Source organism: Astyanax mexicanus, chromosome 16, assembly GCF_023375975.1.
Source record: "Astyanax mexicanus isolate ESR-SI-001 chromosome 16, AstMex3_surface, whole genome shotgun sequence".
In the NCBI taxonomy this organism is placed as follows: Eukaryota; Metazoa; Chordata; class Actinopteri; order Characiformes; family Acestrorhamphidae; genus Astyanax; species Astyanax mexicanus.
The window spans coordinates 771,341-1,338,717 of record NC_064423.1 but is presented as its reverse complement, the minus strand read 5'-3'; the positions used below and the strand labels follow the sequence as shown (position 1 = coordinate 1,338,717).

The 567,377-nt window shown below is 37.9% G+C and overlaps 11 protein-coding genes and 5 long non-coding RNA genes across 27 annotated transcripts; 8 read left to right on the top strand and 8 right to left on the bottom strand.

Annotated features, from left to right (window-relative positions):
• The first annotated feature begins 88,510 nt into the window (after positions 1-88,510).
• On the top strand, positions 88,511-132,861 carry ptk7a (protein tyrosine kinase 7a). Its single transcript, XM_049465675.1, has 20 exons — positions 88,511-88,989; positions 105,004-105,300; positions 106,720-106,822; positions 107,624-107,808; positions 108,304-108,451; positions 108,533-108,663; positions 110,194-110,460; positions 111,375-111,511; positions 112,850-112,985; positions 114,167-114,286; positions 115,421-115,570; positions 117,057-117,201; positions 117,865-117,992; positions 119,068-119,259; positions 119,351-119,500; positions 126,974-127,203; positions 127,441-127,521; positions 129,672-129,823; positions 130,092-130,270; positions 131,933-132,861. The coding sequence occupies exons 1-20, from the start codon at positions 88,887-88,889 to the stop codon at positions 132,091-132,093; spliced, it is 3,195 nt and encodes a 1,064-aa protein (XP_049321632.1). The 5' UTR covers positions 88,511-88,886; the 3' UTR covers positions 132,094-132,861.
• An 8,712-nt stretch (positions 132,862-141,573) lies between these two features.
• On the top strand, positions 141,574-187,706 carry mark1 (MAP/microtubule affinity-regulating kinase 1). Of its 3 annotated transcripts, XM_022669458.2 has the most exons (19): positions 141,574-141,961; positions 152,900-153,103; positions 159,942-159,995; positions 165,460-165,508; positions 169,023-169,088; positions 169,185-169,255; positions 172,068-172,124; positions 172,232-172,468; positions 174,251-174,370; positions 175,465-175,564; positions 176,214-176,326; positions 176,425-176,578; positions 178,355-178,536; positions 179,299-179,396; positions 179,504-179,665; positions 181,854-182,105; positions 184,229-184,255; positions 184,951-184,995; positions 185,730-187,706. In XM_022669458.2, exons 1-19 carry the CDS (start codon positions 141,911-141,913, stop codon positions 186,070-186,072), a joined length of 2,385 nt encoding a protein of 794 aa, XP_022525179.2. In that variant the 5' UTR covers positions 141,574-141,910; the 3' UTR covers positions 186,073-187,706. The 3 variants fall into 3 exon arrangements, with proteins under 3 accessions (XP_022525179.2, XP_022525180.2, XP_022525181.2); XM_022669459.2 differs by lacking the exon at positions 184,229-184,255 and having other exon boundaries at positions 141,575-141,961; XM_022669460.2 differs by lacking the exons at positions 184,229-184,255; positions 184,951-184,995 and having other exon boundaries at positions 141,575-141,961.
• A 5,337-nt stretch (positions 187,707-193,043) lies between these two features.
• On the bottom strand, positions 193,044-206,766 carry zgc:172076. Its single transcript, XM_007234266.3, has 9 exons — positions 206,635-206,766; positions 205,213-205,259; positions 203,100-203,298; positions 201,358-201,518; positions 198,675-198,807; positions 197,665-197,821; positions 196,315-196,438; positions 196,006-196,195; positions 193,044-194,446 (listed from the first exon to the last, which is right to left on the bottom strand). The coding sequence occupies exons 1-9, from the start codon at positions 206,666-206,668 to the stop codon at positions 194,286-194,288; spliced, it is 1,206 nt and encodes a 401-aa protein (XP_007234328.3). The 5' UTR covers positions 206,669-206,766; the 3' UTR covers positions 193,044-194,285.
• Positions 206,767-212,094: 5,328 nt separating this feature from the next.
• On the bottom strand, positions 212,095-232,335 carry traf5 (Tnf receptor-associated factor 5). The gene is made up of 11 exons (XM_007234265.3): positions 232,172-232,335; positions 226,068-226,312; positions 224,944-225,001; positions 224,760-224,861; positions 223,626-223,790; positions 223,463-223,540; positions 220,539-220,613; positions 219,159-219,251; positions 218,917-219,036; positions 214,696-214,867; positions 212,095-213,012 (listed from the first exon to the last, which is right to left on the bottom strand). Exons 2-11 carry the CDS (start codon positions 226,289-226,291, stop codon positions 212,447-212,449), a joined length of 1,653 nt encoding a protein of 550 aa, XP_007234327.3. The 5' UTR covers positions 226,292-226,312; positions 232,172-232,335; the 3' UTR covers positions 212,095-212,446.
• An 8,793-nt stretch (positions 232,336-241,128) lies between these two features.
• rcor3 (REST corepressor 3) lies at positions 241,129-264,145 on the bottom strand. Of its 2 annotated transcripts, none has more exons than XM_022669461.2 (12): positions 263,897-264,145; positions 263,724-263,783; positions 260,850-260,927; positions 260,685-260,737; positions 251,716-251,877; positions 250,276-250,400; positions 250,102-250,180; positions 247,056-247,274; positions 246,842-246,919; positions 244,642-244,699; positions 243,874-244,118; positions 241,129-242,955 (listed from the first exon to the last, which is right to left on the bottom strand). In XM_022669461.2, exons 1-12 carry the CDS (start codon positions 264,021-264,023, stop codon positions 242,605-242,607), a joined length of 1,635 nt encoding a protein of 544 aa, XP_022525182.2. In that variant the 5' UTR covers positions 264,024-264,145; the 3' UTR covers positions 241,129-242,604. The 2 variants fall into 2 exon arrangements, with proteins under 2 accessions (XP_022525182.2, XP_049321640.1); XM_049465683.1 differs by having other exon boundaries at positions 263,724-263,780.
• A 4,543-nt stretch (positions 264,146-268,688) lies between these two features.
• Positions 268,689-350,759, top strand: kcnh1b (potassium voltage-gated channel, subfamily H (eag-related), member 1b). 2 transcript variants are annotated; one of them, XM_022670127.2, is made up of 12 exons: positions 268,689-268,994; positions 270,546-270,572; positions 271,586-271,709; positions 273,032-273,138; positions 273,231-273,359; positions 279,268-279,386; positions 280,921-281,313; positions 285,239-285,668; positions 315,857-316,056; positions 321,045-321,297; positions 329,805-330,001; positions 347,830-350,759. In XM_022670127.2, the coding sequence occupies exons 1-12, from the start codon at positions 268,922-268,924 to the stop codon at positions 348,676-348,678; spliced, it is 2,901 nt and encodes a 966-aa protein (XP_022525848.2). In that variant the 5' UTR covers positions 268,689-268,921; the 3' UTR covers positions 348,679-350,759. The 2 variants fall into 2 exon arrangements, with proteins under 2 accessions (XP_022525848.2, XP_049321633.1); XM_049465676.1 differs by lacking the exon at positions 270,546-270,572 and having other exon boundaries at positions 268,690-268,994.
• Positions 288,252-292,164, bottom strand: LOC125782232 (uncharacterized). The gene is made up of 2 exons (XR_007424842.1): positions 288,385-292,164; positions 288,252-288,304 (listed from the first exon to the last, which is right to left on the bottom strand). It is a non-coding gene; the product is annotated as an uncharacterized LOC125782232 (long non-coding RNA).
• A 6,617-nt stretch (positions 350,760-357,376) lies between the features above and the next one.
• Positions 357,377-371,823, top strand: LOC111192488 (uncharacterized). Of its 2 annotated transcripts, none has more exons than XR_007424839.1 (3): positions 357,377-357,483; positions 359,738-359,885; positions 371,531-371,823. It is a non-coding gene; the product is annotated as an uncharacterized LOC111192488 (long non-coding RNA). The 2 variants fall into 2 exon arrangements; XR_002649912.2 differs by lacking the exon at positions 357,377-357,483 and adding an exon at positions 358,736-358,873.
• A 221-nt stretch (positions 371,824-372,044) lies between these two features.
• Positions 372,045-401,193, bottom strand: pex6 (peroxisomal biogenesis factor 6). Of its 2 annotated transcripts, XM_022669462.2 has the most exons (17): positions 399,867-401,185; positions 396,723-396,892; positions 395,173-395,256; positions 394,885-394,990; positions 393,738-393,868; positions 393,481-393,592; positions 391,783-391,985; positions 389,408-389,594; positions 389,240-389,316; positions 388,571-388,703; positions 387,154-387,359; positions 385,877-385,938; positions 385,598-385,706; positions 383,165-383,281; positions 382,979-383,056; positions 382,577-382,716; positions 372,045-374,367 (listed from the first exon to the last, which is right to left on the bottom strand). In XM_022669462.2, exons 1-17 carry the CDS (start codon positions 401,139-401,141, stop codon positions 374,231-374,233), a joined length of 3,327 nt encoding a protein of 1,108 aa, XP_022525183.2. In that variant the 5' UTR covers positions 401,142-401,185; the 3' UTR covers positions 372,045-374,230. The 2 variants fall into 2 exon arrangements, with proteins under 2 accessions (XP_022525183.2, XP_022525184.2); XM_022669463.2 differs by lacking the exon at positions 372,045-374,367 and having other exon boundaries at positions 382,633-382,716; positions 382,987-383,056; positions 399,867-401,193.
• A 1,815-nt stretch (positions 401,194-403,008) lies between these two features.
• commd2 (COMM domain containing 2) lies at positions 403,009-412,684 on the top strand. Its single transcript, XM_022669464.2, has 5 exons — positions 403,009-403,249; positions 404,585-404,662; positions 405,330-405,412; positions 406,588-406,761; positions 411,358-412,684. Exons 1-5 carry the CDS (start codon positions 403,183-403,185, stop codon positions 411,553-411,555), a joined length of 600 nt encoding a protein of 199 aa, XP_022525185.2. The 5' UTR covers positions 403,009-403,182; the 3' UTR covers positions 411,556-412,684.
• A 128-nt stretch (positions 412,685-412,812) lies between these two features.
• Positions 412,813-415,436, bottom strand: LOC125782287 (uncharacterized). Its single transcript, XR_007424905.1, has 3 exons — positions 414,530-415,436; positions 413,053-413,765; positions 412,813-412,848 (listed from the first exon to the last, which is right to left on the bottom strand). It is a non-coding gene; the product is annotated as an uncharacterized LOC125782287 (long non-coding RNA).
• A 6-nt stretch (positions 415,437-415,442) lies between these two features.
• On the bottom strand, positions 415,443-416,813 carry LOC125782286 (uncharacterized). 2 transcript variants are annotated; one of them, XR_007424904.1, is made up of 3 exons: positions 416,672-416,813; positions 416,213-416,569; positions 415,443-415,855 (listed from the first exon to the last, which is right to left on the bottom strand). It is a non-coding gene; the product is annotated as an uncharacterized LOC125782286 (long non-coding RNA). The 2 variants fall into 2 exon arrangements; XR_007424903.1 differs by having other exon boundaries at positions 415,456-415,549; positions 416,162-416,569.
• Positions 416,814-419,905: 3,092 nt separating this feature from the next.
• wwtr1 (WW domain containing transcription regulator 1) lies at positions 419,906-496,561 on the top strand. Of its 3 annotated transcripts, none has more exons than XM_049465702.1 (7): positions 419,906-420,585; positions 462,640-462,782; positions 468,839-468,955; positions 483,738-483,997; positions 490,352-490,476; positions 492,045-492,157; positions 493,883-496,561. In XM_049465702.1, exons 1-7 carry the CDS (start codon positions 420,173-420,175, stop codon positions 494,062-494,064), a joined length of 1,353 nt encoding a protein of 450 aa, XP_049321659.1. In that variant the 5' UTR covers positions 419,906-420,172; the 3' UTR covers positions 494,065-496,561. The 3 variants fall into 3 exon arrangements, with proteins under 3 accessions (XP_049321659.1, XP_022525186.2, XP_022525187.2); XM_022669465.2 differs by having other exon boundaries at positions 490,349-490,476; XM_022669466.2 differs by lacking the exon at positions 468,839-468,955 and having other exon boundaries at positions 419,907-420,585; positions 490,349-490,476.
• A 21,849-nt stretch (positions 496,562-518,410) lies between these two features.
• On the top strand, positions 518,411-519,371 carry LOC111193415 (uncharacterized). The gene is made up of 2 exons (XR_007424847.1): positions 518,411-518,694; positions 519,274-519,371. It is a non-coding gene; the product is annotated as an uncharacterized LOC111193415 (long non-coding RNA).
• Positions 519,372-527,024: 7,653 nt separating this feature from the next.
• Positions 527,025-530,934, bottom strand: tm4sf4 (transmembrane 4 L six family member 4). Its single transcript, XM_022669468.2, has 5 exons — positions 530,638-530,934; positions 530,208-530,297; positions 529,629-529,771; positions 528,885-529,068; positions 527,025-527,500 (listed from the first exon to the last, which is right to left on the bottom strand). The coding sequence occupies exons 1-5, from the start codon at positions 530,809-530,811 to the stop codon at positions 527,489-527,491; spliced, it is 603 nt and encodes a 200-aa protein (XP_022525189.2). The 5' UTR covers positions 530,812-530,934; the 3' UTR covers positions 527,025-527,488.
• A 1,947-nt stretch (positions 530,935-532,881) lies between these two features.
• Positions 532,882-564,722, top strand: LOC103032290 (glutathione hydrolase-like YwrD proenzyme). Of its 3 annotated transcripts, XR_007424846.1 has the most exons (13): positions 532,882-533,150; positions 534,485-534,591; positions 536,073-536,226; positions 539,063-539,216; positions 543,033-543,239; positions 548,030-548,182; positions 548,307-548,394; positions 550,943-551,114; positions 555,774-555,930; positions 557,295-557,465; positions 560,718-560,802; positions 562,066-563,488; positions 563,592-564,722. XR_007424846.1 is itself a non-coding variant. In XM_015601581.3 (12 exons), exons 2-12 carry the CDS (start codon positions 534,492-534,494, stop codon positions 562,305-562,307), a joined length of 1,683 nt encoding a protein of 560 aa, XP_015457067.2. In that variant the 5' UTR covers positions 532,882-532,985; positions 534,485-534,491; the 3' UTR covers positions 562,308-564,722. The 3 variants fall into 3 exon arrangements, 2 of the variants coding, with proteins under 2 accessions (XP_015457067.2, XP_022525190.1); XM_015601581.3 differs by having other exon boundaries at positions 532,882-532,985; positions 562,066-564,722; XM_022669469.2 differs by having other exon boundaries at positions 562,066-564,722.
• Positions 564,723-567,377: the final 2,655 nt, after the last annotated feature.

The window sequence follows — 567,377 nt, the reverse complement described above, 5'->3', positions numbered from 1 at the left end:
ACGAAATTGTAAGAAAAATCTTTTTCCTGGATGATTGGGTTAGTGTAATTCATCAGTTGGATGGTTTTCTTGTTTTTCTAACATTTTTCTAGTTGGGACATTCCAGGATTTTGGTACATTTCAGGGCTGGTCACTTCTGAAAATTTGATCTTCAATTTGATCATTTTTATACTTTTTATTTATTTATACATTTTTATACTATTACCTGAAATACAGGTAATAGACTATCAAAAAGTTTGATTCGTCAAGCTCAGGTATCAAAGCAGTTTTTTTAATTAGATTATGCAATATATTTGGTAACTTACAGTAACAGGGTTGCGAGTAACAGGGTTGCAAATCTAGGCTAAGTTGTGGTTTAACCCAGGAACAGATGCTAACTGTAAAATTTAGCTATGTATACAAGATCAAGGACAAACATGGTTATATAAGTATATAAAGTAAATTTTGACTCTACTCCTTATTAGTCTTACAATATGAGTAACAGGGTTGAGTTCACTGAGTGACTCACACAACTTGGACAAACATATTTGGAAAAAAAACTTAAAAAATTGTTAGAGCACTTACTCTTGGTCTCTCCATGTGGGCAGAAAATGTCCTTGTGATGTCACTTCCTTTGTGTCAGTAGAAAAATATTTTTAACTCTTTCTCTGCAGGTAAAATTCCTTATGGTAACAGGGTTGAGCGCATGTTGTGGGACACGACTTAATAGCATAAAAACTGTAACATGCAAAACAATGTAGACCAAAGACGCTGTTTTCATAAGTAAAGGAGATGCAGATCAACAATATACAAGAGGAAGTCATTTATTTAGAGCTTATTTTAAGTGTTAAATTTGCCAAAGGAGTTGGTCACCCAATGAGTGGGACAAGAGAAAACGGACATTTTTTGAGGTGGTCCAAAGGTATTCGGTCTTTTGAATAATATCTAAGGAGCTTATTTTTCCACCATATTTTACAGTTTGTCTCATAACAAGTACATTATTCACAAAAAATAGTCATTTAGATATTTTGGATATGTACATTTGAAATCGAAGTGGTGGAACAGGAAATGTACCAAAATCCTGAAATGTCGCAGTTATCATTTCTCACACTTTCTCTTTTGAGATACTCAGTTGTTATTTTGAGATACCCAGTCGTTGGTTTGATATACTAAGACATTATTTTGGGCCAAATGCTGCTGGAGTACCAGAATCTTTCAGTTGTGCTCTTTTAGTTTAGCCCAATTCCGGCATTAAACTTTTAACATGCCTTGTTCCTATAGGGCTACTGGTTCAGGTGAAACAAACCCCCTTTTTTTAAGCAGACAAATAGTTTATTCACATTCTGAAAACTTTAAAGGCTTTGAAATCTCCTGCAGGACTCTTGGAGAAGCTGCCTGATTTCTTTTTACTCTACTTAATAATTTCAGTAACAGGAATCAACTCAAATTATACAGGTAGACAACTGAAACAAAACTAAAGGTTTGGAGGACATGAACTGTTTGATTTGTATTCAGGAAAATACTGATTTTAAAATGAAGTTCAGGAAAGTGCCAGTTTTATGATTGTTATTTATTATAATTTTATGTTCATTAATGCCTTACACTAATGCCCGACAGCCACTAAATGTTATCATTGCAATAGTAAATAAATAAGATGTAATTTAATCACATAAGGTGCATTAGGTGTATTATTCAGCCCCTTTACTTTCAGTGCAGCAAACTCACTCCAGAAGTTCAGTGAGGATCTCTGAATGAGCCAATGTTGACCTAAATGACTGATGATGATGAATAGAATCTCTGTATAAATACTCCTGCCCTGTGATCGTCTCAGAGTTCTATTTAAACACAGAGAGCATCATATAGACCAAAGACAAGTTTATTTTTTTATTTCTGAAAAAAAAAAAAATCCATTAAATTCCGTTCCACTTCACGATTGTGTCCCACTTGTTTCATATCTTTATGTTCAAAGCCTGAAATGTGGCAAAAGGTTAAAAAGTTTAAGGGGGCACAATAATTTTGCAAGGCACTGCATGTATGTGATGCATGTATGTGTAAATAGTGATGCGCTGATCAATACTGAAATATCGATACCTCCGATACCAGATCTTAATGCTCAAAAAAAATGTTTTTAAATCAAAATATCGATATTTTGATACTTCAGTCATTTGAGGCAATACATCTCACTAACTAGGAACACAGTGGAAAGTAACTAAACTACTGAGGTCTTGTATAAATGGTCTGCGCTTGGTAGGAACTACTTTTTCTTCCGCTTGGGTCAGTGAATAATGCGTAAGTGCTGCGGCTCGCTGCTCAGCCACTCACTCGAGTGGAGCTGTTTCAGGGCGCCTCCGGTGGAGTCCTTCAGTACTGCAGGCAGAAACTGTATCCAGATGCACGATTGATTTACAGTGGGAATGTGAATTACGTTTTGGCCGACATTTAATGTATTAAAATATTCAGATGTTTTGAATTAAATATCAATGTAATCTTCACATATTGTGACTGTATAAGTTACCTAACGTTAGCCTAAAAAGCATTACAAGCGCCTAACATTACCTGTTAGTCTAGGATAGCTTGCTTTAAAACATCTATTAGCCTGTTAGTTATGTTTTTAATGAAAGACAAAGCGTGATATGGTAATTAGTTCTGCTGAGCACATAGATTGAAATATAAAAGATGACAAAGAATATGTGTTTACTATGTTTCAGTACATTAAATCAGAGTAACGCTAGACTGTCTTGGCTGTAACGCTAATTATTTATTTAATCAATACTGATGTACCATATAGTTAAGTTAATAATCTTGAACAATATGTGTTGTCATTTGTAAAAGTAATTTTATTATCCCGTCTGCTTTTTTTTTTTCAAGATGCATATAACTAATTAGGTTATGTACCATCTTCAGTATAAAAGTTGCATGTATCTATCTAATATTTGGGTGAAATAAACATTAAAAAGTGTAAATAGTTAGCTGAATTGGTGATATTTGGGTGAAATAAACATTAAAAAGTGTATGTGTCAGCTTAATTGGTTATATTTGGGTAAAATTAGCCTTTAAAAACATAGGGTCCTAGAACTGCGGTCCTGAAACTGCAGTCTCCGAGGCTGCAGCTATATACTATTGGGGGCTTTAGGCGGTGCTGAACACAGTCGCTGTTAGAGCTGTTTAAATTAATAAATATAGTATGAAATAAGTAGCGAAAATATGTGTATCACTGAGATAATTTATTCAGGTAAGGTTTCCTAAAGGATTGATCGTTTAATTGATCATTTAAAGGAGATTCCATATACTAAGTGTCATTAAATTATAGTAATTGTGATAAAATAGCCATAGTGAACTTTGGGTAACTTTTCATAAAATGTGTCTATGATTATGTTCAGTCAGTCTAATTTGTTTTAACTGTTATAAATGAACATATTTAAATTGTCAATTATTATTGTGGCTTTTTTTTATTTAATTAAACTTTATTTAATTAAATTTTGCTGGTAATTTCAATTAAATCTCCCAGTATTACAAAACAGCAAGTGTTTGCATTCCTTTATCTATTTGGAGAGACTACATGCATAGTTGAATTTAAATAGGATTAAACATTCAATGCAGAAACCTCCAATAATAATTCCAAGTTTAAAATAAATTACTAATGTTAAATGCTTTTATTTTATTATCATAATTATTATCAAACATATATATATATATATATATATATATATATATATATATATATATATATATATATATATATATATATATATATATATATGTGTGTGTAACATGTTTAGGAAAGTTGAATATTTTGGATGGGGCGGAGTTAAATGATCTTAACTAAACCGGTCTGATTCTGCTTGATCTTGGGCAGACCAGCGCCACCAACAGTCGTGAACAGGGTAAAACAAGTGGCATATGGTAAGTAAAGCGTGTTCATTTTGTATATTAGGTTAAATATAATCACATGCCTGTTTGAGTTTAGGTGAGTAATAGTTAGTGAAAACTGTCAAAGGTGCCAACAAGTTTGTAACCTTACCTGCCATTTTTTTTTTTACTTTACGGTGGTTATGCTTACTGGTGTAATCTGTAATTTACTGCCTATTTTTATATTTTTCCACTGTCCAATTTTTTCCCAATTACCCACTCATTAGGACTCCTCCTATCACTAGTGATTCCACAACACCAGGACAGTGAAGACTAGCGCACGCCTCATCTGATACATGTAAATTCATCCACCGCCTCTTTTCGAACTGCTGCTGATGCAGCATACTGGCGCATGCAGCTTGCAGTCAGCTGCCGGCTGTCAGAGGGAACAAAATTGGCCCTGCTCCCTCCGGGTGGGTAGATGGCGCTCTCTCCCCACATCACTAAACAGTGATGTCCGCTGCAAAGGGTGTCTGTGAGCTGATGTTTCGGAACCGCGTCACTGCGCTTTCCTCCGAGTGCGTTGTGAAGCTACTCGGCGGCAGCAGCATCAGCAGCAGCTGCTCAAAAAGAAGCAGTGGCTGACTTCTTCAAGAGTTTATTACTTGAATTTCTTTCTTCTTAATGTTTGAGAGCAAGTTTGAGAGCATCCGTTGTATAGTAGTGAAGAGGTAGAGTTGGTATACAGTGTCATTACAATGCTGTGCCTTTTGGCCCTCTTTAATTATTTTTACTATTATTAATATTTATCATATTATTTTAAGATTTCAGGCTACACAGAAATCATATTTTTTCCATATTTTACCCTTTTTTCATATTTACACATACATATTGCATGTATGTGTTCACCCTGTTATGACAAGCTATACGGCAAGGTGGACAATTTTAGAGAACATTGGCGTTTGATTAAAATGTAGTTGATCTAGTGTTACAGACATGTTTGCTTGTTTATTTTCTAAAGATTCATTTTGATTTTCTAAAATTATTTTATTACGGTGATCTGTTACTATGACAGCTTAGGCTTTACCTCTTTAGGTTCAGTATGGAGACAGTATGAGATACATAAGGTGAAATCGAAAATATTGTGGATTACTTAAAGGGATTAAAGGTATTAGAATTGTGTTGGGGCATCACTAGTGATGGGGGCAGTGCTAATGAGTGTATTGGGTAATTGGCTGAACAAAATTGGGGAGAAAATCAGGTGATATTTTTTTTAGATTACTTATTATTATTATTATTAGGGGTTCGAGCACGTAGTGCTAGAAACCCTATTGTAATTGTTCTGATTATTAGGGGTTCGAGCACGTAGTGCTAGAAACCCTATTGTAATTGTTCTGATTATTATTATTATTATTAGGGGTTCGAGCACGTAGTGCTAGAAACCCTATTGTAATTGTTCTGATTATTATTAGGGGTTCGAGCACGTAGTGCTAGAAACCCTATTGTAATTGTTCTGATTATTATTATTATTATAGTTCTTATTCTTTTTCTGCCATAGAAGTGATCGGGCAGAAGAAACCGTAAGGCCCACAGGGCTGAGACTTTGTCATATGGTAGTACTTCTCACCGCTACTCAGTTTCAAAAGATGAGCCCGATCGGCCTCAAGGGGGCGCTATGGCGAAGGTCAACGCGTTAGGCCTCGTAACTGCCACGCCCTGATAGCTAGATCAAAAATTCTTGCATTATATGATTCCTTGGTTAATGGCAAATCAAAAAGTTCAATAGAACCACTAAGCTCCGCCCACTTAGATTTTTTGCTATTTAGCATAATATGCAAAACCTACTTTTGAGAACTTGTCCTAAACTCAATGACCAATCCTGTCATATTTGGTGTCAAACAACTCAGCAGAGTCCCAACCTCAATAATTATCGAAAAAATTGTGAAATTTGTAAACAATATGGCCGCCATATGCACATTAATCTTACCGTGGCACACCCAAATTTACTCTAACAGCTGTAACTTTTGAATGCTTAAACCTACACTAATGCCACTTTACAACTTTGATGCCAACATGATTCTGAGGTAGCCCGTCAATCTGTGTAGACATACGCCCCCAGGGGGCGGAGCCAAAGCTAAAAATCTGTTTCTCAGGAACCGTACAAGCTATGAAGCTCTCCTTTGACATGTATCATCTATGGCCTATGTCCTAATGTTTTACAGAAGGAAAATTTGATATGCAAATTTTTGCGATCGTTATTAGCCAATCAGTTTCCAGCAAGCTTTTGACATGCTAAACAATGACCAATCAGGACGATACTTATACCCTACATGTATCTCAGGGCCTTCTATCATCCATTAAAACATGGCGTTGATTGGCCTCAAGGGGGCGCTATAGCAGAAAATCAGTTATATCTAAAGGTACAAGTGGCCTAGGCTTGTTATTCTTTTTTAGTTGTATACTTTGCTGTAGCCTTTACAACTTTGTAATTACATATGTTTACCAAAAATGCAAACATTTTCATCAGTGGCCAAAAGAGTAAAAATTGCTCTTTTCGAACTTGTCTTTAAGTCCTTAATCAATCAAAACAAATTTGGTCTTGATGCAATCTTGAGACCTTGTAGGTAAATAATTATCAAAAAAATCTTGACATTTTAACTACTTGAGGCCCATAAACCTTGATCAAACATGTACGTGAAAGCCTTTTCAGAGTTATTTGGCCAAAACTCTGTCAAAGTTTAAAACATGCCAAAACTGTTGAAGCTACTAATTAACAATGACATTTGAAGTACATGTGCCAAGTATGAGCCAAATAAGTCTTCAGTAGGCTCTACAGTGAAAAAATAACTATTTTCAATTTATTCTATTTATCGCTATTTTCTAACCTAAATGGACAGAAGACAGGAACCTTTCACCCTATCAACACACAAATTTATACACATATATAGACTGATATTGTGATCTTGATTGCAAATTTTCAGCCAAATCGGACATGTTTTGCCTCTACAACGGCTGGAAAACTACAGCGATTTTGTAGGCCTCAAGCCTGTATTATCGCTTTTTTCAAATCTAAATTGACAGAAGTCAGGAACCTTTGACCCCATTGACACAGAAATTGACATACATATATAGACTGATATTGTGATCTTGATTGCATATTTTGAGCCAAATCAGATATTTTTTGCCTCTAATATGGCCAAAGAGCAACAGCCATTTTGTAGGCCATAAGCCTGTATTATCACTTTTTTCAAACCTAAATGGTCAGAAGTCAGGAACCTTTGACCCTATCAACACACAAATTTACATACATGTATATACAGACCACTTGATCATGAGTACCAATTTGGAGCCCAATCGGACTTTTCTTCTCTTTTTAATAAATAGAAACACACTGATAGGGAATATTCTGTCTTTCTGATAGAGTGATAGATTTCCAGCAGGTTATATGTGGTCTCTTGCTGCGCTCTGGTGGTCATTTGGTGAAACAGTTACAGTTGAATTATTCTAAATTAAAGCTCTGCTGAACTTATTCAATCTTGCTTGTCTTGCTTAATTGAAGATCTTTATCCTTCTTGGTCATGCTAGTCAGCCGCCTGGGTCATTCTTGTTTATGCTCCACTCACTTAATTTTTTTTAAATTTGCATAATATGCAAAACCTACTTTTGAGATCTTGTCCTTGGATCCTTGACCAATCATGACATGTTTGGTGTCAAACAGTTCAGCAGAGCTTACTCCTCAATAATTATTAAAAAAATCTTTACATTTATAAACAATATGGCCGCCATATGCAAATGAGTTCTACCATGGTGCAGTAATATGTCTTTAACACTTATAACTTTTGAATGCTTAACCTGACACTAATACCACTTCAGTCCTTTGATCATTACATGATTCTCAGATAGCCTGTCAGTTTAAGTAGACATACACCCCCCAGGGGGCGGAGCCAATGCTCGATAGCTGTTTCTCTAGAACCATACAAGCTATCAAGGTCATCCTAGCCAATTATCATCTATGGCCCATGCACTAATGGTACACCAAATGAAAATTTGATATGGACAGTTTTGTGGTCACTATTAGCCAATCACATTCCAGCAAGCTTTTAACAGGCGGAATGTTAATCAGGTCAAAACTTATATACTATATACGGGTTATTTATATGCCCTTTTTATGCCTTGTGTTTTTTCAATTTAAGAACTGAATTTGTTTCACCAAATGCCCACTAGAGTGCAGTAAGACACCACATAAAACCTGATGAACACTACAGCTCAATTTATCAATGCTTTTCAACTAGTTTACTCACACCACTCATCTAGCATTGCCATTATGGTCTTTATGGTCACGCTGGTCACCCAGCTTGGTTATGCTGGCCATCCAGCTTGGTCATGCTGGCCATTCACATTGGTCATTATGGTCCTGCTGGTCATTCAGCTTTGTCCTCATAGTAATGGTGGTCTTCCAGCTTGGTCATACTGGCCAACCACCTTTGCCATGCTGGTCATCCAGTTTGGTCATTATGGTCTTCCAGCTTGGTCAATATGGTCAACAAGTTTGTCATCCAGATTAGTCATGCTGGTAATCTAGCTTGGTCTTCACGGTCATGCTGGTCATCCTCATCCAGTTTGGCGATGCCGGTCAACCGGCAACATGTTTTAAGCCTAACTGGCCTCCAGGGGTCTCTTTGCCTGTAACGCTCGAACCCCGTAAATCGCCGCTTGCGGCTATATTTATAGTTCTTATTCTTTTTCTGCCATAGAAGTGATCGGGCAGAAGAAACCGTAAGGCCTACAGGGCTGAGACTTGGTCATATGGTAGTACTTCTCGCCGCTACTCAGATTCAAAAGATGAGCCCGATCGGCCTCAAGGGGGCGCTATGGCGAAGGTCAACGCGTTTGGCCCCGTAACTCCTACGCCCTGATAGCTAGAGCAAAAATTCTTGCATTAAATGATTCCTTGGTTAATGGCAAATCAAAAAGGTCAATAGAACCACTAAGCTCCGCCCACTTAGATTTTTTGCTATTTAGCATAATATGCAAAACCTACTTTTGAGAACTTGTCCTAGGGTCATTGACCAATCCTGACATGTTTGGTGTCAAACAACTCAGCAGAGTCCCAACCTCAATAATTATTAAAAAAATCTTGAAATTTGCAAAAAATATGGCCGCCATATGCAAATTAATCTTACCGTGGCACACCCAAATTTACTTTAACAGCTGTAACTTTTGAATGCTTAAACCGACACTAATGCCACTTTAGACCTATGATGCCAAGATGATTCTGAGGTAGCCCGTCAATCTGTGTAGACATACGCCCCCAGGGGGCGGAGCCAAAGCTAAAAATCTGTTTCTCAGGAAGCGTACAAGCTATGAAGCTCTCCTTTGGCATGTATCATCTATGGCCTATGTCCTTATGTTTTACAGAAGGAAAATTTGATATGCAAATTTTTGCGATCGTTATTAGCCAATCAGATTCCAGCAAGCTTTTGACAGGTTAAACAATGACCAATCAGGACGATACTTATACCCTACATGTATCTCAGGGCCTTCTATCATCCATTAAAATATGGCGTTGATTGGCCTCAAGGGGGCGCTATAGCAGAAAATCAGTTATATCTAAAGGTACAAGTGGCCTAGGCTTGTTATTCTTTTTTAGTTGTATACTTTGCTGTAGCCTTTACAACTTTGTAATTACATGTGTTTACCAAAAATGCAAAGATTTTCATCAGTGGCCAAAAGAGTAAAAATTGCTCTTTTCGAACTTGTCTTTAAGTCCTTAATCAATCAAAACAAATTTGGTCTTGATGCAATCTTGAGAGCCTGTAGGTAAATAATTATCAAAAAAATCTTGACATTTTAACTATTTGAGGCCCATAAACCTTGATCAAACATGTACGTGAAAGCCTTTTCAGAGTTATTTGGCCAAAACTCTGTCAAAGTTTAAAACATGCCAAAACTGTTGAAGCTACTAATTAACAATGACATTTGAAGTACATGTGCCAAGTATGAGCCAAATAAGTCTTCAGTAGGCTCTACAGTGAAAAAATAGCTATTTTCAATTTATTCTATTTATCGCTATTTTCCAACCTAAATGGACAGAAGACAGGAACCTTTCACCCTATCAACACACAAATTTATACACATATATAGACTGATAATCTGATCTTGATTGCAAATTTTCAGCCAAATCGGACATGTTTTGCCTCTACAACGGCTGGAAAACTACAGCGATTTTGTAGGCCTCAAGCCTGTATTATCGCTTTTTTCAAATCTAAATGGACAGAAGTCAGGAACCTTTGACCCTATTGACACAGAAATTGACATACATATATAGACTGATATTGTGATCCTGATTGCAAATTTTGAGCCAAATCAGATATTTTTTGCCTCTAATATGGCCAAAGAGCAACAGCCATTTTGTAGGCCATAAGCCTGTATTATCACTTTTTTCAAACCTAAATGGTCAGAAGTCAGGAACCTTTGACCCTATCAACACACAAATTTACATACATATATATACAGACCACTTGATCATGAGTACCAATTTGGAGCCCAATCGGACTTTTCTTCTCTTTTTAATAAATAGAAAGACACTGATAGGGAATGTTCTGTCTTTCTGATAGAGTGATATATTTCCAGCAGGTTATATGTGGTCTCTTGCTGCGCTCTGGTGGTCATTTGGTGAAACAGCTACAGGTGAATTATTCTAAATTAAAGCTCTGCTGAACTTATTCAATTTTGCTTGTCTTGCTTAATTGAACATATTTATCCTTCTTGTTCATGATGGTCAGCCACCTGGGTCATTCTTGTTTATGCTCCACCCACTTAATTTTTTTTTTAATTTGCATAATATGCAAAACCTACTTTTGAGATCTTGTCCTTGGATCCTTGACCAATCATGACATGTTTGGTGTCAAACAGTTCAGCAGAGCTTACTCCTCAATAATTATTTAAAAAATCTTTACATTTATAAACAGTATGGCTGCCATATGCAAATGAGTTCTACCATGGTGCAGTAAAATGTCTTTAACACTTATAACTTTTGAATGCTTAACCTGACACTAATACCACTTCAGTCCTTTGATCATTACATGATTCTCAGATACCCTGTCAGTTTAAGTAGACATACACCCCCCCAGGGGGCGGGGCCAATGCTCGATAGCTGTTTCTCTAGAACCATACAAGCTATCAAGGTCATCCTAGCCAATTATCATCTATGGCCCATGCACTAATGGTACACCAAATGAAAATTTGATATGGACACTTTTGTGGTCACTATTAGCCAATCGCATTCCAGCAAGCTTTTAACAGGCGGAATGTTAATCAGGTCAAAACTTATATACTATATACGGGTTATTTATATGCCCTTTTTATGCCTTGTGTTTTTTTCAATTTAAGAACTGAATTTGTTTCACCAAATGCCCACTAGAGTGCAGTAAGACACCACATAAAACCTGATGAACACTACAGCTCAATTTATCAATGCTTTTCAACTAGTTTACTCACACCATTCATCTAGCATTGCCATTATGGTCTTTATGGTCACGCTGGTCACCCAGCTTGGTTATGCTGGCCATCCAGCTTGGTCATGCTGGCCATTCACATTGGTCATTATGGTCCTGCTGGTCATTCAGCTTTGTCCTCATAGTACTGGTGGTCTTCCAGCTTGGTCATACTGGCCAACCACCTTTGCCATGCTGGTCATCCAGTTTGGTCATTATGGTCTTCCAGCTTGGTCAATATGGTCAACAAGTTTGTCATCCAGATTAGTCATGCTGGTAATCTAGCTTGGTCTTCACGGTCATGCTGGTCATCCTCATCCAGTTTGGCGATGCCGGTCAACCGGCAACATGTTTTAAGCCTAACTGGCCTCCAGGGGTCTCTTTGCCTGTAACGCTCGAACCCCGTAAATCGCCGCTTGCGGCTATATTTAGGGGTTCGAGCACGTAGTGCTAGAAACCCTATTGTAATTGTTCTGATTATTATTATAGTTCTTATTCTTTTTCTGCCATAGAAGTGATTGGGCAGAAGAAACCGTAAGGCCTACAGGGCTGAGACTTGGTCATATGGTAGTACTTCTCACCGCTACTCAGATTCAAAAGATGAGCCCGATCGGCCTCAAGGGGGCGCTATGGCGAAGGTCAACGCGTTTGGCCTCGTAACTCCTACGCCCTGATAGCTAGAGCAAAAATTCTTGCATTATATGATTCCTTGGTTAATGGCAAATCTAAAAGGTCAATAGAACCACTAAGCTCCGCCCACTTAGATTTTTTGCTATTTAGCATAATATGCAAAACCTACTTTTGAGAACTTGTCCTAGGGTCATTGACCAATCCTGTCATATTTGGTGTCAAACAACTCAGCAGAGTCCCAAACTCAATAATTATCGAAAAAATTGAGAAATTTTTAAACAATATGGCCGCCATATGCAAATTAATCTTACCGTGGCACACCCAAATTTACTCTAACAGCTGTAACTTTTGAATGCTTAAACCTACACTAATGCCACTTTACAAATTTGATGCCTATATGATTCTGAGGTAGCCCGTCAATCTGTGTAGACATACGCCCCCAGGGGGCGGAGCCAAAGCTAAAAATCTGTTTCTCAGGAACCGTAAAAGCTATGAAGCTCTCCTTTGGCATGTATCATCTATGGCCTATGTCCTAATGTTTTACAGAAGGAAAATTTGATATGCAAATTTTTGCAATCGTTATTAGCCAATCAGATTCCAGAAAGCTTTTGACAGGCTAAACAATGACCAATTAGGACGATACTTATACCCTACATGTATCTCAGGGCCTTCTATCATCCATTAAAATATGGCGTTGATTGGCCTCAAGGGGGCGCTATAGCAGAAAATCAGTTATATCTAAAGGTACAAGTGGCCTAGGCTTGTTATTCTCTTTTTAGTTGTATACTTTGCTGTAGCCTTTACAACTTTGTAATTACATATGTTTACCAAAAATGCAAAGATTTTCATCAGTGGCCAAAAGAGTAAAAATTGCTCTTTTCGAACTTGTCTTTAAGTCCTTAATCAATCAAAACAAATTTGGTCTTGATGCAATCTTGAGACCCTGTAGGTAAATAATTATCAAAAAAATCTTGACATTTTAACTATTTGAGGCCCATAAACCTTGATCAAACATGTACGTGAAAGCCTTTTCAGAGTTATTTGGCCAAAACTCTGTCAAAGTTTAAAACATGCCAAAACTGTTGAAGCTACTAATTAACAATGACATTTGAAGTACATGTGCCAAGTATGAGCCAAATAAGTCTTCAGTAGGCTCTACAGTGAAAAAATAACTATTTTCAATTTATTCTATTTATCGCTATTTTCCAACCTAAATGGACAGAAGACAGGAAGCTTTCACCCTATCAACACACACATTTATACACATATATAGACTGATAATCTGATCTTGATTGCAAATTTTCAGCCAAATCGGACATGTTTTGCCTCTACAACGGCTGGAAAACTACAGCGATTTTGTAGGCCTCAAGCCTGTATTATCGCTTTTTTCAAACCTAAATGGACAGAAGTCAGGAACCTTTGACCCTATTGACACAGAAATTGACATACATATATAGACTGATATTGTGATCTTGATTGCAAATTCTGAGCCAAATCAGATATTTTTTGCCTCTAATATGGCCAAAGAGCAACAGCCATTTTGTAGGCCATAAGCCTGTATTATCGCTTTTTTCAAGCCTAAATGGACAGAAGTCAGGAACCTTTGACCCTATCAACACACAAATTTACACACGTATACATACAGACCACTTGATCATGAGAACCAATTTTGAGCCCAATCGGACTTTTCCTCTCTTTGTAATAAATAGAAACACACTGATAGGGAATGTTCTGTCTTACTTATAGAGTGACAGATTTCCAGCAGGTTATATGTGGTCTCTTGCTGCGCTCTGGTGGTCATTTGGTGAAACAGCTACAGGTGAATTATTCTAAATTAAAGCTCTGCTGAACTTATTTAATCTTGCTTGTCTTGCTTAATTGAACATATTTATCCTTCTTGGTCATGCTACTCAGCCACCTGGGTCATTCTTGTTTATGTTCCACCCACTTAATTTTTTTTTATTTGCATAATATGCAAAACTTACTTTTGAGATCTTGTCCTTGGATCCTTGACCAATCATGACATGTTTGGTGTCAAACAGTTCAGCAGAGCTTACTCCTCAATAGTTATTAAAAAAATCTTTACATTTATAAACAATATGGCCGCCATATGCAAATGAGTTCTACCATGGTGCAGTAAAATGTCTTTAACACTTATAACTTTTGAATGCTTAACCTAACACTAATACCACTTCAGTCCTTTGATCATTACATGATTCTCAGATACCCTGTCAGTTTAAGTAGACATACACCCCCCCCAGGGGGCGGGGCCAATGCTCAATAGCTGTTTCTCTAGAACCATACAAGCTATCAAGGTCATCCTAGCCAATTATCATCTTTGGCCCATGCACTAATGGTACACCAAATGAAAATTTGATATGGACACTTTTGTGGTCACTATTAGCCAATCACATTCCAGCAAGCTTTTAACAGGCGGAATGTTAATCAGGTCAAAACTTATATACTATATACGGGTTATTTATATGCCCTTTTTATGCCTTGTGTTTTTTCAATTTAAGAACTGAATTTGTTTCACCAAATGCGCACTAGAGTGCAGTAAGACACCACATAAAACCTGATGAACACTACAGCTCAATTTATCAATGCTTTTCAACTAGTTTACTCACACCACTCATCTAGCATTGCCATTATGGTCTTTATGGTCACGCTGGTCACCCAGCTTGGTTATGCTGGCCATCCAGCTTGGTCATGCTGGCCATTCACATTGGTCATTATGGTCCTGCTGGTCATTCAGCTTTGTCCTCATAGTAATGGTGGTCTTCCAGCTTGGTCATACTGGCCAACCACCTTTGCCATGCTGGTCATCCAGTTTGGTCATTATGGTCTTCCAGCTTGGTCAATATGGTCAACAAGTTTGTCATCCAGATTAGTCATGCTGGTAATCTAGCTTGGTCTTCACGGTCATGCTGGTCATCCTCATCCAGTTTGGCGATGCCGGTCAACCGGCAACATGTTTTAAGCCTAACTGGCCTCCAGGGGTCTCTTTGCCTGTAACGCTCGAACCCCGTAAATCGCCGCTTGCGGCTATATTTATTATTATTATTATTCTTATTCTTTTTCTGCCATAGAAGTGATCGGGCAGAAGAAACCGTAAGGCCTACAGGGCTGAGACTTGGTCATATGGTAGTACTTCTCACCGCTACTCAGATTCAAAAGATGAGCCCGATCGGCCTCAAGGGGGCGCTATGGCGAAGGTCAACGCGTTAGGCCTCGTAACTGCCACGCCCTGATAGCTAGAGCAAAAATTCTTGCATTATATGATTCCTTGGTTAATGGCAAATCAAAAAGGTCAATAGAACCACTAAGCTCCGCCCACTTAGATTTTTTGCTATTTAGCATAATATGCAAAACCTACTTTTGAGAACTTGTCCTAGGGTCATTGACCAATCCTGTCATATTTGGTGTCAAACAACTCAGCAGAGTCCCAACCTCAATAATTATCAAAAAAATTGTGAAATTTGTAAACAATATGGCCGCCATATGCAAATTAATCTTACCGTGGCACACCCAAATTTACTCTAACAGCTGTAACTTTTGAATGCTTAAACCTACACTAATGCCACTTTAGACCGTTGATGCCAACATGATTCTGAGGTAGCCCGTCAATCTGTGTAGACATACGCCCCCAGGGGGCGGAGCCAAAGCTAAAAATCTGTTTCTCAGGAACCGTACAAGCTATGAAGCTCTCCTTTGGCATGTATCATCTATGGCCTATGTCCTAATGTTTTACAGAAGGAAAATTTGATATGCAAATTTTTGCGATCGTTATTAGCCAATCAGTTTCCAGCAAGCTTTTGACATGCTAAACAATGACCAATCAGGACGATACTTATACCCTACATGTATCTCAGGGCCTTCTATCATCCATTAAAATATGGCGTTGATTGGCCTCAAGGGGGCGCTATAGCAGAAAATCAGTTATATCTAAAGGTACAAGTGGCCTAGGCTTGTTATTCTTTTTTAGTTGTATACTTTGCTGTAGCCTTTACAACTTTGTAATTACATGTATTTACCAAAAATGGAAAGATTTTCATCAGTGGCCAAAAGAGTAAAAATTGCTCTTTTCGAACTTGTCTTTAAGTCCTTAATCAATCAAAATAACTTTGGTCTTGATGCAATCTTGAGACCCTGTAGGTAAATAATTATCAAAAAAATCTTGACATTTTAACTATTTGAGGCCCATAAACCTTGATCAAACATGTACGTGAAAGCCTTTTCAGAGTTATTTGGCCAAAACTCTGTCAAATTTTAAAACATGCCAAAACTGTTGAAGCTACTAATTAACAATGACATTTGAAGTACATTTGCCAAGTATGAGCCAAATATGTCTTTAGTAGGCTCTACAGTGAAAAAATAAGTATTTTCAATTTATTCTATTTATCGCTATTTTCCAACCTAAATGGACAGAAGACAGGAACCTTTCACCCTATCAACACACAAATTTATACACATATATAGACTGATAATCTGATCTTGATTGCAAATTTTCAGCCAAATCGGACATGTTTTCCCTCTACAACGGCTGGAAAACTACAGCGATTTTGTAGGCCTCAAGCCTGTATTATCGCTTTTTTCAAACCTAAATGGACATAAGTCAGGAACCTTTGACCCTATCGACACAGAAATTGACATACATATATAGACTGATATTGTGATCTTGATTGCAAATTTTGAGCCAAAACAGATATTTTTTGCCTCTAATATGGCCAAAGAGTAACAGCCATTTTGTAGGCCATAAGCCTGTATTATCGCTTTTTTCAAACCTAAATGGACAGAAGTCAGGAACCTTTGACCCTATCAACACACAAATTTACACACATATATATGCAGACCACTTAATCATGACTACCAATTTGGAGCCCAATCGGACTTTTCTTCTCTTTTTAATAAATAGAAACACACTGATAGGGAATGTTCTGTCTTACTTATAGAGTGATAGATTTCCAGCAGGTTATATGTGGTCTCTTGCTGCGCTCTGGTGGTCATTTGGTGAAACAGCTACATTTGAATTATTCTAAATTAAAGCTCTGCTGAACTTATTTAATAATTTTTGTCTTGCTTAATTGAACATATTTATCCTTCTTGGTCATGCTAGTCAGCCACCTGGGTCATTCTTATTTATGCTCCACCCACTTAATTTTTTTTTAATTTGCATAATATGCAAAACCTACTTTTGAGATCTTGTCTTTGCCTCCTTGACCAATCATGACATGTTTGGTGTCAAACAGTTCAGCAGAGCTTACTCCTCAATAATTATAAAAAAAAATCTTTACATTTATAAACAATATGGCCGCCATATGCAAATTAGTTTTACCATGGTGCAGTAAAATGTCTTTAACACTTATAACTTTTGAATGCTTAACCTGACACTAATACCACTTCAGTCCTTTGATCATTACATGATTCTCAGATACCCTGTCAGTATAAGTAGACATACACCCCCCCAGGGGGCGGGGCCAATGCTCGATAGCTGTTTCTCTAGAACCATACAAGCTATCAAGGTCATCCTAGCCAATTATCATCTATGGCCCATGCACTAATGGTACACCAAATGAAAATTTGATATGGACACTTTTGTGGTCACTATTAGCCAATCACATTCCAGCAAGCTTTTAACAGGCGGAATGTTAATCAGGTCAAAACTTATATACTATATACGGGTTATTTATATGCCCTTTTTATGCCTTGTGTTTTTTCAATTTAAGAACTGAATTTGTTTCACCAAATGCCCACTAGAGTGCAGTAAGACACCACATAAAACCTGATGAACACTACAGCTCAATTTATCAATGCTTTTCAACTAGTTTACTCACACCACTCATCTAGCATTGCCATTATGGTCTTTATGGTCACGCTGGTCACCCAGCTTGGTTATGCTGGCCATCCAGCTTGGTCATGCTGGCCATTCACATTGGTCATTATGGTCCTGCTGGTCATTCAGCTTTGTCCTCATAGTAATGGTGGTCTTCCAGCTTGGTCATACTGGCCAACCACCTTTGCCATGCTGGTCATCCAGTTTGGTCATTATGGTCTTCCAGCTTGGTCAATATGGTCAACAAGTTTGTCATCCAGATTAGTCATGCTGGTAATCTAGCTTGGTCTTCACGGTCATGCTGGTCATCCTCATCCAGTTTGGCGATGCCGGTCAACCGGCAACATGTTTTAAGCCTAACTGGCCTCCAGGGGTCTCTTTGCCTGTAACGCTCGAACCCCGTAAATCGCCGCTTGCGGTTATATTTATTATTATTATTCTTATTCTTTTTCTGCCATAGAAGTGATTGGGCAGAAGAAACCGTAAGGCCTACAGGGCTGAGACTTGGTCATATGGAAGTACTTCTCACCGCTACTCAGATTCAAAACATGAGCCCGATCGGCCTCAAGGGGGCGCTATGGCGAAGGTCAACGCGTTTGGCCCCGTAACTCCTACGCCCTGATAGCTAGAGCAAAAATTCTTGCATTATATGATTCCTTGGTTAATGGCAAATCAAAAAGGTCAATAGAACCACTAAGCTCCGCCCACTTAGATTTTTTTCTATTTAGCATAATATGCAAAACCTACTTTTGAGAACTTGTCCTAAACTCATTGACCAATCCTGACATGTTTGGTGTCAAACAACTCAGCAGAGTCCCAACCTCAATAATTATTAAAAAAATCTTGAAATTTGCAAAAAATATGGCCGCCATATGCAAATTAATCTTACCGTGTCACACCCAAATTTACTGTAACAGCTGTAACTTTTGAATGCTTAAACCGACACTAATGCCACTTTAGACCTATGATGCCAACATGATTCTGAGGTAGCATGTCCATCTGTGTAGACATACGCCCCCAGGGGGCGGAGCCAAAGCTAAAAATCTGTTTCTCAGGAACCGTACAAGCTATGAAGCTCTCCTTTGGCATGTATCATCTATGGCCTATGTCCTAATGTTTTACAGAAGGAAAATTTGATATGCAAATTTTTGCAATCGTTATTAGCCAATCAGATTCCAGCAAGCTTTTGACAGGCTAAACAATGACCAATCAGGACGATACTTATACCCTACATGTATCTGAGGGCCTTCTATCATCCATTAAAATATGGCGTTGATTGGCCTCAAGGGGGCACTATAGCAGAAAATCAGTTATATCTAAAGGTACAAGTGGCCTAGGCTTGTTATTCTTTTTTATTTGTATACTTTGCTGTAGCCTTTACAACATTGTAATTACATATGTTTACCAAAAATGCAAAGATTTTCATCAGTGGCCAAAAGAGTAAAAATTGCTCTTTTCGAACTTGTCTTTAAGTCCTTAATCAATCAAAACAAATTTGGTCTTGATGCAATCTTGAGACCCTGTAGGTAAATAATTATCAAAAAAATCTTGACATTTTAACTATTTGAGGCCCATAAACCTTGATCAAACATGTACGTGAAAGCCTTTTCAGAGTTATTTGGCCAAAACTCTGTCAAAGTTCAAAACATGCCAAAACTGTTGAAGCTACTAATTAACAATGACATTTGAAGTACATGTGCCAAGTATGAGCCAAATAAGACTTCAGTAGGCTCTACAGTGAAAAAATAACTATTTTCAATGTATTCTATTTATCGCTATTTTCCAACCTAAATGGACAGAAGACAGGAACCTTTCACCCTATCAACACACAAATTGATACACATATATAGACTGATAATCTGATCTTGATTGCAAATTTTCAGCCAAATCGGACATGTTTTGCCTCTACAACGGCTGGAAAACTACAGCGATTTTGTAGGCCTCAAGCCTGTATTATCGCTTTTTTCAAACCTAAATGGACAGAAGTCAGGAACCTTTGACCCTATCAACACACAAATTTACACACATATATATGCAGACCACTTGATCCTGATTACCAATTTGGAGCCCAATCGGACTTTTCTTCTCTTTTTAATAAATAGAAACACACTGATAGGGAATGTTCTGTCTTTCTGATAGAGTGATAGATTTCCAGCAGGTTATACTATGTGGTCTCTTGCTGCGCTCTGGTGGTCATTTGGTGAAACAGCTACAGGTGAATTATTCTAAATTAAAGCTCTGCTGAACTTATTCAATCTTGCTTGTCTTGCTTAATTGAACATATTTTTTCTTCTTGGTCATGCTGCTCAGCCACCTGGGTCATTCTTATTTATGCTCCACCCACTTAAATTTTTTTTAATTTGCATAATATGCAAAACCTACTTTTGAGATCTTGTCTTTGCCTCCTTGAAAAATCATGACATGTTTGGTGTCAAACAGTTCAGCAGAGCTTACTCCTCAATAATTATAAAAAAAAATCTTTACATTTATAAACAATATGGCCGCCATATGCAAATTAGTTTTACCATGGTGCAGTAAAATGTCTTCTAACACTTATAACTTTTGAATGCTTAACCTGACATTAATACCACTTCAGTCCTTTGATCATTACATGATTCTCAGATACCCTGTGAGTTTAAGTAGACATACACCCCCAGGAGGCAGAGCCAATGCTCGATAGCTGTTTCTCTACAACCATACAAGCTATCAAGGTCATCCTTGCCAATTATCATCTATGGCCCATGCACTAATGGTACACCAAATGAAAATTTGATATGGACACTTTTGTGGTCACTATTAGCCAATCACATTCCAGCAAGCTGTTGACAGGCAGAATGTTTATCAGGTCAAAACTTATACACTATATATGGGTTATTTATATGCCCTTTTTATGCCTTGTGTTTTTTGAATTTAAGAACTGAAGTTGTTTCACCAAATGCCCACTAGAGTGCAGTAAGACACCACATAAAACCTGATGAACACTACAGCTCAATTTATCAATGCTTTTCAACTAGTTTACTCACACCACTCATCTAGCATTGTCATTATGGTCTTTATGGTCACGCTGGTTACCCAGCTTGGTTATCCAGTTTGGTGATGACGGTCAACCAGCAACAGGTTTTAAGCCTAACTGGCCTCCAGGGGCCTCTTTGCCTGTGACGCTCGAACCCCGTAAATCGCCGCTTGCGGCTATATTTATTATTATTATTAGGGGTTCGAGCACGTAGTGCTAGAAACCCTATTGTAATTGTTCTGATTATTATTATTATTATTATTATTAGGGGTTCGAGCACGTAGTGCTAGAAACCCTATTGTAATTGTTCTGATTATTATTATTATTATTATTATTATAGTTCTTATTCTTTTTCTGCCATAGAAGTGATTGGGCAGAAGAAACCGTAAGGCCTACAGGGCTGAGACTTGGTCATATGGTAGTACTTCTCACCGCTACTCAGATTCAAAAGATGAGCCCGATCGGCCTCAAGGGGGCGCTATGGGGAAGGTCAACGTGTTTGGCCTCGTAACTCCTACGCCCTGATAGCTAGAGCAAAAATTCTTGCATTATATGATTCCTTGGTTAATGGCAAATCAAAAAGGTCAATAGAACCACTAAGCTCCGCCCACTTAGATTTTTTGCTATTTAGCAGAATATGCAAAACCTACTTTTGAGAACTTGTCCTAGGGTCATTGACCAATCCTGTCATATTTGGTGTCAAACAACTCAGCAGAGTCCCAACCTCAAGAATTATCGAAAAAATTGTGAAATTTGTAAACAATATGGCCGCCATATGCAAATTAATCTTACCGTGGCACACCCAAATTTACTCTAACAGCTGTAACTTTTGAATGCTTAAACCTACACTAATGCCACTTTACAACTTTGATGCCAACATGATTCTGAGGTAGCCCGTCAATCTGTGTAGACATACGCCCCCAGGGGGCGGAGCCAAAGCTAAAAATCTGTTTCTCAGGAACCGTACAAGCTATCAAGCTCTCGTTTGGCATGTATCCTCTGTTGCCTATGTCCTAATGGACTACTGAAGGATATTTTGATGTGTGAATTTTTGTGGTCGCTATTAGCCAATCAGTTTACAGCAAGCTTTTGACAGGCTAAACAATCACCAATCAGGACGATACTTATATTGTACATGTATATGAGGGCCTTCTATCATCCATTAAAATATGGCGTTGATTGGCCTCTAGGGGGCGCTATAGCAGAAAATCAGTTATATCTAAAGGTACAAGTGGCCTAGGCTTGTTATTCTTTTTGAGTTTTATGCTTTGCTGTAACCTTTACAACTTTGTAATTACATGTCTTTACCAAAAATGTATTGTTTTGCATCAGTGGCCAGTAGAGTAAAAATTGCACTTTTTGAACTAGTCCCTGGATATTCAACCAATTAAATCAACTTTGGTCTTTTCACAATCTTGAGACCGTGTAGGTAAATAATTATCAAAAAAATGTTAGAATTTTAACTTTTTATGGCCCCAACACCTTGATCAAACATGTACGTGAAAGCCTTTTCAGAGTTATTTGGCCAAAACTCTGTCAAAGTTTAAAACATGCCAAAACTGTTGAAGCTACTAATTAACAATGACATTTGAAGCACATGTGCCATGTATGAGCCAAATAAGTCTTCAGTAGGCTCTACAGTGAAAAAATAACTATTTTCAATTTATTCCATTTATCGCTATTTTCCAACCTAAATGGACAGAAGACATGAACCTTTCACCCTATCAACACACAAATTTATACACATATATAGACTGATAATCTGATCTTGATTGCAAATTTTCAGCCAAATCGGACATGTTTTGCCTCTACAACGGCTGGAAAACTACAGCGATTTTGTAGGCCTCAAGCCTGTATTATCGCTTTTTTCAAATCTAAATTGACAGAAGTCAGGAACCTTTGACCCTATTGACACAGAAATTGACATACATATATAGACTGATATTGTGATCATGATTGCAAATTTTGAGCCAAATCAGATATTTTTTGCCTCTAATATGGCCAAAGAGCAACAGCCATTTTGTAGGCCATAAGCCTGTATTATCACTTTTTTCAAACCTAAATGGTCAGAAGTAAGGAACATTTGACCCTATCAACACACAAATTTACATACATGTATATACAGACCAGTTGATCATGAGTACCAATTTGGAGCCCAATCGGACTTTTCTTCTCTTTTTAATAAATAGAAACACACTGATAGGGAATGTTCTGTCTTACTTATAGAGTGATAGATTTCCAGCAGGTTATATGTGGTCTCTTGCTGCGCTCTGGTGGTCATTTGGTGAAACAGTTACATTTGAATTATTCTAAATTAAAGCTCTGCTGAACTTATTCAATCTTGCTTGTCTTGCTTAATTGAACATATTTATCCTTCTTGTTCATGATGGTCAGCCACCTGGGTCATTCTTGTTTATGCTCCACACACTTAATTTTTTTTAAAATTTGCATAATATGCAAAACCTACTTTTGAGATCTTGTCCTTGGATCCTTGACCAATCATGACATGTTTGGTGTCAAACAGTTCAGCAGAGCTTACTCCTCAATAATTATTAAAAAAACCTTTACATTTATAAACAATATGGCCGCCATATGCAAATGAGTTCTACCATGGTGCAGTAAAATGTCTTTAACACTTATAACTTTTGAATGCTTAACCTGACACTAATACCACTTCAGTCCTTTGATCATTACATGATTCTCAGATACCCTGTCAGTTTAAGTAGACATACACTCCCAGGGGGCGGGGCCAATGCTCGATAGCTGTTTCTCTAGAACCATACAAGCTATCAAGGTCATCCTAGCCAATTATCATCTATGGCCCATGCACTAATGGTACACCAAATGAAAATTTGATATGGACACTTTTGTGGTCACTATTAGCCAATCACATTCCAGCAAGCTTTTAACAGGCGGAATGTTAATCAGGTCAAAACTTATATACTATATACGGGTTATTTATATGCCCTTTTTATGCCTTGTGTTTTTTCAATTTAAGAACTGAATTTGTTTCACCAAATGCGCACTAGAGTGCAGTAAGACACCACATAAAACCTGATGAACACTACAGCTCAATTTATCAATGCTTTTCAACTAGTTTACTCACACCACTCATCTAGCATTGCCATTATGGTCTTTATGGTCATGCTGGTCACCCAGCTTGGTTATGCTGGCCATCCAGCTTGGTCATGCTGGCCATTCACATTGGTCATTATGGTCCTGCTGGTCATTCAGCTTTGTCCTCATAGTAATGGTGGTCTTCCAGCTTGGTCATACTGGCCAACCACCTTTGCCATGCTGGTCATCCAGTTTGGTCATTATGGTCCTCCAGCTTGGTCAATATGGTCAACAAGTTTGTCATCCAGATTAGTCATGCTGGTAATCTAGCTTGGTCTTCACGGTCATGCTGGTCATCCTCATCCAGTTTGGCGATGCCGGTCAACCGGCAACATGTTTTAAGCCTAACTGGCCTCCAGGGGTCTCTTTGCCTGTAACGCTCGAACCCCGTAAATCGCCGCTTGCGGCTATATTTATTATTAGGGGTTCGAGCACGTAGTGCTAGAAACCCTATTGTAATTGTTCTGATTATTATTATTATTAGGGGTTCGAGCACGTAGTGCTAGAAACCCTATTGTAATTGTTCTGATTATTATTATTATTATAGTTCTTATTCTTTTTCTGCCATAGAAGTGATCGGGCAGAAGAAACCGTAAGGCCCACAGGGCTGAGACTTTGTCATATGGTAGTACTTCTCACCGCTACTCAGTTTCAAAAGATGAGCCCGATCGGCCTCAAGGGGGCGCTATGGCGAAGGTCAACGCGTTAGGCCTCGTAACTGCCACGCCCTGATAGCTAGATCAAAAATTCTTGCATTATATGATTCCTTGGTTAATGGCAAATCAAAAAGTTCAATAGAACCACTAAGCTCCGCCCACTTAGATTTTTTGCTATTTAGCATAATATGCAAAACCTACTTTTGAGAACTTGTCCTAAACTCAATGACCAATCCTGTCATATTTGGTGTCAAACAACTCAGCAGAGTCCCAACCTCAATAATTATCGAAAAAATTGTGAAATTTGTAAACAATATGGCCGCCATATGCACATTAATCTTACCGTGGCACACCCAAATTTACTCTAACAGCTGTAACTTTTGAATGCTTAAACCTACACTAATGCCACTTTACAACTTTGATGCCAACATGATTCTGAGGTAGCCCGTCAATCTGTGTAGACATACGCCCCCAGGGGGCGGAGCCAAAGCTAAAAATCTGTTTCTCAGGAACCGTACAAGCTATGAAGCTCTCCTTTGACATGTATCATCTATGGCCTATGTCCTAATGTTTTACAGAAGGAAAATTTGATATGCAAATTTTTGCGATCGTTATTAGCCAATCAGTTTCCAGCAAGCTTTTGACATGCTAAACAATGACCAATCAGGACGATACTTATACCCTACATGTATCTCAGGGCCTTCTATCATCCATTAAAACATGGCGTTGATTGGCCTCAAGGGGGCGCTATAGCAGAAAATCAGTTATATCTAAAGGTACAAGTGGCCTAGGCTTGTTATTCTTTTTTAGTTGTATACTTTGCTGTAGCCTTTACAACTTTGTAATTACATATGTTTACCAAAAATGCAAACATTTTCATCAGTGGCCAAAAGAGTAAAAATTGCTCTTTTCGAACTTGTCTTTAAGTCCTTAATCAATCAAAACAAATTTGGTCTTGATGCAATCTTGAGACCTTGTAGGTAAATAATTATCAAAAAAATCTTGACATTTTAACTACTTGAGGCCCATAAACCTTGATCAAACATGTACGTGAAAGCCTTTTCAGAGTTATTTGGCCAAAACTCTGTCAAAGTTTAAAACATGCCAAAACTGTTGAAGCTACTAATTAACAATGACATTTGAAGTACATGTGCCAAGTATGAGCCAAATAAGTCTTCAGTAGGCTCTACAGTGAAAAAATAACTATTTTCAATTTATTCTATTTATCGCTATTTTCTAACCTAAATGGACAGAAGACAGGAACCTTTCACCCTATCAACACACAAATTTATACACATATATAGACTGATATTGTGATCTTGATTGCAAATTTTCAGCCAAATCGGACATGTTTTGCCTCTACAACGGCTGGAAAACTACAGCGATTTTGTAGGCCTCAAGCCTGTATTATCGCTTTTTTCAAATCTAAATTGACAGAAGTCAGGAACCTTTGACCCCATTGACACAGAAATTGACATACATATATAGACTGATATTGTGATCTTGATTGCATATTTTGAGCCAAATCAGATATTTTTTGCCTCTAATATGGCCAAAGAGCAACAGCCATTTTGTAGGCCATAAGCCTGTATTATCACTTTTTTCAAACCTAAATGGTCAGAAGTCAGGAACCTTTGACCCTATCAACACACAAATTTACATACATGTATATACAGACCACTTGATCATGAGTACCAATTTGGAGCCCAATCGGACTTTTCTTCTCTTTTTAATAAATAGAAACACACTGATAGGGAATATTCTGTCTTTCTGATAGAGTGATAGATTTCCAGCAGGTTATATGTGGTCTCTTGCTGCGCTCTGGTGGTCATTTGGTGAAACAGTTACAGTTGAATTATTCTAAATTAAAGCTCTGCTGAACTTATTCAATCTTGCTTGTCTTGCTTAATTGAAGATCTTTATCCTTCTTGGTCATGCTAGTCAGCCGCCTGGGTCATTCTTGTTTATGCTCCACTCACTTAATTTTTTTTAAATTTGCATAATATGCAAAACCTACTTTTGAGATCTTGTCCTTGGATCCTTGACCAATCATGACATGTTTGGTGTCAAACAGTTCAGCAGAGCTTACTCCTCAATAATTATTAAAAAAATCTTTACATTTATAAACAATATGGCCGCCATATGCAAATGAGTTCTACCATGGTGCAGTAATATGTCTTTAACACTTATAACTTTTGAATGCTTAACCTGACACTAATACCACTTCAGTCCTTTGATCATTACATGATTCTCAGATAGCCTGTCAGTTTAAGTAGACATACACCCCCCAGGGGGCGGAGCCAATGCTCGATAGCTGTTTCTCTAGAACCATACAAGCTATCAAGGTCATCCTAGCCAATTATCATCTATGGCCCATGCACTAATGGTACACCAAATGAAAATTTGATATGGACAGTTTTGTGGTCACTATTAGCCAATCACATTCCAGCAAGCTTTTAACAGGCGGAATGTTAATCAGGTCAAAACTTATATACTATATACGGGTTATTTATATGCCCTTTTTATGCCTTGTGTTTTTTCAATTTAAGAACTGAATTTGTTTCACCAAATGCCCACTAGAGTGCAGTAAGACACCACATAAAACCTGATGAACACTACAGCTCAATTTATCAATGCTTTTCAACTAGTTTACTCACACCACTCATCTAGCATTGCCATTATGGTCTTTATGGTCACGCTGGTCACCCAGCTTGGTTATGCTGGCCATCCAGCTTGGTCATGCTGGCCATTCACATTGGTCATTATGGTCCTGCTGGTCATTCAGCTTTGTCCTCATAGTAATGGTGGTCTTCCAGCTTGGTCATACTGGCCAACCACCTTTGCCATGCTGGTCATCCAGTTTGGTCATTATGGTCTTCCAGCTTGGTCAATATGGTCAACAAGTTTGTCATCCAGATTAGTCATGCTGGTAATCTAGCTTGGTCTTCACGGTCATGCTGGTCATCCTCATCCAGTTTGGCGATGCCGGTCAACCGGCAACATGTTTTAAGCCTAACTGGCCTCCAGGGGTCTCTTTGCCTGTAACGCTCGAACCCCGTAAATCGCCGCTTGCGGCTATATTTATTATTATTATTATTATTATTATTATTATTATAGTTCTTATTCTTTTTCTGCCATAGAAGTGATTGGGCAGAAGAAACCGTAAGGCCTACAGGGCTGAGACTTGGTCATATGGTAGTACTTCTCACCGCTACTCAGATTCAAAAGATGAGCCCGATCGGCCTCAAGGGGGCGCTATGGCGAAGGTCAACGCGTTTGGCCTCGTAACTCCTACGCCCTGATAGCTAGAGCAAAAATTCTTGCATTATATGATTCCTTGGTTAATGGCAAATCAAAAAGGTCAATAGAACCACTAAGCTCCGCCCACTTAGATTTTTTGCTATTTAGCATAATATGCAAAACCTACTTTTGAGAACTTGTCCTAGGGTCATTGACCAATCCTGTCACATTTGGTGTCAAACAACTCAGCAGAGTCCCATCCTCAATAATTATCGAAAAAATTGTGAAATTTGTAAACAATATGGCCGCCATATGCAAATTAATCTTACCGTGGCACACCCAAATTTACTCTAACAGCTGTAACTTTTGAATGCTTAAACTTACACTAATGCCACTTTACAACTTTGATGCCAACATGATTCTGAGGTAGCCCGTCAATCTATGTAGACATACGCCCCCAGGGGGCGGAGCCAAAGCTAAAAATCTGTTTCTCAGGAATTGTACAAGCTATGAAGCTCTCCTTTGACATATATCATCTATGGCCTATGTCCTAATGTTTTACAGAAGGAAAATTTGATATGCAAATTTTTGCGATCGTTATTAGCCAATCAGATTCCAGCAAGCTTTTGACATGCTAAACAATGACCAATCAGGACGATACTTATACACTACATGTATCTCAGGGCCTTCTATCATCCATTAAAATATGGCGTTGATTGGCCTCAAGGGGGCGCTATAGCAGAAAATCAGTTATATCTAAAGGTACAAGTGGCCTAGGCTTGTTATTCTTTTTTAGTTGTATACTTTGCTGTAGCCTTTACAACTTTGTAATTACATGTGTTTACCAAAAATGCAAAGATTTTCATCAGTGGCCAAAAGAGTAAAAATTGCTCTTTTCGAACTTGTCTTTAAGTCCTTAATCAATCAAAACAAATTTGGTCTTGATGCTATCTTGAGACCCTGTAGGTAAATAATTATCAAAAAAATCTTGACATTTTAACTACTTGAGGCCCATAAACCTTGATCAAACATGTACGTGAAAGCCTTTTCAGAGTTATTTGGCCAAAACTCTGTCAAAGTTTAAAACGTGCCAAAACTGTTGAAGCTACTAATTAACAATGACATTTGAAGTACATGTGCCAAGTATGAGCCAAATAAGTCTTCAGTAGGCTCTACAGTGAAAAAATAACTATTTTCAATTTATTCTATTTATCGCTATTTTCCAACCTAAATGGACAGAAGACAGGAACCTTTCACCCTATCAACACACAAATTTATACACATATATAGACTGATAATCTGATCTTGATTGCAAATTTTCAGCCAAATCGGACATGTTTTGCCTCTACAACGGCTGGAAAACTACAGCGATTTTGTAGGCCTCAAGCCTGTATTATCGCTTTTTTCAAATCTAAATGGACAGAAGTCAGGAACCTTTGACCCTATTGACACAGAAATTGACATACATATATAGACTGATATTGTGATCTTGATTGCAAATTTTGAGCCAAATCAGATATTTTTTGCCTCTAATATGGCCAAAGAGCAACAGCCATTTTGTAGGCCATAAGCCTGTATTATCACTTTTTTCAAACCTAAATGGTCAGAAGTCAGGAACCTTTGACCCTATCAACACACAAATTTACATACATGTATATACAGACCACTTGATCATGAGTACCAATTTGGAGCCCAATCGGACTTTTCTTCTCTTTTTAATAAATAGAAACACACTGATAGGGAATGTTCTGTCTTACTTATAGAGTGGTAGATTTCCAGCAGGTTATATGTGGTCTCTTGCTGCGCTCTGGTGGTCATTTGGTGAAACAGTTACATTTGAATTATTCTAAATTAAAGCTCTGCTGAACTTATTCAATCTTGCTTGTCTTGCTTAATTGAACATATTTATCCTTCTTGTTCATGCTGGTCAGCCGCCTGGGTCATTCTTGTTTATGCTCCACCCACTTAATTTTTTTTTAAATTTGCATAATATGCAAAACCTACTTTTGAGATCTTGTCCTTGGATCCTTGACCAATCATGACATGTTTGGTGTCAAACAGTTCAGCAGAGCTTACTCCTCAATAATTATTTAAAAAATCTTTACATTTATAAACAATATGGCCGCCATATGCAAATGAGTTCTACCATGGTGCAGTAAAATGTCTTTAACACTTATAACTTTTGAATGCTTAACCTGACACTAATACCACTTCAGCCCTTTGATTATTACATGATTCTCAAATACCCTGTCAGTTTAAGTAGACATACACCCCCAGGGGGCGGGGCCAATGCTCAATAGCTGTTTCTCTAGAACCATACAAGCTATCAAGGTCATCCTAGCCAAGGTCACTATTAGCCAATCACATTCCAGCAAGCTTTTAACAGGCGGAATGTTAATCAGGTCAAAACTTATATACTATATACGGGTTATTTATATGCCCTTTTTATGCCTTGTGTTTTTTGAATTTAAGAACTGAATTTGTTTCACCAAATGCCCACTAGAGTGCAGTAAGACACCACATAAAACCTGATGAACACTACAGCTCAATTTATCAATGCTTTTCAACTAGTTTACTCACACCACTCATCTAGCATTGCCATTATGGTCTTTATGGTCACGCTGGTCACCCAGCTTGGTTATGCTGGCCATCCAGCTTGGTCATGCTGGCCATTCTCATTGGTCATTATGGTCCTCCCGGTCATTCAGCTTTGTCCTCATAGTAATGGTGGTCTTCCAGCTTGGTCATACTGGCCAACCACCTTTGCCATGCTGGTCATCCAGTTTGGTCATTATGGTCTTCCAGCTTGGTCAATATGGTCAACAAGTTTGTCATCCAGATTAGTCATGCTGGTAATCTAGCTTGGTCTTCACGGTCATGCTGGTCATCCTCATCCAGTTTGGCGATGCCGGTCAACCGGCAACATGTTTTAAGCCTAACTGGCCTCCAGGGGTCTCTTTGCCTGTAACGCTCGAACCCCGTAAATCGCCGCTTGCGGCTATATTTAGGGGTTCGAGCACGTAGTGCTAGAAACCCTATTGTAATTGTTCTGATTATTATTATAGTTCTTATTCTTTTTCTGCCATAGAAGTGATTGGGCAGAAGAAACCGTAAGGCCTACAGGGCTGAGACTTGGTCATATGGTAGTACTTCTCACCGCTACTCAGATTCAAAAGATGAGCCCGATCGGCCTCAAGGGGGCGCTATGGCAAAGGTCAACGCGTTTGGCCTCGTAACTCCTACGCCCTGATAGCTAGAGCAAAAATTCTTGCATTATATGATTCCTTGGTTAATGGCAAATCAAAAAGGTCAATAGAACCACTAAGCTCCGCCCACTTAGATTTTTTGCTATTTAGCATAATATGCAAAACCTACTTTTGAGAACTTGTCCTAGGGTCATTGACCAATCCTGTCATATTTGGTGTCAAACAACTCAGCAGAGTCCCAACCTCAATAATTATCGAAAAAATTGTGAAATTTGTAAACAATATGGCCGCCATATGCAAATTAATCTTACCGTGGCACACCCAAATTTACTCTAACAGCTGTAACTTTTGAATGCTTAAACCTACACTAATGCCACTTTAGACCTTTGATGCCAACATGATTCTGAGGTAGCTTGTCAATCTGTGTAGACATACGCCCCCATGGGGCGGAGCCAAAGCTAAAAATCTGTTTCTCAGGAACCGTACAAGCTATGAAGCTCTCCTTTGACATGTATCATCTATGGCCTATGTCCTAATGTTTTACAGAAGGAAAATTTGATATGCAAATTTTTGCGATCGTTATTAGCCAATCAGATTCCAGCAAGCTTTTGACATGCTAAACAATGACCAATCAGGACGATACTTATACCCTACATGTATCTCAGGGCCTTCTATCATCCATTAAAATATGGCGTTGATTGGCCCTAAGGGGGCGCTATAGCAGAAAATCAGTTATATCTAAAGGTACAAGTGGCCTAGGCTTGTTATTCTTTTTTAGTTGTATACTTTGCTGTAGCCTTTACAACTTTGTAATTACATGTGTTTACCAAAAATGCAAAGATTTTCATCAGTGGCCAAAAGAGTAAAAATTGCTCTTTTCGAACTTGTCTTTAAGTCCTTAATCAATCAAAACAAGTTTGGTCTTGATGCAATCTTGAGACCCTGTAGGTAAATAATTATCAAAAAAATCTTGACATTTTAACTACTTGAGGCCCATAAACCTTGATCAAACATGTACGTGAAAGCCTTTTCAGAGTTATTTGGCCAAAACTCTGTCAAAGTTTAAAACATGCCAAAACTGTTCAAGCTACTAATTAACAATGAAATTTGAAGCACATGTGCCAAGTATGAGCCAAATAAGTCGTCAGTAGGCTCTACAGTGAAAAAATAACTATTTTCAATTTATTCTATTTATCGCTATTTTCCAACCTAAATGGACAGAAGACAGGAACCTTTCACCCTATCAACACACAAATTTAGACACGTATATAGACTGATAATCTGATCTTGATTGCAAATTTTCAGCCAAATCGGACATGTTTTGCCTCTACAACGGCTGGAAAACTACAGCGATTTTGTAGGCCTCAAGCCTGTATTATCGCTTTTTTCAAATCTAAATGGACAGAAGTCAGGAACCTTTGACCCTATCGACACAGAAATTGACATACATATATAGACTGATATTGTGATCTTGATTGCAACTTTTGAGCCAAATCAGATATTTTTTGCCTCTAATATGGCCAAAGAGCAACAGCCATTTTGTAGGCCATAAGCCTGTATTATCACTTTTTTCAAACCTAAATGGTCAGAAGTCAGGAACCTTTGACCCTATCAACACACAAATTTACATACATGTATATACAGACCATTTGATCATGAATACCAATTTGGAGCCCAATCGGACTTTTCTTCTCTTTTTAATAAATAGAAACACACTGATAGGGAATGTTCTGTCTTTCTGATAGAGTGATAGATTTCCAGCAGGTTATATGTGGTCTCTTGCTGCGCTCTGGTGGTCATTTGGTGAAACAGCTACAGGTGAATTATTCTAAATTAAAGCTCTGCTGAACTTATTCAATCTTGCTTGTCTTGCTTAATTGAACATATTTATCCTTCTTGTTCATGCTGGTCAGCCGCCTGGGTCATTCTTGTTTATGCTCCACCCACTTAATTTTTTTTTAAATTTGCATAATATGCAAAACCTACTTTTGAGATCTTGTCCTTGGATCCTTGACCAATCATTACATGTTTGGTGTCAAACAGTTCAGCAGAGCTTACTCCTCAATAATTATTTAAAAAATCTTTACATTTATAAACAATATGGCCGCCATATGCAAATGAGTTCTACCATGGTGCAGTAAAATGTCTTTAACACTTATAACTTTTGAATGCTTAACCTGACACTAATACCACTTCAGTCCTTTGATCATTACATGATTCTCAGATACCCTGTCAGTTTAAGTAGACATACACCCCCAGGGGGCGGAGCCAATGCTCGATAGCTGTTTCTCTAGAACCATACAAGCTATCAAGGTCATCCTAGCCAATTATCATCTATGGCCCATGCACTAATGGTACACTAAATGAAAATTTGATATGGACACTTTTGTGGTCACTATTAGCCAATCACATTCCAGCAAGCTTTTAACAGGCGGAATGTTAATCAGGTCAAAACTTATATACTATATACGGGTTATTTATATGCCCTTTTTATGCCTTGTGTTTTTTCAATTTAAGAACTGAATTTGTTTCACCAAATGCGCACTAGAGTGCAGCAAGACACCACATAAAACCTGATGAACACTACAGCTCAATGTATCAATGCTTTTCAACTAGTTTACTCACACCACTCATCTAGCATTGCCATTATGGTCTTTATGGTCACGCTGGTCACCCAGCTTGGTTATGCTGGCCATCCAGCTTGGTCATGCTGGCCATTCACATTGGTCATTATGGTCCTGCTGGTCATTCAGCTTTGTCCTCATAGTAATGGTGGTCTTCCAGCTTGGTCATACTGGCCAACCACCTTTGCCATGCTGGTCATCCAGTTTGGTCATTATGGTCTTCCAGCTTGGTCAATATGGTCAACAAGTTTGTCATCCAGATTAGTCATGTTGGTAATCTAGCTTGGTCTTCACGGTCATGCTGGTAATCCTCATCCAGTTTGGCGATGCCGGTCAACCGGCAACATGTTTTAAGCCTAACTGGCCTCCAGGGGTCTCTTTGCCTGTAACGCTCGAACCCCGTAAATCGCCGCTTGCGGCTATATTTATTATTCTTATTCTTTTTCTGCCATAGAAGTGATCGGGCAGAAGAAACCGTAAGGCCTACAGGGCTGAGACTTGGTCATATGGTAGTACTTCTCACCGCTACTCAGATTCAAAAGATGAGCCCGATCGGCCTCAAGGGGGCGCTATGGCGAAGGTCAACGCGTTAGGCCTCGTAACTGCCACGCCCTGATAGCTAGAGCAAAAATTCTTGCATTATATGATTCCTTGGTTAATGGCAAATCAAAAAGGTCAATAGAACCACTAAGCTCCGCCCACTTAGATTTTTTGCTATTTAGCATAATATGCAAAACCTACTTTTGAGAACTTGTCCTAGGGTCATTGACCAATCCGGTCATATTTGGTGTCAAACAACTCAGCAGAGTCCCAACCTCAATAATTATCAAAAAAATTGTGAAATTTGTAAACAATATGGCCGCCATATGCAAATTAATCTTACCGTGGCACACCCAAATTTACTCTAACAGCTGTAACTTTTGAATGCTTAAACCTACACTAATGCCACTTTAGACCGTTGATGCCAACATGATTCTGAGGTAGCCCGTCAATCTGTGTAGACATACACCCCCAGGGGGCGGAGCCAAAGCTAAAAATCTGTTTCTCAGGAACCGTACAAGCTATGAAGCTCTCCTTTGGCATGTATCATCTATGGCCTATGTCCTAATGTTTTACAGAAGGAAAATTTGATATGCAAATTTTTGCGATCGTTATTAGCCAATCAGTTTCCAGCAAGCTTTTGACATGCTAAACAATGACCAATCAGGAAGATACTTATACCCTACATGTATCTCAGGGCCTTCTATCATCCATTAAAATATGGCGTTGATTGGCCTCAAGGGGGCGCTATAGCAGAAAATCAGTTATATCTAAAGGTACAAGTGGCCTAGGCTTGTTATTCTTTTTTAGTTGTATACTTTGCTGTAGCCTTTACAACTTTGTAATTACATGTATTTACCAAAAATGGAAAGATTTTCATCAGTGGCCAAAAGAGTAAAAATTGCTCTTTTCGAACTTGTCTTTAAGTCCTTAATCAATCAAAACAAATTTGGTCTTGATGCAATCTTGAGACCCTGTAGGTAAATAATTATCAAAAAAATCTTGACATTTTAACTATTTGAGGCCCATAAACCTTGATCAAACATGTACGTGAAAGCCTTTTCAGAGTTATTTGGCCAAAACTCTGTCAAAGTTTAAAACATGCCAAAACTGTTGAAGCTACTAATTAACAATGACATTTGAAGCACATTTGCCAAGTATGAGCCAAATAAGTCTTCAGTAGGCTCTACAGTGAAAAAATAACTATTTTCAATTTATTCTATTTATCGCTATTTTCCAACCTAAATGGACAGAAGACAGGAACCTTTCACCCTATCAACACACAAATTTATACACATATATAGACTGATAATCTGATCTTGATTGCAAATTTTCAGCCAAATCGGACATGTTTTCCCTCTACAACGGCTGGAAAACTACAGCGATTTTGTAGGCCTCAAGCCTGTATTATCGCTTTTTTCAAACCTAAATGGACATAAGTCAGGAACCTTTGACCCTATCGACACAGAAATTGACATACATATATAGACTGATATTGTGATCTTGATTGCAAATTTTGAGCCAAATCAGATATTTTTTGCCTCTAATATGGCCAAAGAGCAACAGCCATTTTGTAGGCCATAAGCCTGTATTATCGCTTTTTTCAAACCTAAATGGACAGAAGTCAGGAATCTTTGACCCTATCAACACACAAATTTACACACATATATATGCAGACCACTTGATCAAGAGTACCAATTTGGAGCCCAATCGGACTTTTCTTCTCTTTTTAATAAATAGAAACACACTGATAGGGAATGTTCTGTCTTACTTATAGAGTGATAGATTTCCAGCAGGTTATATGTGGTCTCTTGCTGCGCTCTGGTGGTCATTTGGTGAAACAGCTACATTTGAATTATTCTAAATTAAAGCTCTGCTGAACTTATTTAATCATTTTTGTCTTGCTTAAGTGAACATATTTATCCTTCTTGGTCATGCTAGTCAGCCACCTGGGTCATTCTTATTTATGCTCCACCCACTTAATTTTTTTTTAATTTGCATAATATGCAAAACCTACTTTTGAGATCTTGTCTTTGCCTCCTTGACCAATCATGACATGTTTGGTGTCAAACAGTTCAGCAGAGCTTACTCCTCAATAATTATAAAAAAAAATCTTTACATTTATAAACAATATGGCCGCCATATGCAAATTAGTTTTACCATGGTGCAGTAAAATGTCTTTAACACTTATAACTTTTGAATGCTTAACCTGACACTAATACCACTTCAGTCCTTTGATCATTACATGATTCTCAGATACCCTGTGAGTTTAAGTAGACATACACCCCCCCAGGGGGCGGGGCCAATGCTCGATAGCTGTTTCTCTACAACCATACAAGCTATCAAGGTCATCCTAGCCAATTATCATCTATGGCCCATGCACTAATGGTACACCAAATGAAAATTTGATATGGACACTTTTGTGGTCACTATTAGCCAATCACATTCCAGCAAGCTTTTGACAGGCAGAATGTTTATCAGGTCAAAACTTATACACTATATATGGGTTATTTATATGCCCTTTTTATGCCTTGTGTTTTTTGAATTTAAGAACTGAAGTTGTTTCACCAAATGCCCACTAGAGTGCAGCAAGACACCACATAAAACCTGATGAACACTACAGCTCAATTTATCAATGCTTTTCAACTAGTTTACTCACACCACTCATCTAGCATTGTCATTTTGGTCTTTATGGTCACGCTGGTTACCCAGCTTGGTTATCCAGTTTGGTGATGACGGTCAACCAGCAACAGGTTTTAAGCCTAACTGGCCTCCAGGGGCCTCTTTGCCTGTGACGCTCGAACCCCGTAAATCGCCGCTTGCGGCTATATTTATTCTTATTCTTTTTCTGCCATAGAAGTGATCGGGCAGAAGAAACCGTAAGGCCTACAGGGCTGAGACTTGGTCATATGGTAGTACTTCTCACCGCTACTCAGATTCAAAAGATGAGCCCGATCGGCCTCAAGGGGGCGCTATGGCGAAGGTCAACGCGTTAGGCCTCGTAACTGCCACGCCCTGATAGCTAGAGCAAAAATTCTTGCATTATATGATTCCTTGGTTAATGGCAAATCAAAAAGGTCAATAGAACCACTAAGCTCCGCCCACTTAGATTTTTTGCTATTTAGCATAATATGCAAAACCTACTTTTGAGAACTTGTCCTAGGGTCATTGACCAATCCTGTCATATTTGGTGTCAAACAACTCAGCAGAGTCCCAACCTCAATAATTATCAAAAAAATTGTGAAATTTGTAAACAATATGGCCGCCATATGCAAATTAATCTTACCGTGGCACACCCAAATTTACTCTAACAGCTGTAACTTTTGAATGCTTAAACCTACACTAATGCCACTTTAGACCGTTGATGCCAACATGATTCTGAGGTAGCCCGTCAATCTGTGTAGACATACGCCCCCAGGGGGCGGAGCCAAAGCTAAAAATCTGTTTCTCAGGAACCGTACAAGCTATGAAGCTCTCCTTTGGCATGTATCATCTATGGCCTATGTCCTAATGTTTTACAGAAGGAAAATTTGATATGCAAATTTTTGCGATCGTTATTAGCCAATCAGTTTCCAGCAAGCTTTTGACATGCTAAACAATGACCAATCAGGACGATACTTATACCGTACATGTATCTCAGGGCCTTCTATCATCCATTAAAATATGGCGTTGATTGGCCTCAAGGGGGCGCTATAGCAGAAAATCAGTTATATCTAAAGGTACAAGTGGCCTAGGCTTGTTATTCTTTTTAGTTGTATACTTTGCTGTAGCCTTTACAACTTTGTAATTACATGTATTTACCAAAAATGGAAAGATTTTCATCAGTGGCCAAAAGAGTAAAAATTGCTCTTTTCGAACTTGTCTTTAAGTCCTTAATCAATCAAAATAACTTTGGTCTTGATGCAATCTTGAGACCCTGTAGGTAAATAATTATCAAAAAAATCTTGACATTTTAACTATTTGAGGCCCATAAACCTTGATCAAACATGTACGTGAAAGCCTTTTCAGAGTTATTTGGCCAAAACTCTGTCAAAGTTTAAAACATGCCAAAACTGTTGAAGCTACTAATTAACAATGACATTTGAAGCACACTTGCCAAGTATGAGCCAAATAAGTCTTCAGTAGGCTCTACAGTGAAAAAATAACTATTTTCAATTTAATCTATTTATCGCTATTTTCCAACCTAAATGGACAGAAGACAGGAACCTTTCACCCTATCAACACACAAATTTATACACATATATAGACTGATAATCTGATCTTGATTGCAAATTTTCAGCCAAATCGGACATGTTTTCCCTCTACAACGGCTGGAAAACTACAGCGATTTTGTAGGCCTCAAGCCTGTATTATCGCTTTTTTCAAACCTAAATGGACATAAGTCAGGAACCTTTCACCCTATCGACACAGAAATTGACATACATATATAGACTGATATTGTGATCTTGATTGCAAAGTTTGAGCCAAAACAGATATTTTTTGCCTCTAATATGGCCAAAGAGCAACAGCCATTTTGTAGGCCATAAGCCTGTATTATCGCTTTTTTCAAACCTAAATGGACAGAAGTCAGGAACCTTTGACCCTATCAACACACAAATTTACACACATATATATGCAGACCACTTAATCATGAGTACCAATTTGGAGCCCAATCAGACTTTTCTTCTCTTTTTAATAAATAGAAACACACTTATAGGGAATGTTCTGTCTTACTTGTAGAGTGATAGATTTCCAGCAGGTTATATGTGGTCTCTTGCTGCGCTCTGGTGGTCATTTGGTGAAACAGCTACATTTGAATTATTCTAAATTAAAGCTCTGCTGAACTTATTTAATCATTTTTGTCTTGCTTAATTGAACATATTTATCCTTCTTGGTCATGCTAGTCAGCCACCTGGGTCATTCTTATTTATGCTCCACCCACTTAATTTTTTTTTAATTTGCATAATATGCAAAACCTACTTTTGAGATCTTGTCTTTGCCTCCTTGACCAATCATGACATGTTTGGTGTCAAACAGTTCAGCAGAGCTTACTCCTCAATAATTATAAAAAAAAATCTTTACATTTATAAACAATATGGCCGCCATATGCAAATTAGTTTTACCATGGTGCAGTAAAATGTCTTTAACACTTATAACTTTTGAATGCTTAACCTGACACTAATACCACTTCAGTCCTTTGATCATTACATGATTCTCAGATACCCTGTGAGTTTAAGTAGACATACACCCCCCCAGGGGGCGGGGCCAATGCTCGATAGCTGTTTCTCTACAACCATACAAGCTATCAAGGTCATCCTTGCCAATTATCATCTATGGCCCATGCACTAATGGTACACCAAATGAAAATTTGATATGGACACTTTTGTGGTCACTATTAGCCAATCACATTCCAGCAAGCTTTTGACAGGCAGAATGTTTATCAGGTCAAAACTTATACACTATATATGGGTTATTTATATGCCCTTTTTATGCCTTGTGTTTTTTGAATTTAAGAACTGAAGTTGTTTCACCAAATGCCCACTAGAGTGCAGCAAGACACCACATAAAACCTAATGAACACTACAGCTCAATTTATCAATGCTTTTCAACTAGTTTACTCACACCACTCATCTAGCATTGTCATTTTGGTCTTTATGGTCACGCTGGTTACCCAGCTTGGTTATCCAGTTTGGTGATGACGGTCAACCAGCAACAGGTTTTAAGCCTAACTGGCCTCCAGGGGCCTCTTTGCCTGTGACGCTCGAACCCCGTAAATCGCCGCTTGCGGCTATATTTATTCTTATTCTTTTTCTGCCATAGAAGTGATTGGGCAGAAGAAACCGTAAGGCCTACAGGGCTGAGACTTGGTCATATGGTAGTACTTCTCACCGCTACTCAGATTCAAAAGATGAGCCCGATCGGCCTCAAGGGGGCGCTATGGCAAAGGTCAGTGCGTTTGGCCTCGTAACTCCTACGCCCTGATAGCTAGAGCAAAAATTCTTGCATTATATGATTCCTTGGTTAATGGCAAATCAAAAAGGTCAATAGAACCACTAAGCTCCGCCCACTTAGATTTTTTGCTATTTAGCATAATGTGCAAAACCTACTTTTGAGAACTTGTCCTAGGGTCATTGACCAATCCTGTCATATTTGGTGTCAAACAACTCAGCAGAGTCCCAACCTCCATAATTATCGAAAAAATTGAGAAATTTTTAAACAATATGGCCGCCATATGCAAATTAATCTTACCGTGGCACACCCAAATTTACTCTAACAGCTGTAACTTTTGAATGCTTAAACCTACACTAATGCCAGTTTAGAACTTTGATGCCAACATGATTCTGAGGTAGCCCGTCAATCTGTGTAGACATACGCCCCCAGGGGGCGGAGCCAAAGCTAAAAATCTGTTTCTCAGGAACCGTACAAACTATGAAGCTCTCCTTTGGCATGTATCATCTATGGCCTATATCCTAATGTTTAACAGAAGGAAAATTTGATATGCAAATTTTTACGATCGTTATTAGCCAATCAGTTTCCAGCAAGCTTTTGACAGGCTAAACAATGACCAATCAGGACGATACTTATACCCTACATGTATCTCAGGGCCTTCTATCATCCATTAAAATATGGCGTTGATTGGCCTCAAGGGGGCGCTATAGCAGAAAATCAGTTATATCTAAAGGTACAAGTGGCCTAGGCTTGTTATTCTTTTTTAGTTGTATACTTTGCTGTAGCCTTTACAACTTTGTAATTACATATTTTTACCAAAAATGCAAAGATTTTCATCAGTGGCCAAAAGAGTAAAAATTGCTCTTTTCGAACTTGTCTTTAAATCCTCAATCAATCAAAACAAATTTGGTCTTGATGCAATCTTGAGACCCTGTAGGTAAATAATTATCAAAAAAATCTTGACATTTTAACTATTTGAGGCCCATAAACCTTGATCAAACATGTACGTGAAAGCCTTTTCAGAGTTATTTGGCCAAAACTCTGTAAAAAATTTAAAACATGCCAAAACTGTTGAAGCTACTAATTAACAATGACATTTGAAGTACATGTGCCAAGTATGAGCCAAATAAGTCTTCAGTAGGCTCTACAGTGAAAAAATAACTATTTTCAATTTATTCTATTTATCGCTATTTTCCAACCTAAATGGACAGAAGACAGGAACCTTTCACCCTATCGACACACAAATTTATACACATATATAGACTGATAATCTGATCTTGGTTGCAAATTTTCAGCCAAATCGGACATGTTTTGCCTCTACAACGGCTGGAAAACTACAGCGATTTTGTAGGCCTCAAGCCTGTATTATCGCTTTTTTCAAATCTAAATGGACAGAAGTCAGGAACCTTTGACCCTATTGACACAGAAATTGACATACATATATAGACTGATATTGTGATCCTGATTGCAAATTTTGAGCCAAATCAGATATTTTTTGCCTCTAATATGGCCAAAGAGCAACAGCCATTTTGTAGGCCATAAGCCTGTATTATCACTTTTTTCAAACCTAAATGGTCAGAAGTCAGGAACCTTTGACCCTATCAACACACAAATTTACATACATGTATATACAGACCACTTGATCATGAGTACCAATTTGGAGCCCAATCGGACTTTTCTTCTCTTTTTAATAAATAGAAACACACTGATAGGGAATGTTCTGTCTTTCTGATAGAGTGATAGATTTCCAGCAGGTTATATGTGGTCTCTTGCTGCGCTCTGGTGGTCATTTGGTGAAACAGCTACAGGTGAATTATTCTAAATTAAAGCTCTGCTGAACTTATTCAATCTTGCTTGTCTTGCTTAATTGAACATATTTATCCTTCTTGTTCATGCTGGTCAGCCGCCTGGGTCATTCTTGTTTATGCTCCACCCACTTAATTTTTTTTTAAATTTGCATAATATGCAAAACCTACTTTTGAGATCTTGTCCTTGGATCCTTGACCAATCATGACATGTTTGGTGTCAAACAGTTCAGCAGAGCTTACTCCTCAATAATTATTTAAAAAATCTTTACATTTATAAACAATATGGCCGCCATATGCAAATGAGTTCTACCATGGTGCAGTAAAATGTCTTTAACACTTATAACTTTTGAATGCTTAACCTGACACTAATACCACTTCAGTCCTTTGATCATTACATGATTCTCAGCTACCCTGTCAGTTTAAGTAGACATACACCCCCCCAGGGGGCGGGGCCAATGCTCGATAGCTGTTTCTCTAGAACCATACAAGCTATCAAGGTCATCCTAGCCAATTATCATCTATGGCCCATGCACTAATGGTACACCAAATGAAAATTTGATATGGACACTTTTGTGGTCACTATTAGCCAATCACATTCCAGCAAGCTTTTAACAGGCGGAATGTTAATCAGGTCAAAACTTATATACTATATACGGGTTATTTATATGCCCTTTTTATGCCTTGTGTTTTTTCAATTTAAGAACTGAATTTGTTTCACCAAATGCGCACTAGAGTGCAGTAAGACACCACATAAAACCTGATGAACACTACAGCTCAATTTATCAATGCTTTTCAAGTAGTTTACTCAGACCACTCATCTAGCATTGCCATTATGGTCTTTATGGTCACGCTGGTCACCCAGCTTGGTTATGCTGGCCATCCAGCTTGGTCATGCTGGCCATTCACATTGGTCATTATGGTCCTGCTGGTCATTCAGCTTTGTCCTCATAGTAATGGTGGTCTTCCAGCTTGGTCATACTGGCCAACCACCTTTGCCATGCTGGTCATCCAGTTTGGTCATTATGGTCTTCCAGCTTGGTCAATATGGTCAACAAGTTTGTCATCCAGATTAGTCATGCTGGTAATCTAGCTTGGTCTTCACGGTCATGCTGGTCATCCTCCTCCAGTTTGGCGATGCCGGTCAACCGGCAACATGTTTTAAGCCTAACTGGCCTCCAGGGGTCTCTTTGCCTGTAACGCTCGTTATTAGGGGTTCGAGCACGTAGTGCTAGAAACCCTATTGTAATTGTTCTGATTATTAGGGGTTCGAGCACGTAGTGCTAGAAACCCTATTGTAATTGTTCTGATTATTATTATAGTTCTTATTCTTTTTCTGCCATAGAAGTGATTGGGCAGAAGAAACCGTAAGGCCTACAGGGCTGAGACTTGGTCATATGGTAGTACTTCTCACCGCTACTCAGATTCAAAAGATGAGCCCGATCGGCCTCAAGGGGGCGCTATGGCGAAGGTCAACGCGTTTGGCCTCGTAACTCCTACGCCCTGATAGCTAGAGCAAAAATTCTTGCATTATATGATTCCTTGTTTAATGGCAAATCAAAAAGGTCAATAGAACTACTAAGCTCCGCCCACTTAGATTTTTTGCTATTTAGCATAATATGCAAAACCTACTTTTGAGAACTTGTCCTAGGGTCATTGACCAATCCTGTCATATTTGGTGTCAAACAACTCAGCAGAGTCCCAACCTCAATAATTATCAAAAAAATTGTGAAATTTGTAAACAATATGGCCGCCATATGCAAATTAATCTTACCGTGGCACACCCAAATTTACTCTAACAGCTGTAACTTTTGAATGCTTAAACCTACACTAATGCCACTTTACAGCTTTGATGCCAACATGATTCTGAGGTAGCCCGTCAATCTGTGTAGACATACGCCCCCAGGGGGCGGAGCCAAAGCTAAAAATCTGTTTCTCAGGAACCGTACAAGCTATGAAGCTCTCCTTTGGCATGTATCATCTATGGCCTTTGTCCTAATGTTTTACAGAAGGAAAATTTGATATGCAAATTTTTGCAATCGTTATTAGCCAATCAGATTCCAGCAAGCTTTTGCCAGGCTAAACAATGACCAATCAGGACGATACTTATAGCCTACATGTATCTCAGGGCCTTCTATCATCCATTAAAATATGGCGTTGATTGGCCTCAAGGGGGCGCTATAGCAGAAAATCAGTTATATCTAAAGGTACAAGTGGCCTAGGCTTGTTATTCTTTTTTAGTTGTATACTTTGCTGTAGCCTTTACAACTTTGTAATTACATATGTTTACCAAAAATGCAAAGATTTTCATCAGTGGCCAAAAGAGTAAAAATTGCTCTTTTCGAACTTGTCTTTAAGTCCTTAATCAATCAAAACAAATTTGGTCTTGATGCAATCTTGAGACCCTGTAGGTAAATAATTATCAAAAAAATCTTGACATTTTAACTATTTGAGGCCCATAAACCTTGATCAAACATGTACGTGAAAGCCTTTTCAGAGTTATTTAGCCAAAACTCTGTCAAAGTTTAAAACATGCCAAAACTGTTGAAGCTACTAATTAACAATGACATTTGAAGTACATGTGCCAAGTATGAGCCAAATAAGTCTTCAGTAGGCTCTACAGTGAAAAAATAACTATTTTCAATTTATTCTATTTATCGCTATTTTCCAACCTAAATGGACAGAAGACAGGAACCTTTCACCCTATCAACACACAAATTTAAACACATATATAGACTGATAATCTGATCTTGATTGCAAATTTTCAGCCAAATCGGACATGTTTTGCCTCTACAACGGCTGGAAAACTACAGCGATTTTGTAGGCCTCAAGCCTGTATTATCGCTTTTTTCAAATCTAAATGGACAGAAGTCAGGAACCTTTGACCCTATTGACACAGAAATTGACATACATATATAGACTGATATTGTGATCCTGATTGCAAATTTTGAGCCAAATCAGATATTTTTTGCCTCTAATATGGCCAAAGAGCAACAGCCATTTTGTAGGCCATAAGCCTGTATTATCACTTTTTTCAAACCTAAATGGTCAGAAGTCAGGAACCTTTGACCCTATCAACACACAAATTTACATACATGTATATACAGACCACATGATCATGAGTACCAATTTGGAGCCCAATCGGACTTTTCTTCTCTTTTTAATAAATAGAAACACACTGATAGGGAATGTTCTGTCTTTCTGATAGAGTGATAGATTTCCAGCAGGTTATATGTGGTCTCTTGCTGGGCTCTGGTGGTCATTTGGTGAAACAGCTACAGGTGAATTATTCTAAATTAAAGCTCTGCTGAACTTATTCAATCTTGCTTGTCTTGCTTAATTGAACATATTTATCCTTCTTGTTCATGCTGGTCAGCCGCCTGGGTCATTCTTGTTTATGCTCCACCCGCTTAATTTTTTTTTAAATTTGCATAATATGCAAAACCTACTTTTGAGATCTTGTCCTTGGATCCTTGACCAATCATGACATGTTTGGTGTCAAACAGTTCAGCAGAGCTTACTCCTCAATAATTATTAAAAAATCTTTACATTTATAAACAATATGGCCACCATATGCAAATGAGTTCTACCATGGTGCAGTAAAATGTCTTTAACACTTATAACTTTTGAATGCTTAACCTGACACTAATACCACTTCAGTCCTTTGATCATTACATGATTCTCAGATACCCTGTCAGTTTAAGTAGACATACACCCCCCAGGGGGTGGGGCCAATGCTCGATAGCTGTTTCTCTAGAACCATACAAGCTATCAAGGTCATCCTAGCCAATTATCATCTATGGCCCATGCAATAATGGTACACCAAATGAAAATTTGATATGGACACTTTTGTGGTCACTATTAGCCAATCACATTCCAGCAAGCTTTTAACAGGCGGTATGTTAATCAGGTCAAAACTTATATACTATATACGGGTTATTTATATGCCCTTTTTATGCCTTGTGTTTTTTTCAATTTAAGAACTGAATTTGTTTCACCAAATGCCCACTAGAGTGCAGTAAGACACCACATAAAACCTGATGAACACTACAGCTCAATTTATCAATGCTTTTCAACTAGTTTACTCACACCACTCATCTAGCATTGCCATTATGGTCTTTATGGTCACGCTGGTCACCCAGCTTGGTCATGCTGGCCATCCAGCTTGGTCATGCTAGCCATTCACATTGGTCATTATGGTCCTGCTGGTCATTCAGCTTTGTCCTCATAGTAATGGTGGTCTTCCAGCTTGGTCATACTGGCCAACCACCTTTGCCATGCTGGTCATCCAGTTTGGTCATTATGGTCTTCCAGCTTGGTCAATATGGTCAACAAGTTTGTCATCCAGATTAGTCATGCTGGTAATCTAGCTTGGTCTTCACGGTCATGCTGGTCATCCTCATCCAGTTTGGCGATGCCGGTCAACCGGCAACATGTTTTAAGCCTAACTGGCCTCCAGGGGTCTCTTTGCCTGTAACGCTCGAACCCCGTAAATCGCCGCTTGCGGCTATATTTATTATTATTATTATTATTATTATTATTATTATTATTAGGGGTTCGAGCACGTAGTGCTAGAAACCCTATTGTAATTGTTCTGATTATTATTATTATTATTATTAGGGGTTCGAGCACGTAGTGCTAGAAACCCTATTGTAATTGTTCTGATTATTAGGGGTTCGAGCACGTAGTGCTAGAAACCCTATTGTAATTGTTCTGATTATTATTATTATTATTATTATTATTATTATTAGGGGTTCGAGCACGTAGTGCTAGAAACCCTATTGTAATTGTTCTGATTATTATTAGGGGTTCGAGCACGTAGTGCTAGAAACCCTATTGTAATTGTTCTGATTATTATTATTATTATTATTATTAGGGGTTCGAGCACGTAGTGCTAGAAACCCTATTGTAATTGTTCCGATTATTATTCTTATTCTTTTTCTGCCATAGAAGTGATCGGGCAGAAGAAACCGTAAGGCCTACAGGGCTGAGACTTGGTCATATGGTAGTACTTCTCACCGCTACTCAGATTCAAAAGATGAGCCCGATCGGCCTCAAGGGGGCGCTATGGCGAAGGTCAACGCGTTTGGCCTCGTAACTCCTATGCCCTGATAGCTAGAGCAAAAATTATTGCATTATATGATTCCTTGGTTAATGGCAAATCAAAAAGGTCAATAGAACCACTAAGCTCCGCCCACTTAGATTTTTTGCCATTTAGCATAATATGCAAAACCTACTTTTGAGAACTTGTCCTAGGGTCATTGACCAATCCTGTCATATTTGGTGTCAAACAACTCAGCAGAGTCCCATCCTCAATAATTATCGAAAAATGTGTGAAATTTGTAAACAATATGGCCGCCATATGCAAATTAATCTTACCGTGGCACACCCAAATTTACTCTAACAGCTGTAACTTTTGAATGCTTAAACCTACACTAATGCCACTTAACAACTTTGATGCCAACATGATTCTGAGGTAGCCTGTCCATCTGTGTAGACATACGCCCCCAGGGGGCGGAGCCAAAGCTAAAAATCTGTTTCTCAGGAACCGTACAAGCTATGAAGCTCTCCTTTGACATGTATCATCTATGGCCTATGTCCTAATGTTTTACAGAAGGAAAATTTGATATGCAAATTTTTGCGATCGTTATTAGCCAATCAGATTCCAGCAAGCTTTTGACAGGCTAAACAATGACCAATCAGGACGATACTTATACCCTACATGTATCTCAGGGCTTTCTATCATCCATTAAAATATGGCGTTGATTGGCCTCAAGGGGGCGCTATAGCAGAAAATCAGTTATATCTAAAGGTACAAGTGGCCTAGGCTTGTTATTCTTTTTTACTTGTATACTTTGCTGTAGCCTTTACAACTTTGTAATTACATGTGTTTACCAAAAATGCAAAGATTTTCGTCAGTGGCCAAAAGAGTAAAAATTGCTCTTTTCGAACTTGTCTTTAAGTCCTTAATCAATCAAAACAAATTTGGTCTTGATGCAATCTTGAGACCCTGTAGGTAATTAATTATCAAAATAATCTTGACATTTTAACTATTTGAGGCCCATTAACCTTGATCAAACATGTACGTAAAAGCCTTTTCAGAGTTATTTGACCAAAACTCTGTCAAAGTTTAAAACATGCCAAAACTGTTGAAGCTACTAATTAACAATGACATTTGAAGTACATGTGCCAAGTATGAGCCAAATAAGTCTTCAGTAGGCTCTACAGTGAAAAAATAACTATTTTCAATTTATTCTAAAAAAATTTATGGCCCCAACACCTTGATCAAACATGTACGTGAAAGCCTTTTCAGAGTTATTTGGCCAAAACTCTGTAAATGTTTGCGGTATGTCAAAAATATTACAGACACTCATTAATAATGACATTATAAGCTCATGTGCTAAGAATGAGTCATCAAATAAGTCATCAGTAGGCTCTACAGTGACAAATTAACTATTTTCAATTTATTCTATTTATCGCTATTTTCCAACCTAAATGGACAGAAGACAGGAACCTTTCACCCTATCAACACACAAATTTAAAAACATATATAGACTGACAATCTGATCTTGATTGCAAATTTTCAGCCAAATCGGACATGTTTTGCCTCTACAACGGCTGGAAAACTACAGCGATTTTGTAGGCCTCAAGCCTGTATTATCGCTTTTTTCAAAATCTAAATGGACAGAAGTCAGGAACCTTTGACCCTATCGACACAGAAATTGACATACATATATAGACTGATATTGTGATCCTGATTGCAAATTTTGAGCCAAATCAGATATTTTTTGCCTCTAATATGGACAAAGAGCAACAGCCATTTTGTAGGCCATAAGCCTGTATTATCACTTTTTTCAAACCTAAATGGTCAGAAGTCAGGAACCTTTGACTCTATCAACACACAAATTTACATACATGTATATACAGACCACTTGATCATGAGTACCAATTTGGAGCCCAATCGGACTTTTCTTCTCTTTTTAATAAATAGAAACACACTGATAGGGAATGTTCTGTCTTTCTGATAGTGTGATAGATTTCCAGCAGGTTATATGTGGTCTCTTGCTGCGCTCTGGTGGTCATTTGGTGAAACAGCTACAGGTGAATTATTCTAAATTAAAGCTCTGCTGAACTTATTCAATCTTGCTTGTCTTGCTTAATTGAACATATTTATCCTTCTTGTTCATGCTGGTCAGCCGCCTGGGTCATTCTTGTTTATGCTCCACCCACTTAATTTTTTTTAAATTTGCATAATATGCAAAACCTACTTTTGAGATCTTGTCCTTGGATCCTTGACCAATCATGACATGTTTGGTGTCAAACAGTTCAGCAGAGCTTACTCCTCAATAATTATAAAAAAAATCTTTACATTTATAAACAATATGGCAGCCATATGCAAATGAGTTCTACCATGGTGCAGTAAAATGTCTTTAACACTTATAACTTTTGAATGCTTAACCTGATACTAATACCACTTCAGTCCTTTGATCATTACATGATTCTCAGATACCCTGTCAGTTTAAGTAGACATACACCCCCAGGGGGCGGGGCCAATGCTCGATAGCTGTTTCTCTAGAACCATACAAGCTATCAAGGTCATCCTAGCCAATTATCATCTATGGCCCATGCACTAATGGTACACCAAATGAAAATTTGATATGGACACTTTTGTGGTCACTATTAGCCAATCACATTCCAGCAAGCTTTTAACAGGCGGAATGTTAATCAGGTCAAAACTTATATACTATATACGGGTTATTTATATGCCCTTTTTATGCCTTGTGTTTTTTCAATTTAAGAACTGAATTTGTTTCACCAAATGCCCACTAGAGTGCAGTAAGACACCACATAAAACCTGATGAACACTACAGCTCAATTTATCAATGCTTTTCAACTAGTTTACTCACTCCACTCATCTAGCATTGCCATTATGGTCTTTATGGTCACGCTGGTCACCCAGCTTGGTTATGCTGGCCATCCAGCTTGGTCATGCTGGCCATTCACATTGGTCATTATGGTCCTGCTGGTCATTCAGCTTTGTCCTCATAGTAATGGTGGTCTTCCAGCTTGGTCATACTGGCCAACCACCTTTGCCATGCTGGTCATCCAGTTTGGTCATTATGGTCTTCCAGCTTGGTCAATATGGTCAACAAGTTTGTCATCCAGATTAGTCATGCTGGTAATCTAGCTCGGTCTTCACGGTCATGCTGGTCATCCTCATCCAGTTTGGCGATGCCGGTCAACCGGCAACATGTTTTAAGCCTAACTGGCCTCCAGGGGTCTCTTTGCCTGTAACGCTCGAACCCCGTAAATCGCCGCTTGCGGCTATATTTAGGGCCCGAGCACCGAAGGCGCAGGCGAAGCCTGCACCGGAGGTGCAAAGCCCTATTGTTTTTGGTCCGTTTATTAGGGCCCGAGCACCGAAGGCGCAGGCGAAGCCTGCACCGGAGGTGCAAAGCCCTATTGTTTTTGGTCCGTTTATTATTATTATTATTATTCTGCCTCTTTGCGTCCATTTTTGAGGCATTTCCGATACTCGAAAACTCATGCATTTTGGCACAGGCCTCAAGCTCGGCGAAAATTTTAAAGTTCCATAGAGGCTGGACTTTGGCGTTGTTCAGGAGCTCTATAGCGCCCCCAAACGTCGGCAGTGGCCGGGATGAAGTTTGTCCAACGTGCACCAACTTTGGTACGCTCATTGACCTCCTCATAAACAACAAGAATCACTAGGTTTTATTTGACTCCGCCCAACAGGAAGTCGGCCATTTTGACAGGAAGTTGCAAAATAAAAAGTTTCCTGCTGGGTTTCGGAGTGGTTAGGATGTTTGAAAACTCCTAAAATTTTACAGAGCTATTTGGCCTTGGCCATACTTTGACCGTAAGTTGGAATTTCGTAAATTCGTCTTTCATCAGCTCTCTAGCGCCACCTATTTTATATCATATTTATGAAAAGCTCTCAGCCTCTTGATGATTGGCAGATTCAATAAGTCTTTGAAATGATTTAGGAAAATTTTGTCGTTTTTCTCATGTGTAGCTAGAGGACTCTACAGCGCCCCCTATTTTGTTTAGGCCATTAAATTAGCTGTAGCTGTCTCAAAATTTCTCCAATATTCTCGATTTTTGGCAACAACATAGAAACTATCATCCCGCACATATTACCCTTTGGCTTGTACTAGCTCCGCCCAACAGGAAGTCGGCCATTTTGAAATTTGTGGAATTTTTACACATTTTTCACGAACTCATTCAAACTCCTCCTAGAGTCTTTGTCATATTACCTCTAAATTTGGTGTGGATAGGCTCCAGACATACATGGTGATAAATTGCGAAGGAATAGTCAATAGCTGAAACGATGACGTAATGGCGGACAATTAATTTAATGGAGACGCAACACTAGACCAAAGTGAAACCATGACACGGTCATAAAACAGATGATTGAAAAATCATGAAACTTGGTAAAAACACAAGAGACATCATAAGACACGTTTTTAGTATTGGAATGATTGACTCCGCCCAACAGGAAGTCAGCCATTTTGAAATATGTGCATTTTACACACATTTTTTGCATACTTTGTCGAACTCCTCCTAGGGAATTTGTTGAATACTCTTGATATTTGTCAGCAAAAATCTACTACCATCCGTGATGATAAACTGCGAAGGAATAGTCGATATCTTAAACGAGGACGAAATGGCGGACAGTTGAACTGCTTGAGATGCCCCATTAAAACAGGAAGTGAATACATTCTGGTGTTAGTAGGTGTTTGAGGAGGTTAAAAAGGTTGAAAACTCTCGAAAATTTACAGGCCTGCTTGAATTAAGCAGTACTTTCATCTGAAATTTCTTGTATACGTATTTCATTGGCTCTATAGCGCCACCTAGGTTTCAATGCATATTTGACATTACGGGAATGCTCAAAACCTCTTGAAAATTGACAGATTGCATAAGGCCTAAAAACACTTTACAAATATTTTGAGAATTTTTTCATGTATAGCTAGCGGACTCTACAGCGCCCCCTAATTCGTTTGTTTAATAAATTAGCTGTGGATGTGTCAAAATTTGTCTAATCTTCTCAAATTTTGGTAGGATCGTAGATAGTATGACCCTGCACATATTTGCAATTGGCTTGTATTAGCTCCGCCCAACAGGAAGTCGGCCATATTGGAATTTGTAATATATTTACAAATTTTTCACAAACTAATTTAAACTGCTCCTAAAGTCTTTGTCAGATTACCTCTTATTTCGCTGTAAATGAACAACAGACATATTTGATGATAATTGCCAAAGGATTAGTTGATCGGTAAAACGGTGACCCAATGGCGAGCAATTGATTGACTAGAGACGCAACACTAAACCAAAGTGAAACCGTGACACAGTCAGAACACAGATGATTAAAAATTCCTGAAACTTGGCAAAAACACAAGAGACATCATTAGACACGTTTTCAGTATTGGTAGGACTGACTCCACCCAACAGGAAGTCGGCCATTTTGAAATATCTGAATTTTACATACATTTGTTGTGTATATTGTCAAACTACTCCTAGAAATTTTCTTGAATTCTCTTGGTATTTGGTAAAAATAAACATTAAACATATCTGATGATAAATTGTGAAGGAATAGTCGATATCTCAAACGAGGACGAAATGGCAGATGGTTGAATTTGTGAGATGCCACATCAAAACAGGAGGTGAAAACCTAGGTAATGCCAGGTGTTTTGAGGAGGTTATAACGGAGAAAAACTCACAAAATTTGACCAGCCTGCTTATCTAAGGCTGTTGTTTGATGTAGAATTAGAATTTAAAATACATGTATTTTAACAGCGCTATAGCGCTACCCGTATTTTAAATGGATATTTCACATGTTTAACAGGATAGAAAACTCTTGAAAATTGGCACACTCAATAAGACCTTAAAATTACTTTTATCGGTTTCTCGGTTTGGCCCGGTACGATTTGCGCTGTTGTGCGAGGGCCCTACGTCCCCCTGTGACAGGGGGACAACTCGTTATTATTAGGGCCCGAGCACCGAAGGCGCAGGCGAAGCCTGCACCGGAGGTGCAAAGCCCTATTGTTTTTGGTCCGTTTATTATTAGGGCCCGAGCACCGAAGGCGCAGGCGAAGCCTGCACCGGAGGTGCAAAGCCCTATTGTTTTTGGAATGTTTATTATTATTAGGGCCCGAGCACCGAAGGCGCAGGCGAAGCCTGCACCGGAGGTGCAAAGCCCTATTGTTTTTGGTCCGTTTATTAGGGCCCGAGCACCGAAGGCGCAGGCGAAGCCTGCACCGGAGGTGCAAAGCCCTATTGTTTTTGGAATGTTTATTATTATTATTAGGGCCCGAGCACCGAAGGCGCAGGCGAAGCCTGCACCGGAGGTGCAAAGCCCTATTGTTTTTGGTCCGTTTATTATTATTATTATTATTATTATTATTACGCTTCTTGACCCTTTCGCTCATTTTTGAGGCATTTCTGATATGGGAAAACTCACGTATTTTGGCACAGGCCTCAAACTTGGTGAAAATGTAAAAGTTCCATAGAGCATTGACATTGTCGTGGTTCAGGAGCTCCATAGCGCCCCCAAACGTCGGCATTGGCTGGGATGAAGTTTGTCCAATGTGCACCAACTTTGGTACACTCATTGACCTCTTCATAAAGAACAAGAATCACTTGGTTTTATTTGACTCCGCCCAACAGGAAGTCGGCCATTTTGACAGGAAGTTGCAAAATAAAAAGTTTCCCGCTGGGTTTCGGAGTGGTTAGGATGTTTGAAAACTCCTAAAATTTTACAGAGCTTTTTGGCTTAGGCCAAACTTTCACCGTAAATTAAAATTTTGTATATTCGTGTTTCATCAGCTCTCTAGCGCCACCTATTTCGTATGACATTTTTGGAAAGCGCTCAGCCTCTTGATAATTGGCAGATTCAATAAGGCCTCGAAGTGACTTAGATATATATTGTCATTTTTGTCGTGTGTAGCTAGATGACTCTACAGCGCCCCCTATTTGGTTCGGCTAATAAATTAGCCGTGGCCTTCTCAAAAATTCTCAGATATTCTCGATTTTTGACAGAAACATAGACAATATGATTCTGCACATATTAGCAATCGGAATGCATTAGCTCCGCCCAACAGGAAGTCGGCCATTTTGGAATTTGTGGAATTTTTACATATTTTTCACAAACTCATTCGAACTCCTCCTAGAGTCTTTGTCAGATTACCTCTAAATTGTCAGTGGATAGTCCCCAGACATACATGGTGATAAATTGCGAAGGAATAGTCGATAGCTGAAATGATGACGTAATGGCAGGCAATTAATTTAATGGAGACGCAACACTAGACCAAAGTGAAACCATGACACAGTCATAAAACAGATTATTGAAAAATCATGAAACTTGGTAAAAACACAAGAGACATAATAAGACACGTTTTTAGTATTGGAAAGATTGACTCCGCCCAACAGGAAGTCGGCCATTTTGAAATATGTGCATTTTACACACATTTTTTGCATACTTTGTCGAACTCCTCCTAGGGAATTTGTTGAATACTCTTGATATTTGTCAGTAATAAACTACTAACACACCTGATGATAAATTGCGAAGGAATAGTCGATATCTTAAACGAGGACGAAATGGCGGACAGTTGAATTGCTTGAGATGCCCCGTTAAAACAGGAAGTGAATACATTCTGGTGTTGGTAGGTGTTTGAGGAGGTTAAAAAGGATGAAAACTCTCAAAAATTTACAGGCCTGCTTGATTTAAGCAGTAGTTTGATCTGAAATTAAAATTTCATATATACGTATTTCATTGGCTCTATAGCGCCACCTAGGTTTCAATGCATATTTGACATTACGGGAATGCTCAAAACCTCTTGAAAATTGACAGATTGCATAAGACCTAAAAACACTTTACAAATATTTTGACAATTTTTTCATGTATAGCTAGCGGACTCTACAGCGCCCCCTAATTGGTTCGTTTAATAAATTAGCTGTGGATGTGTCAAAATTTGTCTAATCTTCTCAAATTTTGGTAGGATCGTAGATAGTATGACCCTGCACATATTTGCAATTGGCTTGTATTAGCTCCGCCCCACAGGAAGTCGGCCATATTGGAATTTGTAATATTTTTACACATTTTTCACAAACTCATTTAAACTGCTCCTAAAGTCTTTGTCAGATTACCTCTTATTTCGCTGTAAATGAACAACAGACATATTTGATGATAATTTCCAAAGGATTAGTTGATCGGTAAAACGGTGACCCAATGGCGAGCAATTGAGTCACTAGAGACGCAACACTAAACCAAAGTGAAACCATGACACGGTCAGAAAACAGATTATTGAAAATTCATGAAACTTGGCAAAAACACAAAAGACATCATTACACACATTTTCAGCATTGGTAGGACTGACTCCGCCCAACAGGAAGTCGGCCATTTTGAAATATCTGCATTTTACACACATTTTTTGTGTACATTGTCAAACTACTCCTAGCAAATTTGATGAATTCTCTTGGTATTTGGTAAAAATAAACATTGAACATATCTGATGATAAATTGTGAAGGAATAGTCGATATCTCAAACGAGGACGAAATGGCAGATGGTTGAATTTTTGAGATCCCACATCAAAACAGGAGGTGAAAACCCAGGTAATGCCAGGTGTTTTGAGGAGGTTATAACGGAGAAAAACTCACAAAATTTGACCAGCCTGCTTATCTAAGGCTGTTGTTTGATGTAGAATTAGAATTTCAAATACATGTATTTTAACAGCGCCATAGCGCCACCTGTATTTTAAATGGATATTTCACATGTTTAACAGGATAGAAAACTCTTGAAAATTGGCACACTCAATAAGACCTTAAAATTACTTCTACCGGTTTCTCGGTTTGGCCCGGTACGATTTGCGCTGTTGTGCGAGGGCCCTACGTCCCCCTGTGACAGGGGGACAACTCGTTATTATTATTATTTTTATTTACAAACTTCGCGCCCATTTTTGAGGCCTTTCCGATACTCGAAAACTCATGCATTTTGGCACAGACATCAAAACCCGTGAAAAATTTGAAATTCCATGGTTCATGGGTTTGGGCGTGGTTCAGGAGCTCTATAGCGCCCCCAAACGTTGCCAGTGGCCGGGATGAAGTTTGTCCAATATGCACCAACTTTGGTACACTCATTGACCTCGTCATACAGAACAATAATCACTCGGTTTTATCAGACTCCGCTCAACAGGAAGTCTGCCATTTTGACAGGAAGTCGCAAAATAAAAAGTTTCCCGTGCTGGTTTGGAGGGGTTATGATGTTCGAAAACTCATAAAACTTGACAGGCCTATCTGGCTTAGGGCGTGCTTTGAGAATTAATTTGAATTTTGTAAATTCATCTTTAACCAGCTCTCTAGCGCCACCTTTTTTACATCACATTTATGGAAAGCACTCAGCCTCTTGATAATTGGCAGATTCAATAAGGCCTCAAAATTATTTAGAAACGTTTTGTCATTTTTTTTGTGTGTAGCTAAATGACTCTACAGCGCCCCCTATTTATTTTAGCTAATTAATTAACTGTGGCCTTCTCAAATATTCTCCAATATTCATGATATTTGGTAGAAACATAGACAACATGATCCCGCACATATTACCAATAGGCATGCATTTGCTCCGCCCAACAGGAAGTCGGCCATATTGGAATTTGTGACATTTTTACACATTTTTCACATACTCATTCGAACTCCTCCTAGAGGCTTTGTCAGATTACCTCAAAATTGGGCGTGGATAGGCTCCAGACATAAGTGGAGATAAATTGCGAAGGAATAGTCAATAGCTGAAACGGTGTCGTAATGGCGGGCAATTGATTAACTAGAGACGCAACACTAAACCAAAGTGAAACCATGACACGGTCAGAACACAGATGATTGGAAATTCCTGAAATTTGGCGAAAACACAAGAGACATCATTAGACATGTTTGCCGTATTGGTAGGACTGACTCCACCCAACAGGAAGTCGGCCATTTTGAAATATGTGCATTTTACACACATTTTTTGCATACTTTGTCGAACTCCTCCTAGGGAATTTGTTGAATACTCTTGATATTTGTCAACAATAAACTACTAACACACCTGATGATAAATTGCGAAGGAATAGTCGATATCTTAAACGGTGACGAAATGGCAGACAGTTGAATTGCTTGAGATACCCCATTAAAACAGGAAGTGAATACATTCTTGTGTTGGTAGGTGTTTGAGGAGGTTAAAATGGATGAAAACTCACAAAACTTTACAGGCCTGCTTGTTTTACGTGGTCCTTTGGTCTGAAATTGAAATTTCATATATACGCATTTCATTGGCTCTATAGCGCCACCTAGGTTTCAATGAATATTTGACATTACGGGAATAATCAAAAACTCTTGAAAATTGTCAGATTGCATAGGACCTAAAAACACATTACAAATATTGTGATAGTTTTTTCATGTGTAGCTAGCTGACTCTACAGCGCCCCTTAATTTGTTCAGTTAATAAATTAGCTCTGGATGTGTCAAAATTGGTCTAATGTTCTCCAATTTTGGTAGGAATGTAGATACCGTGACCTTGCACATATTTGCAATTGGCTTGTATTAGCTCCACCCAACAGGAAGTCGGCCATATTGGAATTTGTAAGATTTTTACACTTTTTTCACAAACTCATTTAAACTGCTCCTAAAGTCTTTGTCAGATTACCTCTTATTTCACTGTAAATGAACAACAGACATATTTGATGAAAACTGCCAAAGGATTAGTTGATCGCTAAAACAGTGACGTAATGGCGGGCAATTGATTGACTAGAGACACAACACTAAACCAAAGTGAAACCATGACACGGTCAGAACACAGATGATTGAAAATTCATGAAACTTGGCAAAAACACAAGAGAAATTATTACACACGTTTTCAGTATTGGTAGGACTGACTCCGCCCAACAGGAAGTCTGCCATTTTGAAATATCTGCATTTTACATACATTTTTTGCGTATGTTGTCAAACTACTCCTAGAAATTTTGTTGAATTCTCTTGGTATTTGGTAAAAATAAACACTGAACATATCTGATGACAAATTGTGAAGGAATAGTCGATATCTTAAACGAGGACGAAATGACGGACGGTTGAATTTTTGAGATGCCACCTCAAAACAGGAAGTTGACACCTAGGTAATGCAAGGTGTTTTGAGGAGGTTATAACTGAGGAAAACTCACAAAATTTGACCGGCCTGCTTATCTGAGGCGGTTCTTTGATCTAGAATTAAAAATTCAAATACATGTGTTTTCACAGCTCTATAGCGCCACCTATATTTTAAATGAATATTTGACATTTTTGGCAGAATAGAAAACTCTTGAAAATTGGCACACTCAATAAGACCTCAAAATTACTTTCACCGGTTTCTCGGTTTGGCCCGGTACGATTTGCGCTGGTGTGCGAGGGCCCTACGTCCCCCTGTGACAGGGGGACAACTCGTTAGGGCCCGAGCACCGAAGGCGCAGGCGAAGCCTGCACCGGAGGTGCAAAGCCCTATTGTTTTTGGTCCGTTTATTATTATTATTATTATTATTATTATTATTATTATTATTATTATTCTGCCTCTTTGCGTCCATTTTTGAGGCATTTCCGATACTCGAAAACTCACGCATTTTGGCACAGGCCTCAAGCTCGGCGAAAATTTTAAAGTTCCATAGAGGCTGGACTTAGGCGTGGTTCAGGAGCTCTATAGCGCCCCCAAACGTAGGCAGTGGCTGGGATGAAGTTTGTCTAATGTACACCAACTTTGGTACGCTCATTGACCTCCTCATAAAGAACAAGGATCAATTTGATTTAATTGACTCTGCCCAACAGGAAGTCGGCCATTTTGACAGGAAGTTGCAAAATAAAAAGTTTCCCGCTGGGTTTCGGAGGGGTTAAGATGTTTGAAAACTCCTAAAATTTTACAGAGCTATTTAGCTTAGGCCAAACTTTGACCTTCAATTGGAATTTCGTAAATTCGTGTTTCATCAGCTCTCTAGCGCCACCTATTTTATGTCACATTTATAAAAAGCTCTCAGCCTCTTGATAATTGGCAGATTCAATAAGTCTTTGAAATGATTTAGAAATATTTTGTCGTTTTTCTCATGTATAGCTAGATGACTCTACAGCGCCCCCTATTTTATTTTGGCCATTAAATTAGCTGTAGCTGTCTCAAAATTTCTCCAATATTCTCGATTTTTGGCAACAACATAGAGAGTATCATCCCGCATATATTACCCATTGGCTGGTATTAGCTCCGCCCAACAGGAAGTCGGCCATTTTGAAATTTGTGGAATTTTTACACATTTTTCACGAACTCATTCAAACTCCTCCTAGAGTCTTTGTCAGATTATCTCTAAATTGGGCATGGGTAGGCTCCAGACATACGTGGTGATAAATTGCGAAGGAATAGTCGATAGCTGAAACGATGACGTAATGGCAGGCAATTAATTTAATGGAGAAGCAACACTAAACAAAAGTGAAACCATGACACGGTCATAAAACAGATGATTGAAAATTCATGAAACTTGGCAAAAACACAAGAGACATCATAAGACACGTTTTTAGTATTGGTAAGACTGACTCCGCCCAACAGGAAGTCAGCCATTTTGAAAAAAGTGTGTTTTACACACATTTTTTGCATACTTTGTCGAACTCCTCCTAGGGAATTTGTTGAATACTCTTGATATTTGTCTGTAATAAACTGCTAACATACATGATTGTAAATTGCGAAGGAATAGTCGATATCTTAAACGAGGACGAAATGGCAGACAGTTGAATTGCTTGAGATGCCCCGTTAAAACAGGAAGTGAATACATTCTGGTGTTAGTAGGTGTTTGAGGAGGTTAAAAAGGTTGAAAACTCTCGAAAATTTACAGGCCTGCTTGATTTAAGCAGTAGTTTGATCTGAAATTAAAATTTCATATATACGTATTTCATTGGCTCTATAGCGCCACCTAGGTTTCAATGCATATTTGACATTACGGGAATGCTCAAAACCTCTTGAAAATTGACAGATTGCATAAGACCTAAAAACACTTTACAAATATTTTGACAATTTTTTCATGTATAGCTAGCGGACTCTACAGCGCCCCCTAATTTGTTCATTTAAAAAATTAGCTGTGGATGTGTCAAAATTTGTCTAATCTTCTCAAATTTTGGTAGGAGCGTAGATAGTATGACCCTGCACATATTTGCAATTGGCTTGTATTAGCTCCGCCCAACAGGAAGTCGGCCATATTGGAATTTGTAATATTTTTACAAATTTTTCACAAACTAATTTAAACTGCTCCTAAAGTCTTTGTCAGATTACCTCTAAATTAGCTGAGAATGAACATCAGACACAGTTGATGAAAATTGCCAAAGGATTAGTTCATCGCTAAAACGGTGACGTAATGGCGAGCAATTGATTGACTAGAGACGCAACACTAAACCAAAGTGAAACCATGACACAGTCAGAACACAGATGATTAAAAATTCATGAAACTTGGCAAAAACACAAGAGACATCATTAGACACGTTTTCAGTATTGGTAGGACTGACTCCGCCCAACAGGAAGTCGGCCATTTTGAAATATCTGAATTTTACATACATTTTTTGCGTATGTTGTCAAACTACTCCTAGAAATTTTGTTGAATTCTCTTGGTATTTGGTAAATATAAACACTGAACATATCTGATGATAAATTTTGAAGAAATAGTCGATATCTTAAACGAGGAGGGAATGGCAGACGGTTGAATGTTTGAGATGCCACATCAAAACTGGAGGTTGACACATAGGTAATGCTAGGAGTTTTGAGGACGTTATAAGAGAGAAAAGCTCACAAACTTTGACCGGCCTGCTTATCTGAGGCTGTTGTTTGATCTAGAATTATCATTTCAAATATATGTGTTTTAACAGCTCTATAGCGCCACCTGTATTTTAAATGGGTATTTCACTTTTTTGGCAGGATAGAAAACTCTTGAAAATGACCACACTTAATAAGACCTCAAAATTACTTTCACCGGTTTCTCGGTTTGGCCCGGTACGATTTGCGCTGTTGTGCGAGGGCCCTACGTCCCCCTGTGACAGGGGGACAACTCGTTATTATTATTATTATTATTATTTTTATTTTTAAACTTCGCGCCCATTTTTGAGGCCTTTCTGATACTCGAAAACTCTTGAATTTTGGCACAGACATCAAAGCCGGTGAAAAATTTGAAATTTCACAGTTCCTGGGCTTGGGCGTTGATCAGGAGCTCTATAGCGCCCCCAAACGTTGCTAGTGGCCGGGATAAAGTTTGTCCAATGTGCACCAACTTTGGTACGCTCATTGACCTCATTATACCGATCAAGAATCACTTGGATTTGTTTGACTCCGCCTAACAGGAAGTCGGCCATTTTGGCAGGAAGTCGCAAAATAAAAAGTTTCCCGTGGTGTTTTGGGTGGGTTACGATGTTCGAAAACTCATAAAATTTCACAGGCATATTGGGCATAGGCTGTACTTTGATGTAAAATTGGAATTTTTCATATTCATAATTTATCAGCTCTCTAGCGCCACCTATTTTATATGACATTTATAGAAAGCTCTTAGCCTCTTCTAAATGAGCAGACCCAATAATGCCTTAAAATGATTTCGAGAAATGTAATCGTTTTTCTAATGTGGAGCTAAATGACTCTACAGCGCCCCCTATTTGGTTTAGGCTAATAAATTAGCGGTAGCTGTCTCAAATTTTCCCCAATGTTCAAGATTTTTGGTAGAAAAATAGATATTACGATGCCACACATAATACCCATTGGCATGTATTAGCTCCGCCCAACAGGAAGTCGGCCATTTTGAAAAATGTTAAATTTTTACACATTTTTCACGAACTCATTCGAACTCCTCCTAGAGTCTTTGTCAGATTACAACTAAATTGTCTGTGGATAGTCTCCAGACATACGTGGTGCTAAATTGCGAAGGAATAGTCGATAGCTGAAACGATGACGTAATGGCGGGCAGTTGATTTAATGGAGACACAACACTAAACCAAATAGAAACATTAGCATGGTCAGAACACAGCTGCTTGGAAATTCATGAAACTTGGCAAAAACATAAAAGACATCATTACACACGTTTTCAGTGTTGATATGATTGACTCCGCCCAACAGGAAGTCGGCCATTTTGAAAAACGTGCATTTTACACACATTTTTTGCATACTTTGTTGAACTCCTCCTAGGGAATTTGTTGAATACTCTTGATATTTGTCAACAATAAACTACTACCATCCTTGATGATAAATTGCGAAGGAATAGTCGATATCTTAAACGAGGACGAAATGGCGGACAGTTGAATTGCTTGAGATACCCCATTAAAATAGGAAGTAAATACATTCTGGTGTTAGTAGGTGTTTGAGGAGGTTAAACAGGTTGAACACTCACGAAACTTTACAGGCCTGCTTGATTTAAGCGGTCCTTTGATTAAAAATTTAAATTTCATATATACATATTTCATTGGCTCTATAGCGCCACCTAGGTTTCAATGCATATTTGACATTACGGAAATGCTCAAAAACTCTTGAAAACTGTCAGATTCCATAAGATCTAAAAACACTTTACAAATATTGTGATAATTTTTTCATGTATAGCTAGCGGACTCTATAGCGCCCCCTAATTCATTCGTTTAATAAATTAGCTGTGGATGTGTCACAATTTGTCTAATCTTCTCAAATTTTGGTAGGAGCGTAGATACTATGACTCTGCACATATTTGCAATTGGTTTGTATTAGCTCCGCCCAACAGGAAGTCGGCCATATTGGATTTTGTAATTTTTTTACACTTTTTTTCACAAACTCATTTAAACTGCTCCTAAAGTCTTTGTCAGATTACCTCTAAATTAGCTGAGAATGAACATCAGACACAGTTGATGAAAATTGCCAAAGGAATAGTTGATCGCTAAAACGGTGACGTAATGGCGAGCAATTGATTGACTAGAGACGCAACACTAAACCAAAGTGAAACCATGACACAGTCAGAACACAGTTGATTAAAAATTCATGAAACTTGGCAAAAACACAAGAGACATCATTAGACACGTTTTCAGTATTGGTAGGACTGACTCCGCCCAACAGGAAGTCGGCCATTTTGAAATATCTGAATTTTACATACATTTTTTGCGTATGTTGTCAAACTACTCCTAGAAATTTTGTTGAATTCTCTTGGTATTTGGTAAAAATAAACATTGAACATATCTGATGATAAATTGTGAAGAAATAGTCGATATCTTAAACGAGGAGGGAATGGCGGACGGTTGAATGTTTGAGATGCCACATCAAAACTGGAGGTTGACACATAGGTAATGCTAGGAGTTTTGAGGACGTTATAAGAGAGAAAAGCTCACAAACTTTGACCGGCCTGCTTATCTGAGGCTGTTGTTTGATCTAGAATTAGAATTTCAAATATATGTGTTTTAACAGCTCTATAGCGCCACCTGTATTTTAAATGGGTATTTCACATTTTTGGCAGGATAGAAAACTCTTGAAAATTACCACACTTAATAAGACCTCAAAATTACTTTCACCGGTTTCTTGGTTTGGCCCGGTACGATTTGCGCTGTTGTGCGAGGGCCCTACGTCCCCCTGTGACAGGGGGACAACTCGTTATTATTATTATTATTATTATTATTATTATTCTGCCTCTTTGCGTCCATTTTTGAGGCATTTCCGATACTCGAAAACTCACGCATTTTGGCACAGACCTCAAGCTCGGCGAAAATTTTAAAGTTCCATAGAGGCTGGACTTAAGCGTGGTTCAGGAGCTCTATAGCGCCCTCAAACGTAGGCAGTGGCTGGGATGAAGTTTGTCCAATGTACACCAACTTTGGTACGCTCATTGACCTCCTCATAAAGAACAAGGATCAATTTGATTTATTTGACTCCGCCCAACAGGAAGTCGGCCATTTTGACAGGAAGTTGCAAAATAAAAAGTTTCCCGCTGGGTTTCGGAGGGGTTAAGATGTTTGAAAACTCCTAAAATTTTACAGAGCTATTTAGCTTAGGCCAAACTTTGACCTTCAGTTGGAATTTCGTAAATTCGTGTTTCATCAGCTCTCTAGCGCCACCTATTTTATATCACATTTATAAAAAGCTCTCAGCCTCTTGATAATTGGCAGATTCAATAAGTCTTTGAAATGATTTAGAAATATTTTGTCGTTTTTCTCATGTGTAGCTAGATGACTCTACAGCGCCCCCTATTTTATTTAGGCCATTAAATTAGCTGTAGCTGTCTCAAAATTTCTCCAATATTCTCGATTTTTGGCAACAACATAGAGAGTATCGTCCCACACATATTACCCATCGGCTGGTATTAGCTCCGCCCAACAGGAAGTCGGCCATTTTGAAATTTGTGGAATATTTACACATTTTTCACGAACTCATTCAAACTCCTCCTAGAGTCTTTGTCAGATTATCTCTAAATTGGGCATGGGTAGGCTCCAGACATACGTGGTGATAAATTGCGAAGGAATAGTCGATAGCTGAAATGATGACGTAATGGCAGGCAATTAATTTAATGGAGAAGCAACACTAAACAAAAGTGAAACCATGACACGGTCATAAAACAGATGATTGAAAATTCATGAAACTTGGCAAAAACACAAGAGACATCATAAGACACGTTTTTAGTATTGGTAAGACTGACTCCGCCCAACAGGAAGTCGGCCATTTTGAAAAAAGTGTGTTTTACACACATTTTTTGCATACTTTGTCGAACTCCTCCTAGGGAATTTGTTGAATACTCTTGATATTTGTCTGTAATAAACTGCTAACATACTTGATTGTAAATTGCGAAGGAATAGTCGATATCTTAAACGAGGACGAAATGGCGGACAGTTGAATTGCTTGAGATGCCCCGTTAAAACAGGAAGTGAATACATTCTGGTGTTAGTAGGTGTTTGAGGAGGTTAAAAAGGTTGAAAACTCTCGAAAATTTACAGGCCTGCTTGATTTAAGCAGTAGTTTGATCTGAAATTAAAAATTTCATATATATGTATTTCATTGGCTCTATAGCGCCACCTAGGTTTCAATGCATATTTGACATTACGGGAATGCTCAAAACCTCTTGAAAATTGACAGATTGCATTAGACCTAAATACACTTTACAAATATTTTGACAATTTTTTCATGTATAGCTAGCGGACTCTACAGCGCCCCCTAATTTGTTCATTTTTTAAATTAGCTGTGGATGTGTCAAAATTTGTCTAATCTTCTCAAATTTTGGTAGGAGTGTAGATAGTATGACCCTGCACATATTTGCAATTGGCTTGTATTAGCTCCGCCCAACAGGAAGTCGGCCATATTGGAATTTGTAATATTTTTACACATTTTTCACAAACTCATTTAAACTGCTCCTAAAGTCTTTGTCAGATTACCTCTTATTTCGCTGTAAATGAACAACAGACATATTTGATGAAAATTGCCAAAGGATTAGTTGATCGGTAAAACGGTGACCCAATGGCGAGCAATTGATTCACTAGAGACGCAACACTAAACCAAAGTGAAACCATGACACGGTCAGAAAACAGATTTTTGAAAATTCATGAAACTTGGCAAAAACACAAAAGACATCATTACACACATTTTCAGCATTGGTAGGACTGACTCTGCCCAACAGGAAGTCGGCCATTTTGAAATATCTGCATTTTACACACATTTTTTGTGTACATTGTCAAACTACTCCTAGCAAATTTGTTGAATTCTCTTGGTATTTGGTAAAAATAAACATTGAACATATCTGATGATAAATTGTGAAGGAATAGTCGATATCTCTAACGAGGACGAAATGGCAGATGGTTGAATTTGTGAAATGCCACATCAAAACAGGAGGTCAAAACCTAGGTAATGCCAGGTGTTTTGAGGAGGTTATAACGGAGAAAAACTCACAAAATTTGACCGGCCTGCTTATCTAAGGCTGTTCTTTGATGTAGAATTAGAATTTCAAATACATGTACTTTAAGAGCGCTAAAGCGCCACCTGTATTTTAAATGAATATTTCACGTGTTTAACAGGATAGAAAACTCTTGAAAAATGGCACACTCAATAAGACCTTAAAATTACTTCTACCGGTTTCTCGGTTTGGCCCGGTACGATTTGCGCTGTTGTGCGAGGGCCCTACGTCCCCCTGTGACAGGGGGACAACTCGTTATTATTATTTTTATTTTTAAACTTTGCGCCCATTTTTGAGGCCTTTCTGATACTCGAAAACTCTTGCATTTTGGCACAGACGTCAAAGCCGGTGAAAAATTTGAAATTTCACAGTTCCTGGGCTTGGGAGTTGATCAGGAGCTCTATAGCGCCCCCAAACGTTGCCAGTGGCCGGGATAAAGTTTGTCCAATGTGCACCAACTTTGGTACGCTCATTGACCTAATTATACCGATCAAGAATCACTTGGATTTATTTGACTCTGCCTAACAGGAAGTCGGCCATTTTGGCAGGAAGTCGCAAAATAAAAAGTTTCCCGTGGTGTTTTGGGTGGGTTACGATGTTCGAAAACTCATAAAATTTCACAGGCATATTGGGCATAGGCTGTACTTTGATGTAAAATTGGAATTTTTCATATTCATAATTTATCAGCTCTCTAGCGCCACCTATTTTATATGACATTTATAGAAAGCTCTTAGCCTCTTCTAAATAAGCAGACCCAATAATGCCTTTAAATGTTTTTGAGAAATGTAATCGTTTTTCTAATGTGGAGCTAAATGACTCTACAGCGCCCCCTATTTGGTTTAGGCTAATAAATTAGCGGTAGCTGTCTCAAATTTTCCCCAATGTTCAAAATTTTTGGTAGAAACATAGATATTACGATGCCACACATAATACCCACTGGCATGTATTAGCTCTGCCCAACAGGAAGTCGGCCATTTTGAAAAATGTTAAATTTTTACACATTTTTCACGAACTCATTCGAACTCCTCCTAGAGTCTTTGTCAGATTACAACTAAATGGTCTGTGGATAGTCTCCAGACATACGTGGTGCTAAATTGCGAAGGAATAGTCGATAGCCGAAACGATGACGTAATGGCGGGCAGTTGATTTAATACAGACACAACACTAAACCAAATAGAAACATTAGCATGGTCAGAACACAGCTGCTTGGAAATTCATGAAACTTGGCAAAAACATAAAAGACATCATTACACACGTTGTCAGTGTTGATATGATTGACTCCGCCCAACAGGAAGTCGGCCATTTTGAAAAACGTGCATTTTACACACATTTTTTGCATACTTTGTCGAACTCCTCCTAGGGAATTTGTTGAATACTCTTGATATTTGTCAGCAATAAACTACTACCATCCGTGATGATAAATTGCGAAGGAATAGTCGATATCTTAAACGAGGATGAAATGGCGGACAGTTGAATTGCTTGAGATACCCCATTAAAATAGGAAGTAAATACATTCTGGTGTTAGTAGGTGTTTGAGGAGGTTGAACAGGTTGAACACTCACGAAACTTTACAGGCCTGCTTGATTTAAGCGGTCCTTTGATTAAAAATTTAAATTTCATATATACATATTTCATTGGCTCTATAGCGCCACCTAGGTTTCAATGCATATTTGACATTACGGAAATGCTCAAAAACTCTTGAAAACTGTCAGATTCCATAAGATCTAAAAACACTTTACAAATATTGTGATAATTTTTTTCATGTGTAGCTAGCGGACTCTATAGCGCCCCCTAATTCATTCGTTTAATAAATTAGCTGTGGATGTGTCACAATTTGTCTAATCTTCTCAAATTTTGGTAGGAGCGTAGATACTATGACTCTGCACATATTTGCAATTGGTTTGTATTAGCTCCGCCCAACAGGAAGTCGGCCATATTGGATTTTGTAATTTTTTTACACTTTTTTTTACAAACTCATTTAAACTGCTCCTAAAGTCTTTGTCAGATTACCTCTAAATTAGCTGAGAATGAACATCAGACACAGTTGATGAAAATTGCCAAAGGAATAGTTGATCGCTAAAACGGTGACGTAATGGCGAGCAATTGATTGACTAGAGACGCAACACTAAACCAAAGTGAAACCATGACACAGTCAGAACACAGTTGATTAAAAATTCATGAAACTTGGCAAAAACACAAGAGACATCATTAGACACGTTTCCAGTATTGGTAGGACTGACTCCGCCCAACAGGAATTCGGCCATTTTGAAATATCTGAATTTTACATACATTTTTTGCGTATGTTGTCAAACTACTCCTAGAAATTTTGTTGAATTCTCTTGGTATTTGGTAAAAAATAAACATTGAACAAATCTGATGATAAATTGTGAAGAAATAGTCGATATCTTAAACGAGGAGGGAATGGCGGACGGTTGAATGTTTGAGATGCCACATCAAAACTGGAGGTTGACACATAGGTAATGCTAGGAGTTTTGAGGACGTTATAAGAGAGAAAAGCTCACAAACTTTGACCGGCCTGCTTATCTGAGGCTGTTGTTTGATCTAGAATTAGAATTTCAAATATATGTGTTTTAACAGCTCTATAGCGCCACCTGTATTTTAAATGGGTATTTCACATTTTTGGCAGGATAGAAAACTCTTGAAAATTACCACACTTAATAAGACCTCAAAATTACTTTCACCGATTTCTCGGTTTGGCCCGGTACGATTTGCGCTGTTGTGCGAGGGCCCTACGTCCCCCTGTGACAGGGGGACAACTCGTTATTATTATTATTATTTTTATTTTTAAACTTCGCGCCCATTTTTGAGGCCTTTCTGATACTCAAAAACTCTTGAATTTTGGCACAGACATCAAAGCCGGTGAAAAATTTGAAATTTCACAGTTCCTGGGCTTGGGCGTTGATCAGGAGCTCTATAGCGCCCCCAAACGTTGCTAGTGGCCGGGATAAAGTTTGTCCAATGTGCACCAACTTTGGTACGCTCATTGACCTCATTATACCGATCAAGAATCACTTAGATTTATTTGACTCCGCCTAACAGGAAGTCGGCCATTTTGGCAGGAAGTCGCAAAATAAAAAGTTTCCCGTGGTGTTTTGGGTGGGTTACGATGTTCGAAAACTCATAAAATTTCACAGGCATATTGGGCATAGGCTGTACTTTGATGTAAAATTGGAATTTTTCATATTCATAATTTATCAGCTCTCTAGCGCCACCTATTTTATATGACATTTATAGAAAGCTCTTAGCCTCTTCTAAATGAGCAGACCCAATAATGCCTTTAAATGATTTCGAGAAATGTAATCGTTTTTCTAATGTGGAGCTAAATGACTCTACAGCGCCCCCTATTTGGTTTAGGCTAATAAATTAGCGGTAGCTGTCTCAAATTTTCCCCAATGTTCAAGATTTTTGGTAGAAACATAGATATTACGATGCCACACATAATACCCATTGGCATGTATGAGCTCCGCCCAACAGGAAGTCGGCCATTTTGAAAAATGTTAAATTTTTATACATTTTTCACGAACTCATTCGAACTCCTCCTAGAGTCTTTGTCAGATTACAACTAAATTGTCTGTGGATAGTCTCCAGACATACGTGGTGCTAAATTGCGAAGGAATAGTCGATAGCTGAAACGATGACGTAATGGCGGGCAGTTGATTTAATACAGACACAACACTAAACCAAATAGAAACATTAGCATGGTCAGAATACAGCTGCTTGGAAATTCATGAAACTTGGCAAAAACATAAAAGACATCATTACACACGTTTTCAGTGTTGATATGATTGACTCCGCCCAACAGGAAGTCGGCCATTTTGAAAAACGTGCATTTTACACACATTTTTTGCATACTTTGTCGAACTCCTCCTAGGGAATTTGTTGAATACTCTTGATATTTGTCAGCAATAAACTACTACCATCCTTGATGATAAATTGCGAAGGAATAGTCGATATCTTAAACGAGGACGAAATGGCGGACAGTTGAATTGATTGAGATACCCCATTAAAATAGGAAGTAAATACATTCTGGTGTTAGTAGGTGTTTGAGGAGGTTAAACAGGTTGAACACTCACGAAACTTTACAGGCCTGCTTGATTTAAGCGGTCCTTTGATTAAAAATTTAAATTTCATATATACATATTTCATTGGCTCTATAGCGCCACCTAGGTTTCAATGCATATTTGACATTACGGAAATGCTCAAAAACTCTTGAAAATTGTCAGATTCCATAAGATCTAAAAACACTTTACAAATATTGTGATAATTTTTTTCATGTGTAGCTAGCGGACTCTATAGCGCCCCCTAATTCATTCGTTTAATAAATTAGCTGTGGATGTGTCACAATTTGTCTAATCTTCTCAAATTTTGGTAGGAGCGTAGATACTATGACTCTGCACATATTTGCAATTGGTTTGTATTAGCTCCGCCCAACAGGAAGTCGGCCATATTGGATTTTGTAATTTTTTTACACTTTTTTTCACAAACTCATTTAAACTGCTCCTAAAGTCTTTGTCAGATTACCTCTAAATTAGCTGAGAATGAACATCAGACACAGTTGATGAAAATTGCCAAAGGAATAGTTGATCGCTAAAACGGTGACGTAATGGCGAGCAATTGATTGACTAGAGACGCAACACTAAACCAAAGTGAAACCATGACACAGTCAGAACACAGTTGATTAAAAATTCATGAAACTTGGCAAAAACACAAGAGACATCATTAGACACGTTTTCAGTATTGGTAGGACTGACTCCGCCCAACAGGAAGTCGGCCATTTTGAAATATCTGAATTTTACATACATTTTTTGCGTATGTTGTCAAACTACTCCTAGAAATTTTGTTGAATTCTCTTGGTATTTGGTAAAAATAAACATTGAACATATCTGATGATAAATTGTGAAGAAATAGTCGATATCTTAAACGAGAAGGGAATGACGGACGGTTGAATGTTTGAGATGCCACATCAAAACTGGAGGTTGACACATAGGTAATGCTAGGAGTTTTGAGGACGTTATAAGAGAGAAAAGCTCACAAACTTTGACCGGCCTGCTTATCTGAGGCTGTTGTTTGATCTAGAATTAGAATTTCAAATATTTGTTTTAACAGCTCTATAGCGCCACCTGTATTTTAAATGGGTATTTCACATTTTTGGCAGGATAGAAAACTCTTGAAAATTACCACACTTAATAAGACCTCAAAATTACTTTCACCGGTTTCTCGGTTTGGCCCGGTACGATTTGCGCTGTTGTGCGAGGGCCCTACGTCCCCCTGTGACAGGGGGACAACTCGTTATTAGGGCCCGAGCACCGAAGGCGCAGGCGAAGCCTGCACCGGAGGTGCAAAGCCCTATTGTTTTTGGTCCGTTTATTATTATTATTATTATTATTCTGCCTCTTTGCGTCCATTTTTGAGGCATTTCCGATACTCGAAAACTCACGCATTTTGGCACAGACCTCAAGCTCGGCGAAAATTTTAAAGTTCCATAGAGGCTGGACTTTGGCGTTGTTCAGGAGCTCTATAGCGCCCCCAAACGTCGGCAGTGGCCGGGATGAAGTTTGTCCAACGTGCACCAACTTTGGTACGCTCATTGACCTCCTCATAAACAACAAGAATCACTAGGTTTTATTTGACTCCGCCCAACAGGAAGTCGGCCATTTTGACAGGAAGTTGCAAAATAAAAAGTTTCCCGCTGGGTTTCGGAGGGGTTAGGATGTTTGAAAACTCCTAAAATTTTACAGAGCTATTCGGGTTAGGCCATACTTTGACCGTAAGTTGGAATTTCGTAAATTCGTCTTTCATCAGCTCTCTAGCGCCACCTATTTTATATCATATTTATGAAAAGCTCTCAGCCTCTTGATAATTGGCAAATTCAATAAGTCTTTGAAATGATTTAGGAATATTTTGTCGTTTTTCTCATGTGTAGCTAGAGGACTCTACAGCGCCCCCTATTTTGTTTAGGCCATTAAATTAGCTGTAGCTGTCTCAAAATTTCTCCAATATTCTCGATTTTTGGCAACAACATAGAAACTATCATCCCGCACATATTACCCATTGGCTTGTACTAGCTCTGCCCAACAGGAAGTCGGCCATTTTGAAATTTGTGGAATTTTTACACATTTTTCACGAACTCATTCAAACTCCTCCTAGAGTCTTTGTCATATTACCTCTAAATTTGGTGTGGATAGGCTCCAGACATACATGGTGATAAATTGCGAAGGAATAGTCGATAGCTGAAACGATGACGTAATGGCGGACAATTAATTTAATGGAGACGGAACACTAGACCAAAGTGAAACCATGACACGGTCATAAAACAGATGATTGAAAAATCATGAAACTTGGTAAAAACACAAGAGACATCATAAGACACGTTTTTAGTATTGGAATGATTGACTCCGCCCAACAGGAAGTCGGCCATTTTGAAATATGTGCATTTTACACACATTTTTTGCATACTTTGTCGAACTCCTCCTAGGGAATTTGTTGAATACTCTTGATATTTGTCAGCAAAAAACTACTACCATCCGTGATGATAAATTGCGAAGGAATAGTCGATATCTTAAACGAGGACGAAATGGCGGACAGTTGAACTGCTTGAGATGCCCCATTAAAACAGGAAGTGAATACATTCTGGTGTTAGTAGGTGTTTGAGGAGGTTAAAAAGGTTGAAAACTCTCGAAAATTTACAGGCCTGCTTGAATTAAGCAGTACTGTCATCTGAAATTAAATTTTCTTGTATACGTATTTCATTGGCTCTATAGCGCCACCTAGGTTTCAATGCATATTTGACCTTACGGGAATGCTCAAAACCTCTTGAAAATTGACAGATTGCATAAGACCTAAAAACACTTTACAAATATTTTGACAATTTTTTCATGTATAGCTAGCGGACTCTACAGCGCCCCCTAATTGGTTTGTTTAATAAATTAGCTGTGGATGTGTCAAAATTTGTCTAATCTTCTCAACTTTTGGTAGGATCGTAGATAGTATGACCCTGCACATATTTGCAATTGGCTTGTATTAGCTCCGCCCAACAGGAAGTCGGCCATATTGGAATTTGTAATATTTTTACACATTTTTCACAAACTAATTTAAACTGCTCCTAAAGTCTTTGTCAGATTACCTCTTATTTCGCTGTAAATGAACAACAGACATATTTGATGATAATTGCCAAAGGATTAGTTGATCGGTAAAACGGTGACCCAATGGCGAGCAATTGAGTCACTAGAGACGCAACACTAAACCAAAGTGAAACCATGACATGGTCAGAAAACAGATTATTGAAAATTCATGAAACTTGGCAAAAACACAAAAGACATCATTACACACATTTTCAGCATTGGTAGGACTGACTCCGCCCAACAGGAAGTCGGCCATTTTGAAATATCTGCATTTTACACACATTTTTTGTGTACATTGTCAAACTACTCCTAGCAAATTTGATGAATTCTCTTGGTATTTGGTAAAAATAAACATTGAACATATCTGATGATAAATTGTGAAGGAATAGTCGATATCTCAAACGAGGACGAAATGGCAGATGGTTGAGTTTTTGAGATCCCACATCAAAACAGGAGGTGAAAACCTAGGTAATGCCAGGTGTTTTGAGGAGGTTATAACGGAGAAAAACTCACAAAATTTGACCGGCCTGCTTATCTAAGGCTGTTGTTTGATGTAGAATTAGAATTTCAAATACATGTATTTTAACAGCGCCATAGCGCCACCTGTATTTTAAATGGATATTTCACATGTTTAACAGGATAGAAAACTCTTGAAAATTGGCACACTCAATAAGACCTCAAAATTACTTTTACCGGTTTCTCGGTTTGGCCCGGTACGATTTGCGCTGTTGTGCGAGGGCCCTACGTCCCCCTGTGACAGGGGGACAACTCGTTATTATTATTATTCTGCCTCTTTGCGTCCATTTTTGAGGCATTTCCGATACTCGAAAACTCACGCATTTTGGCACAGGCCTCAAGCTCGGCGAAAATTTTAAAGTTCCATAGAGGCTGGACTTTGGCGTTGTTCAGGAGCTCTATAGCGCCCCCAAACGTCGGCAGTGGCCGGGATGAAGTTTGTCCAACGTGCACCAACTTTGGTACGCTCATTGACCTCCTCATAAACAACAAGAATCACTAGAATTTATTTGACTCCGCCCAACAGGAAGTCGGCCATTTTGACAGGAAGTTGCAAAATAAAAAGTTTCCCGCTGGGTTTCGGAGGGGTTAAGATGTTTGAAAACTCCTAAAATTTTACAGAGCTATTTAGCTTAGGCCAAACTTTGACCTTCAGTTGGAATTTCGTAAATTCGTGTTTCATCAGCTCTCTAGCGCCACCTATTTTATATCACATTTATGAAAAGCTCTCAGCCTCTTGATAATTGGCAGATTCAATAAGTCTTTGAAATGATTTAGAAATATTTTGTCGTTTTTCTCATGTGTAGCTAGATGACTCTACAGCGCCCCCTATTTTATTTAGGCCATTAAATTAGCTGTAGCTGTCTCAAAATTTCTCCAATATTCTCGATTTTTGGCAACAACATAGAAAGTATCATCCCGCACATATTACTCATCGGCTGGTATTAGCTCCGCCCAACAGGAAGTCGGCCATTTTGAAATTTGTGGAATTTTTACACATTTTTCACGAACTCATTCAAACTCCTCCTAGAGTCTTTGTCAGATTATCTCTAAATTGGGCGTGGGTAGGCTCCAGACATACATGGTGATAAATTGCGAAGGAATAGTCGATAGCTGAAACGATGATGTAATGGCAGGCAATTAATTTAATGGAGACGCAACACTAAACAAAAGTGAAACCATGACACGGTCATAACACAGATGATTGAAAATTCATGAAACTTGGCAAAAACACAAGAGACATCATAAGACACGTTTTTCGTATTGGTAAGACTGAATCCGCCCAACAGGAAGTCGGCCATTTTGAAATAAGTGCATTTTACACACATTTTTTGCATACTTTGTCGAACTCCTCCTAGGGAATTTGTTGAATACTCTTGATATTTTTCAGTAATAAACTACTAACACACCTGATGATAAATTGCGAAGGAATAGTCGATATCTTAAACGGTGACGAAATGGCGGACAGTTGAGTTGCTGGAGATACCTCATTAAAACAGGAAGTGAATACATTCTGGTGTTGGTAGGTGTTTGAGGAGGTTAAAAAGGTTGAAAACTCTCAAAACTTTACAGGCCTGCTTGATTTAAGTGGTACTTGGATCAAAAATTCAAATTTCATATATACGTATTTCATTGGCTCTATAGCGCCACCTAGGTTTCAATGCATATTTGACATTACGGGAATGCTCAAAAACTCTTGAAAATTGTCAGATTCTATAAGACCGTAAAACATTTTACAAATATTGTGATAATTTTTTCATGTGTAGCTAGCTGACTCTAGAGCGCCCCCTAATTTGTACGGTTAATAAATTAGCTGTGGATGTGTCAAAATTTGTCTAATCTTCTCAAATTTTGGTAGGAGCGTAGATACTTTGACTCTGCACATATTTGCAATCGGCTTGTATTAGCTCTGCCCAACAAGAAGTCGGCCATATTGGAATTTGTAATATTTTTACACTTTTTTCACAAACTCATTTAAACTGCTTCTAAAGTCTTTGTCAGATTACCTCTAAATTAGCTGTGAATGAACATCAGACACAGTTGATGAAAATCGCCAAAGGAATAGTTGATCGCTAAAACGGTGACGTAATGGCAGTCAATTGATTGACTAAAGACGCAACACTAAACCAAAGTGAAACCATGACACGGTCAGAATATAGATGATTGAAAATTCCTGAAACTTGGCAAAAACACAAGAGACATCATTAGACACGTTTTCAGTATTGGTAGGACTGACTCCGCCCAACAGGAAGTCGGCCATTTTGAAACATCTGCATTTTACATACATTTTTTGTGTATGTTGTCAAACTACTCCTAGAAATTTTGTTGAATTCTCTTGGTATTTGGTAAAAATAAACATTGAACATATTTGATGATAAATTATGAAGAAATAGTCGATATCTCAGACGAGGAGGAAATGGCAGACTGTTGAATTATTGAGATGCCACATCAAAACCGTAGGTTGACACCTAGGTAATGCTAGGTGTTTTGAGGAGGTTATAAGAGATAAAAGCTCACAAAATTTGACCGGCCTGCTTATCTGAGGCTGTTGTTTGATCTAGAATTAGAATTTTAAATACATGTGTTTTAACAGCGGTATAGCGCCACCTGTATTTTAATTGGATATTTCACATGTTTATTTGGATAGAAAACTCTTGAAAATTGGCACACTCAATTAAGACCTCAAAATTACTTTCACCGGTTTCTCGGTTTGGCCCAGTACGATTTGCGCTGTTATGCGAGGGCCCTACGTCCCCCTGTGACAGGGGGACAACTCGTTATTAGGGCCCGAGCACCGAAGGCGCAGGCGAAGCCTGCACCGGAGGTGCAAAGCCCTATTGTTTTTGGTCCGTTTATTATTATTATTATTATTATTCTGCCTCTTTGCGTCCATTTTTGAGGCATTTCCGATACTCGAAAACTCACGCATTTTGGCACAGACCTCAAGCTCGGCGAAAATTTTAAAGTTCCATAGAGGCTGGACTTTGGCGTTGTTCAGGAGCTCTATAGCGCCCCCAAACGTCGGCAGTGGCCGGGATGAAGTTTGTCCAACGTGCACCAACTTTGGTACGCTCATTGACCTCCTCATAAACAACAAGAATCACTAGGTTTTATTTGACTCCGCCCAACAGGAAGTCGGCCATTTTGACAGGAAGTTGCAAAATAAAAAGTTTCCCGCTGGGTTTCGGAGTGGTTAGGATGTTTGAAAACTCCTAAAATTTTACAGAGCTATTTGGCCTTGGCCATACTTTGACCGTAAGTTGGAATTTCGTAAATTCGTCTTTCATCAGCTCTCTAGCGCCACCTATTTTATATCATATTTATGAAAAGCTCTCAGCCTCTTGATGATTGGCAGATTCAATAAGTCTTTGAAATGATTTAGGAATATTTTGTCGTTTTTCTCATGTGTAGCTAGAGGACTCTACAGCGCCCCCTATTTTGTTTAGGCCATTAAATTAGCTGTAGCTGTCTCAAAATTTCTCCAATATTCTCGATTTTTGGCAACAACATAGAAACTATCATCCCGCACATATTACCCATTGGCTTGTACTAGCTCCGCCCAACAGGAAGTCGGCCATTTTGAAATTTGTGGAATTTTTACACATTTTTCACGAACTCATTCAAACTCCTCCTAGAGTCTTTGTCATATTACCTCTAAATTTGGTATGGATAGGCTCCAGACATACATGGTGATAAATTGCGAAGGAATAGTCGATAGCTGAAACGATGACGTAATGGCGGACAATTAATTTAATGGAGACGCAACACTAGACCAAAGTGAAACCATGACACAGTCATAAAACAGATTATTGAAAAATCATGAAACTTGGTAAAAACACAAGAGACATCATAAGACACGTTTTTAGTATTGGAATGATTGACTCCGCCCAACAGGAAGTCGGCCATTTTGAAATATGTGCATTTTACACACATTTTTTGCATACTTTGTCGAACTCCTCCTAGGGAATTTGTTGAATTCTCTTGATATTTGTCAGTAATAAACTACTAACAAACCTGATGATAAATTGCGAAGGAATAGTCGATATCTTAAACGAGGACGAAATGGCGGACAGTTGAATTGCTTGAGATGCCCCGTTAAAACAGGAAGTGAATACATTCTGGTGTTAGTAGGTGTTTGAGGAGGTTAAAAAGGTTGAAAACTCTCGAAAATTTACAGGCCTGTTTGATTTAAGCAGTAGTTTGATCTGAAATTAAAATTTCATATATACGTATTTAATTGGCTCTATAGCGCCACCTAGGTTTCAATGCATATTTGACATTACGGGAATGCTCAAAACCTCTTGAAAATTGACAGATTGCATAAGACCTAAAAACACTTTACAAATATTTTGACAATTTTTTCATGTATAGCTAGCGGACTCTACAGCGCCCCCTAATTTGTTCATTTAATAAATTAGCTGTGGATGTGTCAAAATTTGTCTAATCTTCTCAAATTTTGGTAGGAGTGTAGATAGTATGACCCTGCACATATTTGCAATTGGCTTGTATTAGCTCCGCCCAACAGGAAGTCGGCCATATTGGAATTTGTAATATTTTTACACATTTTTCACAAACTCATTTAAACTGCTCCTAAAGTCTTTGTCAGATTACCTCTTATTTCGCTGTAAATGAACAACAGACATATTTGATGAAAACTGCCAAAGGATTAGTTGATCGGTAAAACGGTGACCCAATGGCGAGCAATTGATTCACTAGAGACGCAACACTAAACCAAAGTGAAACCATGACACGGTCAGAAAACAGATTTTTGAAAATTCATGAAACTTGGCAAAAACACAAAAGACATCATTACACACATTTTCAGCATTGGTAGGACTGACTCCCCCCAACAGTAAGTCGGCCATTTTGAAATATCTGCATTTTACACACATTTTTTGTGTACATTGTCAAACTACTCCTAGCAAATTTGTTGAATTCTCTTGGTATTTGGTAAAAATAAACATTGAAAATATCTGATGATAAATTGTGAAGGAATAGTCGATATCTCAAACGAGGACGAAATGGCAGATGGTTGAATTTGTGAGATGCCACATCAAAACAGGAGGTCAAAACCTAGGTAATGCCAGGTGTTTTTAGGAGGTTATAACAGAGAAAAACTCACAAAATTTGACCGGCCTGCTTATCTAAGGCTATTGTTTAATGTAGAATTAGAATTTCAAATACATGTATTTTAACAGCGCTAAAGCGCCACCTGTATTTTAAATGGATATTTCACGTGTTTAACAGGATAGAAAACTCTTGAAAATTGGCACACTCAATAAGACCTTAAAATTACTTTTACCGGTTTCTCGGTTTGGCCCGGTACGATTTGCGCTGTTGTGCGAGGGCCCTACGTCCCCCTGTGACAGGGGGACAACTCGTTATTATTAGGGGTTCGAGCACGTAGTGCTAGAAACCCTATTGTAATTGTTCTGATTATTATTATTATTATTATTATTATTATTATTATTATAGTTCTTATTCTTTTTCTGCCATAGAAGTGATTGGGCAGAAGAAACCATAAGGCCTACAGGGCTGAGACTTGGTCATATGGTAGTACTTCTCACCGCTACTCAGATTCAAAAGATGAGCCCGATCGGCCTCAAGGGGGCGCTATGGCGAAGGTCAACGCGTTTGGCCCCGTAACTCCTACGCCCTGATAGCTAGAGCAAAAATTCTTGCATTATATGATTCCTTGGTTAATGGCAAATCAAAAAGGTCAATAGAACCACTAAGCTCCGCCCACTTAGATTTTTTGCTATTTAGCATAAAATGCAAAACCTACTTTTGCGAACTAGTCTGTGGATTTTTGACCAATCCTGACAAGTTTGGTGTCAAACAACTCAGCAGAGTCCCAACTTCAATAATTATCGAAAAAATCTTGAACTTTCTAAACAATATGGCCGCCATATGCAAATTAATCTTACCGTGGCACACCAAAATTCACTCTAACAGCTGTAACTTTTGAATGCTTAAACTGACACTAATGCTGCTTTAGACCTTTGTTACTAACATGATTCTGAGGTAGCCTGTCTATCTGTGTAGACGTACGCCCCCAGGGGGCGGAGCCAAAGCTAAAAATCTGTTTCTCAGGAACCGTACAAGCTATCAAGCTCTCGTTTGGCATGTATCCTCTGTGGCCTATGTCCTAATGGTCTACCGAAGGATATTTTGATGTGTGAATTTTTGTGGTGGCTATTAGCCAATCAGATTACAGCAAGCTTTTGACAGGCTAAACAATCACCAATCAGGACGATACTTATACGCTACATGTATATGAGGGCCTTCTATCATTCATTAAAATATGGCGTTGATTGGCCTCTAGGGGGCGCTATAGCAGAAAATCAGTTATATCTAAAGGTACAAGTGGCCTAGGCTTGTTATTCTTTTTGAGTTATATGCTTTGCTGTAACCTTTACAACTTTGTAATTACATGTCTTTACCAAAAATGTATTGTTTTGCATCAGTGGCCAGTAGAGTAAAAATTGCACTTTTCGAACTAGTCCCTGGATATTCAACCAATTAAATCAACTTTGGTCTTTTCACAATCTTGAGACCGTGTAGGTAAATAATTATCAAAAAAATGTTGGAATTTTAACTTTTTATGGCCCCAACACCTTGATCAAACATGAACGTGAAAGCCTTTTCAGAGTTATTTGGCCAAAACTCTGTCAAAGTTTAAAACATGCCAAAACTGTTGAAGCTACTAATTAACAATGACATTTGAAGTACATGTGCCAAGTATGAGCCAAATAAGTCTTCAGTAGGCTCTACAGTGAAAAAATAACTATTTTCAATTTATTCTATTTATCGCTATTTTCCAACCTAAATGGACAGAAGACAGGAACCTTTCACTCTATCAACACACAAATTTAAACACATATATAGACTGATAATCTGATCTTGATTGCAATTTTTCAGCCAAATCGGACATGTTTTGCCTCTACAATGGCTGGAAAACTACAGCGATTTTGTAGGCCTCAAGCCTGTATTATCGCTTTTTTCAAATCTAAATGGACAGAAGTCAGGAACCTTTGACCCTATTGACACAGAAATTGACATACATATATAGTCTGATATTGTGATCTTGATTGCAAATTTTGAGCCAAATCAGATATTTTTTGCCTCTAATATGGCCAAAGAGCAACAGCCATTTTGTAGGCCATAAGCCTGTATTATCACTTTTTTCCAACCTAAATGGTCAGAAGTCAGGAACCTTTGACCCTATCAACACACAAATTTACATACATGTATATACAGACCACTTGATCATGAGTACCAATTTGGAGCCCAATAGGACTTTTCTTCTCTTTTTAATAAATAGAAACACACTGATAGGGAATGTTCTGTCTTACTTATAGAGTGATAGATTTCCAGCAGGTTATATGTGGTCTCTTGCTGCGCTCTGGTGGTCATTTGGTGAAACAGCTACAGGTGAATTATTCTAAATTAAAGCTCTGCTGAACTTATTCAATCTTGCTTGTCTTGCTTAATTGAACATCTTTATCCTTCTTGGTCATGCTGCTCAGCCACCTGGGTCATTCTTGTTTATGCTCCACCCACTTAATTTTTAAATTAGCATAAAATGCAAAACATACTTTTAAGATCTTGTCCTTGGCTCCTTGACCAATCATGACATGTTTGGTGTCAAACAGTTCAGCAGAGCTTACTCATCAATAATTATAAAAAAAAATCTTTACATTTGTAAACAATATGGCCGCCATATGCAAATTAGTTCTACCATGGTGCAGTAAAATGTCTTTAACACTTATAACTTTTGAATGCTTAACCTGACATTAATACCACTTCAGTCCTTTGATCAATACATGATTCTCAGATACCCTGTCAGTTTAAGTAGACATACACCCCCAGGGGGCGGGGCCAATGCTAGATAGCTGTTTCTCTAGAACCATACAAGCTATCAAGGTCATCCTTGCCAATTATCATCTATGGCCCATGCACTAGTGGTACACCAAATAAAAATTTGATATGGACACTTTTGTGGTCACTATTTGCCAATCACATTCCAGCAAGCTTTTAACAGGCGGAATGCTAATCAGGTCAAAACTTATATACGGGTTATTTATATGCCCTTTTTATGCCTTGTGTTTTTTCAATTTAAGAACTGAATTTGTTTCACCAAATGCGCACTAGAGTGCAGTAAGACACCACATAAAACCTGATGAACACTACAGCTCAATTTATCAATGCTTTTCAACTAGTTTACTCACACCACTCATCTAGCATTGCCATTATGGTCTTTATGGTCACGCTGGTCACCCAGCTTGGTTATGCTGGCCATCCAGCTTGGTCATGCTGGCCATTCACATTGGTCATTATGGTCCTGCTGGTCATTCAGCTTTGTCCTCATAGTAATGGTGGTCTTCCAGCTTGGTCATACTGGCCAACCACCTTTGCCATGCTGGTCATCCAGTTTGGTCATTATGGTCTTCCAGCTTGGTCAATATGGTCAACAAGTTTGTCATCCAGATTAGTCATGCTGGTAATCTTCACGGTCATGCTGGTCATCCTCATCCAGTTTGGCGATGCCGGTCAACCGGCAACATGTTTTAAGCCTAACTGGCCTCCAGGGGTCTCTTTGCCTGTAACGCTCGAACCCCGTAAATCGCCGCTTGCGGCTATATTTATTATTATAGTTCTTATTCTTTTTCTGCCATAGAAGTGATTGGGCAGAAGAAACCGTAAGGCCTACAGGGCTGAGACTTGGTCATATGGTAGTACTTCTCACCGCTACTCAGATTCAAAAGATGAGCCCGATCGGCCTCAAGGGGGCGCTATGGCGAAGGTCAACGCGTTTGGCCTCGTAACTCCTACGCCCTGATAGCTAGAGCAAAAATTCTTGCATTATATGATTCCTTGGTTAATGGCAAATCAAAAAGGTCAATAGAACCACTAAGCTCCGCCCACTTAGATTTTTTGCTATTTAGCATAAAATGCAAAACCTACTTTTGCGAACTAGTCTGTGGATTTTTGACCAATCCTGACAAGTTTGGTGTCAAACAACTCAGCAGAGTCCCACCCTCAATAATTATCGAAAAAATCTTGAAATTTGTAAACAATATGGCCGCCATATGCAAATTAATCTTACCGTGGCACACCAAAATTCACTCTAACAGCTGTAACTTTTGAATGCTTAAACTGACACTAATGCCGCTTTAGACCTTTGGTACTAACATGATTCTGAGGTAGCCTGTCAATCTGTGTAGACGTACGCCCCCAGGGGGCGGAGCCAAAGCTAAAAATCTGTTTCTCAGGAACCGTACAAGCTATCAAGCTCTCGTTTGGCATGTATCCTCTGTGGCCTATGTCCTAATGGTCTACTGAAGGATATTTTGATGTGTCAATTTTTGTGGTCGCTATTAGCCAATCAGATTACAGCAAGCTTTTGACAGACTAAACAATCACCAATCAGGACGATACTTATATTGTACATGTATATGAGGGCCTTCTATCATCCATTAAAATATGGCGTTGATTGGCCTCTAGGGGGCGCTATAGCAGAAAATCAGTTATATCTAAAGGTACAAGTGGCTTAGGCTTGTTATTCTTTTTGAGTTTTATGCTTTGCTGTAACCTTTACAACTTTGTAATTACATGTCTTTACCAAAAATGTATTGTTTTGCATCAGTGGCCAGTAGAGTAAAAATTGCACTTTTCGAACTAGTCCCTGGATATTCAACCAATTAAATCAACTTTGGTCTTTTCACAATCTTGAGACCGTGTAGGTAAATAATTATCAAAAAAATGTTGGAATTTTAACTTTTTATGGCCCCAACACCTTGATCAAACATGTACGTGAAAGCCTTTTCAGAGTTATTTGGCCAAAACTCTGTAAATGTTTGCGGTATGTCAAAAATATTACAGACACTCATTAATAATGACATTTGAAGCACATTTGCCAAGTATGAGCCAAATACGTCTTCAGTAGGCTCTACAGTGAAAAAAAAACTATTTTCAATTTATTCTATTTATCGCTATTTTCCAACCTAAATGGACAGACGACAGGAACCTTTCACCCTATCAACACACAAATTTATACACATATATACACTGATAATCTGATCTTGATTGCAAATTTTCAGCCAAATCGGACATGTTTTGCCTCTACAACGGCTGGAAAACTACAGCGATTTTGTAGGCCTCAAGCCTGTATTATCGCTTTTTTCAAATCTAAATGGACAGAAGTCAGGAACCTTTGACCCTATTGACACAGAAATTGACATACATATATAGACTGATATTGTGATCTTGATTGCAAATTTTGAGCCAAATCAGATATTTTTTGCCTCTAATATGGCCAAAGAGCAACAGCCATTTTGTAGGCCATAAGCCTGTATTATCACTTTTTTCAAACCTAAATGGTCAGAAGTCAGGAACCTTTGACCCTATCAACACACAAATTTACATACATGTATATACAGACCACTTGATCATGAGTACCAATTTGGAGCCCAATCGGACTTTTCTTCTCTTTTTAATAAATAGAAACACACTGATAGGGAATGTTCTGTCTTTCTGATAGAGTGATAGATTTCCAGCAGGTTATATGTGGTCTCTTGCTGCGCTCTGGTGGTCATTTGGTGAAACAGCTACAGGTGAATTATTCTAAATTAAAGCTCTGCTGAACTTATTCAATCTTGCTTGTCTTGCTTAATTGAACATCTTTATCCTTCTTGGTCATGCTGCTCAGCCGCCTGGGTCATTCTTGTTTATGCTCCACACACTTAATTTTTTTTTAAATTTGCATAATATGCAAAACCTACTTTTGAGATCTTGTCCTTCGATCCTTGACCAATCATGACATGTTTGGTGTCAAACAGTTCAGCAGAGCTTACTCCTCAATAATTATTAAAAAAAATCTTTACATTTATAAACAATATGGCCGCCATATGCAAATGAGATCTACCATGGTGCAGTAAAATGTCTTTAACACTTATAACTTTTGAATGCTTAACCTGACACTAATACCACTTCAGTCCTTTGATCATTACATGATTCTCAGATACCCTGTCAGTTTAAGTAGACATACGCCCCCAGGGGGCGGGGCCAATGCTCGATAGCTGTTTCTCTAGAACCATACAAGCTATCAAGGTCGTCCTTGCCAATTATCATCTATGGCCCATGCACTAATGGTACACCAAATGAAAATTTGATATGGACACTTTTGTGGTCACTATTAGCCAATCACATTCCAGCAAGCTTTTGACAGGCTGAATGTCAATCAGGTCAAAACTTATGTACTATTATTGATATTATTGGTTATTAATATGTGCCCTTGTCATGCCTCACTGCTAGGCTCTCCGAATGCCCACTAGAGTGCAGCAAGAGACCACATAAAACCTGCTGAACACTACAGCTCAATTTATCAATGCATTTCAACTAGTTTACTCACACCACTCATCTAGCATTGTCATTATGGTCTTTATGGTCACGCTGGTCACCTAGCTTGGTTATGCTGCCCATCCAGCTAAGTCATTCTGGTCATTCACATTGGTCATGATGGTCCTGCTGGTCATTCAGCTTTGTCATCATAGCAATGCTGGTCATCCAGCTTGGCTATACTGGCCAAACACCTTTGCCATGCTGGTCATCCAGTTTGGTGATGCCAGTCAACCAGCAACATGTTTTAAGCCTAACTGGCCTCCAGGGGCCTCTTTGTCTGTAACGCTCGAACCCCGTAAATCGCCGCTTGCGGCTATATTTATTATTATTATTATTATTATTATTATTATTATTGTTATTATTATTATTGTGGCACCTACCATTAACAGCCTTAAAACTGTGTATTTACAGTGATATGAAAAGGTTTGGGCACCCTTGATCATTTTCATGATTTTCCTTTATAAATCATTGGTTGTTCGGATCAGCAATTTCAGTTAAATATATCATATAGCAGATGAACACAGTGATATTTGAGAAGTGAAATGAAGTTTATAGGATTTACAGAAAGTGTGCTATACTTCTTTAATCATAATTAGACTGGTGTTTAAATTTGGGCACCCTTGTCCTTTTATTGATTTGAATACCTTTAGCGCTAATTATTGAAAGCTCATTGAACCTTAGTAAGCTCATTGAATACACAGGTGAATCCAATTATGAGAAAGGGTTAAGATGAACAATTCCAGTTTTTTCTCCTCTTTGCATCTTCTCTGAATGGTACCAGCATGGAGGCCTCAAACACACAAATCCCAAACAACCTGAAAACAAAGATTGTTAAACATCATGATTTTGGGGGAAGAATACAAAAAGCTCAAATCTCAGAGATTTCAGATGCAGTTTCCACTGTGAGGAACAGAGTGAGGAAATGGAAGAACCACAGACACCGTTCTAGTTAAGACCTGACTTGGCAACACAAGAAAAATCTCAGATAAACAGAGGAGAAGGATGGTGAGAACAGTCATACTCAACCCACAGATTAGCTCCAAACACCTACAACATCATAATCCTGCTGCAGATGGAGTCACTGTGCATTATTTAGCTATTCAGCACATTTTACACAAGGAGAGGCTGTATGGGAGAGAAATGCAGAACAAGCCTTTTCTGCACCACAAACAGAGTCACTTGAGGTTTACTAAAGCTAAAGCACATTTGGACGAGCAGCTTCATTTGGGAATAGGGTTCTGTGGACTGATGAAGCTAAAATTTAATTATTTGGAGGTCGGTTATAAATGGAGGAAAAAGAACACAGTATTCCAACACAAACACTTTACTGCTCCCCACAGTAAAATCTGGTGGTGGTTCATCACCCTAAACACTAAACACTGCTCAAAATCTACAAAGTCATTCATGCTATGGAAAGCATTTACAGGCTGTCATTTCTCAAATATCACTATTTTCCTCTGCTATATGATATATTTGACTAAAATTGCTGATCTGAACAACTAATGATTTATAAAAGAAAAAAATTATCAGGGGTATCCAAACTTTTTCATACCACTGTAATTTGTTTTAGATATAATTTCACTTTTTTCTTGTATTATTTATACTTATTTCATACACTTTTTATTTACTTTATGTTCTAGTTAATTTATTTTATATTTGATGTAATATTATTTATTTTAATATTCTTACCATTATTCTCTTATATTTGCTTTTACATATTCATACATATTTATAACATATTTACATGATTTACACAGATTTTACACTCATATCCCTTTTTTAAAGGAACAAACAGTGGGGATTTTTTTGAGATACTCAGCGGTTATTGTAAGATACTCAGTCATTATTTTGAGATACTAAGTAGTTATTTTAAGATGCTCAGTCATTGTTTTAAGTCATTATTTTAAAATACAAAGTCGTTTTGAGATACTAAGTCGTTATTTTGAGATACTCAGTCAATGTTTTGCATTGCTTAGCAATTATTTTAAGATAATTTGTTGTTATTTTGAGTTTTATTCTGAGATACTTAGTCATTATTTTGAGATATTAAGTTGTTTTGTAACATACTCAGTCATTATTTTGAGATACTAACTCATTATTTTGAGATACTCAGTCATTATGTTAAGATACTAAGTCATTATTTATAAATGCTCAGCCAATATTATGAGATACTATATCGTTATTTTAAGATACTAAGTTTTATTTTGAGATCCTTAGTCATTATTTTAAGGTACTTAGTCAGTGTTTTGAGATACACAGTCATTATTTTGAGATACTATGTTGTTATTTTAAGATATTATGTTGTTATTTTGAGATACTAAGTGTTATTCTGAGATACTCAGTCATTATTTTGAGATACTAACTCATTATTTTGAGATACTCATTCATATCGTTGAGATACTAAGTCATTATTTGTAAATTTTCAGCCTTTATTTTGAGATACTATGTCGTTATTTTGAGATACTAAGTTTTATTTTGAGATCCTTAGTCATTATTCTAAGGCACTCAGTCATTATTTTGAGATACTATGTCGTTATTTTAAGGTACTACGTTTTTTAGATTCTCAGTCATTATTTTAAGATACTCAATCATTATTTTGAGATAGGCTACTTAGTCGTTATTTTGAGATACTAAGTAGTTATTTTGCGGTTCTCAGTCGTTATTTTGAGATACTCAGTCATTATATTGAGATACTAAGTCATTATTTGTACATGTTCAGCCATTATTTTGAGATACTAAGTTTTATTTTGAGATACTTAGCCATTGTTTTAAGATACTCAGTCATTATTTTGAGATACTCAGTCATTACGTTGAGATACTAAGTCATTATTTGTAAATGTTCAGCCATTATTTTGAGATACTATGTCGTTATTTTGAGATACTACATTTTTTTTAGATACTCAGTCATTATTTGGAGATACTTAGTCGTTATTTTGCGGTTCTCAGTTGTTATTTTGAGATACTTAGTCAATATTTTGAGATACTCAGTCATTATATTGAAATACTAAGTAATTATTTGTACATGTTCAGCCATTATTTTGAGATACTAAGTTTTATTTTGAGATACTTAGCCATTGTTTTAAGATACTCAGTCATTATTTTGAGATACTCAGTCATTACGTTGAGATACTAAGTCATTATTTGTAAATGTTCAGCCATTATTTTGAGATACTACATTTTTTTTAGATACTCAGTCATTATTTGGAGATACTTAGTCGTTATTTTGCGGTTCTCAGTTGTTATTTTGAGATACTTAGTCAATATTTTGAGATACTCAGTCATTATATTGAAATACTAAGTAATTATTTGTACATGTTCAGCCATTATTTTGAGATACTAAGTTTTATTTTGAGATCCTTAGTCATTATTTTGCGGTACTCAGTCATTATTTTAAGATACAAAGTCGTTATTTTTAGTTGTTTTGAGATTTAGTATCTCTTAGTATCTCAAAATATTATATTTTTTAGATATCGTTATTTTGAGATAGTAAGTCGTTATTTTGAGATAGTAAGTCGTTGTTTTGGATTGTAAGTTGTTGTTTTGAGATATTTAGGCAAAAGAAAGACTTGGGACCGAGGCGAGGCTCCCGGTGTTCCGCGGCTCCTCCTCCTGGGGGGTTCCAGCGACCTTCGCCGGAAGACTCCCGCCCGCCCATCCATCCAAACACTCGGGCTGAGGAGGGAACAGCGCCTGGCTGAATCCGAGTTGCGCCGTTTTCTACCCAAACTATCGGTCCAGATTTCTCCAGCATATCTAGCGAGTCTTTTGTTTCGCTTTTGGAAGAATTACACTGAAATCAGACACGGACCGCCCGCCTCCATGATCCTAACTACATTTATACTTATTAAACCCGGCCAGTCAGGCCAGCCCTGCTGAGCAGCACTCTGCCTGCTTCTTCACTCTGCTAGGAAAAGAAGCTTTAGCGCAGGTAGAATAGGTACCTGAAGTCTAAAGTATCCGCAGCGTTTTTACGCAGTTTTTATCTTTAACTATAATCGTTAAAACATGATTAATTCATCGACGAATGGGAAAGATCCGCGGACGAAGTTGGTGCCGCTGGGAGCATGGAGTACCGCTGTTACCGTGGTCGTCACACTTCTTTGTAAAGGTAAGAAGGCAGCAAATTAGCTGGTAAAACGTTTTTAACGCTAACTTACGTTATCTACTTGTATACTGTACGTAGGTTACATTTAATTCGCTGTGGATTTCACAAAGCCTGATATGTTAGAAGCCGTTCAGGTCCGTTCTTGGAGTTGGAACTTGGAATTGGCTTCTAGCTATAGTTCAAGTATAAGGCTGTAGTTTATGTTATAACCAGTAGAGAGAGTAAAAATCCATTCCGGGATTTCGTTCCAACTTCGTTGGCTACTCAGCTGCAGCAGAGCAATTTATGCAGTTTGAATGAAATCCTGGAATGGATTTTTATTGTTTGGACCTGGATTAGCCATCTCGAGTTAACTTGCCATCTTATTCACCCTGTTTTTTTTTACCTAGCAGCAAGTTTCGGTAACAAGCATAAAGCTAGCCTGATTAAAAGTATCCTAAGCGTCCCAATACATGGAATAAACTAAAGATTCCATATCCTGATAAACAAATAGTGTTAAAACAGTTAAAATCTTCAATTTAGGTAAGATAGGACTACACGATATATCGCTTCAGTATTGCTATCGCGATATGGGCATGCGCAGTAGTAAAAGCTAACGCTTTTAGGATATTGTTTTTAACGCTACTAAGTTAATGCTACTCATTTTCTCATGTTCTGTGGCGTAACTTTATCTCTGGTTACCACATTTGGATTATATTTAGTATAGCTGTATATCTGTCTAATATTGTTTGTTTACTTTTGCTTTAGTTTGTGATACATATAGTGAATTTGGTAATATCGAGATATTAATATCAGGTTATAACCACTCAAACAGCAAAAGTAGCTATGTTAAATGTAAAATTAGTTAAACATAAAATTGCATAGTAAACAGTGAAAAAAGTTAGTCCTCCACATTAATCCCCTGATCTAAACCTGATGAACTGAGATGGTGATTTAAGATGAGCTGAAGCTTCACAGCATAAAGGAAATTGTTCAGCACCTCCAGAAACTCCTTCCTTCAAGATACTGAGAAAACTATTCCAGGTGACTCTCCCTCATGAAGACCCTGAGATTAAAATTAAAACCAAGAATGTGCAGATCTGTCCTCAAAGATAAATGTGAATCTAAAGTATAAAACATATTCTGCTTTTTGTTTTCAGAATAATTCAGCATGCTTTCCTGTATAGCTTTAATATAGTCTTCAATATTAAATTTACATTGGGAAAAAAAAACACAAAAAAAGAAAACACACTGAATGAAAAGAGCAATGTCGAATCAATCAAGGCCTTAAAGTGAATTTTGATATTGCAAAAAGAAATCTATTGCAGGACTTGAAAAGCTGCCTCTGAAGCATCTAACATGGCTATCGTGTAACACTGATAGACATGGCTGTTGGTAATTAAAGGTTTAAGAGTGGTTTAGCGAGAGGTTTGCATTAAAATAGTGTGAGCAGGACTTGAACTACTGAGACTACTGAATTGTAATTGGCACAGTTGCTCGATTAATTAATTATTGACTTCTAATAAGCACCACCGTGTAAAATTCAAGAGTATAAATTGTATTAAAGTATTAAAACAATCTAAACCAAAGTTAGCTCCCTTTTTTCCGACTGCTGATTTATTTGAGGGAATTTGGGAGTTCCCTTTTTTTTCTACTAAATCTTTTTTACTTTTTTACTTTAAAAAGAATTAGTCTTGTGTAAAAAGTATTGAATATGCACCATTTCTCATTTTAAAAAGTTAAATGTGTAAAATGTGTGCCAAATATAGGGAGGTATTGTAGGTCAGGCTGTAAGCTGCAGCAGCAGCAGTAGTTTTCAGTGAGCACTTCCTGTTGAATGCGTCCCGTGGGACACAGGTAAGCAGGGAGGTAATGGGAGCAGCGTGGGGGAGGATAGATATGTAGGGGGCGGTCTGTGGGACAGAGTGTGTATGCATGCCTGGGGTATTCCTGTGTGTTAAGGAAATAGTGCAGCATTTGCAAGGGTGCCTGAAACATAAAAGGGTGGATGGTGGGGACTATTCACAGGTACTTGAGGGGCCTGCTTGATCTTGAAGAACACAGGGGAGCCATCTTACACCTTTGTTATGCTAATTGAAGCAGGTCTGGGAAAGCAACATCCCAGCCATTGTGGGGTAAAGGTGTTATCTAGTAGGACTGACACGTTATGCAGCCTAAATCTTCACAGAAGTGCGGGTTAAGTACCTGATTATATTGAATTATCCTTAAAAACTGCATACGTTTAACTGATACAAACTTAAAGTGCAGCAAAAGACCAGCCGCTGCTCTCAGCAGTCTATTTATTAGTTTCTGTTTATTGGTAGTAGGGGTGGGCGATAAGGCCTTAAAAATCATTTCAGGGTATTTTTCCGATAACAATATTCTTGTGATATGAAAAAAAAAAAACACTGGCACATTCTATTAATTAAAATAGTATGCTACTGTAAAGTTTTATTTAATGTATAATAGGGATGTGCGATATGGCCATAAAATAATATCACGATATTTCTTGGTATTATCACGATAACGATACTTTTGGTGAAATTACAAAAAAATAAAAATACACTACTGCAACAAAACAAAACTTACATTTTATTATTGTATATGATATGATATTGCACACATTTGTAACAGAAGTCAATCATTCAGAACGTCATGATACTACTAATAACAATGCACTCCAAATATCTCCAGATATATATCCAGGATTCAAGTCAAATTAATTATACTGGACAGATATAATCTGTCTCTAGTAGATATTTATTAGGAAATGAGAACAGTGTGAATTTTTCTTTTGCTTAAAACAGCCACAAAAAGTAGTACCCTGATCTGATAGTTAGGGGTGGGTGATATGGCACGATATTTCAGGGTATAATATCTTTCACGATATTCAAAAATGTTGACGATATTATCGCGTACGATACGATAGGGCCACCCCTAATGTATAACAGTGTATTTTGGAAAATTCTAAATAACGCACCATAGTGCACCAAAAAACTTAACAAAAATATACCAAAATACTAAACCGCAGCATGCATATAAACTGTAAACATATTATTGCATTACTAATTATGCGAAAATTCCACTTGTCACTATTATCACATGGATTCTTTAAATTACAGTACTACTGTCAGGATATGTTGTGTATGATGCGATATGGCACACCACTGATTCTTATTTCCAGTATTTTTTTATGTGGAGAACACATGCTCAGTGGGAGGAGCTTGTTGGTGATATTAAAACAATGGATCGCTCTATATGCTCATCACGAGCAGCTGTCTTTTCCTTGTTATAGTTGGAACAGTGGCGTGTGTCTGAGGGCCAGTGGTATGTTCTTGTTCATAGCAGGAGTGTTGATGGAAGCAACAGCTGCCTGTTCCTATAGTTCAGTGTGATCCTCTCACTGAAACACAGGGAGCTCTGTAGGACATCCTATAGTATGTCTTGTGGTTCAGAATATGTACAGGATTGTTAAATAACCAGCATTTTTTTTAGGTTCAGAAAGAACCTGTGTTACAGATGTACCACAGAAATTGTGTGAAATCTGTAGTTTTTAACCTCATCTGAAATGAAAGACATCTAAATCATGCACTTCTTTTTAAAGTTGTACTGGTGTGTCTAGTCTCTCTGTAAATTATAAATGTGTATGTTGGCATTGGCAGATATATACATATATCTCAAATCATAAATCGCTGCTTTTCTACTTATTGTGTATTTTGTATGGTTTATCCAACTGTAAAAACATCCTGCAATTTTTTTTTTTTTTTTTTTTTACCTGGAAAAACAGAAGATTATAGAGCAGTTTTCACAGGCAGGAATTAAGACTAGTCTTGGTGTACACAGCATTTTAAATGTATGTATATATATATATATATATATATATATATATATATATATATATATATATATATATATATATATATTATTATTATTTTTTTTTTTAAGTAACTATAGTCTAAAACTAGGCTTAAAAATCCATGCCTGGGAAACTGGGATTGTCTTTTCTGAACATATTTTATCCAAGTAAGAGTTCATTTTAAAGCATTTTATAATTTCTTTCTGTTTATATTTTATCAAAAAGTTAAAGTTAAAGATTTTTTTGTAGTTTCAGTACCAACTACCAAATGCCTGGTATTGACCTCCCTAGAGCACAGTATGTGGTTTGTTTTCAAGCCTAAAACACCATTTCATACTAAACTTACACTTTAGTAATGAGAACAGAGTGTGGCACGGGGGGAGAGAGAGTCTGGGAGTCTGGAACCCCTGCAGTTTAGTAATCACTTCCTAAAAAGTTAGTAGTGGTAGTGCTTGTTTCAGGGCTGTAGACAGTCCTGTTTGTTCTCAGGACCCCACTGGCATTTACAGCTCTCCAACTTACAACTCTCCAACTCTTTGACCAACAAATTAAAGAAAATTGTGGAAAATTAACCAAAACAACAATCAAGTGATTCTTCCCTCTCAAAGTTTGTAAGCTGGGCAAAATGTATTTGAGTGCATTTTAGAGGCATGTCTAGCAGTCAGTAATCTCTCACCAGGAGGTACACTGCCCAAAAGTAGCATCAGAGAGAGTAGCTGTAAAACCAACCTGGTCAAAACCAACCCAGTGTCTAATTAGACTTCATCTGTAATTATTATATTACATATCTGCCTGAAATATAACTGAATGCCAAGTGCATTCTTTTTTGCTAATGAGTGTATTACATTACATTACATTACATACTTAACAATTAGTTCCCTCATTTCTGTTAATTTCATGCTTGGATTTTGTGGCACTTGTCAGCAAAAAGTTGCTTAATTTTTTAATATTGTTTTTTTTTAATCATCTTTCAAGTATTAATACAGTTCTGTTTAGACATGAGGATGATCGGACTGTAATCTGTGTGTGACAAACCACTAGCTAATATTACGCTGGCTTACCAGAGTTAGAATGAAAACATGGCAACACCCCTGTTCCTTACTATTGTTGAATAATGTGCCTTATGTATGAAAATAGACCAGAAAATAGACTTTTAACGGTAGTGCGACTTATCAGGTGTTCCTTTTAGTAAAAAAAAAAAAAAAAAAATGGTAATTTGTAGATCCATCTTTTTTTTTTTTTTTTTTTATATAAACAAAGTACCTGACTTGTAGCTGGCCTGGGGACAAATTCTCCCACCTGAGCTGTAGACCTCTGCAGCTCCTCTAGAATGGGCTGTCAGTTTATGTGGAGTCTTGGTATATTTTCAGTCCCTTTTGAGATGATTGATTGGACAATCATTCAAAGTAAAATTCACACTCTTTTCATTTCCTATTAAATAATATCTACCAGAGTCTAGGGTTGTGCCATATGGTATCATACTCAATAATATCGCCGACATTTTTGTATATGATGAACGATATTATATCCCGAAATATCGTGCCATATCACCTACCCCTAATTACAACATCAGGGAACTACTTTCTTTTTTTTTTTTTTTTTTTTTTACTGTTTTTAGCAAAATAAAAATTCACACTGTTCTCATTTCTCATTATATATCTACAGATATATATATATATCGACAGATTTTTTTCTGTTTTGTCTTATTGCCAAGTGTATTGTTATCACGAAAATACCATGAAATATCGTGATATTATTATAGGGCCATATCGCCCACCCCAACTAGAAACAGATTATATCTGTCCAGTGTAATTTATGTTACTTTAATCCTGGATGTATGCAGTGCATTATTAATATAATCACATGTTGCATCATTGATTTTGTTAAAATCTGGTGAAAATATCAGTTGCATGCATTAATATAGCAAATAAATTAACCTTTATTTTGTTGCAGTAGTGTATTACTTTAAATAATATTTTTTCATCAGTGTTTGTCATGTCGTCAAGAAAATCGCTATTGCAGTTATTAGAAAGTTGACCAGTCCAAAGCAACCAGACTTATTTATGCTGTACTTTCAGGAGTTTCATGTTAATTGCACTCTGGATACTAGGGATGTCACGATTTCGATGAAATATTATGTCATGGTCTCGAGCCTCGAAGTCAAACAGAGGATCGACGATCCCTCCCTCTAAACTATATAAATGGAGCAGCACACTGTAGCGGACATTGTGACTGCTGAAAGAGCAGCTCTTTCTCCAGAGAATGTGAACATTCTCATCTTCTTAAAGAAAAACTTCAAAATATAAAAATAACAGTTGTTTTGTCTAGCCTCAAATATGTTAATAGTTTTGGTACCTTAAGGAGCATCTTTCTCTCAGATAAAGTTAATAATATATCTTTATTAAAGAAAAAAACTTCTCATTCTCAGAGACTGAAAAAATCTTAGTCTTATTTTTCATGTTTATCTGTTATAGTAGGATAGAGTTCAGTTTGTTAAGGCTCTAATTGGTCTATTATTTTGTACATGACTGTTCCTGTATTTTTTTATTATTTATTTTGTTATGTTGCACATTGCTGTTTTAATAGTGCACCCTGCTGCTACCAAAAAAAGCCACTAGATGGCATTACATATATATATATATCTTAATTAAATTATTTAAATTTGACCATTAGTACCTAATGTGGTGTATTACAGATCACTTGTATCACTTTGCATCACTTATATCAAGCCCACCTTTTGAAATAAGATATTGTAAATTTGATGAATCAAACCAATGACTGACCGTAGACTAATCTAAAACTGGCATAGACCTCTCTGCTGTAAAAGAAAAAAGAAAATCAAGAATCAAATCGAGGATTTAGAGAATCGTGACACCCCTACTGGATATGCTAAAGCCAGGCCTGTTGCAGTTGAGTCACTTGGTGGGTGACCTCCTGAAACAGCATCCTGTGGGAAAGACTCCAGTCTCAGTTTTCAGTCACAGGTGTCGATTTCTCGCTGTAAAACGTGTGATTCAGATAATTAGTCAGATATGTTTTCATAACCACCAGGTCACATGATTAAATTTCTTTTTGTCCCTTCAATAGAGTAGAGTAGTAACTTGATATGTAATGTTCTACCTACTGTTTCACTCTGGCAGTACTGCAGGCTGGCCAAACTTTAAACAGGGTGGATTTACAGTATTCCCTTCCAGCTTTTCTTTTACCAGCCTGTTTTGTGTGGCATCCCCCTTTTTGTACATGTTTGGCAGACTGGAGTCCTGAGATCAGGCCTGGCTTTATGATCAGGCCTCTATTGTCCTCGGTGTGTGATGTTTGTGTCTGAGGCATGTGGAGGGGCAGCTGTTGAGCCATGTCTTTGCCAGTATGATTACTCTGATTGAGGGAACAGCTGCTAAAACGAATTACTTTCTTCTCCAAACAGGTCCGCTGTGCTTGGCAGGCAGCGTTTTGTCCTGCAAATGGCCGTGACTGGGGGCAGAGGCCTGGTGCGCTGTTCTGAAGCTGTAGTATTGCTTTCAGGTCTCAGGATTGAGTTACCCACAGGGAAACAAACAGCTGGAAGTGATAAATTTGTTAATATGGGACTGCCAGAGCCTTCCGCACATGTGCTGCAGCCTTAATTAACTCTATCTTTGTGGTATGTTAATGACTCTTAAAGTAAATCGTAGGGATGTAACAGGACACAAAAGTCGTGGCACAACACAGTTTTTATCCTTTGCTTTGGTACAGCAGTGAAAAAACGCAACAAAATCTTTCCAAATGCATCATACTAGGTTTGATGTCAAGTTTTAGTTCTGCTAAATGGTGTTTAGCTAGTTGTTGTAAAATATAAATGTCACAAGTTCGATTTGTTTCTGCACAGGTAACTGTGTACCTTCATCCAAGTCACCATGATCTCATAATTGAAAACAAAATAGGAAAAGGTCAGAATGTTGGTAAAATGCTTGCTTATTTTTATGTATGGAGAAGAGGCGGTCTTTTAAACACTATCAACATATTTGAGGTCAGGACTTTGAGAAAGCCCTTTAGGAAATTAATTGTTAACATGCTTTTTCCATGTCTGTTTTTTATAAGCATGCATCGTCATAGTATGATGCTACCACCACCATGCTTAACAGGTGGTACAGTGTTGTTTGAGTGAAATGCATCACTATTGCTTGTTTGCCTGATCTGACCATAAAACCTTCGTCAACTTCTGTCTACTGTGTCTGAGAGCTGCGTCCGTGTTTAAATATGGTGCTTCCTTTTAGTTGTCTGTCTGATAGTAATTAGTAATGACCTCCTTTTGATTTACTATCTATGAGTTAGCTAGCTAGAATTTTTAGCTACAGCACTTTTTTCACTACTTGAAAAATACTTCAATTGGGCAGAGTTGTTGGTAGACTTTTTCATAACTGTTTATAAAACTCAAGTCTGAAGGTGTGTAGAGTTACCTCTTAAGTCTTAACCACTTTAGACAGTGATATTAATAATAATAATAATACCTTAATAATGATAATAAGTTGTGTAAGAGATGACTAATACTTCCAGAAGTACAAATTAGCAATCAAATACTGACATTTATGGATCTCTTCCTCACTGCCAAGATTTCTTTCTCAGTGCTGGAATGCAGGGAAGGCCATCGTGGAGTTTACACTTAATTACATTAAAAATAAGTAGGTTTCAGTCCAGCCAGGTGAGTCCCAGCCTAGAACCTCGGCAGAACCTCTCCAGGAACACAGATCTATTTATTTAGTGCTTTTTACAACTGATGTCGCAAAGCAGCTTTACAGAAGTGCTATCACACGTAATATCAAGGCTAATATGTAAGGGGGACCCATCCTCTTCTGGTCAGACAACTTATAAATTAATATTAAGTCATTAAACATCTAATAGCAGCACCAGCAGTGAAAGCCATTAGAAAATTCTTAGAGTTCATATAAGCATTGATGTAATCTGAAGTGGAGGATGAGTAACTAGTCCAAGGCAGGTGGAAAAAACTGGACAATGACGTGCTGATCTTCCATCAGCTTCTGACCGTATGCGTGCGCCGTCAGTAACTCAGAAGAAGGCAGATAATTGGAATTTAATTTAACTGGATTTATGGAGAATAGAGAATGTGGTACATTATCAGAGTGTGAATAATGACTCTGGCAGATCTGAATAAATCAGCCTAACTAAAGAGACAGAGCAGAGACGGTAAAAAAGATGGACGCTGTGTCTCCGTTCCCATTCATTCAATGAAAATGAAGCCAAAATCTTCCTCCATGTTGGAGATCCTAAAACCCGAGTCTGTACAGTAGAAAGTTGTTCTGTTTTGCCATTAAAACCTATGGGGGTGGGTGAGGTTACACAGCTTTCTGAAACCGAACAGCAGGGGGCGCCCGACCTGTGGTGGCTTCACTTTAGAGAGACTATGCTCTGTCCAGCTATACACCGTCTATGAGACAGAGAGTCAGAAGGTAACATAGACACAGAGGCATCCAAAAACTCTCTTTATGTGTGGTGTTTCTTACATCATGTTTCAACATCAGTTAAGATTATATAATCCTGTAGTGTGGGCCAGGTATTTTTCCCACTATAAGGTACACTTAAAATCCCTGTATTTTTCCAAACATTGTCAGTGCGCATAAATTAAGCAATAATACACAAGAGGGAGTGCTATAACATGTAATATTGGCACTGCTGTGCTGATGTATGTTATATGAGTGTATTATTGCGATTAGACCACAGTTCCATTATCGCTGTTTATTGAAAGATTTTGAGTTAAAGAAGATGAGAAAATACAATCTGTTTGGTTATAAAAACTCCGCCAGTTAAAATAGTTCCATTGCTGCTCTGTTTGTAGCTGCGCTGTTTGGCTTGTAAGCGCTGCATCGTTGCTAGGTTACCTGAATGTGGCGGAGTAATACATGGAGAGCTTCGGTTACAGTGCATTACTGGCTGATAATGGTACTCATGGCACCTCTCAGCCAATCACACTGCAGGGTCAGACTAACTGTGGTATAATTCAGTGCACCATGTATTTTTGCGTTATAAATGACGTTCAGTAAAGTTTCTACAATACCCAGGTTGGAGCAGTATTAACATTAGCAGCTTACTGCAGCAAAAGTTTCTTCGGCATTCAGAGATGAATATATCAGAAAACAAGCTACATGAGACGAACCGCTAGCTGATAGCACCCTGGCTTAATGAAACACTCAGGGTTCCTCAGTGCTAGTAAATGCCACCCGACAGCTCTACACTAAGAGCTGCTAGCCTTAACCACGGCTAGCGCTGCTGCTAACGGGGCTAAAATACTGGAAATCTAAGCTTACTTAAGTAAACGGAAACTGCTTTACTCACCCAACAAAGTTTCTTGAAAAGATTTCTGTATATATAAAAAACAAGCGCTCGTTTTTTTTTTTTTTCTTTAGAAAAATTACAGTTTTGTTTACTTCGCTATCACCAGTGACGAGACCTGCTCGAATTAGAAGGGAAACATGACACCCCTGTTCCTTACTATTGTTGCTTAAAATTTGCCTTATAACGTGGTGCGCCTTATAGTCCATAAAATACTTAATTAACACTTTTTTTTTAGTATAAGTGTTGACTAGTTGTTTGTGGGCACACTTATAGTAAGGCATGGGATCTCTAAAGCTAGCCTGCTGGTTTTTATAAAATATGCTGGGATCCAGGTAGAATCTCAATGACCATGAGAAGTTGTGAGAGATCTTTGTCCGTGTGCTGAATCAGTTCATTTATTTTAGAATTTACGTCTGAGGTTTGGTCAGGTAGCATGGCTAATGGTCTTTTCTTTGTTTGTGTAAATGAAGTGTAAATTATTCTCACACTGACTCAGGACTCGCGCTCAGTTCTGTCTGCTGGTTTAATAGAATGCATTAGCCCTGCTCTGCAGGGGCTCTGCAGCTTCATTTCCCATTCTCCCCTCAAACTGGTTCTTTTCCAGCGAATGCTTTGCTTGAGAGAGCAGGACTGGCTGGTGTTTTTTGTGTCAGTGAGTGATGTCTGGATGAATGGAGGCTTCGATTTGCAGGGAAGAAAAGGCATGTGGAGAAGTCACAGATTAGAGTTTAGAGATGGCCTGTTGTTTACCACAGTTAGAAGGCTCAGAATAAGGGTTCAGCAGGGAAAATGGAATAGAAGTCTTATAATGATTTTGAACACCGGAATATTAATATTTTTAATAATATCTTTAGAATTGTAACTTTTACAACTTTTACAGTAGACCGTGCTTCCTCTAGGATTTTTTATTTCAGCAGGGATGGCAGGCACTACCCACAGTAGCAGAAACAGCCAAAAACATCAGATTCAAGTTCAAATAATAAAATATAAATAAATTATGTTGATGTCATTCTTAGATCATTTAAATGCCACTGACATAATGACAATAAAATAACAGAACAAAGCAAGTATAACATTTTAATTAATCATAGTTTATTCATATATACTTTGTTTTTTCTTCATTTACTGCAGTCCACACTATATATCATCACTGTCATCGTCACAATGAAAAACAAGTATCCCCAAAACAGCAGCTTTATAGAAGAGAAAAAAAAACCTTCTAAACCTTCAATATAAGTCAATGTAAAAGAGTTAATTTCACATCATTTTGAAGTATTTCTATTGGTCCATGCATCAAGAAATTCTGGCACTGTGTAAGGGATAGTTCAAATTATGTAGCAAACTAAAAATCGTCAAAAATGGAGATACTTGTTTTTCATTGGACAATATAATATAATATGGAGTCGCAGTTGTTGAAATGATCATTGAAGCATGACTGGCTAAAATAATGTTCACTGTGTATATATGTGAAAAAACGTAGAAATGAGCACAATAGATAATATCACCATAATCAAATATTATTTATTATTATTATTATTATCGTACCATAAGTCAGTAATGTAATTCTCGTGACAGGCCTTCTTTACTTGGACAAATGAAATGAAATAAAGGACACAGAATCACCAATTAAGCATAGTTTTCCAGCTTGAACATACGAGCTATAGGGCTAGGATAGTAACAATTGGTTGCTAACATAGCATTAGCATTTGTATGTATACTGAAAGGCCTGGTTTGTCTCTATCTACTGTGGCTTATTAGGGTCTTAATGTGGCTTTAATTTGGACTATTATTAACAATGGGCTTTATGATACATTAGGAATCTAGCATAACATTAGCTAGTTTATTCTCATCTCCATTCCTGTGTTCTTTGTTTTGAAACTGCTATTTATTTTATGACATTTGGTAAAAAAATAAAAACTGTCCACCATTGCGATAGGTATGTTGCGAAAAGCATGTGAGAGATGTGAAGCAGGGCACCTGCAATATCCGGAGAATGTTTGTTTTTTACTTTTTTATATATATTTTTATATTTTAAATGCATGACCTTCCTGAAATCGCTATGGTAGGGTTTGAGTAAGGTTGGGAATCACAGGGAATTTAGCAGTATGATACATCACTATACATAGTGATATTCTGTGATTCTGTGATACTCAATTCTGTATGATTCGTCACACATCTGTGTTACTGAATAGGATAAAATACTCCTTAATAAGAAAATACCAGGAATTGTGGATTTATTGGTGTCATTTTCACAGAATTTGACATTACATACATCAATCAAGCTTTTATGTTTCAATAAAAAAATTGGTCTTTGACCAATTGATACGTGTTGATACAATATGATTTAAACTAGGCGTATGCCATATCATATCGTACGCGATAATATCGCCAACATTTTTTAATATCGTGAACGATATTTTACCCTGAAATATTGTGCCATATCACCCACCCCTTATCAAATAATGGTTCTACTTTTGTACTGTTTTAAGCAAAAGAAAAATTCACACTCTCATTTCTCATTCTATATATACTAGAGACACATTATATCTGTCCAGTATAATTTATTTTACTTTATTCCTGGATATATGGAGATATTTGGAGTGCATTATTATTAGTATCATGACTTCTGTTACAAATCTGATAAAATTCTTGTATTTTTTAATATCTCAGTTAGGGGTGTGCCATATCATATCATGTGCAATAATAAAACTTTTCAGATTTTAATTTTGTTGCAGTGGTGTATTCTTGATTTTTTAAATTTAATTCAGTGTTTTGTCATATCGCCAAGAGTATCGTTATTGCCAAAATACCATGAAGTATTGTGATAATATTTTAGGGCCATATCGCCCACCCCTAATTTAAACAATACAATATATCGATGTACTGTTCTACCCCTATGTTTAAGTAAAGGGAGGCGTTCCCCCGACTGGCATAACAGGAAACTTGTACCCTAAGCGTTCCTGGTTTAACCTTTTTCAGCAGTCCACCTGGGTGCCTGACTTTCTGCTTCACTCCAGGTGATTTGAAACAAAGAGCAGACTGCGAATCGCCGTGTGGGTGGAGGAGCGGGGCTGCGTCTGCTTCTCGTCAGTGCTGCCTTTTCTTTTTGCCTGAGGTGGGGTCCCATTTCTCTGGTGTGGTTTGAGTAGTGGATCTGGCTAAGCCACAGTATTTTGTTGCTGATTCAGAACTGGTTTTTAATCCTCTGCATCTTAGTAAGGCATCTTTTGTGTGGATATATCAGTGAAAGTACTTTAAATAAAACCTGTTGCATAAAGATGCGTACACAATAAAGACACATTATATAGTGAGATTAGGTGGTATCCATTTTTCATACTGCCATGCCATCTTTAAACACTGGTGTGATATTTGGGCTGCACCATATTGGGGAAAAAAATGACAATTTGACAATATTTGGTTGTTCTCCGATATATATATTGCGATATAAAAAAATACAGGAATTACCATTTTGCCAGAAATCAGTGATTCAACATGATATTAATAATACATAAATAATTGGAGTAATACAAATGGTATTGGGTAGATACATCTGAAATGTAATTTAAAAGCAAAAAGCTTGTAATGACATGTAATTTTATATTACACATATATTATATATATATATATAATATAGATACAGATACAGACAATTTTTGACTACTGGATATTTGGGGTGTATTGATACATTGTGATACGATGCTTCGCAAACTACAAAATGTACTGATGTGCATCGTAGAAATTGACAATAGCGAATGCGTTCTGCAATATATATATATATATTGCATCTCCTGCGATGTAAATATTACAGTGTATATAATTGTGTACATAATAATGAAAATGCTAAAAAAGTTATGATATATTGTGCAGCCCTAGTTGGTATACAGTATTACCGGAGTGGGGACTTGCCCAGGCTGAACAGGTAACATGATCGGACCTTAGTTTTACCTTAATATCTAATTCTGTATTATTTTAAACTCTGGTGAATTGGGCACAACGAAGCGCAAGAAGTGATTAATGTTGTTTAGTGCGTTTTTTTTTTTTACATGTCTTGTATGGTCTTAGACTTTTCGGTATGTTCCAAACTAAATTAGTAGGTGTGGAAGGGGACGCAAACCATGGTCCATGGAAACCATGGAAACCAAAATCTTGTTTCATATCTACTAGAGCTGGGCGATATGGCCAAAAAAAAAATTCGATTTTCGATTTAAAACTTTTTTTTTTCCCCCCTACTAAAAATCTAATTAAAGATGATAAAAAATGGTTAAAAACTAGTTTTTATTTATTTAGTTTTTTTTACTTTAATGTCCCCTTTGTGGTTAAAGTGAAACCAGAAACAATTGTAAACAATTGTAAAACAGTGAGAACATTTAGTAACTTTTAGAAGGCTTTCTCCAACATAGTTTAGGTACTGACACAATGCACCCTCAAACTTAATAAATAAATAAATAAACACACCCTCAAAAAACAAATAGAAAAAAAAATGGTGCCCTTTCTGACAAAACTCAGAGAAAATCTATTTTCATAAAAACACATCGTCTGTAACTGTATATTCGATTTATTTGATAAAATCGATTAATCGCCCAGCTCTAGTATCTACTGAACCATGGCTTTTCTATATGGTTCAGACTATAATTACAGGAAGTTGAGGCCGGCTGTCTTCAGCCTTAAAACAAACCAGAGGAAAAGAACTGGTGTTGTACTGAAATCTGGCTTCCCCTGGAGTCGGGCGCAGTGGTGTGGGTACAAGGTTATTCTGGTGATTCTGTATCTACTGTAACTGTAAAGAATTAATGTAATAAACTGTTCTAAATTCTGGCAGAGGGGTAGAATTTGGGACAACACTTAAAAAAGCAACTCGCATAACTGACAACAAACCAATTAATGTGATTTATAGAGAGACTCTGCCCGCGTAGGTGATGGCAACAGGAGGTAGTTAAGTTCTTAAATGCGCTCAGTCAATAAACTGCAGTGTTAAATGTACAGAATACAGTGTAACAAACAGAAACCTTGTTGTGGAGTCTGTTCCTGAATTTCAGGTGTGGAAACAGCCGTAACCTAATTCATATTTGTATAAGATCCTGTAATATTACACTAATATTATTTATATATTTTTAGTACGAGTATCTTTTATTCTGTATCTTTAAATTTGTCCAGAAATGTATGTATAAAAAATTCCTTTAGTTGTTGCTTAGTGTTTCTCTTAAGTATTATCGTACGCGATAAAATCACCAACATTTTTGAATATCGCGAACAATATTTACTTTTCATTTTCCAATATTTATCTACTAGAGACAGATTCTATCTGTCCAGTATTGTTTAATAGGGGTGTGACATAAATCGTATGCAATGTTAAAATTATTTTTTTATTTTGTTGCAGTAGTGTATAATTTATATTGCCAAGAGTATCGTTATCGCGAAAAAAAAACAAGAAATATCGTGATATTATTTTAGGGCCATATCACCCACCCCTACTCTTAAGACATTTTTCTTTATCTTTAGGTTTTGTTGTACAGCAGGTTTATTTATATATATTTAATATATTTATATATTTATTTACATTTACATTCACTTTTACGACATTCAGCTGACACTTTTATCCTAAGCAATTTACAAGGTTGTATCTATTACAGAGGAGGACGGATGTATTGTTGGGCGTCTTGCCCAAGAACTCTTATATGTGTAGCGCAGCTTTCAGTCACTCAGAACGGGAATTGAACCCCAGTCTCCCACATGATGTGATTGCTCACTAGCAGGTAGTGGTGTTATCCTCTGTGCCACACCAACCACTAATTCCATGTTGCGTATTCCCATACCAATTTAATCTTCTCTCCTTTTCTTGTCTTGTCTTTTTTTAGCACTCTGTGTACAGTCTGCATCCTTTCATTTCACAAAGGAGCCGAAATCGCAGGATGCGTTGCATGGCCGCAGCGCGATGTTGAGGTGCGAGGTGAACGATCCAGAGGGCGTGGTCTACAGCTGGCTGCATAACGGACAGACGGTCTCCAATTCAGAGCGTCGCTTCCAGGAAAGAGGCGACTTAAAATTCACTGCCATCGACAGAACAGTGGACGGTGGCAACTTTCAATGTGTGGCCACCAAAAACAGCACTGGAGAAGAGCAGCGCACCAGCGAGGCTTATTTCAACATCAAATGTAAGCTGAACATTTATCCTTTTGTGAACTTCATGAAGCCATAGCCGAACCAGGGCTGCATCGATTAGTCAACATACATTGACAATGTTGATTTAGAAATATATGTTCTTACTGTTGACTAGGGATGCAACAGTACAGTGTTGCCACGGTTTGGTTCGTATCGCTGTTCTTAATCCACAGTATCGGTTCGGTTACGATATATATCAGTATTAAAGCTTAGATTCTCTGCCTGAACCTGAAAAAAAGTCTGTGACATAGGCATCTGTTTTTTATTGCTATTTTTATTTTATATAAAGCTCTGGCGTGGTAATCACAATATAACCAAGTAACCAAGTATTATCATTAAAGAAAACGAACAAAATAACAAAAACTGAAAGTAAAAAAAATGATGATTAAAAGAAAAAAAGTTAACTAACTGAAACTGTATTGAGAGTGTATAAAACTAAACTAAATTACTAAAAAACTAAAACAAAATAAAATTACTGATAGAGTACTCTTCGTTTTTGTGTTGGATAGTTTATTTATAAGTGCTGTTTCCACTCCAGCAGTTTTACAGCGGTTTTCACAGTGCTGTGGACAGAAACCCATAGAGTAGAGTTAATGCACTACACACTCACTTATTTCACACTAAAACTGACCGATGTTTAAGATGTTTAAACATCTTCTGGGCATTTAACAGTCCCACGTTCAGCTGCTTCTAATATTGATGATATGTAAAAAATGGAAACAGGAGCCGTACCCACAGGAAGCAGAAAGGGATGCCATCGCAAAAATTAGTCATTGACTAACTGAGAAAAATAGCAGCAGATTAGACGACTATCAAAGTAATCATTTGTCCCCCCACCATTGTGAACCCCTGTTAATGTTTGGTCTCGTCCTTATGCCAGTTTGCTACTGCATAACTGAGTACTGTTAGGGGGGCATATAAAGGCCCCCTAAACTTTAAGTTTAAATTACAATGTCTGGTCACTGTCTAAGACATTTTGTAAAGTCAGTTAAAAGTCAGGTCTGGTCTAATGGTGAGTGCAATGTATGGCTTGATTGGTGGGTACAGTAGATGGCGCTCTCTCCCCACATCACTCCTAGGGTGATGTCCACAGCACAGGGCGTCTGTGAGCTGATGTATCAGAACCAAGTCGCTGCGCTTTCCTCCAAGCGTTAGCGCTGTAATGCTGCATCAGCAGCAGCTCGAAAAAAGAAGCGGAGTCTGACTTCACATGTATCAGAGGAAGCATGTGTTAGTCTTCACCCTCCTGGTGTGTTGGGGCATCACTAGTGATAGGGGGAGTCCTAATGAGTGGGTTGGTGTAATTGGCCATGTAAATTGGGGAGAAAATGGGGAAAAATTAGAAATAAAAAAAAAATGAACTGGTAAGAATGTCTCTCTCTTGATCACTCTCTGTCTCGCTCTCTCTCCAGGGTTAGAAAGCGGTGGGGTAACTCTTCAGAGTCCAGCATCTCAGGCTGATATTAAGAGCTCCTCCCTTGTGACATTACGCTGTAACATTGATGGACATCCACGGTGAGGATTTTTTTTTTTCTCTGTCAGAACAGGCTCCTTCCTACCTGCACTCACTCCTGAAGGCTTACGCTACCTCCCGGCCGCTGCGCTCCTCCAATGAACGTCGCCTCGCTTTTCCAAACATTCACACAAAGCAATCCAGACTGTTCTCATACAGAGTTCCCCAATGGTGGAACAAACTACCTTCTACTACCAGATCAGGAGAATCTCTTGCTATCTTTAAGAGACTCCTGAAGACAGAGCTCTTCAAAGAGCACTTACTGTCCTAACACCTCTAACTAATTAACTACTTCTAACCCCATTTCCTTCTTCCCCTCCTTCACTTCTCTATCCCTTTATTTCCCTTCGACCTCCTTTAAGCCCTATCTAAAAATGGGTTATCTAAATTCCTATTACTTTGTACTTCATTATTGTAAGTCGCTTTGGACAAAAGCGTCTGCCAAATGAAATGTAATGTAATGTAATGTAATGCATTACAGAATTACAGTATATTGGAAAAAAACGTGATTGAAAGTTGTCCGTTTCGCCATTGAAACCTATGGGGATGGGTGGGGTTACACAGCTTTCTGCAACCGAACAGCAGGGGGCGCCCGACCTGCGGTGGCTTCACTTTTGAGAGACGATGCTCAAATTCCAAACTTGTTTGAAATTCACCTCTGTAATCTTACGCACTCTTACTTATTTCCACAGTATATAACTGAGTTTGTCAATACCGTATTTCGTCCTCCATGACCCTGTAAGAGTTTGTAGTGGGAACATAATGAAGGTCCTCACTGACTGAACTCTTTCTGAATCCTCCAGGCCGTCCAGTCACTGGTACAGAGATGGAGATTCGCTGGCAGAGAAGAACCTGAAGATCAATAATAAGGAGAGAACTCTGACTCTCCCCAGCGCCAGCCCGGAAGATAACGGCCTGTACTACTGCTGCGCCAAAAACGCTGTGGGCCAAGTGTGCAGCAGCGCCAACTTCACTCTCAACATTATAGGTGTGTGTTTATATAGATTTATTTCTGTTTGTCTGTGTGTGTGTCTGCCGGTCTGTCTGTGGGTGTGTTTGTGTGTCTCTGTCTTTGTGTGTGTGCTTTTGTCTTTGTCTGTGTCTCTGTCTGTGTGTCTCTGTCTGTGTGTCTCTGTCTGTATGTCTCTGTCTGTGTCTGTGTCTCTGTCTGTGTGTGTCTCTGTCTGTGTGTGTCTCTGTCTGTGTGTCTCTGTCTGTGTGTCTCTCTGTCTGTGTGTCTCTCTGTCTGTGTGTCTCTCTGTCTGTGTGTCTCTCTGTCTGTGTGTCTCTGTCTGTGTGTCTCTGTCTGTGTGTGTCTGTGTGTGTCTGTGTGTGTCTCTGTCTGTGTGTGTCTGTGTGTGTCTCTGTCTGTGTCTCCGTCTGTGTCTCCGTCTGTCTCTTTGTCTTGTAAACATTTTTCTCTGTAAGACTATTTGGTCTGTAAGAGGACAGGGCCTTAGTAACCTCCTATCTCTCTTCTTAGATAAGAGCTACCCTCAGCCTGTGGTGAAGCCAGAGAGTCTGGTGGTGCTGAAGAATGAAGAGGCCCATTTTCACTGCCAGTTCACAGCAGAGCCACAGCCTACCTTAGAGTGGTACCATGAGAACGAACTGATCACCAATAAGAGCCGGTATGTTTAATAATAATATAGAGAATAAACCAATTTCTGCTCCGTCTCTTCTGGACATGCTGACTTCTTCTGTTTCCACAGTGTGTTTCTACTGAGCAACGGCTCGCTCTTCATCAGCCAGGTTAAGCAGCGCAACACCGGGCGCTACAGGTGTGTGGCTCAGGGGCCCCGCGGCCCTCCCGTCTCTCTGGAGGCCTTCCTGAGACTCGCTGGTAAGATTACACTTTTTGGGCCCTAGACAGAGATTACTCCTACTTGTAAACTATATTTTCCTTTCAGTGGAAAATCTCCATTTAAAATACAGTGTATTCCAAGGCTAGGCTAAATCCCTGTTTGGGGAAACTGCCCCCAAAGGACTAAAGCTAGTCCTGGACTACTCTAGTGCTGCAGCGATTAGTCACCATAATAGACAATATTGATTCAGAAAATGTATCTACTACACATTTAGCTGTTTCTACTGATAGAGACGGCAGATAGAGGATAACCATCGAGCCACACAGTCTTCAAATTCCTGGATAAAAGACCAGAGAAAGCTGTTACCCATACACTATCTGTGAAACACTATTACGCAACCTTTAGACTTTGCATAAAATATTTCTGTTTATTTTTAATAGATTACTTTTGCTTTAATTTGTATTCTTTACAGGACCAATATGTAAGTTATTTTCAGTAGATAGACAGACAGACAGACAGACAGACAGACAGACAGACAGACAGACAGACAGATAGATAGATAGAGTGAATTAGTCCAGTCTTTGGTGTGTGTGGGTGTAGGGTAGAATGGAGGTAGTGCAGTTGAACACAATAGACAGTGAACACCAGTTGATGTGCATAAAGTGAGGATAACTGATGTCAGCCATACAGAAAGTGCAAATACACAGTTATATTATAATTTAAATTTAGCAGTGCAAAAGATACATAAACAGTAGATGAACTAGTGAATGAACTGCTAGTGCAAAACAGGGTAGACCGGTAAAAATAGTGTTATAGGCATCAGCAAGCCTGACAGTGTGTCTGCTGAGATAAGGGGTGTGTCCATGTGTGGCCAGAATTGCCGGAATAAAAAAGTGTCACCGAGTCTTCAGTTTGCTGTGCTGAGAGGAGTTGAACAGTCTTATGGCCTGAGGGACAAAAGACTTTCTGAGTCTGTCTGTGGAGCAGGACTGGGACAGCAGTCTGCCGCTGAATGAGCTCCTCTGCCTGGTGATGGTGCTGTGCAGAGGGTGGTGAACATTGTCCATGATGTTCAGCAGCTTGCTGAGGGCTCTCTTCTCCTCCAGCTCTAATCCCAGCACAGAACCAACTTTCCTGTTCAGCATTTTGATAAGGATGTATCATCAGATATTAAGGAAATTTTCTTTTTTATTGTGATTACATTTATTGTATATTTATTGTTACTTTAATTTATCAAGTAACAAGTAATAAGTATCATAGTTGTGTTTCACAGCTTGTTATTTTAATTTGCTGTAGGAACTTATATTATATTAGGACAGACTGAAAAACAGAGTGACCCTTATGTGTGCAGATTTGAGCAGGTGAAGTACAACATCCACTTAAACAGGACCTGCACTCATAAGAAGCAGACATAGAGAAAAGTGCAACAAAAAACAAAAGTTAAAACTTAGTTCCAGCCCTAGAATACACAGCTTTTTGAAAGGAGATTCCTCTATTTTCTTTAATGGATATATCAGAATTTTGGCAGTAATCAGTGTCTTTTTCTCGCTTTCTTTTGTTATAATCAGAAATTGACGACATGATTGAGCGTCAGTCTCGAGTTTTCACTGCGGACTCCCTGGAGAGGGTGTCGTGCCGTCCGCCCCGCGGGCACCCAGAGCCAGAGGTGTGGTGGGAGCGGGAGGGTCAGCGGGTCCCTGTTGAGGGGCGGGTCTATCAGGACGAGCTGGACCTGGTCTTCAGCCCTACCCGCGGAGAGGATTCAGGCACGTACACCTGCTTTGCTCAGAACAAGGCTGGCCAGAGGAAGCAAGAACTGACCGTCACAGTTGCCAGTGAGTACACCTTCCTTGTGCGCACACACACACACACACACACATATTATGGTTGTAATGCTGCTGTAGTCTTTCACACTGTTTGACCAAGCGTTACAAGAATGTCTGTTTAACCTGATTTACCTCCGCACACAACTCTATCAGCACACCAGGCCACTGCTCAGTATTTATACAAAAAAAAAAAAAAAAAGAGACCTCTTAAAAAGGACGAGTTTCTTTGATTTTACCTAATTTAAAACCTCTGGAAGATGGATGATCACAAGCCATCAAACCAAACTGAACTGCTTAATTTTTTGCACCAGGAGTAAAGCAGCATAAAGGTATCCAAAAGCAGTGTGTAAGACTGGTGGCGGAGAACAAAATGAACAAAATGTATGAAAACTGTGATTAAAAACCAGAGTTATTCCTCCAAATTTTGATTTCTGAACTCATAAACTTGAACTTTTTTTTGTATTATTTGAGGTCTGAGAGCTCTGCATCTTTTTCTTATTTCAGCCATTTCTCATTTTCTGCAAATAAATGCTCTAAATGACAATATGAGAAAAGGGAGTAATGTTGTCCATTTTACTCAAACATATACCTATAAATAGCAAAATCAGAAAAACTGATTTAAAAACTGAAGTGCTCTCTTAAATTTTTATATAAAAGTATAAGTATATAATAAAAGTAAGTCCAAAATGAGTGTGTTTGAATTACTGTAGAATATTTAAACAATTTATATGTGTTTGCATCATGTTTTAAGATAACAAAGAATAAGCCTTTGTAAATCTACAGATCAACAAATGTGGCATACAATTATTTTATTATTTGAATAAAATCATTAGTCATATAAATCCTGGGATAATGTAGCGTCCTTTAAAACCAGCTGTGCTCAGGCTGTGTTTATCCACTGATGCTGATGTCTTTTATTCTAGCTGCACCTGAATGGGTTCAAAAGCCAGAGGACAGCCAGCTGGAGGAGGGACATGCTGGATATTTACACTGTCACACCCGTGCCACACCTAACCCTGAGGTCATGTGGTATCGAGCAAATCAGCCAATCAACAGCGAGGTAAGCTATAGAACAAGATTACAAGAATATGTAGCCTCATAGATAAAGATGATCAGCACGCAACAACACGTCAGCAGAGCCTCAGCACAGTAAAACATTACATTCATTATTTTATTTACATTTAAATATCCACTATAAGAACTTTTGTCTGCAATTAATCACAGAATTTTGTCATGATTAATCCGATTTTTTTTTTTTTATCAATTGACACCATTAATTTATTCATTAGTGTCACAATCTAAACTTTACTGCTATCTGTGTGTAGACACTGTTGTTTTGTGCTGCACTTGATTCACTAAATAAGGAGTAAGGAGAACTATTCATGTGTTGTAACATCAGAGTTTTTCATAAATCTTTAAGAAATTTCTCTACTTAGAAAATGTTTTTTTTTTTCTCAGTTTTGGTGAATAAAACGGATTGTTGTTTTTTTTTTGATTATATACGGAAAATGCTTTCAACAAACTGAGGCAACAATTTTGTTTTTATTTTTATTTACTGTTTTTTGTGTTACTTTATCAATATTCTCTTTTCATATACACATTTTTGTTGAAAGCTCATAATTATGAAGTTTATTTGTTAATAGTTTGTATGTTTTGTCTGTCGGATCCCAGGAAGAAAAGCAGCTAATGGGGATCCAAATAAATAAAAAAAATATTTTACTTATTTTTTCTCACTTATATTCTAGTATCAATTAGGGGTGGGCAATATTTTATCGTGTACAATATATCGTGACACAGAAATATCTTTATTAAAAATCCATATTGTGATAATAGGGCTGTTCTGTCTTAAAAGTAGTCTATTATTTACTGTGAAGCTTTAGGTGTATTTATTGTATAATTATTTTAGTTTGCAGTTTATATGCATGCACTAAATATTCTGCAATATTATTTGCTGCATTATATTATTTTATGCTATATTATTTATTTTGCCACATTATGATTATGCTGTTATACTCTTATACTATATTCCTGAAATGAATGAATTATTTTAGTTTTCCTATTTCGCCAAGTATATCGTTATCACAAAAATACCCTGAAATATCGTGATATTATTTTAGAGCCATATCGCCCACCCCTAGTATCAATCTTAATTCTGAACTGAACTTGAGTATATGTTAAAGATGATTGTTATACTTTATCACTATTATATGAAAAGCATATTAGCCTGCTTAAACTTGTAATGTTTGAGGTCTTTTCCCCATTTTCTGCTGATCCAGGCTCTACTGGTTCCCTCTAATGTACGAATACCTCTGATGGGTTTTTAAGAAACAGCAGACGTGATGTAGAGCTGTGTAAGAGCTCAGATCTGAGACTGACCCGCTGTCTGTGTGTTTAACAGGACGTGCGTTTTAAACAGTATCCTAATGGAACTCTGCGCATCAACAGTGTGGAAGTGTATGACGGCCACAAGTACCACTGTGAGAGTAGAAATGAAGCTGGCAGCGTGAACGCCCACGCCAAAGTCACTGTTTTAGGTAAGGTGTGTGTGTGTGTGTGTGTGTGTGCGTGTGTATATTAGGGGTTGTAAAAAATATAAGTATTATGATGATATTTTGTGTTGCAAAACTGTATCAGTTTTTTAAATAAACAGTGTTTAGATGTAAAGATTGGTGTCAGTGGGATGTAGGTAATCACTGTTCTGATTGGATAAAAGTAAACTTTTTTTTAATTTAGATTTTATAAATATAATAGTATGTTTTAAACTAGGGGTGTGACGAGACACTAATATGACGAGACGAGACACGATTTAAAAATAAAATAAATAAATAAAAACATCAAAAATGAAAAATTGAAAACTAGAGTTTTATTTGACATAATCAAATAACTCAAACTTAACAGATTGGTTTCTCTCACATTTATTCTATAAGAAATAGAAATAAGAATAAGAATAAAAAATAAAAATAAAACTTTTCTAGATCTTATATAGTGCAAACAATAAGTGCAAACCACAACCAGTCATATTAAGACTATGGTTTGTGTTTTTTTCTCCTAAATCTCTTGTAATTCAACTATTCATAACCATAATCAGTCATATTAAGACTATGCTTGAAGTGAAACAGAGACAGAACATGTTTTTAAATACAGTACAGAGCTAAGGGATTAGTACAGCTGTCTATGAAACAGTCACGTGTAGGATTTACTTACAGTATTTATATATGGTTTGTATCTTGTTGGTCATTCTGTTACCGTTTATTGTTTCCACTGGAGCCAAAATGCAGCCAGACATACAACTTAAAAGTAGCAGAAGCATCTTCTATACAAATACCTGAATTTTCCTCTTCTGCTGAGAGCTGCTCTCACTGCTCAGACACCACACTCACTGCTATCACTACTGTGTTGCCAGATCCCTCTTAAAAAGTCCACACTTAACTTTTTTTTTCCAGTGAGACAGATTTAAGCTTGACGAAATATATCGTGCCACGATATCTCCTCACACCCCTATTTTATACTATGACAGATTCCTTAAATTGGAATGTTACATTTGAAATATAAAATGATTTCTCCTTAATTACAGTATCAGTATATTGTATTGTACTACAGTGTATTGTATTAAACCCCCCCTGTATTGTGATTCGGGTCATATTGCAGAGTTCTTGTCAGTACACAGCTCCAGTTCTTGTGGGTGTGTTTGTCTGATCTTTGCTGTTCTCTTCAGAGCGTCTGAAATTCACGCCGACGCCGCAGTCGCTGCAGTGTCTGGAGCTGGATAAGGAAGGCAGTTTGCAGTGTTCTGCCAAAGGCCGTGTGACTCCCACCATCCACTGGTCCAAAACTGGTTTGTATGATATTACATGCTTAGACTTTAGAAGTCTTTCTGATTCCTTTTAAAATACTGAGATTCTGTCACTGGTACAAGAGCTTTAGTGGTTATTTTACCTATTTAAGTTTGCATGCTAATTGTAGCTATTTTCAGTGTTTAAATAGGTTAGAAATGTCTGGGATATAGATGTATGTTATTTTTATTTATTAAAATCAATTTTGTATTGATTAATGTATAATAATAATACAGAGAAACTGCACTTTGTGCAGCTTGACTACACTGCACACAGTTAACAGCAGCTGCTCTTCAACTGTTGGAGGAATAAAACTCAAGCATATTAATAATACAGCCCTGTCCAAATGATGTTGTAGAAATATTAGAACTAAAGAAGCAACATGATTTTTTTATTATTATTTTTTTATCCATCTCAAATAGTTTAATCTAGTGCAGTTTTCTGAATCTGAAATGCTGATATTGATTTATTTTTATAAATAAAATGGATGTCCCGATCACATCAAGTCATTTAATTGCCAATACCATGTCCCTATCTGATACTTTGGCATTGCAATAAAATATAAATAAAAAAATATATATATATTTTTTATTATTATTATTGTTATTGCAACAGAGGTATCAAAATACAAAAATAACAATTTTAATCAAACAAGTACTAAATAGCCATTTGTGTTAATCAGCCATAAATCAGTTTTGATAAACAGAACGAGTGATCGCAAACATGAGGAACCAGTGTGAGCACAGCATGGAAATTCTCAATGCTGCATGTAGTAGACTCTCTATAGTAAACTAGTGAAGTAATAACATAACATTGCATTTTTGATCCCGATTTCAATCCTATGAAACAAAGACCAACCCTGATTTCTGATCACGTGATTGGATCGGGAGCATCTCTGTAAAAATGTATAGTTTAAGTTCTCTGATACGTTTTTAAGATATAAGTTTTTAGTCTCATCACCCAGAACTTGCATGAGTACAGTATGTGTGCGGGCATATAAAAAAAGAAGCTTATAGCACTTTTATTTTTAAATTTAGTGGCAATATCTCTTACATGACCCTTTTTAATGTCACTGTGTGTCTGTGTGTGTGTGTGTGTGTGTCTGTGTGTGTGTGTGTGTTTGCTGCTATCTACAGATGGCAGAGAGATTTCAGCGAGGGTGGAAAGGAATGGAGGCGTGCTGCACTTTTCCAGAGTGACGCGGGAAGATGTGGGAAACTACACCTGTCTCGCCTCCAACAGCCTGCAGGGAGAGATCCGAGCCGTAGTTCAGCTCAACGTAGCCGGTAAAACCCCAAACCTCACGCTCAGAGATCCACAACCCTTAAAATGACCTAGGGCCTCGTACTAAGACTTTAGGTACCACTTTAAAATAAGACTACCTTTATAAATGGTTTACAGTTAGTTTATTAATGGTTACTAATTAGGTTGTAAATGCCTTAAAAATGCCAGTCATTGTTGCATACCCTTTCTACGTATGTGTTATAGCTGATTATTAATGATTTTTAAGGCATTTACAACCTTATTAGTAACTATTAATAAACTAATTGTAAACCCTTTATAAAGGTAGTCTTATTTTAAAGTGGTACCGGAATTTTTACTTAAATGTTGTGTAAGCTCAGAGCAGAAAAGTTCAGTACGCACAAAGAAATCCAGATGTATCAAACCGTGAATAAGCAGAATCCGACTAATCCGTCTAGCACTATTTGGTCTGGTTAAAACAGACACTGGTGCATTTGTACCCTTAAGTGCAGTACAATAGAGCATGTGTGAGAATACATCCCATAGAAAACACTGTGTTTAAAAGTGCACAGGCAATTTTTTTGCGTTCTGTGTTAAAGTAGTTTCATACTGTACAGATATACGGATATACACACTGAAACACAGAATCATCTCACTATATTTACTTTCTTGCTCCCGTGTCAGACAGCTCTGACCAATCAGAGGAGAGACGATGTGCTCGCGTGGTTTATTGCTGCGCATTTTGGTGTGTTTAGGTTTTTATGCCTGTGTGAAACCAAACCAAACAGAGGTAGAAACGCTTCAAATAAACAAACTGATCAACCAGAGAAACTAAAAAACCAACAGTTTTTTAGTTTTTTGAAAACACCGTTAATCACTCCACCTTCTCCCCACAGATAATAACATGCTAATTATATATATATTATAAGCAGGCCTTGGAATATTCTTATTATTTAAAAAAAATAGTGAAGAAAAGGAACTTCACTGATAGTGAATCGGAGGTTTTACTGTCGGAGGAAGAGGCCAAAAAAATATATTTTATTTAGTTCTCTGTCCTCCAGGATAAACAATAACTGCAGAATAGTAAATGAACACACTTCTTAAAAATATCTGTAATACTTATCAGCATTAATGCTGCCTCTTACCTTTTTATATATGAGCTATGATGTGTTGTCCTGCTTGAATGGCACCTGGGTTATCCTGTGCATTGCTAAGATAGGTGCATTAAATATCTTATTATATGCAATTTCAGTGCATCGCCTCCAAGTGTCGCTAACTGACAAAAACACATTAGAATTTTATGTGCGCCTGAAACGAAACTGATGTGGGAGAACGCACACCAAACACGCCCAAGTTAAATTTAATAAATCTGATGATGAGCGTTTAATGTTGCCTACGCAAAGTTTTGTACGTACACAACTCTAGTACATGAGGCCCCTGGATGTGCTGCGGTTCACCCTGTTTTGAGTTTATGCTGATTTTTTATTCTGTACGCTGAATAGTGTTTCTCTTCCTCTCTCCATTAATTAGTGTATGTGGTCTTTAAGCTGAAGCCGGAGAACACCACTGTTTACCAGGGTCACTCTGCCATACTCCACTGCCAGGCCACTGGAGACCCTTCTCCCATCATCCAGTGGAAAAAGAAAGACAAATTTTTTGAAGCAAACAAAAGCAGGTAAAACATTGTTTGTGTATTGTGCACATTAGCTTTACAAAGCTGTATTACACCTGGTATTATATTATCGTGCCTTTTATCTGTCTGTATGTGAAAAACAATGACCTACTGTGCAGTTTTTAAAAAACATCAAAAACAAAATCACTGGTCCAGCAAGTGCTGCTACTATTATCGGGAGATTGCTGGTTCGAATCCCGTTCATGCAGCTTGCCATCAGCTGCCAGAGCCCTGAGAGAGCACAATTGGCCTTGCTCTCTCTGGGTGGGTAGATAGCGCTCTTTCCCTTCATCACTCCAAAGGGGATGTTGCTGTGCAAAAGGCGTCTGTGAGCTGATGTATCAGAACCGCTGAACACGCTGTGATGCTACTCTGCAATGTTGCATCAGCAGCAGTTTAAGAAAAGGAGGTGGCCGACTTCACATGTGTTGGGGTTGGGAAATTACTAGTGATGGGGGAAGTCGTAATGAGTAAGTTGGGTTTGAAATAAAATGTAGAAATAAATATGTTAATAATAAATAAGAATCACTGCATTTTTAGGTTTTGATCATTTAAACAGTACCAGCACTACTAGGTCTTTGGTCTCTGGGTCTGTGTGTCTCATGCATACAATTTTTCAGATCAGATCATCAACCTGTAACTACCTGTAACTGTATGTGTGTCCAGGTTTCAGATGATGCCCAATGGTTCTCTGGTTATTCATGATGTTGTGATGGAGGACACTGGCAGCTACACCTGTATTGCTGGCAACAACTGCAACATCGCGCACACGTCTGCAGAGCTCTACGTTGTTGGTGAGTTATCACTGAACTGAACGCACTGTGTAAAAGGCTTTTAAACCCCTCTCAGACCTGCCAACATGCATGCATTTTAAGTAACGGTCAGGCGTTTTGACCTCCTAGTATGCTTGTGAAATTTCATGTTCTAAAGTTCCTGTATCAGAGATTCAGAGTGCAAGTTTTGCTATAGCAGCAGCTCTTTACTAGGGGTGTCACGATTTCGATATTTCATCAAAATCGATCAAAATGATGTCATGGTCTCGAGCCTCAAAGTCAAAAAGAGGATCGACGATTCCTCCCTCTAAACTACACAAATGGTGCAGCACACTGTAGCGACGCCGCGGACATTGTGACTGCTGAAAGAGCAGCTCTTTCACATTCTCATCTTCTTAAAGAAAAACTTCAAAATATAAAAATAACAGTTGTTTTGTCTAGCCTCAAATATGTTCATAGTTTTGGTACCTTAAGGAGCATCTTTCTCTCAGATAAAGTTAATAATATATCTTTATTAAAGAAAAAAAACTTCTCATTCTCAGGGACTGAAAAAGTCTTAAAGTCTTATTTTTCATGTTTAACTGTTATAGTAGGATAGAGTTCAGTTTGTTAAGGCTCTAATTGTTCTATTATTTTGTACATGACTGTTCCTGTATTTTTTTATTATTTATTTTGTTATGTTGCACATTGCTGTTTTAATAGTGCACACTGCTGCTACCAAAAAAAGCCACTAGATGGCATTACATATATATCTTAATTAAATTATTTAAATTTGATCATTAGTGCCTAATGTGGTGTATTACAGATCACTTGTATCACTTTGCATCACTTATATCAAGCCCACCTTTTGAAATAAGATATTGTAAAATTCATGAATCAAACCAATGACTGACCATAGACTAATCTAAAACTGGCATAGGCCTCTCTGCTGTAAAAAAAAGAAAAAAGAAAATCGAGAATCGAATCGTGACTCTAAAATCGGAAATAAAATCGAATGGAGGATTTAGAGAATCGTGACACCCCTAGTACGAACCCAGTCAGCAAGTGGTTTGCTGAGTTTTGCTCATAATGCTGTGTATTGTGTGTTTGTGTACAGAGAAGCCCGTGCAGCACTCCATGTCAGATGAGGAGAAGGCTCCCTATAAGATGATCCAGACGATTGGCCTGTCAGTAGGCGCGGCTGTTGCTTACATGATCGTTGTGCTGGGCCTCATGTTTTACTGCAAACAGAGACGCAAAGCCAAGAGACAGAAGGGTGGAGATGAGCCTGAAATGGAGTCTCTCAATGGTGTGTTAAACCACAATTAATAAAAATTAAAAATGAACAGTGGCTTTCTGGATGAGGCATCATGCTAATACAGATGTGATTGATTCTATAGGAGGTGCAGTGCAGCAGAATGGCCAGACAACAGCAGAGATTCAGGAGGAGGTGGCTCTAACTAACATGACGTCCACTGGGAACAAACGCCACAGTACTCATGACAGGCTGTACTTCCCTCGCAACGGCCTCCACCCAATCACCACCCTGGGTACTGAAATAATGTTACTTATACATGCTGTAGTTCTGGCTGTCCACCAGTGGCGGATGCTGGTCTTTCAGGGAGGGAAGCTTAGTTTCGGCCTACATCTTAAAATGTGTCGCTTTATTTATCGTAAATTCTACCCTCCCTGAGACCCCCGTGGGGACCCGGGGTAGAATAGGTCCTCGCCCCCTCTGACGCTCGTAAAAGGCGGGCAATGAGGCGCCTTGTTTGCCGTGAGGTGCGACCCGTGTCGGCGGAGAAAGGGATCCTGGTGTTTGAGGGGACTGGTGGCTGAGGCTGCCATTTCTCCAACACGTCACTTTGGCCCTGACTTCGCCTAGACGAGAGGTTGGAGTGGCCCGCTCCAATCAATCGGCTGGTCAGGACTTGCCTTGGAGTTTCTCTCGAAGGCGCTGGCTGAGGGTCAATTGGGTAGCTTTACAAATCTAATGTCTGCCTGAGTATACCGTTCCTATATCCCTGGTGCAGAGCTGCTGGATTTCCGCGGCCTGAATCACCCCCCAGTTGGGCTCCGAGGTGGGTGGGGAGTAGGACCGATGAATCTTTGTGTTTTTCGATATGGATAAAACAACAGTTAAACGGAAATGTATAGATTTAGATAAGACCCATGATCACTGTGTTGCTGGTCTTACAAGTATAGATAATTGGCAGCGGTTCATCCTTTTGGAATCGCTAACTCCGGACTATCCTCTGTCCAGACTTTCGCCCTTTGCAATTCAGAAGTCAATCCAAAGTATTGCAGGTACAGTTAGGAGTGTGAGAAAGTTGAGATCAGGTCAAATCTTGGTTGAATGTGACAAGAGAATTCAGGTTGATAATTTCCTTTGTATCTCAGAATTTGTGGGTGTTAAATGCAGAGCTCAGTTACATCCCTTCTTGAACAGCAGCAGGGGTGTGATTCGCACTAAAGAGCTAGAGGGGATGGAAGAAGCAGAAATAGAGGCTGAATTGGAAGGACAGGGAATTATTAAAGTTAAGCGGGTAATCATAAAAAGGCAAGATACGACTATTAGAACAAATACGTACATAATCACTTTCAATCGACCTACCCCACCAGATAAGATAAATATTGGATACCTAAGAACTCCAGTTGATTTGTATATCCCAAACCCATTACGGTGTTATAAATGCCAGAAGTATGGGCATGGTGCTACAAACTGCAGAAATGGCAGTATCTGTTACAACTGTGGTGAGGAAGATCATGGACCTGGATGCCAAAATCCACCAAAATGTGTGAATTGTGCTGGTTCACACAGTGCTGCAGCCAAAGACTGTCCAGTATGGCAAAAAGAAAAGGAGATACAAAGAGTTCGACATCATCAAAAAGTCAGCTATGTTGAAGCAAGGAGAATAATTGAAAATCTTCCGGTTTTCAGGATGGAGAAAACATTTGCTGAGATCACCAAAGTTAAGAAAGTTATGAGTAGGGAGATTCAAACAAATTTGACCTGGATCAAGGATGACAACCCAAAGGTAGTGACCTGTATCAAGGGATCTGCTGATAAACCGAAGGTTGAAAATGTAGTCCGTAAAACGGATGCAACTGAAACAAGAGGCAAGACAAAGAAAAAAGCAGCCACACAAGTTTCCACGAGTCTAGACAGCGACAAAAGAAAAGACGTTGTAAGAGATGTTGAAATGTTAGAAGCCGCAAAGCCCAAAACCCCGCAGTCCATCCCCAAGGACCAAACAACGGACTAACCCATTAATTCTCCCTAAATAACGTCCCATAGTAAGATCATTCAATGGAACTGTCGAGGTCTTCGAGCTAATTTCGCAGAGATTCAACGCCTGACAGCAGAAATAGACCCAGTCGCCTTTTGCCTGCAAGAAATCAAGATAAATACATCTCTTATTCCCCCTTTAAAGGGCTACTCAACTTACTTACCCAACATCCAGGCCATTGCTATCCGGATTTCCCTTCACAAGACTATAACCTTATGTTCTGTTTATCTTCCTCCTAAATACAAATGCTCAAACCAGGATTTGAACAACCTTATAGATCAATTACCCTCACCCATTCTTATGCTGGGGGACTTCAACGCCCACAACCCTATATGGGGCAGTGTCCGTACAAATCCTACAGGCAGATTGGTGGAACACCTGCTTACTTCAAGCAGTTTGTGCTTATTAAATACAGGTTCCAATACATACCTTCACCCAGGACATGGAGTATATTCTGCTATTGATCTCTCCTTGTGTTCTCCGGGAATTTATACTGACATGACCTGGCAAAGAGCGGACGACCTTTGTGGAAGTGATCACTTTCCCCTACTCATTGGCATACAGAACAGGCTCGGCACAGCATCTAAACAGAAATGGAATTTTAAAAAGGCAGATTGGACATTGTTTAGCTATTTGTGTGACTGCAACTTACAGCATCTTGATCTGGCTAGACATTACTCTATACAGCAGTTTTCGGATATCCTTCTTCGCTCTGCAGCAGATTCAATACCCAAATCCTCAGGGAAGGCCAGGAAACGTAGAAATCCGTGGTTCAATGACGATTGCAAATCTGCAATAAGAGCACGGAAAAAAGCTGAGAGAAAGTTTAGCAGCCAACCTACCGCACAGAACCTGACCCTTTTGAAAATCTCCAGGGCACAAGCTCGAAGGATCATCAACCAGGCCAAAAGAAGTTCCTGGGAGGCCTTTGTTTCGACGGTGAAAGTAACTTCTTCATCAAGACTTGTGTGGAATATGGTCAAAAACATGAAGAATAAAGGTAATCCCTCCCAACTACGTCACATCAAGACTGAGGATCGCCTTTTAACCTCAGAAAAGGACATTGCTAATGCTCTTGCTGCACATTTCAAATCCATTTCATCCGCAATGAACTATCAGACGGACTTTAACAGAATCAGATTGTCTAGAGAGCAGCTGCCCGTTTGCTGTCAGACCACTAACAGAGAATCATATGATGATGTTGGCCATAAACTCTGCAAACGATTCCGCAATGGGTCCGGACCTCATCCATTACCAGTTCCTTAAACACCTCTCTCATATGTCTCTCTTCTACTTTCTACAATGCATTAACAGAATATGGTCGGCTGGGAGATTCCCTGAGTTTTGGAAGGAATCTGAGGTCCTTCCTTTTCTTAAACCAGGAAAGGATCCCTCTGACCCAAACAGTTATCGGCCAATTGCACTTACAAGCTGCCTGGGTAAGACTGTTGAACGGCTGGTGAACCGGAGACTGGTGTGGTTCCTGGAGACAAACAGTATTTTGAGTAAATACCAGAGTGGTTTCAGGAAGGGAAGGAGCACAGAGGATCATCGGATCAGAATGGAAAAATTTATTCGTGATGGATTTGTCAGTAAGCAACATGTTGTTTCTGTGTTCTTTGACATTGAAAAGGCGTATGACACTACGTGGAGGCATGGGATCCTAGAGGATTTACACAGCATGGGACTCAGAGGACAGCTCCCTATGTTCATTTCGGACTATCTCAATAACCGCCTTTTCAGAGTGAAAGTAAATGACACCCACTCGGACCTACACTATCAAGAACAGGGCGTGCCCCAGGGTGGAGTTTTGTCTGTAACCCTGTTCAATATTAGAATCAATGGTATTGCACAAAACTTGGATCCTAATGTCATGATCTGCCAATACGTGGATGATCTCTGTATTAGCAGCAGAGGCAGATATATGGCACATGTTGAACGATCGCTCCAGTTGTCCATCAATAAGATTCAGAAATGGACTCTCCAAAATGGTTTTAAGCTGTCCAAATCTAAGACTGTTTGTTGTCATTTTTGCACAATGAGGGCTCTACATCCGGAACCCCGACTTTTCTTAGATGATGAACTTCTGAAAGTCGAGAAGTCAGTTCGGTTTTTGGGGCTGTGGCTGGACTCCAAACTAGACTTTAAGACTCACATTCAGTTCCTTAAAAAGAAGTGCCTAAACTCCCTATAGCTTATAAAGGTCTTAGCAAATACCAGATGGGGTGCGAATGTACGACTTTTGAAACGCCTCTTCACTGCTCTCATACGACCCCGTTTTGATTATGGTAGTACAGTTTATGGAGCTGCTAGACCTTCATACCTGAAACCTCTTAATACAGTCTACCACCAAGGCCTCAGGCTCATCCTGGGTGCCTTCAGAACGTCTCCTATCTCAAGCCTGCACGTGGAAGCGGGTGAACTACCTCTACCTATCAGAAGACTCCAGATCAACTTGCGAACAGCTCTCAGGATAAAAGAAAACAGGAATAATCCAACGTACCAAGCAGTCTTTGGCGTTTCACCGGATCATCTCTATGAAATAAGACCCAATCTGATCAGGCCTTTTGGCCTGCGTATAGGTCCCATATTGTCTGACTTCAATATTCCAGAGAGCCCTACCAAGTTCCTTATGCCTGCTCCCTGGACTCTGAGGGAGCCTAACATAATACAGACCCTGTCAAAACTGTCGAAGCGGAATATGTCTCCTCTTGACTACTTGTCTTCATATGATACAGTCAGACTCAGTTTCCCAGAACATAGATTTGTATTTACTGATGGATCAAAAACAGAGGCTCACGTGGGTGCTGCTTTTACCACCAATGATTACTGTGACAGCATCCGCCTCCCATTTCATGCTTCAATATACACGGCGGAGGCTCATGCCCTCCTCCTGGCTGTCAGATATATATCTACTAGCTCCTACAAAAAATTTGTTATCTGTACAGACTCAAAGTCCTGCATCACTGCTCTGGAATCTTTGAACATGGACCACCCAGTTCTCCAAGAACTACTAGCCTCAGACAGAGACCTCTACAGCCGGGGATTTTACATTCTCTATTGTTGGGTTCCTGGACATCGTGGCATTGGGGGCAATGAAAAAGCAGACATTTTAGCAAGGGAAGCAAGAAACCAGGACCTTTCTTGGAACTATGTCCCAATTACAGATGCCTACTATCTCGTCGACTTTCACTGTAGAAGAAAATGGCAAGATGAATGGTCCAGCACTCCACAAAATAAACTGTATGAAATATCACCAATCATAAATAGAAAATGCAATATGGACTTCCTTAATAGACAAGAACAGACAGTCATGACTAGGTGCCGAATTGGACATACTGCTCTTACCCACCGTCACCTCCTGGTTGGCGAACGGACTCCAGCCTGCCAGTTCTGTGATACTCCTCTAACAATTAAACATATCTTAGTAGACTGCCCTGCACTTTTAACCACCAGAAAGGACTTTTATAGGGTTACAAACGTGAAAGAACTGTTTGAAACTATTCCACCAGCTAAAATACTTAATTTTCTGGAAGTCCTTCATATGAAGACACTAAGTTCTGTGATGCTCAAGATATGAACATTGTTGATGCCATAAAATAGCCATCATGTTGCTGATATGGCACAAAACCCAAACAAACAAACAAACCCTCCCTGAGATCGTTTCATCAAGAGGCCAACAGTACATTTTATTTGTTACAGCACTTCCACTCAGCCAGCTCACATTATCACACCAGAACAGCTGAAAAGACCTGTTACTTTTCCCCACCTTTTACACCAAATGAATCTGAGGAGTTGATCTGTCCTGCTGTTTAACTTAAAAACTTAAGTTTTTATTTGTAAGGAAGACTCTCAAATGACTTCGCCAAAATCCGTCCACAACATTAAAACTGCCTGATATTATCTGCAGCTCGCTACCTAGCTAGAGACTGGAGCGAGGCTAGTGTGAAGTGTGTCCGTCTGTGAGTGCTTTGTGACGGTGAAGGGGCTCAGCAGCACCCGCTGGATAGAAACTGCGATAAATGTCAGAAAGAGCGATAGAAGTCAGAAAGTGTGATTGAAGTCAGTCTCCAAACACAAGAAGCTACAAAAACAGCAGAAGTAGAAGCTCAATTTGTCGCTAGTCGTTTTTTTTACAAAGAAAATGAAAGTCTCCGGTTCAACTCAGAACAGAATGAAAGTTAAATGCTCCCAGCGCGGATGTTTACACTAAAAGATCGCTGATTCGCTTATTTTGCTATCAATCAAAAAGTGATCATCCAATCATTATGCAGAAGCTGAGCGTCCGGGCCGGCCGAGGCCAGCCCACTGCCCCATAGACCCCCAGAGACACTGAGCGTCCGATGGGCGGGACAAAGTCCAGCATTTATCCAATGACTCGTCTCGTCATTCGCTATTGAACTCTGAGCGTCCGCACTGTTTAAAGCAGCGCTGTGAAGCTGCGGGAATGAGTGAGAGGAAAGCTGCTTCGTTACCAGTGATAAGAAGCTGATTCTGACTAAATATGTGCTACAACGCGCTCAATTTTTGGTCAATGACATATACACACACAACAGTATATAATTGATCACAAGGGAAACTGAGCTTCCCTTGCAGTACTAAAGCAATCACCTCTGCTGTCCACTTAATTATTAATAAACAGTCAACAAACATGGTTGATTATTATGATTTGTTGACTTGTTTCGGACAAATTTCAATGTTGTCTGAATGTTTGTAACAGCACTGCACTACACTAAGTGCAGGGACAGGAACGCTTTGGGGGAGGGGTAACGGCTTCTCACCCACACACAGTTCACACTCCTACATTTAATTAAGTGCTTAAGCCTAAAGGTGTTCCTTCGTTCAGTGTAAAAATATCTTAGCATGGATCAGCAGCAGAGACAGCATTAGTTAATATTAGTAATTGTCTCGCTAACATATCAGGTTAAACTGCTCTTGAACAGCCGTTTAGCTGTATATATAATAATCGTATAATTTTCTCACCAGCCGCCCTGTGCTTTTATTGTTTTCACACCTGCTGAAACAAGCCACACCAAGAGAACAAACAAACCAGAGTCTGTTTAAACTGAATCAAATAGTGCACAGGTGTGCAGACTTAAGCAGGTGAGGTGAAATGTGCTTTGGAATGTCTTGCTCACTGGAAGCAGTGATTTAAGAGGGGTGGCTTAAACAGCTGTTAACTAATCAATTAATCAAACCCGTCAGATTAGTCAGCTAAATTATTAGTTGAACTGATTGGTTTCATTAACTGAACCTGATTTTTTCATAAATTTATTTCCATTTTCTCCCCAATTTACACGGCCAATTACCCAACCCACTCATTAGGACTCCCCCTATCACTAGTGATGCCCCAACACACCAGGAGGGAGAAGACTAACACATGCTTCCTCTGATACATGTGAAGTCAGCCATGCTTTTTTCGAGCTGCTGCTGATGCAGCATTACCGAGCAGCATCACAGCGCTAACGCTCGGAGGAAAGCGCAGCAACACGGTTCTGATACATCAGCTCACAGACGCCCTGTGCTGCAGACATCACCCTAGGAGTGATGGTGAGGAGAGAGCGCCATCTACTGTACCCACCCGGAGGGAGCAGGGCCAATTGTGCTCCCTCTGAGCGCCGGCAGCTTGATGGTAAAGCTGCATGAGTGGGGATTCAAACCTGCAACCTCCTGCTCATAGTGACAGCACTAAACCTACTGAACCTTATTTTAATCTTGAATCTGTGTTTTCAGGTAAGGGCGAGTTTGGGGAGGTGTTCCTGGCCAAGGCGAAGAGCTCTGAGGATGAGGAGGAGACTGTGGTTCTGGTGAAGAGTCTTCAGACACGAGATGAGCAGCTGCAGATGGATTTCCGTCGCGAGTGTGAAATGTTTGCTAAACTTGGCCATCCTAACATCACGCGCTTGTTGGGCATGTGCAGAGAGGCGGAGCCATATTACATGATTCTGGAATATGCTGATATGGTAATTCATGCTCTTCCTCCATTTCCTGTCTGTCAGTGTTAATAAATCCTACTAAATATTTTGTCTGAAATATTTTAACTGTTTGTAAAAGGGAATATTATTCATATTTTGGGCAACAAAGTAGTAGTTCAAATTATGTTGAATTAATTTAGTTTTTGGGTACAGTTTATTTTTTTTTCGTCCATATTTTAACACATTTCAGATGACACACGTTTAATTGTGTTTCTCGTGTTTTAGGGTGATCTGAAGCAATACTTGAAAATGTCCAAGAGTAAAGAAGAGAAAGGCAAAAACAGGCCACTCAGCACCAAGCAGAAGGTAAGGTGTTCTCATACAGACCAGTGATGTAGTGCTTTCCTATACTCAGATCACTGCACACAGCCAGGCATGCTGTTTTACTTGATTAAACAAGTTGTACGTGTACAGTGTGCAAAATTACCCTGCTAACTGAGAAGAGCAAATGATTAAAATGAATAAAGCTGCTTTGCAACAGAATCAGTTGTAAAAAGCGCTATATCATATATCATATATGAAATATTTTATATTCCAAAATGCAACTTACAAATTGCACAGTTCTTAAATATTCCAAACCTTTAATGCCCTTCCCAATTAAAAAAAAAAAATTTTACCTAAAAGAAAAAAGATATATAAAATATAAACCTTTTTTAAAAGTTTGAGAACACATTGTTGTAAATTCTTAACAAATCCCACACATACAAAAAATAAAGTTACTAATTTCTGTTCATTAAACTTCTGAAATCTTCAAAAATTCAACCTAAAAGAATCTGCATGTGTGAATTGATTCATGGATGAGTACCGAAAATTGTCAATGACAGAATAAACTCCTAGTGGATTTTATTAGCTTAAAATATCTCTGTCAATTGGTAGAGATGATGCAATCAAATCAAAGTTTAGCAACTTCATTAATTACATATTAAAGATTCAAAATGTGTTCTACCAAATGGACGAGCAGAACGTTAAAGAGGTTTTGATTTCCAAGTCAAGTCAAGAGGCTTTTATTGTCATTATATCTGAGTACAGGTACACAGTGTGATGAAATTACGTTCCTCCGGAACCATGGTGCAACATAGAACCACAAGCAATAGACAACATAAAGTGCAGGAGTGACGACAGTGCAACATAAAATTATAAAATTATAACACTAAATAACAATAAATACAATAAATACAAAAGACGAGACAATTTAAAGACAGGACAGTGCAGTACCGATACGGTATAATAAAGTGTATAGTGGGGATAAGGTGCAGAGATGTGTGACATACTGTAACATATAGAACATATATAATCACAGCAGTTACTGAGGTAGAGTTTATAGTTTTTAAGAGTGCAGCAAATAAAGTCATGTCAGCCTCTGTGTGCTGACTGGGTGTGTGTGTGTGGGTGAAGTTCAGTTCTTTGTGAGTGTAAAGGGGGGGGGTGTACAGTTTAGTTTTGTGTAAAGGGGGGGGGGGGTGTACAGTTTAGTTTTGTGCGAGTGTGTTGGGTGAGTGGTGGGTGGGGTGGGGGTTCAGTTCTGTCTCTGTGCGTGGGGTGGGGGTTCAGTTCTGTCTCTGTGCGTTGAGAAGTCTGACTGCCTGGTGGATGAAGCTGTTGCAGAGTCTAGTAGTGGAGGCTCGGATGCTCCTGTATCTTCTGCCGGACGGCATCAGAGCGAAGAGTCCGTGTGAGGGATGGGTGGGGTCGTCCACAATGCTGGTGGCTTTGCGGATGCAGCGTGTGGTGTAGATCTCAGTGATGGAGGGAAGAGAGACTCCGATGATTTTCTCAGCTGTCCGCACTATCCGCTGTAGGGTCTTGCGGTCTGAGGTGTTGCAATTCCCAAACCAGACGGTAATGCAGGTGCTCAGGATGCTTTCTACAGTCCCTCTGTAGAACATGGTGAGGATGGGGGGTGGGAGATGTGCTTTCCTCAGTCTCCGCAGGAAGTAGAGGCGCTGCTGGGCTTTCTTGGTTATGGAGCTGGTGTTGAGGGACCAGGTGAGGTTCTCTGCAATGTGAACACAGAGGAACTTGGTGTTATCCACAATTTCCACAGCAGAGCCGTTGATGTTCAGCGGGTGGTGGACACCTGGAGCTCTCCTGAAGTCAACAACCATCTCCTTGGTTTTATCCACGTTAAGAGATAGGTTGTTGGTTCTGCACCAGTCCGTCAGCCACTGCACCTCCTTTCTGTATGCTGACTCGTCGTTCTTGCTGATGAGGCCAACTACAGTTGTGTCATCAGCGAACTTGATGTGGTTTGAGCTGTACTTTTCAGTACAGTCCATCTTTTGTGTTTTCCCAAATAACAAAAGAGATAAAGGTCATGAAGCAGAAGTTTGGCCACCCCTTCTGACCAATATCAAATCCTGTGAACCTGTTTTGTATCTGTAGTTAAATCTTTGCCTTTTCTGTGTTATGTTCATGTGCACATTCACACCCCCAGTGTCTCTTGTTTCTCTCTGCAGGTGTCGGTGTGTCTTCAGGTTGCTCGGGGAATGGAACACCTTTCCAATCAGCGCTTCGTCCACAGAGACCTGGCTGCACGTAACTGCCTGATCAGCGCCAAGCGGCAGGTCCGAGTATCTTCTCTGGGCCTCAGCAAAGACGTCTACAAGAGGTTAGTTCAGATAATGTTTTTTTTTACAGAAGGGTGAATATGAATCATTTAAAGTTGAATTTAATTATTATTTTGTGTGTGTGTGTGCGCGTGTGTGTGTGCGCGTGTGTGTGTGCGCGTGTGTGTGTGCGCGTGTGTGTGTGCGCGTGTGTGTGTGCGCGTGTGTGTGTGCGCGTGTGTGTGTGCGCGTGTGTGTGTGCGCGTGTGTGTGTGTGTGTGTGTGTGTGTGTGTGTGTGTGTGTGTGTGTGTGTGTGTGTGTGTGTGTAGTGAGTATTATAATTATCGTCAGGCCTGGATCCCCCTGCGTTGGCTTCCCTCTGAGTCGGTGTTTGAGGATGATTTCTCCACTAAGACGGACGTGTGGTCGTTCGGGGTGCTCATGTGGGAGGTCTTCAGTTTTGGGGAGCTTCCACATGCTGATGTGTCTGATGAAGATGTGGTAAAAGGTAAGAAAATAAAGAATCAACTGTAAAAGTTTACCATATTAAAGCTGTACATTATTAGAGGAGGTTGAACAGTAGTGTGGATTTTATGATGATGGTATTTAGTGTATTTCACAACAGATTTTGAGTTCACTCAAACTTTGTTTTATGGTGATGCAGTTCATCTTAAAACAGATAAATATAAATAAACTAGAAAAGTGCATTTCCTGAAGGAAACGCAGGATGGTTGTGCAGCTAAAATGCCTCCCACCGATCACTATGGTCATTGCTATGATGTTGCTAGGGGCTTGCTATGGTGTCTGTGGTGGTTGCTAAGGTGTTGCTATGGTATCCATAGTGATTGATATGGTGTTGCTAAGGGGTTGCTAGGTGGTTGCTAAGGTGTTGCTACGGTATCCGGGGTGGTTGCTATGCTGTTGCTATGGTATCTGGGGTGGTTGTTATGATGTTGCTATGTGGTTGCAAAGGTGTTGCTATGGTATTTGGGGTAGTTGCTATGGTGTTGCTAGGTAGTTGCTAAGGTGTTGCTAGGTAGTTGCTAAGGCATTGCTATGGTTTCCATAGTGGTTGCTATGGCGTTGCTAAGTGGCTGCTAGGTGGTTGCTAAGGTGTTGCTACGGTATCCGGGGTGGTTGCTATGCTGTTGCTATGGTATCTGGGACGGTTGTTATGATGTTGCTATGTGGTTGCAAAGGTGTTGCTATGGTATTCGGGGTAGTTGCTATGGTGTTGCTAGTTGGTTGCTAAGGTGTTGCCATGGTATCCGGGGTGGTTGCTATGGTGTTGCTAGGTGTTTGCTAAGGTGTTGCTAGGTGGTTGCTATGGTATCTGGGGTGGTTGCTAAGGTGTTGCTATGGTATCTGGGGCGGTTGCTATGGTGTTGCTAAGTGGTTGTTAAGGTGGTTACTAGGCAAGGCGATGTATTTGCATAACTGAGATTTAAAGGTGTTTGCACGTTGTGAAAGGAAAACATAAATAAATAAACACACCACTCCTCACACGGGGTCGAACCCCTGACGTCAAGCCGAGCGCGACAGAGAGACCTGCTTCACAATATATTGTTTCAGCATCACCATCGCACTGTTGAGCATGTGCAGGAGTCTCATTGCACGATGTGCAATTGTATCTGTGTTGTTAAATCATATTTGGGATATTATTATTATTTATGTATGCTCTCCTTGTCTGTGACAAGACCTCTGGTCTTATCTACCAGAGGCATATATTATTTACTATATATATTAGGGATGTACCCAGTTTTTGGCAACCAAAATTATGCGAAATAACAATAATTTCTTAAAAAAAAAAAAAAAAAAAACGATACAAAATTATTATTAATTCAGGTAGTAGTTTAAAAAGTGGCAAAATCTGTGTTCATTATACAGACATTTTTTTTTTATAATCAGCCAAATAAATTTATTTTGGTCCATTTCTACCCAAGGTAACTTATTGCACAAAAAGTGCATATTAATCACATTCCAATTTTTTTTGTTTGTTTGTTTTTTTCGTGCAGCCTTACGTTTTTGTTTTTAATGTGTTTTTATGTCTTTATATTTTATCCCTGATTTATAAATAAACCTGCCGTGTCTAATGTCCGTGGTCTCTCTCTCTCTCTCTCTCTCTCTCTCTCTCTCTCTCTCTCTCTCTCTCTCTCTCTCTCTCTCTCAGGGCTTCAGGAGGGGAAACTGAAGCTGAATCCTCCACAGGGCTGTCCCTCCCGCATCTACAAACTGATGCTGCGCTGCTGGGCTGCCAGTCCAAAGGACAGAGTCTCCTTTAGCGACATCGTCACCACCCTCAGCGAGCTTCCCTCCGACAGCAAGGTGTGAGAGAGAGTGAGAGAGAGCGAGCGTGAAAGAGCATGCGAGAGAGAGAGAGAGAGTCAGAGGGATATAGAGTGTGGGACCAACAGACACAAAATTACAGAATGCGAGACGGTCTGCAAGACTACAGCCAGGGCTGCTTCTCCACGAGGGCTGGATTTGTGTGTTTGTGTCTTTTCTACTTATAATCCCATCCAATGGGTGGACCGTGTGAGAAAGCTGGAATTAAGACTTTTGTTCCGGAATAAGCTCGTGTGAATAATTCTTCATTTGTTGTATAGGTTGTGCCTTCCAGTTAGGAGAAAAGGAAGAAAAGATGTTTGTTCACTCAACTTTAGAGTACGTTGTACAGAGTGCAGAGTACAGATTAGCATACGTTTGTTGTTTAAAACATGCACTGATCAGTTTTACATCATTGTATTATAGAAGGATTGTTTCAGGAACCTCTGTTTTAAATGTCCTGTTTTCGTGTCTTTACTGTACAAAATGTACTGTTTTATATTCTTCATTTTATTTTTAGTGTTTTGTTTAGAAGAGTACTCATATAGCAGATGGAAAGGTTAGGGATGACTTGAGGTCTTTGATGTGAGTTTCCGTTTAAGTGCCTGTAAAATGAAGGAATGCTGTATTTGTTTAAATGCTTTTAAAGTTTTTTTAATGTTTTATACTGTTTTTAACGTGTTAGATATATTCATATTGATTTTGATACGATACAAAAAGAACCAGCAACACATTCTCCTGATGCAATAAAACTACATATTTTATAAAATGTGAGATGTCTCTTGTCTGTTGAATGTATTAATTGCTGTTGGTGATCAGTGTTTGCATGCCTACATTACATTACATTATACTACATTACATTACATTATACTACATTACATTACATTATACTACATTACATTACATTATACTACATTACAGTACATTGGATTTAGCAGACACTTTTATCCAAAGCAACTTGCATGATGAACATTAGCAATACAGGATGTAGAAGTTCAAGGCAACAACATTTTAGGATTCCAAAGGGTTAAAGTGGAATGAAAATGAGGTTAGAAGTAGTTCATTTGTTAGAGGTGTTAGGAGAGTAAGAGCTCTCTGAAGAGCTCTGTCTTCAGGAGTTTATTAAAGATAGTGAGAGATTCTCCTGATCTGGTAGTAGAAGGTAGTTAGTTAGAGGTGTTAGGAGAGTAAGTGCTCTTTGAAGAGCTCTGTCTTCAGGAGTTTATTAAAGATAGTGAGAGATTCTCCTGATCTGGTAGTAGAAGGTAGTTAGTTAGAGGTGTTAGGAGAGTAAGTGCTCTTTGAAAAGCTCTGTCTTCAGGAGGTTTGTAAAGGTAATGAGGGATGAGGAAGGATCCTAGTGCACTGGATTATAAAGTGCACCCTCAATAAACGTTCATTTTCTGGTCTATTTGTATACATAAGGAGTAGTATGCAACACTAGTAAGGAACAGGGCTGTCAACATGTTTTCCTTCTAATTCAGGAGGTCTCGCCGCTGGGTGGTGGTGGGGGGTGGCGTAACTAAAAGCTAAGATAAGGAAAGAAAAGTGTAATTGAACTAGAACTAAGTCAAACGAGTGCCAGATGTTAATCTACACAGATTTCTTCTGAAAACTTTATTTGGGTGAAGTAAAGCGCTTTTTTTCTTTTACAGTAAGCTAAGATTTACAGATTTCCACTAAGGCTGGGTGCAGCAGCATTAGCGGCTAATCGCTAGTGTTAGTAAATGCCGCCCGACAGTGCTAGACTGAGGAATCCTGGGTGTTCCGGTAAGCCAGGGCGATATTAGCTAGTGCTAAAATCCACGTTGCTTGTTTTAACACGGTAAATGCGCAGATTACAGTCTGATATACTCACCACTGAACAGTGAAAGATTTAGCGTTTAGTGCGATGAGCAGCGTATGCTAATACTGCTCCAGCCTCGATGCTGGAGAACTAAAAACTCCTGTATAACTCTGTGCTTCAGCGGAGTGGCTTTACTGACTGGTGAAGTTTATAAGGTGCAGTGACCATTTTTGGGAAAATAAAAGGATTTTAAGTGTGCTTAATAGTGCGTTTGTACCACTGTTGAGGAATTCTGAACTTTGTGTAAAAGGTTGGTAAAGTTAGGCAACGTTTACCAGAGGAGCACAGCAGCCATGTCTACAGTGCAGACCAGTGTCTGTATAAAATAATAATAATAAAATAAAGCAACATTTGCCTTCTACAGCCATCAGTGCAGACTGACCACACCACTGTATGATTAGATAAATAGAAAAGTGGAATTTTAGAACAATTTCATGTTTGAACAGACGGATTTAAAGTGCGGTGTTTGGTTTGGACGCTAGAGGGAGATGTTGTAAAAGCATTTGTGTGAAAGGAAAAGCCTGACACTCATTTGCATAGGACTGCGTTCTTGTCTGTCTCTCTCTCTCTCTCTCTCTCTCTCTCTCTCTCTCTCTCTATATATATATATATATATATATATATATATATTCAATTCAATTCAATTCAATGTAGCTTTATTAGCATGACTGTGAATTACAGTGTTGCCAAAGCATTATAACAATTAACAACAATGGTATATGAACATACATAACAGACATAATAACATTTATAACAGAAAGTAATTATGATTATTATAATAATTATATCATTTATCAATAATTATAATTATATAATAATAATCATTTTCTCTGGGATGGGGTCCCCAGGATTTTAGAGGTCATTTTGAGGTGTTACCCACTGTCTCTCAGGCTGTGACACGCACTGACGTATTTGGCAGCGAGGGGGGCGGTGTGCCCCTCCCCCAGAGTGATCCGTAATTTTTCTAATAGTGAAAATGTTTCAAAATTTGGAATTAAATCATTAAATTTGTTAATGAAGAAATTTCGTGTTGCTTTGAATTTTTCACACTGTAGAAGGAAGTGCATCTCCGTCTCGACCTCACCTGTCGAACAGTGAGCACACAGTCTCTCCTCTCTGGGCAGCAGGACTGTTTATACCTGCCTGTCTCTACGGCCAGTCTGTGGTCACTGAGTCTGTACCTGGTCAGGATCTGTCTCTGCTTTCTATCTCTGACAGTCAGGAGATATTCCTCTAATTTATACTCTGTTTTTAGGGCCCGATAGCATTCCAGTTTGTTTTGAGTTTGGATTTCTTTTTGCCAATGTTCCAGATAATCATTCAGACTGTGTTTGGTGATTTGCCTGATGTTGAGTTTGGGTGGTAAAGCAGTGCTGGGCTGAGGCTGCTGTCTATTAGTATCTGTTAGAGGGTTAATAAGCCTCAGGACCAGCTGACTGAGGGAGCTCTTTTCAGGGTTCAGTTCTTGGGTCTGTAACGCCCTAAATTGCAGCGTGTCACTGGGACTCGTCTTCAGGTGCATCCAGAAATTTAGAGCTCGTTTTTGGATGTTGATGATCAGAGGAAATCGGCCTAATTCTGCCCTGCATGCGTTGGTTGGAGTTTTTCTCTGGACTTTTAGGATCATTCTACAGAATTCTGCATTCAGGACTTCTGTTGGATGCTTGTCCCATCTAGTGTAGCTGTGCTGACTGAGTGGACCCCATACCTCACTCCCGTACAGCGCAATGGGCTGAATCACACTATCAAATACTTTACACCAGATTGGAATGGGAATGACAATATATATATATATATATATATATATATATATATATATATATATATATATATATATATATAAATACTGATATGCATGTTACCTTTCTCCACTCTCTTTACTATAAACTTAAACTATAAACCATGAAATATAAACATTCAATTGCCTCAAAGATGTATTTTTTGTCATTGTTGTGTGACTCCAAATACGTGTATGAATTCATTCATTTCATGTTTAATTATATACACATAAATACACACATGATATATATATATATATATATATATATATATATATATATATATATATATATATATATTACAATTACATTGTAATATATTACATACAATACTATATATATATATATATATATATATATATATATATATATATATATATATATTACATATACATTATTAATTAATTATGGGCTGTAAGTTTTTGGTGAGATTGTGTAATTACACAGAGCATGATAAAAAGTACTTTTAAAACATGCATTAAGGCACAGTCTCTGTTCAGAGTGATTAAATATGAGAATTTTTGTGAGAATTTCTAAAAGAAAATCATGAATATAATATTTTACATTAAGAATAAAAAACATTTAAAAATATTGTAATATTATGGTCATTAGTCATCCCTTCTTTGGGGCTGTGTACAAATGAATATAATACTTAAATTACAATACAAAATGTATTATGAACAAACGAAAAAACTAATAAACAAAAAAGAGAACATACATGTAAGACTTTAATGTTTTCTTTATATTTGTTTGTTAAAAATAATAATTTGCTATTTATAGGTTTATGTTTGAGTAAAATTAACATTGTTGTTTTATTCTATAAACTACAGACAACATTTCTCCCAAATTCCAAATAAAAATATTGTCATTTAGAGCATTTATTTGCAGAAAATGAGAAATGGCTGAAATAACAACAAAAAAAAAAAGATGCAGAGCTTTCAGACCTCAAATAATACAAAGAAAACAAGTTCATATTCATAAAATTTTAAGAGTTCAGAAATCAATATTTGGTGGAATAACCCTGGATTTTTAATCACAGTTTTCATGCATCTTGTCATCATGTTCTCCTCCACCAGTCTTACACACTGCTTTTGGATAACTTTATGCTGCTTTACTCCTGTTGCAAAAATTCAAGCAGTTCAGTTTGGTGGTTTGATGGTTTGTGATCATCCATCTTCCTCTTGATTATATTCCAGAGGTTTTCAATTTGGTAAAATCAAAGAAACTCATCATTTTTAAGTGCTCTCTTTTTTCCCGAGCTGTATTTGCAATCACTCTGTGCATAGAGAGGAAACTCTCGCTTTTCCTTTCCTGGAGTGGTCCTGATGAGAGCCAGTTTCACCATAACATTTTTGATGCTTATTGCAACTGCATTGAGGATACTTAAGTCTGTAAAATGTTTCCGGTTGACTGACCTTCATTTCTTCTTATTTCTTATTACTTCTAAGTATTTTTTTCTTTATTTAGTTTAGCAGTTCTTGCTTCTCATAATCTGGATTAGAACATTACTCAAATATTCACTATTCACTGTATACCTGTAACTCTACCTCTTCACTACTCTTGATGAGTTCAGCACAGCTGTTAACTGAAAGCCTGAATTCCAGGTGACTGTACCTCATAAAGCTGACTGAGAAAATCCAGCAGAGATGTTCAAAACTGTCATCTCTGAACAAGAGGTGCTATTTTGTAGAATCTAAAATATATTCTGGTTTGTTTAACACTTTTTTGTTTACTAAATAATTACATGTGTTTTTTTCTAGTTTGGAGACTTTCTAGTTTTGAGTGAACTGTTTTGATAGTATGCATCATATATTTACAATTACACACTGTGTTATCATCAGGATTCACCCCAACATCTAGTTAGCTGCTAGTTATCTCCTACAAAAAAAAAAACATCAGAAACAATATTAAAAGTTTTATTTGTCCCTGATAGTGTCAAGTCAAGTCAAGTAGTTTTATTGTCAATACTGCATATGTTCAGGACATACAGAGAATTGAAATTACGTTACTCTCCTTCCCAAAAAATACAGCAAGTACAAAAAAATAGATATATAATATAAAAGAACGAGAGACACTATATGTACAATACACAAATAGACACACGTGAGACAGAAGACAATAGTACAATAGTGATGGGGGGGTGGGTGATTAAGATGGAATGACAGTACAAGTATAAACAGAACCCGTATAAACAGTAATGCAAATATGGTATAATAGCTGAAGGCTGGTAAAGTTCTTAAAGTTCACAGTTTATAGGGAGTTAAAGTGAATAATGCAGTGCGAGTATAGCAGTAGTGCAGGTATGGGATGTGTAGTGTAGGTCCGTTTTGAAAAGTTACAGTACTGTGTGTGTTCTAGTACAGAGTTTCAGTACTGTGTTGGTGGGGGTCAGGATGCTGAGTGAGTGTGTGCTGGGGGCAGGATTGGGATGGGAGTGGTCAGGATGCTGAGTGAGTGTGTGCTGGGGGCAGGATTGGGATGGGGTAGAGCAGGAAGAGAGTTCAGCATCCTCACAGCCTGATGGATGGGGCTGTCTCGCAGTCTGCTGGTCCTAGCCCCGAGACTCCTCAGTCTCCTCCCTGATGGCAGCAGGCTGAAGAAGCTGTGTAGTGGGTGAGAGGGATCTCCTGCCAGACAGAGGGCTTTCCGTGTGAGGCGGGAGCTATACAAGTCCTGAAGGGAGGGGAGAGAGGTGCCAACAATCTTCTCAGCTGCTCTCACGATGCGCTGGAGGGTCCTGCGGCAGGATGCTGTGCAGGATCCATACCACACGGTGAAACAGCTGGTCAGGATGCTCTCGATGGCCCCTCTGTAGAAGGTGGTCATGATGGGGGTGGGGGCTCCAGCTCTTCTCAGCTTGCGGAGAAAGTAGAGACGCTGATTTGCCTTCCTGGCCAGTGATGCTGAGTTTGTGCTCCAGGAGAGGTCCTCTGTGACATGCACACCCAGGAACTTGGTGCTGCTCACCCTCTCCACAGCAGTTCCGTTGATGGACAGAGGAGTGTGCTGTGTGTGAGTTCTCTCAATCATGGGTCAGCAGAGTGAACAGAAGGGGGCTCAGCACACATCCTTGGGGAGCCCCTGTGTTCAGTGTGGTGATGCTGGATGTGTTGCTGCCAACCCGCACTGCCTGTGGTCTTCCAGTCAGGAAGTCTAACAGCCAGATGCACAGTGAAGTGCTCAGCCCCAGACTGTCCAGTTTGAGAGTGAGCTGTTGGGGGTCACTAATATTATTTTGTTTTCCTGATCTGATTTTAGATGCATTTTATACACAGTACCAGGTCAAAGTTTGGACACAACTTTTCATTATTTAAAAATTTCTACATTGTAGAATAGTAGTTAACTCCTCCAAACTATGGCGACAAACAAATTGAATTGTTATGACAGTTTTGCACATCTCTGCTGGATTTTCTAAGTCAGCTTTATGAGGTAGAGTCACCTGGAATGCAGGCTTTCAGTTAACAGCTGTGCTGAACTCATCAAGAGTTAATTACTTGAATTTCTGTTCACGTCTAGGGGTAGGGTGTCCTGATTCTTGTTAGGCTGGAGGGGTAGGTTAGGGAAAGTTTTGGGGCTACACCAGAGGCACACTCCAAACAGAGTGTTATGAATCACGGGCAAGATGAGGCACAAGTGACCAAAAAAACACAATTTTCCCTGTTACAAATTACGATAGCCACAATATTACCATAGTTTAATGTGTAGTTTAATGTGTAGTCTAGACTGAAAGCAGAGGTTGTAGCATTTATGGTGGAACAGAAAAATAAAACAAAAGCTTATAAAAGCTAATTTTAGCTTCCGGTCACAGGAGAATTAGGGGTTAAGGGTTAGACAATAATAAATAGCTGCACCACCTGCCCCCTTTCTGAAGACATACAATGCCCTAACTTTAAGTAGTTAATTAGCTGTTAGGTTGCCGCTCCAATGCTATATATCTGTATCAGGTGCTTCAAATATATTTCTCCTTCTGGCCCCCAACAAAAAAGGTTTGGACACCCCTGCCCCAAAATTTATAGTTAACCAGCAGCTAGGTTGCTAGGTTTGCTATATATACTGCTATATATCTGTATTGAGTGCTTAAAGGGCTGTCCCAGTTGTATCCCTTCCCTTGTAACTCTGTTAGAGTGAATGGCCCTATGTGAATATATTGATTAAGTAAAGAAAACATACTTTAAGTATGTTTTACTTTAAGTAAAGAAACCATACTTTGAATCTGGCTCTCATCAGGACATCACCAGAAAAGCAAGACCACGAGTATTCCTTATGTGTTCCTTCATAGTCTGGATGACTTCATTATTCATATACTATGCAGGGAAAAAAAACAATGAATGAGAAGGTGTGTCCAACTCTCTGACAAGCTGAAGTCTGAGATGTAGAGTGACCAGCCCTATTTAAATAATTTTCTAATCCATATTATAGCAAGAACTACTCAAATAAGTAAAGAAAAACTTAAAGTACTGTGTACAGAGATCTCTCGGAGGAAAGCTTGGTCCCTCCCTTATAAGTTTTGTATTTATAATACAGAGAAGTCAGATAAGTGCTTACATTGGCAGCATACAGTTGCAAGAAAAAGTATGTGAACCCTTTGGGATTACTTGGATTTCTGCATAAATTGGTCATTAAATGTGTTCTGATCTTTATCAAAGACAGACGGTCTACGAATGGAGAAAGTTTAGCGCTGTTTCTACTTTCCACAGGCGTGGTCGTCCTGTAAAAATGACTGCAAGAGCACAGTGCAGAATGATCAATAAGGTGAGGAAGAATCCTAGAGTGTTGGCTAAAGACTTACAGAAATCTCCAGCACATGCAACAACATTTTTGTTAACAAATCTACAATAAGGAAAACATTAAACAAGAATGGAGTTCATGGGAGGACACCACAGAGGAAGCCACTGCTGTCCAAAATATACTGTGGACAGATGAAACCAAAATTTAGTTGTTTCGAAGGAACACACAATGCTGTGTAGAAAAAAAATGCACAGCACACCATCATCAAACCCTCATCCCAACTGTGAAACATGGTGGAGGGGCTGCTTTGCTGCCTCAGGGTCTGGAAGGATAGACGTCATCAACGAAGAAAAAAAAAAAAAAAAGTTTACCAAGACATTTTGCATTAAAACTTAAGATCATCTGTCCGCCAACTGAAGCTCAACAGAGGATGGATGATGCAACAGAACAACGACCCAAAATATAGAAGTAAATCAACAACCGAACGACTTCAACAGAAAAAAAATATGCCTTCTGGAGAATCCTGGCCTCCTGAACCCAATTGAGATGCTGTTGTGGCATCATGACCTCAAGAGAGAGATTCACACCAGATATCCCATAATATTATAGCTGAACTGAAACAGTTTAGTGAAGAGGAATGATCCAAAATTCCTCCTGACTGTTCTGCAGGTCTGATCTGCAGCTACAGGAAACGTTTGGTTGAGATTTTTGCTGCCAAAGGAGGATCAACCAGTTATTAAATCCAAAGGTTCATATACTTTTTACACCCTGCACTGTGAAAGTTAACATGTTGTGTTCAATAAAAACATGCAATCATATAATGTTTGTGTGGTATTAGTTTAGGCAGACTGTGTTTGTCTATTGTTGTGACTTAGATGAAGATCAGAACATATTTTATTACCAGTTTATGCAGAAATCCAAGTAATTCCAAAGGATTCACATACTTTTTTCTTGTATCTCTTCTGTATCTCATTCATCAACCATCGACAAGAAATAAAAAAACAATAAAAACAAAGAAAACAAGACTTTAGAATTAATGTATAACGTAGGAAGAAAATAAAAATAAAAACATTGAATGAGAAGGTGTGTCCAACTGTCTGACGAGCTGGAGCCTGAAGCCCATCCACTGTGCTCCTGATCCTGATCCTCCACCCACAGCCCTGCTGCTGCTGCTGCTGCTGCGCCTGATGGTCCAGAAGTTAGCAAGCTAGCGATAACCTACCTGAAAACGCTCCTGAATCTTCTGCTCCGAAGTAGGAAGGGTCGCTGCCTCCGGCCCATGTCGGCTCGGCCGGGAATATGCTCTGTGATCGGGGCTGGTAGTTTAGCTAGTTAACGCGGTTCCCGCGGTTCCAGCGGTCAGTCTGGGAATGCCGGTGTGAAGCTGGGGCCGGGGATTTACTGTCTCCCATCGTCCAGGGCGTTCATCGTTCCTCTGCTGCCCGCTTTAGCGGCCTAGCTACACGGAGAAATGTCGACCAGAACGCCGCTGCCCACCGTTAACGAGCGCGACACGGAGAATGTATGTATCTGCGTTGTGTTTTAAAACTGCTTTTTCGGTTTTTATTCGCCCTGCTTTTGTTTTGAGCTGGTTTTGTGTTAGGGCGACGTTTCACATCAGCTAAGCTAAGCTAACTGGTTATAAGTAGATGTAGGTAGTCCAGGCCTGGAAAGCAAAAATCCACCACGGGGTTTTGTTCCGACCGCTTGACTGGCTCCGCTTAATCTCAACTGCAGCGGAGCCAGTCAAGCGGTCGGAATAAAATCCCGTGGTGGATTTTTGCTTTCTCGACTACCTTAACTTGCTTTAGCTTAGCCAATCCGGCTAATACATTGATTGTTTATCCAGTGAGATGTGCAGCTAAGAGCTAACTGCTATGAGCATCTAGTTATAATAGTCAAATACCTCTGTAATAGTGTATTATCGTTCTTATAATCATATATATCCACTTATCTAGCTTTATAACTCATCTATATTGCTGCCAGCTAGACTGGAATTGTTTTGAATTAAGCATTTAAGCTAGCTAGCTAAGGTTATTTAAGCTAGCTAGCCGTTAGCTTAGTTAGCCTAGCGCCACACATACATACACATATAGCTAGCTAGCTAGATGGCTCAGGTGCATAGCGATGCTCTGTGTGTGTGTGTGTGTGTGTGTGTGTGTGTGTGTGTGTGTGTGTGTGTGTGTGTCGTGTCAGATTGCAGTAAAAATAAACGAATTAATAATAAATAAACACAGAAAAGAAAAAAATTGCAGCATCATCCATTCATAGTTAGATTAATTATACTTCATTCTTCATATATAACTACCATGTAGATACCTACAGTATAATATTATGTATTGTATGTTGTGTAGCTATCTATGTCTTAAAATACATTAAATTCAGTCCAATTCTTCTTCTTCTTCTTCTTCTTCTTCTTCTTCTTCTTCTTATACAAAAGCAGGGTTCAGCAGTACAGTGAAGCACTGTTATACTTGCTAATCTAGGTTTTTGTAGTGTATTACAGTAATAGCTAGACACATAAGGTGTATAAACAGGTAGCTAACTACTAGGGCTGGGAGATATGGCCCTGATATCACAATATTTCAGGGTATTTTTGTATTTTGCGATAACAATATTCTCGCTTGTAACAAAACACACTGGTTAAAAAAATAATAAATCAAGATTACACCACTGCAACTACAAAATGAGTAAAAATAAAATTGGTTTGGTGATGTTATTGCATATAACAAAATGATATGGTATACTGGGTTAGGTAGTAATTATTATGTCTTAAAAGATGTTAAATTCAGTCCAATTATTTTTGTTATATTGTTATTATAGTGTAAATTAGTAGGAAATCTCGACCTGACCCGACCCCAGTTCAGGTTGGACATCAGGACAGGGTTGTGCTAGGGCAGACAGTCTAAACTCTAATTTGAAGTACTACTAGAAACCCAGACTTGAGTAAAACTGCAAGTGCTCTATCGAAAAAGTGACTTGTTATTTATGCTCAACACAAGTGGATTTATCATTTTTGGTACTTAAGTATTGCAGTAGTTTATTGTAGAATGTAGCACTGAAGCCTTGCTAACAGGAAGCAGAGATAAAAGGCATGGCAGAAATAATCAGTGGCTAATCAACTAATTTAAAATATAATGGCGAGATTAGTTGACCGTCAAAATAATCACTAGTTGCAGCTCTAAAGCTGGAGTTACACTACAACTTTTACCCTGATTTACAATTGTGGTGAGTCTGTGCTGGTTGGCTCTAGTCTGCAGACTCTGGTGCAGTCTGAGGGAAAGTCATGTAGTGTATAATGGGATGATAAATTTTAGCCTCAAAATCACAAATCTCACATCATCACATTAAGTCACAGAAAATCAAACAGACCCGATTTTGGGTGGAATCTGGTAGTTTAATCTGTTTACCAATTTGAGTCTAAACTCAAAAGTGATACAATAAAACTGTCTAAGAAATTGGAGTTGCTAGTGCTGCACTAATTGTAGCTTCCAAGTGTTTTGTGCTGTTGAGTTGAGTTGTAGTGTTCATACAGTTCATGTGCAAGTGAAGCTCTGAGTAAATTTATAGTTTATACTATATTATATATAAAAAATACACAGTGATGAGCATTCATATTATCTCACCCAGCAGTAGAAAATTAAATTAATTAAAGTAATGTTTAGTTCAGTGCAATAGAGTTGCTGAAGTTTGAATGGGGAAGCACCAAAATGTTTTGCCCCAAACTAAACAAATTGGATAATTTGTCTGAAAGCCAAACAACGAACATGTTTTTTTTTTTTTATTTGTTTTTTCACCTTTTCACCTTTTCAGTTTTTCATCGTCTTGTTTGAATTATTCAGTTTGCGGATATTCAGTACAGCCCTATTGACAAAATTCCCACATCTTGCCCCCTCAGCAGATTTAGCCTCAAATAACTAGCTGCTGATTTGACTAAAACGTTGCTTGTTTGGAGATACAATTTATCCAGTTTAAACAGTTTAATAAAGCACCTGCCAATGTTATTTATAAGAGCATGCAAACTATGTTGCAGCAGCTCCAGACGGTTACTGAGTAAGCTACATTAGCAGTTGTTTTGAGTGCAATGTAGTTTGTTTAGAGATATTTTAGTCTGAAAATGTAAAAAAGTAAAGCCAGAGCACTGAGGGGTGGAGGTACTGCTGTCCTTTAATTACCATGTTTAATTAGCACCTGCTGAGACTTCACCTGAGAGTATCAGAACTTCATTCTAAGCAACATGCTTTCCAGAAACATGCTGAACCTTAACAGAAAACTCAGACTAAAAGAATTTTAGAGGAGTAGCTCACTTTAAATAAACTCAGGTGACCAGATAGTGGAAATTGTTGGTTTCACAGCCTGTTATAAGCCAGGTATTATGGATTGTAATAAAGTCATTGGGAATGCATGTAACTTAATTGTATGTGAATTGGGTATCAGTTGAAATTGCCTCCTAGGTATGAGTGTGTGAGTGAATGTGTCTGTGTGTCTGTCTGCCCTGCGATGGATTGGCAGCCTGTCCAGGGTGTATTTGCCTTCTGCCCGATGCTGGCTTGTATAGACTCCAGCCCCAACCCCCCCCCCTTTAACTTCAGCCAACCCCCCCTTAACACAGCTACTTTAATTAACATTATTAATGGTAATGAAGGATCTAACCCTGTTTAAACTCACCTTATCATGCTTTCTGCAGTATTTTAACCACCACAGGTGATATCAAAATCAATGTTCAAACTTTGCAGCAAGCAGAACTGTTATTTCACCCCATCCAGACTAGAGTATAGTGGAGTCAGATGTAATTTGTTTGTGTTTACTGTATGCGTGTCTTTCTCTCTCTCTCTGTCTCACACTGCAAGTCGCACCCACACTATAATCTCACTGGCCAACTAAGCATAAGGGGAGGCCAATCAGGATGCTCTGTTTCTCACTATGTATGTTTGTAGTGAGTGTCTTCCTCGCTTGTACCTTTTTTTCTCGCACACGCTCTTTTTTTCTCTCTCTATCACACATTAATGATGAATCGACAATTCAATTCCATTTCGACCAATTCTTTGTAGTTGATATTACGTCGACTAATCTTTGCGGCCCTGATCTGCATCAGTATCAGCATGGAATATCAGTATCGAGTTGTTTAAAAAGCTGTTCATCCGTGCAGAAACATACTCTTTACTGGTGAGCTAGCTGGTTGAGGAGCCTAGATCTTGACCCACACAGAAATTGATTTCTGTCTGGTTGATCAGTTTGATCCAGCAGGTCATATTAATAAACTGGTGTAGTAAACTTCTCCCACTGAACTTGCTTACACCACTCAGCTCCAGTGGCAGTGTTTTCTGGTTTGTGAAGCTGTTAAAGATGCTGCAGTTTATAGTAGGGGTATGACAAGACTCTTATATCACGAGACGAGACATGATACTGGGTTTAAGAAAACAAGATAATATTTGGAAAATACAATTTTAAAGAAAACGTCAAAAATGAAAAATGGTTTTATTTGACAAAATCATAAAACTCAAACTTAACAGACTGGTTTCTCTCACACATTGATTCTATAAGAAATAGAAATAAGAATAAAAATAAAAATAAAACTTTTCTAGATCTTATATAGTGCAAACAATAAGTGCATAACCACAACCAGTCATATTAAGACTATGCTTGAAGTGAAACAGAGACAGAACATGTTTTTAAATACAGTACAGAGCTAAGGGATTAGTACAGCTGTCTATGAAACAGTCACGTGTAGGATTTACTTACAGTATTTATATATGGTTTGTGTCTTGTTGGTCACTCTGTTACCGTTTATTGTTTCCACTGGAGCCAAAATGCAGCCGGACATACAACTTAAAAGTAGCAGAAGCATCTTCTATACAAATACCTGAATTTTCCTCTTCTGCTGAGAGCTGCTCTCACTGCTCAGACACCACACTCACTGCTATCACTACTGGGTTGCCAGATCCCTCTTAAAAAGTCCACACTAAACTGTTTTTTTCCCCCACGAGACAGATTTAAGCTTGATGAGAAGTATCGTCACACCCCTAGTTTATAGATGTCAGTTTAGTGCGCTGTAGCTTTAGCATAAATGTAGCAATATTCAATTTTGACCAGTGATGTTATGTATACAGAACAGATCGCATATGTGTCTGAACTTTTTTTTTTCCCTCTGAAATCAAAATTAGTAAGTTGTCTCTTGGACTTTGACAACTCAAATTTGAACTCCTTCAGTACTTAAATGGTTCTTTGTCTGGATATATATATATATATTAACCCAATAAAAGAGACTGAGTTGTAGTTGAGCTATCAGATAAGTAGGGGGTTAATCATATTACTATTGATTATGTGTTTTTTGTATTTTTTGCATTAACAGGTACTCTAAAAGTTCTTTGTTTAATGTTCTAAAATGGTGTAATTAGTTGTTAGCCAGGCAGATTATGTTAGTGTCGTTAGACACGCCTAGTTTGATCTTGTAACATTTATTACCTTTTGCAGATTCCATTTAAAATGTTTATTTTTTCTTTTAATAGTTACTGGTGCATGCTGACTCGTTTTTGCAGCAGCTTAGGGGATAAAATTTGGTAGGTGTATACCAAATACAGAAAGTGCTCTTTTTTAAGTAATCATTAAACTTGCAGGACAATCTGGGAATCCAGTGGAAAAATGTGCTTTAATTCTGGTCTTTGAAGTGTAGTAAAAATAATACTCCATAATGTGATAATATTGAATCGCAAGATGCCCTGTGATTCCCACCCCTAGAATCCATGCTATATGCAGTCGTTGGGTTAAACACTCTGTTAAATAGTGTAATATTAAATATTTATGTGTAAAATCTTGATTAAAGGTAAAAGAGAGAACAGAAGAGCTAATAAGTAGGAATGAGTCTGAGGAGAGAGTGTGTAAAAAGTGTTCAGTGAAGCTCACTATATCACTGCTTGGGTTATTACAGCACAACAATTGCATAACAGGAGGAAGGCCGAGAGGCAAGGAGATTTTTAAACAGAAGAGTCAGACTGAGTGTTGTGTATTCAGGGTGGGGGAAGGTGGGGATAATGTACCTTTCTGGAATGTTGTGTCCCAGCACGGGGTTCATTGTTCCGCTAATGCAGAGAGAGTTGTGGTGGGTGGTTAACATTAATAAAATATTTAAAAGATGATGTTTCTTGCCCCTGCCTGTTTACTTATTCTTTTATCTATACACAGAGTTATCCTAGTTTTTTCAGAACATCCCAGTTTCATGGAAGATACGAGCTGTACAGGGCTAGGATAGTATTGTCACATTCTAGGGTCATCGGTAAACGTTAGTCTAAACCAGAGACTGGAAAAAAGGATGGATGTCGTGTCTCCGTTCCCATTCATTCAATGAAAATGAAGCCAAAATCTTCCACCATGTTGGCGATCCTGAAACCAGAGTCTGCGCAGTAGAGACCAGAGGAGGGAGAAAGACTGTGGAGAGACAGCCTACTCATTTAAATAACCCCGCCCCTGAGGGCTGCCTCGAGGTCACAGGCTGCAGAGCGGAGCTGATGGTCTGTTATTGGTCCCGCCCATAACCAGCCCTTTTACAATAACCACACCTTTTTTTTATAATAATAATAATAATACACTTTATTTATATAGCACTTTCTTAAACACAGTTTACAAAGTGCTTTACAGAAAATAATAACACACAAGGTGTAGAAGTTCAATTATTCAAAACAATACTTGAGTCCAGTAAAATAAAAATATAACCGTAAAAACAAATTTTAAAATAATTGAAGTAAGGTAGCCCAAATAAAAGCCTTACAGAACAAAAAAGTCTTAATTTTCCTCTTGAAAATGTTTAAATCATTAAGGGCCCTCAGGTCATCTGGGAGAGAGTTCCAGAGTTTAGGGGCATAGCAACAAAATGCAGCCTCGGAACTCTTTAACCGGTGGTGGGTACCGTTAGCAAGTTTTTATTTGCCGACCTGAGGGACCTTAAAGGTACATGCCTCTCAATCATACTGCAGAGATATAAAGGAGCAAGACCATGTAAACACTTAAAAGTAAGCAATATTATTTTAAAATCAATTCTATATGATACAGGCAGCCAGTGCAACTCTTTAAGAACGGGTCTAATATGATCCCTTATCTTCACACGTGCTAATACTCTGGCAGCTGCATTTTGGACCCTCTGTAGGCTTGAGATAGTGCTTTTAGGAAGACCAGCAAGCAGTGCATTACAGTAGTCCAGGCGTGATGATACAAATGCATGCAAAGGTTTCTCACTGTCAGTTACTGTTAAAATACGTCTGACCTTAGCTATATTACGAAGATGATAGAATGCTGTTCTGGATACATTACTAATATGCCGTTTAAAGCTTAAGTCATAGTCAAATGTGACACCAAGATTTTTAATATGGTCTTGGGTTTTAACTGATAGGGACTCTAAATAAGATACTGCTTCAATACGCTCGCTACCATTTCCAATGATAATAAATTCAGTTTTATCATCATTGAGCTGTAGAAAATTATAAGTCATCCAGGACTTAATGTCTTTTAAACAGTCAAAAATTAAATCAATAGAACATTTGGGGTCAGTAGCTAAAGACATATATAACTGAGTGTCATCTGCATACTGGTGGAATGAGATATTATATTTACTGACAACTCTAGCCAGAGGAAGCATGTAGAGGTTAAAAAGTACTGGTCCTAAAATTGAGCCCTGGGGAACACCGTGCGCTATCATTTTTGAATAGAGCTGAAGAACGTTTTAAAAAACGTATAAAGGACTCATAAACTTGCAAAAGTGATGTTTGCACTATAGACATCAAGGATGACAGAGAAAATCTTAATTTGCCCATTTATTCATCTAAAACAGTATGAAAAATACTACACAGTATGCCTTTAAGGTAGTGCTGTGCGATATGACGATGAATATCATGGGGATCATAGTAAAGTGTCTATCGTGCTACTTACCTTCTATCTTCTCTATCGTTTCTACAGTAATTTCATCAATTATTCATGCAAATATATAAAATAGGCTATGATGAAATGTATTGCCGTGGTCACTTTGCATAAACTCGGTTTATATAAGTGATGATAAAGTAATCTTTGCAAAAAAATCTTCATAATGTGGTTTTGCGACGTGACGCTGCTTTACGCTATTTGACGGTCACACGCGGACACGCCGGTTTACATCATGCTTTATGTTATTAAACTCATGAGAGCTGAACAATGGAGACGCATTGTTCTTTTAAAAAATATTAGCTACTGCATCTACCTCATCTGTTTTCATTTGATAAATATATATTGCTGCAATAAAAGGTAGTAATTCTCGTTTGTGAAAGTTTGGTTTAATGTCACTTTGAAATAAAGTTGGATGAAAGTAAGCAATGATATTATTTTGTCATATTTTTTGAAGAATAACTGAAAACATACTTAAATGTGGTATATCATGATCTATAACGTTATCGTGATATTAAAAAATTCCATATCGTGATATATGATTTTTTCTATATCGCCCAGCACTACTTTAATGTTTCATTAGATGAAGTGAAACACATTTAACTAAATTGTATTTGCTGCAGCCCTGCTAAAAAAATCCATCTCAAGACCAGCTGGTCATCTACAAAACACATCATACCCTACGCTGGTTAAGAGCTAGTCAATGGCCTAGCCTACCAGCGTAGCAATGATCAGCTGCTTTTGAGCTGTTTTTTTTTTTTTTTGCAGGGAGTATTAAATTTGTATTTATTAGGAATCTGCTGCTTGTGACGACCCCCTGCACACCTTTCAGGTACTAGTCTGCAGTGCACAGGCAGGGCTGGGCCTGACTGGTCTAATTAAAGCACTGAGCGCACCTGTAAAGGGTATACTCAATAAGGTGGGGTTTTGTTTCTCTCAATTAAGGCACCTTCTTTTTTTGTGTAGGCAAGTTTTGTTTTCTTTCATCCATAGGCTTCTTAATCTCTCTCTCTCTCGCTCTCTCACACTCTCTCACTCTTCACTCTGCCTTTTTCTTTTGCTTCTACATTTATCATTTACTGACGTAAACATGCATCCACCAATTCATGGCTGTCACTGCATTCATATCCCAGACGTTTTAATTAGATTTATATTTTGTATTGAAGTAATAAAAGTATTCCTCGTTTTAAATTTAAACTGGTGTTGCGTCCCTCTTCGTATGTTGCGGGGTGTGGACGAGCCCATGGAGTAACTCGCTACTGATAATTTTTTTGCGAGGTAATTAGAGCTTTGCGATTAATCGATTTTATCGATTATTTTGAATTTAGGACGATGTGTTTTCATGAAAATTGATTTTCTCTGTGTTTTAATTTTCACCACCGACGCTCCCCTGAGCTTAGCCCCGCCCCTCTCTCCCGCGCGCAGCCCCGCCCCTCTCTCCCTCCCTCCTCGTCCACAGTGTCAACAATTTGTCTATAATAGGTTTGAAAACTTAAGAAAGCTAAAAAATAAAATAAATAAATAAATAAAAAACTGCTCTTATAATAAAATTTAACAACACGGCAAAAAACTGATTTATGTAATTTCTGTAAAAATAGTTATTTTGAGACGTGACTGCCTATTTAAAAAGCAACAGAAGTTGTTAATAAGTTCACTTCATTTCTAACATATTTAGAGTGTTTTTTACTCACTTTTTTCTCTCTCACAATGTTAATCCTTTACTGTATTATGCAAATTAGACATAAAAATGACGTCATTTAGCGACTTCTAGCTACTTTTAGGAGATTTTAGTAGGGGAAAAATCGATTTAAATCGAAAATCGGATTATTATTATTTTTTTTAATCAGATTTTTTTTTGGGCCATATCGCCCAGCTCTAGTGGGAATATATGATAATAGATATTGTGAATTATGAAAATTTCTTTAAATATCATGCTGCAATATTTGTACCATATTACCCAGCCTTAGAATTTCATGACTTTAATATGACCCTCAATAAAGGAAGCTTAACCAGTTCCTCAGTGGGTTTGGAAAATGAAGTTATAGTGATGGCATTCAGCTCGGCTGCCTTCCAGCTAACCTACAGCCTGCAGGAGCAGAGCCTGTGTATCGACCGGGATAACAGGACTGATAGATGTGCTTTTATTGAGGTACGTGTTACAGAAATGCACATGTATGGAGACAGAGGCTGAGAGAAGGACATAAGGGTTTTTGATACAGGATTATTCTGCAGACGAGAGGAATAAAGATCTGCGCAGATCAGAGCTAATGAAACGTCAGATTAGAGTTGAGTGGTTCAGCGGTATAGATAGAGATCACCTTTCTTGTAGTATAGCAATATATTGTGATATATTAAATAGTAACCCCTATATCTTAATGAGTATCATATTGGCAAATTCTTCCAAATATACAACCCACAATTAGAGCTGGGTGATTAATCGATTTTATTGATTAATTCGAATTTACAGTTAAGGACGATGTGTTTTTATGAAAATCGATTTTCTCTGAGTTTTCATTTTCACCACCGACGCTCCCCTAAACTTAGCCCCGCCCCTCTCTCCCTGATTTATGTAATTTACGTAAAAATAAAGTTATTTTAAGACGTGACTGCCTATTTTTAAAAGCAACAGAAGTTGTTCATTTGTTGGAGTTCATTTGAATAATTTCTAACATATTTAGAGTGTTTTTACTCACTTTTTTCTCTCTCACAATGTTAATACTTTACAGCTTCAAAAACATGTATTATGCAAATTAGGCGATGACGTCATTTAGCGACTTTTAAGAGATTTTAGTAGGGGAAAAAATCGATTTAAATCAAAAATCGATTTATAAAAATATATATATTAAGATTTTTTTTGAGCCATATCGCCTAGCTCTACCCACAGTATACTTCAGATGTCCTCATGTATCAACCTACTGCTGGTATTGTTTTATTTCGATCCCTATTTATTTATTTTTTTTTACTGTGTTTGCTTCACACTGCCTCCTAAACATCCATAGAAGAATCTCACTCATCCCTTCCCTACCAACAAATTAATTTTCATGTATCTCCTCTGCTAATTTTACACGGCACATTTTGCCTGTACCACCAGATTTGTAACATGTACACAGTTGGGCTGTAACTAATAATTATATTTTTAGTCGACTAATCTGAAGAGTATATAATTTAGTTGATTATTCAATGATTATTTTTGAATAATCAATCATCCCCTCAATCACTGCCTCCGGTAGGTGCAGGTTTAAACTCACCTACTCAAGTCTGCACACCTGTGAATATCACCCTATTGCCCAGTCTGTCCCTTAACATGATATAATATAAGTTCAAATAGCAATACATTATTGAGTTAAGAAACTTGAATAGTAAGTAGTTTTATAACTTATTTAAATGTATCAGTGTGAACTAAGTGATCGAGCACTTCATTAAAAAATGTTTGCTGTACAGTTTAGACTTTAAACTTGAGCTAATTCTGACTGCAGTTCTATTCTAAAATAGAAGCACTTCTCTAATTTTCTAAGTTTAATTTTTCTGATCTGTTTTCTACTCTGTTTTTCAGCATTCATCAGTAGACGGTTATCCCGACCCCCCGGCACCTCCAGCTAAATCATCCAGTCGACAGAGTCTCCCACGATGTCGGAACTCTGTGGCGTCCATTACAGACGAACAGCCTCACGTTGGGAACTACAGGTTGCTGAAAACCATCGGCAAAGGCAACTTCGCCAAAGTCAAACTAGCGCGCCATATTTTAACAGGACGTGAGGTAACGCACCAGCACAGTTCATAGTTTAGTGTCTGTTTCTTACTTTTTGCTTTTACACATTGTTTTTTATTTGATCTGCATTCCACTGTGTGTTTGGTTTGTTTGAGATTAGGGCTGCACCATATTGTAAAAAAATAAAAAAATGCAATATTATGTTGTTTTATGTTGCAATATATATTCTATTATTGACAATAACAGGATTTTTTACTGGAAATACAGAAAATATATTTATTATTTTTAGTCCAATCAGTGTTTTAGGGGTTGATTCTGATCACCGATCGTCCTTCATATCGATCGGTCGATCGCTGATACCGATCTTGGGCGGGGCCAAATGCCACATTAATGCCACACAGGTGCTAGGCAAACCTGGTACAGATTCCCCTAATTACATCCATGCCTAAGCAAACACTGGTAATTTACACTGCTAGTAAATAAACAGAAGAGTGTTACTGACCAAAATAAACGCTTTTCAGGAGAGATATAAGTAATGTGTAAATATTTATAAGACACTAGAATTTTTATATTTGTATGTCAATACTGCAGAAATGTGTATCCAAACATCGGCCACCTCACAGCCTGTTTTTTAGTCAGCTGTTCATATATAGATAATAATACAATACTTTAATAAGAACAACAGCACCAGCTAGAACTTAGATTGGACAAAAAAATCCAGCCTGACTCTGCCCGCCCTCATAAACTGTAATTAAGAGCGCGGACCTGATTTAAACTCCATATTTTTAGTAAGTAACGTTACAGCAATGAAACAGAGCTTTTAACTAAATTCACAAATAGTTGGAAAGAACAAAATCTGTTTTAGTGATGTTAATAAACATCAGCGCTAGTCACAGTTTCACCGCAGCGAGAGACGAGGACGTGAATCGCTTATCTAACCAGCCTTTACTGATTTCTGCCCCCAATAACCCTTTCAATAACCTCCAATAGCCTTTAATAGCCTTTAGTAGTCTTCAACAGTCTAACCTGGCGGCCGTGTGCACTAAACTCCGTAGTTCTAAACATTCTGAGCAGAGCGTTAACTGACCTGTTTTATAATGTAATCCTAGCAGTGACTCCGTGACGGCTGCTCTAAACTGCTGCTTTTAGCTTGTGAGCTAACCCAGCTCCATGTCTCACTGCTTGGGCTGAAAGATGAAGTGTAGAGAGCTGTATTATCCATTTAGTGGGGTAAAAACCTTTATTTCCTACACAGATGAACTTAAGAAAACTGTAAAAACGCTCCAGACTGGCTGAGTTTTGCCTGTAGCCCGTGGCTGGGCTGTAGCTCTGACTGAGTAAAGACAGTGGGGCTGCTGCTGCTGTAGCTCTGACTAGTGGTTGGATGAGGAACTGCAGCTTCCTGTAAGCGAGCAGTTTCACCGGGAATCCACACACAGCTCTGATAAACTGCTTAACCCTAAACTCCTGAATCAGATTGGCTAAATTTAGAGGAATATCGGCCGATTGCCGATATCGTATTTTGGCTAAAAATCAGCGGATACCGATACACTGCCGATCGATTGTTCCATCTCTAATCATAACATTAAAAAATGCAATTTATATATCAATGATCGGAGCAAAACAAATTATAATGGGTATGCATTAAATTGCCCAAAGTATTCTGTGCTCGCCTGTGTTTCTTTTAGTGATAAAAGGCTTGAATGGAGCTGCTCGTACATGGATCCCTTTCCATTAAGCTCTCCACACACTACACTACTGCTCTTGAGCTAATCTGAAACTAAATGTGGTTTGGATGTCTGTAGTAATTGACTCATTGACTCGACCCCTTCTTTCAATAATGTTTAGAGAAGCAGTCTGCATGTCTAGCTGCTGCTTTTATACACCTGTTTAATTTTTTCAATGGGTGAGCGAATACTTTTGGCAATATAGTGAATATAATTCTTAATCTAGAAGATATTGTAATGATGTTAAAATACTATTTGAGAGATTTCTGTGAGTTTATTTTTAATCTCTTTTATCTTTTTAATGCATGAATTTTTAAACATGGGGGTAAACTTAATTGTCCGGTTGTTTTTTCCGATGTCTACAATTTTTACAAATATAAACCACTGGCTGCTGTCATGGACATCATGTGTTAACAGTTAAAATACTGTATAATAGTATTTTTTTAAAAGAAGAAATGTGTGTTTACACAGTCAAACCTATTAAAGAATTGAGCAGATTTGTCCAAACAATCCAAACACACAACTAAGCTATATTTTTCCCTTCTTTAGCTATGCCAATAATTCCACCCACTCAACGGCACTCCCCCTATCACTAGAAATGCCCCAACACCAGGAGGGTGAAGACTAGCACACGCCTCCTGTGATACATGTGAAGTCAGACTCCGCCTCTTTTTGAGCTGCTGTTGATGCAGCATTGCCGAGCAGCATCACAGCGCTAACACTTGGAGGAAAGCGCAGCGACTCGGATCTGATACATCAGCTAAAAAACGCATTGTGCTAACTGACTTTAACTTAGGAGTGATATGGGGGTGAGAGCGCCATCTACCCACCCAGAGAGAGCAAGGCCAATCGTACTCTTTTGGCAAGCTGCATGACCGGGATTTAAACTGACAATCTCTTGATAACAGTGGCAGCGTCCTTATCTGCTGGACCACCCGGAACCCTTTCACTTCATTTTTGACCATTTGTTTTTGCAAAGTATTAATTCAAGAACTCAAAACTTTGAATGTGTAAAAAAATATATTCTTAGTATAAAAGCGAAAACTTTACATTAAATTAAAGCATTTATGACATGATGCTAACATTAGCCATTTGTTTTATTCTCACTCAGTTGCGTAAATTTTAGTACATTTATGTTAGCAAGTTAGCTTTAATGTTCTTCCGTTCCATGGTTCCATTTTCAATTCCACATTTAAAGCCCTAGACCACATGTGTCAAACACAAGGCCCGCGGGCCAAATGTGGCCCGCCACGTCTTTTTATGTGGCCCGCGAGAGCTTGTAAGATCTTAGTGTCTATAATAAATAAGTCAGAAGCGTTCTTTGACCAAAAAATACATTTCCCACAATGCTTGTCGATTGTATTACTCGCAAAGTTACGGCTTACTGCCACTACACGGCAGTGTAGTCATTGATGTGGAAACCCTGCCGGAGGGAAGGTGTAACTTCGCGGGTGGAATTGAGACATATAAATGTTTATCCCATAATGTCCAGAAAAAGAGAAGTTGATGCAGACGGACGGCTGTGCTTCAAGGCGAAAGACCGGTATGCCTTTTGTGTTACGAAGAGTGTTACTGACCAAAATAAACGCTTTTTAGAAGAGATATAAGTTCTGTGTAAATATTTATAAGACAATAGCTGACAAAATCTGTTTTAATGAGGTTAATAAACATCACTGGGACAGCGCTAGTCGCAGTTTCACCGCAGCAAAGTACGAGGACGTGAATCACTTATCTAACCAGCCTTTACTAATTTCTGCCCTCAATAACCCTTTCAATAACCTCCAATAGCCTTTAATAGTCTTCAGTAGCCTTCAACAGTCTAACCTTGCAGCCGTGGTGTGTTCTAAACTCCGTAGTTATAAACATCCTGAGGTTAGCAGCGCGATAACTGACCTGTTTATAATGTAATCCCAGCAGTGACTCATGCTCTAAACGGCTGCTGTTAGCTGATTGGGCTGAAAGATGAACTGTAGAGAGCTGCATTATTCGGTTACAAAAATCTTTATTTCATACACAGAAGAACTTAAAAATTTTAAAAACGCTCCAGACTGGCTGAGCTGAGCCCTGTAGCCCGTGGCTGGGCTGTAGCTCTGACTCAGTAAAGACTGCGGACTTGTGGTGCTGCTGCTGCAGCTCCCACTAGTGGTTGGATGAGGAACTGCTAAATCTGAGGAAATGCTATGTTCTTAACAGCTCACAATTTTTGATTTTATATTTATTAAGCCTTATTTCAGTTAATAATTTCAAAGTTAATATAACTTGATGTCATTTCTATTCACTTGAATAGTTTGGTTCTTGATTGATGGAGTTTTTGGATTTCATAACATGACAAATTAAAAGGATTTATGTTAATAGAGCAACAAGCAAACATTTTTTCCATGCAACTGTAATATTTGATTGAATAAATAATATATTGAGAGTTATTTAACATTAAGGAGTAATTACATTCATTTACATATATTACATTTGGTTACATTTTATTACATTTATAAGTTACATCTGGCCCTCGGAGGACAGCCAATATGCCAATGTGGCCCTCGGCCAAAATGAGTTTGACACCCCTGCCCTAGACCAACAGTTTTAAAACATGCCGTAGTTTGAGAGAGAAATTGTTTTATTTTGTCTCTCACTCAGTGTTAATAAATCATGTTAGTGTAAAAAAAAAAAATAATTTCTATATCTCAGTTGCATTTAGGGAAGAAGTTAGCGTTAGCATTTTCCGAGCTTTCTGTTCTACCTGTTCTACCCTCTCTACCTTAAATGCAATAGACCAGAAGCTATTGTTAGCAATGATTTATTTTGTCTGTCACTGTGTTACTAAAGCCAGCTAGAGTAGTTAAACAAGATGTCTAATTTTTAGTACATTTATCTCTTACTTGTTGGAAAAGTTTTGCGATCCCTCAGGGTAACAAAAATGGAATAAAACGACAATTCAGTGAGGCTTTAGGAGACGTTCCTCTGTTTGTTTAGAGTCATTATTACGAGGCATGCGGTTAAAATTCAGTATAAATATCTGTCCGCTGGACACCATGCATGAAAGTACTGGAGTTGGAAACACAGTGTATTATTGGTGCTGTGTGCGTCAGATAAGTCTCCACACAGCCGCCAGGGCATTACACAAGCCATGAGACGGTTCTGTCCACACGTGGTGATGGCTAACGACGTCCAAACCCTGGAGCCTTTTACATCTTCCCCTGCTTATTTCACTCATACACAAGCTGTTCTGTCACCAGCACAGAGACAGTAGCCAGAGAGAGTGAGCCTGATCTTCAACATACACAGCGCTGGAGGACAGCGGTGGCTTGTGGACAATATATTGTCCCTGAAATTATTGCGATACACAATATTTTTGTCATTTTAAGATTATTAAATGCCACTGATATAATGATAAGAGAATAGTGTAAAAAAGCAATTATACACTTTTTAAAGACAACAAAAATTGTAATGAATAATGTATTATAATTTGTTTTTAGAGAATTATTATATACTTATTTTTTCACCTAATTTAGCCCACACTACGTGTATATCGTTGCTGTCCTATGAAAAACACTTATCTCCATTTTTGTCGATTTTAAGTTTAAGACATAACTTAAACAGACAAACTGTCTCTTAGACTGTGACAACATTTCTTGATGAACGGACCAATAGAAACTCTTCAAAATGACCTGAAATTGACTTCCATTGAAAGTTCACAAGGTTTTTTGACTCTCCTGTAAAGTTGCTGTTTTGGAGATAAGTGTTTTTCATTGGACAGCGACGATATGTGATGGAGTTACAGTTATTGTGTGATATAGATATAGATATATAGATATAGATATATAGATGTTTTATATTTGAACAAACATACAAATGAACGCAATAGACGAAAAATATCACGATTATGAAAAATGATTGAGGTCATGTTCATTTATCGTACGATAAATCGATATTGCAATTATTGTGACAGGCCTTGCTGGATATCACCACTGATTTACAGAATCCATTTAGATTCATTTAGTAATATATTTCAGTTACAGTAACAGATTCTGTTCAGATATGAAGATTTCCAGAGAAATTGTGTTTTTAGATTTACATTACGTTTAAGGTATTAAGCAGACGCCCTTATTCAGAGCGACTTACAACAGAGCATTTTTTACTTTTAAAATATCCAGAACTTGTTTATCGAGACTAGAATCAAGAGATACACAAACCTTGATAATGTTCAGAACCCTAAGAGGATATTTATTTATTTATTTATTTATAAGATTAGTTTGAAGACCGCGAGTGACTCTCAGAGCTGTTCTGACACCCAGTGGAACTTCGTTCCATCACCTTGGTCCTGCAGCACAGAGAAGAGTCGAGATGTTTGTTTGCGTTGGGTTTTAAGGGATGGAGTTTCGAGCCGAGCCATACTGGAAGCTCTTGGTACAGATCTGGATTTGGAAGGAGCTGATAAACAATAAACAATAAACAGTGTTATTGTAATTTCAGGATTATTTTCTGCCACTGATATGATAATGTAATAGCCTAATGATAATTTCATAGTTTTAAAGAGTAATAAACTTTAAATCTTAATATTATTTAAACATTTATATTGAAATTAAATAAACATAACAATAGTAAATTAAATTAAACCACTTTTTTAAAGTTAACATTTTGACTGTTCATGTTGATGTAGAATAGATCTCAAACATAATATAAATACACTGGCTGGACAAAAAAAGGTTGTCACTTTGCTGCAGTTGTTCTGCAGGTTTAGGTTCAGCAACAGTATGTGCTGAAAGAATGAGGTCAGCTGACTACCTGAATATACTGAATATAGACCAGATTATTCCATCAATGGATTTTTTCCGTCCCTGATGGTGGGACCATATTCCAAGATTTCAACGCTTATTAAAAAGGCGGTCCAACAAAATATAAGTGTGTGACCTTCTTTTGGTGACATTTTTTTGCTAGGCAGTGTATAATATAGATATAAACATAAAAAATGCATTCTGAATATTGTACACTTAGTTGCAATCCTCAGTACATACATTTCTTTTTATATATTGTACAATAAGTCGCTAATTATTGTGACTGGCATAACTGTGTATTTCTGTGCATTTTAATACTGTAAAAAATATTAATACAGCCCACGTATACAGATAAATCCCACTCATTAACGTCTCTCTGTGTTTCAGGTTGCTGTGAAGATTATTGATAAGACCCAGTTAAACCCCACTAGTTTACAGAAGGTAAGCTCTTGTCTTTATTCTGAAATGAGTTGGGTAAGAGGAGTGTATAAGTGATTTATGGCAGATGTTATTTCTGATATATCTGACTGATGTTGTTTTGGGTTTGTTATGTAGGTATAAAAGCAGCCAGGCTGTTTCATTAATGTGGTCTATTATGTAGAATAACATTTTAACTTTATTTTTTGTTCAATTATTTATTTAAAGTTGTCTGGTAGAGTATTTTAGTGCTCACCTCTGTAAAACAGTTTGTGTATTTGTGTACATAATTCATTAAAATTGATTAAGCTAATCAATGCCATCTGAGCAGGATTAGAGGATTTTGTGTGCATATGTGTCTGTGCGCGTGTGTGTGTACCTGTCTGTCTGTGTGTCTCTCTGTCTGTGTGTGCGTGTGTCTGTCTGCGTGTGTATGCATATGCGCCTGTCTGTGCGCCTGTCTGTGCGCCTGTCTGTGCGCCTGTCTGTGCGCCTGTCTGCTTCTGTGTCTGCGTCTGTGTCTGTGCGCCTGTCTGTCTGTGCGCCTGTCTGCGTCTGTGTGTGTCTATGCTTGTGTCTTTGTTTGTGTTTGTGTGTGTCTTTGTGTGTGTTTGTGCCTGTGTGTGTGTTCCTGTGTGTACCTCTGTGTGTGTGTGTACCTGTGTACGTGTGTGTACCTGTGTCTGTGTGTGTATATGCATATGTGTCTGTCTGTCTGTCTGTGTGTGTATATGCATATGTGTCTGTCTGTCTGTGTGTGTATATGCATATGTGTTTGTCTGTCTGTGTGTGTATATGCATATGTGTCTGTCTGTGTGTGTGTTTGTGCATCTCTCTCTCTGTCTGTCTGTCTGTCTGTCTGTCTGTCTGTGTGTGTGTCTGTGTGTATGCGTCTGTGTCTGTCTGTGTCTGTCTGTCTGTCTTTGTGTGCGCGTGTCTGTGCGCGTGTGTGTTCTCTGACATGCAGATGAATGACCAGCTTGTGGTCTCCCTAAATGCACACAGCACAATTTACATGCACACAGTCCTTATTCCTATTCTGTGCTGCTGCTGCTCTTCTACAGATATAGATTTATCTCCCTGTTGTTTACGTTTCTTGACCGTGTTTCCAAAGAACTTGTTTTTCTTAAATCAGCAAAATCAAGTTAAATAGGGAGCACTGTAACTGTATTAAGGCATTATGAGTACGATCAAGGATGCAACAACTTTTTTTTATTGAAAGCAAAAAGTGATATTTGCATGGATTTTACCTTTAACCAAAACAAATTTAATTGAAACATTAGCCAATTATTTATAAAGCAGCTCTTTTTGGTTGTGTTTCTACTTTAAGCTCCACTTTAAGTGTGATATTTGTGGGGATTCACAGACTCTGTCTGGAGTTTACCAGTGTTTATAATGTGGTTAGTAAAATAAAGTGCGTTTTAGGTATTTAGGTAATGAACAAAATTGTAATGATAAAAGAACATTTACTTGAGCATTAATCTACACACACACATCTCTGCTAAAAACATTTATTAGAGTAAAACCCTTTTATTTATTATCAGGCTAACTAACCAGACTTGCCCGGAAAGGTTAATGTACCATCCAGCCCTGTCCTCGATGGGCACAAGAGATCGGCCCCAAAACAATGATCTGTTCATCTGTAGCTTTTGTGTTTATTTTAGTAGATAGCAGATGTAACTGATAAATAGCTGATATTGGTCATCTGCTGTTTGCTAACATGTTTACATTATTTAATATTAGTATGTAATTAAAAATCCCAACAAGATCCAACTATGAAACTGTGTAAATTCCGCCTGACTAAATAATGTATTAATTCCATCTATAATATAAACATTAAACATATATTAGTTTACTTTAAGGGAAAGTTGTGTATAGTTAAGCATTAATGACTGAATCATTTATGCAGATGTGCTAAACATGTGAAACAATGACACAGTGAATAACACTGTTATAACATAACACTGCTCAGAGTTTCCCAGCTTCTGAAAATGCAGAGCACTGTAGCAGTTTTGTCGTGTGATAAATTGATCTGTCAGAGTATTGTTGGATTTTTGTGGTCTGCAGTTGATGGAGTTGAACGAACACTCCCCTTCTTTTTGTCTCCAGTTTCCCACATTTGTTTTTGTGTGTGTGTGAGTGTGTGTGTTTTGTTGGCTGGAGCTCTGTTTCAAATATGGTAGATGCTGATCAGTACTTTTATTGAAATAATGAAATTTAATTATGCATTACTTGTTTTATTCTTAAACCAGAGTTTCATTTTCATATTTCCACAATTAGTTATGGCTACATTCACATTTTGATCAAATCATTCGTTTTTGGCTGTTCGTACTGTCTTTTTAATGTGACCCATATCTGACAAATGCAACACACAGAGCCCTATAAAATCCATTACATTTTTTAAAGTAAATTAAGTATAGTTTTTTTCTGTTTTCAGTTTTTATTTATTTATTTTTTGAATCACTGGACTGCTCCCAAACGAATCCTGTCCCTGTCAGAGATAAGCCCCTTCTCATTGGACAAAATGGCTATAAAGTGAGGCCTCATTCTGTCCCTCTTTATTTACTGAAAGACCTCCTGTTGCTCCGGCTGTAAGGAGAGGCAGTTTCTGCCTTTTGAAAGCGAGTCTGTTTGTTTGAGTTCTTAAGTCTTTATAGTAGAGTTGTAGTAGAGTTTTCTCTGGGGAGGAAGCAGCAGCCTGTGCTTCAGAAGAAATGGTGCGTTTGTTGAGCGTGAGCCGTTTCTGTCGAGCTGCTCAGAGCTGCAGGAGAAAGCTGGTCTTTAGGCTGCAGTGCAGCTGATAATAAAATGTTTAAGGCTGTGGCTGAGAGAGGAGGGTAAACTCTCAGTCACGGACATATAGAGTACCGGTGGGAATCACAGAGCATCTAATGATAATGATATCACGATACTGTGATTCTGCGATTCTCAGTAAGTAGTAATGGAGTAATAAAGCAGTAACTTTAATGAGTCTAATTGGCAGAGGCAAGTCTTGGTGAGTTTAGAGAGCCAATGATTCAATAAAAATATTGATATATTAATATATATATATGAGATGCCACAAAAATGATGCATTGTATCTTAGGGGTGAGCGATATAATACCAGTATATGTTTTTTTTTACTCAATAGTATTTCGCTATTAAGGTCACAGGTAAGCACACGTGACTTGTGCTCGCAGCGCCAAAATTAAAATGGCCAACAGCGGAGAGAGCAGTAGTGCTCACACTGAGGGTAATTTATTTTATTTAGTTTAGTTCCTAGATTTAGTTGCAAGATGGGGAGGAGTGGATGAGGAATTTATTCTGCTCTGAAGGAAAGGTTAGTGCTGACAGCAGCTGATCACGGGCGAGTAGTATTTAAAAAATAAAAACAAGATGAAATTAACCAACATTTTCTTCAACGAATAAAAACGAGATGGAATTTTTTGGCAGGGACGAAATCCAATCAGAACTGATTTAGTCTGTAAAAGGGAAAGAGATCCAATCACTACTACTTTAGCAGAGGTGGAGAGGCGGAACAAGCGGGGTAGTCATCCAATCAGTATCCGCCTCTCCTGCAACAAATATAAAATACTTTCTAAACAAACAAACTTTTTTTTATATTAAGCTGCTGCATTTGCTTACTGTTTATTATTGATTGTTTTATTTATTGGTTTGAGTAGTTCATATTAGTTATAAGTCATATTTCGCATTTGTTTAATCAGGACTAGGGGTGTGCCATGTTGTATTGTGCGCAAATATATTGTCTTTTTTTTATATTGTTTTTATATCGAGAGGCGGGTCAAGCAGGGTAGTTAATCAGTATCCACCTCTCCTGAAGCAGCTCGGTGCGCTCAGATACAAAACCCGGGAGGAAAGACTCGCCTGTGATCTATCCTTACTTAAGGGGTTCGACTCGGAGTTAACTCGACAGTATCAGCAGCAAGGATAGATAGTAGACTAAAACTAAAAACATTTCAGGTGACTAAATTATGACTAAAATGAAATGCCATTTTCATCACAAGACTTTGACTAAAACTAAATCAAAATTTGTTGTCAAAATTAACACTGCTGAGTAGCACATGTCTACGGGTAGCACAAACTGACAGTCTCAGATTAACGTACAGGGTGGAGAGTGAAGATTAGTGAGGGAGCGAGGTGGCAGTGGTGCAGCTGTATTACAGGCTGAACTGTTGATTTGACCGAGCTGTTTACCCCACACACAGCACAACCACTGAGCGCTTTGTTAGCGCCCACTCACAGGTGCGGTTTGAGGCGGTGTGGACACCGGGAGCACAGGGCACTCTGGCCTGTGTACTGGCACTGAGTAAGATCTATGTTTAAAGCTCCACTAGGTAGGATTGAGATTTTGTGCTCGTGGGCTCGCCCTACAGTTGTAGAGTGTAATAAATGTTTCAGGAGGATTAGTTTCTCTTTCTTGTTTTCTGGCTTTCACAGACATATTCGGTCTCTTTCCAGCTTCTGCCAGAGTGTCTGTATGTTAGTTTGTAAAGAATGAAACAGTAGTTCTTGTAGAACTGTTAGAACTAAAGGTCGGAAAGCAGGTTGCAGTTCTCGCGAGCGTTGGTCGTGGCCTCCTCGGAAAACTTACAGAGTCTGGTTTGAGCTCAGAGGAGCTCCGGCACAGACACGAGAGCACCGCTATTCCTCCTATTACACCTCAATGCAGCGCTGCAGTGAGTTTCAAGCTGTAATTTTACTGCTTTAAAAAAAGATCAAAAATCAAGAAAATCCTACCTAGTGCTGCTTTAAGAAAAATGTTTATAAGGAACAGATCTCTGAAAGATTAAAACACAAACAATGATCCACAGGCCTAAACATCCGTAAATTAGGCTACAAGAATGATGTCTGAATTACTTTCCTCTTATATAACATAATTTAACATGGTTTAAAAATGTAAAAGTCTTTCTAAACAAACAAACGTTTTTTTTTATATTGAGCTGCTGCATTTGCTTACTGCTTATTATTGATTGTTTTATTTATTGGTTAGTTTATATGAGTTATAAGTCATATTTTGCATGTGTTTTATCAGGACTAGGGGTGTGCCATGTTGTATTGTGCGCAAATATATTGTCTTTTTTTTTATATTGTTAAGGCAAAAATACTCTGAAATATAGTGATATTGTTTTAGGGCCACATGGGCCATCAGCAAGGTACAACATTTACTATAGACAGATCATATCTGCCCAGTATCATTTATTTTACTTTAGTCTTGGATATATTGATTGTATTATTAGAATTATTACATGTTGGTTCATTGACTTTTATTACAATGGAAAATATCAATGTGCCATATCAAAGTGCAATAATATCATGAAACAGAATTTAATATAATAATAATATAATAATAATAATAATAATAATAATAATAATAATAATAATAATAATATGCTATTATTTGTAATTAAATGTTTTGTCATATCGTTTTGAATATCGTTATTGCTATTGTTTTAAAATGCTGATTTTTTTTCTGTGTTTTTCTCAACAGCTTTTTCGTGAAGTACGGATTATGAAGATTTTGAATCACCCTAATATAGGTAAGATCTGACCCCATGCACCAAATTACACATGTCAATACTAGGCCAGTTACAATGATTATTTATATATATATATATATATATATAATCAGGAAGTAAATACAATAATCAATCATTAATATAAATGAGCCAGTGTGGAGTATTGGGGATTTTAGAATATCGATATTGTATGACATTGGGATTGATACAATTGATACAATACAATTTTAGTATAAAGTTTGGACATCTTGAATTCAGTGTTTTTTATTGTTAAAAATAGTTGCATTGTCAATAAATGATCAAGCCATCCAAACTATAAAGAAAAACATTGAATTCAATTTAAGAAATGAGGTTAACAAAACAGAGTATGTTTTATATTTTAGATTCTTCAAAGTAGATACCACTTGCTTAGATGACAGCAGTATACATCTCTGCTGGATTTTCTCAGTCAGCTTTATGAGGTAGAGTCACCTGGAATTCAGGCTTTCAGTTAACAGCTGTGCTGAACTCATCAAGAGTTAATTACTAGAATATATTGACACAGAGTTGGTATACAGTGAATAGCCCAATTTGAGAGCTACTCAACTGAGTAAATAAAAAAAATTAAGAACTTTGAAAGTATCCTTAAAGCAGCACTAGGTAGGATTTCCTTGATTTTTGATCTTTTTAAAGAAGTGAAATTACAGCTTAAAACACACTGCAGCGCTGCATTGAGGTGTAATAGGAGGAATAGCGGTGCTCTCGTGTCTGTGCCGGAGCTCCTCTGAGCTCAAACCAGACTCTGTAAGTTTTCAGAGGCGGCCGCGACCAACGCTCGCGAGAACTGCGACCTGCTTTCCGACCTTTAGTTCTAACAGTTCTGGTTCATTCTTTACAAACTAACATACAGACACTCTGGCAGAAGCTGGAAAGAGACCCAATATGTCTGTGAAAGCCAGAAAATGAGAGAGAGAAACTAATCCGCCTGAAACATTTATTACACTATGCAACTGTAGGGGGAGCCCACGAGCACAAAATCTCAATCCTACCTAGTGGAGCTTTAAGTGCAGTCGCAAAAACCATCAAAACGTTACGATGGAACTGGCACTTATCAGGACTGCCCCAGGAAAAGAAAAGCAAGAGTTCCTCTAAAACCACAAGTTAACAGGTCCCCAGATAAGAGCAGCTAAATACTTCAGAGTATTTATGTGTTCTTTCATAGTTTGGATCACTTCACTATTATTTTTACACTGTAGGAAAAACTATAAAATCATAAAAACATTGAATGAGAAGGTATGTCTAAACTTTGTATAATGTCCTACCCCTTACTCCTCTAGAACTAGCCGTATGTGTGGGTCTGTTCCTGTGTGTTTTTAGTTCAACTCTTTAGTGCAGCAAGAGTGCGCTCTCTTCTCTGAGTCCATCTTTACCTCCCAGCTCACGTTTCCTCATGACTCTGCACTTTTCCTTTCTGCTGTATTCTCTGAGCTCGGCTGATTCTGACTCAACACTCTGATTAGATTTGAACAGGATTGTGCCGGTTCCTAATGGACCGTGCTGTAAGATGACCACACTTGATAGGCTCTCTTCTTCAGCGTTTTCCTCTCCTTTATCTCGAGTGTCGCTCGTATCTGCCTCAGTTGGGGTTTTCTGTTGATTGTGATGACTGGTCATTCTTTCTGCTTCCACTGGCTCCTGGCGTGTAGCCCGGGCTGTGGGTACAGGGCAGGGTAGAGCTGGGCATTATGACAGTATTTCTGATGTATTGGGATATATTTGTTGTTGAGGTAAATGATATTCATAGGGCTGGACGATAATTTGATATCAGCTTAACCTGCTCAAGGACTGATGACATCATGTTGGTGTTCTGACCTTCATAACTGAGACCCAGAATATCGTGATGACATCATACACACATCATATTAAACAGCAAAACTCTATATAACCAACACATTGATTAATCCAACTTGGAAAAACAGTTAGCATTATTATCTAGTAGGGGTGAAACGATTACTCGAGTAATTCAAGTTACTCTATTAAAAAAATTGATCAAGTAATTTTCTGTGCCTCGAATAATTGTTTATTTAATTAAAAAGGAGGAGCAGGCGGCGGAGGTTTTAGTTGAGAAGAGTATTTTGAAGCAGCGAGGGAAAAGAACGACATCATACGAGGAAAAAGGGCAAAAATAATGGAGCGTTTTAGGCTGGACAGCGTGTATTCGCTCCTGCACCGTCTCAGCCGAGGACACGTTATCCGTGGAGCCGAGAGAAGGTTAATATAACTCATAACAAATCAATGAGATTAACATTAATGTAGTTTAATAACATGCTGAGCGCTGATTATTAGTAATACTGTCTAATGTGTGGTTAGTTTATAAAAACAGACAATTCTGGACTAAATTCTGGCTTTATGTAAGTGAACTCAGCGCTCAGAAGTTTATAAATAAATACATGTCACCGGCTCGGTGAGAGGAACTGGAAACATCTCTGCTGTTCGGAGGCTAAAATGCACAACATAATGCAAATGTTTGTCTTTTTTATTGATTAATTCCCTATAGTTTTGATACTTAAAAGAAATCCTTGTTGAAAATAATTTTACTTAATAAATTAAAGTGCTAATTAATAAGCTATTATCATTCCTTTATTTATTTCTATTTGCAGTTTGGAAATGTATTTAAAAATATAACTTATCTAAAAAAGGAAATCAGTTGGTCATTCATTATTAAGGGAAATGTCTTGTTTTCTCTTTTGTTTATTTTTAATTACTCTTTAAGCAAACAAATATGTTTTATCCGAGTACTCGATTACTAAAATAATCGATAGCTGCAGCCCTACTATCTAGCCATTAGCCAGCTCAATTGTGCCTAATCCACTTTTGCTTCATAATAAGAGTCCTGAATACTCAGGCCTAAATGTTTTATTGAAAAGATGAATGCTAAAAATAATAAAGAACATCCAGCTTTGTTATGAAATGTGGACTATTTTTGTTTGGACTGTTTTATTTTATTTGGACTGGTTTATTTTATTGTATTTTATTTGGACTTTACTACATGAACCTCTGATCAAAACAGGTTTAAATGTTGTAATTGTTTATTCAAATTTAGTTTTCTTAAGCATGTTAAGGAGGGCTTGTATATGTTATTATTACAGAGCGTCATATTTCATATATTAATGTAAAAAATGTCTTAAATGTGTCTAAAAGTGTAAATACACAAAAAAAGCATCTGGCGTGTGTGACTGTTTTCTTTAAAAACTGGTGTAAAAAACAATGAATGTTCTGTCTCTTTTCTTTTTTTTCTCTCCCTATGTTTGCATCTTGTAACAAAAAGCTGGTAAAAAGCTTAGTTTTGTTACAGAAAAAAAGATTTTTTTCACTGAAATTCTGCTAGCAAAAAAAATCAATAAAAACCTATTTGTTAATATTTTATTTACATATTCAATTAAAATGAGAAAAAAATAAATTTGTGCTTTGGGTAAATGGATAAGCTCTAATGTAAAGTGTATAGGGCCCTGAGATTTTTTAATGTTGTTGTCCCTTTCTTCTCTCTTTCTTTCAGTTAAGTTATTTGAAGTCATTGAAACGGAAAAGACACTTTATCTGATAATGGAGTATGCCAGTGGAGGTGAGTGTTAATACTGGTGTTCCAGTGTAAGGATTAAGTGTTATCACAGTGTGTCTGTGTGAGCTGCTTGATTACTCCTGTGTGTTCCTCTCTCAGGCGAAGTATTCGACTACTTAGTTGCACATGGAAGAATGAAGGAGAAAGAAGCCAGGGCCAAGTTTCGACAGGTAAGAGGATGAAATCAAACCTGCTAAAAATGTAGACCCAATCCCTTTTCCTCCTATGGCCCTACCTCTCTGTCTTGCTTGTTCACATGTAGGGTTAAAATGTTCTTTCTCTAGATAAGCTGGAGAGGTAGGTTAGAAGAATGTGAGGGAGACATGACCCTTTAAACTGAGATATATGTGTCGTTTCAATATTTTATGGCTAATTTCTTCATATTTCTTCATATTTCTTCCATTGTCTCAGTAGCTATCTAGCTAACTTTCCTATTCCACCTTAAATGGCGCAACAATTGCAATACTGCAAAGGCTGCAGTATGTAAGATAAAACAGAAAAATGGACAAAGACATACAATAAAACCTTAAAGTTAACTAGTAAACAGCAGCTTGGTTGTTAAACTTCAGCACTTCACTGCTATATATATTTGTATCTAGTGCTTACAAAAGAGGTACAAAAGAGAAATGAGATTGGGCCGTAGTGTCTCATTTTACACACACACACACACACACACACACACACTGGCCTCTAGTGGCACAGGACTGTCACTGTTCTACAACTAAATCTTTTACTCTCATAGCATTTACGAGAGAACCATTGTATGACCTTATTATTAGGTTATGTATATTATGTTGCTACTGTTTTTTTTTTTTTATATATATTTTTATTCAAGAAAGCACAAAGTAAGATGCACAACACACACCCACCCACAACACACACCCACAACACCCACTACACACACCCACCCACAACACATACCCACCCACAACACACACCCACAACACCCACTACACACACCCACCCACAACACATACCCACAACACCCACTACACACACCCACAACACCCACTACACATACCCACCCACAACACATACCCACCCACAACACCCACTACACACACCCACAACACCCACTACACATACCCACCCACAACACATACCCACCCACAACACCCACTACACATACCCACCCACAACACACACACACCCACAACACATACCCACAACACCCACTACACACACCCACCCACAACACACACCCACCCACAACACACACCCACAACACCCACTACACACACCCACCCACAACACATACCCACCCACAACACCCACTACACATACCCACCCACAACACACACCCACCCACAACACATACCCACAACACCCACTACACACACCCACCCACAACACACACCCACCCACAACACACACCCACTACACACACCCACCCACAACACACACCCACCCACAACACCCACTACACACACCCACCCACAACACACACCCACCCACAACACATACCCACAACACCCACTACACACACCCACCCACAACACATACCCACCCACAACACACACCCACAACACCCACTACACACACCCACCCACAACACATACCCACCCACAACACATACCCACCCACAACACATACCCACCCACAACACACACACACCCACAACACACACCCACCCACAACACACACCCACCCACAACACCCACTACACACACCCACCCACAACACACACCCACCCACAACACATACCCACAACACCCACTACACACACCCACCCACAACACACACCCACCCACAACACACACCCACAACACCCACTACACACACCCACCCACAACACATACCCACCCACAACACCCACTACACATACCCACAACACCCACTACACACACCCACCCACAACACCCACAACACACACCCACCCACAACACATACCCACAACACCCACTACACACACCCACCCACAACACACACCCACCCACAACACACACCCACAACACCCACTACACACACCCACCCACAACACATACCCACCCACAACACCCACTACACATACCCACCCACAACACACACCCACCCACAACACATACCCACAACACCCACTACACACACCCACCCACAACACACACCCACAACACCCACTACACACACCCACCCACAACACATACCCACCCACAACACATACCCACAACACCCACTACACACACCCACCCACAACACACACCCACCCACAACACACACCCACCCACAACACCCACAACACACACCCACCCACAACGCACACCCACCCACAACGCACACCCACCCACAACGCACACCCACCCACAACGCACACCCACCCACAACGCATACCCACCCACAACACCCACTACACACACACACACCCACAACGCACACCCACCCACAACACACACCCACCCACAACACACACCCACCCACAACGCACACCCACCCACAACGCACACCCACCCACAACACACACCCACCCACAACACATACCCACCCACAACACCCACTACATACCCACAACACCCACTACACCCACCCACCCACAACACATACCCACCCACAACACCCACTACATACCCACAACACCCACTACACCCACCCACCCACAACACATACCCACCCACAACACATACCCACCCACAACACACACACACCCACAACACACACACACCCACAACACACACCCACCCACAACACATACCCACCCACAACACATACCCACCCACAACACCCACAACAGATACCCACCCACAACACCCATGGTCATAATGGGGTATTTTGTGTAGAATTTTGAGGAAAGAGATTACTATAAATACAATTTGGAATAAGGCTGTAACGTAACAAAATGTGGAAAAAGTGAAGCACTGTGAATACTTTCCGGATGCACTGTAAAAAAAAATGGATTACTATAACTAACACACACAAGTGCTGCTGGATGTTTTCTGCACTTTGCTTGTGTTGTAGGGATCTGTGACAGTTGTTCTTATAATTTTGTCTGTTTGTCTGTATCTGCTTCAGATTGTGTCTGCAGTGCAGTATTGTCATCAGAAGAGGATAGTACACAGGGATCTCAAAGTGAGTCGTTCGCGTTGTTTCTCATTTCTACACCAACTCTTAATTTATTTATTTCTATACTAAGACTAATGTTTTCTTGTTTTTTCCTCAACCTCCACTCCCTGCAGGCTGAGAACTTGCTCCTGGATGCTGATATGAATATAAAGATAGCAGACTTCGGCTTCAGTAATGAATTCACCATCGGGAGCAAATTGGACACGTTCTGCGGCAGCCCCCCGTATGCTGCTCCTGAGCTCTTTCAGGGTAAAAAGTACGATGGTCCTGAGGTGGATGTGTGGAGCTTGGGGGTTATTCTCTATACGCTGGTCAGTGGATCCCTACCCTTTGATGGACAGAACTTAAAGGTTAGTTTTGAAGTCTCAGTCCTTAATTATTTTGGTATGTTTAAGGGTGTATATATATGCAACCATCAAATAACTTTAGGGCTAGGCCTGTTGTGATAACTATGTTATCGGCGTATGAAATTTTTTTAAACCGACGTCGATGACGGCCATTGGAGGCGTGAACACACACACACACACACACACACAGAGGAGCAAACGTGTGCTTGCAAACATATTCGAGGACTTTCTCTTTCTTTCTCTTTCTCTTCTCTTAAACCACTTTAGAGAACCTTTAGAAGGTTTTTAGAAGTCCGGATGGACTTAGTGTGGGAGTATTTTGTGAATCAGCCGGTATGTTGACTTGTTTGAAAACAGTGGAAATGAAGCTGAGATCTCATTTCAAGCACAAACATTCAGCCCAATTTTCCAAACTGAATACTGAATATGAATATTGTTCCCCCAGAGAGATCCTGCCTCAAGCCCCACATGGTAAACATGCTGGTGTTCCTTACTCTGAATTTGTCTGACAGTTACATTAAAAAATACATTATAGCAAGAGCTATGGGCTGCTAATTTGTGTTTTACAGTAAACACATATATAACGGAAAAAAGAAATCTGCAAGTGACTTTGTGCTGTGTCCAGAGTGGTTATACTTTATTTGTTTTAGTTATTTTGGACATTAAAATATTTGTATATTGAAAGCCCAGTTAGTTTAAATGTAAAATGATGTAATAATATTATTATGCTAGTATATTAATACTGTGGCACACTGTCTTAAAGCTCCTTTGGGAGCCCAAAAGCATTTTTTTATAATTCCCCTTTAAAATGACAATAATATCGTTCATCGCAATAATTTTTTGGAACAATATATCGTCCTGAAAGTTTTGTTGTCTTGACAGTCCTATGTAGGGCACACTTAATGCACTCTTCTTGCTGTATTCTTCATATTTTCTGTTGGCTTCTTCCATTGCTATCCTGTTATATGGGGAAAATAATCCAGCACAGAGTAAAACATGTAACATTAAAAATACGTTTTGCAGTAAAGAAAATGGTAACTTGCTCTTATGGCCTACAACACTATGATCAGGCAGTTAACCATTATATAAAATACAAGTCATTATGTATTAGTGATAGCACTGGTGGGTAAGACTACATGCTAATGATGAGTGAGTGGTGGAGTACTGTAATGTGTTCAATGTGTTTGCAATATAAGGTGCACTTAAAATCCTTTAATTTTCCCAAAATTCGTCAGTGTGCCTTACAATCTGGTGCGCCTTAAGTATGAATTCTATCTGTCAGGTTGTAAGCAGCAGTAAAACCACTCTGTTGAAGTACAGCGTTAGACTGAAGCAGTATTAGCATTAGCTCCTAACCGCACTAAGTGTTAGCTCCTTCGCCGCTCAGAGGCAAACATATAGAATTGTAACCTGTGCGTTTACTTTGTTAAAACAAGATAAAATCACCCTGGCCCACCAGAACACTCAGGGTTTTTTAGTGTAGGGCTGTCGGGCATCATTTACTAGTGCTAACTATGATTAGCCACTAATGCTAATGCTGCTGCACCAAGCCGTAATGGAAATCTGGAAATCTAAGCTTACTCTAAATAAACAAAAGCGCTTTCCTCACCCAAATAAACAGTTTTCAGGAGAGAAATCTGTTTAGATTAACATCCAGGTCTGTAAAATGCTGTAGTGCTTCAGGAAAGACTCCCTCTCAGGTCTAATATAAATGCTCATTTCCTTTGTGTGGGGGTGCATTGCATTGCCCACAGGTTGACCCCTGTCAATGTCCTCTCTTCACAGGAGCTGAGAGAACGAGTGCTAAGAGGGAAGTATCGCATTCCATTCTATATGTCCACAGACTGTGAAAACCTGCTGAAGAAACTGCTGGTTCTCAACCCTGGCAAACGTGGTAGTCTGGAGGTTCGTGTCCCTTTTCTGAGTCACTGAAAAGATGATTAACAGTATTTACATAACACTGTTGAAAATGGTTGTTAAATAGATGTGCTTTACTTCGTTAAACTGGCAAAACTGGTCTATTATTCACCAGAAGTTATTTACTCTTTAACAAGGAGTCATTTTATTATTATAATATTATATTATTATTATATCAGTGGCATAAATGGTCGTAAAAAGACAGTAACTTTTGTTTTTTTCACAATAAATTTGATAAAAACCGGGATTGTATTTTAGAAAATGTAGGCTAAACAATAAAAGTTTCTTAACACAATATCCTTTCAAGGAAAATGGGTGTGCATACAACCAGCCATAATAAGTGCACTTGCAAATAATGACATCAATAACAGGCATTTGAGATTGGGAAGAGCACACAAATGCAGCCACAGAATGCTTAGTTTCTTAAATTTATCGAAACATTTGACTCTTCACTCACATTTCATGAAAAATCTGAAATCATTAGGCCATGACAAGGTGTAAATTCGCGTTAAAACATTTAGTACTTGCTCTGTTTGAAATATAGTAGGTCACTCCGCGTTGTATAAGCATGCTGCACGTGAAACTGTTCTTCTACCTCATTACCTGTATTAGCTAATAAAAGAAAAAGAAACGGACAGAAAAACAGGTGAATCAGGAAAATCCCCCGGACTGACATCAACCCATAATTTAGGATATACAGGCCCACTCAACTTGGCCACCCACTGCAGAGCTGTGGATTTAGCCTCACAGCGCTGTTAGCCAATCAGAGGCAAGATGTTTGCATGTGTTGAATATTCATGAGTTCAAGAGCTGAAATGCTGATTGTTTTTTTTTCCTACCCACTCTCCTACTCCATCAACTAAAACTAATTATTTACATTATATTTTATACATTTAAATTTAGCAAACCTCTGCAACACTTCTAATATCTGTACTCTTGATTTTGGTTAGCTGAACAGTTTGTGGATGTGGTTGTGGGCGTGGTTCTGGTTGTGGCCGTGGGTATGGTTGTGGTCATGGGCGTGGCCGTGGGTGTGGCTGTGTGAGTGTTTTTTGATGTATGAATGTTTATCTCTCTCATAGCAAATCATGAAAGATCGTTGGATGAATGTGGGCCACGAGGAGGAGGAGCTCAAACCCTACACAGAACCTGAGTCTGACTTCAGTGACACCAAACGAATAGGTACACACACACACATTTATAGTGCTCACAAGATTTTATTACAACCAAGCAGGAAGATATCATAATTTATATGACTCTAACTTTTTTTTGCAAATCTGTGAGTCTGTTAAACTCCTAATCTCTCTCTGTCTCTCTCTCTCTCTCTCTGTCTCTCGCTCTCTATCTCTCTCTCCCTCTATTCCTCTCTCTATTGTTCTCTCTGTCTCTGTCTCTCTCGCTCTCTATCTCTCGCTCTCTATCTCTCTCTCCCTCTATTTCTCTCTCTATCGCTCTCTCTCTCTCAATTCAATTAAATTTAATTCAATTCAAATAAGCTTTATAGCCATGACCACAGTGAATTGCCAAAACATTAATTGATTAATGATTAATTGAAAAAAAGAACAACATTTGATCAGTTATAACATATACATAAGAAAATTGTTACCTTTTAATTAGACATTAATTATCATTGTAATTGATTTGTTTGGATATTTTCGATTGTTTCAATTATATGATTTATATTATTATCTCTGTATTAGAATCTCAAGTTTTTGGTGTTTATAACTGATCTCTCTTTCTCTCTCTCTCTTTCTCTCTCTCTTTCTCTCTCTCTCTCTCTCTCTCTCTCTCTCTCTCTCTCTCTCTCTCTCTCTCTCTCTCTCTCTCATAGACCTGATGATCACGATGGGTTTCCCTAAAGATGAGATTAATGATGCTTTAGTGGGTCAGAAGTATGATGAGATCATGGCTACTTACTTGCTTTTGGGCAGAAAAGCTCCTGAGGTGAGTTCCAGGCGCTCAGGCCGATCTCACAGATCTGTAATAAAGGTCCTTGTTTATGTTGATGTGATGTAAATTCTGTATCTTGTCTGGTTCTGCAGTTTGAAGGAAGTGAATCACTGTCCACTACAAATCTGTGTCAGAGGCAACGACCCAGCAGTGACCTGAACAACAGCTCTTCACAGTCTCCAGCTCACTCTAAAGTGCAGCGCAGTATTTCTGCCACTCAGAAACAGCGCCGCTATAGTGACCACGGTCAGTTCCATTAACACCCTGTTCCACAATTCATTTACCCTTCTGTAAATCACTTTAATAGAGGTTTTATGGGATTATGGGAAGATCAAATTCTTGCACCTTCAGTCTTGCTTGTAAATTGAACAGATTTAGAATGTCCATATCCATATTCCTGATGTTCCCAGCCTGGCTCTCCACTGCCCGCTGTGTTGTACTTCGGCTCTGCAGCCCTGCACTGATTAACATTAACACACTCAGTATCTGTTTCTGTATTAGCCATAGCTCTATAGTTTGTGCCCATCACATTTTTATATTCATAAATTAGTACCTGTTATATTAGCCATAGTTCACATTAATTCTCTGTACTGTTTTATTCTGTTATTTGTTTGTTGTTTGTTATTTGTTTGTACTGAGCGGGTCAACCCGAGTAGGATGGGTTCCTCTGACTGAGTCTTGGTTCCTTCCAAGGTTTCTTCCTCTTAAAGGCAGTTTTTTCCTGCCACTGTGTCACCATAAAAATTGGCATCTCTGTGGTGCTGCTCATAAAGCAGCTTTACAGAAAAAACAGGTCCACGCCTCTTGTGACAACTTTTGTTGTAAAAAGCACTATATAAATAAAATAAAATTGAATTAAATACAGATACTGGTATCTGGTATATGCCCATTCTAGCCTTGTTTGCTCATTTAATCGCAAACAAGGCTTCAATACCAATTTTCGATACTGGCTGTCTAGTGCACATTGTTGCACTTACGAACAGACAGCTCTTTTTTTTGTAAACTTTATTGCTCAATTCAGAATTATATACATACAGTCCCAGATCCACAGCATGAGGGACTGAGCAAAAGAGCACAAAGTTAAGTGAGTTCAGCTCAGCAAACCATCTTTAGTGCGAAAAACTTTAAGAAACATTCAGTCAAGCCACCGTTAGTGCAGCTAATATGTGACTTTTCCACTAAAAACTCAATATTAAGAAAGGACTGTTGCATTGTAGTTGATTGTAGCAGTGTTTGTTGATTTTGAACAAAAATATACATACTCCTACTCTCTTGGAAAAAAATGGCATCTGTGCATTCCTTATACAAATAACAACCATGGTGATGACACATGTACTGAATGAGTAATGTAATAAACTCAGAGTAGAGTAGAGTGTCACAGTAAAGAGAAGAAAAATAGAGAATTTTGCCTAAAAAGCTGTGTTTTAAACACAACACAAAGATTTCAGTGCTTACCTGTTACACACCATCATACTTCCAGACTGTATTAGCTAACATCTTCTCCGACAGCCTCACAACTCCCGCTGCATTCACCAAAGCCTTACAACCAGACATATATGGACTTTTTGAATTTTTATTAGTTCTATTACCTTTTTTTACCTATGATTTTTAGGTAAAGTATTATTTTTACCTTATTTGTTTTATATCTTTTTTTTTTTTATAATTATACTTTTTTTTTTTTTTTTTAATTATACCTTATTAAAATGCTGTTTTTTTCATTACTTATTTTAATCTATCTACTTTTTTGTTGTTGTTGTTTCTGTCAATCCCTTCCCAATGCAATTGCTCGGCTGCATTCTAAATGAGGGCCACCCTCAAAGTTTAAATAAAGATTGATTGATTTTGGTGGATGTCTAATATTCAGCATCGTCATCCACATTAAAAGTGGTCGTAGTTGAATAAGGTAGATAGTGTAGGTAAATGGGGTGTATAGAAGGAGGAAGACTACAAAATCAAAGGCTGTACCTGTAGCCCAAGTAGGCAGACTGTGTAATTGAGACCCTGTGTGTTTGGCCTGTGCAGTTGCCCCCTCCATCCCGCCGGCCGTGTCCTACACTAAACGCGTGCAGGCCAACAGTGTGGAGGGAGAGAAGAAGGAGGAGTGGGAAGCAGCTCGTAAACTCCCCACCTCCAACTCAAAGGGAGAAATGTCTGTATCACCACTGACCACACAGGAGCACCGGAAATCCTCTACAGCCTCAGGGGTAAGAAATCAGGACCTTCTACAGTCCCAGTCAAAAGTTTGGTCACACCCCTTCTCATATAAATTTTTTTTCTTTCTATATATTTATTATTTTATACCTTGTAGATTAATATTGGAAAATCAAAACTATGGAGGAACTCCATATGCATTTAGGAACTAAACAAAAAGTCTTAAACAAGCCAACATATGTTTTATACTTTAGGTTCTTCATAGTACAGCCTTTTACTTTGACGCCACTTTAAGCTGATTCTCTCAGTCGCTTCATGAGTTAGAACAATTGGATTGATCTAGTGAATAATATATAATTATTATGGTAAAATCACCTTTTCTCTCCGTTTACAAATGAAAAGATTTGTCAAGACATGGTCAAAATGGGTAACTTATGTAAAAAAAAAAAAAAAAAAACCTTACGACCACATTTTATGGAAATACCCAGTGAATAAGAAATGGTTGTTTATATATATATATATTTTTTTTTTTCTTCTTCTCTTTTCTCTCTTTTTTGATGTTGTTTTTTTGTTATAATTGACAGTATAATTGTTTCTAAAAAAAATGTTTTAAGAGACAAAATTTGGATGATGTATATATGCTAAGATATGATTGTCTCTTAAAATAAAGAATAAAAAAAAAATTCCATATATACAAATAATAAAAAAGTTTAAATCATTCATGTTTTTATCAGGTTGTAAATAAGATTATGTCTGACTGAAACTGTGAACTGTGTTTATGTTTTTATGCTTTGTTTCTGTGTGTGAACCAACAGAACAGTGCAGCAGGGGGGATGACCCGGAGGAACACGTACGTCTGTGAGCGTTCCAGCTCAGATCGTTATTCAGCCATCCCCAATGGGAAGGACAGCAGGTAAGCACTGCGACTTTTAGAGTGATGTTATGGAAAGAGATTTACTGTAGAAGTGAATGGATTTAATAGAATGTACGTTTTATTATTATTTTATCTCTTTCTCTCAGTCTGACGGAGATGTCTGCGTCTGGAAGTGGCTCCTCTGTGTCTCCAGGAGCTTCCTCCGCGTTGGCCTCCACTAGGCCTCGTCATGTAAAGTCTATGTCTGCCTCAGGCCACCCCACAAAGTCCCCGCTTCCCCCCATCAAGGACAACGCTGAGTACAAGGGGTGAGAGACCTGAGACTCCAATAGCTACGGCACAAATGTGGTCTTGGATAGCGGTGTGTGATGTGGCCCTGAAATACTGTAATATTATGAAATGTCAGGGTATTTTTTTTATTATTTTATAATTTTATTTTTTAAATTTTTCCCATTTTCTTCCTAATTTACACGGCCAATTACCCAACCCACTCATTAGGACTCCCCCTATCACTAGTAATGCCCCAACACACCAGGAGGGTGAAGACTAGCACAGTGACTTAGTTCTGATACATCAGCTCACAGACGCCCTGTGCTGCAGACATCACCCTAGAAGTGATGTGGGGAGAGAGCGCCATCTACCCACCCGGAGGGAGCAGGGCTGACTGTGCTCCCTCTGAGCACCGGCAGCTTGATGGCAAAGCTGCATTAATATTTTAAGGCATTTTTAATGTCGATATTCTTGACGATACAAAAAAAAACCACTGACATATTTTATTAATTACAAGAGCTTAGTACTGCAACAAAATAAATCTTAATGTTTTATAACAGTTTAAAACACTCAGCAGGAACAGTTACTCACCAAGACTAAAAACATATCCTTTTTTCCCCCCTTCATTAGGGTTTTTTACATGTAAGTGAAAGGATCAATGTTAAGCAACTCTAACTATTTGGTGCATGCATATGAACTGTAAACATAAACTCTACACAAACTAGTAAAATTAATATAAAAGGCATATTTCTTATCGTTTAAACAATTCTAGTGTTACACTAGCAATTTCTGGGCTATATAACATTATGTAACATAATGACTAGGGGATTTTATTTCCAATTTTAGGGTCACAATTCGATTCGATTCTCGATTTTCTTTTTTCTTTTTTTTTCTTTTTTTTTACAGCAGAGAGGCCTATGCCAGTTTTAGATTAGTCTATGGTCAGTCATTGGTTTGATTCATCAAATTTACAATATCTTATTTCAAAAGGTGGGCTTGATATAAGTGATGCAAAGTGATACAAGTGATCTGTAATACACCACATTAGACACTAATGGTCAAATTTAAATAATTTAATTAGGATATATATGTAATGCCATCTAGTGGCTTTTTTGGTAGCAGCAGTGTGCACTATTAAAACAGCAATGTGCAACATAACAAAATAAATAATAAAAAAATACAGGAACAGTCATGTACAAAATAATAGAACAATTAGAGCCTTAACAAACTGAACTCTATCCTACTATAACAGTTAAACATGAAAAATAAGACTTTAAGACTTTTTTGGTCCCTGAGAATGAGAAGTTTATTCTTTAATAAAGATATATTATTAACTTTATCTGAGAGAAAGATGCTCCTTAAGGTACCAAAACTATTAACATATTTGAGGCTAGACAAAACAACTGTTATTTTTATATTTTGAAGTTTTTCTTTAAGAAGATGAGAATGTTCACATTCTCTGGAGAAAGAGCTGCTCTTTCAGCAGTCACAATGTCTGCAGCGTCGCTACAGTGTGCTGCACCATTTACGTAGCTTATAGGGAGGGATCATCCATCATCTTTTTGACTTCGATGCTCGAGACCATGACACAATTTCGATAGATTTCGATATTTCACGATATTACACCCCTAATAACATTTATTTTTTACATTTATTTATGTATTTTAATACGCTTCCTGCTGCCAAAACATGCCAGTTTAATCACAACATTGGAAATCAAAGCTTAGTGTAAATAAACTAACTTTTCTGATAAAAACAAGTGTGTAGAGTAATCCAGGGCCTGTCAGGACAACAAAGTATTTGCATCTTCTCAACATCAGTGTGAATTATGCATTTAAAGAAAGCTGAGTGGAAGGCTTGGATTAAAAGCAACGAGAAATAAATTACCAAAATCGGCCAACGGTATCGACTTCACTATGTCAACTTTTCCTGGTAGACTGTATTTTTTAAACCAGCCATGTCACATAACAGCACTGTTTGCAGTACATAACACCTATTTAATAAAAATAATTAGTACCATCTTGCTGTGTAAATATTGTTATACATGTTATATAACATGTACAACTGTGGCAGATGCATCCTATATAAGTACAAATAATTGTTTTATTTTTTAAATTACTGGATGCAGGTTGCATTTAGGTGAATAGCCAATAGCCCTGAAAGTTACGGTGTCTTTATCCGTTTTATCTGTTCCTGTGTTATATTGGCTGTTTTCTGTGTCTGCAGCTCCCGGGCTCCAGCTGCCTCTCCATCAGCACACAGCATCAGCAGCACCACCCCAGACCGGACCCGCTTTCCTCGGGGCAGCTCCAGCCGCAGCACTTTCCACGGAGCTCAGCTTCGAGACCGCCGCAGCGCCACCTACAATGGCCCACCGGCCTCACCCACACTCTCCCACGACACAGGGGCTCTGTCTCAGGCTCGCAGGGGCACCTCCACCGGGATCATCAGCAAGATCACGTCCAAGTTCGTGCGAAGGTGAGTGTGCACCACCACCCCTCCCCCCCCGAGTGAAGTCAAACCTCTCTTGCTCTCATTATAGCTGTCCATGTTTTAGTTTCTTGTAGCTCATCAGTTATTGGTGGAAGTTTTGCATGTCAGAACACCTTGAATAAATACACTATATCAGGGGTCGGCAATTAAGTTTGGCCACACCTACCCGTTACAGTTACAGGAGCTTTCTGACATCCCGCTCTATATCCATCAGCGTGAATATGGACTTATGGATATGAATCAGTCATATGCAGTAGGGGTGTCACGATTTCAAAATTTTATCGAAATCGATCGAAATTGTCATGGTCTCGAGCCTCGAAGTCAAAAAGAGGATGGATGATCCCTCCCTCTAAACTACACAAATGGTGCAGCACACTGTAGCGACGGCGCGGACATTGTGACTGCTGAAAGAGCAGCTCTTTCTCCAGAGAATGTGAACATTCTCATCTTCTTAAAGAAAAACTTCAAAATATAAAAATAACAGTTGTTTTGTCTAGCCTCAAATATGTTAATAGTTTTGGTACCTTAAGGAGCATCTTTCTCTCAGATAAAGTTAATAATATATCTTTATTAAAGAAAAAAACTTCTCATTCTCAGAGACTGAAAAAGTCTTAAAGTCTTATTTTTCATGTTTATCTGTTATAGTAGGATAGAGTTCAGTTTGTTAAGGCTCTAATTGTTCTATTATTTTGTACATGACTGTTCCTGTATTTTTTTATTATTTATTTTGTTATGTTGCACATTGCTGTTTTAATAGCGCACACTGCTGCTGCCAAAAAAAGCCACTAGATGGCATTACATATATATCTTAATTAAATTATTTAAATTTGACCATTAGTGCCTAATGTGGTGTATTACAGATCACTTGTATCACTTTGCATCACTTATATCAAGCCCACCTTTTGAAATAAGATATTGTAAATTTGATGAATCAAACCAATGACTGACCATAGACTAATCTAAAACTGGCATAGGCCTCTCTGCTGTAAAAAAAGAAAATCGAGAATCGAATCGAATCAGAAATAAAATCGAATCGAGGATTTAGAGAATCGTGACACCCCTAATACGCAGCAATAAGAGCTTCTATTCTTCTGGATATGCTTTCTACAAGATTTTAATCTTTGTCAATAGGAGGTTTCGCCCATTTTCCAAGAAAATGATTTGTGAGGTCAGGCACCAAGTATGATGAATGAAAAGTGCCTCGGCCGCAGGATGATATAGATTAAAGTCAGGGTTTTGTGCAGGACAATGACCTCCTTCCACATCAAGCTCACCAAAGTTGGGTGCATACAATTATCCAAAAACTCTTTGTATGCTAAATAGTTAAGATTTCTTATCCATTAAAACTAAGGGGCCTCAGCTAACCACTGAAAAACAACCCCATAGCATTATCCCTCCTCTACCAAACTTAACATTTGCATACAGTGCAGGCAGTCAGGCAGGTAATATTCTCTTGGCATCCGCCAAACCCAGTCTCACACTTGATAGTGAAATATCTAGTATAGTTGGTAAGATCTTTAAAATCAGGAGTTTATTTACTAGTAATTTACTAGTTTATGAAGGTAGACTGTATGTATGTTTTTTTCTGTTTGCAATGGAAATTTTGACACAGCTGTCATTTTCAAATCATGTCAAAAATGACTTGTGTTTATAATATATTTTAGGGGGAGACATCAGTGTTTAATTTTCTAAACACTTGAGACTAAATTTGAATATAGAAAACTGGGTGTAAAACATCGTTATTATTATTTATTTTTTTATTTTGTATTTTTTTGGCGTCCTTTTTTTCCAAGTTTCAAAATTTTCAGTTCTGTTTTTTACATTCTGATTTTCAGGAAAAATTATAAAATGAATTTCTTTTTTTGAATTCGTGATTAAAAAAAAATTGCATCTTGAAAAACTGAAGTTTTACACTCAGTTTTATCCAATTTAATTTAATTTAGCCTCAAATGTTCAGAACATTAAAAAAACAGTAAAAGAGAACATGTATTGAATTATTTATTCTTAAAAGCAATGTATAAAACATTGTTTTAAAACTGTCCTTCCAAAACACACACTCACACATGCACAGAGGCTAGTTTTGATACCGTATGTTTCTTCTTTTCTAGAACTATGTCTTTCAGGGCCTTCCAGAGGTAGGAGAGCTATAGGCTAGTGTCTGTAGCCTCAGATTATTCTGAGATTTAACTTTACTCCCCACTCGCCCCTAGTGTACTGCCACTTCTGCAGTTGCCTGATTTATAGACTCTTCCCAGCATGGTACAACAATAAGCCCCTCCCCCTCCCGTATGAATCTGTATGTGCATGACTAGCTGAATACGTTTCCAGTAGTGATTGCCTGTGGGGATCCAGCAGAGACCCAGTTTGCTTCACTGCTTCACTGTGTGTGATCAGAAAATGAATGTATAGGGAAAGGAAACAGTCTGCAGTCCTGTGTGTGTGTGTGTGTGTGTGTGTGTGTGTGTGTGTGTGTGTGTGTGTGTGTGTGTGTGTGTGTGTGTGTGTACAGAGTCTCCGTACAGTGTGTGGAATGTTGAATGTGTCTATTGGAGCCACATGTTGTTCCATTTAGTCATACTGTGAAGGACAAAGACATGTTCTTAAGAATAAAGACACTTTTTTATGTATATTTTTTTTTTACTCCCGGATCAGTGATTCAGATCCACATCCTTTTGTTATTCTCTGTTTTTTGCTGGAGTTGTGTAGTTGTGTAGTTGTTGGGTCCTGGTTGTTTCATCCCCTGATCTGTGAGTGCGGTAGTCTTGCTAAACCCACCCCATCCCTTTTTTTAAATGGCTGATTTTCAATCTATACTGTTGCTGTCTTCAAGGCTGCCCAGTGAAGGAGAGGCCAGGGGCAGAGCATACAGCCTGAGGTGAGACACTATTGGTTAACAGTGAAACATTGTCTGTGGACATCCTATTTCACTGTATTTGGGGTGTGTGTCGTTATACATCTGCTTTGGTTAGGAGGAGACGAGACGTGTGATGTGACGGGGGTAGTAGGCTCTAAAAAATCTGTGTATGATCTTTTATTGAAGCTGTTTTATTCAAATCCTGTCTGTGTAGTGTAATTGTCTGTTAATGTTTGGTTTACCAGTTTACGTGTTGCATTTTCACATGTTGAGTCCCTTTTAAAATCTTAAGAATAAATAAATATCTGTTGTTTTTTTAAATATTTTTTCCAAACATATTGAAACAGTGAGGCCAATTATTTTGCATTATGTTTAGACTGTTGACTGAAAACATTTGTTTGTCAGTAAATGATAAATATTTCAGCACACACACACACACTATTTATTTTATCAACTGCTGTGGCTTTCTTTGTTCTACCTTTTTGACATCTGTTACTTAGTACACCAGTGACGACTTTCTTCTACAAGATTTTTTTGATCTTTTAATGTAAATTGCAGTTGTTTTCGTTTTACAGAACTTAGTTAGTAGAACAGTTATCTGCCTCACTGTTCCAATATTTTAAAGAGCATTGCTTTTATAAAGCAGATCTATTTGGTAATCTAGATAAAAAAAAATATTTGCATTTATTTTAAAACTCCTGTTTGAAATGAAGGTTGACACTTATGAGCGGATGGGTGTTTTTGTTTGTCATCAGGAGCGGCTCAGGAGACCCTAAAGATGATGGCCGAGACTCGAAGCCACGTTCACTGCGCTTCACGTGGAGCATGAAGACTACGTCGTCTATGGAGCCCGCAGACATGATGAGGGAGATCCGCAAGGTGCTGGACGCCAACAACTGCGACTACGAGCAGCGCGAGTGCTTCCTGCTTTTCTGCGTCCACGGAGACTCCCAGCAAGACAGCCTCGTCCAATGGGAGATGGAAGTATGCAAGTTGCCCCGCCTTTCGCTGAACGGCGTGCGTTTCAAACGCATCTCGGGCACCTCCATCGCATTCAAGAACATCGCATCAAAGATTGCCAACGAGCTGAAGCTGTGATGGACCGGGGAAGCGAACGATAGAGCGAACGTGCAGAAAACTGTACGAACCGAGAGCTCAGCACGCTCCACTGATTACATTTACTGCTTTCTGAGGCTGCTGCTGTATTGTTTCGCCAGCAGAAGGGGTGGGGAAAGGTTTAAAAAAAAAAAAAAAAGATTAAAAACAAAAAAAAAAAGACCCTTCCTTCTACCCAATCCCACCATGCTCTTAAGACCCATCTTTGCAATAACATAAAAAACCCATTCAGGGTCAGCAGTTTGAAGTTCCTTTGGCAGAACTACCTTTGTAGGGTAAACAGAGACTTAAAACGCTACTTTTTCCACATGTACAGTTAAGATACATAATGTTTTGTTCGAATTGGTCATAGAGTTGTACAATACAAGACTCTTTCAGCCTGAGTATTTAAAGGTGTTGTATAGTCTTGAGTTGTGTACAGAAAATTTGTTAAATGTGTCTCACTGTAATGTTGTTTTTGTTTAGCTCTTTGCTGTGTCCTCGTATGGTTTTAGAATTTTATTTTTACTTTTTATGTGACATTTGAATGATTCTTTTATATATTCTTTCAGAGTTTTTTTTCTCTAGGCAGATTATAGACCTGGTCATGATGTTTTGGCAGGTTACTGAATAACAGTGTTCCATTAAGCAGACTGTGCACATCCCAAAAAGACTAGTTATTTTAACCCACAAATCATGACATTTTTCTTCCTTTCCACCAAGAAAAGACTTTGAGTCATTGAGTTGTGTTGTTAGTGAGTGTGGCACTTACTCTATTGGTCAGTCTGTGTACGATAAAAAGGGTTGTTAGGATATTTGAAGTTGATGATGACGCTATTTCCTGTAGTAGATGTAAAAGATAATAATAATAAAATAGGAACAGGAGTGGACCCAGTGCGGTCAAAAACACCTTGAGATTTTCCTCCCAGCAGTTCATTTCTTATTGAGTTCATTGTGTTCTCATTGAGTTTATTTATTTCACCGTTTTATGCCTTTAATGTGCTGCTTTATCTTCCTTAGAATGTCACCCGTATGTAAAGGAAGTAGGATGTAACGTTGCTTCTGAAAATGTACCTTACCTTTGTTCCTTTTGTGATTTGTGATGATTGCAACGATACGATACATAAGACCACTTGTGCTGGAACATTTCTGTTTGTTCTTTTGTACGGAGGTGATGAGGGTTTAATGTGCAATGCGTTTCATGCTGTGTATATACAGACAGTAAAAGGTCCCTGACTGCACATTTTTAAGGAAAGGTTATGGTTTGTTTCCTTATTTTTTAAAAATGAGTGGTTTTGATGAATATAGTTGAAGCTGTGATCAGACTTTGGGAGGCGTTGCGCTCCATGTTGTAGCGGTACATTTCCCTGCAGGTGCTTGATTATGCTGCCTTAGAGGACAGAGCTGCTTGGAGGTGATTTGGAAAGTCAGAATAATTATCCACTAAAATGCAAATAACCTTCCTCTGCCCCCCCCCCCCCCCCCCACCACCACCTTCATCCAGTCATTTCACCTTACTGAACCCATAACCCTTCCTCTCAATATTGTACTGTACATTTCTCAAACGTCTGATGGGTCAAGATTTAGTCTCACTGGTGCACATTAAAGCTTACTTGAAAGGAATTTTTGAGCCAAAACAGATTGTGTGCTTCTTTTTTGGCTTTTTTTTTAGTTTATACGTGAAAATGTTGTTTTAAGGTGATGTGAAGAGGTTTCGGGCTGACATGAAACAGGTTATTATTATAGATAGTACGGTACATGCTTGCATACAAGAAATTCAGAAGTACAGTTTTAAACAATTTAACCCAAAAAAAATCTATGGTGATGTACTAGTGCATTTCAAAGTTAAAATATCATTGAATAGTTACTTTATTTCAGTAATTCAGTGTTAAAAATGTGGAATGTATTACACACAGAGTGATCTATTATAAGCGTTTATTTATTTTATTGTTAAATGATTATGGCTTACAGCCAATTAAAACCCAAAAAGCAGTTTCCCAGAAAATTTGAATATTATATTATAAGACCAATTGGTACTTTTGGCAGTGTGGGCAGTGTGCCAAGTCCTGCTGGAAAATGAAATCCGCATCTCTATAAAAGTTGTCAGTAGCAGAGGGAAGCATGAAGTGCTGTAAGATTTTGTGGGAAAACAAAACTGCACTGACTTTAGACTTGATAATAGAGATGCGGATTTCATTTTCCAGCAGGACTTGGCACACTGCCCACACTGACAAAAATACCAATTGGGCTTACATAATATTCTAATTTTCTAAAACATTGATTTTTGGGTTTTCATTGGCTGTTAACTATAATCAACAATAAAATGAATAAAAGTTTAAAATAAATCACTCTGTGCGTAATACATCTATATAATAAGTTTCACATTTTGAGCTGAATTACTAAAATAAAGCAAATTTTCATTGATATTCTGAATTTTTGAGATGCACTGGTGTGTGTGTGTCACAGACCCTTTAAAAGCCGTGTAAAATTTCTTACATCACTCTGGTCTTCACTTAAACTCCCTTTTTAAGTCCCTAAGTGACATACTAAACATCCTGAGAGCATCACTACAGGACAGTGTGTGAATCTGTCCTTATTTGCAGAATGTAGGAGTGTTTTAGGAGGAGTTTTACTGGAGATAAAGCGAATCTAGCTCCTTTTAAAAGTGTATTATTTGCTTCTACAGGGCTGTACCAACCATTTGAACAATTCAGATACTTTAAATTTACTTTAAATGTTATTCGTCTCATATAACTAGTTCTGACTGGAGGTCTAGAATAAAATGTTAATATTATGAAATGTTATGAAATATTGGTTTTGTCATTTATATTACATCATGATTTTAACCTTAAAATATTGTGCCCAGTAGGGCTGTCACGATTTCGATATTTAATTGAAATCGATCAAAATTATGTCATGGTCTCGAGCCTCGAAGTCAAAAAGAAAAACTCTAAAATATAAATATAACAGTTGTTTTGTCTAGCCTCATATATATGAATAGTTTTGGTACCTTAAGGAGCATCTTTCTCTCAGATAAAGTTAATAAGAAAAAAACTTCTCATTCTCAGGGAGCGAAAAAGTCTTAAAGTCTTATTTTTCATGTTTAACTGTTATAGTAGGATAGAGTTCAGTTTGTTAAGGCTCTAATTGTTCTATTATTTTGTACATGACTGTTCCTGTATTCTTTTATTATTTATTTTGTTATGTTGCACATTGCTGTTTTAATAATGCACACTCCTGCTACCAAAAAAAAAGCCACTAGATGGCGTTACATATATATCTTTCTATTATTTATTATTTAAATTTGACCATTAGTGTCTAATGTGGTGTATTACAGATCACTTGTATCACTTTGCATCACTTATATCAAGCCCACCTTTTGAAATAAGATATTGTAAATTTGATGAATCAAACCAATGACTGACCATAGACTAATCTAAAACTGGCATAGGCCTGCTGTAAAAAAAGAAAATCGAGAATCGAATTGTGACCCTAAAATCAGAAATAAAATCGAATCGAGGATTTAGAGATCGTGACACCCCTAGTGCCCAGAATAAGAGACACACTTATTAGCTGCTCACTGAATTTATCTGATTAAGTTTTGAAATTGGTGTTCATATTTACAAATGGATCTATGGCTATTATAGGGTTAATGCTGTTGTCTAGAATATTTCTGCTTTTAATCCAAGCTGAGCAAAATATTCTAATTAATGGTATTAATGGTGCTATGTCTAATATATTAATTCTAAAAAGAAAGAGTGGTCTGGTAGGTTTGTAGGATGTGATTTCAACATGTATTTTGACATTATTTAAAAATGGTGTGAATCTTTTTATAGGAACCTACTTTAAATCAGAGAGTTCTTCAAATCCACAAACTTCCAGACTGAAGCTTTACTCAGAGACTGTAGACAAGTGAGCTCTGAGGAGAAGGGTAAAGCTGCAGCCCCGGAGACTGCAGTTTTAAGACCCTCTGTTTTTCGCGACACTGCCACCTAGAAAAAGTGGTTGTAGACAGGATGGATTACAGTGGGAATGTTAATCAACTTGTAGCCTAAATTTAAAGTATTAAACTATGCAGATTTTTTGAAGTAGACATATACATCTACACAGGATGTGACTGTATACATAGCCTTAAAAAATAACAAGCACCTAACCTAGGAGTGCTTGCTTCAAAACATCTAATTAGCCTGTTAGTTATATTTTTAATGAAAGCATAGTAATGATAATAGTGATAATAAGTTCTGCTTAGCACATAGATTGAAATATAAAATATGTTTCAGTGCATTAAATCAGTGTAACGTTAGACTTCTGTCTTGGGTGTAACGTTAAATACTATATGGTACAACAGTGTTTATTAATTAAGTTAAAAATCTTGAACAATACGTGATGTAATTTTAGTAATAGTTATTTTATGAAATTTTTCAATTTTACTGATTACCTTTCTGCTTTTCAAGATGCATATAACAATCAGGTTATGTTTGTACCATCTTTAATTTAAAAGCTGCATGTAAGTTTGGAGGGGGCTGCTTAATATGCCTCATTTTAAATGGTGCTGTCTGTTTACAATTTTTTTGAAATATAAGAACTGAATATCGTAAATTATCATAATTGAGAATTGCTCATATATTTGAAGAATATTGAGATTTTTTTACAATATCGTCCAGCTCTAATAGACACTAGATTAGTTCCAAAAAGATTTCAATCTTTCGAAAATTAGTTAGAATCCATTTCAGATAGCAAATAAAGTTACAGTGTATACCCCCCCAAGTTTCCTTGTGTCTCTAATATGTGGTTGGGAGTAATATTTGGGTAAAATAAACTTTAAAAAGTGTAAGTATTTAGCTGAATTGGTAATTTTTTGGGTGAAATAAGCCTTTAAATCTGTTCATAGTTAAACGTGGTGATATTATATTAAGGAATAGTAAGTCATTCGTTTCGCTAGGTGGCAGTGTCGCGAAAACATAGAGTCCTAGAAACTGCAGTCTTCTATGATGGATGTAGGCTGTAGTGAAAAATGATTACGAGTATGAAATTTTGTCTCCGTTCTCCTCCAGCATTCTGAAATACAGCCCTTTTAGCGGATGCTCCCAACAGGCTTACAGTGCTAGTGATAGGGCATAGAGTTGCTAATGCAAAGAAGTCTTTATTTAGGTGGAAAAAGTACTGAAAATTTGTAAAAGTACCTTTACTTTGCTAAAATTCTACTCAAAGTTAAAAGTTAAAAAGTACTCAATTTAAAATATACTTTAAGTAAATGTTACATAGTTAATTTTAATTATTTGATGTAAAAAAAAAGTACAACAAATCATAAATTAAATCGTTTTTAATGAACTATAAAGTTTCTACCTTGTTATTTCACACGCAAGCATCCATGCGCCGGCGCATCCGTGCCAATTTTTATTATTTTTTTAAATTTAGACAATTGTTTTTTTTTCCCAGCGTTTTATTTTTACTCAGTAACGGGGAGTTTTCTACAAAGGCCCTAAAGGGACGTGGTGTATATATATATTTTTTTACATAGTAAGTGGTGAGCACAACTTACTAAGTCGTGAGCACGACTTACTAAGTTGTGAGCACCACATACTAAGTCGTGAGCACCAGATAATGTTAGCTAGCAAGCTATAGTTTAAACTGGCATATGTTCCACAGTGTAATGTTGTGATTAACTAGCTAGGTTAGCTAATATTATCTATATTTCATTGTGAAATGTTTTAGCTAACGATAGCTAGGTTAGCTAATGGTAACTACTTTATTTCAGTGGGGAATGTTTTAGCTAACGATAGCTAGGTTAGCTAATGGTAACTACTTTATTTCAGTGGGGAATGTTTTAGCTAACGTTAGCTAGGTTAGCTAATGGTAACTACTTTATTTCAGTGGGGAATGTTTTAGCTAACGTTAGCTAGGTTAGCTAATGGTAACTACTTTATTTCAGTGGGGAATGTTTTAGCTAACGTTAGCTAGGTTAGCTAATGGTAACTACTTTATTTCAGTGGGGAATGTTTTAGCTAACGTTAGCTAGGTTAGCTAATGGTAACTACTTTATTTCAGTGGGGAATGTTTTAGCTAACGTTAGCTATGTTAGCTAATGGTAACTACTTTATTTCAGTGGGGAATGTTTTAGCTAACGTTAGCTAGGTTAGCTAATGGTAACTACTTTATTTCAGTGGGGAATGTTTTAGCTAACGTTAGCTAGGTTAGCTAATGGTAACTACTTTTTTTTCAGTGGGAAATGTTAACTAACGTTAGCCAGCTTACTCTTATTAGATGTGCACAGAAAAGCTTTTGGGCACACACACACACACCAAACACAGCGGCTACTTTAACCCAAGCCTACCATATATTGTACAGAGAGCAATGAAAGCCTTAAAGCTAAGCTAACTTAGCTAGCATTAGGTTAACAAGCTAGATCTTTGTAAAAGCAGCCTACATTTGATCACACATGGCAGCTAAATAAATATGATTTTGATAACTGGATTGTGTGTGTGTGTGTGTGTGTGTGTGTGTGTGTGTGTGTGTGTGTGTCCGCGTGCCTGCGCCCAAAAGCTCTTTCTGTGCACATCTAATAAGAGTTAGCTGGCTATCGTTAGCTAAAATGTTTCACAATGAAATATAGATAACATTAGCTAACCTAGCTAGTTAATCACATTACACTGTGGAACATATACCAGTTTAAACTATAGCTTTAAACTTAGTATGTGGTGCTCACGACTTAGTAAGTCGTGCTCACGACTTAGTATGTCGTGCTCACGACTTAGTATGTGGTGCTCACGACTTAGTATGTGGTGCTCACGACTTAGTAAGTTGTGCACACGACTTAGTATGTGGTGCTCACGACTTAGTAAGTAAAATTACCTATTTTAAAAACTACTTTAAAAATTACAAATTACTCATAACATCTACTCAATTACAGTAATGTGAGTAAATGTAATTAGTTACTTTTCACCTCTGCTATTTATACACCATTAACAAGCTGAAAGAGGCTCCAATCTTTATTGATAGAATTCTGAGGTCCTTGCCATTTAAAACAACACACTGAGAACTTGTGCACACTGCACAGGTAGTTTATTAACACTAGAATGACTCAACAACAATTTTTCTCGCAAGGCAAACTGTGCTCTCAATCAATCGCATCCCTGATTTATGCCAGTTAGTGGCCATTATTATGTTGATGACAGCATGCTTAAACACGCTGAAGTTCGAAAAGTTAATTTGTGTTAATGCTTTGACAATATTGTATCTGAATATGATCATGCAAAAAGAGCTTATTAGAAATACAGAGAGAGAGTTGTCCACAAAAGTTGACTGATAGCTCTCTAGACCACCTGACAAAGTAGAGGGGTGGTGTCCTCAAAATCCTGAAAATTCAGTCATTCTTTTGAAAAAAAAACTGTTTATACACAGACTAACTTAAGGTAGTTCTCTAGAAACTTATTTTGATATGAATTCACAATAAATCGACTGATGAGATCGAATAAATACGTAAGACGGAGGAACAAGCTGCAAAATTAGTTCTGTGGAAATGCATGTAGGGCTGCAACGATTAGTCAATATAATCAGCAATGTCGATTATAGAAAAATTTTGACTCCAAATGTTCATTGTCGACTAATCTTTAATTTGCAGCAATACAAAAAGTACTGGGGACACAGATTACACGTTTCCTCACTAAATATCTGTACATTTCACATTTAAAGGTCAATGTTCTGGACATTTGAAGGACATTTAAATCCTTTGTTCAGCTGTTTCTATCGATGTAATGCGAAAACAGAGAAAGCTAAAAAATAGCAACTGTATCCCCAGCAAGCAGAGATAGAGGGCATGGCAGAAATAATCGTTAATTAATTGAGTAATCAGACAAATAATCGCTAGATTAGTCTAATACCAAAATAATCATTAGTTGCAGCCCTAGCTGTATGAATTTTAAGCCTGTTGGGAGTTTGTACCCATTATCATGATTCACTACAACCCAAGTCCATTTCACACTAGATTTCTCCTTTAATCTTTGTTCTATTTAAACAGTGAAAATCACAAAATACCGAATGTTGGGTCTTGATAAAGGTCATTATTCAGTATAGTCAGTTTTGACATTTATGGTCTTTCATTGTCTGTTTTTAATCTGTGAACAGTGTGTAGGAGGAAGAAGCAAATAAATTAACACAGGATTAGTTTTTAGTTTGTTCCTCCTAAAACACAGGATTCAGAATCCACAGTCGACGCACTACTTCTGCGCAGGCACCAGGTCATCAATCCCTCCATTGTTTTCCAGTCTTTTCTCAATTCTGATGAGAAGCTTGACTCCATCCACTACTAACTGGGTGAGCTCCACTTCAGTCAGTCCGATGGTTTGCTGATTGCTTACTTTGTGCATTCCGGACAAATCTGTTCACAGAGAAGATACAGAAGATACAGATACAAGCAGTTCAGAACCTTGTTAAAACCACAGGTGTAAAACACAGGCTGAAACCAGCGTGTGAATTTTATTAACTGTTAGTTTAGTGCACCCCAGGTTAATTATCCTTAAAGGACCAATATGTAACTTATTTTCAGTAGTAAATAATAAAATGATCAGGATGTATCATCAGATATTAAGGAAACATGCTCTGGCAGCTCTTGTCAGCAGGGCTTTAGCCAGTATGTTACTATTTGAAATGTGCAATCCATCCAGAGCAGAGACTGTAAAAAAGATGGACGCCATGTCGCCGTTCCCATTCATTCAATAAAAATATAACCACACCTTTTTGAATAGAGCTGAATAACGTTTTAAAAAAGAAATTCTGTAAGGATATAAAATGTAACAATATTAGCAGAGGTTACACTAGCTGCTGCATTTAAAAGGAGGTAGAATTACAGCATATTAGAAAAAAACGTGATTGAAAGTTGTTCTGTTTTGCCATTAAAACCTATGGGGATGGGTGGGGTTACACAGCTTTCTGCAACCGAACAGCAGGGGGCGCCCGACCTGTGGTGGCTCCACTTTTGAGAAACGATGCTCTGTCCAGTTATACACAGTCTGTGGTATTAAAATTAACAAACGCCAGTTAAATAAATCTTATTTTGCGTTTGCAGTTGCAAAACTGTTATTTTGTGTGTTTAAAATATAGGTTTTCAGAAAATACAGGAATGATAAGGTTATTGTGAGATCTGTAAACATAATTTTGATTGTGTGTGCTATATGTTTGCCAGTTTATGTTTGTGGAAGTAATGTTAATTTAGTTCTAAATAGTATTAAAAGTATTAAAAAGTCTATTAATTATATTAATATATTAATTATTATATTAATGTTTAATTTCCCTATAAACGCAGATACCATGAAAGTAGAAATGTCCAGTCTTAAGAAGTGTCCAGATTAATAAGGTTGGTGGTAGGGGTGGGCGATATGGCTCTAAAATAATATCACGATATTTCAGGGTATTTTTGCGATAACGATACACTTGGCAATATAGGAAAACAGAAAAATAATTCATTAATTTCAGGAATATAGTATATTTCAGGTATAATAGTATAACAGTATAATCATAATGTGGCACAAATAAATAATATAGAATAAAGTAATATAATGCAGCAAATAATATTGCAGAATATTTTCATGCATATAAACTGCAAACAAAAACAATAAACTAAAACAATTATACAATAAATACACTTAAAGCTTCACAGTAAATAATGGACTACTTCTGAGACAAACCATCCCTATTATCACAATATGGATTTTTAATATCATGATATTTCTGTGTCACGATATATTGTATACGATATAATATTGCCCACCCCTAGTTGGTGGTTCTTGGTTCGCAGTCTAAGAAAACCCCTGACTCCAGTTGTTTAATCAGTCTGGTTAATTTTTTTACATTATGAAAATTATCTATTTTTATATGATTGTCTCTGAATGGCAGGTTACATTAGGCTTCACCTGATCACTGGAGCTCATGAATACGTACGGTTTATCTCCATGCGCAGCCGCAGTCTGTCCAGGATGCTGTCCAGGCGTTTGTGTCTCACCACATGCACTAACTGCACTGTGATGCTGGCCTTCAGCCCGGTCCCCACCTCCGCAGGTGAGCTGACCACCCAGCCCAGGTGGGGTTTCCAGATGAATGGGTGCCGCAGCTTCTTATACAGAGCTTCCAACTGAAGGAAATTAAGATTAAATTATATTAGAATTTCATGATGTTCATCTTAAACTAATAATCTGTATGGAGCTGCTGCTGCTGCTGCAGAACCTGAGAGTGATCCTAACTGAACCTCACCTTCAGTAAACTATTACAGATGACTGCGAACGCCTCCTGGATATTGGAATCATTTCTGGAAGACACCAGTCTCAGATGATCCTCCATGTTCACCCAAACCGCCAGGGTCCCGTCTTCACCCACCCTGTAAAAATGATGTAAAACACACTTATTAGTGTCTTAAAATGGATCGTTTCACAGTCTATATGTCTATTTGTATTTTTTCCTCATTACCTTTGTATATTTACTGTACATTATTACAGACAATCAAAGGAAATTAAAATAATTTGGTGATTAATAATGTTACTCTTACTTATCCTACATAGCTAAAAATGTAACTAGGCATATTAAAAGTTCTGTGAAAACTTCTAGAACAGGGGTCAATGTGTTGGACCTTGTTGTAGAAAAGAAAATGAAAGGTGGGCTACCCCCACCTCTCGTCCGGGGTACAACTCCCCTGCGTATTCGTTTGATAGAGAGAGTCAGACAGTGGAGTGAAGTTGAAAGCAAACCAAGTATTTATTACAAAGTACTGAATATTCAGGAGAACCCACACATGAAAGACCGTCTAACAGCCGTCCCAGTAAAAGTTCTGACCCCCTCTGATCTGACTCCATGTTTTATACCCCAAATGACGTGAAATCTGCTGATGAGGCGTTGCTAAAATCATCTCATGTTAGTATGCGTAATTTCATGTGTTAGTGCTCAAGTTTCACAGGTCTGATCAGACCACTAGTGTTTGGCCTTGACTGTATTCTTCCAGAATGGAACATCGTGGCACTATCTGTGTGTGTGCGTCACCCCCCGCTTTGAAGCCGCTGCAGGTTCCCCCACACACAGAAGGCCGCTTTGATCTAAAAGCCTCCTCTGTCGAGTTGATGACCGTTAGTTAGGGTCATGCAGTAAACAAAATACTTCAAGCCTGAGCTACATCTCATATGTTATATGTTAATGTGTTAGTAACGCGTGGTTAGTCCGCCATATAATAAATCCTATGTGTTAGTAAATGTATCATGTGGGTTAATTTGTCATATAATAGAGTCTGTGTTAGTCACATGCCTGATCAAACAATGTTTTACTATATATGTAAAGAGTATATTGTGATTATTGGTTAATCTTCTATATAATTGCGTGTAAAATACACTGTGAGTAAAAATGATCAAATATAATGTGAGTATTGGTTAATGCATATACAATACAAGGTTTCACACAATAATTATGTAATTATAGATACTAAGGTAAGTAATCATAATTGAAAGATATTTGTCAATACACTCAAGGTAAAATAAACAGTTACTCTTCAACCTCCAGGACCAGAATTTGACACCAATGATCAATGACTATTATTTTTTTTAAGCATCTTTTTTTTACCACAGGGCCCGTGCATCAGGCCAATCACGAGCCACACCGATCTTCATTAAGGAAGCAGGTGGACCCTCCATAACGATCTCTTTATCCTTCATTTCTTGGTTGAGATCATCTATAGAATAAAACTTTCCTGGAAACTCCTCACCAAGCTGATCCAGAGCTGGAAAAACAGCAGTTACTTTGATTCAGTTTTAATATGTAAGTAAATTTTCCAAAAAAAGAAAAAAGAATCCAGGTAATAAAAGGTCAAGTTAGATTATTTGGTCGAAAGTTGTTGATATTAAATGCTGCTAAAAATACTAGGCTACTTTAAAGCCCAACTAGGTAGGATTGAGAATTTTGTTCGTGGGCTCCCCCTACAGTTGTAGAGTGTAATAAATGTTTCAGGCGGATTAGTTTCTCTTTCTCGTTTTCTGGCTTTCACAGACATATTCGGTCTCTTTCCAGCTTCTGCCAGAGTGTCTGTATGTTAGTTTCGAAAGAATGAACCAGTAGTCCTTGTAGAACTGTTAGAACTAAAGGTCGGAAAGCAGGTCGCAGTTCTCGCGAGCGTTGGTGGCGGCTGCCTCAGAAAAAAAAAAAAAGTCTGGTTTGAGCTCAGAGGAGCTCCGGCACAGACACGAGAGCACCGCTATTCCTCCTATTACACCTCAATGCAGCGCTGCGGTGAGTTTCAAGCTGTAATTTTACTTCTTTAAAAAGATCAAAAATCAAGGAAATCCTTCGAATGATATTCCTATGATCATGGTCCTATGATGCTGAATGACAGTTAGAGTCAGCACTAATAATAATTAATATTATAATAATTATTAGTAAATAATTAAGTTACAGTGACCGGAACTGTAGCTCTGAGTCAAAATGTAAAGCGATTATCAGATATTTATCTGTGATTAATTATTTGACAGCACTGATAATAATACATCACATGTGTAACTTTTTATTTGTATAATAAACAGGGTGTTTCAGACAGCAGCAGTGTTGGGGGTCGCTTTGGGCGCAGCTGGCTGCAGTACCTGTTTTGGCCAGTGTGAGGAGCTGTCTCCGCTCCCCCCTGCTGCAGTGTGTGGGGAAACAGAAGTCCTCCACACAGCGGGTCACACACACCTCACAGCTTACAGCATACACTGGATCACACCCATCACCTCCCTGTAACACACACACACATACATCACACACACACAGACACACACACACTGTTTCTATTGTTTATTAAGTGATTGTAAAGGTGTTACTGAGTGGTTGCTAAGGTATTCCAGGTGTTTGTTATAGTGTTGCTAAATGGTTGCTAGTGCGCGCGCAGTCTATCTTATTTACCAACAATATAGACAAATACAGTCAATTCCAGTCATGAATAAAGAAAACAAACATGTTACTGATGCAGGGTGACTGTGTGTTATTAAAACCAGATCAAAACAAAGTTATGATACAATGTGGAATTGTGTTTATTCATTTCACAATAACATTCAGCCAGCCTCCAAGGAAATGCACCCCTTCTTAAATCTGGTTACATCATTATTACTTTTATGATAGATTTCATATAGATTTTAATCTTTGTAGCAAAAAGTAAACACATAATTCAGAAAATATAGCTTTAACAAGTTTATAATTATTATATTTTTTATTTGAAGCTTGTGGCATGTTTCTGGGCAGGACACTGTGATTTGACAATATGCAAATATTAAGGCCATTTTATCAGATATAGAAACAGAATAATTTTAGGAAACATATTGGAATAAATGATCAAATTGATTAAAATTATTATATAAAATGCCCATTCCCTTAACATCTTAAAATACTGTATTAATAGTATTTCAGACCAGCTTATATTGATTTTATATTCTGTTACATATTTAAAGCAGCTCTTATATGATCCATTTATAGACAACTGTCACACATTGCATTAATTTTGTATTATCTTTCTATCTTTTTACAGTGTACATGTGGACCTAAGTCTTATAGCTGTATATTAATAAAATTATACTTCTTTACATTATTTTTGTTGAAAATAAGAAATGAATAAACACAGTTCCACATTACATCATAACTTTGTTTTGATCTGGTTTTAATAACACGCATACAGTCACCCATGTTTGTTTCCTTTATTCATGTCTGGAACTGACTGTATGTGTATACTGTTAGTAAATAAGACACGCAAAAGACTGCGCTCGCTCTTTCGCATCACCACGGTCGGCTCTTCCCCATGCGCTGTGGAGACGCCGCCACCACTGCAAAATCTCTGTAAAATTCCTGTACACAGTACTATCTAACTGTATCACTAGTGCAGTAATATCAGCAGGTTATAAATGTAGATAACTGATTATCATCACTGCACCCCTAAAACAGATCAAGAGGGGAAAATGTTCCTTTCCCTCCGAGCTTCTTGTCTTAGTGCACATAAAAACGTTCACTCGAATTACAGAAGTCGTGAGCATGAATTAAAGAAATCGTGAGCACAAATTAAAGAAATCGTGAGCACAAATTAAAGAAATCGTGAGCACGAATTAAAGAAAACGTGAGCACGAATTAAAAAAATCGTAAGCACGAATTAAAGAAATCGTGAGCACGAATTAAAGAAATCGTAAGCACAAATTTAAAAAATCGTAAGCACGAATTAAAGAAATCGTGAGCACAAATTAAAAAAATCGTGAGCACAAATTAAAGAAATCAGTAGCACAAATTAAAAAAATTTAAAAAATCGTAAGCACGAATTAAAAAAATCGTAAGCACGAATTAAAGAAATCGTGAGCACGAATTAAAGAAATCGTAAGCACGAATTAAAGAAATCGTGAGCACGAATTAAAGAAATCGTAAGCACGAATTAAAGAAATCGTGAGCACGAATTAAAGAAATCGTACGCACAAATTTAAAAAATCGTAAGCACGAATTAAAAAAATCGTGAGCACAAATTAAAGAAATCGTAAGCACGAATTAAAAAAATCGTAAGCACGAATTAAAGAAATCGTAAGCACGAATTAAAGAAATCGTGAGCACGAATTAAAGAAATCGTAAGCACAAATTAAAGAAATCGTGAGCACAAATTAAAGAAATCGTAAGCACAAATTTAAAAAATCGTAAGCACGAATTAAAGAAATCGTGAGCACAAATTAAAAAAATCGTAAGCACAAATTAAAAAAATCGTGAGCACAAATTAAAGAAATTGTAAGCACGAATTAAAAAAATCGTGAGCACAAATTAAAGAAATTGTAAGCACGAATTAAAAAAATCGTAAGCACGAATTAAAGAAATCGTGAGCACGAATGAAAGAAATCGTGAGCACAAATTAAAAAAATCGTAAGCACGAATTAAAGAAAATGTGAGCATGAATTAAAGAAATTGTGAGCACAAACTGCTATATCGTTCACTCGATTTATTTTTATTTTTTTATCCACGCCCCCTCCCGGGCTCCTTACTTATGTATTGCCAGGTGGTTAAGGTATTCCAGTGGTTGTTAAGGTGTTGCTAAGTGGTTGCTAAGAAGTTGCTGTTATATCTCAGGTGGTTGTTAAGGCGTTGCTTGGTAGTTGGTAAGTTAATTTAGGTGTTGCTAAGACATTCCTAGGTATTTTCCAATCCAATGTAATAATTATAATGCCTAAATTATATATAATTATATATATATATATAGACTCGCGTGTGTTTAGCAGGACAGTCAGGAACTGAAGGAATGAATTATGAACGCTGCTGAATTAAACGCACCTTCAGATTGTCGTAATTGAAGTCGCTGTGTTGAGTGGCGTCACTGGAAACTCTGTAGTTGTGATAAGCTTCAATAATTCGGTCAAAAAAATCACAGAACAGAATGTAGGACTGAGCATCACCAGCCAAACAGCCCGCTGTCCTGAGCCCTGTCCGCGTTCCTGCATCAAACACAGCAACACAAAGACAGGAGAAATGAGAAAACATTCATTTGAACCAACCAACCTTGTTTATAGTTATAATCAAAATGATTAGGATTTTTTTTCTTTTTATAGGTCAGAGTGAAAAAACTCACTTTAAAATCAGATACAAAATAATACAACACAGATACAACACAAATACAAAATAATAATAACAATACTAACAACTGCATAAAGCTACTTATTTGTTGTATATATTATATATTAATTTAAAGACTGAAACAAGTTAAAGGACATATGGAATCACATAATAAACAGTAAAAAAGTATCTTTTTTACTTTTTACTTCACTGCTGTACTTAAGTACTAAAATTCTGTATCTGTATCTACTGGAGTATTATTTTTACTTTTATCTCCATTTTTACTTCACTACATATTTTGGATGAGTTTAATATTGTACTCTGTTGTTTATGTGCTGCATTGTTACTCGTTATAATTATAAAAATGTTTTTAAACAATTTTTAAAACAGTGCAGACATAGACAATAAAACCAAAAATCAACTAAAACTATAAATGAAACAGATTATAGTAGGCCTAAAATAAATCTGACACACAATCTTCATTGTGTAGAGGCTAAATTACTAAATTAACTGAGCTGACGTATTTGTAGCTTAATATAGATTTTCTCCAACGATAAACGGAAACACAAAGATTTGTAGACCAAATTTCCATGACTTTTCCAACAATTTCTGGGTATTTTTATTTTTCCAAAACTTTTTGGAAATTGCTATTTTTTTAATTTTAATGACTTCTCCAGGTTTTTCATTACCGTACGAACCCTGCATAATGATAAGAGAATAGCATAAAAAATCAATTATACACTATAAGACAATAAGACAAAAAAATAATGAATCATTTATTATAATTTGTTTGGGAATTATATACTCTATATACTCTTCACCTACTTTAGTCCACACTGTGTGTATGTTATGTTATAGAGTCACAGTTATTGAAGCATGACTGAAGCTTAAACACTGTTCACTGTTATATATGTGAACAAACATACAAATAAACACAACAGACGATTATCAAAAATTATTGAGATCGTGTTCATTTATTGTATGATAAATCGATATTGCAATTATTGTGACAGGCCTAGATGGGTGTGTCCTTAGTGATTTTAGAAAGTTTACAGATTAGGTATTATTGTGTATTTAGGTTGACAGCACGAATTAAAACCGCCTTTTTCTTCACTATATTAAATGGAAAAAATTATATAATGAGATTTTAAGTCAATTTTCTGTTTTTTCTTTTTTTTTTTATCCTTAAATGTATGGAAAATGGAACTGATAAACGTTACACTGACCTGATCAATTATTTAGAATGTTTTACTGTTTGTGTACTATAGTACTATAATACACAATATCAACTTGATTGAAATACCAATCAATACCTTACCCAATGCAGAAAAAAAAACTATTTTTTGATTGGTGGATGCACTTTATATTATCCAATTTTGTTAAAGCATATCATTTCTGTGTGTGTGTGTTAACCCACAAGAAGAAATCCATCAGTGTGCTGAACTGAACTGTAGGTATCTCACCAGGCTCCTCCAGACCCGGACGAATGATGTCATCAAAGATGACCCCGCTGTCAGTAGCCCGGTTGAATTGCCGGGTGTACATGTGCAGATCCAGAACCTGGGCCATATACGTGTAGTTCCCGTCCAGACTGGGGAACTCCTCTTTGGGGGAGCCTCTCTTCAGTCTGAGCTTGGTCATGGGATCAGGTGGGATTAAGCTCTGGGATAAATGGGGGAAAGTCATATAGCTCAGGTCTCACAGCACAGTGGGAGTCTACCTGTCTGCCAGAACTGAATGCTTAGTGGATAATCTAATGATAGAAAGTGCTTCACATACTACACCTCACACGTGCTAATACCATGATGACTAAAACTATGCTGCTGCCTGGCACTGCTCTGTCCTGATCCAATTACACTCATCAAAAAAATAGCTGCACCCAGAACGAATCAACTGACAGGAATGAAGCTTGGTGGGTAGTCGTGCAAAACTGCCACCAATCTAATCTAGCATGTCTTTTATTTTATTAATAAAATTATAATTTGATTAATAAAAAAATAAAATATATATATATATATTCCCCATGATTCCCATGTTCTTAGTTTATTGATATAGATTTGATAATCTCTTATAATTTTTATCATTTAACTTTACTTTCACTGCGATTATTTTTTTTCATAAGATATAAATTCTTTACTTTTTATGTCAATTTTTATGATCTTTTTAAAATGTCCTGTTTTTCCTTTTTTACGTATATATTTTATTAATCTATAGTAAATGTCAGTTTTTATTTCTATTTTTTAAAATATTTTTAATCCCTTTTAAACTGTAAATGAGGGTCCCTATCCAGTGTAAATAATCGATTGCTTGATTAATATTCAATGTTGCAAACCCAGTTTTTACATAAACAATAAACAGAATAAATAATAAAATAACTTTACTCTTATATGAGCTGCTGGTGTGTCTTCACGTGGCGCAGTCAGTTTATGCTCTTAAAATAGGAATGAACAGAAGTCAGAGCGCAGCTGCCTCTTAAAGGGGATGGATACAGACACACTGATTGGTTTATTTCAAGTTACGCCCAAAACACACCCATGAATAATTAACGGAATTAAAACACGCCCTTTGCGCCGTTGGAGCTGCGCAAGGCGTATTTTTCGTGCCCTCATGATACCAAAGACACAGGACACGCCTCTAAATCTACAATAAACTAGTGCGCTATAGATCATTAAAATAGGGCCCCAAGAGTTTTTTCTTGTGGAGATGACAAAGATCTCAGTTCCGAGATCAATTATAGGCATTTTAACATCACAGGGTTATGTTAATAAAGTCCTAAAACCAGTGGCCCTATCTTTTCTGAACAAACATGTACATACATCTATCCCTGATTTAATTTATATGTTTGGGATGTTATTTGACAAGCTATCTACCCTAACTGCAGGAACTGCATGAGAATATTGGAGCTGCACAGGATGGATTATTGCAGGACACCATTAGGAACCTCTACAACTTTGGCAATAAACATGTGATGCACATTATTCTGTATGTTTAGCTCAGTAAATATGACCAAGGGCCTAATCTTATACCCTTTGCAAGGCGAGTCGTGAGGCTTTTTGCTATCTTACACCCCACCAACAGTCTATTTTAACACCTTCCGCTTAAGCTTAGAAATTAATATTTCTATGCCCATTGGCGTGGTGGTCTGAAACTGAGGTGTGTTCAGGTAAATGTCTGGCGTATGGCTATCTTGGCAGTGAAAAACATAGGTGCCCCACTTACTGATTTAAACCCTGACAACATTATTATCTTGGGATGCAGATGCACAATAAACAGAATACAAAATATAATAACATTGGTGTTCCCATAAATGAGCTACTCACACACCTTCTCCTTTTCCACTGCTAAAAAGCACAAAAGCGCAGAAGCACTGTGCCGTTAAAATACCAGTCCACCGAAGCTGCAATAATAGGGCTCCAACCGTTTCTTATATGACTCTAATTCTTTAACAAACTGACCCTTCTGTCTGAGGAATTATTGTTGCAAATATTTCTTATCATTTTTATGAAGCACTCCTCCTGTTACACAGTGTAAATGTGTGTATGTGTATGTGTGTGTTTTGAGAGAGAGAGAGGATACCTCGAGCAGAGGCCTGTACTTCCCCTCTAGCGGGTGCTCCGCCGGAGCTGAAAGAAAGTATTGATGTTAGATTCAGTTCTTACACATTTACATTTATTTTGGAACAGATAAGTGAATTTATCATTCTTTTACATCAATAGATATCTACAATACCAGTCAAAAGTTTAGACACAACTTCTCATTCAATGTCTTTATTTTATTTAATTTTAAATAAAATAATAAATCATGTAGTAACTTAAAAGTGTTAAACAAACCAAAATACTCTGTGAAGTCTGATGAACTTATCCTGTGCAACAGAGGAAACTCTTACTCTTCCTTTCCTGAGGTGGCCCAGATGAGAGCCAGTTTCATCCAAAAGTTTTTGATGGTTTGTGCGATGGCACTTGAGGATACTTTCAAAGATTTTGTAATGTTTCAGATTCACTGACCTCCATTTCTTAAAGTAATTTTTCTTTAAATAGTTGAGTAGTTCTTTTATAGATTTTATTGGAACATTACTCAAATAGGTCTATTCATAATGATATGGAAGAGTCTTTCTTTGAGGAACATTGTTTTTAAACATTTAAATAATTTTCTCACACATTTAACACAATCTGAAGATCCTCTATTCATCTGTGTTCATCATATTACTCAAATACTTTTTTAAAATCATTACTAGCCTTAAATTGCCTTTTATTAAATTAAATTTACTGGACTTAAAATAAAAGATCTTATATTCATATCTTGGATGAAATATAAAAAAAATATGAGGTTGTAAGATTGCATGTAAAACTAAAGGGTCAATAATATGTGATATGTGATATGATTTTTAAAAACATTTCTAATATACATCTTGTTTATAGATGTCCATTCTTATAGGGGTGGGATACACAGGGCATCTCGTGATACAATATTATCATTGATATTATCAATATTTTTACTATATGTTGCCCACAACAACAATGATATTGTGATTATTTGATACTTTATATATCACTTTATATATCAGTGTTACTAAAGAGGATAAATTACTCCTAAATAATGAAATACCAGGAATTATGGATTTATTGGTGTCAGTTTGACAGAATCTAAAATTTATAGTTTTAGTGATTAAAAAAAATATCCGTATTTGACATCATGCATCAAAACAATATGATATATTTTGATATATTTTTAAACCCAGTTCATATCAGTATTGGAATCCTGTTGCATCGACTGATATAACTGTTATATTGTGATTAGTCAGAACTTATCTATAGATCTGTAGATGAGTGAACATTTCTGATATCATTGTTGATTTCTAAAATTATCTTGAATTTGATTTTTACTTGTATAAACCTGATTTTTGCTGGATACAGTCTGTACTACAGGTTTAATAAAAGATTGTGTAGGAAACTCTTTTAACCTCGTGCAGAATGAAGGAGACATGCAGTAGATACCTACGTCTGATCAGATGAACTTTCTTTCTTTTCCACATGGTGATCTTCAGCTGCAGTGATCGCTGTAGCTGCAGGTATCTGGACTGCACTGTTCACGGTGCGGCCGGGGCTCGTGACAGCTGGCCATAACACTAAACAAAAGATCTATGAATAGCCTGAGGGTTTTGTCATCTGAGTGTTTGTCCAAAGTCATGGCTCAGTGTCGGGTTTCTTGACTATAATAATGCAGCTATTTCAGGTCATTTTAATTCTGACCTGCTGAAACACAATTATCAGATTATTCTGGAAACAACTGAACTGAACTGAACAAACTCTCCTGAATCAGAGATACTCTGTTTAATATGTGTTCTGTATTAATAAAGGGTGTCACGATTTCGATATTTTATCGAAATCGATCGAAATTATATCATGGTCTCGAGCCTCGAAGTCAAAAAGATGATGGATGATCCCTCCCTCTAAGCTACGTAAATGGTGCAGCACACTGTAGCGACGCCGCGGACATTGTGACTGCTGAAAGAGCAGCTCTTTCTCCAGAGAATGTGAACATTCTCATCTTCTTAAAGAAAAACTTCAAAATATAAAAATAACAGTTGTTTTGTCTAGCCTCAAATATGTTAATAGTTTTGGTACCTTAAGGAGCATCTTTCTCTCAGATAAAGTTAATAATATATCTTTATTAAAGAAAAAAACTTCTCATTCTCAGGGACCGAAAAAGTCTTAAAGTCTTATTTTTCATGTTTAACTGTTATAGTAGGATAGAGTTCAGTTTGTTAAGGCTCTAATTGGTCTATTATTTTTTAACATAACTGTTCCTGTATTTTTTTTATTATTAATTTTGTTATGTTGCACATTGCTGTTTTAATAGTGCACACTGCTGCTACCAAAAAAGCCACTAGATGGCATTACATATGTATCCTAATTAAATTATTTTAATTTGACCATTAGTGCCTAATGTGGTGTATTACAGATCACTTGTATCACTTTGCATCACTTATATCAAGCCCACCTTTTGAAATAAGATATTGTAAATTTGATGAATCAAACCAATGACTGACCATAGACTAATCTAAAACTGGCATAGGCCTCTCTGCTGTAAAAAAAAGAAAAGAAAAAAGAAAATCAAGAATCGAATTGAATCGTGACCCTAAAATCGGGAATAAAATCGAATCTAGGATTTAGAGAATCGTGACACCCCTAGTATTAATATATATTGCTAATGTACATCATTATTTTTAAGTCACTTTGGATGAAAGCGTCCGCTAAATGCAATGTAATGTAATATAATGCACAAATCTGACAAAAGTTTCTAGGAATGTCCTTTGTAAAAAAAAATATATATATTCTGTGGGAAAAAAAAGGAATTAAAATCTGCATTTTGAACATTTTAATTAAATTTAGCTGACTTTTGATCAACTTTCAATATTTAATGGAATAATTCATATATTTGAATTATAACATGGTAATTTTGGTGTTTTGTGAGATGGTAAACTGTGCTGTTCAAATAACAAAGTTTCAGATTTTCAGATTTTATTAAATTAGATCCATACATTTTTTAGATTAAAGGGGACGTATTATACCTCTTTTTACACAATTTAGAATAGATCTATGGGCAATACAAAACATGTTCATTAAGTTCTTTACACAAAATTACTCTCACATAAAGATAGATAAAGATCTCACCAGCTCTATTCTTACCAGTTTCAGTCCCTTACAAAATGTGCCTTTAAGGGCTCTGTCTTTTTTATGCAAATAAGCTGTTGCTGGCCACATCCCATGTTTACACTAAGAATTTACCATACGTTATGGTTAGCTTGTGCTAAATATGCAAAACATAAAGAAGCTAGGTCATGTTTAATTGAGACAGAAACACAAAACTACAGGTACAGATCCCTCAGTCAGACAAAGTCTGCTAGCTTATCCTGTTGTGTAGTGTCTGAGGCTCTCAACCAAAATGACATTTCTTCACCTAGGATCTAGTGGGTGGGGCTTTGGTGGGGGTTGATGGGTGAGGGAGGGGTGGAGCCAGGGTGGTTCTATGCAGATTTACTTACTGTGATGTCACATTAAGGGAGCCTCCAAACGGCTCATAGAAGCAAATGATTCCTGACACCAAACTCTTTCAGCTGATTTACAGAAAACAGATGGATGGATTTTTCTTCTGCTTGGAGTTTTACTATAGAGGCAGTCGAGACCCAAGTGGAAAAACAAATGCATGCATAATATTTCTCCTTCAAACAAATCAGAGCCATATATTTTGAGATTTCATTTTCAGATGTGCGCTCTGTGCACTATGCTCCTCAGCATCCGCTGATCATTTACATTTACATTTACATTTAAGGTATTTAGCAGACGACCTTATCCAGAGCGACTTACAACAGAGCTTCGATGTTACTTCAAATATCCAAAGCTAGTTTGTAGACTAGAAGCAAGAGATACGCAGAGCTTGATCATGTTTGGAACCCTAGGAAATCCTTTATTTATTTTTTTTATTTTTTTATTAGTTTAGGAACTCTTTGAAAAGATATGCTTCAGTCGAGTTCAGAAGTTCATTCCACCACCTTGGTGCTGCAGCACAGAGAAGAGTCTGGATGTCTGTTTTCTGTGTGTTTGGAGGGATGGAGGTTCGAGCCGAGCCAAACTGGAAGCTCTAAGAGCTCTTGGTGCAGATCTGGTTTGACCATCAGTGCCATCAGGTATGAAAGAGCTGGTCCATTTTTTTGCCTTGTAGGCCAGAGTTATAACGGTGCATATTTACTGCTTTGTCACATCAACGCACATGGTCGCTCTGGCCCCCTCCAACTGGGCGTTCCCTGCGTCGTCCAATTAAATTGTTCTAATAAATTTAAATGCTTTTATACAAGCTATCATTTTCTATAAATAAAAAATATATAAATGTGTATTAATAAATATAAATGTTCGATTGAGCTTTATTACACTGTCTAGTGAGAAGAATATAGGCTAGCAAAAGCAAACCTATCCAATTAAATTATATATTAATATTTTAAAAACCCACCAGAGACCCCAACAATCTCTGAGCCTTTCTCCTCGTTGTATTACTGTGATCAGAGTCCCTGTAAATCAGCAGGGTTTTAATGTATGAGGCAGGAAAGCCTGAAACTTCTCTTCCAGGCTTCTCTGGACGCTTGAAAGTGGAACTAAATGTTTTCAGACACTGCGCTGCAGACACGTATCAGGCAAACATCTGCTCTCTGATTGGATAGACACATCGCGTTGGTTGGATTCATTTGCATAAAGTTCAGCTCGGCTCAACTTTTCATCGAATCGCATCCCCCGCTCTCGACGCATCGGACCCATGAAGCACTGTGCGACTGCGACTGACGGAGGCTTACCATTGAAAATGAATGAAGCAGTGTAAATGCACCGTAGGGTTTTGAATCGGATGTGGGCGGCAACAGGGAGCCAGTGGAGGGATCGCAGCAAAGGAGACACATGACTGAACTTGGGAAGATTGAAGACGAGTCGTGCTGCTGCTGATTCTGAATTAATTGTAGTGGTTTGGTGGCTCGCAGTGGAAAACCAGCCAGTAGAGAGTTGCAGTAGTCAAGTCTTGAGATAACAAGAGAGAGACTGCACAAGCACCTGAGTGTCTTCCTGTGACAGAAACGGACTAATTTTTTGGATGTTATAAAGGAGAAATCTACATGACAGAGTCAGATTTGCAGTATGGCTCGAGAATGATAACTGGTCATCTATTACTACACCAAGGCTTCGCGCTTCTGCCAATGGAGTGAACAGTGAGTTCTCGAAAGAGATGGTGAGATTATGGTGAAGGCTCGTAGTTCCTGGGATAAAAGGAAGGTCAGGGGGTTGAGTTTTAGATGATGAGAACTCATCCATGACGAGACATCACTGAGACAAGCTGAGATGCGGGATGAAACCTGAGTGACCCCGCTCTGTTATTTTACACCATAGACTGTGTGTAGCTGGACAGAGCATCATCTCTCAAAAGTGAAGCCACCACAGGTCGGGCGCCCCCTGCTGTTCGGTTTCAGAAAGCTGTGTAACCCCACCCATCCCCATAGGTTTCAATGGCAAAACAGAACAACTTTCAATCACGTTTTTTTTAATATACTGTAATTCTACCTCCATTATTTAAATGCAGCAGCTAGTGTAAACTCTGCTTATATTGTCAATTTTTTTTATCCCCACAGAATTCGTTTTTTAAAACGTTATTCAGCTCTATTTAAAAAGGTGTGGTAATTGTAAAAGGGCTGGTTATGGGCTTGACCAATAACAGACCGTCAGCTCCGTTCCACTCTGCAGCCTGTGACCTCGAGGCAGCCCTCAGGGGCAGGGTTATTTAAATGAGTAGGCTGTCTCTCCACAGTCTTTCTCACTCCTCTGGTCTCTACTGCGCAGACTCGGGTTTCAGGATCGCCAACATGGAGGAAGATTTTAGCTTCATTTTCATTGAATGAATGGGAACGGAGACACGGCGTCCATCTTTTTTACAGTCTCTGTTATTTTCCACTGACAGAGCACAGAGTCACTGTCGTTCTTAGTCTCTTCCACTGTGTTATAATATCACTGACAGTTGGCTGTGGAATATTTAGTAGTGAGTAGTGAGGAAATTTCACCACTGGATTTGTTGCACAGGTGCTAGGGTTCTTATCACGGCACCACAGTGCTGGAGTTCACTGAGCTCATGAGAGCCTGAGACCCAGCATGCCTAGCTGCTGCTTCTATTATATACCTGTGGACACAGAAGTGAATGGAACCTAAGTTTAAAGATTTAGATGGTGAGAGATTACTGACAATATTTAGACCAGAGGTAAAACATCTGATAGACATATTTGAATGTATCTATCTGAAAATTGAGAGCTTTTAAATCTGAGCCTTTTTTTTGCATTATTTTGCTAGTATTTCCCCTTGCCCTTTACTGAAGAGAAGGAAAGGGAAGGAAGGGCAGGAGTTTGGGGCAGCTTCGCTGGAAAAGCGTGAAGCTAAAGCCCCCTCACACAAAGAGATACAGGAAGAGAAAGGGAGAAGTAAATGAAGGAGGAAGATGGGGAGGAGGAGGAGGTGGGTGCGAGGTTGTTCGACACGCAGGTAGAGAGGAAGCGACGCTTATATAGGTTGGGAGAGTGGGGGGCGTGGATCAAACTCCCTAATTTACATTACAAAACTCCACTAAAATAAACAAATATGAATGATGCCATTAAATATTTAAAGTTGATCAAAATTCAGGCAAATTTAATTAAATAAATAATATTTTTTGAATAAACTGAACTTTTTTAAGCTTATTATATGTCATGAGTGTATATGTTTTATGTCAGTGTTCTCCAGATGTTTGAGTCACAATACAGATGTGTGTGTGTATAAATGTGTTAAATTACTACATTTTTAAGGCAATTTTTTGTGGTTTCTAGTTTTCTCACACTGACACAAATCTATAACAACACATTTCAACACTGAGTACACTGCATACACACTGGGGAGGAAATTGATCTTTAAAATTGTTCTTTATTTGGAAAAATAACAACAATAAAACAAAAATAATTCAATTATAAACATATTCAATCTACAGTGTCTTACAGAATAAACTCAGTGCTTATTTAAATCTTTAGAAATGTCTTTATTTGAAAAAATAACTAGAAAAAATAATTTAAAATAACTAAACTCCATCTATATCCACCACTTTTCACACACAAAAAATACACTACATTCAGTGATGCAGCAACATTTACTGCCTTTAAGACAACAGCTTATTGGCTTATTCAGGGCTGTTTGTTCAGCTTTTTCAACAAGACAATGCGAAACCACACGCTGCACACATTACACAGGCGGGTAACACACTACAGATCCTCCAGCCCCGTCGTGTCCACCTTGACTTTGATGAACAGCGTGTCATCTCTCACGTAAGCTGCGTTCCTGGGAGCCTCCAGGTCAGCGTGAGTAATGAACCGGGGGAAGCCCAGCGCCGCGTTGGTTTCGGACGTGGGCCGGCGGAAGTTGTTGCTGGCCAGGTCCGGGGTGAAGCTGAGGCTCACGTGGTTGCGATTGCCGCTCTGATCCAACACGGCCAGGGTCACGTTCTGCCGGAAGGGCCACGGCAGCAGCGAGTCAAAGTCCCCCCTCATCAGCATCACGTACAGGGACAGGTGAGTGCCCCGGGCGGTGCCCTCTCCGCCAAGGTACACCCTGGCACTCAGCTTGTACCCGCTGTGGCTGGTGTAGAACGGCGGGGAGTTGAGGGCAGTGCCTGCCTCCTTCTTGCGATGGTAGTCGTGCACCTTCCAGATGAGCTTTCCGTCGTACGAGGTGGATTCCAACTGCTGGAAACGCTGCTCACTGCACTGCAGCTGCTGCACGTGGATGTCCAGCAAGCGAGTGTGACTCTGACAAGTCTGCCCTAAAGCACCTGCACAATTACACACACACACACACACACACACAAACACACACACAACATCCTAAATTAGACTATATATTATACTGTGGATATACAGGGGTTGGACAATGAAACTGAAACACCTGGTTTTAGAGCACAATAATTGATTGTGGTGACGGACAGTTCTGGTGGAAACAGGAGAGTTGAGGTGCACATTGAATTCTGCGTGATTTGATCAGCCGTGGTTTTATGTTTTTTTGGATAAAATCTGGGTTAGCACCCGAACATCCCTTTCAGACAGCTTCCTCTTACAGCGTCCACAGTTAATCCTGTTGGATGTGGTCGGTCCTTCTTGGCGGTATGCTGACATTACCCTGGATACCGTGGCTCTTGATGCATCACAAAGACTTGCTGTCTTGGTCACAGATGCGCCAGCAAAAAATGCACCAACAATTTGTCCTCTTTTGAACTCTGGTATGTCCCCCATAATGTTGTGTGCATTGCAATATTTAGAGCAGAACTGTGCTCTTACCCTGATAATTGAACCTTCACACTCTGTTCTTACTGGTGCAATGCGCAATTAATGAAGATTGAACACCAGGCTGATCCAATTTAGTCATGAAACCTCCCACACTAAAATGACAAGGGTTTCAGTTCCATTGTGCAACCCCAGTACTTTTTATTTTTACTGATGTTTTTTTTTATTTGAGTAAACACACTGTCAAAAAATCTGTACTTTTTTTCTGGCAGCAGGGATGCCAAAAATAAACCCATGAAAACTGAAATTGGATACACAAAATGGTAAATTAGCTGAAGTACTGAAATACTGTTACATTAAAGTGTAACTTAACAGTCAGAACAGCCCAAAAAACAATTTACTTGTTGAATTAAAACCTCTTTACTTTATTGTACTGTTCATTTATGAACTATAAATGGCAAAAGCATTGAACATACTCAGTATAAAATAAACAGTATTAAGAGCTTATAAAGATCTGGCTGAATAGGTTTAACCACTAAGATACAAACAACACTCAGCTTTTTCTCTAGAAGAAAACAGATTGTTCTTATACAGAGTCTCTAAAACACAGAAGGCTAAGGCGCTGCCCATATGATCAGCAGAGCGCTGGTTCTAATCCCAGTCATGCAGCCCGCCATGAGCTGCTGGAGCCCTGAGAGAGCACGATTGGAGTAGATGGCGCTCTTCCCCCCCTCATCACTTCTAGGGTGATGTGGATCAGCACAAGGCTGCGTCTGTGAGCTGATGTATCAGAACCGAGTTGCTGCGTTTTTTTTCCGAGTGTTAGTGCTGTGATGCTTCTCGACAATGCTGCATCAGCAGCAGTTCAAAAAGAGGCGGAGTCAGACTTCACATGTATCAGATGAGGCATGTGCTAGTCTTTACCCTCCTGGTGTTCACTAGTGATATCACTTGTGATAGGGGAAGTGCAGGTAAGCAGTAGTGGGTGGGATAATTGGCATAGCCAAATTGGGGAGAAAAGGGAAGAGCCAATCAGCTTCAAAAATACCCTAGTTATCCTGTAGTGTGAGTCAAATGCATAAATGTAGAGCCCACAAAACATTTTAGCTTAATTTTTAAAAAATAACTTTCTAGCACCTACAACATACCTGTTTAAAACGATCACATTCTACTGATCCTATAAATGAAGTATAACGGCTGAGAGCTGGTGATGTGTTTAAGTGAGCTGTGTTTACCCAGGTGTTCTCTGAGGCTCTGAGTCATTGCCACCTGCTCTCTCAGAGAGTCCAGTGATGCTCTGAGAGACACCAGCTCCTCTTTAGTCAGATCTGCTTCCAGAACGTCCCGCAGGTCCTTCAGCTCTCGCTTCACACTCGACACGAGCTCTCTCTGCTCCTCCACCGACCTCTGCAACACACATTTCAGCCCTTTACACAGCTAAATTCACAGTGTTAACTTTTTGATTCCATCTGTTTTAAACAATCCAGAGTTGATTTTACTTCGCTCCCAGCATGCTCTACAGCCATCATTTTTGTTTGTTTGGTGATTTTAAAGTGTGTTATGTTGTTTGTGGGGGGTATATATGAGTGTTTGTGTTATATTAATATCTAACCACCTTCAGACAGCCTGTTCCTGTTTTACGTAATCTTATTTATTCTTAACTTTTATTTTAGTTCTTCTTTTAGTTTTATTATTTCCTTTTTTTATGTTGTTTCCTTATTTTATTTTCATTTTATTTATTTATTATTATTCTTATTATTCTTATAGTTATTATATTATTTTTTTTTTATTATTTTTAATATTTTTGTATTATTGCTTTTTATCTTATGTTGATTTTCTTTTATTGTTATTACTATTTTTATTATTATTATTATTGCTTTTATTTTTGTTAGTTCATTTATTTATTTGAATTTTTATTGTATTATGTACAAGTTAGTTTTAGCTCATTTTAACTCATTTTTGTTGTATTAGTCTTACTTACTTTTGTCAATTAAACCATACTTAATTATAATCATTAATTTTATTTATTTTTTTTCTATTTTATTCTAATTGTACTTTTATTTTTTTTATCAATTTTTATATTTTATTTACTGCTATTTTACAATAATTAAATTTAGCTTTTATTTTCTCTGTCATGTGAATCCCTGTTTCTGTAAATTTTCGGCTACATTGAAAATGAGGGCTGCCCTCAATGTACATCCGAGTGTCAGGAATACCCAGGCAGGGAGACGAGGAGGCGGACACAAGTGCAGGTAAGGGAAAAATGAATAATTTAATAAATAAATATAAGTAAACAAAAACGAGAAACAAGTAAACACTTAAACATAAAACAGGGAGATATATACAAGGAACTATGGAATAAACTAAATGACTGAAAATAACCAGAAACAAACGAGAGGAACCAGAGAACTAAAACAAACAAACTAGAGATAATAATAATAATGATAAACAGACAGGGAATATATACAAGGAGCTAAACTAGGAATCAACACAAAGCAGGGGTATGTACAAGGAACTAGGGAACACGGAAATAAACAAGAAACTAGAGATAAACAAAGGACAAGGGCTAAAGCTAAGAAAACGAGGGCTAGGCTAGAAAACACAAGAAGACAAAAAAAACAACAGAGGAAGGTGCAAAGACCGACGGAGACAAAGTGGCACATGGGATCTATTTAAAGAAACAGGAAACACACTAGAATTGGAAACACCTGGGGAAGGGGCGGAGCTGCAAATGAGACACAGGTGGAAAAGTACTGAGACGGGAGACACAGGGGAGCACAGGTCACGTGGGGAAGACACACAGAGACACGAGACGAGGCCAAGACGTGACACCGAGTTAAAATAAAGGTTGATTGATTGATTAATATGTGTTTTTATTAAATGGTGTTAAGTTGTGGTGGGTCCACTGGTGGAGCTTTATTTACCATCTTGGTTTTGGGCTGGAAGATAAATAAGAGTCTTTACCAGAGAGTTCTCATAATATGAGAGAATCACTGATCGTTTGGTTGTCTTTAATGATCTCTCCTGTTCTAAATGAGGTTTGTTCAGAAAAAATAAGAAAAAAAAATCACATGTACGTCCTGTACTGCCTTATACATTCAATTTAATATATTTCCTATAGATTCTCTGTTGTATAGATTTGGGAAACTAACAGGGTGTGAGCTAACACATAATTCAGATTTAATAATAATATATAAAAGTAATTTAAATTAACATTGTTTAGAGTTTTATTTTAGATGAACACTTCTGGGAGTCAGATTTGATGCTGAGCATGTGCACAAAACTTATAACAATAACAAGTCACATGACCTAAAAAAGCCATTTCTCTTAAAGGTGTACTCACTTTTGTTTTGTTTTTTTTCAGTGGTTTAGACATTAATGGCAGTGTGTTGAGTTATTTTGAGGGCACAGTAGACTTACACTGTTATGTAAGCTGTACACTGACTAATTTACATTTTATTAAAATGTCATATCTTGTCTTGTCATGAAATGTATGTAAAATATAAAATATTTACAATAAATGTGAGGGGTGTTCTGTCCATACTGTACAGTCCTGTATAATATAGTTCTATTGTAGCATCTCATACTATGACAGTTAATGTAGTTAGGAAATAATATGTGTTGTATGTTAACAAGGACGTTTCCAATGAGTGATCTGAGAATTTATATTATGGGCCGGTTTCCTGGACAGGGACTAAATTTTTATTTAAATGTGAAATCTCCATTCAAAATGCTGTGTAGACCAACATCAAGCTTAATCCCTGTTTGGTATACTGCCTTAATATATGTTTATAATCCCACAAGTAAAAAAAAAATATGGTTCTTAAACTGCCACTTTATTAGGTACACTTTATTGCTAGTACCTGGTTGGACCCCTTTTGTCTTCAGAACTGATTGAGATTGGATTGAGATCTGGTGAGTGTGGAGAACATTCCAGTACAGTGAACTCTCTCATCTCTCATTGTCGTGTTCATGAAATCAGTCTGAGATGATTCATGCTTTATGACATGGAGCATTATCCTGCTGGAAGTAGCATCAAAAGATACAGGTACACTGTGGTCATAAAGGGATGGACATGGTCAGCAACAATACTCAGGTAGACTGTCAATGACACGATGCTCAATTAGTTTATTAATGGGCCCAAAGTGTGGCAGGAAAATCTCCCCCACACCATTAAATCACCACCACCAGCCTGAACCAGCTGTTGATACAAGGCAGGATGGATCCATGCTTTCATGTTTTCGATGGTAAATTCTGACCCGACCATCCGAATGTCGCAGCAGAAATCATCAGAGACTCATCAGACCAGGTAACTTTTTTCTAATCTTCTATTGTCCAGTTTTGGTGATTCTGTGTGAATTGTAGCCTCAGTTTCCTGTTCTTATCTGCAGGAGCTGCACCCGGTGTGGTCTTGGTCTTATGCTGCTGTAGCTCATCATCCTCCTCAAGGTTGGACTTGTTGTGCTGATATTTAGAGATGCTCTTCTGCAGACCTCGGTTGTAACGAGTGGTTTATTTGAGTTACTGTTGTCGTCAGAGACTGTAAAAAAAATGGACGCCATGTCGCCGTTCCCCTTCATTTAATGAAAATGAAGCCAAAATCTTCCTCCATGTTGGTGATCCTGAAACCCGAGTCTGTGCAGTAGAGACCAGAGGAGGGAGAAAGACTGTGGAGAGAAAGCCTACTCATTTAAATAACCCCGCCCCTGAGAGCTGCCTCGAGGTCACAGGCTGCAAAGCGGAGCGGAGCTGACGGTCTGTTATTGGCCCCGCCCATAACCAGCCCTTTTGCAATAACCACACCTTTTTTGAATAGAGCTAAATAACGTTTAAAAAAACGAATTCTGTGGGGATATAAAAATGTAACACTATAAGCAGAGGTTACACTAGCTGCTGCATGTAAATAATGGAGGTAGAAAAAAACATGATTGAAAGTTGTGCTGTTTTGCCATTAAAACCTAAGGGGATGGGTGGGGTTACACAGTTTTCTGCAGCCGAACAGCAGGGGGCGCCCGACCTGTGGTGGCCTCACTTTTGAGAAACAATGCTCTGTCCAGCTACTGTATACACAGTCTATGGTTGTCGTTCTATCAGCTGGAATCAGTCTGGTCGTTCTCCTCTGACCTCTGGCATCAACAAGGCATTTGCTCCCACAGAACTGAACTGCAGCTCACTGGATATTTTCTCTTTTCGGATCATTCTCTGTAAACTCTAGAGATGGTTGTGAGTGAAAATCCCAGTAGATCAGCAGTTTCTGAAACACTGGCACGTTTAAAGTTCAAAGCCCCTTTCTTTCCCATCCTAATGCTCGGTTTGAACTGCAGCAGATCATCTTGCTGCCATGTGATTGGCTGATTCGACATTTGCGTTAATGGGCAGTTGGACAGGTGTACCTAATAAAGTGGCCGGTGAGTGTATATCCTCAGACCCTTTTTTTTCTCCTAAATTCAGTTTACCTGCATGGCAGAAACGGTGGTGTCACACTTGGAGACCTCTCTCTTCAGGTTACTGACCAGCAGGTTCCTCTCTTTCAGCTCCCCCTGCTGAGCAGCAAAGTCCTGCTGCAGCTGATCCACCTGCTCACACACACACAGGCTATCAGACTGGCTGAAAACACACCAGGGTGAACTGTCACTTTTAAATATTTTATTTTTATTATGAGTCTAATTGAACAGAATAATGCTGTGGTCATATTTACCTGTTTAATTAGCTTGCTATTGCTCTCCAGCAGCAGCAGAACGTGGTGATTGAATTCTGTCTGCTCGTGAACTTTAACCTGCCCTCTTTTATTCTATAGGAGACAAAAGACATGTGTTTTAGTTAAAAATATATACAACTAAATATGTATTTAATTAAAACTATTAAAAGCATCAGCATACAGTACCAGTCAAGAGTTTTGACACAGTTCTTTTCCTACATTGTAAATGAATAATAAAGTGATCCAGACGATGAAGAAACACATAAGGAATCAAATAGTAACTTAAACGTGAGGCTGGTAACTCTGATGAACTTAGCCTGTACAACAAAGCTAAATCTTGCTCTTCCTTTTCTGGAGCAGTCCTGATGAGAGCCAGCATTTTTAATGGTCTTTGCGACTGCAAGTCCTTGAAATGTTTTAGATAGACTGACCTTCATTTCTTAAAGTATGTTTTTCTTTATTTAGTTGAGTAGTTCTTGCTCCCATCTTGTGAAGAGTTATAACAGAAGATTAAGTGCTGTCTTGTTTTAATGTGCAATTTTTTTCCACCAAATAAAGGCATTTAAATTAAAGCTTAGATTTTTCTCTTTTTTTGCATATTTAAACTATATTTTTTTAAAAATTATATATTAGAAGCCAAAGAACACTTCTTAAGGCACTGTATTAGGGGTGTGACGAGATCACGATCTCACGAGATTAAAACATGACGATGACCAACAAGACACAAACCATATATAAATACTGTAAGTAAATCCTACACCTGACTGTTTCATAGACAGCTGTACTAATCCCTTAGCTCTGTACTGTATTTAAAAACATGTTCTGTCTCTGTTTCACTTCAAGCATAGTCTTAATATGACTGGTTATGGTTATGCATAGTTAAATTACAAGAGATTTAGGAGAGAAAAACACAAACCATAGTCTTAATATGACTGGTTGTGGTTTGCACTTATTGTTTGCACTATATAAGACCTAGAAAAGTTTTATTTTTATTTTTTATTCTTATTCTTATTTCTATTTCTTATAGAATCAATGTGTGAGAGAAACCAGTCTGTTAAGTTTGCCTTATATGATTTTGTCAAATAAAACTCTAGTTTTCAAGCCGTTTTTCATTTTTGACGTTTTCTTAAATCTCGTCTCGTTCTCGTGAACCCAGTGTTGTGTCTCGTCTCGTCTCGTGATATTAGTGTCTCGTCACACCCCTACACTGTATAGTTTTAAATACTGTGTTATGTTTACATTCTCCACTGTAAACAGTTCAACACTGCACTATAAACTAAACATTCTGAAAACCTTATTAATAATCACATTAAAATGCATAATAGCATAACCACAATGATGTTATGATATTTAATAATATTAAATAATAAGTGCACTCACTCTGACTGTGCAGCCATATTTCTTGTAAATGCAGTCTGTTTCCTGCTCTGGGCACTCGTCCGCATGGTCTTTGAGCTGCAGAACATAAAAAAAGAATTTCAAGAATAAACAGCAGAAGAGAATAATACAGTACATAAACTGACAGAGAGAGAATATAGAAATACTAGGGATGCAACGGTACAGTGTTCCCACGGTTCGGTTCGTATCGCGGTTCTTGAGACACGGTATTGGTTCGGATTCGATATATATCAATATTAAAGCTTAGATTTAGATTAAAGATGCCCGAACCTGAAAACTATTCTGACATAGGCATCTGTTTTTAATGGTATTTTTATTTTTTATAAAGCTTTGGTAAAGCGTGGTAATCACAATATAACCAAGTAACCATTAAAGTAGGTCATTAAAGAAAACGAACGAAATAACGAAAACTGAAAGTAAAAAAACTTTTTCGATAACTGAAACAAATAAAAACGATAATTAATTGATAATTAACTGTAATGAGAGTTTATAAAACTTACTAAAACGAAATAAAATTACTGATAGAATACACTTTGTGTTTTTGTTTTGTTAATTTATTTATAAGCACTGTTTCCACTTTAGCATTTTTACAGCGTTTTTTCTGCTCGTGAAGCGGAGTCAGATTCTGCGGGGACTCGGATTCGGCGCAACAGTGGCAGCGTGGCGGCACCTCACGGTCCATGGCGTTTGTTCCAGAATAAATCTCTCTCTCTCCCGCACTCACTCATAGTTGATCATTTTGGTGAAAATTGGGGAAACCTGTGAAGTTTATTGAGATTCTGTGTTTGTTTGTGTTTCTCAGATTGATCTCTCTGATGTGATGTGTAAAAACTAATAAACTAACTGAATCGGAGGAGAAAAGCTAAAAACTAATTAAAATGAAACTATAATGAAACATTCAAAACCTTAATTAACAAATCAAACTGTTTAAAAATTAAAAAATTCACCAGTTAGAATATTATAATCACGCAGCTCTGGGCGTTTGACTTGCAGCGCTGTGTTTAGCTGTTTTTATTTAATAATATTTCTGCGCTCCTGCAGTGTTGTAGTGTTCATTAACATCATTCTGAACAGATTTCGCTCATTTAAACGGCCCGAAAACAGACAGTTTATAGGGCAGGTGGGTCGAGTTTGGGATCATAATGATAATGGTCGGGTTGGGTCGGGCTCGGGCATATACAGTCCCTGACAGAAGTTCTGTCGCTTATCCATGTTGTGGAAACAATAGCTTATAACCGGACTTTAAATTCGTCCATTGTTTTTAGAAATGAATTAAATGAAAGCTAAAACCCTCCCAAATGAGGTTTAATTTACGAAAATAATTTTGCTTCACTGCAGAAATATTGATTATTTAATAAAGACAGAAAGGTCAGATTTTGGCAAGACAAAAGTTTTGTCGCCCACAGAAAGTAAGTCAAACAAATAATTTACTTCAAATACAAAAATATGTTTCATAACATTGGTGAATGAAGTCATGGTGCTATTAGAGCCATTTTTTATTATTTTGTGTGACTTTCATGGCTTGAAGGACTGCATCCATGTGGTTCAACAAGGATTCATACAATTTATTGATGAAGTCATCAGGAATAGCAAAGAATGCAGTCTTATATGCCTCCCAGAGTTCATCAAGATTCTTTGGTTTTGTCTTCCAAGCTTCCTCTTTCATCTTACCCCAAACATGCTCAATGATGTTCATGTCTGGTGACTGGGCTGGCCAGTCCTGGAGCACCTTGATCTTCTTCGCCTTGAGGAACTTTGATGTAGAGATGGATGTATGAGATGGAGCATCATCCTGCTGCAAAATTTGACCCCATTTATAATCGGGAATGTAAGAGGTAGCTAATACTTCTTGATATTTTAGGCAATTGATATTGCCTTTCACCTGCAAATGTTTCGCACACCCCCATACTAAATGTAACCCCAGACCATGATCTTTCCACCACCAAACTTAACTGTTTTCTGGGTGAATCTTGGATCCATATGGGCTCCAGTAGGTCTCCTGCAGTATTTGTGGCGGCAGAGGTGTAATTCAACTGAGGATTCTTCTGAGAAATCCACCTTCTGCCACTTTTCCAGTGTCCAGCCGTTTAGCAGCCTTGGCAAATGCCATACGTTTTTTTAATTGCCTTTTGCTTAGTGCTGGTTTCTGGGCACTGATTCGACCATGGAGGCCATTTCGAGACAGAATCCTACAGACTGTTCTAGTTGACACAGGAACTTGAGTTCACCAGGCCTGGTGGAGCTCTGCTGCAGTGGAAGAGGGGCTTTGGATTTTCTAACCAACAAACGTTCCTCCTGAGCAGTTGTCTTGCGGGGTCTGCTGGACCTGGGCTTGTTAAAAACATCTCCAGTCCCTTTAAATCTTTTTTTAATTCTCTGTACTTGATGCTGAGACACATTAAAGGTGCCAGCCACCCCTGCAGTGGATCTGGTCTTCAGCCTCTTGATAATCAAGGCTTTGGTCGCAGGGTGGATTTTTGGCATGTTGTCAGAGGTCAAGTTGCAGTTTAAGTGAAGGTCTGGGGTGCTGGGGTTCTTTTTATACACACCCACTAATTAATCAACCAATTAGTGAGCACAGGTGAGGCTGTAAACAAGGATTGGGTGCATTATATGACAAGGTGACAAAACTTTTGTCTTGCCAAAATCTGACCTTTCTGTCTTTATAAAATAATCAATATTTCTGCAGTGAAGCAAACTTATTTTCGTTAATTAAACCTCATTTGGGAGGGTTTCAGCTTTCATATAAGTCATTTCTAAAACTAATGAATGAATTTAAAGTCAGGTTATAAGCTTTTGTTTCCACAACATGGGTAAGCGACAGAACTTTTGTCAGGGACTGTATCTAATAATGAAGATGACTAGAACAACTCAACAACTCAAAAGAAAAATACAATAAAAATTACCTTATGCCTTTTGACCAAATGAATGCATTTATTGGGACACTGAACTTCAGCCTCTGGGCAGGAGGTCTTCTCGTGGTCCTGTAATAGATCAGTGGACAGTGTTAACTGATTTATAATGAAGATAAATAAAATAAATCAGGTAAAAACAGAACAAGGCTCTGACCGTGAGCTGGGAAACAGGGTACGGTTTCTGGCAGTAGCGACAGAGCTCTGTACGATAGGAGCAGTGGCTTCTTTGATGGTCAGGTAAATTTTTACGCAGCAGGATGTCAGTGCAGCTGGAATTTGGACACTGCAGAGCTTCATACTGACAAGATTTTAGATGGTCCTGAAAGAAACAACACACAGCAAGGTGTGAGGAAGAGAAAGACAATAGTGATACTCTGTGGATTTAATCAGTTTGTACAGTAAAAGTTCTGAGAGATTAACCTTTCAAGTTATTGAAGCGGAATATGGAGCTAAACTAGCATTTATTTCCTCCATGAAAGCTTCCTCATTTAATTAAAACTACGCTAAGATATTATAATAAAGTAAAAAAAAAAAGTCTTTAGTCTGTTTGCCAAGCACACCTACACTATTACACAATTATTACTGTCTAGGGGTGTGACGAGACACTAATATAACAAGACGAGACGAGACACGATACTGGGTTCACGAGAACGAGACGAGATATAAATAAAACTTTTCTACTTTTATATAGTGCAAACAATAAGTGCAAACCACAACCAGTCATATTAAGACTATGGTTTGTGTTTTTTTCTCCTAAATCTCTTGTAATTTAACTATGCAGAACCATAACCAGTCATATTAAGACTATGCTTGAAGTGAAACAGAGACAGAACATGTTTTTAAATACAGTACAGAGCTAAGGGATTAGTACAGCTGTCTATGAAACAGTCACGTGTAGGATTTACTTACAGTATTTATATATGGTTTGTATCTTGTTGGTCACTCTGTTACCGTTTATTGTTTCCACTGGAGCCAAAATGCAGCCAGACATACAACTTAAAAGTAGCAGAAGCATCTTCTATACAAATACCTGAATTTTCCTCTTCTGCTGAGAGTTGCTCTCACTGCTCAGACACCACACTCGCTGCTATCACTACTGTGTTGCCAGATCCCTCTTAAAAAGTTCACACTAAACTGTTTTTTTCCCCGCGAGATTCACACCACTTATAGACACATCATTTAACTTTGCCATTCTTACACTGATTCTTCAATTAACATTTAAACACCTATTTTTCAAGAAGATGAAAAGCGAAGGCGTTTTTGTTATGAACCTATTTTTGTCTCTTACCTGCAGATTACACAGAGGTATGGTTTGTGAGCAGGCTGGAGAATTGGTGCAGAAAACCTCTAGATTCAGTAGTTCTCTTTTACAGCAATTGTCTTGAAAAACCTGCACAAGACAACCACTTTAACTCTTCATCACCTCCTGAACTGAGAGAGGTAAAATATTTATAGTTTTCTTATTAACTTACCTCCTCTGGCTTGATCAAAATACCATCAAAGGGGCATTTCGACGTTTCATTGTTTTCTCTGGAAAAACAGACAATGTTTACATGTTATTTTAAATGCACCTCCTTAAAACTCTTCTTTATGTATATACATCAACATTTATCTAATTGTTCAAGACGTGTGAGAAGAGTTTGGACCCTGATAAATGCAGCTTGCCTTGGCCAGGACTCAAAACACTACATTGGCCCGACTCTGTAAAAGGAATAACCTTCGCTTTAAGAGTTTCAGCTCAATGCTTTAAAGGTAAAACAAGACTATATGAGGCATTACTGTATTTTTTACACTATAAGGTGCATTATGTAATACTAGTAAGGAACAGGGGTGCTGCCATGCTTTCCTTGGGTGGTGGTGGTAGGGTTCTTAAGTAAAGTAAGCTAAGAACATTTTCTTTTAAGGTCATACAAGCACTGGATTACTGTTTACGGTGTTTACGGTTAGCTTAAATTTTCAGATTTCCACTATAGCTGAGTGCAGCAGCATTAGCAGCTAACCATTAGCGTTAGTAAATGTCGCTCGACAGAGGAACATTAAGGAACCCTGAGTGTTTGGGTAAGCCAGGGGGATATTAGCTAGCGGCTCGTCACATGTAGCTTATTTGAACAGAGTAAACACGCAGACTACATTCAAATATACTCCCCTCTGAGCGGTTAAAGAGCACGGCTAACGCTTAGCACGGCTAGCGGCTAATGGTAATGCTGCTCCAGCAGTGCTAGCTGGGGTTAGCAGCATACTACAGGCCGATGAACAGTGAAAGAGCTTGCGCTTAGTGCAGTTAATGCTAATACTGCTGCAGTCTCTGTGCTAGAGAACTAAACTGAAGCTCCTGTATAACTCCTGTATGACTTTACTGCTCCATAATAACTGATTGGTAAGGTGCACCAACGATTTTTGGGAAATTTAATCAAATTTATTTTAAGTGTGCTTTATAGTGCAGAAAATACGATAAGATTTTTAACAATTCTTTAGTGACTGAATGAAGATCTACTCCAAGTCCAAATCAAAACAAGTTGGGACTGTATGGAAAACACCAAAAAAATGGTGTTGAACACAGGATGCTGGTGAACTGCAGGCAGGCCAGTAAACTCACAGAATCGCTCTGATGCACGGGGAGCAGAAGATATGGCCACAGCCTGTCTGGTGAGGGTTAAAGACGACGCCACCGCAGGCAGGACACACAAACTGATCATCCAGCTTCACCACAAAGCTAAGAGTGCGGCCAGCCAGCACGGACTCCAGCTCCCAGGACCTCACCAGACCAGAACTCTGCTGGGAGAACTGGAACTTTGGGCATTCGTTCTCCTCCGCAGCCATTCCTCCACAGGCCCACTGAGACTAGAGAGAAGAAATGTAAAAAATGTGGGTCAATATCAGAATACTGTACCTGTTCGCAAAGACTTTTAATTCTAATCTAATTAAAGACTTCATGCTACACATAAATCATATTTTACAGCTTAATCACTAGGGGTGTCACGATTTCGATATTTCGATCGAAATTATGTCATGGTCTCGAGCCTCGAAGCCAAAGAGAGGATTGACGATCCCTCCCTCTAATCTACGTAAATGGTGCAGCACACTGTAGCGACGCCGCGGACATTGTGACTGCTGAAAGAGCAGCTCTTTCTCCAGAGAATGTGAACATTCTCATCTTCTTAAAGAAAAACTTCAAAATATAAAAATAACAGTTGTTTTGTCTAGCCTCAAATATGTTAATAGTTTTGGTACCTTAAGGAGCATCTTTCTCTCAGATAAAGTTAATAATATATCTTTATTAAAGAAAAAAAACTTCTCATTCTCAGGGACTGAAAAAGTTTTAAAGTCTTATTTTTCATGTTTAACTGTTATAGTAGGATAGAGTTCAGTTTGTTAAGGCTCTAATTGTTCTATTATTTTGTACATGACTGTTCCTGTATTTTTTTATTATTTATTTTGTTATGTTGCACATTGCTGTTTTAATAGTGCACACTGCTGCTACCAAAAAAAGCCACTAGATGGCATTACATATATATCTTAATTAAATTATTTAAATTTGACCATTAGTGCCTAATGTGGTGTATTACATATCACTTGTATCACTTTGCATCACTTATATCAAGCCCACCTTTTGAAATAAAATATTGTAAATTTGATGAATCAAACCAATGACTGAGCATAGACTAATCTAAAACTGGCATAGGCCTCTCTGCTGTAAAAAAAAAGACAAAGAAAAAAGAAAATCCAATTGAATCGTGACCCTAAAATCAGAAATAAAATCGAATCAAGGATTTAGAGAATCGTGACACCCCTATTAATCACTTTAAATTGTCACTTTTTATTTATCCAGCGTTTAACTGTAATTTAAAAGTGCATGTACTATAATTCATTTGAACTGTATTTAACTGTATATTAAATTCCAGCATGTCACTCTTCTTCCCCTGGTATTATTTATTTGCACAATGGGCGTGTCCCCTCACCCTAAACTCACCATCAGTGTGTAGTCTTGCAACCTTCCCTACCTTCCCTTGGACATTCAGTTAATACTTAAAAAAAGATAAATGTAATTGGCAGTGGGTAATATTTGTCATATTTGTTTTTTCTAAACCACTGTTCTTTGAAGTTTATTGTGTGTTTTTGCTTCTTAATACAGGTTGAAATGTTTCCCTTCTGCCGTTCAAAAAAAAGATCCAGCCCATTGATACTTCATTACAGTATAAAGTAATGAAATATCGTGCCATATCACACACCCCTAAGTACCTAATTATCACATCAAAGTACTACTTTTTTCTTACTTTCAGTATCATTTATTTTACTCAAATCCTGGATATATGGAGATATTTGGAGTGCATTACAAGTATCATGACATTCTGGATTATTGACTGTTACAAATCTGCAAAAAATATATTTTTAAATATCTCAGTTATATCTCGTGATATTATTTTAGAGCCATATCGGCCACACCTAATAAAGACAAAAAGCACCTTTCTCTTATGGCCAAAAACACTGTAAGCAGAAAGTCAACTATTACATTAAACATAACTTAACGCCCAAGAAAATGTAGACCTGGTTGTCAAGTGAATTGCAGTGACACGCCCATAATGCAAATAAATGTTGTCATGAGCCTATAGATCAGGGGTATTTAATTAGAATTCAGTTCGGTCCAGTTAGAGAAAATTTAGAGTTAGAGAAAGTTCTGATCAGGTGGAGTAAAGTGGAATATTTTGCACTCTTGTCTCCATTGTTTCTCTTTAATTCCTTCAAGTAACACTAGTACTAGTATGTTTTTAAAGGTAGTATTTTAATGTTTTTTTCTGGTGCGCACCATCTGTATTAGCTTTTCTCGCTTTATTCTCCCACTTCTCACCGCGTGCTTCTCCTGTGTGGTTCCGCGCTCTCGCATCTGCACAGATCTGATTGGCCAAGGAGAGCGTTTGGTGATCTTACAGCAAACGTGATTGGTCTGTAAGTTTATTGCGCTGTAAAGCACGTAAACCATAAATAAAATAAACGTTCCGCTGCTTTAAATAAATACGGTCAGAATTAAATACTTCTCAGTAGTTTATCGGTTGGTTTGGGTCTGGATTGAACAACGTCTGGGTCCGGATCCAGACCGCCTATTAGTGACCCCTGCTATAGATAGCTGTATTTTGTGTCATGTACTAAGAAATGTAAAAAGGAAAAAAACTTCAATATAGAAACTCTATCAATATACATTTAAAATAAAACTTCCTCTTTTATTCAAGTTTTAATTTAGTATGAAAGACTTCTGTAACTAAATAAACTTGAGTAAACCACACTCCACAATTTCGAGATCTTCAGTGAGCATGTGTTTCTGCACTTCAAATCATTTTTTGGTAATTTTGGTAATTTATTTAACTTAATGCTAACTGACACTTTGTAACACCAAAGCTCACTGAAGTGTATTTTAGTTGCTGTATCATTTACTAGATTTTCCTTAAATAACGTACCATCATATTAACCCATGACACACAGATTTAGTTCAGTTGTGCTGTACTGTGTTGTGCTGTGTTCAGTTGTTTTGTACTGTGTTCAGTTTGCTGTGTTGTGCTGTGTTGTGCTGTACTTTGTTGTGCTGTGTTGTGTTGTGCTGTACTGTACTGTGTTGTGTGTGTCTGTGTGGTGCTGTGTTCTGTTGTACTGTGTGTGTGTTGTGCTGTGTTGTGTTGTGTTGTGCTGTGTTGTGTTGTGCTGTGTACTGTTGCGCTGCGTTGTGCTGTGTTGTGCTGTGCTATGTTGTGTTGTATTGTGTCGTACTTTCACCCATTGTGTGTGAGTGTGTGTTTGACTTACATGTAGAGTTCTGAGAATATAAGAAATGCTTTAAGGAAATGTGTGTAAACAACCCAGAAACACTGTAGCATGTTACTCTTACAGCCTACAACACAGAGTGAGACAGCAGTGCTGAGTTCTGTTATGTTGCATTGTACTGTACTGTGTTGTGCTGTACTGTGTTGTGTGTGTGCTGTGTGTTGTACTGTTTTGTGCTGTGTTCTGCTGTACTGTACTGTGTGTCTTGTGCTGTGTCCTGTTTTGTTGTGCTGTGTTGTGTGTGTTGTGTCTTGTTGTGCTGTGCTGTATTGTGTTGTGTGTTGTGCTGTATTGTGTTTTGTGTTGTGCTGTGTTGTGTGTTGTGGTGTGCTGTACTGTGTTGTGTTGTGCTGTGTTATATTGTATTGTGATGTGCTGTACTGTACTGTACTGTACTGTGTTGTCTTGTACTGTGTTGTGCTGTACTGTGTTGTGCTGTACTGTGTTGAGCTGTACTGTGTTGTTCTGTGTTGTATTGCGTTGTGTATTGTGGTGTAGTGTGCTGTACTGTGTTGAGCTGTACTGTGTTGTTTTGTGTTGTATATTGTGCTCTGTCGTGTAGGGCTGCAACTAATGATTATTTTGGTAGTTGACTAATCTGACGATTATTTTTTTGATTAATCGATTAGTCAAAGATTATTTCTGCCATCTCTACAATCTCTACAATAGAAACAGCAGAACATGAGGTTTACATGGCAGTTTAACATCTGAATGTTGTTTAAACATGGAAATTACTGATATTTCGTGATTTAATATGTAATCTGTTGGGCACTTTTGGAGGCACAACCTAAGTCCCCCATTGCACTTTTGTTCTCAGCACTCTGTGTAATGTGGTACTGTTAAAAATGAACTATTAGTCGACAATTAAATTTGTAGTTGATAAATTTAAATAATCGACATTGTCGTTTATATCGACTAATCGTTGCAGCCCTAGTGTTGTGGTGTGCTGTACTGTGTTGTGCTGTGTTGTATTGTGTTGTAATGTGCTGTACTGTATTGTTTTGTGATGTGCTGTACTGCACTGTACTGTGTTGCGCTGTACTGTGTTGTATATTGTGCTGTGTTGTGGTGTGCTGTACTGTGCTGTGTTGTAGTGTGTTGTACTGTGTTGTGTTGTATTGTATTGTGCTGCGTTGTGCTGTATGTGTGTGTGGGTGAATAAAGCTGAAAAACAGAAGAGCAGTGTGTGTGGGTGTGTTGTGTTGTGGGTGTTGTGCTGTGTGTGCTTTATTGTGTGCTGTGTTCTGTTGTGCTGTGTTGTGAGCGTCGTGCTGTATTCTATTGTACTATACTGTGTTGTGCTGGGTTCTGTTGTGCTGTACTGTGTTGTGCTGTTGTGTGGGTGTTGTGTTGTGCTCTGCTGTGTTGTGCTGTACTGTGTTGTGATGTACTGTACTGTGTTGTGTGTGGGTGTGTGTTGTGCTATGTTGTGTTGTATGGTGTTGTGCTGTATTGTGTTGTTCTGTGTTGTGTGTGTTGTGTTCTATTGTGTTGTGGGTGTTGTGCTGTGCGTGCTGTATTGTGTGTGCGTTCTGCTGTGTTCTGTTTTACTGAACTGTGTTGTGCTCTGTTATGTTGTGCTGTGATCTATTGTGTTGTGCTGCATTGTATGGGTTGTGCTGTGTTGTGCTGTACTGTGTTGTGCTGCTTTGTATGTGTGTTGTGCTGTACTGTGTTCTGTTGTGCTGTGTTGTGAGCGTTGTGCTGTATTCTACTGTACTGTACTGTGTTGTGCTGTTGTGTGTGCTGTGCTGTGTTGTAAGTGTTGTTCTGTATTATATTGTACTGTCCTGTGTTGTGCTGTCATGTGTGTTGTGCTGTGCTCTGCTGTGTTGTGTGTGTTATACTGTGTTGTGCGTTTGTTGTACTGTGTTGTAATGTACTGTAATGTGTTGTGTGTGGGTGTATGTTGTGCTATGTTCTGTTGTATGGTGTTGTGAATTGCTGTGTTGTGCTGTATTGTGTTGTACTGTGTTGTGTGCGTTGTGTTGTATTGTGCTGTGCTGTATTGTGTTGTACTGTGTTGTGTTGTGTCATGCTGTGTTTTGCTGTACTGTATTGTGTGTGTGTCGTGCTGTGTTGTGCTGTCTTGTGTTGTACTGTACTGTGTTGTGTGTGGGTGTATGTTGTGCTATGTTGTGTTGTATGGTGTTGTGCATTGCTGTGTTGTGCTGTATTGTGTTGTACTGTGTTGTGTTGTATTGTATGGAACTGTGTTGTTTTGTGCTGTGCTGTATTGTGTTAGACTGTGTTGTGCTGTACTGTGTGTTTTGTAATGTACTGTGTTGTGTGTGTGTTGTGCTGTCTTGTGTGTGTGTGTGTGTGTGTTGTGCTGTGTTGTGTTATACTGTGTTGCATTGTGCTGTGCTGTGTTGTGTGAGTGTTGTGTTGTGCTGTAGTGTGTTGTGTGTTGTGCTCTGTTGTGTGTGTGTTGTGTGTGTGGGTGTTAGAGCTGAGAAACGGAAGAGCAGCGAGTCAGGGTTCTGCGCGAGCTCGGATAAACTCGGTGTAAATATGTGAACCGGTTCAGCGCGCGCTCGGGGGTTTATAATAAGTGCATCACACAGAAAACCGAGAGAGAATCCGCTGCAGGTCAGCGCTGAGCAGAAAATACCGGACAGAGCAGCGCGCGCTCAATTCCACTGCGCGTAAAACCGGGGGAATCCCCAGCGCGAGCGAGCTGATACAGCAGTGCACGAGCTCCGCTCACCACATAGCTCAGCACAGATACCGCGGCCGTTTAAATACAATCATATCTACAGCTTCAGCTGTGGTCGAGCTTCTGGTGGTTTAACTCGTGATTAATTGCGTGTAATCGTGATTAATCGATCGCTTTCGCTTTGCTTTTCATGAAAAGGAAACTAAACTAAGCCAGGATGTTTTACTCACCTCACAGCGCTGCTGTTCTCTCCGCGCGGTGCAGGAGTGTGTGAGGTGTGTGTGTGTGTGTGTGTGTGTGTGTGTAAGTGTGTGTGTGTAAGTGTGTGTGTGAGTTACAGAAAGTTTGACAGGAATGATCGCTCAGCGCGCGCCGCGCAGCACAAGCGCGCACAGCTACGTCACAGTCGGAAATGTCGCGTGGCCAAGCAACACTACGCTATTTAGATAGCGAAAGTACGCTACGTCAAATCAACGTTCATTTTCCATCTACACTGGAAAAACAGCACTTTGACATGCAGGCCTACAGTAACTCACCAGCAGCAGATAACTAGTGTTGTAAATTTTAACTGTACGCATGCTGTCAGTGCAAGCCTTTAAATATAAATGGAGTTAAACTGAGGAGAAAATATAATAATTTAGATTCAAATCAGATACACAAACGTTTATGTACAGCGGACAGGCGTGTTACTTTCATTTTAAACATCTTTTCAGTAGATAAGAAGACAAAAAAAAGGTGGAAAAAGTACAGGAAAATTGTAATTAGGTAAAAGTACATTTACTTTGCTAATATTCTACTCAAGTAAAAGTAAAAGTACCCATTTAAAAATCTACTTGAGTAAAAGTAAAAAAGTACTCTATTTAAAATGTACTTTGAGTAAAAGTTTTTAATTAACTATTATTTTACATAATAATTTGGACCTTTCAGTCAGTATTTGTTCAGACCAAACCATAAAACATTTCCAAGAACAATTGGTTTAGGTTTCTATGATCCATTTTTTTTCTTTTCTGTTAAAAATTATGACCATATTTTTACAGTTTTACAGGCCATTGTTATATTTTAACTTGCAATTTCTCTGCTTTAACTGCCATTTAAATGTTTTTTTCAACATTCAAGCAGATTGTTTAATGATAAAAATATTAACCACCACATGCTTTCACAGGTTTTCTGTGGAGTTTTAAAAGCTGACAGCTCTGTCCGGCGGGGCACATTTTGTATTACATGAGGAAGTTATTGCTGTTATTCAGACAATTGTTTTTTCCCAGTATTTTATTTTGTACTCGGTAACGGGGAGTTTTCCAATGTAGCAAAGTAGATTACTTGTGTAAAAATGTACTTGAGTAAAAGTAAAATTATTTATTTTATAAACTATTTTAAAAATGACTTAAAAAATTATAAATTACTCATAAAATCTACTCAATTACAGTAATTTGAGTAAATGTAATTCATTACTTTCCACCTCTGGATATGAGACACTTTACACATATTATATTCATATACATATTTTTTTATCAAACATTCCTCCTACATTAGCTGTGTGAGCACAGCTGATACAGACAGTACTAGTCTAGCACACTGGCCTTGAAACAGTGGTATGAAAAAGTTTGGGCCCCCTGATAATTTTCATGATTTTCCTTTATAAATTATTGTTTGTTCAGATCAGCAATTTCAGTTAAATATATCATACAGCAGATAAACACAGTGAACAAAAGTGAATTAAATGAAATAATTCTTTAAACTAAATTAGTCAGGTGCATAAATTCGGGCACCCCAACAGAAAAATCAATATATACATCAATATTTAGTAGATCCTCCTTTTTAAAAATAACAGCCTCTAAACACTTTCTATAGCTTCCACTGAGAGTCTGGCTTCTGGTTGAAGGTATTTTGGGCCATTCCCCCTTTCAAAACATCTCCAGTTCAGTCAGGATTGATGGTTTCTGAGCATGATAATAATAATAAATAATATTCAGGTCTGGGAAGTAAGATGATCATTCCAGAACTTTGTACTTGTTCCTCTGCCTAATTCAGCGAAACACTGACGAAGGAAGCTGCCTGCCTGATGACCCCTGAGAAGAGCTTGCACTGAAGTTTGTGTTAGAGTTTGGATGAAGGGGATTGGTGTGGTCCTGCTCTTGTAATAATTTGTCTCATGAGTTTTTGTAGACGTCTGAGTACTTGGCAGTTGAGGCACGGACCATGAACATAGTTCGCTATGCTTCTGGATTCTTGTTGAGCCAGTATCAGATGGTAGTGGTTGCTGTGTTCTGCTCACGCAACTTATAATGTGATTTATTGTGTGTGATTGTGCTTAGGTAAGTGTGTTGTTGCCATAGTTAAAGGAAGTGAGCTTAGATTAAGGAGGGATTCTGTTTGTTCATAGGTTATTTTTCGGTAGGTCTGTTACTTGGCAGTTGAGGCGATGGACCATGAACATAGTGTTAGTTCTGTGCTTCTGGATCCTTGTCGAGCCAGTATCAGATTGTGGTGGTTTTGCTATTGTTGTTAGTTGAGTGAGTAGTAGATCCTGGCTGAGCCCTATGCATAACCCCAGCTGTTAGGTGCAGGATTTGTCAATTTCCTGTATTATATTACTGCATGAATGCTTTAGTGCTTTAGTAGATTGCGATCAGTGTTTAATGTTCAGGGTCATTGTCTTGTTGAAGTATCCAGCCCCGGCACAACTTTAACTGCTCGTCCAAATGTGCTTTAGCTTTAGCTTTACCTCAAGCAACTCTGTTTGTGGTGCAGAAAAGGTTTCTTCTGCATTTCTCTCCTATACAGGCTCTCCTCGTGTAAAGTGCACTGAATAGTGAATAGTGAACGATGCACAGTGACTCCATCTGCAGCAGGATGATGATGTAGGTGTTTGAAGCTCTGGAGGTCTGTGGATTGACTGTGACTTTTCTTACCATCCTTCTCCTCTGCTTATCTGATATTTGTCTTGTTCTGCAGCTTCAGGTCTTAACTAGAACTGTGCCTGTGGTTCTTCCATTCCATCATTATGTTCCTCCCAGTGGAAACTGAGAGCTTACCAAACACGTTTTGTGTTTCAATAATTAGAGCTGAGAGGTATTCAAATCAATAAAACGACAAAGGTGCCCAAATTTATGCACCTGCCTAATTTAGTTATAAAAATGATGGCAGACTTTCTGTAAATCCTACAAACTTCATTCACTTCTCAAATATCACTGTGTTCGTCTGATATATGATATATTTAACTGAAATTGCTGATCCGAACAACCAAGAAAAAAGAAAAATCTTGAAAATTATCAGGGGTGCCCAAACATTTTAAATACCACTATATAAACACACAGACCAACCAATGGCAGCAGAGCTGGCCTCTTTCACCTCAAAAATCAAACTGAAATGACTAAAATGCAGATGCCTTCATTTCTACTTCTACACATGTTAAAAATATGGCAATATTAAAAATAATTTTGACTAATTTAACATTTGACTGTAAAAGAATCTGAAAAATACTACATTATGAAATAGATACACAGAACTATCTGGAAAAAAGGCATCATATTTGCAAAATTGTATTAGAGTACAGCTGGTGCATAGCTGTTGCAGAGTGTTTTTAATACACACTCCCTGGCCACTTTATTAGGTACACCTGTCCAACTGTTAACTAACACAAATGTTGAATCAGCCAATCACATGACAGCAACTTAATGCAAAAAAAAATCATCTGAAAAAATACCACATTATGAAATAGAAACACAGAAATTGAAAAAAAAATTGTATTAGAGTACAACCAGAGGTGGAAAGTAATGAATTACCTTTACTCACGTTACTGTAATTGAGTAGATTTTATGAGTAATTTGTACATTTTAAAGTAGTTTTTAAAATAATTTAATAAGGTAATTTTACTTTTACTCAAGTACATTGTGACACAGGTAATTTACTTTGCTACATTGGAAAACTCCCCGTTACTGAGTAAAAAATAAAATGCTGGGGGGAAAAAAAACAATTGTCTGAATGAAAAAAGAAAATTGACAGATGCTCGCTCGTGGAATAACGAGGCAATAACGTCAGCTGTCAGCAAAACTGCCACATCAAACATGAGAAAGCATGTGGTGTAAGTATTTTTATCATTAAACAATCTGATTAAATGTCAAAAAAAAAACATGAAAATAGCAGTTTAAGCAGAGCAATGGCAAGTTAAAAAATAATAATGAACTGTAAAACTATAAAAATACAGTTTATAGTCGCCTATATGACCATAAACTTTTAATAGTAAAGAAAAAAATGGATCATAGAAACCTATACCACTTGTTTTATGGTTTGGTCTGAACAAATACTGCCTGAAAGGTCCAAATTATTATGTGGAATAATAGTTCATTAAAAACAATTTAATTTATGATTTGTTTTTACTTTTTTACATCAAATAATTAAAAGTAATTATGTAACTTTTACTCAGACTACATTTTAAATTGGGTACTTTTTTTACTTTTACTCGAGTATAATTCTAGCAAAGTAAAGGTACTTTTACTTAATTACAATTTTTCAGTACTTTTGCCACCTCTGAGTACAACTGGTTTGTAGTTAGCCTTTTTTAGGAGTGTTTTTTTAATGGAAGGTCTATGATAAGCCACAAAATAAAAATAAAAAAGTCTTAAGGTATAAAATTAAACAGAGGTTTAAAGGGGCTTTTAGACCTGCCTTGTTTGGTCTGGACTTTCTGACCTTTCAGTTTGGTTCCGAGTCAAAGTAGCAGGTGTGAAATCTGCCGCAAACCACAGTGCGATACAGAGATATAAATAATTTACTTTCCGTCCACTAAAGGCAAAGGCACAGGCAGTAATCACAGGTAATAAACATGCAGTTCAAATACTGAGAATGTAGATGGATACAATTAAATGTGTTAGTTCTGTAGTTGGGATTTAGAAGCTGTTTAAATACACAGAATATGTTTAAATATGAAATATTGTGATATTTAGTGAGTAAATATGTAATCAGAGTGTAAACAGCCCTTTACCTTTCCTCCACTGTGTTTCTCTCCCCAGTACTTCGCACTGTAGCAGGGCCTGGTATCCCCACTGATTTACAGAATCGAATCGATTCTGATTCACAAGACCTTGAATAATTGATTGAATAATTTCTGATTCAGTTTGATTTGATTCATTTAGAAAAATGTCAGCTACAGTTAAAGAAATGGTTCAAATATCATATATGAGATTTTCAGAGAAATTATGCTGTATTTATACAAGGAACACTGAACCTACTATTATTAAACATATTTGCATAAAGAATTAACCCAAGACAGTAACATTAATGTTTTATAATTATTCACCTCTTATAACACAACAACAGTGTACATATAATGCATAAACTGTGATTCTCACATACTTCCAAAAGGCTTTGAATGTAACTGCTGCCGCATTTAAGGTGGAACAGAAAACTCATGAAAAATGTTAGCTTGTTCACTAGCTAAATGGGAACAACTTAAAATAAGACCTTAAAATAAGACATGTCTTGTTTCCATATTTAAGGAGAGAAATGAGAACTTTAAGAAATACTAACTAGTTTGCTAAATGTACGTGAGATATACGTTTACTGATCACATGTAAAAATGAGAAACACCTTGTTAAACAAGTCTGTCAGGCATTATAAACTTTGAGTGACAGAAACGTGTTGTGTAAAATGTCTCGCTAACATTAGCTTCTCTAAACCTGCAGCATGTTTTGGAACTGGTTCTGTAGATGTTGAGATTTACACTCTGAGTGATCTCCCACTGTCACAGCATATCTGGTTTCAGAGATACATTACCAATCTATAGGACACACCTTCTCCTTCAATGTTTTTTCAATTTTATTTATTTTCTACAATGTAGATTAATATTAAAGACATGAAAACAATTAAGGGACATGTATAGAATTACGTATTAAACAGTAAAAAAGTCTTATTCCTCCACATTAATCTCCTGACCTAAACCTGATAAACTAAGATGGTGATTTGAGGTGATTTAATTGGGATGAGCTGGAGATTCACAGCATGAAGGAAAAGCAGAAAATATTGTTCAGCACCTCCAGAAACTCCTTCCTTGAAGACATTGAGAAAACTATTCCAGGTGACTCTCCCCCTTATGAAGATACTAAGATTAAAACCAAGAGTGTGCAGATCTGAACTCAAAGAAACATGTGCTAGTGAGAAGAATCTAAAGTATAAAACATATTCTGGATTGTTTAACACTTTTTCTTTACAGAATAATTTCGCACATGTTCCTGTAAAGAAGGGGTGAAATATATTTGAAGTCACGGGCCACAGACTCTACAATAAAACAAATAATGAAATATACCACTTTAAATAATACATTTTCCTGATTGTTTCATTTACACACCATTTTACTTGACTTACTATCTTTATCTTTGACAGTGTTGTGTAAACTAAGATTTTTCAAATTGATGTTTAATTTCATGATGTCTCTTAATATTAAACTCCTTAATTAGAACACTCTCTCCGCTTTTAGACTCTTTGGCACGTTTTTCTGCGCTACAACTGAACACTCTCTCTGCTTTTAGACTCTTTGGCACGTTTTTCTGCGCTACAACTGAGCACTCTCTCTGCAAACTTTGAATCTATAAAAACCTGCTTAACAGCATTCTATTTTTAAAATACCTCGCGGGCCGCTCCAAAAAAGGAAACACCGAAAAAAAAGGAAACAACCAAGACCACACCGGGTGTAGCTCCTGCATATAAGAACAGGAAACTGAGGCTACAATTTACACAGAATCACCAAAACTGGACAATAGAAGATTGTAAAAACCTGGTTACCTGCTCTGATGAGTGTCTGATGATTTCTGCTGCTACATTCGGATGGTCGGGTCAGAATTTGGCTTCGAAAACATGAAAGCATGGATCCATCCTGCCTTGTATCAACAGCTGGTTCAGGCTGGTGGTGGTGCCGAAAGGGTGTGGGGGAGATTTTCCTGCCACACTTTGGGCTCATTAGTACCAATTGAGCATCGTGTCATTGACAGACATCCCAAGTTGCAAAAGTTGATTTCAGGGAGGTTACCCTATAAAGACATAAGAAGTGTCTTTTGCCTTTTGACTTTGCCGTAAGCCATGATGGGGACACAGCAAACATGTAAAAGTAGTTGCTGTGGTCAGATCACGCCAAAGTTGAATTTTCTGGCTTTAAGGCAAAATGTAAGGCAATGTGTGGAGGAAAAGTAACATCGCTTATTACCCTGAACATGGCATTCTCACTGTGAAACATGGTGGTGGCAGCATCATGCTGTGGGGAAGCTTTTCTTCAGCAGTTGATGGATATAAATGGAGAGAAATACAGGGCTATGCTGAAGGAAAACCTGTTGGAGGCTGCAAAAGACTTGAGACTGGGAAGGAGATTCACCTTCCAGCAAGACGATGACCCTAAACATACAGCTAGAGCTGCAGTGGAATGGTTTAGATCTGAGAATATTCATGTGTTAGAATGATCCAGTCCTAAAAGACCTAAATACCACTGAGCTTCTGTGAAGAGACATAAAAATTGCTGTTCACAGACACTTTTCATCAAACTTGGCTGAAATTGGAGTAAGTAGTGATGTTACCTCTTAAAGTCTGGAAAAAAAATGGTTTATCTAAATGATTTTAAAAAAGCTTTTATCTTGATAATGACAGAAAATAACATTTGTGATGCCTCAATAATGAAATTAGGATAATAAACAATAGCCTAATTTATGACAGCTATCCCACGACCCCTGCAACCCCACATGTTCTGCAATTAGACGGCTAAATTACTTTAGGACGGCTGTGTCCCAATTATACACTACACACTAATATAAATTGTGTGGGTTTGGCAGGTTAATGCACAAAATATACTAACCTGCTGAGTACTAACAGTAGGGGTGTCACGATTTCGATATTTAATCTAATCAAAATTATGTCATGGTCTCGAGCCTCGAAGTCAAAAAGATAATTGACGATCCCTCCCTCTAAGCTACGTAAATGGTGCAGCACACTGTAGCGACGCCGCGGACATTGTGACTGCTGAAAGAGCAGCTCTTTCTCCAGAGAATGTGAACATTCTCATCTTCTTAAAGAAAAACTTCAAAATATTAAAATAACAGTTGTTTTGTCTAGCCTCAAATATGTTAATAGTTTTGGTACCTTAAGGAGCATCTTTCTCTCAGATAAAGTTAATAATATATCTTTATTAAAGAAAAAAACTTCTCATTCTCAGGGACCGAAAAAGTCTTAAAGTCTTATTTTTCATGTTTAACTGTTATAGTAGGATAGAGTTCAGTTTGTTAAGGCTCTAATTGTTCTATTATTTTGTACATGACTGTTCCTGTATTTTTTTTATTATTTATTTTGTTATGTTGCACATTGCTGTTTTAATAGCGCACACTGCTGCTACCAAAAAAAGCCACTAGATGGCATTACATATTTATCTTAATTAAATTATTTAAATTTGACCATTGGTGCCTAATGTGGTGTATTACAGATCACTTGTATCACTTTGCATCACTTATATCAAGCCCACCTTTTGAAATAAGATATTGTAAATTTGATGAATCCAACCAATGACTGACCGTAGACTAATCTAAAACTGGCATAGGCCTCTCTGCCGTAAAAAAAGAAAAGAAAAAGAAAATCGAGAATCGAATCGTGACCCTAAAAGCAGAAATAAAATCGAATCGAGGATTTAGAGAATCGTGACACCCCTGACTAACAGCAAGTTAAGCGTTCTACAGTAGTTTTATTAAATTTTTGATCATTCCCCTCTTTTTTTCTTTTATATGAAATGAAAATTATGCAAGTAGCTCCTCCCTTTCTGTTTTGCATTGCACTGCAGGATCATAGTGTCCAGTGTAATCACACTCAAAAAAACACTTTTTTCTATACTTTATACTCAAAAACTAGTTAGTATTAGTAATCAGTAAGCAATTGGGACCCAACCTTTGACATTTTTAAGTTAGACCCTGAGGCAGGATCTCGTTTGTTTCCTCTTTGTCACGATGACACACTGCTTCCTGAAATATTCTGCATTGTGCACTGACATTTTAAAAGGTTGTGCTCATTAAAAAGAACAAATGAGCTATTTAGCTGTTAAGGACTGATAATAAAACGTTATTTTACATGACCATTCATTTCCTTTAAACATTTTCTTTAAACTTTAATCACAGCACATTACGCTGCTATCGGATCAAAATATTTCAAATATACAACTTCACACAATATAACCATAGATATTTAATGGTTGCACCCCTAATGCCTACAAGGCCTGGGCAGTTCCAGTACCTTCAATTAAGTGATGAAATCAGAAAAAAGACAAAACTTTTTAACATCATTTGTAAGTGCTTTAAATAATTTAGAAATTCTGAGGGGATTTAAAAAAAAAGAAATACAGATTTTTACAGGAAAATATTACGACAAAGACACTAAAAATGGCCATTCAGACCACATGAGACAAAACACAGGTAAAACTAAAACAGAAAGACAAAAAGAAACACAAATGAAGTAACAATAAGCATCATGACATGCATCAACAGCTGTGGACACACAACTCAATACCTTTACAAGCGAAGGAACAGTGAAACTGTTACAGAGAAACACTGACTATGATTATTACAATAAGCACACAGTCAAATGAGGAACATCATGCTTGAATACGGCAGACGAACATATAATAATAATAATAATCATACAGCGTCACTATAAAAGGTACATAATTAATGCTACATGCTATGATATGAACAGAGTTTTGTTTGTCTTTGTTACAGGGCAGCAAACAGTATCAAACTCAGGCACATATCGAGTCAAAAGCTTAACGTCTGCTTAATGTCTTACACTTCTTAACCATAAAAAAAAACACAAAAAACAACAAAAAAACAATACAAAACATCAATCAACATGCACAGATATTTTTACAGAGTGAAAACAAAAGGTTAGCTATTTTCTAGCTTTTATAGCTAAAGGGGAAGGGAACTGAACGTTGATATATTATTATTTATAACCAGGGAACGTCATATTGTGAAAAACGTAGTACAAAAAATACTAATGAGGTGAATTCAGAACGACAGCTAAAAACAACCTCCTTAGGGAATTCTTAATACCAGGATTCCAGTTTGAAATGAATACGACAGTCTCTTCGATTTTAAGAGCACTTTCATGGTGAGAAATAGTCTAAAGAATAGGATTTAAGTTATGTGTAGTCCTCAGCACCAAGTATAAAAATAAATAATGCTTATATACATACATACAAGAGAATCACAAAAATGTCACACCGAGGACAGTGAAAGAAAATTTAACAAAAACACAGCCTAACATCTTTCATTTTAAAAAGGAGAGCATGTATCTGTATTTAAAAACCACTTACAAAAAATCTGAGACAAATCTGCAGAGTAAAGTTCGTTATCACTTGTACGTGAGTATAAGAGAGTGTCATCTTAAAATGCTTAAAATGGCAAAAATGGAACAGATAATAATGAGTCAGTTACACAAGTATATTTAAATAAATAGAGTTCAACATCTACTCTCTAACATATAAGGCTTTAAAACTCAGTCATAACCTACTATTCACAAACACAAGGTAAAACACCAGCCTCCATCAGAAACAGATTATTGATCAATAGAAAAATATTACAAACTCAATAACTGACAGCAACTGTGATCCGCTCCTCGCCGAGCCACTTCTCACCGAGATCGCTCAGTGCAGAGAGGGGTTCTCAGGTTGGATGCCAACCAGCGTGGGTGGCTGCTGGCCCAAGGCGGGGCCGGGTGTGGCGGCGGCAGGGGCGGCGGGTCGTGGGTTGAGGCGTGGGGGGAGGGGGTTGGAGGGCCGAATGAGGGGGGGTGGTTGGTGGAGAGCCGGCCGAGGCTGCAGGAATCGAGCTTGCTGCTGGAGAGGCGGAGGCTGCCGGTGCAGGGCGGGCGTGGCAGGTAGGGATGGGCGGAGGAGAGGGGGAGGCTGGTTTAGGGAGGTGCTGCCACTCACGGCTGCTATACCTGAAGAAGCTGCAGCTGCAGAGGACGGTCCAGAGGCTGAGGATGTCAAAGCCTAGAAAAGACAAGAAGATCTGATTAGTGACACGTAACTGACAAGTAATGACAAACAAACCGACCGTTTTATTTGTTCAACTGCTAAAAATGAGATCTAGGCAAGTAAAATCCTCTTAAATGCAGTATATACAGGGGTTGGACAATGAAACTGAAACACCTGGTTTTAGAGCACAATAATTTATTGTGGTGACGGACAGTTCTGGTGGAAACAGGAGAGTTGAGGTTCACATTGAATTCTGCGTGATTTGATTAGCCGTGGTTTTATGTTTTTTGGATACAATCCGGGTTAGCACCCGAACATCCCTTTCAGACAGCTTCCTCTTACAGCGTCCACAGTTAATCCTGTTGGATGTGGTTGGTTCTTCTTGGTGGTATGCTGACATTACCCTGGATACCGTGGCTCTTGATGCATCACAAAGACTTGCTGTCTTGGTCACAGATGCTCCAGCAAGACGTGAACCGACAATTTGTCCTCTTTTGAACTCTGGTATGTCACCCATAATGTTGTGTGCATTGTAATATTTTGAGTAAAACTGTGTTCTTACCCTGATAATTGAACCTTCACACTCTGCTCTTACTGGTGCAATGCGCAATTAATGAAGATTGAACACCAGGCTGCTCCAAATTAGCCATGAAACCTCCCACACTAAAATAATGACAGGTGTTTCAGTTTCATTGTCCAACCCCTGTCCAAGATTATTGAATTATTGAATTTTAACTTGTTTTATTCTTTAAATTCTTATTATTTGTGTCATTAAATAATGCTTAAAACAAGCACAAATATCTGTCAATGGAATATCAGACACTTTCAATAGATTAAATTTCTTAAAATAAGAAAAGAAGTAGATCAGAAATAGGTTAAATATTTTTATAAACTTCTGACAATGCAAAAACACTACATTTAAAAGCATTTAACCTCCTCCTCCTCTTCATCTGTGCTCTTTCCAGAAGGGGGGTTTGAACTGTTCTTTCCCTCTTCACCAGAGGTGGCACTGTCTCCGTTAGGGGCACACGTTCCTTGTTCCGCCTCCCACTCCTGGAGCACCTCTTCAAGGTTAAAGCGTCGGCGATAATTTACAAAGAAGTTCTTAACTTGCCCCACAGTTTTATTACCAATCACATCTGCAATAGCCTGGAAATCTTTGCCGTACTTGCGGACACCTAAAAAAAACGTGGAGAATAAAAACAGTCATTTATATATATATATATATATATATATATATATATATATATATATATATATAATTTATGTCTATTTTTTCCCATTTTCTCCCCAATTTACACGGCCAATTACCCAACCCACTCATTAGGACCCCAACACACCAGGAGGGTGAAGACTAACACATGCTTCCTCTGATACATGTGAAGTCAGACTCCGCCTCTTCTTGAGCTGCTGCTGGTGCAGCATTACTGAGCAGCATCACAGCGCTAACACGCAGCGGCTTGGTTCTGATACATCAGCTTACAGATGCCCTGTGCTGCAGACATCACTCTAGGAGTGACGTGGGGATAGAGCGCCATCTACTGTACCCACCCGGAGGGAGCAGGGCCAATTTTGCTCCCTCTGAGCGCCGACAGCTTGATGGCAAAGCTGCATAAGTGGGGGTTCAAACCTGTAACCTCCCGCTTACAGCTTTAGACCACTGGACCACTCTGTGCCCACAATCAAAAATATTTTACCTACCTTGAACTGCAAGTAGCTGCTCATCTGTAGTCCAGCGGGCGTTTACTTTTTGGTTACTCTGAAATACAGAAAAGATATTCTGTATTGTTTTGCTACTAATGACTCTTTTATGGAACTGAGTAATGTTTAATATCATTACAACTAGGTCTTTCACAGTAACAATTATTTTGGGAATGATATACAGTGAGTCCAAGAAGTATTTGATCCCTTGCTGATTTTCTTTGTTTGCCCACTAATAAAGACACTATCCTTCTGCACTTTTAATGGTAGATATATTCTAACATGGAGAGACAGAATATCAAGACAAAAATCCAGAATATAATTTTAAAGAATATATTTTAATTAATTTGTATTTCAATGAGGAAAATAAGTATTTGATCCCTCTTGCCAAACACACTCAATACTTAGTGGCAAAGCCTTTGTTTGCAAGCACAGCGGTGAGATGTTTGTTGTAGTTAACCACAAGTTTAGCACACACACCAGGGGGAATTTTGGCCCACTCTTCTTTGCAGATCCTCTCTAAATCATGAAGGTTGGTGGGCTGTCGCTTGGCAACTCTGACCTTCAGCTCCCTCCATAGATTTTCGATCGGATTGAGGTCTGGCGACTGGCTGGGCCACTCCATGACCTTAATGTGATTTTTCTTGAGCCAATCCTTTGTTGCCTTTGCTGTATGTTTAGGGTCGTTATCATGTTGGAAGACCCAACCACGGCCCATTTTCAGATCCCTGGCAGAGGGGAGGAGGTTGTCCCTCAGGATTGTGCGGTACATTGTGCGGCTCCATCCATCTTCCCAGTGATGCGGTGAAGTAGCCCTGTACCCTTGGCAGAGAAACACACCCAAAACATTATGCTTCTACCTCCATGCTTGACGGTGGGCACAGTGTTCTTGGGGTCATAGGCAGCATTTTTCTTCCTCCACACATGGCGGGTGGAGTTGAGGCCAAAAAGTTCAATTTTGGTCTCGTCTGACCACAAAACCTTCTCCCAATAACTTGGTTCATCTTTCAAATGATCATTGGCATACTTGAGGCGCGCCTCCACATGTGCTCTCTTCAGCAGGGGTACCTTTCGGGCACTGCAGGATGTGAATCCATTGTTGCGCAAAGTGTTGCCAATTGTTTCCTTGCAAACTGTGGTCCCAGCTGCCTTCAGGTAATTTGCTAACTCCTGCCGAGTGGTTGCAGGACGATTTCTGACCGTTCTCAGCATCATTGCCACCCCACGAGGCGAAATCTTCTTTGGAGCACCGGGCCGAGGTCTGTTGATTGTCATGTTATACTCTTTAAACTTTCTGATAATTGCACCAATAGTTGTTACTTTCACATCCAACACCTTACTAATCTTTTTGTAGCCCATTCCAGCTTTGTGAAGGTCAACAATTCTGACTCTGAGGTCCTGTGACAGCTCTTTGGTTTTACCCATGTTGGAGAATTGAAATCTGTGTGATCTGTCTGATTCTGTGGACAGGTGTTTTTCACACAAGTGATTAGTGAGAACAGGTGGCTTCAGGTCAGGTAACAAGTTGATTGGGAGTGTCTAACTGGTCTGTAAAAGCCAGAACTGCTAATGAATACTAAGGGATCAAATACTTATTTCACTCCATGAAATACAAATCAATTAATATATATTCCTTAGATTTATTTTCTGGATTTTCTTTTTAATATTCTGTCTCTCCATGTAAGAATACATCTACCATTAAAAGTATAGAATGATCATGTCTTTATTAGTGGGCCAACGAAGAAAATCAGCAAGGGATCAAATACTTCTTGGACTCACTGTATATCTATATCTCCAGAAAGAACTGCAATAAATAATATTATTTTCATTTAAAAAAAAATTATGCCAATGGTATGATGCTAAGTTGTAATGTAATTACATCATTTTAAAGAGCAGCAAACTTTTTCAGTATTTAAAAATTTTCAGACAGGAAAAAATGGTAAAATATCCCAAATTCAATGAATGAATCATAAATAAAAGTGCTATTTTTGCTATACCAGCTCATTCACATATATTCTCCTAATTAAACACAACTGAAGATACGGTGGTCCACAAAAAATTATTGAGACCACGCCCATTTATTGTATAAGTTGATAATGTTATTATTGAGACCAGCCTCTTGCAACTAGTACAAGTACATGTCTTTATAACGGCCTAAAATTTTCTGATGAAAAACGGAATAAAAAAATAAGTGATTTACCTCAGGTAGCCGGAATTCATCAATACCAGATTCTATTCTCTGTTTAAGTCCACTGTTTAGCTGCTTGGCATTTTGAACCTGGAGTAAAGAAGACGAACACAATAAATGTTTAGTCTACAGTTCCTCAGTAAATGCACAGCACATGTGTATAGATGTGGCCACTCGAGACATCATTTGTAGAAGGTTGCCATGTACTAATAGCTGCAACAGTTACCTGTCTTTTAAGGGACACCAGCTCCATGTCCAGCTGGCGGAGGACTGTATTAGCTGCACTGGAACTGCAGGACACGGCCACTACGTCCTCCTGCGTGAGGTACATGCCTTTGGGTGGGCGGCACTTGGAGCGCTGTGAGTGGTGACGGTGCTGCAAAGTCTGGTGGTCCCGGCGGCCCATGCTTATCTTTGAGCTCATGGTCTGAGGCTCGGGGTGGGGCTGAGGAATGAACAGACAGAGAAACCTGGACCAAGAACACCATTTAAACACTACTACACTAAAAAGAGTAAAAAACTAAATTGAAAGACTCATTTAGACTAAAAAATCGCTTATTCAGGAAAGGCTGAAGCGTCTGCCTTTGTTTTTCAATAAAGCAATAGAACACAAGAGGGAGTGTGTTATCACGTAGATCATCAAGCCGTGATGTTATTCGTTATAACACATGACCTCGAGTGTCCTATTGCTTTTATACAACAGTTTTTTTTACAAAACTAATAAAGAAAATAAATTAAAGAACTTTAAGAAATTCAGTTTGAATATGCTTTAATATGGACTGTGCCTTCCGCCAAAAAGTAGTTCCACAACAACTGTAACAGAACTGAAACTTAACTACAAAACAGTGTATAGTTTATACAGACTAACACCATGAAAGTTAGCTTGAAATCAAACTTGGGAATAAGTGAAGATGGTAACGTTAGGAGCGTGAAATAACGCTGATACTCTCCTCTCCTGCTCCGTGGAGTCGTCTTCAGGTGAACGCTGCGCGTTTTTTAAGCATTTCTGCTTGTTTTGCTGGGTGTTATTGGTTAACTAGCCGGCTGGACTGTGGTTAGGTTAGCGCAGCTTGCTTTAGCTCAGCATTAGCTTAGCTTAGCCTAGCCTGGCTGGTTAGCGTTCTGGCTGTCAGACAGCATTATCCAAGCAATTTTCTCTCCCTTTTTACCACAAAAGACAAGCCAGCGCTGCGGGCGACTGTGCCGAGGCTTAGCGCTAGCCTGTGCTAAGCTAGTGCTGCTACTGGTGCCGCTGGTGATAATTCCTGTGTGTATACGCTGTTACTCTGCAACACGACGGTGGAGTGATACAGATTTTGTGTGAGAAGGCCGTGATGTTATCACAAATATCAGCACGGCTAGAACCCTTCTCAACCAATCAGATTGTGAGGTTGGAACTGACTGTTGTATAATACCAGATAAAACAACAGGTCTATTACAGTTTGTTTAATGTACTAAGAAATTATAGGTAGATTTCACCTTATTTCTGTACGTTCCATTTTGTCAGTATTTACAATACATGTACACAAGCATTTTTCTTTTAAGCATGTCGCCGTGCCGGATCTCTCGGCTCGCTGAGTGGGCGTGTCCGTGATGTTTTGGAATTCAAATGAAGCAACAGAAGTAGGCAATCTATAGTTTAAGAGTTTTTTTTTAATCTCATTGTAACGGGCGCCGAGTGGTCCAGTGGTCTAAAGCGCTGCCACTATGAGCAGGAGGTTGCAGGTTTGAACCCCCGCTCATGCAGATTTGCCATCAAGCTGCCGGCGCTCAGAGGGAGCACAATTAGCCATGCTCCCTCCGGGTGGGTAGATGGCACTCTCTCTCTCCCCACATCACTCCTAGGGTGATGTCTGCAGCACAGGGCGTCTGTGAGCTGATGTATCAGAACTGAGTCGCTGTGCTTTCCTCTGAGTGTTAGCGCTGTGATGCTGCTCGGTAATGCTACAGCATCAGCAGCAGCTCGAAAAGAGGTGGAGTCTGACTTCACATGTATCAGAGGAAGCATGTGCTAGTCTTCACCCTCCTGGTGTGTTGGGGCATCACTAGTGATAGGGGGAGTCTTAATGAGTGGTTTGGGTAATTGGTTGTGCTAAATTGGGGAATGAGTCGAATCTTAAGTGCTAGTGGACACGTTACTGAAAATATGGGGTGAACTTAAACAAAATTAGTACATATTGTTGCTTCAAAAGCATTTAGTAGATTCTGTAGAGGTTTTTTGTTCTTAAATTAAGCAACAGGATTGTGCCAACATCTCATTGTCTCTAACTAAAGAAGTACGAGTGCAGGGTTTGGTAAATCTTTGTGGAGTTGGGCGGCATGTTTGTTTATTTAACACCGAAATATTCAACTGTGCAAATAGCTCCATACACTAGACATCTTTTGAAATCTGAATGAGTTAAAATTACATTTTTAGAGTGAAAATAAACTTTCAACCACCAATTGTAAATGCCATAAAAAGTCTGCTCTCTCAGGAGCCAGATATTCAAAAGTGCAGCATATTTACTCACTCACTTACAGATCTATTCCAGTACTCAGTACTTTTCCATATTATACAGCATTCTGCCCCCTGCACTCCCCACTCAACTCATTCCTTACCTGCACTTACTCATAGCTATACTGTGACATACTGACTACTTCCACACTATCCATATCTACATCTGTGCATATCTGTTCTGTGCAATATTTGTCTATAGTGTAAGTTATCATGTTTATTGTAATTAAGTGTATTGTAAATAGTGTTTATACTGTAAGTTATCTGTATGTCCTATTTTTATATATTTTATATTATTTTATTACTCTCTTGTAAATATTATTCTTTACGCATTGGTGGGAATCTGCACCCAAGTTTTTCACTCACATGTACACCTGTACTCTGTGACGTGACAATAAAAATCTTGAATCTTGAATCTTGAATCTTGAATCAAGACTGGAGTACAGTTCTCTTAACCAATGAGAAGCGCTGCCAATGAGAACCTAATATAATTCATGTTTTAATCAAGGACTAGAAGTACTAGTAAATACATAAATAATATTTCTGTGACATTTGAATTCACTCTTATAAATGACCTTTCTGGCATTCCTTGAAGGCATTGCCATAAAAATTCTGTTATAAATGACTAAATACCTGTAAACAGTAAGTATTTGCATGTAAACATCATATCAGACCTCTGTGGTTTAATATCTTTTCTATGTTTAATTTCCTTAATTAATTAATTGCACTGAACTAAACTGATTATTTTGTACTACTGTACACAGGTTATTTTTCTTACCTCTTTCTTAGCGTCTTTTGTAGGATCGTAATCACTGTCATGCCCTTCAATAGGGTTGGCCTCCTCCATTTCTTCATCACTAGACAATAAAAGAAGCAGGCAGGAATATAAAGGCCACTGTTCAATTGATACACAAAAAAATGAAAATACTATTCAGATATTCACACTGCACACCTCTCATCCTGATTACTTCGATTTGCCAGCTTTCTCGCTTGTCTATCCATCAAGCTTGTCCTGGATCTGGTCTTCTTCCAAGAATAGTAATATTTCACAAGACTTGATATCGATTTGTCCGGCAACTGCAAATCAAGTCATATCAAATCAAATTTATTTGTATAGTTTTGATCACACATGATCACAGGACAAAGAATCAGGCAAAACATTAAACATAGAAAATACAGAATACAGAACCCCCAGTGAAAACCTCAGAGCTGCAGGAGGAGGAAGAAACCTCGGGAGGACCAAGACTCACATTAAAGGGGGGGGGGGGCATCCTACCACTGGTCAAATAGCTTTTAAATTAATTTTAAAAAGTCTTTATCAGGGGTGTGACGAGATCGTGGCACGAGATCTCGCGAGATTAAAACGTGACGATCGTCAGGCTTAAACCTGTCTCGCGGGGAAAAAAACAGTTTAGTGTGGACTTTTTAAGAGGGATCTGGCAACACAGTAGTGATAGCAGCGAGTGTGGTGGCTGAGCAGTGAGAGCAGCTCTCAGCAGAAGAGGAAAATTCAGGTAACAGAGTGACCAACAAGACACAAACCATATATAAATACTGTAAGTAAATCCTACACGTGACTGTTTCATAGACAGCTGTACTAATCCCTTAGCTCTGTACTGTATTTAAAAACATGTTCTGTCTCTGTTTCACTTCAAGCATAGTCTTAATATGACTGGTTATGGTTCTGCATAGTTAAATTACAAGAGATTTAGGAGAAAAAACACAAACTATAGTCTTAATATGACTGGTTATGGTTTGCACTATATAAGACATAGAAAAGTGTTATTGTTATTTTTATTCTTATTCTTATTTTTTATAAAATCAATGTGTGAGAGAAACCAGTCTGTTAAGTTTGTGTTTTATGATTTTGTCAAATAAAACTCTAGTTTTTAAGCCATTTTTTTTTTTTACATTTTCTTTAAAAATTTATTTTTAAATCTTGTCTCGTCTCGTCTCGTTCTCGTGAACCCAGTATTGTGTCTCGTCTCGTCTCGTTATATTAGTGTCTCGTCACACCCCTAGTCTTTAAACATCCACATAGGTCTTATATATTCAAGAGTATAGCAGGGCCACTAATGGAAGCAGTAAGAGTTCATGTAAGCTTGGATGTAATCAGTAGTGAAGAGTAAGATGGATGATGAGCAGCTGATCTGTGGTGGGTGATGGAGAAGAGCTGAGATTAGTAATATCAGCAATGAAATTTATGTAATTCTGTATTCTTTTAAAAATATTATATGTCAAATTTAAATCTCAAACTATAAATTTGTAACTATGACTATTGTAACTACAGAAAACATCACAACCATGCAAAAAAGATTAGAAACTGTATTTTTAATGCAGATTACACCCCGGTGTGCAGCTTCTCTCTTGAAACTATTAAACACTGACTAACCATCTGCTGGATCCTGTGAAAGCTCTTTCCATGAAAGCTGAAGGCCTGCTCAAACAGCACTTTGTCCTCCACCGTCCACTCATCTGGGAAAGGAGTGAAGTTGGGCAGGTCAGCCAGGGACTTCTCGATGTTGTGCTTGTGCCAGAAGAGCATGCCAAGAGCCTGTTGGGCACAGACAGTTGCATCATCCATTTCAGTGAAGCTTGTGACTGCTGATTTGAGACCAGAAGCGATATGTCCTGTATTCTGCTAAATAATCGGTGTTGTCTTTAGTTATTACGCTTAATTTCTAAGGCAATTTTAATGACTTTGTTGTTATATTAATTGTTTTGCACAATAATGCTTCTTTTTGATTTCACTGAGATTAAAAATACTAATATTAAGAAAATTAGATGAAGAAAGTAAAGCTAAAAGAGTGAACAGTAAAACAGTCAACAGAGAGTCAGAAGCTCAGAAAGTGATGCTTGCTCCTATATCCTACAACACAGAGACCAGACAGTAAATTAAATATACATGAGAGTTTATCTTGGGTAGCGTGTCATAAACCGGGTGATGACCAGTATGCAAACAGATTGGGCCAAAAGCTACTAGAAAAGAAGCGACCAATAGCAACACACTAAACTCAAATTCAACTAAAAGATCTCAAATTGAACATTCATGTGGCCACTAGGGGAGGGCGATCTGGATAAAAAGTTATTGGATAAAATAAAATAGCCATTATATTTACGTACCGATATGAGTGATATGGCAAAATTATATATATATATATTTAAATAAATTAAAGTATATAAAAAATAATTGTGTAAATATGAGTTTTATACATTCAGTATGAAAAAAAAATCTTCAAACGTTTGTCTATTTTGTAAACTAAAACTTACCAACTTCTATAAAACAAAAAATGTGACTAAAATAAATGTAACCAACAAAAATCTACCACAAATCTAATGGGAGTACATATACATTGCAAACAAACATTTAAAGGTAAATTTAAGGAATATTGCATTATGGTGTCCAAGATTCTGGTGATATTATCGCGTACAATGGCACACCCCTACTGTCCACAAATGTTCATCTAACTCAAAATAGTTGAGCCATGTTTGGAAATGTCTAATTATACAAAACACGGTAATTCCTTTAGACCAGGGAATATGCTTATAAAAATGGGGTAGCTGTTCTTAATACATTTAAACAGCATCTACTTGTTAAAAAATAGAGGTAATCTGATAGTTTAGGTGAGCACAGATAACTACACATCCAAAAATTAATAATCTGCTAAAACATACACTCCAACAAATTGATGCTAATTATTAGAGGTGGCACGATTCTCTAAATCCTCGATTCAATTTTATTTCCAATTTTAGGGTCAGGATTCGATTCGATTCTCAATTTTCTTTCTTCTTTTTTTTTTTTTTTTTTACAGCAGAGAGGCCTAGGCCAGTTTTAGATTAGTCTATGGTCAGTTATTTGATTTGTTTCATCAAAGTGATACAAGTGATCTGTAATACACCACATTAGGCACTAGCGGTCAAATGTAAATAATTTAATTAAGATATATACAGGTGCTGGTCAACGAATTACAATAATTTGAAATAGTGCAATCATGAAATTCTTTGAATGCATTTTTTGCGCAGAAAGCAAATCAGGTGTTCACCGCACCTGTCCTACTCGTTAGACCAGGGGTTCCCAACCTTTTGCAACCCAAGGCCCACTTAACCCAGCCCAAAACTTTCTACGGCCCCCCAGATTATTTTTATTGCCGTTTAAAACCAAATACAGTGCAACCATCCACGTGACTTGTGAAACTGACTGCATAATCACACAAACAAAAGAAACTAACCATTTACAGCACTTTTTGTCACTCACCTAATGAGATGGCTGATGTTGTTTGCCAGCTACCAAGTGGTGGATGTCAGGCTGAAGTGCAGAAAGTTGCAAACGGAGGTCTGGCTCAACATTAAGCCTATTCCTGTATTTGGTCTTGAGTACCACCAACATAGAAAATCCAGTTTCGCAGAGATACGTTGTGGGAAACGGCATCAGGAATCTCACTGCCTTGTCTGAAAGATCAGGGTACTCTGACCTAGCATGAAGCCAAAAATTTACCAAGGACTTTTGTGAAAAAATACATTTTAAAGCACTGTCACAAGAGAGATCAATAAGGCGGTCCTCCTCAGATGCACTCAGACTTGCGATGGCTCCTTGGCATATGTCGACAAAGGGATTTTCTATCCAGCTGAAATGAACGTCTAGAGCTGGAAAGTAATCACGTAGCTGCATTTTCAAACTTTGCAGGTGCTCAACAATCGGTCTTGAAACCGCATTCGGCAGAGAAGCATTTTCTTTTGTCAGAAAATCTGACAGATTGTCAAATGACTCATAGTTTGACTGTTCCACACGCTTGGTCCACATGTCCAGCTTCTTTATTGTAGCTTCGATTTTGTTTTGAACGTGAAACGCTGTCACTGATTTGCCTTGAAGGCTAAGGTTGAGTCCATTCAAGTGGGTAAAAATGTCTGAGAGGTAACTCAATTTAGCAAGCCACTCAAAATCAGTGAAGCGGTCTGAAAGTTCAAAGTTTGAGTCCAATAAAAAAATTCTTACTTCATCCCTCAATTCAAAAAGTCGAGCCAGCACCTTGCCGCGAGAAAGCCACCTTACCTCAGTATGTAAAAGAAGCTGAACGTGACTGCTGCCCATTTCCTCGCATAGAACACGAAATAAACGGGATTGGAGTGGCCGACTCTTAATGAAGTTAACTATCTTCACTGCCTCATCCAGCACAATTTTAAGGTCTCTTGACATTCTCTTGGCAGCTAATGCTTCTCTGTGTAAACTGCAGTGGACAGAAGTCGCCAGCGCTGCTACAGCTTTCACGCGCGCAATGACTCCGCTGCGTTGTCCCATCATTGCCCTTGCTCCATCAGTGCTAACTCCCACACATTTGGACCACTCAATTCCGTTCGACACAATAAATGCATTCAAAACATCAAAAATAGCTTCAGCAGTTGTCTTGGTGGGTAGAGGCTTACAAAATAGTATGTCTTCAAATATTTCACGGTTATGCTCATACCTCACAAATGCAAGAAGGTTGGAAAGATTTGCAATGTCAGTAGATTCATCCAGTTGTATTGCATAAAAGCGACTCTCTCGAACTCTCTTTATAAGCTGCTGGGTTACATCATGTGCCATTTCATTTATTCGTCGTTCAACTGTGTTGTCAGAAAGTGATATGAGATTCAGTTGCTTGCAGGGTTTTTCTCCCAACATCACGCTAACCATCTCTTTCGCAGCAGGTAAAATCAAACTCTCCCCAATCGTATGTGGCTTTCCAGCCTTTGCTATAAGCTGCGCAACACGGTAGGACGCCTCAACAGCTTTAGCATTATCGGTTCCAGAGCAGGCCAATTCAAGGGTCTTTTTCCTGCTTTGGTAATCTTTAAGCTTGTTCTCAAAAAATTCCACAGGTTTAGATGCATACTCGCTGTGTTTAGTCTCCAAATGTCGACGTAACTTGGTTGGCTTCAACGCTTCATTCGCCAAGACCTCCGAACACACAACGCAGAGTGGTAGCGGCTCGTTTTCTGTTCCTGTGCACGTAAAGCCTAGTGCTAGGTACTCACTGCTGTATTTTCTCCGTTTCAGTTTATGCTTGGTTCTCTCAGGAACAGATACAGTGGCTGCTTCACTTGTAGATGGTCCAGCTTCAGGGTCCTTTGTTGTCAAAGACCCTGTTTTTAACCATTTATCCATGATGCGTACACAAGACAACAGCTTCACTCAGACTGAATTAGCTAACTAACTAGCTAGTCAATTCACTAGCTAGCGCTGCGTGTCATGTGACTGTACTACGCCAAAAAAAACTCAAACTAAACACGTTTTGCAAATAAACTAACTAAATATGCTGAACTATCTGAAATATGCTGAAATATGCTGAACTAATCTATTTCTTGGAGAAAAAATACTTAATAATAACAAAAAATAATAATAATAATAATAATAATTTTGGCCTACGGCCCCCTTGCGCTACGTCTGCGGCCCACTGGGGGGCCGCGGCCCACAGGTTGAAAACCACTGCGTTAGACTAATCACAGAACTCGTTACCTGGAAATAAATTTGCTCAGCTGAGCTTTCCAAAAGGCCCATTTAGGCCATTTAACTGTGACACTGTTGTTTTATTGAATTAGAATAATGGAGAAACCGTTTCATTGAATTAGAATAAATGCTCAAATTTTTGTTTTCTGTGAAGAGTGTTCACTGTGCAGTATAAAGTCAGGGTTGAGTAGAATTTCTAAGAATTTTCTAAGTAAAATCAATCATGGGTAAGCAGCGCGACCTCTCAACCGGAATAGTGGCTCAAATTCAAGCCCTTCGCCAACAAGGCTTGACCCAAACTAAAATTGCTGAGCAGCTCGGCATCAGCCAGTCTTCCGTCTGCAAAGCTCTCAAGAAAAACTGCAGCAAGCGCACCAACTGTTCCGGCGTCCGAAAAACTTCTGCTCACGACAACAAGCAGCTGAGAAAGATCGCAGTCAGCAACCGGTTCAAGTCCACTTCCGAGCTCACCGACTTGTGGAACAAGCAGACCGGCGCTGACGTCTCCAGATCAACCACTTACCGTCGTCTGCGTGAACTCGGCTTCAAATCTCGCGTTCCAGCAGTAAAACCGATGCTGAACAAGAAACAAATGGAGAAACGGCTGAAGTGGGCCAAAGAACACGGCGAGTGGACTGCTGAAGACTGGCAGAAAGTGGTCTTCAGTGACGAATCACGCTTCTGCATCTCCTTCGGTGACCAAGGTCCTCGTGTCTGGCGTCGTGGTGGCGAAACCTACAACCACGAGTGCGTGAAAAGATCCGTCGAGTTTCCCCAGAGCGTTATGGTCTGGGGATGCATGTCCGCTCGAGGTGTAGGGAAACTCTGCTTCCTCAAGAAGACTGTCAATGCTGCCGTATATCAAGATGTTCTGTAAACGTTCCTGATTCCGACTGTTGAGGAACAGTTCGGCGAAGAAGACTTCATATTTCAACAGGATCTTGCACCGGCTCATGCGGCAAAGTCGACCAAAGATTGGTTCACTAAAAAACAGCTTGAAGTTTTGGCATGGCCGGCCAACTCGCCTGACCTCAATGTCATTGAAAACCTTTGGGCCATCGTCAAGCGGAAAATTCGCGACAGAAAGCCTACTACGCTGGACCAACTGAAGCAGAACATCGCCACTGCCTGGGAAGCTGTGAGTGCGGAAACTTGCGACAAGCTGGTCAAATCGATGCCGCGGAGACTTCAGGCAGTCATACAAGCCAAGGGGGCAGCCACAAAATACTGAGAAAGTGATGATTGTAATTATAATAAAAATTATTCTAATTCAATGAAACGGTTTCTCCATTATTCTAATTCAATAAAACAACAGTGTCACAGTTAAATGGCCTAAATGGGCCTTTTGAAAAGTTCAGCTGAGCAATTTTTTTTCCAGGTAACGAGTTCTGTGGTTAGTCTAATGAGTAGGACAGGTGCGGTGAACACCTGATTTGCTTTCTGCACAAAAAATGCATTCAAAGAATTTCATGATTGCACTATTTCAAATTATTCTAATTCGTTGACCAGCACCTGTATGTAATGCCATCTAGTGACTTTTTTTGGTAGCAGCAGTGTGCACTATTAAAACAGCAATGTGCAACATAACAAAATAAATAATAAAAAAATAAAGGAACAGTCATGTACAAAATAATAGAACAATTAGAGCCTTAACAAACTGAACTCTATCCTACTATAACAGTTAAACATGAAAAATAAGACTTTAAGACTTTTTCCGTCCCTGAGAATGAGAAGTTTTTTTCTTTAATAAAGATATATTATTAACTTTATCTGAGAGAAAGATGCTCCTTAAGGTACCAAAACTATCAACATATTTGAGGCTAGACAAAACAACTGTTATTTTTATATTTTGAAGTTTTTCTTTAAGAAGATGAGAATGTTCACATTCTCTGGAGAAAGAGCTGCTCTTTCAGCAGTCACAATGTCCGCGGCGTCGCTACAGTGTGCTGCACCATTTACGTAGTTTAGAGGGAGGGATCGTCCATCCTCTGTTTGACTTCGAGGCTCGGGACCATGACATAATTTCGATCGAAATATCGAAATCGTGACACCCCTACTAATTATACAAGGAAATTCAAAAATTTTTACTGTTAAATTACTGTTTTATTCAAATACAGTACATTGCAGTGAGTATGTATGCTGTGAGATCAGCTAAGGGACACTGGTAGAGAAAAGAACTTCTTATTTTTGGCATCTTGTGTTATTCTGTTTACGGTAGTTAAAAATTTATATTGATAGAGTTTTTTTTCTTAATACATTTTACCATTTATTAGCAATAGGGGTGGGCAATATTATATCGTATACAATATATCGTGACACAGAAATATCATGATATTAAAAATCCATATCGTGATAATAGGGCTGTTCTGTCTTAAAATTAGTCCATTATTTACTGTGAAGCTTTAGGTGTATTTATTGTAGAATTGTTTTAGTTTGCAGTTTATATGCATGCACTACATATTCTGCAATATTTTTTGCTGCATTATATTATTTTATGCTATATTATTTTTTTTCCACATTATGATTATGCTGTTATACTATTATACTATATTCCTGAAATGAATGAATTATTTTAGTTTTCCTATATCGCCAAGTATATCGTTATCACAAAAATACCCTGAAATATCGTGATATTATTTTAGAGCAATATCACCCACCCCTAATTAGCAATACACAAAAATCCAGCTTTCCTATTAGCTCCTGGCATCAGTTATTTACATAATGGAATATAATAACCTAGGGATGGTAGTCCTGGTCCGCAAGACTACACACTGATGGTGAGTTATGCCAGGTTCAAACTAGTGGTTATTTATTGTGCTGTTCACACTACACTACTACTGCTGTAATCACGAGTCCTTCAGTTGTTGAGACTTTTACACAAGTAACTGATCAGCGACCCTCTTCAGTAGAACACAGTAACAAACCAGAACTAAACACAAGAGAGCTAGTGATGCCAAACCTGAGAATATCTACAGTAGGGCTGGACCTGGGTATTCGCTGGTTGAGTAGGTATTCGGTTTTTAGGATATTCGGATATTGTTTTTTTCCCTTTTCTTAGCTCCACTTTACTCTAACATCACACTTCTGTTCAGGTTAATGGCGGTATAAGATATAAGAGAGGCAAAATTCAGAGAAGCTCAGCTGTTTGGAAGCATTTTAAATTGAGTGTAGACAAGACAAAGGCAGTGTGCCAAATATGTGATATTCAACTAGCATATCATGGCGGCACATCAAGCTGGAGGAACCTAAATCTAAACGCAGTAAGTATTATTTCTTGACGGTGTAAAAAAACAAGATTATTCCTGCTATCAAACATAGCTTTATGAAGCTGCTTCTGTCTGACATTAAAAGTAATGTTATACATGATAAAAATGTGCAAGATTTATAAAATTAAATATTAATAAATATATTAATATATATCTTAATATATATTTTATTATATAATAAAATAGTAACGTGGCAACACTAGAGGCTAAATCAGTTACAAAAACACTAGCATACAAGAATGATGTCTGAATGAATTTCCTCTAATCTAATATAATTTAACATGGTTTAAGAATATTAAATAATTTCTAAACAAACAAACTATTTTATATTGAGCTTATAGCCCATTTGCAAAAACACAAAATCAGTAATATGGCTAAGCACTGCACAATCATTAAACCCAAATAGACCAACATTAACATAATTTACAATGACTTTCCTCTGCTCTAATATAATTAACAATATTTAAGAATATAAAATACTTTCTGAACAAACTTTTTTTTTTGTTTTTTGTTTTTAAGCAAATAGCCTAAAGTGTGAAAACACAAAAACAGCAATTCACTGGGCCGGCTTGCGCAGCAGAGAAGCCATGGAGCAGCGGTGCTCCGGGCCTGTGGATGCAAACAAACAAACAAAAAAAAAACAGCCTATCACAGATCATTTTCTTGAGCCCGACCCGTGGAAATGGTGGGACATCTTTTTTTTTTTTCGGGGCCGGGGGTCCGCGGGAAATTTTGCATCGGATTAAGGGGGCCGTGAGTTTTTTCCGTACTTTAATCCGTCTTTTTAAAAACGAATATTCTAATATTCTCTATAGGGATGTGCCATTTTGTATCGTACACGATAATATCGTCAACATTTATAAATATCGTGAACGATATTATACCCTAAAATATGGTGCCATATCACCCATCTCATTTCCCATTATATATCTACTAGAGACAGATTATATCTGTCCAGTATCATTTATTTTACTTTAATTACGGATATATGGAGATATTTTGAGTACATTATTAGTATCACAACATTCTGAATAATTGAATAATTAAATTCTTGTATTTTTTTATATCTTACTTAGGGGTGTGCAGGATTATACTGTATGAAATAATAAAATATATTTTTTATTTTCTTGCAGTGTATATTGTATTTTTTTAAGTGTTTTGTCATATCACCAAGAGTATAAAAGTACCATGAAATATCGTGATATTATTTTAGGGCCATATCGCCCACCCCTAATTCGCTACCAATCAGTGCCGAATATCCAGAGCTCAAAAAAACGCTATTCGGGCCAGCCCTAATCTACAGAGTCGAACATGAATGGGTTCATATGAAGCAACAGAGCAAAATCGGAGTTTAATCAGCTTTTCTGAAACACGTCTGCGATCAGTTGGCGACGACTGGGCAAGTGTCTTTACCCTGATTTGCCTCGACGACTAAAAAACTGGGCTAAAATAGTGTGAATTCGGCATTGGTGGTGAAAGGACACACCAATTATGCAAATAGATGATGCCAGGAGCCAATAAAAAGTCACATGCTGGAAAACAATATACTGCAACACATTACACTGTAAATCAACAATACATTGCTGGCAATTTTTACAATGAAAGTCTTACCTGCTCAACATTATACCCATGCTTTTCTTTGGCAATGGCAATGTATTCATCCACTATTGGGGGAAAAACAACAACAGACAAAAACAAAGTTAATTTCACTCAGAACAATCTGAATGTGTCTTTAACAGAAATAACTCCACAGCAGAGAGAAAAGACTGTACTTACATTTAGTGTCAACAATTGTATGATATGGAGACCACACCAGCATGCCACCACTGTCTTTATCACTGTACTTTGTAGAACCTACAATATAAAAAAATTATACAATGAAAAAAAAAAAAACACAGATATTATATATTATAGACTTATTATATTTAAAATATACTAAATCAGATTTGTCACAAGAACATAAAAGAATACAACTTGTAACAGATAAAATTTAAGTTCACAAATTGGGTTTTGTACAAAAGATACCTTTACTGTATTATTGAGTACTTGTAGTGTGCATTAGCATATGTGTATTTTAGATCTTCATAATATTTTGGATATACTTATATGTTGTTTGAGTTTTGACTACTAATTAAATGTTTAAAATTGTAGTGAATATTTTTGTGTGAAATTCTTATTTCTTTTAGCTTAAAAATAATGATAGATTAATTGGAACTTTTTGGAGTTATTTAGTTAGTAGTAAATATGTTATTATAGGTAAGAAGGCATTCGATTTCATGTTGTGTTTGTCACGTGTCTGGTCAGCTCTGGTATAGCTCTGTAGATCTGATATCATTATTAGTTAACATGTTATAGCTGACATACCAAATTACAGTGTTACTACTAAAAACTGACCTAAGACCAATACTGCTGGTGTGATCTTACACTAAAACGGCTTGCCATATTATGTGAGGACAACTCCTACACTGTATTAGCTAATAACTCAACATGTACCACATAATACCTAGATAGCAAATTGTGTTAATTTTTTTAATTTCTAAAGCATCGAAAAAAGTTAATTTCTGACATAAGAATTAATATTAGCACATTGATTTTAATTAACACAGATTTAATGTTTTATATGAATAGTTTGAAATAAACTTTACTTACATTATGTAGATTTCAATCAGTGTTTTTCTTTATTTATTACATTTTCTACATTGTAGATTAATATTAAAGGTATGAAAACAATGAAGAGATACATATGGACTTTCATAGTAAACAATAAAAAAAAACAAGTGTCTGTCCTCCACAAGACGCTGAGAAAACTACGCCAGGTCACTCTACCTCACTTGGAAAATACCAAGAGTGTGCAGATCTGTCCTCAAAGCTAAATGTGCTACTTAGAAGAATCTAAAGTATCTATACAGTGTATTATATTATAATACATCATTGGCAAACATTTAAAGTACAAATGGTTTTCATAAAGAATAGTTGCAGTATTTTAATGTATTTATTTAAGACAAAACGTACTCTAAAAAAGCTGTAATACTCTTTAATTTGTTTAAAGTAAATTAGCTTGCTTACTACTCTTATTATACAGGACTATTCTGTAATAATTCTCCAGAGTGAATTACTGTAACTTTACAATCCCTTTATTGGCAACTTTTTTCGCAGTAACCCTTGTGAAGTTTAAATTAAGTAAAGAATTCCCAAAATCACATTAAATAGACTTTCTCTGTATTTTCATAAAATGTATTTTTAATCATAATGCCCTAAATTATACACTGCGTTGATAGAAAAAACATATAGTGGCATTAAATACTGCTTAAAGTGCACTTTAGTGTAGATTTCTTTCAGCAGCATTAAGCTGTACACAGTATGTGCATGAATATGCAGAGTAGTATGTTTATAATATACTTCAATTGTATTAAAAAGGGTGTTTAACAGAAGTTGTACGAAAAAAAGCACAATTTAATCGTTTAATGTCCAATTTAAATGTAGCCTAATTCCAACTGAAATATACTTGTTACTAAGTTGACTGATCAGGAGATCCCCAGTTCAAATCCTGTTTATGTAGCTTGCCATTGGTTACCAGAGCCCTGAGAGAGAAAACCATTGGCCTTGCTCTGGCTGGGTGGGCGTGTGCTAGTCTTCACCCTCCTGATGTAGGGGGGGGTAAGGAGAGTCCTAAAGAGTGGGTTGCATAATTGGCCGTGTAAATTGTGTGAGAAAATGGGGACAAAATAGAAAAAAAGCTGGCAGAGGTTCTTTCAAAACAGTACATTTAATATGTATTTAGGTACATATATATATATTTTTTTAATTATGTACCATTCCTTTTTAAGTGTACTTTAAAAAACCGTAAAACTTTGTACTTAACTACACTTTTCTTTACAATGGTAATTTACTGTAAAGTTTACAATAATATTTTTATTGTGTAGTTACCATGTCATCGATGATATCTCAAATTGTTTAAGTACCTAGTAAAGCTGAACCAGTAATAGTAAGTTAACTGTTGGTGTGATTGGTTGTTTAAGCAAAAACAGCTTGGCATTTTATGCGAGGACATCTTATATATCTTAGATCAATAATCGACTATTATCAAATAATGAACTCGTTTGTTTCTGTTGTTTACTTAAAAAAATAACGCTAGATCAATTTTCTTGGCTAATTTAAGCTAATTTAATTTATGAGCTGATTAACTAGCTAACGTATAGCAGTGGATAACCCAGATCCAGAAAGTAAAAATCCATCCCCGGATTTTTGGAACTACCAACTGTCCGGGCGGCTCTGCTGCAGCTCAGGTGCCCAGGCAGTTGATACAAAACCCTGGGGTGGATTTTGACTTTCTGGACCTGGGTTCTCCACCTCGAACTGACTGGTAGGCTAATCAGCGAAGCTAGCGTTAGCTACCCTAACATACCCATTATTGTTGTTTACCTTATAAAACCGATTTACTGACCCCGTACAGCATTCATATATAACCGCAGCCTGGCTGAATAAAAGATTACTCTCATGCGGGTTAATCTGCAGCAGGTGGCGTTAATGCTAAATTACTGCGTTTTTTTGCGGTGCGTTAGCCAGCTAGCGCGATACCGAGGCTACCACCGTGTCTCTCAGTCAGGTTCTCAGAGCAAGCAGCAGACCATAGATACAGGCATACCGTACCGGGGTCGAATTCAGGAATATTCGCCTGATAATCCGATCCCACCCGCATTCCAACATCTGCTGAAAATAGACAGAAACGTGCAGCAATTGATTTATGCAGCAGATTGTGTTTGAATAGATTAAAAACACAAAAACTCAGATCCAAATGCAAAACTGTGTGTTCGAGGCTATACCGTGCTCGTCGTCACTGCCGCCGCTCTCCTCAGAAAAATGGCCATTGGACGCGTTCGAGGGGCTTTTCGTTCCGTTAGACCGACCTTTCCCCAGATATTCCGAGCCTTTATCCATCATCCCCGGCATTCTGGCGATATCTGTAATTTTCTGATTAAATTTAAAATGATATGCATCCAATACACAATTTGCGTAGCCTGTCCCTTGCAATAACTCCCGGCGCAGCTATGCTACAGTGCCCCAAACAATATCCCTCCGCCGTCATGTTGTATACTTTCTGTTCACTGAATGCCTACATTAAAATCCCTAATTAGCTGGTTAGATATTTTGAGTATTATATTTAAAAAAATATTTCAGTCAGCAATTACTTAATCTGTGTTGCGTTACGTGAAAACACAGCTCCGACACAGGAACTAACTTCTTCAGCGGAAGGAATTGTTAGGTTTATAAAATGAGTCAAAGTGCGGCTCGTGCGTGCGACCGACAGAGTTGTTTATGCGCTCAAAACACTTTAATATTGACTGGGTCAGTGTAACGTTTATTAATGTAATTTTCTTACGATTAGAGGCTAAATGCAAAAATAAAAATATATTTAAAATCAGATTATTTCATTTATTTTATTTTTTACGTAGTACATTGAACAATAAATATATATTTTTTTATCTCTGCCACTTACATTTGGAATTTTAGGTAAAATGAAACATGAATCTTTCCTTATTTTTTTTATTTTTCCGTTTTTGCATTTTGCAAGTGGAATAATACCATCAAATTTGTGTTACAAGGTACAAAATTTGACAAATTTGGTTGAAAACCCATTTTTTCTTTACCATACTGAATGAAAAAAAATGAATGATTAAGTTGTATACACATTTTTCTATTTTCGAATTTAGATTGATACAATCAGAAAATTTAACTGCTAAATGTTACAGTTTTTTTAAATGTGCAGTGTACAAGAAATAGGTTTTCAGCATTTTTTCCAGTTTTAGATTTAATTTCTGCCCCTCAAAATCAAAATTTTAGGAAAAATGAAAAATTCATATTTTCATTAATTCTTTTCAGATTTTTTCATTTTGTCATTTTGCAAATTGGATTATACCATCAGATTTGTGTTAGAAGATACAAAAATAAACACATCTAAAAAATAAGAGAAGGTTTAACTTTTTTTTAAATCTGTTTGTGAAAAGCTAAAATGAAAAACTAGATAATTGAACATTTGAAGGAAAGCCCATTTTTTCTTTACTATACTGAATGAAAAAAATGAATGCTTAAGTTTTATACCCACTTTTCTATTTTCGAATTTAGCTTGATTTGGTCAGAAAATCAAACTGCAAAATGTTACACTGACCACTAACCTACTGCTGAACTCAATACAGAGCCCTGTTCACCACCTGAGAAATAAAATATTTATATAGGTAGTAAAGCAGGCACATTTACACGCTTACAATACATGAACTATTAGGTTTACACTCTGTTACATCACATACCTTGGGCTACTCTGGATGTTAGATAGATAGACATGTGGCTGTATTATCATGTGTATCACTGTGTACTCTGTATATAGCTGAAATGACAATAAAAACCACTTTGACTTTGACTTGACTTTGTATAGTACAGAGTACTACAGTACAGCGAAATACACATAACAGACAAAAACAGAAGAAAATAATTGTGCAAAAAATTTAATATAGAATAAAGAATAACACAAAAATACACATATTGCTGAAACTCTGATGGCAGTAATTAACAATATAATATAATATAATATATATATATATATATATATATATATATATATATATATATATATATATATATATATATATATATATATAATATATATATATATATATATATATATATATATATATATATATACCACATGCAGAAGCTTCCTTAACTTTACCCAATTATAGACTGTAAAATGTAACATATACAAATATAGAATCTACACAATAAATAAACCAAAAAAGTGCTCTTGCATTGTTTGAGTAGATTTCACCCCATATACTGAGTAAATATTACCTAGCTTAATTAATCATTATGGACCCTGACATCCTATATTTGCATAATGGGTGTGTCTCTTGACTTCCAGTGCTTCCTTGGTTGGGTGTTCAGTTACGGTGTTTATGGTGGTTGACCCCCCTATCCACAGTGTTGCAGGCCGTAAGAGCAAGTTCATCTACAGTGATTTTTTTTAATTGAAGATCCCAATTATTTAAAGTATGTATGGTGATTGTAAAGCTTAATTATAGTATTATAATATATGTATTTATGCCAAAACCCTAAAAAGCTTTACTACACTAAAATTTGTTTAAATTGAGTAAATTGATATTCTTATTATTCAGTTATATGCTGTGATCTTAGTACCACTTTAAAATAAGACTACCCTTATAAAGGGTTTAAAAATTATTTATAACGTAGATTATTAAGTTTTATTGTTTAGGTTGTAAATGCCTTAAAACCATTGATAAGCAGTTACAACACATCAATTGAAAACATAACATTGATTTGTTGTTTGCTTAGTCATTTATTTCAACTTAGTCATTTTATTTATAGTAAATAGGTAAACATATTTACAGATATATTAATGTGACAGGTTTAATGCTGATTGATCGAAAACACAAAGTAAAATCAGTATCTAGAAAGATCTGAGGTTTGACAGTAGAAATGAGTGTGGAATTACTATTTTGCAAATGTTCAGCTCACTGTTGCCATTTCTTCTATTTATCAATTGTTATTTATGAGTTTTAAAGTATTTGCAACCTAATTAATAACCATTAATAAACCCCTTTATAAACCATTCATAAATCCTTTATAAAGGTAGTCTTATTTTAAAGTGGTATCGTGATCTTTAAGTTTACAATCTTGCATTGGCAACTATTTTGCTGTTAACTTACTATAACAAGAAACCTTTTAAAGTGCATGCATAAGCAGTTATTATCATGCCAGTTCAGTTTACAGAGTACAAAATAAACTCACAGTATGGATTAAATCCTTAGTGTAGCTATTATATAGATATATAACACTCTGGAAGCAGTCATCCACACTACAACACACTGATGCAGTTTTGCATGAACATTCTAATAGCAAAGTACTGTTTCAATCAAACACATTGCTATATTTACAGCGCCCCCGTGTGGGAGTTTTCTAATTGCAGTAACTAACTGCAAATAGCAATGAGTGTGGGTGATTGGGTGCTTAATAAGGGACACTGGTACTGTGGAAAGCTAACTTTTTACATCTTGTTATATTTTTGTCCAAAAACTTTCCTGTGGGCTTCTGGGATCATTTATTTGCATAATAGGCATGTCCCACCAAGCCTCACTTACCATCAGTATGTAATCTTGTCCACGAGAGCTAGAGAAGAGTTTAAAGAGCCATGTTATCATGCAAACAAATTGTGTCAGGGGGCAATAGGAAAGATGTCTTTTTAGTGTAACAAGCTGAACTAAAGCTCAACAGAGGATGGATGATGCAACAGGACAACGACCCAAAACATAGAAGTAAACCAACAACCAAAAAAAATATATGCCTTCTGGAGAGTCCTGACCTCCTGAACCCATTTGAGATGCTGTGGCATCATGACCTCAAGAGAGAGATTCACACCAGATATCCCATAATATTATAGCTGAACTGAAACAGTTTAGTGAAGAGGAATGATCCAGAATTCCTTCTGACCGTTCTGCAGGTCTGATCTGCAGCTACAGGAAACGTTTGGTTGAGGTTTTTGCTGCCAAAGGAGAATCAACCAGTTATTAAATACAAAGGTTCATATACTTTTTCCACCCTGCACTGTGAAAGTTAACATGATGTGTTCAATAAAAACATGCAAACCTATAATATTTTGTGTGGTATTAGTTTAAGCAGACTGTTTGTCTATTGTTGTGACTTTACATTACATGACATCACTCAAATAGAGCTATTCACTGTATATCTGTAACTCTAACTTTTTACAACTTTAGAGCTGATGCTCTCAAACACATTAAGAGGACAAGAAATTCTAGTATTTAACTCTTGACGAGTTAACTGAACTAAAACTTAACTTAAAGTTAACTTGTTAACTGAAAACCTGAATTCCAGGTGTCTCTACCTTATAAAACTGACTGAGAAAAAAGCTGATTCTGGTTGTTTAACACTTCTCGTTTTTTTGTTTCTAATTTTTCCCATTTTCAATTTACACAGCCAATTACCCACCCCACTCATTAGGACTCTCTCTATCACTAGTGATGCTCCAACACTCCAGGAGGGTGAAGACTAACACATGCTATCTCTGATACACGTGAAGTCAGCCACCACTTCTTTTCAAGCTGCTGCTGACGCAGCATTACCGAGCAGCATCACAGCGCTAACACTCGGAGGAGAGGGCAGCGACTTGGTTCTGATACATCAGCTCACAGATGCCCTGTGCTGCAGACATCCCTCTAGGAATGATATGGGGAGAGAGCGCCATCTACTGTTCCCACCCGGCTTCTTGTTTACTAAATTATTCCATATGTTTTTTCTTCATAGTTTGGATGATTTTAGTATTAATCTACAATGCAGAACATTTTAAGATAATGAAAAAGACTGAATTAAAAGTGTGTTTGAACTTTAACTTATACCTATATAATATATAGGTATATTTATGTAATATGAACTAACTAAAGGAAAATGTTAAAAAGTGATCTACATTTTTTTTATATTTAATTGTATTTTGTGAATATATAAGGGTATATATGAAGGTTCGTTATAGCCCCGGCAGGTGGCGCTGTCCCGCTGCTGTGAGCAGTGGCAGTGGGGCGGTAATTCATCACCGGCGGTTTTCCGCGCTGCTCTGAGCTACACGCGCGCGTGCACGCGGGGCTCCGGGATGGAGCGCGCTCTCAGCGCATGATGCTGGCGGTGCTGTTTTTCCGTCCTCACGGCAGAACTCAGCATGTAGCCTTCAGACCGAGACCGGACACCGCACATCTCCACCCCGCCGAGCCGCCGCTCCCGCACCCGCTCCCGCATCCCGCACCCGCTCCCACACCGCCCGAGCAGCCGGGATGGCCGGGGGGCGCAGAGGACTTGTAGCCCCACAGAACACTTTCCTCGAGAACATCGTTAGAAGATCCAACGGTAAGAGCAGCAGCCGCAGCCTCTGTTCACATTACAGGGAGCAGGTATAGAGCTCAACAGCTGACATCAGTCTCCTCTTTAAAATATCATCATCACTCTGTATATGAGTCAAATTTACATAAAGATAAGTTATAATAATTAGTACAATCATTTCAGTATAAACAATGTGTCTTTTAGTTTGAACTTGTACAGTGTTGACATTTGGTGTTGAAAAAACAACAACAAATACATTAATTAATATCTATTTGATAAAACAACAACTTAGAAATATCATCAACTCATCCAGTACATATAATTGAATTTATAGATTTAGCATTCATAGAAGTTTTTTATATAGTTATTTTAAAGTTTTTTTTTAACATTAAATTTTACCACCTCACAAGTTCAAAACACACACATTCAAATAAAATGTATTAATTGCAATATTATTATTTCCAATTAATCAAAAGTCAGGTCAATTTCTATTTTTTTCTTTTTTTAATATTCTCTTCACTGGGAAACACAAACATGCACTCTATTTTATAATAGTCTCAATACTGTTATAGTCAGGTAAATTTAATTTAAATAGACAAAATTCACATTCAAATACTTAATGTCAGCTTTTGAGCTCCATATGGTATTTTGATTTATTTATTGGCCTGAATTCTTATGTATTATACACTCTAAAAAACAGAGGTACGATATAAGTACTTTTTTGTACTCAAAAGTACATTCTTTATAATTGTACCCTCAAAGGTACATTATTGGTCTTTACAGGGTCAGATTTGTTCTCTCTGAAGTACAAAATCATTCTTAACAGCAATAAGTACAGATTTGTACCATTTAACCAGCCAAAAGGTACATTCAGTATTATGTATCACTGTACTAATAAACAATATATATTTTAATTGCACATTTTTCATTTGAAAGCCAGACAATTTTGGATCATCAAGTTCTTGACACATATTCAGTTGATGATAATGTTTACAATCTTTATAATCTTTACTGGCAAAAAAAAACAAGGGTACAAAAAAGGACTTTCACTGAAAGGTACTTTTTTGTACCTCAAAATAAGGTACAGCCCCAGCGACAAGCTTTGTACTTTTTTAGGTACAAATCTGTACTTACTTTTCTTAGTGTGTAATTGCTCTTATAGTCCTGATTGATTGGTGTAGGATGGCACTAAAACTGCTAAGCTCGGGAACTAAAGGGCACATAGGGAAAGATTGCTTGTAAACCACTGGTAACATAAAGCTATTCAGAATTACATTAAATATATGTGATCCTGGTAATATAACTTTATTTCTGATTACGGTTAGGTTTAGAGACCTATATAGAGCTATATAGAGCTAATACTGTTATTAGAGTAATCATGTGGTAGCCTACCTCTGAAATGAGAGTTCTTACTAGTACGAAAGTTTTTGCAGTTTTTACCAGTATAAACTGATAGGATATCTTACGATGGTCGAACACAAACAGCCCACTGTGATCCACTGTGTTCCTCTTTCTCTGTTCCCAAACGATGCATTGTCTTCATCACTTTAATCATCTTTTCTTTTTTTAACTTTTCAGTTTGGACATTATCTCATAGACAGACAGGTATACCGTTCTGAAGTGCTGTAATGTTTTCCTTACATTTCCCACCATCCCACTTCTCTGTTTCTGTTGTGACTCTTCTGTTTGTAGATAATGTAGTTTAGTGGCTCTAAAACACCCTTTTTACCCTTTCATTCGTTGTATTCCCTGTTATACATGTTTTGTCCTTGTCCAAAACATATTATGGCACATAAAGCAACTGTACTTTTTCATCTATATTAATGCTATGGCAACTAATAATGTGTATATAGTTGCCATAGCATTAATATAGATGAAAAAGTACAGTTGCTGTATGTGCCATAATATGTCACTTTAATCATATATATATATGATCATATATATATATATATATATATGATCAGTTTTAGATCAGGGGATTCATGTGGAGGGCTTACACTTTTTTACAGTTGAATAAGAAAGTGTATTTTAACTTTTGACCTGTACCGTATTTGCCATTGTCTTGTGTAAGCTATAACCTGCATATATCTATATATTGTGATCAAGATATACATTCATTCACTTATCCTGCATCTTAATTACTTAATAATTACTAATACAATAAGGTATATATTCTATAATATATCTTAATAATGTGTGTTTGGCAGGATTATACACAAAATATTATCACACTAACCTGCTTTGTACTAACAGGAAGTGATAAAGCATTTTTCTGTTCATTAATTTCCCTTCCCTTTTCTTTTAGATATGATAATAATAATGTTTTACACTTCGTATATGTTGTTAATTCTGCATTAAAGAAAACATCAGCGGACCTCCAGCTGTCTGCTGCGCTTAATTATACTGTCTATCATTACCACACTCTGAAACAGGTTCTAAGTATGTATGATGGAGATTTTTAGTGTACTTAACTTTTACACTTTTATCTATATTACATACTAAATACTCAAAAAATAGTTAGTATTTGTAACAAGTACACATATTTTTTTATTACATTCAGAAACAGTATAAACCTGTTCAGATATTCTGGATAACTCACCCTGTTTATTATATTCCAGATACAAATTTTGTGTTGGGGAATGCCCAGATTGTGGACTGGCCCATTGTGTACAGTAATGATGGATTCTGCAAGCTCTCTGGTTATCATCGAGCTGAGGTCATGCAGAAGAGCAGCACCTGCAGGTTCTTAACCCTATTGACTCTAAATCCCAGCTAAATCCCAGTGTGTTTATTCTCTCTCTCTCTTTCTCTCTCTCTCTCTCTATTTCTCACACACACACACACACACATAGTAAGAGTGAATTATTATACACAGACATACTAAATGTCATGGGACATTTATGGGATTTCTCACCTCATTTCTCGGGCCGGGTCGGGTCGGGCTCCAGAAAATAGTCTGAGATGTAGGCATCTGTTTTTTAATTATATTTTTATTTTATATAAAGCTCTAGCGTGATAATCACAATGTAGCTAAATAACCAAATATTATCGTTAATGAAAACGAACGAAATAACTAAAACTGAAAGTGAAAAAACATTTTTGTTAACTGAAACAAAAAAAAACGGTAAGTAAAAGTAAAAAAACGTAAATAACTGGAACTGTATTGTGTAAAAAAATAACTAAAACGAACTGAAATTACTGATAGAATACCCTTCGTTTTCGTGAACCTGAACACCCCACGCGGCAGGATGAACTGATAAATCTCTTTTTCTCTCTCTCTCTTTCTTGCACTCATAATTTTGGTGAAAATTAAAGTTTATGTTTATGTGTTTCTCAGATTAATCTCTCTGATGTGATGTGTAAAAACTAATAAGTTAAACTGTTTAAAGAAAGTTGCACCAGTTAGAATGTTATAATCACGTGATCTCCTTCACTTGTCCGCGTTTGACTTGCAGCGTTGTGTGCAGCTGTTCTTAAAAAACATTTTTATTAAAGGATAGTTCTATTCTTCAGTGTTTTAGTGTTAATTAACATCATTCTAAACAGATAAAGAACACTAAAGAACACTGCACTGACCTGTGGGATATGTGTGTGGGGTCTTCTTCATTAAATGTAGCTCATCTCTTTATCTGGACAGTTCTAGCCAGAAGTTGCCGGTCACAATCATAACCCCCCACTGCACTGCACTGTCCACTGTGGGTGGTATTAATTAAGCCTTCTATAACGTTTTCCCAACAGCGTCACACATGACACTGTGGCTCTAGGTGTGCTATCAGGCCTCACCTGAAACTAGCCATTAGCATCTTATTTACTTTTAAGATAATACCTCACGACTTATACAGGTGTGAACAATCCTAAGCTCTCACCTGAGCTGTCAGAATCAGTTACACCACTGTAGGGTGCTAAGCCAATGCTAACATGTTTAACTTGTTTAACAGTGTTTGATTAAAGATGCATCACTGTGTTACACAGACTGCGACTTATATTTTTATGCCTAATTTAATGAAATATTGCCTATTGCCAGTTTGTCACTTCAGAAGTTCCCGCTGTTTTTCCTCTCTCAGCTTCATGTACGGTGAGCTCACCGACAAAGAGATGGGCGAGAAAGTACGCCAGACCTTCGAGAACTACGAAATGAATTCCTTTGAAATTCTGATGTACAAAAAGAACCGTAAGTAGAGCACTATATCAGTGAAGTAATGATGTTGCTGTGTAAATGCTGTGTTGTTACTTACCCAGTCCTGTTTACCTGACCCCGAACAGGTATGCCTGTGTGGTTCTTTGTGAAGATCGCTCCCATCCGCAATGAGCAGGACAAAGTTGTGCTCTTTCTTTGCACCTTTAACGACATCACTGCGTTTAAGCACCCCATTGAAGACGAATCATCCAAAGGTTTGTGCAGAAACTTCAGACAATATGGCAGTTATTTATTATATGGAGATATTAAGAAAGGATACGTATTAAATGCTGTTAAAAATAACTTTAGTGGTGTAACTGTACGTGTATTCATTACAACCGGGCACGGTGCGGGGTCATGGTCTTGGGTTCAAGTCCCTATCTGTCCAAAAACATGGAGTTTAAGTAAATTGGAATTGTCTAAATTGTCTTAGTGTGTATGTATGACTGGCTGTATACCCAGACATGAATTGCCACTTGGTCTTGGGTCAGCTCCTCAGTGTCTGATGCAGTCCTCCGGGTTGGTCCTGCGTGACCACTGTTGAATATTGCATATTGTACATATATGTTTCATCCAGTCGTGCCAAGTGTCCTTAAATTTTTGTAATTTTAGGATAATGACTAATGTAGGGCGGCACAGTGGCGCAGTGGGTAGCACTTCCGCCTCACAGCAAGACGGCCTGGGTTCGATTCCCGGCTGGGGCGACCCGGGTCTTTCTGTGTGGAGTTTGCACGTTCTCCCCGTGTCTGCGTGGGTTTCCTCCGGGTTCCTCCGGTTTCCTCCCACAGTCCAAAGACAGATTAGTTCAGGCTAATTGGAACTTGATTGAAATTGCCCCTTAGGTGTGAGTGTGTGAGTGAATGTGTCTGTTTGTCTGTCTGTGTCCGTCTGCCCTGCGATGGATTGGCGGCCTGTCCAGGGTGTATCCTGCCTTCCGCCCGATGCCTGCTGGGATAGGCTCCAGCCCCCCCCCCCCCCCCGCGACCCTTCACGGATTAAGCGGTTGACAATGAGATGAGATGAGATGAGATGACTAATGTGTTATATTGCTCCTGAATGCACACATTTTATTTAATCATGTATTTGATTTATTTTGCTTTTGCATACCAGATGTTATTCCCAAATATTGTGAAATATTTGAAATGCATATTATTTCTTTTAGTATTTTCAAAACACAAGAGAGGTTTACCTTTCATTTCCTTTTCTTTTCTTTTATTACTCGTTTAAACATACAGGAAAGCATATCACAACATATGGTATATTTGAGTTACATTGTAAAAAAAAAAAGGTTACTAAAGCTGAGACTATGCAGAATATCAGCCATCTGTGCCTACTATCTAAGCTCTTTTCCTATTTATTGGGAGAACTTGGATTAGGCTTTCTTTAAATGTAGCCTATATTAAACTAATTATTAAACTAATTAAACTGTTAAATTAACTCCCACAGAGTTGATTTTAACTCTTTTTCAGGGTTTATTACAGCTCCACACTCTTTGGAGTTAAATCAACACTTTCAAAATAGTTAAACCTTTAACACCTTAACACCAGAGTTCCTTTTTAACTCACATTTGTATTTCTTTAACTTCCTAAATTGTTACACTAACACTGAAAATAGTTAAAAAAATTATAAACGAGAAGAAGATTAGTCAATTAATATGACTTTTTATTATTTAATTAATATTCAGGACAGGTTAGCGTGTAATTTTCTATTGTATTTCTCAGTGCATTACCAACACTTTATCACAATTTACTGTACAAAGGAGAGTAACTTGCTCTTATAGCCTACAATATATTGGCTAAACAAACAACCATTAAACAAAATATAACACAATACCCAGTGGAAGGAGCCCTGGTGGGCAAGATTTCACACTGATGGTAAGTTAGGATCTGGGGGGACACCCATTATGCAAATAACATGTTTAACTGGGCGGAGTTTAATTAAATCTCTGTGGAGTTGGCCAGTATTTATTGGGTTTAGTGGGATTAACACTGAAATATTCAACTCTGTCAAATAACTCCAACACTGAACACCATTTAAATCTGAATGAGTTAAAATGAACTCCCAGCTGTTTAACTCTGAAATTTAAACTCTCCTGTTTTTGCTGTGTACAGGCTGTATTAACTACCTCAGTGGGGAAATAAATAACAGTACATAGAGAATTCTGTACGCTGCACAAGTCAAATACATTTTTTATAAATTAACCAAATGAAATCCCACCTCTTTCTCATCCACTGTATTGGAATCGTACAAAACTATTTATAGCGAGGTGTGAACCGAACCAGGAATTTTGTGTATTGTTGCACCCCTAGTACGTCAACACCAGGCCAACAATAATCAACACAGATAAAAAACAGTCCAAAAAATACCCATACATCCATCAGATATACACACAGATTATTAATGCAGTGGTGCTGATCGTTGTAAAATATCTTTGAAATGTCCAAGAGCCAATTCTAAACAACAGTAGACTCCAAGATAATCAATTCATACAACTTTATTCAAGTGATTTTAAGGACCAAAATTCCATCTTTTACCAAGATTACAGCTTTCACTCCCAAATGCCATTGTGTTTCGGAGGCTGTGTGCTTTACAGTGCGCTCTGCTAAACCAGTAAAGAAGCCCCCAGTGTTGAACTCTGTATTCAGACAGTAGGCATGTTTGGTCCGGATGACCTTGGCTGTTACAGAGCCCTCCTGGCAGTCGCACCTGAACTGCTGATGTGTAATTTGTTTTAGACAATTACTTTACTTACTTTAGAATATCCTAATGATCTAACTCTCTAACACTCGAAATTCTAGTACAGTTTTTATTTAGTATGAAAAACTTCTATAACTAAACACACTTAAGTAAACTACATTCCACCCTTGCAGGTTCTCCACTGAGCATCTGCAGAGGAACGGTGTGGGAGAACTTTCCACACATTTAACTTTCACTTCAAATTCAGGAACTTATATAGTATACTATTCAGTTTAAATGCTAATCCACAGCTTGTAACTCGCAAGCACTAAAGTATATTTTAGTTTCTGTATCTTAGTAGATTTTACTTAAATAATCTAAAAACATAATCATCCCTATTGGTTACTGGCATTGTTTAATTGCATTTGAGCAGTAAACCCACGGCACTGAAGTACAGAGTTATACAGGAGTTATAGTTTAGTTCTCCAGCACAGAGCCTGGAACAGTATTAGCATTAGCCGCTAACCACGCTAAGCGCTAGTTCTTTCGCGGTTCAGAGGTTGGTATATTGGACTGTGGCCTGCGTGTTTACATTGCTAAAACAAAAGTATATTTTAGTTTCTGTATCTTAGTAGATTTTACTTAAATAATTTAAAACCATAGTAACCCATGCATCTTCCCTATTGGTTACTGGCATTGTTTATTTGCATATGCGGGCATGTCCCCCACTACTAACTCTAACTGCAGGCTGCTCCCTTAGGTGTTCAATTTTATTTTATGTGATGGCTGAACATTTTCTTTAATGCAAACTGTGATTTCATGCTGGCTAAGAACTGCAATGAGCTCTGAGCTTTATCATGTAATGGGAAGATAGTCTGGCCAATATCGCCCTCTGTTAAAAAACAACAGGCAAGGGAAGTTTATTTATATAGCACCTGTCATTAGAAATTCCAAAGAGAAGTCAAATTGAAAAACATGTAAGAGAATAACAATAAAAATAGAAATAAAAATATAATAGATAAAAAAATAATAAAGCATAAATAAAACATGATTAAAACATGACATTAACAAAATGAATTAGAATAAAAGTGCAGTTACAGAATAAAAGTGTGCGGAGCTGCAGTGTTTTAAGCTGAGCTAAAGGCCTCCTCAATCATGAAGGTTTTTTAGCCTGGATTTAAAAGTGTCTAGTGTTGGGGCTCTTCTAATGCTCTCCGTCAACTGGTTCCATTTAAACGCTCCCTCTCCATGTATAGTTTTTACCTTAGGCGGCACTAACTGACGATGATCTGAGAGTTCTGCTCGGCTCATAAATCAAATGAATATGCTGGTCCTGCACCATAAAGATATTTATAGACCAGTAATAGTACATTAAAGTCTATTTTTTAACATACTGGTATCCAGTGCAGGGATTTAAGGATGGGGGTGATGTGCTCTCTTCTTTTACTCCTAGTCTGAACTCTGGCTGCTGCATTTAGTCTTTTTTGGGAGTCCAGTTAGGAGTCCATTAAAGTGATCAATCCTACTAGAGATAAAGGCGTGTATTAGTTTCTCCAGGTCTGCTTTAGACAGAAAATCTGTCATCTCGTTGGTGTTCTTGAGGTGATAAAACGCTGATTTGGTGACGGCTTTGACATGACTGTTAAAAGTGAGATCAGAGTCCATTTGTACACCAGTGTTATGCACTAGTTCTTCAGAATTGAGGCCTCTCAAATTCAGATAGTCAGCTAGTCTGTGCTTTTCATTGTTGTTCCCAAATAAAATCATTTCTTTATTATCTTTATTCAACTGCAGAAAGTTGTGTCCCATCTATTTGTTTATCTGCTCAAGGCATTTACGCAGTGAGTCAATGGGACCATAGTTGTTTGGGCAGAGGTCCAGGTCAGGCCATGTTGGTCTGAATAAGTAACAGTTACTTAGTGTAATAAAAAAATGTAAGAAACTATACGTTGTATTAACTTCGTTTTTATAAGCTGTACACTTAAATAGTAGACATCAAGTAAACATAAATAATATAAATAAATAATACTGTATTTTTTGCACTATAAGGCACACCTAAAATTGTAATTCACACCTAATGCCTTGTAATTCAGTGGACCTTATGTATAAATTCTATCAGTCAGGTATTAAAGAGCAGTAAAGCCACGACGCTAAAGTACAGAGTTATACAGGCGTTATGCTGATATGCTATTGCACGTTTTATATGTTTAACTAAATGTGTTACTCTCTGTAGCTAGTTAGGTAGTTTTCTTGATTTGTGCTGACTTGTTAGTACATTTAGATTATATAATTAACCAGAGAAAAACTGAATTATTATAATTTATGTGTGAATGGAGAAATGCAGAGACTTCAAAAGCACATATTAATTAGAGTAACAGAACGCTCAGACTAAGCTAAGCTAAACTAAGCTAGCTGGCTAAAATGTGATTGGTGCTACGTCACTCTGATGGCTGATGGGTAATGTTTTTGGTTAATTTCAGCCATCTTTCACTATTGATCATTGGCAAAGCCAGAAATTAGGTCCCAAATTTGGCAGGCACAAAAAAAATCGTTACTAAAACTGTAGAATATTGTCTTTATCAGTGTTGGGCACGTTACTTTGAAAAACTAATTAGTTATAGTTTCTAGTTACTTCTCCAAAAAAGTAACTGAGTTACTAATGGAGTTACTCCACTATAAAAGTAACTAGTTACCAGTAAAAGTAACTATTGCATTACTTTTGTTATTCGTCTACAATCTAATGAGCGTTAAAATGGTATTAATATAACAGTTTAACAGCTGGATCAAACAGCTTCACCAAGGAGGAAAAGAGAAAACAGCAGAAACCGGAGCAGCTAAAGAGAGCTTAACGTCATTAAAACAGAACTTGACCTGTCCAACAATTCTCTCATTAACCTCTACAAATTCTACACATATCTAATAATTAAAAAACATGTAATGGGCATCATTTATTCTTATATCCTATAATATTCCTACCTGGAGTAAAGCTGTGGAACTGTGAAATGGTGATGATAGGAAGAGATAAAGCTACAGAGATGCGCAACACAAACCGAATGAAGGCCCTGGAACAACACTACCACACCAATCACTTAATTGATTAAAGCACGTATCTTGTGAATTACACGCACACTTGTGCCTTTGTGTGTATGCGCGAAGTTTAAAAAAAAGTTAATTGAGCGGCTAAAGTAACGTGCAGTAACGGGGTGTGGGAAATGGTAACGGCGTTATAGTTACAGTCATAGAAATTAGTTAGATTACTCGTTACTGAAAAAAGTAACGGCGTTAGTAACACCGCCGTAATTCCCATCACTGCTCATTATCATGTTCATGATAAGTATATATACATGTCCGTCCACTACTGTAAACAGTTTAATGTCTGTAGGCAGATTTCTCTTTATTTGGTTAAATCTCTGTAAATGCTGAAATTCTCTTTCTTTTTTCTGAAAGGATGGGGGAAGTTTGCCCGTCTGACCCGTGCTTTGACAAGTAGCCGTGGTGTCCTTCAGCAGCTGGCTCCCACTGTTCATAAGGGCGAGAATGTCCACAAGCACTCCCGTTTGGCTGAGGTAATATGTGTGTGTGTGTGTGTGGGTGTGTGTGGGTGTGTGTGCACATGCTTAGCTCTCATCAAAGCGAACTGTCTCACTCTCTGTCCCTAAGCACTGGCCAAGAGAAGTTGAGTGTGTGCTCCAATCCCCAAAGCCCCTCAGCTTTCTTGAAATAAATCTCTCCCACAGCTGAAGCAGCTGCTCACGAAACAAATCTTTATTTGAGTGGGTCTTGAAGTTAGTCCACCAGTTTACCTGACACTGTGGTATAAGTGGATCTCTGGGGTGTAGAAATGTGGACCCCCATATCACACCCATCCCCTTTGGTTTCTGTGCAAAAAGTGTAATAACTGATAACTGTTTGGATGGTTTTATAACCATGTTACGATACTCATTACTATCTTATACCCTAGTGCTGTGCGATATGACGATAAATATCGTGGGGATTATAGAAAAGTGTCTATCGTGCTGCTTACCTTCTATCATCCCGATCGTTTCTACAGTAATTTCATCAATTATTCATGCTAATATATAAAGTAGGCTACGATGAAATGTATTGGCGTGGTCACTTTGCATAAACTCGGTTTATATAAGTGATAATAAAGTAATCTTCGCAAAAAAAGCTTCATAATGTGGTTTTGCGACGTGACGCTGCTTTACGTTTTTTGACGGACCCACGCGTGAACACGCTGATTTACGTCATGCTTTATGTTATTAAACTCATGAGAGCTGAACAATGGAGACGCATTGATTCAGCTGTTTTCATTTGATACATATATTGCTGCAGTAAAAGGTAGTAATTCTCATTTGTGAAAGTTTGGTTAAATGTCACTTTGAAATAATGTTGGATGAAAGTAAGCAGTGATATTATTTTGTCATATTTTTCAAAGAATAACTGAAAACATACTTAAATGTGGCATATCATGAGATATATTTCGTTATCGTGATATAAAAAAATTCCATATCGTGATATATGATTTTTCACATATCGCCCAGCACTATTACAACCTGCCAACAGTCTATTTTCACGCCTTCTGCCTGCATAGTTTAAATAGCAACAGTGTTTGTAAATATATCTACACTGATGGGAGTGGTGGTCTGGAAATGAGGTGTGTTCAGTTAAATTTCTGGCTTATTGCTATCTTGGCAACATAAAATACAGGTGCGCCACCAACTACACTACAGCACTCAACCCTAATACAGCAAATAAGTTTCAGTCCATATTGACGTATCATGATATTTTTGTCTAATTATGTTTTTACATTTATTAATAAAACTGAATAGGATGGATGTTGGTTTTGGATTACGTTTTTAGAAGCAGCGACACACAATCAATATTCAGTAATTCATACTCTAAAGTTGCGTTGTCTTAGACTAAAATGACAATTTAATAATAATGTATAATTTTATTAATGTTATAATGTTGACCTGCTTTAGTATGCATGACTGTATAATTTTACAATGTATAATTAATAAACATATATTAATACATATTTCCTGCTGTTCCGCAGCTTAATAATCTTTTATTATCTCTTCTCTTTATATCACTCAGGTTTTACAACTGGGTTCAGACATCCTCCCCCAGTACAAACAAGAGACGCCCAAGACCCCACCCCACATAATCTTACATTACTGCACCTTTAAGACCACCTGGGATTGGGTGATTCTCATCCTCACCTTCTACACCGCCATCATGGTGCCGTACAACGTCTCCTTCAAGACCAAGCAGAACAACGTGACCTGGCTGGTGGTGGACAGCATCGTGGACGTGATCTTTCTGGTGGACATCGTGTTGAACTTCCACACGACATTTGTGGGTCCTGCTGGGGAGGTCATCTCAGACCCGAAGCTGATCCGCATGAACTACGTGAAGACCTGGTTCGTGATCGACTTGCTCTCCTGTCTGCCCTACGATGTGATTAACGCCTTTGAGAATGTGGATGAGGTTAGTTGTTTAGTAATTTATTAATACTTATATTATTTTACTATATTACCCTACACACATTCTGTCCACAGCAGATTCTTCTTTTTTTTTAATAAACTGCTTTTAGTTTCCCTAACTTTACCTAATCTCTACATCATACAAAAAAATAATACATCTTTACTATTGACTATTGGCATCATTCATTTGCCTAATGGGTGTTTAAAAGGAAGGTAAAATTCATTGTACTGTAGTTTTCAGCAAGCATAAAATTACACTTGGCGGTAAAAGTGTAACTTGCTCTTTTGGTCTACAACACTGTCGCCAGGCACTCAATCATTACATAAAATATAGCCCAAGGGAGGGTAGCCTTGGTGAGCAAGACTACACACTGGTGGGGGGCATTGGTTTGGGGGCATACATACTATGCTAATAAATTATTCTTTCGAATTTTTCCCATTTTCTCCCCAATTTACACGGCCAATTATGCCAACCCACTCATAAGAACCCCCCATATCACTAGTAATGCCCCAACACGCCAGGAGGGTGAAGACTAACACATGCTTCCTCTGATTTTGCTCCCTCTGAGCGCCGGCAGCTTGATGGTAAAGCTGCATGAGCGGGGGTTCGAACCTGCAACCTCCCGCTCATAGTGGCAGCGCTTTAGACTGCTGGACCACTCAGTGCCCTTGCTAGTCAGCTGTATATCCCCCATCACTAGTGATGCCACAGTACAAGGAGGGTGAAAAGTAGCACATGCCTTCTCCGACACATGTGAAATCAGCCATCGCCTCTTTTTGAACATTGCCGAGTACGCGCGGAGTAAAGCGCATCGACTCAGTTTTGATACATCAGATCAAATTAAAGTGATAAAGGGTAGGATCCATCTACCCACCCAGAGAGAGAGCAGGGCCAGTTGTGCTCTCCCAGGGTTCTGGCAGCTGATGGCAAGCTGCATGACCAGGATTTGCACCAGCAATCTCCTGATCATAGTGGTGGACAGTGTTGTGCGTGAACGAGTTCAAACTGCAGCTAAGAGATAAAGATGAATCATGCTCTTTTAAATAAACTCACTTTGTGAATAAACTTTGAAATACAGCACTGTCACAGAATACACCTTACAAGCTGTAATCTAATAAACACACACAAAAAAACAAATTCCAGATTTTCTAACTCAAGAAATTTGCTGTGTGGCTACTTCAGCACACAGGTCTGTCGCTGCCGGAATAGTGTTGCTGTAGCATTAGAAGTCAGTCTAATCGCCAGTGGCTACGTTATGTTCAGTAACAGCATTTTTGAGAAGTTTATTTCAGCACAGCAGGTAGTTTTGGATGCAGATGAGTGGAAGTGGCAGGTTCTGCATGTTGCTGAATCATACAGTTCTCTTTCAGAGCTTTACACAGTCTGACATGTCCTGTGGTTATAGATGACCTCAAATTCTTAATGCCATCGCATATTTCAGTGATCAGCAGCGTTTCTGCTTTGAGAGATAAACCACCGGGGCTTAGCACAGCCACTTCAACCGGATATCAGCGGATATAATGAAGTTTTACTGTACCTAAACTCATGCTGTTCCACTCCTACCTGCACACATCTACCCTCAGGCTGCGGAAATCGTCCCTGATAAAAGTTGCATTATTATTAGTGCTGGTTTTGTATATCAGCTGCAGAGATGAAGTGTCAGTGGCGTAGTGTCAGTGGCGTAACATGCGATTATGGTGTTTTACACAGTGCTCTTCCACCAAGCTTCAGAGGCCACCGTCTTTACTGCACTTGTCAACACGCGTTATCCAGCCTATTCAATCTGCCGCTGTGCTGTGGGCTCAGCCTAAGCCTGCACACTGTCTGAACAAAAGATTTGCTCCCAGTCAGAAAGCTGCTTCAGGGTCATGCATGATCTGTTTTTAACTGAAAGTCAATATACAGATATACAGTCAGTGCTTCACTTTAAATGCCTGAAAACAGAGGATGCTTTGCGTACAACAGGGGTGTGAGACGGGTGATTGAGGTAGACAGACCAATTTCAGAGATTTTAAAAACTATTATAATTTCAGACAAATTGCATTTCAAAGTTGCTATAATTGAAGTAAATTTTACACACACTAAACAGCTGAGACACACTACAGTACAAGGTAAAGAGCCACTAAACCCTAAACCATATATTTTTTTTAATAGCTGAAATATGTTTCTGTGAAGTAATTGAAAGCTTACATTTTAAAAAAGACAAAAAAACGGGAAGAGTAGTTTAGGCGGGGCACTGGGTGATGTATGGGTTTAGAGGCAGGGCAGAAAGGAAAGCTGATTGGCTGAACTGCAGCAGTAGCAGTGTGCTTCTGATAGCAGTGAGACGCAAATGCCTGGATGTCAGCAGGGGGCGGTATTATTGATTGACTGATCTGCATATTGTGATCTGCCTACCAAATACACAAACACATCATTCTCACCTATAGCACAGTTGAACCTGAGAGGAGCTGCAGATGCAAACATTTTTATACAAATTTAAGCAGGACTGGCTTGTTTCATTACTTCAAAGGAATACATTTCACCTATTAATGAAAAAAATGGGGGCTTTAACTTTAACGTATATTAATTTTTTAACTGTAAAAAGTCAAGACAAAAAGAAAAAAATTAAAACCATATATGGTTAAACCTATTATTTGGACAATAAACATACATACTTGTGTGTAAAAAAAACTTTCTGATCCTAGAATTGCCTTTGGCATGGAATATGCAATCTTAAAGCAGCTTCCTTTTTAAATTAATATTAATGTTTGAATGTACATGTAAGCTCAAAAACCTTATTGTTTTTATTTGTGATTCATTATCAATATGTGCCATCAAATGTCAATATATTTACTGAAACACAGGCGCTCTATACGCCCTAGCACTTGCCCCCTAAATTGGACTTACTAAAGTTACTGCTTCATTACTCCACATGGTGGCGCTTGTCAAATGAAGAGGGTAAACTTGCTGTGAAGCATATTGGTTGTTAAAATATTATATATACTCAATATATATCGAGTATCACAGAATCACAGTATTGTGATATCATCACTGTAGCGACGCCGCGGACGTTGTGACTGCTGAAAGAGCAGCTCTTTCTCCAGAGAATGTGAACATTCTCATCTTCTTAAAGAAAAACCTGAAAATATAAAAATAACAGTTGTTTTGTCTAGCCTCAAATATGTTAATAGTTTTGGTACCTTAAGGAGCATCTTTCTCTCAGATAAAGTTAATAATATATCTTTATTAAAGAATAAACTTCTCATTCTCAGGGACCGAAAAAGTCTTAAAGTCTTATTTTTCATGTTTAACTGTTATAGTAGGATAGAGTTCAGTTTGTTAAGGCTCTAATTGGTCTATTATTTTTTAACATAACTGTTTCTGTATTTTTTTATTATTTATTTTGTTATGTTGCACATTGCTGTTTTAATAGTGCACACTGCTGCTACCAAAAAAGCCACTAGATGGCATTACATATATATCTTAATTAAATTATTTAAATTTGACCATTAGTGCCTAATGTGGTGTATTACAGATCACTTGTATCACTTTGCATCACTTATATCAAGCCCACCTTTTGAAATAAGATATTGTAAATTTGACGAATCAAACCAATGACTGACCATAGACTAATCTAAAACTGGCATAGGCCTCTCTGCTTGAAAAAAAAATGAAAATCAAGAATCGAATCGAATCGCGACCCTAACTTCGAAATAAAATCAAATCGAGGATTTAGAGAATCGTGACACCCCTAACTCAAACCTCTACACCCCTGCTCAATCTTTTCGGCAGCTGCTTGTTTTACTGTCTAAAATGAGAAACTAATGCCTAATTAATTTCCTCTTCACTGTAGAACTCAGGTTATAAAAGTGTTTTGTGAGAATTGGCATGCTTTGTCCCTGAGCTTTCACCTCTAATTACCCATAACTCTCTCTCTGATGTGCAGGGAATCAGCAGCCTGTTCAGCTCTCTGAAGGTGGTGCGGCTGCTGCGTCTGGGGCGTGTGGCGCGGAAGCTGGATCACTATATTGAGTATGGGGCTGCTGTACTGGTCCTGCTGGTCTGTGTGTTTGGCCTGGCTGCCCACTGGCTGGCCTGTATCTGGTACAGCATTGGGGATTATGAGGTCATCGATGAAGGATCTAACAGGGTACGGACGGACAGCTGGCTGTATCTGCTCGGTGAAGCGGTGGGCACGCCGTATCGCTTTAATGCCAGCGGCACCGGCAGGTGGGAGGGCGGCCCGAGCAAGGACTCTGTCTACATCACCTCACTGTACTTCACCATGACCAGCCTGACCAGCATCGGCTTTGGAAACATCGCCCCCACCACGGACGGAGAGAAGATATTCGCTGTGGCCATGATGATGATCGGCTGTGAGTAAGATCTGAACAGCATAAAATATTAATAGAATTTAATTCTATGAAATTCAGCTTTTATGCTATTATACTGATACTATTTTTATTTCAGTACAATAAAACACTGTTAAGCTAGATCTCCAGAGCACAGATAAACACCAGTACAAATAAAGACATTACCGTGGTGCCTGAAAGTTTGAGAACCCTTTGGACCTAAATAGGACCTCAAACATCATTAGATTTTCACAGAAGTCCTAAAAGTACATAAGAAGAACCCAGATAAAACAAATGAGACAAAAATATTATACTTTTTCACTTATTTATTGAGGAAAATGAACCAATATTACATATTTGCTAGTGGAAAAAGTATGTGAACCCCCTTGCAGTAATAACTGCAACTGAACGTTTCTGGTAACTGTTGATCAGTTCTGAACACTGGCTTGGAGGAATTTTAACCCCTTCCCCCGTATAGAACCGCTTCAACTCTAGGATTTTGGTGGTTTCCTCCCATTAACTCCTTGCTTTAGGTCCTGCAACAACATTTCTATTGGATTAAGGTCAGGACTTTGACCCATTTCAAAACATTAACTTTATTATTTTTTTGTGCTTAGGGGTCGTTGTCTTGCTGCATGACCCACCTACTATTGAGATTCAGTTCACAGACAGATTACCTAACATTTTCCTTTAGAATTATCTGATATTATTTAGAATTCATTGTTCCATCAATGCATCCTCAAGAGAGAGAGAAAGTCAAGAGGCTTTTACATCTGAGTACAGGTACACAGTGTAGTGAAATTACGTTCCTCTGGAACCATGGTGCAACATGGAACAACAAGCAATAAACAACATAAAGTGCAGGAGTGACAACAGTGCAACATAACTATAACACTAAATAAAAATAAATACAATAAATACAAAAGACGAGACAATTTAAAAGACAGGACAGTGCAGTACCGATCCTGGCCCAGATGCAGCAAAACAGGCCCAAACCATGATACTACCACCGCCATGTTTCACAGATAGGATAAAGATCTTGGGCTATAATGCAGTGTTTTCTATGGAAGTAAAACAGTGTCACCAGATTTAGAATTTTAAAAGCACTTGAATTTTTAGCACTGAATTATTTTACATTGAATTATTGCATGTGATTTTTTTGCCTCTGAATTAAACACTTTAATTTTTCAGTATATCATTTTCACTTATTTTATTTTAATGTAAAAAAATTCAAAAGCAAAAATTCAAGTTTTAAAAATTCAATTAAAATAAATTCAGGTTGCTCAAATTCGACCTGTCAAATTCGACTGCTAAAATACAACGCTCAAAATTCGCTGTAAACATCCGGGACACACAGGATGAGCAATCGATTCAGTCTTCAATCGAGCCAACAACCAGCCAATCACATCACGCTCCGAAGATCACGTGACAGGTAGCGCCTCAGTACAGCAGAGCCGCTCAACGCAAGTCACAGCCCCCTCCGCTGCTGCTCTCGAGAAGGTGAGTGTAAAACAGCTGAAAACAGGGCATTTACCTCACCACTGTGGCCATGTAATATCACTTAAACGGTGTAGAAATCCTCACTTTAACCACGGTTTGCTCTGTGGTTTGTAAACATATTAAATTAAGATAGATATCCAGATATACCTTGTTAAACTAACTAAATAAATAAATAATGCTCCTCTGTTCATTTCAGAAAGAGCTTCAAACACGAACACTAGATCAATTATTTATAAATACAGCCAGACTGTGTGGAAGATAATTACTACTGTAGAATCTGAGATAGTAACTTAGTTTGCTAAATTATAGCTACCTATCTTGCTAGTTAGCTGTGGGACTGTGTGATTATAGACAAGATACTACCTAGTTAGCGGTTTGTTTAGCAATACCTTATTTACACTTTGCTGCAAAGTATGTTGCTTAGTGTACTGGCCACTGTCTAAATAAATATATTGAGCTATATTACACTTACTGTACTCATCTCAGGCTGGTCCTCTCATTAAATAAAGGAGATTTATTACAGTTACTATATACCTCTCAGGCTGGTAACTAGGTCTAGATGTATGTGTGGGCATTATCTAATTTGTAATCAGTGCAATATTTATTAGTGATGTCTTTTATACATTTTTATTTATATTTAGGTCATGTTAATAAATGAGAATCAAATATTGCAACCCATGAGAGAGTATTATTAGTAATATTTATTAAATGTTTTATGTTAATAATAATTATCACATTTTGTAAATGCTGTCGCTACAAGTGAATCTGATGTTTTTATTTAAGGTTGAAAAGAAGATGGAGAAGTTTCAGCTTGCAGCTGTGGAGAGTTCACCACGAAAAGAACGAAGTCAAAGAATACAAAGATCTGTCCATATTCTGAAGTCACCACTTGAAGATTTTATGCAGAATTATTTGGATTATGAATAGGAACCACATTATTTGCAACAGCTTTTATTATTTATACAAACAAGATGAACATGATATGATGTTCCAGAATATAGGGAGGCTGCCTAAAACATACAAAAAAAAAATACAGAACACATGTAAACAACTAAAGAAAAACAGAACCTGGCACATGTAAATAAATCAAATAAACACAGCACAGACTGCATGAAATTGGATTTCTTTATTTGTTCTTTAAAAGTTTGGAGAAAGGAAACCTGTGGAATACAAAAGAAACTTGAAAAATTACTGCATTTGATACATGAATATAATTAAACATTTTAAGAACATTACCTACCTTTTATTATCCTTTCTTTTTCTGGGAGAAAATATCCTGTTTAAGAAAATGAAGACAAGAAGTATGACTGTGTTAAACTTGGTGTTGTTTGGATTCAGTATTTACTTCATTTATATAAAACATTTTTTGCAATTATTATTGCATTGGTTTTGGCACAAACCAATTACTAATGCATCTCAGAAAATCTGAAGATCATGAGAATATCATAATTTAACAGAAATTATACATTACACTACATGCAAAGTGACATATTCCAAATAATTTTACCTGGCTAAAAGTTCATTAAACCAGAATTACTGTCCTAACCTTAACCCAGTTTACTAGAATATGTAGTTTAAACTTAAAATAAAAAAAAAGTTAAATGTGTCGCTTTAAACATAAGGTGACCGTTTACTGAACGATATTAAACACAAATATATATTTTTCACTTTTGAGATGCACTAGTAAACAGGACTAATCATGCTGTATTTTAATTACACAAGCATTTTAGGACTATTATTTACTGTTGATATCCTCAGTAAAAGCCTGAGTTGAATTGTTAACAAATGTATAAAATATATATTAAATATAAACATTAAAATTAATATCATAAAATAAATAATGGTCATATCTTACTGTGCGATTTTTTTAATCGGGTGCGTTCTGGAGAGCTCACACTGCACGTTTGAATCGTTTGTCGTGTATGAACAACGCCTGCGATTCATCTGCACACACTGTACGGTCCGACTGACCGGCTGCGACGGGGAGCTTACACTGCACGTCTAAACGCAGCCCGTAGGCGGAGCTTTCTTTGCGTACAAACTCTCGCTTCAACACAACGCCTTGCAAAAGAAAGCGCTTCTTTGCTTATTTGTGCCCTGTTGTGCGCTGAAAGTCCACGGAAGAGACCTACATGGACTCGCAGGTGGCTGAGGCGACGTGGACTCTACGGGTTGTCCGTTTTACAGAAGGAGAGCGCATAGAAAAATGACTGCGCGTCAGGCTGCGAAAGAAACACCAGCAGCTTAAATAAAATAAAATAATTTTATTTTTTATTCTGTTTATTGTTTATGTAAAAACGGGTTTTGCAACACTGAATATTAAACAAGCAATCGATTATTCACACTGGATAGGTACCCTCATTTACAGTGCCGCTGAGCATTAACAGTTTAAAAGGGATTAAAAATATTTATAAAAAAATAGAAATAAAAACTGACATTTATTATAGACGAATAAAATATATACGTAAAAAAGGAAAAATAGGACCTTTTAAAAAGATCATAAAAATTGACATAAAAGGTGAAAAAATTATATCTTATGAAGATATATATTTAATGATTTGATTAATAAAAGAAGAAAAAAAATAAAATGAATAAATATAAAATATAAACTAATTAAAAATTCGTTTAAAATAACCCAGGCTTTCTGCAGAATATTCAAAGTTTCAGTTAGTTTCAGTTTCAAATCATGAAAACAGCTCACCAAAACCTCAAACTATTCTTTATATTTGACTATATTTACTTACAGGTCCTTTGCTTGTACTTACAGGCCCTTATTTTTATTCAACTGAACTGAGTTTCTGTAGCCTCGCGCTGAATTCAGCTCCGCGCTGCAAAAGAGAGCGAGAGAGAGGCGCAGCGCATTTTCTCCGATTTATCTTTATTAATTATCAGTACATTTATTAGCTTTAGTAAGTTTAATAGCATTAATTTTGCTACACTTCTCCGACCTTATTTATTAAAACGTTTATATTAGAAGACAGAGGTTATTCTGCGCGCAATGCCGCGCGCAATGCCACGCGCTGCTAAGCTGGCTTTGCGTGGCTAATATTCTGGAGCACTGGACGAGATTTTAATTAATAAATTAATATATTTATAATTTTAATAAATTTGCACTGGCGAAAAGAAACTAATTATAAAATATAGCTTTATATTTCTGTGCATGTTTTAAGTTTTATATAATTGACGGGCAGCACCAGATGTTGACAATGTGCTTTATTTTTCAGATATAATAGCAAAGTGAAATAAAATAAATTTATGTTTGTCAAAGTTATTTTCTCTTTTAATTTTTCTTTTCAAAAACTCCAGCTATTGACTGAGAATAAGCATCTGTTGAAATTCTTAAACAGCAGAATTCCTGTGTCTGCTATATTAAGCTATAAGTCTGTGTACCGAACATAAATATAAATCCTTATAACTGACAGAAATAAATATGACTAATAATAATTTATAGTTACTGTGCAGATTTTTGGGAAAACAGGTCGTGACGTTAAGAAATCGGCCCGCAAAACAGCTCACACTGTGAGACAAGCGACCAAAATTTCTGGCATGTCAGAAATCCCTGGTCGCGTCCGACTGCTCATTCGCAGCTTGTATGGGCAATTAATCGGACATCGCTTCCCCTCTCACACTGCACGACAAACGACGCACGATCAAGCTAAAATTCGGCCCGATCATGAAATTCAGTCGCATCCGACCAGATCGCATCCGACCGCACAGTGTCCGCCTGGCTTAAGTGTAATATAGCTCAATATATTTATTTAGACAGTGGCCAGTACACTAAGCAACATACTTTGCAGCAAAGTGTAAATAAGGTATTGCTAAACAAACCGCTAACTAGGTAGTATCTTGTCTATAATCGCACAGTCCCACAGCTAACTAGCAAGATAGGTAGCTATAATTTAGCTAACTAAGTTACTATCTCAGATTCTACAGTAGTAATTATCTTCCACACAGTCTGGCTGTATTTATAAATAATTGATCTAGTGTTCGTGTTTGAAGCTCTTTCTGAAATGAACAGAGGAGCTTTATTTATTTAGTTAGTTAGTTTAACAAGGTATATCTGGATATCTATCTTAATTTAATATGTTTACAAACCACAGAGCAAACCGTGGTTAAAGTGAGGATTTCTACACCGTTTAAGTGATATTACATGGCCACAGTGGTGAGGTAAATGCCCTGTTTTCAGCTGTTTTACACTCACCTTCTCGAGAGCAGCAGCGGAGGGGGCTGTGACTTGCGTTGAGCGGCTCTGCTGTACTGAGGCGCTACCTGTCACGTGATCTTCGGAGCGTGATGTGATTGGCTGGTTGTTGGCTCGATTGAAGACTGAATCGATTGCTCATCCTGTGTGTCCCGGATGTTTACAGCGAATTTTGAGCGTTGTATTTTAGCAGTCGAATTTGACAGGTCGAATTTGAGCAACCTGAATTTATTTTAATTGAATTTTTAAAACTTGAATTTTTGCTTTTGAATTTTTTTACATTAAAATAAAATAAGTGAAAATGATATACTGAAAAATTAAAGTGTTTAATTCAGAGGCAAAAAAAATCACATGCAATAATTCAATGTAAAATAATTCAGTGCTAAAAATTCAAGTGCTTTTAAAATTCTAAATCTGGTGACACTGTTTTACTTCCATAGTTTTCCTTTCTCCAAACATACATTTTTTTATTCAAACCAAAAAGGTTCTTTTATGTTATTTTGGGTGATCTACTGCAGACGAGCAGCAATCTTCTTTTTGCAGAGCAGTGGCTTTCTCCTCGCATCCCTGCCATGCACACTATTTTTGTTCAGTGTTCTCCTGACGGTGGACTCATGAACATTAACACTAGCCAACTAAAGCAGGCCTTCAGTTGCTTAGAAGTTACCCTGGAATCCTGTGTGGTCTTGCCGACTTTTACAATTCTTGCGTTAGAGTAATCTTTATTGGTCAATCACTCGAGCCATGATACTCTTCCCCAAATGTGTTTTGTGAAGAACAGAATTGGATAGAACCCTGATGTTTAAGTAAAACAGGCTCCTTCTTAAAGAAAAACTTCAAAATATAAAAATAACAGTTGTTTTGTCTAGCCTCAAATATGTTAATAGTTTTGGTACCTTAAGGAGCATCTTTCTCTCAGATAAAGTTAATAATATATCTTTATTAAAGAAAAAAAATTGTCATTCTCAGGGACCGAAAAAGTCTTAAAGTCTTAGTTTTCATGTTTATCTGTTATAGTAGGATAGAGTTCAGTTTGTTGAGGCTCTAATTGTTTATTATTATTTATTTTGTGATGTTGCACATTGCTGTTTTAATATTGCACACTGCTGCTACCAAAAAAAGCCACTAGATGGCATTACATATATATCTTAATTAAATTATTTAAATTTGACCATTAGTGTCTAATGTGGTGTATTACAGATCACTTGTATCACTTTGCATCACTTATATCAAGCCCACCTTTTGAAATAAGATATTGTAAATTTGATGAATCAAACCAATGATTGACCATAGACTAATCTAAAACTGGCATAGGCCTCTGCTGTAAAAAAAAAAAAAGAAATCGAGAATCGAATCGAATCGTGACCCTAAAATCGGAAATAAAATAGAATCGAGGATTTAGAGAATCGTGACACCCCTAATAGTAATATAAACTTTCTCCACAGAAAGTTGTGTTGAAAGTCTGTTAGTGGCTACATTTCTACTGTTAAATTACTGGAGACTTTTTGCAGTTTGGTTACAGTGTAGCAATAGGAAAGAACTTTCAGGTCATGGAAGATTACAGTAGTGGCTGGTCATCAGTGTAAAAATGGTTTCATTACTAACCAATAAATTATTACAGATATCAACGTATGTGCTTTTCTGATTTAATGGGAATGTTTATAAAATATCTGTTACGTTTGTTATTGTTATGTCCTCTACAGTTCACCCAACATAGGTTCCCGTGTAAAGTACTTGTGAAGTACATTATGGCTGATATTTTTCTATAGTCATTTTTTCATTTCTACTGTAATGCCCTGGTTTGTTTTAAAGAGCACTATATCATATCTTGTGCTCTGGGCACTGAGAGATTCTCATCGTGCTTTAATACACTCTAATACAGCAGGTGTGTTCTCTGTACTGAGTTTATGATTAACACACTTTCTGCAAGGGCTTTTGTGGAACATTGGCTGTATATAGAGCCTTGCGGTGATCTAGATTGCATTCTGTCCCAATATAAGCCCTGGGAACAGCCATGATAGATTATATAATTGGGTCTGTTTTTTCCACTTTTTGTGAAATTGCAGGCACTGCAGGCTCTTACGATGAAATTGCTCTCTTGTCTGCATCCTGCAGTGTAACGACACAAGAAATAGGTGATGATAGGGGTGACCTTGTTGCACTGAAACATGCCTTATATCGTTTGGAAGACTGTCTGTGACAGTTATTGAGCTTACACCAAGACGGTTGGCTGTAATGTAATGATTTATATATGTGAATGAAATGATTAGAGGTGGGAATCAGGACAAATACTTTTAAATAAACACATAACAGGAATTATGGATTCATTGGTGTCAGTTTTACAGAATTTCACAACCAATATTCTTCTTGATTATAGTGCCACCATGTGGAGTAATAAAGCAGATTTACCCACAAATGTTTCAACTCAACTTGTAGATCAGTGTTTCTCAATTTGTTCGTTTCCCTTCTCCCAACACACTTGAATCACCAAATTATCCCGTTAAAGGAGCTCTAACCCCCCTGATATTAGCTAACTCCACTCTCAGCTCTTCTATTAGCTCAACTAATTTGAAAAAGGCTAAAAATGGGAGGGCAAGTTTGGGAGGGGCACTGGGTGATGTATGGGTTTAGGGGCGGGGCAGGAGGAAGAGCTAATTGGTTGAGCTGCAGCAGCAGCAGTGTGCCTCTGATTTATAGCACAGTTGAACCCAAGAGAGGGCGCTACAGAGGCAGAAATGATCACAATAAAAGTGTTTTTTAAAGGTCAGAAAATGTTTGTAAAATTTTAAGCATGACTGGTATGTGTCATTACTTCAAAGGAACACATTTCACCTATTAATAGAATAAAGGAAACATGATTTAGGGTTTAGTGGCTCTTTAACACACCCTTTCAGAGTTGCAGGGGCTCAGTGTTATCTTACACCCCTCCAACAGTCTATTTCCACACCTTGCGCCTGCGCCATTAAAATAGCGTAGGAGTTTAGGAATAAATCTGTACTAATGGGCGTGGTGGTCTGGAAATGAGGTGTGTTTAGATATATATATATATATATCTGTGTTGCACAGCTGCTCCACTGACTGACAATTAACTGTTGTGTAGGTTAATTCCTATAGGTACACTATTGAACCCCGCTTAAAAAAATACACAAACCTGACAATTAATTCAACAATAAACAGAAAAGGAAATAAAATAACATTGCTGTTGCCTTAAAGGAGCTGCTGGTGTATCTTCACAGCGTGAAGGTGCAGATCAGTATCCTCCGCTGCACTGTTAAGATGAATGCACCAAAGTCAGAGTTCACCTGCCTCTTAAAAGAAAGGACAACTGGCACACTGATTGGTTTATTTTCTGTTACACCCAAATCACATCCATGTGAGAATTAATTTTTGCCTTTTTTGGTTTTGAGCCACACAAGTTGTATTTTTTGCACCTTCATGATACCAAAGACACATCGACACGCCCTAAATTGAGCTGTGTGATGACCACTGTAAACAAAGACAAGGAAGGCTGGCTGAAACTGAAACTGAAACACCTGGTTTTAGAGCACAATAATTTATTGTGGTGACGGACAGTTCTGGTGGAAACTGGAGGGTTGAGGTGCACATTGAATTCTGCGTGATTTAATCAGTCGTGGTTTTATGTTTTTTGGATACAATCCGGGTTAGCACCCAAACATCCCTTTCAGACAGCTTCCTCTTACAGCGTCCACAGTTAATCCTGTTGGATGTGGTTGGTCCTTCTTGGTGGTATGCTGACATTACCCTGGATACCGTGGCTCTTGATGCATCACAAAGACTTGCTGTCTTGGTCACAGATGCTCCAGCAAGACGTGCGCCAACAATTTGTCCTCTTTTGAACTCTGGTATGTCTCCCATAATGTTGTGTGCATTGCAATATTTTGAGTAAAACTGTGCTCTTACCCTGCTAATTGAACCTTCACACTCTGCTCTTACTGGTGCAATGCGCAATTAATGAAGATTGAACACCAGGCTGCTCCAATTTAGCCATGAAACCTAAAATCCCACATTAAAATGATGACAGGTGTTTCAGTTTCATTATCCAACCCCTGTAAATGTTTGTATATATTTGTGTTTACACAGATGCATGCATGCTTGGCTGGTAGGCTTTGGGTGGTTTTGGTGTGCTGTGAGTTGCAGCCTGGGGTTGATGGTGATGTGGGCAGGCAGGAGGGGAGGGGAGAGTGACAGGGAGGCAGAGGATCATGCTGTTACACTGCTGCTGCGCCGTGAAGACAGCAGGCAGGGTCTCGCTCTGTCACCCCTCCTGCCACAAACACACAGACAGCTTAGTCATGCAGTGTGTACCAGTGTATTTGTGTAATAGTTAAGTGCATCATATGGCAAACATATGTTGATTTTCAAAGGCTTTATCTGAAGACCCCCCCCCCCAGCAAAGAAATGTTAGTAGAATGTTTTCTGAACGTTACAATAAACGTTCTTAAAACATTTAATCTGTTTTTGAATGTTTTTAGATCGTTTTTATTTAACGTTTTTTAAGTGTAAGTGTTCCAGAACATTACTGGAACATTATTTTTGTATTGTTTCCTGCTAACTTTTCTGAAACATTTTTAAAACTTTTATAACATTTTCTGTTAGTTGGACCAATGGCATTTATTTTTTTCTCTTAACATTCACTGTGCACTTTATTTGGAATATAATATAGTAAAATTTATTTGGGTTTTCTGGTCTATGTTAACAGGATAGCACCATGCAGTTTCCATAGATTTTTTAGTACCGTAGTACCGGGTTAGCAGCAGCGATTATACACACCTCTGAACAACGAAATAGCTAGCGTTTAGTGCGGTTACTGTAAAAAAATGTTAAGATAAAACAGCGGATTAGCCACAATGGATCTAGCTAATGGCTAACCGGCAATGTTATCTGTTTCCTGAGCTGAATTAATCATTTATTGTTGATAACAGATAGACGACACTATGCTGATTATATTAGATTAGTCAGATTCTGGGGTTTGATATGATATGTGGATTATGGCTATAGTTCACTTGATTCCTTACATATTGAACACAGGAATACAGCTGTCAGCCTAATGCTAGCTAACGGCTAAACAAAAAAAACATATAGGTCTATTCACTTTTGTGAAGTCCATCCATCTTTGTAACATGACCAGTCACATTGGTCTGGAACGGGCACCAAGATTAAACTCATGAGAAATCCCATTCATACAGCAGTCAGTGGCCTATTTTTATATTGATATTGTCCAATGATGGGAGTAACGGCGTTGAAATAAACGGTGTTACTAACTTTTACTTTTTTCAGTAAGGAGTAATCTAACTAATTACTCTGACTGTAAATAAAACGCCGTTACCATTTCCAACACCCCGTTACTTCTCGTTACTTTAGCTGCTCAGTTACCTTTTTTTTTTTACTTCGAGCATACAGACAAAGGCGGAAGTGTGTGTGTGTGCGTTGTGTGTGTGAGTCACAAGGAAGGGGCGGATGAGAAAACAACCGAAGCAATGATTGTTGTCTTTGCTGTCGTGCACTCTATTCATCTGGTTTATGAAACAAACTCTGAGAAGGTGGGGGGTGGGGTTACGGGGGCGAGTAACATGAAAGTAACGCAATAGTTACTTTTACTGGTAACTAATTACTTTTATAGTGGAGTAACTCAGTTAGTAACTCATATAGTAAACCTTTTTGGAGAAGTAACTAGAAACTATAACTAATTACTTTTTTCAAAAAAACGTGCCCAACACTGATACTGCAAAAAAGATGGACGTCGTGTCTCCGTTCCTATTCATTCAATGAAAATGAAGCCAAAATCTTCCTCCATGTTGGTGATCCTGAAACCCGAGTCTGTGCAGTAGAGACCAGAGGAGGGAGACAGACTGTGGAGAGACAGCATACTCATTTGAATAACCCCGCCCCTGAGAGCTGCGTCGCCGTCACAGACTGCAGAGCGGGGCGGAGCGGAGCTGACGGTCTGTTATTGGTCCCGCCCATAACCAGCCCTTTTACAATAACCACACCTTTTTTGAATAGAGCTGAATAACGTTTTATAAAACGAATTCTGTGGGGATATAAAAATTTAACAATATAAGCAGAGGTTACACTAGCTGCTGCATTTAAATAAAGGAGGTAGAATTACAGCATATTGGAAAAAAACGTGATTGAAAGTTGTTCTGTTTTGCCATTGAAACCTATGGGGATGGGTGGAGTTACACAGCTTTCTGAAACCGAACAGCAGGGGGCGCCCGACCTGTGGTGACTTCACTTTAGCTCTAATGCTAACTGATCTTTGAGATGAATTGTAGTTGATTTGATATGATATGTGTTTAATGTCTATATTTTACTCAGGTCTTCAGTTATAAAGCTCATGAATTTATATAAAATCACCTTGTCTGGTGCCAACAAGCATGACACGCCCAAAGATATATATGTATATATATATATATATATTTTTTTTTTTTTTTTTTTTTGCCATTTTAATAGTTGTATGGTGGCTAATATCTGTTCATAGGGAGGCAGCTGCAGAATATTAATATTCACATGAATATTAGTAAAGTGGAGGATATTACCTGTGAGGAATGGGCTAAGATTCCTCTGGAACGCTGCCAGAATCTGGTGTCTGACTACACGTTAAATTTACAGCAGATCATAAAAGTGCGCTCTGCTAAGCACTAAAGACTCTTGTTATGAAGGAGCTGAATAATCCTGAAACTGCAGTAGTCATTAATAAATGGCTTTAATGTGGAAATGTTGCTAATAAATCTAATAGGCAATGAGTGTTGAATTATTTTGATTGTAGCTGTTAATATACAGTAAATATAAGTTATATGTAAGTTATAAGTTACAGTGACAGATTGTTAGTAAATTTTGGATATAAGGACTTGTCTTGGCTGGAATGTGTGTGTGTGTGTGTGTGTGTGTGAACACAGCAGCAGTAGGCCAGTCAATGGGAACAGCAGAAGCAGGCCACAGCAACTGAACTTTGTTGAATGTCAGCGACTAAATACAGACCAAGTCCAAAACCTCGCCTCCTTCAGGACGAGCTGATCTCTGTTTCTGCAGGATGTAGATCTCACCAGGCCTCTGGCTTCAGACACTCTGATACCTCTCTCACAACCACCTGCACCTGACAGCACCTGTTAAACCCTAAAACACCTCGGAACCCAAATCTGAGTTTTCTTTCTAAATGGCTTAATTTAGCTCCTCTAGGTTAAGTATATGGTAACACTTTACATTAAGTGTTGAATAACTAACATAATTTACTGCATTAGTTAACATGAATAAGACATGAGGTAATACATTAACAATGCTTAGATAATATTAATTAAAGACAGAACTACAGCATTAATTAATGTTATTTTTACATCAACTAACATTAGAAGTAAAGCATTTGTTAAGATGAACAATAAATCATACATAATTTATGTTCACTAAACAAGTAACAACTGCATTAGTTAATCTTCTTGCTGTTTGCTTTTATACTGCAGCTATGCATACATTTGGCTGTGATAACACTTATGCAGTGGTAGCCAGTTACTTGTTTTTTTTGTGTGATGCGAAAGAAGCCATTTCTGCAAGCAAAAGCAAAAGCACACCTCAGGCGACTCTGTTTGTGGCGTGTTTGCAGAAATGGCTTCTTTCGCATCACTCTCCCATACAGCTTCTCCTTGTGTAAAGTGGGCTGTATTGTTGAGCGATGCACAGTGACACCATCTGCAGCAAGATGATGCTGCAGCTCTTTGGAGGTGGTCTGTGGATTGTCCTTGACTGTTCTCACCATTCTTCTTCTCTGCCTTTCTGATATTTTTCTTGGCCTGCCACTTCTGGGCTTAACAAAAACTGTCCCTGTGCTCTTCCATTTCCTTACTATGTTCCTCACAGTGGAAACTGACAGGTTAAATCTCTGAGACAACTTTTTGTATCCTTCCCCTGAACAACTATGTTGAACAATCTTTGTTTTTAGATCATTTGAGAGTTGTTTTGATGAGCCCATGATGCCACTCTTCAGAGGAGATTCAAATAGGAGAACAACTTACAATTGGCCACCTTAAATACCTTTTCTGATGATTGGATACACCTGGCTATGAAGTTCAAAGCTCAGTGAGGTTACCAAACCAATTTTGTGCTTCAGTAAGTCAGTAAAAAGTAGTTAGGATTATTCAAATCAATAAAAAATGATAAGGGTGCCCATACTTTTGCACCGGTCAGATTTTGGTTTAATGCATATTGCACATTTTCTGTTGGTACAATAAACCTCATTTCAATCCTGAAATATTACTGTGTCCATCAGTTATTAGATATATCAAACTGAAATGACTGTTGCAAACAACCAAATATTTAGAACTAAAAATGATTAAGATTAATAGGGGGCCCAAACTTTTTCATATGACTGTATATTTATTTTAAACAACTATATTGGAATGATTACTCATAACCATAGCTGGTATTGATAATAATATTGTTCTGGTTGTATGAAAGTTCATATTAGAGGTCTGCAATACGCGGCCCACAGGATAGATGTGGCCTGCAAGCATGTATTATCTGGCCTGTGAGGTTGTTTGAATGATATATGAAAAATAAATAATAAATAAATAAATAGCTTCTCTGGTGAGCTTTTGTTTACAGTACTCCCCTGTCTCTCAGTCGTGCTCGGTGTGACTTTAGTTTACGCCCGTTCTCATTTTTCTGCCTGTTCTTGGGCTTCCTTATAAGGTTGTTTTTTTCCGCTTGTGTCCCAATTCACTAACTGGGGCAGAGGTAGTGTATTGGACCACGACCCTGACGAGTTCGATCCCGTGTGAGGAGCGGTGTGTTTATATATTTATTTATTTTTGTTTCTTCTTGGGTTTACCTGCTTTGAGATCAACGGTTCTGCAATTGGGTTCAGCAACCCTCTTGGATGGAGAGCTACTAGTCTGTAGCAGCACTTCATCCCATTACACTTAATTTTCCAAAACAGATTTTTTGAAATGGTATGTAATGGTATGGAAAATATCTGGGCCGCGGGCAATTTTAATTGCCGACCACTGGTATGTATCATGTGTTATTTAGCTTTTAATTTTTTTTATTATATAATTTTTATAACAATAATATTATTTGTATTCACCCTGGCAGTACCCTGTATTTTTGGGAAGGAGGCAGTAATAAGTGTGTAGCATGTCTCTGTGCTGCAGCTATGCCCGGCCCTCAGGAGACAAGGCTGGGGAGGATGAGTCTGATGTCAGGAACAGACAGGTGAACTCAGACAGTCTCAGTTCTGTCTGTCATTCCTATTCCCCAACTGTCTGTCTGTCTGTCTGTATCTCCTCACCCACGAGACGTAACTGTTAGCTCTCAAAACACTTCACTGCACCTCAACGAGATCACAGATGCACCATTAGAGCAATCCTGCTTTAATTGCAAAAGCAAATCCATAGAGGTGTATGGAAATATTTTTATTAACACTAAAAATAGTTTCTTTTTAAAATCTGAAAAATATTCACATACTGTCACGTGGGCCAAACCAAGGTAAGACACTCAATACCAAATGCACAATTTATTAAAGGGATAGGCACACAGGGGTAGTTAGGGACAAGCAGGGTCAGTAACAGGAAGGCAGCAAAAATAAACAACATATCAGAATGTGAAATGCAAAATGGGGACATACATGGGAAAAAATATACAAATGTACAAAAATTTGGTCAGTAACAAAGGCAAAACAAAGAAAACGCTTTATAGAAGAGCTAGCTAACTAGATTCAATACTCTGCGAAGAACTGAGGGGTATTTATACTAAACAGACCAGGTGTGTACAATCAGAAGCGTAAAAGGAGAGGGGGAACGCAGTGGCGTCACATGGTTATCAGAGTCCGGTGTGAGTGCATGCTGGGAATTGGAGTCTTTGTTGTGTGAATCAGAGCAGGCAGACTGACAGCATCATGACTGACACATACCACATAACCATATACCGTTTCTTCATTCCCACAGTACATAATAAGCTACATGAATGTAGTTACAATGTCTGTTACCTTAATGAAGACAATCGTGTTTTTACATAAATCAGGGTTATCATAGATGATGAGAAATAGGGCTGATGTTATGCATATTTATACACTTTTAACTAAAAGTACTTTTAGTAATGCTTATCACAAATGATTGAATAAAATAGCCTAAATGTATTTTTTTGTTTCATAGAAAAAGCAATACAAACCTACAATTTTATAAAATATTAATTGTACACTTATCCTTTATAATATCCAAGCAGACATACCAACAAAGCACAATTCAATTACCACAGCATTGCTTTTCTAATCAGAACTAGTTCAGTAGTGCTGCTTTAGTCATAAATCTACCTCAGCAGTGCTACTCAAATCACATATGAGTAAAATTGACTAAACAGGCAAATGCTAAGGCTAAGTATAGCTACCATTGCTATACTAGTCCTGAACAGCTCAAATCTTTCAGCTACAAAACAGCCAGGTTGTAAAGATAGTAAACTAATACAGTGAAGTGCTGATTCTGACTTTTCTACGCTAAGTACGCAGACACGAGCTACGCTGAGAGCGTAAACAAAATAAAGTGATACAGCACAGCTCAAATGCTGGTTCTATCAGCATGTGAGCTGTGCTGTATCACTTTATTTTGTTTAATTTATGTGAGTAGAGCATATAATATATTTACTTGTAGGGGGATATAGTGTGGGCCTGCTGATCCTGCTTAAAAAATCCTAACGTTAAAGGAAACTTAAAATAAATGATCGTTTGGTATAAATTAATCAATCTTTTCATTTTTCGATGTTCACTTGTATGCCTTTTCCGGCTAAATCATTTTAGATGCCAAATACAGTACCAAGTCAAAAGTTTGGACACAACATGATTTTTTACATTGTAATTTAATATTGAAGACTATATTAAAGTTATACAGGAACACTTGCAGAATTATTCTGTAAAGAATATGAGGACAGATCTGCAGACTCTAGGTGAGATTTTAATCTCAGTGTCTTCATGAGGGAGAGTCACCTGGAATAGTTTTCTCAGCGTCTTGAAGGAAGGAGTTCCTGGAGGTGCTGAACAATAGTTGCTGCTTTTCCTTCACGCTGTGAAGCTCCAGCTCATCCCACTTAAATCACCTCAAATCACCATCTCAGTTCATCAGGTTCACCTGAAGACGACTCCACGGAGCAGGAGAGGAGAGTATTAGCGTTATTTCACGCTGCTAACGTTACCATCTTCACTTATTCCCAATTTTGCTTTCAAGCTAAAGCAAAGTTAGTGGTGTTAATCTGCCTGAACCATACACTGTATGTAGTTAAGTTTCAGTTCTGTTACAGTTGTGGTGGAACTACTTTTTGGCGGAAGGCTCAGTCCATATTAAAGCATATTCAAACTGAATTTCTTAAAGTTCTTTGATTTATTTTCTTTATTTATTTAGTAAAAAAAGAAACTGTTGTATAAAAGCAATAGAACACTCGAGGTCGTGTGTTATCACGAATAACATCACTCGCCTTCGGCTCGTGTCTGCGACCAAATCACAGCCGTGATGTTATTTCGCGATAACACACTCCCTCTCGTTTTCTATTGCTTAAGTATAGTGAGGATAAGGTGCAGAGATGTGTAACATACTGTAACATATAGAACATATATAATCACAGCAGTTACTGAGGTAGAGAGTTTATAGTTTTTGAGAGTAGCAGCAAATATTGCTGATAGGAATAAAGACATTTCAGTCTCTGTGTGCTGAGTGTAAGTGTGTGTGTGTGTGGGTAAAGTTCAGTCTTTGTGTGTGTAAAGGGGGGTGTTGGGGGGTTCAGTTCAGTTTTGTGTGAGTGTGTTGGGTGTGTGGTGGGTGGGGTGGGGTTCAGTTCTGTCTCTGTGTGTTGAGGAGTCTGACTGCCTGGTGGATGAAGCTGTTGCAGAGTCTAGTAGTGGAGGCTCGGATGCTCCTGTATCTTCTGCCGGACGGCATCAGAGCGAAGAGTCCGTGTGAGGGATGGGTGGGGTCATTCATAATGCTGGTGGCTTTGCGGATGCAGCGTGTGGTGTAGATCTCGGTGATGGAGGGGAGAGAGACACAGATGATCTTCTCAGCTGTCCTCACTATCCGCTGTAGGGTCTTGCGGTCTGAGGTGTTGCAGTTCTCAAACCAGACGGTAATGCAGCTCAGGGTGCTCTCTACAGTCTATAGTTTTTTGTTTTTACTAAATGGTTTAAGCAGTTATATTTATATCAGATAAAAAGATGTGTATAAGTGTGCATAACATCAGCCCTATTTCTTACCATCTATGATAATCCTAATTATTTTAACTGGTACTCCTATTTGGTTAATACTTCATTTAAAGTTCCAAACCATGGAGTTTTGGAAAGGTCTAACATTGCAATAGATCTTACCCTCCTGGTGCATTTCAGTAAGCAGGATAACTGCAGACAGCGAGGTTATCCAAACCCGTCAGGTGCTGAGACAGAGCATGCAGAGTGTAATCAGACTAAACTGCATGTGAAAGAGCATAACAGTGAGCTGGTCAGATGTTTGATTTGTTCAGAATGAACACAGTAAACAGCCTGTCTTCTCTGTTACTGCAAACCCACTGCAGCCTTAATGCCTGCACTTTTACCATGATGATACTTCCAGCTTTCAGCCGACGCCTCTCAGTTCCACATGCGCTGTTAAGGTCATGTTAAGGTCATGCCTGTTACATTTCCTCTGCTTTACCTAAGATGGCAAAAACCTGTTTATATTTGAGCAATGATGCATCCTACAGACTAAATTAAGTGTGTACCATATCTTATCCCATGCATTAATATCACATTTAATATTTTTGATGCAATAAAAAAATTGTATACTGATAATAGCTGATCATATTGTCATATTCTGATAATATTTACTTGTAATTGTTTGTTTGCAGTTTATATGCATGAATTAAATATACTGCACTTTAATGTTTAGGGGAAATATTTAAGTTGGTGTTTTGTTGATGCATTGCTTTATTTTTGTTAGATTTTCTTACAGTATTATTACTTGTTTTTATTAGGGTTCAAGCACCGAAGGTGCGTAGAACCCTATTGTTTTTGCTAAGATTTTTCTTCTTATTATTATTATTATTCTTTTTCCTCTGAAAAAGCAGTTGTGCAGCCTAAACCGTAAGTCATAGAGATATGAAACTTGGTAGGTAGATGTAGGATCAGTGCATCTCGGTGGACAACAAAAATGGCACGGATTGGTCAAGTGGTGGCGCTATAAACAAGGAAATTATTTTTTCACATTTTTCTCAGTAACTCAAAAACCATAAGACCTACATTCAAAATTATTTTTTGATGGATTCCTTGGGTCAATAGCTACAAGTTACAATAGTTACAATTTAGACCATGCACTTCCGTCTATATAGATTTTTTGCTAATTTGCATAATATGCAAAACATACTTTTGCGAACTAGTCCTAGGAATTTTGACCAATCCTGGCATGTTTGGTATCAAAACACTCGTGTGAGCATGGCCTTTAATATTCATCAAAAAATGTTGAAATTTGTAAACAATTTGGCCGCCATATGCAAATTAGTCCTTCCGCATATATGCCCCATTCACTCCAACAGTTACATTTGGAACACTGTTTCTCAGCAACCGTGCAACCTAGCAAGCTGAAACTTTGCATGCAGAATCTATAATACAGCCTCTAAAGGATGTTCAAAGGGCAACTTAATCAATTAACATGGCTGAACACCATCAGCCAATCAGCATTCAGCAGACATTTTGGCAGGCTGAATGTTGCCCAATCTGGATGATATTTGGCAGTTATGTTCAGGTGGAGACACTGTAGTGACCTGCAAAGTGCTGAAACAATCCGCCCACTGGGAGGCGCTGTTCCAAAAAAACGAGTATATGTCAATCATGCTGTACTATTTTGACATCTAATTGTTTTTGCCATATTTAGTACAGTGGCTCTGACAAATTTGTCAGTACAACTATTTTTAAAAAGTGCTTTGTTCATTCATAATTGCTAATTGTTTAAAAATAGCTATATTGAAACTAGTCTCTGGATATTTGGCCTATCACCTCCATTTCAGTCTTGCTGCACACTGTAGAGTCTCTAGGTAAATGTTCATTAAAAACATTTGTGAAAATTTCACATACAATACTCTCCAGGCATCAAGCAATCTGTGCGGCCTTGGAATTTCTAACCTAAATTGCTGTAACTCTGCAGTATTTGCTGTAATCTCACAATGTTAAAGACCTCTGTACAATATCACTCTGATGAAGCGCCATTTAATACAGAACTAGATTAAGAATAACTTTGTAATTGCATGTCATATCAGAACATTCACTCCTTTGTGCCTCTTCTCAACATTAATAACAGGTGAAAGACTTTTGATCATTTCTAAATGTGACAGAATGTCTCCAATTATATTAGACCTTCTTACATTTCACCATTCTGTGCTCTAGTAGGCACGATTGTGCCAGTTGGTGCTTGAACCCGCTGATTGCCTCTTGCGGCTATTTTTATTATTGTTTTTACTAAATGGTTATATTTATAAAAAATAAAAATATTTATTTTGTTGCAGTAGTATATCCTTGGAATTAATTTTACAAAATGTGAATGTTTTATCATATTCTCAAGAATATTATAAAATATCACAAAAAATATGCTGAAATACCGAGATATTATTTCAGACCCATATCGTTCACCCCTAGACTTGTACAGTCTCATGTAAAAAAAAGCTGTTTCCTATTCAAGAAGCAGATCATGCCAGGTCTGTTTGTTTAGAAATATTGAATTTGACACTTAGCTTCAATATGCATCATGCAGCAGTTGTCAAATATATACAGTGGTGTGAAAAAGTGCTTGCCCCCTTTCTAATTTCCTGATTTTTTGCATGTTTATCACACTTAAACGTTTCGGAACATCAAAGCAATTTAAATATTAGTCAAAGACAACACAGGTAAACACAAAATGCTATTTTTAAATGAAGGTCTTTATTGTTAAGGGAGTAAAAATCCAAACCTACATGTCCCTGTGTGAAAAAGTGATTGCCCCCTTGTTAAAACATACCGTCACTGTGGTTTCTGACACCTGAGTACACTGCCTCTAGCCACACCCAGGCCTGATTACTGCCACACCTGTTCTCAATCAAGAATCACTTAAATAGAACCTGCCTGACAAAGTGAAAGATCTCCACCAAAAGATCCTTAAAAGCTGCACATCCTGCAGAGATCCAAAGAGTCAATCAAAACAAAAAAGGAACAATTGAGAAAGAAGGTAATTGAGATCTATCAGTCTGGAAAGGGATATAAAGACATTTCCAAAGCTTTGGGAATCCAGAGAACCACAGTGAGAGCCATTGTCCACAAATGGCGAAGACATGGGACAGTGGTGAACCTTCTCAGGAGTGACCGGTCGCCAAAATGAAGTCTTTGGAGTTGCCTAGTCAAACTCCTGACCTGCAATCACTTTTTCACACTGGGCCATGTAGGTTTGTTTCTTTTGGAATTCTCCCTTAATAATAAACACATTTAAGAACAGCATTTTGTGTTTATTTTGTGTTGTCTTTGACTAATATTTAAATTGGTTTGATGTTTCGAAACATTTAAGAGTGACAAACATTAAATCAGGAAGGGGGCAAACACTTTTTCACACTACTGTATAATAGGGAGACTCCGCCCATGTAGGTGATGACTACAGCATGTAGTAAAGTTGCTTAAGGTGCTCAGTCACTAAACTTCATTGTGAAACTAAAGCTAACTGGACTAAAAATACAGAATACAATAAAACAAACACCGGTGTGATTTTATGTGTGAAAATTCTGTAATACTTCAGCCAATCAACCTGTAAGTATCTGATTAATAAAAGATGAGTACAGATCACTGAGGCAGGTTCTGGGGTTCATCCTGTCCTGCACATTTTAAAGATTGCCCTGTATTAAAAGCTCTGAAATGTTTGTTAATGAACTGATTAGTAGAATCAGGGTTGTGGGAGAAGGTACAGCAGTAAATGTGCAGGGCAGAGTGTTTTACAGCACAGAACTAACCTGACCTGAAAAAGCATTCATCAGTGCACCAATAGTCTGTAGGGATTCTGTGACGACATATATACTGTAATGCTAACCTGTTCTTGAGTCAGTCTGTTATAATATGACTCCCTGCTGCTTCAGTAAATTTACATAAAGTGACTGTGATAGATCACATCTGTGCACATTTACACATAGCTGAGAAGCTTTCTAAAAGTGTCTAATGCAGAGCTTCTTTGTGACCTCCAACCACCAACTCACCACCCTGTGGTCAACTAACCCCACAAAAACACATCAGATAGGAAATCTGACAGTCAGTGGCGATCTGAAATCTCTTAAGCATTTAAGTGCTCTTATCTGTGGAGCTGTTAACTTTTGTAACTCTGATTAACTTATCCTGTGCCACAGTGGAAACTCTCATTCTTCCTTTCCTGGGGTGGTCCTGATAAGAGCCAGTTTCATCGTAACAATTTTGATGCTCTTAGCGATTGCACTTTCAAAGTTCTTGTAATTTTCGTACTGACTGACCTTAGTCAGTCTTAATTCTTAGTTATGTAATTCTTTCTTCTCATAATATAAATTAGAACATTACTCTATGAATATTCACTATTCACTGTATACCTGTAACTCTACCTCTTCACTACTTTACTTTAACTGATGCTCTCAAACACTTTATTAAGAGACAAGAAATTCAAGTAATTAACTCTTGATGAGTTCAGCACAGCTGTTAACTGAAAGCCTGAATTCCAGGTGACACTACCTTATAAAACTGACTGAGAAAATCCAGCAGAGATGTTCAAAATTGTCATCTCTAAGCAAGCGGTGCTAATTTACTTTACTTTATTACAATGCAGAAAAAAAAAATTATAAAAAAAAAATGAAATAAACATAGACACATAGAGTCAAGAGAGAATGACCCTAAGGAAATGCTAATCTGAGTAGAAAAGTTTTAAGACTCTTTTTAAAAGTGCCCAGAGAGTAATTGGTTCTCGTTTCCTGAGGTTTGATTCGTAGTGGCTAAAAGCAGCCTCTCCAATCTTCAACATAGTTTTGGGAACTAGCAGCAGATTACTGTGAAAGACCTGAGAGCCCTGGCTAAAACATTTCTAACAATCAATTCACTGATAAAGAGGAGCAGTGTAATCAGGACAATTAAAGAACATTACTAGAACCTTAGAGAAGAGGTCTGTTCTAAAACGCGCAGGTAAGCAGTGCGGTGAGTGGAGAGCAGGTGTAACGTGATCCTGTATCCTCCTGCGGGTCAGGACCCTGGCAGCAGTGTGCGGGACTCTCTGCAGGTGTGTGATAGAGCTTTTTATTAGAGCAGATAAAACAGCACTGCAGTAATCTAATCTCTAAATGATGAATGCATGAATAGGGAAATGGAACCTGTCTTGTTCTTAGATGTTCTCGAATGTACCAAACAAACATTTTGTCCATTATGGCCATTTTCTTGCAGCATGCTGCAAGAAAATGACAGTGACCAGTGCATCATCATCAGCAACTGTCATAACCAGTATGCTCATAATCAGTACGGCTAACGCTACTGTTTATAGGCCGTGTCTGCATATGATATATACCCCATATTTTATATCCTGACGACCCTATCCTCTGACTGTCTACCTGGTGTGTGATTAATGTCCATGTGGTGTTTCATCAACTCCACACTGTGACTAAAAAACACACTAACACACCCTGGTTGTGAATCACCAATGGCAAGGTTATGCGCTGTCTGCCATAGCAGCTAGGAAGGTGCTAGGCAGGGGAGAGCAAAACGATTCGTCCACTGACTGCATTAATAAATGTAGCCATTTTATTGCTCAAATGTTGATCTTGGACGTCTAGGGAGACATATGTGGAATTTTCTATCAGGTTTCATTTTAGAGATCAGCTTTTTGACAAAAATTACTTATGAAAAATGGCATTTTACAAAAATGAGACATGCAATACTGCTAAACTTAACCCCTGGAGATGCTGCGTCCTCAAATAGTGACATTAAATTTGTGCACCATGATACCTAAATTCACCCCTTGGCCTCATACAAAGACACTGCCCATACTATCTAGTGGTCACACGACATTAAACTCAATAAAAAAAATAATAAAACAAGATGGCAGGAATCCCAGTCAAAGGTTTCTACAGCCAGTCCAAACAGAGTTTTTAGTTTTAGTTTTTAGACTAAATGAGTTCTTCTGATCCCAAATTGCAAGGATACTTAAAAAAAATATGAGAATAAACTATTGTCACTGTACTGTTGCTATATACGACTTCCTGTACAAAGACAAAGTTTAGTTTTAATACTAGTTAGGTCCCACTAGTCCCAAATAGCTAGAATAAATAAAAAAATGCACATTAAGCACACGTCCAGCCCTCAGGAGGTTATAGGACTAAAAACTAAGAATTTATGAATTCTGGAGAGGTTTATTATTAGTCCACCAATCCAGGTATTGCAATCACAATTCTAAGGGCACTTAATTTTTTCAGAATTTAAGAACTTAAGCTTTGTAACCCTAATTAAACACATTAAATTTAATCAAACCAAATCAACTATTCAATCAGTTTTGTCACTTTATTCTCAAATGTTCTTGAACCGAAATAATATTGCATATTAAAAAATAACACAAATAACACCTTGTGTTATTTGGTACAATTTTATGTACAGTACCAGTCAAAAAATTTGGACACATCAGAAGTTGTTTTTTTTTTCATTATTTTAAAATGTTCTGCATTGTAGATTAAAAAAATAAAAGAAAAAAAATGAAGCTAGAATATGTTTTATATTTTTGATTCTTCAAATTATAAAAAAAATATACAACAGCTTTGAACATCTCTGCTGGATTTTCTCAGTCAGTTTTATAAGGTAGTGTCACCTGGAATTCAGGCTTTCAGTTAACAGCTGTGCTGAACTCATCAAGAGTTAATTACTTGAATTTCTTGTCTCTTAATGTAAAGTTTGAGAGCATCAGTTAAAGTAAAGTAGTGAAGAGGTAGAGTTACAGGTATACAGTGAATAGTGAATATTTAAGTAATATTTTAATCCATATTAAAGCAAGAACATCTTAACTAAGTAAAGAAAAAATACTTAAAGAAATAAAGGTCAGTCAATACGATACATTTCAAGAACATTGAAAGAGTCTTTAAATGCTTTTGCAAAGACCATCAACAATGTTATGATGGAACTGGCTCTCATCAGGACCACCCCAGGAAAGGAAGAGCAAGTGTTTCCTCTGTTGCACAGGATAGATTAGTCAGAGTTACAAAAGTTAACAGCTCCCCAGATAAGAGCACTTAAATGCTTCACAGAGTATTTTGGCTTGTTTAACACTTTAAAGGCTACCACTTCAAAATAAGAGTACCTTTATAAAGGGTTTATAAATGGTTTACAATTAGTTTTATGATGGTTACTAATTAGGTTGTAAATGCCTTAAAAATCATTAATAATCAGTTATAACACATACGTAGAAAGGGCAACAATGACCTGTTGTTTGTCAAATAGTGAACCCACTGCCATCTATATTGTTGCCCTTTCTACGTGTGTTATAACTAATTATTAATGATTTTTAAGGCATTTACAACCTAATAAGTAAACATTAATTAACTAATTGTTAATCATTTATAAACCCTTTATATAGGTAGTCTTATTTTAAAGTGGTACCCTTTTAAGTTACTACATGATTCCTTACGTGCTCCTTCATAGTCTGATGACTTCAGTATTATTATAATATTATTACAATGTAGGAAAAAACTTCAATTTACAACTAAATGACATGCCTGATTTAAATATATATGTATATATATATATATATATATATATATATATATATATATATATATATATATATATATTGAGACCCCTGTCTTTAGTAAATGATTGTGTTATTTTTGTGACATTTTTCGCCACAATTTGAGACTTCATTGAGATCTATACTAAACCTCAAAAGGAGATTACAGAGCTCTTAATCTTAGGAGACACGTTTCAGTAGATATTAAGATATTAGGTATTAGGTAGATCATTTTTTGATTGTGAGAAACTGCTGACTTGGGGGACTAATTGTCAGGGATGGAATCGATCTGTAAGGCCTCTGGTGCATACTCAGGGCAGGTGATGGAAAGGTGAGACGTTTCAGAGATCTCATTCAGGCACAGAGAAGCTCACACTGCAAAATTACAGTAAAATACTGGCAGCAGGGCTTCCAGCTGGGTTTACAGTTTCTATACAGTATTCTTAAATTCAAGATTCAAGATTTTTATTGTCACGTCACAGAGTACAGGTGTACATGTGAGTGCAGATTCCCACCAATGTGCAGAGAATAATATTTACAAGAAGAGTAATAAAATATAATATAATATAAAATAAGACATACAGATAGCTTTACAGTATAAACAATATACACAATACACTTAATATCAATAAACATGATAACTTACACTATAGACAAATATTGCACAGATGTAGATATGCAGATATCTAGAGTGTGTGTGGAAGTGAAGAAATATTCCAGTAGGTGACAGAATAACTATGAGTAAGTGCAGGTAAGAAAAATTTAAGTGGGGAGTGCAGGGTGCAGAATGCTGTATGTGCAATAATATGGGAAAGTCTGATAGATGCAGTGTAAAGTAAAGTGCAGGGTGCAGAGTTTGTATGGGTGTCAGTGGGGTGGGGAGGGTTGGGCAGAACACTGTTCTACTGGATGTTCCACAGCCTGGTCCCCTGGGGGAAGAAGCTGTTTTGGAACCGGCTCTGGTCTTAAAGCTTCTGAGCCTCCTTCCACTCAGCAGCTGTAATTGTAATAAAATACAATTTTAAAGATATTTGTTTTCATGACAGTTAGAAAAATGGAAGGTTTCAATCTATGAAATTACTTCACTGACAAACAAATAAAAAACATTAAATAAACCTAAAAAGTACATTATTACTGCAGCAGCTCAATGGACATACTGAGAAAATCCTTTGTCCCCCAGAGACATCAGGTTTTTTACTTGTAAAATGATGCTTCTACAGACTGAGTTAAATCCAGTAACATTATTGTCATGGATATCTATCCATATATGGATAGTTTACTATCCAAAATACAATGTTATTTGCATCTTGCCCTTGCTACCTGTTCTTCAATGTATTCTCTATGTAGTGTTATCTTGTTTTATTTTTATTTTTATTTTTTAAGTAAATGACAATACAACCACAACCTTACAGTACAGTCCTAGTCAAAAGTTTGGGCACACCTCTTCCTGTTCAGTGTTTCATATCTTTTTATGATTTTTTACATTGTAAAATTAATATTGAATATATTACATTTATACAGGAACACATGCTGAATTATACTTAGAATTTTAAAAAGTGTTTAATAAAGCAGAATATGTTTTATACTTTAGATTATTCTTCTCAGGATCACATGTATCTTTGAGGACAGATCTGCAGACTATTGGTTTTAATTTTAATCTCAGTGTCTTCATGAGGGAGAGTCACCTGGGATAGTTAAAGGAAGGAGTTCCTGGAGGTGCTGAACAATGGTTGCTGCTCCAGCTCATCTCAATTAAATCACCTCAAATCACCATCTCAGTTCATCAGTTTTAGATCAGGGGATTCACTTTTTTACTGTTTATTACGTAATTCTATATGCATCCTTTCATTGTTTTAATTGACCAGGCTTATATATCCAGGGGACGAACACACATAAGAAACATACTTTACAGTTTTACTCATTCACATGAGAAATACATACAAACTTGATTTGAACTAAAGTCAGGTCCCTAGGTTATTAGGTCATAAATTAGTCTTCTTCCCTCCAGGATATGTCAGGCACTTATTGTTATCACACTATTGCTGTCACACTTCCTGGCTTGATGTAATGTGAGTCTGTGAGGGAAATCTGCTTTTTCTTAGGCCAGAAATATCTTTTTATCTTTTATGGATAAACTAATAAGTATCAACATTTTCTTGTTAAATATTAATCTATAATGTAAAAAATGTATTAAAATCTGAATAATTTAACAACTTATCTTACTGTTGAATTTCAACTGAATTTTTACAGGTACACATGTTTTAAGTACACTGGATAGCTAAGGAGGCTGTGATAAAGTTGTGTACATAGTAGGGGTGGACGATATGGCCCTAAAATAATATCACGATATTTTATAGTATTTTCACGATAACGATACTCTTGGCGATATGACAAAATACTTAAAAAAACTATTTCAAAAATACAATATACACTGCAAGAAAATTTAAAAAAGTTTTTATTATTACATACAATATAATACTGCACACCCCTAAGTGATATATTAAAAAATACAAGAATTTTATCAGATTTGTAACAAAAGTAAATGATCCAGAATGTCATGATGCTAATAATGCACTCCAAATATCTCCATATATCCAGAATTAAAGTAAAATAAATGATTCTAGATAGATATAATCTGTCTCTAGCAAATATATATAATAGGAAATGGAATTGGTGATATGGCACAATATTTTAGGGTATAATGTATTGTAATATATTATATTTTTTTATAGACTAGGAGTTATACTTTAAGAATATTTTATAGTTTTACCACTGATTTGCTTTCTTTTAAAATCTTTTTTTATTGTACAGCACTTTGGTCGACACTTGATGTCTTTTAAATGTGCTTTTTAAATAAATTGACTTGACTTGACTTAATATTGTTTACGATATTTAAAAAATTGGGCGCTATTATCGTGTACGATACAATAAGGCACACCCCTAGTACATAGACAGGTGTATATTGGCAGACGACTTTATAAACAGAAATATATAAAGGCTATCATCTAAAAAGGATTGCCAGGCTGCAAAATTCTGACACATTAGACCTGGTTGAAGGTCTGTAAAGGACAAACCTTAAATATACTGTAAATCCTGTTCATTCTGCAGAGTACAAAATGAAGCTGATGACCAGAGCATAGGTCATCAAATCGTACTGGACTATATTTCATTGTTCCTTCTTAAATTAAAAATATTTTTAAAAAGGCTGTGAGGGTTTGATCACAGTCATCAAAATGCTTTAGACCTTCTATGGTGTACACGTGTTCATTTTGCACACACTATCAGACCTCACTCCAACTCTGATAATCACGTAGCCATACCATGAGCTGGCCAATGTTTAACCTCCACTCACAAGATAGCACCTCACATCTTATACAGGTGTGGGCATTTTTAAGACCCCACAGCAACACTTGATCAGTTTACATTATATATTGCTATTAAATGACTTTTGGTAATGACTAATTGGTTGGTGTGGTGCAGTGGATAACACTGCCGGTGAGCTACCTTGTGGGAGGCTGGAGTTTAATTCCAGGTCTGGGTGAATATTTTGTGCTGAACCAATAAGAGTCCTTGGGCAAGACTCCCAACACTACAACACTACACTGACCCACTTTTTATATAATAAAATAAAAGCATCAGCTAAATCAAGGGTGCAACTACATACCTTTTGAGGTGTAAGCAACCATACTATCGGCGCCCCCTCCCCTAAAATTATTTCTAGATGCAAAATATCAGGTATGTAATATAAAAAACAGCTTTGGCGACCCCTGTTCTATAATTTATTAGTTTTATGATTCACCATCTACTTACTTACTTGTTATGATCCATTATTGTAAATACAGTACCTGTCCTGCAGGTGTGACACGATGGGAAAAAAAAGCATGCCTGAGTGTGTTCTCTATGGGGCACGTTCTCAAGCACTTGTGTTTGGGATGAAGTGACAGGAGGGTAGATGGGGAAGGAGTGTATGGGCGCCTGATTAGTGCTGTGCTTCTGTTTTTTCGTGTGTATTTTCAAGGGCGTTTCCTGGGGCTCAGCCCAGTTAACCCTTGTGTGGTGTTTATATTTTTGTTACTCGTTTACTTTGTTACTTGTATTTAATTCAGCAAATTTAAGCAATTTTACATTAAAATGCTTTACACATGATTGCTTCACCTAAATTGCAAGCAATATAAACAGCTTACATGGTTAAAATTTTTAAAAATTTACAAATGAAGCAATGTTTATTTGAAAGGCGGAACTTTATCCTTGAACTGGCTCCGTGATTCATGTCAAGAGATTTTCTATTCACAGCGGACAGCGGTCTGTCTTCTCACTAATATTACAGCTGGGCTGAGTGACACGATTCGGGGCTAATGGAAGCCCAGGCCAGGCTACGCCCCTGTGTATTATCATACATGAACAAACAGCTGTTACAGAAAATACAGACTAGGAATAATTTTCTGGCACTGATATGGCGACCCCTCTGGTGCAGCGCCCCTATGCGTCGCATACGCTGCATACCCCCTTTTTGCACCACTGAGCTAAATGCTGTAAATGTACATGTACATTTCAGAAGGACAGTGCTTATCTACATACTGCTCCTGTTTCAAGAGCGTGCCTAAAATTTACACACACACACACACACACTATTGTGAAGTAGTCAATTCTAGTTATATTAATCTGAGAGAATATTATCTCTTGTTAAACAGGATACCAGTAGCATTAGCATTATAAAACATTCTGACCTTTTAACACTAACATTGTGTGTTTCTGTCTCTCTGCAGCTCTTCTGTACGCCACCATCTTTGGTAACGTGACCACCATCTTCCAGCAGATGTATGCCAACACCAACCGCTACCATGAGATGCTGAACAGTGTGAGGGATTTCCTGAAGCTCTACCAGGTCCCCAAGGGCCTGAGTGAGAGAGTCATGGACTACATTGTCTCCACTTGGTCCATGTCCAGGGGAATCGACACTGACAAGGTATCTGTCCCTGAGCACAGCTGCAGTTCAGCCATCCAAACACTTTACTCTGCCTGTCCTCAGTGCTCACTGCACACTGTCTCACACGGTGTCACTTATCTTTATTATTTAAATATCATTATTGCATAGTAAGATGAGTGTTTTACAGACGTGGGAACAAGTCACTAAGTTATAAGCAGGTAGTAGGTTTCAAGTCTTGACACTCAAGTCCCAAGCCAATATGTGCAGGGCTGTAAGTAGAGATTGTACATATAAATGTTTTTTGTTAAAGGTCTCATTTCATGTTTTTTCTCAATAATTTTACGATGGTCTCTAGTATAAAGAAATGGCTTGTGACTGTTTTTTTGTGAAAAATTGCTCCAGAGCTCCTGTTTTAAGCTGGTTTAGTTTGTTGGAGGAGTGTGGGCGGGGAAGAATTTGGTATTTTTTTGTATTTTTTTGTATTTTGGTATTTTTCTTATTTACTGTGATAATCATTTTGGAGTTTACTCATTATCATCGCTGTCCAATGAAAAACAAGGATCTCCATTTTTGTCGATTTTGTGTTTAATAATTTGAACAAACTGTCCCTTGCACTCTACCAAAATTTCTTCATGAAAGGATCAATAGAAATACTTCAAAATCACCTGAAATAAAGTATTTTAACATTGAAATTTAATTTTTTTCTCTTTCCTGTGAAGTTGCTCTTTTGGAGATACTTGTTTTTTATCTAATTGGCTTACAGCACAGTGAAGCTCCCTCCCTGGCTCTGCGGTTGGATGTAAATCCGGTGGCTTTTCCTAATTCACTCTTTTTTTTAAGTCTGTTTTATCTTTTATTGATTAATGCAGGCGACTGAGGTAAAAGAACCAGAGCTTAGATTCTCTGCCCGAACCCGACCTGACCCGAGGCTCCAGAAAACAGTCTGAGGTGTAGGCATCTGTTTTTTAATTATAAGGAAAACTGAAAGTGAAAAAACATTTGTGTTAACTGAATCTAATAAAAACGGTAATTAAAAGAAAAAACAGAACTAACTGGAATTGCACTGTATGTTTATAAAACTAACTAAAACCAACTGAAATTACTGATAGAGTACCCTCATTTTCGTGTTTAATTTATTTATAAGGGCTGTTTTCACTCCCGGAGTTGTACAGCAGGCGGTGTTGTGCCGATTCTGTTGGCGAATTCAGCAGGGAATCGGATTCGTCACAGCAGCAGCAACGCAGCGACACCTCGTGGTCCGTGGCGTTAGTTCTCGTATAAAGCGCTCGTGCTAACCGCAAAATACGACAGAAAACACTGAGAAACTGCAGAATTATGTATGGGACTAGAATATGAGCACGAGGAGATAAAAGAGAAACAGGAGATACAGTGTGTGAGAACCTTTACCTGTGAGTAGCTCATCTATCTCTCTCTCTCTCTCTCTCTCTCTCTCTCTCTTTCTCTCTCTCTGTGTCTTTCTCTCTCTCTCTCGTTTGTTTCTTAGCTTCATCTCTCTGATAAAACTAATAAAAACTAGCAAGCCCACTCTAAAAACGAATTAAAACTTACGGAAAAAATAAAAACAAAATAAAATTTAAAATGTTATAATCACGTAGCTCTGGGCGCACGTGAACGCCTCCGTGTTTGACTTGCAGCACTGTGTGTAGCTGTTCTTAAAAATCATTTTAATGAAATAATAGTTCTATGCTTCTATGTTACAGTGTTAATTAACATAATTCTGATTATATTTCACTCATTCAATCAGCCTGGAAACAGCCAGTTTATGGTTCGGGTTGGGTCGGGCTCGGGCAGAACGTGCACGGGCTCGGGCTGGGTCAGGTCGGATTTTTTGGGCCCGATCTAACCTTTAAAAGAACAGTTTTATGTGCAGCATGTATATACACATGCAGATGATCTACTGTATTTTAAACAGAGCAAGGTATACTTCATAAAAGGCAATGTGTGCACTCTTACAATGCTGCTGCTGCTACAATTTAAAATACAGCAGCTTGTTAAAAACCCTTAACATGCCTTGTCCCATATATGGGTTACAGGTGTAGGTGATACAAAACCCTTTTTTCTGCAGTAAAATAAGTTATTTACATTCTGAAAACTTTAAGGGATTTGAAATCTCTTACAGGACACTTGGAGAAGCTGCCTGATTTCTCTCTACTCCACTTAATAATTCCAGATCAGTAACAGGAATCAAACTAAATTCTGCAGGTTTGAAAATAGACGTAAAAACTACTAAAAATCACTCATTAGGACTCCCCCTATCACTAGTAATGCCCCAACACATCAGGATTGTGAAGACTAACACATGCCTCCTCTGATACATGTGAAGTCAGACTCCGCTTCTTTTCAAGCTGCTGCTGATGCAGCATTGCCGAGCAGCATCACAGCGCTAACGCTCGGAGGAAAGCGCAGCGACTCGGTTCTGATACATCAGCTCACAGACGCCCTGTGCTGCAGACATCACCCTAGGAATGATGTGGGGAGAGAGCGCCATCTACCCACCCGGAGGGAGCAGGGCCAATTTTGCTCCCTCTGAGCACCGGCAGCTTGATGGAAAATACTTTATTTTTTATATTTTCTGTTACAATTACAATTATGCTTTTCAGTAATTATGAATAGAACTCCTCAAGATTTAGTGGTGTAATGTCAGGCAGACAATAGATAACAATCCTGGCCTATTAAGGGGTTCATATATTTTATGTAGTTTATTGGCCTTTTGGCAGTGCAATCAGCAAGAGTACTGCCTTGTATTGTATTTTATTGTATTGATTCTGCATATAAATTGATCAAATGTTGCATCAAACGAATCACATATTAAAAATCAGAGTGGTCCAGAGGACTAAGGGGCTGTGTAATCTGTGTAATGCTGCTTGCCATCATGGTGTGTAGATGGTGTTCTCTCTGTTGTTCAGCACAGGCGTTTGGTCCTGCTGTTTGTCCAGCTTTGTCAAACCTGGTCAGGTTAACCATGCTTTAAGACCAGCTAAACCATTGTGTGATTGAATATAATATAATATACAAAAAAGTAATTTCATAATCCAGGTTTAAATTTTAATCTCACTCTATACCGCTGGATGGTTGCCAATTTAAATCCAAATTACATCCAACCTGCTAGTTATTATGCGCATCACGCAGGACCCTCAGACACACCCACCTTGGGCAGTCCTCTACACTCCTGCATGCACCATATGTCACCTTTTTTCCTGCTCATGTTTGTCTGTTTGTAAATGTGCCTGTATAATGCAGAGCAAAACAACACTAATATATTAGACTGTATTATTTTCTTACTTGGTCCACACCATAGAAACTGAACTAGAGATACAGAGCTTTTCCTTTATTAATCATTAGTTGTTGGGATCAGAAATATCAGTTAAATATATCATATAGCAGATGAACACAGTGATACTTGAGAAGTGAAATGAAGGTTATAGGAATTACAGAAAATGTGCAATAATTGTTTAATCACAACTAGACAGGTGCATAAATTTTGCTCTGCAACAGAATAATTACATAAATATATAGTAGTTCCTCCTTTAGCAGAAATAACAGCCTCTAAACTCTTCCTATAGCTTCCAATGAGAGTCTGGCTTCTGGATGAAGGTATTTTGGATCATTCTTCTTTACAAAACATTCAAATCATCTACAGTTCAGTCAGGTTTGATGGTTTCCGAGTCTGAACAGCCTTTATGCTTTAAATTACACCACAGATTTTCAATAATATTTAGGCGGAGTCTGAGATGATCATTTTAAAACATTGTTTTTAGAGCAGAGTTTAGTGTTTAGAGTTTAGGGTCGTTGTCTTGTTTAAGTATCCAGCCCCGGTGCTTCAACTTTAAACTTCAACTTTCTCACTGAACATTGTTCTTAAGAATCTGCTGATATTGACTGAAATCCATGCAACTCTCAATTTTAACAAGATTCCCAGTATCTGCACTGATCACACCCCCCACAGCATGATGAACCACCACTCGATTTTACTGTGGGGAGCAGTAAAGTGTTTGTGTTGGAATACTGTGTTGTTTTTCCTCCATGCATAAATAACCGCCCTCTAAATAACTAAATTTTAATTTCATCAGTCCACAGAACCTTAATCCTGAATAAAGCTGTCTTGTTTAAATCTGCTTTAGCTTTAGTTTTACCTCAAGTGACTCTGTTTGTGGTGCAGAAAAGGCTTCTTTTGCATTTCTCTCCCATACAGCCTCTCCTTGTGTAAAGTGTGCTGAATAGATGAACGATGCACAGAGACTCCATCTGCAGCAGGATTATGTTGTTGTAGGTGTTTGGAGCTGCTCTGTGTGTTGAATATGACTGTTCTCACCATCCTTCTCCTCTGATTATCTGAGATTTTCTTGTTCTGCAACTTAAGGTCTTTAACTAGAACTGTGTCTGTGGTTCTTCCATTTCCTCACTCTGTTCCTCACAGTGGAAACTGCAGCTGAAATCTCTGAGATTATTCAGCTTTTTTATCCTTCCTCTAAACCATGATGTTGAATTGTGTTTTGAGGCTTCCATGCTGCCACTCTTCAGAGAAGATGCAAAGAGGAGAAAAAACTTTCAATCGGCACCTTAACCCTTTCACATTTGGATTCATGTTTGTTGATGAAGGGTCAATTAACTCCCCAAATTTAAACACCTGCATAATTATGATTACAAAATTTTCTGTAAATCCTATAAACTTCATTTTACTTCTTAAATATCAGTGTGTTCATCTGCTATATGATTTAACTGAAATTGCTGATCCAAACAACCAATGATTTATAAACGAAAATCATTAAATTATCAGGGGTACTCAAACATTTTCATACCACTGTATAAACTATTAATTAGGTATTAATAAGGTATATAATTTGTCATTGCAGAGCACGTCGCTCTTTCTGCAATGTGATTATTGAACATATCGATACGATATATTGAACACTCCTGGAATCCAAAATGTAAATCTGCTAAACCGGCTATCAGAGATACCTGTCATCAGAGAGAGAGGAATGATTTGATCTGTTATTTTTCTTCAGGTGTTGCAGATCTGCCCGAAGGACATGCGAGCAGATATCTGTGTCCACCTCAACAGGAAGGTGTTTAAAGAGCATCCTGCGTTCCGCTTAGCCAGCGACGGCTGTCTGAGAGCTCTCGCCATGGAGTTCCAGACTGTACACAGCGCTCCGGGGGACCTCATCTACCACGCGGGCGAGAGCGTGGACAGCCTCTGCTTCGTGGTCTCTGGATCCTTGGAGGTCATTCAGGACGACGAGGTGGTCGCCATTTTGGGTGAGTTTATTTACTCAAAACATCTATAGTTGTGTTCAAATGTTTGAGCATACTGGTAACCATGAGCATACTGTTACCATCAACCTGATCTCCAACAGATATAGAGCCCTATATTAGTGACCTATAGATGAACTGGTAACTGTGCACTGTACAGCTTGAATTAGGTTGTGTTAGTGTGTGAGGGCGCAAAAATATGCCTTGCACGACTCGAAACACCAAAGACATGCATTATTTTTTTATTAGTGTGTTTTTGTGTGTCACCTTCCATTCCGTTTAAGAGCCAGGTGAGCTCTGACTTTGGTGGATTGCTATTTTAATGGTGCAGTTACCTGGATGTGTCCAACAAATGCTTCTCAACCGAGGAAACTGAGCTGCTGATTCATGCTGTGAACAGCAATGTTATTTTATTGTGTATTCTCTTTATTGTTGATGTAAACGTTGGGTTTGTGCACTGCTATGTGTGCATGCGTGTGCACCACATCTGTGTTGCCAAGATAGGAATGGACATTTGACTTTTGACTGTTGTCAGGGTTTTAATCAGTCAGTGGTGCTGCTGTGTTTTCTGTTGCCAAGACAGCAATACACCAAACATGTAGCAGAAATTTAACACACCTTCCTTCCAGACCACCACGCCCATCAGTGTTGATATATTTGTAAGCGACTCTGCTATTGAAATGATGCAGGCTGACCATATGAAAATGTACTGTGGACGGGGTGTAAGACAACAATGAGCATCATAGCGCACCTTGCATAAAAATGACCTTCATTGAAGAGTCATCAGAAGACAACTTCCTGTGTCCGCACCAAAATTCAGCAGTAAAATTAATGAGATTGAGCTTGAGATTGAGATTTTTATATAAAGCTTTTATATAATGCGATTCCAATTTCAGAATTTCGTTACAAAATCCAATTGCCAATACTCTTCATAATAAAGTAATATAACAGTAGCATTATATCACTTGCATAAAGTTATTTTTAAATCATCATCGCAATAATTCCTGGGACAATATATTATCCATTAAAAACAATTACAAGGTAACAAATCTAAGGGTGACCAACACAAACTGCTGCAACAGGTTTAAAGCTTCTCTCTCTGATTTTATTTTATCTACAGTGAGTGATTAAACACAGTGTTTAAAAACTCCAGCAGCACTGCTGCTGTATCTGATCCACTCGTAATAGCACAACACACACTGATCCCACCATTGTTGATCCGTATTTGATCGGTGTATTGACCTTTAGTGACCCCAACATCAGACATATGGTCATATGGCCAGCAGTGTGTTATTGAAAGTCAGGGGGCTTCGATGGCAGAGAGTTGCTTCTTTATTTAGAGAACTCTGTTAGTTCTGCTTTAAACTAGGGGTGTGACGAGACACTAATATCACAAGACGAGACAAGACTTTATAAGAAATAGAAATAAGAATAAGAATAAAAAATTAAAAAATAAAACTTTTCTAGATCTTATATAGTGCAAACAATAAGTGCAAACCACAACCAGTCATATTAAGACTATGCTTGAAGTGAAACAGGGACAGAACATGTTTTTAAATACAGTACAGAGTTAAGGGATTAGTACAGCTGTCTATGAAACAGTCACGTGTAGGATTTACTTACAGTATTTATATATGGTTTGTGTCTTGTTGGTCACTCTGTTACTGTTTATTGTTTCCACTGGAGCCAAAATGCAGCCAGACATACAACTTAAAAGTAGCAGAAGCATCTTCTATACAAATACCTGAATTTTCCTCTTCTGCTGAGAGCTGCTCTCACTGCTCAGACACCACACTCGCTGCTATCACTACTGTGTTGCCAGATCCCTCTTAAAAAGTCCACACTAAACTTTTTTTTCCAGCGAGTCAGGTTTAAGCTTGACGAGAAATATCGCCAAGTTTTAATCTCGCCACACCCCTACTTTAAACTCAGGAATGGGATTGCCTCTACTTTAGATATATTACTCATAATGACCCTGGTGGCAAGGTCATACAGCAAGAATAGGAACGTATAGATGTATAAATATGTATTTGACCCTTTAACCTGTGGTCTATTAGATTATTTGTGTTAGAGGAAGCTCCAAGCTGTCTGCCAAGACATGTGAAACAAACATGCACAGACCAAAATTGCACAGAGATGGCAGAACTACAAAATTGTATATAATACAATTATATATAATACAGCGCCTGCATTACCTGGTCTGGTTTGGGAACTGCAACAATTCAGACTGCAAGACCCTACAGAGGATAGTGAGGACAGCTGAGAAGATCACTCACACAGACTCTTCGCTCTGATGCCGTCCGGCAGAAGCATCCAAGCCTCCACTACCGGACTCTGCAACAGCTTCATTCACCAGGCAGTCAGACTCCTCAATGCACAGAGACAGAGCTGAACCCCACCCCACCCACCACTCACCCAACACACACACACACACAAAACTGAACTGTCCCTCCCCCCCTACTTGCTTCTACTCTCAAAACTCTCTATCTCAGTAACTGCTGTGATTATATATGTTCTATATGTTACAGTATGATGTTACACATCTCTGCACCTTATCCCCACTATACACTTTATTATACCGTATCGGTACTGCACTGTCCTGTCTTTTAAATTGTCTCGTCTTTCATTACACTGTGTACCTGTACTCAGATGTAATGACAATAAAAGCCTCTTGACTTGATACAATAGTACAATAAAACAAGACAGGAACAAGAAGTACCTAGAAATAAAAAAAACGAGACACACAAGGGCTGAACTACAAATCAGAATTGTAGTTTAAAACATCAGTTTTAACACTCTGCTCACAAAAAAAATGTCTGGTTTAAATCGGGCTTGGGCTCATAATGATAGTGTATGAGGCGGGCCAGGTCGGGCTCAGACAGAACGGATAGAGGCACAGGGTCGGATAGAGTCAGGATGGAGTTTATTGTGCCGGATCTGACCCACCACCCAAAACAACTGCTCTGGGGTGGTCCTGTGGGGTCCTGACCATTTTAAAAGCAGTATGACTACATTAACAGCAGAGATGATAACTGTGTGTGTAAAAGCAACAAGGTGGTAATAATATTCTAAGTTACTTTTTGGGTTGAGCTGCTCACTTTAGCTAAATGTTTTCAGCTTTTTATTAAATGTACTTCAGAAGGCATTGTCACTGTGCTTCTTTAAAATATATATAAAATATAAAAAATATAAAAATATAAAATATAAAAAATAATATAAAAGGAAGCCTGTATAACTTATTGAGGTCTTAAGTCTTATGGTCAGTTTCATTGGTCAAAAAAAGGAAAAAAAAAACACTATATTGCTTAGTATTTTTAAATTCTTTCGAATTTTATTTTTTCTTAAAATCATGCAAAATCTTGTAAAATCAGTGTAAAATGTACATATACCCCTATATCCTCCTAAAAGTGAACACAGTATGTCTTGCAATTTCACACAGTATGTCTTGCAGTATGTCTTGCAATTTCACTAGACCTGTTTTTTTTTTCCAAGAGCTCTGTCTTCAGTACCTACAGGCACCCAGATTAGGAAATGCTGCTGTAATACTTTGAGCAGTAATTCAGCATGAGGAAGAAATGGAATACTGAAATGGTTTAAGCTGTGCTGGATGAAGTTCTCTGTGTGTGGACTCTTACACTGTTCTTTACAGTTAAGTGAGTTATTTAATTGGACATCCCAGGGGTTCTGTGCAGCACACAGCCTCAGAGAGCGGAATCACAGTCTCATTACCGATTATTCTGCTTTTTAATTAACGAAAAGTATAAGGTTAAACTCATCAATGCTGTCCCTTTAGGAGAAGGAGTCTCTGGAACAAGCTCTGAGATTGGACCCTGTTACTGTGAGCCGGCCTTCATTACTGGGAGTCAAATTATTATAACGAGGGATCAGAGTTTGCCGGCTGCATGTGAATATTGCTCTGATAATAATTCTATTAGTTGTAGAAGTAGGTTGGCTCACTGTCACTGAGATCAGAGTTGGATGAGCTTGGACGGTACCCTTGAGTCAGACCTATTTGGAAGGCCAATTACCCCACCCACACTATTTGATCTTTTTTGGCGGCAAAACACACACACACACCTCTCTTTATCTGCTAACTTTAACATGTTCTGTTATTCTCGTCGTTCGTCGAACCTTGTGTTCTCAACCACACCTTCACAGTTTGAACTGCAGAGCAATGCGGTATTACAGACGCACACAGAGGCAACACATTGAGATTCTGTCATAGGTTGCCAGATCTGTATTGAACTCTCAATGGGGTTGCCAGTTAAATACAGAACCCTAACTGGGGGGATTCTGGCAATGGTTGTAAGCTCTGAAGAAACTCGTGTGAGACCATAAAGGAGAGAAGTTGTTGGTTTATGGTAAAACCAGCTCAGTACTTTTATACTGTTCTGAAGACATCCATTACAAGATGATTAAAAGATTTACCTGCATTTTGTGAAATTCAGTCAAATAGATTTTTTTGAATAAATAGTACTTGCAATGCCCCAACACTAGAAGAGTAAAGACTAGCACATGCCTCCTCTGATACATGTGCAGTGCAGTCTAGAACTCTGTTATGTTGGATCTGTATGCTATAGGATTGTGTAACAGCCATTAGCCCAGGTAACATTTAATTGGTAGAGGGATTATTTAACTGATTATTTAATATTTAATTTTATTTAATATCAGCAACATCACCACATGTAAAAAGCTGAAGAGGAAGATTGTGTAGATTATATAATTTATTAGATGTATTCTAAACATTTTAGAATTTATAATGCCCTACCTCACCCCTGCCTTTCGCACGTTCTAAAAATCTGGGGATAGACATCAACCTCAAGATGCTTCAAGAATCTCATAGAACTGAAAACCACAATCCAGACCAAAGAACCAAAATTTGATCTGACCAAAAGAGGTGGTCTTGGTCTGGATCTGCTGAAGCATGATCTGGTTCGTCTGCAGTGTGAAAACACTTTTCTAGGTGGTTCCAACTTTCAGACCATTTACAGGAAGTTGAGGCAGTCTGTCCTGAGCCTTAAAACAAACCAGAAGGGGGCGCTGAGTGGTCCAGTGGTCTAAAGCGCTGCCACTATGAGCAGGAGGTTGCAGGTTTGAACTCCCACTCATGCAGCTTTACCATCAAGCTGTCGGCGATCAGAGGGAGTACAATTGGCCCTGCTCCCTCCGGGTGGGTAGATGGCGCTCTCTCCCCACATCACTAAACGGTGATGTCCGCTGCACAGGGCGTCTGTGAGCTGATGTATCAGAACCGAGTCGCTTCGCTTTCCTCCGAGCGTTAGCGCTGTGATGATACACGGTAATGCTGCATCAGCAGCAGCTCGAAAAGAAGCGTTGTCTGACTTCACATGTATCAGAGGAAGCATGTGTTAGTCTTCACCCTCCTGGTGTGTTGGGGCATCACTAGTAATAGGGGGAGTCCTGGTGAATGGGTTGGGTAATTTGCTGTGTCAATTGGGAAGAAAATGGGAAAAAAATATAAATAAAATTAAATAAAACAAACCAGAAGAAAAAAGAAGTGGTGTTGTAACGAAATCTGATTCCCTTCTTGTTTAGGCGCATCACACAGCAATAAAGGAACAACAGATTGTGGTTCTGGTGATTCTGTATCTACTGTGACTTTAAATTAACCCTTATTTATAAACAGAAATAAAAGGCAATTCCAACAAAGAAATACAAACACCCAAACCTTGGTGCAGACTCTAGTCCAGACATTCAGGTGTGAAAATGACCACAGGAATCTCTTTTTAAATATTAAAAAATGTTTTTTTTTTTCTTTTTATTTATACTCTTTAGAAGTAATCTAAGTAATCTTTAGGTAACCCATTAGTTTATAGTAACAGACATTCTAAGCAGGGATGCACAGATGTTTGCATGCCACTGTACATATTCAGTGTTAAATAACTAAGTTTTATCTACACCATAAACTTGGATAAGCTGAATTTACTTAAATAATTTGAGCCAATTTGTTGCCTTGGTTTTTAAAGTAATGTTTACTGAAGACTTGAGTTCATTAGACTTAACACGTTCAGCTATTATGCCTAAATTGTGCATTAATTTAATTGCTTTGCACAACAATTTTACTTTGAATCATGGTAAATAAAGATTTGCCTTTAGTCTTCTTTTTAGTATTTAGTAATGTAAAATGTTGATTTAAAATACTCATAAAAAATAGATGGAGAAAAAAAGGCTATCGATTAAACAGTATAGCACACAACCAGCAAAGTTACTGCAGTCCTTGCTCTTACAGCCTACAACATAGAGGCCAAGCAGGTAATTATAACATGTGAGCTATAAGTTTACCTAAGATAGCCTGGGGGGAATCACTACACACTGACGCTGAGTATCAGTAAATGTGGGACACACCCAGTAGTATGCGAATAGATTGTTCCAAATTTAATTAAAAAAAAATAGTGGTTTGAATTGATTAAAAATGTGATCAAATCCAAACAATATTCTGTGAATATCTGCGATTAATCGCACTTGTTCTTCAAAAGACGTAAGTTTTTATAGTGAATATTTAAATGTAAGTAAAGAATGAATGTAAGAAATGTAATTGTATTTATATTATTGGTTTACAATTAAATACTATTACTAAAACTACATACTAGTATATAGTTGTATGTTTGAGGGGAGATAAAACCAATGTGGGGCGCTGAAATAAATAATTCATAATAAATTTTACAGAGGAAACTTGTTATACTTTATTAACTTATTTTAACTCTATTAACTTAATTAACTCAGTATAAAAGAGCGTTTTTACACCTGTAGTTGGTTTCTATGGTCTGGATCAGATGATTAGTTGGAGCGTTTCTCCCTCAGTTTGGTTTGGTTTCACACAGGCTAAACGCACCAAAATGTGCACCAATAAACCTCTAATTGGTCATAGCGAGAAGATTTTGTGTTCCAGTGTGTATATCTGTGCAGTGTGAAGCTGCTTTAACACAGAACGCTGAATTTACTGCTGCCCTTTTTAAACACAGTGTTTTCAATGGGACGTGCAGGGCAGATGTATTAAACAGAGTGTCTGGGCTGTGTGCAGTGAACGCTGCACAAACAGCGCTCTTAGTGTATAAACAGCGTGGAGCAGCAGAGACAGCGTTTTTTCATACCAGTATATTATCTGGCTAATATGTCTGATTAAACTGTGCCTTATCAGCAGTTTAGCTCAATTAAAAATGAATAAATTTGAATGCTGGGTGGGACAAAGGCCAGATCACAGTCTCACCACAAATGTACCGCTTCAGAAAAAAACCAATGCATTGGGCAGATTACAGCAGAAGTTGGAGTTAAAAATAATAACTTATTACTGATTCCATATTAATCGCATGTGTTAACACTTTAACGTTGACAGCTTTAAAAAACTAATACCAGATATTATAAGTGGATTCAACTCAAAGATCTTAAAATGTATTATTGTATATAGTCTGTGGTCACAAAATCTCAAAATAGTCAGAAAATTGGTATATTAATAATTAATTGGTACACTGAAAAAATTATGCGTAAAATTTACAACTTTCTGCGTTTGTTTTTTTAAGTAAATTTAATTTCAGATCAATGTAAGTAACTTCAACTCGGTTTTAAGAATTAAATGTTACACAGAGTAAATAAGTGAACTGAACTTCAGTCAATCCTTTCTTTTAATAAACTTTACTTCATTTCAGTTACATACAATATTACCTAATTACAATTACTTAATTTATACAATATTATTATATATAATTTTAGTTAAAACACATATTCAAATATTTACATAATCTCAAAGATTTATTTTGTAAACAGATCAAGTCTCACTGTCTCAACACATGGATGGCATGTAATATATTATTTATAGTAAACTAGTATAAAGAATGTATTACATGTCGTCCATGTGTTGAGACACTGTAATATGTGTGTTTTAACTGAAAATATTTACATTTTAGGAATTATAATTTATTATGTATCATAAATTATTTGAGTAATATTGTATAAATTAATTAACTGTAATTAGGTAATATTTTATGTATAAAGTAAGTAAAGTTTACTAAAAGAAAGGATTGACTGAAGTTCAGTTCACTTATTTACTCTATGTAACATTTAAATCTTGAAACCGAGTTGAAGTTACTTAAATTCATTTGAAATTAAATTTACTTAAAAAAGCAAATGCATGAAGCTTTTTAAGTAAATTTTACACATATTTTTTTCAGTGTAATAAATTGATAATCGTATGTTAAATGTACTTTGAACTCAAACAAAATGTGGGTTTACAGTATGTTTTTCAGACAGGTTCTTGACTTTGTCACATGTTCCAGTACATTAACTTCTAATCTCATTTATAAACATGAGTAATATTTCATATTGCCCCAGGGGGGAAAATCCTCTCTAACTGGTGCTGAGCTGACCTTTACTGCACATTCAGTTTCTGGTGAACCATGAAGCACTGGCACTTGTGCATGAAGGTAATGGAGGGATATAACCTCCCTCTCTCTCTCTCTCTCTCTCTCTCTCTATCTCTCTTTTCCACTCTTTTTCAGGAAAAGGGGATGTGTTTGGAGATGTTTTCTGGAAGGAAGTGAATTTAGCGCAGGCCTGTGCGAACGTTCGGGCGCTAACGTACTGTGATCTTCATATCATCAAGCGGGACGCCCTGCAGAAGGTTCTGGAGTTTTACACGGCCTTCTCCAACCACTTCGCCCGGAACCTGGTGCTGACCTACAACCTGAGGAAGCGGGTGAGTTACAGCAGTATTGATTGGTGCTCTGTGGAACTGAGCTGTGCTTCATTAGTAGTGCTCAGATCTAATTACTCTCCTTCTGTTCCCACAACCGATTTATATTTATTCTTTTCTTTAATGGAAGTGAAAGTGAAAACATGAGAAAGAGACACCACCACTGATTGGGTTCACTTTCTGTGGTGCACTGCTTATCAATATAACAGAAAATACACGTTGCATATATCTTTGGAAAAGTGCAGTCAGACAGTCAGTCATTTTTAGGCTCTTTAACTATTTAATTGTCTAATCTGCACTGATTTAAGAAAGCTTTACAGCAGGGGTGGGCAATTAATTTTCCCAAGGGGCCACATAAGAAATTGAAACGGTTTTAGAGGGCCAGACTAATATACTTAATTTGGTTCTGCCGAATATATATATATATATATATATATATATATATATATATATATATATATATATATATATATAATATACATTTTCTAAATATATATGTATATTTAGAAACTAGAAACATTTTGCATTGTTTTAACTATAACACAACACTACCACCTGACATAAAACAGCACATTTATCAAAGACCAGCATCACTTTAACTTAATAAAGAACAGTAAATGAAACATTACAGTGATGCAATGAAAATGTAACTCGCAATAAATGCATTTGTATGTTTCTTCTACCTCAGTTCTATTTTTGTGTTCAGTGAGAGAAATCTAGAATGTTTTGTTTGTGAAAATGTGTATTATGTATCATGTTCCTTGTGTACTGGCATTGACAGGGGACCACTGACATTGAGAGCGTACAAGGCCCAGAATTTGCTGCTACGCCCCTGTATAATAACCCATTGATTTTCCTGTTTTATCGGACTCCAAACTCTTATCTTATTTTTAATGATTATTACTGGAAACATACATATTGAATACAACGAACAATGTTACACAATGTTCAGCAGTTATCATTTGATAACCATTTTATTTGCTTATTTTATAGGACAAATATTTCTAAAATATTACACAGATCTACAGATACAATATACATTTGTAGTGTATATTAGTTGATTAGATCTGGATAAATTATGTTTATTCAGCTGTAAAACTAGTTTCTGTTCCATTTTCAGTCTCTGCAGGAGAAGCATGAGCCTCCGCTCCTGTAGCTCCACTGTGCATGCGGCTACCGTAATACACCGTTTAGATGCGCACACAGGTTTTTGGTGCAGACAGCGCGACAGATTTACTATTCCCTTATGATTTACCAACAGTCTCACGTGGGCCGGACAGAGATAGTCAGCGGGCCGGTTTTGCCCTGTTTTTTTATTGTAAAATATTTTTTTCTGGACAATTATCTTAAAATGACAATAATAGACATTTTTTACATCATATGATTTTACCAAAAATTCTTTATACAAGAAATACATTAATTGTCTTTTTTTAATACTTACTATAGTCTGAATAATGTATTCATAATGCATTACATAGCCTACAAAATATCTGATAGTCATAAGCTTGTATAATAACTTATAAGTATTTACATACACAGAACAACATATATTACTGGTCAAAAGTTTTATATATAAAACACTTCTATTGTTTAGTTGTCTAGTAACTGTGCTGTATGACCCAGACAACCTCCTATTTTTATTACTGCACTTCTCCTGTCAGGCAACTGAGAATTAGTTTTATGTTAAGCTGAGTTAAAGCTGCTGTTGCCATGTGGGTCAGCCAGACGTCTTCCTGTAGCAGATTTTCTTCAGTTTCTAAGAGTCTTTATTTGAAGGTGTAGGAAACAGTACTCACCGCTCTCTGACTTCATCTGTAATTTCTCGAAAGAAAAGACGGATACTTTTAATAGTTACAGAGTTATCTGTGTTTCTGTGTCTTTTTCTAGTTAGTATAATGATGAAAGTGTGAATGTGCTGTAGTTTAAGTGTGAAAATGTTGCAGCAGAGCGAAACTGTCACAGTTTAGCCCATGTCTGTCTCCCTCATTTGGTCTCTTGTGCTCCTGCCCCTCTGTTTACCTGTCATGTGTTCCCTGCCATGTGCTTGTGTTGTGTTTTTGTACCTGTTTCCGCCCTAGCTCCGCCCCAGCCCTGCCCTATCTATTAGTGTTCTCACCTGTGTCTTGTTTGTAACCCTGCCCCCTCGTTATCCAAGCCCAGGTGTTCCTCACTCGCCTCATGTATTTAAGCCCCTCTGTTTGAGCGTTCAGTGTTGAGTCTTTTGTATCCTTGTCCTCTGTATGTAAGTGTTCCAAGTTTGTTCAGGTTGTTATCTTTGTGTTCTCAGGTTATTTTATGTTTAGAGTTATATTTAGAGTTTCGTGTTTCCTCAGTTTTTCTAGTCTTTGTCTTAGTTAGATTTATATCCTTATCTTGTTTTTTTTGAGTTATTGCGCTACCCGTGTTTTGTTTTCTGTTTTTATAATCTAGTTTGTTTAAATAAACAATATTGTGCACTTACGTCCATCCCTCCATCCTCATTTGTGACATAAGACTCAACCTAAATATGGACGTAGCACAGTGGCATGCTACTCGGAAGGCGGACCTTGAATTTCTCCGGCTCCTCGCCGAGCAAATCCGAGGAGATATTCCGCTCCCAGCGCCTTTCCTCGGGTTGGAACCCTCCGAGCCTGCCCAAGCTGCACCCGCTGCTGCCCCAGCTCCAGCACCTGCTGCCCCAGCTCCAGCACCTGCTGCCTCAGCTCCAGCTCCAGCACCTGCTGCCTCAGCTCCAGCTCCAGCACCTGCTGCCTCAGCTCCAGCTCCAGCACCTGCTGCCTCAGCTCCAGCTCCAGCACCTGCTGCCTCAGCTCCAGCTCCAGCACCTGCTGCCTCAGCTCCAGCTCCAGCACCCGCTGCCTCAGCTCCAGCTCCAGCACCCGCTGCCTCAGCTCCAGCTCCAGCACCCGCTGCCCCAGCTCCAGCTCCAGCACCCGCTGCCCCAGCTCCAGCTCCAGCACCCGCTGCCCCAGCTCCAGCTCCAGCACCCGCTGCCCCAGCTCCAGCTCCAGCACCTGCTGCCCCAGCTCCAGCTCCAGCACCTGCTGCCCCAGCTCCAGCTCCAGCACCTGCTGCCCCAGCTCCAGCTCCAGCACCTGCTGCCCCAGCTCCAGCTCCAGCACCTGCTGCCCCAGCTCCAGCTCCAGCACCTGCTGCCCCAGCTCCAGCTCCAGCACCTGCTGCCCCAGCTCCAGCTCCAGCACCTGCTGCCCCAGCTCCAGCTCCAGCACCTGCTGCCCCAGCTCCAGCTCCAGCACCTGCTGCCCCAGCTCCAGCTCCAGCACCTGCTGCCCCAGCTCCAGCTCCAGCACCTGCTGCCCCAGCTCCAGCTCCAGCACCTGCTGCCCCAGCTCCAGCTCCAGCACCTGCTGCTCCAGCTCCAGCACCTGCTGCCCCAGCTCCAGCTCCAGCACCTGCTGCCCCAGCTCCAGCTCCAGCACCTGCTGCTCCAGCTCCAGCGCCAGCAGCTCCCGCTGCTTCAGCTCCAGCGCCAGCAGCTCCCGCTGCTTCAGCTCCAGCGCCAGCAGCTCCCGCTGCTCCAGCCTCAGCTCCAGCTCCAGCGCCAGCAGCTCCCGCTGCTCCAGCCTCAGCTCCAGCGCCAGCAGCTCCCGCTGCTCCAGCCTCAGCTCCAGCGCCAGCAGCTCCCGCTGCTCCAGCCTCAGCTCCAGCGCCAGCAGCTCCCGCTGCTCCAGCCTCAGCTCCAGCACCAGCAGTGCCTGCCGCCCACGTGGTACCCACTGCTCCAGACCCTGTGCCCGCGGCTCCGGCCGCCTCTGACCCTGTGCCCGCGGCTCCGGCCGCCTCTGACCCTGTGCCCGCGGCTCCGGCCGCCTCTGACCCTGTGCCCGCGGCTCCGGCCGCCTCTGACCCTGTGCCCGCGGCTCCGGCCGCCTCTGACCCTGTGCCCGCGGCTCCGGCCGCCTCTGACCCTGTGCCCGCGGCTCCGGCCGCCTCTGACCCTGTGCCCGCGGCTCCGGCCGCCTCTGACCCTGTGCCCGCGGCTCCGGCCGCCTCTGACCCTGTGCCCGCGGCTCCGGCCGCCTCTGACCCTGTGCCCGCGGCTCCGGCCGCCTCTGACCCTGTGCCCGCGGCTCCGGCCGCCTCTGACCCTGTGCCCGCGGCTCCGGCCGCCTCTGACCCTGTGCCCGCGGCTCCGGCCGCCTCTGACCCTGTGCCCGCGGCTCCGGCCGCCTCTGACCCTGTGCCCGCGGCTCCGGCCGCCTCTGACCCTGTGCCCGCGGCTCCGGCCGCCTCTGACCCTGTGCCCGCGGCTCCGGCCGCCTCTGACCCTGTGCCCGCGGCTCCGGCCGCCTCTGACCCTGTGCCCGCGGCTCCGGCCGCCTCTGACCCTGTGCCCGCGGCTCCGGCCGCCTCTGACCCTGTGCCCGCGGCTCCGGCCGCCTCTGACCCTGTGCCCGCGGCTCCGGCCGCCTCTGACCCTGTGCCCGCGGCTCCGGCCGCCTCTGACCCTGTGCCCGCGGCTCCGGCCGCCTCTGACCCTGTGCCCGCGGCTCCGGCCGCCTCTGACCCTGTGCCCGCGGCTCCGGCCGCCTCTGACCCTGTGCCCGCGGCTCCGGCCGCCTCTGACCCTGTGCCCACTCCCAGAACTTTGTATGCCCCCAGGCCTATCCCCAGGCCTGCTCCCAGGTCACGGGCTCCTAGGCCCGCCCCAAGGCCCCCGGACCTCTGCCCAAGAACTGTGCCCAGGCTGGCCCCTCTAACTACCCCACAGACTTTAGCCAGTCCTGGGCATCCCCAAGTTTTGTTTGTTCCCATGTCTCTCCCTGTCCTGGTCCCAGTGTCTGTGTTTGTTCCCATTCCTGTCCCTGGTGGTTTTTCTGTTCCCATCCCGGTCACCGTATTTGTGTCAGTCCCAGTAAGTGTATTTGTCCCGGTTCCATCGCCCTGTCTTGTCCAGACCCAGTTTGTCCAGCCCAAGTCCTCTGTCCAGTCTAAGCCCCTTGCCCAGTCTAGGTTCTCCTCCACAGTCCAGTCTCTGTCCCAATCTAACATCCAGCCCCCTGTCCAGTCTCAGCCCCCTGTCCAGTCTTTCGTCAAGTCTCAGTCCCCTGTCCAGTCTTTCGTCCAGTCTCCGTCCCCTGTCCAGTCTTTCGTCCAGTCTCCGTCCCCTGTACAGTCTTTCGTCCAGTCTCCGTCCCCTGTCCAGTCTTTCGTCCAGTCTCCGTCCCCTGTCCAGTCTTTGTTCATGTCCCCTGCCCTTTCTGCATCCCTGCCCAATGTACAGCCCTCTGTCCAGTCTCTGTTTTTTCCACCTCCCCAGTCTCCATTCCAGTCCCAGTATGTTTCTCCTGTCTAGTCTCCTGTCCCAGTTCCTGCCCCTGTGTTCTTTCTCTGGTCTTGTCTAGCCTTGTCTTGTTTTTCTGTTCCTTCTCTCTCGGCGCCTCTGGTAGTGGCGCCGTTGAGGGGGGGTAATGTCACAGTTTAGCCCATGTCTGTCTCCCTCATTTGGTCTCTTGTGCTCCTGCCCCTCTGTTTACCTGTCATGTGTTCCCTGCCATGTGCTTGTGTTGTGTTTTTGTACCTGTTTCCGCCCTAGCTCCGCCCCAGCCCTGCCCTATCTATTAGTGTTCTCACCTGTGTCTTGTTTGTAACCCTGCCCCCTCGTTATCCAAGCCCAGGTGTTCCTCACTCTCCTCATGTATTTAAGCCCCTCTGTTTGAGCGTTCAGTGTTGAGTCTTTTGTATCCTTGTCCTCTGTATGTAAGTGTTCCAAGTTTGTTCAGGTTGTTATCTTTGTGTCCTCAGGTTATTTTATGTTTAGAGTTATATTTAGAGTTTCGTGTTTCCTCAGTTTTTCTAGTCTTTGTCTTAGTTAGATTTATATCCTTATCTTGTTTTTTTTGAGTTATTGCGCTACCCGTGTTTTGTTTTCTGTTTTTATAATCTAGTTTGTTTAAATAAACAATATTGTGCACTTACGTCCATCCCTCCATCCTCATTTGTGACAGAAACAGCCGCAACACCATCTGTTCCAGCACTGATTTACTACAGTTAAAGACTTTTTTGCATCCATTTCCAAAGTTCAGTTCCTTTCTATTACTACAGATCAGGGGCCTCATGTACTAAAGATGTGTACGCACAAAAACATTGCGTACGCCATATTTCACGGTCACGGTCAGATGTACTAAATTTGACTTGAACGTGAGAAAGTGCATTCCTCCACGGCACTTTCGTTTCGGGCGTACGCATGTTTTTTGTACGTATATATTGTGTTTTTGTCATTTGGCGAACCTTAGAGGCGATGCATTGAAATTACAACTATTAAGATATCCTTTATGCACACATTGTAGTAAGCATTATTGGGTAAAATAAAGTAAATTAATCATACAATTTCATTGACTTCATTGAAATCATCGTTCAACATGTTTCCACTTAGCCTAGATTATATAAACATGCATAAAAGTTTGCACTGGAGTTATTGGAGATGGCAGCGTTGGCATTATTGGAAAATATTGCTAATGGCTGAATTCATTGAGAGTGCATTTTCCATGACCATTCTGTTTTTTTGGCCCATGATGATGACTGACTTATAAACCGTTTTAGATTTCCAAGAGTATAAGAGGATAAGAAAACGTGCGTGACGGGCGGCTTCTTCGTAAACAACTCATTTAAAGCATTTAAATGAAAGCATTTATTATCCATCTTAGAATAATACAATTTAAAACATGGGTAATTATACACTACGCGTATATAATATTAATAATAATAAAATTATTTTTTATTGTTATTATTATTATTACATTATACTCTGTGTAATTAAGGGAGGAGACGTGGCAGGTGTGATGTTTTCGTGCACTTGTTGCGCTTGATTTCAGGTTGATTGTGATGTACTAAGAGAAAGTACGTGATATTCTGCCTACTCACGGTTTTTAAAAAATCCAGATTTTTTTGTGTGTACGGAACTTTTCATGTCTGAGCGAACAGAACATTTTAGTAAGAAGTCCACACAAGTCTTAGTACATGAGGCCCCAGCTGTATAAGTTGTTAACCAATTTATTTTCAGGTTTTTATTTTTACACTATTTCACGCCTTATAATTTTGTTCAACTTATGTATGAATTCTATCAGTCAGGTATTAAGGAGCAGTAAAGTCACTCCACTGAAGTACAGAGTTATACAGGAGTTTCAGTTTAGTTCTCCAGCACCGAGACTGGAGCAGTATTAGCATTAGCCGCTAAACACTATCACTTTTGCCATTTAGAGGTGAGTAATATCGACCCGTAGCCTGCTGCTAACCCCAGCTAGCACTGCTGGAGCAGCATTACCATTAGCCATTGTACTACATTATACTAGTAGGCTCCGTTAAGAGATTTTTTATTCACCAAGAGGTCAGTGACCTGTCTCCTCATTAATAATACAGCTGAGCTGAGCGAAACGATTCGCGGCTACTGAATAATTATTCGGGGCTAAAGCCCCGGAAATCCAGGCCAGACGTCACCCCTTTAGGACGAACCACTAGCTAACTCAGGGTTCCTCAGTGTAGTGCTGTCGGGCGGCTTTTACTAGCGCTAGCAGTTAGCCGCTAATGCTAATGATGCTGCACCCAGCCTTAGTGGAAATCTGGAAATCTAAGTTTACTGTGAATAAGGATGATTCTTAGATTATGTGCACCTTTGGCCTTGTAAAGTTGAGTGAAAAAAACATTATACAAATTCAACACACAGCTTCATATGTTTAAATAACCAGTGTAGTATTGAGATCCATTAGATTTCAAACTAAATTTACAAGACTAATTATTATTTTTTACATTTTATCTGACCCGGAATAAACAAATGTCATTTCCACCACATTTCATTTAACACAAATAAATAAACAGTGCATAATAATTTAAACATCCTAGAATTTTCTAGAACCATTAGCTTAACTATTTGTACCAGTTACTAATATTTACAACAATAATTCATTTTTGAATTACCTAAATTAACTGTCCTAAAGATCAAAAGCTGAACTGTACATTTTTCACAGTGTGAAATGCAGTTTTACTTTGGGTAGGTCCTTGTAAATAATAAATCATTTGTTTTATTACATAAAGTAATGCAAGTGATCAATAAATGTAAATATGATTATAATATGAGCTGAATATTTTTTGGAAATTTTGTGAAAAATATGTGCGGTGATGGAAATGACAAGGGAAAGTAGACGCCAATGCTGTGAGACTAAAAAATAATATTAACAGTGGTCTTAAATCAAATATTTTTATATATTTTATTTATTTCAGTATTCCTTACTACAGCGGCATCAACAATACTCATATAAATTATATTTTTAACCTTTTTTTTCATTGTGGAAGTTTGAAACTCTGGGGGTGAGACAAGAAGAAAAAAGTGATTTTGCAACGTCCAGGTGAATGAAAAGTATTAAAAAATCATATTTGAAAAGTGGTACATTTTTGAAAAGTTTTTTTTTATCACCATTTCCCTACAGAAAGAGGTATTTGTCCAAAATTGCAATTATTTAAAAAAATATGGGACACATTCTAAAAATCACCCATAAATGCAAGCACTTTAGAAATCTGTTTAGATTAGCATCCATTGCTTGTTTGACTTTGAAAGAAAAATAGACCAGAAAATAGACATTTATTTATAGTGCGCCTTATAATCTGTTGTGCTTTATAGTGCGATAAATATGGTATAAAGTTCACTAGATTTTGTACCATTTCAGTTTATTCGCCAGCCCTGAAGTGCTTAAATGATTTAACCAGGTTCAGTTATAAAAGCTGTGTGTTTTCAGACCAACTCCTCTGACTGGAAGCTAGTCTGAATATAAAGAGTGAGGGAAACACATCACAGAGATGTGCAGAGAGCCTATATGAAGCACCTTTACTGTCCTCAGAACGCTGTGTCAACAGTGCTCAGCATCATACGGTGTGTTACTGTCTGTTATTGGCTGCAGCTTAATTGGAATTCATGTCCTCTCTCTCTCTGTAAGCATTTTCACTGTCTTTTTTTCTACACTGAGCCGTTCCGACTGAGCTAGAAGATCCATACTTTCATGTGCAGGAGAAATAACCTTCCTCCATCCCCCACAGTGACTCATCCGGATCCTCTGTGAAACTCACTACCGTAGCTCTAACGCTTAGAATACAGAGTGGCCCATCAGCCTCAGTGCTGTTCATTACGTGATTTGTTATTAAAATTGCATGAATTACTGACCCAGTAATCTCAAATATGACCTACAATGTTTACATTAGTTCTGTAGTATACTACACAGCAAAACAGACAGTTTTACATTAACTAGATAACATGTAGTCCCAGTTAAAATAAGTGTTAAAATAACATACGGTAGAGTTCATTCAAAAACACCAAACAGAACTGTTCTCTCATAACAGACCCATATCCAACTTTCAACCCAACACCACCTGAACACCAAGAACTGAATTTCATTTACCTAACACACACACATTACCCCCACAAACAACAACACCTACTAATAACACCAAACAAGTGATAATGGAGTATTCTGGGAGCAAAGCAATTCAAGAGACAGAGTCTCTGAGATACAATACACTGTGAAGAGTTGAATTTTTACTTTGTGGAGAGATGAATTTTAGAAATATCTCCAAATCCGTAGATTGTTTAACACTGAGGATGGTTAGAATAACTCCCAGCAAGTCAAAAAACGCTGACATTGTGATTTTAACACAGTGGATTTTACAAAAACACCCACACTTGATGGCATAATTGTAATTTGAGATGCTGAAGTCATTAACATTTACATCTGGTGAGAAAAAAAATCCAATTGTCCTGAACTGCTGTTTTGGCAGTTTACTCACGTCTCAAGGGCATTCCAGTTCACTTAGTCCCTTAATTGCATTAAACGCTGGTCATCAGTCAACTCCAGACAGGCTGTTCTATTGTAAAAAAGTGATAAAGGAAAGCAAATCACACTGCAATGCTAAATGTTCAGTCTCCCTGTCCTAAAACAGTGCATAAAATCTGATAAATCTCTGGTTTATTTTATCTTGTACAATAAACAAATGTACTCTTTCTTCCAGGGGGTCTGGGTTCACTGGCGGTCGTGTCGTTGCTTGGTTATTTTGTTGTCAGTGTGATACCTGTGTTTTGGGTAAGAAAAGCCTCTATAAGCCTCTTAGCGGAGAACCAGTGAAATGATCCTCTCTACTCTCCAGCTCATCACAGTGAGTTGGTTGTAAACGTACTCAAGTCTTAAGGCTTACTGTGTCTGTCAGGTGTGAAGAGAGGGAGATAAATCACCCATCACTTTACTGCAGGGGTGTCCAAACTACGGCCCGCGGGTCATTTGCGGCCTGTTTTCTTTTTTGAATTTTAGAAATAGAATAAAAGTTGGCCCGCTGTTAAGCAGGTTTTTATAATGAGAGATTCAAAGTTTAAAAGCTAGGTGTCAGAAACGGGCCAAAGAGTCTAAAAGTGGAGAGAGTGCGCCGTTGTAGGGCAGAAAAACGGGCACTTCTTTATTAGAAAGGCACCTGACTGGCACTTCCTCATGATTTCTCCACCGCATCTCATTCCTCTTTTGTACAGGGCAGCTTTGGGACACTGTCCAGTGCAGGTGGCTTAAAAGGTGTATTTCTACACTGAGAAAAATAAATCTGAGTGTTAGTAAATGTAACGTAATTAAATCTGTGTTATTAACAACAAAAAATATGTTTCTACCTTTACATGAATATATCTAGTTTTTAATTACTCCACATTTGTTTAAAATACAAGACATTGTGTATTTTTACCTTAATATAATTTATTTATGTAATCCCAACTAATCTTTTTAGGTTCACAACAAACTAAAGTCTTGTTATATTTACTAGGGTTTTAGTCACTACCTGTGTCAATGCTCTTTCTACAGTGTTGGTTCATGCAGCTTTCCTATAGGCTCCTGGTACCATATATTTGCATATTGGGTGTGGCCTCTCCCTTACGTACCATCTTTGTGTTGTCTGTTGCCCAAAGCTACCTGATCCTGGGCGTGCAGTAATTATAATATACATGTTGATTGGCAGGTCTCAGTGTTGTAGAGCTGTAAGAGCACATTAACTTTATTCTGTGTTTCTAGTGATCACAGTATGCTGACTCTGAGCTACAGAGTTCACTCTTTACCCAGTTTACTCCTGTATTACTCCACTATTATACTGTTAAATAATTATATAATAAATATGTTGAGAATACCCATGATTAACTTAAAATGATAAGTTATGTGAATATTACTAAAGTTTTATTAACTTGAAAGTGTGTTAAAATACAGATGAATTGTTAGTTTATTTGACTAAACAGATCATTTTTTAAAAAGGAAAAATTAAACACTTAAGTTGAGTTAACTCAGCTTTTTAAGTCAGCAGTGTACAAGAGAAAATTAAGTTGACGATACTTAAATTTCCCATCTAGTGTTAATGGACTCTTTTAAGTTGACACTTCCTGAAAAAGTATGTTAGCACAACTGGAGAAAATTAAGTAGTAAATACAATCACTACTATTGCTTGATCTACCTAATTATCTGATGCAAAAATTGACATGATTTTTTTAAGGAGATGAAGCACACATTTTTTTTTTCAGAGGCGTCAACCTACAATTCTTTCTTGCCACTCTAAAGGGCACATAAGTGATAATATTTTTTAACTATGGGGCAAAATTATATTATTATTATTATTGGAGCGTGAACTAGCCCTGGCCGTTTTCACAGGTTCACATATAGAGATAGAAACTGCTCAGTTCCTTTGAGAATTTGTTTAAATAAATTCAAAGAGGAAGCAGATAGAGACAGCTGTATTACAAAACCCTAGTAATTCCACTGTGTTCAGACTTCTAATAGAAACTCTCTCTCAGAGGGTCTCAGAGGAAGCAGTTACCGACTGTTACAGCAGATGTATTACAAAAAGGGATCCTGGTGAATTCACTGTGTATCGATTTCCCCAAATAAACCCCAGAGCTTCTCTCTGATCCTCAGCTGCAGGAACAGCAGGTATGGATGACCTTCAGAATTCAGCCGAGCAGTAGAGATTTGCATGGCACAGGGCAGTATTGATTTTCTGGTTCCTCTGCCGACTATTATGTTACAGCTCTTAAAAAAGTCCTGCTTTTAACATATGCTGATGCATGGAGGTTTACCACTGTCTGAGACTGAGCAGAGCATTTGTGAAGCTGTGAGATCAGATTTACATATCATTAATTAACCTCGAAATCAAGTTTCCCCTCATCTCCATTCTCTACTTTTCTCCTCATTCACTGCTTTTCTCCTCATTGTTCTCGGTTTCTTTGTTGTGTCTCTCTCTTCACATTCTATTATCCTGCCTGCGTGTGATCGATCTGAGGTCGGGACTGGAGTGCATGTGCAGATCTGTGGCTCAGCTCCAAGTGCACGACCTGACTGACCTGAAACAGACCAAACAAAACAGCATGACTGTGTTTTACTGTACTTACTAAACTACTCTGCCCAGCTGTCTTCTGTGTCTGGCCCAGACAGACAAATAGTTTAACCCTTGTGTGGTGTGGAGTTTTCATTTTTCATCAAATGATACTAAAAAAATATTTTTTCTAACTCAAACTCATTGGCATTAACTCATTTTTTGTGAAAAGCATATATCAAAACACATTTTCGATAAACACACATTGGACACCCCCCCGCCCCACACACATTTATATTACATACAGTATGTTTGGCCAAGGGCTAATAAACATTGCTTCATTTGTAAATTTGAAATTTTCTACTCATATCTTGAGTTTAATTAATTTTCTTTTACATTTTATTAAAAAACTAATAAAAAAAGAGTAGCACTTTTTGAAAGAAATGTAACATAAGAAAGGTAAAGGGCAAATATTAACCATGTAAGCTGTTTAAATTGCTTGCAATTTAGGTGAAGCGAGCATGTGTAAAGCATTTTAATGTAGAATTGCTTAATTTTGCTGAATTAAATACAAGTAACAAAGTAAACGAGTAACAAAAATATGAACACCACACAAGGGTTCAATTTTAGACTGACTGACAGATAAAGGCTAGTTTGATAAATGGGTGACAGATTTACAGATGTCCACTGAGCATGGATGCAGTAGCATTAGCGTCTAAGCACTAGCTGCACTTAACAGCTAATGCCACCCAACAGCGCTACACTGAGGAACCCTGAGTGTTCTAGTAATATTAGCTAGCGATTAGCGATATTAGCTAGCAGTTCGTGACCACATAGCTGTTTTTATGACGGTAAACATGCAGACTACAGTCTGATATACTCGCCTCTGAACAGCAAAAGAGCTAGCACCTAGTGCAGTTAGTGCAGGGTAGTGTTTGTATTGTTTCAGCAGTGCTAGCCAGGGTAAGCAGCAGGCTACAAGCCGATAAAACAGCAAAAGAGCTAGTGCTTAGCGGCTAATGCTAATACTGCTTCAGGCATAACTACACTGAAACTCCTGTATAATGCTGCACTTTAGCAGAGTGGCTTTACTGCTCCTTAATACCTGACTGGTAGAATTAATACACACACTGGAAAAAAACACACTGGAAAAGTAGATAAATATACAAAATAATATACTTTTGTAGATCAGAGCAGTACACGGTGCAATTAGCCAATAAACAATCTAAAAGTTCAAAATGCAGATGAGCTATATGGTTATGAGTTGAAGTAAACAGGTGTGCTGATAAACAGGCATTTATATGTATATGTACATATGCATGTTCCCCCTATAGGTGCATATCCATCCATGGATGAGTAAATGTAAATGTAGTGTGACTGGATTTTACTCTTTAGTCTGTACCCAATGGGAGGAGTTAAAAAGAATGGCTACTTGCATCTGTATGATGTGTTCATTTTAAAATGTAAAATGCAAACTGTCAATATAATACTGAAACTAGATTATTATACAGTACATGTCCAATCTGAGTGGGCACATACTTTTTAAACAATGTATTCTAAATGAATATGGATTAAAATTAAGCCTCCTATCTCATAGGAAGGCATTAGAAGCGTGGCATCCTTTCACCACAGCAGCAGTGTTGAGGCCAGTCACTGAGTTTGGGTGATAAGGGTTGGCTCACAGCTGGCATTTCAAATCGTTTCAGAGGTGTTAGATGGGATTGGCTCATGGTTTGACTCAGGCTAATTCAGACGACTGTATGCTCATCACTGATAAACATACGGTCTCTTTGAGCAAGTGTTCTGCTATTCTGAAACAACTTTCACAAACAGTTCTCCAGAATGTTAAATTAGTTGGTCAGTTTTAGGGTGTACTCAGACTAGGAAATCCGTCCAGTGGCTGGGCTCGCTTGACGAGTGTGATCGATTCGAACCGTGACCGGGACCACTTGAAGAGGTGGATTTGAACGGTACACATGCAGTATTAAGGTCAATTTATACTACTGCGTCTAACTTACGTCATAGCCCATGCGTTGCCACATACCCTAAACCAGGGGTCACTGAAGGATTTAATTCTGACGGCAGCTGAGCTTTCTTGACGTGTTTTGCGGCGCAGTAAACTCACAGACTAATCACGTGTGCTGTAAGACCAACAAGCGCTCTCTTCAGCCAATCAGATCGATGCAGACTGCTGCCCCAGCTAGTGAATTGGGACACGGCCGGGAAAAACGGCTGTATAAAGAGATAGGAAGTCTGAGAATGGGCGGAAAAAAGAGGACAGGCAGAAACTAAAGACACGCCGAGCGCGACAGGGGAGGAATATACACAAAATCTGGCTAGAGAGGCTAGGATGCTTTATATATATATATATATATATATATATATATATATATATATATATATAGTTTACAGGATATAGCACAAGTTAAAATAGCGACGATCCGGACCTTGGACTGACGTAATTTTCTCCAACTGGACCATACTGATTTCTAATTAAATACCCCTGCCTTACACCACAGCCTACGCCGTAGTTTGACACGCATATCCTTGGAAATCTAACTACAGCCACAGCTGTGATTGGTCCACCGGTCCTCGTGTTTTCACCCTCACATTTCTGCCTTCGTGGTATAAACTGCAGAGCAATGCAGAGCCGCTGATACGTCCATGCAGAAGTATAAACATGCTCCACTGCATAGTGCACTCTTGCTGGAAACATGGCAATGTTGTGCCGAATTCAGCTCCAGCATGATTTAACCAAACCGTACTTAGTGAGAGTACACCCTCACACTATCTGATCAGATGTCTCTGCCAGGCTGGAATGAATGAGGATTGAGCATAAGGCCTGACACTCCTATGCTTAGAATTGGACATGGTGATCTTAGGGTTGTGTGTGGCTGGTCAGCCATGAAAACTCAATTGATTAAACCCCCACTAACTGTTCTTCTGCTGAGGCTTCTTGCAGAGGCAGGACTGGTAGACTGTGTTACAATCAAGGACAGAAAATAAAAAGTAGAGAAGAGATTTTTACTGTATGCACTTTTTTTTTTGCTGAAGTAAGCTGCTGCTGTTGTTGTTCTGAAATGATTAGCCTTCACAATATCTGCACTTGACTTGTCATTGTCAGTGGTGCGTATAAGCAGGAATCCAGCTTAAGCTCAATGTAATCTGAGGGAGTGACTTTCTCTGTACACAACTATAAAGTGGTTCTGCAGCCATCATGGCAGTAGAGTAGTAATGACACCAACATGTCTTAGTAAATTATTTAGAGCTGTGTGGTCTGATGACTGTAATACTGCCTACTGCATCTATATCATCCTATTACTATGAAAATTATGTAATAGGTAGGGCTGTGACCTTTTTGTACCTACAGTATTAAAGTGTGTTGAGATGTGTTCTATCTGCTGAAAGTGAAATGAAAATAAAATAAACTAATGCTAGGTCTGTTAGCGTTAGCGACAGTTAGCTTGTAAATGAATCATGGTACAAAGTTTACAGAGCCTGGTGATGCATTAGCTGTTTTATTCAGTAATATAACACAGTGTCTCTTACTGTCAAGTTTAGAAGGTAGATTGCTTATTATTATGCTTAAGTGCAGTGTCTCTCTCTCGCTTTCTCTCTCTCTCTCTCTCTCTTACGCTCATGGCTAAAGAGCTGCTGTATCAAATCTATTTTTTGTACATTAACGAAACACATTATGTGCTTTTAAAAATACTATGAAATGCAATGTACAGGTAGGCCCAAAATATTTGTATAGTGACACAATCTTCATGATTTGGGCTAAGCATGCCACCACACTGAATTTAAAATAAAACAAATGCAATTGAAGTGTAGGTTTTATTAAGTGATTGAACAAAAACAAATTATATCAACCATCTCTCAGCATAGCTTCCTCATTTCAGAGCTCAAAAGTATCTGGACGAATGAATTTTACCATAAATTAAATGTTCATTTTAATACTTTTGTTTTTAGAATTCATGGCAGACAAAGACTGACTGAAGTCTGAAACCCATAAACATCACTAAACACTGGCTTTTCCTCTATGATGTTTTTTCCAGGTCTTTACTGCAGATGTCTTCAGTTGTTGGTGGTTTGTGTGTGTTTCTACCTTTAATTTTGTCTTAAGTGAGTAAAATGCGGAATATTTGACTTCTTTACCTTAAAAAACTCCTGGGTTGAATTCTCAGTATATTTGAGTCACTGTCCATCTGTGCTGTTAAGCACAGTTCAGTCAGCATTGCTGCATTTGGTTGAATCTGAGCAAATAAATAAATCCCTGTACACTTTATAATTCATTCTTCAGCTTCTGTCACATCATTAATAAACACCAGTGACCCAGAGCCACTGGAAGCCATGCACGCCCAACCATCACCATGTTTTACAGAGGATGTGATGAGCTTTGTGTCAAGGAGTTCCAAGCATTCTCCATGCTGTCTTCCTCCCATCATTCTGGTGCAATTTGTTCTTAGTTTCACCTGTCTAAAGAACACTGCTCTGGGCTGCTTCTTTTTGGTAAGGTGTAATCTGGCCTTTCTGTTGAATGAACCAAACTGTGGAACTGTCCACTACTAACATTTCTGCTATCTCTCTGATGGATTTCTTCTTTTTTTCAGGCTAATGATAGTCTGCTCTGGGTTCATAGCAACAGCTTCCAAATGCAAATGCTACACCTGTAATCAACTCAGACATTTTACCTGCTTAACTGATGATGGAATAATGAAGGAAAAGCCTGTGCAGCTCATAAAATAGCTTCTGAGATCATTTGTCCAATTACCAATAAGCCCCTCAAATGAAGAGACTTTCTGGAACAATTCCTAATTTCCTAAAAGCTGTATAGCATATTTCAGTTCAGCCCCTTAAATTGAATATGAAAGTGTAACCTTCAACTGTTTCTCTTTTTTTTTTTAATTAAAGCAGCACTAGGTAGGATTTCCTTGATTTTTGATCTTTTTAAAGAAGTAAAATTACAGCTTGAAACTCACTGCAGCGCTGCATTGAGGTGTAATAGGAGGAATAGCGGTGCTCTCGTGTCTGTGCCGGAGCTCCTCTGAGCTCAAACAAGACTCTGTAAGTTTACTGAGGCGGCCGTGACCAACGCTCGCGAGAACTGCACCCTGCTTTCCCACCTTTAGTTCTAACAGTTCTACAAGGAATACTGGTTCATTCTTTACAAACTAACATACAGACACTCTGGCAGAAGCTGGAAAGAGACCGAACATGTCTGTGAAAGCCAGACAACAAAAAAGAGAAACTAATCCGCCTGAAACTTTTATTACACTCTGCAACTGTAGGGGGAGCCCACGAGCACAAAATCTCAATCCTACCTAGTGGAGCTTTAAACGAAATCCAAATCAAATCCAGTGTGGTGGCTTGCAGAGACCATGCAAAACCATGACAATTGTGTCACTGTCCAAGTATTTATGGGCCTAACTGTATGTAACGCATAATAAAAGCATTAACATATTATGCTGAACTTTTTAATTTGTGTTTTCATCCTGCAGATATTCTTCCGAAAGATCAGCGATGTGAAGCGGGAGGAAGAGGAGATGTTGAAGAGGAAGGACGAAGCCCCTCTCAACCTTCCTCCGGACCATCCTGTTCGCCGCCTCTTTCAGCGGTTCCGTCAGCAGAAGGAGGCCCGGTTGGCAGCAGAGCTGGCCAATCAGGGGGAAGTGGACGTGGAGAAAGGTTCTGTTCTTATGGAAAGAAAGAGTGTGATCCATGAGGTCAGTGGAAGCAGCCTTGTTACAGTCGCTGAGAGTCCTGCCACGCCCCTGGCCTCCTCCTCCTCTCTATCTTCCGCTGCAAGGACCTCAAATCAGGCCAAACTTCATGCCGCCATCGGGGCCAGCAGTAATTCAACAGGAAGTAAACTGGCTGAAGCTCCCAAAGGCAAAGGCTGGGGCCGGTTTAAGGAAGCCTCAGGAAAAGCAGATCTGTCCTGGAGTTCAGTCTCCAAAGCAGAGTCCATGGAAACCCTGCCAGACAGGACTAAGAGCCAGGATGAGCTACCACTGAAGAAGACAGACTCCTGCGACAGCGGCATCACAAAGAGCGACCTACGACTGGACAACATGGGGGAAGGGACCACCCGGACCCCTCAGGACCAGAGCCCCACGCAGGCAGAGGGGAGGAGGGTCTTCTACCCCATTCCAGAACACAGCATCCAGGCTTCCTTCCTGGAGCTGAAGCGGGAGCTGAGAGGAGACATCTGCTCCCTCAATAACCGCATGGCTGTACTGGAGAGCCAGCTAGCCGAGATGCTAAAACTGCTAAAAGCAAGAAAGACCTCAGGGTTATCGAAACCTCAGTCACCTGATTTAGACAAAAGAGACGACATATCATCTTAACCAGCCAATCCCTGAACAGGGTACGGCTTTTAGAGACACAGATTCCAATGGGCTTCTGAAATAAAACACCATCTAGTTCTATTATGAAGGGGAGCTCTTCAGAATTTAAACTGAACACCACCTCGGCTGTACGACTGAGGGCCATGTTAGAGATTTATTGCAATAAAGCTGTGAGACCAACAGCATACCAATCGCTTATTTCTTTAATTTTCCTTTAGATGTTTCAGTTTGGTTGGATATTGGGATCATTAGAACATTTTCATAGATGATTACATTCGTAGAATTTACAGTTACTGTAATTTTTTTTTACTTTTCTCTTATTGTTTTGATCATTTTTAGTTACATAGCCTCGTAAGTAAAATGCAAAGAAACAATAGTAACTTAACCCTTTCAGACCTGAATTCCAAAATAGAAAGAGGCGTCTGACTGTTGACGGGTTTTATTCAGTCAGTGGTGCACCTGTGTTTTCCGTTGGGAAGGTTTTAATACACCATAACACTCCACACTTCTAGACCACCACACCTATCGGAGTAGACAAATTTGTAAACTTCGTCACTATTTAAACAAGATAGGACCCTCTATGTTTGATATTGACCTTTTTATTGATTTAGACCATACCTGAACATACTTAAAAAAGTGAAGACCCTTAAAAAATGACTTATTAAAAATTAACACTTACTTTGCCTCATTGGGTCTAATGTTGACATCCCCTAAAGTTTTTGAGGTGTTTTTGTCCAGTGCAGTGGGCGGGGCTAAACTGTTTCATTGGCTAGTTTGTATTTGTATTAGCTGATTGTGAATTCTAATGGACAACAAGTCTTGATTAGTGTCATGTGTAACAATGGATGTAATGAATGCAGGGTCTGAAAGGGTTAAGATCTTAAAAATGCAATGTGAAAGGTGCCTCTGTTGATTTAAGAGAACTGGTTGCTTTTTTGACAATCTCACTCTTTAATGTTTTTAAACACAAAAAATAACCAGATAATAAAAACAGATAAATTGCAAATGGCAAATGCATTTTTACATAATTTCAAAAGTAATAAACTACCATCCATTGAATTAACTTTTATAAGGACAACAATAAGATAAGTGTAAGAATAAAGAATATGGTGAATATCGTCTTTTTGAAGAACATTCTATGGATGTGTAATACATGAAACTATGCATGGATCAGATAAAGCTTAGTAACAGTAAATAAGCATGGAATTTGTAATAATGTGTGTCATTAACATGCTTATATGTTCTACAATCATGTAAAAAAAAATAGAACAGCCTGCAAAATCATTTGTCTTTTGTCTTTAAATGGATACATGAGTGACAGAAAAGACAGATACTGAGAGACAGAAATATATAACTAAACAAATAAAACTGAAGAAATGTCTTTTTAGGTTCATTTTTCTGAAGAAAATATGTTTTCTTTTAAGGAAAACATTAACACATCATCTGCAGCTAATGTAATACACCTCATTCTTGTTACTTTTTATTTTACTTTTTCTTTATACATTTTAGGTAAATTTTCCTTATAAAAATGCAAAATTAAAAGACATTTCTCCAGTTACATAACCTCTCTTTATCAAAAAAAAAATGTTTAGTGCAAATGTGTAGATATGCCAAAATAGACAATGATTTTTATGGGCTGTTTTTATTTTTAAATGTCTGTATGTACATTCACACAAATTTCCAAACTATTTTTTATAACATGTCTTATCAAAAATTGAATTAGTATGTATAACGTCTAGCTATAACAAATTATCTGTGGAAAAAAATGCACATTTTGCACTTACAGTCCCTCTGTAGATGGTTTGTCATTTACATGCGTCACTAAAATGGTTGTACAGGACTGTGCAATTGTGAATGAAAGTTCTAAAGTAAAAGTAAGTTTTTTTTTGTCTGAGATGATTTAGGTTAAAATGTACCTGAATGGAATTTTATTTTCTGTTACACTGTAACACTTTAATCTCATGGGTAAAATCTGCTGGATCTGGGAAATCAGTGTTTTAAAAAACATTGTTTAAAAGGGGAACAGACTGAAGAAAAAATGAGAAAATGAGTTTATCAATAAAATATAATTTTTATATAAATGGACAGAGAATGTTTGCATTTAATAGAGCTCTAAATGACTGACTGAAATATCCACAGTGACAAAATATGACAGCTTGATTTTGCAGGTTTGTTTGGTGAAGATATTGATGAGTTTATAATCCAAAACTGGGTTACAGAAACAGTTTACACCATTCTATTATTATTCATTTCTATTATCCAGCCGTACTGTATCTGTTTCTGCTTTTGTCAGTTTTCTTAAAAGCACTGATAAACCTGAATAAGATATATACATGTGCATATGAAAATTCAGTTCAAAATGTAAAACTCGTATATTATATAGATGTATTACACACAGAGTGATCTATTTTAAGCATTAATTTATTTTATTGTTGATGATTATGAAGCTTACAGCCAATGAAAACCCAAAAATCAGTGTCTCTGAATATTACAATATTATAAGACCAATTGGTGCTTTTGGCAGTGTGGGCAGTGTGCCAAATCCTGCTGGAAAATGAAATCCGCATCTCTATAAAAGTTGTCAGCAGCAGAGAGAAGCATGAAGTGCTGTAAGATTTAGTGGGAAAACAAAACTGCACTGACTTTAGACTTGATAATAAAACACAGTGGATCAACACCAGCAGATGACAGACATGACTCTCCAAACCATCACTGATTGGTGGAAACTTCACACTAGACCTCGAGCAGTTTGGACTGTGTGTCTCTCCACTCTTCCTCCAGACTCTGCTCCCTTAATTTACTTTAAATGAAATGTAAAATTTACTGATAATCAGTGATGGTTTGGAGAGACATGTCATCTGATGGTGTTGGATTCTACATACAATTCCTCTAATTACATTTAGATATTAGATATTTTGTGCAATCAATTTATTATTATTTTTTTTTAATTAACTCAATGTATGGATCAGGAGGTCATAATATGTGGTGGAAGTCATAAATAAAATAAAGCTTCAGTAATTATGAGCATTTAATATAATTTATCATTACTATGTAAAAGTGTATATATATATATATTAACTTTACATTCACATTAATATTATTATTAATAATAATATTAATAATAAATATAGATAATCTAGATAGAGTAAAATGCCATCTAAGATAAGCAAGCTAAGATAATGTATAGGGCTGTTTTTATGGCAGTTTTTTTTCTTATGGCTGATAGAAAAAACTTCATCATCATTTGGGCCAAGAAATTAGAAGATATACTGTTCTAAATAACTGCATTAGAATATGTTAAAGAAACTGTGGTTTATGCATGATAAGTTAATTACTTCTCAATAAAAGCTGGATAGATAGCCAGCTTAAAGTCACACTTTGCAGTAAAGAAAATAGTAACTAGCTCTTTTAGCCTACAACACTGTGACCATGCAGAGAAGCACTGTATAGAACATAACTGATTACCCAAAAGAAAGGTTTCTGAAGGAAAACTTAAAGTCATATAAGGCTGTAAATGTTATTCCACTGCAAATAGTAAAATATTGTTCTTAGAAAAACATGAATTGTTAAAGTAAACATTAAAATGTAGGAAATATCTGAACATTTCATTAAAGTCATCCAGTAATTCTGCATGCGGTCTGTACACAGTGTTACAGTTGTGCACGCACAGTCGCTATAAACCAGCGTGAGTTGGCACTAGCTGCTCTGTGGTTTTGGTGTAATTCCCGGTGGAGTTTGAGAGTGTGGTAATTAAAGAGCTCTGTTTACTCTGATTGCTGCTATAATCTGATTAGGAGCACAGAGCCAGTCTGATCCTCTGAGCATTGGAGGGCAGATATTTGATTAAACTAAGGGTTGTTGTCATGCTAATCACCTGTGCCTCGTCTTACACACACACACCTGTAATTGAATTCTTAGCTAGGTAAACTAATCAGTCATTATTAAACTAGAATTACATTAGAACTAAAATCATATGTGACACTTAAATAATCTGTATATTCAATGTTAAATATTAAATTTAATATAAGAATGATTAAATTATCTATTCATCGTCTTATTTGCATCTTTCTGGTCAGGGTTGTGGTGTGTCCAGAGCAGGGATGTCCAAACTACGGCCCGCGGACCATTTGCGCCCCGTATCCTTTTTTGGAGCGGCCCGCGAGGTAGAAAAACGGGCCAAAGAGTCTAAAAGCGGAGAGAGTGCTCAGGGGAAAGGGCAAAAGAGTCTAAAAGTTGCTGTAATTAAGGAGTGTAATATTAAGAGACATCATGAAATTAAACATTAATTTGAAAAATCTTAGTTTACACAACACTGTCAAAGATAGATAAAGATAAGTCAAGTAAAATGGTGTGTAAATGAAAGTAATCAGGAAAATGTATTATTTAAAGTGGTATAATTCATTATTTGTTTTATTATAGAGTCTGTGGCCCGTGACTTCAAATATATTTCTCCTTCTGGCCCCAACAAAAAAAGTTTGGACACCCCTGCTCTAGAGCATTTATCATAGAGGCATGTCTCACAGTCAACAATCTCTCACCAACAATCTCTCTTTGCAGCAATTTAGGATGCATTCTTTTTTGTCAATAAGAATAAATCTTACTCAAGTAGTGCAGTGCAATTTCTGTAAGTGTACGATTAGGAAGTGTGAGAATATAGAGCAGCCAGAATTTTCTCAGCCCTCTAATGTGAAACGACTGCGGCTAACAGTCACTCAGTTTTACTTCAGCTTTCTGGGGAAAGAAGCTTACTATGATTAGGCCCTTTTATTGCAAGGTAATACAGAAATATGAAAAGTAGGGCTTTCCCTTCGAGTAAAGAGGAAATGCTAGCTGTGGTTTGAGATGGCTGAGTGTGTATTGTTATGCATGTGGAGAGCAGCGGCAAAACGGAAGATTTTAGTTCCACTTTAGTTTATGAGCCAAATATTAGATCACAATCTGTATGTTATGTTCAAACCAGGTATAGCTGAACGGTAGTACAGAATATATGAAAATAATTGTTACATTTATGCCAAGATTTACACTTAGCATTAAAATTATAGCTGCATATAGAAAAAAAATCAACTGACAGAAATGAACATTGGTGGGTAGTTTGGCACCGTTAGACACTCAGCCATGCATGTTATGTAAGGAGGGTCTTTATTACTGTACTTGATAACTATATACGCTGTCTGACCAAAAAAAAGGTCACACACTCTAACATTTGGTTGGAGCGTCTTTATCTTTGATTGCTGCACACATTCACTGTCATTGTTTCAATAAGCTTCTTCAGTGTCACAAGATTTATTTTAATCCATGGTGCATTATTTTTTCACCAAGATCTTGCAGCAGCATTAATGATGAGTCTGACTGCTGCTCTTCTCCATCCAGCACATCCCAAAGATTCCCAATGAGGTTAAGATCTGGACTCTGTGGTGAACTCTCTCTCAATCCATGTGTGAAAATGATGATCTCATGCTCCCTGAACCCTGAACTCTTTCACAATTCCAGCACCATGAATCCTGATATTGTCATCTTGGAATATGGCCGTATTCATAAGGGAAGAATAAATCCATTGATGGAATAACCTGGTCTATATTCAGTATATTCAGGTAGTCAGCTGACCTCATTCTTTCAGCACATACTGTTGCTGAACCTAAACCTGCAGATCAACTGCAGCATCAACCCCACATCATTTACTTACTTACATCCAGGTGGAGACTGTTTTATTGGCCCGGCAGTGGATATAGTTGTCCCACTGAGCCTCATAGGGGAGTTTGAGAGCAATTCTTTGGCAATTCCATTCTTCCAGTAGGAAGAATTCAAGAGGGGGTTGCACTGTAGGGCTCTGGGAAGTGGAATGGTATAGCACGCTGTTGGTGACAAAGATTAGAACCGAGGCTGGGAGAACCAACAGATTGTCTGACATATGCAGAGCTGCCCAACAGCTACGATTGTGGACATTTAGCAAACAATGATTCACTCCACTCCTAACAGTCATCCTGTTAGTGCCAGCACCACTGGCAGACGGCTGCACAAAACATGACAGCATGCACACAGACCAACACTACCACTGCTGTTAATGAGGCCCTGCAACCTGTGGCTGTACCTTTTTTCCCATTTTCTCCCCCAATTTACACGGGCATTTACTCAACCCACTCATTAGGACTCCCCCTATCAATAGTGATGCCCCAACACCAGGAAGGTGAAGACTAGCACATGCCTCCTCCAACACATGTGAAGTCAGACTCCACCTCTGACTTGGTTCTAATAACATCAGCTCACAGACACCTTGTGCTGTGGACATCACCCTTTGAAGTGATGTGGGGAGAGAGCGCCATCTACCTACCCAGAAAGAGCAAGCCCAATTGTCCTCTCAGGGCTCCGGTAGCTCCGGTAGATCTCACAAGTTTGCCTTAAAGACATATATACTATGCAATAGCCAGCTGCATCTCCATACCTATCCTTGACTAAAAATGTGTCGGATGACATTGAAACAAACACTTCACCCCTACCATAAAATCATCAGGAACAGTGTAAGAATATTTTATGGAATTAATTTATCACAGGACTACATTAGGAACCTCTACAACACCATACTGAGACATCTAGCATGCTGCATTTACACATATAAGACTTTTGTATGTTTAGCTCAAAGAACATTGTTCTTCACAGTGTAAATACAGTATTTAATCATTTACTGTTCTAACCTTTATCTTCCTTCTGAATTGCATTGCAATTCAGCACTTCCTTTCTTGATTCCTTTTACACTGAAGGTTTTTGGGGAATCCCACCGAGAATCCTCACACATTCCCAACTGAGGGCTATCCCTGATACTCCTGCAGTCTCCTCCTTCCTCTGTTCTTATTTGTTGATCTGCAATGCAGTGCTAGGCTTCCCCCATGCCTCTCTCCTCCCCCTCCCATTCTTTTAGTCTCTCGCCCTCTCCCTGTCTCTCGCTCTTTCCCCCTCCCCTCCTTCCACTCTCCTCAGTGGTAAGCCCCAGTCAGTGCTGCAGATTGCCACCCACCATGCCCTGTGCATCTCAGAGCCTAATGTAGTGTCATACCTCCCTCTAGAGGGAGGAGACAACACTACAGTCTAAACACTTACTAAAAGACATTTAAAGACATTTATCCACCATATGTTATTCATAACATCAGAGGTGTTGTTGGAATGGAATGAAAGTACATATGTGTAAATGATAATGATGCTATATGTAGGTGATAAATGTTAGTAAAAGTGAAAGGCTGTACAGCCTATAGGTACCAAATGATGGTATGGTTGAGGTATACAGATTTCTTTATGGCATCCAGCAGCACAGATGTTACTGCAGCTGGGCCTGTAAATCCTACTCTTCACTCGTAGGTTGCTGAAGCTGCCATCCCAACTGGTCCCATAAATGCTAGATTAGCGATAAATCTGGTAAAGGCTGAGGAGGTGATGCAATCTGGCAGCCATTTCTGTAAACCCCTTGCTGTACATGGGTGAGAATTATCCTGCTGTAAAATGCCAGGTAACAAATGTGACCACAGGATGTCCTGCATATATCGGTTAACTATAAGCTTCAGCACTAGTTCTAGCTTCCACCTGTGTATAAAACCTCCACTTACTTACACGCCCTTCTCTGCTTGCAGGCGCTGTTTCATTTCTTCCTTCCTCCCCACCTCCTCCAGTTTGGTCCTGCCGGCTGCCTAGGAGTTGGCTGCGCTCCTGCATCCTACATACAACAGGTTCTGCTAGGGTCCAGCTGGCGCATACCTGGGCCGACTACAGGGACTACGCCAAAGACTAACTTTACATAAATTGTTAATACTGTCAATATTTGATAACATTGCTAATAACACTGTTAATACTATCAAAGCTAGTTAAATTAAAGCTGTTATTAATGCATGCTTGCTTTTTGAGTCCCCAAATCATTACACCAGCAATAGGGGGAATGTGTTGCTTCACCACAAGGTCTCCATACTCAAACCGACCCTCATCCGATACTAAAATAAACATGGATTTGTTGCTAAAGAAGATAAAATGGTTTCAGTCTGTAGAGTATGCGTATGTACCAGTCGGCGATCTCTCACCAAGAGGTTAACTAGCCAAATATGACCTCTGAAAGCATCTTTTTTTTTTTAGCATATTTATGCCATACCATGCCCTAATCATCTTAGTGCCTAAAGAAATGTCACGCCTCCCTCTAGAGGGAGGAGACAGCACTACAACCTAAACACACCAGTGAGTAAACCCTAGAAATAACATCACTCTGAAATAAAGACTTTTAAAGACATTTATCCACCATATGTTGTTACTTATACTAGTGGTTGGGATTTGAAATACTGCAGCTTCTGGTACAATAAAATAGACATGGCTCAGTGAAATAGTACTAATCTAAAAATCTACATGTTAAACCTCAGTTTATCTTACATAGCATGACATACATTTTAGTTAAAACTTAATTCTTAATTTACTCTTTTATATCACAGTACATCACAGTTTGGCTGAACTCTCCCTGCATTGTCAAAATGGTGAAATGTTTTATATTGGTAAAATGCCGGATGTCATAGAAACAGGCCCAGGGAGCCCTCTGATTGGTGTAGAGGCTGGGATTATCCATTGTCGCTTGCAGGGAGAAGTGCTGAGTGGACCCTCCTTTTTAAAGCCCCCCTCCCTGCTCTCCCCCACCGAGTTCATGGCCTCCTATTATCCAGCAGATTTGTTTTTTCCAATCCTGGTTGAACTTTCTAGTGTGAGAGTAAAAAACTCCATAGGATCATATATGTGCCTTTGCAGGGACGCAGGGGGCATAACCTAACAAATGTGTGGGGTCAATTGGTAAGGACTGCTTTCCACTTTCTCTTTCTTTACAAGATGTGATGGAAATGTGTATATATATTTATATGTTTATATATTTAACTGGATATGTGGTACCAGGATAGAAGAGCAGATGGTTAATGTAAAGTTGAGTTCTGTGTGAGACTAAGTGTGTTTTTGAGTGTTTGTGTGGACAGTGGATCTACATTCAGGTTGAGTTGCGGATTGAGTGATGAGTGATGCTGTTGAAGTTGTTGAGTTAGGATGATCAAATTTGCTTTAAAACATAACTCTTGAACCTTGACTGGACTGTAGTAGTAAGTTCTAAATTAATCCTTAAAATTGTTACAATATGAGGCGTGTTTATGTATTTGGGGTGCCTGTGATTGTCAAATATTCAGGTGTATGCTTTACCAGAATTTACCTGTTGGCCATATTTCATATTGCGGTTAGTCATGCTTATATTGTATTAAGGAGAAGTCAAGTTAAGCTCAAGATTTTTAGCTCGCCTCACTTCAGGAATTTTAGCCCGGTCCCAAAAGGTCAGGATTTGAGCAAAACCTGTGGAAAAAAAACTAAAAAAGGTACAGAAACAAAAGGTTCAATTGATGTAATGTTTTATAGGGGATTTGGGAATCCTTTTTTGGATATTACAGTTTTATTTGAGAACTGTATGTGCCTTAAATTGGACAACATCCAAATAATAATTTAAGACATTGCTGAAGTCTAAAGAAATCTTCACAGATTGTGCACAGCATTTAATTGGAAAGGTCAACAGGTCATCCTTACACGTTGCCACCAAGGAGGATATTTTATTGCATTAACTGAATCCAGCTACAGCTGAGTTCTATAGAAAAATGAAGCTAAATCACAACACGGGTGTGTGTAGAAATTTCTCCATTTCTCTGTCAATCACACACAAACACTAACACCTCCTCTCAAGGAACAAAATAGCTTTGCACAATCTTCCCTGGCCTCAGTCTGAACCCAATCCCATGACAGGCCATCTCCTGAAAGGCAGAATGAGGCAGCAAACAAACAATGTTGCTCTCGCTACATTTAACATCAAGCCTGCCGGGGACACAACAATGGCTTCAGCAAGGCCCGAGCACGTCTAAACATTGCTAGATCTCTCTCTGGCCAGTTGGGTCGTGCTCAACCAGCAAAAGTCGAACAATTGAAGGTTTTATATTTTCCATCGAGCTCAGCAGTCAGAACTTGGTGGGGCTGGGAGAGCTAGGACGTGTGTATAAAAGCACCAGGACTTAATTCAGGGAGCAGAATGTTACCCCCGATCTCCCAGAGTGCTATTACCAAAAAATGCCAGAGAGCTCGGGGGTCTGAAGGTGCCGCTATTCAGGAGGCTAAACCTGTTGCTATGGTGCTTCGGTGAGGAGTGTTACTGGTTGAGGTACTGTTCTGCTGATTTTTTTTTTTTTGGACCGTGAAAAAGGGGAGGAGTCGTCTGATATGGGGAAGGGGAGTCAGGGAAGGACGTGTCTGTTAGAACGAAAGACAAGAAAGACGTCCCGAAAGAAGTTAGATAGGTGATAAATAGGTGATGTGTAAAAGTTAAACAAAAGTAAATGAAGAATTGCACAACCAATATTTTTCACCGCAGGTTTATTCTATTCGTTTAATTATAATGCCTATGCTTCAGTAAATATATTGAAAATTTAAGCCACGTATCAATTATGTAGCTTAAACAAAAACAGTACTATACATCTTTATGATTAACAGCCAAAAGTTGATTAGAAAGATTGTAATACAAAAAACAGTGTAATTAGAGAGAATATTTACCAGAAAGCTGGCGAGAAAATGCTCTCAAATTCTGTTAAAATTATCTACCGCACTTTTCTACACCTATGTAGAGGGTCTTTAACTTTCACCCTTTTCAATTATTCACAATAATTAAATAAACATTATATGTCCTAAAGAGCAGAACAAGCACTTTAGCCACTTTAGCTTGTATTTGTTTATTAGCCTGATTACTTCAATTAAATGCATTTATTATATTTATTTCAACTAACTATGCATCTAACCTATATCTAAACAAAACTACAAGTCCTAAAGAAAGTCCTAGAGAAAGCATTGAGAATGCTTTAGGCACACAGGTAAAAAAAAAAAAGTAAAATTACCAATAGGACAAGTACGGCACCATAAAAGCTGCTTCACTGTGTCAACAGACACAAAGCAGTATGTGGGTGATCTAAACCTGAACTCAAGCTTGTGCAGTTTAATATAAAGCAATATTACCCTCTGTTTTCTGTTTAAGGTTTCCAAAGGGGACGCTACTGAGAAGCTGGCTCACCAAGTCCCGACCCAGACTGCTGCTACTGATTGCAGGCTTGAAGAGGCCTCAGGTCACCCTCATGAGAAGGAAGAGGATGAAGCGCACAAAAATAGCAAAGGCCACGTAAGCGGTAAATATGGCTATTTTTGCATGTAAGGTTAACCTCTCTTTTTATACTACGGTTCGTACAAGGGCTGCACAGTTTATCATTAAACAATATCACAGCTAACAGAACAGGGGTGTCCAAACTTTTTTTGTTGGGGGCCAGAAGGAGAAATATATTTGAAGTCACGGGCCACAGACTCTATAATAAAACAAATAATGAAATATACCACTTTAAATAATACATTTTCCTGATTACTTTCATTTACACACCATTTTACTTGACTTACTATCTTTATCTTTGACAGTGTTGTGTAAACTAAGATTTTTCAAATTGATGTTTCATTTCATGATGTCTCTTAATATTAAACTCCTTAATTACGGCAACTTTTAGACTCTTTTGCCCTTTTCTGCGCTGCAACTGCGCACTCTCTCCACTTTTAGACTCTTTGGCCCGTTTTTTGTTCTACAACTGAACACTCGCCACTTTTAGACTTTTAGCGCTAAAACTGCGAACTCTCTCCACTTTTACACTCTTTGGCCCGTTTTTCTGCGCTACAACTGAGCACTCTCTCCGCTTTTGGACTCTTTGACCCGTTTTTCTGCGCTACAACTGAGCACTCTCTCCGCTTTTCGACTCTTTGGCCCATTTTTCTGAGCTACAACTGCTCACTCTCTCCACTTTTAGACTCTTTGGCCCATTTCTGACACTTAGTGTTCAAACTTCGAATCTCACATTATAAAAACCTGCTTAACAGCGTGCCAATTTTGAGTCTATTTCTAAAATACCTCGCGGGCCGCTTCAAAAAAGGAAACGGGCCGCAAATGGCCCGCAGGCTGTAGTTTGGACACCCCTGATCTAGAGCAATTTACAAGGTTATTCCTATTAAAGAGGTGGGCCAATGTAGAGTCTTGCCCAAGGCAAGCACAGCTTAGTCACCTAGACCTAGAAATTAACCCTAGCCTTTCACATTGTAGCTCACCGGTGGGCGATGGTGTTATCCACTGCACCACAAATATTTTAGCTGTATTTAGCTATATTTAGCTGTACAGGGCTAGGATAGTAAAGTTAGCTGTGTGCTATCTTAGTCTTAGCATTTGTTTGTCTTTCTGTTGGTGAGTTTTACTCACATGTACTGTAATTTATGGTAACCTTCTATGTCTCTTTATTACTGTCAAAATGCTGCATGGTGCAAGAATCGTCTAGAATGCTCAGAGACATGAAGTGACACTGCGATGAAGCGCAGTGTGCCTCCATTAAAAACAATGGCTGGGACTGAAATAGATACTTACTTCCTTATTATGTTTAACTATTTAGGGTAAGACTGGAAAGTAATGCTAGAAACGCAAGTGAATTCGGAGACTTCTTTACCAACATTAGCATTAGCGTTAACTAAGTCTCACATATACCGCTCACATAAGCAAATATAATTATTCATACTCACACAAACTGAATTCTGAAATAAAAAATAGTTAAAGTATTTTGCTTTTCATAAAATAATACATTCAGTTTGTTCCAATGTCTGTGGTTCATAACAAAACTCATAACATGGTCCACAATATGCTTTTAGAAAACTTTAAAATATCCACAATATCCACTTGAAAATGTGTTCTAGGTTTGTTGGTCCACTAGAGGGCGCTCCCGAGTGAGTCCAAAACAAACCGGTTCAAAAGGAGCGTTTGAGCAAAATCATAGTTTTAAAATATTTGATCATTTTAGTGATCATAAAAGATGTACAATTATATCATAGAACAATTTGTAAACTTCAGTTATAAAGCTTTTAAATGTGCTGTATCTGTTTCTCCAGCATCAGCTCAGCTCACAATAGTAGTAATTTTAGCATCTCCGTTGTCCCAAAAATGTTCTTTATTCTGTTAATAAAGATTATTTTAAAGGTATATACTGGACAAGTAGTTAGATGCTATTTTTCATTTGTTAATTACTTTTTAGCCTTAGCGTTTAGCTACATTTCCCCCATTTACTGAGGGCTAACTCGAGGGCTCCCTCTAGCGGTTTACAGTAATAGGTAATAGGAAGTGGCCAGGTTCTTTATAAACTGGCTCTGCTACGATGCTTACTGTAGATTATAGGTGCATTGTAGGAGTTTATATTTTATTATTTTTCCCTAAAAATCATGTTTTATGATTTCGGACACTGGAAAAAAAAAGAAAATGGATGATATAATTAATAGTGCAGTAAAAAATAAATACTAGTGCATCTTTAAAAAAATTTAATATCCCTCTCAACACCATGTCGTTGAAAAGACATTAAAATACGTCCACGCTGTTTGTTGAAACTACATTCCAGTTAGGTTAAAAGAGAAAAGATGTCTTTAGCTGTATCCTGACAGGATTAGGGGGTCCTGGGGGTCCTCTGTGATTTAATTCCCATCCTGAACAACCATGTGTGTGTTTGTGTATGTGTATGTGAGAAAATTACAGGCAGAATTACATACTGTTTTTCGCTGAACTCTGTGGTCCTCTGGTAAAGTTAGTCCTGTCCCGATCCAAATCTCTGTGTTTTGTTTCCTTGCGTTTATTAAATAGCTATTTGTCCACTGCCACGCACCGTAATTACACTTTGGGCACGTGTTTCCACGGATATCCACGTAAACACAACTGCTAGGGTAAATGGAGGAGCTACTGAACGCGATGTGATGTGACCGAGAAAGACAAAAAACTCACTGGCAAAAGTTTTAATACTGAGTAGAAGCGTGATTTTTTTTTTCAGATGTCTCCCTGGTAAACTAATCCCATCCAGATAGGGCTTTTGTCTAGTGGTTGAAAAGACATTGGTCTGAAGAAGTATTTACAATGTCTACAATTTATGTTGAAAGTGAAAGGTGAAAAGATGTCTTTGTCCAGAAATTGGTTTAAAGACGTGTTAAAGTGTGATTTAGGCTGAAAAGATTAATATAGACACACATTATGTTTTGGTTAAATTAATAGTAACAAATATTCCAGGTAAAAAAGAGTTTCAGTTCAAACAATCCCCTCCAAACAAACCCCTCCAAACAAACCCAAAACCGCTGTCCTAGCTACAACCCCAACACACAAACATTTCAACTTGTTAACTAGAAAAGTTTTAAACCTTTTTTTTTTTTACTATTTTTACAAATATTTTTAATATGGAATGACCTTCCACGGTATCTAGCTTGTGTTAAACCAGCAACAGGTAAAATAGCTTTCCCAGCAAACATGCCCACACTGGGCCAATGAGGGCCCAATGTGGGCCAACACATCGGCCCCGTATGGGCAGCCCACATCGGGCCATTGGGGATTTGCACATCGGTGCGGTATCGGCCCCACGCCATCGGCCCCATATGGGCAGCCCACATCGGGCCATTGGGGACTTGCACATCGGTGCGGTATCGGCCCCACGCCATCGGCCCCATATGGGCAGCCCACATCGGGCCATTGGGGACTTGCACGTTGGTGCGGTATCGGCCCCACGCCATCGGCCCCATATGGGCAGCCCACATCGGGCCATTGGGGATTTGCACATCGGTGCGGTATCGGCCCCACGCCATCGGCCCCATATGGGCAGCCCACATCGGGCCATTGGGGATTTGCACATCGGTGCGGTATCGGCCCCACGCCATCGGCCCCATATGGGCAGCCCAAATCGGACCATTGGGGATTTGCACGTCGGTGCAGTATCGCCCCATATGGGCAGCCCACTTAGGGCCAACGGAGATTTGCTCATCGGGACGGCACCAGCACCATGGCGTCGGCCCATTTCAGGCAGCCCACATTGGGCCAATGGAGATTTGCTCACCAGTATAGCGTGGGCCCCACGGCGTGGGCCCTTTTCAGGCAGCCCACATTTGGCCAGCGAAGATTTACTCCTCTATGCAAAATCAACACCAAAGCATTGGCCCATTGGGCCAACAGAGATTTGCAGAGCTCTAACACACACACACACACACACACTGACTCATGCCCTCAGTGGAAAACCAATTGTGGCCCCAAATTTTTAGAACTGTGCAATATTGAACAGAGAACACTTTTCAAGGAAGAAAATTTAAAGCTGTGCTATTGGCACTTTGACATTTTTTGCAACTGGCTGTAAAACAATTAAATAAATAACACAATTTAAAGTGTATAGTAAATTAATTAATTTATTACAAAGTATCATGTATGAAATATAAACAACACACAACATTATTTAAGTAAATTACTTAATAATAAATCCCAAATTTATATTTTAGCATGTAGATAAACATGTACTGCATAAATATCTCCATTTGCAAAAACAGTATTTATAATAAACAGTATGATATAAATATCAAACATAATACAAAATAACAAAGAATTATACAACTTAAATTAATATATATATATATATATATATATATATATATATATATATATATATATATATATATATATATATATACATACATCAATAAAAACAGCAAATCATATTCTTGAATAAATACTTAAATGCACTAGACTGATGTAGTAGATGAATAATAAACTGATACTATTATTGCTACTGGAACAAAGCCTCTGGGGTGGGTTTCCCGAAAACGATCAACCTTAGCCAATAACGAACGAACTAACGAATGACGTGAGTAAAGAACGAGCCAGTTCTGCGAGTGTTTCCCAAAGAGCTTCGCAACGTGAAAATTAACAAAGGAGGTTAAAGAACATCTTTGTTGACTCCTCCCCCGAAACAGCGCGCTCAATCGATCCACAAATATCGATTATTATGCAGTATTTATTCAGTATTACACCCTAAAAATGTAAAAAAGTGTTGTAATCATCAATATTATACATATTTTGAAATTTAAATTACAAAAGGATGTACTTTGGCATTAATAAAATACTCCTAAAGATACATATGACTAAATAAATAAGTCATATGTTTATATATAAATGTTTAATAAACATTAAACTTTTTTAACTTTTTTAAAACTATTATTGTTAATATATATATATATATTATATTAATAGATATCGTACTAATATTATTAATAGTAATATTGATAATATTAATTTATTATTATTATAATTATTAATAATATAAAAATAATATAATAATACATATACGTATGTTCCGGTGTGTGTGTGTATATATATATATATATATATATATATACACACACACACACACACACACACACACACACACACACTCTGTAAAGCTCCAGCTCATCCTAAATCACCATCTCAGTTGGGTTTAGGTCAGGGGATTGTAAAGGCCATGCACCTTTTTGTTAACTTTTGTTAATTCCATATGCGTCAATTAATTATTTTCATAGTTTTAATATTAATCGACAATGTAAAAAAAAAAACATTAAACGAGACGTGTCAACTGACTGGTATTTATATATTTGCGAGCTGACACACCCCAGAGTTTGCCCAGAAGAACGGCCACAATCTTGGTTAGAAGCATCTAAATAAAGAATAATATTAAATATTACCTGCACATTCACCGATACCCTTTACAATACGTGTAGGTGTGATTAAAGACACCGCAGGCGTCCCCTGCACCGGACCTACAGTACCAGGGATTTTCCCAATAGCATGGAAATATATTGTATTGTGCTGTAATTCCCGGGCTGGTGGGAAGTGTATATAAGTGTGTATTCCACAGTAACAGCCTGATTACAGAATCCACGGACTTGGTGACTTTGCAGCTTTGCTTAGTGACAGACACGTCAAATAATATAATATAATATCATATAATATAATATAATATAATATTAATTATTATAATAATTATATATAGATAATATAATTTATTATAATTAATAGTAACATAATATAATTGCTTCAACAAGGGAAATTATCATTTTTCTCCCTCAAAATTGGCGGTCCCTGGTGTTTAAGGTGCTGAACTGCAAGTAGAGATCCCTTAAAGAAGCTCTTAAGAATAACGACTGGGTGAGGGCACTCGTTAATCTGCGAGCAAGTTTACGTAGTACTTTAGTTACGCACAGGTTTGGGAAACACTCTTTAATTAACGATCAATCTTAAGTACGAGTTAACTAAGTTCTTAGCGTTACGAAGCTTTCAGGAAACCCACCCCTGATCTCTATTATTAATTTTATTCCTCTTGCTTGTAGACTTGGAACCAAAATGTCATCCCAATCAAACCAGTAAAAAAAAATTCTAATTGAATATAACATTAGTTTTTGCATTAAGTTTTTTATCTCACAGCAATAATAATGAAGGAGAAAATAGACACATGTATTTTACATAAATAGAACAGATATAGTTAATCATAATATCAAAAATGAATATTGTTTATGCATTAATATAGCATAGATCATAAATTAACTATTTTTTTGAAGAGACTGCATATGACGATGCTTCCGTCCACCTGAACGGTCCCGTGAATTCCAAAGCCAAACCTTTGCAACCTGCTCGATCTCTGCATCCTTTGGTGGTGGCATGATTGATCTTCTCACGGCCTCTTAAAATAATAATATAGAGATATGAGAATGCAGTCAGGTAAATACTACATCTGTTAGTGTCTTTTCATGTACAATGCTTAATTTTAGAGAAATTTGCAGACTGTATTTGATTACAGTGATTCTTATATAGTGATAGTTATTTGAATTTGAATTTCTTCAGGCTATTCATGGTGAAACATAAATAGCCTTTACAGTCACTGTGTGTGACTGGTTGTTACATTCTATAAACATGTGAGGTGGCCGATATCAGGATATCAGGTTCACAAAAATACCAAAACTTTTTAAAATGATATCTTTCCCTTAGCTTAACTGGCTATCTTTCCCTTAGCTTAGCTGGATATCTTTCCCTTAGCTTAACTGGCTATATTTCCGTTAGCTTAGCTGGATATCTGTCCCTTAGCTTAACTGGCTATATTTCCGTTAGCTTAGCTGGCTAGCTTTCCGTTAGCTTAACTGGCTATCTTTCCCTTAGCTTAACTGGCTATCTTTCCCTTAGCTTAGCTGGATATCTTTCCCTTAGCTTAAGTGGCTATCTTTCCCTTAGCTTAGCTGGATATCTTTCCCTTAGCTTAACTGGCTATATTTCCGTTAGCTTAGCTGGATATCTTTCCCTTAGCTTAACTGGCTATATTTCCGTTAGCTTAGCTGGATATCTTTCCCTTAGCTTAACTGGCTATATTTCCGTTAGCTTAGCTGGCTAGCTTTCCGTTAGCTTAACTGGCTATCTTTCCCTTAGCTTAACTGGCTATCTTTCCCTTAGCTTAGCTGGATATCTTTCCCTTAGCTTAAGTGGCTATCTTTCCCTTAGCTTAGCTGGATATCTTTCCCTTAGCTTAAGTGGATATCTTTCCATTTTCCATTTCCCTTAATATTTCCCTTAGCAAGCCATTGTTCCCTTAGCTGGTTATTGTTGACATACTTGGATATAAAGTTAACTTACTTAACAGCAGTCTTTCTCCAAGAGCCGAGATAAGCTGCCAACTTGGGAGCCCATTGTGTTATTTAAATGTGAGGTAAATTCTCATTCTAACTTAGCACAATGCTAACTTTTTTTAGCACAATGCTAACTTCGACATAGCTACCCTTATAATGCTACAATAACCTGAGAGTGGTAACTGCATTAGCACCACATTAGCAAAAAATAGAAAAGCGGATAGTAGAACAGAAATTATAACTTACCTTTTAGTCACTTTGACAGACCAAAGTCACTCAGTGACTTTGCCTTTAAGCTTGATCGTTGCTCTGTGGTAAAAGCACGTGCAGGGAGGGGGGAGGGGGAGGGGGGGTGGTTTCGTCGGTCACATGATCCACATTGACATGCCCTCACTGCCCTGTCGCGCCCACACGAATACACACAAATTAAATATCACATGCAAAAATAAAAAAAATATGTAACTTTTATAACCTTGCTTGCTTACACAAAGTGTATAGTCAAGCACAAATACATTTATAATTTAATATTTTTATTTATTTATTATCAGCACTACGAATAATAAAGGTGAGATTATGAATCAGCACCATGGAGCAAATTTGTAGCTATCCAAAATTTTTATTTTTTATAAATAAAAATGTATAGCTATACAGTATATGTCTTGAAAAATATGAGATGTTACTGGGTGTGTGTGTGTGTGTGTGTGTGTGTGTTTTATGTGCATCAGAGTTTATCAATGATATTGCAGGTGTTTCAAATTTTTTCTCCATGTGCACCCTTTTGACTTTGAGCACCTGCCCCTCCAAAGGTCTCTGCACAACTCTGCTGTGGTACCTTGATTTTTCTCCACTTTTGGTTTAGAAAATATTTCAGAGCTGATGCTACATTTCACACAGTGTTGCTCCTATCCACTAAGCTAGCTAATCTACCTAGCTCTCACAGACAAAAACAATAAAAAATATTCAGATACCCTTCATATGAACTTGTTATGACACAAACTTTCAGATTGTAAAATATTGAATGGTAAATTTGGGCTGACCCAGAGTAACCTAGCATAGGATATGTGTGGGCATGCTCACATATGTGTGCGTGCTGCCCACATATAACCCACAATGCCTACAGTGTGTAAATGGTGCAGGCTGAATTTGGGCTGACCCACAGTGTCCCTGCATGACATTTGTGTGCACATGCCAAAGTGCAGGTTGCAGATAACCCATACCGGCCCTTCAGGGTATGAAATGGTGCAGGCTGAATTTGGGCTGACCACACTGGCTCTGCATGGGAATTGTATGGGCATGCCAAACTGTGCTTTGCCCACATATATCCTACACTGGCCCTTCAGGATGTAAAATGGTGCAGGCTGAATTTGGGCTGACCCACACTGGCTCTGCATGGGATTTGTGTAGGCATGCTAAAGTGTTTTGCCCACATATATCCTACACCGGCCCTTCAGGGTGTGAAATGGTGCAGGCTGAATGTGGGCTGACCCACACTGGCTCTGCATGGGATTTGTGTGGGCATGCCAGAGTGTGGGTTGCCCACATTTAACCCACACTGGCCCTTCAGGGTGTGAAATAGTGCAGGCTGAATTTGGGCTGACCCACACTGGCTCTGCATGGGACTTGTGTAGGCATGCTAAAGTGCACGTTGCCCACATATATCCTACACCGGCCCTTCAGGGTGTGAAATGGTGCAGGCTGAATGTGGGCTGACCCACACTGGCTCTGCATGGGATTTGTGTGGGCATGCCAGAGTGCGGGTTGCCCACATATAACCCACACTGGCCCTTCAGGGTGTGAAATAGTGCAGGCTGAATTTGGGCTGACCCACACTGGCTCTGCATGGGATTTGTGTGGGCATGCCAGAGTGCGGGTTGCCCACATATAACCCACACTGGCCCTTCAGGGTGTGAAATGGTGCAGGCTGAATGTGGGCTGACCCACAGTGGGCCTGCCTGGGATTTGTGTGGGCATGCCAGAGTGTGGGTTGCCCACATATAACCCACACTGGCCCTTCAGGGTGTGAAATGGTGCAGGCTGAATGTGGGCTGACCCACAGTGGGTCTGCCTGGGATTTGTGTGGGCATGCCAGAGTGTGGGTTGCACACATATAACCCACACTGGCCCTTCAGGGTGTGAAATGGTGCAGGCTGAATGTGGGCTGACCCACAGTGGGCCTGCCTGGGATTTGTGTGGGCATGCCAGAGTGCGGGTTGCCCACATATAACCCACACTGGCCCTTCAGGGTGTGAAATAGTGCAGGCTGAATTTGGGCTGACCCACACTGGCTCTGCATGGGATTTGTGTGGGCATGCCAGAGTGCGGGTTGCCCACATATAACCCACACTGGCCCTTCAGGGTGTGAAATGGTGCAGGCTGAATGTGGGCTGACCCACAGTGGGCCTGCCTGGGATTTGTGTGGGCATGCCAGAGTGCGGGTTGCCCACATAAAACCCATGTTGGGCCTGTTTGGAATTTTAATGGGCTGGCCCCTGCCCACAGTGCCCACACTTAGCCCACGAAGGGCCGATGTGTAGCTTTTTGCTGGGTTAATATGTCACCACATTTCAATCTTTCAATGTGATTTACACACGCTTTCATTTACATAAACTTTCATTTAAACAACAAACAAAAAAGGTAACTATATAATTTTGACTTTAATCATTTCTTAGGTTGGCCAAACAATAGGAACTAGCTTTTTGACTTAACCTAGCTTAGCTAGCATAATGCTAGTTACCTCAAACTCCATCATAGGTCCTGTTTAACCTGGTTTGGTAATCATACAATATAAAGTTACACAATAAAGCCAAATCAATTGAATTTTTTTTTTCCTGCACAAGGTGGTGTTTTATCAGACGTTATCGTATCTGGTCTCGTTCAGCTAATCTGGCTAGCGTTCACCTAGTTCAGTTACCTCAGGATCAGAATTCATCACAGGTTCTATTTAACCAAGTTTCTTAATAAATAATAGAATATAGTTAGCTAGAGTTGCACCATAAAACCCAATACATTGTTTTTATTTCCTCTCACAGTTGCACAGAGGCAGTTTATCAGACTTTGGCCTCATCTGATCTTAGCCTCGTCCCGCTAACCCAGCTAAGCTAACTAGCTACATAGCTATAACGTTAGCATTAAGCTAGTTTAGTTACGACCTCAGACTCGATTTGATCAAGCAGTAGTTTATCTTTCTTCACAGCTAGCTACAAAACTGCAGCCTGCTTTATTTATTAATAATCATTATCTATTCCTACCTCTCATAGATCTTCATTTCAGCAAGACAAACAAATCAAATTATTGCTCACTTTTTTCGTAGAGCAAGCTAGCAAGCTACTCGAGGTCTAGTGTGAAGTTTCCACATAATTTTTTCAGCACTTCATGCTTCCCTCTGCTGATAACTTTTATGGAGATGCGGATTTCATTTTCATGCAGGACTTGGTATCAAATGATCTTATATAATATTTTTCCTGAGATCCAGATTTTTGGGTTTTCATTGGCTGTAAGCCATAATTATCAACAATAAAAGATATAAGCGCTTAAAATAGATCACGCTGTGTGTAATACATCTATATAATGAATATTTTGAGATGCAGTAGTAGGTTTTTAAGTTGATTTTGGTCACATCCAATGGCTTAAAATGATAAAAAAAGGCTTCACATTATATGGTAATATGTATATTTTTTTTACTTTTATCTTCCTTTCTTTTCTTCCTAATTTCTCTTATCTAATTATTGAGCAGGACTGGCTGTCCTCACATCTCCAATTTCTGTATCTGTTGTTCCAAATGAAAGGACTTTTATAGAGTTTGTAATTGTGATTTTATAAATGTAAAGTAAGGAAAATATATGTAGAAGAAACACTACCAAAACACAAATTGTACTATTTTAAATTAAACTGCAAAAAGCGTTTTGCTGCTTGATAAATAAAACTTGTCTAATTTTCCATGACACAAAATCCCAACATAGGTATTGATAAATATAATAAAATAAATCCAGCAATGTCAATTTTTCTACTATCATGCGCCCTAGTTTGTACCCTCTTGAATATTGTAAACAGACTCATGGGATTAAAATGACAGTGTTCACAAAAGTGCTTATTGACAAAAATTACAAATAAGAAAAAAAAATCTATATTCTGTAAAGAGAAAATTTGTCATCGAGTAAACAAAACTGTGTCATTGGTGTGTTTGATATGTTATTTTAGTGACTTTAGGAGAGGATACTGTGTTGTTTTCTGCTTATGGAGGTTGATGTACATGTTAGTGTGGTATTAGAATAATAAAAAAAAACAACACAAAGCTCATCCTCAGTTTGTATTGCAGAACCTGCAGCCGAATGCCACATTTCTCCTGAGTCACTGAGAGTAGCCCTGCCTGCTGTAGAAATGGAAGAAGCCCAAGATACGGAGGAAAAAACTTATCAACTGGTGCCGACTCAACGAACTGACCACAAAAGCAAACTGGAGAGAGGATCGGAGTTTGTCGTGAAAGCAAGAGACCCGCCACAGAGGTCCAGACCCCCCGACTAAAACCCGGACCCACTCTCACCCCACACACGGCCATGTGTACATCCCTCCTCTTTCAAAAATACACCTCTGTTATGGTTTCTGACACTACACTGAGTGTGACTGTACATTATTTTTCATTTCGCTGCCAAAAGCCTGGCTGAACGGAGGAGCTCTTTATTCCTGTGTTCTCTGGTCCCAGGTTTTGGTTTTGTTCTGTGTGTGAGTGGATGGATATAAGAAAAAAGAAGAAAAAAAAAAACCAATTGTAGTTCTTGAGGTAGACAGATGAAGTTATTCCAAGTTCCAACAACAAAATGGGACTGAACATATTTATGAAAATAATTATACTTATTTTAATATAATTAATTTTTCATTAATTACAAAACATACAAACATATTTTACACAGAAATGATTCCATCACTGATTACTGGTGATAACCATTGGTTTAAATAAAAATGTCCATTTTGGACAAGAAAAGAAAAAAACAACAACAAAAAAAGCTTGCACAGTTTGAAAGTTTACATTTACAAACATCTTATTTTAATTTCTGTCCTTTATCCTGTTTATATTGTCTTTTTTTTTTACTTTTAGCTCACCATGACATACCGCACTTTGACAAAATCTGACACATTTACTTTTCATCTATTCATAGGGTTTACATACATAATGTTTCACCAAATAAACAAGGTAACACTTTATATTAAGCCGTCCTATTTGTCCTTTGTAATAAGTATGTTATGACAACATAACGGATCAAGAAGTAAAGCTTTGCTAAATCTGAAAAAAAAAAATGTTTTTAATTGTTTTCTCTTGCATATTCTGCATTTATCTTGCATTTAAATGAGCTATTTAACAAAGAGAAACATGATCAGTAAATTCCAGATAATTGTTTAACATATTTCAACACATGTACAAAACATAACAAAACATTTGCATAGCAAATTAAGTTAATAATTACAATACATTACCACTTAATATAAAGTGTGACCAAATAAATTATTGTTGTGATAATTAAAAATTAAAAGATTTTAGTTGATGTATTTTGTAAAAAGAGAATTGTTCCTTAGCTGTTGTATTCTCAAAGCTTGTAATAGACTAAACGTTTACTGGAGAAATTTGAATGCTACTGTTCACAGATATGATTCCTTACTTTTACCCTTGTCTCTGAGCGGAAAGTAATAAACATACTGCAGTGCTGATACACAATGAAAGATAACTTTAAAAAAGCAGTAAATCCTTAAAACAGTATTATATGGAGTTTCTATCTTAATATACAGCATCAGCATTATTGTAATGCTCTACTGACCTGTAATACTACTTTACTCTAATGCCTCAGTCCACATGATACTTTCACTTCAGATCCTGGTTCTATATATTTACAGAAACATATGATTTAGCTAAGGGTGGGACAAGATATGGTATCAATATCATTTTTGTGTAAATTTATCACAAAAGTTACTGCTTTATTACTCCACATGGTGATGATATAATAAAAAATATAGTGTAAAGAATATTGAACAAGAATTCCAACACCAATAAATCCATAATTCCTCCTATTTGATTATTTAGGAATATTTTATCCTCTTTAGGAACACAGATGCTGTGAAGTATGATAAAGAAATGTGTTGTGATATATTGAGTATCACAGAATCACAATATCGTGCTATCATTGGTTTCATGAGAAAATGTATTGTGATAAGATTGTTTTGTGATTGATGCCCTGTGATTCCCACCCCTAGTTTTAACCACATTTTTGAAGGGATAGCTCAAAGCATAAAATCTAATACACTCTCCTACAGTATAGTGAGCCTAGGGGCAAAAAATACCAATTCTAATGATATAAAGGTTTAAGGATGTTTTCACACCAGCACAATTTGGTCCATTTAAAACACTCTGGTTTGTTTTAACCCTTTGTGCGGTTCATTTGAGCAGGTGTGAAATCAGTAATCACACTCAGGAGCGGTTTGCTTGTGGTGTGAACGTGATCTGGTCTCGATTTGGGTGTGTTTAGGTTTGTGCCTGTGTGAAACCAAACCAAACCAAACAGAGAGAGAAAACGCTTTAAGCAAACAAACTCAGCATTTGATTCGGAACAGAGAAACCAACTACTAGTGTGAAAACACCCTAAAACACCATCATTAGTCCACAAATATCCATACTATCTATCCATCATGCATTTAGGTTTGGAAATGTACAAGTATACCTTCCACTGACTTTACTATTTTAGGTAGACTCTCTGTTGCTTGGACTGTATTATGGTGACAAGAATACTAGAATATTAAAAACAAAATAGGTTTTAAATTACCTGAAAGAACCAGTTATGGTAAATAAATGATCCCAAATGATCAATGTAGGGAGCAGTTCCTTGTATCAACTCTGTAGAAAACTGTGTATAAAGTGCAGAATGTAGAGTAGGTTAGTTGGGACTGTGAATTCACCTCATTCAGTAATGCACAGATTTATAGCAGTATTGCCCAGACTCATGCATGAGGGGTGCAGGCGATGGTGATTATGTTATTTTGCAGTGAATTTCTGCTGGATGAGTTTGTATTTCTGCAGCTCCTGCTCAGACACTGACGGCTGCAGGACATCCAGGGCCTGGCTGAAGTCCTCGGCACAGAGCGTTAGCTCGTCTTTCTCCAACTCCAGACCTGAAGAAGGAAGGAGAAAGACAGTAGAGGGAAGAAAAGTTAAAAATAAAGAGAAATAAATTAAATAAAGCTGTAAATTATACTGCCGGTAAGATTTTAAGTTGTTATTTTGCTGTTGAAATTCATCTGATGTTTTTTTTTTAAGCCTGGATAATTAAGAAGTTTTGCATTGTTTTGTATTAAACTGCTTCCAATGTAAGACATTACATATGAGGACAATACTGTAAATGCAATTTCTTAGAACACTATAGTATTTTCAATGAAGTAAAAGTGTTTGGAATATCAAATGAACAGTGCTGTCTGCTTTTATTCTGCCAGAGTCTTCACTTATTTGGAGAGAAAAAATGAAATATGGCAAAAATGTGAGCACATGGTCTGTCAAACTTTTGGGCCATTCTTAATCCATAGGGTTAAATATGGTTTTGGCTCAGCCTTTGCAGCTAATAGAGCTTCAACTCTTCTAGGAAGACTTTCCACAAAGTTTAGGTTAAGTGTTTTAGTTTTTTCTAGAATTTATAGAAACATGTTCTATTGGGTTGAGGTCAGGAATCTGCGCAGGCCAGTCAAGTTCTTCCACACACACTCACTCATCCATGTCTTTTGTGGATGTCATGTTGGAAAGAAAGGGGCTGTACCAAAACTGTTCCTGCAAATCTGTGAGCATCAAAATGGCCAACATCTTTTGAGACGTTAAAGCATTAAGAGTTTGTTTCACTGGAACTAAGCAGCTGAACCAAACTCCTGAACAGTACTACCTCATAATCCCCCCTCCACCAAACTTATTAGCACCTTACAGGCTAAACCCAAGGACGACGAACCCCCTCGCCCTTTCGTGGTTAGACTTCACTATTTTCAGGTGAAAGAGCGCATTCTACAGCAAGCTGCTCGCCTTGGGCCGCCACTTTACCGGGAAAAGCGGGTGTCCGTGTTCCCCGATTTCACTGCGGCCGTCTCCAAGAAGCGCGCTGCATTCACGGGAGTAAAGCGGCTGTTCCGAAACATCCCCGGAGTAAAGTATGGTATGTTTTATCCTGCGCAGCTGCGAGTAACGCTCCCCGACGGGAAAAGGCACTCATTTGATAACCCAGACGATGCTGCAGCGTTTGTTAAACGTTATCTTTCTCCCTCTGAGTAAGGACTAAACCTGGGCTTGTTTCCATGTCTCTAATCTACAACTTCATGTTAGATTGGTAAACTATACTGAGAATATACTTGGACTGCCCTGCTTTACACCAGCTGGTAGGTTACACTTAGCTCTTTCACCAGTGTATAGCACAATACTAGGTTGCTGCCTTAATTTAGTTATAGTTCTAATAACATCAGTTCCTAATTGATATATATATATATTTTTTTTTTTGACGTACAAGCTACTGTGTCATGTATGACTGTTCACTATTTACATTTCCTTTAATGTCAAAGTTACTAAGTTCATATGGCAATTGTCCACTGCAGGATTGTTTTTTTGTTTTTTGTTTTGCTTTCTTGAAGTGCGTTTCGCATTTGGTATGCTTTTATATGCTATATGTCAGTGTCAGTTGACCCCGAGTGATAGGTCACAAGTGTTTGTTGGAAGTTAGTTGTAACACAGGGTGTTATGCACTTAGTTTTGGGAAGTGCTTTGGGGGTTAAAACTCTTTGTGTCTGTTGTTTTTGTTATTTTCTTTGTTTGTATTTCTTAGTGGATTACAATGTTTGTGTCAGCTATATATGAGGCAACACGTGTTTTATTAATGTAATATTGTCGCTTAAAAGTGATGATGGCTAGTCATAGTCAGTCACATGATTCTGGAGGTTCACTAACATTTACAAGTTGGAATGTTAAAGGCTTAAATGCATCAGTTAAATTAAACAAAGTTCTCAGCCATTTAAAACAGTTGGACAGCAAGATAGCTTTTCTCCAAGAAACACATCTCACTGTCACGGATCATCGTAAACTCTGTAAAGGATGGGTGGGTCAAATGTACCACTCAAGCTTTGGTGGGAAATCCAGGGGGGCAGCCATTCTTATTCACAAATCAGTGCCATTCTCAGCCACCAAAACTATTTCTGACCCCTATGGCCGCTATGTCATTGTTACGGGGCAAATTCATAGTACCTCATTAATCCTTGCTAATGTCTATGGTCCCAATTGGGATAACGATACTTTTTTCCGCAAGTTTCTGTTCTCACTGCCAGATTTAGACTCGCATCATCTCATCTTAGGTGGCGATTTTAATTGCTGTTTGGACCCATTACTCGATCATTCCTCACCAACTGCAATTCCATTATCTAAGTCTGGCAAAATTATTAAAACATTTATTGAGCAGTACGCATTATCAGTACCTTCTAAATCCCACTGAAAGGGAATACTCCTTTTTCTCACCCGTGCATCAGTCTTATTCACGTATCGACTACTTTATTATAGATAAGAAATTAATGCCTTCTGTTCATTCCTGCTCATATGGTAGCATCACAATTTCTGATCATGCTCCAGTCATTTTAAGGATCTCTTTGCTAGACACATTTATAGAGGTGTGCCAAAAAATCGATTCACATAAGAATCTTGATTCTCATTTACTACGATTCAGAATCGATTTAAAATGTCCCAAAATCGATTCTGAGGGGCGGGTTTTAGACTGATTTTGGGCTGGGTATTTTTGTTGGACCTGGCAACCCTGGGGATAGCGCTTGTCCTTTCAAACGGAGATCTTCCAGACACACACAGAGCGTAGGTGTTTGAGAATCACCGGTAAGATGGCAGAACAAGCACTATATTACCTTAGATTAACGTGTAGTTTCAATGTTTTATGGCAGAATGCTTCATAACAAGCATAAAAAAGATCGCTAGTAGTTAGTTTCAGTAACTGTTAGCTAGCTAACTAGCTAACTTTCCAGTTCCACCTTAAATAACGCTACAGGTGGCAGCGGGCTGCAGCATTTAAGGCGGAACGGAAAAATACAATAAGCTAATCAGAGCTAATTTCAGCTCCTCATCACAGAGGAATTAAGGAATGGACCATATGAATTAATTTGTCCACCTCCTGCCCCCTTTCTGAAGAAATACAACGACCTTAAATTAACTAGTTAATCAGCAGCTGCTCCTGAACTTTAGCGCTCCACTGCTATCATCACATCAGCCCAGCAGCGTCACCTACACACCACCGCTAGTAGCCTGGTAATAAAGCAGTGTTATTTATTATTTATTTATTGTTCATTAACGTCATTGTGATATCCCAGTGATTCCTCTGTCACTGAGGACCCACATTCCTGCACATTTTATTGTTTTTGTAACACATTACCTGCTCCAGGACCAGTGTATATTATGGAGGGTTTTTTTTTCAATAAGATTCATAAGCCAGAAGCAGAAATTTTTATAATTCAAATCGTTTTGAATCAAAAATCGATTTTGAATCGAATCGTGGCCCCCAAAATCGGAATCGAATCGAATCGTGAGATAGTAAACGATTCCCACCCCTACACATTTACATCCCGTAATCCTTGGCGCTTTAATACTCTCCTCTTGTCTGATGAGGACTTTGTACAATTTCTGTCAACCCACATTGATTTCTTTGCTGAAACTAACATAACACCTGAGGCCTCCCCCCTACTCATCTGGGAAACTATGAAAGCGTATTTAAGGGGGCAAATAATTTCATACAGTGCATATAAAAGAAAGCAGCGTCTAACGCGACTCTCTGAGTTATCTGCCCTTATTATTTAGATAATAAGCACGCATCTTCCCCTTCGCCAGACTCTTATAAACAACTACTTGTTCTGAGATCTGAGTTCAACACTTTGTCGACATCACAGGCTGAGGAAGCACTATTAAAATCTAGATGCCGTTACTATGATATTGGGGACAAGGCAAATAAAATATTAGCTTTTCAGCTGCGACAATCAGTGACAACTCATTTCATTCCACAAATTGAAACAGTGGAAGGTGTTACAACTGACCCATCCAAGATTAATGAAGAATTTAAAAAGTTTTACTTAGCATTATACAAATCTGATGCAGTCACTGATTCAGCTCAGTTAAACTCATTTTTTGATATGTTAAATATACCCACTCTTACCTCAGAACAACAAGAGCTACTGGAATGCCCACTCACAGATGAAGAACTCATTACAGCTATGACTGCCATGCAGAGTGGTAAATGCCCTGGGCCTGACGGATTTCCAATAGAATTTTATAGGAAATTTGCCAGCAAGATTATACCTCTTCTTCTTAAAATGCTTAATACATCCCTGACCTTAGGTCAGTTGCCGTACAGTCTACGCCAGGCCACCATAAGTTTTATCCTTAAAAAAAATAAGGACCCTATGTGCTGTAGTTCATATCGCCCCATATCTTTGCTTAATACTGATGTCAAACTGTTAGCCAAAGTATTAGCATTGAGGTTAGACTCCATTCTTCCTTCCATCACTTGCCCTGACCAAGCGGGTTTTGTTAAAAATAGACAAGCCTTTTCTAATGTAAGAAGGCTTTTTTAATATCATATATAACCCCCCATCTCCACCTCTTTCTGAAGTAGTGATCTCATTGGATGCAGAAAAGGCTTTTGACAGGGTTGAGTGGAGCTACCTTTTTGAAGCTTTACGTAGGTTTGGTTTTGGCAAGAATTTTTTATCTTGGATTGACTTGTTGTATTCGTCACCATTGGCATCCGTTCGTACAAATAATAATTATTCAGACTACTTCCGCCTTTATAGAGGTACCAGACAAGGTTGCCCCCTCTCCCCACAACTATTTGTAATTGCAATTGAACCACTTGCAGTTGCACTACGAATGGACAAACAGTTTATGGGCATCTGTAGAAGTGGCACAGAGCATAAGGTTTCACTTTTTGCAGATGACGTTGTTATATATGTCCAATCCCACTCAGTCTCTGCCTTCTGTCTTGGCAATCCTGGATGGTTTTAGGAAAATATCAGGTTACAAACTGAACTTGGACAAAAGTGAACTTTTCCCATTAACTCCTACACTTCGTCACCTCAACTTATCTGGGCTGCCCTTCAGGATTTCCCACCGTGGCTTCACCTATCTAGGGGTATTTATCACAAATAGGTTTGACAAACTGTTTAAATACAACTTCTTCACACTTTTTTCACGTACAAAACAAGACCTCCAACGTTGGACACTATTACCCCTATCATTAGCAGCGCGCATCAATGTAATAAAAATGAATATACTCCCTAGATTTCTATATCTTTTTCAATGCATTCCAATTTTCATTACTAAATCTTTATCAACCTTGACTGTATAATTTCCGAATTTGTATGGAACAAGAAGGTCCCAAGACTTCGTAAGTCAGCTCTACAAAAGCCCAAACACTTAGGGGGTATGGCACTGCCCAATTTTCTTTATTATTATTGGGCAGCTAATTTTCAACCTATTGTATACTGGCTATGTTTTGATGACCTAGCCTCTGTGCCTGCCTGGGTATCTCTTGAATTAGCTTCCTTAGCTCCCACTTCATTAGCTTCTCTTCTATTGTCCTCAGTACAGCCACCTAAATCAAGCTGCAACAATATTATTGTCAGGTCTACAGTTAAGATTTGGATACAGTTCAAACGTCATTTTGGCATACAATCACTCCCACTATTTACACCATTGTATGCAAACCCATTGTTTCCTCCCTCACTACAAGACCGAGCCTTTAAGATCTGGCAAGACCGTGGTCTAAAATCAGTTACGGATCTATATATAGAAAATAGAGTTTTTGGCTCTTTCCAACAACTTTCTGATGCATATAAACTTCCTCATTCTCACTTCTTTCGTTATCTGCAAGTCCGTGATTTTGTTAAGAAAAAATTTGGCAACTTCCCAAATCTACCACCTCAGTCACCCATAGACACACTCTTTTTATCTTTCCCTACTATTCTGAAGGGAGTTGTATCAACATTCTATACCAGGATTTTTGCCCTCCAGTCCTCTAACCATACAATTAAAACCTTGTGGGCTCAAGATCTTGGGGAAGATATACCGGAAGAGACCTGGCAGGCAATATTGGTACGCGTTCATACATCCTCTGGAAGTGCTAAGCACGGGGCAATGCAATGTAAACTAGTGCATAGGGTATATTGGACCAAGACCAGATTGTCTAGAATTTATGACAATGTAGACCCCAACTGTGACAGATGCCACCAAGCCCCGGCAAGTTTATATCATATGTTCTGGACTTGTCCTTCACTACAAACATATTGGGACTCAATATTTAGCTCACTTTCAGGCATTTTGCAAGTACCTGTTGTTCCCTCTCCTCTCGTTGCAATGTTTGGTGTCCTTCCAGCTACTTTCACCGTATCTAAACGTAAATCAAATTTGGTAGCGTTTCTGACTCTTTTAGCGAGGAGACATATTCTGTTACACTGGAAAAAAACTTATCCTCCCTCCCATACACACTGGGTAAAAGATGCACTGTATTTCATGAAACTGGAAAAAATGAGCCATACACTAAAAGGATCTATTGCAAATTATTATAAAGCTTGGGGGCCCTTTTTAAAACATCTAGATGCTGTAGAACTCCATGATGAAGAGCCTACAGACTCCAACTAATTATAATTAAAGTGACTAGTTTTAAATATGTCCTGGATTGTTGCCTCCTGCCCATTCCTCTTTGTGTTTAGTAGTATGTGCAATTAAGACACTGTTAACCATTGTGTATGATGTGTTTTTGTTTTGTGTTCATTTTTATTTTCTCTCTCTCTTTTTCTTACTTAGTCCTAATGTATGTTCATCTACCCTGTTTGTGAGAGTGTGTGTATGTCTGTATTCCTTAAACCAATAAATAAAACAATGATAAAAAAAAACAGCTTTTACAGGATCTAGTTTTATCTCCAGCAGTAACCCAGCACACCTACTGTAGCTACATTCTATAAATAAGCTCAAAAACACACATTCACACACTGTCCTGTAGAGATGCTCTCAGGATGAATTGAGAGACTTCATGAGTTAAAGTGAGAAACTTATGAGAAAGTGCTGTAATTGTGGTTAATAGATTCACTTATTTTATTGTTATATTGTCGCTACATATTTTTTTCTTCCTGCTTTAACACTGTGGCTATAGATTTCCCACTGTGGGATTAAACAGATGATCTGATCTTAATGAGTGAGTTAATCTGTATCAGTAACATTAACTTTACAGAACAGCAGAGGTGTGTTTTAGTACACAGTCGAAAGACACCATCAGATCATGAAATATTATCAGTATTAAAATGCTGATCTCTGTATGGAGATCTGTGGGACTCTTGTCTGCAGAAGCTGAAAGGTTTGTGGAGTTTTTACCGGAGTCGCTCCGCACGGTTTTTACACGTTATCTTGTTTTTTTGCAACGTCAAAGGAGAAATATTTCGTATCTCCTCTCTCTCTCTGCTGCTGATACTGTTGAGTTAACTCCGAGTCGAGCCCCGTAAGTAACGATAGATCACAGGCGAGTCTTTCCTCCCGGGTTTGTATCTGAGCGCGCAGCACTACTGCAGGACTGCAGCGCTACTACTAAATCAGTTCTGATTGGATTACGTCCCTGCCAAACAATTTCGTCTCGTTTTTATTTTTTTAATACGGTTTTTATTAAGTTATCTTCTCATTCTCGTCTTGAAAAAAAAGCTTTGTTGACAAAAACTATGACGAAAATTATTCGTCAATGAAATCAACACTGCTCCTGAGAGAGGCCCATTCTTTCACTAATGTTTGTAGAAGCAGTCCCAGCATGACTACCTGCTGCTTTTATACACCTGTGATCATGAAGGTGATTAAAACATCTGATAAAATACTTTTACCAATATAGTGTATGTAGTGGAAGCCACTAAATGCTTAATGGCCTCAGTAATTTATTTTTTTTTAGAGCTTTATTATAATAAGCGCATTTAACAAGCCTTCACTGTGTACCTCAAATTCAATCCTGAGACAGGTGCATAATTTTCAGAGCAATTTAAATGAATAGGAATGATACAGTAATGATTATCATACCACAGTTAGTTCCGACACTGCAATGTGATTGGCTAAGAGGCGTTTTATGAGTGAAATTATCAGCCAGTAATGCACTGTAACCAAATCTTTTTTCGTATTTTATCGTCCTCTTCAACTCTTCAATTAATTCTTCAATAAAATCTTTCAAAAAACAGTTTGAATGAAACTGTTGTATAATAGCAATAATATAATATCTTGTGCATTATTGCTTAATCCTTTGATTTAAAGTAAGCTGTATCTAATGGGTTGAATGTTTCCAACCTTCACTGATACGCAGAATCTTCCTCTTAATCGCAGACATCATGGCGTCCGAGCACAGAGCATACAGATCAGCTCCTGTGAGTTGAGGAGGACAACGCCCAACTATGTCTGAGAGGCTGACTTTAGGGTCCACCTTAAACCTGAAGGCAGAAAATCAAACATTGTATTTAAGATGATAAATTTTATACAACTTATTCAGTTTCATTGAAGCATCAAAGAATAATGGTTCCAACAAAGGTGAAATTTGCACACAAAAGAGCAGCGAATGGATGCAAATTTGAAATTTCACATTAGCAGACATACTAGTAAGCCCAGGAAATAATTTGTATAAATATTTGTATAAATAATCTGTTAAGATTTAAGGAAAGTTTAAAAAAAAAAAGAAAGAAAAAAGTGTCTCACTTTCTTACGATTGCTTTGAGAACCTGCAGCTGTGCTTCCCGGTCTTCACTGATTCCAACGTAGACTAGTTTGTCAAATCTGGAAAAATAAGTCAATATTTGATTAGAAGAAAAAAGAAAGATATACAGGTAAACTACAGAAGTGAGTTAGCAGCTATTCAGCAAAAAAAGATGGTATTGTTCCTACCTGCCAGGTCTAAGCAATGATTGGTCCAGTAAGTCTGGGCGGTTGGTTGCTCCAATTACGAAAACATCATTGGAGGAATGCAGGCCATCAAGCTCAGCCAGCAGCTGAGACACAACCCTACAACAGTTAAGCATCGTCAGCAAAGCAGAACATCTAACTCTAGAAACTAATCTAAATGCGTCAGGCTGCCTTAGAACCCTGCATCATATCCAACTGGATCAATTATTTATTTTGCCTTGTACTATAATGATCTAAAAAAACAAGGAAAGGCATCTTTAAAGTGGATATTAAATCCTCCATGATAGCTAAATATGATTAATTCCAATTTCTCATTCTCAAAAGATCAGAGAGAAGAGAGTGAATATCCCAAATTTTAACACTGTAGTTAAACAATTAAATAAACATGGATTAAATGAACACAAAATTGGTACTAAAATATTGAGAAATGGACACAGCAGTCTTATTTACAAACACTAACAAGAGATATCTGCCAAGGTGTCAAAAGTATTGATATTTATTACTGAAGTAGAAGTATGGATTCTAGGGTTTGAGAAGTTGAAGTGTCAAATCAAGCTTTTTACTCTTTAAGTAAAAGTGTAAAAGTACTGGTTTCAAAACTACTTAAAGCAGGGGTGTCCAAACTTTTTTTGTTGGGGGCCAGAAGGAGAAATATATTTGAAGTCATGGGCCACAGACTCTGTAATAAAACAAATAATGAAATATACAACTTTTAGAGTCTTTGGCCCGTTTTTCTGCACTACAACTGAACACTCTCTCCGCTTTTAGACTCTTTGGCCCGTTTTTCTGCGCTACAACTGAACACTCTCTCCGCTTTTAGACTCTTTGGCCGGTTTTTGTGCACTACAACTGAACACTCTCTCCGCTTTTAGACTCTTTGGCCCGTTTTTCTGCGCTACAACTGAACACTCTCTCCGCTTTTAGACTCTTTGGCCGGTTTTTCTGCGCTACAACTGTGCACTCTCTCCGCTTTTAGACTCTATGGCCCTTTTTTCTAAGCTACAACTGAACACTCTCTCCGCTTTTAGACTCTTTCAACTTTCATTCTATTTCTCAAATACCTCGCGGGCCACTTCAAAAAAGGAAACGGGCCGCAAATGGCCCGCGGGCCGTAGTTTGGACACCCCTGACTTAAAGCATAAAAGTAAAAGTAATGTATGGTAAGTGCCATTAAGGACAAACGCCCCCAAAAACACATTTTTCTAAAAGCCATAATGACTATGATGTTCTATTAAATGTTAATGTTGATAATACAATTTGGGATGCACTAGGCTGTTCCCTGTTTCAGCTGCATATATTCCAATTAAAATGAATGTATTTTAGTAGAATGTAAATATATTAAAGAATCTTAGTTGGATGGACGGATCATCTTCATACTAAGCTACATACAGGGGTTGGACAATGAAACTGAAACACCTGGTTTTAGAGCACAATAATTTATTATGGTGACGGACAGTTCTGGTGGAAACAGGAGAGTTGAGGTTCACATTGAATTCTGCGTGATTTGATCAGCCGTGGTTTAATGTTTTTTGGATACAATCCGGGTTAGCACCTAAACATCCCTTTCAGACAGCTTCCTCTTACAGCGTCCACAGTTAATCCTGTTGGATGTGGTTGGTCCTTCTTGGTGGTATGCTGACATTACCCTGGATACCGTGGCTCTTGATGCATCACAAAGACTTGCTGTCTTGGTCACAGATGCTCCAGCAAGACGTGCACCAACAATTTGTCCTCTTTTGAACTCTGGTATGTCCCCCATAATGTTGTGTGCATTGTAATATTTAGAGCAGAACTGTGCTCTTACCCTGCTAATTAAACCTTCACACTCTGCTCTTACTGGTGCAATGTGCAATTAATGAAGATTGAACACCAGGCTGCTCCAATTTAGCCATGAAACCTCCCACACTAAAATGATGACAGGTGTTTCAGTTTCTTTGTCCAACCCCTGTACCTCTGCTATGTTCTTGCTATGTTCTAGGACATTGTTTAAACGATAAGAAGCTGGAATGAAAACGAGCTAAAATTAAATAGGAGCAATGAGGCTACGTTTGTGTTTCAGTAAGTTTCAGTTTCTGGGTAAAGCTCTGCTATGAAGCTTGAATTTAGCAGGTTTCCTAATGATCAGATTACAAATCTGTATTTATTATTTACTACAGAAAATATAATCCTTAATGGTACTTATAAAGCCTAGCCATAAAGTATGATTTTTTTTTCGAATTATGTAGATTTTCCATCTAAAACTTAACCCTGATAAAACATCTTTCATGTTTTAATCAATTTATGCTTCTGAAACATATTTTTGGCTTTATGATTTGCATTTACAACATTTTTAATTATTAGAAGCATGGATGTTTTTGAGTTTGTGTTAGATCAGTGTAATCTGGATTAGGATAGTGCATTACTAATGCCACAGACCTGTCCATCACTCCTCCTGAGTCTCCACTGCGACCTCGGTTAGGAGCCAAGGAGTCCAGCTCATCAAAGAAGATGACACAGGGAGCTGCAGCCCGAGCTTTGCTAAACACTGAGAGAAACAAAGAGGAAACACAAGGATTCCTTTTTATTCACTGTGTTCAAATCTGTCAGTTAACATGTTAATCCTATACTAATTTTAAAACCTTGAGATCTAAATAAATGAATAAAGATACTTAAGGTTAGATAGAAGTGAACAAATATACATATTTCTCTTCTTACCTTCTCTTATATTCTCCTCACTCTGGCCTACATACATGTTAATAAGCTCTGGACCTTTCACACTGTAAAAGAAGCAACAATCTTTAATCATTTCCCCCTTAAAAAGGGACAATAAAAAGCTAAACAAATCACTTTTTTTAATTAGCATATCACAAAAGTGAGTACATATTTTTGTAAATATTTTATTGTCCCATGAAAAAGTATAATAGTGTAAATTTTCTGTGCCCCCAATAAAGCTCAACACACAGTCATTAATGTCTATGACTGGCCAGGTCTCCTGACCTAAATCCCTGTGATGTTGTCATGGAGGAGTGAAAGAGGATTCCAGTGGAAACCTGTGAAGCTCTAGTGAAAATAATGGTGGCCACACAAAATACTGACACAATTTGGCCATTTTTACTTGGTGTACTCACTTTTGTTGCCAGTGGTTTAGACATTAATGGCTGTGTTTTGAGTTATTTTGAGCGCATAGTAAATTGACAAGTGTCACATCTACACTGTAGTCACATTAAAAAGTCTAATAAAGAATTTACAAAAATGTGAGGCGTGTACATGATTTTACTCATTTTAACCCACGCTCTAAACAAAACTGATAAACTAATTAAATGCACTGCCTGGCCAAAAAAAAGTCTCCACCTGGGTTTAAGTAAGTAAATGATGTGGGGTTGGTTGGTTGATGCTGCAGTTGGTCTGCAGGTTTAGATTCAGCAACAGTATGTGCTGAAAGAATGAGGTCAGCTGACTACCTGAATATACTGAATATAAACCAGGTTATTCCATCAGTGGATTTATTCTTCCCTGATGAACACGGCCATATTCCAATATGTTAACGCCAGGATTCATGGGGCTGGAACTGTGAAAGAGTTCAGGGTTCAGGGAGCATGAGATCATCATTTTCACACATGGATTGAGAGAGAGTTCACCACAGAGTCCAGATCTTAACCTCATTGAGAATCTTTGGGATGTGCTGGATGGAGAAGAGCTGCTTTGTGCAGCGGTCAGACTCTACCATCATCAATGCTGCTGCAAGATCTTGGTAATAAATTAATCCAGCAGCACTGGATTGAAATAAATCTTGTGACATTGTAGAAGCTTATCGAAACAATGCCTCAGTGAATGCATGAGGCAATCAAAGCTAAAGGCGGTTCAACCAAATATGAGAATTTTGGTAGTGACTTTTTTTTCAGGCAGTGTGTGGTAAAGGGAAAACATTTAAATCTAGACATTTAAGGGCCAAAAAACACTACAATAATTCCCTACCAAAAATGAATCCCTACCTGAGGAAGGTCAGAGAGCACTCTGAGGCCACAGCTTTAGCCAGCAGGGTCTTGCCGGTGCCAGGCGGCCCATAGAGCAGCAGGCCAGAGCGGCGCAGTCCGAGCGGCAGCAGTTCTGGATGCTCTAATGGAAGCTGGATGGTATCTAGGATCTCCTTCTTCACCTGCTGCAGACCCCCCACGTCCTGCCACCTCACTGACGGGATCTACCAATTACAAACAGCTAATTTTAACTCTAACACAAACATAAATAAACTGTTCTTATAACATAAATTTGCCCTGTTAGTGTTACGCTCAGTCAGGCAATAAATGTATGATTAGTACACGGCTTATTCACTGTAAAACCACCATTTAAAAATATAGAGCAGCGGTCTTCACCCCTCCTCCTGTAGGAAAACCTTTCTCCAGGCTTTTACTTCAATCCAACTGAAACTTTTTAAGCTTTTTCTCATAACTTATTTATATTAGGGCTGTCAAACTATTTATTTATAGTGTGCGCTCTATGCACATCACCTACCATAGCCTCTGGCATAGCCTGATACACACACCCCCAGATATGTAACTACGTGGTGAACAGCGCAGAGAGAAACAGCTGTGATTGGTCTGCAGTACCTCCTGTTCCTGCTCCTTGTCTAAGTTACTGGTTGAGAAAGGTGTAAGAAGTCAGCTAAATGGGTCCACTTGTGGTAAATAACATGATTTGGAATTTGATTAATGTTTTGGGTCTATAGTAAATAGTAAAATGTTGCTAAATACAGTATGTTGTCTGATTTTGTTTTGGCTCATTGTGTTTGAGTAGCAGTTTTGAAGTCGAAGAGCCAATCAATGCATTTTGACAGAATTTTGGCTTAAAGTTGCTGGTATGATGATGTTATATATCTGAAATAAAGAGGTATGGAAGTCTATGGCTGTTGTTCATTCATTTGTTCCTCAACCAAAATTCATTTAAATTGTGCAGTTTAGGTGATGAGTATGATTAATTAAGCAATAATTCACGAGAGGGAGTGCTATAATGTGTAATACACAAACGCAGCACAGCGGTGCCAATATTACACGTTATAGCACCAAACTCTAGTGTATTGTTGCGATTATACCACAGTTCCATTATTGCTGTTTATTAAAATATTCAGAGTTAAAGAGGATGAGAAAATATGATTTGTTTGGTTATAAAAAACAGTTAAAATTGTTCCATTGCTGCTCTGTTTGTAGCTGCGCTGTTTGCCTTGTAAGCGCTGCATCGTTGCTAGGTTACCTGTATGTGGCGGAGTAATACATGGAGAGCTTCGATTACAGTGCATTACCGGCTGATAACGGCACTTATAGAACATCTCTCAGCCAATCACATTGCAGGGTCGAAACTAACTGTGGTATAATTCAGCTTAATTAATAACAATTAATTAATGCTTAGCAGACCTACCTTTGGTGCTCCTATAGCCTGAGAGTGGGCTTCCTGCAGGGAGTCCAACGCTGCTGTGAAGTCTGCAGACATTATAGTAACACCACAATCACACAGGTCCATCTCTGACTGAGCACTGCCCCCCTGTGGATAACTACACAGACATCCAGACAAACCTCTGTAAGAAAAAAACTGGACCTTACGTAGATCAGCTTTTTGTAGCATTTTGTAGCATTACATGTTTACTTTAGCATTTCTGAGGTAAACATGGTGTTGTTACTGCCAAAAATATATTATTTGCATTGAAATACTGATTAAATATGAACACTCTCTGTGCTCCCCCCTCCTCTGTCTCTCTCACACACATCTGATGCTTCTGTGAAATGACATTTTTCCTTTTTTGCCTTCTACTTATTTTTCTATTCTTTTTTTATATAATTTTATTATATACATTTTTTAACCTGTTTCAAAAACTGAACACAGATTGTCCTTTGTGACGTCTGTTCAAGTACCATAGTTAAAAAGATAGTATATTACAATGATCTTACATTGACACTTTTTTTTTCACATTTTACATTTTTCACACAATCTCCATTATTATTTATTATTTATTTTTATGTTTAGAAGGAAAAGTGTAATTAATTGTGAATAATTTAGTTTGAAAAGAGAAATAAGAACTGAACAACTCACTAAATCTCCAGCAGCCGTCGGTGAGCTGCTTTTCCAGCCCTGGTAAGCAGTGCACAGAAATCTCCCAGCACAAAACCCTAAACACAGAACCAGGGATACAATATATGTTGATTTTATATATATATATATATAAAAAAGGGGTTTTAATTTTAATGAGGGCCTTCTCACCGCTGTCTGTTTAGCAAGCTTGGCAAGACTGACATCTTTTCCCAGAGACAGGTCTTCACTGAGGCTGGATAACATGGCCTTTCTCTGCTCCTCTGAAGGACTTTCCAAGGTCATCTGGTGCACAAAGGCAGGGATCACATCTGACGACACTTCCTGCTGATCATTCACAGAGCCAACCACGATCACACTGCAGAGAGAAACACACAGGTCTGTTAGCAGCAGCGATCTATCATCTCACTGTAGCAAAGCATTTCTACACCATCTATAGAGAAAAATAACCCATTTCTTGCACCTATTTATTTTTTCTATTAATATTTAGGGCAACATATTCTAAGTGTATCATTTAATCACACAAAAAAAGATGATTTATTCAACACTGTAAACCTTAGTAAAGCAGCACACAACAAATTCCTATGTAACAGAGACAAACGATCAGTATTCTTGGGGGTGATTCATTGATGAAACCGAGACCACAGGCAGGAATGATGGCAGAAACCTTCATTACATTCATTAAGAGACCAGCCACTGGTTGAATAATGACTGTGTGTTCTCATAACACTCAACCCAGTATCCATCAGAGGTGGAAAAAGTACTGAAAAATTGTAATTAAGTAAAAGTACCTTTACTTTGCTAAAAATCTACTCAAGTAAAAGTAAAAAAGTACCGTACTCAATTTAAAATGTACTTTGAGTAAAAGTTACGTAGTTACTTTTAATTATGTGATGTAAAAAAGTACAAATAATAAATTAAATATTTTTTAATGAACTATTAATTCCACATAATAATTTAAGTTCAGACCACCCCATAAAACATTTTCATGAACAAGTGGTATAGGTTTCTATAATCCATTTTTTTTTCTTTACTTCTAAAAAGTTATGGTCATATAGGCGACTATAAACTGTATTTGTATAGTTTTACAGGTCATTATTATTTTCTTACTTTTCTTAGCTTTAACTGCTATTTACATGTTTTTTTTTTACATTGAAGCAGATTGTTTAATGTTCCCAATAAAAACTTAAGGAATCATCATTAAAAACAGGAAATCATACAGACAATTTTTTTTTATTCACACAATTGTTTTTTACCCAGTAACGAGGAGTTTTCCAGTGTAGCAAAGTAAATTACTTGTGTCAAAATGTACATGAGTAAAAGTAAAATTACCTATTTTATAAACTACTTTAAAAATTACAAATTACTCATAAAATCTCCTCAATTACAGTAATGTGAGTAAATTTAATTCGTTACTTTCCACCTCTGGTATCTATTCAAGGATAATGTCCCACCCTTCAACAAAAATAGCCAATCAGCTTGCTGCTTACATTGACACATAAGGGGGTATGCTTGTTAGTGGGAAAGCCCCATTCAGTGAGGAGATCTGTGCAAGCGCAGCAGCCAAAAGAAATCCACAAATCAGGCTTTTGGTGCATTATGGGGACAAATTCTACAAACTACTCAGGATGGTTTTATGAGATTGTATCAGTGATTAAAAATATGTTGCTGAAATGTTCATTAGACGTTCAGTTTCCAGTATTCTAGTCTTTCCCCATTCAAACAGCTAGGAGGCAGGGCTTTTTTGAGTTTTTTTATATATGTATATATGTATATATGTAAATTGTAGACAAAACTGCCCAGTGGCGTTACAAAGATGGCCACTGAGTGAACTTACTTGCCTATTAAGAAGGTAGTTACAGAATGATACCAGCATTCTCATACACAGATATGACAACACAGACTTAAAGTAGCAGTTCGTATTATTGTGTTTCTAAACTGAAAGCAGAATCATTTCTGAGTGGAAAAGAATATGGATAAAATATTTTATAAGTGTTTAATGGTACCAGTGTACTGGAACGACCATCCCTGCCAAGCCTAATTCTAATATATTCATCCTAAAAGCTGGGCTGTCGGGTCGCTTTTTGTTGTATTTCTTCTTCTGGCCACGTCACACGTCTTTACGTACTTACGTCACACGTACAGCCTCTAAAAGAGGATCCGGTTCAGTTTTGCTGAACGCGAGCGGCTGGTGGAGCAATGGAGACTTCAGAAGAGGAAACTCAGAGCTCAGTAGCTCCTTCATTCACTAATAGTAAAACCAAACCCCCGCCCAGTTTAAAATGATTCTTCCACATGCTCTGTGCAATTACCCATTCATATTTTACTTAAATGAGTGCATCCTTATTGAACTGCTTTATTATGCTCGTCTGTGTACAGCATCTTTGGAATGCAACACCCTGCTGAGAATGTGAACTGGAAAAGGGAGGCATGGTTGAATACATGCTGCTTTAATATTACATTTACTGACAGAAAGTACATCATAGTGCTCCATTAAGCATATCTGAGATCTTAAAGGTTTGACTTGACAGTATAATTTAATTTACCTTGAGTGTGCATCAGTCAGGAGCTGGCAAAGAGCAGACACTACCCTGGAGTCCATTTCAGTTCCATCCCGCCGCTGGCTGAGCAACTGCAGGTTCCTCAGCAACAGCACACAGGGGTGATGGACCTCAGCTCTGTGGAAGGCTGCCTTCATTTTTGATTCGCACGCAGCTGCAGTGTCGCCGCAGAGGGTCACGCAGTCCACCTGTGATCACGCCCAAAAAAAATATATATACAATTGTCAAACTGTGAATATGACTGAAATTTTTTTTTTTGTTGTTGTTTTAGGGCACTTTTTTTTAGGACTTTTTTCTCTTCTAAATTTTTCTCCTACTTTTCTCCTCAATTTAGCTATGCTAATTATCCCACCCACTCATGCTGATGCAGCATTGCCGAGTAGCATCACAGCGCTAACGCTCTGAGGAAAGCGCAGCATCTCGGCTCTGATACATCAGCTCACAGATGCCTGTGATGACCCACATCACCCTAGGAGTGACGAGGGGAAAGAGCGCCATCAGGGGGAGCTGCATGACCAGGATTTAAACCTGGCTTTAGGGCACTATTAAGTATGTCTGTCATTTTGTTTTTTTGTAGAGTATCAGAATCATAGAGTGAAATATGAACGTTATTTTGAATTCACTCCCACAATGAATCAATATTTATAGAAAATTAGGAGGTAAAAACAACCACGTCAACTCACACACAAGCGCCACCCTGACGCAAAGAACGCGGTCGATACACCACTGTTGTGCTGAAATCTCTCAGGTGCTAGCTCTGTCTCTTTTCCGACACACTCGCACTGTCTAATGGTAATATTTCTTACTTTTAAAAACTGAAATGCATGCAGCAATACTTTCAGGAAAAATAAATGTAATTTAAGCACCAGAAATAAACATGCTCATTGTTTGTTTGTTTCAGCAAGATCCAGAAAGATGGAGTCCTTTACAGTGACAGTATGAGAATGATATTACTCATGTCTGCTGTAAAATAAATACGTTTTGTCAGAATAAATTATAGCTTTTTGTATTTTTTGGTCAGAATTTAGAAAAAGGTATTGGAAAAAAGTGCCATTTGGGTATCGTTTCAAAGTATTCAAAGTATCGTATCGGTACAGGTATTTTTTTTAAATGATACCCAGCCCTAATCAGCTCCCAGATGCTTTGTACTGACCGACATAACACTTTTGGGGTGATGTGGGGAGAGAGCGCCATCTATCCACCCACAGAGAGCAAGGACAATTTTCTAGGCTCTAGCAGCTGATGGCAAGCTGCATGACCGGGATTTTAACCAGTGATCTTCTGATCGTGGTGGCAGTGCCTTAGTCTGCTGGACCACTCAAACCCTACCCATGACTAAATAAGAAAAGTAGTACATGCCTTCTTTAACTTATTTTAACTCAAAAACTGTGTCTAGTTAATACGGAGCATTGTGTATTTTTTTTCTAGAAGAAATCTGCTTTGAAATAACTGATCCAGGCTTGGGGTGATGGGTACTAGTTTCAGAGTTTGTGGATTTGGTTTTAGTTCCTGAAGGTCCAGCGTCCAGCACATTCAGTAATTTCCCTCATTAACCAACACTGATTTACTGGTTAATTGCCAGGTTTAATGGGTTTGTTTGAGCAGGAAAATCACCAGACTTTTTTGGACAGTGTTCCTCCAGAACCAGAACTGATGAACTCTAGTTTAAAAGTGCACTGATACCTTCAGCAGATGTAGATGTAGCCTCCTGCACGCTGCCTTTACTGCGGTTACTTTTCCACTTCCATGCGGACCTATGAGAAGAACTGTGCAGCCTCGCTTCAAAGGAGTATTCCTACATGTAAAAAAAAAAAAGAAAACAGTAGAAGAAGAGCCAAAGAGCCTCTGAAATTACTTAATAAAACAAAATAAATTTCTTTATTTAAAAAATAAGACTAGCGTCATTTAGAATCTACAGTGCACAGTACAGGAATGCTGACCTTTCAGTGAGGTGGGGCTGTATTATGGTGACCAGCTGCTCGACAGTGCCGGAGAGACCGGGAGGGCATAAACTCGTCCAGAACGATGAATTCACCTCTGAATACGGTGCCAGGCTATTAGTAGAGTCTCTCTGTGGATAACAAAGGACCGTTTGAGTATAACAAAGTCACACAACTACAAAGAATATACTGAGCACACAAGAAAAAGTGTGTAAACAAGACATGCAACAGAGCATCCTTAAAATACAAAAATAGGGGCGCCGAGTGGTCCAGCGGTCTAAAGCGCTGCAGGTTTGAACCCCCGCTCATGCAGCTTTACCATCAAGCTGCCGGCGCTCAGAGGGAGCACAATTGGCCCTGCTCCCTCCGGGTGGGTAGATGGCGCTCTCTCCTCACATCACTCCTAGGGTGATGTCCACAACACAGGGCATCTGTGAGCTGATGTATCAGAACCGAGTCGCTGCACTTTCCTTCAAGCGCGCCATGATGCTGCTCGGTAATGCTGCATCAGCAGCAGCTCAAAAAGAAAAATAAGACTCCCTTTATAAAGGGTTTATAAATGGTTTACAATTTGTTTCTTAGTGGTTACTAATTAGGTTGTAAATGCCTTAAAAAATCATTAATAATCAGTTATAACACATACCTAGAAAGGGCAGCAATATAGATGGCTGTGGGTTCACTATTTGGCAAACAACAGTTCATTGTTGCCCTTTATACGTATGTGTTATAATTTACAACCTAATTACAACCTAATTAGAACCATTAACAAAGTAATTGTAAACCATTTATAAACCCTTTGTAAAGGTAGTCTTATTTTAAAGTGGTACCCAAATATGTATTGATGTGATTAATAAGGTATTGTTGAATTACACTAAACACCAGGGTGCAAGGAGGGGTTGCACAAACAGATTATCCTTTTTTTTGTCCAATCACTCTCTTCTTGGACTTGACTTTAGACTTGATAATAAAACACAGTGGATCAACACCAGCAGATGACAGACATGTCTCTCCAAACCATCACTGATCATCAGTACATTTTACATTTCATTTGTAAATCAAGGGATCACAGTGTATATATACTAACTGTTGCAGCCCTACAGTTGAAGGAACACAGTAAAGGTGTTACATGGCTGAACTTGATTCTTACCGTGTATAAAGTGGTGTGGTCTGTATCTGCTAGATATGATGCCACCTCTCCATTATCACCAGAAAAGCCTGTTACCTGCTTCACTTTAAAATATAACACCGGCCATCTGCAAAGAAAAACACCAGGTCACACACACACACAGGGAATACTCACTGGAGTGATAGAAAAATATTGACACTTCCAGTTTTAAAGGAAGCTTACTATTCACGTTCCTGTGTAACAATGCCATTTCTAGACATAGTATGCACAGACAGAAATGAAAATTAGGAAAAGAAGGAGAAGAAAAACCTGGTGATGCCATCAGAGCTGCTCTCCACAAGATCTGGGTGTCCTAGTGTTGGAATTCCCAAAATCCATCCCTGCTGTACAAGTCTAAAATTAAATAAGAAATACAGCAAACATACAGAACACTATTAAAACAGTTCAAGACAAGACAACCGTAGTCAACGTACTCGTCCTGGATGCACACACTACACAAACAGACCTGTCACAAAGTCTGTTGTTTAATATTGTTGAGAATTAAAAGGTTAAAACATTGTCTTATAATCATGGAAATTATCAATTAAGGGTTAAAACATTGTTGCCCTATAATCATACAAAATACTTAATGAAAACCCAATCAGTATAATCCATTAGTGATTTTAATAAGGTTTAATCAATATGTTAATCAATCAATATGTTACCTGTATTCAAAAGCCCCTTGTAATCTTTGTTCATGTTGGTGATCATATGCTACAGACACAGCACTCTTTAGAATCATATAACAAATGTAGTTTATTTAAGTCTGCACAGGGCTGTTTCATAACACGTGTAGCCATCCGTGGTTAGACCTTGAGAGTGAGTGAAGATGGCTGAGCCGTCCCCTCAGACCAAGATAACAAGGGACTTGCAACTGAAGTTATGTTGCAAGAACCAGACGGGAGGACAATAGATTTATTATAGCGGAGATGCAGGTGCTGGGGAGGCATGGCGTCATTTTAAGATAATATACAGTTCATGGGACCAAGGACAAATCCCAAAAAAGGTTTGGGGGGCTGTTCAACCTTCTTCACTCACACCATAGTGGGATGATCTATATAATCTTGTGTATGTCTTTTGGTTTTAGAACATTCTCCTTGACTCTCTGAGCGGAGCATTGTTCCCGGAAGATCTTCTGAAATAAACTGTTAAATTTGCTGAAGACTTTGGTATCCTGACTCCTCTTGACTTCTCTACTCATCTCAACCATTTAAAAGAACCAAGGGAAAGGGGATAGGCATATTCGGCCCCCCCCCCCCCCTTTTCCTCACAATAGATAATAAATAGTCTCTGGAATTACCGTAATAAATGACTTTAAAAATTAATTTTTCATTAACTACCGGATTTTTTTTTTTTGTTTTCTTTTGATTTCCAGTTTGTTAGGATGGTGTTTTTGGCGATGGTTAGCGCCACCAAAAGTGTCCTGTGGTGTTAGGTGTTTTATGATCAGTTGCCAGAAGTGTTTGACAGGTGGACAGTACCATAAAGAGTGCATGTAGTTGTGTTTAATAAACAGTGTGTACAGATTTCAGAGTCTACTAATCCCATTTTATTTATGTTTTTGTCTAGTTTAGTGAACTACCGGACATTTCACAATATCAAGGCCAGCAAAAACTATGGATGTCATGTTCATTTATTGTATGATAAGCTGATAAAGTATTTATTGCAACAGACACACACACACACACACACACTACAAACACACAGCCAAACTAAGCCATTGTCAGTGTACCTTTTGTAAGTGGCTCTGGATAAAGGCATCTGCTAAATACCTTGTAATGTGAATGTAAATATAAATGCAGGTATAGATGAAGGTATACCTCGGTGTGCTAAAGTGCTTAAAGAGGACATCAGTAAAGGGTCCATGAGAGTGGTAATCTGGAGATACGACCGCTTCAATCTGGAGTTCTTTGGCGTATGAAGGCACTGCAGAACAGCACAGGCTTGCGGAAAGTTTCATCTCTGTCTGTGATGGAGCTTTGTTCCACCTCTGCAGACATTAAAAAAAAGAGTTCACATTAAAACAGTACAATCACATATGATTATTCACACACAAATACTTGGAAATCAATATTAATATAAATGTGCCTTGTGTTGCAGCATACATTTTATACAAACTCAAGATTAAACGAGATTTTACATGAATTAACATACATATTATTTCATACATAGAAGAATATTAACTTTTAATGTAAAAGTACTTTTTTAGACAGTTCTTGTTGCATTTTTTGGGATGTCCTTAGTGTTGCCTGGTTAAACTGAATAGTTCTTTTAAGAGGCTAAATAACAAAAAAAAAAGTATGTTTTCTGAAAGTTTCTAAAAGTTTCTCTTAAAGATGATGGATTGGAGAGACATGTCATCCGCTGGTGTTGGTCCACTGTGTTTTATTATCAAGTCCAAAGAAAGTGCACTGTTTTTCCGGAGTGTCGTACAGCACTTCACGCTTCGCTCTGCTGACAACTTTTACGGAGTTGCAGATTTCATTTTCCAGCAGGACTTGGCACACTGCCAAAAGTATCAATTTGTCTTATACAGTCATATGAAAAAGTTTGGGCCCCCTATTAATCTTAATCATTTTTAGTTCTAAATATTTGGGTGTTTGCAACAGTCATTTCAGTTTGATATATCTAATAACTGATGGACACAGTAATATTTCAGGATTGAAATGAGGTTTATTGTACTAACAGAAAATGTGCAATATGCATTAAACCAAAACTGAAGCACAAAATTGGTTTGGTAACCTCATTGAGTTTTGAACTTCATAGCCAATCATGAGAAAAGGTATTTAAGGTGGCCAATTGCAAGTTGTTCTCCTATTTGAATCTCATCTGAAGAGTGGCATCATGGGCTCATCAAAACAACTCTCAAATGATCTAAAAACAAAGATTGATTGAACAACTATGTTGAACAATCTTTGTTTTTAGATCATTTGAGAGTTAGTAGTATTCAAATCAATAAAATGATAAGGGTGCCCATACTTTTGCACCGGTCAGATTTTGGTTTAATGCATATTGCACATTTTCTGTTAGTACAATACAGGTGCTGGTCAACGAATTAGAATAATTTGAAATTGTGCAATCATGAAATTCTTTGAATGCATTTTTTGTGCAGAAAGCAAATCAGGTGTTCACCGCACCTGTCCTACTCGTTAGACTAATCACAGAACTCGTTACCTGGAAAAAATTTGCTCAGCTGAGCTTTCCAAAAGGCCCATTTAGGCCATTTAACTGTGACACTGTTGTTTTATTGAATTAGAATAATGGAGAAACCGTTTCATTGAATTAGAATAATTTTTATTATAATTACAATCATCACTTTCTCAGTATTTTGTGGCTGCCCCCTTGGCTTGTATGACTGCCTGAAGTCTCCGCGGCATCGATTTGACCAGCTTGTCGCAAGTTTCCGCACTCACAGCTTCCCAGGCAGTGGCGATGTTCTGCTTCAGTTGGTCCAGCGTAGTAGGCTTTCTGTCGCGAATTTTCCGCTTGACGATGGCCCAAAGGTTTTCAATGACATTGAGGTCAGGCGAGTTGGCCGGCCATGCCAAAACTTCAAGCTGTTTTTTAGTGAACCAATCTTTGGTCGACTTTGCCGCATGAGCCGGTGCAAGATCCTGTTGAAATATGAAGTCTTCTTCGCCGAACTGTTCCTCAACAGTCGGAATCAGGAACGTTTCCAGAACATCTTGATATACGGCAGCATTGACAGTCTTCTTGAGGAAGCAGAGTTTCCCTACACCTCGAGCGGACATGCATCCCCAGACCATAACGCTCTGGGGAAACTTGACGGATCTTTTCACGCACTCGTGGTTGTAGGTTTCGCCACCACGACGCCAGACACGAGGACCTTGTTCACCGAAGGAGATGCAGAAGCGTGATTCGTCACTGAAGACCACTTTCTGCCAGTCTTCAGCAGTCCACTCGCCGTGTTCTTTGGCCCACTTCAGCCGTTTCTCCATTTGTTTCTTGTTCAGCATCGGTTTTACTGCTGGAACGCGAGATTTGAAGCCGAGTTCGCGTAGACGACGGTAAGTGGTTGATCTGGAGACGTCAGCGAAGGTCTGCTTGTTCCACAAGTCGGTGAGCTCGGAAGTGGACTTGAACCGGTTGCTGACTGCGATCTTTCTCAGCTGCGTGTTGTCGCGAGCAGAAGTTTTTCGGACGCCGGAACAGTTGGTGCGCTTTCTGCAGTTTTTCTTGAGAGCTTTGCAGACTGCTCAGCAATTTTAGTTTGGGTCAAGCCTTGTTGGCGAAGGGCTTAAATTTGAGCCACTATTCCAGTTGAGAGGTCGCGCTGCTTACCCATGATTGATTTTACAACTTAGAAATTCTACTCAACCCTGACTTTATACTGCACAGTGAACACTCTTCACAGAAAACAAAAATTCGAGCATTTATTCTAATTCAATGAAACGGTTTCTCCATTATTCTAATTCAATAAAACAACAGTGTCACAGTTAAATGGCCTAAATGGGCCTTTTGGAAAGCTCAGCTGAGCAAATTTTTTTCCAGGTAACGAGTTCTGTGATTAGTCTAACGAGTAGGACAGGTGCGGTGAACACCTGATTTGCTTTCTGCACAAAAAATGCATTCAAAGAATTTCATGATTGCACTATTTCAAATTATTCTAATTCGTTGACCAGCACCTGTAAACCTCATTTCAATCCTGAAATATTACTGTGTCCATCAGTTATTAGATATATCAAACTGAAACGGCTGCTGCAAACACCCAAATATTTACAACTAAAAATGATTAAGATTAATAGGGGGCCCAAACTTTTTCATATGACTGTATAATATTCTTATTTTCTGAGACACTGATTTTTTAGTTTTTATTGGCTGTTAACCATATTCACATTTTCAACTGGATTACTGAAATAAAGTAACTTTTGAATGAAATTAATATTTTTGAGATGCACCTGTATTTTGATTTGATAATAACTTCTATATATTAAACTGCTTACTTTTATTTTGACAGCCTTGTTCCCAACAGGTACTGCTTCCCCACTGGACAAGTTGAACCACTGAACAGGTGAAATGAAACCCACATTCTCATTCATATCCATTTCTGAGATCCTGTCTCTGTCGCCATCAAACGCCACGATTTTAACAAGGTGGACGTCCCCTCTGGGGGTCTTGGCTGAAGCTTTTGAGGTGCTTTCGGTTTCTGCTGCAGCTGCAGGAGGACTCTGTGTAAGTTCTGCTCTAGAGGACTTTTTCTCCTTCCCTAAAGAGGGAGGGCCCAAAGCAGCCACCACCCATTCCCTGTTAAACAGGCCCAGCTTCAGTAACAAGCTCTTGCTCATGAATATGGTGCTGTCGGTGTCCACCTTGGTGTCCTGCTGTGTGTTGGGGTTCAGAGTTCCCTGCCTGCAGAGCCAGGAGACATCAACAACCTTCACATCCAGCCTGCACTCAAGAGCCTGCAGAACCTCAGTAAAGCCAGTGCTGAACAGCAGCTTACTGTTCAGTAAGGAGCTGCCTGGACCCAGACTGTTGGCATAGTGAGCAAAATCAGACACGAACAGAGAGGAATTTGAGCATCTGCTCATTTGGTTGCCAGGTAGGTCCAGTCCAGAGTGAGTGTGCATCAGATCCCTGCTGTCAGACACCACTACACTAGTGTGGATGGTGATGATCCCCTGAGTGACCGGCGTGCACTCCAACACAACCAGATCTGACAGATACTGCTGCATCTGTGTGCTGTCATCGCCCAGCAGAGGGTGGTACGGCAACACCAGCGCATCCCCCTGTCTGGCAAACAGAGTCTGCTTGTGGCAGGAGGTTAACACCAGCAGAACACTGGAGAACTTCTCTGAGGAAGCCCATTTAAAGCTCTGCTTTGTTCTGGCACCAATAACAACCCTGTTCAGGGGTGGAGGCTGCAGTAACCTCGCTGTTCCTCTGAGATCTGCCTGCAGTTCGTAGTGTAGGAGAAAAGTTCTGCTCACAAAAACACACAGAGTGTTATTATCACCCTCCTCCTCCTCCTCCTCCTCCTCCTCACAGCGAGCAGCCCAGTCCCCGCAGTCCGGCTCCCCGGTCGCTGTCAGCTGCGCGCAGACTAAAACTCCAGGTTTTCTGGGCCGCTGAGAGTCCCGCAGAGATAACAGCGCGCAGGTCAGATCACTGCAGCCCGGAAACACCCGGGAGAACCGCGAGCTGCTGATAAACACGTGTAACGGGTGAAAATGCGCTGGAAAAGGTTCCACACAAAACAGCTTCATGGGGGACGCCATGTTGGAAACTCGCGCGTGCGCACTGAGAACCAGTGGGCGTGGCGAATGAGCGGAGACACTGTCAATCATTTCATGCATCAGCCAATCGTACAACAAAGATCAACTGTCAATCATTTCTTGCATTGGCCAATCAAAAGTGTGAAGTACCTGTCCGTCATCATGTGCATCCGCCAATTGTTTAAAATTATTTGGACGAAGAACACTCTACAACTCAGCAATTGGTCAATGCAAAATGTTATTGACGGCTAAGAGCAAGAATTTAATTGGTTGATGCAAAACATGATTGACAGGCAATTGTCTCCAGTCCTCGTTTATTTAGGTCTCGCGTCTGTAATACATACATGTACATTATATATAACATTAAAAATATATATATTATTTAAAATAATAATAATAATAAATATTTAATAATAAATATTAAATAAAAATAAATAAATATTAAACAAAATGACTGCTACTGAGCTGATGCTGTTTATCAACCAGAGCATGTTTTAAAATGTTTAAACTGTTTAAAGGCTTCACATATTGTGTCTGCGGTGCTGAACATTTTAAAATTGTTCTATGTTGAAGAAGTGAGTACATTTATTTAGTATTCAGATGATGAAACATTTATGAACTATGATTTTGCTCAGTTGCTCCATAGGAACCCATTAAATTTGGTCTTACTCGAGAGCGCCCTCTAGTGAGTCCAGTAAAATGAATGGGTTCATATGAGCAACTGAGCAAAATCATAGTTTATAAATGTTTTAATAACACAGACATTTGCTGAAGCCTCTTTAAATCTACAACCAGGTGTGTTTGCTTAGCTTTTGGGTGAAATACCACATTACCTTCTAAAATTGAAGAATATCCTTTCATTTAGTAGTAATAGTAGTAGTAATAGTAGTAATAGTAACTAACTACTTTTCTTTGATTTTACAGTAATTTTAAGATGTACAATAAAGTATTTTGATTATAAATCTAAGAAAGCATAGCTATATTTGTCCGTCTTTCTACAACAGGCGTAAAGGCGCTATATTACTGCTAGTAAATTCCGAGTAATTGTGCACAATGTCTACAACATGGAGAAACACCTGAAATAGCGTACTCATAATGTCACGCTAGGAACTTTAACGGGTGCTTTACGGGGGGACAAAGTTAAGACTTTGGGAATTTAGCTTATCAATTTTATTTGCAATCATGTTGAAATAAACCCTGCAATACTGTTGATATGCTGAACATCAGCTGTTTGGGCGTTTTTTCTCTAAACTTTGCTGGATTTGAAACACGTTTTACCCAGTAAATGGGTAATCTGAATCCCACTGTAACAATCTGGCAACCCTAATGAATCGCTGTCCGTTTGTTCGGCTGTCTGTTGTTTAGTAGAAACTGACCAATTTTTAAAAAAAATAGGTTCATCATTGTATGCTAAAAAAAAAACACAGAAAAATATTAAATGTTTCAGCACCAAATACATCACTTTCAAAGCTTTAAAACTCAATTTAAAAACTTTATTTTTTTTTACCCTGGCTGTTACTCCAGCATTACCTACAAACCAGTCACAGAACTCACAGTAGCAGTACTGCAGTAAAAGTCTCTGTTGTCCAAAAACTGTTTTCTGTAGACAATCTAAAACATACAGGTATGATTTCTATGTTTTTTTTATTTTTATTTTTTTATTAAAATACTTAATTTTAACCTATAAAACTAATAAAATACCCCCGATAATTAGTCAGAGAATATTCTAAATGGGAGTTTTAGCTGTTTGGCTCTATTGAGGACTCACTCGCGGGCTCCCTCTAGCGGTTCTCAGTCGTGTTCTGATATAAAGTGATCAGTCTCTGTATGAACAGCTCTGTGTCTGCGCGGCGGGGGCGGAACTGTAATATCGGCTGTTTGTATCTGGCCGGATGGTTTTTGCTGGGAGTTGCAGTGATCATGTGACTCGCCCGCTGTAAACAGGCGGTTTTCTAAAGCAGGATTTATTATATTTATATATTAAAGCATCAGCTTGTGCTGTTATATAACTATATTTATAGTTGGGTATCAGACAGACTGCAGTATGTTGCTGGTTTTATCTGACGAGCATAAGGAACATCTGGGCTTTTTGCCTAAAGTGGACCCGGCGGGTAAGTTCACAGTCTTTACATCTAAAAAAAAAAAAAGTTATTAATATATAACCTACAGTACAGGCAAAAGTCTGGACACTCCTCATTCAGTGTTTTTCTTTATTTCTTTATTACATTTATTTCCTACACTGCAGATTATTATTAAAGGCATGAAAACAGTTAAGGGACACATATGGAACTATATTGTAGTTTCCTGCTGAAACTGAAAATTGTTTTAAAGTGGTTGCTAAGGTGTTGCTAGGTGTTTGCTATGGTGTCCCTGATGGTTGTTAAGGTGTTGCTGTGTGGTTGGTAAGGTGTTGCAAAAGCTGGTTTATCTAATAGCTCCTCCTTACACAAACAGTACATTCAGCTGGTGTGTGAGACAAAATGTTCATTCTTCCATTCATTCTAATGGGGAACATTAGTACAACAATTGCACAAAAACCATACATTGTACCATTTCGTACAGCATATTTTTGGAAAAAACATTTCCATAGGCTTTCCAAATTAGGTTTAAGTATGTCTAAATTTGTTAAGGCTTGGAAATTTCTCCCCCAAAATTTTAATGGCACAAAAATCAAACATTAAAAAAGCCCTATCCACAAAAGTCCGCGAAAAACAGTAGATAATTTAGCCTGTGATTTTCTCAGAGGACGTCTGAGAAAAACATGTACATTGTCGTTCCAGATGGGTATAAAATTACAGAGGACCCCCCATAAAAGAGAAAATTACCCCAGAAACCCCTGAAAAACGAATCCCGTCTAGATAGGGATCTAGACAAAAAACGTATATCCGAGCAAAAACCTGTATTCCTACTGCAATACTGCAATCACACACATTTTAACAAACAATAAAAAAAATGTTAGTCCTTCACATTAATCCCCTGATCTAAACCTGATGAACTGAGATGGTGATTTGAGGTGATTTAAGATGAGCTGGAGCTTCACAGCATGAAGAAAAAGTATTACTAAGTATTACAACTATTGTTCAGCACCTCCAGAAACTCCTTCCTTCAAGACACTGAGAAAACTATTCCAGGTGACTCTCCCTCATGAAGACTCTGAGATTAAAATCCAAAACCAAGAGTCTGCAGATCTGTCCTCAAAGAGAAATGTGATACTTAGATGAATCTAAAGTATAAAACATATTCTGGTTTGTTTAACACTTTTTTTGTTTACAGAATAATTAAGCATGTGTTCCTGAATAGCTTTAATATAGTCTTAATGTCAATATTAAATTTACTATGTAAAAAATCATAAAAAGAAAGAAACACATCGAATGAGAAAAGGTGTGTCCTGGTACTGTATAATAAAGCCTCTGTACTGATCAGTAAACTCCAGCTCTGTGTTGCAGTGGTTGGGGAGTTTGGAAGGATTGCTGTGGAGTTTTTAAAGAAGGGTTCAAATCCTAAAATCTACGAAGGAGCAGCAAGTAAGTATAAATCTTAAACACACGAGTTTACTAATTCATTTAATAGATGAGTTTCATTCAAGAGCAATAACCAACATGTAATTTTCTTCTAACTTCATGTAGCTTCAGAGTTTATCACTACACACCTCCAAACTTCATGTAGCTTCAGAGTTCATCACTACACACCTCCAAACTTCATGTAGCTTCAGAGTTCATCAATCACTACACACCTCCAAACTACATGTAGCTTCAGTGTTCATCATCACTACACACCTCCAAACTTCATGTAGCTTCAGAGTTCATCACTACACACCTCCAAACTTCATGTAGCTTCAGAGTTCATCACTACACACCTCCAAACTTTATGTAGCTTCAGAGTTCATCACTACACACCTCCAAACTTCATGTAGCTTCAGAGTTCATCACTACACACCTCCAAACTTCATGTAGCTTCAGAGTTCATCACTACACACCTCCAAACTTCATGTAGCTTCAGAGTTCATCACTACACACCTCCAAACTTCATGAAATCTTGGCATCTTCTAAAGGCATTATAATGCATAATTGTCACAAAGGAAATGTTACAAACATGGTTATATGAGTTTATTGTTCTTCAGTGGCTCTCACAGAACACTTTTATTAAGAACACAGCTAAACTGTCTTATTATTATTATAAATTCTGTTTTAGGAAAGCTAAATGTGCCCTCAGAGACGGTTCAGCGTGGAGTTGAAGGTTTGATGTATCTTCTCACTGAAAGTTCAAAGCTTATGGTGAGTGTTTCCACAAATTCTCAATTGTGTTTTTTGTTTAATTTTGTTTCCTAAATGGAAGTAGTACAGGGCTGTGGCAGAGCTTTTAATTTTAACGAGCCCTGAACGTAATGTTTAAAGCAAAACCACAAAATATTATTCGAGTTTTTACACACCCTTTAGTGACATTAACTATATGCTGAATTATAAGACAAGAGCCCTAGAGGGTAAAGCAGTGTTTATAGTAATAGAGCAGCAGATAAATACTATAACTTTATTGAGGTACAGTGAGGAAAATAAGTATTTGAACACCCTGCGACTTTGCAAGTTCTCCCACTTAGAATTCATGGAGGGGTCTGAAATTTTCTATGATCCTCCCCTGCAATGGCCTACGAACTCACGCAAGGACGTGAACGATGATTGGCCGGTGACTAACGTGTTGTGTTGCCAGTTCCACGAGTAAAACACGAAACGAAGATAACTGCTTAATCTGACATAGTGAATATAGTGAGGAAAAAAATGTTTTGTAGTCTGAGCTTGGCATGAGACCAAAGAGCTGTCCAAAGACACTAAAACATAGTTTTAGTAAACTGTAATTTGAATTTTAAATATAGAATAAATGGTATTGTTACAGATGTACTGTTAAAATACTGTTTTGCAAACTGCTATCAAAGAATCACTGCAGAATATGATCAGTGTCCACAGTAAAAGCTAGTAATTACTGTTTTTTTTTTTTTTTTTTTTTTTTTTTTTTTTTGAGAGTTTATTACTTTCATTTCTTGTTAAATTCGGTTAAATTTTCCCCCCTTTAGCTGTATAATTAACTGGGTCCAGCCCTGGAGTTTTACGTATCCAGGTAATGCCCCTAAAATACTGTATTGATTAGGGGTGTAAGAAAATACTGATATATCAAATTATCTTAATATTAAGTTTCGCAATACTGTATACATTTTCAAATACAAAGCCGATTTCTAATTAATAGATCAGATTTAAATATTGGAGTCAAGACATTGTTTTTTTTTATGTTTTTTATGTATGATGCGTTTTAATAGTATGACAGTTTTCCTAAATTCTTTATAGAAAAGTTGCAGTGTATCACCTTTCTTACAGTATTGCAATATGTTGGATAAAATTTAATTTTATACTTTCAATAAAAAAAGGTCAATACAATGTTTTTTTGTTTTTTTTTTACACAGATCTCTGAAATCGATTTCCAGGACTCTGTATTGGTATTGGGATTTTCTGAGGAGCTTAATAAACTCCTGCTACAACTGTATCTGGAAAACAGGAAAGAGGTTCGTCAGATTCTGAGTGAGCTCGCGCCCTCACTGCCTCACTATCGCAACCTTGAGTGGAGGTTTGACGTACAGGTACACATTTATTATTCTCTACAAGTCCCCAGTTAGATTGTTATTGTATAATAATCCAGCACATTCTTAGTTCTTTTATTAAATAAATTGCTATCTCATTATTTTGAGATACTATCTCAATCAGAGACTGTAAAAAAGATGGACGCTGTGTCGCTGTTCCCATTCATTCATTGAAAATGAAGCCAAAATCTTCCTCCACGTTGGCGATCCTGAAACCCGAGTCTGCGCAGTAGGTTACACTAGCTGCTGCATTTAAGTAATGGAGGTAGAATTACAGTATATTTGAAGAAAACGTGATTGAAAGTTGTCTGTTTTTCTATTGAAACCTATGGGGATGGGTGGGGTTACACAGCTTTCTGAAACCGAACCGAATAATGCTTGATAAAATGTTATCAGCTGCATGTAACTTAGTTTGGTTAGCCTCCCACAAAACAACCTGAGCCATGTAAAACGTCGACTGCAAGCTCGCTGGCTGTCGGGTTTTTTTTGCTACCTAAACGAGGCACAGTAGGTGCTGTCAGATTACTTAGGATCACTAAACGTCCTAAACTCGACGACATTGGATTTTAGAGAAGTTGATTGTGATCAGGTCTTGTAATTCTGTTGAGGCTACATTTCAAGCTCACCTTCAGGGCAGTCGCTTTACTCCCACGCCATCTTCAAACTCCTCTTGAGTCTCTGCTAGTCGGCTGAAGCGCCGCCCTGTCGTGTGCTGCGCTTTTTGTTTTTTTTTTCTAGTGAAGCGTGCTGTGTCCCCCGCTACGCCCGCGCCCCTCCCTTTTGCCTCTTGAGGTGTCTGAATCTGAATGATTGACTCTGGAAACTTTGTTTTACAAAACTTCAATCAAATTTACGAATTATAAAGAAAACCTCATTGAAATATATTACTATATTACTTTTTCCCCTCCCTCAGAAGGGCAATATCAGCCAAGGACGGCAAAAGGGCAGTTGCCCAAGCACATTGGGTCATAGTGTCTGCACATCACTGCTATGATCCCAATATTTTGAGATAGTAAGTCATTATTTTGAGATACTAGTAAACTGTACAGAGACAAAGTGAAACAAAGTGAGACAAAGACACAAAATGGATACTATTATTGAGGATTAGTTCAGATATGGATTCAGTAATCATGAAATATTGGTGCTTTTAGAGGAATCACACAATATAAATAAGCACACACTGGATTCTATTTTAGTGTGTTGGAGTGTGGTTGTGGCTCCAACTGTGCTGAGTGTTATATATGTCTCACCGCTTAAATAATTAGGCCGAACTGCGATGTGGAACAAAATTAGTGAACTCCTTACTGTTACAGCAAAACACAGTTCACGCCCGACAGTCACTGCTTTCTTACTCTCCCCCTCTACTGTTCTCTCTTCACCAATATTGAGATAGTATCACAAAATATTGAGATGGTATCTCAAAATAATGACTTAGTATCTCAAAATATTGAGATGGTATCTCAAAATAATAAAAAAAATAAAAGGATGTGCTGGATTTTTTTTAGGTGGCGGGAATGGGCTTCCATAGATTGTAGATTTGTGTTTTTGAAGTAATAACATTTTAGTAAGTTATTTTTAAACTGTTAATTAGAACAACATTTGCTTCTTAATTTTTTTTATGTCTTCAGTATCCAAAAAAATGAGCAGCAAATCAGCTAATATTTTATCATATATTTAATGTGACAACACTATTGAAATGAAACTTATATAATTTAGAGTAGATGATGTGTACAGTATATACAACTCTGGGGAACAAAAATAAGAGACCACTTCAGTTTCTAAATCAGTTTCTCTGATTTTGTTATTTACAGTTGCAAAAAAAAGTATGTGAAAAGTATTCCTTTGGGATTATACTTGGATTTCTGCATAAATTGCTCATTAAATGTGTTCTGATCTTCATCTACATCACAACAATATACAAACACAGTCTGTTTAAACTAATATTACACAAAAATATATGTTTGCATGTTTTTTTTTAACACAACAAGGGTGTAAAAAGTATATGAACCTTTGGATTTAATAACTGGTTGATCCTCCTTTGGCAGCAAAAACCTCAAACAAACCAAACGTTTTCTGTAGCTGCAGATCAGACCTGCAGAACAGTCAGGAGGAATTTTGGATCATTCCTCTTCACTAAACTGTTTCAGTTCAGCTATAATATTATGGGATATCTGGTGTGAATCTCTCTCTTGAGGTCATGATGCCACAACAGCATCTCAATTGGGTTCAGGAGGCCAGGATTCTCCAGAAGGCATATTTTTTCCTGTTGAAGTCGTTCGGTTGTTGATTTACTTCTATATTTTGGGTCGTTGTTCTGTTGCATCATCCATCCTCTGTTGAGCTTCAGTTGGGGGACAGATGATCTTAAGTTTTCCTGCAAAATATCTTGGTAAACTTTTTTCTCCACGCATAGTGTTGTGTGTTCCTTCCAGATAACTAAATTTTGGTTTCATCTGTCCACAGTATATTTTGCCAGTAATGCTGTGAAATATCCAGGTGCTTATTTGCAAACTTCTTTTTGGACAGTAGTGGCTTCCTTCGTGGTGTCCTTTAAATAACTCCATTCTTGTTTAATGTTTTCCTTATTGTAGACCAAAATGTTAGCATGTGCCAGAGATTTCTGTAAGTCTTTAGCTGACACTCTAGGATTCTTCCTCACCTTATTGATCATTCTGCGCTGTGCTCTTACAGTCATCTTTACAGGACGAACACGCCCAGAGAGAGTAGCAACAGTGCTGAATTTTCTCCTTTTGTAGACCGTCTGTTTTACTGTGGACACATGACCATCAAGGCTTAAAATACTGTTGTAACCCTTTCCAGCTTCATGCAAGTCCACAATTCTAGAACGTAGATCTTCTGAGAGATCTTTTGTGCGAGGTGTGATTCACATTAAGCAACGCTTCTTAAAAAGCAAACTCAAAACTGGTGTGTGTTTTTTTTTTATAGAGCAGGGCAGCTTTAACCAACACATCCAATCTCATCACATCACATCCTGGCTCCAGTTAGCTCTTAGAAAAGTAATTAGTCTAGGTGTTACGTTCCCCTCTGATGTAACTAGGGGTAAAGAGGAGTAACATTGGGTGTGTGATGGTGGATGGAAGGGAAAGACCAGGACAACAAGAATTGCGTATTTAAACAATGAACATTTAATGTTTTTTTAAAGGCATAAATAGTATAAAACAGTAACATTTACAGGGATGAAAGTACAAACGTACATTAAACTATTAGAATTAGATTGATTTAGAATGGGTAAATTTGTATTAATTTGCGTTAATGTGCTCTCACCAGGCGAAGGTGGACAAAGGACGGTGCCAAAGAAATGAAAAAAAAATAACAGCTTACCTACCTAGCCAGGTCTAACCTAACCATAAAGGAGAAAAACAAAAACAAGCAGTGGCACTCGCCCCTTACCTAGTGTGTCTAACAGAGATTTACCTACGTGTTGTGTACAGGCGCGCCCAGTCTAACCTGTCCACACATCGCTGAGAACCAAAAGAGAGAGAGAGAGAACTAATTAGGTGGGGAAGCAGACAGGGCGAGAAAACCCAGAGGCTACATATACAAAATAACGCCGAAGCGCTAGAACCTCACAGCCAAACATCTCACAAGCCAAACAAACTACAAGCTTCCCCCACACTGACACTCTCACAGGTGAATCCATTTATGTGCCAAGGACCGCCCCCTAGCAACCAGCAGCGATCCCAGTTGGACGGCAGACACGGCCATGCAGCGTTCAACACAACCTGCAGAGAAAATAGGATAGAGAAGAGGGCAAAAGAAAAAAAACACAAAAAAAACATACGTGCCCTACTGACACGTAACACTAGGGTTCACATACTGTTTTTCCCCTCACTGTTAATGTTAACATGTTTAATAATGTTGTGTTCGATAAAACCATGCAAACATATAATTTTGTGTGGTATTAGTTTAGGCAGACTGTGTTTGTCTATTGTTGTGACTTAGATGAAGATCAAAACACATTTAATGACCAATTTATGCAGAAATCCAAGTACTTTTTCACATACTTTTTCTTGCAACTGTATAGGTTTATGTTTGAGTAAAATTAACATAGTTGTTTATTCTATAAACTACAGACAACATTTATCTCAAATTCCAAATAAAAATATTGTCATTTAGAGCATTTTGTGCAGAAAATGAGAAATGGCTGAAATAACAAAGATGCAGACATTTCAGACTTCAAATAATGCAAAGAAAACAAGTTCATATTCATAAAGTTTTAAGAGTTCAGAAATCAATATTTGGTGGAATAACCCTGGTGGTTTTTAATCACAGTTTTAATGCACCTTTGCATCATGTTCTCCTCCACCAGTCTTACACACTGCTTTTGGATAACTTTATGCTGCTTTACTCCTGGTGTAAAAATTCAAGCAGTTCAGTTTGGTGGTTTGATGGTTTGTGATCATCCATCTTTCTCTTGATTATATTCCAGAGGTTTTCAATTTGGTAAAATCAAAGAAACTCATCATTTTTAATGGGTGTCATTTTTTTCCAGAGTTGTATTTGCAGAAATTTGTTAGATACAATATGTTTGCATTTGTAAATGTGTGTATTTGTGTGTTTTTATTGTGTTTTTAGCTGGGGAGCAGAGCTCTTAGACAGCATGTGAAACCTGCAATTTGCCTAAAGCTCCATCTGGAGAGTGGAGGAACACAGACGGCCCGTGTTCTGCAGACAGACCCGGCCACACTGCTGCATCTCATCCAGGAGCTGGAGTGTGCACTCGCTGAAGTCAAAAGCAACCACTGCCGCAGAATCCTCCGCAATATTAAATAGTGCAGTGCAGTGGCACTAAAGACAGTGGCCACTAAATGGTGCAGAATGAGGCAATATTCCCGAGTTAAGGTTCTCAGCTACCTCTGCACTGATTTAACTGGTCATGTTTGCTATTAAATATGTTTATAATCTGATTACTGCAGTTATCTGATTATTCAAGTAGTCAGTCATGTTAACAGCATACTCCAATTTCCTTGTCTAAATACCTGATTTAAAAAATCTGATCAAGGGAGCTGGACTTTAGCTCAATAATCAGATTTTTCAGAGCAAATATACTGTTAATGGGAATATATATACTGGGATTTCTCAGTTTGTGCATAAGTGAAACCAGATCATGATCAAAAATTAGCAAGCAGCATTTAACCCAGCACCCACAAGAGTTCCAAAGCAGATATCAGATTATTGCCCAAATCAGTCTCTGATTATTCAAATTCATGTAAAATCATTGGTCAGATTACTGTCAAAATCTGATGTTCTTCAGTAACTGGATTAGGAAGTGAATTTAAATGCACTTACTGATATTTGTACTGAGATGTTTTGGTGAAGCCCAGCCCTAAAAATGTTATATCATTTGGCTAAAATTGAAAAAATAAAAACAAAATGTGTGATGTAGAGGTACTTGGTGAAACTCGGGAGCACTTGGTAATATTTACTCTATAGATTGGCAACTACTTAACAAATTCATGCAGAATTTATTTTTTTTTAATCTAAGATAAACGTTCGGAAATTCGGTTCATCAGTAGATTTAGTTCCCTTTAGGAACACACAAACCTTGAAAATGTAAGAGAGTAATGAGCCTTAAGTCTTAAAACATAAGCCTTATATTTACGTTTTAAGTAATTAGATTGCAGTTATTTGTTCTGTGTATGATTTTGTCATTGTTTTTTTTTTGTTTTTTTTTTTCAGTGAGGATTAATTTTTGGTAAATGTTTTATTATTTTGGGACCAGTCCTGTAATGGGCCTAATCTAATCTAATCTGACCATCTAAAATGAAGAAATGATAAATGTTTGTTCGTTCATGCATACTGTTTTCATCTGCACTGTATTTAGTGTTTACTGCATTAACAACAATGTGCTGTATTATTTCTTATTAATTGTATTTTAGAAATAAAATAATGTTTTATTGTATTTGTGTTCATTTTATTTGATTTTCTTTTACATCTAAGAACCAAATTTGAAGGGTGTAGAAACATGTTGGTCCTTCTAACAGAACAGCGCCATCTGTTATCAAACACCAGAACCTACTAATCGAACCAGCACAGCTCCATCCATCTGTTATCAAACCCCAGAACCTACTAATCTAACCAGCACAGCACCATCCACCTGTTATTAAACCCCAGAACCTACTAATCTAACCAGCACAGCTCCACCCATCTGTTATTAAACCCCAGAACCTACTAATCTAACCAGCACAGCGCCATCCATCTGTTATCAAACCCCAGAACCTACTAATCTAACCAGCACAGCACCATCCACCTGTTATTAAACCCCAGAACCTACTAATCTAACCAGCACAGCTCCATCCATCTGTTATCAAACCCCACAACCTACTAATCTAACCAGCACAGCGCCATCCATCTGTTATCAAACCCCAGAACCTACTAATCTAACCAGCACAGCACCATCCACCTGTTATTAAACCCCACAACCTACTAATCTAACCAGCACAGCTCCATCCATCTGTTATCAAACCCCACAACCTACTAATCTAACCAGCACAGCGCCATCCATCTGTTATCAAACCCCAGAACCTACTAATCTAACCAGCACAGCACCATCTATCTGTTATTAAACCCCAGAATCTACTAATCTAACCAGCACAGCTCCAGCCATCTGTTATCAACCCCCAGAACCTACTAATCTAACCAGCACAGTACCATCTATCTGTTATTAAACCCCAGAATCTACTAATCTAACCAGCACAGCTCCATCCATCTGTTATCAAACCCCACAACCTACTAATCTAACCAGCACAGCACATCCATCTGTTATTAAACCCCACAACCTACTAATCTAACCAGCACAGCTCCATCCATCTGTTATTAAACCCCAGAATCTACTAATCTAACCAGCACAGAACAATCCATCTGTTATTAAACCCCACAACCTACTAATCTAACCAGCATAGCTCCATCCATCTTTTATCAAACCCCAGAAACTACTAATCTAACCAGCACATCTCCATCCATTTGTTATCAAACCCCAGAACCTACTAATCTAACAGCACATCTCCATCCATTTGTTATCAAACCCCAGAACCTACGAATCTAACCAGCACAGCTCCATCCATCTGTTATCAAACCCCAGAACCTACTAATCTAACCAGCACAGCACCATCCATCTGTTATCAAACCCCAGAACCTACTAATCTAACCAGCACAGCTCCAGCCATCTGTTATTAAACCCCACAACCTACTAATCTAACCAGCACAGCTCCATCCATCTGTTATTAAACCCCACAACCTACTAATCTAAACAGCACAGCACCATCCATCTGTTATTAAACCCCACAACCTACTAATCTAACCAGCACAGCACCATCCATCTGTTATTAAACCCCACAACCTGCTAATCTAACCAGCACAGCACCATCCATCTGTTATTAAACCCCACAACCTATTAATCTAACCAGCACAGCACCATCCATCTGTTATTAAACCCCACAACATACTAATCTAACCAGTACAGCACCATCCATCTGTTATTAAACCCCACAACCTACTAATCTAACCAGCACAGCTCCATCCATCTGTTATTAAACCCCAGAACCTACTAATCTAACCAGCACAGCACCATCCATCTGTTATTAAACCCCACAACCTACTAATCTAACCAGCACAGCTCCATCCATCTGTTATTAAACCCCAGAATCTACTAATCTAACCAGCACAGCACCATCCATCTGTTATTAAACCGCACAACCTACTAATCTAACCAGCACAGCTCCATCCATCTGTTATTAAACCCCAGAACCTACTAATCTAATCAGCATAGCTCCATCCATTTGTTATCAAACCCCAGAACCTACTAATCTAACCAGCACATCTCCATCCATTTGTTATCAAACCCCAGAACCTACTAATCTAACCAGCACAGCTCCATCCATCTGTTATCAAACCCCAGAACCTACTAATCTAACCAGCACAGCACCATCCATCTGTTATCAAACCCCAGAACCTACTAATCTAACCAGCACAGAACAATCCATCTGTTATTAAACCCCAGAACCTACTAATATAACCAGCACAGCTCCATCCATCTGTTATTAAACCCCACAACCTACTAATCTAACCAGCACAGCACCATCCATCTGTTATTAAACCCCACAACCTACTAATCTAACCAGCACAGCACCATCCATCTGTTATTAAACCCCACAACCTACTAATCTAACCAGCACAGCACCATCCATCTGTTATTAAACCCCACAACCTATTAATCTAACCAGCACAGCACCATCCATCTGTTATTAAACCCCACAACCTACTAATCTAACCAGTACAGCACCATCCATCTGTTATCAAACCCCACAACCTACTAATCTAACCAGCACAGCTCCAGCCATCTGTTATCAAACCCCAGAACCTACTAATCTAACCAGCACAGCTCCATCCATCTGTTATCAAACCCCAGAACCTACTAATCTAACCAGCACAGCTCCATCCATCTGTTATCAACCCCCAGAACCTACTAATCTAACCAGCACAGCTCCATCCATCTGTTATCAACCCCCAGAACCTACTAATCTAACCAGCACAGCTCCATCCATCTGTTATCAACCCCCAGAACCTACTAATCTAACCAGCACAGCTCCATCCATCTGTTATCAACCCCCAGAACCTACTAATCTAACCAGCACAGCTCCATCCATCTGTTATCAACCCCCAGCACCTACTAATCTAACCAGCACAGTACCATCTATCTGTTATTAAACCCCAGAATCTACTAATCTAACCAGCACAGCACCATCCATCTGTTATCAAACCCCAGAATCTACTAATCTAACCAGCACAGCTCCATCCATCTGTTATCAAACCCCACAACCTACTAATCTAACCAGCACAGCTCCATCCATCTGTTATTAAACCCCAGAATCTACTAATCTAACCAGCACAGCACCATCCATCTGTTATTAAACCCCAGAATCTACTAATCTAACCAGCACAGCACCATCCATCTGTTATTAAACCCCACAACCTACTAATCTAACCAGCACAGCTCCATCCATCTGTTATTAAACCCCAGAATCTACTAATCTAACCAGCACAGCTCCATCCATCTGTTATTAAACCCCACAACCTACTAATCTAACCAGCACAGCTCCATCCATCTGTTATTAAACCTCAGAACCTACTCATCTAACCAGCACAGCACCATCCATCTGTTATCAAACCCCAGAACCTACTAATCTAACCAGCATAGCTCCATCCATCTTTTATCAAACCCCAGAAACTACTAATCTAACCAGCACATCTCCATCCATTTGTTATCAAACCCCAGAACCTACTAATCTAATCAGCATAGCTCCATCCATTTGTTATCAAACCCCAGAACCTACTAATCTAACCAGCACATCTCCATCCATTTGTTATCAAACCCCAGAACCTACTAATCTAACCAGCACAGCTCCATCCATCTGTTATCAAACCCCAGAACCTACTAATCTAACCAGCACAGCACCATCCATCTGTTATCAAACCCCAGAACCTACTAATCTAACCAGCACAGAACAATCCATCTGTTATTAAACCCCAGAACCTACTAATATAACCAGCACAGCTCCATCCATCTGTTATTAAACCCCACAACCTACTAATCTAACCAGCACAGCACCATCCATCTGTTATTAAACCCCACAACCTACTAATCTAACCAGCACAGCACCATCCATCTGTTATTAAACCCCACAACCTATTAATCTAACCAGCACAGCTCCATCCATCTGTTATTAAACCCCAGAATCTACTAATCTAACCAGCACAGCACCATCCATCTGTTATCAAACCCCAGAATCTACTAATCTAACCAGCACAGCTCCATCCATCTGTTATCAAACCCCACAACCTACTAATCTAACCAGCACAGCACCATCCATCTGTTATTAAACCCCACAACCTACTAATCTAACCAGCACAGCTCCATCCATCTGTTATTAAACCCCAGAACCTACTAATCTAACCAGCACAGAACAATCCATCTGTTATCAAACCCCAGAACCTATTAATCTAACCAGCACAGCACCATCCATCTGTTATTAAACCCCACAACCTACTAATCTAACCAGTACAGCACCATCCATCTGTTATCAAACCCCACAACCTACTAATCTAACCAGCACAGCTCCATCCATCTGTTATCAAACCCCAGAACCTACTAATCTAACCAGCACAGCTCCATCCATCTGTTATCAAACCCCAGAACCTACTAATCTAACCAGCACAGCTCCATCCATCTGTTATCAACCCCCAGAACCTACTAATCTAACCAGCACAGCTCCATCCATCTGTTATCAACCCCCAGAACCTACTAATCTAACCAGCACAGCTCCATCCATCTGTTATCAACCCCCAGAACCTACTAATCTAACCAGCACAGCTCCATCCATCTGTTATCAACCCCCAGAACCTACTAATCTAACCAGCACAGCTCCATCCATCTGTTATCAACCCCCAGCACCTACTAATCTAACCAGCACAGTACCATCTATCTGTTATTAAACCCCAGAATCTACTAATCTAACCAGCACAGCACCATCCATCTGTTATCAAACCCCAGAATCTACTAATCTAACCAGCACAGCTCCATCCATCTGTTATCAAACCCCACAACCTACTAATCTAACCAGCACAGCTCCATCCATCTGTTATTAAACCCCAGAATCTACTAATCTAACCAGCACAGCACCATCCATCTGTTATTAAACCCCAGAATCTACTAATCTAACCAGCACAGCACCATCCATCTGTTATTAAACCCCACAACCTACTAATCTAACCAGCACAGCTCCATCCATCTGTTATTAAACCCCAGAATCTACTAATCTAACCAGCACAGCTCCATCCATCTGTTATTAAACCCCACAACCTACTAATCTAACCAGCACAGCTCCATCCATCTGTTATTAAACCTCAGAACCTACTCATCTAACCAGCACAGCACCATCCATCTGTTATCAAACCCCAGAACCTACTAATCTAACCAGCATAGCTCCATCCATCTTTTATCAAACCCCAGAAACTACTAATCTAACCAGCACATCTCCATCCATTTGTTATCAAACCCCAGAACCTACTAATCTAATCAGCATAGCTCCATCCATTTGTTATCAAACCCCAGAACCTACTAATCTAACCAGCACATCTCCATCCATTTGTTATCAAACCCCAGAACCTACTAATCTAACCAGCACAGCTCCATCCATCTGTTATCAAACCCCAGAACCTACTAATCTAACCAGCACAGCACCATCCATCTGTTATCAAACCCCAGAACCTACTAATCTAACCAGCACAGAACAATCCATCTGTTATTAAACCCCAGAACCTACTAATATAACCAGCACAGCTCCATCCATCTGTTATTAAACCCCACAACCTACTAATCTAACCAGCAGAGCACCATCCATCTGTTATTAAACCCCACAACCTACTAATCTAACCAGCACAGCACCATCCATCTGTTATTAAACCCCACAACCTATTAATCTAACCAGCACAGCTCCATCCATCTGTTATTAAACCCCAGAATCTACTAATCTAACCAGCACAGCACCATCCATCTGTTATCAAACCCCAGAATCTACTAATCTAACCAGCACAGCTCCATCCATCTGTTATCAAACCCCACAACCTACTAATCTAACCAGCACAGCACCATCCATCTGTTATTAAACCCCACAACCTACTAATCTAACCAGCACAGCTCCATCCATCTGTTATTAAACCCCAGAACCTACTAATCTAACCAGCACAGAACAATCCATCTGTTATCAAACCCCAGAACCTACTAATCTAACCAGCACAGTACCATCTATCTGTTATTAAACCCCACAACCTACTAATGCACTGTTTGTCTATACAGATCTACTATAAATGTCACTAAAATGTCCTAACAACAACTTATTTTTTTTTGCTCCTTTGTTGAATTAGTGTTATTATTTAGTATTCAATGTTTGATTTATTTTGAATAATAATATTTAATAATAATTAATGAATAACATTTTATATAAATAAATAGTTTTAATTAAACATTTCATTATAAACAATACTATTATTTTTATTTAGGACAGAAAAAATAAGTTTCGTACTGTTTAATTAAAAATACAATTGATTACTACTCATTTTATTAATTTTGTATAGTTTTATTAACGAATTAATTAATTACCATTGTTAATTTTACATCCAGTGGGGTATAAAATAAAGGTCTTTGCGAAAATTTGAATTTTATTATAAGAAAATTGGTCTTATATGTGCTTATTTTCTGAAACAGTAGATCAATATTCTACACTTTTATACACAGTCACATAATCTACCACCTGACTGAAATTAAGGAGGAACAGAAGATCTGAGAACATCATTTCTGAGCACAAGGTGGCAGAATAACATCTTCAGACAGAGAGAAGCGGATTTCTGCTCTTCTGTTCAGGCTGGTACATCACCGAATCCTTTAGGACACGTGAGGACGCAATAGAGGGCAGCAAATAAGGCATGTTTTCCGATATGTTTTTAAAACCCTCGTTGCCCTCTAGTTCTACTAGTGCTAAAAACTGATTATTACTTTTATGTAAAAAACTAGGTGAAACTTCGGCAAGTAAAAGGGATCCTCTGCACTGACTGCAAGTCATGTCATACATTGTTCTGTTGTCAATATATATATAATATACTTATATAACAATATAATATACTTTTTCGTTTATGTTTCAAATGCATTCATCTTCTTTTTACTATACCTTTTTATTTACCAATGTTAATCTTTATAATACTTAAAACATATCTTTTCAGTGTTTTTTGTGTCGTACTGGTTGTAATGGTTGTATTTTTGTTTTGAGTACATTTATATTAGCTGTAGATAATAAATATTTAGTCTAAATTGTTCAGATTTTCTTCACTAGACACTGGTGTAGGTTTGGCAGTTGGCTTGGGGCTATTCAGACTTTTTTATTACACGCTTAGAAAGTTTATACAATATACTTACACTAACACTCTTCAGTCTAGACTTCATTAATCCTTCTGTTACTAAATAGATTTGGAGCGACTTAAAGCGCGTGGTTAATATTCCGGGCGTGGCCTGATTAATATTCATGAGCGCGAGCTGACAGGCGCGCGCGCGCGGGGGGAGGAAAAAGTTCGAGTTTCCAAACTTTCCACCGAGCGGATTCTCCAGCAGCAGCAGCAGCAGCGGGACAGCGGGGCAGGAGGACCGGGCCGGATAACCTTCAAACTCTCATTTAAAACTGTTTTATTGTGTTTTTGTTTTGAGTTAAAACTTTTTTACACTAAAGACAGAAAATCACAGCAGCGCTTAGCCGCTGGGGAGAGCGCGGGTCGTGTTTTTGAGGAGAGAGCTCCAGCACTTCTTGGTTCCCCCCGTCCCAACTTTTCTGTTCCGCCGAGCGAAATGAGCAACAACCCGGTGCAGCCCCTGCCGGGCCAGCAGGTCATCCATGTGGCGAAGGACCCGGACACGGACCTGGAGGCGCTGTTTAACGCGGTCATGAACCCGAGGCCGAGCTCCTGGAGGAAGAAACACATGCCCGAGTCCTTCTTCAGGGAGCCGGACTCGGGCTCCCACTCCCGACAGTCCAGCACGGACTCGGGCAGCGGGCCGGCGCGGCTGCCGGTGCAGCACGTCCGCTCGCACTCCTCCCCGGCCAGCCTGCAGCTCGGCCCGGGCACGGGGACCGGAGCGGTCCCGCCCTCTGCGCACCACGTCCACATCCGCCACCAGTCCTTCGATGTGACCGAGGAGCTGCCCCTGCCCCCCGGCTGGGAGATGGCCTTCACTTCCAACGGCCAGAAATACTTTCTCAAGTAAGTACAGCTTAACTGATAGGCAAAGAACGTTAAATAGACGTTAAATCTTTGTTTGCATTACAGCTTGATGAGTTGATCATGGATAACTACATTTAAACAAACTTTATTTAACTTTCATCAATAGGTTTATTCAACATCATCAATAGGTTAGCTAGTTTTTCTACACTCACACTAAGCTACTATTAATAATATAATTGTTGCTACTTAAATGCACCTTTCTACACTTCAGCAGTAAAAATAATAGAAAAGTATTTTATCTCAAGTAATTTCAGACTTAAACACAAAGAACGTTTAGTAAAAACGTTCGCATCTCAACTTCTAGTGCTGATGATGGAAAAACAACATTAAAACAACCTTTTGTTTACGTTTGCACCATAGGCTTCAACAACAGGTTGGGTAGTGTTGGAATTCTGACGTTGAGGGAACGTTCATTTTAACAGCTAAAGTTTTGTAGGGTTTGGGCTGAGCTCTTCTACACTCACAATTAGCCCAGTGTTAAATGCATTTAGGCAAAATGTCCCTTTCTGCTCTGCAGTGTAGATTTAAGTAAAGTTTAACACGAACAACAGATTTAGAATCATAACGTTGAATTAGGGCTGGGTGATATTGTAAAAAAAAAAGTTCTTAGATAATTTAGTTTTTTTGTTTGTAAACAGGCAGCACCATGTAAGGTGACACAAAAGAAAGCTATTGTTTCCTTTAGATTCGTAAAAAAATCACTGCCACATTTAAGATAGAAGCAAGTCTATCTGAAATAAAATTGAAATATGAACGTTGATTCAGCATACTTTTGCTATCTGGCTACTGTTGTGTGATTGGAAACTTGAGCCTTAGCAACAGCTTAATGAGTTCTAGCAGCTTAGGGGGGGAGAGATTTGGCAACCTGTGGGGCCTAAAAACAAAACCTCAGGAGAACTGTACAGTGATTTACAGTGATTTACTTCATAACTAAAATGTAATTTGACCATCCTTGCTGCTGCCACATGTAGAAGACCTGTTCCATTTAGGTCTGCCTCACTTTTGTGGTTAATAGGGTTACAACTAATGATTATTTTAGTGGTTGAATAATCAGTCAATTATTTTTCAGATTACTCAAATAGTAAACGATTATTTCTGCTGCCCCATTCATCTCTGCTTCCTGTGGGTACGGCTCCTGTTCCTTGCTTTCTCTATCACTTCAAAACAATAGAAACCGCTGAATGTGGGATTTAGATGCTCTTTAAATGTTCAGATGATGTTTAAAGATGAAAAGTTTTGATGTTTACTCACTATGTATGTAATCTGTTGTGTTAAGTCACTTTTGGTGACTAAACTAAGTGTGAACCAAGTGAGTGAGCAGCACTTAACCTCCCCGTGTTTTTGTGTTCCTGTCCCCAGTATTTTGTATAGTGCATTTGTTACAAATTAGTTGAGATTTGAAATGTGAAATTCTTATAATCAACATTGTTGATTTTGTCATCTAACCATTGCTGGCAACTGAAAAGCTCAGAAGTGCTGTACTGTGATTTACTTTGCATTGTAATTTGCCACACATAGTCAGCTGTTCCACATTTAGGTTTCACTAGTGTTGTTAACACAGTTGCCCCAAATCTCCCCTTCTTTCTCCAGGGGAGAATGATGGGTGATGTTTAGGATTGAAACAGTAGTAATAAATAATATACACTCATGTCAGCTATAAGTTTGATTGAAGATCTGTGGTGTGCCCACGCAACAACCTAAGGACCTCAAATTCCGATTATTTCCGATGACGTGATTTCCGATTTCCAGTTCTCATGAGACTGGAGACTGTTTTTTCATGAAACAGTAAACTATTAAATCTGGTAGAAGTTTCACTCAAAGCCTCTATCACTGCAGTAAGGCAGCTGGTGGGTTCAGTTTGGTGAGTTTCTAAGTTGAATGAAACTACCTTAACGTTCTTTTGTCCTTTGGTGTTGTTGTAGTTTCTTGCTGATTTCTGGTCAGGTAGGCATGTCAGATAGAATCAGATCAAATAGATTTATATAGCATTTATTTGTGTTTACAACTAACACTGTAACAAAGCGGCTTTAAAAGTATACAGTATTAGGACAAAAGATCAATACTGTGCATTATCAGAGGTGAAAAAGTACTGAAGAATTGTAATTAAGTAAAAGTACATTTACTTTGCTAAACTTCTACTCAAGTAAAAGTAAAAAGGTACTCAATTTAAAAAGGTACTTTGAGTAAAAGTTACATAGTTACTTTTAAGTATGTGATGTAAAAAAGTACAACAAATAATAAATTAAATCGGTTTTAATGAACTATTAATTCCACATAATAATTTGGACCTTTCAGGCAGTATTTGTTCAGACCACCCCATAAAACATTTTCAAGAACAAGTGGTATAGGTTTCTATGATCCAATTTTTTAACTGTTAAAAGGTTATGGTCATATAGGAGACTATAAACTGTATTTTTATAGTTTTATAGTTTTACAGTTCATTATTATTATTATTATTTTTCTTACTTAGCTTTATCTGCTATTTACATGTTTTTTTGTTCACAAATTGTTTATTGTTCCCAATAAAAATTTAAGGAATCATCATTAAAAACAGGAAATCATACAAAAAAAATGTTGATCTGCGCCATTTTTTTTCATTCAGACAATTGTTTTTTTACTCAGTAACGGGGAGTTTTTTTCAATGTAGCAAAGTAAATAACTTGTGTCAAAATGTACTTGAGTAAAAGTAAAATTACCTATTTTATAAACTACTTTAAAAATGACATATTACTCAAAATCTACTCAATTACAGTAACGTGAGTAAATGTAATTTGTTACTTTCCACCTCTGTGCATTATAAATAAAAACATTAAATCCACTGTGAGCAAAACAAAGCTGACAGCAGGGCTGGGCGATATGACTTATTTAGAACTCATAGCTTGATGTTTTTAGTATAAATGATGTATGATACTATATGGTAAAAAAAACTTTTAAAGAGTCATAATAGTTTTGCTCATCAGTAACATCAGTATTAGGAGTGGGAATCAAAGTGCATATCACAAGGTGTTGCACATAATAGCAATGACCTCACAATACTGTGATTCTGCAATACTTGATATTGCAAGACAGTTCTCTATGTTACTTTTTTAAAAATGTGTTAGTGAAGAGGATGATATGATTCTAAATAGTAAATTATCAGGAACTGTGAATTTGTTAGTATTGGCAACCTGTATTCTTCACCACACGCTGAAGGTACACCTACCACTTCGAGTAATTAAGTTGTAAGAACGTTAGTAAGTCAAATTGGGAAACTTTTTGGGGGCTTAGAGTGGATATCTAACTAAAAATGGCCGTACTTGACGCCATAAAATATCATTACATCCCACTCCTAAACACTATTGACAGTGTATTGCCTAGCTCTAAGTGACAGTGGCAAAGAAAACAAATCTGGAGGCTTTGGGGGGGAAAATATTTGAAGAAACCAAAACTCACAAAGGAATCCTAATAATCCTCTAAATATCGTCACAATAAAATGTATATAAATGTATAAAAAAATTAACTATACTAATTATTTTAATTATGCTATTGTAGTCACAGCTGAGCTGGAAGCTAAGAATAATGAATAAAGTAATAATGATGGTTAAAGGTTGTAATATATGATCGCAGTAGCAGATAGTACAGACAGTATGTAGTAGTTTGGAAGAATGTGTCCTGACAGGAAACAGTAAAGTTAAAAACGACAGTTTATGTCCTAAATCTTTCCCACAGTAAACCAGTGGTTAGGAATCTTTCTCACCCTGATAAGGAGGTTAGTTTAACATATCTACATCTCTAAATCCCGCTAACATGAACCCCTCCAGCTCATTGTAAATAAAGGTTTGGAGTCTGTTCTCTATAGGAATGAGGGAATAAGCAAATCTTTTCTTCTGAAGGCCTGGGGACGTGGTGGTTATCTTATTTGGTGGGGAGTCGAAAAGTCACAAAGGCCGTGCTTAGCTCAGTGGGGTGTCCACTGTTGGTGTGGATTTGTAAACTGAGAACCCCTTCCCACAACACGCCCACAGCCTATAGCAGGGTGACAAAAAGTGAGATTAGGACAATGAGATTTGACAAACCTTGCTGCTGCTGCCACTGTAGTCGGCCTGTTCTACATTTAATTTCATTTAATCTTCTATGGTTAATACAGTAACATTAATAGACCCTTTCCTGCCCCAGCACCTATTAAACATTGTTTTAGGGGTGTGACATAATATGAGAAAAGGCAATATATTGTAGCGATACATCATTGATATACTGTATGATGTCAAATATTGATATTTGAATTTTTTTTGCATTCATTTATTTAGTATTAATGTTCTACCTACATATTTTATGGCAGTTTATTTCACAACATTGCAATATTAATGCCTCACTTGTTAGTTAGTGTAAGTCAGTAAGCTAAGCTACACACTTTTACATTAAATATTCATTAAAGTTTTATTTTAATTTTATAACACTGACACCAACAAAAATCCATAATTCCTGGTATTTGCTTATTTAGGAGTATTTTATCTTAGTAATGTAGGGAATTATTTTGTACTATTTCTTGATTCTGTATTGCACAATCACAGTATCGTAGTGTCAACATTATCGTGGGCAATGTATTGTAATTCTATTGTATTGTGAGATGCCTACACACTTTTTTTTAGAATTTAAACTGCAACTGCAACTGCAACCCTAGAAATACTGTAGAAATTATTAAGTCCTAGCATTGTAGCTTTGGCTTAGATTAAAAACCGTTGCCTTTTCCTGGTGTCTATTAGCACTGTGTCTCACTGTGGTCATCGTCCGCCTTCCCCTCTCCTTCTCCTTCTCTAAACAGGCTCACAGCGTTTAAGCTGACATGTTAGTGCCTGCCACTTCACTTGGCACCTCCACCATCAACAAAGCTGCAGTGCCGGGGCCTCCCTCCACACTGCAATTAAGCAGTCAGGAAAACAAAAGTCTGCCTGTCATTAGTAATTACTCATTCTCTTAATGCCCCAGTTGCCTCTGTGCTCTTTGTAGACCCGTTTTTGTAGGAAACCTATTAATACCCAAAATAATGCTCTTCCCGGTACCGAGTCCTCCACGCTTTCCCCTGCTGCTTCCTGACGCCTGGTCTGAGTTCGAACATTGACCTAAGATAATCGTACAGTCAGACCTGAAGATATTTGCTGTGTAGGACGATCAAAACAACAGAAACATTAGCAAATATTACATTATCCTATTCAACCTCACGAGGTGAGGACTGCTCACTCTGACAACACCGACACCGACACCGAGTGATAGAACTCGTCTTTCCTCTTTAACTGGAGTTAAACAACTTTCACCCTCCCACCTCCTCCAACACACACACACACCCACGCACACACACACATATACATTTTCAAAAGCACCTCTATCTCTTGCTAGCTCAGTCTGTCATTCACGTAATCTCAAACCTGTTTTTTTTTTTTTTTTTTTCTTCAAAATTGGTTTTGGAGATTATAACACATTTTTAGTTGTTCAGATGTTTTTTTGGCATTTTATCATTACTGTAGGGTGAGCTGTTCACTACAGAACAGTAAATGGTACAGAATAATATTTAAAAGCAAATTTCTGTGTCAAAAAATGAATGGAAATGGGACTTTTCGGCTCAGTTGATTATAGGGCTGCACAATATATCATTTCAGCATCACTATCGCAGTGCAAACATACACAGTAGTTACATCACAGGGTGTGCAGTGTCAAATAAAAAAAAAATTAAATACCTATTTTTCTGCTTGTGAGAAAAGAGAAAATCACTTTTTACAAAGTTGAATATATTCAGTTGATATAATGTGGTTATGCTAGATATTTTATTTATTTTATTAAAATATTACAAGTACAGAGTGTATTGTTAAAATTAAGTCTTTATGGATTATTTGACTTTTGATTGATTAAGAAATAAAAACCTGCTCTAAGAAATATATATTTTTGCCATTTAAAAAACAATCAATTTGTGCCACTGATGAAATGATATGTTTTAAAGAGCAATGGGATTGTAATAAATAAGAATAATGTTAAAATGATAGTATTTGAATATTAAAATGTGTTTGTCCTAAATTAATAAAACACAAGGTTCACTCACTGTCTATTATTAACTGTGAAGTTTTAAGGGTATTTTGTATAATTGTTAATGTTGCAGTTTATATAAATGAACTTAATATTTTGCACTTTAGTATTGTGTGATTTGTTTTTTTATTTATTTTATTTATTTATTTTTTTTAACATATTTATTTATTTTTTGCTATGCTACATTATTGTTATGTTACATTATTATTATCTTTTTACACAAAATTAGAGCCTTGGTCAGTTACTGTTGTTGCAGTAGTTATGAGAAAAATACCATGGAATATTGTAGTATTTTTTAGGGCCTTATTGCACACCCCATGTCTATATATTGTACGATAAATCATTGATGTAAAAAAGCCCCAGACTGAAGTTTATTTTAGAGCAGCATTTACACTGTGGGCGTGGCCTCTCTGATGTCATTGTGAATGTATGGATGAGCAGGTTTGGGAGGATGTGATGCAACAGCTTTTTTGATTCATCTGAGAGTGGGGGGAGGTCATTACTATGAGCAGAGCTGCACACCAGCCGTTTACATGGTTTACTCCTGTTTACCTGCTGCTGAAGTGCAGTGTTTCAGGCTGTAGCTGCTGGTTTACCTGACTGGGAGGGTCACTGGTTTCTCTCTATACAGCTGTTTATGTTTCAGTCCTGAAGCTCAGCAGTGCGCTGGGGTGTTGATAAATTCTCTGATTTTCTAAGCCTTTAGAATTTTAAAAATTGTTTTATTTTATTTCTAATTTCCTCCTGTTTTTCTCCAAACTTATCTGGCCAAGCTCCCCACTCATTCAGCTGCTACTCAGCTGTATATCCTCCATCACTAGTGATGCTACAACACAAGAAGGTGAAGGCTAGCACACGCCTCCTCCGACTCTTTTCCATCGGCTGCTGATGCAGTATTACAGAGTAGCATCACAGTGCTAACACTCGGAGGAAAGCGCAGTGACTCGGTTCGGATACGTCAGCTGACAGACGCAGCCTTGTGCTGATCCACATCACCCAAGGAGTGATGAGGGGAAAGAGCGCCATCTGCTGTACCCCCCCAGAGAGAGAGCAAGACCAGTTGTGCTCTCTCAGGGCTCTGGCAGCAGAAATCTCTGTTTTGTAAACAGTAACTTACCAAGTAAAATATGAAGTAAAACACAAATAAAATATTAGTGTAACAAAATTAAAAAGGTAACAAAAATAAAGTGTGCATGCATATAAACTGCAATAAATAAATACAAATTTTATAAAAAAAAATAAAACATTGCTTTTTGGGTCCCTCTCCCAGATCATAGCTTATCTGTAGGCTGTAGCTTGTAGACGACCCTTTGGATGGATCAGACACAGTGGATAGAGGCAATGGAAATTCCAAAAAAGGAATATACAAAACAATAGCTGCAGGGGCTCTGAGCATTTAAGTGGACTCCCAGCCTGCTGCTATCTGTGAAGCAGCCATAACAGATGTGTTTGTGCAGGCAGCAGCCAGTCTGAGGAAGACCCGACCTCGCTCCGTATTAAAGGTGGAAATCACAGAGCATCACATGATATGATATTATTACTATATTGCTGTAACGATACTGTAATTTTGCTATGCCTAATATTAGGGGTGTCACGATTCTCTAAATCCTCGATTCAATTTTATTAACGATTTTAGGGTCACGATTATTATTTTTTTTTTACAGCAGAGAGGCCTATGCCAGTTTTAGATTAGTCTATGGTCAGTCATTGGTTCGATTCATCAAATTTACAATATCTTATTTCAAAAGGTGGGCTTGATATAAGTGATGCAAAGTGATACAAGTGATCTGTAATACACCACATTAGGCACTTGGTCAAATTTAAATATTTTAATTAAGATATATATGTAATGCCATCTAGTGGCTTTTTTGGTAGCAGCAGTGTGCACTATTAAAACAGCAATGTGCAACATAACAAAATAAATAATAAAAAAATACAGGAACAGTCATGTACAAAATAATAGAACAATTAGAGCCTTAACAAACTGATCTCTATCCTACTATAACAGTTAAACATGAAAAATAAGACTCGGTCTCTGAGAATGAGAAGTTTATTCTTTAATAAAGATATATTATTAACTTTATCTGAGAGAAAGATGCTCCTTAAGGTACCAAAACTATTAACATATTTGAGGCTAGACAAAACAACTGTTATTTTTATATTTTGAAGTTTTTCTTTAAGAAGATGAGAATGTTCACATTCTCTGGAGAAAGAGCTGCTCTTTCAGCAGTCACAATGTCCGCGGCGTCGCTACAGCGTGCTGCTCCATTTGTGTAGTTTAGAGGGAGGGATCGTCGATCCTCTTTTTGACTTCGAGGCTCGAGACCATGACATAATTTCGATCGATTTCGATAAAATATCAAAATCATGACACCCCTACTCAATATATATCACAAGACAATTTAGTAACTTTCATAAGTCTAACTTGCGGGCATGAGTCTTGGGGAGTTTAGAGCAACTATGTTAAAATAAAACATCCATATTTAACACCATGTATCAATAATGTACCAAAACCAAAAATGACACATATCGCAATATTTTATCCTACTCCTACTACTTATGTTTTTTGAATTTTGTGTAGAGTTCCTCTCATGTGTGGCTCTTGGTTGGGTATGAATCTCTGGTTGTGTGGTGCTGGATGGATGGATGGCTGCTGTTTTTCTCCTTCTGTTTCAGTGATGGAGCCACTGCAAGACAAGAAGCTCTTTGTAGTTTCTCAGTCTTGTTTTTCAAGAGCCTCTCGCCCTTTCATGAGACAGAAACTGTATGAAAGCAATTAAACATGAATGAAATGTCATGTGGGCTGGTCAGTTTGTGTCCTGCCTTTATTATCTATGGACTTTTTGTGTAAATAAAGGATGAAGTAAGGTTGTGTAATGGCAAGAACCTGGTATGGTATGATACCACATGTGTTGCTATACTATGATATTTTTGATTTAATATTTTGAATATGATTTTTTTTATACTGTGAGCAAACCAATATATCACAATGTAAAAAAGATCATGTAATAACTTGTATAAAAACCTTTTATCCAGTCAGAAATGAGGATCTGAAGATGCAGGAGAACACTAGGTTTAAGTGTAGTTATTCCACTTAGGGGTGTGTGATATGTAGGGCTGGTAATTGATTAAAAAAAAAAGTTTGATATGATACATTTAATTTAATACAGGCAGTGAGAGACGAGCGGCTATGTGTGCATAATATTTCATTCATCTTTCGGTACACAGCAGTACCAAGACATTTTTATTGGAACCTTTTTGCTATTGAATTTTGATGCCCAGCCCTAGAAATATGGCTCTAAAATAGTATTGCAATCCAGTATTTTTGTGAAAGCAATATTCCTGTTTATATCGAAAAACACTGAACAATATTTTATTATTTTTCTTATTATCTATTTTGTATACATCAATACCACCAATACCTGATTAGTATATGGAGTCCCAGCCAAGGCTGGAGATCGCCAAAAGCATTCATTCACTCAATCAAATCACTGAACTTTAATAATAAATAATAATAAATAATAATAAAAGCTAGGCATGCTGGGACTGCTTCTATAAACATTAGTAAAAGAATGGGTCTCAGGAGCTCAGTGAACTCCAGCACTGAGGTACCGTGATAAAAAATGTCCTCACTACTAAATTATCCACAGCCAACTGTCAGTGATATTATAACACAGTGGAAGAGACTGGGAACAACAGCAACTCGCGCTGTCAGTGTAAAATAACAATAGATGATATCACAATTAATAAATATTAATGAGGACATTTATCGTACAAAAAGGCGCTAATGTAATTATTGTAACAGGTCTATTTAAATCATATATTCATATTAATGGTTTATACTGCCCAGCTATAGGGGTGGGCGATATTGCTCTAAAATAATATCACAATATTTCAGGGTATTTTTGCGATAACGATATACTTGACAATATAGGAAAACAGAAAAATAATTCATTAATTTCAGGAATGTAGTATAAAAGTATAACAGTATAATCATAATGTGGCACAAATAAATAATATAGAATAAAGTAATATAATGCAGCAAAAACAATTGCAGAATATTTTCATGCATATAAACTGCAAACAAAAACTATAAACTAAAACAATTATACAATAAATACACTTAAAGCTTCACAGGAAATAATGGACTACTTTTAAGACAAACCATCCCTATTATTACAATATGGATTTTTAATATCATGATATTTCTGTGTCACAATATATTGTATACAATATAATATTGCCCACCCCTACTAAACACAGCAGGCTGTAATACACCGGCCCTGGTCCCAGCCCACATGAAGACGTCAGACCGTAGCTATGTACAAATGCTCGTTGAACTGCAGTGTAAAATACAACTTAGTAAATTCTGGTCTGGACTTTATGGTGTAAAAACTTCCTAAAAAGAAAAAAATTAGACAAAGCTAGGCTCTGTGTGTCTCCTGCTTGAGGTCTGTTGTATCAGAGTGGATGTACTCTGGCTCAGATCATCCCTGTGTCATGTTGCCATCACTACAAACACTCGAAAACAAAGAGACCCTTCAGAGCTATGTGTGATCTCGGCCACAGAGTGCTATAGCTACTCAGCTAGATAAGACGATATATTTATAACACACTGAGTGACTGTTGTGAATTACATTACATTACATTACATTACATGGCATTTGGCAGATGTTTTTGTCCTAAGTGTCTTACAATAGTGAAGTACAAAAGTAATAGAAGTTAAAAACTTATTTAGTCAGGGCCTAAAGGAGGTCAAAGGGAAATAATAGGATAGAGGAGTGAAGGAGGGGAAGAAGGAAATGAGTTTAGAAGTAGTTAGTTAGTTAGAGGTGTTAGGAGAGTAAGCGCTCTTTGAAGAGCTCTGTCTTCAGGAGTTTATTAAAGATAGTGAGAGATTCTCCTGATCTGGTAGTAGAAGGTAGTTAGTTAGAGGTGTTAGGAGAGTAAGTGCTCTTTGAAGAGCTCTGTCTTCAGGAGTTTATTAAAGATAGTGAGAGATTCTCCTGATCTGGTAGTAGAAGGTAGTTAGTTAGAGGTGTTAGGAGAGTAAGTGCTTTTTGAAGAGCTCTGTCTTCATATCAGTTTATTAAAGATAGTGAGGGACGCTCCTGATCTGGAAGTTTGTTTTTTGCTTTTGTAATGTTACTGTAAAACTTAAAGGTTATTTGTTGTATAGTTGCTTTATTATGTTATATAATATATGTAGCTATTGCCTCCTTGTACCTTTCCTGACCAGTGCAGTTCTGTGCTCAGATCAGGCGTAATCCAGTCTGCGCAGGCCTGTTTAAACTGCTGGACGGGAGCTGAAGGTGTCGGACACAGCGAGGTGTGTTTATACGGCACAGTACTGCGTCTTTGAGCAGTGTGCCACTGTGGTTTATGGTGTGTATATATAAAGAAGCAGGTCTCTGGCCAGCGTTCGACTCTCAGAGACGGTGCTGCTGACCTTCAACAGAAGCTCCCTTACTGGAACACCATGAGAAACCTGTAGCTAAAGAAGAACACACACACACACACACACACACAGACACACACAGACACAGACACATACACACAGACAGTTTACAAGCTTTAACCCTGATCATCAAACAGGCCTAGAACTCTTCCAGGAACTGTGTTCCTTGTGTTTGATCCTCACAGTGATGTGTGTGTATATATAAAGTAAACGACACACTGTTAAACTTCAACATTAGTTTACATTCAGTAACTTGTGCCATTATTCTTTATCTCTGTGAACTGTGTTTCATTGATGAAGGCATCAACATTTCTGATTTACAGCACCAGTCAAACGTTTGAACACACCCCTTCTTATTCATTCAATGGGTTTTCTTTCTTTCTTTTTTTTTTTTTACATTGTAAATTTAATATGGGAGACTATATTAAAGGTATACAGGAACACATATGGAATTATATTATATTATATTATAAATGAAAAGTCTTACACAAACCGGAATATGTTTTATATTTTGGATTCTTTCCAGAAGTACATTTTTAATGCATTTTAATCTCAGTGTCTTCATGAGGGAGAGTCACCTGAAATAGTTTTCTCAGCGTCTTGAAAGAAGGAGTTTCTGGAGGTGCTGAACAATAGCTGCTGCTTTTCCTTCACGCTGTGAAGCTCCAGCTCATCCCAATTAAATCACCTCAAATCACCATCTCAGTTCATCAGGTTTAGATCAGGAGATTAATGTGGAGAATAAACACTTTTTTTACTGTTTAATACGTAATTTTATACATGTTCCTTAAAGTTTTCATGTCTTTAATACTAATTATTCTACAGTGTAGAAAATAAATTAAAAAAATTAAGAAAAACATTGAATAAGAAGGTGTGTCCAAACTGGTACTGTATATTAAATAAATAATCCATTTTATTAAGTGTTTCACCTTACATTTCAGCTGAATTATATTTACATGACAAACCAACAGATGAATATAGACCTAAATACAGTAAAACTTAACAGGAATTCCTAATTTTAAGAAAGTGTTTCATGAACCATAATCATTAAAGCTATGAATAATACTAGACTCCACAAGGTGAGATTTGGAGATGTTCTAATAAACACAGTGATGTTTAGCCACGTCTGTGTTTCACATGTGCTCAGCTGTTTTTCTGACTGACTCTTTCCATGCCCCCACTCCCCTTTCCAATAAGCAGTTGAAAGCGATGGCTCGGTCCACAGGATATGGAACTGCTCATTTCCTTTTGTTTGCTGGGATAATGGCTGGAGGGACATTGTGGCCTCTCTTTGGGGGTTTGGTGGAGTAAAAACAACAAACATGAATAACTTCAAAGACTGTAGTGAGGGGAAATCCAACTGAACAATATGATGAACTTCACCAGAAAAAAATATATATTATCCCTGTATTTCTGCCTTCATGTCTTGAGCCTGAAATGCAACACACATTTTAACCATTAAATAATGGTTTATTTATTAAAAATAAGCTGTCTGGGAACTGTAGTTCTTAAAACCACTGTAATTGGCTTCAGGTTAGTGTTCTGATACTCACTGTACTGGGCTGAGCGATGGACTTTGAAGAGGGATGTCCAGTTAGTGTTTTAGTCAGAAATGGTAAAGACTTGCCAGACTGATGAAGTGGAGCCAACAGATTTCAACTTTCAACACTGGATTAAACGAGTGTCTGCAGACATACACAAGCTCTGCAGTTCCATAGAACTAAGTCTGAACACTAGGGGTGCAGAAAAAAATCAATTCTAGCTCGAATCGTGTTTCTAACATTGAACAATTCAAAATCGATTCTCATTTTCAAAAAGTCTTTTTTTTTTTGCGGGTGCAGCTACTGTCGCGCGGAGCTTTTTAACTGTACAGCGGAGCTCCGCTACTGTCTCGCAGAGCTCGTACAGTCTCACGGAGCTCGTACAGTCTCGCAGAGCTCGTACAGTCTCACGGAGCTCGTACAGTCTCGCGGAGCTCGTACAGTCTCACGGAGCTCGTACAGTCTCGCGGAGCTCGTACAGTCTCACGGAGCTCGTACAGTCTCGCGGAGCAGCAACAGGACAGGGAAAGTTTTTGCTCTTACTGCCTCTCTCTATTAGGCTACAGAGGGGTGTGTAGTGTTGTGTTATGGTGTTTGTTGTTGCGCTGCTAAAATATGGAGGATAAAGAAGAAGAAATCCAAACGATTTGAAAGAATTTGAAAAAAATCGGAATCAAATTTGAATTTGAATCTGAAAAAATCTAATTGTGACCCCAAGAATCGATTCTGAATCAAATTGTGGGATTCCCAAAGATTCACAGCCCTAGTGAACAACAAGAAACTCTTGTGACTGAGCAAAGAATAGTGTAGAATGGTTTTAATCCTTAAGTCATGAATATTATCTGATTAACTGTCAGGATTGGCTAATTACAGAAATACAGGCCAATTGCCAATTAGCAAATGTGGGGCTGAAAATCAACCGATACAGATACATAAGTTTTCCATCTCTAGTATTTTGTGTTTAATTGTTGTGTAGTGCTAGTGTGCTAGTGTGTTGTATGGATGTCTTTTTAAAGTACTTTTAAAGTATTTTCTATATGGATATGAACATTACAAAAGCTCCCAGCTGTGCTTATTGCTAGACCTGATTCTGTGTTAAGACAGAGACCTGGAGTGACCAGGATGAGAAAAGGACCTTTATTATACTTGATATTAAAGCTGGGCGGTTTGGTACCAATATAGTTTCTGAATACTTTGACAGACAGTATGCATCAGCAGTGACTGGCAGAGTCTTAAAAACTGGTATTTTAATAATCTTTCTTGCGGAGTAAAGTGATTTTCATGTACTTTTTTTGCACATCATCCAGTTAAACAGAACTAATTAAACTGTAAGTACCAAAACTGTAATGTGCAGTTGGGTCTGTAGTGTTCTTTAAGCACTTAATATGTCCTCGATATGCTTTAAAAAAAATATATATATATTGCTATACGATAAAACATTTTAATATTGCCCAGATTTTTTTTAACTGATGCATAACTCATCAAAAACATTTTGTAGACCACTATTCCTGAGTAATAATTAGTTACATCTATAGGCTAGACAGCTGTGTAGCCAAAATGTTAAAATGTTTTAACTCTCCCAAAGTTCTTGGTTGTGTGGAGAAAGGAGTTCCAAACATTTTAGTTAGTTTAATTTATAATTCTATAATATTTTTACCCTCAGAGAATCCCAAAGTTAATTTCTTATTTACGTGTTTTATTTCTGATTGTTTGTATTGTTTAAACTACTGTAGGTTTAAGTTAAAAGTTAGTGCTGTAAAATGGATCCTGTCTGCTGAAGTTTCTCTCCCTCCCTGCTGACTCTGCCTGCCCTTCTGTGGGAGTTCCTGTAAGAAGGAGGAGCTTTCGGAGGTGAAGCCCGCCTCCAGAGTTGTTGACTGTCTAAACCCCCCCCTCTCTGCCTATTCATGGGGTCTGGAATGTGAGCAGCAGCTATGTGGGTGTATTATTCTCGTGGCAGAGAAAAGCCTCCAGTGACCCTCTCCTGCTTTTCTATACCGCAGGCATTTCATTCAGCGCGCCGGTACGTGCCGCCACATTTGTTTTGGAGTTGATCAGAGAGAGCAGCAGGGAACGGGCCCGGCACCGGGAGGGGTCCGCCCTGATTCACAGCGGTGTCACCCTGACGCGTGTGACGCATCACCAGCCACCGAGGAGCCTTCACTGAGGGCCAACTTGAGCATGAGCTAATTCTTATTGTCTGATTGTAGAGCCCTAATGGAGGCAGCTGCATTCCTGTTACCCTAGCAAGAGTTGAATGAATGAAGATGAGCATAGAGACCATCGCAGAAAAGAGGCGCTGATGGAATTCCTCTCGTTCATACACTTCACTGAAATCTGATTAGATTAGATGCTCCCGACTCGATGGTCTGGTTTGATTTGTTTGACTGGTAGAATTCGAGCTTTAATTCTTAATTGTAGGTGAAAATTGTAAGCATTATCCTCGGGGGCTGAGGAAACGATAGAAACAGGGAAACATGCCATTTAAATGCCCTTTAAATCACTGAAGATTAGTGCTGTGCCATATCGTATCGTATGCAATAATATCATCAACATTTTCGAATATTATAAAGGATATTTTATATTTTACTGTGAAATATGGTGCCATTTCATCCACCCCTAATTATTATATCAAGGTACAACTTTTTTGCTGTTTTTAGTAAAAGAAAAATTCATACTGTTCCCATTTCCCATTCTATATCTACTAGAGACTAGAGATTATATCTGTCCAGTATCATTTATTTTACTTTAATCCTGGATATATGGAGATATTTGGAGTGCATTATTATTAGTATCATGATATTCTGGATCATTTACTTCTGTTACAAATCTGCTAAAAATCTTGTTTTTTTTTATATCTCATTTAGGCATGTACCATATCATATCATATCGTTTGCAATAGTAAAATGTAATTTTCATTTTAATAATAATTTAATAATTTTTTAATTTAGTGTTTTGTCATATCGCCAAGAGTATCGTTATCGCAAAAATATCATGAAATATTGTGATATTATTTTAGGGCCATATCGCCCACCCCTACTGAAGATGTTCTCATAAATCTTTTGCTGAGCGTGAGCTGAGCGTGAGCTGAGCGTGAGCTGAGCATGAGCTGAGCGTGAGCTAAGTGTGAGTGTGTTTCTGTCCTGCTTTGTGTGGTTTACTGCAGTTACAAATTATTGAGTAGTTGTCACAAAAAGAAAAGTCAGACATTTTCAATTCCACTCTGACGGTGATATTTTTTCATGCTATATTTATCACAGTGTTTTGACACTCAGATGACATGTAGTGGTATATTATTATTTGTTGTTAAAATACTCCTTTTTGTGATTTTTCTAATTTTTTTGCTGCACATCACACAATTATTAAACAGGACTATTTGAGACGTTCTATAATGAAATTTGCATTAAATGTCAATATTCTTTTCTAGAGTCAATCAATGCTCTATAAGCCCTGATGTATCCTCTATATGTGTATTACAATACATTACTACACAATTAAATATCTTTGTATTGGCCAGCTGTATTGTAAAGCTAACTGATACTAAAAAGCAGAAGCTAAAAGAATAAAAAGTAGCGAATTTCAATGCTAGGATAAAAGCTAATTTCTTTTCTTGTTGTATTGCTACAAACAAAGTTAGCCCTGTGGTATCATACTCTAATCCACCATAAAATAAAACTCCTTCAGAGGCAGAACAATCAGTTTGTAAAAACAGCTTAAAACATTGTATAGCTCAAGAGTTCTCTGGGACTGTTATTAACTCTATATAACGCTATAGCATGTGGTGTCAGCTGTTATAGTGTGGCTGGCTGAATCTCAGCTGCTCTCTGCTGTGACTGAATGTCTTATTGCTGTAGTTTGTGTGTGCAATCACAAGACCTGGAGCATAGCTCTGCTGAATTGGTTTGGATTGGGTTAAATTTAGGCAGATCCTCGTTTAGTTTAGTTTAGTTTAGTTTAATTTATTAAATATGTAATAATTCTGATTTGTTCCACTGCTGGAAATAGTGTGTATGCTAGGTATTCAATAGTGTAAAGAGCTAGGGGTGTGCCATATCGTATCGTATGCGATAATATCACCAACTTTTTTGTATATCGTGAACGATATTATACCCTAAAAATATGGTGCCATATCACCCACCCCTAATTATCACATCAGGGTACTATTTTTTTACTGTTTTTATCAAAAGAAAATTCACACTGTTCTCATTTCCCATTATATATCTACTAAAGACAGATTATATCTGTCCAGTATAATTTATTTTAATTTAATCCTGGATATATGGAGTTATTTGGAGTGCATTATTATTAGTGCCATGACATTCTGGATCATTGAATTCTCTTACAAATCTGATCAAATTCTTGTATGTTTGTATTTTGTATATATCGTATGCAATAATAAAATAATTTTTTATTTTGTTGCAGTAGTGTATTCTTAAAAAAAAAAAAATCATACATTTATATCGCCAAGAGTATCGTTACTGCGAAAATACCAGGAAATATCGTGATATTATTTTAGGGCCATATCGCCCACCCCTATAAAGAGCCCTTCTCAGGAGGAACTCTGAATACAGTCAGGTTAATTAAACATCATATTAGATATATTTAGTTATTTATTTAATAGTGTTCCCTGCTTCTTATGGCTAACCTCGATCATTAATAAGAACAGCTGCTCTTATGGGGGATTGTGGGATTGTGGGATTGTCCTGGTGAGGAATTTTACAAGACTGATTGTTTAAGCTAGAAGTTAGAATCAAAAAGCCAGTGAAGAAATGCAGACGAACTTCATAATAGCAAGCAAAGTACATGAAGCTGTAGAGACAGGAAAAGAGTGAGTGTGTGTGTGTGTGTGTGTGTGTGTGTGCACGTTAGAGAGAGGGCGACGGAGGTGGGGGTTTACTCTGTAGAGCCAGGGTTCATTCCCATGTCTGCAGTGGGATTATTAACAGTGAGGGCTTTGTGCGGGGGTCATTAGGCTAATATCAATCCACTCTTTTTATTTGTACTTTCACTGGAAGAGAGAAAGGGGCTAGTGTGCCATCCTGATTTGTTGGGGGGTTTGTATGAAATAGTCTTTTGTTTTACATCGCTCACTGCATGTATTGTAGCACAATTCACAGAGCGTGCCATATAGACAACACCCGGTCTCGAGCTCCTCACGGTGAGCGGAGATTTAGTCTTTCTGCTTATAGAAGAAACTATAAAATGCACTGAATTTCTGCCAACTAAGACTACTTTTCAATCGTAAATATTTGATGTAAAATGGAAATTAAATCATATTGCAGTGTCTCCTCACTTCACACATTAGCCCCGCCTCCCCAGCTCCCGCAGCACATCTGTGTTCACAGCCAGAAGGGAGAGCCTGCAAACAACAGGTTCAAGTTCATTTTTACTTTCTTCTTGCGTAAATTAAAATAACCATACTATACCAAGTGTACAGGGCTAGAATACTACTGTTAGCTAAGCTAACTTAGCCTTAGCATTTGTTTGTTTACTAAAGACTCCATGCTTTTCTCTGTGGAAATGATGTGTGAGGTCACATGTGACCTGAATAGCACAACTGAGGAAGATTTATGACTAAAATTGAACTACTACTGTGCATTTTATTTTGTTCAATTTAGTTTTTTTCCCGCATCTATATTTGGCATAATGGCCTTTTTATGAGATTTGTTTCTAGTTTAATTTCTGACTGTCTTTAAAATGGTTCTGTGTATTCTTGTGTTGATCTGTGTTGAGTATTGCTTAGCTGTTTGGAGCTGTGCTGTGTAAAGCTGTGTTGAGCTGTTTTATGTTTTGAGCAGTGTTTAGCAATGCTGTGCTGTGCTGTGCTCTGCTATGCAATGTTGTGTTGAGCTGAGGTGAGCTGATCTGGGATATGCTGTGTTGAGCTGTACTGTGCTGTGCTGTGTTGAGCTTTGTTATGTTTTGAGCTGTGTTGAGCTGTGCTGTGCTCTGCTATGGTCTGTTGAGCTGAGCTGATCTATGCTTTACTGTGTTGAGCTGTGCTGTACTGTGTTATGGTTGGAGCTGTGCTGGACTGTTTTGGAGCTGTGCTGTGTTTAGCTGAGCTGTGTTGTGTTTAGCTGAGCTGTGTTGTTGAGCTGTGTTGCGCTGAGCTGTGTTTAGCTGAGCTGTGTTGTGTTGTTGTATTTGCTGGCTGTCTCCAGCTGGGGCACAGGCTGGGGCACAGGCCTCGTCCAAGTCTGGGGTCACTTCCCAGGCAGCAGACGGTATGCTCTTTATCTTGGAGGAAAAAGGTCCACATGGCCCACACGGCTGCACACTCAGACACTGTTTTTCATGGCAGACAGATCACTTTTTCCAAGCCGTCCTCTAACAGTGGCTGTCTGTCAGCCTGGCTCAGTCTAAAGATCCCCCTGGCAGCCACACGCTGTGGGATTTCTGGTCCTGTGCTGCATCTGATCGATCCGGGACGCTCTGTGCACTAGCACACTTAAACGTCTAGGAGTTTCTGGGCTTTCTTGGGTTTAATAGGCACGGCCACCGGGCGTCAAAGTCTGTGACTAATACACCTAACACCTAATTATTAGTTCATCTTAATTATTCCATTTTATTTCCCATTTACTTTGTTACTGCGTCTTTTTTGCTGATTGGTCTAAATCAGATTTTCTGCAGACACAGCAGTGCGAAAGTAATTCATGTAGAGAAGAGTTAACAATTAACTCTGAAGTGCCGGAGCCTTTCTGGCCTGAGAGTTTTGGAGCTGTCTTTATGTTAATGTCTGATCCAGGAATGCAGGACTGGTAAAGCCTTGTCGTCAGGGTGATGTCGAAAATGCGGCTCAGGCTTGGCCTTTCCTGCAGCGTGCCACAACACCACAACATTCCTCCTCACCCATTTACATCCACCTCCTTCTCCCTGTCACTCAGCCACCAGATGCACACACACACACACACACACACACACACAAGGAAACAGAGCTTTAATATGTGTTATGTAGCTAATCGATGTATTGATCTAGAGCTCTGAGTTGCTGAGAACAGTCTGTTCCTCCGTCCACAACATTCAGCCAAACAGCTCTTGGGATTTTTTTTTTAAGGGCACATTTGGGTTTAGTGTTTCTCAGACAGCTGCTGTTTTGTCCTCTGAAATAGTAGATCGACCGTGCCAACTTGAACTGAACTTCACTTTTGAGCATCAGAATTTGGGTAAACTTTCTTTGTTTATTTGGTTTTACATTGTTGAGTAATTGGATATTTTATAAAATTCGATTTTAAAAAAATCGAATACTATTTATCTGTTCTCACAGAAGAATAATGCCTGGAGACTAACAGCTTTAGTTATTTTTTATGAGTAGGATTTTTTTGAGCAATATGATTGTAAACTGATATCTTTATATGCTTTAAAAAAATGGCAGTATGCAGTCTTTTACAATATGATAAAACCTTAGCACCAAAGCACACAAGAGCTTGCTGGATATTTAAATAGTACATATACACCACAGTGGCTAAATAACATACAGGGGTTGGACAATGAAACTGAAACACCTGGTTTTAGAGCACAATAATTGATTGTGGTGACGGACAGTTCTGGTGGAAACAGGAGAGTTGAGGTGCACATTGAATTCTGCGTGATTTGATCAGCCGTGGTTTTATGTTTTTTGGATACAATCCGGGTTAGCACCCGAACATCCCTTTCAGACAGCTTCCTCTTACAGCGTCCACAGTTAATCCTGTTGGATGTGGTTGGTCCTTTTTTGGTGGTATGCTGACATTACCCTGGATACCGTGGCTCTTGATGCATCACAAAGACTTGCTGTCTTGGTCACAACAATTTGTCCTCTTTTCAGTTTCAGTTTAATTGTCCAACCCCTGTATATTATTATTAACAATAACTGTGTACCTTTTTGTGGTATTTGCACTAGATTGTGATGTATTGATCTATTGTATATAATTTGTTCAGAAACCAAAAGACCAAGACTCAAACAACCCCATTGCACACATGCAATATATTGCCCAGCTCTGAATGAATTCATGAATTTTGTTTATAAAAGGAGTTTGTGGTACAGTTATATGGCACAATAGATAGTAGGCATGTCCCTATCACAATAATTCTGTATTTTTCAATACCAATTTCTAAAAACAATAAAGATTTGCTGCCATACCTGTACCTCAGCAATGCTACATGTAAGTAAATTAGTAAACAGATACTTAAGTTAATTTAGCTCAGCTAACATTATTATCCTAGCCCTGTACAGCTTTCAGCTGTGAAGAAGCGGACACAACAAGTGATGCTGAATGTTTCAATTAGTTTAATTTATCATTTATCATGATGTAGAGTAAAAAGTAGAGTGTAAAAAAAGAGCTTAAATCTGCTGTTTTCTGTTTCACTGCCTGCTCTTCCCCTCACTCCCTGCACTGTATACAGCAGCGCTTTGATATGCAGTGCTGCCGGCGGAGCAGAAGGTTGGAATGTGGGCCTTCTGCTGCAGTTTATAATACTGCTAATGTTAGAGAAAACACTCACTTTAAATAAATTAGTCTTTGTTTAGTGTAAATGATTAAATGATATTAGTATTTTCAATTATTTAGCACTGAACAAAAAAAAAATCGTTTGTTTGTTTGCTGCTTTTTTTCATCCAAATAATGTCATATTTTTATTATTTTTGCATCACCTTGTTAATAATGTTCTGTTCTTTTAAAAAGAATAACTACTTTTTTCACCTTTTTATGTAAAAAAAGTTTTTATTTGGTTGAAAAACAGTCCAGGGCCAGGCTGTCAGAGATTTTAACATACTGGGCAGCAATCCATATAACCTAATTAGAGCCTAAATGACCTAACTGGAACCCGATTAGATCGTCCTAAATCATACTTTCGTTTCAGTTCTCGTAAGAACACAGACAGGACTGCAGGCTGGGCTTCACACCGCGGAGTTTAGAGTTTAGTTTGGAAACGCTCAGACTGCTGCAGGGTCATTCACAAGCATGCAGCTTATCTTACAGGAACAACACAGTGACATCAGGGCCTTCAGTGTTTTCAGAGTGAAGTAAGCCTTTGTCTTTCTGTAAAACCTGCTGGTATTTCCAGTTAAAATGCAGGTAGTTTTGACTCACCCGGCTCGAGAGTACAGTACGATAATCTTACTTTTATTTTAGATTAAAGGTGCTTTCACACCTACCTTGCTTAGTCTGGACCTTCAGATTTTATTCAGTTTGGTCTGAACTAGGAGTGTAAAAAATATTAATATTCTATTGTATCACAATATTTAGTTTTACTACACTGTACCAAATTTTTAAATCAGCATATTGGATCTAAATAATTAACACATAATGGTTATGTGTAAAGGTTTGTGTCAGACAGTGGTACATTTAGTGTTGTGTTTAAACCCTGCCTAATACACAGCAGTAGGGGTGTAACGATTCTCTAAATCCTCGATTCTATTTTATTTCTGATTTTAGGGTCACGATTCGATTTTCTTTTTTCTTTTTTTTACAGCAGAGAGGCCTATGCCAGTTTTAGATTAGTCTATGCTCAGTCATTGGTTCGATTCATCAAATTTACAATATCTTATTTCAAAACTTGGGCTTGATATAAGTGATGCAAAGTGATACAAGTGATCTGTAATACACCACATTAGGCACTAATGGTCAAATTTAAATAATTTAATTAAGATATATATATATATATATATATGTAATGCCATCTAGTGTTTTTTTTGGTAGCAGCAGTGTGCAATATTAAAACAGCAATGTGCAACATAACAAAATAAATAATAAAATACAGGAACAGTCATGTACAAAATAATAGAACAATTAGAGCCTTAACAAACTGAACTCTATCCTACTATAACAGTTAAACATGAAAAATAAGACTTTAAGACTTTTTCTGTCCCTGAGAATGAGAAGTTTTTTTTCTTTAATAAAGATATATTATTAACTTTATCTGAGAGAAAGATGCTCCTTAAGGTACCAAAACTATTAACATATTTGAGGCTAGACAAAACAACTGTTATTTTTATATTTTGAAGTTTTTCTTTAAGAAGATGAGAATGTTCACATTCTCTGGAGAAAGAGCTGCTCTTTCAGCAGTCACAATGTCCGCTACAGTGTGCTGCACCATTTACGTAGCTTAGAGGGAGGGATCATCCATCATCTTTTTGACTTCGATGCTTGAGACCATGACATAATTTTGATCGATTTCGATGAAATATCAAAATCGTGTCACCCCTACATAGCAGTGTTGTATTCTATGGTTATATTGCACTGTTCTGGTTGAATTTATTTAATAAAAATGATCTCTTTTTACTCTGACAATTTTTGTACAATTTGATTTAAACAATCACAATACATCAGCTTGGGTACAGCGCTAATCTAAACCAAAATATTCAACCTCAGGTGTGAAAAGTACAGAGAACCATGGACCGGACCAAAGGACCAGAACTTGGGCCCATTTAGAGAAGTGGTCTCTCATAGTATTTGCTGCACATCATTTAATTACCATATTTTACAGACATTTTAAATATATTTTTTGGTCTATTTCATACAAAAGGTGCACCGGATTTAAAGGCACATTTTAAGCTACAATAGTAAGAAACAAGGGTGTCGCACAGTAATCTACACAAATTTCTCTCCTGAAAACTGTTTATTTGAGTGAGTGAAGAGCTTCCGTTTATTTACAGCGGTTACACCGTTTATTAGCAGCGGTTAGCAGTAGATGTACTAGATAGCTTAGCATAACTTAATGCTAGTAAATGCTGCCCGACAGCGCTGCACTGAGGAATCCTGAGTGTTCTGGTAAGCCAGGGTGCTCCTAGCTAGCGGTTCTTTCCATGTAGCTTGTTTTAATATGGTAAACACACGAAAGAGCTAGCCCTGCAGTTAGCGGCTAATGCTAATACTGCTCTAGTGTCGGTGCTGGAGAACTGAACTGAAACTTCTGAATAACGCTGTACTTCAGTGAAGTGAATTATAAGGTGCGCTGACGATTTTTTGGAAAATTAAAGGATATAATGCAAACGCCTTATAATGCAAAAACTGCAAACAAGTAAACAAGTTTCATTAAAAACATTGTAATAAAATGTAGCGTAGCGTCTGTGCTGATTATATCCTTGATATGCTTATTGTTGATATGCTTATTGTTGATATGCTTATTGTTTATATGCTTATTGTTAATATGCTTATTGTTGATACGCTTATTGTTTATGTGAAAGCACTTTTTTTTAAGATTGGACTTTTGGAGCAATCACAGAAACTTGAGGCAGGCTATTGGCACTCAAACAATAGAAGAACAAAAGAACAGGTGTTGTGCTGGAATCTGAATTCATGCAGATCATGCAGCAGGATGGGTACAGCTGATTAATGTGTTGGTGATTCTGTGTCTACTGTAACTGTAGATTAAACCTTATGTATAAACAGAAATAAAAAAAGAAATCTGTTTCACTCATTCTGCGGGATGAGGGATGTTTTCTCATTTGAACCAATTAAAATTCTGGTAGAAAGGCAGTCATCAGCCATCGTAGGTGATGATAATAAAGCGATGTAATAAAGTTCTTTAGACCGCTCATTAAACCGCAGTGCGAAACCCAAACTAACCAGGTAAATTGTACACAGTGTAACAAACACCATTACCATGGTTCAGACTCTGGTCCAGACTTGTGTGAAAAACGTTTTCTGATTATGAACCTGTTTTACCAGAGATGTTCGGATGACAGGGCAGCAGAAAACACCTCAGTCTCGCCCAGGTTGGAGCTGCGGAGCTAATTGCATGTTGCCGGTTCATAACATGAGGAGACTTGACACCTAGTGTCGTCTGCAGAGGAGTTAATGAACACACAAAGCTCTGCTGTACGGGCTTTCCAAACCTGAGCTCGTTTTTCTTGTTTCAGTGGAGCAGCTAGGTGAAGGACTACACTCTTATGGTGGCTAAGAAAAGGAGATCTTTCTCTTCTATCTCTCTCAGTCTCTCAGCTTTAGCAAATCTGTGCCAGGTCTATAGTTAGTTACTCATGGACAGCTGCTGCCTGGGCCTGGCCGCTCTTGCCCAGCCAGTTGTCCTAACCAGTAACAAGAGGAGTCACTACAGGCCTCTCCAACAGCTGAAGAAGATCTGACAGGGAACTGGTTCAACTTTCCACTATACCGTACAAATATTTTTGTGCGGACTTTTAATCCAGAGAGCCTTTTACGTGTTCTTTCCACCTTCTTTTTCCTATGTGTTTTTATTTCCTGTTCTTTTCTGACACTGAAGTTGTGTGTAACTAAAATCTTCATACATTAATCAATATCAAATCAAATTGGAACCTTGTGTTGTGTTTTTTTGCCCATGTGTAATTTGTAAGGGTCATTTGAAGGTTGATAGTCAGTTTAATAGTAATCAGTTTAATTTTATGACTGTCTGTTTTCAGTTTGTGCCTCAATTCACAAAAAAAAAAACTTAACTCAATTCTCAAATTTTTCATTTTTGTAACATGTATAGTTTAAATTATTTCATTAGACTGGGGTAGGCCTGTCACAACAATTACATTTTTAACTTATATAATACATTATCGACTTATAAATGGACATGACCTTAATCATTTTAATAATTGTGATATCGTCCATTGACATTGTTCGTACTTACAAAATAAAGCGAGGTCTTTATGCCAGTCCAATGTGGGCCAGCTGGGACAGACCGAGGCCGCAGGTCATGGTTTGGGGCAGACCCACGGTTCCCCACCCCCCGTTTTACTGTCTTTAAAAGGCTGTAATTTCTTTGTTTTGATACTATATTATTACTTTATTTGTGCCAAAAATATCGTTTATTGCAATAATTTCTGGGACAAAATATCGTTCGCAAAAAAATTATGTTATCGTGACAGGCCAAGACTGGAGGAGAAAAACTTTTTTTCTCTTTCAAGGACTTTGTGAGGGTGAGGAATTTAAAAACGTAGGAAATAGAAAAAACTGGTTCAATTCATTTTATTTTTTACAACATGGGAAAAATTGAAGTTTTCGAAAGTAGCCCGAAGTGGTTAAAAAATTAAATAATAAACGTTACACTTAGTCTCTAATATGAGGATTATTTAACTGTATCTGCTAGTGCTGCATGATACTGTAAAAACTGACATTATTGTTCTGCTATTATGTAGTGTGCTTTTAACAAATACATTAATTTTTACTTTTACCAAAAAATACTGAAAATCATCCAACATGTCAGAGCATTAATAATAATTTAATCTATGTATCAATGTTTATAGTGAAACAATTGTGATTGTGTGTATATAAAGTCATTAATCTGGTAGCTATGATCATGTAAAAGAGAATAGTATTTGCTGCTTGCTTGTGTACGTTACGATATCGATGCTGAAACGATAGATTGTGCAGCCCGATATATTTTCTGCTGGAAATAAGCAGCCTGTTTCTCCTGGCTGGTACTGTTGACCAGGCTGCACAGCACTCGCCATAACTTGCCCCGGGCCCGGGACGCTTCCATTCTCTCGCCCTGGCAGCACTAAGCAGTTAAGATGACTATAATTAGTAGCACATTCCACTTCCTGCTTCCCCTCCCTCCCATTTTCAAATTCAATTAAATAGTTCTGATTCCAGGATATCCAGCTGCTGCCCCTTGCTGTGTCTCAACAATTCAGCCCGTCTCACTCTAACCCCTCGTGATCTGTCTTTTGGACAGGCCTGCGACACCCTTTGCCTCCGTCTCTCTTTCTCCTTTGAGGAGAGCTGCTATTGTGCTAGCAGCAGGGGGGAAACCCACCGTAACCTGAGAATAGCTTAACTGGGAAAGTGGATCCTCTGCTTTTTGTTCCAGTTTTCAGTGTGCAGCAGTGAAGAACTGCAGTGAAATTCTGCTGTGTAGTCACTTTTAATAATGTGGAGGATGCTCCTCCTGAAAAGACCATTCAGCATTTACTCTTACTGCGCTGACTACACTAACTACACTAGTGTCTGGCTCACACTACAGGATTTATTTGAACTGTTATTAAAAAAAAACTTGAGAGAACCTGCACACACAGACATTTTAAACATTTTCAGATTTTAATTGTTGTAAGTCATCAAGCCATGTAAAAGTTTTATACACAGCAGTAGGGGTGGGCGATATGGCCCTAAAATAATATCATGATATTTCCTGATATTTTCACGATAACCATACTCTTGGCGATATGACAAAACACTATGTTTAAAAATTATTTAAAGCATACATCACTGCAACAAAATGAACATTTTGTATTGTATTATTGCATACAATATGATATGGCACACTCCTAACTGAGATATTTAAAAATACAAAAATTTTATCAGATTTGTAACAAAAGTTAGTGATCCAGAATGTGATGATACTAATAATAATGCACTCCAAATATCTCCATATATCCAAGATTAAAGTAAAAAAATCATACTGGACAGATATAATCTGTCTCTAGTAGACATGAAATGAGAACATATAATATGTAAATATATTATTTTGTACGATACGAGATGGCACACCCCCTACACGGCACAAACAAATTCATGACATATACAGTATTTTTGGTTTTATAATTAGTTTTTTACATTGTAAATTTTATTTCGAAGACATTAAATCTATACAGCAACACGTGAAATTAATATTTAAGCAAAAAATTGTTAAACAAACCAAAATATATTTTATACATTAGCATGTTTTATATTTAAGATTCAGGTTTGGTGCACAGTGACTGCTCTAGGAGAAGAGTGGAAGACTAAAGATTGGATTATAGACTCCACCCACAGCGGATTCATCTTTAAAAAACATTGTTTTCCATAAAACAAGGAGACTTTTTGTGATTGAACAAATCGCCAAGGGGTGACATTTATAAATTAGGGGTAGGAATATAAATCCAATTTCACATTTATACCCCTACCCCTAGTTTTAAAGTGTCATCCTTTGGCTTGGCTTGTCAAAGTCTCTTCCTCTCAGTCTTTCTATGCTGTCGTCTTTGTGTATCTGTGTCGTCTCCAGGCATCATATTGTACCTCTTCAAAATAAGAGGGAGGAGGAGGTGATGTGAAGGAGCTGAAGTTTTCTATTTGCTAGATTATTGTGCTTAAACTACGTTACATTTAGAATATACAATGGATTTCATATTTTTTTACAATGAAAATACTGCATTTGTGAGTTTTTTGATGCCACCTTCTTGCCAGTGAATTCTCGTAGCCCTCTGTTTGGAGTGTGCCTCTCAAAGATCTCTGTTGAGGGTTGTGTAGTCATAACAGGTCAGTGTATCGATTAATAATTTATTTAATTAATTTCTGACCTTTTGGGCTAAATGCATAAATAGAAATTTAATGTAGTTTTCCTCTTTTAGGTTTTTTTTCCCTTACATTTGGAATTTCAGAAAAAAATAAAAACAAATCTTTTCTTAATTTTCAGTTTTTTAAAGTTTTGCATTATGCAAGTTGGATAATACCATTAGATGTGTGTTACAAGATACAAAAATGGGTAAATCTGAAAATCGAAAGAAGACTGAACTTTTCATTTTTCTTAAAATTACTAGATAAAAACTAGATAATTAAAAAAAATGGTTTAAAACACATTTCTTTTTCACTATACTGAATGTAAAAAAAAATAATTTTATATGTTTTTTTTTTTTATTAAGTTTTATACCCAATTTTCTATTGTCGAATTTACCTTGATATGCTGAGAAAATTAAACTGCTAAACGTTATTCTGACCATAACACTTTACAGTGAATATGCTAAATAGACGAGTTGGGCTAAGCGGTCAGGGCAAGGGGTAAAACAATGCATATGTGTTGCACAATCAACAAGTTGCTCTTTCCATGAAATGCATTTCCTTTTTTCTCTAAACTTATCTTTGCTTGTGACGGACAGAGACTTCCATTTTCACTTCAGTAGTTGAAGAACTTGTTTCTAAAACTGATCTGGCATCATTGTTTAAGGTTTGCTGCTGTAACATTGCAGCACTTTCCTGAATAAAGGCCTAAACTAATTCTGTGCAGGGTCCTGGCACTGATACTGGGGCTTTGCTTTACCTGTCTTACCAGCATATGAGCAGTTCTCTGTTTTGAGAGTGATTTTGGTCTTTCAGGTCTCATTTTCACCTTCACGATTGATAGAATGGTAGAATCAGAATACAGATAATGGACAGATAATGTTGTCATTCTATTTATTCAGTTAAAAACAAGACCTTTTTGTTTTGTTGAGTCTGTTTACCATCCAGTAACCAAAATATTTACTACACAAACAGTGGTTTAGTGGTCAGCACATTCGCCTCACAGTTCTGGGATCCTGGGTTCAAGTCCCTCTCTGAGTTGAGTTTACATGCTCCCACTTAGTCCATGTTGGTTTTCGTCACATGGTCCAAAAACATGGAGATCAGGAATATTAAATTAAACTAAATCGCCTACAAAAATGTTATACTTTAAATTACAGACACAAACATATATGCATATATGTGAATTTGTGTAAGACTGTATACCCAGAGCGGGATTTTCCATTTTTTTCAATGTCATTTCCAGCTTTTGCTTTTTACCTGTGTGTGTGTGTGTGTGTGTGTGTGTGTGTGTGTGTGTGCTGGATGAGTGTGTATTGGTGCTGTGTGTAAATACGTGTTGAATGTGATTGTGATTGTAAAGCGTTGTTTTTTCTAGAATGTCTCTATATAAGTTTAACTTCAGCTTCAGACGTGCTGTTTTTGAAGTTATATGGTAACTGGTAACTGGTGTTTTTTTTTATTAATGAAATCTATCATACAGTATGAAATATGTTGTCCTGTGCAGTGAGACAGCCTTGTGTGGAGGCTGTGTTGACGTTGCTGCAGACAGACTCGCTCTCATTCCCAGAGTTTCAGTCTGGACCTTGAACAGGGATGAAAGTAAGATGCTTTCATGTCTGCCGCGGCTCTACAGTGTATAATTAGACGTCAGAGGGGCCGTCAGATGTGGTGAGGATGCTGGGGTGGCAATTTATGAGCGTTTACCCTGAAGAAAAAGTGGAGCAGTAAAAGTCTGAGCTTTCTGATGGGGGTCCATTAACTGCTTACAGTGGGGGTGGACGATATGGCCCTAAAATAATATCACAATATTTCAGGGAGTTTTTTGCAGTAATATTTAAATATTTAGTAGTTTTGTCTATTGTGTAAACAACAGTAACTTACCAAGATTTTGTATAAAATAATAATAATAATACAACACAAAGAAATCCACCAACATACTAAGGTACAAAACAAAATACTGCAATTATCCCAATATGTATTTTTAAAATCATTATATTACTTTGTAACACTCTAAAATACTGTAAAATCTTACAGTGTACAGTAGATGTATCATGAAATTTGTTCGCCAGTTTTATTTTCTTGTATTGTCTACTTTTGGATACAAAATGTTTTATTTTTCCCTAATGATTTCCGGAGCCTACGGGCACCGAGTGGTCCAGTGGTCTAAAGCGCTGCCACTATGAGCGGGAGGTCACAGGTTTGAACCCCCGCTCATGCAGCTTTGCCATCAAGCTGCCGGCGCTCAGAGGGAGCACAATTGGCCCTGCTCCCTCCGGGTGGGTAGATGGCGCTCTCTTTCTTTCCCCTCATCACTCCTAGAGTGATGTCTGCAGCACAGGGCGTCTGTGAGCTGATAATTGGCCGTGTAAATTAGGGAAAAATGGGAAACATTAGAAATAAAAATAAAATAAATGATTTCCGGAGCCTATATACTGAAACACTGAACCTACTGGGATCAAACATCCTGCATTTAAAGAAGAAATGTTGAGCTGTAAGGGCGTTTTCACACCTTAAACTCTGGACCAGAATCTGCATCAAGGTTTATGAGACATTATAATCCCTATGGAGTCTCCCTATACTTTTCACTGATTGGTGTGTAGAATGTTGTGAGAATGCTCCTATAGTATACTTTACTTTGTAATTTTTAGGTTTATATATCTATGTCAAACTTTTACTGTACTGCCCAAATTGTTTAGAGCATTGAATTGGGAGCCTCACCAGTAGATATAGAGTACATGACAAAAAATAATCACAAATCAACTAATCGAAAAAATAATTCTCAGATTAGTCTACTACTAAATAATCATTAGTTGCAGTTCTAGTGCCAAGGGGAGTCAGATTTCAGAACACCTTTTTTTTTTACCATGGTTTGCTTTAAGACTGAAGACAGTCTGCTCCAACTTTCTCTTTAATTGATCAGAAAGTCCGAATTATCATCAAAAAAAAAAAAAAATCTATTTAAATTGATTTTTTTCCCCTACTAAAATCTCATGTCATTTTTTTACGTATTTTTTTTACGTAAATTACATAAATTAGTGTTTTGCCGTGTTTTTATTTAATTATTTTTTTTTTTTACTTTAAGTTTTCTTTATTTTTAAACCTATTGTAGACAAATTGTTGAATAGCTTTTTACAAAGAGGCAGACACCGTGGAGGTGAGTGACAGATTGAGACTGTGTTAAGAGACTGACTGAGACTGTGAGAGTTAAATTCAGTGAGTTTTTTTTCGTGTCACACTGAAGACACTTTTATATTTATATTTCTGCTCTGTAAATACAGGGCGGGGTCAGTCAGCACGCACAGTGTGTTCGTGGAGCGGTGTGTGTGTGCTGAGTGTGTGAGACTGCACTGTGAGTGTTGTGGGGCGGGGCTCACGGCAGCAGCCAATGCTTGCTGAGGACAGTAACTGAAGAGCATGTGTTCATCTCAGAGTCGCCAAAAGTCTCCAATAACACCACAAAAACTCGCTAGATTTGTCGCTAGTCGCTTGTGGTCGAAAATTTAAACTCAGAGAAAATCGATTTTCATGAAAAACACATCGTCCTTTACTGTGAATTCGAATTAATCAATAAAATCGATTAATCGCCCAGCTCTCTTTCACACTGAAGACGAACCGGACCAGGCTTCAGTAGATTTAGTTGTTTGGTCCGTGGTTTACAGCTCCCTTCACACCTGCTGTATTTGTTTGAGCCAAGCAGGTTACAGTAGATATAAAAGCACCCAGACTCCTCAGTGTTCATAACTAGAGGGTTTTAAACAGTCTGAACAAAAGCTAATTTTAACATTAAGTTACTAATTATCAGACTTAATAAGTAATTATTAACATAACGCTACACTGAAAAATCTTTTTAGACAATGAATGGACTAAGAGTGTGTGTGTGTGTGTGTGTGTGTGTGTGTGTGTGTGTGTGTGTGTGTGTGTGTGTTGGAGGGGAAATGGAGGCGGGGGCTGTACAGGGCATTCTGACACTGTGACAGCTGCTGAATTATTCCCAGTCTCAGGATCTTCAGTTTGCTGCTTATTTATAGTTCTCAACTGCACCTGCAAGGCCTGACACTGGTGCTCACACACACACACACAACACAACACAAGCTACGCCTGTCACAATAGTCATGCTATGGATTCATTGTATAATATATGAACATAAACTGAATTTTTTTAATACAAATGGAATACTTAAAAAATGTTTACATTCCAATTTTAAAGCCTGAATAATCTTAATAATTAAAAGTTCACTGCTATTTTAAAGAGTTTTTTATTGTACTATTATACTAGCATGTTATCAGTGGCATAAAGTGATCTTAAAATACATTACTGCCAAGTAGGCGTGTGCCATATCGTATCGTCTGTGATAATATGGCCAAAAATGTTGAATATCGTGAACGATATTATACCCTGAAATATGGTGCCATATCACCCACCTCTAATTATCACATCAGGGTACTACTTTTTTGCTGTTTTTAGCAAAATAAAAATTCAAACTGTTCTCATTTCCCATTATTTCCAAATTATATCTTTTCAGTATCATTCATTTTACTTTAATCCTGGATATATGTAGATTTTGAAATGTATTATTAGTATCATGACATCTCACTTTTTTAATATCTCAGTTAGCCATATCATATTGCATGCAATATTAAATCAATTAATTCTAAATCAATTTTCGAATTCAGTATTTTGTCATATCGCCAAAAGTATCGTTATTGTGAAAACACCATGAAATATCGTGATATTATTTTAGAGCCATATCACCCACCCCTACTGCCAAACAAAATTACTGTCACACATAAACAGTTAGCATAACGGGGCTATATAAAACACACATCCCAACATGTCTGCAGCACTGCTGCCTTTAGAATGCCCAGGTGTTTATTATAATATGTTGTATGTAACAGTAGCTAAGCAAATAAGTAAGTAAGCAAGCCTTGTTATTGGGATTATTTTTATTGAGTATATTTTGGATGAATCTAAAATCTATAAAATGATTTAACATGCCTTTAAACTTAAGATACTAACTTTAAACGGTTTCAAAAGCACATTTTTACCATTTGTTTTAACCATTATGGTCAATCCATGGTTTACTGCAGCTGTAAATATAATATTTAAAAATGATCACAGTTGTTAAGTTCCTTCATAACCCTATATATTTTCGGATCTATCACTCTATTTAATTTTAGAGTTCTAACAGCAGTATATTGATTTCTTTAAGGTCTGACCTTGTCTTTAATTGTTTTGTGTTAAAATAAATAAGCTGGTGATTTTTTTCGGTGTTGTTAAAGACTCTGAGGGGACTCTCTTGTAGGTTTAGTCTGAAGCAGCTTTAAATATAACAGTATCTCAGTCTATACTGCTGCTGTTCAGCAGGGAGAGAGATAAACAGTGTAGTTCTGGTCTCGGCTGAGGAGGTGTGAGTGAGACACTGCAGTCAAGAATATGTTCTATACTCCCAATTGCTCCACTATCTCTGTTTTATTATAGATGCACCAAAATTATCATGCATTCGGCCGAATTGCAGTTTTAATTAAATTTGCCACTTTATTTCACCACTGAATAAATTACATAGCCTACATATATTTTTGCTTTTCATTGTAATAAAATATTTACCTCAGCACTGCTGCAAAATTCACACATTAACCTCAGTAGTGCTATTTTAGTCATAAAGTACCTCAGCATTGCTCCTTTTTTCATGTGAGTAAAATTAAGACAGAGAAAAACATGCAGTCTTATTATAAACAAATTCTAAGGCAATAGCTCAGCTCATCCGACTGTCCAAGACCTGTACAGCTTATATTTTCAGCCTAAATTGAACATTTAATTTATGCAAGTAAAGCATGCAAACCTGCTGTTCTTCTTGCTGGCTCTCCATGCATTAATTTAAATATCGAGGATCTTATCAGAGTTTATAGAACACTGACCCGACAGTACATTTCATTACTGAGAGTGTAAAAATATCCAGTTTAGCTGGAGGATGCAGTAAATAAGAATTTTAAATAAGAATCACTGTAGTATACATTTATATAGCAGTTTAAGAATCTGCCACTGCTAAAGCATTTCACTGTGTGCCAAAACATTGCAATAAGTATTGAAATTGTATCATGAAAATATTTTGAAATGTTGATATTATGCTGATATCATATTGCACAGCTCTGTCAGAGCATGATTATGTACACCACAAGTGGAGGATTTTATAATTTTATATTGTGTTTAAGTAGTCTAGCTAAAACATTTATTAATGAAATTGATGGAGGACAAAAAAGTTTGATTTTGGTTTTCATGATCTGTTTTTAAGGATGTAACAGGGTGGTTTTAAAGGATCAGTGGAGTTGTTTTAACTAATATCAACATATCAATATATCCTATGTTTGTTTATGGAGTATAAGATCATACTCTATTTAGTTAACTGTGTGTATTGTCTATAGCTCAATATTAACATTAACATTGTATAGCAATATCTTTTGTTTGTATGTGGTTGGAGTGTGTGTGTGTGTTGGTGTGTGTGGTTGGAGTGTGTGTGGTTGGAGTGTGTGTGTTGGAGTGTGTGTGTTGGAGTGTGTGTGGTTGGAGTGTGTGTGGTTGGAGTGTGTGTGTGTGTGTGTTGGAGTGTGTGTGTGTGTGTGTTGGAGTGTGTGTGTGTGTGGTTGGAGTGTGTGTGGTTGGAGTGTGTGTGGTTGGAGTGTGTGTGTTGGAGTGTGTGTGTTGGAGTGTGTGTGTTGGAGTGTGTGTGTTGGAGTGTGTGTGAGTGTGTGTGTTGGAGTGTGTGTGTGTGTGTTGGAGTGTGTGTGTTGGAGTGTGTGTGTTGGAGTGTGTGTGTTGGAGTGTGTGTGTTGGAGTGTGTGTGTGTGTGTGTGAGTGTGTGTGTTGGAGTGTGTGTGTGTGTGTTGGAGTGTGTGTGTGTGTGTGTGTGTTGGAGTGTGTGTGTGTGTGTGTGTGTTGGAGTGTGTGTGTGTGTGTGTTGGAGTGTGTGTGTGTGTGTGAGTGTGTGTGTTGGAGTGTGTGTTGGAGTGTGTGTGTGTGTGTGTTGGAGTGTGTGTGTGTGTGTGTGTTGGAGTGTGAATTAAATCAGTGTGTAATTTTCCAGAGTGAGTACACTAACAGGAAGTCCAGCTCTACAGCTCTGTGTCCATCTGGCCTCTGTGTGAGTGGGCCGGTGCGGGGGGCCGTGTTGTTTCAGTGCTTGTGTTACCCCAACTCCAACACCCTGCTATTGTTTCTCTAAATTTCCTGTGTTAGTGTGTGTGTTAGTGTGTGTGTGTGTTAGTGTGTGTGTGTTAGTGTGTGTGTGTTAGTGTGTGTGTGTGTTAGTGTGTGTGTGTTAGTGTGTGTGTGTTTGTTTGTGTGTGTGTGTGTTAGTGTGTGTGTGTTAGTGTGTGTGTGTGTTAGTGTGTGTGTGTTAGTGTGTGTGTGTTTGTTTGTGTGTGTGTGTGTTTGTGTGTGTGTTTGTTTGTGTGTGTGTTTGTTTGTGTGTGTGTTTGTTTGTGTGTGTGTTTGTTTGTGTGTGTGTTTGTTTGTGTGTGTGTTTGTTTGTGTGTGTGTTTGTTAGTGTGTTACTGTGCTCAGATTTCTGTAAGAACTGATGAGACAGACCAGCTTTTTATAACAGTACTGACAATATATAGTAATACATTGTCATTGGGGAGGTCTCAAACAGGTTGTTTTGTACCCCGATCTTATCTGAGTCTGGTAATGCTACTGATAATGATCATCCAATCATTTGATTGTTGTGTTTTATTGATAAAATGATAATGTAGCCTCAAGATATTTTAATATTGAGATATTCTGGGCTGATATATTTAGATTAGATGAAAGGTTGTGCCGCACCGTATTGTACTATACACAATAACACGGGAAGTTGATTATGTTTAATTATTTTAATTGTTTTATACAAAATCTTATTGATAAGTGCTAACTTTTTTTGTCTGACTGAAACACCCATCACTGCAGTCAACTTTTTATAATAGATATTTAAATGTAAAATAAATTTAATAATAAATTATGTTCACAGTAGTGGATTTGATTTTATTCAGATATGTTTGTTTAGGGGAAGGTTTTGTTTCTATGGAATGTTTAAAACCATTAAATGTATATGAAAAATATAAGAAAAATATGAAAAGCATATGAAATATGAGAGCACACATTTTACTGTGATTGATTTTGATTATACACATTTTCACATCTTACATAAAAAAACATAAAAATTATTTTTAATGGATATTTAAATTTAAGATGAAAGAACCAGTGTAAGATCAACACACTGGAATTTGATTTACATTCAAGGAAGGCTTGGTTAGGGGAACAAAAAGTTTTTGCATGTTTATAAATATCTTAAAATATAAAAGCCATTGGTCTTAAAAAAAAGCATCTAGAAACACATCAACATTGACTGCATGTAACATAAAAATGGAATTTAATAGATATTTTTTTAAACATTGTTTAGCATTATGTTATAGAATAAAACATTATCTATTGACACTACTAGTCTAGTAAGATTACGATATGTCAGCAGTTGCCTCTCCAGCAGACTCCTTTATTTAGAGAACTGACGCAGGACATAGGGGGCCTATCCACAGCTGCAGGACAGCTGCCCCACCCAGACCCTGAGGCCTGTTCCTGCCTGCTTCACACCCCCCACTCCTCATAAATCCCCCCCAGTGGAGAGCAGCACAGTGAGGCCTGCCTGCAACACACAGCATAAATCAGCCCCGCCGCCTCCATCTCTCACACAGATGTTCCTGAACTCCAGTCTAAACTCTAAAACACAAACTGCCGTCAGAACGCTCGCTGTTTACAGGACAGTATTTTAGATTAGTAGTGTAAAAGTACTGAATTATACCTAAAATAAATATAAAGCCAAATCGAAATCGAACAAAAAGTCTAACAAAAAAACAAAATCTGAATATAAAAATCAAGTAGAATAGTTGTGATATAGTGTGTTTTGTAGTCATGTGACTACACATGCAGTAGTGGGTTTTTAAGCTCAAGTTTACTTCAAATTAATGTTCCTCTCAAATGTACAGAAGTGCTTTAGATAGGGGTGTGACAAGACACTAATATCATGAGAACGAGACGAGATTTAAAAATAAAATTTTAAAGAAAACGTCAAAAATGAAAAAAGAGTTTTATTTGACAAAATCATGTAACGCAAACTTAACAGACTGGTTTCTCTCACACACTGACTCTATAAGAGTCTCTATATTCTAGGTCTTATATAGTGCAAACAATAAGTGCAAACCACAACCAGTCATATTAAGACTGTGCTTGAAGTGAAACAGAGACAGAACATGTTTTTAAATACAGTACAGAGTTAAGGGATTAGTACAGCTGTCTATGAAACAGTCACGTGTAGGATTTACTTACAGTATTTATATATGGTTTGTATCTTGTTGGTCACTCTGTTACCGTTTATTGTTTCCACTGGAGCCAAAATGCAGCCAGACATACAACTTAAAAGTAGCAGAAGCATCTTCTATACAAATACCTGAATTTTCCTCTTCTGCTGAGAGCTGCTCTCACTGCTCAGACACCACACTCGCTGCTATCACTACTGTGTTGCCAGATCCCTCTTAAAAAGTCCACACTAAACTGTTTTTTCCCCACACGAGACAGATTCAAGCTTGACGAGAAATATCGCCACGTTTTAATCTCGCGAGATCTCGTCACACCCCTATCTTTAGAGAATTTGTGTAGATATGGACTAGAGATCTATTACTTTTGCTGAGATTGTTCATACAGTTATTAGAATTTATTTCATATATACCATTCATGCAGTTATATCAGCAGACAGTTGGATTCAGCATCTTTTAGGTAAGAAAGCTCTGCATTTTATTTATGCACTTGTTTTATTTAAAGAGTGCATCCAAAACTGAGAACATGTTTGCTTTTTGAATTCTACTCTAAGCTCATAGTTGCTGGGTGTTTTAATTCCACTGTGATTCTCAGGAACTTAGTACTTACCAGTAGAGTATTACCATAGTTTATATAAGCAAGTAGGTCCATTTGTCGGCCATCTTTGCAACGCGGCCAGCCTCCTATCTGTTTTTGAAAGAGAAGAGACCAACATGCTCAAAACCAAAGGTTTAATTATCATTTCATTAACATGCATAAAATCACTGAAAACATCTGATAAAAATGTCATGATAAGTTTGTATTGTTTGGATTCATAATAAACAAAACATATATTTTTCACAACATGGTATGGCTGCTGCGCTTGCACAGATCTCCTTATAAAAGGGAGATTTCCTTTGAGAGGAGTTTATTTCACTTGTACACCAGTGCTAAAATATGATTTTAAAAATCTTTTCGTATTAAAGTATAGGAAATGCACTTATATAGAAGAAACTTTCAAACACCAAGTGGTAAAAACTAAGAATGCAGTGGGAAAAACACTTTGCTGCACTGTAAACTCAATGAAGGAGATCTGAGATGGTTGGTCTGGGAGAAGGCACCATAGTTTGGCTCCACCTCTAGATGCTAATAGGGGTCTTTGATGCAAATGTTATAAAAATGGCGGACAATTTAGGCTTTATTTCATTCATTTAGAACAGAAAGAAATGTATATTTACAGTTATTAGTTAAACTTAAAACAGCTTTAAAAAAAGATATTTGATTTTTAAATATTTATTTGGGTTGAAAATCCAAGTTCAATTGCATCAAGATGAAATGATGAAATAATCTTTTTTTTTTTTTAGGGTTAATTGATGGTGTCTTGAAATTTTTGACCAGTTGTATATAATGTAAAACTACTGGTTGTGCTTGTTGTGGGATGAAGTTTGAGCACATATTGTTTTTACAGTTTAGAAGATACGCAGCAGCAGCAGTTTATTAGACTGTACTCTCTGAGTGCTGCGTTGTCCGAGCGTCAGCGGCTGCTATTGTGGAGCCCTGGAGAACAGGCTTCCTGCTTTGCGAAGGTCAGGTCTCAGATCAGCAGGAAGTGGCTAATCTTCCCAGTGATGTGTAAATAGGCTGGAATGAGTCACACTGAGCTCCAGGCTCTTTTGTGCACGAGGTGACTCACGCTGCCTCATTGACTCGCCTCGCCTCGCCTCCAATTTATTTGCTCGGCAGGTTTTGTGTACAAACAAGTTCGTACAGCTGAGGAACGTAAATACAGAGGACAAAAAACCTCAGCTGAAACCTAATCTCTCCTAAGCCTCGTTCACACTGAGCGATAAGAGCCACGCTTTCTGTGTTCATGAGAACTGCCAGGTGAGAAAAGAGACACAGTGCATCAGTTAATAAATCTACAGTGTGTGATTAAAAACAAGCCTTATACTCTGAACAATAGGAGTTCATTTAGACTAAACACAAACTAATGGTCTCAACATTTTTGAACATGATGTGGTTTATATACCTTGTGTAGAAATTGCCACATTCCATGGCACACAAGTTCCAAGTCTTGATAGTCGAGTCCCAAGCCTTGATAGACGAGTGCCAAGCCTTGATAGTCGAGTCCCAAGTCTTGATAGTCCAGTCCCAAGTCTTGATAGTCCAGTCGCAAGTCTTGATAGTCGAGTCCCAAGTCTTGATAGTCGAGTCCCAAGTCTTGATAGTCGAGTCCCAAGTCTTGATAGTCGAGGCCCAAGTCTTGATAGTCGAGGCCCAAGTCTTGATAGTCCAGTCCCAAGTCTTGATAGTCGAGTCCCAAGCCTTGATAGACGAGTCCCAAGCCTTGATAGACGAGTCCCAAGCCTTGATAGACGAGTCCCAAGCCTTGATAGACGAGTCCCAAGCCTTGATAGACGAGTCCCAAGCCTTGATAGTCGAGTCCCAAGCCTTGATAGTCGAGTCCCAAGCCTTGATAGTCGAGTCCCAAGTCTTGATAGTCGAGGCCCAAGTCTTGATAGTCGAGGCCCAAGTCTTGATAGTCGAGGCCCAAGCCTTGATAGTCGAGTCCCAAGCCTTGATAGTCGAGTCCCAAGCCTTGATAGTCGAGTCCCAAGTCTTGATAGTCGAGTCCCAAGTCTTGATAGTCAAGTCCAGAGTCAAGTCCAAAGTTTTGTTGCAGAAAAAAGTGCACTTAACGATATTCTTATCATTTTAAATCACGGCACAGTTATAATAGTAATATAATTGCATAATAAATTACTTACAGTGAGCAGTGAACATTTAATTATCATAAATATTCACACGATATATTGAGAATAAAAAAGTCATATATCCTAAATATAATGTAGTAAAACATAAATAAAATAAAACCACTGTTTTTAAATAAAGCTGACACACTGTATTCTTAATATTAATGGGCTCTCCTTACTAAGTAAACACTGGTAGATTAGTGAAATCAAGGTCAGCAAAAATGCTGAGATTGTAATGTGATGATTATGAATGGCGTAGTTGGCGAGACCTCTCTGAGTCAGTAAACTGGAGCTGGTAGATTGAGTGCGGGTCAGGGTACTGGCGGATGCTCAGGCTGTGCTCTGCCTCAGTGACCTGATCTCAGCTGTAAAGAGAAAAATGTAGAGGAGCCAGAATTTCATGTGGCTTGTCTTTTTTGGATGGAGGTTAGTGGTGGATGAGGGGATACTGTACTGCCGCTTGGTCTCCGTCCTGCACTGCTTTCTGGGTTTTCTTTATAAGCAGAGTAAATGCAGGATTTCTGCAGTATCCTTACATTTTTTTACATTTTAAATTAATTTATCTAAAAGCAAGGCCTTAATTTGTCTGAAAATGTCTTAAAACCATCTCCCAGAGGTATAAAAAATGTATGCAAATTTGGCATCATAGCTAAAGGTGCTACTTTGAAGAATCTAAAGTATTTTTGCGTGCTTCATAACTGCATATGCATTCTTTCATAATTTTGATGCCTTAAATATTAATGTACAGTGTAAAAACATTACATAAGAGGACTTATGTCCAAACTTTTGACTGGTACTATATATTCTGATTTGCCTAAATAAAAGTTTAGGAAAAACTTCCATAAAAACACTAATTTATAATATCTAAGAAAAGTGGGATCTAACAACGCTGCTATCTAGTGGGTGGGGTTTGAATAAAACACTAAAGTAATCACAGTCTGACATCAGTTTGAAATAATTAAAAATCAATACTAATACTATGTATAATATCAATATTTTCTTACATCCCTAAAAAATACAGGTTGCATAACGTCGCTGTCCAATTAAAAAACACTTATCTCCAAAACAGCAGCTTTACAGGAGAGAGAAAAAACATTGTAAACTTTCAATGGAAGTCAATGTAAAAAGAGTTTATTTCAGGTCATTTTGAAGCGTTTCTATTGGTCCGTTCATCAATAAATTTTGGAACAGTGTCAGGGAAAGTTTATCCGTTTAAATTATGTAATAAACTAAAAATGAACAAAAATGGAGATACATGTTTTTTTCATAGGACAGCAACGTAAACCTACTATTGGTGGTGTTGTTTTTTGCTTTTTTATTGCTGTAAAATTGGGCTTCATTGTAAAATATGAGTAGAATTAAAAAGTCTATAAGATTAAAGTCTTGTAATTAATTTGCATATTACTGCAGATACACTGTATGGCCTTTTATAGACGCTCATGAGGACGTTTTGTTTAATACTGTAGTTTTAGTGTTCTGTTATTGCACTGTTTGTTAGATGTTGTGTAACTGAAGGTATAACTGTAAATGAAGATTAGGATTTAAATACAATCAGAAAGTAATTTAAAATGTATTTTTATAAGTTTTGCAGTAAAATGCTTTAGATAAAGACAGATTCATTGTCAGATATTCAGGTGTACTGTAACCTGCCTGTGACCTGTTTGGTTAATTTGTGTATTTTGTGTTTGTGTGTGTTTACTCAGTCATGTGGAGAAAATCACCACGTGGCACGACCCCAGGAAGACCATGACGGCCACCATGAACCCGATGAGCCTACATGCCCAGGCCACCAGCAACAACAGCAACATGCAGCAGCGCTCCATGGCCCTGTCTCAGCCTAACCTCGGTGAGACTTCTCATTTATATCTCCACTCACTCTGACTTATCCCCCAAGGCTGCAGTTATTCATGCAGTAGCAACAGCATTCATTGGTGGTGTGCTATATTGTATCGTACGCGATAATATCGCCAACAAGAGTCAACGCCAAGTATCGTTATCGCAGAAATACCATGAAATATCGTGATATTTTTTTGGGCCATATCGCCCACCCCTACACAGCATGTACTTACTTATACACTTATACACTTATCCACTGCCTGGCCAAAAAAAAAACAGTCTCCACCTGGATTTAAGTAAGTAAATGATGTGGGGTTGGTTGGTTGATGCTGCAGTTTGTCTGCAGGTTTAGGTTCAGCAACAGTATGTGCTGAAAGAATGAGGTCAGCTGACTACCTGAATATACTGAATATAAACCAGGTTATTCCATCAGTGGATTTATTTTATCTTCCTTGATGAACACGGCCATATTCCAATATGATAATATCAGGATTCATGGGTCTGGAATAGTGAAAGAGTTCAGGATTCAGGGAGCATGAGATCATCATTTATCATTTTCACACATGGATTGAGAGAGAGTTCACCACAGAGTCCAGATCTTAACCTCATTGAGAATCTTTGGGATGTGCTGGATGGAGAAGAGCTGCTTTGTGCAGCGGTCAGACTCTACCATCATCAATGCTGCTGCAAGATCTTGGTGAAAAATTAATCCAACACTGGATTAAAATAAATATCAATATTAATAAAACAGTTAAGGAATGACATTTAATTCACTGCTAGCTGTCCAGGCAGAAAATGTCCACAATTGGAAGAAACAGTAATTCCTAGTAGACGCATCACAGTCTGTTTCAGCGACTCATATGAAGTGATTGGTGTGCATCTAGGAATATTTTAATCGATCAGGTATCAGCTATTTTAATCCCAGTTCTGAGTCTTTGTTTTGGGATCCATTAACGGACATTGTTAACCACAGCCAGCAGCACTAAGGAGAGTTCTCAGAAGGTAAATAAAGTTTAGTTGGAGTGACTTTACTGGAGTAATAATCAGCAGCACATCATATCTAAACTGTGTGGCTGCATTATTAATACAAAAACAAAGAGGAGGATCAGTTCGATATTAATACTGATACTCAGCATTGATGGATTTGGATTGAGGTTGAGAACGACCTGTTTGGGACATCCTGCAGATCCTACAACCTTCACATGAGTCTGAGCAGTGCAGCAGTGATGGAGTGGAGTGTAGTGGTTTAGTGTTTTTTTGCTGTTCAGTAGGTAAGACCTGTTGAGCAGTAATATTTGTGCACCATAAAAATGTTCTAATTTATTTATCTCATCTGAGTAAAAAGAGACTAAGCCTCTTGTCAGTGGTACAGACTCATACTTTTCTTTAAATCAGTGCAGCCGATTGCTTCCAAATGTGTTTCCTTGTTTGGCTCTTTTCTCCTCACAAATCCTGATTTGTGATTAAATGGAAAAAAGGTGTGTCTGTGCTTTGTTGCCAGCTGTTTACTGGATTCCAGAAGGAGAGAGAGAGAGATTGGGAGAGAAAGCGAGAAGGGGAGAGGGAGCATAAATTGGAGATGAAAAGAAAGAGAGAGAGTTGAAAGAGAGAAAGATATGGGAGAACATAGTTAAATAGTTAAGTAATGTCTCTAATTATTAATTGACGCTTGTTAAGTATTTATCATATAATTAGTTGAGTTTTTTAATAAGTAGAGTTTAGTGTAACAACAGAGAAAGAGTTAGAGAGAGAGGAAAAGTGAGTAAACACAGTTGATCTGTTTAATTTACATTTAGATTTAGGTGCTTCAGATTCAGATTTATTGTTCTTTTAATTCTCTACACTTAGGTAGCTGAAGGTTTGTGTACGGGTGTAAGGTTGGTTTAGGGATGTTGTGGGTGGTGTAGGGGTGTTATAGGTGGTGGGGGGTGTTATGGGTGTTATGGGTGATGTAGTTTTGGGCGATTATGGCCTAAGAAAAACTTTGATTTTCGATTAAATTTCGATTTAAAACTCAGTTTTAAAAATTGCATTAAAACTGTAATTCAAATTAATCAAATTAATTGTGGAAATCGTCCAGCACTAGGGTGGTGTAGGAGTTTTTGGGTGTTATGGGTGGTGTAGGGGTGTTATGGGGGGTAGGGGTGTTAAGGTTGTATGGGAGTTATGGATGGGGTGGTGTAAGGGAGATGTATGAGTGGTGTAGGGGTGTTATGGGTGGTGTAGGGGTGTTATGAGTGGTGTAGGGGTGTTATGGGTGGTGTAGGGGTGTTATGAGTGGTGTAGGGGTGTTATGGGTGGTGTAGGGGTGTTATGGGTGGTGTAGGGGTGTTATGAGTGGTGTAGGGGTGTTATGAGTGGTGTAGGGGTGTTATGGGTGGTGTAGGGGTGTTATGGGTGGTTTAAGGGTGTTATTGGGGGGGTAGGGGTGTTATGAGTGGTGTAGGGGTGTTATGAGTGGTGTAGGGGTGTTATGAGTGGTGTAGGGGTGTTATGGGTGGTGTAGGGGTGTTATGGGTGGTTTAAGGGTGTTATTGGGGGGGTAGGGGTGTTATGGGTGGTTTAAGGGTGTTATGGGGGGGTAGGGGTGTTAAGGGTGTATGGATGGTGTATGGGAGTTATGGATGCGGTGGTTTAGGGGCGTTAAGGGTGTTATAAGTGGTGTAGGGGTGTTATGGGTGGTGTAGGGGTGTTATGGGTGGTGTAGGGGTGTTATGGGTGGTGTAGGGGTGTTATGGGTGGTGTAGGGGTGTTATGGGTGGTGTAGGGGTGTTATGGGTGGTGTAGGGGTGTTATGGGGGGTAGGGGTGTTATGAGTGGTGTAGGGGTGTTATGGGTGGTTTAAGGGTGTTATGGGGGGGTAGTGGTGTTAAGGGTGTATGGATGGTGTATGGGAGTTATGGATGGGGTGGTTTAGTGGTGTTATAAGTGGTGTAGGGGTGTAGGAGTGTTATGATACTGGTGAGTTAAATGCAGTGAGTGGGTAAGAGTGCTGTATAGTGGATTCAGTGGATTCAGTGTGAACAGTGTGTGATTGGAGGAGTTTAGCCTGAAGTAATGCTGCGTTACTCCGTCCTGTACGACTTGTTGAGGCAGCTTATTCACAGCCATGTTTTACTTCACTTTACCTTTTTATGAAACTAAGCGGTTTTGACGTAGTTGAAGAAAGATATTCTATCAGGTTATTTCCTAACTATGAATGATTAAAGTATGATTTCATTTGCTCATGAAAAAGAAAAAGATTGAAACTCTGACTCACTTTACTATGCTGTGTGATTCTTTTGGTTTTACTTCATTTATTTATTGTTTATAGATGCATTAAAATATTTTTTGGTGGAAATCAAAGCCATATGTGTTATCTTTAATACTGTGTCGTCTTTAATTTTTTTGTTGCCATTAAGTAAATAAAAACTAAAAAGCAAATGACAGAATGATCATTTAACCACAGTAGATTTACCTTAGCAGCGCTATTCTAATCATGGATTTACTAATCATGGAAGCAGTGCCACTTTAGTCATACCTCTGCATCAGTAGTGCTACTCAAGTCACATGCTCTGTACAGTTCTGTACTGTTTGAAGAGGTAGTAAAACGCATAATGGTACCAAGCATGATAAGTGATGCTGAATGTTTTATTTCATTTTATTTTTGTGAGCAGAGAATAAAAAGGGTGTGACGCTGCTGTGATTAAAAATCCTTAACATTAATATTTAAACAATAAAGGAAAAACTGCAGCGTGACTTAAAAGTTTGCAATAAATGATTTGTGTTGTTCCTTCATTTGATTGAACACTGAATTTGTGCATTTGTTCCATTTTCATCTGAATAGATTCAGTTATTCAGATATTTGAAGTATCTCTAACATGCTCACTTAAATCTTGGAATCTGTGAGCACTTATAGGCATTTGGTGATGTACTGAGAAGTTAATTGTGCAGTGGCCTGTATTACTCTTATCCCTTTCTTTTTCTCTTACTCGCTCATTCTACCATTCTCTCTCCTTCTCTTTCTTCTGTCTGTCTGTCTCTCTCTCACTCTCTCTCTCTCTCTCTCTCTTGTCTGGCTTCTTCTCTCCCACATTCCCAGCAGAACAATGCTGGCTGACATCCAACACTTGTCAAGAAAGGATTTCTCTCTACCTTTGTTGTTTTGATGGATTTTTCCACTCCTTTGTTCTCTTCTCTCACTGCAGAGACTGAAGTGGTACCTATTTCTTCCTAGAATCTCTACAGTCTCGCACTTCTGCTCAGCAAATTTCTGGAGTTTCTGCAGTGAAATGTGTGAAAATGTTTGATTTTTTTTTTAGTTTAATTTTTGAATTAGACTACAGGTTGACTTCTCTTTCAGGGTGTAGTATTTCTCAGTTTATTCTCAAGGTGTTATTCTCCTGCTGTTGTCTCAACTGTACTGCTTGATTGAAATATGAAGCAACAATTCACACGCACTTTATTTGGGTTAGGGTTTCAGCCCATATGTTGAATTAATTACACCAAACTGAAGAGGTGAAACACACTAAAAGAAAAAGTACTTCTTCCAATTGGCTCCTGGCTTTAATTATTTGCATAATGGGTGTTTCATCTGTGTGATTGTCAGTAAGTATTGGCCGTAAGGGCAAGTTAACGTTTTTTTTTTTTTTCGCACTATAAGGAGCACTAAGTAAAGTTAAGTTAAATAAAGCTAAGCTAAGTAAACAAAACTGTACTACTTAGGACTGTAGGAATTTTCTTTTAAAGTCAAATGAGCCCTCGATATTAATCTAAAAAAGAGTAAAGCACATCCTTTTATTTACAGTGAGCATATATTTCTAGATTTCCACTAAGGCTGGGTGCAGCAGCTTTAGCATTCTCAGCTAACTGCTAGTGCTAGCTGCGGTTAGTGCTAGTAAATGCCATCCAAAAGCGTTGTGCTGAAGAACCCTGAGTGTAAGCCTTTTTTAGCTGAATACTCAAGGGAACGTAGCCCTGGTGGGCAAGACTACACACTGATGGTGAGTTAGAGTTAAGGGAGTTAGGGGAAGGGAGATACATCCATTAGTAGGGGTGTCACGATTTCAATACTTTATCGAAATCGATGGAAATTGTGTCATGGTCTCGAGCATCGAAGTCAAAAAGATGATGAACGATCCCTCCCTATAAACTACACAAATGGTGCAGCACACTGTAGCGACGCCGTGGACATTGTGACTGCTGAAAGAGCCGCTCTTTCACATTCTCATCTTCTTAAAGAAAAACTTAAAATTTAAAAATAACAGTTGTTTTGTCTAGCCTCAAATATGTTTATAGTTTTGGTACCTTAAGGAGCATCTTTCTCTCAGATAAAGTTAATAATATATCTTTATTAAAGAAAAAAACATCTCATTCTCAGGGACCGAAAAAGTCTTAAAGTCTTATTTTTCATGTTTAACTGTTATAGTAGGATAGAGTTCAGTTTGTTAAGGCTCTATTTGTTCTATTATTTTGTACATGACTGTTCCTGTATTTTTTTATTATTTATTTTATGTTGCACATTGCTGTTTTAATAGCGCACACTGCTGCTACCAAAAAAGCCACTAGATGGCATTACATATATATCTTAATTAAATGATTTAAATTTGAACATTAGTGCCTAATGTGGTGTATTACAGATTACTTGTATCACTTTGATGAATCAAAACCAATGACTGACCATAGACTAATCTAAAACTGGCATAGGCCTCTCTGCTGTAAAAAAAAAGAAAGAAAAAAGAAAATCGAGAATCGAATCGAATCGAATCATCACCCTAAAATATATATTTTGTAAATAAAATTGAATCGAGGATTTAGAGAATCGTGACACCCCTATACATTATGCAAATAAACAATGTAAGAAGCCAATAGAGAATATGTAGTATATAGTTTAGGTGGGATAAGTTCTTACTGTACAGTTTTTGATTACAATAGATTAAACTCACAGTTAGATCAGATGGAGATGATCGTCTTTAACTCCACAGTGCTCGTGAGCTGTGAGAAGCGTGCCGGGTGAATCTGGGCTAGGGCTCTCTAAGTGCTCTTGGTTGATGTGGAGCTGTTGTTGTCCTGTTGCTGCTTAAACAGGGCAGCTGCCGGAGGGCTGGGAGCAGGCGGCCACCCCTCAGGGAGAAATTTACTTCATTGACCACAAAACCCAGAGCACATCGTGGCTCGACCCACGGGTGGACTCTCCTCGCCTCAGTAAGTACCGGACCCCCATTAGTGACCTGCTAAGTGATTGGCCCCATCCCACAACCCATCAACACCTCTCACAACACCCCCCCCCAAACACACCTCTCCTCACCTGCCCCCTCCTCCCCCTCACCGTGATCAGGTGAGATAGGATCTGCCTGTGGACCTGCTGTAGCATGCTCAGCTTGGTGGTGATCTGGTCTGGAAGTAGATGAGTAGATGGGAGGGGGTTTGCAGCACTTCAGATTCTGATCTACTCAAAATCACAAGAAACTCAATCACAGATTTAATCACTTCTCTAATGATCATCACTGTCTGGTCATTTTCAATTAAATTACAATTAATGATTGAAAATATGAAGATATTGTGTATGTTGTTTTAAGTGTGTGTGTGTTTGGATGTACACTCAATATAAGTTCTTATTTACTTAATATTAATATCTTGGAATACAGTGAAGTTATTAAATGGTAACTTATCAGCTTAAATAATTCATAGTCACTTAAAAAAATGTTGATTTCATAAAAAAAAAAAATCACTTACTCAATTTGGTTATTTTCTAGTTAAAATCAGTGAAAAAGTGAAAAATCCTCTACAGCAAACTCATTTAAATTAAATCTTCACATCAGAGAGTAGTTATTTAGATTCATTTGTATTCATTTGTTTTGTTTAAAACCTTTGGAAATTGATTACCGTATTTTTTTCAATGCACAGCGGATTATAAGGCCCATTAAGAGACACTAGTAAGGAACAGGGGTGTCGCCATGTTTTCCTTCTAATTAGCAGGTTGCGAGACCTGTAAAGCTAAACAAAGTAAAAACGGATTTCTCTCCTGAAAACTGTTTGTGTGAGTGAAGCACTTCTGTTTATTTACAGTAAGCATAGATTTCCAGATTTCCTCTAAGGCTGGGTGCAGCAATATTATCATTAGCAGCTAACCACTAGCACTGTCCACGGTTAGCGGCTAATGCCACAAGACAGCGCTACACTGAGGAACCCTGGGTGTTCAGGTAAGCCAGGGCGATATTAGCAAGCGGTTTGTCCCACGAAGCTTGTTTTAAAATGGTAAACACAAGCAGATTATAGTTCGATATACTCGCCTCTAAACAGCAAAAGTAGCTGAAAACTTAGAGGCTAATGTTAATGCTGCTCCAGCAGTGCTAGACGGGGTTAGCAGCAGGCTACATGCTGATAATACTCACCTCTGTACGGTGAAAGATCTAGCGCTTAGTATGGTTAGCGGCTAATGCTAATGCTGCTGCAGCCTCAGTGCTGGAAAACTAAACTGAAACTATATACTGTATTTAACTCTGTACTTCAGCGGAGTGGTTTTTACTGCTCCTTAATACCTGAGTGATAGAATTGGTGAACAGTAGGTGAACAGAATGATGCACTGATGATTTTTGGGAAAAAATTCATATACATATCATAAAAGTTCTTGTATTACTGAACAATATTTAGACATATTAATGAAAAATGTTTAATGCTGATGTAGATTTAGAATACTGTCTTCGACTCTCAGTTTTGCTCATGTTTCTGTGCGAGTGTTGTTTGGAATAGTGGGATGTTGGATGGTTTTCCCTGCAGTGGGAACTTTGGCACTGGTGCAGGTTTAAGGGAGTGGCTGGGACAGAAAGCCTGTGGCAAACACTGAGAGGGCCGAATACCCCGTTACAGCAGCGCAGTACTCCCTCTATAGCTCCGTTTATATAGCAGCTGCTCTGTGATTATCTGCATTCTTTTACATTACATTACATTACATTACATTTGGCAGACGCTTTTGTCCAAAGCGACTTACAATAGTCAAGTACAATGTAAAATAAGTTTAAAGGTAAAACATCTTTGGATAGGGATAAAAGGAGGACAAAGGGGAATAATAGGATAGAGGAGTGAAGGAGAGGAAGAAGGAAATGAGGTTAAAGTAGTTAGTTAGTTAGAGGTGTTAGGAGAGTAAGTGCTCTTTGAAGAGCTCTGTCTTCAGGAGTTTATTAAAGATAGTGAGAGATTCTCCTGATCTGGTAGTAGAAGGTAGTTAGTTAGAGGTGTTAGGAGAGTAAGTGCTCTTTGAAGAGCTCTGTCTTCAGGAGTCTCTTAAAGATAGCGAGAGATTCTCCTGATCTTGTAGTGGATTCTCCTGATCTGGTTTTAGTGCGTATACATGTAACATGTAGGGAAAAAGACATAGAAATGACTCTAAATTAATTGTGTTTATTTGCTCTCATCTGTGACTACATAAAATCATCCTCTCTATATGCTTATTATACTTTAAACTGTTCAATTCTATACCTAAAAATAGAGTAATAGTTAAATCACAGACTGAGATGATCATTTGTGTTAGACACTGATGGAATTTGGCCTCCGCCTTTATTCCATCTGTGCAACAAATGCAACCACATATGCACTAGTACACACATATACACACACACACACACACACTGACAGCCTATAATTGGTAATGAACCTTAATTATCTTTACTCCTGAGTTCATATTTGGGTTACATGAACTATTTGCTGGCGGGATCTATCAACAAATAATAAAAAAAATATTTTGGTGAATCTTTGGTTACTTCTTTCCTGACCCACACTACAGAATAATGGGTCTGGATTTGCTCTTCACAACAATCCCAAAACATTTCCTGATTTCAGGTTGATGGTAAACCAGGATCTTCTCAAATGATCCTGTATATTTACAACCTAGCTTTCTGTAGGGACGTGGATACAATTCTCATGACTGAAAGAAGTGGGTTTTTAACCATGTATTTGTATGTACCATATTTTACGGACTATAAGGTGCGCTATCAATAAATGTCAACTTTTTAAACTATTTTCGTACATAAGGCGCACCAGATTATTAAGCACATTTTAAGCGACATTAGGAAGGTACAAGGGTGTCGCCATGTTTCCCTTCTAGGGAGGCAGCTAAGTAAACAAAACTGTATTTAACAACCAAAAAAAAAGAAACATTTCAAGTCATGGATAATCTACACAGATTTCTCTCATAAAAACTGTTTATTTGGGTGAGTAAAGTGCTTATGTTTATTAACAGTAAGCTTAGATTTCCAGTATTTAAGCATGGTTAGCAGGGCTGGTAAATGCTGCCCACAGGGCTACCCTGAGGAACCCTGAGTATTTCAGTAAGCCAGGGTGCTATCAGATAGCGGTTCATCCCACACAGCTTGTTTTAACAAGGTCCGTGTTAAAACACATACCGATTTATTCACCTCTGTACGTTGAAAGAGCTAGCGTTGCGGTTAGCGGCTAATGCTAATGCTAACCTGAATGGTAGAATTCATACATAAGGTGCACTGGATTATAAGGCGCACTGAGGATATTTGGAAAAAAAAGGATTTTTGGTGTACCTTATAGTGCGAAAAATATGGTATGTGGGTGTGTGTGGGGAAAAAACTAAATTATAAGTAAAAAATTATAAGTTTATTTGATTTTGCCCAATTGAAAACCTCTGGAATATAATCAACAGAAAAAAAGGATGATCACAAACCATCAAACCACCAAACTGAACTGCTTGAATTTTTACACCAGGAGTAAAGCAGCATAAAGTTATCCAAAAGCAGTGTGTAAGACTGGTGGAGGAGAACATGATGCCAAGATGCATGAAAACTGCGATTAAAAACCAGGGTTATTCCACCAAATATTGATTTCTGAACTCTTAAAACTTGTTTTCTTTGCATTATTTGAGGTCCGAAAGCTCTGCATCTTTTTTGTTAATTAGATAATTTCTCTTTAAAAAATGTCTGTTTGCGGTCCTCACATTTTCAGCATTGGTTAAGATTTAAATCCTGTAGGGTGGGCATATCACATGGCATTAGATGCACAACTTTAGCATAACTTAATCACAGTCATACTACAAGCCCAGAAATGTCACTCAAAACATATCCCAACATCATGTTCAAAAAATGCTAACAGATTTTTTTTATTGGACATCATTTTTAACTACTCTAGGCAACTGTTACCTGAGTACACCACCACGGACTCACGGACTCCTTCTGTTCAGGGCGATTAAAAAGTGGCTGCATGAATTCTGTAAGTCTCGAATGAAGAAGCTGAGCTAGTGTTCTCAGAAAATCAAAACAATCCAATGACAAATGACCCTGAGCCGTATATGTTTATACCTCAGTATACACATGAAGCCCTGCGTCAGCTGGATGCTGGACCCACCAGCGTCTCTCCGGACATACCTGCAGCTCCTCGTTCCACAGGAACACGGTGTGCTCATGACAGGTCTGTCTGCGCTTTAAGAATCGAGTCTGAAGGTGGGCAACAGAGACATTTCTCCATATTCCTGAGATAAACTGAAAGAAGCAACGAATCCTTTCAAATATAAATACCACATTATCATCTAAATAAAGCTAAATCATGTAGCTTTGTGGGCTTAACAACATTAAAGGGAGTTGTTGACCCCAATTATCGCTATTCAAGGTTGATCTTCCAGCTAAACTGTCTTGTAGTGTGATAGTGGACTTTGAGCTGCTTTTAGAAATTCATGCAAGTGTTAGCAGTCGTTATGCAACAGTTTTCAGAATTTAGTTTTCAGAATTTAGCTTTCTTTCTTTTTAGTTTTCTTGTAGCAACAGCATTTTTTTTTTAGTAACTATCATAGCGGTAACAATATCCGGTTTGCAGATGCTATGGGGTTCCCCTATAGAGCAGTGCAAACTAGTTAGAGCACAGGGCCAAAAACAAGACAGAGTGTAGGTTTGGGTGGGATTTTGTTGGGCCCTTGAGCAAACTCCCACTGGCACTTTGGGAACTTTCTTTTTATTTATTATTATATTTTTTTATAAATATAGCTGTACTCCCCCTGTCACTAGCACTGCCCCAACACCAGGAGGGTAAAGACTAGCACATGCCTCTTCTGATGCACTTAGAGACAATCAGCACCTTTTTTTGAGCTGCTGCTGATGCAGCATTGCCGAGTAGCATCACAGCTCAAAAAAGCGCGGCGACTTGGTTCTGATACATCAGCTTACAGATGCAGCCTTGTGCTGATCCACATCACCCTAGGAGTGAAAAGGGGAAAGAGCACCATCTACCCACCCAGAAAGAGCTAGACCAATTGTGCTCTCAGGCCAATTGTGCAGCTGGTGGCAAGCTGCATGACCAGGATTTGAACCAGCAGTCTCCTGATCATAGTGGAGTGACAATGACTTAGTCCACTGGCGTTTTCTTAACAAAATCACTCTGTGCCCAGCACAAGAATGGTTAATATATGGGTCTTGTCTTGTCTTGTATACATTGATGGTAATGACACCATCTACATATTAGCTCAGTTTTTGTACTAAATATTTGTTGCTTTGTTAAACAGTGTCAGTATCTGAAGAAAGAGAGAGAGAAAAAGAGAGAGAGAGAGAGATGTAAAGGCAGCATTAGAATATAAGTTTTAATTGACATTGCTGTCTTATGCTGTAGTTCCTGTGTTTAAATGCTGTAGTCAGTGCACTAGTTCATAAACAGTTAAGGGCTTATGAAGGCAGGCACCAAATGTACACTCTGAACACTTGCTTTGAACCAATTTGGAGAGAGAATAGTTAAACTGGAATTGAGGCTTTTGTCAGAGTTTTGTAAGTGCAGGAAGGAGGAGGGGGGGGTTACTGTGCGTGCAAAGAGTGTTATTGCTGCAGGATGACTCCGCCCCCCCCCTCTCTCTCTCTCTCTCTCTCTCTCTCTCTCCAGCTCTCTCGCTTATACACTGCTCTATATTCCCTCATGACTTTTGGCAGCTAACTTCAGACTACTTAGTAGAGGCATACAGTACACACCCTCTCTCTAGATCTCCTGGAGTGGGAGGCCACCAGACCCCCAGCCCCTCTGCTTCCCCAGCCCCTCCAATCTCATCTCCCTCTTCAGCTCTTCAGTGAGGTTTTGGGTGTTTTCACACCTCACTTGTTTGGTCCGGACTTTCAGACTTTTCAGTTTAAAGGGTTTAAAACAGGCAACGAATCACAGCCGATCAAAAGACGTGGTCTCAGCATGGATCTGCTGAACCATGGTCCGGTTCGTCTGCAGTGTGAATACTAGAGGTGTCACGATTCTCTAAATCCTCGATTCGATTGTATTTCCGATTTTAGGGTTTCGATTCAATTCGATTCTCGATTTTCTTTTTTCTTTTTTCTTTTTTTTTACAGCAGAGAGGCCTATGCCAGTTTTAGATAAGTCTATGATCAGTCTATGGGCTTGATATAAGTGATGCAAAGTGATACAAGTGAGCTGTAATACACCACATTAGGCACTAATGGTCAAATTTAAATAATTTAATTAAGATATATATGTAATGCCGTCTAGTGGCTTTTTTTGGTAGCAGCAGTGTGCACTATTAACACAGCAATGTGCAACATAACAAAATAAACAATAAAAAAATACAGGAACAGTCATGTACAAAATAATAGAACAATTAGAGCCTTAACAAACTGATCTCTATCCTACTATAACAGCTAAACATGAAAAATAAGACTAAGACTTTTTCGGTCCCTGAGAATGAGAAGTTTTTTTCTTTAATAAAGATATATTATTAACTTTATCTGAGAGAAAGATGCTCCTTAAGGTACCAAAACTATTAACATATTTGAGGCTAGACAAAACAACTGTTATTTTTATATTTTGAAGTTTTTCTTTAAGAAGATGAGAATGTTCACATTCTCTGGAGAAAGAGCTGCTCTTTCAGCAGTCACAATGTCCGCTACAGTGTGCTGCACCATTTGCGTAGTTTAGAGGGAGGGATCGTCAATCCTCTTTTTGACTTCGAGGCTCGAGACCATGACATAATTTCGATCAATTTTGATGAAATATCGAAATCGTGACACCCCTAGTGAATACACTTTTCTAGATAGTATTTTGGATTAATTAAAGGAAGTTGAAGCAGGCTATCATTTGCCTTTAAACACAGCAGAAGAAAAATAATTGGTGTTGTGCTGAAATCCGACTCCTCTTGGTGTGAACACAGCAGTATGGGTGTACTGAGACAAATGCTTACACTGGTGATTCTGTATCTACTGTAACTGTAGATTAACCCTTATTTATAAACAGAAATGAAGGGGAGACGGATTCTGGCAGAGAGGTACAATTCAGCACAACACCTGGCAAAGCATCTCACCAAACTGACAACATTCTACTGTACAAATCATTTAATGTGAAGTATAGCTCTTCAGATCTAGTTGTGTTGTTTGTGTTGATGGTTCGCGAGCGCTAGCCTCGTTAGGAACATTGTGAGGGTTTTAATGTGTTACAGATTTTTGGGACGAAAGCTTTTTTTCCGTTCTTTTTTGCTGACCCTGTTGGACAGCTGACGCCATTTCTGGGAAATAAATGAAACAAGAAGGCCTTTGTTGGCAGAGATGCACAACTCAGACCTCACTGTCTCACCGCCCCCAGTACCTCCTCCTCCTCCTCCTTCTCAGCAGCTCAAAAACATATGCTCCTTCTGTCTGTCTGCCTTCCCTCCACACTTTCACTGCTGCTCTCTCTCTGACCCCTCTGTTCTGCTGTCCCCCCATCTTACTCTCTCTACTAACACTCTCTCTCTGCTGCTCTCACAGTCTCTCTATTACTACTCTCTCTCAATTGCTCTCTATCTTTCTGCTACTCTCTCTCTCTTTTTCTCGCTCTCCCTGTCTCTCTATGGTATGGCTTAATGAGAACAATATTGCCAAAACACTACAATAGAAACAGCAGTAAAATAACAATACAATAAAAACAACAGTAGTGACAGAATAAGTAACAGTGGTGAATACAATTATCAATTATTTAAGATAACGGATATAAATATAAAATATGTATTTATTCTTTATATACAGCTCTGGAAAAAATGAAGAGAGCAATTCAGTCAGCTATTTATAGGTTTATGTTTGAGTAAAATGAACATTGTTATTTTATTCTATAAACTACAGACAACATTACTCCCAAATTCCAAATAAAAATATTGTTATTTAGAGCATTTATTTGCAGAAAATAAAAAAATGGCTGAAATAACAATAAAAAAAAATCTTTCAGACCTTAAATAATACAAAGAAAACAAGTTTATATTTATAAAGTTTTAAGAGTTCAGAAATCAATATTTGGTGGAATAACTCTGGTTTTTAATCACAGTTTTTTCATGCATCTTGGCATCATGTTCTCCTCCACCAGTCTTACACACTGCTTTTGGATAACTTTATGCTGCTTTACTCCTGGTGCAAAAATTCAAGCAGTTCAGTTTGGTGATTTGATGGTTTGTGATCTTTCATCTTCCTCTTGATTATATTCCAGAGGTTTTCAGTTTGGTAAAATCAAGTAAAAACCTCATTATTAAGTTGTCTCTTTTTTCAGAGCTGTATATACTTATATCTATACACACAATACTCACAATTAAATGGAGAAGAAAACTAGTTCTGCCACTTTCTGTCTCTCTTTCTGTCTCTCTCTCATGTTTTTCTTGGTGTGCCTCACCCTGCTTTCGGAATGAAGTGAGGAGGGCTGGGAGAAGTGGAGTGCTCTCTCTCTCTCTCTCTTTCTCTCGACATGTGCTTTCCATCACGGTGATTGCTTGGACACTTAGTGCTAGCTGGTGTTGAGAGGTCAGTGGGCTGGACCGGACTAAAGCTGCTCGCTCCAGTCTGCATGAGCAGAACGTGTTCCAGTGTGTGATACAACCAATACATACACAATATATGGCCAAATATTTGTGAACACAAGTGGCGTGCGGTGAATAAAGTGGGTACCCCTTCTGCAACCACCCACCCCTCCGCCAGCCGACCAACACATAGATAAATATTACAAAAACTACATATTCTCTGTCTTGACTGAGTTATATAAAGTTAATACACATCAACAGCCCACAAATACAACTACAAACTACAAAAGTATACAATAGACCCAACAATCAATACTTAATTTACCTACAATTACAGCTATTCAACTAATATCACTCATTTTAATGTCTACAGTACACCAGGGCAGCCAAAACATTAAGTACACAAAAACTCACCAGTCAGGCAGCTTATTATTGTGAATTAGTTTCACACTGAACGAGAGCCTTTAAAAAGGCTATTTTATGATAATATCTGTCTCATTTAAAGTCGCAATTCCATTATAGTTCCCTAACTATTGAACTAATCCAGCATGAGCTCCGTTTATGACTAAGCCATGGCTCCGCCCCCGGAGTGAAAATCATGAATCTGATTTGTTAGACTGTCCTGCGTCTTTGCTAACAGACTCATTACTACACTCTTCTCAAAATCAGGAGAAGGATCACGCAGTCACATGGGGGGCAGAAGCCTTTTTAAAAAGCTTTGATTGGTTAAAACCGATAAGAGTCCTGTAGCAACTAAAAAACACAGACTAATGCTTTGAATTAGTTGCTTTTTTATTTTAGTTAATTTATCAAATGTATGCTTATAGTTTACAATAACTATAATATATATTTCCTGATTAAAAAAATATGTAGTTATTTACATGCACTTATTGTCACCCCTTCTCTGAAGGGTTAGAAGGGTCTCACTGCACACTACTGGTGGACACCTCTTCTAATTTTAAGTTGCACCCACTCCCGACACTGAAGTGCAAATGCACACACACTGTCCCTACGTCTAGTCCCTGTTGAGAAGTCTAGCCAGTGGAATAGGAGTATCAGGAGCAGATAAACATAAGCTGTGAAGCAGTGGACCTAACTGTGCTCTATGTGAGTGATGGTGCTCCATCAGATTCTCTTGGGATGAGTTGGGGAGTGAGGGATGTTGTGGGGTGGTGGTGATCCAACATCCTGACCTCATTAATGCACCTCTTGTTGCTATAAGTCCCCACAGCTATGCTCCAGAATCAAATAGAAAGCCTTTTCTGGACAATAGAGACCAATCATTTATTTTAATAAAAACAGCATCATCTCTTGTTTGGTACAATTTATTTTGAAGAAAAAAAATAAATAAATGAGCAAGTGTTCCAATAATTTTGTTCATATTATGTAGCTAGGGCCATTTTGGACCATTTGCCTGGATAGTGCTGGTTGTGTGAATCAGTACTGGCTATTGGGGGAAAAAAGATGGTATTTACAAGTTTGTTATGTTGCCATTTCTTCCCACTTAACACTTAAAAATGGACATTTGATACAAAAAGTACCAAGTGATGAAGTGTTTCAGGTCTTATTTTATCCCATTCTTCCTGAAATTAGGAAATCAGGTTTCCCTGATGGAGCATTATTCCCCCTTTTGGGGATAGATTGGATGGTGGAAAAGGTTCTCCACATAAGAGTTACTGTGTTATGGGAGTTTCTGATGGTCTCTCTTGTTCTAAATAATTTTTTATAGATACTATAATTTAGTTTTATAGATACTCTGGTATATAGTTTCAGCTCAAGTTCAGAAAATATACACTAAATAAAAAAAATGGAGAGTTGTTTTACACTGTGGGGTAAAATATGTTAACACTGACGAGAGTTACATAGAGTTAATGCATGACTCCATACAGTGTTGAATAAACTCTTTATACGAAAGTCTAAAACTTTTGTAGAAACTTTTAACACTATAGTCAGTGCGACCATTCATCTGCAATGAAATTTAAGTCAAAGTAAAAAAACACTGTTTCCATACTGTTTCAACCTTTTCTGATTGGGTGTTATATAATGCATTTATCTACAGTAAACTAAATTAAATAACCAGTCCCTTCTAAATAAATAAATAGTGGATAAATCTTGTTTTCCTACATAATCTGAGACTATTGCAGGAGCACAGAGTTGCATCGTTTTGTAGATAAATGGATGAAGACAGCGTTTAGAAAACTGTTCTAGTGCCAGGTCATATGTTTTTTTTTTTGTTTTTTTTTATGCAGCTGTTCAGTGCATTATGTAATCCTCCCGTGAAGAAAACCATTTATAGTATAACTGTGGTGCACATGAGGAGAGAGCACACATATCCCTCTCTCTTTCCACCTGAGGAAAAAGTTCAACTCTTTTTCACCACTGAGCAGCTGCCTGATCTGTCCATATATATATAACTATTCCAGGTGACGCTCCCTCGTGAAGACACTGAGATTAAAATCTCACCAAGAGTGTGCAGATAAATGTGATACTTAGAAGAATCTAAAGTATAAAACATACTTATACATACATATTTTTATACAATTCTAGAGTGAGTTTACATAAAATCCGTCATTTGTCTGAATCCTTGGGCCGGCCCATCAGATTGAGAAGGTGCTAAGCTGTGTTTATACAGAGAGAAGATTGCTGCCAATATGAAGCTGGAGCACTGCATCAGTATATCTGCCCTGAGATTAACTGCTTATATGTTCAGTTCTGCTGATCCCACGTCTGCTTTTTCAGCTTAAGAGTAAATGTTCAGGTAGCTGAATGATCAGGGATCAGCCAGACTGGATAAAATATATAGATAGTCATTCCTGTTTTTAATGCAGTGCCACCTGAGAGTCCAAATATCACCAGCACCCAGTTCTGACTGTTGGTCTGGTCCGTTGCATACAGGGGTTTCTCCAGTTTCTCTGAAACTTCAGATGATATTATGTACTGTAGATGGTGGGATACCTAAACTTTACCCAGTGCTGTGAGATATGCTGCCTGTATGTGCCATTCTGCTTCCAGCCCGTCCACATCTGATTTTTCTGGGAGTGCCACCCTGTGTGAGAGCAGTTTAAACAGCAGATAAACACACCACACACAGATGTGTGCGCTGAAAGCACAGGTGTGCTGAATGTTGGGCTGCTTGCTCTTTGTTTAAACTTAGGTATGCCCAAACCTGTGGTAAGCATGCAAAATGAGCTCAAACAATTAGTGTACATTGAACTAAAACAAACCGTTCTGGTGGAAACAGGAGAGTTGAGGTGCACATTAGAATTGGTTTTGGCCGTGGTTTTATGTTTTTTGGAGACAATCCGGGTTAGCACCCGAACATCCCTTTCAGACAGCTTCCTCTTACAGCGTCCACAGTTAATCCTGTTGGATGTGGTTGCTCCTTCTTAGTGGTATGCTGACATTACCCTGGATACCGTGGCTCTTGATGCATCACAAAGACTTGCTGTCTTGGTCACAGATGCTCCAGCAAGACGTGCACCAACAATTTGTCCTCTTTTGAACTCTGGTATGTCTCCCATAATGTTGTGTGCATTGCTATATTTAGAGCAGAACTGTGCTCTTACCCTGCTAATTGAACCTTCACACTCTGCTCTTACTGGTGCAATGTGCAATTAATGAAGATTGAACACCAGGCTGCTCCAATTTAGCCATGAAACCTAAAATCCCACACTAAAATAATGACCGGTGTTTCAGTTTCATTGTCCAACCCCTGTATAAATTATTATTAATATTACCATATCACCCAGCTTTTTCAGTGCATGACTATATACACAAGGTGTGGTGGCTTTAATTCTGATTATATTGATATTGCAATTATATTGTATAAACCAAAATTAAGAAATATATTGTAATATAAATGTGCCCCAATCATTCAGCCCTGCCTCTTTAGTATGACAAAAATAATAAGATAGTTGCATAGTTACTTTAATTCTTAATCTTAAAGGTATTTTTTATAGGTACAGTATATTTACACTTATGTACACTTTACCTGTGCCACTCAGCAAACTCAACAGTGAATCTGTTAAAAAAATAAATAAAATGTGGTTAATTTCAAATAAATAAGCCAGTAAGAACCAAACTATGAAAGTTTCTCCAGCTGGAAAGATCTCTTACTCACTGAATCATAATTTTGCCATATTAGTCAATGAAACAGAAGTGGGATGAAGTTCATGGAGTTCTGGATGTGACATCAGAATAAATCAAATGCTGTGGTGGGTTTGTGGAATTCTGTAATATGCAGTTTGGTGGGGGTTTGTTGGGGGTTGTCTCTGGGTTGTTCTTGGATCACAGTGTATTTATGACTGTGTGTTCAGGGCAGGATCAGGGTGGTGTTTGTTTTAAAGCAGAACAGACCAGCGTTGAAGATTAGTTTGAAGATTAGCGCTTTGTCCCTAGTTAGAATCTTTGTCCCCTGAAGTTATGATTCAGCTCTTAAGTCGGAACATAGTGACAGTGCCCTAAACCACTGAAGCAGACAGAGCTGTCATAATACAGATTTGTAAACCCAGGAAGATGCTTACACTGACATTACAAAAATAATAAGACAGGAGTTAGTATTGACTTTTGTCCCATAAAAGCTCCTGGAGTCTCCTGTATTGATGTAGAAGTAATTTCTGCCAGAGTCACTTGTCTGTTAACATGGACAACTCTAGCCAGATGCTGCCTGACATGATCATTAGCCCTATCCGGACGGGATTACTCTCTCAGGGGCTACTGTGTTAATTTTCTTTTTAATAGAGGGTCCTCTGTAATTTTATTCCTGTCCGGAACAAACATGTATGGCACTGAACGAGATGTCATATGACCAAGAAAGTCAAATAACTTACTGGTCCTCCTGTTTTTTCAATTGCAGTCCGGATGCAAGAGTTTTATCACTGAGTAGAAGTGTGAAATATTTTATATGGTCGTCCCCCTGAGAAACTAATCCTGTCCGGATAAGGCTGTTGCCACCCACTGCTTTCTCTGTCCACTGGGGGAGGTATTAACTTCTATGATGTATTTCTGGTGCACACATGATACTATGGATGGAGGAATGGTAAATACCTGCACGACTGCACCCACTGGCTTATTACTGGCTCAGACTCACATGACCTTCACTAGTGATGCTACAACATAAGAAGGGTGAAGACTAGCACACGCCTCCTCCGACACATGTGAAGTTAGACCCCGCCTCTTTTTGAACTGCTGATGATGCAGCATTACCGAGTAGCATCACAGCGCTAACACTAGGCGGATTCACGACGCAGCGACTCAGTTCTGATACATTAGCTCACAGACGCAGCCTTGTGCTGATCGACATCACCCTAGGAGTGATGAGGAGAAATAGCACCTACATCTACCCACCTACAGAGTGCAAGGCCAACTGTGCTATTTCTGCCGGGCTCCGGCAGCCGATGGCAAGCTGCATGGCCGGGATTCTAATCAGCAGTCTCCTGATCGTAGTGGCAGTGGTTTAGACCATCAGCCTCATACCTTTTGCACAGAGCTTTCTCCAGATTCTCTGACTCACCTGTTGAGGTAATTTACTGTAGGTGGTGGGATATAGACTAGCGATACTGTAATAAGGCCTTTTACTTCTAACAGTATTGCAATATATCGCATTATATTGAATTGTTTCCCCCTAAAACATGATTTGCATCGTATTCCCAAGTTCTTGCCAATACCCAGCCCAACATAACATGGGTGTTCTTTCACTACACCCCCAAGACGTTTTATAGGAGTGTAGTATTTACAGTGCTGTAGTCCATACTTCACCTCCCCACCCGCTCACATCTGCAGCGCTGTTTAGAGTAAGTGGGCCCGCTGTTTGTGTGGGAGAGCAGAGCTGCTCTGATCCAGTCTGATCCTGTTCTGCAGGCTGGACTTTGTCTTCTACCTCTCTCTCTCTCTCTCTCTTTCTCTCTCTCTGTGAGAGAGACAGAGGTGGTGTGATCTGTCTGAAGGAGAGTTTTGCGTCATCTTTAACGGTAAACACTCCATGTGTTAACAATGTCTGGAGCCGTGTGTGTGTGCCTGCTGTACGCCAAGGCGACTCAGGTCACGACTCCATGTATCATCTTTCATCTTTCTTGTGCTTAATCACTTTCACCAGTGTTTACTGTCAGCTGGTGCTGCTCTGATGTTGCCCTTCCCTAACTTGCAACTTCCTCTAAGGTCTCCGGGTGTCTGGTGGCACTCTGCTGTGTTTACAGAATGGCATTTAATGGCTGTGTTTTTGTGTTTTTGCAGTGATGTCTCAGCATCAGCACCACCAGCAGCATCTCCAGCATGCCCAGCAGCAGCAGCAGCAGCAGCAGGTGCAGGTTCAAGCCCAGTCTCAGTCTCTGGGCTCCAGTGGCTCTATGCCCCAGCAGCAGAGTGCTCAGCCTGGCATGATGAACATGGCCGCCAACCCCCTGAGTGCCCAGCACCAGCAGAAAATGAGGCTACAGCGCATCCAGTTGGAGAGAGAGCGCATTCAGAGGAGACAGGAGGAACTGATGAGACAGGTGAGGTTGCAGTTGTGTGTTGGTTTGTGTGTGTGTTTCTGTGTGCATGCATAACCATGTAAAGTTATGTCAGTGTATATTTGTATTTCAGTTATTACAATATTATCCAAGGTAACAAAAATTAAAATTGTAAGAACATTTAACAACATTTTAAAAAGCTTCCAAGAAGATATAGCCTGTAAATGTCCTGAAAGTGTCACATAATGCATAAAGGTTTGCATTGCAATGTTATTGAACAATTTTTCACCTAACGTTACCAACCAGATGATTACTAACATAATGGAAGTGTTAAAAGTAGCAAAAACACAGCAACGTTTAAAAAAGTTACATAAAAAAATACTAAAATGCGTGCGCCGAGTGGTACAGTGGTCTAAAGCGCTGCCACTATGAGCGTGAGGTCACAGGTTTGAACCCCCGCTGATGCAGCTTTACCATCAAGCTGCCGGCGCTCAGAGGGAGCACAATTGGCCCTGCTCCCTCCGGGTGGGTACAGTAGATGGCGCTCTCTCCCCACATCACTCCTAGGGTGATGTCCGCAGCACAGGGCGTCTGTGAGCTGATGTATCAGAACCAAGTCGCTGCGCTTTCCTTCAAGTGTTAGTGCTGTGATGCTACTCGGAAATGCTACAGCATCAGCAGCAGCTCGAAAAGAGGTGGAGTCTGACTTCACATGTATCAGAGGAAGCATGTGTTAGTCTTCCCCCTCCTGGTGTGTTGGGGCATCACTAGTGATAGGGGGAGTCCTAATGAGTGGGTTGTGTAATTGGTCGTGTAAATTGGGGAGAAAATGGGAAAAATTATTAACATCCAGAAAACTTGACAGATTGAACGTTCACAGAAAACGGTGTACTGATCAATCTTTGTTAGCTGGGATGTCACAAAGCAAATTTTAAGAATATCTCATCCTCATCTGATCAAAATTGCTTTTAAGCTACTAATCAGTTTTACATTTCATGAAAATATATACAGCCTCTACTTTGAGGACAAAATCAGAAACTAGTTAGCTATTTAGCACAAAACCTGTGCACAGTTCTGAATGGAAAGCTTGATGGGCTAGAATCCCTTGTAAACGATTAGCTTAGCATAGTGCACTGTAGCATTTTAACTTCAGGTTTTCTATTGCAGCTTTTAAACACTTTAAGTCCCCTTGTTTACGTAAACTTGGTACTTTACTGATGCCTAAGGTACATAACATAAAATACAATACTTATTGAAGTTGTGTTTCCAAAATTGTTCACGGCACAAACAGAGGCCTACTGCGAGCCAGTCCCGAGCCCATACTGACACTGTGCTTGATTTTTTACTTACTGTACGATGTTTTGAGATTTCTACATAATAAAGTCATTCATATTTTTGATTGAGAAATGTAGAACGACCAAGAAACTGCAGTCAGGGCACATCTACTGTTTGAGTGAATGTGTGTTTTTTACACACTTTGACCCCTTGTTCTCAGACAGCACAGGGTGCCTGGAAAGGGGGTGGCTTACAGTCCAAGGGGGAGAAAGGAAAGCCCCATCCAGTAAAAACACGAGCCACATGCCTTTTGTTTGGAGAGTCAGCGCTTCCCCTGCGCTGTGTTCGGCACAGGCATCCTGTCTCCTCTCTGTTTACTCAGCCCAGCACAGGACAAGCTAATCACCGTCTCTCTGCCTGAAGAAAGAGACAGAAAACGAGGGATGATTTAACTCTCAATCTCAGACAGTTCATCCTCCACCTTAACCTGCAGAACGTGATCATTCGTGCTGCTGTGAAAAGGGACTTTTATAATTTAATAGGATTAAAATGCTGTCCAGCAGCATTTACTAGAGCTAACCGCAGCTAGCATTAGCGGTTAGACACTAATACTAATGCTGCTGCACCCAGCTTTAGTGGAAATCAGGAAATCTAAGCTTACTGTAAATAAACAGAAGCACCTTACTCACTCAAATAAACAGATTTCAGTAGAGAAATCTGTGTAGATTAACATCCAAGTGCTCGTTTGACTTAGAAAGATTGTTTAATTTTAAGATTACTAAATTTATTTACTCCCCTTTCACCATCACCCAGCAGTGAGACCTGCTGAATTAGAAGGAAAACATGGCGACACCCCTGTTCCTTACTAGTGTCGCATAATGTGCCTTATAATCCAGTGCACCTTATGTATGGAAATAGACCAAAAAAATAGGAGTTCATTGATGGTGCACCTTATAAAACGGTGTGCCTTGTAGTGTGAAAAATACGGTAACTCATTTTTTTAGCCCACTAGGGGTGAGTACTAGTGTTGTAGTACTCAAGTCCAGTCTCGGCCTCGCCTCATCTTGGTCTCAGCCTTGCCTCATCTTGGTCTTGGCCTCGCCTCATCTTGGTCTCAGCCTTGCCTCATCTTGGTCTAGGCCTCGTCTCATCTTGGTCTCGGCCTAGTCTCATCTTGGTCTCAGCTTCGTTTCATTTTGGTCTCAGCCGCGCCTCATCTTGGTCTTGGTCTCATTTCATCTTGGTCTCGGCCTCGCCTCATCTTGGTCTCGGCCTCGCCTCATCTTGGTCTAGGCCTCGTCTCATCTTGGTCTCGGCCTAGTCTCATCTTGGTCTCGGCCTAGTCTCATCTTGGTCTCAGCTTCGTTTCATCTTGGTCTCAGCCTCGCCTCATCTTGGTCTCAGCCTCGTTTCATCTTGGTCTCAGCCTCGTTTCATCTTGGTCTCAGTCTAGCCTCGTCTCATCTTGGTCTCGGCCTCGCCTCATCTTGGTCTCGGCCTCGCCTCATCTTGGTCTCGGCCTCATCTCATCTTGGTCTCGGCCTCGTCTCATCTTGGTCTAGGCCTCGTCTCATCTTGGTCTCGGCCTCGCCTCATCTTGGTCTCGGCCTCGCCTCATCTTGGTCTCGGCCTCGTCTCATATTGGTTTCGGCCTCGCCTCATCTTGGTCTCGGCCTCGCCTCATCTTGGTCTCGGCCTCATCTCATCTTGGTCTCGGCCTCGCCTCATCTTGGTCTCAGCCTCGTTTCATCTTGGTCTCAGTCTAGCCTCGTCTCATCTTGGTCTCGGCCTCGCCTCATCTTGGTCTCGGCCTCGCCTCATCTTGGTCTCGGCCTCATCTCATCTTGGTCTCGGCCTCGTCTCATCTTGGTCTCGGCCTAGTCTCATCTTGGTGGTCCAGTTCAGCCGAGTCCAACTGTATCTGTCTGAGGGGATTTTTATTTTATTCCATGATTCAGATTTAGATTTAATTGTTGATTTAAAGGTGTTTTCACACCTGTAGTTTTTTCTGGTTTGAATCAGTTGAGTAATGAGGAAACTTGGAGTGTTTCCCACTAGAGTTGGATTTGGTTTGGTTGGTTTGGATTCACACACAAAAAAAACTTAAAAAGAAACAAGAAAGTCTTAATCTGCTTGTGACCTGTGGAGCTTCTGGTGTCTGTCTTGACTCAGTTCAATTACTAAAAGTCTTGGTCTTGAGGTGGACTCTGCTCTAGCGGTCTTCACTTCAGAACCAGTGGGTACGTTTTGTTCTTTCTGCACCGGGTTTATGGCACAAACCCATATCAGAGAGAGGGGGACAGACTAACAGGAAGAGTGTTTATACGGAGCTTCAGTAATTCATCAGCAGGACTGTTTACGAAACGCCTGCCAAGATGGCCGCCTGTGAGCTGTGTGGTGCTGCAGTGTTAACTGACACTGGAGACCTTTTTCCTTTTTTCCTTTTCTTTCCTTTTCCGAGACTTTTTTTTGCATACAATAGTGAACTTTCCACAACTGTGTGTGTGTGTGTGTGTGTGTGTGTGTGAGGGAGGGAGAGAAAGAGAGAGAGAAGGTAAAAACATCTGTGTTTCTTTTCCCGGCCTGTCTGTGATAAAATTAATGAGTCAGTGGAGTCATGTGTGCCGCTGCCAGTGGAAGATTTTCCCTGTTTTTCCTCGGAACTGTGGTCCTGCAGCTGTTCGGCCTACGCCCTGAAAACTGAAGCGCTGAGGCCTATTAAAGCTCGGCGCTGTACAAACCCGACACACACTCACACACTCACACACTCACACACACACACACAACCACTGTGCTGCAGAGAAACAATACAAAACCTTCTTCTACTTTAAAACAAAACCACAAAACAACGTGTTACTCAAATTCTAATGCACAATGTCTTTCATCACATAACCAATAGAAACTAATCATTAATGTCATCTGTACCAAAGTTTGTCAAAGTAAATGTCACCAACTGGACCTTCCAACAAAATGGACCTCAAAACCACTGCTGTTTAGCTAAAGTGACTAAAACTAAAGCTTCATCTTAAGTTTATTTTATTATTTAAAGAGGCTTAGATTACGTTGGCCAAAATTCTAACGCAAAAAAACTGGTACCACTTTAAAATAAGACTACCTTTATAAAGGGCTTATAAATGGTTTACAATTAGTTTATTAATGGTTACTAATTAGGTTGTAAATGCCTTAAAAATCATTAATAATCAGTTATAACACATACGTAGAAAGGGCAACAATATAGATGGCTGTGGGTTCACTATTTGACAAACAACAGGTCATTGTTACCCTTTCTATGTATGTGTTATAACTGATTATTAATGATTTTTAAGGCATTTACAACCTAATTAGTAGCCATTAATAAACTAATTGTAATTAACCATTTATAAACCCTTTGTAAAAGTGGTAAAATGGTAACATTATGTTTATCTTCGCTAAATATGCTACACTTTAGCTTTGTGGTAGATTTTTTGTTGTAAAATAACTTTTTATTTGTATTTTATTTTGCACTATTATTTTATACAAAATTACAGTTATATAAAAATGCATATTCTTGACACTGTTATTGAGACTGTTTGTGAGACTGTGTGTTTTTTGTACTTTATTTATGCTGCTACTGGGCGCAGGATATGAACTGGTAAGGAACTGGAAAGAGCATGCCCCGTCCCGCCCTCTGTTCAGTGTTCACACAGCTCTACACTAAAACCAATAGCTTTGTTATCGTCCTTTACCTGCCCCGAGTCACACACACACACACACACACACACACACACACACACACACACACACTCACATAACACAAACACAACATAACGCACCATGCCACACACAAGACGAAACTGATCTCTCTCTGAAATATTTGATTTTGTCAACTCAAAGTCTGGCTTTGGATTTTTAATACAGATAATTATAATTAGGGTTGATACTCAGTTTATCTGTGGATTATTTTTTAGTTTAGTCATCGACTATTTCTGCTCCTCCCTCTGCTTTCTCCATCACTCCAAAACAATAGAAACAGCTAAACATGGGATTTAGATTCCCTTTAAATGTCGTGTTGATGTTTAAATAAGTAATGTTTTGATTTTTATTCACTATATCCTCTTGAGACCCTGCGTCCTCTTATGAGGACGTTATATTCCCGCATTTCTGCATCATGATTCTACATTTTTTTTTTTTAAACACGTTAACCCTTTGTCCTTATATGGAGACACTGCCTGTACCATCTGGTGGTCGCCTGACAACATTACAACAAATAATTGATTATAAATAAGATGGTGGGAATCCCAGGCACAGGTTTCTACAGCCAGTTCAGACAGAAACATGGGCCAGGTAAACATTCTCCTCCAATTTTACGTTTGAAACTAGTTTATTTACTTACTATAGATAGATAAAATTTTGTTTTTGGACTAATTGGGTTCTTCTGATCATATTTAAATGTTAAAATAAACTATTGTGTCCTTAAATGAAGAATGTTATTCGCAAAAATGACTTTTTGTACAAAGACAAGGTTTAGTTTTTAAACTGGTTCGGTTCTACTGATCCCACAAAGAAATAATAAATTAAAAATGCACACCAGACAAATGTTCGGGTCTCAGGAGGATATATGAAATCTGTTGTGTTTGTACATGTTTGTGACATTGTGTTTCTGTCCCCAGCACTTTTGTTGTAGTGCATTACAGTTTAGAGTTTACAGTTTACAAATTTACATGTATTGATTATTGATTAATCGTTGCAGCCCTAACTATTATATGTTTTTACAACTTTTTAAAATATATTTATTTAGTTTGTTGATTGATATCCTGTTTTAGTTCAATTATATTTTGTATAACCTGTCTGAGCAGTGTCCTAAGTGCTATTTTTAAGTATAGCTTCTTCTAAAATATTAAGTACATGAAAGCTTCTGTGTTGTACGATGTCTCACAAAAATCATGTATCTTCATTTTTGCTCCAAAGTGAGTTAGAATAAGATATATTTCTGCACTGAATTCCTTTTTAATTCCATTTTAAATTATTCTTTATCCTGTACAATTTGCAAAGTTTTGTTCTTATAGTCACTGTTGGCAGTTCATTTATGTCTGTGTGTCCTGCGTCTGCTACCGGGTTACAGTGTGTCTTTTCCATCAGGAGGTGGCGCTCTGTAGACAGATGCCCATGGACTCGGACAATATAGCTCCAGTGGCTCCAGCCATCAACCAAGCTTCAATGAATCAGGGCAGCATGCCCACCAGCGGCTCAGACCCGTTCCTGAACAGGTAAGCACTCTTTAATTCATATACTTTTTCTGTTTATAAAGTGTTTGGTCAGTGATTTCTGTGTTGAAATACTGAAATAGCAGTTGGATCTTTTTGGTTTAATCTGGTTTGATTTCTTAAAATATAACATAGTTTAGTTTTTGATAGAACTACTACTCCCTGCCATTAATAATCAAAGGGTCACAATTAACAGTACTTACAACAGTAGTAAACAGTGTTAAATGGATAATTAATGTCTCAGCTAATTGACACTAGCTAAGTCATTATATACATGACAAAAGCTTAATGCTGAAGAATACTGTAAACAAATAAAATAAATCCTAATTAAAAACCTAATAAAACCTAATTTATAAAAAGGACAGTACTCATCCTCATCACAACCACCCCACTCTCCTCCCATCTGGCAGACCATACAGGTGTGTGAAATTTAGAGCACCAGATTACAGAACAGTTTTCACCCTCGGGCCAATAGATTTTCAGCAAAAACTTAAAAAGAGCATGTGCGATTAATCGCATAATTTTGTTAAATAATTTTTTTTAATCAATTGACACCACTATTATATATATGTATGTATGTATACATATATATATGTGTGTATATATATATATATATATATATATATATATATATATATATATATATATATACACAGTGCTTTCCAAAAGGCCACCTTAACTTTTCAGACTTTTGCCATATTTCAAGCTTTAAACATAAAGATATGAAATTGTATTTTTTTGTGAAGAATCATAAGTGGGACACAATAATGAAGTGGAATGAAATTGAATGGATATTTTAAATTTTTTATTTATTTTTTTAATCAAAAAGGAGTGCGTGCAATATTATTTGACCCCTTTACTTTCAGTGCAGCAAACTCACTCCAGAAGTTCAGTGAGGATCTCTGAATGAGCCAATGTTGACCTAAATGACTGATGATGATAAATAGAATCTACCTGTTTGTGATCAAGTCTCTGTATAAATGCACCTGAAACGTTATATTATATAATGTACAATATATATATATATATATATATATATATATATATATATATATATATATATATATATATATATATATATATAATATATTATTATTTATTTTGTCTTCCTATATTTTACAGCAACTGTTAGTACTTGTAGTCCAGGTTCCAGTTTAGAGTAAGAATTTTACTGTACAGTACACCTATATATTTCTCTTTGAAATAAAACTGCAAAAATAGTGTCTTACCTAGTGTCAATTAATATTTTGAGACATTACTGTTAATTAATGTACCCTTATTATAAAGTGTTGTCCAAAAACGTAAATCAAGTGTTTGATTCAAGTATTAATAAAGTAATAAACAGTTTTTTTTTGCCATTTGAGTGTGTTCCAGGCAAGAGCATCCTACTGACCTGTGCGTAGAGTCCTGTGCTTTTCATAAAGCTTTTATTAAAGCACTGAGTCTGGCCTGTTCCATCTGACTGACTGTGTCTGGTTTCCTATAGAGAGAGGAGGAGAGCTGTGTTTAAAGATGCTCAGAGGATCTCTTGGTGGATCTGATTTTTCTGATTTGTTCTTTTTTCCTCACAGTGGACCGTATCACTCACGTGAGCAGAGCACAGACAGCGGCCTGGGCCTCGGCTGCTACAGCATCCCCACAACTCCCGAGGACTTCCTCAATAACATGGAGGAGATGGACACGGGTACCGTGAAGATCACAGATCACATTACAGCTATGCCTTACCAGCCAACTCGTTTACACAGGCCTCCACTTTAGTATATTACATAAGCGAAATTAAACTGTTGAAGATATGCATGCAGACATTGTTCCATTTTAATGATACTAATTCACTTTAACAGGTTTCAGCATGAAAATACATGACGGTAAACACAGTAAATAAATAACTGTTCTAAATGTACTCTGGCATGTAGACAATTTGTTTTATAGGATTTTTACTGATTTTTAATAAGTAAGGAATAAACTGGATTAAAAAAAAAGTTTTTTTCACAAAATTCAACATGGCTTTTTAAAAAGTGATGATCAATTCATTTATTAAATTCAATTAAATTGTGTTCCAAAACACAAAAATTTAATACTAAAAACTGTATAACAAATTAAGCTAAGCTTTCAAACAGTAGTGTTTATCAACATCTAAAATAAATCCCTCTTTAGGTAATGATAAAAATGTCTTCCACTGTCCTACCCCATTTCATTTTTGCAATATATTATTAGTTAAGCAATTACACCATAAATATATGCTTTAGAGTAGAAGATTTAGAGTAGAGTTACATTCAGCAGGTGTGCACAAATGTTTGTATACATGTTCACACTCACATACAGGCCTGTCACAATAATTGCAATATCGATTTATTGTACAATAAATGAACATGAACTCAATCATTTTTGATAATCGTGATACAGTCTATTGTGTTTAGTTTTATGTTTGTTCACATATATAACAGTGAGCAGTATTTTATTCAGTCATGCTTCAATAACTTTGACTCCATAAACACAGTGTGGACTAAAGTAGGTGAAGAGATAATTATATAATAAATGATTAAATAAATGTTTGCTTTCTTAAAAAAAAAAAAGTGTATAACTGCTTTTCATGCTATTCAGTTATGATTATGTCAGTGGCATTTACTATTCTTAAAATTACTAAAAAAATATTGTTAATCGCAATAATTTCTGGGACAATATATTGTCCATGAAAAATTCTAATCGTGACAGGCCTACTCACATACATACCTACACTTCAAACAACACACATTATTTTCAATCAGATATTAGGAATCAGATGCCTTAAGCTCAAGCTTAAGCTTTTAAATCACTAAATATGTTTAATTATCTCAGATTCTACCAGAATGTCACCAAGAGCGCATTAATTACTCTTTTAAAAGTTCACAAAAAGGCCATAGAAATATTTAAGGAACGTTTAAGGTCTTAAATGTCAGCGAACAGGATTTCACAAAAAAAAAAAAGACAAGTAAAAAAGGCTTCTATAGAAGAGTTGCAGGGGAAAACCACTGCTGAGCAAAAAGAGAAATTGTTCATTCTGTTTGTATGTACACACTTATACACAGCTTTTTGGTCATATGAACAATTTCAGCACAGTAACACACCGCAAAAAATATCTAAATATCAAATATTTCTAATTTTTAGATTATTTAAGTATTATTATTAAAAAATAAGAATTAATGGATAACTTATCTAAAACTTCCGTGTACTGTACTTTAAGCTCTGTCTAATTAAAGGTGTGAATCCTGACCCGACCTGATTGTGTCATCTCTACACGTCTTTCCACATCAGTTCAGTGCTGCTGGATTTGGGCAGGCAGTCGTGTTTTATAATCTGTTATGTAAGTAGAGGTGTGTTTAAACTGATTATGAGACTAACCCAACTTGATTTTGTGTGTGTCTGTCTGCAGGAGAGAACATGGTGCCAGTCAACATGAACGTGCCTCAGCAAAGCCGGTTCCCCGACTTCCTTGACTCCATGCCAGGCACCAACGTGGACCTGGGCACTCTGGAGGGCACAGACCTCATGCCAATCCTCAACGACGTGGAGTCTGTCCTGAACAAGAGCGAGCCTTTCCTCACCTGGCTCTAAAGTCGTGGACTCGGCACGACGAGGCTAAAGACTCGTAGCATTAATGCTAACGTTTTGGATATGAATTCAGTCTGTCTCTCCCAGCTCTTTTATTTGTACCGTGTCTGTTTTGCTCCATTTTTGACCACTCCCCCGGTCACTGTCATTTTTATCCTCTGAGATACTGAGCGAAGAGGACGAGATAAACCAAAGTGTTCAGCCTAAGAACAAACAAACAAACAAACAATCTATGAGCAATACATCAATCAGATTTATTCAGGTAGAGTGAGATTAATGAAACAGTAAAGTTGATTCATCGTGTAAATACTGTAGGATAGAGTAGATTTTTACCTCCACTGTGTTTGTGGGTCGCTCAGCAATGCCATTCCTCTGTCTGTTGGCATGAACTGAGCAGTGTGAACATTTATAAAAATGATTGTGGCTCTTAATTAATGTCCCGGATGGATTGTGTGTGTGTGTGTTGGCACAGGGATGCTTGAAAGCAAAGCCACCAGCAGAGGGAGCCACTGTCTTTCTCCAGTGTAAAATGGAGAGTGTGTTATTGGCTTAAATGATGTTGGAGTAGCAGGAAAAAAAAACTTTATGAGAAACTTTATAAACTTAAGTTGGTTTTCTTTTCTTTACACATACCAAATATGTTTCCTACTGTATCCAGTGTGACTCTAAAAGCTTTAATTGTGAATTGGTAGTCAGTTTAGTTCTTTTATTATTATTATTTTTTTGGCATTTATAATTTTATACTCAAGCTGATTCCAGTTTAGCAGTTTAGCAGTTTAGTTATCATATCCAGTAAGCTCATGTTTCTGAAATGTAGGCATACATTTCTACATTTTGTTTGTAGGCACACATTTTATACCATGTACTTTTTATGTACTGCTACAGTATTCCTTTTTTATTTGCTGTAAAATACCCTAGATGTTTCCCCTGGCGCATTCATCTGGTGCATTTTATTTTTGACTTTTGATATTAGAGTTTGCATTTTAGTATTTATCAAGAGGTATGATTTTTAATAAGAGTTTTAGGTTTTTTAATGAAACTGAAATTTCAAAGCACTACAAATCATTGCGGGATTGAGTCAGAATTTAAATACTGAAGAAGAGTTTTGTGTAAGGTTTCTGCTTTGTGGTGCTTCACTGGACTGTGAGGCTTTCTGATGGTCCTCTGCGTAGTGGGCCTTCAGCCTTCAGTGCTGTGGTCAAGACAGGTTTCCATCTGTAGACAGAGAGAATATGCAGCAAAAAAGTATTTTCCAAAGCCAGAGATCAATACAATTGTGGTGGACAAAAAAAAAAACACACTAGAACTGGATGAGTGTAAGATAAGGGTAAAAACGCATTTTTATATCCAGGTATATCAGAGAATATCAGTTGTCTATCAGCCTAATATATTTTTGTATTGCTGTTTCTCACATTGGTGACATACATACATACATACACACACACATATATATATATATATATTTATATATATATATAGTCCCCCTGTATAGTGACTAAGCAGCATATGGTAATATTATAATAGTATTTTGTGTACACATGGTCACAGTGAAGGGGCAAAGCAGAGCTGAATCTGTGTGAGTGTGTGTGGGGGGGGCTGATTAAAGATTTTTTTATATAAATCAGGGAGAAATGGTAGGTCAGACTGAGCTCATGACATCCTGCAGACAGGAGAGACTGGTTCAGTACTGGGTGAAAAGGGTGATGCATGCTGGAACCCAGATGACTACTTTCTTCAGAGTCCCACTGTGAAAGGTGTCGGTCAGGAAGTGTGAGAATAAGACCGAGTGGGAAAGTGCAGGTTTAGTTTTTCCTCTGTTAATCCGCTTGGTGGAAAAATGCCACAAGCCTTCGGTCTATAGCGCAGCAGTTAAGCTCCTTTATATCAGCGCAGAGTTACTGGCTACTGGTTATTTAGTTTGTTATATAATGAGCTGTTTGTTTCAGGGTTAAAGGCGTTACAGCGAGGCCTGCGGGTCACTGAGGTCTTTCCTCAGGTGTTTGATCTTCTGTTCTGCATGTTAAAGCGATACATTTACCTTAACATAAAGCAATATGTTTTTACAGTGGAACCTGAGTGTAACGGTGAGTAGGTCGTGGAACACGTTGTGGTGTGGAGCACGTTGTTTTTGACTAGTTTATCGAGTGTTATGGAATGGGCAGTTGTCTGTAGCATCATATAGAGCACGGTTGTGTATAGCACACTGCTTAGCAACAGTAGCAAAGGGGAGGTTTGTTAGATTGCAGGGTATTTGGAGGTTGGATGCATGCTGGTGGGCTTGGAGAACACAATACACACATACCTACATGCATGCGCACACGCACACAAACACACACACACTCTCACACACACACACACTGAACAAACTGACAGTTTACTGTACTTTGGGAAATGTGGAAATGATTCTGAGAACTATAACCTCACAAAGAAATCTCTGAAAATGATGTGTAACTTGTTGAACAAAAAAAAATGGAATAAAGCGGTGTTACCACAAAATGAACTCAGACTGCTGGTACATGTTTGGTTCTACTCTGAATGAATGAATGAAGGATATTATATGGCGCTTTTTAAGAAATCCAAGGATGCTTTACAATCAACACTCTGAACCAGGGGTTCTTCATCAGGGTGTCGCTCAGGGCTGCACCATATTGGAAAAATTTTACATCGCATTGTTTTTATTTTCTGTGATAATATCGCAATATTAAACAATGCAGGGCGCCAGCCCCGCCCTCACCCGCGCACTGTCTCACGACAGACCTAACCCTGCCCGACTCATAAACTGTCATTATGAGCCCGACCCCACCTATAAACTGGGTGTTTTCGGCTGTTTGAATGAGCTAAATCTGTTCAGAATTATGTTAATGAACACTGTAACACTTAATGAGCATAAACCTATTATTTAATTTAAAAAATGTTTAAGAACAGCTACACACAGCACTGCAAGTCAAAAGCGTTTAGTTTTAGTTAAGTATTAATTCTTCAGAGACCTCACCGCGGCACACGCCGGTCTGGCGAGCGGCTAATGCGCGGCTACTTCCGAAGGAACGTGACGGACCGTGAGGCACCACGCGCTGCCACTGTTGTGCTGAAATCCGACTCCCAGCAGAATCCGACTCCGCTTCACGCAGAATTTCCCCTGCCAGCTGTAAAACTGTAGCCCTACAAACACTAAACAAAGGGCATTCTATCTGTAATTTCAGTTCTTTTTATGAACAGTTCCAGTTAGTTACCGTTTTTTCTTTTATTTACCGTTTCTATTAGTTTCAGACTGTCTGGACTAGAGGTTAGATCGGGCCCAAAAATTCCGACCCGACCCAGCCCGAGCCCGTGCACGTTCTGCCAGAGCCCGACCCAACCCGAACCATAAACTGTCATTATGAGCCTGAGCCCGACCCGATCCGCCCCATAAACTGGCTGTTTTCGGGCTGATTGAATGAGCGAAATATAATCAGAATTATGTTAATTAACACTGTAACATAGAAGAATAGAACTATTATTTAATTAGAGAGAGAGAGGGAGACACAGAGAGAGAAAGAGAGAGAGAGAGATTTGTGTGTTCTGGTGTGAGCTACTCACAGGTAAAGGTTCTCTTTTATCTGCTCGTGCTCATATTCTAGTCCCACACAATTCTGCAGCTCCCTCAGTTTTTTCTGTCGTATTTCGCGAGCGCTTACAACTAACACCGCGGAGCGCGAGGTGCCGCCGCGCTTGTGCCGAATCCGCTGTGAATCCGACTCCCGCTTCGCAGACAGAATCGGCACAACACCCTCCGACCCCCACTCTGCGGGGGTGAAAACAGCGTTTATAAATAAATTAGTTTAGTTTCACTTTCAGTTTTCGTTATTTTATTTAAAAATAAATATATAATTAAAAAACAGACGCCTACATCTAAGACTATTTTCTGGAGCCCGACCCGACTCTGCCCGAGGAATGTGGTGGGAAATCTCGGCCCGACGGGTCGGGCCTCGGGTCAGGTCGGGTTCGGGCAGAGAATCTAAGCTCTAGTGCGATTACATCAGGTGTTAAGCCATGCGGTTGCCTCGTGTTTACGCCCGCTCCCCCTTCCCTCACCTTCCCGGCAGCAGACAGAGGTTGCGCTGCTCACCCAGAACTCTGAGTATCTATTTTTGTGTGAAGAATCAGAACATTGCAACATGACGTGTTTGTTTTTACTGACTTGGGTAACATCGCACCTCCCGCAATGTGACTATCACGCATGCGCACATCGCGATGACAATGCTTAAACAATTTATATCGTGCAGCTCTAGTGTCGCTACATACAAGCGGGTCCTGATACCATCCCTGGGGTTGTGGACGTGATGCTACTCTGTGAATAAGACTAGAAATCTTGAAGCTCGTTAGATTGCAGTTCAATCAATGATGAACAACAAACTGTATATCCGCCATCTTTACTGAACTTTTATTTGACTAAACTTTCATATAAATATGTCTGACCAAACATAAAGCAAAATCCTTCAGCGGCAAGCAACACTTAAGGGACTGTAGGAGAAATACTAGACAAACTTTTTGCAGTATAAGCTCTTGTGATGTCTAGCCAACGCTTAAATATGTGTACATTTCTTTGTGTGTGTGTGTGTTGTGGTTTCTAAATGTCTCTTTGGAGGAGGTGTGAAGATTTAGAGTTGACATATACACTCACACTTACACACACACACACACACATACTCGCACAAATGCACACACTATATTGAATGTGTTAAAAAAAGACCTATACTCACTCTTATTTCTAATAAAGCACTAGAATTGAAGCTGATTAGATTATATATGATTTGATTACATTCGATTCATAAAAGTTTAAGCTTATAAAATAAAGTAAAAATAATCCTGGTCGAAATATTACAACTATACTAGAAAGAAAACATCATTTGCACACATTAATACATTAATACTACACTAATCACATGCTGTTCCACTGGGGGACTGGAAAACATCAGGACCACCTGCTAACACTTCATCACATTATTTGTTTCTACTACATAGAAAAAAAAACATATTTAAACACATCAACATGTTAGCACAGAAGGACATGTTATTATTACACACAGAACACAGCAACGTTTCATTTACAATTACACAGCAAGAACATCATTAGCACAGAGTAACATCTTCCCAAGTAATTGTATTCAAGTATTCAGCTGAAAAAATATATAATTTTGTGCGTATTAACATGTTATCGCATAATAATGTTACTATTAAACAAAAAACATTATTAGCACGCAGTAAAACCAGTGTTAGCACAAGACAACATTTAAAATAGTTTATTACATGTTACTACTACCCTTAAAAAACACACGTTGAAATGTTAGCATATAATAACATGTTATTATTATAGTTAAGATTTGAATGTGTGTATAAATACACACTCCAGACTTGTGTGGGTGTGTCAGACTGGATGGGTCAGGTGGTTCTTCTCCTCCTCTTGGTTCTGGTTGGTCTACAGAGGCTCCGCCCCTGCCTGTTTCTTACCTAGAGGAACCACAGTGGAATCAGGTGACCTTTGGGTGACTCCCGCACTGATAACATCTTCATAGATGGTTTATCTGCTGTATTTTAGGTAATGGCATCTGTACAGAGACACTAAACTGACCTCTTGACCCCTAGGCTTTAGAAAACATCCACACTTCAAACGGTTCTGATTCACAACATTCTGATTACCATCTAAGCGTACATTCAATGGCCATTTTATCAGAAACCCCTCCTCTGTAGTTCCACCTTGCTGGTGTTCAGTTAGAGACTGGATCTCATCTGCTGATGGACAGTGTGTGTGTGTTAACCATCCTGTAGTCCATCACTAATGGTCAGTTACTGACCTCAGAGCTGCTCTTGTCAGGATATTATGGGATGTGTGGACCCATTCTGGACCCGAGCAGTAATCCCACTGCTCCTGATCCACTCGAACCAGCACCCCCACACACACTACCATCAACACCACCACCACACCAGTATCACTTCTGTACTGGGAACCAACCCTCAGCAGTCCGGTGGTCAGAAACTGACCAGTTGGTGGAGCTCCTGAAGGTGGGTGTTTCTAATAAAGTGTCCAGTGAGTGTAGAGCAGGTTAATTAGAGGTGGTGGTCAGATCTACAGTTAATATATAGTCTATAATAAACACACAGCTCTTACTCTCAGCTGCTCTCCACTTCCTGTAGATTCTGTTGTAGATGTAAAACGCTCCGACCAACAGCGACACCAGGATGATGACCTCAATCAGCCACACCGACACGAACACCATCAACCCTGAGCAACAAGCACAGGAAACAAACCTCACATCCATGCTCTCTAACCTCTAAAAAGAGATGGTGTGTTGTAGGACAGCTGTCTTTGACTCTGATTCATCATTTCATTACATTACATTACATTACATTACATGTAATCATTGCCTGAACCCAAACATTTTTCTTTTAAGACAAGTGATGGATCATGTGATTGTCAGGTGCCAGGTTTTGTTGCCCAGACGATTCCTGAAACATTGATCATTTAAATAATAAATAACACAAATGTCTAAATGCTCAGTTTGAGATTTGGGTTTTACCTGTACAGACTGTGAATTTACTTTTAAAGAAGTAACATGAAAACCAGAGATCTTCCATGGGTAAAAAAACAAGCAATTGTGAAGCTGAGAGAAGATGATCAGTCAGAACCATTGTATAAATATTGGGCATAGCCAGAACTACATTTTTGAATGTCCTGAAGAAGAAAGTCATCACCTGTGTACTAATTAACAGGTGTCATTCAAAGGAAACAACATTAGTTGATGACACATTTTGAGTGCTTTAAGAAACACCCTAAAACAGTTTAAAAAGTTTAAAGGAAGTGAGTGTGAGTTAGTTCAATTCCTGATGATGCCACAGCCAACCGTCAGTGACCGAAAGTCCCAGAGAGCAGAACTCTCCTTTCTCTCTCTGTAGGTTGATCAGCAAGGTGTGATTACATCAAGAATGATAAGATCAAACATATTAGAAAATATCACAGATTATTAAAAGTGATAAGCAGTCTAGAACCACGTTTTGCCACGTTTTGGCAGTGTGTTTGGGTCATTATCTTGCTGTATGGTGAAGAATCTCCAAAGCATGTTTCTTTAAATTTGCAGACACAACGACTTCTGAATGTATTATACATGAAGATAAGCTATTCAAGCTCAAGCCATGACACTACCTTTAAACTTTAGAAGTCTTTTGTAAACATTAGATTGTGACCTACACTCTAGGTCTCTGGATGTTGCTGAAGTCACTAACAGTTGTTTTAGGGTGTTTCTTCACAGAACTCTCACAATGTGTCATCAACTGATATTGTTTTCTTTGACTGACACCTGTTAATTAGTACACCAGTGATGACTTTCTTCTTCAGGACAGTCCAAACGCTAGTTCTGGCTATGCCCAATATTTATACAATCGTTCTGACTGAGGGCCCGTCCACACAAATCCAGATATTTTTAAAAGGTTTTAAGAGGTTTTTGTCTCCGTTTTTAAAAATAAGTTCGTCCAAACCAGCAGCGTTTTCAGAAATATCCCCATCCACATGAAAACGCCATACTACTCAAAAACGCTGAAATCAACAGGGATTCTTTAGACATTTGCACCTTTTTTTACCGTTTGCATTAAGGTTTGTACCTCCAGACAGAAGGATCAGAAAAAACTGCACACAGCGAATTTCAGTAAGGTTACCTCTCTGCTGTGTTTGGTAATGTGAGAGTATCATTAAATTAAGCTGTGAACATGCTAATAATCCACAAATTACAGAGAGAACAGAACCAATCCAGGTGCTGTCCCTGTTTCAGGCTTTATGCTCACTTATATTTTGGTCACTGGTTTATACTGATTACAACACACCTGATCCAACTAACAAATAATTTATTAACTAATTTTATTATACAGCAGTATAGCATTAGTGTTATTTAAAAAACACAGAGCTAACCCAGCTAACTGAAGAACCACAGAGTCTTAAACACTTAACGTAAAAATGCTTAATGTGTTTCTTTCCACTGAAGCCTGTTATAAAGACAAATCTTAACGTGGATTAATGTACTAAAACAAGGAGCCAGAAACACCAAACATCTTATTTTTTCACTACATAATAAACTTAATCAGAACCTATAAACAAATCACTATAACCCACAGTACTGACCCGCTGTAAAATCCAGAGAGGCTGTGGAGTAAACAGGCTGGATGAGGAGCTCCAGTAACAGTAAATGATGTATTTTGAGTTTGCTGGTGTTGCTGGTCTGTCAGTGTATCCAGGGTGGTGTTGGATCAGTATAATTAAAGCTCATACTGATAGAGTAGTGTGTAGAACAGCTGAACATGCTGTCACTGCTCTCAGCTACACGGGTAAAATGTGTTACAGCGTTTAAAGCTGGTTCTGGGTAATTCAAGATAAGATAAGATAAGATAATCCTTTATTAATCCCACAATGGAGAAATTTACCATGTTACAGCAGTGCAGAGTAAAGGACAGAGAAACAGGTCAGGAAAAGGTAAATACAAATAATGATAAATCTATATATACAGAAAACCTATTGTAGGAAAATAATAATAATAATAATAATAATAATAATAATAATAATAAATTTAAAAAAATTATATATAGTAAAAGAAAAAAAATATATATATATACATCTAGTGCATAGAGATATGATTATGGTAGGGTGGACCAGTATTATTGCACAAGAGTAACAGTGAATAAATATCAAATAAATAATAGATAAAAACAAAAGTGAGAAAAAAAAAATAAAATATAAAAAAAATAAAAATAAATAAATAATATATATAAAATAAAAAATATAAAAAAATAATAAAAAAAATATATACTCTGTTGGGTCAGAGAGGGCAGTTAATTAGTTGGATCAGCTGGGTGTAATATGCTTTAAACATACAGCCAGAGTTCGCTGGTGTTGCGCCAAAATGAGTCCCCTCCTGGTCTTTAAGCTAATGCTAAACCTAAAAGCTCTGTTTTTCCCGTCCACACGGCTACGCTGAAGCAAAGTTTTCAAAAATCTCCACCTTGGAAGGCATTTTCAAAAAGCTCTGTTTTCAGTATCCGAAAATGCCGTTTTCACGTGGACGGAAGGCCAAAACGGAGACAAAAAACGTTTTTAAAAATACCCAGGTTTGTGTGGATGGGGCCTGATTTGTTCTCTCAGCTTCACAATTGCTTGTTTTTTTTTTTTTTTTTTTTTTTTTTTTTTACCCATAAACAGATCTCTGGTTTTCATGATACTCCTTTAAAAATAAATTCACACATTTTTTTGTGCTATTTATTATTCAAATGATCAATGTGTCAGGACTCGTCTGGCAACAAAACACACTTGACAATCACATGATACAACACTTGTCTTTTTAGAAGAATGTTTGGGTTCAGGCAATGTTTCTTTATATATGAAGGTGAGGGTAAATTTATATTATAATATAATTACAGTGTGCAAAAGTCTAAACACCCCTGGTAACTTAATGTGTATTTCATAAGTGTAAATAGTACACACAGCTACACACTGTAAAACATAATTATCACAGCTTTTACAACATCATTTATCATCACAATATATCATCATCACATGCTGTCTGTTTTTTTTTTTTCAGACATCTATACAGTAACTGATCTGCTGAACTGAAATCTACTGTAGAAACAAGCTGAGTTATAAAGCTTATTTAACCAGAGGAAAACCCTACCGTTACCCCACTGTGTGCTCTGGTTCACTGCAGGCGATACTGTGCTGAACATCATTACAGATGATGTATCTGTAAATAAAAAAAATATAAAAATTAGCCTTCACCATGCGCTTTTTCTGAAGCTTAATGGTGCGTTGGCCATGCAAACTAGTTACAAACTCTTCATGGGAAACGGAAGCCCGCACTCAGTGAGAAGCAAGAGTTTTGCTGCTTAAATCTCTTTATTCCTGTGGGTGTTGAGGACGGCATGAGCCGAAACATGTCCGCCTTAGAATAAAAAGATTTAAGCAGCAAAACTCTGTAAATAATAAAAAAGTTTTTAAAAATATGATTATTTCAGTTATTATCTTAATTTTAAACCTAATTTCACTTCTTTAGTTTTATATTCAGAGATATTAAGATCAGATATTGCTGGTAATGCTAATGGTAGTGGAGTTATAGGAGAAACATGCTCCTCTCACTCTCCCTGATTTTACACCAGTTGGGGGTACTGGTTTCTCCACTGATGATTCAGTTTAATAGATGGAGTTCTGGTTTATTTACAAATACACATGCTGAAGTTCAACAGTTCTGCATCCAAAATCAGATTTTGCTAAGTGCGGACCACACCTGATTGAAGTACTGGACAGTATTTTATCTGTACTGGAAAGCACCCTACACATCTACACCCTGGGACTCTTTTGCCTTTTTACTGTATATACTGTTCATTTGCATCCCTGGACACTTGGCACTTTACTGTACACTCTGTACCTTTTCACTCCTGGACACTTTACTGTACATCTTGTACATTTGCACCCCTGGACACTTTGTCACTTTACTGTACATCCTGTACTTTTGCACCCCTGGACACTACACTACGCACCTTACTTAAATACAATACTTGCACAGGTTTATGTTTAATATTGTCATATCTGCTGATACCTTCTATACTTAAATTATTATTTTACTGCACTACCTCATATCTATGACTGATTACTTTCACACTTTGTATAGTTTTTTTGTATTTATATATTTATGTATATATTTTTAAGTCTCAGTTTATAATTGTATAGTTTAGAGTCTTATATTCCTCACTGTGCTCTTTTATTTTATTTTATAATACTTATTGTTTGTTTCTACTGTGTACTGTTTGTTTCGACTGTGTTGTGTAACTGCTACTGGCTGCTAAATTTCCTTCGGGATCAATAAAGTATCTATCTATCTATCTATCTAGTAGAGAAAGGAGGAAGAAAAGGGGAGGGAACTCGGGGAAATTTGGGCTGGAGTTCTGAACTGCGTGCTGAAGAAGTGTGCAGTTATATCCCCCCCTTTTTATTTAATGAGAAGTGGAAGAGTAGAAAAAGGGGGTTGTTGGGGAGGAGGAATTTAAATAATAGGAAATCCAGACTTAACAGAACATTCAGGCTCTTCAACAGTTCTGTTTCCACTGCTGATTCTCTACATAACAGGTAACATTTCCATTATAGTCTTTATCCAGCAGGAGAGTCTGATTCCCATCAGTCAGATTCTGATCATGTGGGATTCCATTCAGAGTCCAGCTGAACTGGATCTGATCTCCATCAGACCAACAGTAAACTTTTCATTCTCAGTGGAGAAACATCTGTCTGCAATGTCTACTGACGACACCACAGCTACAGATTATAGACCAACAGCGCAGATTAAATTATAGCACAGATTAAATTACAGCTCAGATTAAATTACAGCTCAGATTAAATTACAGCACAGATTAAATTACAGCACATATTAAATTACAGCTCAGATTAAATTACAGCTCAGATTAAATTACAGCTCAGATTAAATTACAGCTCAGATTAAATTACAGCACAGATTAAATTACAGCTCAGATTAAATTACAGCTCAGATTAAATTACAGCACAGATTAAATTACAGCTCAGATTAAATTACAGCTCAGATTAAATTACAGCACATATTAAATTACAGCTCAGATTAAATTACAGCTCAGATTAAATTACAGCTCAGATTAAATTACAGCTCAGATTAAATTACAGCTCAGGTTAAATTACAGCACAGATTAAATTACAGCTCAGATTAAATTACAGCTCAGATTAAATTACAGCACAGATTAAATTACAGCTCAGATTAAATTACAGCTCAGATTAAATTACAGCACAGATTAAATTACAGCACAGATTAAATTACAGCTCAGATTAAATTACAGCTCAGATTATTCAAGATTCAAGTACAGGTGTACATGTGAGTGAAAAGCTTAGGTGCAGGTTCCCTCTAGTGTGCAGAGAACAATAATTACAACAAGTAGAATAATAAAATAAAATAGAATATACAGAAGCTGTCTCGGAACCAGCTGGTTCTGGTCTTCAAGCTTCTAGAAAGTCCTGAGGATTCTGGGCTTCAGACTCAGGCCGTTTCTCAATCTGCGTTCTTGTCTGTACTTGTGTTCTTGTGGACTCGTGAAACGTCATCAGTCGCAGCCCAAGTACTGTTCCATTTTAGAAGATCACAGTTAGCCAAGTACACAACTAATACCCGGATGTGTTCTTGCTCCGCCCACTTTATCGAGGATGCATAGAAGGTGACTTGTGTAAATTTCTTACAGCCCAATAACCCAGAATGCACCTCTCAGCAGTATCAGTGTAATGCAGGATGAGAAGGTACATAACTATAAGCACCGGTACGTTTTCAGAACAGTACTGCTGTGCTAAAACAAGGTTTTAAGTTATTTTTAGGCGAGAATGTAGGGGTTTAGACTTCAGATATGTGGTTTATTGGTTAAGAAAGCGGCTAGGTGAAAAAGTGCTCCTATGTTTTCGGATAAAAGCTTTCAGCTCCTCTAAGAGGGTGACGTCATCACGAACACAGCTGTTCCAATTACACAACAACCGTCCCGCTTCCTCCCGTCCTCGGGAGTCCACACTCGTGATCTGAACTTCCCGAGTCCGTTCTTCACAAGTACGGGAGTACAGACTTGTGTACTTGTGTATTGAAAAACGGCCCAAATCTCCTCAGCTGTCTGAGGAAGTAGAGGCGTTGTTGTGCGTACTTCACTACCCGTGTGGTGTGTTCTGTCCACGTCAGATCCTCGCTGATGTGAACACCAAGAAACTTGAAGCTGCTGACCCTCTCCACCGCAGTCCTGTTGATAAAGATCGACGTGTGCTCTCTCCTGTTTCCTGTAGTCCATGATCAGCTCCTTGGTCTTGCTGATGTTTAGAGAGAGGTTATTCTCCTGGCACCAGTTTTCCAGGATGTTAACCTCCTCTCTGTAGGAGATCAGGCCTACAATCGTTGTGTCTTCAGCAGTGTTGGGCACGTTACTTTGAAAAAGTAATTAGTTATAGTTACTAGTTACTTCTCCAAAAAAGGACCTGAGTTACTGAGTTACTCCACTATAAAAGTAACTAGTTACCAGTAAAAGTAACTATTGCGTTACTTTTGCATACCTGTCAAGCAGTGATGTGCAGACGCTATGACCCAATGTGCTTGGGCAACTACCCTTTTGCCGTCCTTGGCTGATATTGCCATTGTGAGGGAGGGGAAAAATAATATAGGCAAATATGATTTCATATTTCAATGAGATTTTCTTTATAATTCGTAATTTTGATTAAAGTTTCGTAAAACAAAGTTTTCAGAGTCAATCATTCAGATTCAGACACCTCAAGAGGCAAAAGGGAGGGGCATGGGCGTAGCGGGGGACACAGCACGCTTCACTAGAAAAAAAAACAAAAAGCGCAGCACACGACAGGGCGGCGCTTCAGCCGACTAGCAGAGACTCAAGAGGAGTTTGAAGATGGCGTGGGAGTAAAGCGACTGCCCTGAAGGTGAGCTTGAAATGTAGCCTCCACAGTATTACAAGACATGATCACAATCAACTTCTCTAAAATCCGATGTCGTCGAGTTTAGAACGATTAGTGATCCTAAGTAATCTGACAGCACCTACTGTGCCACGTTTAGGTAGCAAAAAAACCCCGACAGCCAGCGAGCTTGCAGTCGACGTTTTACATGGCTTAGGTTGTTTTGTGGGAGGCTAACCAAACTAAGTTACATGCAGCTGATAACATTTTATTTTATCAAGCAAGATGAATGACAGACATAAGGCACTATTCAAATTATTCAAATGCACGTTGTGTTAATGCAGAAAATTCGAAATGCCCACGGAAAAGAGACGAATACAGAGACTAACCACCTGTGAAACACTTACAAACTACAATTAGATGATCAGAAACATGAAATGTTGTGAACATTCCTACATATGTGATTCTTATAATACAGCCTAAATAAAAACACTTTTCTAGATATTAAGTCTTCACTTTTCTGTCAGGGATGCACTCTTTTATGTTACATTTTGAACAAAGGGTGCACAAATTCTGCAAAATGAGCTTTTACTAAAGGACATGGATCAGATATATTCCATCAGTAAATCCATTCCTCAATAAAGTACGCAAAACAGTACATCAACAATGGATTTCATGTAGCAATGTAATAATGTAAACAATTCACTTGTTTCTGATTTGTTCTTTTACCTTTTGCAAAAGAACAAATTAGTAAAATAAATATCCATAAATATCAGAGTGCCTACACAATTCAGAAGCTGCTTTAAACTACCAACATAAAGTACTGTACTAAATTCTGGCGATCCTCTACATCCAGCTTCTAGCTAACTAGTTAGATAAATTTATTATAGCTTACAGTAAGTCCTGCAATCCTAAAGGATTAAATACAAGTAAAAACATATAATTAGTTACTGGCTGATCAGGTACATCATGGCAGGTTGAACATTATATATATGGGTTTGATCTGTCTGTTTTGATTGGGAGACGAGTCTTTTTAACCTGCACAAACAGCTCCAGAAACAGAGTAATCACAGTTTACATGGTTAGCTCCGTTGCCTTTCTTTTAGAAAAATCGCTGTATATCCAGATATGTTTTAATGTCAGCTGCTCCGACTAGCTGCCTGAACTCACAGCGGGGCGGGGCTTCCCCACACTGACCCTCCTCTGCTTCCGGAAACCAGCAAGCTGATTGGCTGTTTCTCCTGAAAGGCGGGACTTTCTCCTTGAACTGGCACCATGATTGGCATTAAGAGATTTAATTATCTCTCATTAATACGGTCATAAATACTAATACGGGAGGAGGGCGGGAAAGAGGGGTAAAATACGGTAGTTTCTGGGCCAAGAAGGGAGACTTGACAGGTATGCTTTTGTAAAGCAAAGTAACGAGCTGTAACGGGGGGTCGGAAATGGTAACGGTGTTATAGTTACAGTCAGAGTAATTAGTTAGATTACTCCTTACTGAAAAAAGTGTTAGTAACGCCATTTATTACAATGCCTTTACTCCCATCACTGGTCTTCAGCAAATTTGATGATGTTTGAAGATGGTGTTGAATGCTGAACTGTAGTCCACAAACAGCAAAACAGAACATCTCAGATTCATGTCCTTCTTGTCCAGGTGAGAGAGGGCAGTGTGCAGGGTCAGGACGATTGCATCATCAGTGGATCTGTTACGTCTGTATGCAAACTGTAGTGGGTCCAGGGTGGCAGGCAGTGAGGAACAGATGATATCCCTAACCAGCCTCTCAAAGCATTTGCTTATGATGGAGGTTAGGGCAACAGGTCGCCAGTCATTCAGACTGGTTGTGCTGGCCGTCTTTGGAACTGGCACAATGGTGGCCAGTTTGAAGCAAGCTGGCACAACCGAGAGAGAGAGTGAAGTGTTAAAAATGTCTGCCTAAACACCTGCTAATTCCTTATAGCAGGCTTTAAGCACTCTCCCAGGAATGCCGTCTGGACCAGCTGAGTTGCGTCGGTTTACCCGCTGAAAGGCTCTGCGGATGTCAGAGGACATCACGGTTCTGATAGGGGTCGACGTGCACTGATCTGGAGGGCACTACGTCATCCACGCTCTTGTGAATGAAGGCGGTTACTGTATCAGCGTACACTGAAAAAAATAGTGTGCTTGATCTACATAAAAAAATCAACTTTTTGCATCAGATAATTAGGTAGATCAAGCAATAGTAGTGCTTGTATTTACTACTTCATTTTCTCCAGTTGTGCTAACATACTTTTTCAGGTAGTGTCAACTTAAAAGAGTCCATTAACACTACATGGGAAATTTAAGTATCGTCAACTTAATTTTCTCTTGTACACTGCTGACTTAAAAAGCTGAGTTAACTCAACTTAAGTGTTTAATTTGTCCTTTTTAAAAAATGATCTGTTTAGTCAAATAAACTAACAATTCATCTTTATTTTAACACACTTTCAAGTTAATAAAACTTTAGTAATATTCACATTACTTATCATTTTAAGTTAATCATGGGTATTCTCAACATATTTATTATATAATTATTTAACAGTATAATACTGGAGTAATACAGGAGTAAACTGGGTAAAGAGTGAACTCTGTAGCTCAGAGTCAGCATACTGTGATCACTAGAAACACAGAATAAAGTTAATGTGCTCTTACAGCTCTACAACACTGAGACCTGCCAATCAACATGTATATTATAATTACTGCACGCCCAGGATCAGGTAGCTTTGGGCAACAGACAACACAAAGATGGTGAGTAAGGGAGAGGCCACACCCAATATGCAAATATATGGTCCCAGGAGCCAATAGGAAAGCTGCATGAACCAACACTGTAGAAAGAGCATTGACACAGGTAGTGACTAAAACTCTAGAAAATATAACAAGACTTTAGTTTGTTGTGCAGGTGTACCTAAAATATATAAATATAAAATTAAATAAATTATATTAAGGAAAAAATACACAATGTCTTGTATTTTGAACAAATGTGGAGTAATTAAAAACTAAATATATTCATGTATATATTCAGGTAGAAACATATTTTTTGTGTTAATATCACAGATTTAATTACGTTATATTTACTAACGCTCAGATTTAGTTTTTTCAGTGTTCTTATCGATGCTGATTGACGAATCACAGAACATTTCCCGGTCCACATAATCAGAACAGTCCTGAAGTGTAGCTTCTGATTGGTCAGACTTTAAGCTGGTTATTGTTGCATTTCATGCACATTTTGGATCCTTTTCAAGTAAGAGATCTTAAATAGATTCTGTACATTGTATTCAAACCCTGGCAGTGGATTTAAGAGTTTATGATTGTGAATGATAAACTGAGTTGTGTAGATGTAGCAGTGTGATGTGGTTAGATGTTGTTCAGACCTACCTTCTATAATCAGATGGAGAGAGTAAAGGCCTGTGGTTCTCCCAGCTGAACTGAAGGTCTCTATATCTATATCTGTATCTTCCTGAATCTTCTTTCTCTGCTCTCGTTATTATCATGGTTTTGTTTGAGTATTAAACTGCCATCTTGGATCTAAAGGGTTTATTCTGATTTTTTGGTTTTTAAATTGTAAAATTAAAACAGAATAGTTTTCACTGATGATCTTTTTTAATTGTAATTCCTTCTCGTCAGGCAGCTGCAGGTACAGCGAGCGTCCCAGAGCTCCATAAATCACACAGCTCTGATCAGACCTGCAGAGGAAGAAGATGAAGAAGATGATCATTAATCAGAATCAGTGAAGTCTGATAGTCTAATCTACACCTTCAGAAAGAGAACCCACTGTAGATAACTGCATATAACCTCCATCAAACCCTCACAACTACAATAAAATAAGACATAAACCATGAGAATAGTTAGTTTTAACTGTTAAATAACTGGATAATCTCACATAATATCATACATGTTCTCAGATCCATCTCCCAGTAGCTACATATTCTACATTTAGAAGATCATTAGTGGTGAAGAACTATTGAGTAATATAATATAATGTGGAGCTGAACATCAGGATCAAGTTCAAAAAGGGTCATTTAATACAGAATTATTACAATTTCGGTCTAAAGCGCTGCCACTATGAGCAGGAGGTCGCCGGTTCGAACCCCCGCTCATGCAGCTTTGCCATCAAGCTGCCGGCGTTAGAGGGAGCAAAATTGGCCCTGCTCCCTCCGGGTGGGTAGATGGCGCTCTCTCCCCACATCACTCCTATGGTGATGTCTGCAACACAGGGCGTCTGTGAGCTGATGTACCCGAGCCGAGCCGCTGTGCTTTCCTCCAAGCGCGCTGGCTGCTCGGTAATGCTGCATCAGCAGCAGCTCGAAAAGAAGCGGAGTCTGACTTCACATGTATCAGAGGAAGCATGTGTTAGTCTTCACCCTCCTGGTGTGTTGAGGTATCACTAGTGATAGGGGGAGTCCTAATGAATGGGTTGGGTAATTGGCTGTGTAAATGGGAAAAATTAAAAATAAAATTATATATATAAAAAAAGAATTATTACAATTTAACAAAAGAACTATTTATGCAAAGTTAAATAAAAAAAATAGAAAAGTAAATATTATACAGGATACTTAAAAATCTGTACAAAAAAAAGAAAAAAAAGAAAATTGTAAATTTAACTGGACTGAGCTTCTGAGTCTTTACATACCCAGCCAACACCCCTACTGAAAAAAATAAATCTGAGCGTTAGTAAATGTAACGTAATTAAATCTGTGTTATTAACAACAAAAAAATGTTTCTACCTTTACATGAATATATTTAGTTTTTAATTACTCCACATTTGTTCAAAATACAAGACATTGTGTATTTTTTCCTTAATATAATTTATTTATGTAATCCCAACAAATCTTTTTAGGTTCACAACAAACTTTCCTATAGGCTCCTGGTACCATATATTTGCATATTGGGTGTGGCCTCTCCCTTACGTACCATCTTTGTGTTGTCTGTTGCCCAAAGCTACCTGATCCTGGGCGTGCAGTAATTATAATATACATGTTGATTGGCAGGTCTCAGTGTTGTAGAGCTGTAAGAGCACATTAACTTTATTCTGTGTTTCTAGTGATCACAGTATGCTGACTCTGAGCTACAGAGTTCACTCTTTACCCAGTTTACTCCTGTATTACTCCAGTATTATACTGTTAAATAATAATATACTAAATATGTTGAGAATACCCATGGTTAACTTAAAATGATAAGTTATGTGAATATTACTAAAGTTTTATTAACTTGAAAGTGTGTTAAAATAAAGATGAATTGTTAGTTTATTTGACTAAACAGATCATTTTTTAAAAAGGACAAATTAAACACTTAAGTTGAGTTAACTCAGCTTTTTAAGTCAGCAGTGTACAAGAGAAAATTAAGTTGACGATACTTAAATTTCCCATCTAGTGTTAATGGACTCTTTTAAGTTGACACTTCCTGAAAAAGTATGTTAGCACAACTGGAGAAAATGAAGTAGTAAATACAAGCACTACTATTGCTTGATCTACCTAATTATCTGATGCAAAAAGTTGACATGATTTTTTATGTAGATCAAGCACACTATTTTTTTCAGGTTAGTGCTTTCAAGTACAACTCAATACCACTCAAGCTACTCAATACATGATAATAAAATGTTTAAAATTTGGCTTTTTTTAAATACGGGACATACCTGTCATAAATTGACATACAAAGAGATAGGTGTGTAACTCGTTTATTCACAAATAGCTTGTAGGAAAAAATTACAATTAAAAAACTTGTTGATGTTGAAAACACTGAAAAACACTGAAAAAAATGATGGGTAAAATTTACTTAAAAAAAGTTTCGCAACTTTCTGCATTTGCTTTTTTTAAGTAAATTTAATTTCAGATAAATATAAGTAACTTCAACTCGGTTCCAAGACTTAAATAGAGTTACACAGAGTAAATAAGAGAACTGAACTTCAGTCAATCCTTTCTTTTAGTAAACTTTACTTTATTTATTTTTACTGAATCAATCCTTTCTTTTAGTAAACTTTACTTTATTTATTTTTACTGAATCAATCCTTTCTTTTAGTAAACTTTACTTTATTTCTGCATACAATATTACCTAATTACAATTACTTCATTTATACAATATTATTATATATATTTTAGTTAAGACACACTTTTAAATATTTACATAATCTCAAAGATTTATTTTGTAAACAGACCAAGTCTCACTGTCTCAACACATGGACGGCATGTAATATATTATTTATAGTAAACTAGTATAAAGAATGTATTACATGCCGTCCATGTGTTGAGACAGTGTAATATGTGTGTTTTAACTAAAATATTTTAGGAATTAGGAATACTTTAGGAATTATAATATATTATGTATCATAAACTATTTGAGTAATATTGTATAAATTAAGTAATTGTAATTAGGTAATATTGTATGCAGAAATGAAGTAAAGTTTACTAAAAGAAAGGATTGACTGAAGTTTAGTTCACTTATTTACTCTATGTATCATTTAAGTCTTAAAACCGAGTTGAAGTTACTTAAATTTATCTGAAATTAAATTTATTTTAAAAAAAGCTAATGCAGAAAGTTGCAAAACTTTTTTTTCAAGTAAATTTTAAGCATCATTTTTTCCAGTGTAGAGGATTAGAAAAAATTCTATTGGTCCATGTATTATGAAATTCTAATACAGTATAAAGAACAACTGCAAAAATGCAAGTTACAAGATTTTAACATTATGTATTTTTACTACAGATAAATGCAAATCTAATAAATAATTATTTACAGATTTGTACATACATATCCATATGTACACATGTAGATATATGATGATATATCAGATTAGAGTATTGATGGATGATAAGAATGTATCAGATGATGCAGTTTGATCATTAAAACACACAAACTCTACAGGAGTGAAATAAAGAGTTAGTAGAGGAAACTCACCCACAGCAGATCCTGTGAACATCAGCAGAACTCCACAAATCAGCAGCATTTTCATTTAGTCCAGAGAACAGCAGTAGAACCCAGTCCTTCAGTCCTTCAGTCCCACACACTCCACTCTGATGGACCCACAGAACCTAAGATCACTCTCTAACAGTTTAACACTCCACAGGAAATAACACTACAGAGCTCTCTTCCTGTTCTTATTTTAATACACAGAATATTATAATCAGCATTCAGTTCACTATACACTAAATCTATTTCCATTTCTTTAATCAAAGTCAGTTAAAATAAAGGTTTTAATCTGCTTATTCTGTATCTGATCATATTATACTTCATATTAATTCATCACAGTGCTGATCATCACAGGGCTGAGTGGGTACACAGGGCTGGCTGGCCACGCCCCTTGTTTATGCTGAGTGTTTACCGCATGTTAGTGCTAGCTTGTGCTAAATGCAAAACACGAACAAGCTAGTTCATGCCTAAATGTAATAGAAGCACAAAACTACAGATCCCACCCTCAGACGAAGTCTCCTAGCTAATTCTGCTGTGTACTATCTGAGCTTCTCAACCAGCAGAACGAAATGAAGTTTCCTCAACTGATCTAGTGGGTAGAGCTTTGGTGGGGGGGTGATGGGGGTGAGGGATGGGTGGTTATATGCAGCGTTTTTTATTGTGAGGTCACAATAAGGGAGGAGCGTCCAAACAGCTCATAGAAGCAAATAATTCCTGACACCAAACTCTTTCACCTGACTCACAGAATTCAGAATACAGTACAGAAACTGTAAAGATTACGGTAAAAAGCTGGAAACTCTGCTGCCAGTATTTTACTGTAATTGTACAAGGATTTTTTACAGGGCTCATTGGAAAGGGCAAGGTTTTTTCCACTCTGTACTTTGGCTTCGTCATTATTTTTTTTTAATTGGAGTTTTGAAGTCACTTGTTGACTTAATCATCAGTGATTATTCAACATTGACTTGACTTTCACAATGTAACTGTCAAATTTGAAAAAAATATTGTTTGACCCCCAATATGACCCAATCTGACCATAACTGGGGCTGAATTTTTTAGGTGTAGACCATCACATGCCAAATTGGTCAAGGCCAGCTCTGGTTCCAGATGTGTGTGTGTGTGTGTGTGGTTTTTTCTAGTTAAATGGGATTTAATTGTGGTGGTTTCCCTGAGTTTTATTTATCCTATTGGTGTTGGGTTGGATGGTGGATAAGAGTCTCCAGCCAAGAGTTACTGTGTTATGGGAGAGTAACTGTATTTCTCTTGTTCTAAGTAAAGCTTAGATAGGATAAAAAAGTATTTTTTTCTGTGGTATAGCTCATATTTTATAATGTTTTATAGATACTCTGGTATATAGTTTCGGGTATATTCAGAAAATATACAAAAATAAACTGTGGGGTAAAATGTGTTAACACTGATGAGAGTTAAATAGAGTTATTATATGACTCCACATGATGTTGAATTATCTCTAAAACTTTAACTCTAATTTTAACACTACAGTGAGGGGGGGGGCATAATTTAAGTTAATTTACACTGTCAATTTAGCTATGTACTCTTACAATGGTTAACAAAACCATTTAATTATTATATTTTTAAAGAGATTAAATTAACATTGACTAAAATTGAGATCAGTCTGTTGTTCTGGCCCTATAAACCAGTTCTCATGTGGTTATCATCTCTGCCCCCTTAGGAACATTAATTACCTCCCCTGTTGTGAGGCCTGGTGCAGAGTACAGATAATTCTGCAACTGTCCACCAGAGGTCATCATAATAATTGAGTTTATAAAGTTTGAGGGCCTGTATTTGAATGTTGTTTAATGATGGTAATGATCACTGTGTGCTTTTCTCTACACATACTGCTGAGTGTTCAAAGTACATTCACCCCCTGCTAATAAAGACAGCATTAAATAAACTACTTAAGAACTTCATTTTTACCTGTTTAAATGCTTTAGCTCATCATTGGGACATAAAAGTAAAAAAAAGCATAACGCTATTTTCAGAATTAAAATTTCTTAAATACATTTTGGAGAGATTTGGGGACTTTGGAGATTTTAAAAGCCCACTTGAAGAAGCTACATATACCTTTATTTCTCTACTTCAGCCTGAATAACTAAATAACAGATCAGTTAAAGGAATCAATTCCAAATTTTACATGGTGAAAGTAGACCCATGGTGACAGACGTTTCCATAGCAGAGAGCATTAAAGCACATTAACTCTTCAATTTATAGTAACTAAAATTAAACTAAAATCTATATTATGAAATAAAAAGTTGTTTTTTAATTATATTCTGACCATTGTAATTTGATTTCAATATATTTCTATATTTTTTATGATTTGTTTATTCTTTTTAGTCACAATATTTGCTAAAACTGCCTCTAGTAGATCTAATGATTGAGCAGAATACCATGTGTGATATGTTTGCGTAATTTCAGGCAGAAAGAGTAATAAAAGGGTATTATTAAGAAGTTAAAGGCTTTAATAAAGACCTCATAATATGTCCCTGTTTCCTACAGTGTGTTTTACAGTACTGCAGTACTGGAGTGTGTTGTGTGTCTTCTGTAACAAAGAGGAACATCATTGCCCTCATAAAGCCGTAATACACCAGTAATAAACCAACGGCACAATGGCTCACCTGTAAAAGACCAGGAAAAGGCCCGTGTTTATTTAGTATACACAACTAATGTTCTGTTTATTTAATATCATAGAACAAAGAACATCACATTATTACAGTACCTAACCTTCAGTCAAACGAGAACAAAGGGCTGATGCTGTTTAAAAAACGAGTTTAAATCCCAGCATTATACTATTTACACTGATTACAAATAAAGATCTAAATCCTAATAATAGATAGAGTCATTCTGTGAAATACTCAGGTCTCAGGTGTGAATACAGCAGGTATTTCCCTCAGATTAAAGCAAATGTCACGATAGCTACATGTAAAAATATTGCCTTACTATAACTATACACCTTTAGGAATTCTATTTTTGAGACTTTTTTAAAGGTCACTGGGAAAAGCCTGGTAGAGCCGTCACCATTCATAGCATTGTTTGGTGTAGATCCGTCTAAAAGACATCTATGTATACTATGTCTATGCTAATACTTAAATAACTATTAAATAAATAACTACCTATTTACAAACAAGTGAATATGATTGTATCTACCATGCTAGTTAGCTTTCTAGTTAGCCTATTAGCCACCTTTGAGTAAGATTAGGTTTATAAGTTTTATTTTACAATAATGACATTTTTGCTTCAGCTGTAGCTGATAACCAATCAAAATCTAGCTAATGCTACAAAAGGTGTTTAACAGCCTGAATACTGAACTAGCTGAACTGTTAGCATGCTCATTCAGGTATGATTGCCGACTCCAAAAACAACCCCAAAAAACTACATAAAGCCCTCAAACAATTAAATACATAACTTAAAACTATTTGCACACAAGTTTATAAAAATAATTAACATACCATAACATAGTGTAAAGGGACATTCCAGGATTTTGGTACATTTCCTGTCCCACCATTTAAATTTCAAACGTACATATCCAAAATATCTAAATGACTATTTTTTGTGAATAATGTACTTGTTATGAGACAAACTGTAAAATATGGGGTAAAAATAAGCTCCTTAGATATTATTCAAAAGACCGAATACCTTTGGACCACCTCAAAAAATGGCCGTTTTCTCTTGTCCCACACATTGGGTGACCAACTCCTTTGGCAAATTTAACAATTAAAATAAGCTCTAAATAAACAACTTCCTCTTGTATATTGTTGATCTGCATCTCATTTACTTATTAAAACAACTTCTTTGGTCTACATTGTTTTGCATGTTACAGTTTTTATGCTATTAAGTTGTGTCCCACAACATGCGCTCAACCCTGTTACCATAAGGAATTTTACCTGCAGAGAAAGAGTTAAAAATATTTGTCTACTGGCACAAAGGAAGTGACATCACAAGGACATTTTCTGCCCACATGGCAAGACCAGGGCTGCGTCCGAAATCGCGTACTTCCATACTAAACAGTATGCAAAAGCAGTATGCGAGATCGGGTAGTGTGTCCGAATGCGCAGTAGGCGAGTTTGAGTACGCGAAAAGTTCCCGGATGACGTACTGCACCGGGAGACATTTTTAAGTATACAAGCCCAGCACACTTCACCCGCTAATATTTCCCACAATCCACCGGGAGCCGCGCTGAGCTGAGTGACCCGTCAGTGAGCGGCGGAGCGGCGGAGGAGAGGAGTGGAGAGAGAGAGAAGTTTATGAGGTGAGGAGATTCAGATATATAAACTGTTTTGGTTGTTTGTGATATCAGGCTGTAAATGAAAGATTTATGAGGGTTAGTTTAAGTTAAAGTAGCGAGTTATAGGGGTGTGGGTTTGTTATTAATGCTGTTGCAGACAGAATTTCTTTATTTTCGTATCTGAACTGCTTTACTGAGCAGCGTTAGCCCTGTGCTACTGAGATCAGTTAGCTTAGCTAGAGTTATTAAACTTATCACAACTCTTTATTAATCTTCTGTTCTGCAGCACCAGCGTTTACTAACTCACTACCCTGTATACTGCTGCAGTTCTGAGGAGCTGGGGCAGTTTTAACTTAATACTGATCAGTCTGTATAAACTCATCTGAGAAAAAAGGCTGCTGATATCAGAGAGGCTTTTCAACAGACAGACAGACTGGTTGCCAAAAATCACATTAATAAATTATAACCAAAATCTGACCATTTTATTTAGTTTTATTAAATAGCTAGCTAACCAGCCAGGATGGTAAGACTTTTATGTTGTTCAGAATTTATATTATATTTGTTTAATGACCAAGCTAAACTGTTTTAATCTGTGTGTTTCAGATTCAACTATCCTTCCTACTCGAGAGGATGAAGATGAAGAGAGGGAGAAAAATGAACAATGAATAAAAAAAATAAATAAAGCTACTTTAAAGACTTGTCATTCTTGTATTTTGTGAGAAATGTATTTGTGTAAATATGCAAGTGAGGGAAAAATTATATTAAATAAAATAACTAAAATATTTTTTTAATTTACATTTTATTGCCAAATATGATCCCCAGTTTTCCTGAAACTGACTGGTTCTAGCATATTTTATTTACATCAGTAATGCATATATGTTGCCTTTATGTTTAATGCAGTCAGTAAAAGATAATGTATAACAATAAGGATCATGTGTTTAAATATTTAGGCTAGAAAAGGAAATTCTGAGGTGAAATGGAAAGGCAGGAATTAATTAACATTTTGGTATTTATCTTTGAAACTTTTTGATAATTGTTTTGTTGCATAAGCAAGTATTATTAATATACTTCATGAATATTAAACAGTCTGTTCATATTTATTATTAAATATTTCATATTTGAGGAAATATTAATTTTAAGTTTTATTTACAGTCAGTGTTTATTAAATAGGACAGTTTGGGGGTTTATTTATTAATAAGAGCTGATTAATGAGGGGATTTTAATGAAATTAATTAGGGTAAAGCTCTGTAAAGTGTGCCGCTGGTTAGGAGGGGTGAGAGGTGAAAGGGCGTCAGAGGTAAGATGGTGGATGTAGTGCGTCCGAGGCTGCGTGCGTACTGCGGTCTGGCGTACTGAAAAAGCGTACTGCTTTGCTCGACAAGCAGTGCGTACTCACCCCAATCCAGTACGTACTGCTTAAGTACGCGATTTCGGACGCAGCCCAAGGCTGTATTCGGAATGGCATACTACATACTACTCGCGTACTAAATCTGCCTAAAGCCAGTATGCAGTACGCAGTGTGTGACCAAACTGAGGATCTGTAGTGCCCTACAGGTACCCGGATGGTGTACTACTCCGCTCCGATTTCGCAGTGTGCATGGGGAGCTATCTTCGCGGTGTACTGCATCCCAACATGCATTGCGACTGGCTTCTCCAGCTCGCTTCAGAAAAAAACAAGATGGAGGCGAGTGCGAGAGATTTTTAAATTTTATAAATAAATATATTTTTAAATTAAGGGAATTATTTTGGAAAGTATTGGCTCACCGCTGTCGAGCCCCCTCCGCTGCCGCGGCCGTGCTCTGTCCGCCGCCGGGACCCTCAGCTGCCGCGCGTTCTCCGCGGGTGGGGACCCTCCGCTGCCGTGGCCGCGCGTTCTCCGCGGGTGGGGACCCTCCGCTGCCGCGGCCGCGCGTTCTCCGCGGCGGGGACCCACCGCTGCCGCGACCGAGCGCTTTCCGCGGCCGGGACCCTCCGCTGCCGCGACCGAGCGCTTTCCGCGGCCGGGACCCTCCGCTGCCGCGACCGAGCGCTTTCCGCGGCCGGGACCCTCCGCTGCCGCGACCGAGCGCTTTCCGCGGCCGGGACAGCGGAGGGTCTCGACAGCGGTGAGCCATTACTTTCCTTGATGCAGTAAATTATTCCCTGAGTTTTAATAAATTATTCTGTTACTTTAATAAAAAATTCCCTCAGTTTTAATAAATCGTTCTCTTTATTTAATAAATAATTACCTTTGTTTAATAAATCGTTCAGTTGATTTAATAAATAATTTCCTGTGTTTAAATACATATTTTTCTTTTAAATAAGGGAATTATTTGAATACAAATTAGTAAAATTGTTTGATTTGTGTTGAGATTGTGTAAATATGAATGAGAGTTTGTTTAAATGTTTTCTTCTTGTTGGTACTTACATAGATGAAAATAGTAATCTACTAAAATAAATAGAAAAACATATTTAAATATAACTGGAACATACTTGGGTTGTGGGGGCTGCTGCTAATTGGTTGTTAGAATTGGGTTAGCTGCTAAACTCTAAAATAAAAGCAGCAATTGCTATTCTGGACAGTATGCAGATCTCATTAGTTTTAATAATGAAAAGGTAGGACATTTTTCATGTTCTTTCTGTTTACAACTCACTCTAAGGAATTCGGAGCACTACAGAGCACTGATTGGTGTGTCACAGCAGGACCGTGTAGGGTACTACAATCAAAAGTGTTGCAGTACCGAATACTACATACTGGGCAGTGTGTAGTATGCAGTACATAGTGCAGTATGCAGTACGCAGTATAGTAGTATGCCATGGCATACTACATACTACTCGCGTACTAAATCTGCCTAAAGCCAGTATGCAGTACACAGTATGTGACCAAACTGAGGATCTGTAGTGCACTACAGGTACCCGGATGGTGTACTACTCCGCTCCGATTCCGCAGTGTGCATGGGGAGCTATCTTCCGGTGTACTGCATCCCAACATGCATTGCAACTGGCTTCTCCAGCTCGCTTCAGAAAAAAACAAGATGGAGGCGAGTGCGAGAGAATTATGGAAATATATATATTTTTAAATTAAGTGAAATTTAAATTTAAATTTGGAAAGTATTGGCTCACAGCTGTCGAGACCCTCCGCTGCCGCGGCCGAGCGCTCTCCGCGGCCGTGTCCCTCCGCTGCCTCGGCCGAGCGCTCTCCGCGGCCGTGTCCCTCCGCTGCCTCGGCCGAGCGCTCTCCGCGGCCGTGTCCCTCCGCTGCCTCGGCCGAGCGCTCTCCGCGGCCGGGACCCTCCGCTGACGCGGCCGCGCGTTCTCCGCGTCCGGGACCCTCCGCTGTGTGCTGCCTTGCTGTAGTAAATAATTCCCTCAGTTTTAATAAATTATTCTGTTATTTTAATAAATAATTCCCTCAGTTTTAATAAATTATTCTGTTATTTTAATAAATAATTCCCTCAGTTTTAATAAATTATTCTGTTATTTTAATAAATAATTCCCTCAGTTTTAATAAATTATTCTGTTATTTTAATAAATAATTCCCTCAGTTTTAATAAATTATTCTGTTATTTTAATAAATAATTCCCTCAGTTTTAATAAATTATTCTGTTATTTTAATAAATAATTCCCTCAGTTTTAATAAATTATTCTGTTATTTTAATAAATAATTCCCTCAGTTTTAATAAATTATTCTGTTATTTTAGTAAATAATTCCCTCAGTTTTAATAAATCGTTCTTATTTATTTAATAAATAATTCCAAAAAATTATTCTGTTATTTTAATAAATGTTTCCCTCAGTTTAAATAAATTACTCTGTTACTTTAATAAATAATTCCCTTAGTTTTAATAAATCGTTCTCTTTATTTAATAAATAATTCCAATAGATTGTTCTGTTCTTTTAATACATAATTCCCTCAGTTTTAATAAATTATTTTGTTACTTTAATAAATAATTCCCTCAGTTTTAATAAATTTGTTACTTTAATAAATAATTCCAATAAATCGTTCTGTTAATTTAATAAATAATTCCCTTCTTAATCAATCGTTCTGTTGATTTAATAAATAATTCCCTCAGTTTTAATACATATTTTTCTTTTAAATAAGGGAATGATTTGAATACAAATTAATACAATTGTTTCACTTGTGCAACGTGTCTCATTTCTTTTATTGTTGAGATTGTGTAAATATGAATGAGAGTTTGTTTAAATGTTTTCTTCTTGTTGGTATTTACATAGATGAAAATAGTAATCTACTAAAATAAATAGGAAAACATATTTAACTGGAACATATTTGGGTTGTGGGGGCTGCTGCTAAATGGTTGTTAGAATTGGGTTAACTGCACCTACATTAAACTCTAAAATAAAAGCAGCAACTGCTGTTCTGGACAATATGCAGATCTCATTAGTCTTAATAATGAAAAGGTAGGACATTTTTCATGTTCTTTCTGTTTACAACTCACTCTGAGGAATTCAGAGCACTACAGAGCACTGACTGGTGTGTCACAGCAGGACCGTGTAGGGTACTACAATCAAAAGTGTTACAGTACCGAATACTACATACTGGGCAGTGTGTAGTATGCAGTATATACTAGTGCAGTATGCAGTACGCAGTATAGTAGTATGCCATTCCGAATACAGCCCAAGAGTAAGTGCTCTAACAAACTTCAAGTTTTTTTTTTCAAATATGTTTGTCCAAGTTGTGTGAGTCACTCAGTGAACGCAACCCTGTTACTCATATTATAAGACTAATAATGAGTAGATTCAAAATTTACTTTATATACTTATATAAATGATCTTGTATACATAGCTAAATGTTACAGTTAGCATCTGTTCCTGGGTTAAACCACAACTTAGCCTAGATTTGCAACCCTGTTACTCGCAACCCTGTTACTGTAAGTTACCAAATATATTGCATAATCTAATTTAAAAAACTGCTTTGATACCTGAGCTTGACGAATCAAACTTTTTGATAGTCTATTATCTGTATTTTATAAATATATGACTAAAAATGATCAAATTGAAGATCAAATTTTCAGAAGTGACCACCCCTGAAATGTATCAAAATCCTGGAATGTCCCTAAACACTTTTGCTGTGAATAAGATAATATCTGTAATATCCAGGTAACAGCACAAGGCTGGATGTGGCAGAAACAGCATTTTAGCTTGCTGTAGTCAGGTTATATTTATCAGTGCCGTTATCGGATAATATTAATCTATTTCCTCATTTTACTTCAGTTTCTCCAGTTGTATTTCTTTAGTAAGTTCATTTCTAGTACTTCTACTGCAGGGTTCACAGTAACTTTAAACATGGTGCTTTAGTGAGACTAAGTGTAGTAAAAACAAACGACTGACAATGAATGATTGTCAGGGTAATGCAGGAAATATTAATAAACTCGATTTGTACCTACAGTGAGTGATAAAGCATGAAGTGCCATCAGATTTTTTTTGCCATTTATTTATATATTTGTATTTTTATTCATTTTTTTTTCTGTAAAAGTTTACACTCATACACAGCAAAAACAGGAGAGTTTAAATTTCAGAGTTAAACAGCTGAGAGTTGATTTTAACTCATTCAGATTTAAATGGTGTTCAGTGTTGGAGTTATTTGACAGAGTTGAATATTTCAGTGTTAATCCCACTAAACCCAATAAATACTGGCCAACTCCACAGAGATTTCATTAAACTCCACCCAGTTAAACACGTTATTTGCATAATGGGTGTGTCCCCCAGATCCTAACTTACCATCAGTGTGAAATCTTGCCCACCAGGGCTCCTTCCACTGGGTATTGTGTTATATTTTGTTTAATGCTTGTTTGTTTAGCCAATATATTGTAGGCTATAAGAGCAAGTTACTCTCCTTTGTACAGTAAATTGTGATAAAGTGTTGGTAATGCACTAAGAAATACAATGGAAAATTACACACTAACCTGTCCTGAATAATAATTAAATAATAAAAAGTCATATTAATTGACTAATCTTCTTCTCATTTATATATTTTTTAAACTATGTTCAGTGTCAGTGTAACAATTTAGGAAGTTAAAGGAATACAAATGTGAGTTAAAAAGGAACTCTTGAGAAACACTACAAATAGTAGTAAACACACCACCATCCCCATAGGGTGGGTTTAACCCAAACAGGTTTGTTGTAATGGTAAACTAAATCAATTTCTAAAATCATACACTCTCATACACTCTGTGATACTAAATTCACAAAGTGTAAAATGCACAGTTTATATATTAACTGCTCAAGGACAAAGAAAATAATTTTCTGGTTGATGTTTGTATTTTATTTATAATTTATCTCCCAGTGGATCTAGATGACAGAAAGATAAACTGCTAGTTAGATAAACTGCCTATGCGAATAAATGTGTTCTGGCTCTATTTATTTATTTATTCATTCATTCATGGGAAGCATTATAAATTGACACTTGAGTATGTAGATGTTAATGTAATCTCTGAAGGTGAAGTATAAAATGTACAGGTAAAAACGCAAAAATAACAGGTAAAAAAAATTAACCAACATTTTTACATTTTGCGTGTGTAAATGAACTTCTCGTGAGCACAAATGTAAAACTTGCAAGCAAAAAAAAGTGAATGGTGTGCGCGCTGAAGAAAATGTTGCGTAATTAACAGCAAGTATATCTCTACCTTAAGGTTGTTAGATTAATGTCGTAAATCTCTAATCACTGATTTACTAAACCAGCATATAGCACATATTAATAAATGTGTTGCAGACATTTTTGGTAGTTTTTTCATTTATTTTCCTCCCTTTTTCCTCAATATGAGATGAGTATAATGTTATACATGTTGTTTGTCTGTATATTTTAATAATACTGCAACAAAAAACATTGGTTCCACTTGCTGGACTTAATTGCAATTAAATGCTTCATGGTTGTCTGCAATTTTCTCTAATATTGTTCTAGAGGTGAATTGTTCCTCTTATTCCATTTCACATTGCAACTTAAGATAATAGGGTTCATTTGAGTATGTATCATGTATATTTTAGTATACTCAACTTTAATGCTTTAATTTATGCTACATATTACATATTGAAACACTAGGTAATATAAGTAACTAGTAAATTAGTTAGGATTGAGGGATTAGTGCAAATATACAGTACACTGAAAAAAATAGTGTGCTTGATCTACTTAAAAAAATCATGTCAACTTTTTGCATCAGATAATTAGGTAGATCAAGCAATAGTAGTGCTTGTATTTACTACTTCATTTTCTCCAGTTGTGCTAACATACTTTTTCAGGAAGTGTCAACTTAAAAGAGTCCATTAACACTACATGGGAAATTTAAGTATCGTCAACTTAATTTTCTCTTGTACACTGCTGACTTAAAAAGCGGAGTTAACTCAACTTAAGTGTTTAATTTGTATCTGTTTAGTCTAATAAACTAACAATTCATCTTTATTTTAACACACTTTCAAGTTAATAAAACTTTAGTAATATTCACATAACTTATCATTTTAAGTTAACCATGGGTATTCTCAACATATTTATTATATAATTATTTAACAGTATAATAGTGGAGTAATACAGGAGTAAACTGGGTAAAGAGTGAACTCTGTAGCTCAGAGTCAGCATACTGTGATCACTAGAAACACAGAATAAAGTTAATGTGCTCTTACAGCTCTACAACACTGAGACCTGCCAATCAACATGTATATTATAATTACTGCACGCCCAGGATCAGGTAGCTTTGGGCAACAGACAACACAAAGATGGTACGTAAGGGAGAGGCCACTTCCAATATGCAAATATATGGTCCCAGGAGCCAATAGGAAAGCTGCATGAACCAACACTGTAGAAAGAGCATTGACACAGGTAGTGACTAAAACTCTAGTAAATATAACAAGACTTTAGTTTGTTGTGAACCTAAAAAGATTTGTTGGGATTACATAAATAAATTATATTAAGGTAAAAATACACAATGTGGAGTAATTAAACACTGGATATATTCATGTAAAGGTAGAAACATATTTTTTTGTTGTTAATATCACAGATTTAATTACGTTACATTTACTAACACTCAGATTTATTTTTTTCAGAGTAGTAAGGACTGTATACACATAAGCACACACTTTCCATCTTTTTTTAAACATTTTTTTAGCATATTTCCTATTATAACTCAGTAAGTTTCAAAAGAGACTTTACTGTTTTTGAACGCTAATGCTAACTGAACGTATCTCTGTACTTAAGTCTGGTAAAGTTGAACAGATGTTGTTTTCCACATATTCCACAAGCTCTCAGAGGAATCCCCCAAAGGGATTTTCACATCCTGTCTGTCTGTCTGTCTGTCTGTCTGTCACTACAGCTTCCTCTTTTTCTCAAACACTGCGATGTGATCATAGAAAATGAACAAAGACATCTATGTTTAACTTTGAATTATTTTTATTACTGAAAAATATGTGCAAAAGCTAGTGATTTTACATCAATCTAGTCCAGTGATTGCTGTGATTCTGTGTAAAAACAAAAACAACATATACTATATTATATAATATACATATACATAGTATATTAGCCCTCAAAAGCACTTTCAGGTCTTATTTTTTAATAAACAAAAGGGAAAAAAGAAATAAATCTCTTAAAATGTAAAAGCAAATGTAAATAATTCAAATAAATATATGACATATCTCTTTTGCTTTCATAAGCCCAGCCTTCAGGCAAAAGAGAGATAGAGCGGAGGCGGTGTGCACTGCAAAACCTGCGCAGTGGTGGATGAGAGAATGAGCATCAGTATAAATAGAATGTAATAGATTCATGAGAAAATGAAAGTGAATATTATTGTTATTAATGAATTCTTCTGGCATTAAATCTCATCACTTCTTCACAGGGGTTTACTTTCCATCCTGTGGAAAAAAAGAGAGAAAAGAAAGTATTATTAGGGCACTTTTACAATAATTATAACAATAATTTAAACAATTTCAACAAGAGCTGAGCAATATGATGATATTTATCGTATTGTGATAAGCTTTCTTATTGTTTGAACAATATACTTTTTTAAACATATATAGGACATAATCTGTGCTTAAAGAACACATCTGATCCAACTGTATGTTTCATTACATATTATATATATATATATATATATATATATATATATATATATATATATATATATATATATATATATATATATACTATTAATATATAATATGTAATAGTGTGTAGTGTCTAACTAACTATTAATTGACACTATTTAAGACATAATTAAACAATACAAAATGTTAATGTGTATTAATGTTGTAAATAATAGTGAATTGATACATTAGTTGTTCAAAATGTTTGTAATGATAAATGATGTCTATTATAATTCATGAACTATTGTTATAACTGTTTTAAGTGCTGTTATTTAATGTACCTTTATTTTAAAGTGTTACTCACTTTACTGTAAGCCCAGACAAGTTGAATTTACTTAAATATTTTAAGAAAAATGGTTGCCTTAAAAATGTATGGAGTAATACAATTTTGAAAAAAGTTATCATAACTTTAAACAAGAAGTTAGTACAACTAAAAGGGGAGGTTTATTTAACTTTGTTATTTTTCTTATATTGTAAGACAGGATGAGTTGAGTTTAATTTACTTTTTTAAGGTATCTGGTTTGCTCAATGTTTTTTAGTTTTTAAGTAATGGGAAATAAAATTTAATTAGCATAAATTAAAACACCAAGTTTTTACAACTCAAAGGGAAGTTAATTTAACTTTTTTAGTTTTGTTATACCAATTAATTTACCCAAACATTCTACATAGAATCTTGTGTTCCAAATAAATACTTCTTACTTTTCTTTTGAATTTCCTTTTACTTAAATATTTATAATATAAATAGTCACACTGTAGGTGAGACAGTTAATTGTAAAATACGATCTATATATGATCTACATGTTTACCAAAGGTAGCCCCGGGGGGAATGACTACACACTGATGGTGAGTCTCAGAAACAAGAAGTCACATCCAAAATGCAAATAGTTTGTCCCAACAAACTAAAGACAGTTATTATAAGTTAACTCAACTCAAAGGTCTCCGTTTGAAAGTATAGTTGCCCACAAATGTTCATCTAATTTATAGTAGTTGAGTAATGTTTGGAAATATTCAATTCTACATAAAACAGACTCTTAAGTAGTTTTTTTTTACTGGAATTGGATTTTACTATTTATGTTGAATAAAAAAGTTATTTATTGTACATTATTTTATTAGTATTAGAATCTCTGAGAGTGTGCACAGAGACTCAGCGTACCCCGCAGCAGCCGCAGCAGTCCCCGCAGATCGTCCCGATCACACCGTTGATGACCTGGAAGGCGCACAGAGCCACCTGCACCAGACCCATGATCAGCAGCATGGAGAAGAGAGTCAGGTGCCAGGTCACGATTCCTGAGGGCGCCTTGCACTCGTCCCACATGGTGTTGTTCGACAGGTAGTTACTGAGAGAGAGAGAGTGAGAGAGACAGGTGACAACAAAGGTTATTTAGGAAAATTATGGAAAAGAGAGGAGATTATAAATAGCTATTCTAATACAGTGTCACATTTTACATTAAAGATTTTCCTCAGAAATAAAAAAAAACGAATACAGGTAAAATATTTAAAAATGCGTTTTTATAACAGTACTTACAACAGTAAAAAAAAAAACTTTATTAAAAATAAAACAAGTAAAGCAGTCTAGTAAGTGAGGACTGGAAATTAATTTACCCTTATTTTAAAGTATTACCCAGTTAATAAAATAAAATAAAAATAGCTACCTGGAAAAACATACAAAGAAAAAAAATCAATAAATGAAAATGCAATGACTTTTGAATGAATAATTTTTAATTATTTTTAAAATATCTTCACTCACATAAATTACAATAAAAAACTGGGGTTTGCTTTTTGTACAGCAATTTTATTTATTTTATAATTAAAAATCTGATATTTGAAAGCAAATATTTTAAGCAACCAGTAAATAAAAATTCAACCAAGTTCATTTAAAGCATTTTAAAATACTCACCCATCATGGAAGGGGTACACAAATGTGCCGTTGGAATAAGCTGTTACACACTTGGGTCCCCGATTAATTGCAACCGCTGACACAATGAAGGAGTAACCAGCACCCAGGAGCCCAATTCCAGCAAAGATAATGGAGAAGAACATCTAAAGAGAGAGAGATTCAGAAATCAGTTTTTAAAGTTTCAAAAATTAAAAGAACACTTTGGATAATATCTAAAATATCTGAAATATTAAAACTATTGATTATTGATGCAGTAATTAAGCTTAATCCATTTTTGACAAATGGTTTTTAATACATGTCTTTAGTGCAGGCCTCAACATTTCTAATCAGTTGCCAAAGAAAGGAGAAGTAAACCAGTAAACCAAATAATATATAAAAAAATGAGTGAAAAAAAAAAAAATTCAACATAAAAATTAAATCATTTTACTGTTTTACATTTCTATTGTACAGTATTTTCACTGACAAATGACAAATTCAATTGAAATAATTATACATATATAATAATATATATTTTAATATATTATTTATTATTTATAGTTTTTAACCGGATGTATAATAATAGAGAGACAAATTCCTCACCGCAAATCTTTTTCCGCAGCTCTCATTGCCACAGCAGCCACAGCAGTCATTGTTCTTCAGGCCCAGGAAGACCAGCGCTGGGAAAATCATCTAAAAATATATATTAAAAAAAACAAACGTGTTATATATATAAATATATATTAATTTACATATTATAATTTATTTAACAGCTTTTATTTTCCTAACCAGTGACTCATTGGAATTTGCAATAAGAGTAAGTTTAGCAACTTTAGGCGACTATTGGCTCCTAAGAAATGTTCTTTTATTTAATTTTTCTCTTCTAAAAGTACAATACTTTACTATAAAAGCGTCATTTTTTAAAAAATAGTACCGTATGTCTTCCTAATACTACAAAATACTGACTTTTACACAAACTCAATACAATCCAAAGGTTTATTTAGTTCACTCATAAAGGTACGAGTTCACTCACCAGAGCACAGGAGCCCAAAATGCCCCCGAAGAACCAGACCTCGTCTGTGATGTCCTCATTGTTGGCAGCAGTTTTACCTCCAGGGAAGAAGAGCAGGACGTTGCAGAGGAAGCACAGGATAGCCAGAGGGATCAGGGTGATCCCCAAGCACTTGGCGAAATTCCCTGAACACATGATTCAGTCTTTTCTGTTTAAAGCAGGAAAACAATGACAGTCCAGGACGGTTCAGTCCAGTGCAGTTCTATCCCAGGGCCTGGTCCAGCTGCTGGTACCTGCTGAGCTGAGCTGAGCTGAGCTGAGATGGAGCTGGTGCGAGTATATATACACCTCTGCAGTGTGATGTCACCAATCCTGAGTTGGATTTTTACAGCATTTGTTGTACTATGACAACGATCTGTCTGTTAATGTTCTACCACAGCCCGTCCCTGCCCTCGTCCTCTGCTGTTCCTGCAGTACTGGTGATCTCTGGTGCTCTGTTCAGCATGGGGAGGGTGTATGACACTGCATTTTTTAAAAATCTTATTTGGGGGTGTATGACTTTAATCATAAATTCATGTGATTTCTGTATTTTACTGTATTTGAATTTATTTTTAATATACTAATCTACACTGTGAGCCTCGATGAGTTGAATTTTCTTAAATCATTTTAGCAGAGAACAGTTGCCTTAACCCTCCTATTGTGTTCATTCGTCAGGAACAGCAATGATGTTCCTCGATCAGTCTGACCCGGTGCAATCTTTATGCTCACTAGCAACCATTTTTGTCAGTTAGCCTCACTGATAAGTTTCCCAAATCCTTAAATTCTCTTTACTGTATTGTGTGTGTGGAAAATCTCTTACTTTCACTATTAAACATTATCCTAGTGTTAGTGCTAGTGCTAGTGCAAGATTTTAAGTAATCACCAATCACCACCATTTTTTATCAACCACATTTCTTCCTCAAAGCAGTGTTGCCAACTTTGTTGCTATATTTAGCACCTTTTCCTCTGGTCCACACTGCAAATGAACTGCGCATGCTCAAAGCCACCGCTGACTGACCCCGCCCCGTATTTACACAGCGGGATGTAAATATGAATATGTCTTTAGTGTGACACGAAAATAAATCACTGCATTTAATTCACACAGTCTCAGTCACCTCATTCACCACATAGCCTGTGAAAAGCTAAACATCTAGCTAGCTTATCATTGAACAATGTGTGTATAATAGGTTTGAAACTAAAGACAACTTAGGAACACTTAGGAAAATAAAATAAAATAAAAAACAAACAAAAAACGAAGTAACTCTGTCAAAGTGTCTTTTTTATGGTCACTTTGCTGGTCCCAAGCCCAGATAAAGGAGGAGGTAGCTACCTGCTACAGTTCGTAACCCACTTTCTGTAGTTTCAGCAATTATCTTAGATGATTTCGCTGCTTCATGCATGCAGTTAAACACATTTACTGATGACAGATCTGCACACTCTTGTTCTTCATGAGGGACAGTGAGTGACCACAGATACACAGCTGTATATACAATATACAAGCTGTATTACTCTTTATTATAAATCATATGTTTTTTTATAGTAATTAATTTAATTGTTTACTTAAACTTGTGTTCAAATTTACCTGTACAGTTATCTTATGTTATATTTTGTCAGGAAAAAATATATATTTGTTAATCACAGCTTTGGCAATACAAATGTGAATATTTGTCATGCTAATAAAGCAACTTTGAATTGAATTGAGTCACCTGGAGTCACCTTGAGTCACCTAGTTTTCTCAGCGTCTTGAAGGAGTTTCTGGAGGTGCTGTAGTTGAAACAAAAGTTGCTGCTTTTCCTTCACGCTGTGAAGCTCCAGCTCATCCCAATTAAATCACCTCAAATCACCATCTCAGTTCATCAGGTTTAGATCAGGGGATTAATGTGGAGGACTAACACTTTTTTACTGTTGTAATTCTATATGTGTCCCTTAATTGTTTCCATGTCTTTAATATTATTCTTTAATATCAATGTAGAAAATAAATGTAATAAAGAAATAAAGAAAAACATTGAATAAGAATGTGTGTCCAAACTTTTAATTTTAACTGTGCTCACAATGGTACAATCTGTATTTGATGCTACAGGAGAAAGTAAATTCTCTCTCTCTCTCTCTCTCTCTCTCTCTCTCTCTCTCTCTCTCTCTCTCTCTCCACTAAAGAGTTAACTTTCTTGGAGCTTCTTCTGATAAACTGGTAAACTGTGGTTCCCTCCGTAGTCTGACCTTTAAGCCTGAATACCCAGCTAGGTGCACTTCGTAGGGAACTTACAAGGCGATTGGAACGCACCCCATATCTACGCTATATTGAGAATCCGCATATAGTTTACAGTGTGAAGGTAATGTTACCGGGGGTTGTGTAAGATACGCAGTGTGTTTCTGCGGATCTAACTAAATAGTGTATGCATTAAGTGACGTCATATTAACTTTATAGCCGTGCTAAAGTGCCAAAGCTCACTTTCACTTTCTTGTAGCTTTTCTGCAGGAACTGAAATGAGTGCAAGGTAAGATCAGGCTAAACCCTGCATTCCGCGTCTCAGCATGATTTTATTATTAATAATAATAAGGTTATTAAGCTTGTTATGAAGTTTAGCGACTCCTAATGTAAACCAAACTAATGACATGTACTTAAACCCGTCACTGTGTAGCGTAAACTCCCGCACGCGCCCGCTGTTTTTACTCTCCACAGACTCACTTGTAGCAGTGGAGCTTTAAAGAGCCATTTCTGCTTAAATTTCACTTAAAACTTCATCGGATCCAAATCAAACTAATGAGATTTTTAGATTTTTAGACCCTGTCATTTATTTAAAAATACATGTTACATATTTTACACAGCTGTTTACATTAGATGATGAATCAACGTTGATATTTAATAAACCATAGCTCACTAAAAGTAAAACAGTCCTATGGTTAACAACGTGTTAACAAAAAACTTACAACACTGTAGTAAATCTACAGAGTATAAAAAAACGTTTACACCCACCACTACCAATCTGATTACTGAACATCTGATCTCAAAAACACTAAAACCTATTAGAACTATTAGATCATGATAATTCCCTCAGGTATGGTAAATAATTGGTGCCAAATTCCAAAAAGCAGTTACTGCAATTGTAATAAAACCACTTTTTCATCCCTCCATCCGACCGTGTTTAGAAATTGTATGCTGATGAAATGTAAGATGCTAATTCTAAAGGCAGAAGGTTGAGGGCATTATGTTGATTCATGATTCTTAAAATGTTAATGTATTGCACAACCATTTAATATTAGTTGTTTATTTATTAATAAGAAATTACTTCAATCTTATTTCAACCACATTATAGGGCTGGGCGAGATGGAAAAAAATCTATCTGGAAAACTATCTCTAAAATGTATAAACCACCAATCCACAGTCAGATTGTGTACAAATGAATGATATTCAAGGCCATTACCCCAACAGAATGTGGGTCATGCAACAAGACAATGACCATAAGCACACAAACCATTCTACCAGAGACATTGTTGTGTTTGAAAACCAACCAACGTAACAGGGCTAAAGCTGTTTAGTACTACCAAGCTGAGAATTAATCTACAGTTACTGGTACTACTGGTTTACCACCACTGGTCTACTGGTACACTGGTTTACACCAAAGGAAACACCAGATACTGAAACCAATGGTTCATATATTTTTACCAATTTTCCTCAATAAATAAATTACCAAGTCTAATATTTTGTCTCATGTTTAATTTGGTTCTCCTTACCTTTTTTTAGGACTTCTAGGACACGACATTGGTAATTTAATATTTCTCTAATCTAATAAAGTAACTAAATTTTTATTTTATTTTTTTTACTATAAAGGAAGGACATGCAAGACAGCCTGGCCTTCACTTCTCGGCGATCACCAGTCGTCTGTCTGAATGGCTGCGTCGCCTCCAGTCAGCCTCTAGCATCAAACATCGGACTAGGTGAGGTCTCAACATAGAGTAAATATTGATCATCTAGTTTTGTTGTTTACAGGTTTATGTTTGAGTAAAATGAACACTGTTGTTTTATTCTATAAACTACAGACTTTTCTTTCACACTGCTTTTGGATAACTTTATGCCTTTACTCCTGGTGCAAAAATTCTAGGAGTTTAGCTTGGTTTGATGGCTTGTGGCCATTCATCATCCATCAATTTAGTAATATATGTAATGTTTATTTTGTGTAGATATTTTGGCAGAGGTTTTAATTAAAACCTGTAATAAATCTAAAATAAATTTGGTACTAACTTACATTGATATCATAACATATATTTGTTTGCATTACTGAACAAGCATTAGCAAACCAGCCTGATTTCACTTTCAAAACCAGCAAAGAGCAGTCCTGATGGCTTTTAAAAACAGCCTTGAATATATTGTTCTATGCTGTACAAAGCTTTACTGGTGCCCTATGTCATCATTATCCAGTAATACTGTAAAAAAGGCCCTGTAATTCTTTGAGGATGGTTTGATTGGCATTTTAATTTCTTTTCTTTCGCTCCAGGTGAGTGCTTTCCCAGCTTTGCTAAAGCAGTTCAGACAGTGGGGGCTCAAATACACAACTCAGTGACCCCCACTCAACTGTAAAACCCATACTTTTTAAAGAAGAATGAACAGAAATTGTTTGAAGTGTTTATAATGGATGCATTTAATCCATGATCTTTAATGCTAATGCTAATATATCTTCATTTGTATTGAATGACAATTTGACAGTTGTTCATATTACACTGTAAATTCATGATGAATGGATCAGTAGAAATGCTCCAGAATGAGCGGGAACATTGACTTCCACTGAAAGTTAGTAGAGTTTATGTTTTTTCTTATTTAGTGACGTGCAAGAAGTCATGTTATCATTGTACGCTGGAAATTTATTATGAAGTACTACAGGTTTGGCCATATCTGACTGATAGGGGTGTGACGAGATCTCGCGAGATTAAAACATGACGATATTTCTCGTCAAGCTTAAACTTACACTAAATCAAACACGTGACTGTTTCATAGAGAGCTGTACTAATCCCTTAGCTCTGTACTGTATTTAAAAACATGTTCTATCTATCTATCTAATATGACTGGTTATGGTTCTGCATAGTTAAATTACAAGAGATTTAGGAGAAAAAAACACAATTGTTTGCACTATATAAGACCTAGAAAAGTTTTATTTTAATTTTTTATTCTTATTCTTATTTCTATTTCTTGTAGAATCAATGTGTGAGAGAAACCAGTCTGTTAAGTTTGTGTTTTATGATTTTGTCAAATAAAACTCTAGTTTTCAAGCCATTTTTCATTTTTGACGTTTTCTTTAAAATTGTATTTTTAAATCTCGTCTCGTCTCGTTCTCGTGAACCCAGTATCATGTCTCGTCTCGTCTCGTGATATTAGTGTCTCGTCACACCCCTACTGACTAATGCCCGACATGCTTCTATCACAGATATCCTGAAGAGAGGTGGCAATGCTGCAGATGCTGCTGTGGCTGTAGCAGCTGCTCTGAATGTGACGGAGCCCGTCAGCACTGGCCTGGGTGGAGATGCTTTCTGCCTCTTCTATGATGCGACTTCTCGACAGGTGCGAGGACTCAATGGAAGGTGAGAGAATGAAACTATTTGAATTAACTATAATATAATAATAATTGTGAAATACATAATTTTTTAGAGAATTGTTTTATTCAGCCACAATGGAGGATTTTCCAGCATAAATGACCTGTTTAGTAGCATGCAGTGATGGTATAGTTACTTTGAAAAAGTAATCCGATTACTGATTACTGATTACTCCTTTAAAAAGTATCTTAGTTACTTTATGGATTACTTGATTTTAAAAGTAACTAAGTTACTTTACAAGTTACTTTATTAGTTACTTTCAGCAGCTGCAGACACCACCTCCCCCCGCCTTAACATAAACATTATAACCAGTTTTGCATTTTTAACAGCAACAATGTATCTGTTGACATTTATTGTTGAACTATTTCCTGAAAAAAGAGTTTTTAATAAAAAATAAAAGACAATTTCTCTTGAATTAACATAAATACTTGTTTTTCTAAAAAATAAAATATGGTCTTTCTTGATTTCACTTAACATAAATATTTGTTTGTTTAATAAAAAATATATAAAATAAAGAAAGTCTTTCTTGACCTGACATATTTAACACTGTAAATCTGAACATTGAACCTGTTGTTCTCAGCAGGGCAGCAAGGAGGAGTTTTACAAAACAAAACCATGTATTTTAAGTGAATATGTTAAGGAGTGAAATAGTGGAGTGGGGTGACTAAACCAATGGTTGTACCTCATTAACAGAAGCTTCTATTTCTTCTAGGCACTTTGTTGTCATCACAGAGTGTACAGCGAACCCTGATATTGGAACCTTTAGCTGATACTAACTCAAAATAGTGGCTGTATTTCCAGCTACGTCGCCACAGCATGTCAATCAGACTTTGACTAGACCACTCCAAAACCTTCATTCAGTTCTCCTTCAGGATTTTCAGGTACTGAGTAGAATTCCTGGTTCCATCTATTACAGCAAGTTCTCCAGATCCTGAAGCAGCAAAGCAGCTCCAGACCATCACACTACCACCACCATGTTTAATGTTCAGGATGATGCTCTTTTTCTGAAATTACGGGAAACACAATCTTCCAGTCTGTCACATCAGTTTAAAAAATAATTGTTCAGGGGATCATCAAGATTTTTTTTGGCAAAAGTGTTCTCCAGTGTTCCATGTTTTTTCTCCATTAGTGAATAATAGTGAATCACTGTGGTTCTCTTGAGTCCCAATGCTTTAAAATGACTTTTTTTTTTACCTTTTCCAGACTGATAGATGATCCATGACTTTGTTTTTTCATCTCATAATGTGTTGTTTTTGAGATCTTTTATCTGCTTCATGTTGTCAGACAGGTTCTATTATTTAAATTATTTCTTGATTCTACAGGTTCTCACAGTAATCAGGTCTGGATGTGGTTAGCAGTGAAATTAAATTCAGCTTTCTAACAAAATGTAGTAAAGTTGGTTTGGATAATATTTTTCTTTAATAAATAATAAATAAAATAATCATTTAAAAAAAAGCTTTTTCTATTTACTCAGGTTATATTTTTCTGATATTAAAGTTTGTTTAATAATCTGAAAAATGTCAGAATGTCAAAAAACAAAAGAAATCTGTAAGAAGAAAATACTTTTTTCACAATACCGGACATGTTAATGGCTAAAAACATATCAGGATACAATACTATAATATGCAATACTAGATACTATCTATACCAGAGACTGTAAAAAAGATGGACGGCATGTCTCCGTTCCCATTCATTAAGTGAAAATGAAGCCAAAATCTTCCACCATGTTGGCCTACTCATTTAAATAACCCCGCCCCTGAGGGCTGCCTCGAGGTCACAGGCTGCAGAGCGGAGCGGAGCTGACGATCTGTTATTGGTCCCGCCCATAACCAGCCCTTTTACAATAACCACACCTTTTTAAATAGAGCTGAATAACGTTTTTAAAAACGAATTTTGTGGGGATATAAAAATTTAACAATATAAGCAGAGGTTACACTAGCTGTTGCATTTAAATAATGGAGGAGGAATTACAGTATATTGGAAAAAAAGTGATTGAAAGTTGTTCTGTTTTGCCATTGAAACCTATGGGGATGGGTGGGGTTACACAGCTTTCTGCAACTGAACAGCAGGGGGCGCCCGACCTGTGGTGGCTTCACTTTTGAGAGACGATGCTCTGTCCAGCTATACACAGTCTATGTTCTATAATAACAATACTAGTTACAAACTGTACAGTGATGTATGCTCTCCAAAGATTTCACTGAGAGTTTCACTAAGAATATGCTCTAATATGGCGCTTCTTTTGCATTTTTAAAGTTAAAAATACTCCTAGGGTAGCGTAACTCGACGGAACACCGGTAACCCAGGGCTATTTTAGCTAGCGCTTTGTCCCACGTAGCTTGTTTTAGATACTCACCTCTGAACGGCAAAAGAGCTAGTGCTTAGCACAGTTAGCGGCTAACTCTAATACTGCTTTTGCAGTGCTAGCCGAGGGTAGCAGCAGGCTACAGGCCGATAGGTTATATTTTATTCTGAAATGAAAGTTTGTTTGATAATCTAAAACATGTAAAAATGACAACAAAAAAAACAAAAGAAATCTGTAAGGAGGCAAATACTTTTTTCACAACACCGTACATGTGGCTAAAAACATCAGGATACAATACTATACAATGCAATACTAGTCACTATCCATATAGGACTGGCCAAAAATTCAGTATCAATATATTGTTGTATAACATGTTTTATGTATGACATCTACATACATTTATTTAATAACATCTCTTACTGTTTTTTTTTCAGAAGTTTGTAAGTGCATGACGTGACCGGGTGTAATAATCAGGATTATTGTATTTTTACTCCTCTGTTTTACCTGTTTTGTGTGTCTCAGTGGTAAAAGTCCCAAAGCTCTAACTCTGGATCTGATGGAGAGGTGTGGCTTCAGTCAGACTAACCCTCCTTCCATATTTCATGCACACAACGTCACTGTTCCTGGAGCTGCAGCGTGTTGGTGTGACACTGTGGCAATGTTTGGCAGTAAAAAGGTACTCCAACCATAATAATTATGTTAAAAAATGTTTACAACCCTGTATAGTATACCATTATAATAGGATAGCCATGCATAGCATACTGTTGCACTGTATGACTCCTTAAATAGCTTACATCCCTATGAGACAGAGATCATTTCCTGTGTTGTGTCATGTTTTTTCGTCTTTGCAATGTAGCTGGGCAGGTTATATCCACTCATACAAGACCAATCTCCTATTTGTTTGAATGTGGAGAGGCCAAAAAAACCCAACATTTTCTTTTAAAGTCAAACAAGTGCTGGATGTTAATCTACATAGATTTCTCTCCTGAAAGCTGTTTATTTGGGTGAGTAAAGCGCTTTCATGTATTTACAGTAAACTTAGATTTCCAGATTTCCACTAAGGCTGGGTGCAGCAGCAGTAGCCTGAGCTGCTAACAAGTAGCGCTAGTACATTCTACTTGACAGAGTAAGAGAGTGTTCTGGTGTTCTGTCGAGTTTTGCTACCCATCAAAACGTGCTTCCAAAAGGCACTATGCATGTGCTGAGCTACAGATATTAATTATTTTTCTGTTTTTTTTATAATAAATCTTTTTTTTTGTGCATTAAACAACATGGACTCACTGTCATTGCACAAAAGGGCTAATTATTTAAAAAATATTAATAATAAATACAATAATTATTTAAAAAAATACAAAAGTAGTTTATAATGACCTCTCATTGCTACAACTATACAAACTGTACAGTAATGTATGCTCTCCAAAGATTTACATTATTTTTAGCTAGCGCTTTGTCCCACACAGCTTGTTTAAGAACGGTAAACACGCAGACTACAGTCCGATACTCCCCTCTGAACGGCAAAAGAGCTAGTGCTTAGCATGGTTAGCGACTAATTCTTATACTGCTTTTGCAGTGCTAACTGGGGTTAGCAGCAGGCTACAGGCTGATAATACTTACTGTGAAAGGCGAAAGAGCTAGCGATTAGCAGAGTTAGCAGCTAAAGCTAATACTGCTGCAGTCTTGGTGCTGAAGAACTAAAATCAAACTCATGTATAACTCTGTGGAGTGGCTTTACTCTTCTTACAACCGGATTGGTAGAATTCATAGAAAAGGTACACTGGATTATAGTGCGCACTAGGGGTGTGACGAGATATCGTGGCATGAGATCTCGCGAGATTAAAACGATAGTTCTTGTCAGGCTTAAACCTGTCTCGCCGAAAAAAACAGTTTAGTGTGTAAACGGTAACAGAGTGACCAACAAGACACAAACCATATATAAATACTGTAAGTAAATCCTACACGTGACTGTTTCATAGACAGCTGTACTAATCCCTTAACTCTGTACTGTATTTAAAAACATGTTCTGTCTCTGTTTCACTTCAAGCATAGTCTTAATATGACTGGTTATGGTTCTGCATAGTTAAATTACAAGAGATTTAGGAGAAAAAAACACAAACCATAGTCTTAATATGACTGGTTGTGGTTTGCACTTATTGTTTGCACTATATAAGACCTAGAAAAGTTATTTTTTTATTTTTTATTCTTATTCTTATTTCTATTTCTTATAGAATCAATGTGTGAGAGAAACCAGTCTGTTAAGTTTGTGTTTTATGATTTTGTCAAATAAAACTCTAGTTTTCAAGCCATTTTTCATTTTTGACGTTTTCTTAAAAATATTATTTTTAAATCTTGTCTCGTCTCGTCTCGTGATATTAGTGTCTCGTCACACCCCTAGGATTATGTGTGTATAAGTGTGCCTTATGCACTGAAAAATATGGTAAGAGCAGACTTGGGTGGATGTTTCAAATTTACAAGCTTCAACCACAAATCCTCAACACTGAGATATTTTTGTGTTTTGTATAAAACTCTACTGTTCAAGCTGAACATCTAACACAAAGTAACCTGGCCTCTCCATGTCATCATGCAATATAAATTATATAGATCACATTAAAAAGACAAAAGACAGGTGAACAGCCTAAAATAAACTTCAGATTTATGAGAAAATTGTATTTGGGACACTTTAACCTGCTGTGTGAATGTAGCCTTAGACATACTGAATATGATTCCAGCTCGGTTTGATTACAGTATTATTTTAACCCTGTTTTAGTCGATCGTTAACCCCGGAAGGCTTCAACAGTTTGTGAGTGATAAAAGCTCTATAGAATACCCAGCTTTACAATCGAAAACTGTTTTAAATGCAGCTTATAATTGTATGTAACAAATGGTCCCACACCCTTAGCTGTATTTTTAGGCATATTCATAACAGCAAATGTTTGGCTGTATTTCAAGTCCTGCTCGTGGTTTGGAGCCAGGCTTTCCAATTCTTTACTTTACTTCCAGCACTGCAAAAAAATAAATGTTAGCAAGTAAAATGTTCTAAATTTAAGGCAGTAAATCTTATTTTCTTCTCTGATAAGACTTTTTGTCTTACTAAGCATTGTTATAATTATCTTAATCATTCTTACTTAGAATTTGTACCTTATTTTACGTAATTTGAACTCAAAATTAAGCAGCAATCAAGTTTTTCTGATTCTTGTGTCCAAAAACAGTGATTTGCTTGCTTGATTTAGGTGTTACTTTACTCATTTTGAGACTTTGCCATTGCTTTTTGTAAGAAATCTTACAAAGATAATTTTTCTCACCCTATTTTTAGATTTTTTTGCTTGATATACATATATTTGTGTTGATAATGCATATATTTTGTTTAGTTTTTGCCAGTGGATTTTTTGCAATGAATTAGCCACCTTCATTTTAATTTTAGCAGTTTGCAGAAAAGTGAAACGTTGAGTGAATGATGCTTGTTTTTATAGCCTACAACATCGAGGCCAGATTGTGTCTGATCTACAGGTTTACCCAAGGTAGCCTGGGTAAATCAGTGAATCACTACACATCGAAGGGAATTGTCAGAAACTGGGGGACATACGCAGTATGCAGATACATCATACTAAACTAATACAGTTCTAAATATTTGGGTGTTTGCAACAGCCATTTCAGTTTGATAATTTATTGTTAAAAATTAAAGTTTGTTGAGACAGGTTAAATCTCTGAGACAACTTTTTGTATCCTTCCCCTGAACAACTATGTTGAACAATCTTTGTTTTTAGATCATTTGAGAGTTGTTTTGATGAGCCCATGATGCCACTCTTCAGAGCAGATTCAAATAGGAGAACAACTTGCAATTGGCCACCTTAAAAACCTTTTCTCATGATTGGATACACCTGACTATGAAGTTCAAAGCTCAATGAGTTTACCAAACCAATTCTGTGCTTCAGTAAGTCAGTAAAAAGTAGTTAGGAGTATTCAAATCAATAAAATGATAAGGGTGCCCATACTTTTACACCGGTCAGATTTTGGTTTAATGCATATTGCACATTTTCTGTTAGTACAATAAACCTCATTTCAATCCTGAAATATTACTGTGATCATCAGTTATTAGATATATCAAACTGAAATGGCTGTTGCAAACACCCAAATATTTACAACTAAAAATGATTAAGATTAATAGAGGTGCCCAAACTTTTTCATATGATTGTATGTTTAAGTTCATTCAAATCTCAAACCTCTAATTCTTAATCCATCTTAAAGTAGTTCAATAATGTTTGGAAATATTCAAGTTTCAACTAGTTGAGTTCAAACTAATTGTGGGTTTACAGTGCAATAATAAACTTTACCTTTCCTCTAATTCCTGTTTGCACACATCCGTTGCGTGATTAAACCTGTCAGCACTCCCTGTATGCAGATACTAAATGAGTTTAAATGATAATGTTTAATGATAATAATGATAGAAATGTTTGTCATTGCGTGTCACTGATTGTTTGTACCTGTAAATTGTAAGCTGTCTTTAGCTGATCTGCTGCAGCCGGCGGTAGACCTGGCTCAGAGGGGCTTTCCTGTGGCTGAAATCACAGCGTATCACTGGGCCAGGGGGGCTGAAACCCTGAAGGCTGCTGGGAGAGACCTGGGTGGAGATTTACTCATTAACAACAGGCCACCCAAACACGGGCAGGTCATGACCAACCCCAGCCTGGCACACACCTTACAGGTTTGCAGTTTTTTTTTTTAAATCTATAGATAATTTTACTATAGAATTAGTCAGACAAACATATAGTCGTATGCAGATAACACATTTAGTTGTTTTTTAAACTATAAAAAACAAGACAAACATCAGCTGCCGGAGTCCTGAGAGAGCACAATTGGTCTTGCTCTCTCTGGGTGGGTACAGCAGATGGCACTTTTTCCACTCATCACTCCTAGGGTGATGTGGATCAGCACAAGGCTGCATCTGTGAGCTAATGTGTCAGAACCGAGTCGCTGTGCTTTCCTCTGAGTGTTAGCGCTGCGATGCTACTCGGCAATGCTGCATCAGCAGAAGTTCAAAAAGAGGCGGAGTCTGACTTTACATGTGTCAAAGGAAGGAATGTGCTGGTCTTCACCCTCCTGGAGTTAAAGCATCACTAGTGGTGGGGGGTATACAGCTAACTAGCAGATTAATGGGTGGGACAATTGACCTAGCTAAATTAGGGAGAAGAATGGGAGAAAATTACAAATAAATCATTGTTAATTAAACATAATGTGCAATATGTACAGAAAAATAAAAAGAAATCTGGATGATCCATGTAGATGTGTTACTTCCATACAGCAAATGCGACCTATTGGAATTGACTCCCTCTGTGTTTAATCAGCTTGTTTTATAGTAGTTATTAATACAAGATAAAATAGCCAATTTACCATTTACAAGAGAAAAGATGACCAGCACAGAATCACTGCATTGCAGTTCTCAGGCAGTATCATCTCACATTTTGTAGTAAAGAAAATGGTAACTTGCTCTTATGACCTACAACACTGTGACCAGGGAGTATAAATGTATACACAAGGGAAGGTAGACCTGGTGGGCAAGACCACACACTGAAGGCGAGGGCTTGGGGCAGCACACTTGCACCTCGAAGCACAAAGAGACACAGACACAGGGAGTGAATTAACTCAAATGTACCCCCATCAACATCCAAAACTAACTCAAAGAAACATAGTAACGGCCCAGTGTGGCTCTAGTTGCTAAAGGCCCTGTCCCACTGCGATTGCGTCTAAATATCCACTAAAGTACGTCCAAATTTCAGTGGACGCAGTTTAGTGGATATTTAGTGGATATTTAGACGCAATATGGACGTAGTTTAGTGGATATTTGGACGGCACCGTCCAAGTGGACGTAGTTTAGACGTTGCCGTCCACTTTAGACGCAAAAGTGGTTTTGGTACCTCCCAAAATTTTCGGAATAGACAGCGACTAATATGGACGTAATTTAGTGGATATTTAGACGCAGTACGGACGTATTTTAGTGGATATTTGGACGGCACGTACAGGTGGACGTCGACGTCCATAAAAATATTTTTTGCCGCCTCCTCCTCCTCCCGGTCTGGTCCAGCACATGGAGGAGTATGTTCTGCTGCTGCACCATCACTGCAAGGAATCTGTGGTCCATGGTTGTGTAGAAGAAGAAGAAATGATGATTCACTAGAAAAAACAACCATATATAGTTGGAAGTCGACGTCCAAAAAGTGGAAGTCGACGTACAAATTTGGAAGTCGGCGTCCAACTTCAATTTAGACGGAATATGGACGTAATTTGGACGCAGTGCGTCTATATTTTGGACGCAGCGCGTTCACTCAGTGGACGCAGTGTTTTCTGATAAATTTGGACGTACTTTAGTGGATATTTAGACGCAATCGCAGTGGGACAGGGCCTTTAACTTTAGTTTTAAAAAACTGAATATAATCAAGAGGAAGATGGATGATTACAAACCATCAAACCACCAAACTGAACTGCTTGAATTTTTGCACCAGGAGTAAAGCAGCCTAAAGTTATCCAAAAGCAGTGTGTAAGACTGGTGGAGGAGAACATGATGCCAAGATGCATAAAAAAACTGTGATTAAAAACCAAGTATTTATTTCTGAACTCTTAAAACTTTTCTCATTTTCTATAAATAAATGCTCGTAATGACAATATTTTTATTTGGAATTTGGGAGAAATGTTGTCTGTAGTTTATAGAATAAAACAACAATGTTCATTTTACTCAAACATAAACCTATAAATAGCAAAATCAGAGAAACTGATTCAAAAACTGAAGGGGTCTCTTAATTTTTTCCAGAGCTGTGTTTTTACATTTGCATCCCTGTAATTTGCACTTTTTATTTTTTTTTCTGTTGTTAAAGGGTTTAAATCAGACTCGACTCACAGTGTCAGATCAGTTCTTCTTACACTATCATGCAGTACTTCTGGCACTGGCTTTTAAAACTTTAGCATCAGCACTTTTGAGAGAAACTTTTTGAATAAAGATTTTGTGAAATTGGTGAGAAAGAATTTTTAAATGAGCTGTTTTTAATGTTATTAATGGCTGAATACTCTTAAAGTGCGTTAGTATAGTAAACCACACCTCTTTACTCTGTTATCTCTGTTTATTTAACCTCTCTAGTAAAGCTCATTTTAAAGACGAGCTAAAGCTTATACGAGGCAGGTTTACACAACCAGTCCCTGAGAAAATCAGTACCTGCAGCTGTATACAGGTGTGTCCCTCACAGATCTATATTTTTAACTGAAGGGTTATTCATTTCCTCTTATCAGAGAACAACGTTCACCACAGAGACAGGAGTTCAGAGCAGCGCAGCCCCGCCCGAGATTATATCACTGATAGAGAATCTGCCCTGAGATAGAGGAGGATCTGTTCAGCACACTCAGGGATTTCCCACATCACCTGTAATAATTTACACCACAATACATTATATTTATTTATTATACAGAATAAATCAGAATAAAAATCAACTCTACCAAAAATAGTTTTACTGAGATAAAAAATCTACCTTTGAACCTATTAACTCTATTAATAATTCATTAATATGACTACAAATTATTTAATCAATAATAAACATGTTGACATTCCGGAACAAAGTACACAGAGATATTGATCTTACAGTATTTTAAATTGTAAATAATATATAAATACTTTACAGGACAAAAGTTTGGACTCAATTCTTATTCAATGTGTTTTTTTCCTTTTAAATACATGTTTTACATTGTAAATTTAATATTGAAGTCTATATTAAAGCTATAATGGAACACATGCAGAATTATTTAGGGAATAAAAAGTGTTAAACAAACCAGAATATGTTTTAACAAGGGCTGTCAACGATAAAGTGTTAATGCATGTGATTATTATTATTGCACAAATTAACTACGCCCCCAAGGTTGGTCTTAATCCAAACCAAGCTATTAAATACACTTCTTTTTAATTGAGCTAAACTGCTGATAAAACACAGCTTAATCTGATATTTTAACCAGATGATATACTGCTATGAACAAATGCTGTCTCTGCTGCTCCATACTGTTTACATGCACGGCCTGTGCAGGGTTCACTGCTCACAGCCAAGACACTCTGTTTAATATATCTATATATAGGGAAAAAAACGCATCAATTAAACAAACTCATCAACTGATCCGTACCTTAGAAACCAACTACAGGTGTGAAAACACTCTTTTATACGCAGCTAATTCAGAAATCCTTACAACCAAGCTGAGATGTTTAGAATAAAGTACAAAAAGTTTTCTCTATACAATTTATCATGCATTCTTTATTCCAATGGCTTTATCACGGCCTTAAACATACAGATATACACTAGTATTTTAATTGATCCCACTAAAATAATGCATTTTATGCATTTTACACGTCTTACATTCATTCTTTTATTTACATTTAAATATTCACTGTAAAAACTTGCATCTTTAGAAGATTAAGTGCGATTAATCGCAGTTAATCATAGAATATTGTTGGGATTATTTTTTTCAATTGACACCACTAGTTTTATACTTTATTCTTTTAAGTAAATTAGATTTTTCTAAAGTTCCACATTTATTTTTGAGTGTGCAGATCTGCAGATGAGTGTGCAGATCAGGGGATTCATATGGAGGATTTACACTTTTCTACTGTTTACTTTGTAATTTCATACGTGTCCCTTAACTGTTTTCATGTATTTAATATTAATCTATAATGTGAGAAATTAATTAAAAAACAAACACTGAATAAGAAGGTGTGTCTAAACTTTTGACAGGCCGATCTTTGGTCAAATGTTTCATTTTGTTCTGCTTTAGTTCCGGCCAAATATTTTAATTTCTCAACAAAACAATGGCAAACTGTGATTAAAAAGTTTAATAATTACCAGAGATTTTTTTTTCACACGTGAATTCAGCCTCTTTTTGAGCTGCTGCTGATGCACCATTTACGAGTAGCATCACAGTTTGCTCGGAGGAAAGCGCAGTGACTCTGTTTTGATACATCAGCTCACAGACGCAGCCTTGTGCTGATCCACATCACCCTAGAAGTGATGAGGGGAAAGAGAGAGCGCCATCTACTGTACCCACCCACAAAGAGCAAGATCAATTGTACTTTCTCGGGGCTCCGGAAGCTGATGGCAAGGTGGATGACCGGGATTCAAACAAGCGATTTCACAATCATTGTGGCAGCACTTTAGAATGCTGGACCACTCAGCACCCAGAGGATTAAATATTTAAAATGGCACATGATGTGAGGCGAAGCATTAGAGCCTTTTACATTAGTTTGTGTAAAAAAATTACACATTAAAGTTTCCATAATAATTGTGTGCCGACGGTACTGATTAAATTCTGCTGAAAGTCTTTTTTTGTTGAGTAGTATATTAATGAAATTAAGAAAATATTTTTTTACATATTGCCAAAAATATCGCTATGTCAAAATTACATTCTGGTATAACAATTGTGATGTATATATCGCCCACACCTAGTAAAACCAATGTGTGTGTGTGTGTTCAGGAGCTGGCCCTGCGGGGGAAGGCGGGGTTTTATGAGGGCAGGATTGCTGAGGCTGTGGTTGACGTGGTGAGAGAAGCTGGTGGTGTGATGAGTCTGGATGACCTGAAGAATCACGTCACGACTGAAATCACACCGATCTACACTGATTATAAAGTAGGTGAGAGAGAAAGAGAGAGACGTTCAGCCCGTTTATTACCACACATCACTGTCAGACATGCTGAACAGCAGGAACAGCTCAGTGATGCTTAATAAAGTCCTCTGTTTATTATTCCTGCAGACGGTGAGACTGTGGGAGGTCCCACCCAACACTCAGGGAATGGCAGCCCTCATTGCCCTTAATATCCTCCAGAATTTCCCCATTAAAGGTACAAAATACCTACATTATATTGCAGAGTATAGGCTTATTTTACCTTTTTATAATTAAATGTAATCACATTTTTTCGCCAAAGTTACCTTTGTTTCCTGTGGTGTAAAACAGACACTTAAAACTCATTTTTAATGACTTCTCATTTGATGCTATATATTTACATCTACAGGGGTTGAACAATGAAACTGAAACACCTATCATCATTTTAGTGTGGGAGGTTTCATGGCTAAATTGGAGCAGCCTGGTGTTCAATCTTCATTAATTGTGCATTGCACCAGTAAGAGCAGAGTGTGAAGGTTCAATTAGCAGGGTAAGAGCACAGTTCTGCTCTAAATATTGCAATGCACACAACATTATGGGAGACATACCAGAGTTCAAAAGAGGACAAATTGTTGGTGCACGTCTTGCTGCTGCATCTGTGACCAAGACAGAAAGTCTTTGTGACGCATCAAGAGCCACGGTATCCAGGGTAATGTCAGCATACCACCAAGAAGGACCAACCACATCCAACAGGATTAACTGTGGACACTGTAAGAGGAAGCTGTCTGAAAGCTCTTTACACTACCCAATTTTTAGCTTGATTTAAACCCCCATTTCTAGTTTTGGTGAGTCTGTGGAAGTTGGCTCAAGTCTGCAAACTTGTGCAGAGGAAGCTAAGAGTCGTGTTGTGTATGATGGGCTGTGACTTAATTTTTACCCTCAAAATCATGTTGGCGAGTCACGTGCGTGGTGGTGTAGGCTAATCTCTTTATTAACTAAAATCACTTGGACTAAAATATGAGATTCAGCTTTTATTTTGAGGTTTTTATATCTGGATCTGATACACAGTTCAGAAGATTCAGCACCTTCTGTCTGAACCCACCTATTTTTAATTAGCATTTAAACAGATAAACCTAAAATAGATTAACGTGAATAAGACTTAACATTAAGTTGCAAATGCTTTAATTGTAATAACTGCATCACATCTGTGACAAAATAACATCACTAAACTAAACTAAACACTAAAAACTGCATTTTTCTTCTGTGAGGCTTTTCAAGGCTGCAGGGGGTTTTGGGTCATTATCTTGCTGCATGATGCAGGACCACCCAATCAGTTTGGTTTAATCTTTCTTTTTTTTAATGCACAGACAAAATGTAGACTTCTGGGTTCTGGGTTCTCTGAGGATGAGCCTGCGGACCCCTAGAGGGTGCTTCGCGGCCCCCTGGTGGTCCGCTGCCCCCCGGTTGAGAAACCCTGATTTAGCACACCAGTGACGACTTTCTTCTTTAGGACATTCCAAATGGTTGTACTGACTATGAGCAATATTTGAACAATGATTGATTTTCAGAACCATTTGCACGTTTTTCACCCATAAACAGCCCACTGGTTTTCATGTTGGATACTACCTTTACTACAACTGCACAGTCTGCACAGTTAAAACCCAAATCTGAAGCTGAGTGAAGACATTCAGTACTATTTATTGTTTGAGCAATCAATGTATCAGGACACACCTGTGCAATAAAACACACCTGACAGTCACACGTTTCAATACTTTTGCTCATAGGAAAATAGGTGAGTTCAGACTAAAGGTGCTGAATTTTCTGAACTGTGTACCAGATCCAGATACAAAAACCTGGAAATAAAAACAGAAATATTAATCTTTTGTCTTATTCAAATGTTTTCACTCTACAGCAGAAAGAAATGGATTGAGAAATGGAGGGGACTGTTTGTCCAGTCTGTTTATAATCTGTGTCTACTTTGAAAGTCCTGCAGTGTATCCAATGCATAATCTGTAATTAGAGCAGAGTTAGAATTTCCATGTAAAATCTATTCAGTATGTTGCAGTACATTTTATTTGCACAGTAAGTTTTTGACAGAGGTGGAAAAAGTACAGAAAAAAATTAATTAAGTAAAAGTACCTTTACTTTACTAAAATTCTACAAAGTACCCATCTTAAAATCTACTCGAGTAAAAGTAAAAAAGGACTCAATTTAAAATGTACTTTGAGTAAAAGTTACATAGTTACTTTTAATTATTTGATGTAAAAAAGTCAAACAAATCAATAAATCATTTTTAAGAACAAGTGGTATAGGTTTCTATGATCCATTTCTTTTCTTTACTGTTAAGAAGTTATGGTCATATAGGTGATTATAAACTGTATTTTTTACAGTTTTACAGGTCATTGTTATTTTTTAACTTGCAGTTGCTCTGCTTTAACTGTTATTTCAATGTTATTTTAACATTTAATCAGATTGTTTAATGATAAAAATACGTAACACCACATGCTTTCACAGGTTTGATGTGGAAGTTTTGAAAGCTGACAGCTCTGTCCAGCGGGGCACATTTTGTATTGAATGAGAACGCTATTGCCTCGTTATTCCATTATTTTTTAATTCAGACAAGTAGATTACTTGTGTCAAAATGTACTTGAGTAAAAGTAAAATTACCTTTTTTAAAAACTACTTTAAAAATGACAAATTACTCATAAAATCTACTCAATTACAGTAACTTGAGTAAATGTAATTCATTACTTTCCACCTTTGGTTTTTGACATTTCTTCCCACAGATCTGGCTCACAACAGTGCGGACTACCTGCATGTCCTGGCTGAGGCGTTAAAACTGAGCATGACTGATACCATGCACTACAGCACCGACCCGGACCGAGTTACAGTGCCTGTAGAGGGGCTTCTGTCCCAGCAGTACGCACTACAGCGCAGCCAGACCATTCACATGGACAAGTAAGACTGGAATTTATTCCTTTCCCTCTCTCTCTCCCTCTCTCTCTCTATCTCTTTCTGTCACTCTCTCTCCCTCCCTCACTGTCATTCTCTGGTACCAGTGAGTGCCAGGCTCTGTACTTACTTTAGATAATATTGTTTACTCATCCCCTCCCCTCATACCGGAATAGGATGCCGAGAGAGAGAGAGAGAGAGGGAGGGAGGGAGAGAAAGAGAGGGTGTCATAATCAGCAGACTTTAGACTCTCGGTTGGCCTCAGAACATCCAAACACACATTAGCGTGGGTGTTTACACCGGGGCATGTACTCACAACTCATACACTAAATGAGTAAGAGATGATTGACAGATCAGATACGGCTCCAATTCAAATTCATTGTTTTCATTGTGATATCACAGTAGCACAGGGGAGCAGGTGCCTTAAAACTTAGATGCCACATCCTTCACATAAAAAAACACAATAAATACAAATAGAAATAAAGAAAATAGTAAATTTCACTCATAACTTTTACTGTACATACATTATTATACTGATGAATACTAGGGGTGTCACGATTCTCTAAATCCTCGATTCGATTTTATTTTATTGTCGATTTCATTTTAGGGTCACGATTGAATTTGATTAAAACAGCAATGTGCAACATAACAAAATAAATAATAAAAAATACAGGAACAGTCATGTACAAAATAATAGAACAATTAGAGCCTTAACAAACTGAACTCTATCCTACTATAACAGTTAAACATGAAAAATAAGACTTTAAGACTTTTTCGGTCTCTGAGAATGAGAAGTTTTTTTCTTTAATAAAGATATATTATTAACTTTATCTGAGAGAAAGATGCTCCTTAAGGTACCAAAACTATTAACATATTTGAGGCTAGACAAAACAACTGTTATTTTTATATTTTGAAGTTTTTCTTTAAGAAGATGAGAATGTTCACATTCTCTGGAGAAAGAGCTGCTCTTTGTCTGTGCTGCGCCATTTGCGGGAGGGATCGTCGATCCTCTTTTTGACTTCGAGGCTCGAGACCATGACATAATTTTGATTGATTTCGATAAAATATCGAAATCGTGACACCCCTAATGAAGACAGAAACTATCAGTCTGCATTTATGTATACACTGCTATTTACATATAGACATTTTGAGTTTACAAAGAGTATGGTACCTTTGTTACCATCACATTTACCATCACCCATGATTTAAAGGTAAAACTAATGTAAGTTACTCATTAGCTTTATCCATTCTAGTGTTAAAGACAATGAACAGATTGTGTACATGGATACTGCTGAACATGTTCCAGTCTGGTTGTATTCTACTGTCACTAACTAGTACTTTCTTGCATTGACTGTCACACAGTGTTGGGCACGTTACTTTGAAAAAGTAATTAGTTATAGTTGCTCGTTACTTCTCCAAAAAAGTAACTGAGTTACTAACGGAGTTACTCCACTATAAAAGTAATTAGTTACCAGTAAAAGTAACTATAGCGTTACTTTTTATTATTCGCCCATCAAAAAAAAAAAGGAAATCAATTATGCATTTACTATTATTATTAGAAAAATAACAAACGAAAATAAACCCAAAATGTAGACAAAAATATAATCTAACGAATTTCAAAAAAATAAAACGAAATTCTCCACAGAACCAAAGAAAATTACTAAAACTGAAACTAAATTAAACAAACCAAGCCACACTCAAAGGAAATATGTATATATATATATATAAAAAAACAAAATAATGGACAAAAACAACAATTTAATGCCCGTTAAAATGGTATTAATATAACAGCTTCACCAAAAGAGAATAGAGCTTAGATCGTGCCCAAAAAATCCGACCCGACCCAGCCCTAGCCCGTGCACATTCTGCCCGAGCCCGACTCAACCCGAACCATGAACTGTCATTATGAGCCCGACCCGATCCGCCCCATAAACTGTCTGTTTTCGGGCTGATTGAATGAGCGAAATATAATCAGAATTATGTTAATTAACACTGTAACATAAAAGCATAGAACTATTATTTAATTAAAATGGTTTTTAAGAACAGCTACACACAATGCTGCAAATCAAACGCGGAGGCGTTCACGTGCGCCCAGAGCTACGTGATTACATTTTTCATTTTTATTATAGTTTAATTTGATTTTGTTTTTATTTTTTCTGTTCAGTAAGTTTTTAGGGTGGGCTTGCTAGTTTTGATTAGTTTTCACACATCTCATCAGACAGATCAATCTAAGAAACGTGAGAGAGAAAGAGAGAGAGAGAAAGAGAGAGAGAGAGAGAGGGAGAGAGATTTGCGTGTTCTGGTATGAGCTACTCACAGGTAAATGTTCTCACACACTGTATCTCCTGTTTCTCTTTCATCTGCCTGGCGCTCATATTGTAATCCCATTCATAGTTCTGCAGTTTCTCAGTGTTTTTTTTTTTGTCGTATTTTGCATCTAGCGCGAGCGCTTTACACAAGAACTAACGGACCACGAGGTGCCGCGCGCTCGGCACAACAACTCCCGCTGTACAACTCCGCTGTACAACAGCGCTTATAAATAAATTAAACACGAAAATGAGGGTAGGCCTATTCTATCAGTAATTTTAGTTCGTTTTAGTTAGTTTTATAAACACAAAATACAGTTCGAGATAGTTTTGTTTTTTCCTTTTAATTACCGTTTTTAGATTCAGTTAACACAAATGTTTTTTCACTTTCAGTTTTCGTTATTTCGTTCGCTTTAGTGAACAATTATAATTGGTTACTTAGCAACATTGTAATTATCACACCAGAGCTTTATATAAAATAAAAATAGGAGCCTGATTTCGGGTCGGTCCTCAGGTCAGGTCGGGTTCGGGCAGAGAATCTGAGCTCTAAAATAGAAAGCAGCAGCACCACAAAAACCGGAGCAGCTAAAAAGAGCTTAACGTCCTTAATTCGGAACTTGGGCTGTCCACGGCGATCACTGAATTGATTAGAGCAGCAAATCGTCACAATTTTGCCTCACTTCACCACGCCAAACCACAGGCACAGCGGCCATAAACTCAAGTTCACCGGAAAGAGGAGGGGTTAACCAGGGCAAAGCGAAGTAAAAAAAAAAGTTCACAGAGCTGCTAAAGTAACGTGCAGTAACTGGGTGTCGGAAATGGTAACGGCGTTATAGTTACAGCCATAGTAATTAGTTAGATTACTCGTTACTGAAAAAAAGTACTCCCAACACTGCTGTCATAAAACTTAAACGGCTTCTCACACAGTTTGTTGTTGCATTTAATTCATTGTGTGGGGGCCTCAGGTCAGCTTGAGGCCCAGGCAATTGCTTGGTTTGCCTGTCCTGTTGCAATGGACCTGTACTGGCTGTTCAGCAGCCTGATGACCTGTTGGAAGAAGCTGGTTCAGGTGTTCATGCTTCTGTACCTCCTGTCTTTTTATAGTCGTCTCAGGCTGTGACCCAAATGGCTCCCTATTTATATTTTAAAGCACTATTGAAGTAAAAAATAATATTTCAGTAGATACAGATACATTATTTTAGTACTTAAGTACAGTAGTGAAGTAAAAATAATACTCCAGTAGATACAAATGCAGTATTTTAGTACTTAGGTTTAGTAGTGTAGTAAAAATAATATATCAGTAGATACAGATACAACATTTTAGTACTTAAGTACAGTAGTGAAGTAAAAATAATGCTCCAGTAGATACAGATACAGCATTTTAGTGCTTAAGTACAGTAGTAAAGTAAAAAATAATACTCCAGTAGATACAGATACAACATTTTAGTACTTAAGTACAGTAGTAAAGTAAAAAATAATACTCCAGTAGATACAGATACAACATTTTAGTACTTAAGTACAGTAGTAAAGTAAAAAATAATACTCCAGTAGATACAGATACAACATTTTAGTGCTTAAGTACAGTAGTAAAGTAAAAAATAATACTCCAGTAGATACAGATACAGTATTTTAGTACTTAAGTACAGTAGTGAAGTAAAAATAATACTCCAGTAGATACAGATACAGAAAAAAAAATAATAAGAGAACTAAAACATGAAGTAAAATAAATAATTAAGATTGAGTAAAACAGGTACAGGCTGTCTGAAGGTGGTTAGATATTAAAAGTTTAAAATGATTGAGTGACTCCAGTGAGCTGAGTTTTAGTGTTTCCTGTAGTGAGTTCCAGCTCGCCGGTGCACTGTAGCTAAAAGCAGATTTTCCCAGTTCAGTAAAAACTCTCGGTACCTGGCAGCTGATCCAACCACTGGAGCGAGTCTGATAATTACTGTTATTAAAATTTATCAATGAAGTGATGTATTCTGGCATATGATACAGATACAGTATTTTAGTACTTAAGTACAGTAGTGAAGTAAAAATAATACTTCAGTAGATACAGTTACAGTATTTTAGTACTTAAGTACAGCAATAAAGAAAAAATAATAACAAAAAGTTATAAAAAACGCAATATAAATGAATTGTAATAATCAAGGTTCTCCTTGTAATGTTCAGATTGAATTTCAGAATCACAGATTTCTCAATCCTGTTAACAAGCGTCAGTTCAGGGTATTAGACCGGCTAGAATTACAGTTGCTGGCAGTAATCCTTGGTGGAGATCGGCTTGTTTTCCTGCATAAGAACTTGGCGCTTGAGGATGTGAATGACCCTGACTTGTCCTCTGTTCTGTTTTCTCTCACCCCAGAGCCGGGAGTGTGTGTGAGCCTGGGATTCCCACAGGAAGTGACACGGTGTATTTCACAGTGGTGGACGGAGAGGGGAACGCCTGCTCTTTTGTCAACAGTAACTACATGGGATTAGGCACTGGTCTAGTCCCCCGTAACTGTGGCTTTTCTCTTCAAGTGGGTCTTATATTGTGTAACATATACAAACCAGTCACAATGTTAAGATCAGATCCATGATTTGTTTTTCTGCTTTGCCATTTTTCCATCTCCACTGATTATATAGGTTCACTTTGTAGTTCTATTATAATTACAGACTGTAGTTCTGTATCTGTTTCTCTGTATACTTGATTATTATCCTGCAAAAAAAATGAGAGGGGTAGTTTGAGAGGGGCACTGGGTGTAGGATATCACTAACGTAGGAAAAAAATCACCCGAATGCATTCCTCTTGAAAAAATTCTGTAATAGAAAGTGTCTGTCTATGTATGATCAGTGGAGCGAATCAAATGGATACTAAGTAAAACTGTGTTGAAAAAAGGAGGTGGTCATAATGTTCTGTAATGCTTTGTAGAGATACAGTGGAGCGGCAGATCGGGAGAATCTCTCACTATCTTTAATAAACTCCTGAAGACAGAGCTCTTCAAAGAGCACTTACTCTCCTAACACCTCTAACTAACTACCTTCTACTACCAGATCAGGAGAATCTCTCACTATCTTTAATAAACTCCTGAAGACAGAGCTCTTCAAAGAGCACTTACTCTCCTAACACCTCTAACTAACTACCTTCTACTACCAGATCAGGAGAATCTCTCACTATCTTTAATAAACTCCTGAAGACTGAGCTCTTCAAAGAGCACTTACTCTCCTAACACCTCTAACTAACTACCTTCTACTACCAGATCAGGAGAATCTCTCACTATCTTTAATAAACTCCTGAAGACTGAGCTCTTCAAAGAGCTCTTACTCTCCTAACACCTCTAACTAACTACCTTCTACTACCAGATCAGGAGAATCTCTCACTATCTTTAATAAACTCCTGAAGACAGAGCTCTTCAAAGAGCACTTACTCTCCTAACACCTCTAACTACCTTCTACTACCAGGTCAGGAGAATCTCTCACTATCTTTAATAAACTCCTGAAGACAGAGCTCTTCAAAGAGCACTTACTCTCCTAACACCTCTAACTAACTACCTTCTACTACCAGATCAGGAGAATCTCTCACTATCTTTAATAAACTCCTGAAGACAGAGCTCTTCAAAGAGCACTTACTCTCCTAACACCTCTAACTAACTACCTTCTACTACCAGATCAGGAGAATCTCTCACTCCTCTATCCAATTATTTCCCTTTGACCTCATTTGGTTGTAAAAGTGTCTGTTTTTATAGAAAGAAACATTAGTTCAGCAAAAACAACAGAGAGGGCGTTCACCCCACAGTGTGATTTATAGTTCATTGTAAAGTTCATGTTTGTCTTTCAGTTATTCAGTCTCTCTCTTTTTTTCTCTCTCTCTCTTTCTCTTTCTTTCTCTCTCTTGGCCCAGTAGAACAGAGGAGCTAACTTCTCTCTGGACCCCAGGCATGTGAATTGTTTAGGCCCAGAGAAAAGGCCCTATCACACTATAATCCCAGCCATGCTGACTGAAGCATCCTCAGGAAACCTGCTGTGTTCCTATGGGGTAATGGGAGGCTTTATGCAGCCTCAGGGCCATGTGCAGGTAAGCTGCCAAACACAGTAAACTGACAGTGTCAAAAAACCTTTACACTGTAAACCCATACGGCGTTAAACATTTTTGGGCACCTATACATTCAAATAGAAATCGTTGAGTTGAGTCTGTTGTCATTGACAACTTTTTTTCTATTGGCTTCTGGCACAACCTATTTGCATACTGGGTGTGTCCCCCAGTTTCTGGCAGACACTCATCAGTGTGTAGCCATTCCCCCTGGTCTACCCTAGGTGAACTTGTAGATCATATTTTACAGTGAACTGCTTGGTCTCTGTGTTGTAGGCTGTAAGAACAAGCATCATCATTTTCTGAGCTGCTGCAGTGACTCTGTGTTGCTGTGCTCTCAGTACTGTTCACTCTATAGATAAGTTATGTGAGTTAATGATTTTGAGAAAAGATTACTAATTACTAAGCTTGTTTTGTCCACTGCATCCCGTTAAGAGTCTATGCTAATTAAATTTAAACTTAACTTTGGTGTCATTGTTTATTTAGATATTTTAGTGGTGCCCCTTTAATTTAGAATTTCTGGCTATAAATACAACTTGTACAAAATGTAATCATTGTAATAAACTTAAATAAGTAAGATAGACTGGTAGTGCAATAGTTACTGTGTACGTTTTAGGTGGCTTGTGGTTTGTCTGTTAAACTCAAAGATGAACGTTTGTTCAGTTCCATACAGTATTATAAATTACTAAAAAGTACTAAAAGTTTCGGAAACTTTAAAGTACACTGTAAAATATTTAAAAAAACAATTGCCTGAAAAAGCGAAATAAATATAACTGTTATTTTCAAATTATGTTTACACAATATCTACTATTTAAGTGTACTAAAAACCCCTTTAACAGGCCACCATTTGGCAATTAATTAAGACTTAGAATAAGAATTATGCCAGTATATTTTATTAGCCTCTCAGTGTTTCTATGAAGGCAAGGGCAGCTTCTGATTTAATGTCGTAGAGTATTGAGTATTAAACCTGTTTCTCTTGGGTCAGACTATTTTCTATTATGCACTTTTATAGCTCACAACACTGTGGCCAGGCTGCCAAGCACCATATAAAATCCACTGAATACCTAAGCCCTGGTAGACAAGACTAAACACTGATGGAGAGTAAGTGACAGGGGGACAAGCCCATTATATGATGGGAACCAGTGATGCAAAGAACCAATAGGGAAGATGCATGGTTAATATGGTACTACAGTATGTACAGTAAGTTAAATCTACTAACTAAGATACAGCAACTAAAATATACTTCAAAGTAACTTTTACTGAATAATTCTAAATAAATCCACCAAGAATAAATGAATACAATAAATGGTATACTAAATTAACAAGGAGTTTTTATGTATATATGTATAAAGTAAATCCTTTCCCACGTTTGTTCAGTGTGGGTAAAATGTATGAATTTTGTGCATGTGGTAGATTTGATTATATTTTTTAGAACATATTGTGCACAATGATTAATAATATTTTTTAATAATTTTTTAAGCATGTTTGCTTACTTAATTATTTTATATCAATGTTACACAATTAGCTTGTTTTGTTTTTGTTTTTTTGTGTCAGTTTAGTATCTCTTATATTACAGCAGTCTGTGTTATGAATATTTCCCTTTTTAATAGATTTCTAAATATCTCTACTTCACTACAGGGACTAGTCAAGTTGTGTGTTAACTTAGTCACATTCTCAAGCTTGAGACATTCTCTTTTTCTATGAGCAGCATGAAAGGGTCAAAGGTCTGAGGCTGGAACCTGCCCTTTAATCTCAGAATCTAATCCCCACAATTAAAATAAACAGCGCACTCAGCTCTGAGTGAACATTCTTTAATATTTTCCTCTATTTTTTATTTATTTTTAATAACTTTGGTTTTAAGCTTCTGCACACTGTATACAAATTCAGAAGTGGCCAAATGTTTGTGGACACCGCATGTTATGAATAGATTCAGCTACAGTATAATACGTTGCGTTCATTGCTGATACAGATGTGCAGTTTCACACTCACAGAGCTTGTTTAGTAGAATAAAACTCACTGGAGGAGATGGCATGGGGCGGTTGGTGAGATATCCAGGTGGGATAGCCTGACTTCACTAATTCTTTAGCTGCTGAATGCAATCAAATCCTCACAGCAATGCTACAAGATATAGTAAATCTCCTCTGGACAGGATTTCCAGTAAAGATTACCTAAATTAAGAAAGCAGAGACACACTAAAAAGGTAAAGTTGACCTTTTTTAGAACATTACCCTATTGCATTTTACTATTGGTATAATTTATTTGCATAATTAGTGTGTCAGCCAACCCTCACTCAACCACCAATGTGCAGCTCAACAGGGCAATCTTCCCTCTGTATTGAGTTATTGTGTTGACTTATAGTGTTGTAGACTATAAGAGCAAGTTACTATTTACTGTATTGTAAAAACAAAGGACTGGATTAAATTACCCATGGAATAGAAAAGTTGAGCAGCAAGGACCAGTATTATGTATTAAGTCTGTTTTACGCAGAAAATAAATACCCAAGCCCTTGTTGACAAGACTACACAATTATGGTGAGTTAGTGGTGGAAGGGCACACCCATTATGCAAATATATGATGCCTGGTACCAATATAGATAAACTTATCAACACTTCTGTTTTAGGAACCTTTAAATAGTAGACATTTAGTAAACTGTAAACTTGAAAATAATAGATATATTTGAGAAATATTTAAGGAAATCAGTTTCTCCAAATTCAAATGAATAAAATTAGCGTATTAAATTTTACAGTGTAGACTGTACTGCATTAGGACCAAATTTAGATCCTGAGCCATCATAGCTGTAATGATTATTTGAATCAGTTTTGGTGCAGATCTGTAAAAATGAATCAGTTCAGATTTTTGGTCGCTGTGCAAAAAGACATCAGGTCATGTCTGCTGCATAGATCCAGACCAGAACCAGAGTTAAAGCTGGCCCTAATCTGCTGCAGTGTTCATTTGCTATGTGGGAACTTGCTCTTATGGCCTTCAGCTAAATTTAGATGTGGTGAATAAATAGAAAGCATCAGGTCCCTGATCATTTTATTTTCAGCAGAATTGGGTGTTTAATGATGAATGAGTTTGGCAATCGATGACGTAGGTCTGCTGTAAAAAGAATTAAAGGTCTACATAGAGGATAACATTTGGGCAACTGTACAAGTAGATGCATACTAACCTGATTATTAATTTATATGATGATCTTTGCTCAGATAAGATGAGATAATGTGAATATTCCCTCCTCAGGTATTGCTTAATATGCTGGAATTTGGAATGAGTCCTCAGGTTGCACTGGATGCCCCACGTGTGTTTGTGCAGTTTGACCAGGCTGGTGAGTTTAACATTTGAGGAACAGTTTTCAGCTTTTTCAGTCTGACTGACAGCGCTTATCTTGTACTAATACTCATACTCATTGGAATGGCTCAGTAGGTAAAAGTGGCCCAAATCTTAACCTTTTTTATTATATGTGACACAGATGTGCTATCTAAGTAACAATATGAACAACAAAAAAACGAATAAAATAAATATTCAATCAATGGAAAAAACAGAGGTAAACTGAAGGAAAAATGGACAACAGCAGTGAGGGAGGGGTTCAGTGGTAGTAATGTATTGAGGTAACAGATCTCATAAATGGACTAATTTCTCTGTTCAAAATACATTAGAAGTTACAAACCGCTCTGTTTTTCTTAATAAGTGGCCAAACTCGCGCTACAGCGTCAAAGGAAAATAAAATAATTATAAAGAAGGGATGCTACTTTTTATCTCCTATTTAAATGTAGCCATAGAAGTACATCTGAACTAGCCAATAAAATAGTATTTATTTTTATGAAAAATGACTCAGATTTGGAAAAGACTAAAAAATGGGAGGAGTAGTTTGGGAGGGGCACTGGGTGATGTATGGGTTTAGAGGCAGGGCAGGGGGAAGAGCTGATTGGCTGAGCTGCCGCAGCAGCAGTGTGTCTCTGATAGCAGATAAAATGGATCAGATGCAGATTGTTTGTTGGATGTCAGCAAGGAGTGATATTATTGATTGACTAATTTGCATATTATGATGTGTTTGCGTACCAAAGTACGCAAACACATCATCCTCGCCTATAGCACAGTTGAACCTGAGAAGGCGCTGCAGAGGCAGAAATTACCACAATAAAAGCAGCATTTTTACTCATTTAGTAAACAGATGCAAGTACAAAAAGTACATGTACAAAATGTTAGACAGTTGTTAATAACAAATAAGGGCCAATACTATAATTACTGTTGCCATTGTAGCATTTTTAACAAGTAACATTAACTAAATCCCCCTCCTTTACTTCTCTATCCCTTTATTTCCCTTTTACCTCCTTTAGGCCCTATCTAGAGATGTTTTTACCTTTAACTTCTATTACTTTACTCTTGTAAGTCGCTTTAGACATGTAATGTAATGTAATGTAATGTAATGTAATGTAAAAAATTCCATGTAAAATTTTTTTGTAATGGTATAACAACACATGAATACATAAATATGGGATAATAATACTCTACAGATTATACTTATGCAGTATTGTCTATGAATGTTGATGTGTAAAACACCATTTAAATGCAGCATCTCTCTCTGCAGCTCAGCAATGGCAGCTTTATTTGGAGGAGGGGATGAACCAAGAAGTGGTTGAAGATCTGAGAAGGCGTGGCCATGTGGTGAACTGGCCAATAGAAGGGCACGAGCGGGCAATGTTTGGACGCGGGCAAGTCATCAGTGTAGGAACATGGTGGGACCCAACCCGTGAAGAAACAAGAGTGCCTCAGAGGGTTCTGTGGGCTGGATCAGACCCCAGAGCTGATGGGTGTGCTGTAGGATATTAGCACAGAGAATAACCACTTAAAATCTGTAATGAGTTTGTCGAGCCACAAGGGAGCGCTCCCGAATCAACACAGAACAATATCTAATGTTCAGCACAGCATGTCTAATTGTTAAAGCTTTAAATTCCAGTTATAAGACTTTTAAACATGATCTGGCTGTATTCCAGCATCAGCTCACAGTAGCAGTAGTAGACTTGTAGAAAAATTGTAAGTATAGTTAAAAAGTATAGGTACTTTTTTGTTTTGCTTTCTAGTGATATCATTTTACTTTACAAAATGAAAGGAATATCCTGGTCTAGTGGATTTTAAGCTGATTAGCTCATCACATCACCCAATCACTGGCAAGATGGCTACAAAAATGGGAAAAAAAACTTTAAAATGTAGTGTTTTCTTAGTTAAAATGACTGAAATCATGGCACTGAGTTTTATGTTGTTTCAATGTATTATGACACTTGTCTTTATAACAAACTAAAATCCCTAGCATTTGCTCACCCATTCAAATAATAGAATTCAGGTTCTAATCACGTCCATAATCACAAGTGTTTAACAATAAATGCAGCAGCTGGTCATGCTGGTCATCCACTGGACACAGTGACAGGGTAAGAGACAGGGTAAGATCATGATTTGTTATCTATCAATACGATGGACATGTCTGGGTTTGATGGTTTCCAGAAGAACAGTACTTGTCTGATTGTATTGTGCTGAGTGTAAAGTTTGGTGGAGGGGGGATTATTAATATGGTGTGGGGTTGTTTTTCAGGCAGTTAAGATTGGCCCCTTAGTTCCATTGAAAGAAGCTCTTAATGCTTCAGCGTATCAAGAGATTTTGGACAATGTCATCCTCCTAACATTGAGGATCTCTTCCTGTTTCAGCATGATTGTGCGCACCAGTGCACTGCTTATTGAGCTCCATTGGCTACCAGTTGCTGCTCATATCAAATTCAAAGCTCTTACAATCGTCTACAAGGTGATGACAGATGACAGCTCCTTCCTACCTGCACTCACTCCTGAAGGCTTACGTTACCTCCCTGCCACTGAGCTCCTCCAATAAACACCTCTAACTAACTACCTTCTACTACCAGATCAGGAGCATCTCTCACTATCTTTAATAAACTCCTGAAGACAGAGCTCTTCAAAGAGCACTTACTCTCCTAACACCTCTAACTAACTACCTTCTACTACCAGGTCAGGAGAATCTCTCACTATCTTTAATAAACTCCTGAAGACAGAGCTCTTCAAAGAGCACTTACTCTCCAAACACCTCTAACTAACTACCTTCTACTACCAGATCAGGAGAATCTCTCACTATCTTTAATAAACTCCTGAAGACAGAGCTCTTCAAAGAGCACTTACTCTCCTAACACCTCCAAGTAACTAACTACTTTTAACCTCATTTCCTTCTCCCCCTCCTTCACTCCTCTATCCCATTATTTCACTTTGACCTCCTTTAGGCCCTGACTAAATAAGTTTTTACCTTTAACTTCTATTACTTTTGTACTTCACTTTGGACAAAAGCGTCTGCCAAATGTAATGTAAGGTAATGCACAAAGCAAGGTCTATAATAACATGGGTGAATATGGATGAAAGATATTGAGTGGCCTATAGTAGCAAATACTTTTGGTAATTTAGTCTTTGTTTCTTTAGCGAGCTTGCTATTAAAAAATACTGTTGAACCTTAAATGGTGCAGCCGTGGTATAAGGTGGTATGAGAAGGAAAGAAAAATCTGAAAAAGAAACTAGTGAATAGCTCACTCAGTAATCAGAGGTGGACGATTTTAATCCTCCCCCCCTCCTAAAGTGAGGTTGCTGAACTGTACCACTCCTATTAATCACAGCAGTCTAGCCGGGTCTCCTACTGAACACTGCTAATAGCCCTTCCAAGGGAAAGAGTGACACTTGAATATCATAGAATAAAACATTTAAAATACCTGAAAATGAGCTTTTTGCAACTAAAACAATTCAGACCATCAGCTGCCAATGAAATAATGAAATTGTTAGGATATGTTGTAATTTCAAGCATCTGTTGGAGGGCCGTTTTGAATCTGGGCCATTAGGTGGATAATCCGCTGTTAGAGTTTAGCACTTCGATTACCTGAAGACACACAGACCAATACTGTGAACAATAGCAATACTGAGTGCTGCAATATAGCGTCTCACATGCTACAGCTTAACTCAGGAGATCTCTCTCTTTCCAAGAATGTAACCAGTCACGTACCAATACAAACACTGCACTGGTCCTACATACAGCAACCTGAACAACACTTTAGTGCTGATTATTGTACATTTAATGCACAGAATAACCTTAATAAATACAATAAATTCTCACAAAATGTTATAGTTTTATAGTGATTTTTGTTTTTAAAATGCTGTTGTGCGGAAAAGATTGCACTTTTAAATAAATTGTTATCAAATCACTGTTCACATCTAGATTTTGTTTAAAGATTTATGATTATCCATTTTACTCTGATTAAAGTATGCAGCACTGTTTCTTTTTAAGCATTTCAGTAACATTTTCTATGATTGTCATCTCTATTAGACTCTATAACCACATTCATAACATATTATAATGCAATCATAAGGCATTATAAACATGGCTATAAATATTCATAAAAATGCATAACCCATTATAGCCATGTTTATAAAGCATGATAACCTGTGATCATAATACATTATAAGCTGTGCTTATAAAATATATGTTAAAATAGTGTATATATATCGTTAATAATATAGTCCCACAATGGAAGTCTGGCACTTTACTTAGAGTGCACAAAGACCTGTCATAATGCATTATAATTGACTATAACTAATATTATATTCAAGACAAGAATAATTTATCAGTGGTTAAAAATATATTTATAGCATTATTGAGGGTGTGTTTATAAGTTGGAAGCTTTTTTAGTCATGATACAGTCTGCAAGCTTGGACTGAGTTTCTTGGTATTGATGTGTAACATGTTATAAAAACAGCTATTAATGCATTATAATCACAGTTCATGATGCATAATAAACATGGCTATGATGAATTATAATTTTTTGTAAATATGTATATCCATGTTTATAATGCCTTATGAATGCATTATAATGTGTTAAGAGTATGTTTATAGAGTCTTATAGAGATGATATTCGTAGAAAGTGTTACCAGCATTTCCAGCACACATTACAACATTTCTTCCCAACTGAATCTTTTTTCAGTTTTATCTTGGTGCTATTTTAAGAATGACATTTAGACTTCCTGCTTGTGGTTGTAAACAACAGCGTCATTAAAACAGTGAGCATCTATCATTACAGATGAATGGTGGATTCATGTGAGAATATGATGAATTGTGGGGGAGTCGTAGATAATGAATGGGGCTATTGTGAAATATGAGATTTTTTTCATCTTTTTTTATTGGACTGCATGTACGAATACTTGTTCCCCATAATAAAAATACATGTTGCAATACTTTAGTGCCAGCTTTAGTGACAATAATCACACATATCCATTTATTAAATGTCAAATCAAATTATGATGAATCCACCCAGTCCTGCAATGTTTTTATATGTTTCAGATCAGGTACTGACTATACTTCATTTCAACTTGAATTTTTATTTTTATTTTTTTTATTTTTATTTTTTATTTCTAATTTTTCCCATTTTCTCCCCAATTTACACAGCCAATTACCCAACCCACTCACTAGGACTCCCCCTATCACTAGTGATGCCCCAACACACCAGGAGGGTGAAGACTAACACATGCTTCCTCTGATACATGTGAAGCCAGCCACCACTTCTTTTCGAGCTGCTGCTGATGCAGCATTGCCGAGCAGCCAGCGAGCTTGGAGGAAAGCGCAGCGACTCGGTTCTGATACATCAGCTCACAGACGCCCTCACCATAGGAGTGATGTGGGGAGAGAGCGCCATCTACCCACCCGGAGGGAAAAAAGAGGCGGAGTCTGACTTCACATGTGTCGGAGGAGGCGTGTGCTGGTCTTCACCATCCTGGTGTTGTGACATCACTAATGTAAAGCTGAGTAGTGGACTTTTTGAGTTTATATTCTGTTAGACTAGGCTCATTTTTAATGCTTTGTTGCAACAATTTGCACTCCTTTTGGTAATATTAATATATTGATATTACACATATTGAACAGCTGAGAAAAGTACATATTTTCCATTGGCTTCTGGCATAAATAAAAAAGGCCTTTCTCACCCTTCAGTGTGTAGTCTTTCCCCACCCGGCTACCTCCACCTGGGATTCAGTAATGTTTTAGGTAATGGTTCACTCAGTCACCACAGTGTTACAGGCTGTAAGAGCAAGCTACAATTTACTGCAATGCAATAACTCTGTACTGAATACATCTTTCTGTTTGCTGGTGGAAAATAGTCTGGCAGAAGTAAAAGAAGAAGTCTATTTTATTTGAGATTAGATAAAACATCACAAGCTACTCTTCACTGAATAAGTAAAGTTTAATAATGCTAAATGAAATATTGCTTATTGTTTATCTTACTTACTTTCCAAGTGTTATTTAGATACCCATTGGAAAGTAGCTCGGGTGGGAAAGACTACACACAGATGGTGAGTTAGGGGTGGGGACACGCCCTTAAAGTTTCCTGCATTACTCTTCTGAGAAGGTTTTTTTTTTTATTGGCTGCTGTTGCCTTCAGCTGTATATCTAATTATATCTGTATGCGTATCTTTCATAGTTCAGAGCAGCTGTTACATATTTCTTTAGTTTACTTCCAGAGAATTTACACTTGTGTTTATGATATTCTCACCATTAAAACATTGCTGAGTAATTCTTGTAGAACATAGAATATTAAGTATGTGAATTTGGATTAGAGGAAAATAGTGAATAAAGCACTGATTATCCTTAAATTGTGGGTTTATGAAAAAAAAAACAATAAACTTAGCTGTGATTGGCTGGTTTAATGGCTCACAGTAAGGCCTAACATAGCATAGAACTGTAATAAGCACCTTCTCACCAGTGAGCTTAGCATTAGCTTTTTTCCATTTAGTCTTGTTTCCATATTCTCCTGAATTAGCTGTAGCATTTAGCTTCAGTCGGCTTTCACTATTATTAATGATAAAGATTTTTTAT

Bases quoted from the DNA above. Each gene is read 5' to 3' on its own strand.
- ptk7a (XM_049465675.1), top strand. From the start codon at position 88,887: ATGATTAATTCATCGACGAATGGGAAAGATCCGCGGACGAAGTTGGTG. The intron at 106,823-107,623 runs GTGAGGATTTTT...TGAATCCTCCAG, and splicing joins AACATTGATGGACATCCACG to GCCGTCCAGTCACTGGTACA. The intron at 129,824-130,091 runs GTTAGTTCAGAT...GTGTGTGTGTAG, and splicing joins AGCAAAGACGTCTACAAGAG to TGAGTATTATAATTATCGTC.
- LOC103032290 (XM_022669469.2), top strand. The intron at 536,227-539,062 runs GTGAGAGAATGA...TGTGTGTCTCAG, and splicing joins GTGCGAGGACTCAATGGAAG to TGGTAAAAGTCCCAAAGCTC. The intron at 560,803-562,065 runs GTGAGTTTAACA...CTCTCTCTGCAG, and splicing joins TGTGCAGTTTGACCAGGCTG to CTCAGCAATGGCAGCTTTAT.
- zgc:172076 (XM_007234266.3), bottom strand. From the start codon at position 206,668: ATGTGGAAAAGAAAGAAAGTTCATCTGATCAGAC. The intron at 203,299-205,212 runs GTATCCTCTCTC...CATTTATCCCAG, and splicing joins AGTACAGGCCTCTGCTCGAG to AGCTTAATCCCACCTGATCC. The intron at 194,447-196,005 runs GTACGTATTCAT...CTCTGTGAACAG, and splicing joins GCTGCGCATGGAGATAAACC to ATTTGTCCGGAATGCACAAA.
- wwtr1 (XM_022669465.2), top strand. From the start codon at position 420,173: ATGAGCAACAACCCGGTGCAGCCCCTGCCGGGCCAGCAGGTCATCCAT. The intron at 483,998-490,348 runs GTGAGGTTGCAG...CTTTTCCATCAG, and splicing joins AGGAGGAACTGATGAGACAG to GAGGTGGCGCTCTGTAGACA. The intron at 490,477-492,044 runs GTAAGCACTCTT...TTTTCCTCACAG, and splicing joins TCAGACCCGTTCCTGAACAG to TGGACCGTATCACTCACGTG.
- rcor3 (XM_022669461.2), bottom strand. From the start codon at position 264,023: ATGCCGGGGATGATGGATAAAGGCTCGGAATATCTGGGGAAAGGTCGG. The intron at 260,738-260,849 runs GTAAGTACAGTC...TTCCCCCAATAG, and splicing joins TACAATTGTTGACACTAAAT to TGGATGAATACATTGCCATT. The intron at 242,956-243,873 runs GTTAAATGCTTT...TGTCTTTTCTAG, and splicing joins CAGATGAAGAGGAGGAGGAG to GCTTTGACATCCTCAGCCTC.
- traf5 (XM_007234265.3), bottom strand. From the start codon at position 226,291: ATGGCTGCGGAGGAGAACGAATGCCCAAAGTTCCAGTTCTCCCAGCAG. The intron at 224,862-224,943 runs GTAAGTTAATAA...TGTCTTGTGCAG, and splicing joins TTTTGATCAAGCCAGAGGAG to GTTTTTCAAGACAATTGCTG. The intron at 223,541-223,625 runs GTCAGAGCCTTG...GATCTATTACAG, and splicing joins ACCCTGTTTCCCAGCTCACG to GACCACGAGAAGACCTCCTG.
- pex6 (XM_022669462.2), bottom strand. From the start codon at position 401,141: ATGGCGTCCCCCATGAAGCTGTTTTGTGTGGAACCTTTTCCAGCGCAT. The intron at 388,704-389,239 runs GTGAGTTGTTCA...ATGTCTGTGTAG, and splicing joins CGACGGCTGCTGGAGATTTA to TTATCCACAGGGGGGCAGTG. The intron at 385,939-387,153 runs GTAGGGATTCAT...CTTCTTTTACAG, and splicing joins TGCTCTCTGACCTTCCTCAG to TGTGAAAGGTCCAGAGCTTA.
- tm4sf4 (XM_022669468.2), bottom strand. From the start codon at position 530,811: ATGTGTTCAGGGAATTTCGCCAAGTGCTTGGGGATCACCCTGATCCCT. The intron at 529,772-530,207 runs GTGAGGAATTTG...CTCTCTCTTTAG, and splicing joins GCTGCGGAAAAAGATTTGCG to ATGTTCTTCTCCATTATCTT. The intron at 529,069-529,628 runs GTGAGTATTTTA...TCTCTCTCTCAG, and splicing joins GTGTACCCCTTCCATGATGG to TAACTACCTGTCGAACAACA.
- mark1 (XM_022669458.2), top strand. From the start codon at position 141,911: ATGTCGACCAGAACGCCGCTGCCCACCGTTAACGAGCGCGACACGGAG. The intron at 178,537-179,298 runs GTAAGAAATCAG...GTGAACCAACAG, and splicing joins AATCCTCTACAGCCTCAGGG to AACAGTGCAGCAGGGGGGAT. The intron at 182,106-184,228 runs GTGAGTGTGCAC...CTTCTTTTCTAG, and splicing joins ACGTCCAAGTTCGTGCGAAG to AACTATGTCTTTCAGGGCCT.
- kcnh1b (XM_022670127.2), top strand. From the start codon at position 268,922: ATGGCCGGGGGGCGCAGAGGACTTGTAGCCCCACAGAACACTTTCCTC. The intron at 273,360-279,267 runs GTTTGTGCAGAA...TTTTTCTGAAAG, and splicing joins TGAAGACGAATCATCCAAAG to GATGGGGGAAGTTTGCCCGT. The intron at 316,057-321,044 runs GTATCTGTCCCT...ATTTTTCTTCAG, and splicing joins GGGGAATCGACACTGACAAG to GTGTTGCAGATCTGCCCGAA.
- commd2 (XM_022669464.2), top strand. From the start codon at position 403,183: ATGTTGCTGGTTTTATCTGACGAGCATAAGGAACATCTGGGCTTTTTG. The intron at 403,250-404,584 runs GTAAGTTCACAG...TCTGTGTTGCAG, and splicing joins GCCTAAAGTGGACCCGGCGG to TGGTTGGGGAGTTTGGAAGG. The intron at 406,762-411,357 runs GTACACATTTAT...TTGTGTTTTTAG, and splicing joins AGTGGAGGTTTGACGTACAG to CTGGGGAGCAGAGCTCTTAG.